This window comes from Melanostigma gelatinosum (genome assembly GCF_949748355.1).
Source record: "Melanostigma gelatinosum genome assembly, chromosome: 10".
NCBI classification, from domain to species: domain Eukaryota; kingdom Metazoa; phylum Chordata; class Actinopteri; order Perciformes; family Zoarcidae; genus Melanostigma; species Melanostigma gelatinosum.
This window is the reverse complement of record NC_136643.1, coordinates 5169402-5746117: the sequence shown is the minus strand read 5'-3', so window position 1 is coordinate 5746117 and position 576716 is coordinate 5169402. Positions and strand designations below refer to the sequence as shown.

The 576716-nt window shown below is 43.7% G+C and overlaps 9 protein-coding genes and 3 long non-coding RNA genes across 17 annotated transcripts; 3 read left to right on the top strand and 9 right to left on the bottom strand.

The window, feature by feature from the left end:
• Positions 1-82608: 82608 nt before the first annotated feature.
• Positions 82609-84404, bottom strand: LOC306783788. Its single transcript, XR_013772320.1, has 3 exons — positions 84301-84404; positions 84074-84167; positions 82609-83927 (listed from the first exon to the last, which is right to left on the bottom strand). It is a non-coding gene; the product is annotated as an uncharacterized lncRNA (long non-coding RNA).
• A 365-nt stretch (positions 84405-84769) lies between these two features.
• LOC306783825 lies at positions 84770-88072 on the bottom strand. Its single transcript, XR_013772322.1, has 5 exons — positions 88043-88072; positions 86620-86836; positions 86322-86476; positions 86096-86188; positions 84770-85977 (listed from the first exon to the last, which is right to left on the bottom strand). It is a non-coding gene; the product is annotated as an uncharacterized lncRNA (long non-coding RNA).
• Positions 88073-99499: 11427 nt separating this feature from the next.
• Positions 99500-107258, top strand: shox (shox homeobox; the record flags this gene model as incomplete). Of its 2 annotated transcripts, none has more annotated exons than XM_079277051.1 (5): positions 99500-99746; positions 101423-101631; positions 104825-104882; positions 105069-105157; positions 107010-107258. In XM_079277051.1, the coding sequence occupies 5 exons, from the start codon at positions 99500-99502 to the stop codon at positions 107256-107258; spliced, it is 852 nt and encodes a 283-aa protein (XP_079133177.1). The 2 variants fall into 2 exon arrangements, with proteins under 2 accessions (XP_079133177.1, XP_079133176.1); XM_079277050.1 differs by having other exon boundaries at positions 105048-105157.
• A 116579-nt stretch (positions 107259-223837) lies between these two features.
• Positions 223838-232106, bottom strand: asmtl (acetylserotonin O-methyltransferase-like). Its single transcript, XM_079276553.1, has 15 exons — positions 232017-232106; positions 231017-231132; positions 230070-230201; positions 229936-229983; positions 229773-229837; positions 229622-229686; positions 229308-229416; positions 228679-229000; positions 228369-228608; positions 227614-227776; positions 227324-227523; positions 227096-227228; positions 226866-227006; positions 226602-226724; positions 223838-226377 (listed from the first exon to the last, which is right to left on the bottom strand). The coding sequence occupies exons 2-15, from the start codon at positions 231107-231109 to the stop codon at positions 226172-226174; spliced, it is 2040 nt and encodes a 679-aa protein (XP_079132679.1). The 5' UTR covers positions 231110-231132; positions 232017-232106; the 3' UTR covers positions 223838-226171.
• A 281-nt stretch (positions 232107-232387) lies between these two features.
• Positions 232388-234866, bottom strand: p2ry8 (P2Y receptor family member 8; the record flags this gene model as incomplete). Its single annotated transcript, XM_079277741.1, has 2 exons — positions 232388-233463; positions 234574-234866. The coding sequence occupies 2 exons, from the start codon at positions 234864-234866 to the stop codon at positions 232713-232715; spliced, it is 1044 nt and encodes a 347-aa protein (XP_079133867.1). The 3' UTR covers positions 232388-232712.
• A 4142-nt stretch (positions 234867-239008) lies between these two features.
• Positions 239009-244112, bottom strand: upf3a (UPF3A regulator of nonsense mediated mRNA decay; the record flags this gene model as incomplete). Its single annotated transcript, XM_079276450.1, has 10 exons — positions 239009-239197; positions 240094-240394; positions 241360-241493; positions 241586-241744; positions 241837-241892; positions 241992-242102; positions 242214-242312; positions 242530-242636; positions 242767-242873; positions 243972-244112. The coding sequence occupies 10 exons, from the start codon at positions 244110-244112 to the stop codon at positions 239009-239011; spliced, it is 1404 nt and encodes a 467-aa protein (XP_079132576.1).
• Positions 244113-246130: 2018 nt separating this feature from the next.
• cdc16 (cell division cycle 16 homolog) lies at positions 246131-254618 on the bottom strand. Its single transcript, XM_079277527.1, has 18 exons — positions 254438-254618; positions 254198-254252; positions 253817-253914; positions 253630-253668; positions 253356-253496; positions 252164-252323; positions 251956-252050; positions 251465-251598; positions 250960-251039; positions 250797-250846; positions 250644-250717; positions 250407-250532; positions 250131-250283; positions 249596-249659; positions 249419-249480; positions 247728-247863; positions 247218-247308; positions 246131-247082 (listed from the first exon to the last, which is right to left on the bottom strand). Exons 1-18 carry the CDS (start codon positions 254483-254485, stop codon positions 246829-246831), a joined length of 1860 nt encoding a protein of 619 aa, XP_079133653.1. The 5' UTR covers positions 254486-254618; the 3' UTR covers positions 246131-246828.
• A 19120-nt stretch (positions 254619-273738) lies between these two features.
• On the top strand, positions 273739-411851 carry fgf14 (fibroblast growth factor 14; the record flags this gene model as incomplete). Of its 2 annotated transcripts, none has more annotated exons than XM_079277653.1 (5): positions 273739-273844; positions 370366-370476; positions 372060-372163; positions 409976-410174; positions 411709-411851. In XM_079277653.1, 5 exons carry the CDS (start codon positions 273754-273756, stop codon positions 411849-411851), a joined length of 648 nt encoding a protein of 215 aa, XP_079133779.1. The 2 variants fall into 2 exon arrangements, with proteins under 2 accessions (XP_079133779.1, XP_079133778.1); XM_079277652.1 differs by lacking the exon at positions 273739-273844 and adding an exon at positions 362866-363058.
• On the bottom strand, positions 289296-293008 carry LOC306783023. Of its 3 annotated transcripts, none has more exons than XR_013772282.1 (5): positions 292936-293008; positions 291352-291521; positions 290549-290704; positions 290052-290139; positions 289296-289698 (listed from the first exon to the last, which is right to left on the bottom strand). It is a non-coding gene; the product is annotated as an uncharacterized lncRNA (long non-coding RNA). The 3 variants fall into 3 exon arrangements; XR_013772283.1 differs by lacking the exon at positions 292936-293008 and adding an exon at positions 291999-292513; XR_013772284.1 differs by lacking the exon at positions 292936-293008 and adding an exon at positions 292079-292513.
• Positions 297377-322351, bottom strand: LOC306783039 (uncharacterized protein; the record flags this gene model as incomplete). The annotated part of the gene is made up of 3 exons (XM_079276572.1): positions 297377-298059; positions 298208-299085; positions 322273-322351. 3 exons carry the CDS (start codon positions 322349-322351, stop codon positions 298048-298050), a joined length of 969 nt encoding a protein of 322 aa, XP_079132698.1. The 3' UTR covers positions 297377-298047.
• Positions 411852-415212: 3361 nt separating the features above from the next.
• itgbl1 (integrin, beta-like 1) lies at positions 415213-475879 on the bottom strand. 2 transcript variants are annotated; one of them, XM_079277149.1, is made up of 11 exons: positions 475620-475879; positions 467997-468195; positions 460940-461086; positions 459355-459477; positions 459025-459165; positions 454694-454834; positions 452211-452357; positions 444249-444365; positions 431702-431848; positions 419615-419728; positions 415213-415906 (listed from the first exon to the last, which is right to left on the bottom strand). In XM_079277149.1, exons 1-11 carry the CDS (start codon positions 475704-475706, stop codon positions 415818-415820), a joined length of 1452 nt encoding a protein of 483 aa, XP_079133275.1. In that variant the 5' UTR covers positions 475707-475879; the 3' UTR covers positions 415213-415817. The 2 variants fall into 2 exon arrangements, with proteins under 2 accessions (XP_079133275.1, XP_079133274.1); XM_079277148.1 differs by having other exon boundaries at positions 467997-468199; positions 475615-475878.
• A 1925-nt stretch (positions 475880-477804) lies between these two features.
• On the top strand, positions 477805-568590 carry nalcn (sodium leak channel, non-selective). The gene is made up of 46 exons (XM_079277026.1): positions 477805-477872; positions 481112-481225; positions 481438-481499; positions 482122-482262; positions 482399-482581; positions 484290-484373; positions 484496-484635; positions 484731-484859; positions 489080-489231; positions 490712-490854; positions 491147-491251; positions 495173-495259; positions 519738-519869; positions 525819-525986; positions 529720-529911; positions 531484-531621; positions 533114-533188; positions 552553-552689; positions 553352-553493; positions 553653-553726; positions 555385-555486; positions 555611-555680; positions 555857-555948; positions 556077-556199; positions 556445-556501; positions 557065-557185; positions 557300-557431; positions 557655-557822; positions 558508-558612; positions 559112-559218; positions 559313-559433; positions 559535-559633; positions 559883-559976; positions 561999-562105; positions 562254-562328; positions 562423-562542; positions 562632-562700; positions 562816-562964; positions 563071-563164; positions 563551-563683; positions 564163-564278; positions 565206-565363; positions 565941-566091; positions 566221-566370; positions 566513-566630; positions 567789-568590. The coding sequence occupies exons 3-46, from the start codon at positions 481458-481460 to the stop codon at positions 567929-567931; spliced, it is 5238 nt and encodes a 1745-aa protein (XP_079133152.1). The 5' UTR covers positions 477805-477872; positions 481112-481225; positions 481438-481457; the 3' UTR covers positions 567932-568590.
• Positions 568591-576716: the final 8126 nt, after the last annotated feature.

Sequence of the window (576716 nt, the reverse complement as noted above, 5' to 3'; positions counted from 1 at the left end):
GCTAAATAGATGCAACAGAGAAACTACCTGGGGCCCACTTTACGTTTCGCATACTTTCTTCACAATTTGTAAACTGCATAATATAGAAGTTTTAAAAATGTCCCAAAAGTACATTATGTTTTCAATCATTATCCAATTTTGTTATCCCTTACAAGATATTTTAGAATGTTTAGTTTACAAGCTGAAGACAATGAACTTTTAGTCAGTTGCATGTTGCACTCTGGTCCATCATTTCACACGTTTGGTTTTGCCCCTGCCCATCTCAAAGTCAGTGCACACCACTCTTCCCAATTTAAGAAGCCGGATACATTTTTAGATATTTCTCTGTCTGTCTGATTTCCAATAATAGCCCAACATTGTTGAAATAACTGCTAGCATGAAGTAACAATCTTACAAGAATGTAGCTACTCTCGTGATATTTGTTTGACCAGAAACGGCTTTGATCTCGGTATTTGATACGGCTTTCAAAATGAACCCTCGGCGTGAACCTCAGTCTCCGCCTTCCCAAAAAAATAAAAATGGCACCGGGTAGTGATGAGCCTTCTCGTGGCTCTTTCATGGCTACACTGTCTTTGGAGACGTTCTCTCTCGTATCACATATTAATGAAAGAGGTGACATGTATGGAGTTGGAGAGCTGGAGCGAGGAGAACCTGGTTTGTGAGCAGCTGCCTTTACGTCAACAGACTCGTGTGTCGTGTATATACGTCGTTTCTTAAGAAATCTGTATCTGCACTAAATTTCCTCTCACTGGCCCTGATCCACACACACACACACACACACACACACACACACACACACACACACACACACACACACACACACACAGTGCATGTACAACAGAGTGTATGACATGGGCCTGCAGAGGGCACACTTCACCTGGGATGCTCAGGGGCTACACCTTTCCCATTCTCTCACCCTCTTTCTCCACACACACACAGACACACACTCACACACACATGAACAATATTCATTTTGAGCGTAATCCTCTTGTATCAGGCACAGAGACAGTATAAATCAGAGGTGAGTTCATGCCAGCTTTGATTCCTACAGTCGTGTTCTGTTTCCGCATCACTTTCCAACACTGGCGTCCATTTCTCCTTTTAATGAGACAGGCCCATCAAGATGGAGCAGTGGGTGGGGTGGGGGGAGCTTTTTGATATCCTCAGGGGGTCACATTAACGCTCGTAATTCACAGCAAAAATCAAGAGCGATATTTTGTCGGAGCGGAGGGATCACACCAATTACCAGTTGTTTATTGTTCGCCATTGTTGTGTTTACTGCAGTCTAATCACATTTGGAGGTCGGCCACGGCGCTACATCAGCTCCAAGTGGAGGAGCTCTTTTGAAGCCTTTAATTTTTTCCGCTGTGTCATATTAGCAGCGCCGAGCGGCCCCAGACAACACGCTGCCTTTGCTCTCGAGATAAAAAAGAAACAAGCATTGCATCGCTCTCTAAGTAACTTATCGAAATTGAGGAAATTTCACGTAAACTGGTCACCTGAACAATAAAACAAACAGACCAGCCCATTAAGAACAATGTGTTTCATCTGTTAATTTGCCTCAAGATAATAATCGTTTACATAATGACTTGAACGTGAGAGCGAGACGTTCTGTTCGATTCTGGGCCTGCTAATGTTTGGCCGGACGAGGCCCCCCCCCCTTTTTTCCCTTCTTGCCCCTCCTATGGAATAGCAGATTCGTGGCATGAAAGCAAGAAAATCATGGAAATCAGCAAGGCCTTCATTATACCAAGGTCATTACAGCTGGCTTTTATCCTCCTCTATACTTATAGGAGGTAAGAGAATCCTATTCTCCATCACCCAAGGCCTCACCTTTGAACACACGCACGCACGCACACACACACACACACACACACACACACACACACACACACACACACACACACACACACACACACACACGAGCAGGCTCACATCAGGGCCAGATTTCTTTCTCATACACACACACACACACACACAAACACGCATCGGTTTCTCTTTCATTTGGCCTCCTTGAATTTCATCATTCACGTTTACATCACATTAGCACTGCTAGTGGTCGGCGTGCCTGCACATAGAGGGCGGCTGTTACTTCAGGAAAAGACAGAATAATGCACGGGGGAAAAAAGCGGGGGGGGGGGGGGGGGGCGACTGGAAGGGGAGTCGGCAACAGCACTGATGATGATCTCCTCATATCGTATATGTGTGTGAAACAGTTAGGAGTATACATGGGTATAGATCACAAGGCTTCTCCGAGGAGGTAAACCAGAATGTGGGCCACACCGTGGGGGTAACAGCTCCGTGATCCTGTTTTATATGGTAAACCGCATTGAATAGTCATAAAAGCTTTGATTCCTACAGTCGTGTTCTGTTTCTTTCCATCCACGGCAAAACACAACGTGTAGATCAAGAACACGATGCAAACTAAATTGGAGCAATGTTGTTGCCAAATTGCCGAAGTTACTCGTGGAACAATGTTAAGTATTAACAGCAAATTGGCCATCTTCCCAGATAAAGGTTTGTAAAATAATTCCTTAAGTTTTCTGTAATTAGCCCATTACTTTAAAAGTAACCCAATTTAGAGCACAAAAAAACTCTCCACGTTAATATTCTTAATGAGCATCTCAAGACAGTTGAGCCTTCCTCAATGGCTCCATCAAAAAAGAAAAGAAAGGGGGGGGGGGGGTAACTGTGATCTTGAGGGGGAAGGAAAGCGTTCTCTTAATGTGCACCAAAAGATGGTCTCTTCCGTCTGTCTCGGCGGCTATGTCTGATTTGAAAACTCTCCATTGATCTGATACCACCAAGAACCGGCCTGCATATTAAACCGATGCTGCGATGCATCTCCCCTTGAGACAGGTGGTTTTTTTTGCATGTTCGTCAGTGTGTGTGTGTGTGTGTGTGTGTGTGTGTGTGTGTGTGTGTGTGTGTGTGTGTGTGTGTGTGTGTGTGTGTGTGTGTGTGTGTGTGTGTGTGTATAGGCTCGTGGCTGTAGTCCAGGCTCAGGAAGAAAATGTAGTCAAGGGTTATGTGCTGTCTGTTGATCGTCGTACAAACTGTACCACGCTGGCCTTCGCTTCTGATGCTGACGCCATGTAATCTTCAGGACGGTTCCGGTCCCAAATCCTTGATCCGGCTCACCTCACAGGATGAGCCTCGCCGTCTGTCCTCCAAAATACACAGACTCGTTGTTGTACTCCCTTTTGTCCGAGACGCGCAAGAACGTCCTCCCGTCTTTAGGGGGCAAAGCCTCTCACTGTTGCGACCCTTAATATTTACACAAATGTCCTCATCTTGGTCTGCATGGGAACTTACAACAGCCCAAGAGATATCTTGATTCATGCAAGTCCACATAAACACACAAGCAAATGTCCCCCTTTTCGAGGCTTTTTGGATCCACAGAACCTTTTTCCGCTCGGTGGAACAATCCTCTGCTTTTTTTTGCATGTCCGGGTGTTTTATGTGCAACGGGAAAAAAAGGAGGCGCGCCTCTCAGATTGGGACTGGCAGAGACAGCGCTGGAGAAAGGATGAACATCAGGCACCTGATCTGACAGGATCAATGAAAAGCAATTAGATGATAAGTCTGTGGGAGCAGCGGCCGACCTAGAGGGGCCGAGACCTTTGCAGCGGCGGGTGGAGTGCGAGGGGGCACGGACTGTAAAAACGTGTCATGGTGATACGTACGTTGTACAGTATTAATGCGCGTTTGTCTGCTTGTGCTCCTGCCTCCTTGGGCTTACGTGTTTTACCTAACATCTATTGTCATAATGATGTGCAATTATTAAGGGATCAGGGTTTTCACAGCGGGGTGGGGAGGGGGGGAGGGGGGGGGGGGCTGAGCCGACAACAGGTTGGGCCTCCCTTTGTGTCTTTGTTTGAGCGCTCGGCAAATACATATTCATGCTCCCAATATGCACACAACAGCACACATTTGTTGATAATCTTTGTTTATTTGGGTTGAATACATTAACGGAAACACTTTTTGGGGGGCGTTTTGTCATGCAAACAGGGGCATAAGACACAGACAGAGAAAGGTTTTACCGGTAAAAGAGGTGGACACAGTGTCCAGGAAGCGATGCCTTGTTATTTCAGTAGCATCCCTGGGAGAGGTGAAGCTCTCGCAGCAGGCTAGCTATTAGGCTAAACCAGGGTGCGTTCCATGTGGGCTGAACAGACAAGTTCTGACCATTAGCCTACCTGGTGTTGCCTTGTTCCAGAGCACACAAGAGTTTTTGTCTCCCAATTTGTGGGTGTAATGATGACACACAACAAATAACTCGGCACTTAATCACTTAATCAGGGCTTTGTTAGTACATTGTGATGTTTTTTTTCCCTGCTTATCTACTCCGACTTGAAAAAACCCCTCGTTTGTGGCCCTTTAAAACCGAATGAAGGCCACTGTGTTGGATTCATGCATCGTTGTTGATTTGTTCACATATATCCAACAAACAAAAAGGACAACAGAAGAAACAATAGAGAGGTGCAGAGAGGCTTGAACAGGGCGCTCTCCGGGGTATACTTTAATCTGTAGAAAAGATGGAGAGAAAATATATTAAAACGATGGAAAAGAGAGAAATACACAAGATCAGATCGCACACACGAGCAGGCATCCGTAAGTACACAAAGTAATAAAATAAAAGGAACAATGACTGATTGTCAGTGGGCGGTTTACACAGATAACCCATGAGATACTCATCGTGGAGGTAAAAGCAAACCTTTCACAGCTCCCTTGAATTGTGCAGGTGCTAATTCTACAATAGCTTTCCCCATCGCTGACGCTCTGTGTGAATTAAACCAAACTGTTAATGTGATGTTCCGACAGATCGGAGGCCTGAGCTTGCAGTGGGGATTGATGATCGTAGGAATACCGTTCACGGAAATATGAAGGATGGCTTCCGCTCTGGGGAGCTGTATACACATGAAGCAATGATGACACTGATGATGCCCGACTGCAGAAGCAAATGTGCACTAGTGGATGGTTCTCAATGCATGTGCTCCCTTCCGACACTAGATGGCTGTCTGTGCTGCTCGCGCTGCGTCTCTCTGCAGCCTCCTCACACTGCTGCTATTGGCCCTGGGAAATGCGAGGGCTGAGCAGGAGAGCTTTTTGCTCATAATGCTTCGAGACACTCGGGTTATGAGAACACACAGCTACACAGACATAGCGCCCAACTTAATGTTTTGATGTTTGAATTTGCCAACCCTTCATTTTTTTTCATGAAAGTCATGAACAATGGTTTAAATATACTGTCATCACAAAAGTCACGTACAGATGCACGCTCGCCGAGGTGAAAGTGCATGGGAGTAGATTTAAAAATAAACTATATGCAATGTCAATTTTAATATATATTCCACGAATCTAGATTTTTTATTTTTGTTGTAGATCAGGAAAGACTTCAATTAAACTGACCGATTTCAAAACAAGTCAAGGGTACTATTAGTGTCAAAAAGAAACCACTGAGCACATTATTTATCATCCCAGTTATCGTATAATTATTCTGACTACAGCTCTATTTCCATGCCTCCCTCTCACATTAGTGTATTTGGCCGTGTGTGCTTTGTGCGAGAGGCTATTTGTAGTTTCGTTATGTACAGTCCATGCGACCCTATTGAGCACTCGGTCTGCAGTATTGACTTTGAAGACTGCCTTTCTTCTTCTTCCTCTTCTTCAGAGGCCGTCCGTCTCATTAGCCCGGAGCTCCCAGACCGCACAGCCGGCCAGTTCACGGCGGCCCTTTTATTATGATGTCAGCACTTCGCTTAAAGAGCATTCGATATATCTCCGGGACGACCGTTAGTGGAACATCAGCAGCATAATACAGACACGCTCCGGATGGCTATTCCTCATAGCCGGTCAGTTCATTTGCTCATTGATTTATTGGTGGCCAACGGTGTAATGGAATTAAGTGAGCAGTGATTATCACGACCGGGAACAGGTTGTTTGTTTGTTCCCCCCCTGCATCTGTCAAGAGCTTCAACGTTGAACCGGACAAATGCATGCGTGTATGCCAATCTGCAAATGCACGAGCGCATAAAAAAATAAGTCCTCCTGTATTATTTGGAAAAATAAAAAGAGTTCCCGAACTGCTAGGGCGAGTTATGCGATTTCTCATTTGACCCTCAACTGGAGACAGGAGGTCCCGAGGCTAAAAACTGGGTAATAAGAGGAAAGGAGGACAGGAGGAGCAGAAAAACAATTGAGCAAAGCGGTGGAGTGGAGGAGAAGGCTATTAGGCCCGGTCTGATTTGCAGGCCTATTAAAAGACGATGATCTAGAAAACAAGCAGTTGCACCAAAATCACCCCCACATGAATCAGAGTTGCGATCATTTCAGGAGCTGCGGTTGTTGGGTGCTAATATTACTCTCTTATTAACACTCCTAATGGTGAGAAGCAGCATAGTAACAGAAGCCTTGCATAACCCCAAGCTCTCTTTTACAAGCCCAACAGCTGGAACAACAGGGGCAACCAAAATAAAAAATCGGATTCATTTATTCAACTGGTGTCGGGCCTGTTTCGTCTCCATAATGTCACCATGGTGCTGTGATCGAAACCCTCCTGATGTTTAAAGAAGTTTGATGGTTCAGTGCTTTGTCTGGTTTTGTTTGTGAACGCGTGTGCGCACCTCCACATCTCGATCTGCATCTCCGGGCTCTGTAATTTCATGCAAACAGAAATGAAAACCTTCTTAGCGATATGCAGATTTCTTTATGCAAAGCAGCATTACCTATGGTGCGCGGACGGCAGCTCACGCCTTTGATCAGTCTCCCTGACATTCTCTAACTACTGAGAAGAAAAGAACTTAAAAAATTGTAAAGGCCCCTAATTGAAGTGAACATAAAAGAAGATACATGGTGTTAATTGGTATATACGCTAAGAATAATCTAGACCTCGGAGACCACTGTCCCTTACCACCCACTTATCCCCCCCCCCCCCCCCCCCCCCCGCCAAAGTGTCAGGATTTACATCTTTAATTCAAGATTTCCCCACATTAATTACCTCGCAGGCAGCGAAATACGGATCACTTCATTTTAAAGTATAATAAACATCCAAATAGTTTCCACCCCCCTGCTGCCCTCTCCCCACCATGAATATAAATCTTTCTGCTCGTGTGCAAAAGCCTGTCTCTGCTGTTCTTAAGGAGGCTGTGCATGATTGAAGTGAACACTGGACAAAAACTTGAATCGTAATTTTTCAGAAAAAGATGGAATAAAAGATAAAGAATGCATTCAGAGGTCAGTGAAAGATGCTGTGTGCAGCCTGGTTACGGACAAAACTAAAGTGGGTTTAGATTGAGACCTGTTTCAGAACAGCGTATTTGTCACGGCGTAATTTTGGCATGACAACTAATTTGTATGTGTGTGTGTGTGTGTGTGCGTGCGTCTGCTTTGCGGTGAAGTAAAGCAATTTGAACACTAAGCCCCGGTATGACCTTTGATTATGAGAGGAATACAGCGGTGCTCATATCCCGGGCCTCTCGGTTCCCTCTCAACATGATGAATGGGACACCCTCAGCTGCAGGACAAAACAAGCATTCGAGGATCCAGGGTGACATGCACACACGCTCAGGCACATGCACGTGCACACACACACTCAGAAATACTGACAGACAAATCACACTCTGATGGAAAGTGAAGCACTTTTAAGTCCTTAAATGCCACTAGAAGCACACACACACACACACACACACACACACACACACACACACACACACACACACACACACACACACACACACACACACACACACACACACACACAGATATTACAACACCTACACTTATCTCCTTGTGTTTAAAGCACATTTAACACTGCGCTGCCCTTGAAGATAACCAGCTAAGCTGAGGCTTTTATCTCGGGAGCAGAGAGCTATTTATTAGCAGAAAATAGAAATTATGCAGTTTTATGAAGCAACAATGAGCAATTTATGTAAACACAGTTCAAGCTAGCTCCTGTACACCTTAAAATCTTCCCCCTTTTTCTTTTTGAAGCAGGTTTTATTTCGGGGGTTTCATCGTAATTTATTGGCTCAAAGTGCACGGCGTGGTGTTAAAACTGATTTGATATGGAAACCTGCAGGGACATATTAATTAAAATAGCAATCTAATTAGCATTCCACTGTGACCTAAAAGTTGAATATTATTAGAGCCGCAAACCGTCGGCTGTGATGAAAAGAGCTTACATGACAGTGAAATTGAAATTCAAAGAGCTGAAGATAATGTACACACAGATCAAAAGAACAAACGGTGGGGAGAAAAATAACACAGCAAGAAGTTTTACATTTCCTCACGAGGGGGGAGGGGGAACCAGCGTGTGCACACTCCTGCACAAACAGGCACACATGAGAGCACTCACACTCTGTATTAGGTAGTTTGGTGTCATTCAATCCCCCCAAAAAGAAATCTGCCAGATACAAATATGGCTGCTATGACAATGAGTAGGGTAGTAATGGCGGGTAAACTCACTTTTGCTTTCTGCATTTAATTTGCAGAATAGAGTATGCATATGAATCATATGAATCTTTTCTCATGATGTGAACTGAGTGTAAATGCTGTTCTGAGTAGTTCTATAAAGTCATACGAAGACTATTAATAACACCATGAAATCATTAGCGGAAGTGTTTTTATGCATAAATAAACATTCTGCACATAATTACTTGTCGAAGCACTTCAGTAACCGGAACGTGTGCTCAGCATAGTGATCCGCTGCAACTGTGGCAACGTTCAAAAAGGGTTGTCTTTATAGTACAACTCTAACTGCTCACGTGATCGCCGGTTTTGTGCGCTGATACATAACTAACTTTTACTTAAATACAGTGTGGATATTTGAATCCACAACAGTGCATTATATTTCATAAGACCGTATCAGAATCTGCGTAACTTTGAACTACCTAGAATAAATGTAATGAAGTACAATCTTACAATACTTCCTTCTAAAATGTAGCAGAAGTAGAAAGCAGCATTCAAATGGAAATGCTAAAGTAAAGCACCTCAAAGTTAATACTGTGCTTGAGTGAATGCAAACTGTTACTCTCCATCGTTTCTCAGTCACAGTGGAGCGATGCCGCGTCAGGAAATCTACAGGATATACATATCGTCTCTTGTCAAATAAATATATCAATATTTATTGACAATTTTGTCCACATGTATGCTCATGCTAAAATGATATTGTCATCCCAGCGCTGTAAAAAAAACATTTTTTTCCCCACGAGATGTTTTATGACGGTGGTTGACTCGAGGTCATAGGTCGCCGACCTTCTTCTTCACCATTTTGTCCCTGGTTGACATCCAATAAGCGCCCCAGTCGCACTGAAGCGTTGCTTTTCCTCCGGTACAGCCGGAGGTTTACGACGCTCCGATCGTCGACGCTCCGATCATCGACACCACACTCGAGCTGACATCTTTCATCACGTCACCAGAACGAGCCGCCGCTCACGGTCCCCGGCGTTCAGGTTAACCCATATAAGCTGCCACAGCACGCCCCCCCCCCCCCCCCCCCCCCCCCCCATATACATTAAGCCTTACACAAGTCATGACAAATCCAAACAGCCCTCGCAGGGGCCAGCGCACTCCGGTCCTGCTCAGTGTTGCTTTTGTTTAACCTTGAGGGCGTCCATGCTTCCTCTCTGCATCCCTTCAGCGAGAGCTGCTTATTCCTGCACAGCCTTTTTTTTTTTGTTGCACGGGCTGAGCTTTGCCGGGTAAGGGCCTCTACGCCTCTAAGCAGCGGCTCCACAAGTGGGTGCGTTAACATGTGTCCCTGCAGTGGGCCGGTGCGCCAGCGAGCCGGTGATAATTACTCATTAGTATTCATTAGTGTGAGGTGCTGGCCGGTGCGGGATCATGTTGAATCATCGTTTTGACGAGGCCTCGGCCGCGGCGCGGGTCAACGAGGAGCCAGTAATTAGGCCCACCAGTCAAGAGGCATTTTCCTTAGCACAACACGTGAGGTTGAGAGGGAGAAGATGCAACCGCCGGGGAGGTTGAGAGAGGAGAGGATGTGTGTGTGTTTTTTCAAAAGGGAAAGCCGACCCTGGCCTCCTCGCCTCCCCCGTCTGGGTGCCGTCGAGTGCCTTTACCTTCCCTCCATCGCTCACTCCCTCAGAGGTAGAAAAGAGTGATAACCTTGGTCGCCCGCATTGTTTGTCTCTGTTATTCTGTTTACTCTTCTTTGAAGCTTTTTTTGCTGAAATTTGAAATGAATCTCTACTCTTCTTTCTTCTCCTTCTCTCATCTCCTGTCCTCCTCCCCTCTCCTTCTCTCATCTCCTCCCCTCCTCCCCTCTCCTCCTCTCCTCTCCTCTCCTTCTCTCATCTCCTCCTCTCCTCTCCTCTCCTCTCTCCATTACGCACATACCGTATACGTGCTTGTTTATTTCATTCCAATGTGTCTGCCTTTGTTGCATATGTTTATTTATGGGTCTTCGTGTGTCGCGTGGTTGATAATAACAACAGTTATTATCACTTACAGACATAATTGTGTAACGGTTAACATGACAGAGTGGTCGCCTCCGAGGAACGCTGTTAGTGTGGTAAATGCGACAGAGGCCTAACTGAATTAATCTAATCGGAAGATAATTACACTGGCTGGGACAAAGCTGGACCAGATTCATCAAACCCTTTCTTTGCCCCCGCGGGCCGTTAAAGGGGAAGCGATCTGCGAGCCCAGTGAGGTTAAAGGCGTCCGGCGCACCTCAAAGCTGGCTGTGCTACAGCTGTCATTGCACATCTGACACAGAAAAAAAGCTGATTTGACAGCAATTGAGGAAACGAAGGGGTCAAGCGTTGAGCTGTTGGGAGACGAGAGAGCGAACCCCCGGATCCGAATCCCCGCAGAGATGATACAGCTTGTCCTGTCAACACATAACGTCAAGTTTACCTTGAATCAAAACAAGGAACACAAGACATTTATAACCTCTCTCTCTCGCTCTGTTTCATTCCATCTGGTTGTTTTTCTTCCTCTCATTTTAGTCATGTACAAGTGCGGACGCTCGCGGGAGGGGGATTGCATTGCGTAGCCTCGCAGTATCCTGACATGATTCCAGATTAGACAAATTCTCTAAACTGCAAGCGGATGGCATGACCCCCCCCTCTCCTGTCTCTCCCTTCCCTCCCTGCCCCTCTCTCCCCTTGGTCTCCGGCGTCGGGTTAGCAGGGTAAATCTATCAGGGGTCCATCCGGGAGGAGGAGGAGAAGGATGAAGAGGGTGTGTGTGTGTGTTGGGGGGGATAGGTGGAGAAGGGAAGAGGAGAGTGAGGGAGAGAGAGGCCTCGGTGGGGCCCCGCTGAGCACATGCGCCTCCATGCTGAGCGCAACTGCGGCTGGCTGACAGTTGTGCTCAGCCTTCACTGTAATAATGAATAAAAGGAAACTCCCTCCAGATTACACATCTTCCGTGTTTTGACATTGACCTTAATACATAATTTAACCACAAAGCCTGAAGAGTGTGTAACGATATAAGAGAGGACCAGAGGATAGAAAAAAATAGATGCCCGGGCTAAAACATACAGGCACGAAAAAAAAAGAAGCTTCAGTAATGCCTCTAATATGAGCAAGCCTAAGAAGACTCTTGCCACCGGTCATTTGATTTTTTCTGAGCAGGATGGGGAAGATTTTTGGTGAGAGGACTGGAAAATGGAAGGTAGAAGAAGAGTAAAATCCTGTGTGTGTGTGTGTGTGTGTGTGTGAAAAATGCAGCGATTTTCTAGCTTATCGAATTCCCAGTGGGAGGAAAAAAGTAGTGCTGCTAAACCACAATAGAATAGTAATGTGCCAGCCCTGCCTGTGTGTGTGTGTGTGTGTGTGTGTGTGTGCAGACCGGCAGAGCGCGATACGTGAGAGAGGTATTTGTCACTGTCTGTGTCACTTCCTGGTCTGTGAACGTGTGTTTTCCTCGGGGGCGTGCGAGCGCTGTGATGTTTTGAGTGACTGTTTACAGCGACGTTTGCTGAGCCAGCTCTCACTCTCACTCTCTCTTTAGCCACAGGTTATGTCACTCCAGCTGAGGTCACAGTGTCACACACACACACGCACACACACACGCACACACACACACACACACACACACACACACACACACACACACACACACACACACACACACACACACACACACACACACACACACACACACACACACACACACACACACACACACACACACACACACACTGTCAAGAAATGCTCTCTGTAGCCGAACTCCTCTTGAAGAAAACTAGCAGACTAACAGAGCTCAGTGGAATATGTCCAGTGCATCCATAAATGATGCTCAAAGTCAGCAACGGAATTTAGATTATTGTTGTTTTCATCTAGCTTGTGCGTTCGGTGCATTCTCTTTTTTAGTTTTTTTCTAAATGGGAAATGTTGCTGCACATGATTCATGCATTAACAATCATTACAACCCAATTACGGAGGCGGTTACGTCACTGGTTGGCTGTTAGGTGCTGCGAAACACAGATGCAGATATTAAATATGAATTACAGAGGCCGTATCTGCCCCCCCTCCTCCCCCCATCCTCTTAACTCCTCTCAAACCCTTTCGTCTTCGGGCTCTACAAAGACAGACTGTTCTGTAATTGAAGCAGCGCGTCAAAGCCGATCTTCCTGTCCACGTGCAGCCCTCTGATTCGCGCTCTTCTCATTAGTGTCATAATTACAGCCGATGGAAAAGCAAGGGGTCCCCGGCGAGCGCTAACAGTGAGAGCGCTGGGCCCTGCGGTGGGTTGGGGGTGGGAGGGGTGACCTCCTACCCAGTTGGGGCCGCAAATTTGTACTGAACTCGGGCTGCGCGGTAGTCCGCAGCACTGCGCACCAAGTCTCTTTAAAGGCCGCATGCTGATTTGAATGGTAACAAGCTGCTGTAAAGGGAAAACATTGGTTGATGAATGAAACATGAAGAATTTGCGGGATGCAATTGATGAGCTCTGCTGCTTTTTCCTCACATTTTATACCCCTCTATCACCCATCCATCCATCCATCCGTGCGGGTACCTCCGCTCACACCTGTCAGTGTATCCCCAGGCCTTGGCCTCGGTCTGTGTGTCTGAGTTCTTCAGGGGATTTTGTCTGGCTGCGCATAACCGGCCCTGAACTGCCTCCAAACTAGTCCAGCTGGGTTGGACATCCATGTGTAAGTGTGTGTGTGTGTGTGTGTGTGGACTTGTGCCATCATGGCTCCGTTACCACAGAGAGCCACAGCTATGACTGTGGTGGCAGTAGTGCTTTGGTGCTTTGCCATCAGGCTTCCCTCCAAGGGCCGTGTCAAGACACAGAGAGTCTTGGTCCGGGTGTGCGTACATGTGTGTGTGTGTGTGTGTGTGGCGATGCAGGGCGGTGCTCTACTTCTGCAGCAGTAATCTAATGAGCCTGTAAACACACTCATTTGACATCATTAATTGGAAGGAGATCAGAGATCCGAGAAGGGTGTGTACAGCGTGTGTGTGTGTGTGTGTGTGTGTGTGTGTGTGTGTGCGGTTGCAGGGTTCTCCCAACAGAGAGGGTTCTCTCAGATCAAAGATTTAGAGTGTGAAATCCTTGATTATGCGACAGAGAGACACATTAGAGGCAGTTTTCTGCTAAGCTGAGTGAGCAGAGTGTTTGGTCAGTGCCAGCAGCAGGCCTTGATTTCACCAATGAGAAGCACTGACGCGACACACACACACACACACACACACACACACACACACACACACACACACACACACACACACACACACAAAGGCGCCCTCTGTTTTGTCAATTTTAAACCATGAGTGGACAAATCAAAGTTCGTCTGGCCCCAGTTGATTTTTCAAGTATTGTAGCGATTGTAAACACATTAGCAATATATATATATATATATATATATTAATTTTTTTAGCAGCGATAAAGCTTCCGCCGGTGCTTTTGAAAAAAGTTTTGAGTCCTCTTTGTGACAGTCACAGAGTGGGATCCATTAGCTCTAATTGTGCTGCCATGCTGGTTCAGTCACATTTGTCAGCTGGATCTAAGCTGGGGGGAAGCAGAGGTGCAGTGCCGGAGTTGCTAGCTACCAGTCCTCCGCTCTGACTGTTACCCAGTCCAGTCCTTAATGATCTATCTGTCTACCAGCCTCACATACAATGGCCCCACACCGCTGTTCGCTTTCATTTACAGAGTGCCAGTCTCTGAACTCCCCTCATCAACCCTTTGTTCCTGGCTGTTTCATGTTTTTGGAGGGGAGGGGAGGGGGGATTGAATAGCATAGCTGTGTATATGGGATACTTTTGAGCGCACACGTTTGAGAGAGACAGCCAGAGCGGCGAATTTTCCAGTGCAATGCATTATGAAGATTTCACTTTCTTTGATTCGGCGCTGACAGTTGTCCTTCAGCCCTCCTTTAAAGTCCCACTTTCAATCCCTAATGGCTGTCATGTCGCTGCACACTCTGGACTCTTACTCAAAGTGTCATTGGCATAATGGTCGGCAGCCGTTGGCCTCTTTTGATCATCCATGCTGTGTGCGAGAGCATACTGGAGCCGAAACAGTGAGGTGTGTGTGTGTGCACTGCTCGCACCTCTGCTTGGGCTGCCACTCCTAGGCAAAGCTCCACGACCGGAAATCTAAAATTCACTTTCAAATAGTTTTCCTCCTGTTCTTGGCACCTAATAGCCAAGCAGTGGAAAGTGTGTGTGTGTGTGTGTGTGTGTGTGTGTACTCATTAAAGAGATAGCGTAGGTTTCTACTGTATCAGCATCTCAGGCCCAGCCCAGTTTGGCACTCCCTCAACGGTCATGCATACTCTGACAAAAGGATGAAAGGCCGCAAGGGAGTGAGAGAAAAACCAGGAAAGAGAGAGAGAGTGAAAATCAGTGTGTGTGTGTGTGTGTGTGTGATGGTAAGCTAAAACCTTGGACAGACGGAGCCAAGCTGCACTCAAGTTCAAACACCCCCGGCCCACGTTCAAATGTATTAAGCCAGTCCAAGATAAAATCACACTCACCAGGCCAGAAAGGACACATCTAAGCAAGATGGTCGGGGCCAGAAACACATCCGGAAGAGCTCCGACACGTTACAGCAGAGATGTGCTCGCGATATGGATGACATTATGTTCAAACATCCCGGGTTTAAAAACCCCCTCGTGTACGGATCCAAGCTCGCCGGTGTCACTCGTCCAGGAACCAGCGTCCTCTCATTTCCTGCCTGGTTCACCTGCTTGGCCCGCAGCAGCCCAGGCCCCGGTCCAGCTGTTAGGGCGCTAAACGGTATCCATGTCCAGTGAAAGAGACCTGAGAGCGGCCGCGGGGGCTGCTGCACATCAAGGCGTGCGGTTTCATGACACAAGAAAAAGTTATTGCGCTTTGATAAACAACAAAAGGATTGTTGAATTCGACAAAAGCAAAAAAAAAGCATATAGAGCTGGAGAAACATCTTCATATTCGTCTGACATCGCTCATTATTCCATAATGCTTTCGCTTGATGCCTTTTCAGACAATATAGCCTGAATCCACCATTCTCTTTATGTTATTCATGCTCAATGTTTCTTGCTCGCATGCTTTGTTCCTCCAAATCTTTAATAAACAAAGCTCACTGCCTCCCGCTGTCTGAACTTTGAACTCAGTATATTTGATGCGGACAGCAGCAGCAGTGTGTACAGCCACAGTCCTACATTTAACATTGCGTATCTATTGCGATAGCTCCATAGAACTTTTTTTCTTTTCTCTTTTTGTCTAGTTTTCTCGGAAAACTTCTGCATTAATCGATTTGTCTTTGGACTTTATTTATTTAATACACACACTTGCACTCGCGCACACGTGCAGCACCTCCCCTCCCCTTTATCCACAGAGGGATCCAGATCAGAGCACTCGGCCAAGATCGCGTGTGATGTAAAGTTCTGGAGAATAAAAGATGTCTCTTCCAATAACATATTTCCCTGCATGTATTGAAAGACATGTCAATTTCAGTTACACCTGGCGCGGCGATTGGAAAACAGAGAGTTTTCCGCTTCTAAAAGACAATGCCATAGCAGTCACTCCCCACCTGAATGACTGATACATTAAACATGCAGAAAGCAGCGGGAGGACACTGGGGAAAGAGCGTTCAAAGACAAAAACAACGCATCCCAAAAAAAAAAAATAGTACAGTGCATTGCAGCTGTCTGGTGCTGCAAACTAGTCTTTCTAGGAACAGAGGAAGCAGTTTACTATACAGACAAAAAATTGCCTCATTTAAATGACCATTTTAGTGGGCTATGAATTCCCAGATAGTCTAAGTTATTTTCCCCGCTGCCTCGTGAATCTATTTCTGTGTCTCTGTGATATTCTACCATTGTTTGACATTGCAAAAATGAGCATTTCCTCGCCTCTCCGTGCCCTGAAAGCTGTTCCAGAGAGGCAGCTGATCACACGGGCTTTTGTTAAGAGGAGCCGAGGAGCATCTCTGCCTTCTAGTTTCCCTGACAGGACTGTCAGAGTATAAGCGCGGGGCCCATAGACCAGACGCGCTAACATCCGCAGTCCTCACCAGGCTCATGAAGTGCTGACACAGCTGCCCTAGGCCTGGCCCTGTTGTAGAAAATTAATTCAGGCAAGCCAGAGGACACCTCAGTCGGTGAGACAGACAGACAGACAGACAGAAGGGGTCCTGTAAGGCAGGCAGTGCGAAGAGGAGTCTGGGCTCTTTGTTCGCTGCTGGACACATTACGACTCCATTAAGGAAGCCTCACCCACGAGGCGACGGCTGTCTCTGTTCTCACTGAGCAAGCAACTTACCAGAAGAGTGAGACTTCTGCTCTCTCTCCCTCTCTCTCACTTACTCTCTCTTTCACTGTGTCTCAGCAATATTTAATATTTAAAGTACAATCCTTAGTGTTTCTGGACTTGGTGTAATTATTTGGTCGAAATTGCAGTTACCAAAAAGAGGAAATGTAAGTTTTACTCGTTTTCCATCAGTGACAGCAACTCCAACATTAGTGCTCTCGAGGGGGCTTGAACTTTTGGTTTCATCTGGTGTTGCCTCTGCTGTAGTTTGATTGGTGCAATAACTGTGTGGACAGGCCAAGAGGCAAGAAATGAATGAAGGCCCAGCAGAGGTTGTGCCCAGGAACTTTTACTGCACTATCATCCAGTCTGTTCTCTGCTCCTCAATCACTGTGTGGTTTGGATCGGCCACTCAACAGGACAGCAACGGACTGTCAGGTGTGCAGAGAGGATCATTGGTGCCAGCCTGCCCTCCATCCTGGACTTGTACACCTCCAGTGTCAGGAAACGGGCTGGAAAGATCACTGCAGGCTCATCACACCCTGGACACAAGCTGTTCCAACTCCTCCCCTCTGGTAGGCGCTACAGAGCACTGCACACCAAAACCACCAGACACAGGAACAGCTTCTTTCAGCTGGCCGTCACTCTGATGAACAATGAATCAGTCATACTGCACTATTACCTCTGTTTGCTCTATTACCACCATCCTGCACTAATACCTCAAATCCATTGTTATTGTTCTTGTTCTTTATGTTTGTATATATACTTTTGGATACATATTTATATTGTACATATAGTTAAATGTTTATGCTTACCTCTGTTCTACTTTGTTGTCTTTGTTGTACTTATTTTTATTCTTCTTTTTTCTTGTCTATTTGTATATTCTATGTATGTATGTTGAAAGCGACGTGAAAACCGGAGTCAAATTCCTTATATGCATAGCTGATTCTGATTCTGATGAAACCAACGAGGAAGTGCCAACAACTGCAGTTCCACAAGTGGCCACTTGAAGCTGGCTCCAAAAGAGAGTAAATTCCCATAGACCCAAATTTACAGAAGTTCATAGCTCTTTCATTTTTTTTATCTTATTAGCTCTGCTGCGTCACCCAGGCCCGCCTCAGCTCCCCCGACAATCCACCTCTTTGCCCAGATTTCCATATTTAGAGTTATTCTGTGTCGTCGCTGCAAAGATGGCGACAGCCGAAGCCACCCGCTTTGTGCTTCACAACGGCTCCTCAGAAACGTGCGGCTGACGTCACTGACAGTAAACTAACCACTGAGCTTGTTGAAAAAGATGAAAGAATAAGTCTTGTATCACCACTCGTAGTCTATACAGGGTCAGAAGCACATCTACCAATACCGGCCCTCAAATGTAAAGCCCAACCAGACGTTTGAATCTTAGACGCTGTTTACAGAAATCTGTCAAAACTTTTTTTTATCTTCATCTGTAAAATAGAAAAATATGCACGATTGCTGACTAATATTTTACCAAACAAAAAGTGAGCACATTTCAAATTTCAATTCGACACCAACAATAAAAGTATTGATACTTTATTTTCCCCTTCATGTGCAAGACTGAACAGCCACCAAGCCAGCTTGTCAAATTCTCCAAACTGACTTTTGGTTAATATAACTAATTGCTGCAACTCATTTTATCAGAAGGTGAAGATGTGATTTTTTTTTAATCAGCTAGCGGCTTCTGTTGCCAGACCTACATTCAGATTGGAGTCTTAATCTTTAGTCTTTAGTTAGGCCTTGGGGAATCCTTGTTAATGGATCCTCTTGCTTACGGCCTCTGGCTTAATCCTTGCCATTTACCACTTCCTGTGCTAGTTTGCTAAATACTCTCAATTAGGTGGCTGGCGGGGCATTTTGCACCACTCCAAGTACTGACCGCTCCTCCTTTTTTTTGGGCAAATTTTTGCTTGACCTTGCTTCCTTAAAGATACGGCCACGATAGGACCTTGGCACTTCGTCTTCAACATCTCTGTGGGTATACTTGTAACTTCATGGTGAAATGGCAATTAACTTCCGGCATCAATTAGCATTCCGCTTGTAGAGGGGTAACGAGGAGCCAATTACAAGAAAATATACATAATCAATTATTTATTCGCTCTTAATTACAGTGAGTTTTACCCTCTTACAGCAGCGGCAGTTAAATTAATGACCTTCAGCTATCTTCATGTGAAATTGCCGCCGAGCGGAGGAATTTACCGATACCCCCACAGTGAAACAAAGCAGCAGAAACACACACGCAAACACACACGCGCACGCTTGCAGAAACTCCGAAAAATACACTGAACAAGGGAAAGGGAGGGAGAGTGAGCGAGAGAGCGAGAGAGAGAGGTGGAAGAGCAAGAAAAAGATGTAGCAAGAGAGAAAGAGAGAGAGAGAGCAGAAGAAGGAAGGGACTGGCACTGTCTGTCAGTCAGATGCCCATGAGCTGCGGTGTACACGGTGTCACCCACACGACCGAGCCGTCTGTCGAGGCCACCTGCCTCATTATGGGAAATGTATGCATCTGGGGCAGGCTCTGGCTGCCTCATCCTCAGCATGGGCAGGGAAAATGGCACGCTGGCAACTATTACTGCATTATGTTAGCAAGCTGTACACACTGCATGCATACATCCTGCGCTGAGAGAGAGACAGACAGAGACAGAGAGAGAGAGGGGAACAGGAAACTAGGGAGCCAAGAGTTTTACTGAATGGACTGGAACATTTTTGGAAGTGACTCAGTGTGTGCGCGGAATTCTCATGAGTTCAGACGGGATAAGAATGGATGAGCAACAACACACAGCGATGAGGTGGAATTTAGAATGAAAGGAGCGTGATCTTTGAGGAAGTTGGACAGATAATGCAAGAGCAGAAACTAACACGCGCAAATTGAACAAACTGATCACAACAGGAAACTTTCTCCCTGTCCATCCCTCCTGCTTGCTCTCTCCCCGCCGCCTTCCGCCCAATACCTGACCTGAATACCATTAGACCCTAATGGAGCGCGGTGTGAGGGACAGCCAATCACAACGGCGTCCCGTCAGTGACACCGACATGTATCTTGGTGCTCATTATCATCCTTGAACAGCGCCAATTTACATCTGATGCTCTGACTAATTCTGCTCCAGTGTTGTCAAGAGGCATAGGAAGTGGCCTGGCCGTGATGACAGCGCGGCTGTCAGGAGCCTGTGGATGGAGGATTCCTCGGGGCATGATTTAATGCCCATGTCAAGCCCCGCTGTCAGCCTCTCTCTCTCTCTCTCTCTCTCTCTCTCTCTCTCTCTCTCTCTCTCTCTCTCTCTCTCTCTCTCTCTCTCTCTCTCTCTCTCTCTCTCTCTCTCTCTCTCTCTCTCTCTCTCTCTCTCTCTCTCTCTCTCCCTGCTCCCCGCGCTCCTTCTCTCCATCCAGCCATTAGGATTCAGCCAGCGGAGAGATGGAAGCGATGGAGCTGGCGACTGGCCTGCTTAAGATTCACACTCTGGGCAGGATAATAACACGCCCTGTTTCACAAGTGATTACCCTTTCCCTGTAAACTACAATTAAGGGTTTGTTTCCGTAGAAACAAAAACGTGTGCGGCCGCCAAGTGGAGGGGAAAACCTTGAGCATTTTTTCCCCCCGCTGCTTTTGTTTTGTCTTATTTCCGTAGACAACTTCTCCGTGGTGTTTTGCTGAGTTGTTTTGCTTTCTGTGTGGTTGTATAACACCCGCAGATTTCTGCCCCCCCCCCCCCACCCTTGTAGAGTGATTAACATATTGCATGTCTCTGGATAGTTCCCCTTGCACTATGCAATCCTTTTCTCACTCTATACATATTTAGTTCGGTCAGGGTGGAGAAGAATTTTTAGCAGTTGTCAAATTTTGTTTTGTGCATCTTGTAAAAGTTTATTCAGTGTGGATTACCAGACGTGTTGTCGAGGATAAAGCTTTTTTTTTTGATAATGAGACAGACTGTCTGCTTATCTGAAACAATGGGCCAAACCTGAGACGCCTGACCTCTGCTGACCCCTGCTAAAGGTCAAAGGTGAGAGGGGCCACAGATGGCCGGAGAGGACACAGAGGGGACGCGGGTTGCAGATATTTCACAATCTCACAACACAATAGGAGAGGCCGGAGGTTATTTGAGATCTGCAGAAGTATAAGTTTTGGCCTCCTGTCTATGTGATGGTATTCCCACAATATGTTGCCGCAATATGTTGCCCAAGCCCCCGATTTCTCTGCTCTCTAACGAGGCAGTGATGGATGACCACAGATTTAGCTCGCTAATGTGCAGCGTGAAAAGGACATATGGCTCAGTTTAGTCCGTCCTTGTCCTCGCACAACAGAACGCCGCGACTGTTCTCGAAATAGAGGCCGACGCGGTTGCATGCGAGTCCACGGACGTTAAGATCACAGATGCAGAAATTAACCTGCTTTAGCTTGTAATGAACGTGAAAATAGGTTCGGTCTGCCTGGTGCATGTTTTGTCTCAGCTTCATTTCCTCTTCGGCCACATTAGGGTGAGGATTAGCCGCTGAGCCGCAGCTCTCACAACGCCTCAGCTGTTTGAGAAAAGAAACACATCCAGTTTACAGCGTGAAGCGGGCACAAGACAAGGAATGCTTGTGTGTGATTTTGGTGAGAGATGATAGGGGTTTTTATCAAGTGCTGTAGCTTTTAGCTACGGCTCAGCAGCTGGCAGACTGAAGGAGGCTGATGGGGGAGTGGGCTGGACTTGGGCTTGGTCCATATGGCTCAGGTTGGTAAGTGCCTACATCCATCAGTGTACACTCAGCACAAAAGTGTGAGAAATCTTTGCAGATGGTTTTAAAATAAATTTATGATATGGGATATTTAATCCATGGATGAACAGGTTCATGTTAAAAAGATGTTTTAGTTCCTTGAATGTTTTTTAGAAAATAGATAAATGAAGAATAAATGAGAAATAGAAATAGAAGAAATTGTAAATTGTTGCATCTTTAATTAAGGACATTAAAGGTACATTCCTTAATGTTTTTATAAACATATATATATATATATATATATATATATATATATATATATATATATATATATATATATATATATATATGTTATATGTCCTTAGTAGTCAACAATATCAAAATAAGTAAATAAAAAAAAAATGTATTTCATTTTTTTTAAATCATTTTGCATTCCAATTTATTTTAGCATTTTGTTCCCTGTATACTTTTACATTTGCCAACTCTATTGGACTTTCATTGGCGATTAATTTAACTTGTTAGCAGCCATTAACCATTCCAGTTCACATATTCAGCAAGGTAGAAAACAGGGTGATAAAGATGCATGCATCAATGTTGCAGTTCCTGGGAAAAGTTGAGTTGAACGTTTGACCAGTGAACTGTGATTGTTAAACTGAAGAACGCAACACCTAACAGAACGACTGTGTCCTCTGCATTTGCACAAAATCACTCTAAGTCTTCCTGTTGTCTGCTGCTGCCGGGCTATTTCAGGCTTTTCCACAACACATGTGTGTAAAACAAGAAAGGCTGATTTGAAGTCCTGTGTGGAAAACTAACAAGAATGTGGCTAAAAACTCAGAATTAAGCCCGCGTATAGTCGAATAAATACTTGAAATTGTGGACCTCCTGACTGAATAACACAACTTGTGCTTCATAATTTGGCTCCAGATGAAAAACTCTGATGTATAACATCTAGTAATAAGGCAAATGAAGGCATCCTATCAACTTTTTGACCACTAGTTGACACTGTAAAGCATTTTTTGTTATGAGTGGGTTCCCTATTTTTATCTACAGGTGGCAGTAATGAGTCCAGAGACGTCATAATGCACCCACAAAGGCAGGGAAAAAGAAGACTGCTAGCGAGGAAGCATGTATGTAAACAATCCAGTAAAAAACACTGTTAAAAAAATCTGCAAATCAGGAGGAAGGAAAATGCATTCATCATGTTTATCAGGCCTCAAGGATACAGATAATGCGTAATGGTTAAGGTGAGTAATACCAAATGCAAACAGCAACTTTGCTTATTGTCAGGAAAACTCTCAACGAAACAGAATCTTTTGGCAGTGTCACAAAAGTATTATTTGTAACAGTACAGTTGTATTACACGACATCATCCAAGTGGCTTCTTTTCCTGGTCTCTCAGCGAACGTGTGTGAGAGTGGATGTGTAAAAACACATTTTCCCACTTACCCCGAATGATCTCTCGTGATTTGGATAGTTTCAGTTGTGCCATCACACCAGTAATATGAGCAGGAACGGAATATTGTTTGTGGAGCTCAAAGTATTGCAAAATGATCTTAACAAAACAAAAGCCACATCTTTTCCCAGAACCTTTGTCCCAGTTATGCTGAGTTACAAACTAGAAAGCACCAATTGGATTTTATTTTTTTTGTCATTTGGGTGAACTGTTTGTTGTACATGTAAACAATGCCTCTACAGTAAAATAAATAAGCATTCGGGGATGGATATAACACTCACTTTGTCACTGGGAAGAGTTGTTGTGGCAACAAGGCCCCAACTAACCCATTGCAGTTATTATTTCCAGTTTGTGGTTAACTTCCTGTCCGAGCGCGGAGATTGATGGATACCCAGAGTGCTCCTGTGTGTCTAGAAGGGAACTATTGATCGCTGTTGCCGTCGGTTTCAGCCTCCATTAGTTGATCTGCCCATGAAAGCCCAACTGCATGGATCATAGAAATGACCTCGGCTCTTTTTAATGATGTTTGAGCCTCGGAGGGAAAAAAAAGCCGCTTCACCCACTAACAGTCAGGCCAGGCCACGCTGCCTTTTGGCTCCGGATGGACGTGTTGCGTTTCCTATGAGTGTCAGTGGACAGTGGTGCAGCGATGGAAAAGATAATTGGGAGATACTCACGTATTCACAGACGTATGAGTGCACAACAATTGCAGCAATTTTGATAACGGCGCTCTCCGAATTATGACACTTCGGCTCTCTGCTCATTTACTAAATTGTGTTTAGTGTCGTTTTTATTGCAATTTTCATCAGCGCTTTTTTTTTTTCCCCTTCCGCTTCAAGAAGAGAAGGGATCATTAGCCCAGGACTGTTCAACCATGCACAGAGGAAAAATGCCATCAAAGTTGACACAGAAAATGTCCTTGTTCTCTAATTTATAAACAAAAAAAAAACACAGATTCTCCCTTTCATGTGGCTTCTTGGAGATAATTATGACAAGATGAAAGCAGTTAAATTCCTCCCTCTGTTCTCTTGCTCTTCAGACGGTTCCCCCATTGTCAAAAATGGAGATGAGATTTCATGTGGCTGTCATTGCCCGTGTCCCTGTCTCTCTCTGTCTCCCCCTCGCTCGCGTGTCTCTTATCCTCCTCCTTCCTGTCTCTCTCTCTCTCGCTCTCTCTCTCTGTCTCGCTGTTTCACTCTTCTTTGTCAGTTTATTTTTTACATTTTTATTATTATTGAACTCTGATATCCCAATCTATAATGTTTTCAGAACCGTCTATCAATCAGTCACTATCTGTCTCGGAGGTTGCTGTCCCCTAATGGAGCAGAATGATGAGCTTTTATCAGCTCACTGATTTATATGGTTTAAAGCTCTCGCACACAATCAAAGGGACGAAGAAGAAGTCTTCCTCTTGCATATCTTTCTGTGCACACACACACACAGGCGGTGTTGATGGGATGTCTACACACCCCTCCCTGACAGTCTGAGGCGACGGGCTGGTGCACTGCGAGTGTGTCATGCCACGCTGTGGTGTCTGCTCTTGTGTGTGTGTGTGTTAGTGTGTGTGCCCTCCTGGGAGGTAATTACCAGAATAAATAAAGTAGAGGCCACGGCTGCTAATTTATGCCTGATTGTTGACAGTCTGAGTATTGTTTAACATGCACAGAGAAGGCCCTTGGTGTTGTGTTGCATGATCCTCCTTTTGTATGTGTGTGTGTGCGTGCAGTGGCTCCTTGTTTTCTCTGATTGTCCTCTTACTCCTCTCTGAGTCTGCGACCCTGCTGGTCAATTAGCCGAACATACAGTTCTACTGATTCTCTCTGCCGTTTCTTACTGACAGCCTCTGGTCATTTACAAACTTGTTGTTTGTGAATGCAAATTTGAGTGTCAGGCCTTGTCAAGGTTTTGTTTTGCATCACCTGTTACAGGACACTTGACACTTCAGACCTGATTTTTGTTTATTGTTATAGTTAGAATTAGCTGTACCTTGGGGAGGTCAGAATAAAGGTTGGGTCAGACATTTAGATGTAATGGTTCAGGCTGGTTATGAAGCCTCGAGTCGCCATCTTGGATTACAGCCGTCGCCATGTTGTTTTTTTCGCAACCAATGAACAGAAGTTACCATATTTGGAATGCGGAGGAGTGACTTAGAGACGCCGGATACGGCTCTGGTAGCGGCAGCAACCTGTCAATCACAGTAAGCCCGCTCTAAAGCACACCCTGCTTCAAGTTTTAAGACACTTGGCTTCACTCGGCAGAACAGGAGGTTGCCGCCTGCCTGCAACGTATCATCATACAACGGTTCATATGTTATCTTACGAAAAGTTACTCCTTATTTTTCGTGTCAATTTACGGTCGTTACATGCGTACGCTCTTTTCAAAATACACTTCCGTCGTCACAGGGAGCTCAGTTAGGTCTAAGAAACGAAACTACTTAGTATAGGTTTAGGAAAAGGTCTTTGTTTGGGTTACAATAACCACGGAAGTGCCGTCACTGAAGCAAGTTATGTGTCAAAAACATCAACACTGACTTCACGTTTCACATGGGAAACGAATAGCGGTCTCCTGGCCCTAAGATCACTGCGTGTTTGACCCATCCACCTTCAATCACGCCCGGTCTTTATAGTTCCTCGCTCATGATTATGTGGATAAAACGTGGATAAATTGTGGAATATCAGTGGAATTTATTTTTCAGTATCTTTTGCTACGAATGCAGGATGAGACCAACCCGTCACCCAAGTTGAGCCTGCATGCTCAATTTTTGTGGCAACGCACTCCGTTGAAGATGCAAGGACACATGCCTTGTTGCTTTTTAACTTAAACTTGCTGGTATAAAGTGATACCGTGATAACTTTTCAGAGTGGTATTATCCTGTATTTACACACGAGCTGAAGCAACGCAGTCTCACCATATCTGCATTTACAGGTTGAATGGGCATTGTTCTATATTTTCTTATGGTCAGCGAATCCCAGGGAAAGACCAAAACCAACAATGCAATAATGCGTCTCTCAATACTTTCCGACTTTCCAACTCTCAAGTCTGTGGTGCGTTTTGGATATTATTGATGATGTAAATCCTTAACAATGCATCAAAATGATACATTTTAAAGGATGTCTTCATATTTTTTCAACTGTCTTAAAATAATGGTCAGGGTCCAATACCTTTGACACAATGAGTATTATGATATGTTAGTATTGAAACTGATTTTGCTTAACTATTCCTCTTGCCCATACAATCCCTTTCTAAGGTGCTTCCAATAAAAGCTGTTATAATTTATGAACTGTTTCTACCTTCATATGGGCCCCATGTTTTAAGACAGAGTTCACCGTAGCTAAGGAACACTAGTGCCAGTTCGGGGCGTGAGCATTCGGAATGCGTGGCCTTGCGGAGCGGGCCAATTGCTAGCGTTGTGCTCATTGCTCGTTAGCTCCGCGGAAGTGAAGAAGACTTTGGTTGTAACGTTGGTATATCCAGCATCCAGCAGCAAAAGTGAAGTGCAGTCAATCAGCTGTGGAAAGAGCCAGCTGTTTGAATCTTGAAGTCTTGCCGCTGTTGCACAGAGCACTATCGCTTGTTTACTCAAAGTTTTTTAATATCGGAATTTGTCCAAATTCACCAACGTCGATGCTGCACATCCATGGGACCTCAGCAGTTTCCCGCCAAGTGTAAAGTAGATCGGATGAACAGGTCTCGAGGTGTGTGAAGGACACACACATATATAAATGCATACCTACATACATACCGACAGAGATTCCTTGCTGTTAGATGTCACCCAATAAACGTCGTGGCACATTTGTGGTCTTTGGTTGGTGTTGAGAAAATGAGCTTATATTAGCTTATATACAGTTTAATTAACAGCTAGCTTATATACAGCTTTAAGTAGCAATTGACTTATATACAGTTTAATTAATCACTAGCATATTTGTAGTTTTAATAACCATTAGTTTATATACAGCTCTATTAATCACTTATACAGTGCTCACAACACAGCAAGGCCAGAGAGAAGCAGGTGAAAGGTTACTTATTTAACTGCGACACAAGGAACAGGCAGCCATCTTTAGAGAAGATAAGGAAGACACAATAGACAGTGAGATTCAAGCGAGGGACACCGCCCCAGCTGAGCCCGGCTTCTTCACACACTCCTTCTTAGGACCTCTCGCATGGAACTCCTCACTCACACTGATGGAAACCAACGCCTACTGGGAGGGGCCAAGGTGGATGGACATCCACGGCCTCCATCCAGGCGCCATAACGTACAAACGTGCCACGCCTGCATCTTTGACTTTGGCCAATGTGTAAAAAGGGGCGGACCCCCTATATTAAGTTTCACGCTGATGTGTTGAAGCGTGTCTCATGGTGAATCTCTGCGAGGTTCATGCATTAGCACCCAAGCTTGTTTTTGATAGCTGGGCTGAATGACTCTGTTGATAAATAAATCTATTGCTTTGATTTAACTATACGCCTCTGAGAGCTTCTGTTTCATTCTTAAACCTGCTCTAAGTGTGAAAGACAACTACAACATTTTTTCACAACAATTTGGTGACCCCGACGTGATAGATATGATACAGAGCTTCGGGTTGGAATGTTAACAGACCTCTCTATTTGTGATTCCAGATAACGGCACATCTCTCCCTGAGGCTGGGAACCGATAATTGCCATCGGAGCGAGCTTGCAGTTCGGGGGAACAGTCTGATAGTGTCGACACATCTCAAGGTGAGCAGACGCCTATTTAACTGAAGTCTGCATATTGTATTATAGACATGAACTAAATTAAATCCGACTGTCCGAACTGTAAGTATTGCGTAGTCATAAAAGTATTGTAAAGATTAAAAACACAGCAGCAGGGTTGTTCAGCCCAGCATTTGGGGTTTTTTGTACATATGCGTGCTTGTACATATGTGTGAATGACGAAGAAATTGTATAATATGACGGGATATATGTATATGTTATTGATGTCATTGGTAAATTGTATTGAGAGAATTGACCGTGAAATATTCGTATCAAGTCATCGAGTGTGTTACGTGTGGTGTAAAAACCAAGTTAACTCTGCTTAGAGTAACTCTTATAAAGTTTCTGCATGGGAGCACAAGTTTTAAGTTAGCCGATGTATCATTGATAGCGGACCAAGAGAAAATTACCTTATTGAGATCATCAAATCTCCGGATCTAGATTTGTGTGTGGCGCTTAGTGGAAAACCATGATATCTCTGCTTAGAGAATCCTCGACGGAGTTTCTGGGCGAGAGCACAAAATTTACGTTAATTGATGTGTCGTTGATAACGGACGTTGTGTAATAAAGTAACCTAAAGCGAAAAGGACCCGCAGAGTCCTAGGTTACTTAAAAGTGTATTAAACTGTGTTGTTTGATGTATTGCGTTGGTGGTGTGGTTGGTAGCACCGCGGACTTCCACGCGGAAGAGCCGTGATCGCGGCCCAGCCAAAGCAGAAATTGTAAAATAGCGCTGTTTTCTTTTGTGTGCAAGAGAGGGAAAGAATCCTTTATAATTTGACTGATTGTTTGCTAAAAAGCAGTTTTTCATTTGTATCGTGGTCAAGTGGTCAGCGGTACACAGTCTGTTTGATGAGGTTGAGAAAAAGAAATTGCTGTTGGAATATAAAATAGTGTGTCTAAAAGAAAAAGAGCTGTTTTCTGCGCTTCTGACTGATTTATATTTAAAGAGACAGCCGTGTATGTTCTAATGTGTGTTCATTGTTTCACTGCATTTGTAAAGATATTAATTTCCTTCTAGACCGTACTGTGTTTGTTTGCTGAGAAGCAGTTTGCTTAGTTTGAGAAAAAGAGCTGTCCATCTCCTTTGAAGACAGCGCGCTTGTGACTTATTTAACTTCAGAAAATGGCAGTGCCTGTTTTAATTTGTGTTTATGATTTTACTTCAGAGAATGGCAGTGTACGTTTTGAGCTTGTGTTTATGCTTTGCCTTCAGAGACACAAGAGCATGTTTTAACTGTGTTTATTAGTTGCCTACAGAGAGCTAATGCTGAGGCGTACGTTTTAACTTTTGTTTATTTGTTTGACTGTATTTCTAAAGATATTCCTTTACCGTATTGGTGATCTCTGCGCATTTCAAAAATGGCAGTGTGTTGCAATTTTGTTTGAATGAAAGTGAATGTTTGTAGCGTAAATATGAGAGAGAGAGAGCTGAGAGCTGAGAGCTGAAGCCGAGTTGATTTGTGGCTGAATGTTCGTGCGTTGTTTCAAAGTTTGGTGTCTAGAGCAGAAAAAACACGCATTAGACACAGTCGTTGCACTCACACACACACATAAATCACTAGAATATGCTGAGAGACAGCTGAGGGTTAATATAAGTGTCAGTTTTACTGGCGTAGTTAAATTTATTGGAAAATTGGGTTCCCCAGGAACTGTTAGCAAAGTGTAATGCGGAAACACAGCAGTCACTCATGCAATAAAAATAAAAAATAGTTTTAAAGCCGATACACAGCTTCTATTCTTCCAGCCAGACAGTCGCTAAAAATTAGGAATGTACAAGGTTAAATGCTGTAACAAAGCATCCATTCATTTAGTCAGACAAACGCTGGTGGGAAAATAAGGGAGGAAAAAGCTTTCCTGATAAGAAAGGACAGAGAGAAGACAATTAAAAAGGTGGGGGCTTGGTGCACACTAGAGGCCTTATAAAACATTAAGTTACATCCATTGCATGTGTAATTAAAACATAGCATTTCACACCTAGCAGGGGTATATAGGGAGATTTGTAAATAACATATATTCATACACTGTTAAATAATATGCGTTATACTTGTAAAGCTATATTGCGGAGTTGTGAGGTCACTGTATGAAGGTTTAAAACGCCGAGAGGAGCACTCCGTCATCCTTTCGTACGACAGGAACAGATAACAGTAACCCTGAAAGTCACGCTTGCTAAACCCATCAGATTAGGGCAGAAAACTGCCATCTTAACGCAGGAACAGAGTGTTCTGCTTATCTATCCACACAGAGACTTCGAAATATGTTTAGAACATTACTGTTTTCGTCTTCTTCACCCTAAGTGTTAATAATAAAATAGATCATCATTTCACACACACACATTCCAGAGAAAGCAAGGTTGTGAACGAGGGCCAGTGTGAATTCAGAGAGCAAACATGTCAATTGAAGGCATGAGAGGAGGTTTGGCTCCCTCTGCTGGCACTTCACAACCTGGGAAGAAAAAACTGTGGCCACTCCAAGAACTGCAACAGGAACAGTGGATAGGAGCTTTGGCTCCATCATGTGGACATTTGGGAATACTGATTTCAGACTTTCTATTGATTATTGCAGAGAAGGACACGTCATGGCTGAGAAATACACCTCTTGTCTGTGCAACTTGGAGAATGATGTCCAGGATCAGAGCAGGATGAATGGAAGAATCAAACATTGGCCGGTGGAACAACAAGCGTACAAAAGAATGATAAAGAGATGGAAAGATAAAGACATTTGGGATGGAGAACTGCTGAACTGTCCTCTCACTGAAGAGACGCTGCAACAAATAAGCGAAGAACACACTTATGATGAATACAGAGCTGCTGTGGAAAGAACAGATATGGAGCTCGAAGCACTAAAAGTGTCAATACAGCTGGCAAAGCTTGACGTGGCTCCAAAGCCTGCTAAAAAGACAAGGAAACAGCACGGAAGAACTTTCTACTGCTACAACTGTGGAAAACCTGGTCACTATTCACGAGACTGCCGCACGCGTGGTCAACAACAACAAGGCTCACCACGTGGAAGAAGAGGAAATTATCAGAGAGAGACAGGCAATCAGCATCCAAGAAGCCAGAATCACGCTGAACAGCAATATCTTTCACATACCTGGCAACAACAGAGACACTGCTGCAACTATTAGCCACAATACCTGCGTCATATCCAGTTACAACCCACAGCCCACAGCCCACAGACAAAGCATCCTCCATCATGAAACACCTCAGCCCCTTTAGTTTGAACACAAGAAACAGAAGATGTGTTCACCATTCTCACGTAGACTCTGTCACATGCATCGGCACTTCAAGAATTGACTATTCATTCCCTTTTCCACCTAGATGTTTCTGAACAAAAAGAGGGATGTTAATGCAGTTTTGTATCAGAAAAAAGGGGGAGAAAGAGACTCATCAAAGAATCCTCCTAAGCGAAAAATTCACATTCGGAGCTGCAAGAAAATCGAAAATTCAAAAAGAATGCACAAGAGCACATATTGTCTATGAAACAGGAGGAATCAATATGGCGTCATCACTACGACATGGCAGATGAAGCTGCTAAAGAAGAAGGAGGATACAGACCAAAACAGATGGTTCTGAAAACAGCCATACAAGAACCAGAAATCACTGAAGAAACACTGATTGAGATACAGAAGAAGGCTGGACCATACGAATGGTCCGAATGGTAAAGAAGAGGAGCAACAACAGGAGAAAGTGGACTTTGTAGATCCCATGATGGCAGAGTGGTAGCACCAGCAGAATTGTGTGTCTCACTGATATCAGAGGCACGCACGAAGGAAAGAAAGGAACATTGCAAAGAATGCAAGCACTGTGCCTCTTCTGCGACGAATGCACCACCTGTGGGGATCACAATGTGAAGAAACCGTACAAAACACCTATGGGCTCTTATCCTGTACCATCAGCCTGCTTCCAAGACATCAGCATGGACTTTACTCATCTTGGTAATGGTGGACAGATTCTCAAAGTGGGTGGAGGCAATCCCAACTAAAAAAAAAAAAAAGACGCACAGACAGTAGTGAAGTGGCTGCAGACAGAGCTGATACTCCGATAATGGTTCACATTTCAGTAATAAGCATTTGCAGGAAGTAGAACTGGAACAGTGTATCATCCACAGTCACAAGGACTGGTAGAGAGGGCAAATCAGACGCTAAAATCGAAAAATAGCGAAGACATGTGTAGCATCAAAGCTGACATGGGTTAAAATTTTACCATTAGCTCTAATGGCAATGAGGAGCGCAAAAGGAAATAAGACGCATCTTTCACCACATGAGTTAATGACAAGGAGGCAAATGCCTGGTCCTCCAAGAGACGGTAGTCATATACATAGATATACATAGATACATAGATGTACATATACCTAGATGTGCAGCAAGTTGAAATGAAGGCATATGTGACTGCATTAATCATTCTCACGGAGGCTCTCTCCAAACAGGTCCAGCGAACCAGTGCAGCTGACCAGGAAAAGGTAAAAATCTCATCCGAGAGGGTGACTGGGTCAGGGTCAAAGTTCATAAGAAAAGTGGACTGACCCCAGGTGGACAGGGCCGTACGAAGTGAAGGAGGTTACTTCACACTCGGTCCAAGTCATAGGTAAAGCAGGAGCACCTTGGCACCACCTGTCACACTGTGCCCCAGCATCTGAGCCGTCCAGACCTCTAGCAGAGGTCCGAGGTAATCTGACGCAAAATGCATAATTTGTTTTGTAATTTGTAATTTGACTTTTCAGCAACCACCAACAGGTGATCCAATTAGCTACAGGACATGGAAACGACAATGTTTGGTTAAATTGAATTGTTGATAATGCTATAAAAACAAAATGGGTGGCTGTATAGCTTGTGCTGCAGCTAGACCAGCTAGGTTCACCGAACCAGCACCACTATATCCTGAATCTGACCCAACAGGATACGCATGCATGACAAATATGACTAAAATGGCTACTCCACCAAATTGCATGACTCTGGCATCCATATTTCCACCAATTGATAACGCAACTGCAGTAGGATAGTTCAGTCTGGACAAAGGTCCAACCTACATAGATACAATCGGAGTGAACCAGAGGAGTGCCTAATCAATACAAATTGGTATATCAAATTGCAGCAGGTTTTGAGAGTATCGCAAGTATTATTCCATGGATAACTGTGAATAAAAATGTTGATCGTATCAATTATGTGCATTACAATGTTCTTCGTTTGGCTAATCATACTAGGGATGCAATAGAGGGTCTGGCTGAGCAGCTGGCCCCTACTTCTTTGATTTCTATGCAAAACAAAATGGCTTTGGAGCTTTTGCTCAATGTTTGGAGATCTGTGTTGCACTAACATCCCCAACAATACTGCGCCGGACGGTTCAGTCACAAAAGCACTGAATAGTCTGAAGGCACTGTCAAAAAGAAATGCAGGAAGCATCAGGTGTGAATAATCCATTTGGAGATTGGATGGAAAACATGTTTGGAAAATGGAAGCACCTGATCTTGTCAATAGCAGTGTCAGTGGGTGTGTTCATTGCAATACTGGTCTCATGTGGATGTTGTATAATACCCTGTATTCGTTCTTTGGTTGGCCGTCCTATCACCACTGCCCTCTCCAAGGAACCATTACCACCCCCTCCTTATGGAGCTTACCCAGTATGGGAAGAGCAGAACAGCCTGGTAGGGTCAGGAGAGGCAGAGGAAGACACCAGCGTGAGAACAGGGCAGGAAGGTAAAGAAAGTGACGTCCTTCAGACGTCAAGAGAGGGATTTGTTGAGAAAATGAGCTTATATTAGCTTATATACAGTTTAATTAACAGCTAGCTTATATACAGCTTTAAGTAGCAATTGACTTATATACAGTTTAATTAATCACTAGCATATTTGTAGTTTTAATAACCATTAGTTTATATACAGCTCTATTAATCACTTATACAGTGCTCACAACACAGCAAGGCCAGAGAGAAGCAGGTGAAAGGTTACTTATTTAACTGCGACACAAGGAACAGGCAGCCATCTTTAGAGAAGATAAGGAAGACACAATAGACAGTGAGATTCAAGCGAGGGACACCGCCCCAGCTGAGCCCGGCTTCTTCACACACTCCTTCTTAGGACCTCTCGCATGGAACTCCTCACTCACACTGATGGAAACCAACGCCTACTGGGAGGGGCCAAGGTGGATGGACATCCACGGCCTCCATCCAGGCGCCATAACGTACAAACGTGCCACGCCTGCATCTTTGACTTTGGCCAATGTGTAAAAAGGGGCGGACCCCCTATATTAAGTTTCACGCTGATGTGTTGAAGCGTGTCTCATGGTGAATCTCTGCGAGGTTCATGCATTAGCACCCAAGCTTGTTTTTGATAGCTGGGCTGAATGACTCTGTTGATAAATAAATCTATTGCTTTGATTTAACTATACGCCTCTGAGAGCTTCTGTTTCATTCTTAAACCTGCTCTAAGTGTGAAAGACAACTACAACATTTTTTCACAACATTGGCAATGGCTCAGGGGAATGAGCTGTATCAGGCTTTGCCTTGTTTTTAGTTAATTTTCATGGAATTTTTTGTCGTGAAGAGTAATATTAAATGTTGCCAGCCTTATCCTTTGATATTTGGGTCATTGATTAAGTAATCAGCAGAATCATAGTGAGTGAATGGAATGTTTATTATTTGCCATCATTACAACAGTCCACTCAGTGGAGGGTTGTTCAACTCGCTGACTTCATGTGACTACAGTGTGTGAGTAAATTGTTTTTTATCTTGTGTGACTGCGATCACGCAGAAATCCTATTCAACTCTGATCCACCACAACCACTTTCTATTGACTCTTCCTGAACCCCAAGGTTGTTATCCGACAGGCCAGCTGTGGCAGTGTGGCTTTAAACGCCTCATAGACACTCCATGAGTTTCGTGAGCATGAGAGGATAGAGAGTTCACAACGCAGCGACCGGGAGAGCTGCTGAGGCCCGACGTGGCCCAAATTATCTGCAAAAAATCACTCGTGGAAGTTCAAGAAGCTGCCACCCAAATGAGGGTTGGAATGAAGTTAACGCTCAGTCCAGAACTTTTAACAATAGCCTGGGTCTATCAAAGATATTGGATATTAATTCATTAATAATAGATACTAATGAGCTTTGAAGTGGGTGCACTGTTGGACGTTAGAAGTCCCCAGTGACTAATGAACCCTGTGAAAACACCTTTGAGGTGCTGGGGGCCGGGGGAAGGGGGGGCCTGGCTGGAGGAGACACTACGAGTCTTTGTATTAGAGCTGATTGTGCCGGTCCGTGCCCCGGCTTCGTTACAGCCGACCACTTACGCTCCCCCGGAAAAACTCACTGAGGAGACCGCTGATGAATTTGTTTAATTGAACGTAAATAATGAATTCCCAAGGAAGAGATTTGGCCCAGTTGTAATTGGCACAATGCCAAACTTCAAAACGGCCGAGCCAGGCGGTCGTAAGAGCCATAACGATGACTTCGAAGAAAGAGGAAAAGGAGCGATATAGGAAGGGGGGGGGGGAGGAGGGTGACAACAGAGGAGGAGTAACAGAGAGAGATGGAGTAAAGACGATGAACTAATGAGGAACAAAGACCGAACGAGTTTCGCGAGGAAAATGAAGTGTTTCCAAAGTCGTCTTTAAACTTGGTGAGATGAAACGCGGGAGCGGCAGTTGTTTTTGACAGCTCGGGACGAGATGGGCCACAGCTCAGAGAGAGAGAGGGGTAATTCCCTATTCCTTTATATTACCCACTCTCTCTCCCTCTCCCTCCCTCCCTCTCTCTGCTGGGAGCCCCCTCATCCCTCTCTCCGCTTCCCGACATTGATTCTTGAATTAGACTGTTTTATTGAATAATTAATAGCCCTTTTCCCATGATTGATGATTTGCATGGCTTGAATATTAGCTTTTCAATCAAACGCAGCTTGTTCTAATGTAACCACATTGAAAACATGTCAAACACTGTTTACCCACTTTGTGCGGCGATGTTGTCTTAAGTTCCGGGCTGCCGAGGCCCCATAATGCTCAGCGGTGGGGAGCGGCGTGGTCGGAGCGCTCGCTCCGCACTGATTACAAGGCCCCTAAGTTCTGACGCCAATACCGAACACACACACACACACACACACACACGGATACGCGGTTAAGCATGCTAACGTGCAGAAACGCGGCTAGAAGTGCGATAAGGCGTGCATGTGCGCACACGCAAAAAAAAGACACAAAAGAGCCCTGGCAGTTTTTCTTTCCACTGAAAAGCCTTCAGTTCCCCAAAAGAGCCGGGTTATAGCTACAGTGGCGCTGCGCTTGGTTTTGAGTGGCAGCGAGGCCAGTCTGGGAATAGATTGTCAGACATATTGCGTCTACCATCGCGGCGCCATATCACAGGGAGAGAGCACATCAATGCTGGGAGAGACACATGCATTAAGATTTCCCTTTTAATTTGACTGGGATTGAAGTGGAGTGCTAAATTCCGCCGTCATTCCGCCCCCCCCCAAACCCGGCAAGTGTTTTTTGTTTGTTTCGCTTATTTATTTATCTCTCCCCCCCCCCCCCGCTTTACTTATTCATTCATTCCGAGAGTCCGATTTTCTGAGAGCGTGTCATCGCGTCGCTCGGCGCATGAAAGCACTTTGCGTGGCGTTGTGTCTGGTGTGTTTAGACGCTTCCAAACATGTGCATGGCTAAATAATTTACAGAGCAACTGACTAATGACAGGCAGTGATCATGTCGAGACGAAGAGGCCTGGGTGACTGCTGATCAGGGACAGAGCTTGTCTCTTCCCCTCACGCTCACTGTGTTGTGTGTTGTGTTTGTGTGCGTGTGTGCGTGTGTGTGTGTGTGAGGCTGTGGGTTTTGGCTATGTCGTGGGTGTGGGAAGGGAATATGTTTGTGTTGGTGTCTCGGTGCTGCAGGAAGCTGCACAAGACAGCTCACTCTATACGTTACATATGGAGAGGACGGATCCATCCCAAGACATTTGTATAAAATTGATTTTGAGGGCTTTCGGCCCCTAGTTTACTTGTTCTGTTTTTCTGACTGTTTGTCTAAACTGTTTTTGTCTAAACTGTTACTCTTGTAAAGCGGCCTTGGGTCCCCTGAAAGGCGCTATATAAATTAAAGTTATTATTATTATTATTATTATTATTATTTTAACCGTCTTTTGAACCGGCTAAATTACGGTTACAATATCAACGTGTCACAAAACACCAATTTCTTTTAAAATATTGATGGTTTGTTCAGTTGTAGGTTGAAAGAGACGCGATTTTGGACATCATAATGAGAGCAGAGCACATTATGTCTGTATGTTCACTAAAATACAACTCAGTGTTTACTGCTGGAATACGCATGCGCACGGACTCTGTGCAATTTTCTGCTAAGGTAGAGGCTGGCTGGAAACAAACACGGCACTATTTGAGCTAGCAAGCTAGAGCTTACTGAGTTCATGAGCGAAGTGAACGAGCTGACGAAATAAACGAGGCTTCACGCTAACGACACACTCTGTAAGTACTTGAACTAGTTCATTCCAGTATTGCAAACCGAAATATTATTACCATACCATTACTATCATGTTATGATCATCATGCGGGCGAGGCTGCTAGCTTGTTAGCATGTAGCGTCAGCATGTTACGAACAGTAAACCTAAACAGTAAACAGTAGACGTGTGTTAGTTAATGTGCTGTACTAATACGATCATGGTCAAAACATTGTTGTTTGGGTTATGGCAATATACAAACAATATAAACAATATTGTGTAATATCCAGGTCAGCATCATTCCGTTGAAGACACGTCTGTGGTCTCCGGTGTAGAGACGTTCAAAACTGGTCTAAGTCAATATGTTTTTCTAATACTTGTTTTATTTACAGATGTCCAGCTTGAACATATGGCAGATCTCCTGAAACAGGCTCCTGTGTGGCTTTGAAAACGACATTTAAAGAAGGAAAAGGAGATTATGTTTTTATATAAAGAACATTGTTATATTTATATTGTGCTTGCATAAATACAAATGAACTGTTGCTGCGTCACTTGGTCTTTTGTCCTGTAAGTGGAAACTGTTGATGTGTTATATATCCAGAAGGACTGTAAGCATTTCGGCGTTGAATACGCGGTTAAAACACGGTGAGGTTGAATACACGGTTAAAACACGGTGAGGTTGAATACACGGTTAAAACACGGTGAGGTTGAATACACGGTTAAAACACGGTGAAAAGTGAAAGGTTTTTAGCCGACTATTTGTAGACGTTGATTCAACGCTCACGTTTAGACCAGATATCAACGTGATGTCCAATACTGGCTTTCAACTGATAAATGTGGATGTGGTTTCTTAGTAAGCCTTTAAATCATGATATTAGTATTAGCACAAAAGGACGAAAAATTATAGTATTGCAAATCACGTTTAAATCTGGTCTAAGCTTCAACGTTGAATCAACGTCTACAAATAGTCGGCGAAAAACCTTTCACTTTTGAACCAATTCTGAATGTCTTTTCAACGTCGGGCGTAGACGTCTTTTAGACGTCTATTCAACCGAAAAATGCTCACTGGGTTAGATTGAGTGCAGTGCATAACTTTTTTTGTTTGTTTACCTCTGATGATATGGTTGTTTATGACAGAGGTTTATGCTATTCAGCTACATCACCAGTCATGGAATCAGACAATGCTCGCCCAAACTGTTTCTTACACCCCACCTGCTTACTGTACGGAGGATCATTTGGTTATTGTTTTGGTCTTTTTATGGGATTTGTTTACAAAAGGCAAGAAATTGAAAATTGGCAGACAGCCTTCAAAAATACTGTTTGGGTTTTCTGGTTCCTTCCCTTCACCTTATGTCACCTCAACATTTGTTGCAAAAGGATCTCGCTGACTTAAAACTGCATTGGTAAACATCAGATATGAATGTGTGGGCACATAAAATCGAGGTGAAAATCTATTTCAACCCATTTGATGAAAGTATTTCTTTGGACGAAAGCCAAATGAATGTAATTTAAATGACAATGTACGACGCAGATGATGGCAGGTTAATGCCATTAAAAGATCTTGTCTGTAACTAAGTGGTATGTCTTCATAGAATAGCTCCGTCTGGTGGAAGGGAAACGAGAGTGAGGGAAGGCCCTGGGTTTTCACAGACACAATCAATTACCAACAAAGATATTCAATAAGAAGCAAACAAGCTCAAGAAAGAAGCAAAAAACACGTATAGCACAATAACATTCTCCCGAAACCTCTGCTCCCCTCACTATAAAGGCACCTTGAAGAGGAGGGCCGCTCCCTGGGGCTTACCAAGTATCTGATCTATTATGCAAGAAATCATTCGGCTAAATTAAAAAGCTGTTTGAGGGTAACCAGATCCTTTAATGAGGTCAGCGAGCAGAGGAGCGACATTAAAACACAACCCTAGAACAGAAACGCGAGACAAGGGGAGAGGGGAGGCCATCGATTATCAATCACGTAGGTCATTATCTCACTGACTCTCTCTCTCTCTCTCGCTCTCTCACCCACACACACACACACGCACGCACACACAAACACACTCAATTGCAAACGCATTCCATTCCTCTCACTTTTTCCCTCTGTCTTCATCAGACAGGTAAACTTTTTTTTATCGTTTCAGTAATCATCCCTTTCAGCTTCCCTCACAACTCCGCTGGTCAGCCGGTGACAATTGTAGTAATCAGGACGGATCCTGCACATCTTGGTGGCAGGATCGTTTGTTTTGAAGTGTGTGTGCGTGTGTGTGTGTGTGTGTGTGTGTGTGTGTGTTTAGGTTTGTCTGACAGTCTTTCGTAGTGTGCCTGGGAAAAAGACTTCAGTTTATTTGGCATGGTGAGCGCCTCTGTCTATTTAATTAGCGGCGCTGAATCGCAAGCAGGCTGCAGATCTAAAAATACAACCAAAATGATGTTAAAGAGACAAGATACAGTAAAAGCTGACAATTATGATAATGCGGCTCAGTTTTGATAAAGATATACAGCAGGATGTGTCCAACCTGCCTCCCGAAGCAATGCAATACTGGGTGAAGTGTGTGTGTGTGTGAAAGAGCTACAACAAAAGCCTGCTTTCTGCACATTAACTGCATTGATTTCTAAACAACACAGATGCTCCTGATTATATTTACACCTCATAACCATAAAACAAACACATTATCTGAATCTTAATTGGATGACAGTCAGAGCTTAAAAGCATAAACTCGTTTATCAAACGGGACAGTTGGCCTCATCATGTCATGCAGAAAGCCATTTGACTAAAGGCTAACATGATGACCTCTTGTAACTTTGAATGTACTTTGATATTCCCTCTCCTGGAGCTACTGGGATTAGTTATAGCATGTGATGCAGCGCAAAAGGGTCACTGAGAAACTTGTTTTGGGTTATCTGGTTAATATCTTGCTTGACATTTTCTATGTTTTTCAGCAGGACCGGACAAGAAACAAAGCTGGAAAGAGGACAGCAATGTTGTTGCATCTACAAAATAAAAGCTGCATAGGTTTCTGGACTTCAGCAATTCAACCTTAAATCTTAAGACTTGGCAAGAAAATAACAACAACACTGTAACAATTTTCTAGTTGTTAAAATTGATAAAAGCAATCTTTGTATCAAAGCTATAATCTTATGTTCAAACCAGTTAGTTTAGTATTCAGTAGTCTACAGCTCAACTAAGCGTCTCTGTGAAGCTGTAGTTAGGCCATAGATTGTATAAGTAGTGGACGTAATCACTGAGACGTCACCCATTGGTTTGTTGGCACTTTAAGGCACTTCCTCATTGGATTTATTTGTCAGACCGAGAGGTTGCCGCTTAAGTTAGGCACATCAGTACTTTGAGCTGAATGCTAACTTCAGCATGCTAAAAACAACAACCTGTTTGTGTTATAACCTCATTCGGTTAAAACTCCTTGCCAGGATGTGTAAAGAAAGGTCAAAGAATTCATGTTTTCCAAGTTAACCTGGTTTCATTGCTTATATTTTGGGTCACCGTCACAGCTCTTTACAGCGTTGTGCCCAGATGCAGCAAGCAGCTGTTTGTAGTAATACAAAACACTGTACTCTACCTGCCCAGCACCAAACTAGCTCGTGGAGCATTTAACAGCTGTTGGAGGAGACCAATACGGAGGTAAAAGGAGAGGCAGTATTGGACTAACTTTTGCCAGGTGGCCTGAACCACAACTCCAAATGAATGCTAACGTTGCGCCACATTTGCTGGATGTGTAAATAAGCAACTGTTTGCTAACAGGCTCACCATATCAACTGAGACGGTGATAAAATTGCCAAAACAAGTATTTTCAAACAATATTATCAAAGCACCATTGCTTACCCCAATACCAATTTCTTTTATTTGAAATTTTGAAACAAAATATTTTAGTTTGCACATGTTTTTTGTTTTTTTAAGCGTGGCATTGTCCGCACTAACACTCTGATCCAACTATAGCTAAAAGGAATTCTTGGTCCTCCACTTTGCCATACATGCCTCACTTGTGTGTGTGTGTGTGCATACTTCTTGTGCATGTGTGTGATCTTTGGAGGGTTGATTAAAACCTAAAATAGCTTCCCGCTGATGCATCCAATCAATCACTATCACCCTCTCCGACCTTGTTGACCCCGTCCTCTCTCCATCCCTCTCTGAAAGTCTCCCTCTTGTCTCCCCTGTCCGACTGACTGAATGTCTATGTCCATTTTCTCATCTGGCATCATCTCTCCGTCACCTGCCCGTGCTCTGGGGATGGTTTGTGCGTGTCTGTCGGCGTCGGTCGACCCCTTGACCCCCGGAGAGCTGAGTGAGAGGTCTCAGTCTGGGCCCGTATCAAACGGGACAGTTGGCACGGCTCAATCAGATGCAATTACGCCGGCCGCGATTAGCGCCGTCAGTGCTGCGAAGCGAGGCCATGGTAAGAGGCGAGCAATGTGAATAATGGAGGAGCTGGCGGCTCACCAGAGAGCAGCAGCCTTCAAACACGTAGTCACTCTAATGCCCTGGCCCTGATCACTCTAGACCTGTGGGAAAGGGTTCGCCGGGCGGCGTGTGTTTTTTAGCAGACTGTTACTCACAGTCTTCTATCACTGGCGACTGTCAGCTGTAGAGTGCCGTGAGAGAGAATCGGTCATGACGGCTAGAATACCTAAAAGGACACACGGCATTTATTTCACGGTGCTTTGAGAGCAACAGTTGTCAGCTGATCTGAGGACAATTGTTAGAACACCTGCTTGATGCTTTTGGTAACTCGTGGGCTCCTCTCTGTCTCATGATCATTCCCAGACGTGTTTGACAGTGTGGGATGGTGTTGAGGGAATATACAGGCTGTATTAATATTCATATTCAATTGGAAAGGCAACAAATATATTCAATTTCGTCTATAGCTTTACTAAAACTTATTATAAAAGCTGATGTGTATAAACCTCAAAATATATGTTCAAAGAAATGACCATTTGGACCTGAATAGCAAACCAAACTACAACAGAAAAAAACTTCAAATACAAAAGAGGAACAGAGGGACTTGACTCACCAAGTCTTCTTTTTCCATTCCTTTTTCTGCTTTTGACTTATTCAAGAAATCCATTTGTCCTTTTGCACAGCCAAAGAAGTCCTTATATTTACGTTGTTTGTTGTAGCTGTTGCAGGTTTATCCATTTTTACACATGCCAAACTTACCGAACAATGCCAGACATTACAAATATTTATTTAGTACTTTTTCTTTTGTAGGAATTGACCCTTCTAAGCCCGGTCCCTTGCTGCTACTCCGTCAAATTGTCAGAGCTATCAAGCTTGAGTGTGCATCGGGCTTTACAAATACGTGAATAAAAGCTGCATACGATGGAGCCCACACTGTCACTAACTGCACTCCCTGCATAAATATGATGAAATTTTTGGAAACATGAAAAAGTGATTTCCGAGACAAGCAGACGGATGGGTCTATAATATGCGTCTGAAGCATACTTATATCTAGGATGTCAAACTTATTCAGCAGTGGAAACAGGTTAAACAAATAAGGATAGCGGCTAAAGCTACAGATCACAGTGTAAAAGTGAACCACTCCATCAGCTGGTGAAAGAGACAGAAGACAATGAAATTCAGGAACACCGTTCCTGTAAAGTTCGATAGGTCTTTATTTACTGTTACCAAAAAAGCAGCATGTGTTTACATTCAGTCAGTGGCGGCTGGTCAATAGAGGGCCATGGGGCATGGCCCCACCATGAAAAAGAAAAAAGAAAGAAAAAAAAAAAAAATGATAATAATCATAAATTACAAATTGTAACACAATATTTGTGTTTTTGAACTATGAAATGTACCCAGTAATGTGTGTAAAATATGATATCTGCGCAAAATATATGCTTTTCCTGCTCGTCCTCTCGGCCTGTGTGCTCTCTGCTCGTGCTCTCTGTCTGTGTGCACGACACTCTGAGAACGCACAGCTTGGGGGGCCTAATCGTTTTGGCCCAAAAGAGGCGGGTCTATGAAGCAGTTTAGCCAATTGCTGATTCAAGATACAAATGAGTGACATACAATTTAGCCAATCAGCGCCCTCCTCCAACCCCCGTTTGAGAGGAGAACTTTGGTGGAGATTCTGCAGCCAAAGAGCTGATATCAGATCAGCCTGACCTCACAATCAGACAGCAGACTCGCGGGAAAGGGAAGCAGTACATGCGAAGCTTCTGTACTAGCTGTACACCAGACAGGTTTGGCTAGCTGGATGACGTCATGCTAATCATTTAATTAGCTTTTTAAAATAACGGGGACAGATCCAGCACGGACAGTTATGGGAGTGAGGGATGAGGAGGTAAGGAAACATGAGAACACCAGGACACACATGAGAACTCTGTCAAGCTACATATTAGACAAAGTGAACATCTTTTCTTCTACATAGTTGTCCTCAGTCTCATCTGCTTAACTTGGTCATGGAGGCATCAACATGTAATAGAGATGTTAAATTAACAGTGAAAGCTCATCATAGCTTAATTTAACATCAGTATTCATAATTACACTTCATGTTTACTTCTCCTGATCTTTACCTCCTATAACAAGGTCCATAGGGGCATCTCAATAAGTAAACATGTTATATTATATTATATTATATAAGTGTTATTTACTGATTGTTTTCGTGTTGGAATACATGTTAAATATTTAACTGCCAAGTAATAATGAGTGTTTGATACTTACATTTTTTTGCATTAAATCATACTGGGATGCCACTGCATTCAGTATACTTTCAGTGCGTTCAGTATACCTGCAGTAGCTCGCGTAGCATAGAAGGGCTGAAGCTAGTTAATGATGTGCTAACATACTCTGCTAATGTTAGCTCCACTGGTTTTTAGATAGAAACGAAACGTTTTAGATGCATATATCTCCGTGTAAGGAGTATCACTATTACACAACGTTTGACTCGTTCCAAATCCACAAAACCAGTCTGACAATTAGGAAAATCTGAAACCATTGCATGATAGTCTATGGAGCAGAGCCAGAGAGCAGTCGGACAATGGTCAGAGCTGAGCGTTGCTACGCTATGATTGGCTACTCTGTGTTCGAGGGTGGAATTTAGCAAAACGGTCTATTGGCGCATTTAAGTTATACCTCCAACCACATACAGGGTCCTGTGATTGCATGGCATGTAATCTCACCTGTGGCGTGATCAGGATCTGATCTTCTATGGCTGTTGTATCAGATCTAGGATCAGTGAAAGTGCCGCACTAGTAACACACTCTTACTGTGCTTTAACACAGGCTTTTTCGGATATATATACTGTTTATATATATATCGTTTAGATATTGTTATTTCTTTGTGTAGCTTTTTCCCAGCCATATTGGCTGCGGCCCAATTAAGGAAATCACTGACATCGCTTCCAGAATGTGGTTCCAGAATGTGGTTGGAGGATATGCCAATCCTCCAACCACAGCCTTTGATTTTGTCCTCACATTGTAGCTCCATTCATTCTGATCTGTCAGATGTGTGATGGTGATGGCATATAAGAGCAAGGTGTGTGTATGTGATTAGTGGTTTGTGCGAGGGAGGGCTGGGAGAGCCCCGGCGTACTTTAAAAGTATGATTGGACCTGCACACATGCTCCATGCCAGCACGCTATCTGTGTTCTTCCTGTTTGAGTGCGATCGAGCAGTCCACTGTGACCTTTAGGTGGCGGGCCTGCAGCTTCATGATTAGAGGGTCACCGGCTCAAACCCTGCTCCAGCTGTTCCCCTTCAATCCCCGTACAGTCCACAGCCGCAAATGGGAATGGTTTGATGACATCACCAGTCACAGAGAGGCCGGTGGGAAGCCCGCCCTGCCCCTTCCCCTCACCTCTGCGATAGTGCTAATGAGGCGTGCCACGTCTAGCTCTCTCTTTCTATCTCCCTCCCTCTCTGTCTTCTTCTGTTTCCATCTGCTGTACTTCCACAGTCCTGCTCTGTTTCAGAGTCGTTGCTGTATAGACCAGATACTCCCTAAAGTTCCTGCTGCTGCACCTCTCTAATGACTCGCACACGGGAGACTGAAAACTCGGCCAGCGAGCCGGCCCGAGCAGCCGGGCCGGCTCGCTGCCTTCTTGTCCCTCAGATCTCCTCAAAGCTGCGCAGTAGGAGGTTCCCTCCACACACTGTGATCTGAATAACTGGCTCACGCGTGTGCTGATTTGTCGGCCGAATCACTCCAACGGGAGCGTTTATTTGATACGGGCTAAATTCATTGGTACGTTGTGTGAAAGCAGCATGCCCCTCTTTATTGTCTAGGGGTGAAACGTCATTTGGAGTCGAGTAGTAATTAGTCACAAGGGAGAGTCCGTAATAAAAATACAATGGCTTGTTTGGTGTTGAATTAACATGAACAATGGCACGTGAAGGCAGGAGCAGCGGCAGGCAAAGAACAAAAGCAAAAAAAAAAAAAAATGTTATCAATATGCAAAATTGACTGATCTGTTTATTTCAGGCCTGTTTTGTTTAAAGTAGATTTCTTTTTGTTTAGATACAAGGAGACTATTGGGATAGTCATTAGAAATTCACAAACAAAATAATGATTGTACCATATTTATCAGATGTTGCTATTTATTGCGAGCAAGCTGTATTTCTTATATTTTCTTCTCTCCATCCCACTCTGGCAGTTCCACGGAGAGCAGGGCCGAGCCGCTCTCCCCTCACATCTGCCTGTGTACACCCTGTGTAGCGAATTCACTTTGCCACGATGGAAGGAGCTGCGAGGTTTTGAACTCCAACCGCAGTTGAAAGACGGTGCAGTCGCGGTTGCATGTGACTTTGAAATCTCAAGTCTTTTTTGTGCCTCTGACGGGAGCGCTGACGAGACAAGAGAGCCTCGCTCTCTCGTCTTGCACTTTTGTTTTTTCCCGTAACAAAAGAAATCAAAAGACGTAGCTCGCTTTATTTGCCCCTAATCAGCATGCGGCTGCTTTGGTGGTGGATTGCAGAGGTGTAAACCATGCTCTTTTTACTGTATGTTGCTGCACATGTTTTCGCAAAAACATTTTTGTGCCGTACATCGTTCAAAAGGAGAGGGCGCGTCTTACAAAACGACCATATATGTTGTTCTTTTCTGAACTGATACCAAATATTTGTCGAACATTTGCTGAGCTGTGATGTTGGTGAAACCACTGCATGATGTGGTTTTTATGCATCCCTCACTTCCTGCATACCTGTAAAATATCACAGCAGGGTGGCGCTGTGGGTGGGGAGTGATTTGTATTCGCTCAATATGGCAACTACGGGCTCACTCGTAGCATTCTTCGTCTAATTATTTTAATAAAGTGATGGCATGTTGAACCGGGATTTGTTTTATCACCGCGTCGTGCATGACCTAAGATGAACTGATGTAATCAGGATATCGAGATGAGCTCAAAGCAGATTGTTACGGTTCGTTATTCTGGACCCATGCGCAGACACCGGGACAACAGGGTAGGTGAAGTAAAAGGATTTATTTTGTTGTTCGTGGAGCCGGTGGAAAGGTGAGGCGGTGTGAGTGGGGACGGCTGGGCGGCGACGTGGAACGGGAATCTTGGAGCACAAGAAAAACACAAGTTAGTTGCAGATAGTGAAAACAAGCAAACTAACTGTTGAGACGAGGTAAAACTCAGAGGGGCCGAGGTGAAGCACTGAGCTGAAGAAACAATCTGGCGATGAGACTGAAGGAAGCTGGGGTATTTGAGTAGTCGGTGATGATGATCTGATTGTTGGCAGGTGTGGAGATGAGCCCAGGTGCCGGATGATTGAAGCCGCGGCCATGCCATACACACACACACACACACACACACACAGAATACAGAGGGGAGACACCAACACGAGCTGAGGTCACAGCGGAGCCGTAACAGTACCCCCCCTCGACGGCCGCCGGGCTTGTTAGGATGCTCCCGATGGAAGTCCTGGACAAGGGCAGCATCCGTGAAGGAGCCACGAGGAAGCCGCGCCCATGCCATATACACACACACACACACACACACACACACACCTACACACACCTACACACACACACACACACACACACACAGAATACAGAGGGGAGACACCGACACGAGCTGAGGTCACAGCGGAGCCGTGACACAGATGTTGCTTTGGCCCTCGTCAAACCGTCTCCCAAACATGACTCATTTGGCAAAAAGTTGTATTAATAACCAGCTTCTCCTCCTCCTCCTCCTCCTCCTCCTCAGCTCTGTGTCACTGAAAGACATTAGCACATCTTGTCTCGATAAATATAGAACTGCACAGTGTCTTTAGCAATCCAGCTGGACAGAAGAGTGAAGTCAGAGGCTGGAGGTGCCCCAGCCCATGTTCCAAAACCAGAGAAAAAGTCTCGGCGAATGAATGAAACCATTCATCATAACGGTTTGGACGCTCGCTTGTTAGCGGCGACCGTGATCTGTGGTTAGCATCAACGGTAAATTAACGCGACGTTGTGGCTTTTTTAACCGATTGTAGTCAGGAGCTGGGGTTAATTTAGTACACGCTGTACCAACTCTTTAGCAAACACACCGGCTGCTCACTCAAACATGTCCAACATGTGTGAGCGAGATGATTGGCGAGAATGAAAGAGAGAAAGAGAGGGAGAGAGAGTGTGTGTGGCGTGAAGGCTTTTTTTTTGCTCCAGAGCGCCAACTGCGCTGCACATTTTTCATTTCCCGCCGAGTTGAAAAGATCAGGTAATTGAAAAGGAGACAATCCAGCAGCCAAGGCTCCGCAGACGCCAATGAAAAGCTTCAGAGATATTAGAGTATTACACTTTGGGCCCCCGTCTTAGTATTTTTTTCGCATGGGGCCTACGGGGAAAAAAATGGCCTATAAACACCTGAAAAGTGTTTTTCCATCGGGCTCATGCATCATTGTCAGCGCCACAGACGAGACCGTATTGTTTCTCTTTGGATGGGCGATGTCAATGGGGAGACAGCAGGCTGAAGAGAGAGAGAGAGAGAGGGATGGTTGGAGGGAGAGGAAGAAAGATGTATAATGTTCTCTAAATGCAAAGTACATTGAAAAGTAATACAAATCAGATGTTCAACATCTTTCTCACCTCCCCAAATAATAGAATATGAGCCAGTTCAAGACTTTTATTGCTTTTTTTGTGCGTTTTTCCCCAGCTAATGTGATGGTGATTTATATCGCTGACTCCTTGTGGTGATCATATCAAAAGTTGTGTCCTGCAGCGGGCCCCTGCAGAAATCCACACAGTTAATATTCATTATCAGATAATGAATAACTCGAGAAACATGAATAAGTCAATTGTCAGATCTGAACGCATGAAAGATGAAAAAAAATAAGTAACTCAAAAGTGGATCATTTAGACATGAGGTGAATATTACGATGACTACATGTAATCCTTTAATCAGTGCATTGTGGGATACCTCGTTCATCAGATTTGTTTTATTTTTTTAAATGGAGGAAGGTTAAATGCAAATGTAAACAAATGGATTTGGCTGCATGAGCACGCACAGGGACTTAACATGCATGTCATACAGGAATCCTTCATATTTAGGACGGATCTCATTTCTCCAAGCTCACTGCCCTCCATCAAGCCTCCCGAGTGGGATTTGTCTAAGATTAATAGTTTTATGATTTATAGGCTGGCAGCGTGTAAGCAGCACTGCACCTCCAAACAGCCAGATATACAATTATCCGCCGCTCTTGCCCTATATGAATGCCATTTCCCCGGCATCCCTCCTAAAAAGAGACATGGGCCATTTGTCTCCCTAGCTGCCTCCTCACCCAGGCCAGTAATAAGCCATCTGCTGGATCGGAACATGAAAGATTAAAATGATATACAGTATGAAAGCTCTCTATTCAGTTGCTAATGTCCAAGATTTGGGGGACGCAGAGGCCAAAGCTGTCATCTCTCTCAGGAAGAGGTAATTATCACTCTTCCTCCGAGGGGCGGCCGCTACCTCTCCCTCAGCTTCCACGGGACCCGGCCCCCGTGCCGGCTGCCACCGGCCAAACCTCATTTAGTAAGCCAGAACAATGCCCGACCAAATGTCTGGCTAATCCCCACAATCCTTTGTATTCATCGAGGGCTGGTCGTATGGGCCTGAGGAGAGGGCCCCGCTGATTGTGTGTACGTGTGGACCAGTGTGTGTGCGTGTGTGTGTGTGTGTGTGTGAGGGCAGGGGGTCAACTTCAAGCCCACAGTGCTACAGGCGAGGCGGGTGATTATTTCACTCACTATCATTAAGTCTTCGTTTGTGTGAGTGTGTGCGGGGATGTGCGCATGTGTGTGTGCACATGCTTAGGTTGGGAGGGGGGGGGGGTTGATCCCTTGTAAATAAATGGGAGATTAGAGTGAGACACATTTGTTGTGTGAGTTTGATCTACATCTGAGAAATGGAGCAAGTTAAATTGGCGACGTATGGGAGGGGAATGGAATGATCGCAAGAAGCCCGGCAAGAAGAGGCTCACAGTTCGGACTTTCAAATGGAATTTGATGGATTTGTTACAGCGGGCGCATGTTATTGTATTTGACGGGCAGCCTCTCTGTATTATCTAACGAGATGTTTGGCAACGAAATTTCAGAAATCAAAGTTATGTCGCCACCAGACTGCACAGTATCGTCCCAATCCTGAATGTCATCGGGAACTAAAACCAGAAAAGGACCATGGATATTTGTCATTTCATGCCATTTAGTGTGTGATAACAGAAGACAACTGATTCTGCATTGGTGTTGGCGTGTTGTTCCGGCTTGTTCTCATTCCCACAGCGTCAAAAAGCGAGGCTTCGCGCGGCCCCTTGGCGCCTACCAACGCACAAAGCATTCTTTAGGGTCTAGCGTCCTTTTACTTAGTTGACGTACTTATTTTCAGCTCAAATTCTGTTTTTCCTAAACTTAACGAAGTAGTTTTGTTGCCTAAATCTGAGCAATAGTTTTTGTTTGACTTCACAACGTTCCCTACATGTTTGCTGCGACCGTGCGGCTACCCACTGCGTAAGAAAGTGACGCCAAGAGGTCTGACAAAGCGTCAGTATGTCATGAGATGGAAATATAACTTGTTGGTTCTTTCAGTTGGAGCAATAAATTCACGCGGTTAAATACTTAGCAGAGGTTTATAATACTGTGAGAGAGGATTTTACATATTTTTATTATATGTCGGCACGACGGTCCCGAGTTAAACAGTAGAAATATATGGGTGCTCATGCCGCAAACATGCATTTACATTGATAGGTCAAAGCAGTGAGGGCAAAATTTGGTCTGTAAGCTGAATGGATGGTCCTTGACGAGAATCAAACTGTGGACGTTTTGGTTATGTACTTGATTCTTGATCCTGGCAGGAATGAAAATGATTGAATCACCCAAATTATAAAACAACTATTTCCTAGTATCCAGCCATGCAGATGATTTATGTTTTATTCCCTCTCTAACCCGATACAATGAAGGTAAAAGGAAGTTAAATTCTGGTGCTGGTGAAAAATTACATTAGAAAAACAGCACCATCTCTTCCCAGAGTTAACGCACCTGCTTCTTTGGGTATCTCTATAACACGCTATAAACCTCATTGTAGCGACTATTTCTCCGGGAGAAAGTTCTCGATGCTCTTCACAGTGAGGACACTGTTTCTGAAGAGATGTGGTCTGAACTTGGGCAAGTAAAACCCCAAATATCTTCACAGATGTGAAAACACTCAAGATATATATATATATATATACAGTATATACACATATCATATATCTTTTTTGAGAAGCTGCTTTTGAGAAGCAACTTTTGAGAAGCTGGTGCCAGAACATTTCTAGCATTTTTGACCAAAAAAAAGAAGAAAAAAAGACAAAATCGATGACCCATTTATGGAAATAGTTGCTAATACATTTTCTGTCAATAGACAAATCGATGACTGGACAGTCGCTACAGCTCTAATAGCATTGCATGACTGACATGGCCATCTTGAGAGACACCATGTCAGTCATGTAATGCCTGATAATATGGTCTTTAATGGTAACACTGATGTAGCACAGGAACTGCAGTCTCTCCTAATCAAAGTCAAAGACACATGTTCTCCTTATCCGTCCCCTTCCCACGACTCAAAATGTCCTTTCCCAGAGTTATGTATACTATAGTGCTCTGGGGCGTCTCTATAAGCCGTAAGCTCTGCTGAGAGAGTAAATTAATTTCCACATAGACTGGAGGGCTTAATTCACTTACAAGCACCCGGAGCTCATCGCAGCCCGGGTCTCGGTGGAGACAGAGATGTGTCGTTGGGCCGGCTGGGGGAGAACCAGCAGAGCACGTCCCGTTAGGTGAGCCTGGCTGTCTTCACTCCCCCACCTCTGTGCATCAAACAGCTCCCTCCCCCCCCCAACTCCCCTTCCTTCTTCTCCCCCACCTCTGGACCAGTGGAGACGCTGCCTCTCTTTCAGCTACCTTCACCCCCCCCCCCACTCATCCTCCTCTCACAGCCAGAAGAAGAGACGCTCCCCTCATTCTCCCTTTCGTAATACAAGCCTCAATTATGCATAAACTCGTCAATTTGGCCGTTCAAAGAGGAATGACATGGAATCCAGTGGAGAGGGCTGTCTGAAGATATATCTCAGCCGGTGACAACGGGGAGCTTAATGCATGTCTTGGTGACTGTCCTGTCTCTCGCACCCACTCCCGTGTGAGACCCGTCCTTGCAATCATATCGTTAAACATGTCTGATAGAACTTCAACCCTGCCAGCGAGTGAATATATATTTTCACATCCGGCAGCTCGGCTGCTGCCGGGCTTCGTCGTCCATCGGGCCCTGAGCGAAGCTGCCTGCAGGACTTTTCTTGAGCTCAGATGTCCACTAGCCTGTTGAAATCAACATTATCTAAAGCTGTGGTGAATCCCACCGCCAATCAAAGCTTTGTTGTCATTCTGCTATTGTGGTGCAAAATGTTTGAATCGATATCTCCGGCTCCGAGCTTTATCGCATTCACATCTTTTCACTCGCCAAGTCTTGAATGTCCAGTGAGACTGTGTGAGAGAGAGAGAGAGAGAGAGAGAGACCACCCCAGCCTCGGCTGTCTTGTTCTCTCTATTTTTCCCCCATTTCATCCAACTGTACCTTCTCAGGGAGACGACATGAGTAAATGGCTCTGTCAGGCCTCCTGAGTGGATTAAAGTGGCCTTCAATTACCTTCATCATTGACCTCATGAAGCTGGTTAACTGCAAAAATCCTTAACCCTAAACTCAGTCGTTGCACCCTCTAATTCGGTTTTACCCACGAGGGACGACAAACACATTTTCGCTCACAACATTCTAAAGGGGATAAAAAAACAACGGGATGGAAAGATCTATAATGAAAAAATAGGTTAGGGCTAAAATAATTCATTCTGGAAGTTTCCCTTTTTTCCGATTTTGGTCGAGATCAAAGTGTGGTTTCAGGTCTAATTAACCAAACGAATGCAGATCCCAGACCTTCTGGCTGCGGGTAAGGCCTTGGAGGGATCCCTTGCTGAAAATCCACATCAGATTTAAATAATTAATATGACACCTTGAGCTCTGCAGAGAAAGAGGGGCTCCGTGTTGGAGTTTAGAACAATGTCACTGCCAAGTGTAATGCTGTTTGTCTCCATGAAATGAGCAGGGGGAGAAAACAGCCACTCCATTGTACGTCCTCCTTGGTGGATCGGGGGGACTGCTCCCTCCTTTGTCATGCTAACGGAGAGCTTTAAGGGGCCGTTGGTAAAGAAGGCCTGCGGCCTGCGCTCCCGTTCCTGGCTGGGCCATGCTGAAGCAAGCTGGCCCGGGCTCTGGGGACTTGGAGCTGGGGTCATTTTATGGTTTTTAATCCTCTTAATCCCCGTTAGAAGGGGCTTGGTGGAGACAAATCCACTCCCAGAGGTCCTTAGGATTCAAACGCTGCGCTTGAGCAACTGTATCATTTGATAACAACAATGGTGGAGGACAGAGGGAGAAAGGGAGAGGGACAGACGGGGAGAGAAATAGGAAAGAAAAGATAGAAATCCACAGCGTGATTGAGAGCAATATAGATTTTTTATCTTTGCCCTCTGGTTATTAGCTCTCCTCCTCACTGGTCACCTCTTGCATTTTGTTGTCGGTCGAAGTTTGGGTCGAAGTGGATAAACCCCGCGCCGGATCCATGACACACTCAAACACTTGGTCTGAATCTCATGCTAATGACCCTTATGTTGCCCTGTGGTCCATTAAGAAAATGCAGAGCACTCTCGGTTCCCCCGTGCGGACAGCACGGCGGCCCGTTTTTACGAGCTCGGAGAGGCTGGGGAGCCAGGGATAATCCAGAGGCCTATTCAAATTAATACACTCCTGTTAACCTCATCTCAGACATGCTCTCTTCATTATCACTCAATTAAAACTGCATATTTGAACAGGCCTGGGCTGGAGAGGCCTCAGACTGTCTGAGTTTAGCGACCGAGCCGTCAAGCCAGGAGGGAGGGAGGCCGCAGTGGGACTTAAAAACACAGACTGATCAGAACGAACAGGGGCTATAGCACGCTTACTAATCAGAAAGGTGTGTGATGGTGACAAGGGGAGACATAATCCACCAGCTGGAGTTCTGATTAATAATTATCAGGTATCACAATAAGATTAAGGGTCATTCTGTACTTGCGTGTGAAGAAAAGTAACGTCCTTTTTTTGGGGGATTATTCAAAATACTTTTAATACATTGCAGACAACACTCCCAGGCTGTCCTTTACAATTGCGAGAATATGACAGGGGATGGTAGCCTGAGTCACGATTGCCCGTGGCTCACAGAGGAACCCAAACATAGTCTGGAACGTTCCCCATTGTGGAAAACGAACCAGAGACAGTGTGAGTTTGTGGTCAGCCATTTTTTGACAGCAGAAACCAAAGCATGGAATGAAGCAGAGGAAAAGAAAAAATGCAGGGGGGGTGAACCGCAGGAGTGAGCTTCAGTCCATACAGACGACACATTCCTTCTGTTTTAAACTTCCTGTTCTTGTTTTATGTTTCTGAATAAGCACCTACTTCTTTGTCTCGCTGTTATTCGCTGTCCTCTTCCTCATCTCCTCCTATTCTGTTCCTCTTCCTCACGCTGCCCCACCAGCTCTTCCCCCGTTAAGTTACCCGGAGTGGAGTCCAGGGTTGAGCACCTTTGGCGTTGAGCCCTGGTGTGGGAACAGGCTAGCTGTCTGTGTTCTGCATATAGCCTGCAGCCAAAGACTGAGGAGGAGCGAGCAAAACAACAACCACAAGTCTGGCCTGTCTGCAGAATGCCAGGACCGCTTAGTGGTTGGCAGCCTCCAACACACCAGGGCTACACGGCTGTCATTCGCCGGGAAGAAACACTTGAGATCGCAAAATTCCACAGACAGGGCGCATGTTACTTGGAATGAAGAGGGTAAATCACTCTCCCGGTCTGCATACGTAATGCTGGGCTTGGATGGTGATAGTCCGCAGGTGCTTTTGCTTCATGGCTGAAATCTCCAAATGAATTTGAAATCCTGGAGTTGAGTCAGGGCGCACTGGCTGAGAGCAGCTGGGAGTATACACCCAGGAAAGTCTATGTTTAACGGTTTCAGAGCCGCTACACCTGCTCCTCTAAGTACCTGGTGTCAGGTAGCTCCCTTCGTAAAGCTTCAATGTGAACTGCCACCTCCTGCTGCCAGAAGGCTTTTAGCCATATTTGGAGAAAAATGTGTGGCACTCAGTAGCCTAGAATCCAGTGATGGTTAGTGAGTGATTATGCCATATTTACCAGGTGTGTGCCTCATTACTCAATGGTTGATATATTACTTGATCGAGATCACACAACCATTCATGCTCACATTCACACCTACGAGCAATCAGTTCACTTAAACTGCATGTCTTTGGACTGTGGTGAGGAAGCCCAGAACCCAGAGAGAACCCACGGTGCCACGGGGAGAACATGCAAACTCACACACAGAAGGGCCTTCCAGCCACGGATCGAACTCGGGGCCCCTCTCGCTAGCCACTACACCACCATGCAGCTCACTCAATTGTTCATCACAAGAAATAAATTGAAAAATTGAAACATCATAGAATTTGCCCCTTACCATTTCGTGGAGCAAATTGTGCGGTGATAAAAGGGATTCCCCCCCCCCCCCCCCATGAAACATTATTTGGGGTATTTTGGTTTGGGAGGAAGTGCATGTTCAGCTCAACTATCAGGTTCAATGAAGGACCACCACACTCATGGGCTGCATCCTTTAAAAAACTAAAATCAAGCCCCTGAACTGGGCTGGGCTGGACACAGCTTATGACTGAATGTACAAAGAGATCAAGACATCAGTACTGGACTTGATAAGTAATATTTGAGAAGCAGAATACAAAGCCAAAGATGTCGGCAAACGCAACATGTTCTCATCCCGACTCGTCACACGCTGATGTTTTGTTGGCGTCACTTTCTGACGCACTGGGTACCCCAGCGCAAAGGTTGCAGTAAACACTTGGTTAACATTGGGAAATCAAACAAAACCACTGGCTTAGCTTGAGGCAACAAAGGCACCTAGATAGGTTTAGGAAACACATCACGGTTGGGCTTGAAATAGCAAAGTAAACCAAGTAAATCGTAAACAGCGTAACTGTCAGGATCCAGGATCCCTGTCTGACCCAACACCTCCCATGGCCGCACCCTTGATTGTGCACAGCTGAGGACACTCCAGCCGATCACCTCCTGCAGCCTGACACACCAGACTCAGGGCCCACTAATGAGTCTCCTGTCTCTATATAAACTCTGGTCCTGCAGTCTGGGGTTGTCAGGTCGTACCGTCTTTCACCCGCTGAAACCCCGTGGCATCCTCTGCCCTCCTTGTGTTTATGGATTACACTCCGCCGCTCTGCCCTCCTTGTGGTCTACGGATTACACTTCGCCGCTCTGCCCGCCTTGTGTTAAACGGACTACACTCGCCGTCAAGCTGCCAGCCCTCCGGTGTCGAGCCACGGGACTCACACCGTCGATCTGCCACTCGGGTGTCGGACCACGGGCTCCACACCTTCACACAGTCTAAATAAAACCTGTTAATATTAACTTCTGTCTCCTGTGGTCTTGCGTTTGGGTCCTACCTGTGAACTCCCGTGACAGTAACATGAGTACGGAAAACGTAACTTCAAAATAACGCATCAATACTTTGGGACACAGATACCGGTTTCCTGGTTGAAAGTCTTTTGTTTGTTTGTTTGACCCTCCCACCCTGTGTGGTTTTTTCTTCAGTTTTTTAATCTACTTCATCACACTCCTGGAGCATTGCGTCGAATAATTGGTTTACATTGTAGTTGTTGAACAAGAATACAAGAATAGTCTGGTGAACAATGAAAGTTCCTGCACTACAGAAAGACAGGAGAATCAAATCAAAAACTCTGACTGTGAAGGAGCTGTGCATGCGCCCCTTGATTGGTCATGTTTCATATAAGTATAGTCCCTATAGTAGCACAGAGGTTCAGTCTTTCAGAATGTTCGCTAATAAAATGAATTCCCAGTGTCTACAGAGTTGACAGTGCAAGTTTGACCCTTTTGTCCTCTCCACGGTATCGGCTAAAACTAGAAAGACCATTAGGAGCGGCGGATTGCAGTTTCCATCTGGTGGATTTGCCGCGCGACACAGGAAGACGTGTGAACATCTTTTTTCGTAATTGCCGTTTCATAGAGTGAGCGTCGGTGTCGTTCGCTTGCGCTGCTCTCGCTGCAACACACACATTGTTTCACTCTGCGGGCCGTTTGCCTTTGTCAGGTCCTAAGTCCTAACTCCATATTATTTGATCAGGGCTGTGTTCACCACCCTCATATTTCTACAGCCTTTGAGAAAGACATACACAGGCAAGAAAAACCTGTGTAATGAGCGTAGTGTGTGTGTGTACGTGCGTTTTCTTTACACAAGTTCATTTCAAATACTTGGTTCTTACCGGGAGTGCAGCTGAAAGCGAAAAAAAACACTGCTTGTTGGTGCGTGTGTGTGTGTACGTATTGATGTGTATTTACATGCACGTTGACAGCCTTTGAGCCAGTTCTCGCCTTCACTAAAAACGCTTAGGGCACAAAGCAGCCTTCCCCCCTCTGCTCCCGAGCACGGGCCCCTGCTCTCGCTCTCTGACAGGAGCTGAAGGTAAGCACCAAAGACATCCTGACACACGCGCGTAAAAGCACTTTTGATGCGGGGAAAATGGACCGCTTTGCAGTGTACAAATAACAGCAAAATGTCAACAGAACGAGGCGAGTCCGACGGGAGGCAACAACAACAACGAGCCAGGTTCAGATGATATTATACCGAGCAAAACGCGAACCGTCAACCACCAAAGGCCCTTTGCTTGTCTGCCTCGATCTTCTCATTGTTTTGACTTTGTCTGTTCATCACGCCGTCCCTTTTCTACCGCGTTCAATCAAGAATGGGATGACTTACAGGAGCATGACAAAGGAAGCACACACACGGGCATGAAGGAAGGAAGGAAAGGCAAACATTTTTGTCAACTCAAATAGTTGTTCATTAATGGGTGAAAAGAATATCTGTTTATTTGTCTGTTTTTACACTTACAACTGCAGACTTGACGATGATGAAATCCATAAGCATTTACAAATGGATGACCAACATTTATAAATTCATCATTACCAAATGGAAAAGAAAGGCCTGCGAGTGGGACTTTTCACAACCTCGCGACCTGAAAGAGCAATTATTAAATGATTTATTAACCATTAAATAAAACCATGAGTTAAAATGTATACAAACAATAAAAAACTTTTTAATATACAGTTGTTGGGGTCTGACCATATGGCTTCAACATGTGCTGTGGACAAAGAGAATCAGGCCTTTCCTTTTTCAAGCAAAGGTTTCATCCTGATTTGTAGTTTTATGAGAGCAAACCTCCTCTGAAGGAATTTCACACTAGGGTGTGAATCTCCCCCCCCCCCCAAAAAAACTATGGTTCCTGAAGTCACCTGAATGCACCGCTGCAATCTCATTGGCCGAGAGCCAAGACACCCCAGGACCCCTGTGGTTCAACCACTGTTCTACAAAACTAACTGCAGTACACACCTCAATGCTTTTTCCCTTCGACCTCCGTCGAACAGGGAGCACACAACGCTCTCTTCGCTCGGACCCCCGTCCAGGCCACAGAAGATCCAGCTTTCCCCGCCAGCGCGACGCTGGCCACGCAGGCCACGAGGAAGCAAGGGCCTTCTCCCCTCCTCAAACCCTGACAGGTCACAGAGCCATTTCGCTGGTCGAAACAGCCGTGTTTTCTTTTTCTGAGTTAAGGCCCTCAGCCCGCGAGACGAATCCGCTTCCGCGATCCGTTTTCCGCTTTGTGCTTTTCCCCCCTTTTTTTGTGCACAAACCGGCACAGAGGAGCCCGACGAAGCCTCGCTCCTCTCGTGACCGATGATTCCCGGTAAGACACGCAGACACGCCGTCTCATCCAAAGTTAACTGTCCTCCCTGCAGTGAGTACAGATCGGACCTGCGTTTGCTCCAGAGCCACGCCGACGGACCGAAACAGCGCCGGCAAAGCCGCGTTGTAAGACCCCCCTTCCTGACGAGGAAAAAGGACAACTTCCCCACGAACACTTCAACGTTGCAACGAAGCATCGACAAGTAAGGTTCATGGTATCCGGGCATAACGTAAATTTAATTCAGGTCATTCATTTATATGTTGATATTCCCGTGTTTTTGTGTGTTTAAGTTACTGTCGCGTGATATCGAGATATTGCGCAACTCCTCGCGGATCAGAGAAGCTCTGCTGTATTTGTGTATTAACTGCTATGACTGTTTATTTGGGGATTATTTTCATTCATTGTATTCCACTCCGTGTGGGAGTTCTCTCTTCATTAACTCGACTCTGTGAGTGAGCTGAGGTGCGTGGCTTATCACGGCATAAATTACCGGCAGTTCAAAGACGACAGCGGTATACTTATGCGTGATAGAACCAGCAAACTCAGGCTCCCTACAACATCGCACGCCGAAGTGTGAGTCACGTCGAGTTCTCGCTCCTTTTTCCTTTTCTTCCTCCTCTCACGTAACACACACACACAGCTCCTATCTCTGCCCCTGGGGAAACCCCGTTCAACCGATCGCCTCACAACACATGTGTGCATCGGCACACGTGATTACATACAGCAGTCTCACCGCCAATTTGTCCGAGTCACTCGACTCCGCCATCTGGTGGTAGTTTAGCTGTAGTATCTTAAGGCCCCTCCCCTTTTGGCCCGCGTCACTCGACGCCGCCATCTTTGTAGTCTTTAGCCGTAGCTTTAAGACTCCCCTTTCTTTACACACACACACACACACACACACACCCTCATCCATTTTATTCATTCTTTAGTTTAGGCATATAAAATTGTATGATAACGTTTGTTGGTTGCAATATAAATTGATTTGATCATTTATTATTTTGATTTAATAAACTCTGTTATACTTTAAGGAGCAGTCGTCTGTGATTACTTGTGCATATGTGTGTAATGAAACTGTATGTAGTAGCCTGTGCTCGAACTTAAAAACCTTCACTGTCACAGAATGTATAGTCATACGCAGACTATTGACATTATGAGTGACTACTAATTATGAGACTTAGTTTTATCGTTTGGTTATTGGTCCCTGTTCGCAGGGTGGTGCCCCGTTGTTATTAATAATCATTAATAATTGTTACATACATTAATAATTCTATTGATGTCAAGAATTCAGTTTCTTAAATGCTGATAACCCAAACACGCTCCTTTAGTTCCCAACACAGTATATGTCATGTACACATTCATGCCAACCTTTAACTGCTTCCTCTTAATCTCAACTAACCAACCTCATATCAGAACCTCTCCTCGGATCAGAATGACTTTCTGTTTGCCTGCTTTCGTTACCCGTTTGTATTTACCTGTCAATCTTTATCTCCACACATCCCCTTTAGCTTCACCCTGCAACACCTCCCCCATCTGTCTGTCTGTGATGCTTCTCCTGTTAGGTGTGTTTGGTGAGGGCTGGGGGGGAGGAGGGGGGCGCCTAGCGATGCTCTGGATGCTCTGGTCTGCTCTAACCCAGGGCTACACCTGTAGGGCACTGCAGGGAAATGCTAATCCCTCAGCTGCCCACTAATACTGATGATCTGCATCTGAGACCCTCTCCCCTGGGAGTGTGTTTGTGTGTGTGTGTGTGTGCGCGCCTGTCGTTGGTGTGTGTGTGTGTGTGTGTGTGCGCCTGACGTTGGTGTGTGTGTGTGTTTGGTTGTGGGGGCTGATAGATGAGGCAACAGGGGGCCCAGCAACCCGTGTCTCTGTGTGTGTGTGTGTGTGTGTGTAGTATGGGGGAAGGGAGAAATGATTTCATTATGTGTGTGAGTGTTTATGTGCGTATATGTGAGTGCAACCGAGGGTGGAGCTATCTTTGAGGGCTGCTGGGAGGGTAACTGGTCCGTTTTCCTCGGCCTCCACCTTCAGAAGGGCCTCGGATGCTCAGATCCTGGACTGAATAATTTGTCACCTATTTACATGGAGCCAAGAGCTGGAGAAATGACACGAGCAGGTGGTATCTCTCTTTCTCTCCCGCTTCCTTGTACCATAGACAGATGTGTCTGTGTCTGCAAACATCCCCCCCCTTCCTCTTGTGTTCTCTTGGGGCTCTCTCTCAATGCTTTGCACTTTTGTTGTCTAAAATAAGACAGCAAATGATCACCGCCCAGACTTTGTCTTGCAAAGACAGAAAGAAATTAGAACTGAGCTTAAAATCACAATGTAATACTAAGGTTTTGTCATTTTTGTATTGTTTATTAATACATGATTCAGTGTTTCAACCAATATCTTTGCTTTGTTAACTTGCAGATTTCTTTGGAAAACAGAAAAAGCTTTAGTGATCAATGCAATGAAGGTCGAAGGTCCTGAGTCCACACAACCACACTGGTGGCCCTCTTGGATGCTGCTATGGTAGAGAAAACATGATGAAGTGCCCTCTAGATAGACCCTCCAGTGGAGAAAACATGAAGTGTCCTCTAGGTTGGCCTTCCAGTAGAGAAAACATGATGAAGTGCCCTCTAGGGTGGGTTTCTAGTGGACAAAACATGAAGTGTCCTCTAGGGTGGCCTTCCAGTGGATAAAACATGATGAAGTGCCCTGGTGGCCTTCCAGTGGAGAAAACATGATGAAGTACCTTCTAGGGTGGCCTTCCAGTGGAGAAAATATGAAGTGCCCTCTAGGGTAGCCTTCCAGTGGAGAAAACATGTTGAAGTACCCTCCAGGGTACTTTCTGTGTGCACTGCTGTGTTTCTACATTAGGCCGGAATGGACAAACAAAGAACTGGCATTAGAGCTTTCACATTTTTACCTTAGCTGAAGGCCACTGTAGTTATCTGACATGCTTGGAAAGCGAGCATTGAGTGGAGGGTTATTCAGTTGGTTGCGATATTCCACTTCATCGCTAGATGCCACTAAATCCTACACACTGATCAAAGTATAGATGGACAAAAGTCTATCTAAATTGAGCTTTTTGAGAATAGATTTTCAGATTACTTTACACACGTAGCACACACATTCACAAATCTAAGTATGCATTTGCAGATTTTGTAATATGTAATGTGTAATATAAACATATTTGTATTAAAAGTATAAATGGCAGAAAACAATTTAACCTAAAAGATGAAGCAGATGATTTCTAACAGTTTTCCAGTCTTGGCCCAAACCACTTCTGGTGAAAAAAATCCAAAGACAGATATTTTTGCGACATAAACAAATACAGATGTTTTACACCACTATATCATAGCAACTTACAACAAGAAGATGGCGAGACATCAACAGGCATCTCCATTCATTTATCAGAGAAATTGAGCAAGATGTAGGCCCTAATCAGTTCTAAAGCAAAGAAAATAATAGCCTTGAGCTTCATTCACCGTCAAACTTTTGCATACAGACTAATTTCTGTTGTTTCTAAACATGCCCGATAATAATTTGCATGACAAATATTCGACTGATCAAACAGATCACATTAACAGGCAGCTAAAAATGACTGACAGGCTTGACAACCTCTTAGACTTTACAACAAGTTTGGAAATCGCAGTGATCGTGATGTAGGCCAACAACCATTTATCTCCAACTTAGCTGTTGATCCGAACTAACTTCCCTGAACATATTTAATAATCCGAACAGCCACTCCTCATGCCCGTTACAATATATTAGAGTCAAATATTTACAGTGGTAGCAGAAAGAAAAATCCAAATGTTGGAGGGGAAACGATGGAGAGGAAGAAAGTTAATATTAGGCGGTGGGATGGGCGGTAACGTTGATTTGGTGCGCAGTTGGAAAAAAAGAGGTGATTGGGACTGTCCTCAGGCTACCTAACTCCACACACACACATGCGCACACACACACACACACACACACACACACACACACACACACACACACACACACACACACACACACACATGCTAATCATATTTCACCCCAATCACTAAACACACATTCACATTTGAAGGTTCATCCCATGCGGCCATTTCAAATTATTATGTATGTGATTCCAACCGCACAGAGCACAGAAAGTGTTTACTCTCTTCATTGAGGCACTGGATAAGTTGAGAGCAGAAGCTAAGTGTACTACAGTCTATGGCAGAAGAATAAACATTTTCCTTTATAGCCCGAGGACCCACTTTTCATCTGTCAAGCATGTTTTAATAATTAATCTGTTTAATACACACACAGCATCTGCTGGGTACAACTCCCATCCTCCCATTCAAACTGACTAGCACAGCTGCCACTGTTTGGGTGTACTGTACAGGCCTGGAATATGATAAGATCTTTTTTTTTTGTTCTGCTCCTTTGCAATACACAGACGGAATACTGCTATGCATGCTGACATACAGTATATAGACACACATGCACAGACTTGTATATGCACACGCTCCTGCAAAATAGTTTATGCTGAAGGGGTGAAGCTCTGACTATGGGCCTACTTTCCCAATGTATTTCTCCTTAGTGAGCAGGCCAAATGGGGATTGTGTAAATTAAATACATTTCTTTTTCCGGCAGCAGAGAGAAATGGTGCCAGATTAAGCCCATGAATATATACATGGGCCAGGGCTGACCTGTCTCCAGACGCCTGATTTCCCTGGAGGGGTGCTGACATGGTGAGGGGCTCCAGGGGTGTGTAGGTGTGTGTATGCATGTTGGCTTGCTAGTGTGTGTGTGTGTTGCACAGTTCACCTCAGACAGAGGTGAGGAGATCTCTTGAACAGGTCCAAATTGAGCTTAATCTCATTCCTCATTGTGCTGGAACAGAAATGAAATTGCACAATTGCACTTTAATCGACGATCGAACACCCCCCCCCCCCCCCTCTCCTCTCCCCCCCCCCACCTCCTCTCCTCTTTCTCTCCTCCTCTTGCTCCTTCTGTCTCTTTGTGTCCTTGGCCTTAAATTCCTTGCATGGGCCGCTGGGCATGATTGCAGTTTAGCCTCTATTTTCTCCTCTTTTTTCCTTCTTTTTGTTCCAATGGAAGCGTCTAATAATGTCTGCTGAAGCAATCAGGAGGTTAATGTGGTTAGGATAAGGGCAATCATAAACCAATAAAGGCCATCCGGACGCCCCGTTCCTCTTCCACCCCGCGTCTAATCCTGGGAGATCGTGATTTCGGGAATCCTGTGCTGCATCCGTTGCAGTGGAGCGCGTCTCCATCACGGGCAGGAAGGATTCAGTCAGTCCCCTGGGGTTGATTACACACACACACACACACACACACACACACACACACACACACACACACACACACACACACACACACACACACACACACACACACACACACACACACACGCAGTCGTTTGGGCCACACAGGTGCTTCTGATTATCTAAGGTAGGAAACCTTTGGTCAGCTGATTATAAGCCATATGAAGGACATTTGCTTGTCCAAGAGTATATAGAGGACAAAAAGAAGAGAGATTTATTAAATAAAAAATAAAAAAAGAACATTCTCGGACATGGTCTCCCAATCCTCACAGAGCGATCATATTCAGCAGTTTGCCTTTTTTTTTGCTTCTCTCCTCGAGACGTTCGCGAAATCAAACAAACCACAGTCTGCAGGAGAATCAGCTATTTGTTGTGAGCGAAACAAGTTGAGGACAACATCTGACTCCACTCAACTAACAGCGACCGTGGAAGGATTACACAGATCCGCGTCAGTAACCACAAAGTAACAACCCGATACGGTTGAGTGCAGCATAACCCCTAAGTCAACAGTCTTCCATTTACGTGACGATGCTGGGGGAAGAAAACCTGTGGCAGCGACAAAAATGCCAATCCTGATACCATAAAATGTTTAGAGGTCGTTAAATAGCACCCAATTAGCGCTGAAAATTGGAATTTGTTTCTATTTATTCGGTTACATGAAGAATCAAAACGATGCATCTTCGACAGCCAGCTGGAATCCATACATGTGTATAATAGCACAATTGTCATAAAACACACATACCTTACAGTAATGATATGTCATACTGTTGATAATGATTCCTGCAAAATGTGGAAGCAAACATAATGAAAGGAAAGGCATACACCATGGAAAGATCTATCTCTGTTACATATTTAGAGAAAAAAAACGGCAGGTACTTGAGCCGTGTAAAATGTGTTGATTTGTAGCTTGCAAGGTGTTGGAACAAAACAATGCAACAAAGGTTCCCGAGCTGTTGTATCTGGGGTGGATGTACTCATTATGGCCCATAATGAAGGGCCCTGCTTACCGCTGTGCATCTACTCAGCAACACTGCCGACCTACACACACACGCACACACACACAGGACAGGCCGCTGCCAGGCTGTCAAGTCCAAAAATAATTAGGCATCAAAATGAGTTTCCCTGTTTGTTTTTTTCTTCCTCCCCTTGTTCGTTTTATTCATGTGCTGGAACTCGGGAGACTGGCTACTGCAGTTAACATGCTCTCATCATGAATTTTCATTACACCATTACATGGGTACATTACAAGAGCAGGGGAGCTGTGACTACAGGGATGCCATCAACATGCACACACTGACAGAAACACACACAAGCACAGACGCAGAAATCTCAGACACACATAAACCCATGTATTTATTCAGATTAACGAGTGCATACTGAGACTGAGATTCTGCATCACTCTGCTTTGTAATGTGTTTGTTATACATGGCTTTTTGAAACACAACAGTGTAACATTATTGGCAAGGATACAGAATACAGAACAGATACAAAAACACGATTCTTATTTTCAGGTGATTATACACTAAAGAAAACATACTTATATATATGATGCTCTTATTTTCTTATAAGGAGTTGTGCAGCGGACCATTTCTTGGCTTGGTGACCAGTGACTTCCTGGAGTCTTGTCATTACCATGTGGTTACAAGGCAACCAGCAATGAATCAGTGTGCCTGCCCAAGAAATAGTTCCAAACGTAACCCCTCATAAAACCACAATGTGCTGTTTCTACACTTGGATTAAATAAACGAGATGCAAGGTGTTCGTTAGCGAGCTGTAGAGGTACTGGGCAGCTATTTCCCCTCCGATTCCAGTGTTTCTGCTAAGCTAAGCTAACAGGTTACGTGCTGTAGCTTTACGTTCAATGGAATAACATGACTGTAAACACTTTAACGCACCGTTACCTCCGGGGGCAAGGCACCTCATCGTCAGTGAGCAACAGGGATGTGCGCAGTGGAGTGTGTGCGCGTCTCATTGCTAGCTGGTTCAGCGGAGCATGTTGGAGGCGTGTGTCTGTCTCCGTGTTAAATGGGTTTTCTATTGCTGATCTGCTCATGCTCAATTACCCAAAGTCTCCTGGGGCTTAGGGGAAGGTAAACACACATCAGCTGGGCCTGATTTGTTTCACTGTCCCACAGCAGCCTGGAATTAAGGCGTGCATGCTCTCATGCTCGATTATGATTTGTCATAATGTTACACAGACAATGTTACACAGATGAAACATCTCAACTAGCCTACCAAAAAAAACAAACATTAAAGATCAAAGAGCTCATCATCACGAGAGAGTAATGCTCACAATGCTTACACAGCTAACGTGACAGATGAGAGGACGCTGGTGCCTTTGTTACCATGCCAAGGCCCTGCATCCCCTAAAGCCTAAATCTCCCTGCACTCCTTCCTTCCTGGCCCTCTCTGCCTTCCTTCTTCCTTTTCTCTTTTTTAAGATATCCACCTTACCCACCTTACAATCCTCATGCATGGTGTAGTTATTGATTCTCATGAATAGACTGTCGATTGGGAGCCTGACCCCATTAGACCCCTATTAGATCCTATCTAAAGCCAGTCATGGACCCAGCACAGTATCCTTGGTGAAACATGTCAACGCTAATCACATGGCTAAAGCCGAGATGGAGGAAAAAACAGAAGGCAGAGAGAAGAGGAGAGAGGAGATCGGCCTGTTGGTTAGCCTGCTTGTTTAATGATGAAACCTCCCCGGGGAGGATTTGGTGTTTGGGAGGCCTTCGGCAAATTAAGTTATGGTTTTTACGACCCTCTATTTTCACCATTTCCTATCACCATGTGTCTAAACGAGACTTTAAAAATACATGAAAATACAGCCTAAATAGCAAAAAAAAAGGTCCAACAACATCACTAGGCTCCAAGAATTTGATCATTTTCAAATGAGTCATTATTGCCAGCTCTCATTATGTATAGTTTTCTATTGCTGCCTCCCCCGACTGCCGCAATAGTAATACTATTTGTGAGGAAAATGGGCATAGTGTAACATAACGTAAAGTATTCTCTGTAGCCTACAAATGTACCGGTATGTTAAACCAGTATTTAAAGGTCATGTACTGTAGGAGACGTCCAACCTTTTATCCACTATATCCATGTTATCTTTCTTCTGGAACTGTAGAACTCTTGCATCATGTCAATGCAGAGTAAAATAAGAATTGGAAAGAAGACATCAATACATGGGAATTAAGTCTGGGTACTTCAAAGGTATTGGTACTCTATACCTTCAAGGTATCGACCAAAATAACACAGTACCAAACTGTATCGAAACTCCTCCAGTCAAACGATACTTTTTTGTGCCCGGTTCTACAAAAACATTACGGCTAACAGCTAAGCTTCTTTGGGGCAAGGTCCAATGTTTTGGGGGATCCGGTGTAGTGCGCTGCTTATAGTGCAATTAATGACTTGAGTTACTGGAGTTGAGGCGACGGGTTCAACCGGATTGTTTCAAAAGTCGCCTTTTGCAAGCTAATGTCAAACCAATAAAAAGCGAAATCATTGTGAGACAATAACTGATGGTTTCCAATATTGCTTTTGGTTTACTTGCATTCAACCAAAGACTTCTCTAACGTGATTGGTCGATACTACTCGGACTACAAATGGTAGTCAGAACGCTTCCGCTCTGCCAAGATGGACGTCTTCAAAATGGAAATGCTGCAGATGTAGCTGCGCAGACGTACACACACATACACACACAAACACCCATGCATATATTCTTTAATGCGTACCCTAAGCACACACATACTCAGCAGTCAGCAGGGATACAAAGTTTTTCATAGAGACTAGTGGGAATGTGTTTTTTTTACAGATCAGTTGGGTCATGCTAGAAAATAGAGACAGAAAGATGAGACAGACAGGGCCCCAAGTCCTGTATTGTGTGCAGGTTTGAGTGTGTGCAATTAGTTTATAGAAGGTGTGTTTGTGCATTTATGTGTGGGAATGTGCGTGTTTGCAAGTTGACCTGTGGTGCAGCCGCACAGCGCAAGCTGACTACCTTTCTTAGATCCCTCTGTCTTTCGTGTCACATCAAAACACCTCATTATCTCCTCCTCTGCCATTGGAATTCAGACTCTTTTTTACGATTAACCTACTCAATATGCTCTCTCTCTCTCTGTTACTCGCTCTGTCTGTCCCTCTCTTTCGCTCTCTGTCATCAGCCGCTGAGACAGCGTTGGGTGTAACAACTTCTTCCCTCTTGTTTGAAAACCGTTATTCAAATAACAGATGTCTCGTCCAGCGGAGGACAGGAGAAGAAAGCGGCGCTCTCGCACCGCTAAATCCTCTCATAATTTGTCAGCTGATGAAGACCTCACCGGTGTGTGGCTCTTAATGATCTTCATCAAACCCCTTCAGCTGCCTCTCAGGCAGACCACGAGGTGTTGCGCGCCCCAGAGGGGACAGCCCCGCACGCTGGTCTCAGGTCGAAGATTAAGGTTAAATCACAGTCAAGTACTGGAAAAGTCACTTCAAGTAACCAAATCTAAAAATGTCTGACGCGTTTCTCTAAGCTTGTTGTGTCATTAGTGATGTTAGAACATTTGGCCATCTAAACATTACCGTTGAAGGATGAAGATTTATAACTCTCCATTGCCAGCAGTTATTAATAGAAAATACAAGCAGAGTCCGCTGTGCTTCCCAAGTACCCGGATGGGTTGTATTTATCCGTTGCTGGAGGCAATCTCTCCGATCATTTGTTTAGATTTACAGATGGCGATGTGTAAAATGTGCACTGTGCATTCTTCATGCTGAACTTGTCCACATTTGCGCACGGTAACTGCAGCGACCGCAGTCGAGAACCCCCGCCGGCCTCTTTAATTACAGCACAAGTCGAACAGGAAGTAAAAATTACTTGGGAGCAGGGAAGTTCGTATTACCGCGTGAGTCAGCGGTGATCACTCTCTCCTCATTAGAGTGTTGTTTCACCTCATTGAAACATCCACACACACACACACACACTGCACCTGTAGACTGTGGGCGCCAGGTGTCAGGAGAAATGATCACTTTTTCTATGCCTCATTTCAACCAACAGATGTGTTGAAAAGGAAGTCCATGCAGCGGGGACTTCCTGTATGGAACAAATTCACATGCTCTGTCTCTCTTCTTGTGAATATGAGTGCACTGTAAACACGCCTGTATCTGTATCTACATGTTTGAGTGGATGTCGATCCAGGAGTAGATAAACTGATTTCGTAATCGCTTGCGTTTTCCCCTCCCGCTCACATCTTTTTCTGATGGCGGCTGAAGGGTGACGTGCTCTCCTCCTCCTCTTCTCCTCTGCTGTGGAAGGATGGAAGCCTTCTCCTCCCTTCCCCTCGTACATATGAAAGAGCGGTGCAGTCGGGCGCAGGCTAGGTGATAACCCTTTTGTTTAGTCTGAGCTCCATCACAGGCTCTGTCAAGCCCAACAGACAAGCAGGCAGAGCCGTGACAGGCCCGCTAATCTGACAGCTCCTCCACATCACAAAGCAAAGAGCAGCCATCACATCAAAGTGGCGCGAGAGAGGCACCGACGGTGAGAGATTTGACGCCGCACTCCTTTGCTCTGCCATTTTCGCTGGTATCTTCATAGCGGCCCTGACATGCCAGGAACCTTCAGAAGAAGCATCCAGGTGGCAAAGGGGGGGAAAGCCCGAGTTGAAGGACTCCCCTCTGGCTGAGTGGTGAGCGTGGGTAACCTTCCTGGAGGATGAGCGTGTGATGCGCTGAGAGTACATGACAGGCTGTTTAAACGGATTTGTGTTTATGTGTTTGTGTTGTTGAGGGAGTGGGGGGTGGGGTGTCATAGAGCGGTGGGACTTTTCTCCGTGTATGCCTTCCACTATGAAGGAAGAGACATTTTGTTAAATTACTGATCGAACAATGGTCATCAAATCCAGTGTCGCTGAGCTGGAACAGTTAAGCTCAATTAACCCAAGTTTTTGTTATCTTTATTGATCCGGGTAACAGTTTTTCCACATTCACACCTGGAAGCTGCCCAGCAGACTAATATGGTGGCAAGTGTGTAGTTCCACTGGAGCAGTTTGGGGTTTGGGGCAGCTCATTGGTAGTAAAGAGGGACGGGCAAGTTTTTTTACTTTCCTGGCCCGAAATTAGATCAAAATAATAATAATGCATTTTATTTGTAACGCACTTTTCATTTAAAAAAATCTCAGAGTGCCACAGAGCCAGTACATAGTAAAAACATAGTAAAAAGCATAGTTAAAACATAGTTAAAAAATAAACTATAATAAAAACCAGTGAATGTACAGAAACACAAAAAGAAATAACTGACAGTGATTTAGGTCAGAAAGGCTTTCCTGAATAGAAAGGTTTTTAGGCCAGTCTTAAAAGAGACCAGTGTCTGTGTTGCCCTTAGGTGGTCAGGGAGACTGTTCCATAGGCCCATGGTGCGGAGCTTGGTGCTGGGGACCCGGAGAAGCGAGCTGTTTGAAGATCTGAGGGGCTTCCGGTCCGGGGCTCCAACCGGCGACCTTCTGTTCACAATAAGGCTGCCTGTCATTCACTCAATGCTTTTTTGAGATGCAACACGGTCTTCAACTTTGTCAGATGCCTTGGTGCTGCTTTCTAACGCACATAACATGGCCAGCACACGGTCGCAGTAAACACATGGTTAACGTTGTGAATTCAAACTCACCACTTGTTTAGGTTTAGACAACAAAAGCACTTCGTTGAGTTTAAAAAACATCATGGTTGGGCTTAATATTTGTACTTAAACTAAGTAAAATGCAAACAAAGTCAAAGAAGTACGGAAAATATGTCATAAACGTAACTTTAAAATAACTCAACAGCACTTTGGGACGTGAACTCCGGTCTCCTGCTTGATTGTCCTGTGTTTGTTTGACCCATCCACCTCCACTTTCTGCCACCCAGTGTGAGTTTCTTTGGTCTTTGTCATCACATTTCCGGAGCATTGTCTCGACTGCGTCGGTATCAGACGCGAAGGGTTGCAATACGACGCCCTGGGAATGAGAATAAGCATCACCCGCTATTAGGTATATTAAAAGATTTCAGTGTAATTGTCACATTATCTGAAACACTTTAAAACACACAAGCTGTTAAACTTCTGACCTGGTTATAAAAAAAATATTTATTGGATAGAATCAGTTGCTGTTCGCTGGTACTGCGCTCTACTATTTTGCAAAGAATGTCTCAAAGTTTTAAACACACCTTTATATAATATACAGAACAAGAAATATTTGCAAATGCATTATGAATATGAAGGAATGAGAAAGAATGAGAGTTTCAATAACCTACGTGTCTGTACAAATTACTTTTATCAATGTCAGTCAGATTTGACGCACTTCCACTTCATCATGGTAAAAGAAAACCTTTCATCTACCTTGTTTTAGTTAGATGAAGCCGAAAAGTTTCCTCCAGTATTTTGGGAGGAGTTCATTTCTGTCCCAATCAAACTGTTGAAACCCGTTTTAAATTGTGCAGAATTTGATTAGTCCGATCGATTCTGTCAATCCAAATAAATCCCAACAATCGTCTGCCACTTCTTACAACTTCTGGTGCCTTTACTGTAGGACTCTGAGACGTGTCAGAGAGCGAGAGAGTGGGGTCACACACAAGTTATGTGGGTCACATGTGATCTTCCTCATCCAGATGGGTTGCCAGATGCAGAGCTGCCAGTCGTCTTGACAGAGCGCACACCCTACCTTGCATACAAATAAAAACAAACGCATTGAAAACGGAAAGCGGCGTTCATCAAAGATCACCACAGTACTGCTAATTTATTGGAAACTAGCTGGCCATGAACGAAGCATCTCTGGTCGCTCAACGGTCCGAAACACTGCACGCAGTCTGGCAAAGCATTTTTCTGCTTAATGTTGAGTAATAGATTTGACTCATATGTGAGTTTTGGGACTGCCATGAGGTAACGGTCTCGCAGCGCTCTGGAGTGCCCCGAGTCCATCTAATAATGTAAAACAACAGTAATTTGAGCGAGCCGCTTCATCTCTGCATGTTAATCAATAAACTCATTACCTCCGGTGCTTAGTGAAGGATTCCCTGATGCCTGCTCACTGATGTAGGCGGGGGAAAAAAAGAAGAAGAAAAAAAGGAAGAGAGAGGGAAGGGAGATGGAGATGAGGGGGAGAGGTGAGTTGATTATAATTACAGATTTTAGCAGCCCGTGCCTTAGCATAACCTGCTCATTAAAGTGAGCGAGTGTGTGTGTCGGCCTCACACTTTCAACGCGGCCCTGTAGCCACATTGCTCCCCAGCTTCCCCTCCTTCCCGCCGAAAGCCAAGAACAGCCCCGACACAAGTGGCCCATTTTTGAATATAAACACACACAAAAACCTGTTATTTCAATTGACCTCCGTCACGTCAAGCTGTCAATGATCTCAGCTCTGTACTCGTAGCCGCTTTCCTCCTTCTCTTTCTCCGAGGCAGGGCTGCATTGGTAGTGAACATTTGGTTTCGGAACGGGGGAGGGAGGGAAGGAGGGAAATGATATGCCAGGGCATTTAACCTAGCAGTGTTTCTGGTGCAGGTGAGACAGCCAGCAGCGTTTATGGAAATGGCCAGAGCTAAGGGAGCCACTGTGGCTGCTGCTGCTGTGTCCCCCCCCCCCACCCACACCCCTACCACCAAAAAAATACCTCCCAACAGCAGGGAATTAGAGACTTCTCTGACAGATTTGGTTCTGCTTTGTGTAAAGGCATCAGGAAACTTTCATTTTGCACCTGATTTGAGGTTTCTTTTGTCATTAAATGGCGGCAATCTTCCCGTGTTTGCTTACTTCTGAAATGAGACGCGGGTGCAGCGTCGGTGACGACATACTCTTCAGGTCTTTCGTATCTGCTGTCGCCGATCGTCGGGCGGCTGTTGATCATTATGTTTGTCAGCGTCGTGCCACGGCGCCTCTAGCAGGCATCCCTGGCCTGCTTCTGGCTTGTGATTATGAGATGAGAGGTGTTTGTGATTGACTGAGCTCATCCGCCGTCACTGTACACAACCATTAGCATAAGCCGTCACCGCTCATCCGCGCGGCTGCCGAGGCATGTCGTGCAGAAGATGCAAACCTTTAATTATGAATAAAGTAACCCCTCCTTGTCCTGCATTCTATCAGAACTCGTGTCATTTATACTGGAGCTGACTTGAACTCCGGTGTCCGGCGTCATTTTCGCGACGGCCCGCGTTATGCTGAGTCGGTTGGACGTGTGCCTTCACTCTGAATGTTTTCCTCAGGACAGGTAGCGTCATTGAAGTGTTGTTGGCAGAGGCAGTCTGCTGCGAGATTAGCTGATTGGAAAATCTAACGTCACAACCGCTTTTACCCGAAATAATAAATGTTTTGTGTGAGGGGGATAGAGAATCGCTCATTTTCAAGCTCTTTGCTATTTGTTTACCACTGTCAGCGGGTGAATAAAAGGCAAGGTAAATGGAGGTAATGAAATCTATATCTGCACATCAACTCACTTTGAGCTTTTAATGGTGCTCGGTAGTCTCATTCTGAAAACCCATTAATATTCCATTTAATGTGGCTAAATGCTGCTAACTGTTTTCAACACTGGGAGACAGTCTCTGGGCCATCTCTGTTTGTGCTGCCAGCGCATCCACAACATCAGGTCGATGGATAGGGAGGCCATAAGTGACTGTGACAGCCAGTTTACAGTCAGTTTAGATGCCTCTGCTTCTCCCGTAAAGCTAAGCAGCAGGATCCAAATTCACTCCGCTGCACTTTCCTGTTTATTTCGGGGAAGTCGAATGAATTATGAACTTTTACACCCAAAAAACAAGATCGCTCATGAAATAGGATGAACTGCTATAGATTTAACTAACAATATATATAATAGCTGAACAAAATGTTGCCTTTATTCTTCATGTTTGAACTTTGTATGAGAGAATTATTACCTGATTCTGCAGTTCCCGTTCAGACCTGCCCATCCTGAGCTTTTTTAGAAACTTTTTACTTTTATCGGCACATACATGAAGTTTACCTCTGCGTTTAACCGTATCCTAAGCATTCAAGAGCAGTAGGTTCTTAAGCGCTGTTAAGCGCCCCAGGGTTCAGTGTCTCGCTCAAGAACACTTCCACCTGCAGACAGGAAGAACAAGGGATCGAACTGCCAACTTCGTGATTAAATGACGCGCCACTCTACTGACTGAGCCACAGATGCCCCAAAAGCTCTGATAAACCTCCTGCCTACTACCTGATATCCACTATCTAGTGAACATAGTGAAGCATTTAGCAGCTAAGAGCCATATGTTTTTCTCAGGAGTTGGTAGAGACCAAAAACAATATATGAATATATATAAATTCATCAGGCGGTCAGAAACACAACTCCAAATGAGGCAGCCTGGTCTTCTAAAAATTACGTTTCCATACATGCATTGTAAATTAAGTTTTCGAGGGAGCATATTTCCTTCTGCATTACGTATGTTTTTGATATCACAAATGAATTAAATCAAAGTCATGTAGGGAGGTGGTTGGGGTGGATGGATGGGTGGGTCAAACTTTCTCCCAGGAGACCATAAGAGAATACAGTTTCCAAATGGGAAAAGCGGTTAAAACACCATAACGTTGATACACACGTCTGTGATAATGATATAAGTCTTTTTTTTTGGGTTCAGTAACGTTGGTTAAGGTTAAGGAAGGATTGTGGTTATGGCAAACAAATGATGGTTAAAGAGTGGTTAGGTTTATGCCACTAAAACACTTGGTGGTTACGATTAATATAAACGCAAACATTAATTGCAGGTCTATGACGGGACACAAACTCCGGCCCATCCATCACCTCAACATCCGCACTCTGATAGGACACACTTCTATTGTGTTGGCACTGAACATTGCTGGACATAAATGGTGCAATATAAAACAGTATGGTTGCTGGTTCAAGAAGATATTTACCGGTATGCCCTTAGATCAGTCCAACACGAGAAAGTTTCACAAAAATAAAGGCCGACCAGTAGGGCTGGGCGATAAATCGATTTAATCGATTAATTCGAATGTGTGCTTTAAGGCGATGTGTTTTATTGAAAATCGAGAAAATCGCCCCCACCCCCGTAGTTGAGTGCGCGCGCATTGTTTACAAACGAAAACAATGGCGGCCAGCAGTGAAGCTCTCGTTCTTAAGAGAGGGAAGAATGTGTCTTCGGTGGTCTGGAAATGGTTCGGGTTCGTGTCATCTGACACAGAACAAACAGCCTCAAACAGAGGCATGCCGCAGAGTGGGAGAAGTGTTGCGCCCTGAGGAGGGAGCAGGACCGCGGGAGCACAAGCGACGCTGTCTTCCTGGCAAAAAATATTTAGAAAAAACATGCACTACTGTTTAATACTGTTGGTTATGTTGTGAATGCACTTGATTTTGTTTACATGCACTTATTTACTGTGCAAAATATGTTATGTTGATGTTAGATCAGATGTTGCACTTTTGAAAATGTGAATGTTAAAGGGTCACATACATTTTATTTCATGCTGTGTTTGTATCAGTGTATTCAGTTAGAAAAGCTTACTGTAAAAAGTTACAATTGCACAGTTGTTTACAATGGAAGGCTACTATTTAATGCCATTTAATGTTATGTTTAATTTAATTTTATATTTAAATGATTCAGGGAAACAAAAGAGTGACCAAATACTTTTTGTATACTACAGGCACCTTTCTACAATGTTCAGGTTTTGTTTGCACTTTATTTTTATCAACCTACGAGGGAAAATCATCACAAAATAAAATAAAAAATTGTTTTCAACAGCTTCTGTCATCTGCAAAAATTTGTGGGGGAAAAAATCGATTTAAATCATGAATCGGATTTTATTTTTAGGCCATATCGCCCAGCCCTACCGACCAGTAACCTTTTGTCAGCAATCGTTTTCATTTGTGTGAGAAAACTATCCTGTGCCTTTCACAACTGCTTACAAGCGTTGACCTACACTTTTCTAAATTCTTAACACGGCCCCACAATTAGCAAAGGCTTTTTATCCAAGAGAATAGTCAACCAAAGCCCAATGACTCTCAATACACGAACAGTTGACGGCATAAAAAAAGCCATTACTTTTTGAGTTTCAGTTCTACCAGCATACAATATGAAATCCATAGTTTTTTATAATTCTGTTTCCTTTTACAGTAAAAAAAAAACCCTCTACAATATTATGAATGTGTACATTTCTGGCAACATACTAAATAAAGTAACTAACATAACATAACATATGAGTCATCTTGACTTTATAGAATAAACAGTCGAAGAAAAAGGAAGTGACAGTAATGTTGCATGAGAGTGCTAGTGATCAACAAATAATCCAACATATGTGGACAACATACACAATGTGTAAAAATAAAATACACAAATACAGTAACAAAAAGGCACAGCAGAGGAAACAACATACAGTCCTTCTGCATTATGGCCCCATGTTCTCGTCCACATCACATCTCATGACTTTTCCAGCCCTGGCAGTCCTTTTTTGTCAACATTTCAATGATTGTTTCATTCAATCATCAGCTTTATAATGTAGCTTTTGAGCCACTGTTGTTGCAGAAGTAGGCTCTATGCTATATTTAGGGTTTTGAAAATTCAGGCCTTCATTCCTGGTGTGCTGCGTGCAATTTTTTTTACAATCCATCATTTTGGTATTGCATGTAAATAATATGTAAGCATTTTAGAAAAACAACATGATGTGTGTCAATGGTTTGGTCCACAGCAGACGGACGTTGTGTTGTTTAGACTTTTGACAGACAGAATGGACAAAAGGATGTTTCATCATCTCAGCTCTGCTGCAGGTTTTGCACTACATCAGAAAATGTAATGCTACTGGAAGTTTTCTGTATTTTTTACATGCTTCACTGAAATGTTCGTGTAATTGTTGTGCAGTGCTGAGCACGCAGCTCGTGTTTTTTTATTGAAAAAAGAGAATGGTCGAAATTTACCCAGAACTCATTGCAAATTAGTCTAATTTAAAGGAGCAGTTGTATATAGTGGCCTCTAGTGATGACGTTGTAGACTGTATCAACTGAATACCTGAATCACGCCTCCCTTTCCAAGCAGGTCGGAGAACCACGGTGGCCTTTAGATAACGTAAAAACGTGAAAGACCCTATCTGAAGCCAGTGTATAGTTTGTCCAGTTTGGGCTACTGTAGAAACAGGGCGGTGCAACATGGTGGACTTCGTGAAGTGGACCCGCTCCCGATGTAGAGATAAACAGCTCATTGTAAGCTAACGAAAACACGATTCTTACTTTCAGGTGATTATACACCGATTAAAACATATGAATATTATATTCCATTTCTGCAAATAAATACCTCTAAATCTACACACTGCTCTTTAAGATAATCAAGAACTATAGACATCTTTGTACAACAGATGGCATTATGCCATCATTCGCGCCACCGGTCTCGCCTGGGACTATTTGTGTTCATTCGCGTGAATCGCGCTGGACACGCCGGAGAGGGGGCGTGGCTTATCGCCCTGAAAGCCATTCAACTGTCCGCCATTAACCATGGAAAAAAGAACCTCTATTTCTGCTCAGTACGTGTTATGGAAGTCACAGGTATCCCGGGAAACTAAACGCCGTCATGTCTGGGTTCATAACATTGTCGACAAAAAGGGACTCCGAAATAACTACGTAATGATGCAGATTTGTACTTGTCTTCTCAATGGAGCTCGGATGGATCGGTGCTAGGCTATGCTAACATTGTAGCAGCTCCACCAACACTCAGAATAACGTCATCTAGACGTAAATACGGCAGCGTCTATTCATAGTTTGTACCGTATGGTTTACACACACATTTATACACATAGTTTGGTCCGGTCTCTATTGATATGAGGTATCGTAGAGCTCTGGGTGAACACGGCAACAGTATTTATTTCCTGATTCAACAATGGCAGGAAATCAGTGATGACAGGAGAAACATCTAAACGCTGATAGGCTATCGCGCTGGGGCGTAACGCGAATATTTCGTCGGAAGTTGAAAAATTTCAACTCACACTTTTGGGGCGATTTGGCGTTTGACGCAAATTCGCGTCAATCGAGGCGCATCGCGTCTGTGCATAGACTTTGTATGTAATCTACTCGCGCGAATAATTCGCGCCGCGTTTTGTGTGAACGCACCATTAGCCTACTGTTTACAGTAACTCCACCACCGTCCATTCCATCAGTCCAGTTTCATCCTCACTTCCAATGACAAGAGCATTATAACCACGAAGACCACCATGCATGTAAACCTCAACAGGTAAGAGATTTAGCGACGGGATGTGTTGCCGTTAAGATATTACACAGAAAACAAAGTTTCATTCAAGTAGTGAGAAAATAAAAGCTCTGTCCTTGCTCTGTGATTTGTTCCAGTTCCAGCCTGGGCCCAGTTCAATGGCTTCTGGGCAGAGGGAAGCTGGCACTGTGGGGACATCTGGACACAAGGGGGGAGCGTCCCAAACAGGCAAACTACAGGGACAGCCGTGCCAGAGAGAGAGAGAGAGAGGCCCCCAGATCTGACGCCAGTGTTATGTTAATGTGATTTGTTAATTCGGTGGCCCGGTTTGAGGGGAAATCTGCCACCAACACCTGCCACCGTTTCCAAAGGCAAGGAGGCAGATCCGCCGTGACACTGGCTTCATTAAATAAACAAACCAGGTCCCCCCATAACAGCATTTGGTGGAAGGCACCATCAATTCTTATACATTTAGATCACAGCGATTGGAGGTGACACTGAGGAGCTACGTCCCGCTGTTTCACAGAGCCACGGACCGAAGCCTGCGTGCGAGTCAACGTGCGTCTCTCAGCGTTGTGTCTGTGACTATTTCTCTGTCTCTTCGCCCTTTGTGTGTGCCGCATTGTTTGGGAACGAGAGCGTGCGAGTGTGTATTTTCCACTCTTGTCTCCCAGCCTTTCTGCCAGAAAAAAAAGATGGCGACTGATGTATTTTTCAGCCGCAGTTCCTACAATCAAAGAGGCTCTTGTGGCCCTTTCTGATGCGTCATGTAAATTTTATAAAGCGGGGAGCCGGAGGAGAGTCGGAGAGAGCAACGGCAGCTCTGGAAAGCCTAATGTCTGTTTGCCTTTAACTCTGACAGGCTGTCTTCGCTCCTGTCTATCTTACTTCCCCTCCACTTACACCCTCCTGTGTGGATCAAGGCCGGTCAAAGAGCATCTTACCACGGGGCCCGATGTCAGACAGAATGTGCGGATGTGCGTGGATGTCAGAGCTCTCTGGAATGGTTCTCTGGGAAAAAAAGAAAAGAAAAGGCGAGATATGGGGAGATATCACGACACAGAACCTGGCCACGACCACGCGAACCCAATGTTGGATTTGCATATGGAAAGCATGTCATACTGCGTGTGAAGTGTGTGCGTGTCGGCGTCGACGTGTTTACGTGTTTCGTCTCGGTAACGGCCTTGGACAGGAGATCCAGGCCCTCACATATTTTCCTCAGCTGCAGTTCTGGCAGCTCCTCAGCCTACTGTGTGCTTTTCTAATGATTCAATTGGCTCAATGAGCATATGCTCTCCTCCGCATCATAAACGTCAATTAGGTGTGTTGTAATGCGATTTGAGTGTGTGTGTGTGTGGAGAGGGAGAGAGAGAGACACTTGTGCTTTTCTGTGAATTTGGAAGCAACAAACGTCATCTGATGTAGACTTTAGACCGTTGAGCAGGTTTGTCGGCTTGCACCTGTTTGCCAACGCAACTAATTTCATTGAATGATCTGGCTGGTTGACGACATTGTTTCTGTAAATCAACGACAAATAAGTCAAAGAACTTGACGCGCGTCACGTTAGATGCGCCGTCATCTCTGCTGTAGTGGACTGTTATAGATTGTAACTTTAAATAACTATGATATTAATGACACAAATGCAGGTTATTGTACATTCACTCAGTGTCAAACAGGAAGTTATCTGTGTTAGTTTGGGTTATTCAAAAGAAAATAGAATTTTTGGGGAAATCCATTTACGAGAAGGCTCAGAATCAGCAATTTGTTTACATTTTCTCTCCAAATTTCTCTTCACTTTTTTTTAATCACCAGAAGCATTTTCTGCTGTCCTGTTTATAACAGGTCAGAGATTTCTTTCAACTTATCAGAAAAAAACAACTGTTGCATTGGTATGATCAGTCACAAAACACAGGGAGAGAGGTGTTTGAAGAGAATGGGATTCATCACATTCTTTCTGGAGAGTGGAGACGGGGGAATGATGTCCTGGAGGTATTGCTGGTGGGGATGACAGTGATGATGATGATGATGATGGTGGAGGAGGAGGCAGGTGGAGATGCGGTGACAAGTCACAAAAAATGCTGCACGAAGTTAAGTAGGAAATATCACTAGAAAGGGCCTGAGAACACGTATCTAGCACTAGCGCTGAAACAATGAGAGGCAAAGTCCCTCCCCTTCCAGTCTCTCCCATGGGATCTTATTTTGGGAAAATATGCCCAATAGTCAACGAAACTATATCTTTTACAAACTAAGGTCCCATGGGGCAACGTATCCTCATACAGCGGTTATAATAAAGCCAGCCACACTGCTCGTTAAGTGTATGCAGTCTTTTTAGCTAAACGTCTGTCTTCATATGAAACTACTCAGTAATGTTTAGGTAACAAAACAACTTAGTTAGGTTTAGGAATAGATCGTGAAATACTTTGGTTAAAGTAACAAAACTATTAATTAGGTTTTAGAAAAGATTTTCGTTCGGGTTAAAATAACTACGGAAGTGCTGTTACCGAAGTATGCAAGTTAAGTTTCTGCTGGCTGATAGATCAGTGTTTGTTGGATCCAGGGGCGTCGTTAGGCCTATTTTGTTCTTCAGCCCCCCCAAATAATTTGGCATTATTGGCTTTATAAAAATAATATTTCTTTTCATTTTTATTTTGGTGATGTCATTATATTAAACTATTGTTTCTCACATGGACAAGTTATTTATAACTCTAACATGCTTTTCTCACCCTTCAAATTACAATTCTGCTCAAAATAAAACAAGTAAACAACTCAAAAGTTGACACTGTCAGGTCCATTCTCCATCCATTGTCCCTTTAAGAATTAGGATTTGGGAGTGACGCGGATATGAAAGCTAGTTTATCCGTCTTTCCTTTACAAGCAGGGAAATAATTTCTCTCTCTTTATTTGAGAAAAGTTCATATCTGTGTTGTAACATTTCACTATGACCCTGAAATTATGTCTCTTGTGTTATCATATACTGAATGCAAGCAAAAATACAGAGCAAAATCTGACTCTTTCTGATTGAACCAATCTATGAACTGTCTGAAACAATGGATATCCGCGGCCCCAAATGGGCCCCAAAAAAAATTGCCACTCCCCTTGGGACTAAGCCCCCCCTTTCTTTGAATCCTACACCAACTGGTTGAACACCCCTGGTTGGCATATAGGTGCACTAACATGTAAGTGTCTGCTGAGTTGACTGCAGCGATAGTAGTCTCCTGGGAGAGCAACAGCTGGTGCACCTTGTAACGCATTGTATTCTAACCGTATATGTATATATATATATATGTATATATGTATAGAAACCAGGATACACCGAGGAAGAGGGGCAGCACAGGGAAATGCATGTGTTTGGACGTGACATAAAGGTCCAATTTCAGGGAAAATCACCAAACAAAATGTATCCCACTTCCAACAAATCTGAGACTGCAAAAGCGTCACAGCTGTGGTTGCCACACCCCGGGCTCCAGAGGTGCTTCTCCTTCCAGCTTAACCAGCTAAACTGAAAGTCGACGGTTCGTCGCTGCACCACCTCATGCTCTCAGCTGCCACGTCTCCCTGCCTGCCAGGACAACCCGGGATGTTTACTGCTAAATATTGATGGACATCTGGAGTGCATTCATCCACCATCAAACTTCAGCATGCCAGTGAAGGAGGCCCAGCCCTCCTGTCGGTGTGTCGCGCACACACACACACCTACACGCACACACTTATGTGGAGGTGAGGTGTTTGGCATCACTGCACATCAGAGGCCTTGGCCACAAAATCAAGCACTTTGAATTAAAAAGATTGGCAAAATGAATGTTTTGGCAAAAAAACGGTATTGTGATTGGACAAATATGCCTTTGCTTGACAAATAAATATATAAATGAATTTTACAAAGTCTTCACAAGCACAGGCGGTAATAACATTATGCAGCTCCCTGTCTAATTGAACTTAGTCAAGAGCTTCACAAATATTGTTTCGAGAACAAGCAGATGTTTTTGGCTCCGTGTCTTTTCGTCTCCATGCCGGCTGAAACAAAACAGCGTTTCAGTCCCGTGCCATTGAAGCTGCGGTTGTTTGTCCCGTGCCATTGAAGCTGCGGTTGTTTGTGTTTGTCATGTAGAGCAGTGGTAGAGGAAAAAGACCCCGCGTTTGAGGGAAGGGCAAAATCTGGGATAAACTGTCGAAAAACAAGCACCTGCGGGATTGACGAGAGTTGAGAGCGGTTCTGTTTTCACCGCAAGCCTCTTCGCGTCAGACAGAGATGTACTTGTGCAGGGTCAGATTGGAAACATGTGTTGTGTGAGCACCGCGGAGAGACTGATCCTCCATCTTATTAGCAGAGAACTCAGAGTACACTACACTGGGGTTTACTACACACACACACACACACACACACACACACACACACACACACACACACAAAATAAGGAGATACAGCAGGAAAAAAAGAAAACAAGGCTCTTTTGTCTTTTCTTAATTATTCATGCCCAGGAGGGATGCTCTCTCTGCTTTGTTTTTGTCAGCTGACACGTGTACAGGTACACTCAAAAAAATAATTCATTGGATGAACTCAATTAAATTGTGGGCAGGTTTTCCACCGAGGAAATATAGTTAAACCTACCTTAAACTAAAAACATCCATGCAATATAATTAAATTGAGTTAGTCCGACTCAATTTTATCAAATACAACCTAAATAAAAAAATACCATTCATGAAATGAAATTGATTTGTGTTAGTCCAACTCAATATAGTACAATTCATTGGAAATGAATTAATCAGGTAAAAAACTTTTTTTTATTTGACCCCCAATTAAGACACGAGACAAAACCTAGTTCAAGTGTTTTTTATTGAAAATGCTTAAATACATTAAATATGGTACAAATCTGACCATCCATGATTCTAGAGCCTGCATTTCATTTTTTAAATATAATTTGTTTTTTTTACAAAAACACTGATCAGAAAAGGATAGCAAAAAAATTCCAAAAGGATCTATACAGTGCATCTTTCATCGTTTTTAAATATTAAAACAGTAGTCTTGTAACAGCTCCACAACTGGTGACAAATAAATACCAAGCTATCCCAAATCCCTTGGCGCCACAAACAAAGACGCCATGAGGGTGGAGGCTATGCACTGCTCTCCAAACAGGGAATATCATTGCACTGCAGTGTAGTCACTCACCATAAACTATCATTTCCAAAAAGCACAAAACTTCCTGCAATCGATATGTACAACCACTATTGCAAGTGCTAAATTCCCACTACTTTGGTTTGTCAAGAGCAATACAGCTGTTTTCTTTCCTACCAGTACAGATGGTAGTACAAAAGGACTCCTTTACACTGAAGAATAGCCGATGATGTGTTATCATGTGCAGAAACAGGCAACTTGGACCACTTTTGGGCTACAACAGTAAAATCACAAAACATCCACAAACTAAAACTTATAGATTATAAATAACAAGGATACTCATAGTCAATGGAAGTTACAGCGTATTGAACTGTGTTAGGGTCCATTTCAACTCGAGTAGAGAGTCATTCAATCAGACAACGAGGAAAATGGACGTGCAAGTTGACGTTCAAGCGTAATCACACTCAAGTTGGGATGTGGAGGTGAATTGGGCAAAACTTTCTGCGGGTAAACACTTAACCAAGCTTGCAGTGACATGTAAAAGTTCCGTAATTTACAGTCTCTGGCTTGCCTCTGTGCAGCTTAGTCAATTTTTTCAAAATGTCAGAACCAGAAAAACATCCATGAGGTCATGGATTGTCGTTGACTGGGCGGAAGATGAAAGTAGAAAACATCCAAAAGATCTGACAAGGTTCTTTGGCTTTGTCACTTGGTGTTCACCTCTTGTGCAAACATCTTGATTTTCAGCTCCTGTATCTTAGAATTCAGCTTGTGCCCATCCAAATTCATTATGACCTTCTGGAGAAGCTCAAAGATGTACTTGAAGTTGTCTGGAAAGCTTAGATTAAGGGCACAAATTAGCCCAAATCATGATGAACGCCATGATGACACTGTCTACGTTGTTCAGGACTTTAATGCAGTTGATCAAGTCCCACGTCCTCTGGCTCCCAATCTCTTTGGATCATGTAAATCCTTATGACAGTGAATGCGATGTCCCTCACTGCATCCTCAGCGGCGGAAGCCTGACAACAACACAAACACAGAAAACTTGTGTTTAAACTTGTGATTAATCCACAAACATGTGTGTATATATATATATATATATATATATATATATATGTGGGTAACACTTTGACGCTACATGGGAAACATATTGCGATAAACTTACCAGATTGATAAAGAGTCTGGATCTTCATTGAGGTAGATGACAGGCTTCTCAGATGCCCTTCCCTTTTGGTGTTGATGTCATCACACTAAAGGTTCTGGATAAAAGCAGAATAAAAGCAGGCCATTTACTATTCATCAAATGTTTTTAAAAAAGCAGATATGGACAAGAAAATATTACAATAACCACCCCAATACAGTGAAACTAATATTGTATACATATGTACTAACCAAATCATTGATGGTCAGGACATCCTTGACCTTTTCTCCTTCACACCTCCTTTGCTCTTTAAGCCCTGTACACTCAAAAAAATAATTCATTGGATGAACTCAATTAAATTGTGGGCAGGTTTTCCACCGAGGAAATATAGTTAAACCTAACTTGAACTAAAAACATCCATGCACTATAATTAAATTGAGTTAGTCCGACTCAATTTTATCAAATACAACCTAAATAAAAAAATACCATTCATGAAATGAAATTGATTTGTGTTAGTCCAACTCAATATAGTACAATTCATTGGAAATGAATTAATCAGGTAAAAAACTTTTTTTTAATTTGACCCCCAATTAAGACACGAGACAAAACCTAGTTCAAGTGTTTTTTATTGAAAATGCTTAAATACATTAAATATGGTACAAATCTGAACATCCATGATTCTAGAGCCTGCATTTCATTTTTTAAATATAATTAGCTTTTTTTTACAAAAACACTGATCAGAAAAGGATAGCAAAAAAATTCCAAAAGGATCTATACAGTGCATCTTTCATCGTTTTTAAATATTAAAACAGTAGTCTTGTAACAGCTCCACAACTGGTGACAAATAAATACCAAGCTATCCCAAATCCCTTGGCGCCACAAACAAAGACGCCATGAGGGTGGAGGCTATGCACTGCTCTCCAAACAGGGAATATCATTGCACTGCAGTGTAGTCATTCACCAGAAACTATCATTTCCAAAAAGCACAAAACTTCCTGCAATCGATATGTACAACCACTATTGCAAGTGCTAAATTCCCACTACTTTGGTTTGTCAAGAGCAATACAGCTGTTTTCTTTCCTACCAGTACAGATGGTAGTACAAAAGGACTCCTTTACACTGAAGAATAGCCGATGATGTGTTATCATGTGCAGAAACAGGCAACTCGGACCACTTTTGGGCTACAACAGTAAAATCACAAAACATCCACAAACTAAAACTTATAGATTATAAATAACAAGGATACTCATAGTCAATGGAAGTTACAGCGTATTGAACCGTGTTAGGGTCCATTTCAACTCGAGTAGAGAGTCATTCAATCAGACAACGAGGAAAATGGACGTGCAAGTTGACGTTAGAGAGTAATAACACTCGAGTTAGGATGTGGAGGTGAATTGGGCAAAACTTTCTGCGGGTAAACACTTAACCAGCTTGCAGTGACATGTAAAAGTTCCGTAATTTACAGTCTCTGGCTTGCCTCTGTGCAGCTTAGTCAATTTTTTCAAAATGTCAGAACCAGGAAAACATCCATGAGGTCATGGATTGTCGTTGACTGGGCGGAAGATGAAAGTAGAAAACATCCAAAAGATCTGATAAGATTCTTTGGCTTTGTCACTTGGTGTTCACCTCTTGTGCAAACATCTTGATTTTCAGCTCCTGTATCTTAGAATTCAGCTTGTGCCCATCCAAATTCATTATGACCTTCTGGAGAAGCTCAAAGATGTACTTGAAGTTGTCTGGAAAGCTTAGATTAAGGGCACAAATTAGCCCAAAGCATGATGAACGCCATGATGACACCGTCTACGTTGTTCAGGACTTTAATGCAGTTGATCAAGTCCCACGTCCTCTGGCTCCCAATCTCTTTGGATCATGTAAATCCTTATGACAGTGAATGCGATGTCCCTCACTGCATCCTCAGCGGCGGAAGCCTGACAACAACACAAACACAGAAAACTTGTATTAAATTAATCCACAAACATATATATATATATATATATGTGGGTAACACTTTGACGCTACATGGGAAACATATTGCGATAAACTTACCAGATTGATAAAGAGTCTGGATCTTCATTGAGGTAGATGACAGGCTTCTCAGATGCACTCCCTTTTGGTGTTGATGTCATCACACTAAAAGTTCTGGATGAAAGCAGAATAAAAGCAGGCCATTTACTATTCATCACATGTTTTTAAAAAAGCAGATATGGACAAGAAAATATTACAATAACCACCCCAATACAGTGAAACTAATATTGTATACATATGTACTAACCAAATCATTGATGGTCAGGACATCCTTGACCTTTTCTCCTTCACACCTCCTTTGCTCTTTAAGCCCTGTATCAGGGAGTCTGAGAAGAGGTCCAGCTGTGACATGAACTTTGATTGAAATGGCTTGGCGGTGATCAGCAGGAACTCTGCATTGACCTGAATAACAAACAAAATACAGCTGTTTGTTACTTGTTTATTATAATTACTATCACATTATGTGGGATTATTAGATTCAAATTGCGATTGTGAAGCCATTAATCATCAAAATGGTAAACACATAGAAACACACATTTACTTACTTAACTTTGCTGGAACAGGGAAGGGGCCTCTGCTCCACAATCTCTGGTTGAATGTGCAGTTCAGCATGTGTGATTTAGAAGCTCACTCCATGTATTAAATGTACATGGGCAATGTATGGACATGTATAGCGATAACTGCCCCTACAATGCCCATGCAACAAGAAATACCTGCTAGCTAGTTCCAAACTGCATTCTTTACACTGACACATGCAGAGTCCTAAAGAGAATAAAGAGAATTAGTACATATCAAACTGAACAAATAACAATGAGAGATCAGCTCGCATCGAGCATATAACCTATTACGTGCTATCATTAGGAGGTTGCCTCAAGAAGCTTGGTAATGCTGATCAAACTGCAAAAGATGAGATAAATATATTAGTGGAGGGAAAGGCTGGAATAATCCAAAGTTCACATAAAACAAAGTCAAGTCAAAAGTGCTTTGGAGCACTCGCAGATATAATGTTACCATTTAGAATAGACTAGCAATTCACCTTTTACAGCAACACTAAAGCTACATACAACAGAAATCAAATCATGCAAGCGTGTTAAATAAGATTAAGACCGTCATTTTAATAAAATATCAAACTGTTTGCCTTGAAAACTCATTCGCACTCCTGCCTGCGTTCACACAGTGTAAGGTCATAGAAATACAATGAGTAGAACGGACATCGATGTTTGTCTTGGTCGTTTTACTAGTTCAAAAGAAAATAGTGCTCAACACTGCGCATTGACCGTAGTATAACAGAAAAGTTAGCCCGCTACATCGATCAGTTCTTCACAATGACGACGGTACACGTACAAACTGCCGCTGCTCTGATCCCGTTACATCGGTTTGAATGGGAATGTCCGTTCTACGCTCTTTCTATTTCTATGGCTGCTGCGATAAAACACCGCTGACTTCCGTGTGTTCATGCATCAGGTGCCCGCGCGAGTGAGAGGAATTCAGCGGTTTTATGAGCTCATGATTTATTCATATTAAACATTTTTCAGTGAAGAAAACGTGGCTAAACCCACTAGAACTGAACGCCCACTAGAGAGTGGCCTTCTGCGGCCTGCTCTGCCTGCCGACATTATGGCGCTGGAGAGGGGGAGACCGTAGTCTGCTCGTTTAACTGCTCTCCTACTGTTTTTTAGTGCATACAGACAGTTCATAAGGAAGCCTTCGGCGCTGCGTCCAAGCCGTATTAATGACAGTACCCTGATCTCTGGTCTGCTCTATAATGCAAACCACGTTGGCTACCTAGCTTGCTAGCTAGCCTGCCAGCTAGCCTGTGTGCCTTCGATCTTATTAAAAACGGAACAGTCGTGTGGCTAAGTTATCACGTCTGTTCCACACATTGTGGTCATTATTACAGAATGGAAGCCTTGATTGACAACGAGGTACATTCTAAACTACTACAACAAAATATATAAAGTTACTTACCAAAGAATGGACGGTCGGTTTGAATCTTGCTGCAGTCGGAAAGGGGGGAAAGACGACTGAGAGCACGTGATCTGGTACATGCGCAAGGGGTAGTCCCCCAACCAAACACATTTATTTTGAGTTGATACACACCATCTAACCCAAATAAATCTAATAAATGAAAGTATTCATGCATTTTATGTTAGACCCATTAAATATAAATGTGTTCATTTTTTAACTTGATATATTTCAATTAATCAAACACGATTTAAATGTGTCACCTTTAAGAAGGGCTTGAATCGTTTTTTTGAGTGTATCAGGGAGTCTGAGAAGAGGTCCAGCTGTGACATGAACTTTGATTGAAATGGCTTGGTGGTGATCAGCAGGAACTCTGCATTGACCTGAATAACAAACAAAATACAGCTGTTTGTTACTTGTTTATTATAATTACTATCACATTATGTGGGATTATTAGATTCAAATTGCGATTGTGAAGCCATTAATCATCAAAATGGTAAACACATAGAAACACACATTTACTTACTTAACTTTGCTGGAACAGGGAAGGAGCCTCTGCTCCACAATCTCTGGTTGAATGTGCAGTTCAGCATGTGTGATTTAGAAGCTTACTCCATGTATTAAATGTACATGGGCAATGTATGGACATGTATAGCGATAACTGCCCCTACAATGCCCATGCAACAAGAAATACCTGCTAGCTAGTTCCAAACTGCATTCTTTACACTGACACATGCAGAGTCCTAAAGAGAATAAAGATAATTAGTACATATCAAACTGAACAAATAACAATGAGAGATCAGCTTGCATCGAGCATATAACCTATTACGTGCTATCATTAGGAGGTTGCCTCAAGAAGCTTGGTAATGCTGATCAAACTGCAAAAGATGAGATAAATATATTAGTGGAGGGAAAGGCTGGAATAATCCAAAGTTCACATAAAACAAAGTCAAGTCAAAAGTGCTTTAGAGCACTCACATATATAATGTTACCATTTAGAATAGACTAGCAATTCACCTTTTACAGCAACACTAAAGCTACATACAACAGCAATCAAATCATGCAAGCGTGTTAAATAAGATTAAGACAGTCATTTTAATAAAATATCAAACTGTTTGCCTTGAAAACTCATTCGCACTCCTGCCTGCGTTCACACAGTGTAAGGTCATAGAAATACAATGAGTAGAACGGAATCGATGTTTGTCTTGGTCGTTTTACTCGTTCAAAAGAAAATAGTGCTCAACACTGCGCATTGACCGTAGTATAACAGAAAAGTTAGCCCGCTACATCGATCAGTTCTTCACAATGACGACGGTACACCTACAAACTGCCGCTGCTCTGATCCAGTTACATCGGTTTGAATGGGAATGTCCGTTCTACGCTCGTTCTATTTCTATGGCTGCTGCGCTAAAACGCCGCTGACTTCCGTGTGTTCATGCATCAGGTGCCCGCGCGAGTGAGAGGAATTCAGCGGTTTTATGAGCTCATGATTTATTCATATTAAACATTTTTCAGTGACGAAAACGTGGCTAAACCCACTACAACTGAACGCCCACTACTAGAGAGAGTGGCCTTCTGCGGCCTGCTCTGCCTGCCGACATTATGGCGCTGGAGAGGGGGAGACCGTAGTCTGCTCGTTTAACTGCTCTCCTACTGTTTTTTAGTGCACACAGTTCATAAGGAAGCCTTCGGCGCTGCGTCCAAGCCGTATTAATGACAGTACCCTGATCTCTGGTCTGCTCTATAATGCAAACCACGTTGGCTACCTAGCTTGCTAGCTAGCCTGTGTTGCCTTCGATCTTATTAAAAACGGAACAGTCGTGTGGCTAAGTTATCACGTCTGTTCCACACATTGTGGTCATTATTACAGAATGGAAGCCTTCATTGACAGCGAGGTACAGTCTAAACTACTACAACAAAATATATAAAGTTACTTACCAAAGAATGGACGGTCGGTTTGAATCTTGCTGCAGTCGGAAAGGGGGGAAAGACACTGAGAGCACGTGATCTGGTACAGGCGCAAGGGGTAGTCCCCCAACCAAACACATTTATTTTGAGTTGATACACACCATCCAACCTAAATAAATCTAATAAATGAAAGTATTCATGCATTTTATGTTAGACCCATTAAATATAAATGTGTTCATTTTTTAACTTGATATATTTAAATTAATCAAACACGATTTAAATGTGTCACCTTTAAGAAGGGCTTGAATCGTTTTTTTGAGTGTATGATGGTGCAGGCAGTGTGTCTGTGTGTGTGTGTGTGCGCGCGTGCGTGTGTGTGTGTGTGTGTGTGTGTTTATATAATTGTGTTTGTCTCCTGTCTGTCTGAATTGCACAGAAATGCCAGTTAAATGTGTCCCTCTTTGTCTGTATTTCAAGCAGACACAATGTGTCCATCAGGCGACACAGCCGCGTCGGAGAAGCCGCAGCTCTTTCCTCCTCGGGCCCCGATCAAAGCGAGGATAGAAGCGCAACAACGGAGGCCCAGCAGCCTGAGCTGATGGGCTCTTTAAATCCACTGCAGTCGACAACAGCTCGGCGGCGACCCTGCCCCGCGCTCGCTCTAATCGCTTCAAAATGAAGTCGCAAAGGAAGCGCGCGAGGGCGCACGCCAGCCCGAGCTCTCCTGTTCCGCAAAGGTGCAGCGGCACTTGTTTGTGCAGAATGTCTGGCAATTAAAAATAATTGGGAAGCAGGTTTGCCTGCGAAATCTTCCAAGAGTGCCAGTTATGATCTAATGAAGCTGCATTAGGCACGCTGAAAGCTGAGAGCGCCGTATGACAACGGCAATTAGCCGGGATCATAGGCAAAAAAAAGGAAAAATGAATCATTAAATAAAATAGCTCGGCCAAGATTAGCTTTCCACTTAATGACCAATTCATTAGCTAATTGATTTCTTATTAGTTACAGGCAGAGACGACTGTTTGGAGTACTGGTGCCGGTAATTAACAGCGTTTACGCCATTAGTCAATCGGCTAATTCTTCCAGGAAAACAACTTTGGAGAGGAGCATAGCTGGAGGCTTACGGCCAGTTGCTTTTTTTCCTCCTCGGCCGTGTTATCTATTTAACACCGAGAGGGGAATCGTCTCTGAGCTCAGGGGCTTTTTAACACGCACCAGCATCTAATGATTAGCCATTCATGTCATGTGACCGCGTGCGTTCAGCGTCCGAGTCCAATGGGGGCGGAGATGGATGGATGAGGATAGGAGGGAGGGAGAGAGGGATGAGAGAGGTGATGTAATTAAAAGAAGAAGAAAAAAAGAGCACTGCAAATCTGTTACATTCTATATATAATGCTTTTTTTTCCCAGTATCGCATCTGCGCTGCCTGCACCTATATTAGGTGCTTCAAATGAATTGAGGGGGAATTAGATTAATTATTGCTCTCAGCTGGCGAGGCTGCTGCGGCCTTCTTCCCTCCGTCGGACCGTCGGGTTGAAGAAGACGAGGATGGATGGATGAGCAGTGACAGGTGCTCTCTGCCTTCAGCAGCTCACTGAGCTATCAACCAGCAGTTAATAATGACTGCCTGCTGAGGGCATGCACCACTGCCCACTTTATGAAGCGGCACATCGGAAACATGTGATCTAAAATGTAGCTGAATAACTAATAACACCAATCATTTTTACAACACTGTCTGTTACTAACGACGGCCTGGTCAGTGGGTTCCTCGTTACTGAATGGTCAGAAAACATAATTATGATCTCATTGCTTGTTCACAAATCTCTCATTGCACTCTTTTAAAGGGGACATATAATGATAAGGTCAGTATGTGAGTATCTCCACTAATGGCTTGAGAACTACTTGCAAAGGTGGCGGTTCTAGACCAGGGGCCTGGGGCCACATGCGATGTTAGGGGTACCAACATATTATGCAAATACTGCATTGGATACCTCAGGAGGAAGAGCGGTCGTCCACGAATCATGAATTTGGTTTAATCCCCAGCCCCTTACCTGTTGAAGTGTCCTTAACCCAACATGCTAGAGTTAGTGTGAATGTTTATGGCTCCTGAGGAAGAGGTGGCCTCTTATATGTTATAGTCTCTGCCACCAGAGTAGTGTGAATGAGTGAATGCTAACTTGTGTTGCTAAGCGCTTTGATTGGTCGCTAACAAGCTCTGTATAAATGCAGTATATTTAACATCCGTGCTTGGTTCTCCAAAACACTAACGATTCACAAATAACAGTAAACTCAGTAATACTCATTCAGTGTTAATATACATTGCATCCCTGCTAGAAGAATTACAAGTTCCTGTTTTTTACATAAAATCATAAATGTGTTCTAGTAAAAACCCAAATACAAGCATGGACCTGAAAACGAGCATTATATGTCTCCTTTAACTGCCTCTACGCTTTGCATTAATTAATATGAGGTTTCGACTGCTCAAAAATAATGCAACTGTCAAATTCCAGTCTAGCTCAGACTTTCCTTGTCCACCTGCCTCTGTCTCTGCCTCTGTCTGCAGATGCCCCTCATCGGCCGCTCACCTTCTTCCAGCGCTCAAAAAAAAGAAAGGTGTATAAAGTGTATCTCCTAACTCGTGGCAGCGCTTGTCGTCCGGCAGATGCAATCGACGTGTCAAAAGCTTGAGGCGCAGCGTGAATTATTTGCTCGTGAGGAGTCAAAAATATTCCCTGCCACTCTCACGAAGTGCAGGTAAAAAAAGAAAAAGAGCGATATTTCTCACTCGTCCAAATTGCACATCTAAAGACGTCAAACGAGGGATTCCTGCAGAAAGTGGACTGAAGTTTGACTGTATCGTCACCGGCCTCTGAGGGAGGAGAGACGAGCAAAAAAAATCAAAGGGGTGAGATGATGGACGTGTCTGATAGGAGAGAAGGCAGTGATTTGGCCCATGAAAGCCTGCCTTCAGCCAACAGACACGCGGCCCCGCGGGGCACATCACTGGATCGGTCTTGCCCACGCGGCGCGTGGGTGTGCTGGTGCGTCGCGAGTGTTTTTTTTTTCGATGCACAAGTATGTGTGTGTGCGTGCGCACAACAGGTCGCGCGGGGACTCACTTTCCTTTTCCTCTGAGTCCCAGCTACAGAGGGCGACCCCGCCCCCTTGTCTGATCACACAGCACATGCACGCACGAGCCTCTTCTCCATGCGTCGCCATCCTCACCCCTAATCCCTGGCATCTGTTCTCCATTCGCCCTCAGCTCTACCTCTGTGTTGTTCCTCGGGTAAGACCCCTGCTTTGTGTTTTTCCTCACCTTTTGCCTCATCCCTCAAATCCACTCTCCCCCCTATACCGCCCCCCGCCCCCCCCCCCGTCTGCATCGGGCCCTCGTTTTCTGTTAATTAAATCTAACGAAGCCATCTATCAAGGCCTCCTCTTTTCTCAACGCCACAACATAAATCACTCTCCCTAAAAAAAAGGAGATGCTATTCCTCTCTCGCTCTTGTTCTCTCTGTCGCTGTCCCTCTCTTTTTTTTGTTCTCTCTCTCCAGACCGGGCTTTAATTGTGTGATTGAGAAAGTGTAGCACCACTCCATGAAAGACGGTCTGCCTCTGAATGGCTGCTCTCCGGCTGACACCAGAGGGACCCCTTATAGCCCACTGTGGTGAGACACACACTCACACACTCACTCACACACACGCGCGCGCACACACACACACACACACACACACATGGAGTGAGAGCAGGCGACTTAAAACAGACACTTATTGTAAATGGGCCTCATTGGTCTCTGAAGACGTTGTTAACGTGTCTGGATGGTTTCCCCCTGCCAAGAGGGAACTTGATCCATCTCCACATTTGCTAAATTAATTTCTATTACAAGCTGTGACTGACTAACACTGCCCAAATTGGGATTTATTTGCCCCCACAATGCACAGAAGTCCTCTCAAATGGGCAACGCTGAAGGATCTAACAGGGAATCAGCATCAAACTGCTGCTATCTGGCCGCTGTTTTGCATGATACTTCTTCTTCTTCTCTGCTGGCAGATGAACAATAGAAATTAGACAATTACACAAATAGCCTTTTTTCTTCGCAATGGTTTTGGGGTCACTGTGCAGAGTCCCCTCCCCCCCCCCCCCCCCCTTCCACCCCCTCCAAAGACAATGATGCAAACCTGATGCAACACACTGCGCGCGAGGAGACCCAGACGTGTCTAAATAATTCATAAATGATGCATCTTGTTAGCTTCGACTCACAGGTTTGGGTTGCCTTCTCCTGCACCAAATGATCAATGTCCTCCTATTATCCTTGCACGCTCTCTTCAGTTCCATTCCCGATTCCCCCCACCTCTCCCCAGGTCTTTCATGTTGCCCTCTGGGAGCCAAACAAAACACGGTTTTCTACTGCAAATAAGGAGCTAAAACACCATGTGATCAGTCATGAATTATTTGAATGCTATTGATTTGTATAAAATGTTGCCTCTCCCCAGAGCGTTTTGACCACGAGAACAATAGCATTCCTTATAGGGGACTTGGGGAAAGTCTTTTTTTTCTCGTATAAATAAAAGCAAACGATGTTAAAGAGATGCTCGTAATTAACAACATGAAGAGCAAACTGCTTGTTAAGGAGAGAGAGAAGGAGCTTGTGTTTGATTTTCAAGCATTGTCGGTGGATTAGCATGTTTTCTCTGCAAATGTGTGCTGCATTTAAGGGTATAATGTCAATTTCATGCCTTTCCCCCCCCTCAACAAGAGGGCCCCGGTGCCCTGTGGTTAGCAGTTAGAGAATACACAGGGAAAAATAACAATCCAAACATATTCCCAAAACATCCCAGTCGAGCGTGAGCTAATGTTCAGCACATCTTGGTATTTTCATGTTGAGAATTGTTTTTCTTTTCTTTTCTATTTCTTTTCTTTTTTCTTTTTTGCCCTGAAAGCCTCATTTAGATGGCAGACAAGGCTTTTGAACACAGAAACGGCACAGCACTGGAACAAGGACCCAAATGAAGGCCCCAGACAACGCAGCAACCACGAGATCCCTGCACCCCGCAGACAAGCCAGAGGAGTCTAATAAACAAACACACAATCACTGTCATCAACACGACAGCCGGTTAAAACCACTCCTCTTCCTCACAACAAAAGGTTTAACGCTCCCTACCAGGGGAAGAATCCAATTGTCTGTCTTTTTCTGCAGAAAGGATGCCATCTGTACAGCAACTCTGCATTGCTGAATCAGATTCAAGCATACCTCTTTATTGCATTTCTTTCGCTACCCCCCCCCCCCCCCCCTTCTGTCCCTATAGTACGAGATGATGATATTTGGAGATGTATGCGCTGCTCTAAAAGAGGCTTTACGGTCGTGGAAATGATATTAGAAGCTGGAGGTGCAGCAGTCGCTTTTTAAGTTACATTTTCAGAACTCACTCTGCTCTCTGGGGGCCGAGTGTAACATTTAGACAATCGCATCTGTCATAAGTTATGATTTGACTGTGGCGTGATGCGTATAAAAACACCATCTTTCCTTACCTTTCTTTCACACACACATAATTGGTCCCACAAAAGTATGCAGTTATTAGTAAAACAATGAATGAAAAGGAAATCATCCCATGACTTTTTTTTTTTTTATAAATGCCCAATCTTAAGTAATCAAATGATGTGCTTTTGTCACTTCTCATGAGTGGAAAATGTCAAATCTTGGCAAACTTCCAGGAGCAAAGAGCTGCATTTAGGATCATCCGCAACAGGGATTAGTCCGGCAGAGGGGAACAGGTTGAAACAGCGTTCTGGCATTATAAGGGGGGGGGGGGGGGGGGGGGGGACTCGGTTGTCCTCCCTGTATTCCCTCCACCTCATCTCCAAATCTGGATACTAGCACAAGCAGAGGGATTTCACTCCTTCACAGGCTACAGGCCACTAACACGATTCAATTCCAACATCCAACACTCTACCCAAAAGCCCAGTCAGATGTATGATCAACGGCAACGCAATCCTAATTTGCTCATTGCTTTGCATAGCTAGAGCATGTCACCCCCCCCCCACACACACACACACACACACTTTCTCTCCCTCTCTTGCACACTGTCTCTTCACCCTCCCTTTCCTCCTCTCCTCATTTCCCTCCCCTCTCTCGCTCTCTGCTCTCCTCCAGCCAGCGCAGACTCATTTACGTCTGCTGATGTCTTGATAATGCTCCGAAGCCTTCACAAGCAGGTAGAGAAGAAATTCCTCAGCTCCCTAATTAGCAGTAAATTGGACGATGGGGGGCATGAGTAGGTTTATGGGCAGTAAAAGACAGCGTTTGTCACCTAGGACTGCATTCTTGTAAGTCAACGTAAAGAAAGCTGCAGTAATTCAGAGGTCTGCTGAGCACTCCTAAATATTTCCAGTAGATTAAATAAAGTGGAAAAAAAAAATACAAATGTATTATGTCTGAGTGAGTCAGTTGAGCTTCAGTGATTATGGGCTTTAATTGTCCAATTAATTTAAATCACTCTCTGTGTACAGTGGATATAAACACCAACGTACACATGTTGCCTTGCAGCGAGAGTAAACATGTAGGATATCATTTTGATAGATACAGATTGATCAAAGGTAATGATCAGATAGACATTTCAAGTAGAAATGAGGTGCCTGATTGCTGTAGAAAATACACATTGTTTATTCGTGAAATAAATACAATACTAACATCATCATAAAAATTCATAAAATAAACTGTGAATTTAATTTTAACGGAATCATATTAGAACAGTACTACTAATACTACTACTACTACTACTACTACTACTACTACTAATAATAATAATAATAATATTAATAATATTAATGGCATTAGTACTTTTTATTATTGCTTTAAATTGTATGCAATTCTGCATTTACGCACACTGCATCGCTTTTCTGTCCTGTGGTAAGCGACACTAATACTATACGAAAAATGCTGACAATAAATAAACAACTGAATAATTAAAAAAGAACTATGAGCGCATGTGCAGCAGGGAAGGCGGGGTGTTTGGATCGTGGGGGAATGAACGGCAGGTGAATATATGATTGAGGCCCCTTTAAGAGTTGTCGGCCATAAACTGTAGCGACACCAGCGTTGGTGCGTAAAGCGCATCCCTCCTGGATTCCTTCCGATATTCCTCCAGGCAGCTGCTGATTGGACAACCACGTGCCTCAAATTTGGGAGATTACAAGCAAGAGTTAAAAATTTTTTTTTTTTTTTTTTAATGGAACTGGAAAAATCGATTGTTATATAATTAACAAAATTAAATGAAATGTTATTACATTTTTTTATCAAAAATATTGTGCTATACGTTGTCTCGTTTTAATTGGCCACTGTGTTCGTCATTCATATTAAACATGCACAGCCTATAGGCCTTCTGGCAATATGTTTTCCTTTATTATTCTGGATGAATATTTTGTTGCACTGAAGAATTGTAAATGAGCTCAAGTGCATGCACCGTTCAAAACACAATACTTAATAGGGGGGGGGGGGGGGGGGAATCTATGCTGGTTAACAATTTATTTCCACCTTCTGATGAAAATGTCACAATCTGTTTTATTTTTTTGTTTCTGCACGTTCTCATATATCCAGCGCTGATATATCTAAATTGACGCATTTAAATTGACTGAACAAATAAAGATAACTTATCTCTTTTTGTTTTACATTCGAACGTTGGATGGCACATGGCGCGCGTAAAAGTTGGATATTTCCTTTATATGTTTGAATCTTTAGGAAGCCCCTGTTGCTGGATAATTTAGTTACACACACACACACACGTGCGCCCAACGCCACTTGATAGTGCGGGTGCGATATAGGCACACGACTGGGAGCGCAGATTTGCGTCTTAAAGGGGATTTAGGTCTATTAACAACAAAAGGCGCAGTTCGTGGCACGAGAGAGAGACCTCGGCTTGTGCGTCAGCCGCAACGATGTGAAGCGGGCTCGCTGATGAATGGAGAGACATCAAACCGAGTCATTAGAGAGCTGAGATATGAGACTTTCACAGTGGCGGGCCGCTCAGGGCGGCGCACCCAGGGGATCACACTCCTCTCCCGGCCTTTTGTGTTTGTGTGCCGCGGACTGATGAACGACTTAGATAACGTTAAGCCATTATGGGCTCACTTATTCCCATGAAAAGCCTGTAAATAGAGGGAACATTTTTTTTCTCTTCCCCTTCTGCTGATATCTATTGATTTGCAGCCCATATTTGTAACCGGAAACCACAAAAGGATTACAAGTGCTCAAAAGGGACCCGGATTTGTTCGAGCCAAATATTAATTACAGCATTACTCCCATGATTAAGTGTGTGTTTCATGCTCGCTGTACTTTTCCTCGTGATTCTCAGTTTGCATTCAGCTTCGCGTGAATACTCACGTTTAAAGAAGAAGACATTAACTTTAAAATGGCAAGAAATAAGAGTTTGCTCGCACAAAATATTTGTTTGGGAAAACAAAGTGTTGAGGCCAAATTAAATGTGACTGATTCCAACTGAACGTTATTGAATTATGTTGTGATGTTTTTAATAATTAATGACTGACAGAGTCCATATGTTTTCAATCAATAAGCCTCTTTTGAATTCTGTATTGACACCGTTGAATCCGTTTTTTTATTTTTATAAATGTTACTAACTCCACATTAGAGAAGTACGAGTCGACAGAGGTTATAGGTGGATTATGGAGCGAGTCGCACGCAGATTAGCCTTCAAACACGTTTGTCAACTCAACAAACGCACGCACGCACGCACGCACGCACGCACGCACACACACACACACACACACACACACACACACACACACACACACACACACCTACTACACTACAAATCATGGGGCAATCCTACAAAATGTGTATCTCCTAATCGCGTTAATTAAATTTTCGCCGAATTAATGAGACATAACAGCCACATATGCAGCCTCCTCGCAGGAGAGAGAGAGAGAGGGAGTGTGAGAGAGAGAGAGAGAGAGAGAGGGAGTGAGAGAGAGAGAGAGGGAGTGAGAGAGAGAGAGAGAGAGAGCCACCGCGGGTATTTTAATGACCCTGTAATTCAATTAACCGCCTCCATCAGCTCCATCATTGATTTGTGGAAGAAGAAGAAGAAGAAGTATAAGAAGAAGTATAAGAAGAAGAAGAAGAAGAAGAAGAAGAAGAAGAAGAAGAAGAAGAAGAAGAAGAAGAAGAAGAAGAAGAAGAAGCTGCTGAAAGTTGAATTCTGCTAAATCGAGCCGGCCTGTAATTGCTCAAGACACAGAGGATCGGAGGGAAGAGGGGGGGGGGGGGGGGGGGGGCTGGGCTGAGGTGGCCGTGTATAAATAGTGTGCTCTCAAATACACAGTCACAACAGCAGGAGTGATCTCACCTCCTCTCCACCCCTTCTATATATCGCTGCTGCCAGCCTCCCCCCCCCCCAAAAAAAGAAGGAAAAAAAGAGCGTATCCGCGAGCGGTAGGCTGCCGGGTTTACTATATAGAGACGGCGAGGGAGTACATACCGAGAATTCACCGTGGATTTCCCTGACCAGGACCACTGCTGAGCGACCGAGCCCCCGACCATGGAAGAGCTCACGGCATTCGTGTCGAAATCCTTCGATCAGAAGACCAAGGAGAGCAGCAAGGAGAGTATCACGTACAGGGAAGTTTTGGAGAGCGGCTTGACGAGGGCGAGGGAGCTGGGCAGCCCGGAAACAAACCTGCAGGACATAACGGAGGGCAGCCACTGCCCGGTGCATCTGTTCAAGGACCACGTCGAGCTAGAAAAGGAGAAGCTGAAGGACTTTAGTGTTTCGAGGTCGGCCGAGGGTAAGTTTTTTATTTTTTATTTTAAATGTAAGAAAAAAATGCTCCGTATTATGTCAGGGAGATGTCTCAAATTCCGTTGTTCTTTGTTTTTTTTTCTACCGAGAGCGACGTTTCTGTTTTTTTTTTGTTTATTTGTTTTTATCCACAAATCCACGCGTAAAAAGAGTTGACACGACCGTGCGCGTTTACTTCACGGTACATTTACAAAGTTAGCGCATTATTGGGTGTAAAAGTCTTATTTTTTACACAGCAGTAGGCGGGCCTTCGTCAGGTCGTTGTTTTAAGTATTTGATGATGGTTTTAAGACGTTCAGTCTTTGGCCAAACGAAAATAAAATCACTGTAGCATTTCTTATCATTTATATTATAGAAGTTTATTAAATCATAATAATGAGTTTAGCCACATTTTAATGGCAATTTAACATTTTGTGGCAGCACGAAAATATGTGTCAGCTATAGTACTCCCACATTATAAAGTGTATGGTAAGCGTGTGTCTGGTACAGTACCTACTGTACCAGACACACGCTTACCATAGCTGACACATCATCTATATTATATTTGGCATCATTTAAAAGTTGAACTGCAATACTAGTGTCCCCTTTATTAAAACCTACACCCTGCATGGTTGTCACACTGCTTTAGTTTGTGTGCCCCCCACCCCACACCCCAAAAACAAATCACACTCTCAACTGTTAATTAAAGTCCTCTAAATTGTAAAAAAAGCAAAACAATCTTCCTTTAAAATAGCCCATCATTCATGAGCAGGTTAAAAACAGTACAGTCAACACAGCAGGACAGGCCTCTTCTAGCGCGCAGTGTGCTGTTTCAGACGTTTACTGAGTCATTTTAACCCGTTTCTAGATTTAAATAATAGGCAGAAAGAAAAGGGGCAGCATTAGCTGTATTTTCCTGCCTTATACTTCGATTAATATTCATGCAAATATGAATGCAAGCGAGGAAGGCTGGTTCTGTGTATTTAGGATTGGGATTTTATAACTTGATATAATATTATATATATATGTGATATTTAAAGACTTTCAGTTTTGGAAAAAGATATTTTCACGTCAGATTACTACGAACACCAGCATGTGACCAAACAGTCCAGTAATTACAGCAGCTGTCAGATGTGTTACTAATAATAACAACACACTGATAACACGGAACATAACAGATGATAAAAGTAGAATATACTGGCAGCATGTTGCATTATGTCAAATACAGACGTGTAAAGGTTTTAAATGAAAAATAAAGGAAATTATATATTTTAATTATTATTATTATATCTAGCCTGAAATGACCTCAGTCTGTTTGACGGAGGCGAGTATTTAAGCCCAAACCTTCACCGTTTAGCCGGGGCTTAATTCTCTGCTCTTTAATTCGCTCATTAGGCCTAACATGGCGCGTATTGACTGATTTACTTTATTACGGCGCTGACATCACACGCTGACTTATGGAGGCTGGGACACGCAGCCACAGGAGCCACAGGCTCTCCACATGCTCTCTCTTGGAGGAATATAGCCTGTGTAACGTGAGTGTTTGCTACAGAAACGGCAAGGCCTTATAGGCCCCTGCCAGGGCCCCGTGCACCGGTTATGGGGGGCAGTCATGTTGATAAGGGAGAGAGATAGTACGTTTATTTTCATTTTATTTTTGTTAACCCGTGGGCCGTTCAACAGGGATATACGAGTGCAAGGAGAAAAAGGAGGACGTGAAGTCGGAGGACGAGGACGCGCAGAGCAAACTGAAGCAGCGGAGGAGTCGCACTAACTTCACCTTGGAGCAGCTCAACGAGCTGGAGCGGCTCTTCGACGAGACGCACTACCCGGACGCGTTCATGAGGGAGGAGCTGAGCCAGCGGCTGGGACTGTCCGAGGCCCGGGTGCAGGTGAGGATCTACTGCTTTCTCTTCTTCAGGTCTTTGCTCCCAACTTTATCTGATACCAAACGGCAAATAACACATTGCGCTGCTGCTGCTGCTGCTGCTGCAAGAAACGATGTGGGTTTTTTTTCCTCTGGCAATATTCGCGCAGGGACTCGGCAGTGTGTCAGTGGGACAATATATTCTCGGTGTTTTGAAGCGATATTATGATCTTTGTCAGACGTTATGTGTCGTCAGACTGCAGCTCTCAGACAGCAGGTGTGGGTGGATTGTGTGGCAGTTTTGTTATGATCTAATCAGTTATTGCTTTGTGCTACAAGACGATCAACACATCAGTGTACCTCGTGAAAAATGAGTTGCTTACAAAAACAATTAGCACACTTAATAAACTGTTAGAAAATGTCATACTTTTCCTTTCTGTTTTATTTAAATAATCCAGTGCAGAGCAGTGCTGACCTGGTGCTCATCACGTTTTCGAGCTTGTAAATTAATGCAAGCGAAAAAAATGACTGAATCCCACCCCATAAAAATATATTTATTCTCTTATGTTTTGTGATATAAAGACATCATAGTGTGTGTCCTGCAAGACGCAAAACAAAATGCCAATAGCTCTTTATTCTATAGGCAGGATGAAATTACAAAAACCTGAGCGATATATGATGCAGTGTGAAAAAGTCTAAAATATTTTCATAATATCTGGTCAGTGTCATTTCATCACTGGCCTATCTGCTTTTTCATTTTTCCTGGTATCGTATATAATAACCCTGTATATGGAAGTTAAACGATCTCACCGTGGCAGTTGTATAAAATTGAGCATAAAAGTGCATTCTTGTCTTGTTTATATTTTATATGATTTGTGGGTTCGAAGATCGAACATTTACACTGAATATCTTTTAACCACATGTGCCTGCGCCTTCTCTGATGGAATTAACGAGTAGTTAAAATAACTGGAAACATAACCCTCTCTACTTTTATAGAGGGGGAGTTTAGTGACATCAAACACGTGCTGTAAATCATCGGGGGATGTAAGCTGCAGCAGCAGCAGGCCTGTATAGAGCCAACAGCCTCGATACACTCCTACGATCCGAGCAGCCTTAGGGGAGAAACACACACACACACACACACACACACACACACACACACACACACACACACACACACACACACACACACACACACACACACACACACACACACACACACACACACACACACACACACACACACACACACTCAGAAGAAAAAATCCCAACCAGTGATTAAAATGAATGAAGAGCCTGAATGGCCGCTTCAGGGGACGCGCTCTTATGTCAACTCGTATCCCTCCTCATTTTCTTTGTAATATCTGCCATTGGCTTGATGTAGTGTCCCCATAAAAACACATTAGAAATAACTCAATTCTGGCCCGATGCTGCTGTTCGGCTATCTAATCGGATGAATAAAAGACATCGTATAGAGCTTTATAAGACCGCAGACTACTATTCTGAGCCGAACACCGTCGGGGCTCGGTGGACAGTATAACCGGGGTAACGCTGCAATTATCACTAATAAAGTGAATCGCATGCGCGTTAAGATTATTTATGGTGTGAATATGGGTGATACAGACTCAACAGACTGAGTTTGTGTATGATTTCTGTCATCAAAGCGACTGACAGAACCTCTTGAAGAAGAATGCCTTTATTTATTCTTCAGGCCCGTCTCAGGCACGGGGACATGTTGTCTCCAGATCTAGTGAGAGTGGATTGCAGCACGCAGGGGCTGTTGCAGGCTGCGAACCCTCGCTCCGAGCAGCTGTCAATGAATCTAATTGAAAGTTATGAGAGCTTGGTGAGGAGCAGGCAGTAATTCGGTTAGGACTAATATCTTTGGGTTTCTGGCGCGCGGCTAAATTAAATGTCATTATTCACTGTCTCTAATAAAAAATCAAAAAGGAAATGAGATTAGGGTATTTGTGAAGCGCATCATTGAGTGGCCCTTAATGAAGAAATAACTGTCTGAACCAGTGTAGTTCACTTTGCTTAACATACTGGCGCGTAATTGGAATTGATCCCGGGCCCGTCTAATATTAGCCTTGATTTATCTGAGGGATTACTGTGCGTCTATGCAAAATCACCTGGGATGTTCATAAACACCTTTTCTACCATCATTTAACGCAGCTGATCTCTCACAGCCTGTACATTCATGACTATTTACAATATGTATTATTATTATTTTATTTGTATTATTCATTTATTGTACATTATTATTATTGTTGTTATTATTAATACTATGAATATTATTATTATTTTATTATCACGTTCATTATTAATGTTATTCTTTCGTGCTAATAATACAAATAATTATAAAAGTAGTAATGATAATAATATTGTTATATGAAAAACAATGATTTTTATTTTAGTTCAGCCTCCACTGCCGCTTGTCACTAACGACAGTTATTACAGACCCATAGACACAATATCACGCCGATCCACGCAGCTCAAAATGGCTTCACGGCACCTTGAGTCATCATCATCATCATCATCGTCATCATCAGTCTTCGCCCTTATGTGGTGGCCCGCGAGCGGCCGCTAATCTCGCGTCTGTAAATGATAATCATAGCGGGGGTCGGAGGGGAGGGGAGATAATGTTATTCACCGAGGCAAATTAGGCTGATGCTGATTAACAATAGGCCGCAGCCTGCAGCTTCAAAGCCAGGCGGCTAATTGGAAGGTGGCTAACGAAGTTTTTTTTAAGGTATCTTGATGGAATATTATCAAAGTATTCTTATTATATGTCTGTGGAGATTGTGGTCAATGCAGATCATAAAGTAATTTGGATGTATTTTAACACCATAATGGTCCTCTGTGTACTACAAAGCTAAATATCACGTGTACTCATCTTGTGGATTTGGTTTTAAAGGTTTTTCTGGGGTGTGTTTTATTCAATCTCCATACAATTTATTGATATTCTGTAGACTTCTTTATTTTTTCATCAGAATTTGGAGTATATTTTTGTACAAGCAGCTGAACAAGACTTCATTAGCTCATATGTAACCTACTCCTGATTTATTTTATTGGTTACAAATAAGTGGCCTATAATATTGTTAAAATAACATATGATATGACAATAAAAAGGACATCAATGACAGTTTTATTAAAATCTGGATTTAGTACTATTGTTCTATGTTTTTCTTACAGATAATTTGCTTTTTCAATTACAGGTCTGGTTTCAGAACAGAAGAGCAAAATGTCGAAAACAAGAAAACCAGATGCACAAAGGTAAATATCACTGCCTTTTCTAATGTTCTTATTTATACTTCCCCTTTTACTCTGCATTATTTCAGTTTTGCAATTTTCTGTCACTTTTTTTGAATTGCATGTGGCAAAAAAACAACCTCTGAATTGCTCATGTCATATAACAACAACTGTCTGGCTGTCTGACAGACATCTTTCCCTTCTCTGCAGGTGTTATCCTGGGTGGCGGCAGTCACCTCGACGCGTGCAGAGTAGCACCCTACGTCAACATGGGTGCCCTCCGGATGCCCTTCCAACAGGTAGGCTGAGTTCTCTTTTTTTGCTGACGAAGCTTGGTAAATTGAAAAAAAACAAACAAACATCCAATCAGGGGGAACTCGGCAGAAATACATGTAGAGAAGCTTAATATGCAGGCTGAGTTGCAGAAAAAAATATGATTACTCAGCATCTTGTAATGCAAGACTGTGAAATCTATTTAAAAAAAAGAACAGGTCAAAGCCAGTTGGAGCTGTGTTTCTGTGGTGGAATCCGCGTCAAAGTAGGCATTCTATATTTGTACCTTCACAAGAATCTATAGGCCATGTGCAGTTATTAGATGTGCGTGATGAGAGATTGTGTGTGTGTGTGTGTTTGTGTGTGTGTGTGTGTGTGTTGTAGGGGGAAGGGAGCAGCTCAGACCTCACTGCACCTTTCACCTCCCGGCAGACACATTTGATCTGCTGCTATCTGCCCCCATGCGTCCCCGGCTGCAGCGTTGTCTCGCTTGACCCCTCATGGAAAAAATGCGGCGGCCCTAATTAAGCCGACGGTGCGGCGGGCGCGAGCACATAAAAGGGATGATGAAAGACGGGGGGGTGGAGTGGAGGCTCTGATGGATATTTGTGCCGAGAGAGAGAGAGAGAGAGAGGAATGCCGTTTGAGGTTGAGATAGGTGGTGGGACTGCAAACACACACTGCACTGGTATTAGAATGCAGTGTGGGAATGGCGAGTGGTTTGGTTGGCTGAGGTGGAGGACTTGTAACTGCAAGGTCTACAGGGGTCAGATTTGGCCCTTAATAAACTGTGTGTGACAAACTTCTGTGTGTGAACAGGACACACTCGCACCCTGACACTCAAGCATCGATCTGACCCGCCGTGTCCCCCCTTCCCAAGACGCCCCACAAAAACCAAGTCTCAAAAACTTTGGTTTACCACCGGCGCTTATATGGTCTAATCAGACGTATTTGCGGTGTGCACTTGGAAACGATCCATCACAGTTGTAGTTTGTTGCCCTGTATTGTTGGTAAACGAGATGCGTGGAGACCTCTCCGTTGTTTGCAGTGAAGGTTTTTTGTTTGGGTCGCCTGAGCGATGATGCCTTCGTGGCTCAAATGCATTTTCCCTTTCGTTTAAACAACTTCGACTTCAGTCACTTCAGGCCAAAGTGAAAGGGAGCAAAGTGAAGAAAGAAAATAATATTTAGTGGAGTTAAAACTTTGACTTGATATCGTTCTATTTTGGTTGGAGAGGAACGCGTGAAATACTTGAGTTTTCCCACTTCTTCCTGTGGTGTTTGAAACACATGAGAAATGGCAACAGGCTCAGCTCGCTCCCTCTGAAGTGAGTGGATGCTTAATTTTCACCTACTTCTTATAAAATAATTGCCAAGAATGTGAAAACTGATATCCTATGCTCCTTATGGTTTCTTTTTCTCTCTCCCCCTCTTGACTCAGGAATATGTCTGGATAAATATTTATAACTCCAAATATGTGAAAATCTTTTGAGTGCAAAATTGTTTATTTATGCAATTGAATACATAATCAGGATAACAAGACTGCATATTTCCAAGGGTATGAGGGAGTCCTCAGTCTGAATTAAACAAATCGGCTCTGGGTCCTAGAAAGACTTTGATTCTGGACGATTAAGTTAATGTGGTGTCTGAGAGCAGTGTATGATTCATTAACTTTTAGAATAGCTGACGTGAAGAAAAAAAAGGGCTGCCCTTAACTATTTCCTTAGAAAACACACTGTAAGCAACAGCTTCGAGGGGGTAAAATTTGAGGGGGAATTTAATAGTGTCAGACTGTGACCTAAATCCTCAACACACACACACACACACGCGGCCCGAGGCGCCCACGCTGACTAATTTTGTGTTTTTTTTCTTCCCGCAGGTCCAAGCCCAGCTCCAGTTGGACGGGGTCGCCCACACCCACCACCACCTGCACCCTCACCTGGCGGCTCACGCCCCCTACCTGATGTTCCCGCCCCCTCCCTTTGGACTACCCCTCGCATCGCTTGCTGAATCAGCCTCGGCGGCGGCGGCGGTGGCGGCGGCAGCTGCCAAGAGCAACAGCAAGAACTCGAGCATCGCCGACCTGCGACTCAAGGCAAGGAAACACGCCGAGGCTCTGGGACTCTGACCCCCATCGGGCTTCCCCCCCCTCCCCTCCGCCCGCCTGATGCCCATAATCACCTCTCACACCAGACTGAGCCTGTGAAAGGGCCGTGACACTCACAGCTAAGACTAAACTAAACAAAAACACTGAGTGAGAGTGAAAGAGAGGAACACAAATACAGAGATGGGGGAGAGGGAGTGTGTGTGAGAGAGAAAGGGAGGAGGAAAATAAAAAAAGAAAGAAAGAAGGAGGGAGCGAGAAAATTGTCACAAAACCAGCTGCCAAAACAAACCACTTGTAGGTAATTAAATACCAGTGAAATCACCTTTTACTTTTCGCCCCAACAGGCAGGACTTCTGCGGGGCCAGTGGCTCAGTCCACTCCAGGCACAGATCACATCCCAAGGACCGTACAAACACATGTGGATGTCTGTGTGAGGGGAGGGGCCGGGCCGGGGCCCGTCAGACCAGAGGACGTTAGAACAAAGCAAACTGGCAGGGCAGCAGCAGGGCCAAAAAAACGGCAGAGCCTCGCCGACGCTGGCCCCCGCCGCCACGTTGACAATGCAGATGGTTGTGAGCATGGGGGGGATACAAACCCAAAAAACACCACCCCGCCGAGGCATTGGAGCGGCTCTCACCTTTTTACACCCCGCCCTCACTAGAAAAATGAAGAAAACGTTTAAAAAATCGTAACAAAAAAAGGGGCCATATCTGTCTCCGACCACTGTGTTCCCTGCTGCTGCCAAATGCATGAGCTCTAATGGAGGAGCGTTCTGGGACTCGACATACACGCTCGACGGCTGTTTTTAACACTGCCATCCGACATGCCCACAACCTCCCCACCCCCCCGACACCTACAAAGTGAAAGGTGAAAAAGCAAAGTGAAAGGCATTCTTCTTATGGACTTGTGCTAAAACAAAAGCACCAACTCATTTTTGGTTCCTTTTGGAGGCGGCATGCCGTGTTGCTGGGCATGTGTCGGCTAGACTTGGTCTGCATTTCTCCTCACACTCCTCTCTCTCGCCCTCTCTCTCTCTTTATTTCTTTCTGTTTGTTGTGTTGCATCCTGGGTAAAGAAGTGAAGATGGCCTTTTCACTTCAGGTCTTTTACGTGGGTGTTTACAGACAGCACTACAAGCAGATACTACTTTACTAATTAAAGGAGAGGGGGGGAGGGGGATTTGATATTGTCATGTGGTCAGCAAAAAGTACATGGTCTTGGATAAAGGGTATACATGCGTTCTTTTTTTTTTTTTTCTTTGTTTTGTAATTCTGAAAATATGAAGAAAGCATCAGTCAAACTGAAATGCAATGGTGTGCAGTTTAAGTGCAATACTGTAAATAGCAAAAAACTAAAAAAGTAAAAACAGCTAGCAGTTAATCCTCAACGATAAAGAGACCCAATGATTTTTTTTTCTTCCGTTGGAGTGTTGAATTTCTTTGCCAAACACGGCAGTTTTTTTCTACAGCAGTGTGTATTTTGGAAGTGGAGAAAACTCACTCATTGCCAGGTGCCATATCCCACCTAACCACCTGTGAAATCAAGCAGTTTTGTAAACATCAGGTACAACACAAGCACATTTTTGGACACAGCTGAAATTTGGGTTCTAAATGATTCGATTTGATACTCGACCAACATTAGAGAAGTCAATCTACTTTTGGATATCTGAAAAATGTTCTCAACAAAACCAACAAATCAGCACCCCTAATCCAAACCGAGCAGTTGTTTACAATATAAGCTTAATTCTGCATGTTATGTGTGACATTTCATTATTTATTTACTAATAATTCAAACTGTATTTTACAAATTGCCCCGACAAAACAGAACACTCGTATTGGTTTTGGATTTTTTTGATAACCTTTACAACACTGCTGTCGGAGACGCGCTAGAAGAAGATCCACCAACAGACTCCAAAAAAGACATTTTCTTCTGTTAACAGACCTCCATTTACAATTGTTTATCTATGTCTCCATTTTAAATTAAACATATGGGTGTTTTATTTATTATTTTGTTAAGTTTATGAAAGATGAAATCGTTGAACCACAAGTGTACATTTCTACATGGCTTTGCGTTTTATTTTTGTATGTTTCTATTTTTGAGTGTTGAATCTGAATTAGGAGGTGTGGCTGTAGTGCATTGTTTGCCTAAAAAAAAAGAAGAAAAAAAGAAATGTAGCGTTTCCGAGTTTACAAACATTTCAGGTATGGTTGAATTGAACAATACTCCATATAATTCGTTGTACCCATTAAAATGACTAATTTCATATGCAAGCATGCCTAAACATGAATCATCGTACCGTTTGTTTCTCCCCTTTTTGATTCGCAAAATATGAATGTACATCTTGTACAAGTAAACTATCAATAAAGTTATAAATATTTGTACTCGAGTTTTAGAATACTTTTACCACTTGTTAAGCTGCAACAGGACTTTGAGTTTCGCACACAATGCAAGGCAGCTGGTGGAACATGTTTTGTTACTCAGTATAGACTAGAGCACAAACAAGGCGACGGTCCTTGAATTCAGCCACATTTTCACGCTAGCAACATCAGTCTGGTGGCTAATCTCCTCCTCTGGTGTCCCAAGTATTTACGTCCTGACACTGATTCGTGACCTCTCCATGTCTCAAACTGTACCGTGGCTGATGCACGGCAAACTGCCCCGACCTGTGGATCAATATCAATGTCATTCTGGAGTTCACGTCCGTGTTAACCAACCGAACCCGCCAAGCTCATCACATCCAATTCCGAGCCACGCACCGGCACGGAAAATTGAGCTGCGCTAAAATTCAGAAGAAAACCCTAATCTGGAGGCCCGTGTTTGTCAAAGTGACACAGATAGGATTGGTATGGGAAGCGGGGGCCTGTAAACGCCGTAGAAGCAAGATGGCCGTAACCGGAGAGGGAAAATAGGAGGCGAGCGAGAGATTTGAGGGACACTGTACGTATGACATGTAATCTTCTTTGAGCTCGGCACTCGGAGAGGAGGATCTTGAGCAGACGACATGAGAGGTCAAGAGTCGGCGTGCGCGCGCATCTGCGTTTGAAGGCAACCCCAATGCACCAACACACTTGCGTGCTCCCTACACTTGTTCTTCCCACACATACCACATTTTGCAAATCCCAAAATGGTTGGCCTCTTTTCTTTCTTTTCCTCTTTAAAAAAAAAGTGTATTAGCCTCCTCTGGAAGCTTAATTCCAGATGTGTGTACACAAAGTGATTACACCATGTGGTATAGTGGCCTATTGTCTGAACCCCATGCGGGAATTAGCCACAAATGGCGTCCTGTTGAGTGCCGTACCCCCTAGAAGGTCGCCGCGCGTTTAATTTGTACCTCGTCGCTCATACATCAAGATTGAGTGATATAGTCGCAGACTGATGGCTCCGTATTTACCCAGTGACCCCTCCGGCTGAGACGCCGGCGGGGACCGGGGGTCTGGAAATAACAGCATCCTTTTATGCGTACTAATAATTAGCATGGCACACACGGCCATCCATCAACCGCCAATGAGCCATGGCTGCTTCGTAGACATGCTGGAGCACACAACGCTATTTGTGTTGGCCACAAGTGAGAAACACACAATAATGGATTAATAGTGGAGCCTGTGTGTGTGTGTGTGTGTGTGTGTGTGTGTGTGTGGTGATGTTTTAGTGGATGGCTATGGTTTTATTGCTTTTCCTTGTTTCTGAGTAGTTTGCTGTTTTCAGAAACAACAGATTCCCTCAAACATTCATTATAAAAAACAACAGATTTGACATGGATGAACTACAATGAGTGCTTTTACGTGGTAAGTATTAGTTTTGACCTGCGCATTAGATTTCTTTCTCTCTCTATTCTCATCACATCGATCGACCTCGTCGCCGAGGTCGTCCGCCTTCCAAATCTCTCAGACTGCACGACATGCCGAGTCCCAGAAGTCCGGGTCTCGGTGCTACGCTGTGCTAGCCATTCGGAGGTCAAGTGCACTGGGGTCACGTGGAAATAGTTTTTATCACAGTTCATTCTCGTAATCCTCTTTGAAATGTCACACACAACTATGATCAGACGGAATGTGAGCTGTCGTACGGGCCTCGACTCAAAGCCGGCCGCGGTGTGAAATGACAGAGCCTGAGAAGACATGGAGTTAGAGCGTTTGTCACACTGTATCACAATAACTCGAAAATAGGAGTCGGTTTGGTTTAGCTGAGAGTTTCTTTTTTTTTTTTGCCAACTTTGTGATCCTTAAATCCCAAGTAAATCCTGTTCTGGCAGTTTCAGTTGTAGCTTGAAGTGAAGCCACCCAGAGAAACCTCAGCTGAAAACAATCGAGCTGAAGTGCTGAAGTCACTACGGTCGGCCGAGGATCAAAGGCCGCCTTTCATCCCACTTTGTTTGGGCTAGACTCTGCTTTGCTTTGTCGGCGAATGCTCATAAATGTATCTGGAGTCATCAGCAGTGCAAAACTATATTAAAACTAACATTTTAAGTCTGGGCCAACACTTTGTCTTTTTTTTTTTTCTCTTTTGCTGCCGGGATGGAAAGCGTCAAGAATTGTTCAACTGAGAAAAAGAGGAAAGAAGAAAAAAAAATAGCAGGGCATTAAGTTCACATTCCGTTCAGCCGTTTATGTTCCACTCATTAGCAGTTTATTTCCAGGCTTGTGTTGCTGTAATCCACGTAAGTTATCGAATAAAAACATTGTATTTTCTGTCTTATGGCAGTGTGCTGTCCCATCACTTTGGGGTCATGACTAAATGCATCAGCTCCATCTGTAAATTCAGAGACTTTAAAAATATAAATAACATGAATTTAAAAAGGATTTAAGTTTAATCTTAAATAATTTGCTGTCTTTTATCAAACTCCATTGCACTAATTTATTGCATGTACACATTGTGACAGATGTAGTAAGGGATGTCTGCATGGTGACTGTGTTGAAGTTGTTTTGGTCGGAGCTTTAATCTCGTGGTTAGCTCTGGTTAGAGTGGGCTTCTCTGTTGCGGGGTGTCATTGCAGCTCCATCCAGTGGGCTCAGAGTATTTATGACCGGATCATTTCCTTCTTCTCCTCTTGTATCTCTCTCTCTGCTGAGAAGTCGGGAACTCAGACAGAGTCACGGGCAGCCGAGTCAAAGTTTATTCTCAGTTTAACCCCAGTAAAAATAATCAAACAAGGGCGTATATATAAAGAATAAAATGGATTTATTTATGTACATTTTTCAGCCATAATATCCCAGAATTTACTGTGACTAAATAAACATTAGCTGAACAAAAATTCAGAACTCCTTTTTGACGCCGCAGGTGTAAATAATGAAGCAGATGATAGCTGAATTCCATTAAGCTGCTTCAGTTTCAGGTTCCTGGTTTGGTTCATGCTGGTTCACTGTAACACTGTCATGGCTTATTGGGACAATTGAATAGAACAGAACCATTGTTAACGTATTACAATTCACTTAAAAACGGCATAAATGAAATTTAAAAAGACACAATTTGGCAAAATGAAAGGGTTTTAGTAATATTCATACGGATAATGTAATGCAATGTTCCTGCTGTAAATTTTCTCTGGTGTCTTAAAAGGGAGTGGACCCCTCTGCTTCCCTCTGGCATTTTGTAGGCCTGTGAATGAATCGAATACCTATATAAATTGCAGGCTTACGTTAAAAGAAATTAATAAACTAACTTCTGAGCAAACAGTTTCAAGCCGTTCAATATCCTTGTATGGTATTGTATTTTAGCGACGTTTATTATTAGCGTTATCGTCGCCAGGAGGATCTTGCAATCGGTCGCGTGTGCCAGTGACAGAGTGAGTTAGTGCGTGAGTGTGCACCTCTGTGTCTGTCCACGTGTAATCTGGCATTCTGCAACATTTGTGCATGTCCAGTTATGGCAGCAATCTCAAGGACCTGTCATGGTTGCAGCGACACAAACTTTCTCGAAACACTTTTTTTTGGTTCATTCTACTGCCATTCACTGCCTGCTGAATCTCCACTCACTGCTCCTAGGGGCCCCTAGTGATTACAATGCTGAGTGAATCTCAAACCCCCCCCCCCCCCACATCAGCTACTCTGCAGAGAAACAGGGCTCACAGTACAGTTTGCTTACTTGTAGTGTTTTGGATGTTGTGTTTGACTAACAGCTAACAGCTAACGGAACTTCCAATACACATACTGCTGAGCACATCATCGCCGCTCTGCCGCTGCTACGCGGGCAGACAGCTTGGTGAGTTTAATTTTGTTTTTGGGAAGATTGTGTGGCGTCTTGTATGGCAACTTCAAGCTGATTGCCTGCATTCATAGCCGCTTGTTTTTAGATTAAAATGAAGACAGCCCATTAGTGTCTAGACGGGGAGTTAGCCAATTTATTCAATCGCACAATACGGTCGTTGCAAAGATCTGCGCCTTTCTACTTTCTAAATGAACACATTCTTTGTGAAGATGATGAAATTAAGTTCATTTTGATGTACATGGTTGTGGTTGAAATAAGGAAAAATATGAGTCTTGACAGTTTTTCCTGTTCATTGAACTGCCCACGGTTCTATTGTCAAGTGACTTCAAAATAAAAGTTGCTTCATTTTGAGGGAAATAACATCCCTGATAAATGACGCATCTTTGTTTTTTTTTTCGTTTTTTTTTAAACTACGACATGGTGGATATGTCACAAATAAACATTCAGCAGCAGTTTAAAACCCTAATTCATTTTGAAATGTCCCCCATTGAAGTGCTGAATAACAAACACTTCACTTAGAGCTGTTTTCTAAAATATGTTTTCTTAAAATGTCAAATCCCTTTACTGGAGTCTTCTTCAAAGCCTTTTTTAATTACACAACTTCAAACCGGTATTTAGACAACAAATTCACCCAGAAAAAATAATCATTGCATATTAATCATGTGATCAATAAACCCCGACCACACAGCAGTTTTATTTCCAGCCTGTTTTTATCGGAGCTGCACTTCACTGCGCAGAACACACTTGTTCCTGCTGCACGGAGAACGTAGTTGATACCGTTTGGCTTCTATACACAGACAGTTCAGCCTATGTTCATATTTACAAAAAACATTCATCGAAATGGAAAAGCAACTATGATTACGGTGAGAAATTGCAACAGATGTCAACAGTTAATGTTTGCGAACTATGCCAACAGACCATCAGACTTTTAGCTTTAGCAAGCTCAGATTGCCAGCAGGTCTCAAATTCATGTTCCTCATCTCAGTACACGTTCATCCAGTTGCAAAGTTAAGAAGCAGGTGTTCCAAAGTGAAGTTTTAATCCCATTTGTCACAGTGCGTGACTCTAAAGGATTGATTAAGTAAGCTGTTAAACACTTTGTCACTGAGAGAGGTAAACCCTACACTTTATTGAGGAAGGCTTTCTCATGATGAACTGGACAGTTTTGTCTGGAGTTAAACCAAACGTTTGGGCGAGACTGTATCTTTATGTTGGGGCTTATTATCACACCCAGTCACCCAGAGTGGTTTATGCTAATCCAGACTGAGCAAAGGTCACCAAAATAATTTCTCCTTTCAGCGCTCTTCTCTGAGATTGTTCCGAAGCTTTTTTTGTTTTGATGTGGCTCAGCAGAACATCTGTTTGACAGAGAATTAGCTCTGATGCATTTCCAAAGCCCGGGAAAGATACTTTGCACCTTGTTTAAAAAGACTCCACTGCTGACAGGGAGGCCATCTTGGGCTGTAAGCATGAGCCTAGTGTGTGTGATGTGACAAATGACACCGCTCACACTTTGATTGAAATGTGTTTTCTCTAAATCGTTTTGTCCATAAATAAGGACAACAAAAACTGCAAAAGCTATGTTTGGGTTTATTCTTGCCAAAGATGATGTTTTTAGAAAGTTAATGCCTCATATGTAAAAAAAAAAAAATGTCATCAGAATAATGAGATATTGTTTTAAACTTGCATATGTGGTAAGTCACAAATTGTTGATACAGTGAACATGTTCACTGACAACGAACTTCATTGTTGAAATATCTGATCTTGTGATACAGTAACCACTCAGGAGCTAAAGCATGATTAAACATTTCCATGTATGTTTGGGCGCTTGGTTAAATTTTGGGTAATCTTGGATCACTACCATAGACTGTATAGAAGAAGTGGACGTATAATCGTGAAGTCCCCAGGAGGTTTGTAGTTTTTGCCGTTTTCGAAAACCTGGAGTTTTGGCGATTTGGCCGTGGCCATCTTTGCTTTTTCGTTACCATATTTGGCATGTGGAGGAGTGACGTAGAGACGCCGTATAGCTCTGGTAGCTGCAGCCACCTGTCAATCACAGCAAGCCCGCCCTAAAGCATACTCTGCTTTATGGTCTATTTGATTCTAAATGGACCATAATTTACTAAATGAACATCATGTTGTATTGAAGAAGACTTGAAACTAGAGATTGAGACCATAAACTCATGTTTACAATGTTTACTGAGGTAATAAATCAAGTGAGAAGTAGAGTCATTTTCTCATAGACTTCTATACAATCAGACTATTTTTTGCAACCAGAGGAGTCGCCCCCTGATGGCCAGTAGAGAGAATGCAAGTTTTAAGACAGTTCTGCATTGGCTTCACTTGGCAGAACCGGAGGTTGCCGACTGATCAGTACAGAAGTCCACTGTGACTCCAAATAAAAAAGACAATGTGTTTACTGTATTAACATTTAACCAAAACTACAAATTGTCCTTACATTTGAACCAAAGGGCCTCAGTTGTCTAAACTTAACGACATGAAAGACTTAGGATGTGAACCTCTGGCTCTGGGATCAAAGTCCTGCACTTTGTCCGGCCATCATTTGAAGACGTGACCTGTTATCATAATCGGGGCAGCGATTGTGTTTCTCACCATCACCGTGGAACTGGGAAAACAAATAAGTATATAATTGTAATTTATTGTGGACAGGGTTTTATCTTCTCACTCCATCTCATCTCGTGCTACAAGCCGTCCCACAATGCATCTCAGCTCAGTGATACAGATCAAAACATAAACCTGCCTTGCTGTGTGTCCTCTGCAGGGCAACAGGGAGGAGATTTTTAGCAGAGGGAGCCCTGCAGATTCAGACAGACCGTGGATGTTAATGAAAAAGCAAACAGCTTTTTCAACACTGCAACTTGTGCTGGAAACCATGTTTAAGCAGTCACCGCGGCTCATGGGCTCTTCTGCCGTTCACCCCTGCAAACAAGTAACACTTCAGGGAAAATACTTATCTGTCTGTTTCCATTGTGAAGGTCAAATGCATTGAAATGAAAACAAACTTCCAGTTTTGGAGTCTCGCTCATGAAATGGAAAAATGCAAATATGCAGAAAACATACTGTGATCAAAACAATGTGAACACTGAGAAACTAACAGGCAACTTTGTGCAAAGTTCTGTCTTGTCAGACTAAAAAGGATCACGTGAACAAGAGAATGTTGACTGTGATTTTGAACCATGGGCTGAGTTGGTCTGAATTGAAGATGAAAATAGGAAATACGTGACACAAAATCCCAGCTTCATTCTGCCCCCCCCCCCCCCCTCCCCTTAGCATGAGTAATTTAGCATGAGTCCTCCGCTGCAAATCCACAAAGAGATTTAAGTGTGGATGAACAGATTAAGCTTTTGAGTCTCTGGTCCAAACCAGTACTTTCCAAGGCCAAAAGGTCAGACTTGACTGAGTGAATTCAGATTTTTGTCCTCAGGGAACATTTTGGTTTCTAGGAAATGTGATTTACATAAAATATGGTCAGCAGCTCTCTGTGTGCAGTAATGAAAAGTCACAGAGGCTTTCTAGGACTGCACATCAGCCTAATTTGGATCAGTGTTAATATCTCAAACTATGGCTAAGACCTGAAAAACGACAGCCTTTCCAGCGACTGTGTCTATGACAGAAATAGTTAGGATTCAGAAAGCTTTGTCAATAGTCTGGCAGTTATGCATCCAAAGGTAGACACATAGTGTCTGTAAAGAGGGCCTCACTGACAGATTCAACTGTATCTCCTTACAGAACGTGACTTATGAGTGAATGACTGAACAGTTCCTATCAGCGACTTGATTTGAATGAACAGAAGATAATTGTCTCCATATGGCAAAATGAAGCTCTATGACCCTTGGCACACACAAAAATATTTCTTCTTTTTGTTTTTTTTCTGGGATGAGAAAAAGTTAAATCCCTCCCACTTTCTGACACCCTCTGTAATTTCCACACAGTCCCTAAACTGATCAATATAAGTGAGGTTTGATGAAAAATAGCTTTTGCCACTTTATAAATCTGGGTTGAGAAACCTCCCCACTTCTGTCACTTCTGCAGAGATTAATCACGATTGGCAACACAGTGAGAACGAGTAATGCAACTGGTACAATAAGCCAACACAATGTGTAGCAAATTAATCAGACTTGGCTTGGGGCATGCTGTGGAAAAATGATCTCATTCGACCAGACGGGTCGGGGCTCCTCTCTAATTACATCACAGTACAGCGCCATGACTCCTCATCTTTGTTGTGGTTATTAGGAAAATAAAAACAGCAACTTCAATGTCAAATATCCAACCAGCATAAGCACTTCTGAATTCTTTATTCAAGACTGCCTCAGTCTTTGTTCAGCGACCAATTCACATTTCTTAATTTATGAATTATGCATATTTCCCCTCTTAATAGACAACAGATGGACGGCAGAATTAACTGAGACTGTTTGAGCTCAGATGATGATTTTATGCAAATCAAGATGCATTGAGATGTATATTTACAGAACTGACAATGCAATACTGAGATTACACTTATTGTCATCGAAATAACACAAATCTTTGATCTATGAGGTTATCTTTGGTTACGCACGCTGGAACGAACTTGCATAAGTAAAAGTTAAATATCAATGAACTTGTTTTGAAATAAAAAATCAATGCATGTACATTTAAATGCAACAGTGTTGTCTATGTACCGTATACACATCACACACTCCTGCATGACCTCGTGACCCCGCGGATGAATCAGAGCCTTTGACTGAGTCCAACAGTCTTATCTTCAGTCTACTTCTGAGCGCGTTGCATGCGGCATTATGAGACAAATATGAATATAAATGGGACGAAACGCATTCAAGAAAACTAAACAATCCCCATGACAGGCCACCGGGGTCATCTCCAGCCGTGTAAAATAACAAGATGTCATACACACACATCTGACCTTTCACCCTGCTAGGATTCTACTGGCAGAGTGCAATGCCTTCAGGGGGGCACCCAGACTTCCAGAACACATACTTTCTGCACAACATGTTACTTATTGCTTCCCCTTAAGGTGAAGAACGGGAGAATATTTCGTACGATAAAGGCAAATGGGTCTATAAATTGCCTGAGGGAAAGCTAGCTCTTCTGATTGCTGCTCATCTCACTGTTTCCCAGATGTTTTATGCTCCTCTGACTGGTAATCAATAGCTACACATGCCGCCTCTCAGCCAGCACTGGTCTTTTATAGTACGCCTAAGGAGTAGTTGTCAGTCAATGGCAGCCTTATAAATAGACTGAGGCTGCATGCGGACAGATGGATGCTTTCCCTGTCAATTGTGTAACGCCACAGTCCAAGTAGTTGATTTTTGTTTTTCACAAGAGGCATGTTTGTATTGTGGATTTTGAAGAATTCTGCTGTGCTACACACCGTCTGATTAAAAGCTTCAACTGCAAAAATGATGAACATGTAGAGAAGCTGGTTCAGTTTAAGAAATAAACTGCTGTCACTTTTTAGTAGGCCTCATAAAGGTTTATAAATTGTAACAAATGGCTTTATTAATGAAAAGGGGAGTTTTTTTATGTAAATGAGTTGATAATAAATCAGATGCTCTTCAGCCATTTCCCACAGGGCCACTGGTCAAATGACTAAGTGGAACTGGGCTATCTGATGCACTAAAGAGTTATTTAAAAAGGCAAAACCAAATTTAAGATAAAATACTTCATCAAAATGTCCACATACAGCAGCTGATTGGAATGTGGTTTGGTGGAACCAGCATGCTGAAGGAGGGCACACTCCAGTTCACAACGTTGGGACCTAAATTGTACTTCTGCTATCTTCCTGTTCGTGATTTTACAGCTTTCTCTGAATAACAAACTGTATTTGCTGTTTCAACATGTAGTTTTGTTTTCGTACATATTTGTTGTCTTCTCTTCTTGAGTTGGATTGTCTTTTCTTTTTGCAAAGAGTACTGAGACATCGTGATAATTGGGAGCTTTACACTCAAAATGAACTCAATTGCTATTCCTACTTATTCCAAGTGTAGTTATCTTCCATGCATACAACTCATCTACAGATAATAAATGGTTTGGTGGCTTTTATTAAAGCCATTAACACAACGTACACCCTGCTTTAAATGGCACCTTGTTAGAAAGTGGTACCAGCAAATATGTTATTTTAATGGCGTGTAACCGTCACAGTGGAGAACACAAAGCCATCTGCCTGCTTTGAAAAATGGCATGTTCTACAGTAGGTGTTTCCAGGCATTATCTGCCCGTGAAAGATACATCAGTAAACCCAGTGAGGCTGCTGTTTGCTTTGAAGAGAACAGAGTACCTAATTACCCTTATTTACAGGACGCTTGTGAGTAAAGCATCATATTATCCGTCTGTGACAGATTCACTTGCCTAATAAAGACAATCATTAGGATTTTTCATTTCTCCGGCTATGCCTCGTGGATATTGCTCACTTTCTGCTGGCAATCAGATATGCACAAAAATACATCTTTGAAGTAAAAGGGCCGAGAACCCTATCGTGAGTTATTATGGATGTGTTGGAGGAATTTATAGAGTGTTATTGACGCCTGCAAACCCGCAGGGATGACACACACACACACATTAACACACTAACAAAAATAAATGTACTGTATAATCGCCCTCGGAAAGAACTAAGAGTGTTTTATGTTTTCGCTCCGGCTGTGCTTGATAACTGTTTCCATCCGCGCGACGAATAAAATGTCGCAGGTACATAATGCGGCACGTGCTGATGAAAACGAATCGGCCCCTGTTAAGCTACTGCCCCGTCTGTCCCCACGGGCACACTTACGCTGTATTGATGAGCAAATTAACAGGGTTGGATTTGACTGGGGAGGCCTCTATTAGATGAAGCTGTGAAAGATGAATTCAATTGCGATTTGAATATAACGCAAATCCACGGCGCGAGAACTTCAGGTGGGAGGCGGAAAATTGGTTTGGATTGAGTTCGCTGTCACACACAGTGCTTAAAACATAAACTCAGGTGACATACAACCCCCTCTCTGCAGAAACAATGTGTTTCTAATGTGTGCGAATGAATTCTTCCAACGAACCTGCTCAGTCAGGATGCTAAACTTGATGAACTCTTCCTCCTCTCTGCTGTTATTCTGAGACCCAATTAGATGTGCGTATCCCACACAATGCTGCGGTCGGAGACCCAGAGTGCAGTCAGTTTGTCCGAAGGGAAGAGGCGTGGGAGATGCACGCGGTGGTTTTCAAAACCGCCAACACGCTGCGCCGGGCATGGCGCATATCAATACGAGCAGCAACCGCTAATAACGCTGGCTGCAGGTATACGTCTCCCTACATCAGAGGGGGACGAGTGCAAAGGTTGTTTCATCTTTTATGGATCCTGTTTGAGGCCAGCAATTGCCTCAAAGACAGACTGAAGAAGAAGCAAAGAGTCAGAACCGAAGCCGGCGCATGCGTGTGTGCATTTCTTCATGTGTTTACGTGTGTGTAAATCAAGTATATGTACATTGCGCCCCGGCGGTGTAACAGGCCTGTTTACAACAATCTTGCCTTGCCTTTGAAATTGTTTACGTAGGCCGTATCCCTGCGGCCGGAAAAAGCAAGGGGGGCTGGAGAGTTCCCTGCGGAGGTCAGTCTCTCTGAAGGCCCCCCCCCCCCCTCTCTCATTTGCGATTGCCCAATGCGATAGCACCCAGCAGGCCTGAGAACGCAGGCCTAATGTTCTGGATGGATGGTGTCATGAAAGAAGACAATTATAAGGCAGTGAGCGAGGTCTCCCAGGGTTATGGTTTTAGTCAGATCATTTATTTTATGTAGTTTTTGAAGCAGGAGCTTTAAAGTTTAACAGCCCTAGGGTTCCTTTTGCATTTTTTTTTTCAAGCTCTGGTTGTTTGCGCGAGGGTGTATTGCAGGGAATAGTTTTTTTGATGATCTAATTGGCTATTATTGGATGTTTTCAGGCAATAACATTGTGGTTTTTTCCCTTGTTGTCTTAAGGTGTAGTACGTGTGATATTGAATCGACTTCACGCAAGCCCTATCTACACCCTCACCGTGTTGGCCGCAGAAGCTGCTACATACATACACAAGAGAAATAGAGATGGATAGATAGGATAGGATTAGAAAGAAGGGAGATGTGTTGCTTAGAGATACAACTTTTGTTTTACGTAAACAAAAAAATTATAAATATAATTATTATAAATTACCGACTTAGGGATTCTGTATTTCCGCTCAAACGTCCAAGAGAATGAAGAATCTGCCTCAGACACAATTTAACATGCATTTGTAATAATATACCGTACATAGGTAACAAAGAGACAGATAGAGAGAAAGTAGATAGATGGAGATGAGGTTATGAGTCTTCAGATGAAGAGCTGCCAAGAAATAGTTACAAATGGTCTCCCCCCAAAACCATTCTTATATTTGTTCTTGTGTATTGGTTAAACAAACAAGATATAAAGTGTTCATGAATGAGCTTTGGAGGCCTATTTTGAACTTAAGAGAGAGTCAGGCTAGCTGTTTACTGCCCCCTGCTTCCATTCCTACTGCTAAGCTAAGCTAATTGCCTCCTGACTTTATGGCACTTCACAAAAAGCACGGACATGAGGGTGGCATTGATCACCTCATCCAACTCTCATCGTATTTCCGAAAATGTCAAACTACTCCTATAGGTACGAATCTAAAAAGTATGGTTAAGTTTGTCTGATGGGGAAGTTAAGCCTCTGCTCTTTTAGCTGAAACTCTGTGTTCCCCTTCAGGACAGATCAGTTTCGAGGATGGTGGTGTGGTTATGGTGAGGTGTTTGGTTGGTTCTTTATTGACAGAGCAGCTAAAATCCATAAATCATTCACCTCTCAGGTTGACTCACATGGCACAGGTAGAACTGGTGAAATAATTTGTTGTTAAGCCCGGGGGATTTAATTACCACTACTAAACCTTACCGGCTTCAAAAAGGCCGTGCATATGCCAAAAGCCTTCCGTACCCACTGGGGAATGCACCGCCTCACGTGAACCCCGGTGAGTTTGAGTCGCTCCACTCGGCCCCCGCCCATCTCACATCACCAACCGTGCACTGAGCCAGGCGTTGGCTTTTATTCATTTATATCAGGGGTCTCAAACTCAAGGCCCGCCACGTCATTTTATGTGGCCCACGAATCCGCCAGCAAAAACAACAAAAGGTAAAAAAAAAGAAATTTAAAGTTAGACTTGATAATAAAAATATCCCCGTCATCGGAATTATGAGATAGAAAGTCATAACTATGATAGAAAGTCAAAATTATGATAGAAAGTCAAAATTGTGAGATAGAAAGTCATAATTCTGAGATAGAAAGTCGAAGTTATGAGATAGAAAGTCAAAATTATGATAGAAAGTCATAATTCTGAGATAGAAAGTCAGAATTCCAGAATTCTGCTCTTTGGCTGGTTCCTGTATACTTGAAATGGAAGTGTATTGTGAGTACATTGAAGAATACTTTAAACGTGGCTTTAATACACATGAAATACTTCATCACGTGGGATTGTGCAAACGCACCCTTGAAAGGATTTTAGGCTTTGAACAAAGTTATTGTCGTAACTTCTGTTTGATATTTGTCTTTGATATTTACTTTAATAGTTTGATCTTTGACAGAGTAATGTGGGTTTCTTAACCCTAAATTAAATGGATTTAAGTTATAATAACAGAAATGTGCTTAAATATATTTTTACATTCATACAACTGCAAGTACAATATTTTTACACTTGAATAAACAATAATCAAATGCAGAGACAGTTATTTACCAATATGTTACGAGTAGTTACATTTACAACCGGCCCTTTGAGGGCGACCGTGATGCTGATGTGGCCCAAAGTGAAAATGAGTTTGAGACCCCTAATTTAGATTAAGGGATAGACGGCCATAATGTAAACCCTAATACCTCAGGGGTGACGGTATTCACTGTCCATCGCAGAAAACGGAAAGAAAATGAATAGAGTATCAGCAGCGCTCCCCTGTCTTCTTCTTCTTCTCCTACCCTGACAGGCTCATATTAGATCTGACCCGCCTTCCTGACGTTTGGTAACCAATCAATAACCAAATAAAAACCTGTGATCGTGACACTGGCCGAGGGCGGACAAACAGTTGCGATATAAGTAACGTGTTGAATGAAGGACTATCTAAGAATTCAATCTCTTTCGTAAAATGTCCTATTCTGTCGTATCAGATAAGGAACAAAGGCATTTGTAACAAAAGCGTTATCTCAGCAGGGTTTTTTGTGCACTTTGTGTGTTTTTCATACAGAGAGAACAAGCCGGCTTTGAGCCACAGAGTTAGCGCAGGCTGTATTACGGCGCTGCGCTTAACTAATTCCAGCGGTGCACCGACCGAAATCACACACTTCAGTATTTATCGATGAGTCTTTGAAGATAAGCATACGTTTCAGCACATTATTTCACTGGAGATTCATAGTTTGACTTCTGCAGAACCGGTTGTGCCACATTACGGCGGCTCCTCATGCACGGCCAAAAATACTACTTCCTGTGCAATAATCCTCACCACTTCCCCAGCGAGCCCCCCCACATCTCCTGCTATTACATCCTCCCTCTGTAATCTCCGCTTCCGCCCAAACGAGGACCGGCCTGAGTAATTTGCGCGAAGATTCGCCAAATTAAGAAAAATAATGGCCGAGAATCCGGTCCGTTCTCCGTTGTTATTGAATACAGCGGCGCCAAAAGCCATGCTTTCTTTGTACCCTATTGTTTTTTCGTGCCTAATCACATTCACCCAAGTCCCCAACCCCTGTGAGCGCAAGCCCTCTGCCGGATGGGAAACAAAGGCAGTCGTGACAATCTGTAATATTAATCTGATTGGGTTAACAGTGTCTCGGGGCTCCTCCAGCCCCCAACTTCTCAACTACCTGTGGCCGTGTTTTAATCCGATTGCACTGATAGTAGCGTCAGAATCAAGACCTCGCCACCTTCCCCCCACCCACTCTTACACACGCAACGTCTAATAGAACATCCGGTATTTCACATGAACACTCACAAATTTGTAAATAATTACTATCACATGGGAGGGGGGAGGGGGGAATAATAGGTGGCCCCCAATTGAAATTCGCTAGCTGGAGGCGGTGTGGTAATCATGGAGGAGAGCAGGACAGGGAGAATGTGGGGATATGGGGGTGGGAGGTGGGGGCAAGGAGAGAGAAAGGAAGGTACCGTAATCACATTTTATAACAACCACAGAGTCTGACAGTTTGATAAGAAAAAATAGTTCAGAGCAAATAATGAGCAACTTTGTGCATAGCACTTATGACTCTATGCGCTGCCTCATTTGTCAGCAACAACTGTGCGTTTCTTGCTTTTGAAATGCCTGTTACCCGTAGTTAAAACAAACTTGGCACAATCTAATGGATCCATTGTTCGTTTATGGACAGCTCCTTACAAATAGCCGGGCATATCTCAGCAGCTGCAAAAAAAAAAGTTACTTAAAAGCAAACAAGACACACACATGTTCCGGGGACGTTGGAGATGGATTGGATGTGTTATCTGCCTGTTAACACAACAGCCCATTATCAACGTGCCCAGGTTACCGCGCTAGCTGTAAAGCAATAAAGACAGGCTGATTCCAGCCACAGCTGAGTAGGAGTTCAGTGACTCAACTGCGTCCTGTCACTTTCAAATGAGCACCACAAATCACTTCAGCGGGATGCCTGCACCAGTAATGTGGCCATCAGCATATGAAAATATGTATGGGAGACCGTCCAATTTACTGCCAGAAAAATAGGAGGAAGAAACCCGCCGTGTGCTGAGTGATTGTTAGATGGCTGGGTGCTGTGCATGTACATGCAGTATGTGTATGTAGGACTCCATGTGTGTGCATGTCTTGTTCTGCCTAACCGCAGAACAACACGCGATTGCATGTTTTTTGTAACAGTCGCCATGAAAACAGACAACATTTGTTGCATTATAAAAAAAGCAGAGTAACAAGACAACGGGGTGGAAAACGTTGGGCTAGTTCGGTGTCTAAGACTTGTTTTTGTGTGTGTGCACGTGTAGACATGCCTGTCCTCTTCTGAGAATGTGTGCGCTTGCCTGAGTTTCTGCGAAACCAAGTCCAATCGTCACGTGGGTTGTTTTGTGTGCACTTTATTCTCCGGCTGATCCCCGTCCCCGGCAGAAAAATAATTACAAGTCTGTTTGTGAGCCGCTGCGACGGAGGAAGGACAACACAGGAAGCAGCCTCATTTTACCGCTTTAGACAACGTCACTTCGCCCAGGAAGGAGAGGAGGAGAGGGAGGGGTGATGGAGAGAGAGAGAGAGACAATAGAGGGAGAGAGATAGGACCATTAGATGAGAATGCTAATTACTCCGCCTCGTATTGGACGTCTGTCACACCACCCACTTTTCATGATGAATCTAAATGTTCTCAGAGCACACTTCACATGTGAAGCACATTTCATGGTTTCTTGTTCTCAAAACAGCTGAAATAATCTAATTTGTCTCAAAAAAATGAACAGGAAATGAGGGGCTCATTTTTGCTACACAAAACAGAAGCAAAAAAAAAAGAAGCAAAGATTTCAAGATAAATCAGACAACACAGTGGTGGAGACAATGCTGCCTCTTTTATGAGGATTTATGACACACTTGCTCACTTCCACAGACAGCGTCGACCCCCCCTCCCCATCTCGATCACTCAACGCAGGGATTTACATATTGTACACTCAGACATGCACACACACTCATTAGCGGAGGGGGGGGGGGGGCTCGTGCATGCTATATGCTAAGATGACGGTGGATGATACCCACCTCCTTGACAAGAGATCTGAGCGAGATCCCCGTGTAAGGGAAAACAGCATTGAAGGCTCCTAATATCTTTGATAGCGTCGTTATGGTAATGATCAGGCGCCATGTAAAATTCATGAAGTGTACCTAGCATTTGTGGGTTGCCAATACTCGTGCTGCTGGCGAGGAGGAGGATGCAGAAAACGTGTAACAGAAGTCGTGCGTGATGTTGCTATGCTTTGCCCTAATTGTTTTTTTCTCGACAGTTAAGTGCAGCTAAATGACTTTCATGTGTTGGCGTGTATATTCGGGGAGGGGAATTGCGTCGTACCTTTTTCTTTCAGCTGTTTGGCAGACTCGTTGGAACAAAACACGGCCTTCCTAATTATTGTAACCGTTAGACCTGTTAATTTGCCCAGTCAAACAACCCAGACAGACACCATTGTGTAAAAATACCAACAACAGCGATATTGTGATTTCCCGGCGGACATCTAAGCTCAGCCAAAACAGAAGAAAATGCAGAAACAATCAGAAGGGGTCTGTAGCGGAAAACCTGGTCCGTTCTGTCACTTCAAAAAAGTCTCTGCATCAACCTGTCCATCATTGACAGTTATGAGTTTGGACTCTCTCGCTCTGATAGTCAGTGTGTATGAACACATGTGCGAGTTTGTGTGTGTGTGTCTAACATCTCCAAGGAGTGTCTTTCAAGCGAATTTCCATCGAGCACTCATCAGTAGGAGGTCCAGGTCCATTGGAGATGGCGTAGTCACTCCAAAATCACACAGCTAACCGGGACTGTCAGCCGATCAGGATGTTTTTGATTTTTCTTGAAATCCACGCTCAGTTCAGATTAACCTGGACCCGACGCGGGCCTCGGAATGGAGTGTTATTAGATGGGTGCGGATGTTCACATCTGGGGAACAATTAGCCCGGATACGCGGCCAAGCTGGAGTGAACACAAGTCACTGTGTTGTCACGTTTGACAGGTGATTCGAGCTGTTCCAAATTTAGATCCCTTGAAGTTACACAAGGGGTCAAAGACATGCGTTGCGGAAAAAAAGGGTCACTTTGTCTTGGGAACCACTGTCACCTGACACACATGTAAAAGAAGAGTGTTAAATGTAAATGTAAAATCTGTTAGACACCAGAAATCGAAGAAAACTCCAAGACGGAATCACAACGACTCGGACGAATGTCCTCGAGACGTCTTTCTAAATATTCCAGCCCAGAGACTGGTCCTTCCCCCGTGGTGTCCAGCTGATGTGGCCCCTATTCAATTTGAAGTTATCAACTATAATGATAAGGCAACATGTCTGGATGCAGCTGCTTTCGTTATAGACCTTATGTCAGCAGCTCACTCTGGTTTCATTGGGAGAGCTGCTCATGAGACATTTGTAGACCCCCAATATTCACGTATATGTACCTATCCACCCCATTAAACCAATGTCCTGACCAGGTGGCAACCTCCGGTTTTGCCGAATGAAGCCGATGCGGAAGCGTCTTAAAACTTGCATTATCTCTACTGACCAGCAGGGGGAGACTCCTCTGGTTGCAAAAAGGAGTCAGATTGGGTGGAAGTCTATGAAAAAATGACTCTACTTCTCACTTAATTTATTACCTCAGTAAACATTGTAAACATGAGTTTATGGTCTTAATCTCTTTCAAGTCTTTACAGCATGAAGTTCATTTAGTACATTTTGATCCCATTTAGAGTCAAACAGACCATACAGCACGGTATGCTTTCGGGCGGGCTTATTGTGATTGACAGGTCGCTGCCGCTACCAAACCGTATCCAGCGTCTCTACGTCACTCCTCCGCAGTCCAAATATAGTAATTTACGTTCATTGGTTGCAAAAAAGGCAAGACGGCAACAGTCGTATTCCAAGAAGGCGATGGCAAAATTGCCGAACTCAAGGCTTCATAACAGCAGTCCACAAACCAATGGGTGACTTCACGATCACTACGTCCATTTCTTATAGTCTATGGTCCTGACTATAGGGACGCATATACATTTTGATGGGCTGATGAATTAACCAAAAGGCGCAAACTCAATAGTTCATTCTGGCACTGATCTTTTCCCCTGGCAAGAACACCAATTTATGCATGACAAGAAAACATTTAGGCATCAAAATGTATGTAACTAGGATTCCTAGTTCTCTCCTAACTGAAGAAAACTTATTTTAGATATCAAACTATATTTTAGAATATAGTTTGATCTGAAGCCTACTTATTATCTTTATCAACTTTAAAGGCAACCAGAGTCTACTTCAGCCATTAAGAAATAAAGTTAAAATTCTTGTCTTTTTCATATTAGCTAATATCACTGCACACTATCTCTTAATAGGGAGGCAATCTTTACGAATAAGCTAGTAAAGACTCAAAGACGAACATGGTCCTCCTGCTGGAGACTGAGGAAGCAGTTTGCCCACTGCCAAGTGGGCAAACTTTTCATTATAAAAATAAAAATAAAACATTTTAAACGCTTGTGTATTACACTGAACGGACACGAAACAAACACTTTCCCAAAAGGCAACTAGTCACAATAGGATATAAGACTGAAAAGTATCTCTTATGCTATGAAATTGAAAATGCCAAAATGCATAGAATGTTGAAAAATAAAACTTGTGCACTAGGAGTGTTTCAATGAGGTCCACCTTAGCTATATGCCAATGTAGATACCATACTATATAATTGTTTTATCTGTTTTGCAGTTCAGCCAAAGAGGGCAAATGGGCTGTTGCTCTGGCAACTTTAGCTTGGCCTTGTGCACATCCTTGGTACCGATCGTACAGCCGTAAATGGTAGTTAGCTAACAGCATGTGCATAATGCCTGTGCTGTATTTGTATAGGACCCCTCCAGACCCCTCTTTTTGTTCTTGTTTCAATAAATTCATGAACTGGAGTCATATGTCCATTTTTTTTGCTGAAATAGAAACATTTAAATTCATGTTTGCGTCCACTTCGGTTCTTGCATTGAATTAAATGCAGTTGCACCACATCCAAAATGTGCACCGCTCCAAACACACCTTCAGAGGGTTTTTACAGTACTCACATAACTATAGTTACATCATGTGAGTATTAATTTGGCACCCCATGCACCAGTGCCTCACAGAGATTATATTGTTTCAGTTGTATAGACTAATTCAAAGGCTACTTTTTTTGAAGACTGGCCGTCTGTTATCAAAGCCGTTGTCTGAGAATAAAAGGAAATCATTTCCCTGCAGAAAGTGGACACTGGTGAATTGCCAATGATGAAATGACAAGGATGTCTGTCAATTGGATGTTTGATGCAGGCTCAGGCTGAATGAGAGGCCGTGAGCAGTGGAAAGCAAACACTCTTTGAAGTGCGTTATTTCATGACATGTTGTATTCATTGGTGGATGTGAGGTAGTGAATTAATGAGAGTTGAAAAAAAAGTCAGGATTTTCCTTTAAGCATATCCAGAAACTTTTTACAGTATAAGAATTAACATGTGTGGGTTCTACACCCTACTTCATCCACATCCGCCGTCAGTAGGATTTACTGCTTTGTGCAGTTGGCAATCTTCTTTGCATTACATTAACATTAGTTCATGGTCTCAATCTCTAGTTTTAAGTCTTCTTCAATGTAGCATGATGTTTATTTTGTAAATTATAGTCCAGTTATAAAGTCAAATAGACCACAAAGCGGAATATGATTTAGGACAGATTTACTGTGATTGACAAGTCGCTGCCGCTACCAGATATACAGCGTCTCTACGTCACTCCTCCGCATTCCAAATATGGTAACTTCTGTTTGTCAACATGGCAACGGGCGTAATCCAAGATGGCAACGGTGCAATCGACGAACTGGAGGCTTCAAAACGGCAGTCCACAAACCAATAAGTAACATCATGACAGTGGTGGGCCGTCAGGGCTGGCAAAGCCTTCTCTGCTGGCCTAAACAGAATCACAAAATTATAGCTATTTTATAATTTTATAATTTTTCACAACTACACTACATGTATTCTAATAATTTTTCCCATTAGCTTATTTTCTCATTTCACAGCTACTGTCTTCCTCTGTTGCTCTGCTTCCAGCCTGCAGCGCTGCTTCCAGTGCAACTTGTTTTAAGTAGAGCTTTTATCCAATCAGATTTCGCTTCTATGTCTCTAGGTAAGAAGAGAGGCCCGCTAGGAGCCCTTTGCAGATTGAAGTAAATGGGGACAATATTGTTGATTGTCATAGTGTTCAACCAATCAGATCTTTAGTTTGACATGTTGGGCGTATTCTTTGACGTGCCCGAGCTTCCGAGGTAGTCTACAAGTACGTCAGCATTAATTTGCGATGTGATTGGTCAGTGGGCTAGCGTGACTGTTGTGACGCTGAAGTAGCTAGCAGAAGTTAGTAGCAGTAACAGTTCAAGTTGAAAGATATGTACGAAGTTATGACATTGACATGACATTTTTAGCGTTTTGCTTGGTGTAGATTTTTTCTTTTTCTTACCTAGCTTTGTTTTTTTAACACTCAATGGCTGGAGGAGGAGTAACGGATTTCTCAAGAATTATATTCTGATGTGAATAATATTTGAAAGGCTCATGCTCTTTAGTGTGCGGCGGAATACGTGTTTTAGCGCCGCAGTGTTGGTTTGATTTGTCATGCTTTGTTGTCATATAAATATATGTGACTGGTTCTTGTGAGTTCGTTCTTGTCATTGTGTTTATTACATTGATTCTGACTATATGCATTGTCCGTTAAAGACAAAGCATCCCCTCATGTGCGGGGTTAGGGTCGGACATTTGGGGTTTTGTTTTCTTAAACAAAGCAAGAATTATGGTCTGGAGAAATGGGGATTGTGTGGCAATTGCTTTAGCCCTGTTTGAGTCGGTAGAGAACAGCTAAATGCTGCGGGGAGAGTGTAGCCTGTTTGCTGCTGTTGTTTTCCTGCTAAGCTAGTTTAGCGCGCCTCCCAGAACACACGCGCCACACCAGGGTACAATGTTTTGTTTCCGGGGTCAGAGTGTCTCTTACATTGTGGGTTGCCATGTTGAGTGAAGTCCACCGAAAACATTATATTTCCCACAATTTAAGCTCCTGCATTTTCCAAATGCACGATTCAATTGAATTCAATTCAATTAATTTTTGTATCGCCCAAAATCACAAATTACAAATTTGCCTCAGAGGGCTTTACAATATGTACACATTTGACATCCTCTTGTCCCGGGACCCTCACATCGGAACAGGAAAAACTCCCCAAAAAAAACCCTTTAACGGGGAGGAAAGAGGAAGAAACCTGTGGGAGAGCAATAGAGGAGGGATCCCTCTCCCAGGATGGACAGAAGTGCAATGATGTCATGTGTAGAACAGGATAGTGAATTACAACACATTCAATGTAATTACAGCACATTCAATGTATGACACAACCACGACAGGAGGCAAGACCAGGTCCAGGTTTAACCCGGATACACAGGAACCTGTGAGGCGAGAAAGCACAGAGACTCTGGTGAAGAAGCAGGTCAATAATGTGCATTAATGGTATCCGTAGTATGAAATAGTAATGTGAGTAATAATAAAACTGATATTAGCAGTTGGCGTCAGCAGGGCCATGGTAGGAGGAAGGACCAGGGTCCAGATGAAACCATGCTCCATGGAAACCTGTGAGGAGAGGAAGCACAAGGACTCCGGGGAAGAGACAAAATCAGTACTGTGCATTAATGGTATCGGTAATAGGATTAATAATGTTAATAATGAAGATCGTAGTAGGTGTCAGCAGGGCCATGGCTGGTTGAAGAACCAGTGTCCAGATAAAACTGCGGTCATCCTGTGAGGCGAGAAAGCACAAATACTCCGGGGAAGAAGTAAAGTTAGTAATGAGCATTAATGGGACATCAATGCATACAGACGGAGGTGAAGAAGAGGAGGAGAGAGGTGCTCAGTGTAGGAAGTCCCCCTGTAGTTTTTGCCTATACCAGTTTGTCCATGGGCCGGTCCAAGGCAAGCCAGAGCCAGCCCTAACTATAAGCACTATCAAAGAGGAAAGTCTTAAGCCCACTCTTAAATGTGGTGAGTGTGTCTGCCCCCCGGACTGAAACGGGAAGCTGGTTCCACAGAAGAGGAGCTTGATAACTGAAGGCTCTGGCTCCCATCCTACTTTTTAAGACTCTAGGAACCACAAGTAACCCTGAATCACTGGATCGCAGCTCTCTAGTAGGGCAGTATGGTACTATAAGCTCTTTAAGATATGATGGAGCCTGACCAATTCAGGCTTTGTAGGTAAGTAAAAGGATTTTAAATTCTATTCTAGATTTTACAGGGAGCCAGTGCAGAGAAGCTAATACAGGAGTAATATGATCTCTCCTCTTAGTTCTTGTTAGTACACGAGCTGCAGCATTCTGGATCAACTGGAGAGATTTAAGAGACTTATTAGAGCAGCCTGAAAATAAGAAGTTGCAGTAATCTGGTCTAGAGGTAACAAATGCATGAACTCATTTCTCTGCATCGCTTTGAGATAGGATGTGCCTGATTTTTGAAATATTACGTAGGTGAAAAAAGGCAGTCCTAGAAATAAGTTTTATCTGAGAGTTGAAAGACAAATCCTGATCAAAAGTAACTCCAAGATTCTTGACGGTGCTGCTGGATGTCAGCGCAATGCCATCTAGAGAAACTATATCACTAGATAACTGATTTCGGAGGTGTTCTGGGCCTAGGAGAATAACTTCAGTTTTGTCTGAGTTTAACATCAGGAAGTTGCAGGTCATCCAGGTTTTTATATCCTTAAGACACGCTTGCAGTTTAGCGAGCTGGTTGGTTTCATCTGGTTTGATCGATATATATAATTGAGTATCATCTGCATAACAATGAAAGGTTATAGAGTGTTTTCTAATAATATTACCTAAAGGAAGCATATATAAGGTGAACAAGATTGGTCCAAGCACAGAACCTTGTGGAACTCCATAACTGACGTTGGTCTTCATCGAGGCTTCATCATTTACATGAACAAACTGAGATCGATCCGATAAATAGGATCCAAACCAGTTCAGTGCGGTTCCTTTGATGCCAATATAATGTTCCAGTCTCTGCAACAGGATGTAGTGGTCTATAGTGTCGAACGCAGCACTAAGGTCTAACAGGACAAGAACAGAGACGAGTCCTTTGTCTGATGCGATTAGAAGGTCATTAGTTATTTTTACCAGAGCTGTCTCTGTGCTATGATGCTTTCTAAATCCTGACTGAAAATCCTCAAATAAACTATTGTTACACAGAAAGTCACACAACTGATTTGCAACTGCTTTCTCAAGGATCTTAGAGAGGAAGGGAAGGTTAGAGATCGGTCTATAGTTGGCCAACACCTCTGGATCCAGAGTGGGCTTCTTAAGAAGAGGTTTAATCACAGCTACTTTGAAGGACTGTGGTACATAACCTGTTACTAAAGACAGGTTGATGATATCTAATAAAGTTGTGCTAATTAATGGTAGCACTTCTTTAAGCAGCCTAGTCGGTATAGGGTCTAAGAGACAGGTGAAAGGTTTAGATGTAAAAATTGTTGAAGTCAGTTTGTCAAGGTCAATGGGAGTAAAGCCATCTAAACATATATCAGGGTTTGCAGCTGTTTCTAAGGTTACTCTATTTGTGGAAAGATCGGTCGAGGGCAGGAGATTATTAATGTTCTCTCTAATAATTATAATCTTATCATTAAAGAAGTTCATGAAGTCATTGCTACTGAGGTCTATAGGGATACTCGGCACAACAGAGCTGTGACTCTCTGTCAGCCTGGCTACAGTGCTGAAGAGGAACCTGGGGTTGTTCTTATTTTTCTCTATTAACGATGAGTAATAAGCTGCTCTGGCATTACGGAGGGCCTTCTTATATGTCTTAAGACTGTCTCGCCAGAGTAACCGAGATTCTTCCAAGTTAGTGGAACACCATGTTCTTTCAAGTTTTCGCGATGTTTGCTTTAATTTGCGGGTTTCAGGGTTATACCATGGAGCGAACCTCCTTTGGTTTACCAACTTCTTTTTTCAAGGAGCAATAGAGTCTAGTGTCCTTCTCAGTGAGTTTGTAGCACTGTCGACAAGATGATCAATCTGGGTAGGACTAAAGTTAGCACAGGAGTCCTCTGTCATATTGAAGCATGGTATCGAGTTAAATACAGACGGAATCGCTTCTTTAAATTGAGCTACAGCACCATCGAGGAATGTGAGTATTGATATGACTTGGAGGAGTGGATTCATTTAGGCTGACATATTCATCATTACTCAGCCAGGTTTCAGTAAGACAAAATAAGTCAATATGATTATCTGATATTAGCTCATTTACTAGTAGAGCTTTAGATGACAAAGATCTGATATTTAAGAGTCCACATTTAATTATCGTATTTTGTTGTACTGTTGCGGTAGTTTTAACTTGGATTAAGTTTTTTTGTTTAACTCCTCGATCGTTTATTTTTGATTTAATTAATTTAAGTGGCCGTGGGGCAGACACAGTCTCTATGTGGTTTTGCGTGATTAACTGCTCTTATGGAAGCTCAGAGGAGTGTGTAAGACTGCAACTCTGCTTCCTGGTCTGATCTCTGTGTTGTCATGTACCAGGTCCATACAGAAACTGGGTCAGATTTGCAGAGATGAGATCTGCTCCATCCAAAGTAGGATGAATGCCGTCCCTCCTAAGCAAACCAGGTTTTCCCCAGAAAGTGTTCCAGTTATCTACGAAGCCCACATTGTTTGCTGGGCACCACCAAGACAGCCAACGGTGAAACGATGACATGCGGCTAAACATTTCATCATTGGTCAGATTCGGGAGGGGGCCAGAGAAAACTACGGGGTCCGACATGGCTTTTGCGTATGTACACACAGATTCCACATTTACTTTAGTGATCTCAGAGAGCCGTAGCTGGCTGTCACTAGTATTATTCAAATGTATTGTTCGGTTCGTAAGCCTCGTACCGAACAGTTTAATAAGAATATATGTATTGTTACACCCATAGAAACAAATAATAACCCGTAGCTGTGGCTTCATAATGAGGTTATTAGGAGGGGGTTCAACTGTAGAAGGGCAGCACTGAAGGCCCAGGTATAAAATGCACGGCCCGCCACTGCGTCACTTCTTATAGTCTATGGGCAAAAACTGATTAAACGGCGGTGCTGTTTTCGTTGTGTTATGCTATGTTAAGCTAACCAGGTCATTGGCTTCAGGCTTACATTTACACTAAAGCTGTTTGAGCAGTATCAATTATCTCATCTAACTCTTGGCCCATAAAAAGTGAATATTCCCCAAGATGTCTTATTACTGCTTTAAATATGAGCTGGAAGGAATATTTGAAGCTGCAACATGGAGGTCACACAGCATTGCTCCTCTGCTCTACAAGGCTTGTTCTCACCATAGCAGCCAGCACCCTCCCCCCTCCCCTCCCCTGTCTCAATTTGAACTGGTGGGGTCCAACTGTGTCAGCTCCCACACCTGTACACGATTTTACCCTCACAGTTCCAACTCTGGGAAACATGTTGACTGGCAGCCGCACTTCAAAGATCTGACCCGCTCTCCCGCTTTCATGGTTATCATGTGTTGTGGGAGCTGCATGGTAGACAGAGGGAGGGAGAACGAGTCTCAGGCAGCCGGTTGTGTTGTGGGGCCAATTTGGATGATTGGCCTTGAAATGCAAGCTGAAACCGGCTTCCCCGTGTTCCTTTAAAGTGACCCGTGCCCGCCAGTGTAATGTAAAATTATCCCCGCCGTGTTTGTGTTGTGTCAGATGTGGTGACTGGCAGAAACTGTTAGTAATTGTCTAAGTACTCCGGTGTGTCAAAGCTGTCCGTCACTCATCCCAGCCCCCTCCTCCTCGGGCCTGCTTCTTCAGCTTCTCATAATATTTTCACTGAACTGCGGCGGACAAACTACTTTCAGTGATGGAGTTGTCACTTTGGTGCTTTTGCTAGGAAAAATATTTTACCTCGCGAAGAACACACAACCGATTGACATATGTTCCTGCTTTTTTGGGAGAGAAGAAATGAGAGAAGCATACTTGTTCTTTCTTTTGTTCTTTGATACTTTTACAAATTCAAGACTGTGAGCTTTTCTTGTCATAACTCATTGAAGTCGAAGCTAACCTGAACGTGGTCTTGTGAAAATACATTCCTGACTAAATCGACTCTTAAAAGAATGGACACGCGAACATAGTCTCTTATGTATGCACTTAAAATGGAAACTATTGACTGAATACCTGAATAGTACAGAAATCATGAAAGCTGAATTTTCATTGAGTTTGGTTTCTTCGCCTGGAAATTATTTAAAGACATTTAAACAGAACATCAGCTCAGCCACCACACAGCCACGCACAACACATAAAAGCTCTGCAGTGTAAAAACATGGCACTCAGGTGTATCTAATGAAGTCCATGAAGTGTAAATTGTTCCGGTTATTAATCCTGTTAATCGGGTGTTTATTAAGGGAGACCAAGTTTATTTGAAAGCTTTTATGGAACACCGTGACTGTTGTTACAACTTGGAAGCATCCATAGAAAAATGATTACCAGCAGAACCAACATATACATTAAGAAAGCCTTGATTTCATATATATGTACATATATATATATATATATATATATATTTTTTTTTGCATAATCCTACCTCTTCAATAATGCATTTAACAAGGTTTAAACTGTTTAAATTACATAGCTTTTTGATATAATGGACTTCATTGTATCTGTCTTAATATTAGATTCTATTCATATTTTCGAATAAATAAATACAGTTTGCTGTGAATTTGGAACTCACTCCCTTAAATATAACATTTTCTTGTCTGAGCGGTCAGTTCTCCAGTGTTAGCTTGCTGCATTTGCTGGAGAAATGGAAGAAGAAGAGTAAGGCCCCATCCTGGTGCGCCAAAGTGCGGGGCTAACGTTAAGCTAGCTGTGGATGGTCAGTAAACACAGAATCTGCATCTATGTCTGCTTGTGAAATACAGAGGATGTTTCCTGAAGGCTTCTTTGTAAGGTTATGATTATACTTTTTTGAATAATGATTCAGTTTCCCAACATGCTTCTGTTTCTGTTGGGACCACCATGTTGGTGGCTATCACTGCTCTTGGAAACTTCTCCAATCGTCTTTTATTTTTCAAAACAAACCGGTCTGAAAGCAGAAAAAATATGATAAATGTAATTGTGAGAGACTATATAGACTATACAGAAATAGAGACGGAGATGTTTATTGATATGAAAACAAATATTTGTTTAATGTTGTCCAGTTTATTGCTTCCTAACGCTGTCAAAGGCCAACATCATTTTTCAAATTTTGCAATTTAATGGGCAGTTTGCTCTGTGGTTCTTATACTACCAAGGTCTGCTGGAGAGCCGGAGGACTCAGGATGCGGGGCTGAGGTGAAGTCACGGCGTGTTAACCTCCCCCCGCTCACCCTCCTGTCCAAACACACCTTCTCTGCCTTCCTCTGGGGAGGAGAAAAATCATTCGTTATTTTAATGGGTGTCAAATATGTTTTCCAAATCTACTAAAAGGTTATCGTTGTTACACGCAGGACAAGTGCTTATATCTGAATCAATGTTAACTTTGTTACCAGGGAAATTTACTGCCTTCCCCGGCCCGACTACGGTGCACAAACGTAATCGGCGTGTTTTCACAAAGTGCAGCTTGAGGGTGATTTATACAGCTGAGGTGACTGACTGCTCTTTGATAGAGCGGGAGAAAAAAAAAACACATATCCGAGAGGTGCGATGAAGGCATAAATAACACTCTCTGTGTTTTCATTTGAATGTTGGACACACGAAAGATTATGTATTGTTGGTGTTAGAACAGCGGGAGGGCGGCGTGGTGGCAAATGGTGGTAATATGAACGAATGACATACGACTCTGCGGACGAGCTCTGGTGGTTTACACTGACAGAAAGTTACTTAGCCCACCTCAGACCACATCCGACCGTTATGGTCTCTCCTCACCTGACACTACGGCGGTTCTGCCCCATCTTACACTGATCACTGTATGATGAAATTATGGGTAAAAAAAAATCACAATTTGTTGGGGAAAAAAAGGTAGAAATAGAGACAGAGAAAGGCAAAGAAAAGAACGCTAGAGCGGCTGATACTCCAGTGCCGAGGCGTCACTATTTGTCTTGGGCACGTTAGCTGTATCTATTAAAGTGTCTTTGTATTAAGATGGATACTTCAAACACTCTTTTGTCTCTATAATCACAGTGGAGGGAGGCAGAACTCACACATTCCTCGCTCAATTTATTATTAATAAGTACATCAGTGGGAGAAAGATATCCTGGGGACCAAAACACCCGGCGAGCGCTACATTCATCAAACGTAAACGAATATCACAATACACAGGATACAGGGGCTCCAATAACAGATAATTGATGAGAAAGGTCTTTGGGTTGCACCAGATCACCGCTGATGGTTGTCATTATATAACAGTGCTTCATGGTTTTGCACCAAGACTGCTGTTTTTGTCGAAAGGGAAACAATTTTTTGCCGCCTTCTGTGTGCAATTAAGTGGTCTGCATGCGGGAGTAGGGGTCACTCTGTGCTAGTGATTAAACTGTGGTTAGCGGCGTAACTGCGTCCACTCAATACTTGTTTTCTCCCAAGACCTTAATCCATTGCAACCGCAGCAATTACCCCTCTGACAGCATAACAAAACACAAACACAAACAACACGATCACATCCAAGGGGTTTTTTATATATATATATATATATATATATATATATAAATAATAACCTCTTCATCTTCTACAGAATGAATATTCTTCTTCTTCTTAACATGCCGAAGGAAAATCTCAGCTGTAATTTGATGAAAGATGCAAAACAGATGACTAAAACTCAGATGTGCAAAGATGATTTCGGGAGATGTTTTGGCAAATACACCCCGCTCTTGTTTGTAAGCGATAATAAGGCTGAAGTCTGCGAGACCCTGACGACAGGAAAGGACTGTTTCAGATGACAGATGGGGGCCGGTTGTGTGACCGATCATAAAGGGGCCCGTCCCCGCCCCTGCCTGCACAACCTGTGCTCCGGTGTTGGGTTTCCGACAGCCAGTAGCGGCGCTGACACATGTAGCTCCAGGACCCTGTGTCTGAGGGGCAGGAATTCAATCAATAAAACTCACCCCGCGACAAGATATGCCATGTTACGGCGGTGGGGGGACGGTGAGAGACGGTGCGAACCATCTGTTCCCCTTTTCTTCGACCACTCTCCCTCTGTCATATGTCAATCTGTGCCACTAATGTCCGATATATTGGGTTATCATTCATACAGTTTAAAGCACCTTCTCTGGCTTTATGTAATGAAGGTGTAACTCAATTGGTTTTGGTTGACTGCACCCCCCCCTCCCCTCGGTGCCTGCTCTCAAAATCAGCCTGCATCTGTCCCCCCTCCCCCCTCAGGGACCTGGTGAATCGCTGCGGGGCCGTTGTCACACTTTTCAGGTGATGCGACACCAGAACAGCACTTCATTAACAAACTGCCTGTGTGATTCATCAGGAAAAAAACAAGATGAATTTATTTTCATTTTCTGGTTTGACTTCCCTAATCCACCTTTTAATTGAAGTACCTTCTCAAACTGGGTTTGAAGTGCTCACAGACGAGTGGTCCCAAATTAGTGGCAGGTGGAAGGATTCAAACTCAACTACAAAAAAAAAAAAAGACAATTCAAAGCCAAATTTGATGATTTGACCTGCAGGGCCTCTTGCTCTACATGAGCCTTCATACAATCAGTGCTGCTGTTGAGCTGAACACAGCAATCATTTGGTTGGCAACCTTTGAGAGCCTCAGAATGAACCACCCACATAATGAGAGCATCATTAGTCACATCCCTGCACCATTTGAAGTCTAACATCTCCGGAGGTGTTGCACACATTGTTGTTGTTTTTTTCCTTTCAAACCCTGGTGACTGAAATGACATATTACATAGTCTGGGTTTACAAGGGGAATGTCATTTTTTTTTTTTTTTTTTTTTTTTTTACAGGCGTACGTACGTTCTTTCTTTTATTTCTTGACATTTCTAAAGTTGTGATGTTCGGTAGAAAATGCTGAAAAGGAAGAGTATGTTTCCTGTTTTTTCTTTTTTTTTAAGGTGAGAAGCAGATTCTATAATAAAACTGCACTTGTCATGTAACTGACAGAACAACCAAATGCAGTCCAGTGGACTTTCATCACACGGCCTGCAGTGTTTCAGCTCATTGGGACAATTCATCACGCCGGGGGTTAGATAAGGTTCTCTATTGTTTCAGCGGTCGGCATAATTCCGCTCTCATGACAATAGGAATACTTCCCCATCTGTTTGGTGTTAGCTTTCAAACCGCACTTAGCTGCGAACCCACAGCCATGCGAGACATCTACTGTTTAATTAAAAAAAGAAAGAAAAGAAAGGAACGAGTCAGAATAAAATTATACTGCTATAAAAGAGTCTTGCCAACAATAACATTGTCGTTTGACACGCAGCATGTCAGAAAAAAAAAAAACTGCTTCATATCACAGTAAAGAGATTCGACCTTTGAAGAATGTGTGTGTGAGTGTGGGTGGGTGTGTGTGTGTGTGTGTGAACCGCTAATTTTAAAGCTTCAAAGATCACTTTTAGGATACCACAAAAGAATAACCTCTGACACCCAAACAAACAAACATAAGCCACATTTAAATAGCACAAGTTGGAAAAGTCTGAAAGCTCACATCTTTGGTGCCTGTGTGCATGTGTGTGTGTGTGTGTGTGTGCTCACTGTACTATACGCGTGTGTCATAAAGGAGCAGGGATATGTCTATTATGTGCAGTTTGATTAAAGCATGATGGCTGGAATCCAATCTGCTTTCCAGGGGAGCGCCGTGACAGCCGGCGGCGCGTCTACCTGCTGCCTCCTCTGCGTGTTAGGTGATTTACGTCTGACTCCCTCCGTTTATGTACTGCCTTATTTTCATTTCTACCCCGCTGAGTGCCAGGTTCAGAACTCCTGAAGAAATATTATGCTTTGCTGACAAAATACAGTGACAGCCATCTCCCAGCCTTAAAAAGGAGAGAGCCAGAGTGTTTAACAGTACGAGAGCCTATTGGAGACGAGGCGAGGTTGAAGGCATCTGTAAGCACGCGGCCCATTGAAACACGCGTTTGATCTGAACTGTGCGCTGATTGGGTGGAATGATGTTTATAGCCGAGTTAGAATCTACTTTCAATTTTAAAAAATGACACGGGGGAAAGGGGAGGTCTGTAAAACAGACGGTAAAAATTTATTGAACAACTTTTACTGGGGTCTTGTCTGAGAAACATGTGGCGCACAAATGAAATGTTTGTGTCGACAGACGGGGTTCGCCAAGCAGGTAACTTGACGCCGGGGACTTTTTCATTAACCCCCGAGTTCAAAAACTGATGAATATAAATACCCCGTGTTGTTCAAGCGCCGCCATGCTTCTTCCCATTCATTCCAGCCTGTTTTCTCCTTCACAAGAACTACCCGTAATGAGGTGTTGTAGCGTCCCGAGGCATTATCATTTGCCGCATTATTATTTCAAAAGCTTTTGACAACGCCGCCGTTCTCTGATGTAATTCTCATGTATATGAAAGGTGCTCCGCCGGTGTTTAGGAGCAGGCGACCCGCGCTAAATAAAACGAGCGATCACAAAACCTAATGAGACAAACCGGAGTGTTTGGAGCAGCCGGGGCCCGGGCCGTCAGATGGACATCCATGTTGTCTGTAATTAGCCTCTAGCTAAATGAGCCTTGCTTATTTTTATTTAGATTCCAGCCATGAAGACGGCACCAGTTATTACGAATCTGACGCTACCAAAAAGAAATAAAAAACACCCCCCCTCCCTGCATCTGAGGCCGACTATAAATAAAGATTGTCATTGTAACCTAATCAAATTATGAGATGTATTTTGGTTGGCTTGTCAGTTGTCTAACGCTCTCTCTGTCTCTCTCTCTCTCCCCCTCTCTTTCTCAGCAGACGAGGCGAGCAAAGTGAATCCCCTGAGGTCCTCTCATCTCTCTCTTCAGGAGCTGCCGACTCTCTTCTCTTTATGGCACACCCAGAAGGATTAAGCGCAAATGGCATTCACATGATTTCAATAAGCTCAGGGAGACAAGAACCAGCCTTTCAGCACATTAGCTTTTTTGCTGTGGAGGACACAAAGCAGACACCAGAGCAACTGCAGGGGGAAGAAAGACAGAAAGAAAGAAAGAAGAACACTCAGTTAATAATGATCATAATAATAGAGCGGTCTGGGATGGCTGAAATGGAATTACACTGCCTCCAACAAATGGACCCCTAAGTGGCGATGTCATCAATAATGGTCCCGATTGGGTTGGACGTGAACCCGAGGTGACACTGTCGTTAAAACGGTGACCCCTTTGTGGCAAAGCCAGAGATGCAGAGCTTTCAAATATTTAATTAAAACTGGAGAAAGTCAACATATGCCCCAGATCACCGTCAAGTGTTTGTTTCAAGGCACAAGCCAAACAAAAAGGGTCTACCAACATTCAAACACATGATGGGACCCTGATATAACTCCCAAAGGGGATTATAATAACTTTTTAATACTGTTTTGATAACATTATTGATGTTTTCTGATGCTAAACACAGCTTTGAGCTAGGCCTTTCATTTCAGTTACGATTAATTAAAGCTGCAACAATTGATATGTTTATACTAATAATGGATCAAATGACTATGTTTAATATGGAAAAAATTGCTTTTTTTAGGCCTGCAATTTTACTGTTATGGTTCCTTCTTACTGCTATCATTAACAGCTGGAACATATTCACACCCGTCAAACACGCATGGGTCAGAGGGCCAAAGCTTAAATCTATGACACTCTACCTGTCAGCTGGCGACCTCCAGGTCTAAAAAGTGAATCCAATGCTGAAGTGCCTTAAATCTGCATTCTTGCTAATGGCCATCAGGGGGCGACTCCTCTGATTGTAATGACTCTCCCTCTGAGATTATGTTTCCAATCTCTAGTTTCAAGTCTTCTTCAATACAGCATGATGTTCATAAATGATGGTCCATTTAGAGTCAAATAGACCATAAAGTAGGGTATACTTTAGGGCGGGGCTACCTTTTGATTGATAGGTCCCTACCACGCCATCTGGGAGTTGTCCATGTTTTCGTTTTAGAGCTTTAACAGTTTTCAGTTCATGAAAGCTAACAATGTCTTATTCAGTGTTCTGTTGTACTTAGCTCCACCCTCTCGGTTTCAGAGAAACAAAAACGAACGGCCAAAACGCTGAACTCAAAGCCACAAGATAAGATAAGATAAGATAAAATAATCCTTTATTAGTCCCTCAGTGGGGAAATTACAGGATTACAGCAGCATTGCTCACAAGTAAAAAATAAAGATAAAAATCAAGTAATATAATAAACTAAACAGTAAACAGTAAAACAGTAATAAAATAAGACAGTAAAGAAGAATATTAAATATACCAGTATATACAGAATATACAGACGGAATAAAAATATAAGATAAATACTTAAACGTATTGGATATTGCACGGGATTGCACGGATTAGATATTGCACCAGGTGAATGAATTAAAGTGTTCAGAAGTGTTCAAAGTGTTCGTGTTCAAGTGTTCGTGTTAGTGGTCTACCGAGAGAGCAGTTTGTTGTGCAGCCTGACAGCAGCGGGGAGAAAGGACTTGCGGTACCTCTCCCTCAGACACCGGGGGTGAATCAGCCGGTGACTGAAGGAGCTGTGCAGAGCTGCCACAGTGTCCTGCATGGGGTGGGAGGCGTGGCTCATCAGGGATGAGAGCTTCGCCATCATCCTCCTGTCTCCCACCACCTCCACAGTATCCAGTGGACACCCCAGCACGCTGCTGGCCTTCCTCACCAGTTTGTCCAGTCTCCTCCTGTCAGCTGCCGCGATGCTGCTGCTCCAGAAGACCACTCCATAGAAGATGGCTGATGCCACCACGGAGTCGAAGAAGGTCTTCAGGAGTGCTCTCTGCACCCCAAAAGACCTCAGTCTCCTCAGCAGAAAGCGTCTGCTCTGACCTTTTTATAAAGAGCGTGAGCGTGGTCAGTCCAGTCCAGTTTATTGTTCAAGTGAACACCCAGGTACTTATACGACTTCACGACCTCAATGTCCAGTCCCTGGATGCTCACCGGTGTCGGAGGAGGGCGTTTACCCCAGTGGAAGTCCACCACCAGCTCCTTGGTCTTGCTGGAGTTGATGTGGAGGCGCTTCCGCTGGCACCATCCTAAAAAGTCCTGGTTTAGTTCCCTGTATTCTCTGTCATCATCGGCGGAGATGAGGCCGACGATTGCAGAGTCGTCAGATAACTTTTGCAGGTGGCAGTTGGCAGAGTTATGTTTGAAGTCCGAGGTGTAAATGGAGAAGAGGAATGGAGCCAGAACGGTTCCCTGTGGGGCCCCTGTGCTGCAGGACACCCGATCTGACTCATACTCTCGTATCCGCACATACTGTGGACGGTTGGTGAGGTAGTCCAGGATCCATGCAGTGAGGTGGTGGTCCACCCCGGTCTGCTCCAGCTTGTCCCTCAGAAGCAAAGGCTGGATGGTGTTGAAGGCACTGGAGAAGTCGTAGAACATGACTCTCACAGTGCTTCCAGCCTTTTCCAGGTGAGAGAGGCATCTCTGCAGCAGGAAGATGACGGCGTCATCCACCCCGATGCCGGACTGGTAGGCGAACTGAAGTGGGTCCAGGGATGAACTCACCAGAGGGCAGAGATGGGTAAGGACCAGCCTCTCCAGGGTCTTCATCAGGTGGGATGTCAATGCCACCGGCCTGTAGCTGTTGAGGTCCTTGGGCCGCAGGTTCTTTGGTACCGGTACCACGCAGGATGTCTTCCATAGCTGTGGTACTTTCCCCAGCCTCAAGCTCAAGTTGAATACATGCTCCGCTATCCCGCACAGCTGGTCTGCGCAGGATTTGAGGAGCCTTGAGCGGATGCCGTCTGGACCTGTGGCATTCCTCGCCTTGATCCTCCTCAGTTCCTTCCTCACTTGGTTGAGGGACACGCTGGGGGGTGGGGTGCTGTGTGTTGGAGTGGGGGTGGGTTGCTGGTCGTGGAGTGCTGAGTATGAGAGGTGTGGAGGGGAGCCGAGTGCTGTGGGAAGGGGGGAGGTGGAGGGGGAGGGGGGGGGGGTAATAATCCACAGGGGATGCAGATGATGGGGGTTGCAGCAGCAGGGAGGTCTGGGTGGTAGGGGGGGTGGATGGCTGGTCAAATCTGTTAAACGTCCCAGTCACTACGTCTACTTCCTGTATGCAGTCTTATACGTACCTGTCTAGCATTCGTTTTGGACGAGTTTCCAGTTAAAAAGTTTTGATAAACACACTGTATTCTACCTGCCCATGCACCAAACTGCAGATGGACAAAGTTAGCGGCTATCCAGAGAACGGAGAAACCCATTCAGACCAAATAGTCCAGGAGCTGGTGGAGACAAAAACAGAGGTAAAAGGAGAGTGAATATTCACAATAGGCCAGAAGCACCACTCCAAAGGGATGCTAATGTTGCTCCATGTCTGCTCAATCAGCTTAAAAGGCAACTGTTTGATACAAAAATTGACATTCTTGTAACTTTATATGGTGGCAATATGTTTATTTATGTTTTCTTTTTTGGGGCCAAATTAAATCTGTGAATGTTAAACAAATAAAGCAAATTTTTCTAAATTAATTTAATTACACAAAATTACAAATGCAAATTTACAGCATCGTTTTATGATTCTTTTTAAAGGTGAAAACAAAAACACGACTACAGACTTGCCATTTAAGATTGTTCAAAGATTAATTAAATTAATTAAATTAATTAATTGAAGCTTTCTTTTTGTTACATAAGTAAGCCTAATATCAAAAGTCACACAGACGGAACACATCCTTGTCACCTCATTAGAGCAATTTCAACAGTTAGCTTGTCAGTATGGCCTCCTACTTTGTGACCTTCTTTCTCTTCTGCTTTTTCTACTGTTTTTCCTCATTTTACTTTTACTTGATGTCCTATCTCGCTGTCGCTTTCTCCATCTCCATGCCTCTTTCTTTCTCCCCTGTGAATGTGACTAATCATCTAGCTTGGTGAAGGTAGAATGGCACTGGGTCTCCTCCTTCCTTCCTTCTCTCCCATCCTCCCTACACCCCTCCACTCCTGCACTGTCAGTCATTTTTCATCGCCCTTGTTGGGGCCGTTTTATGCATTGTTTCCCTGATGCAGTGATTGATGTCAGGGGCTGGTAATCTGGGGGAATGAGAGGCTGGATGGTGGCCACCAAGTCCCCTCTGTCTCTGACACGTGTCGGCTGAGCGGCGGTGCGCCGCACTGGGGGCCCCCCCACGTTTGGCCGCGGCCACTGCTGAGGCTGCTCGCTCTGCTCACTCAGCCAGCCCTCATTTCCATTTCAATCTCAACCTCATGAATGCAAAAAAACTCTGGCCGAAAATTAATAACACCGCGCGCGCAGGGGAGAAGTGGGCGCAGAGGAGAGGGATGGAGAGACGCAGAGAGACGGAGAGGAGAGCAAGAAAGAGAATGTGGAGCCGGGGTCTTTTTCGCCCCTTTTGTTCCTCCAAAAGTGCCCCCTTATTTTATTCCCCTCTCTCTTTCACCAGGTTCCTCCAATGAATGGCATTACAGACAATGCCATATCCAGAGTGACACAAATTTATTTCAGTTGCAGCGCCATAGTGTATTTCCACAGAACCAGGGGCGATTTGTCTGGGGACAATTTGGTTTCCATAAAGGATTTAAATGGTTTCTGTGGAGACAGTGGGGTGAAATTTAATTTGTTTCTCATTTGCTACAGCAGGTATGAAAAGGAGAAAAATTGGACGGCTGATGGGCTAAAAATTGGTGCTGTCCCTCTGCTGTATCCCCAAAGGACCAAGGCCCTGCATCATATAGATTGAGTTCGACCCCCCCCCCCCTCCACCCCCTCCGCCAGCCCTCCTAACCACAAGCCAAGCCAACACACACGCACGCGCACACACACACACACACACACACACACACACACACACACACACACACACACACACACACACACACACACACACACACACGCCTGCCTCCAGCCTGGAGAGAGCTGTAACCTTAAACCAACTTAAACAGTAACCTTTGGGGAGGCTGCCAATCACTCCTAAAACAACGTTTCCATCGATCGGCCTGTCTGCGTGATTTATGGCCTCATTTTACACTAATTGAGAATTAGAGGGCGGATTAGTGGGCCTCAACACTTCGGACTGATATGCACTCTGAGCAGTGTAATCTGTCACACCGGGATGTCCGACACTCTCTTACTCACAAAGGAGAGGAGGGAGGAGAGGGAGAGGGGAGGGGGGTCCTTTCTAATTGAATTTCCAGATAACACGGGAATTAATTTGACACCCAGTGAAATTTGACTACAATTCTGGTGCCGTGCTCTCTTGCTCCCCCATTGTGAAATGTATGTGTTTCTTGTCTTCCTCTCTCTCTTTCTTTCTTTCGTTCCCTCCCTTTCTCTCCCTGTTTCTGCTGTGCCTAGCAAACACTATTGATCCAAATCCCACTGAGTAGAGGGCTGACTGAAGCATGGAATCCCTAAATCATATTTGTGCTCGTATTAGGGCAGTTCATCTGCTGCTATCTTGGGCCAGATAATGAGTATTACCTTTCACTTTGTTTGACTGTGTTCAGATTATTTTATTTTTCTCCCTCCCCGCCTCCCGTTCTTTCTTCACGTGGAGGGGAATCTCCTTTTTTTTCCTGAGGCCCGGCAAATGCCCAGAGTCAACAGTTGGAATTGAATTAGGGTCCCAGCTCGCCAGGTCCATTGTCTGGGTAATTTGTCGTATAAGTGGCAAAATGAAAGCACTCTCCACGGTTCTCCGAGCACCTGCTGTTGTGTCACTCATCGCTGCAGATACAGAGAGAGCGAGAGAGGGGAGAGAGAGAGAGAGCAAGTGTTTCAAATGCTGTCAAAGATCACATGTTAAATTGCTTTGCCTTAATCAACTCACATGTCATCGCGGTGTGTTTTTTGTTGTGGGATTTATAAGGACATCAAAATAATCATAAACAGCTGTGTTTCAGTTTGAAATATCTGTTATAATGTGCGTGCAGTAGTGGAAGATCACAACACCACAGTGTAAAAGACAGTTTTATCAGCACGTTGTACTGTGAAAGTACTGAGGATGCAGAGCTACTGATTCATCAACGTCTACACGTTTAAGTTTTGATTAGTCAAGGTGAAGCTACTCTTTACTCTTTTACAATATCGCTGTACACATCCATCGTATTTGTAAAAAATGTTTTTGCAGATAAAATCTTAATCTGCAAAGAATTAAAAAAGACGTAAAAAGGTTTAGTAACTTTCCACAGCAGGTGATTTGGAGGTACAAGGAAGCGTTAACGAACAAAACGATCTCACCGTTTAACTCTGCTGCACATTTTGTTGTTGCTCGCATTGTGTGGGAGTTAAGTTAGCGCGAGGGCTCTTTAGCGGGCTAAGAGATGCATTTATCTGCGTAATGAACTTTGGACGCTCGCTAACTTAATCCCGGTAATGCCTGCGAGAGTTAATTAGCGCAACTGGATTCAGTGTGGTATTTATCTGATAGAGCAGCACCACGCGTGCACACACAGGGAGCACACGCACCGTATTGACCATCTTCATCTTATCTTTCGGCTAATGGGACCGCAGGACCCATCATCGGCTCCGCTCTAAAATACAGCGTTAGCATTTTTTTGAAAAGCCTTTGGGGAGTTTTCGAAATTGAGTAGCTGTTGATTTGCAGCGCTAACAAGTCTTTAAAGAGTGGATTTTTTTCCCCGTTTCAGTTTGTGATCCTATGTGAGCCAGTTAACCTGGATTACCCCTCAATCAATGCTTGCAGGATATTATCAGTGTAGCTCGCAGGTGACAGCATATCACAAGACCCGTAACAGATACCTCTGGGATCTTCATCTCCCCTATGACAGGGTCTACTATCTGCAGCGGGAGCCTGTACAGAGAATAATAAATGACAGGATGTGATAAGACTAGGCTGTTAGCAGGCACAGTCATGGTCTACATTGCCCCCACTTGTCTCTCCGGGGACGGGTGCACGCGTGCGGGGTCTTTTGTGCGTGCATGAATGCGTGCGTGCTCCAGCTGTGCTCTCGCGTGGACCTGCTTAACGTGGACCTGCTTTCTTGCAACCGGCATCAGCGGCGGCCATTGTCTCTTATAGCAGGCAGCGCGAGGGTGGGTTACAAAGGTCTCTATCAGCACCGCTTGCTCATATCTTATTCAGGCCCACAGGGACGGAGGGCGAGGGGGGTGGGGGGGGGGGGGACGGAGGGCGAGGAGGGGGGAGGGAGGGGGGAGGGAGAGGGGGGGGATAACTGAGAGGCTGATGGAGACTAGGTGACAGGTTGGAATGGGCCATCAATAGATCCATCAGGCTGGTAATTTGGAGCGCGCTTAACATACATCAGTGGAGTCGTAGGAGCTGGTATCTGTCTTGTCGTGGAATCACAGTAAATAACAGTTAAAGATGGTGTCAGGGCTGACCTGGCTGACCCCCCCCCCCCCCCCCCCACCACCACCACCACCACCCCCCTGCACACACACACGCATACCACTGCAAAAGAGCAGCAGTGGAGCTGGCACAGATGGGAAGGGATTAACACATATAGATTAACAACATTTGCATTCACACATACAAGCGTGCGGTCACCAGATAGACACATTCAGACTTCTTGAAGCCTTTTAAAAAAACTTTCAAGACTTCATTTTCATGAAAAAGCACGATCGTGCCCAGGAAATTGAAATTACTCCAATCAGAAATTAGACCATTTCATTATGACTGTTGCAACTTCCCATGCTTTAGGGATTTTTCTGCATACGTTTCTCCCTAAAACAAGGCAAAATCAAGCAGATTGATGCACTAAAATAAAAAAAATCATTATCTTACTTCATTGGCAGTTCTTTTGGCCATTTTTAAATAAAATGTGATTCAAGAACTCAATAATAGACCACAGTAACTCACACAACCATTTCTTGGAGTAACAATATTGTAGCAACAAACCATATATAGTTCATAACTAGGGGTGTAACGGTACGCATATTCGTATTGAACCGTTCAGTACGAGGCTCACGGTTCGGTACGCATGACGAACCGAATTGTTTGAAAAAACAAACAAAAAAACCCCCATTGTTATTATTTTTTAAAACCTTTATTTAACCAGGTAGTCCCATTGAGATTAAAAATCTCTTTTGCAAGATCTAAGTAACAATACAAGATGTAAGCAAGATGTAAGTCACAATACTACATAACATTAAGGAGCAGTTTTTGTTTTTTATGCTTATGTGTTGCTAAGAAGACACCCCAGAAGATGGGTCACTCAGGTATACTTCCATCATTGTTCAAAGTCAAAGAATAACTTCATGATGTTAGTTGTAATGAATAAATATATTTTAAAATCAAGTACATTTCTCTGGCATTTATAGTTTTCTACTGTACCGAAACGTACCGAACCGTGGCTCCACTGTATCGTACCGAACCCAACCGTGAATTTCGTGAACCGTTACACCCCTATTCATAACACACCATAATAGTTGTAAGCAGATGAAATTACATCATTAAATGTTTGAAAAAATGACACCTTTTCCTGTGAAGACATTTGTTTTTATACTACAACTGCTTGCCTACATAATAGCACATACTTCCACACTCTTGTTTATGCCCTCTACGAATACAGTCAGTCCCTTTCACTTTAGAAAGCTGTATGACAGGAAAAATCTCAACCAAAAGAACAAACCATGCTCAGGACTAAGTCGACAAATAGGCTGGAGCGTCTTCCAATGATAGACACACACTCTGAGAAAACAAATCCTGCAGGTGCTTTGAAAGCTGTGTATAGCACCAGAGGGCAGGCAGATGAGCCTCATCCCCTGTGGAAGCTGTGTCTCTGTGTGTGTGTGTGCCAACAGCAGAGCATGTGACTTTAAAAGTGAAGCACCTTAGGCTAACTGCTGTTCCTGCCACTCACACTCCCCACTAACCTTTTTTGAACACACACCATCCAGTCTTAAAGGTGTCATCTCACATTTGGTGTAATTCAGTGGGATAACGCGGCGAGGCTCGATGAAATTACAGCTGCAATTTATAATGCTGACTTCGGATATTTGTGGCTATTTATGATCATATTTACGCTGCTTGGGCTTATCTTCCTAGGCTTGCTATGTGGCGCATGATTTTGGAGGCTGACAACTTTATTATCACCCATCTGGCATCTCAAATGACTGAGATTGACGAGTGAATTTAAGATGTGGCAGAGAATCCACCATTGTAAACAGGCCACGGTGATGAAAACCAATAGTGTGTATTTTATTATACTTTGCAGCCTCTTTGATTGAAGAGGCTCAAGGCTTTTTTTGCCGGTTTTAAAAGAGAGCAGTTCTCTCGCCACACCAAAAGTCAAATAGCTTTCCGGTGAAAGAATGAATTCAATTTGAATCGTAATCCAACGGCATTATCAAATATCAAGGTTGACAGTACTTTTGATGACTGAGGTGTCCAGTACTTGATATATTAAGAAAAGCAATGACATATGACCAGCACTGTTAAATTAATGACATATTGTACCCAACTCAACTTAATTTATATTGCTCTTTACAAAGTTGATCCAGAAACATACAAAATATATTATATTTATGTTACAGTGTTTTTTGACCATCTTGTGCCCATGTTGGGCCATACAATATTCAGCCAGAGCATAAAACATAAAGAGAACGTATTCAAATTATTTTGTGGTTCAGGAAGTACCGCTCTGCTCATCGTCAATGAAATGAGCGTTTGGAAGATTACATCCCAAGTGGACAGGGTTAAATACAATATGTACCCAAAACAGGACACATTGAGATCCCATCACTTACACGAAGGTCATGTGACTGATGTATACATCACAAAACAAACCTATGCAACAAGATGTAATGCTTGTAAAGTCAGTCGTTTCCCTACAGATTAAATCAAGTTAGCGGGAAAGGAAATGTGAGCACAAATGCTCACTCGAGACACACTTGAGATATACTCAGAGTTGAGAAAAGCAATCTGTCTCAATTGGAGCTGAACACAATCTGGATGGAACTCTCTCTTGATCAGGGCGACAAAATCATGCGTTTGCATCTGTCTGCTGCTCTTACTGGTCTTTGCGTGGTCTACATGATTATAACAGCTTTGCATGTAGCTATTTAATCTAATGTATTTCATGCCAAATCTTGAGCTGCCATAACTACTCAATTATTGTATACTTTTTTGGAAATGTCTTTTTTTGATTGCTGAGACTGTGAAAATGCATTGTAATCACAACAATAACTCATGCAATGGGACCCCTCCAGCCGCTGTGCCAATCGGGACAGGGGCGTAAGGTGTGTGTGTGTGTGGGGGGGATCCCCCATCCCCCCTTCTTCTGGCGCCCTTGCTCAGGCCATCTTCTCAACTACACACCTGGAAAGTTTCCTACCTGCATCTGGTATGGTTGTGAATTTCAACAAATGTAAAAAGAAAGATTCTAAAACACATTACCTCGCTTTGATGTGTTCATCACTTTAATGTTGCCCAGCTGGTAAAGATGGGGTTAACTTTAACAAATGTATACACTGCTGGGTAGTTTAATCCATAACAATATATCATCGTCTATCAGTTATTTTTCATATTTGTGTTAACAATATGAATCTGCTAAGTGACTATAGCTGAAGAATAAATGTAGTGGAGAAAAAAAAAGTACAATATCTGCACCCAAAATGTAGTGGAGTAGAAAGTATGAAATGTAAAAATACTTGATTATCTCATTGTGAATACAGTACTTTAGTAAATGTACTTACATTCCACAACTGCATGTTAGCCATCATTTAATGGCCAGACAGGGACGAACAGTAAAATAAAGATCAAGAGCTTGCAAGAAGCGAAACACAGATTATAAATTGAAGGATTAGCCATGGTTTTGACATACTGTGGTTTTTAAATGAACACAATTAACATGCACACAGACACACACAGCAACACAAACCAGAACCTAGCCCTGACCCCGACCTGCACCCCCATCTCAATGAATGTGCTGCAGTCCTCTTGGCCTTGCTTTAATTAAACACCAATCAGCGAGTCCACGTACACTAATACTGCTGCTCTGATACAATCTGGCCTCTGCTTTTACCTTTAAGAGAGTGTAGCTACCTTAATCAGGATTGTCAGTTCAAATGAAACTACAGCGTGAGTAATTCAATTTAATTGGATCTTGTCACTTCTCATGCTGCCTGTCTTTTGATCCTCGTTGAGTGTTTTGCTGCCCGTGCTTCGCACCCAGCTTTATTACAGCGCATGTCCTCGACCCTTACCGGGCCCGAATGCACTCGGTTGAAGCCGAACATCCGTTGGACCCTGAGCATCCGTTGAGTGGAGAGAAACAGCCCTAATTTGGCATTTAGATCTTCGGCATATCTAGATAATATGTGGAAACCGTCCTACCTGATCCTGAACTGAGAGGACTCCACCGTGAGTTGAAGACAGGTCACAATAAGTTCATGAAACAACAGCTAAAGTCACAGGGAAAATACAGATCAGTTGTTTTATAATTAGGGAATTATAACTTGCAAGGAGAAAATCTACCAGTTGACTCTCTGTGAGATGCACTTTGGCTTTGCGTAGGTGGTTAGAACACACTTACAGAAAAAATATACAATGTTATTACTTTGAACCAATCTGGTACATCTCAGAGACAATTTCCAGGCACGACTGTTAGTGTTCATAAATAGTTTTTAAAGTTAATGCTAGTGCTGGAAGATAATTGCCTCTTAAATGCCATAAAACACCAAAGCCACATGAATACAGTTCCACTTGTCCTCGCAAAACTCAATGATTTGATGGGTCTTGAAGAAGATACCAATGACTGCATATGTCTCCACACATTGTGCTTGACACGGAGAAACGGAATAGCCAAAGGTGGAATAGCTTTCCCCCGAAGCGCTGCATTTTTTACCGGGCCGGGGTGTTTGTGTTGCCAGAGGAATGAAAAATCTAAATGAAGCGGTCAGGATGGGCATCGGCGGCGTGCGGAGCAACCCCTCAACCTCCAGACTTGGGGGAATACGGAGGAATTCAACATGCAGCCACGCTGGCGAAGGCTTGAGCGCCGAAATCTTTATTCACCGGGAGCCGCTTGCTGCTAAAGCACATTCCCTTTCAATCCATTAGAGCTCGGCGTCCCCCTTCCCCTTCATCACGCGGGTGCACCGCTTAATTTGACAATGACAAAGAGCCACTTGCAGATTTTAAATTTCATAATTTTAATCTGTCAAGGCTGACATTTAATTAGTGGCTTCCTAACCTGTGTCTGCCTCACTCTCTGAAGGGCACCGTTTGTTCCGAGAGAGAACGGCGCGCAATCTCTCGGCGGAGGGGAAGAGAGAGTGGATTAATATATATGTACATTACCAGCTGCTGCAAAGACAATACGCAGAGAGCGAGGCCATTAGGGCCTAATGCAGACAGATGAGGTTAATAATATTTGGGAAGTGTTGCTCTATTAAACAGAGCGCTGATTAAGACCTGAGTGGGATCCCCTCCTTTCATGAGGCGCTTGATTGGGACCCGGGCTGCCTTTTGTTCTCCCGCTCCCAGAAAGAGGAGAGAGGGACAGACTAGCAGAGGAAGAAAGGATTTGGGGAAACAATGTTGGCCGACTTTGTGCTGCAGCTGACAATGCGGACGGGGCTTAATGAGAATCTTTACAGACCTGGACGGGGGTTTATAGAAGTCCAACGCCCACTGATAACTTCATTACGGCCAGCAGAGCAAACAGATGGAGGCGGCTTTGAGAATCTCTCAGGTGTCCCTCTGAAGGAAGAGCTCCGTGATTGCTTTCAGTTCGCACTCTTTTCTCAGTCACCGCTAGATGATGTCGCCAGACTGACCTCATTAATTTATTTCCGTCATTATAAAGCTTGAAGTGTAGGAGATTCGGGGCCCAGTTGTAGTTTGAAATTCTTTACTCCGCCCCCCAAAAAAAAGATTTTGTGGAACACTATTTCACACAGACAGCTCTGGTGGAGCTGCTATTGATTTTCAAATCAATAGAAAGTGAAGGGAGATGGGGCGGAAATGGCTTGGAATTGGGCAAGCAGGCAAAGTGTCAGGTGCAACAAGAGTGTGTGTGTCGATGTGTAGCATATGAGATTGGGTGTCAAATGTCAATGTCAATGTTTTATGATCATAAACATTTTACTGAGTGAATTTTTTACTGGTTTCTGAAAGCTCAACATCATTTTGTTTTAAAAACCTTCTCAGATTCACCCACACATTGGGAACAAATCTTTTGATGAGTTGGTGAATCACAGAATACTGAATCGCTGTAATTACCGTCCACCATGTTTTTTTGATGGAACCGTTTCCTTCTGCACCTCGCAACACCAAGAAGGTGTGTGGTGAAGACGGTAAGCGACGGAGGGGGGGGTCTGATGAGACAGGGGAGGGAGGAGTGAGGACGTCTTCCTGGGGGCCCACTATGGCCGCCTTCTGCCTCTTCAACCGCTTTCCGTCGAGGGACGGAGCAGATGACAGCCACGAGAAGAGATTTAAAGCTCAGAGAGAGAGAGAGAGAGAGAGAGAGAGAGAGAGAGAGACAGAGAGTTGAGGATCGATCTTCATGCTCGCCATGCTCTGGACCACGCTCAAGCCACGGGGAGGGGGAGACAATAGCGAAGAAAAAAAGACAGAACCACCTGTTTGACGCCTATAAATCATGTGTGCGTGTCTCTGCAATGCGTGTGTGCACCGGTGTGTGTGTAAATCACCCTCTCGGCCTAATTGGTGGCTGATAATGTTCTCATTTCCTGTGGAGGAGGTCCATAAGTCATTGGAGGGCCTGCTGGGGCTATGAACGCTGTTGGACCAAAACCACTTCCTACAGTCCTAATTCATACCAAACCCCTCTGACTCTTTTCAGGGGGGGGGGGGGGGGGCTTGGATCTCTGCTAGTCAGCACTTTGCCTGCAGTTCAAGTGCAACTCTGCAAGTGGAAGTGAGTGTGCAGCGTCTGTTTGCGTTTCACTCGATCTCCGCCGCCTTCCCCTGACAGTGCTCATGGAGAGGATTAGAGAGTGGCAGAGATAATCACATGAATAAAATGCAGCTGGTAGCTCATTACAAACCCTATTATTCATTAATTAACATTATTAAAACGTCTAATAGACCCCGGCACTCCTCCCAAGCCCCCCCCCCCCCCACCTCTTTTCAACTAGGTCCCTGCTCCTCGGTCCCTCCTGTTTTTTTTTTCTTCCCCCAACATGAAAAGAATAGCACATCAAACGAGGCCTGGTTTCAATGTGTTGGGGATTTGCAGGTATTAGAATCTCACCGAGCACGGGGGAATCTGCTCGTCGGTCGCGTCGCGCACGACGCTCCACCACTCCGGCCCCGTCGTGACACGCGCGACGCCGCCGTCCCGCACCATAACAAACCCCCTCATTAGAGGACAACGGGGATGTGCGCTCCCTAATTAGGTCCCCATCTAAAACTTTCTGTCTTCCCCTCTCGTCCCCACCCCCCCCCCACCCTCCACGTCCCCTCATCACAGGGAAGAAGAATGCTGACATTTATGGAAGGAAGCTTTAATCAACTGGATGTGGAGGGGATATAAGGGGAAAGTTTTGGTGACAGATTGTGTCTGTGATATGCACACGCAAAGGAAACGCATCGCTTTAATACTCTAAGAGATTGAGCGATGCCGCCTCTGTCTTGTCGAGATTGAAAAGTCCATGTGTCTGCTATATGTCTATCCACAACCAAGCTACAGATATCACATGTATTATCCTCCCTTGCCTCACTTTGTAGTTTTAAAAATACATTTAAAAAAAGTATATTCATGCTTTAAATTGCACAAACACAGCCACTAGACCAGGGGTGTCAAACTCATTTTCACTCTGGGGCCACATCAGCATCACGGTCGCCCTCAAAGGGCCGGTTGTAAATGTAAGACGGTGTAAATGTAACTACGGTACTCCTAACATAGTTAGTTTAGTTTCCCGGGATATCTGTGACTTCCACAACACGTACTTCCAGTTGTGTGATTTCTCCTCCGCCATTGTTTCCTGTTGCTGGTGCAAAATGCATTCTGGGATATTTGGCTGTCCCAAGTACAGACAAGTCACCTCCGATGCATCCCGGGTAAAATGGGCAGAGCGAGCCACATCCGGGCATTAGGGCCGTGCTTGGCTCGATGTGAACTTTGAATTGGAACAGTACTTGGGCTGAGACTGATGACGTTTCAGTACAGAGAAGTACGCATGTTGAGAAACTTGTTGGAAATCCTCTTTATGGGCTGTTGCATCTCCTGTCCACCTGTTGTGATAGTTTTAATGTCGGCACACAGACAACATGCCATCTCATCACTTCGACTTTCTATCTCATAATTTCGACCATGGGGATATTTTTATTTTCACATCTAACTTTAAATTTTTGTAAAAAAAAAAAAAAAAAAAATTATAATTTTTTTTTTTTTGCTGGCGGATTCGTGGGCCACATAAAATGACGTGGTGGGCCGGGTCCGGCCCGCGGGCCGTATGTTTGACACCCCTGCACTAGACGCACAAACGTTGCATATTAATTTGGTTACATCGGGGTGACCAATATCCAGCGGGCGACAATAATATCTATCAAAAGTTTTTAATTGTGTTCCATCGAGAAGCAGATATATTAAACACACGTAATATATGCGTGCGGCAAGATGTGGGAAAAAAATTTCGGCCCCGAAATGCAATGATTATCATGCATATTCAAACGTCCAAACGACGCACCTTAGTTAAACATTAATACCGTAATTTAGATACAATCAGTTTAATGTGTCCGGGAAAAGAAGCATTATTCCTCATTTCGTTCTCATTATTTTCAAATAAACAGGACACCGTGTGCGGAGACAAAGGGGGCCGAGAAGACACATGATGAATATGTAGGAACTCTCAGAGATATTAGTGGGGTTTAAACTACATCCTCTGATTACTTTTCTAGTTTTAAATACTTGATGTTCCAGTTGTACTATGACCTTAAACTAGATTTTATTGGAGCACAATATCCATACCATTAAGGGGGTCTTTTATCATCCTGAGAGGGACATTGGCTCCCTGTATCCTTCAGTGGAGTCTTTGCACATTAAATTACATTAATATTTCTATTTGTGGCACCACATTTGTATGTAACGCAATACACCGCCCGCGTATTGTATCTCGCTAAAAACAAATATTTTCTCTTGGGATATTTGATGTTATAGCACAAATTTTAACTGAATTAATTTCTGAAACACAGTCACAGACACACACACACATATATATCTATGTCTAGAGTGTAGAAAGACAGAGAGAATGGACGTTTGGGTATCTATGAGGAAATGATTTCCTTTATCAAAGCAGCATTAAAATGATTGGTCATGTATTAGTATGGAGACGGCTCACCCACTTTCTTCTCACTCTCTCCCTTTCACACAAGCTGAGTGATGCTTTCTGACAAGTAAATCACAAAAGAGGTGGCGTCCCCCCCCACCCCCTTCTGTGTGGCTGAGAAGCCAGCATCCTTCATTCCACCCTCTCCTCTTCCCTCCTTCCCTTTTCTTCCTCTCCTCTCCTGATTAAATCCGCCGCTCCCCGTAGGATTATTAGGATTCTAATTCGATCTGAATTTCAGGAACTTGTTTGCTTGGTTACCTGTCACGGCGTATCAGCTTGTCATATTAGTGGTGATCGTTGGCTCCACCTAATCTGCTTTAAACAATTTCATTGGGTGCTGGTCTATAAATCATTCCGTAATGGGATTGACACGTGCGGGCTTAGCTAGGTAAACAAATCAGCTTTGTTTTATGTTAGGCAGCAATGAACTTGGCTTTATCAACTTCCCATCGATTCACACACGCCACAAGGTCAAAGTCTGTCCGGCTGCTCATCAGCGGGAGTAGGGGTCAGCACTCAGCAATTAGAATATGTATCAGAGAGAAGCGGAGGAGCCCGTCACGTCCCGCTACCACTGTGCCTCCCTATCGAAGCGTTAATTCATTTCTTATCAAAGTCAAGGCATTTCAAAGTAAAGCGTTGCATTGGAAGGGGAAGTACTCTTTATGAAAGAGAAAATAAAACGAGTTTGTAGTTCATTGACGGGAAGTCCCGGAGGCTGCTTGAAAACTCATTAACTTTCAAAACTAATTCAAAACGTGTTGATTTACATCTGAGGGTTCGAGTGACGAATGAAGTATTTTCTGGCCGTTTTTTCTTTTTTTGGGGGGGGGGGGGGGGGTGGTTTGCAGTTATAGTAAAAGTCTTCAAATTGACATGTTTAGAGAAGCTGATTTAGATATGATTTAGATTAAAGACATCACAGCCTCCGTTGGCTTGTTTTGCAAAGAGGTTCAATCTCTGTGTTCAACGCTTTCAAATAAGGAGCGTGGCTGGAGCATTATTGTGCAGAGCGACTAATGCTGCTTTCCAGACACCTTGGAACTCAGAAATTTCCAAACTCATACTCGAAAAAGAACAACGGAACAGTTGTCTGACAACAATGAAAGTACACATTCAAAATAATACACACTATCACACAGCAAAACCTGTGCTACATGAAATTCATTGCATTGCTGAGAGTTCAACTTTGTGTCCACTTGCAAAAGAAACATGAGTTTGTCACAGTCAGACGTGGTTTTTGTTGACGTTTGGCGCCGTGCACCTGGAACGACTGGAGGTCGGAAGTTGGAAAATTCAACTGGAACAAATTCTGAGTTGTCTGTAGTGCAGTATAAGGACAGTCCGGTGAGTCCACGACTTGTTGCAAAGCGGTTTATACGGAAGTTAGCCCGCTGCAACGGCTGAAATGGCAACGGCCCACATAAAAGTGGCCGCCGCACTGACCATCCTGCTACGTTGATTTGAATGGGAATGTCTGTTCTACTTCTGTTCTATTTCTAGGGCTGTGTCTTATTGGAACGCTTCTGAGATAGAAAGTCAAAATGATGAGATTGAAAGTCAAAATTATGAGATAGAAAGTCAAAATTATGAGATACTGAAACACACAGTCGTAGAAGCAGCTCTTTGGCTGGTTACTGTACATTTGACATGGAAATGTATTGTGAGTACATTGAAGACTACTTTAAACTGTGAATGCAGAGAGTTATTTAACAATATGGTAGGAGTAGTTACATTTACAACCGTCCCTTTGTGGGCGACCATGATGCTGATGTGGCCCGGAGTGAAAATGAGTTTGAGACCCCTGCTTTAAAGAATTAAAGCTGTAAGGGCAAAATGTCCTTGATTTTGAATTGTCAGATAAATATCCCTATTCTGCTGCACAGATGTGGCATTGTGGGTGAATGTTGGGTTTAGTAGAATGACGCATGATTCAGTAACATCAAAAGCGAAACAGCAGGCAGACCAGAACAAGGATCCAGAGGGAGGACACAGAACCTTTCAAATGGCATCAACATTTGGATCACAGGGCTTTAAAGTCTAGAATGCGAGGTCATTGTCGGAGTCACACCCAACACTTTCAAAAATCTCTATTTTTTGTTTGTGTGAGGAAGTAACTGGTTTGGACTTTGTGCATTGTCTGAACGATTGTATCTTTCTGTCACAAACACAAAATTACATTATTGTTGAAAACATTCATGATTATAATGCATGATAAACGTGTTACAATTTAGAAATCTCTGCCTCATTCATGGGTTTTGTATAGACATTGGACAATGGAAGTCAGAGATAGCAAGTGCACTACACTGCATTGTACATTGTATTCCTGGGTTTGGTTCATGCACGACACAGAAATACTTTGACTCTGGAAATAATGTTCACAAACAATATTCAAGTTCCACTATTCAACTTTAAGTGGATTTAATTAGATTAGATTATATGCCAAAGGTTATATGTGTAACATACCTAAATATCAAGTAGTAAAGAAGTCCGTAAAGGTCCAATTAAGAAAGAAAAACAAACAAAAAGTACAGTCAGTGATGAAAAGGACTGATTGAGCAGAGAGGTCAAAAGAAAATAAAGGAAAGGTAAAAGAAGAGTTACATGTGACATCACTGTATAACGGCTTGTTGAACCTTAAAATGCGTTGAACTGCGGCACCGCGCTGAATTTCACTTGTGTCCAATGTTCCCTCTAATTTTTCATGTGTCTGGGCATACACACAAGCTCCCTGAGCACACTGAGGACCACTGTGAGCAACATCAGATGTGCACGCTGTGGCCACACACCAGTATCACACCTGTTCAAAACCTTGGATCATAGCAAGTTACATGGCTTATTAAAAGAATCAAATTACAGCAGCAATTTTCACTAGTTTACTTTTAATATAAGTGATTTGACAAACTTTAAAGGAAAAAGACAAAAATCTTGTTGTTCATGAGATGTGTAGTATGTTTTATGTGAGAGTCTTGCTTTGGCCTGTGTGAGGTCCTGTTGTGGCCTGTGTGAGGGTCCTGTTCTGGAAGAAATGATACATATACACCTTTCAGACATAACATTTTGTTCACATTAAAACATTCACATTTTGCACAATGACGTGTGCTGCAGCTTGTGATACAGTGTAAATTCCTGTAACTCTGTCTGTAAAATATGTAATTACTCAGTTTTTTATTATCATTTCTACTACCCATAAATGATCTAGTAGTAACATAATTTAATGATTAATATCCATAAGTAAAAAATCTTAATAAATGTCACGAGAATATGCACAAATCTGACTTAAATTTTACCTTATTTTTCACGTCTGTCCTTCTCACTTCTCCAATGGTTGTACACTTTGTCCAGGTTGATGGATTCGTCTGCTTCTTGCTTTGACTTTATGCGCATCAGCTGGTCCAAATGTGCCACTTCAAGACGATTTCTGGATGCTGTTTTGATTTTATTTTTAGTTTTTTCTGCTGAATGTGACGCTTGAGGTAGTCCAACTTCCATTCAGTCCACATTTTTCCCTCGGAAAACTCATTTGCTACTTTAGCTTCGCTGCATGTTTTGCAGAGTAGACCCTTCCCCCTCGAAAAAGAAAAAATCTCACCCAGTTTCACCGCTTGTTCTTCTATTTGAACATACTCCGACAGCCATTCCATCTTAAAAGAACCACATTTCTTTTTTCCAATGGCTTGGTGAGTGGATGTGTCGCTGCCCGTTCGTTTCGCCATGATAAGGGGTTAGCATTTGCGTCTCGTAACTCCGCCGCACTGTTGTTAGCTAGCTAACCTGCACGGCGCGAATGGGCAGGGCAATAGTGTCAATGCTATGATTGGCTGCGTAGCGTAAGTGAACCGAATCGTATCATTGGCTGGACACCTGTCACTCACTGAGTTACGTTGCAAAATAGTACAGAAAACAAAATTATTATTATTATTATTATTATTGGTTTAATTGATTAGATAAGATTAGGACTAATATTAGATATTAATTAATACGTTTATGTTGAATTTTATTTTATGCGCTGCATAGATTTTCTTGTGCGCTGAGAATGTGCGAGCAGTGCGCGATTGCTCAAGCGCGCAGCTTAGAGGGAACATTGCTTGTGTCAGCTACCAACAAGATGAAAAAGTTACAGTCAGCACATTATTAGCAAAACTGGAGAACATAGTGTAGTGTGACAAATGGTAATCTGCTGTAGCATATTGATGGTGCTACACATGAACTATGTTACCAAATCCATCTTGGAACATGGCAGCGCTAACCAATACCTTAAGCTAGCATGGACCAGCATTTTGGGGGGGGAATTCCTTTTTGTGCTGCATATATCAAAGGCTTCAGACAATCACTGATCCTAGCAGAGCCCTGTCAAGAACCTTATACTAAGTGTCCCTAATCAATAAGGACTAATTCGACACATTTTATGACAACTCCCTCTAAAGTGGACAGAATGAGAGCGAGAGGGAGGGAGGGAGGGAGGGAGGGAGAAGGAACAGGAACAAATAGCAGAGAGCTGACCTGTTGAGCGGCATGTCATGGGATCTTTTCACACCAATACATCTCCCTAATGCAAGCAATTTCCTGCAGCTTTTCACCCTAAGAGGGGATTTGACCTCAGCGGGCAACACTTAAAGAGAATTCTAATGTTTGCCAATAAGGAGGGATTAAGTCAGATGGAAACTGCAGGAGAGATTGTGCCCTTTTGTAATTAACAGCCATACGTATGGATAAGAATGTGTGGATGAAGTGTGTAATTTAGAAGTACACACTAATATATATCTATATCTATATCTATATCTATATATATATATATATATATATATATATATATATATAGAGAGATATATATATATATATATATATATATATATATATATATATATATATATATATATATATATATATATATATATATATAGAGATATATATAGAGATATATATAGATATATATATAGTACTTTTAAAATAAAACTGCGCAATACACTCCTTTGGAATTCATTATTGAACTTTGCCATAACAATGCGATTAATAGCAAAAAATCCATGCGATTAATCGTGATTAAATATTTTAATCGTTGCCCAGCACTAATATATATATATATATTTAGAGAAACATAAAAGCATGCATTTATGGTGGGTTTTCACAGTTGACATGATTGTTTCTAGCAAGGTGGATATGGGCAGCTAACACCTTGTATATGGATATGTATAAATGCAAATAAAAGGGTGATAGTCTGTCAGGTTAGAAGCTGCTCTATGGAAGTAGAGGATCTTGGATGATTATATATATATATATATATATATATATATATATATATATATATCTACCAAAGTGGTTGACAGGGCATCTGGAGTAAACACAGACACGTCAGAATCTGTGCATTGATGTTTTTCCGGGAAAGCCTTTTTTGTTGTTTTGATAGTTGCGCGCCATATTTCGGAGGGGGAACTTTTCACCACTTGAAAAACCTTCCAAATCACAGCTGGCGTGTTGGGGATAATCTTTTCAATTACCCGCGCCTCTGTTTTACGAGTGTGATGGGCTCGTAGCCCTCTGATTCCGCTGCACCTGAAACATGAGTGTGTGTGTGTGTGTGTGTGCTGTTGTTGACAATGAGAGGTAAACAAGAAGGTGTGTGTGTGTGTGTGTAGGGGGGGGGGGGAGAACTCACCAAATCCTCCAGAGGCCTATAGAGGGGAAGCCACACAGCTCAAACTCCTTTTCACTCCTCAGCTGTGAAACGGCGGCTGCTTTTAAGGCTGTGCTCAGGAGAGACTGACAGCAATTACAGCTTTCTCTTTCTTTCCTCTCTCTCTCTCTCTCTCTCTCGCTCTCTCTCGCTCTCTCTCTCCCTCTACCAGCTAGGAGAGAGCCACTCGAAACCACCCGAAAGGAATGAAACCCTCCTCCTTCTCCTCCATCTTCTCAGAAAGAGACATTTACCTCCAGCTCTCGGTGCGGCGATGATTGTTTACCCTGAGTGATGTGCTATTATGACAGTTCAACAAATCAATGTTACACAGGTTTCGTGGCAAATAGTGGAATTTTGGAGTAATCCCATGTAAATTATTAATCCTTTCGGGGTGGTGGTGGTGGTGGTAATGGAGGGGGGGGGGGCATGAAGTTGCAACAGAGAGGCATGCAGCACAACTCTTACACACTCCAACCTGACAGTTGCACTGCTGTGCCCCAAAACGTTTGACAGCCTGTGCTCTACTTTAGATTTGATGAGGAGACATTGGGGCCGAGCACGAGTCGGATTCAAAGGCTGATCTGAGATCGTTGCCATGTCTCTTGCACATCAGCTGTAATGGTTGCTTTTGCCGGACTGCCTGGCAATAAAACACAGGAAAAAATGAAGAAGCTATTTCCCCCAGTGAATGTTTAATCTACGCTCCGTGCATCGGCCTGGTGTGTCTCCCACACGTCGCGCAGGACCATTTCCTTTTTGTATGATATATCATGCGCCTTCGCAATCTCAGAGATCATTCCTTTGGCACTTTCATTGGTCGGAGAATGTTGAGGGTCCATGAAAGCGGATATCAGAAACACGGTGAGTGAAGAAACATAAGAATGACTCACTGACAGCTCATAACCATTTTGAAACGAGAAATAGAGCCACGGTAACTGCTGAGGTGTGTTTGCCTCCATTTTCTTCTACTTTCCCTCCACCTCCCCCTCTGCCTCCCACCCCCCTTGGTGGTCAGTGCAAGGATCACGAGGTGAAGCAGAATCCGAGTGGTACACATATTACTCTCTGTCTCCCCCCATTCTCTTCTCCCTGTGGTTGACAGGGCCTGTCTGGCCTAACCTGGGTGGAAAGTGACTCTAATTGTCATCTCCACAGACAAGGTTCTGCTGCCATCCTGGAGGCACAGGCAAAATATACTTAGCTACTTTATCATATGGACAGAAACCCAAGCAACAAGGCACCTTATTGGCATAGACCTTTATGCAAAGATAGACTTTTTTGAATTGGCAGGTCACGTCACCCGCTGCTGAGCATGCATACATAATGAGAATAAAAGCTTTTTAGGCCCTGGCTGAGGCGCGAGCATCTGACAGGTAGGGTTTGGGAGTTCAAGGGAATGTATATATTCCCAGCCTCATCTCCTAGACCTGGTGCTGGTTATAGATGATTGGGTTAGCCAGGAGTAGAGCATTTTCCCAAATGTTCAGTGCTCGATGGCATTAGCTTGAGGCCGATGATCTGAACTGTAGCGTACACAGTCCTCACCTAATGGAAGCTATCAGAGCTGAATGTCTTATCATAGGTAAGACAAACATTGTGAGCAAACCACGGGAAGAAACGTGACAATATGGGTCAGAAACATATCCAGAAAATGAATTAAAGCTCTTTTTTACAGTTGCTTTGAGCTAAATGCTAACGTCAGCATGCTAACAGGCACACATTGATGGTGGTAACATGCTGATGTTGCCGGCAATGATACCATCTTGGTATAGCATGTTAACATGCTAATATTTTGGTGATTAGAACCAAAAATAAAGTTGTTAAAGGTGCTAAATTCCTCCACACGGCTCTCAACGGTGCATTCAACAGAAACTGTGCTGACAGAGCTAACACTGTTTACCTGAGGGGGTAGGTTATCAGCGCTACCCACCATATGAGTGCAGAGCAGCCGTGAACCAGCTAGTGGGGCACTCTCATGCTCACGTCAAAAAACAAGAAGAAGCTCGGATTGCAACACACACACAGAGGGAGAGCGACTTGGTTCTCAGCTCAGGTAGACCTTAATCCACTACATCGTTACATAGCTGATAGTTGTTTGCTCTGACTATCGTACAGAGAACCTTTAAGTTTTTGTTTTGCAGGTATTTGGTCGTAAACCAAAGTATTGGACAAATCTCAATTCTACCTGATAATGTCACAAGGGAAAAAGTGAGGGGATCATCAAAGTGAATACAGTTCATCTGGAACACGAATGCCTGTACCAAATTACATAGCAATCCTTCGAATTGCTCTTAAAATATTTCACTCAAAACCAGAGTCAGTACAGGCTTCATCCTCAAGGGACCAGGAATATGTGGACAGACTGATATTGACACCCCCTAGCCACGCTGTTAAAACAGTTTTAGATAAAAACAAACTTTTGTCATGTTGTACACCCAACAAAATAAAGTATGATCACATTTGTTTCAGCACCAAAAACACATTTTGACTAGCTTGTTTCATTTTTCTGCTTTTTACTTCAGATTTCAGCTGTTACCCCCCCCCCCCACCAAAGTGAAATTACCCTGGTTTTGTATGAGGCACAGTAAGCCTTTGAATGCAGCCTGCAAATGCCCGTGGGCCCATAAATGTGCTCTGAGAGGGAAAGAGAAAGTTAAGCTGTCCTATTGAATTGATTGAGCATTCATGAAACTAAAGCGTGCTCTCCCTCCCGCCTCCTTGCATGTGGAAATGACTTCCAGACATCTCCAAACGTCCCATATGGAACACAGCCGTGAGGATCCCTACCTTACAGTCAGGTGCTGAGCTGTTGCCCTGCAGGCACAATTCAATTGTTACATCTCTTATGAGGAGAGCGGGAGGGGTTCATTTTTACCACTTACACATGCATGCTTTTTGACTTTATTGAAATAATTGCACAATTATTTTACACTGTATCTTATTTTGTCATCATACTCTGCTCAACTGCTCATAGTTAGCATAAATAAAGGCTAAAGGATCAAGAGGAACCCAAAAAACCATTCACCCGAGAAAAGGGAAAATGTAACAAACCATTTTAAATTCTACGTTTCTCTACATCAAGTCCTCATTATTTGGTAATCTTTTAGGAATGTTACAGGCATACACTTTATTGACTTATACCACTTTTATGTGGCTTTCTCGATTGCACTTTTATGTATCTAATCAGAATGCTTATTACTTTTGCCTGACAACGCGCTCAAACAGAACACATTCCAAGGGGATCTCATTTTACATCAATGTCTGTGTACTGTCAGCCTCAAAGGGGGCAATATTGAAAGCAATTTTCTATGTATTTAAGAGACAGTCAAACAATTTCTGGAAGAAGAACTAATCGACATGCATGCAGCACAATCAATAAATGCGAGAGAAGTTGGGTGATTGGGCTGAAATGATGAGTTACACCAATTCTTCTTTTTCTCCCATATTAATGTGTATGTGCATCTACATTCCGGCGTGCGCGTTGTTAAGTGAGTGCATGCAGTGCGTGTCATCATGGCGCATTATATCAGCACAGGGCCCCGTGCCCCGGCATGCGGTCCACCGACAGACTACATCATGTCCCTCCATTAAACCGTGAGACATGTTCCACCCAAGGTTACAGTCACAACCGGCGAACAACAACTGCTCAGACAGCCGTGAGACCTAATCATTATTTGGCAGTGGTAGCGAAAACCATGTCAGGGTGAAGCCCCCGACATCCTGCTTTCCTAGTCACATTTTAATCATCTGCAATTAGTTTTGTTTTAATAACACTCACAATTAAAGGTCCTCCCGTTTGCATAATTCATGACACAGCAGCGCCGATGTCAGAAATCAAAATGCAACAAATTAGAAATAACAAGTTTGAGACAGTGTGATTCAATTAAGATCCGGGGGAAACATTGGGCCATGCATAATTGAGGGGCCAGCAAGGCAAGACTCATGTCAGGCCTGTCAGCCCTGCTGCAGATATTGGATTTGGCCTGTCACACACACTCAAATCAGCCCTGTAAAAATTACAGGTTACATTGATTTCTTGTTTTTGTTTGTGAGTGCTTGTGAGTGTGCAGGCGCGCGCTAATGTGGGTGGTGGGGTGCGGCAGTGCATGTCCTTCTCGACACTCAAACGTGTGTGTGTGTGTACGGCTGCATGTGTGCATAATGTGTTTGAGAATGAGAGTGCGCTCACATGTGGCAGCGCTGGAGGAGCAGGATGTAAATCAGGTGTGGGAGACGGTGCAGGAGAGAGAAAGAGAGAGAGAGAGAGAGAGAGAGAGAGAGAGAGAGAGCTGCAGTCACATCTGGAGCTTCCAACTTTGCTGGTCGACGTCCCATCAGGTGTCGAGTGGAGCTGAGGCGAGCTGTGGGGCGAACACAACCAAACCACGCCGTTATGGTTTCAGCAAAATCGTTTGTGTGTACATCTGTGTGCATGTGTACTGTACTTAATCTCCGGATACAGAATGATTGAGGCTTTGAAGGTACCTCGCAGAGTGCGCCAAGTTGCAGATGTTGCGTCTGTTCACCACGTTACACATCAGCTGCAATAACAAACAAATAAGCTGTGGCTCGCTGAGGGGCTGACAAGACCCAGCACACAGTAGATGTGGTTTCATATTTAAAGTTCGACTTAAGTTTGTCATGGTGTAATAGATGTAATTAAAAGACTCATGAGATGGGTGTATTTCTGCCTGTGTGTCTTTGTATTCAGTTTCTTCCAGCTCTACTTGCAGTTTTGAAAAAATTGTTAACTTAGGTAATTTCAGTAACATCAGAACAGATCCAAACATAATGACTGCTGGCCTACAAATAATTCATCTTAGCCAGCTCTTATTCTCCACAAACTGCATGAGTTTTGTGCAAAAACGAAAATGTCAGGCGCTAAATGTGCCCTCTGTTATGAAACACTTACAGGGTTTTAATTATCACACAATTTTCAGGGCTCGTTGAAAGCGGAGGAAATGGAATAACTTCTTTACGAGTTTGGAAAAAAAGCCCAAATGCTCATTTAATTAAACAATCGTAACCGCATCTCATAAAGTGCTCGGAGTTAATAAGATTTCCGAAAGTGAACCCACATTCACTCAGAGTGCTGCCATGCTTAGGAAAAGTCTGTTTTTCTCAGAAATGGTGTTTGGCAAACTGAGGAAGAACTGTGGGCAGATGACGCTGCGAGGTTCAATTTGCCATGTGTACTTGGTGATTTAGAAAGTGTCACCGGCCATCGATATTTGCCATCTGACAACTGAGGGAATCAAAAGCACATGAGCATGTCCATCAAAGCACTGAACTGTTTTTTACATTTGCACATTGCAAGAGTAGGAAAGAAACACGTGTTGGTAAACCACCAGACGCGGCCACACTTTGCCTTCAGAATCAGTCGTTTCTGACCGAATAATCACTAATGACTGAGGACCAATAGCTCCCCGAAGCATCACCTCAATCTCTCCTGTGACTGGCTAATTGTAGCCAGACACGCTAACCTCCCTGTGGCCCGTGTCCTGGCTGTAACCCTGGCACTTATCTTTCTGAAATTCGGGCACTCGCTCCTCTCTTTTCTTGCTGTTTTATCAGCCTCCTCCTAAATTAGCCCGCTCCCATTTTCTCCCTCTCTTTCTTTTGCTTCCACTCCTCCCACCATCTCAGCTCAGCGACAACGACATATGGGAAACTTTTTCAGGCTGATTGCAACAATCAAAGGGAAGTTACGTAGCTGCCATTTATCGCTGCTGCTGTTGTGAACCGGCAAACAGCCGTGACGTTGAGGGTCTCTTTTCTCTTCCTGCCGGTTCTGAGTCCAAACGTATCCATCAGAGTCTGTTGGGACTCCTCCGATTGTTCCAACCGCCAAGGCTGTGAACCGAAATCCACTGGCAGACATCCGGATCTCTCCGTAAATTGTGTGGTTCAAAACAATGCCATGCCCACTTAAAGCAAGAGTGGTTTGCGTGTTCAGTTAATTTAGAGTCTAAAAAAAATGAGAGGGTTGAGGATGGGGCGGGGGGAAAGAAAGAGTGCAAGAAAGAAGAGAAATTAAAAAAACGTGTTCCTGCGAGAGGCAATTTTACATTACATTAATGCAGTTGGTTTGGGTTCAACAAAAGGGGGACTTGGCCTGAGGAGCTGAGCGGAGAGGGGAATTAGAGCATTTAGCCATCTCCAGACACAGGAGAGAAATGAGCCTTGTGGCCTTTGTGTTATCTAATCTCGTTTGCATTTCCTTTCAGCGTCATGAAAGAGAAATGTAATAGGGGCCTGATTGTGTTTGTTTGGTGAAATTCTCATTTAGGGGCTGCTGTGGCTATGTGCCTCCATGTATAATTCTCTCTTTTTGTGTGTGCGTGTATGTGTACTACTCGCACGGTTGTGTGTATAGTTTGTGGAGTGCTTTGAGATGATGAAAAAAGAGTATCTTTAAAAGCAGAAGACTACATGTAAGCCAAAAAAAACGAGGGCGAACTTCTTCCTCTGACGTGTGAGCGGCCCGGTTCACGGCTCTGAGTGATTGACTAGCGGAAGGGAAGCGCCGGCCGGATGACAAAAGAGACAGGAAATGGACAAGGAGTGGATTTGACATGATGGGTGCCAATGCCCCCATTGATCAGCAGCACTGGCACCCCTCCCAGAACCCCCGTAAGGTGGGGTTGGAGTAGGCAGGCAGCTGAAGGTCACAGCGCTGTCCAATCACATTACACGTCGAGCCGTCTGAGAAGCTGCTCGCCTTCCTCACTTGATGGACAGATGACAATCAACCCCCCCCCTCCCCCCTCCACTGTAATGTTTCGCTCAGTCTCCTCATCTCTGCGATGCATCCGCTTCTGCGATATTTTTTTTGTTCCCATTTATATCTTAAAGTGTCAAACCATATTGTTAGTAAAAAGTGTCAAGCTATAACACTTTCAGTATCAAAACTTTCCAAAACTTAATGGTGATTAATGAATGCAGTTTCTTTTCGAGCGTCGACAATTTTCAACTTTTCGGCCCCGCAATTGCACAGAGCTGCTGATTTATAGCCAGGGGTCAGTCAGAGAAGGTGTTTGTGCTGGTGTGCCAATGGGCTCTTTGTTTTTCTGATGAGGGGAGAGGATGGAAAGGTGATTTAGGTAGACAGGCGGGCCTGCTTCTTCTCAGTGCAAACCTCCGGCAGACAGGCCATTAACAGAGGTGACAGGGAAAAGCAGTGGCAAGTCGGTTTGATTCTGATTTACACCCGTGCTGAAAAAACCCCAAACAAATTAGAGGAACAAAATAATACACAGCAAGAAATAAATCACATTAATGATTAGTCTTTGAATGAGAGTCAGACATGAAAAGCGAGTGGTGGCGGGGGCATCTGGAGCAGAGGATGGCGGATTATGAGATGATATTAGGAGCCGTCTTCAGAGGAGGGCTGAGAACAATCAGGCACCAGCGGTAACGAGGAGAAGGTCTTTGTTCTTCTCTCCACTCGGCAACTAACATGTTGTTATTCAAGTCAACAGCCACTAGAAGCTCGTTAGCGGGGCCGAGCAGCTTACTGCTCATGAGCTGACAAACGGATAAAATTCATTGAGAGGAAATGCAGTAAATGTAGCTCCTGGAGCCTTTTTTTTTACACAGAAAATACATGAAATGTTGGAATTCATAAACGACATGTAGATTACTTACGAAGTGACAAATAACAAACAGCGAAGACTATTAGACATGCACTTTTCATGCCATTAGCGGTGCTTTTGTTAAGACATACAGCACAATTTCTGCTTAAGAAAAAAAGATAGTTGTGATTATCACTACAATGCGTTAAAGCCGAAAAGATAACAGTTGTAGTACGCGATAAATTCATATTTGTTGTTAAAGGTGCTAAATTCCAAATTCAAAGCATATCTATGATTGAGGGATTGCCTCCACACGGCTCTCAACATGGAGGCGGCTGAGCAGCAGGCTAGAAGCTTACGGTGCTAATATCACGAACAGTGCAAACAACGGCAACAGTGCTGAAAGAGCTAACAGGGAAGCGGAGGGTGCGATTTTCAGCTGTAACCGTCTTATGAGCGCAGTGCAGAGCTGCGGCGATTAGCTAGCCAGTGGGGCACACTCTGGGACTAACACGCATACCGGACCGGCTACACAGAGAAAGCACAGAGATGCTCTGATTACAACACACACAGAGGGCGAGCGACTTCATTCTCTGACCAGATAACAATTGCTTTACTATATCTTAGCAATGTTTTTGCTGCTATTTTATTGCTCTGAATAGCACCTTTAATGTTATAGTGTTGTGCTGACCCCTCCATTCCACTGGGGGTCTGTGTCCTGGTTGCTGTCTATTCTGTCTGTCAGGATGTTAATCCGACGGTGATGAGCCACACCTGAGCCTGCTGGAAGTACCAGCTATAAAGAAGCAACATCTGACCATGGCTGGGCTCCCCCTCCTCTTCTTGGCTGACACGGCTGCTGCTTTGTTTTGATTGTTTCTTTAGTTTGGTTATTACAGTAACAGTGTTATTCTTTAATAATACTCTTAAGTCGAGGCCCCTTAAATGAAGTCTGTTGCAAAAAGACAAATAATGCGGGAACACTTAAATGTAATGTAAAATCATTCATTGTTACACCTCAAACTTTCCCTGCTTCCCTACACATGTAAATGTATCTGAAATTCAATGGCAGTCCATCCAATAGTTTTTGACATATTTCAGTCTGGACCACTAGCTTGGCTAAAAAGAGCACTAGTAACATATCGGTACTCTGCATCACTTTGGGTATCAGAATCAGTATTTTGGGAAAAAAAGAGGACCAGTGTCCTACTCATAATGCACCAGATGCTTCAATTAATATGTGACGGCTGTGCTGCTCAGAGAGGACCGCCAACCTCCTGCACGTCTGACCCGCCGATAGAATGTCGCCGCTGCCGCGTGCTGCTAAATGAACCGGTCCGAGCAGCTCGCTGTGCTGTGGTCCCCACGGTGAATTCCAGATGACAGCACTAATGGATGATCCTGTGATGCAATCATCTCTATCCCTGCTGCCTTGTTCAGCAGATGGGTTGCATTTCCCATTCAGACCTCTGAGATTGAGAGCTCCGTAATACAGACATGCAAAAGTCATTACACTGCGTATGTACATACTCCTGCAGGATATCCACAGTGATTACATAATTATTTTTAATTTAAGGGGGAAATAGCCCCCAAATACTCTCCTGCAATCACATTTGACAGTTGGTCTAGAAGGTGAAGCCTAGCTTGTCTCCATCTTTTGAGTGTGCCAACGTCGACTTGCGGCCCTCTGAAAGAGACGTGAACGTCTTTTATCAATCTGCACTCTAACAACTGTGCAAACACAATTAACCACAACATCAGTAACACAAACCACTAATGAGGCCCTGACATGTGCCATATAAGCCTCCCGGCTTGTCTTACATGACGTTTCAGAAGCACACATAGCGGCTGGCTGGATTCAAGGCCTGACTATGTCAAGATATCTCTGATATGGAGCAAAACATCAAATCCTTGAAGGTGAGGTGATTTTTTTTTGACCATCTTGAGAGACTATCCACACAGGAAAACCGCTACTCAGATAACATTGACAAAGAATGTGCAATTTCTTTTGTTTCCTGTCTTTTTGTCTCCACCTCTGTCCTATCCATTCAATTCAGCAGCTTTTCCCCACTGAAGGTGTACCGGCTCAAATCATCCGGGTTCACTGACACATGCCAGTGACATCACAAGCTGAGAGTTTTTTTGTATTCTTACATCAGTACCCACCCGGCAGTGTTTCAGAGACACAGGAGACAGCATTGCCGTCAACCTTATTTTCAGAATCGATAAAAAAATTCATCTGCTGATCTGCTGGTATAACTTTTGCTGCTCGTAAACACCATGTTCCACTGACAGACATCACTTCTCATCATTTTTTATCAGCAGGCACCGTTTGAAAAAAAAAGGTCTGCAACTGGCAGACACTGAGAGGCAGCTGTCATTTGACAAATACCTAACGGTAGTTAGGTTTGCAGGGCTATACGCTCGGTCTCCAATTTATTAGGTACACCTAGCTAAAACTAATGCAGTCTAATGCAACAGTCTTGCACAAATTCTAACTTAGAGGGTAAAGTTATCAGCTTTTGCTATACTGACAGATGTTTCTATTATTTTGTCTACCCATTTATATAAATGGGGCAGGCTAAAGACGGACACCTCTCTTAACAAAGGTAAAACAATGATTCTCTTCACACTCAAGCAGGAACTTATTGCATTAGTTATTAGTTGAATTATTCTCCGACAGATCTGAAATCAGTTATCAGTACCAGTATCATGTTTCCGTTTCTCCAACAAGAACCTCTGAACAAGCTTTCCACGAGAAATTACATTGAGGAACCAAAGCCGAATGAAAACTCAGCCGGAGGTGTTGAGGGACTTAACACCGCTGTCTATATCTGCACGTATCACAAGTGATGCACTTCTTCCTGTCACTGACTCGCCCGTGTGTCATCCTGTTCAAGCATCCAGTCCATCAGTAGCCGGGCGGCCTACCGCAGCGTCGGGCCCTCCCTGGGGAGCAGGGTAACAGAATCCCAGGCTTATACAGACATCCACACAAAGGACAGGCCTGCGCTGGCAGGTGGCCCCGGCATAGATAAGTGTGTTTTCTGGGGGACGAGGGGTGAATGAAGGAAAGACTGCTCACTTACAGCGCCTGTTTGTCGGAGGGTGATGCCTCCTGTGGCTGAGACAACACAAGTGAGGCGTTATAAGACCCCCCCAAACCCCAGCTCTCTGCACACACCCTAACTCAGTCAGGGGCCATTATGTCCTCTCTTATTCTTGCCTTTTGGAGAAGGTCCAAGTTATACATAAACTTTAAAAAATACTCATCATGACAATAGAATAATTGACCCTTTGCTAAGCTCCGTCCTGCTTACTTTTTGCTACAACTGTCAAGCTTTTCAATCTAGCACTGCAGTTTGTAAGGGGCCCTAGCCCTATTTTTAGGCCTCGGCTCGAAAATTGCATACCCATACTCAAGAGAGTCCCCAGCTCTAACTACAAGGTCTATTTTAATAATTTTGATGGTGTAATACAGGTAACACTTGTGAGATGTGTTCAATTGTGTAAATATTGTGTATATGTTACTGGTTAATAACTGATACACTAATGGCACAGCTCAAATTGAAAAAGTTTCAGGTTCGCCTCAACAAAAGCACTTGTATTGAACTTTTTCTTTTTTTATAATGCAGCTGCAAGCTTAAAAATACACCACATACATAGAACAACACGTTTTACATGTCCCCACAACATATGTTACTTGTGTGAGCTATGGTCCGTGATCAGAGAACATATGTCATCGATTTTTGGCCAGAATTGTGGCAAATCTTCTCGATATCTTCCAGATATGATCTTAGTTCATGTATAATTGTGTTTGCAGGAGAGGCGGGAGCCATTATCCAACTTTGATAATTCAAAAAAATAGAACATCATTTTAAAACTTATCAGAATAAGATAATGATAATGATCATCCAATCTCGTTAAGAACGACAAGTGAATGCAGTTCCGTACTTTTGCTTTTGTGTTTCTAGTTTTGTGAATTTGATTTAAAAAAAAAAAAAAGACTTGACCCTCGAAACACTTTAAATATGGCGTCTGTTGTGGTCCGTGCTCACTGCTTTGGAATGCATTAAACTGGATGGATCTGTGTGCCTAGTTATGCTTGATGAGCTGTGATTGGACGATCCTTTGTTGTGGGAGAAACTGTCAACTAATAGTGAAGTGGGAGGGGCTATTTTGTGTGCCCTTGGCTCAGTAGTAAAAATTCCTTTTGCCACAGACAATGTTATTTTACTTTTAGGACTGGCATGAAACTATATATAAATATCAAGCAACTTCGAAAATATCTGGTTCTTTGATAAAATGTCGAAGGTACAAGCCTGCATACATAAAACGTAAGGTGAGGAATTGACTACGACTCCCAATGTGCATTTTTGTAAGAGACATACAATCACAGGGCAAACAGTTCTGTTATTCTACAGCCTAAATCAAATCAATTTGGGATTCTCCATCAGTTTTGAGGAACCATCAACTATGTTGCTGTTTTGTTCCAAACTGCAACGACGAAGCGCTCTGAAGACCTTACAACTAACTCATTCCTTTCAATGGCAACTGTGTATGATGGGAAAGTCAGAGCCATCCACCAGAACAAACAGAATAAACATTTTGATCAGAAAAAAATTGTATATTTAAAACAGGAGGCCAAAACATAAACCTACAGGATTGTTATCAAGGAGAGTCCCTCTTCTCTATGCTGACATGGAAGATATCCTTGCAAGGAAAAATGTCCTTTCTTTGTCACTGTACCCCCTTCAGTCCATTTATCCAATCCTTCCACTCGTCTCCCTATTCAAACACACTCGTCTCTCCCTCCAGCGGGCCCTGACAGCAGAATTTGCTATTTTGCTCGGTGGCGAGTTGCAAGATACACAAATAACACAGAGGTGCATTTATAGTATTTGTATAATCCGTGAAGTGAAAATTACGCACCATTTAGATGAAAGGCAATTAGACAATTACGGCTAATGAGGCCAATCCTTTTCTTTCACCCCCAAAAGAGTCCACGGACTAATCATCAAATTAAAGAATGCTCCTTTTCTCCCCCTGACCCCGCGCTGTCGTAAAGGGGAGGGCGCTCTGGGAAAGGCAAACATTGGTCTAGTCTGTGGAGGCCGAGGCTGGAGAACAGGCAGGCAGCGTTTAGAAAGTGATGGGTGTATTAATCACTGCTTAAGTTAAGACAGCTTTATGGTCTGCATGGCAGGCACACACACACACACACACACACACACACACACACACACACACACACACACACACACACACACACATATATATATATATAGGAGCCTAGACAGACACTCTGCTGCTCAGTCCGTCATACATTATATAGGACTGCACCAAACGGGGCCACCAGCCAAACAGGAAACGTGGTTGTACCCACAGGAAGTGGGCACGCTCCGACGACCAGCAGACCCTGCTGGGGAAACTTCCTACTTCGAGGAGGTTAAAGGTCTCAAAGAAAAATTCACCTGACACACATGCACCAAGACTATAATGATGACAAAACAATGGGTTAGGGCAGCGGTTCCCAAACTTTTTAGGCCACGCACCCCCTTCTACATCCCGACCGGGTTCACGCACCCCCAACCCCCTAACGGACGATTGGCCAGATTGGCCACATCTGTAGGCTCGTCTACTTGCAGAGAGTAAAACTCACTCTTCTTCACGCGACCGACCAATGTAGCCAGGATGTCTTCGGACAAAGCATCGATGCGCGCGACACAGTGTTGTTGGACACCGGGATCACATCCAACTTTTTCGCTTCTCTCTCTCCAATCATTCATTCCACCATCTCTTTAACATTTTTCCCTCTCCACCACCGCCTCTCCTTCTCCCTATTACGCGGTCAGAATACTACTACAACACGCCGCCTGTCTCCGGCAGAAATGCGCTCATCCACGCACGGGAACAACACCGAGTTGTAATATATACCTCCATAACACCCCGCCACTCTCGGCTCATACCTCCCCAGCAACGAGGCACATTACCCGGTCACAATACCTCCAGAATGTCCCCCGGGTGAAATCCGGGACTTGGTTTCATGGTTCCGAGTGGCGGCGCTCACTCGTTGGCGCCGGGACGCGAGGTCTCCAGCCGCCCCCGCCGTGAGGCACCCGATCGTCAGGTCTGTCAGCCCTCGGAACAGGCCGCGGGGCAATAACTTGTGGGTGGCGGGGTAGAGGCGAGGCAGATCACAGAAAAATAATAAAGACGAGAGTACAGCAAAGATATGTTGATGAGAAACGTATTTGTACGTCAAACACAAATGTAATCAGGGAGAGAATACGTTCGTGGTAAAACGTAATTGAGAATGCATTTTAGTTTTGGGGGAACGTAATTTTTAGGAGACAGGACTGCACCGCCATTACATTTTTCCTCTCGCGCACCCCCTAGAGGCAGCTCGCGCACCCCCAGGGGTGCGCGCACCCCACTTTGGGAATCCCTGGGTTAGGGGAATAGACTGTATATAAGAAGTGGACGTAGAGTAGACTTCAGGACATCACCCATTGGTTTGTGGACTGACGTTATGAAGCCTTGAGTTCGGCGATGTTGCCATCGTGGATTACGGCCGTCGCCATGTTGGTTTTGTTGCAGGCAGTGAATAAAAGTTACAATATTTGGAATGCGGAGGAGTGACATAGAGACGCTGTATACATCTCTAGCGGCAGCAACCTGTCAATCACATTAAGTCCGCCCAAAAGCATACTCCGCTTCATCATCTATTTGACTCTAAATGGACCATCATTTGCTAAATGAACATCATGCTGTGTTGAAGAAGACTTGAAACTAGAGATTGAGACCATAAACTCATGTTTACAATGTTTAATGTCGGGTTCACTCGGCAGAACCAGAGGTTGCCGCCTGGTTAAGTGTCCTTGACTCAGGATTCCTCTCCTCTGCAAGCAGAGAAAAAAAAACTTGCAGATGCTGACGAATCAAACAGCATGTATTTTCTCCATTAGTTGTTGGAAAGCTGACCGGGCTCAATGGGAGACCGGGCGAAGATGTTTCCCAGTGTCCCCTTTAACATGTCTACTGCCAAGTTGTCCAGCTCCTGAATGGCACATACGGTTTAGCTCCGAAACAGCTCTCCAAAATCTTTCACGGTCTGTTAATATCATCCCTCTATTAACTCTAACTTAACTCAGACCATACAGTGCCCCCCCCCCCCCCCCCCCCCCCCTTGTCTCTTTCACTCTTCTGCTCGCTTGAACTACAGCTGCACCTACTGGCAACAGAGAGGCACACTCTGAGTGCAGCTCACATATCTCTGCTGTTCACCCACTGGATGATATTCGACCCAAGATGACCAGCGTGAAAGCCACAGCGCTACTGAGTGCAACGGAAAGCTTGCGTACCGTTTCATTTTGTAAGTAACTCTCCCCCGTGCGTGTTTAAAACGACCATAAAAATCCAAATTAAATTGCACCTTTTGACACGGGGGCTGGAAGCGTCACACAGCTATCACGTTTCTCCCGGCGCAGCTAATAAGCGTCAACTTAACTGCTGCTTTTTTTCTGCTGTGCTTTCTCCATCAAACGCAGAGCCGCGTCTTCCTCTGCCACCCATTTTACACTTTGAAAGGTCAAGGTTCAAAGGTCAAAGATAAGTTCTTTTTTCACACTCCCACACTGCTGCCCTCGCTTCACAAAGCCTTTGCGAGGTTAAAACCCCCCCAAAAAAAACAAAAAAATACACCCCTAATTGTTCCCTGCTTTGTGCCAAACGACCGACCGAAACACTCGGCCGAAACACTTATTGTATCTTCGCACAGTATTTTTCCAGTCGACAGAGGGGTCGGTAGGAGTTGACAGTAACTCCTCCTGTCACCTGCTTTCATATGGCAGGGGTGTTGGTGTATGGTGAGAGACTCCAGCTGACACCCCTGACATGGCTGGACTTAATGAGGACTGATGGGAGCCTGTCAGTGGAGTGACACATTAAGCGGCTTTGTCACAGATCAGCTGTCGAGTTTTATGCAAAACCAGGCCCCGCGTTCGCTCGGAGATGACCTTCCGAAGTTCACCAGAAGTCCTGCGGACGCAGAGCTAGGCTGGGTTTCATTTTTTCAACTTTTTGGATTGTTGAGTCAAACCCACACGGGCACGCATGCATGCATGCAAAGTTACAAGTACAGAGTCTCTCTCGCTCTCACTCGCGCACTTCCTCTAAATTTCACCCGAGAAAGTTCAACCACAGGGTAAAGCATATGATTTTTAAGTACTGAGAAGTCATTAGAGTTTGGACTCAGAAAGCCAGCGCTGTTCACACATCCCCCTTGTGAATGCAAATACTTGAAAAACACTGACTGCAAAGTGAGTTTGTTAAGGTAAACAGAAAAAAGCGATTTGGTTTGCATGAGTAAAAGCTTTGGGTAAAAGCTCCGTGGCCTTGCTACGGCTGTGGGAGTTGGGATGATGAAAACTCTTCGAGGAGCCAACACAAGGAGAAAAGAAAGAGGATGAATGAGGATTGCTTTTGTCTCGGTGGATTCTGTATATATTTACTTTCAATAAATAAAATAAACAAAACTAACGTATTAGATATTCAGCTACAGCCTCTGTGTCTCGGAAATATAATGACTTGACACTGCAACTTTTTTATTAAATCCTAGATTTCACTAAAATGTTGTATTTTAGGTGAGTGCTTCCAACACATTCTCACCCCAACGTGTGAAATATCGCAGCTTGGTCAGTGCTCGTCAGCTTTAAAATATGACGCTACGTATTCTACATTCTCTAGAATCAGTTTTGGAAGTGTCAGGGATGGTGTGTCATTATACGCTTGCTACATGCATAGTGTGTTTTCAAAATAAACTTCTGTCTTCACAGGACGTTAGGCTTAGGCTAAAATATCACTTACTTAGGTTTAGGAAAAGGGCGTGGTTGACTTTAACTTCGATGACGACACTCGTGGCTATCGAGAGACTAACTTCTCATGCGACTAACGAATCACGTGACTAGCGAGCGGCAAACGTAACTAGCGACTCACATGAGCCACATGACTAACGAACCTAACAATTCACTTGACTAACGAGTCACGAGACTAACTGATCACGTGACTAACAATTCACATGACTAATGACTCATACGACTCGTGACTAATGTCAGTTAACTTAGTTACACGAACAGCGGTCATATGGGTGAAAGTCCTGTTTGTTTGACCCATTTCATTCACCTGCCCTGTTTGGTCTCTCTCGCTCTGTATACTATCTCAGTTGCTCCGAGTGTGTAATAATGACGCGGGTGTGTTTACATTAGAGTAGGTTGTAAGCCTGGTGCGTCGGAGGACTGACCAAGCGGTCATCATTTATGCACGTGGAGTGAGAGCGGGTTTCAGTGGCAAGAAAAGCAGGGACCACATGTAACAATCTACAAACTAATTTGGGAATCAAATGTTGACTCGTCAAACACTAAAGTAACAATTTATTTGACATATTTAGAGCATTTGTAACAATTCATCAAATGCAGATGTTAACTTTTTAAACACAGGCCTCCTCAGTTTCATGGTAGTCCCTTAACGTCATAATTCTTAAGAATCACTCCATTTAAACTGGGAATGAGGGGGCTCCATGCTGGAACTCTCCAAAATAGTCATATATCCCACGTCAAGACTAACATGAAGTTGTTTGCTCATTTGTCTGAATTGTTAGAACAATTTGTGCAAATGTGCTTTTATTCCTCCCCAGTGGTCCATAAATCACAAACAGCTCTTTGTGGCCCACCAGCATACTTTGTTTCCTTTTGTTTATCCCACTTTAGTCACTCAAAGCTTGATTCATAGTGAGACAAATCGTGCTTGCAGAATTTGTCACGTAGTCAGTTTGAATAGACTTTGTGCAATAAATTTCCTTTTAAACTGATTCCTCAAAGCTACCACCAGTCGGATTTGAAATTGTATGACTTTGCTGGCGACTTGGGTCCCGTGATAATATTTCACGTCAGCCGGTCCCTCAGACGGGTCTGACCCTCATCCGCTAACGCAGACTGCGTAGAGAACACAAATACACTATGCAGCAGTGGTGTATAAAGTACCCAAAAGCCATACTTGAGTAAAAGTAAAGATACCTTACTGGAAAATGACTCCAGTAAAAGTAAAAAGTCACCTATTAGAATACTACTTGAGTAAAACTCTTAAAATATCTAATATTTACTGTACTTAAGTATCAAAAGTAATTTTCTGATATTAATTGTACTTAAGTATTGAAAGTAAAAGTACAAGTAAATGCTGTTAATAAAAAAGCAAAGGGTCAGAATTTTGAGAATTATGAAGTTTATTCTCTTAAGTGCTGTGGCACCATGACCAAGGACATGGAGCTGTGTTGAACATAATTGGGTTGGCTATGATCCATCCAGGAGCAACAATGGTCAACATAATATATTGTACATAAGTATGCTGCTGGAAGGTGAGTAAGAAGTCATTTACAGTATGACCATGTCAGTCAAATGCTTGCTAACCCAGCAGAGAGGAAAAGACAAATGTGTGACAGATTTCACATTATTAACTGTCCATAAAATGTACATACCGCAGTCAAAAACATGACAACAACTGAAGAATGAACTTAAAGCCGAATTCAGCAGAGTTCACTAACTAAGTAATTCAAATAACTTGATTCATCGCAACTATGATGTTGTTTTTCCCTTGTCAATATTCAACGAGATGGATACATTTATGAAGCCTTTTGACAGGCTTATGAAATGTTCCTCTGGGAAAATATTTCTGAGATTGTTAATGCTAATTATTGTAGAATTATAGTAGCTTAAACTACACCTGAAACGCCTGGCTATAAACCCGGTCAGCACTTGCAGATGTGCGCATGAATTGATTTTCAATCCAAGGTTAGTCATCTTCTAGGTTTGGTTGAAGCTCCTTACTTGTGCAATAAATCAGTCTGCTCAGTTTGCAGGAAATTAAATTGGTGACATGTTGGTGCAGCTGTTATTGTCTAGCTAGCATAATGCAATACATATATTCATTTGCAAATTATTAATTGAGGTAAAAAGGCCACACATGAGTGCTTTAATTCTACATCTGGCAATGGGAATGAACAAGAGAAGTGTTCACTTTCTTATAGTTTTAATGGCAAATTAAAAAAGTTCAGGTTGTTAAAGTATATAGAAAAGACTTTAGTCAAAAATTTAAGGAGAATTATTCGGCGACATATTCTGCTCAACTTCACTTGCACTTTGTTATCTGGAAAAGTGAATAATACTCTGTCCTCGCTAATGTCCCTGACTCAAGCCTTCGGTGTTCAGACAGGAGACAGAAAGCCTCAAGATTATTTCTTTTTTGACTCCTGAGCAGACAAATTTGTATTGTTCATCTCTCCGAACACATGTATTTGTGCATTGGCGTGTGTGTGTGAGACACAAGGAGAGAGAGAGAGAGAGAGAGAGAGAGAGAGAGAACTATTCCAGCTTAGCAGCATGAGTGGGAAAACAATTGTTCCTGACTGATTTTCCCCTAACCCCATAATGAAGCCCATGTGTACGACCGGCCTTTCAACAAGCTGCAAATCTGTGCCCAGCCCACTCCCCACTTGATTAAAGCAACAGCCACTCACCTGCTCCTCATTAGCCCAGGACCGGGAACAGACCCCGGCCAAATAAGTTAGCACCTGTATGTTCCGATTCCGCATGCCTTCTGCGTGTATGTAATATCTGAGTGCATTAAGCTGACAGCCTTATAAATGATGGGGTTGGATTTAGCTGCGGCGATGCCGCTGCTGCCGTGTCATGAGGGGGGATGAAGAGAGATGCATGTGTGGAAGCCAAAGGGCCACGGGTGGAGAAATAGCAGCGACGTGTTCTCTGTTTTTGGGTCTGTGGAGATAGATGAGGGACTGGGGCTTGGAAACACTCATTAGCCATAATCAGGGTCCCTAAAGGAGAGCAGATGGTGACAGGGAGGAAAGAAAATAAGAATTGCTCAACTATAGATATAAATGTACTTGAATGGATGCGAAAAAAACACACACACACACACACAAAATGACCCAAAGATAAAAGTAAGTCTTCAACGACAGCATCGAGCATTCGTGTGCATGGTAACCAAAACACAGTTCATATCCAGCGTGGATATATGAGGTGCTAAATGTGCTCAGACATGCTGGTCATTACAGAACAACCCTAAAGGGCGTTGTGTGGGATGGGATCATCCAGAGCGCTGTTGTTTCTGTCTGGTTCCTGCTACCCAGTGACTCCTCTGACCTCTGCCTGCTCTGAATGGAAGCATATTAACACTCCAGGCTCTCAGCAACATTTAACCAATTCGGTAAATTATCTGTGAGGCCACTTTTATATCAGGCTTTCTTATTATTCAGAAGGAGGGGGACGGGGGGATGGAGAGAGAGAGAGATAGAGAAACTTGATGAAGGGACATGGGCACCAAAAGCCGGCTCCCATTTACATACATTACCAGAGCTTTGCCTTTTTTCCCAGAGTCCCGGAGAGGAAGCACCTGTTAGCCTCTCACAACCCCCCCCTCCTCTACCCCTCTATCGGCACTCTTTCATCCCTCCATCACTGTAGTTTCTCAGCCTCGACCCCCTAGAATCACCCCCCACAAGCAGGTGTTCTCCGTCAAACAGCCGAGTCCCCTCTTGCAGCCAGCAGGGAGGGCGAAAAACCCAAACGGATTGGGACTGACCGGGGGGCCAAACTGGGCCCGTGCATTGGGATGGGGGATGAGTTAGAGGCCCCAGTGCTGGGAGCCCCTCCAGCGTGGTTGAACACTGCCTGGTCCAGGTGTTTGATACCACTTCACTTCTTATTTACCGCGTGTGGACATACAGTTGTTCCCCGGGCCTCGACTCAAAACAAATTGCCGGAGTGGTAGGTTTTGTAAAAGAGACGTCTGTTCTATCGGCGGAGGGGTTAAAGTTAATTTGATCGGGCATGTGTACTCTGGGCGAGCAGCGGAGAACATCTGCATTCAGTGGCATGGCCCCATTTGTTGCAATTTTGGGTCTCATTTCCATTTGCAAGAGAGATAACTGCTCGCATATGGAAGCAATAGATAGAAGAGGTCAATGCAATTTCTTTGACTGGGAGGGGGGGCAGGGGGGGGGGGGCGAGCAGGGAGAAAAACCCTTATGCAGTAATCTGAGTTGGCAGAGGAAGAAACAAAAAACTGGGGTTTCGGGTTTAGGAATTCCTTTCAGTGCAGTGATTTCTTGATTCCTTTACCAGCCAATAACAATCCCACACCACTTCCAAACCCACTCCAATCACTCCTATTATCGCTGATTGGGTCTGGTGACGTGCTCAAGCTCTCCCTGGGAGAAGCTTTTTTAAATGGCATTCTGATAATACGTTAGAAAGAGATGCAGCACACTGGTCGTCATGTTATACAGAAAAACATTGGAACATCACTTTGATGTAGCAGAGTTAACAAAATATAGGATTACAGTGTTTGTAGATGATTTGGGGATAGGAAGAGTCTGAATGCCATTCACCATTGTTAAAATGTGTTGATTAAAAAAACAAAAAGAAGTTAGATACTTTCAGATTACACAATAATTTAGAATGTAAAACCCCTCTCTCTCACAACTAACTGTGTTGTTTTTCCATGTCCTTTAGAACGACACATTGTTTTCTGATCTGACGACCTTATCGGAAAACAGCATCATTTCTCTCCAAAACTAAAGTTAAATTGTGTTGTGATGTGACAAAACGGTGGAAAGGATTTGATTAGGTTTCGGCACAAAAAGGTCAGGTTAAGGGGAAGGTAATGGTTAAGGCAAACCTTGTGGTTTGGGTTAAACGCCTTTAGGGGACCTTCGTCGTCACGGTTACAACAATAAACATGTGGTTAAACTTTTGGAACAATGCTTCAAAAAACCAAAAAAACATTTACTGTCCATTGGAGACGGGAAACAAACAGCAGTTAAATGTCACCTCGCTCCAGTCATGAATCCTGCAGCGGCTGGAAGTCTTTGTCTCTTCACCGTAAACACATGTTGTTTCAAGATGCTGATGCAGCAGTTCTTCTTCTGAGGATAGTCCCTCACACTCTTATGGTATGACACTTAAAGTGACATAATTGTGGTAAAAGGAAATCTAATTTTAAGCAACAAATCTGTAACTGATGATATATTGTACAGGCATGGATTCAAGTTGAATAACAAATCAAATGCAGCTACGCATCAGGAAATCTCTTAGTAGACCCGCTGTTATTCACTAGAGCCCCCCCGACTAATGGAAAACTCCGGGCACAAACTCCAGACATCATTATGTTGCAGACGATAACTTCACAACATGACACACAATAATCAAAACAAGGGCCAATTCAATCTTCATACGCTGTCTTTGGATGAGTCAAATTGTCTCCTTCATAGTCAGTCTAAACTCAATACGCTCAATCCACAGCGCTCTGAATATCCCCTAATAAGGCAAGTTAAACCCCGAGCCAGCAACTGGTATGAAGTCACCAGAGAGCAATTACGCTTTAGCTTGATAGTTAGCGAGGGACCAGAGGAATGTCTTCTTTTTTTTTTCTCCATGATGCCAGGACTTTGGAGACTAATCGAATTGAGTGTCTTTTTGTATGTGATTATTTATGATGAGAAAGTGTTAGTGGAAAATCTGGAGGAGATATCTGGAGATGCCGAGTGTTTGATGCAGATCAGTGTCGTGCTGCTCCCCCTGATTAATTATGTCCGGAACGTCTAATGGCTGCCTCTGCTTGGGAGGGGTTGCCTCTCACAAAGACAAAAGCCCCCCAAACTTTTTTTAAGCGTCCTTTGAACTGAATCTTTTTTTTTTTTTTTTTTTTGTGAAGTAATTCCTGGGTGTAAATTCCGAGCTGCGTGTCAGGCTCAGACAAACGATTTATGTCAGAGAATGAAAGAAATTGTGAGAAAGACAAAGAAAATGCGTTTCTTGGCAACTGCCTTGTTTTCCGTCAGCGATCCATTAAACATTATCGTCGGATTCTTTCTTTTAACATCTGCTCCGAGTGTGCTAGTGCGTCTGTGCCCCTCCTTGTGACTCAGCCTCCCGTCTCCTTACCAGTGCCCCCTGAAGCCCTCATTTCCTGTTGGGAGTCGGCAAAATTGGATGAAGGACACGACTGGGGGCCTCTTGGGGCCCAGGATTAAGGGCCTGCTGTCGAGCACAGAGAGCCGGTCCACAACACATCTCCAACCATCAAAAAATCGAACCGGCTCCAAGACCCATTCGATCCCGGCAGCAGCGAGGAACAACGTCCCCCGCAGCCAAAGCAGGTGCTCTGTACTTTTCATCAAGGACTATGGGCGCTGCATTCGGTGCAAGGGGTATGGTTAAAGTAGTGGTTTGAGCTGCAGGAACATTTTCCCTCACAAACAGCGGGACAATGGCACAGCTCCGCTGTGTTTCGGTGAGCGCTGGGCAGGTTTGAGCCCCGGGGCCCCGGACTGTGCCCGAGAGCTGACAGAGAGACGACTGTGTGCGTTGAGAGGGAGCTCATTAAGAGGACCCGTGTGTGTTTAACAGATACCGAGGGCTCTCTTTCTTCCAATAACAACTCATTAATGAAGGTTTGTGTGTGTAAGGGAATTAGAGTGGCTGTAGTCATGAATCATGAGACACATCAGTCTTGTGTTATTGATCAGATCCCAAACACCAGACTGACAGAGAAAAACACAGCAGCAGTGTGAGAAGCAACAGCTGTCTATATACGTCCATTTATACGGATTCTTTCTTGAATGGCTATTATATGGCCCCCAGATAGCCAGATTATTTCAAATAGCTACATAATGCATTCAGTAATACCTTTGGAATTAGCTAATTAATGCTGTTGTGATGGTGTGACTTTACATTTTTTTAAGCCATTTACCTACAAAAGTATACATTGCATTACTGCCAAGCCACCATTTTCCAAACCATGTGTGTTTAAAGAGTAAAGGTTGGCGATATTTTATTTTTTATGATTAGCAAATTCCATGAGAATACCAAAACCAACAATGAGTTAGTCAGTATTTGAATACTTTCTACCCTGTCTGTGGCTCTCAGCCCCAGAAAGGCGTTCCTGCCAATGGTTTGACACTATTTCACGGATCAAAAGGTGGCGGTGATGTGCCAAGAAGGGCAGCAAAGAAAAAGACTCCAAGGTCGTCAACATGGATGTAAACAACACTGGATTAAAAATGCAGTTCAATTCGCATAGTGAGCAACTGTAAGAAGCTTGGGGACAAGACTGGGCCGATTTTTTAAAGACTGTAATTCTATTTTCATTTTTTTACTCCACTCCGATGACACTTTGTCTCGTGGTAACCCGTTTGCTTTCAGCTGGCTACCTGAGGCTAGTGCAGCGTGCACATTAAAATCATAACAAGAAAAACAGAAAGTAACTTTCTCTCAATGAAAAACGTAGCCTCCTCGAAGCTTATGACAAACTGCCAAAAACGAGATTTAGCAGGGAACTCTGTGTTTCTCCGGCCACATGCAGCTTGTGTCGTCTGCTCCAAAGAACGAGAAACAGCCACGGCTGCTATTGATGGAGACAGAATGTGCACCTGTGATTGAACCCACATTTCAAACAGCTGAAGCCGCGTTTGAAACAGCTGTACTGTATTTTCTCAATAAAATTCAGTAAATCTCAAGGCTGTCCGTTTCATTACTTTATATGCATGCAATAAATATACTGTCTATAATGCCTATAATGTCATTTAGATGGTAATCTGCAGGAGAAATAAGGAATAATAAAATAAATAAAACATGCGGTTATAGGACAGACGTCATCACCTTGCAAATGTCTTATGAAAACGGGAAAGTGTGTGCAGACCTCAAGTATACACACAATGCTTTCGGTGATTAACACAGCAGGTAAATATAACTTTTGTTTGTTTTCAAAAAAAACTCCACATGGCACCTTTAAACGACCATGTGTTCTGAATTATTTTGCTGAAAACAGTGATTTCTGTGCATAATTAAACATAATTGAAATGACAGCAGCAATGTTAAGTATACCAGAGGTTTTGGGCCTAAATCCATCTGCTAAAACATGCAAAACACCAGTACGACCCTGAAGGAAAAACCCATCCTGACACAGCAACGGTTGTCCTGAGCTCCAGCCATTGACTTAACACTGACCTATAAAGTCCTTTGATACACATTAAGATACATCTCCACACTTCCAATCAACCCACCATATGTCACTCTTTCAGTGGGCACAAACACATACCTGCACTGTCACATCTCTCAACACCGCAACGACAAAATACACTGATTCAGAATTGGTGGTGGGGGGTGTGGAGGGTGTCAGACGGATAAACTGAGAGCAAGCGTATGGAAGGGGAGGGAGGGAGAGAGAGAGAGAAAGAGAAGGGGATGAGCGTAATCAGTTATCACTGTGATGTATGGCCTGTTTTTCGCAGTTAAACATGTTATATGGCTACAAAGACAACAAGCCCAGCTTATTGAAAAATACCTGCCTGCTTAAAAATAAAGAAGTGTTCCATTTTTCCCTCTTCAAAGAATCTGCTCTGCTGCAGGGAAGGAAACGCAATTATAGAACAATAATAGCATCTAAATGTAAAAAAAAAAGGAGGAGAAATGTGGGTTGTTGTGGGGGAGGAGGGGGGGGGGGTTAATGGGCACTCAGCTTGGTATTCCTGTCTGTGAGATTTACATTTGGCGTACAGTCCATTCCAGGGTTGTCCAACCCATCTTGGCCCGTGCGGCTTCCTGTGTGTTATTACCTATCACAAGGTCCATAGTTTCTTTTTTTATGAAGTTCTATACAGAGCCTTGGACAAAGGGAAAAACTAGTTTAACGGCTTGCTAAGTCAAGGCACGGCCCCACAAGACTCCACCGCTTCTCTGAGAATGTCTGGAAATGGGAAACACATGTGCTTTGATGGCATCGATTCTTTTTATTATTAGTTTGTTTTGAATTAGGCTTGTGATTGCAGGATCCTGGAAGGCTTTCACTATCCATTAAAATGTTGATGTGACAGAGTACACCACAATTTTGTATAGGTGCCTTAGCACACCTTAAAAGGCTAGCTATTGTTAATGTTAATCATCGTACTGATGTAATGTGATACTATGTATGCTGAGGTGGAAATTCTCCTTTTCCCCAGACGTTTTACAGGGAGGTCAGGGGTCGCCAGCAGTGTGATCAGACTCAGTATGATGAACAGAAACTGAAATATTCTAGTAAGAGTTGAACTGTCCTGGACTGCAAATGGACTGTATTTACATCACATTTTCTGCTCAAATCCAGCATGGACAACCCACCTGCTCCACGTGTCCTAATGCAACGGTTTGCCTGAAAGCTTGAAAAAAGTTACTAATCAATGTATGCAACAAGAACGATCCTGCTCAAGCCTCTGCAGTGCAATCATTTAGACAATAAAAAGTAAAATCACTACATTTCTTATGTAATCTTAATGGTGTTTAGTAAGTACAACGACATGTTGTGACAAAAGTGAGGTACAAAAAACAAAGGTGACTTTTGATTTCACATGGGACACGAATACTGTTCTCCTGGGTTAAAGTCCCATGTTTGATTGACAAACACATCTACACCCACCTCCTCCTTACACAGACATTGTTGCAGTCATGTCACGATGGTGACCCACAAATTGCGAAAACTTGCAAGAACTCTAGCAAGACTGCCATACGACCCATCCAAACCTTAACCAAGTGAGGTCAATGCCTAACGTAACCATTCGAGGTCACTAACTAACCATAACCACTGTCTCATTAGGCGTCTCCCAGCAAATAACAACAAAACACAAATCAAAATGTGACTGGCTGTTCGGTGTGATGTGTTCAATGATGAGGATGTGTAGTAAAAAATACGAGAAACGTTAGAAACCTTTGTTTTAAGTGCCTTAGCAATCTTTTAAAGACTCTTATTAAGACATCACTATGATGTGTGATTTTAGTGTATTTATGTACAAGTTACTACCTCAACAGCCCATTTCTGGTGTAGATTAGGGGTGTAACAGTTCACAAAATTCACGGTTCGGTGCGATACAGTGGAGCCACGGTTCGGTACGTTTCGGTACAGTAGAAAACTATAAATGCCAGAGAAATGTACTTGATTTTGAAATATATTTATTCATTACAACTAACATCATAAAGTTATTCTTTGACTTTGAACAATGATGGAACTATACCTGAGTGACCCATCTTCTGGGGTGTCTTCTAAGCAACACATAAGCATAAAAAACAAAAACTGCTCCTTAATGTTATGTAGTTTTGTTACTTACATCTTGCTTACATCTTGTATTGTTACTTACATCTTGCAAAATAGATTGTTAATCTCAATGGGACGACCTGGTTAAAGGTTGTTTTTTTTCTTCTTTTTTTTTTATTCAAACGTATTCGGTTCGTCATGCGTACCGAACCGTGAACCTCGTAGCGAACGGTTCAATACGAATACGCGTACCATTACACCCATAGTGTAGACATACTAAAGATGGCGGTTGTTGAAAGACGGTTTGTTTAAAGACCCCTTTCCACCCATCACAGCCTACTTTATAAACAAACAATACAGTTCCATTCATCCATTCATTTTCTGCACTATTTAGTCTGATCAGGGTCAAAGGGCAAAACCCTGTTGAATCCTGTCATTCAATAAAATTGACACAAATCATGACTCCTTCACATGGATTTTCTAATAAAGCCCACAGTGTTGGACACTCCCTGGTCATCCTGGCAAATTGAGGCAATGTTGCATCGCATGTGACAGTCCCTGCACAATAGCAGGTAGCCATTTAAAGTGGTCACAACCAATAAGCCAATGGTGATTGGGCCTCTTCGGGTTGGATTTATTTTAATTCACTAATCCTGTAATGGTGGAGCCGTGTCTCTGCGGCTCTGGGCCTCCTTACTAAAGGATTGACAGCGCCGAGCCATGGCCGGCCTGTCTCATTGCTTCAACAGAAAGCTCACAGAGCCACTAAGCGGTATTTGACTCCTTAAGCTCCTAGAGGACTACGGTTAGGAGCGGACGGGGGTGCAGGGCTAGAGGAAGGATGCAGGGCTGTTGCTTGGTGTGCTCTTGGTAGTGGTGGTGTTGGGGGCGAAGAGGAGGGGGGAGTGGTGTAGTAGGGACCTAACAGAAGAAACATTCACCCAAAAAACTACATCGCCTGGACTAATGGGGAAATTATTTATGAACTATTTGCAGTGCACCTGAAAATACCTCCAGTGAAATTATGTTTGGCAACCTGAACTGCTTTGAAGTCAATGGAGTGGCAATAAAAATTAGGCCTTCATTAGAGAGCCGGGCCTTTCAAACTGAATTGGCCCAGTCTCGGCAGGTCAGGGGCATTTAGGCAGCGCTCTGCTTCCTTTAGCTCTGGCAGCCACAGACACATGGAAGCAGTTTACCTGATTTTCTGCTGTTTTTATGACTTTCCCCTTAATTTTTTTTGTCTCGCCACACGGAGCTCCTTTTATGTTGCATTTAGGAAATTAACACTAACCGACAAATTACTTAGTAAATAAAAAAAAGATAGAGCTTTAGAATGTTGAAACCAGGAGTAGCCCAAGGCCAGTGTTCTCCCGGCAACAAAGGAATCCTTGATAACTGTTTAGATATGTTTTCCCGCAGCCTGGCTTTATTTGATAGAGTAGAACATTTTTCCAATTGAAATAAATGTAAGGCATTCATTTCCCTTGTGTGCAGTACTTGTGCTGCGTGTCCCCTCAGAAAAATGGTGCACTTAACAGAAAAAATCACTTCAAGGGATTTGGGGGTCATTTGCAAACTGCTTTACGCTTTTGGTCAAGCACAAACCACATTCACAAAAAAATCAAAGCAGCCCGACTGAAGTGAAACGGTGTAATCGTCAGATAACCAGATGCAACCAAAGTCCAGGGGATTGTAATCTTCAGAGATGTAAGCTAATTACTTAATCGCTTGCATTTGTAAATCTTATTATTGTAAAAGAAATTGCTGGAGTGATTAAATTACTGATATTTATCTCATAATAGCGCTGATTAGGAGGTGATGCTAATCTGTCATTCTGAGAGGCTGATATTAACGGCATCAATCTAAGAAAACAATAAACACTTAATGTGAAAGAGATGTGTTGTGCACTCGGGGACCAGATGGCCTGCTTTAGTCTGGAATGTGCAATATTCTGGCCTGCCTGGCCGCGCTGCTAATGATGGGAACCACAAACTGTTGACTTATTGAATTGAGTTGTTTTGCCCCATTAACCTGTTGTCTGACACGAGAGACGACGTCGAGAATGTTTTTACTTTATACCAAAATGAAAACAGTCGTCTGTGCAGCCTTTCTGATTGAGTATGCCGTACTCGTAATGCCGTCAAAGATCTAGTTAGCTATGTCAGATTTTAAAAAACGTCTTACGAAATGAAAACTTTCCATGTGCGGCAAATACACTATCGCTGAACTTAAATAGTGACAGTGACCTCAGTTGAACAGCATTAATGCTTCTCTGAAACATGCTACATTTTTATCCTCGCCCTGATTTTGGCATATTTTGTGCACCTTTTTCCAAAAGGCTTTGAAAAATCCCAAACAGTGGAAGTGTGTGAAGCTATTCTCCAGTGCTTGCTCTTAATGCTACAGAAGTAGCCATAAATTATGCATCAGGAATATGTATATGTATTGACTTTAATAAGAGCTATTTCCTACACGCCGGCTTTTGTACCTGCCGAAGAATCACTGGGGTGCTTCCCAACACTAGACACGCACGCTTGTTCTCTCGCTGACGCGCTCCTCTGCTGACTTTCAGCTGGGGGAAATGAAACAAAAAAGAGCATAATTAAAATCATAATAGAGTCTCCTCTTGCTTGGGGTAGGGGGGGGGGGGGGGGGGGTTCGGATATTTTGTTTTCACAGTTGCATTTGGCAACGTTGGAGGAATTTGCGGGGGACTGTCGAGGAGTGTTAGTGTAAATAAGTAAACTCTTGCTTTGTTAGATTGTGATACCTAATCAAGTCAGCGCTGACAGGAGTTCTCTCGCTCCGTCTCTCTCTCTCTCCTTTTTTCTCCCTCTTACCTGTATGTCTGACATGACACTCCGTCGAGTGTTAGTGCTGAATACTTGATGACACAGAAAAAACAACACTGCCACTCATTTAACAGTAAAGCAACGAGCTGCGGGGCCCCCGCGGTGCACGGCAAGACTCACTCGCAAGCGAATGTTACTCTGCTTTCCTCATCCATAGTCCTCCGTCTTCCGCCTCCTTGTCCCCTTGCCCCCCGACCCCCGGAATGAGGGTCTTCTGCTGCTGTGCATGTCATTTGTCCACTCCTCCTTCCTGTTTTTCAGCTAGTTGGTCTCTAGTGTTTTGTGTCTGTGAATGCTAACATGTCTTACCTTGCCCTGGGCGAGACAGAAAGAGAGTACCTGGTGTTTGGCCATTCTGCTCCGGTTCTCTCTCTCTCTCGCTCTCTCTCTCTCTCTCTGGAAACCTCAGACAATAACATTCACAGACTCTCATAAACACACGCACATATACAAACACACACACACACAAACACACACACACACTGACAGACGGGTTGAGGTCTCACAGGCAGAGGTTGTCAAAACCACATAACTGCTTGTCCCTTCCATGTGTGCGCTTGGCCATGCTGAGCCCTTCTCGGAGAGAAGGAGGCCAAAATGTCAGTTGACACAAGAAGACAGCAAAGTCACTGCCCCGGACTCGGACTCCCAGTCCCTCATGCCGTTATAGCATCGCCAACTGCTGCACGATCGGCATTCCACATAGTAGCGCCGGGTGAAAGAGAGGGTCAATCAACAGCCCGAACTGTGAAAAACCACAAAGAAGATGTCATCAAACAAAAATGCTTAGGTACACATGCTGAAAGATGGATGCTAAACAGAGGGGGCAGGGCACTATTAAGATGACATCAGGGACAACCTCTCAACAGCTGCATGGGAGTGCCGTCTGTTATGGAGGACGGAAAATGGAGGGCAATACAAGGGAACACTGATAGACTAACAGCAACAAGGGGAGGGGGGCAGTCATCACCAGTCTAAGCATGTGCTGATTGAGCCTCGCTTCTTTTAACCAGCGGGCCTTCGGATACCCGGTGGTTGGCAGCGGGTGGGGGGGGGCAGCAGGGGGTCGTGGGAGCTTCAAAAAGCCCTCCGCGCTTTTATCGAGCAACTGCGTGTCACGCGGAATACGTCGCGCTGAGACTCGCTTAGTCGTGGTGGGACCTGCTCTGATTGAGGTAACAGCTGGGATATGACATCAGCCGCCGAGTGTTGGCCGTGTTTTCACTCACTGGAGCAATTCTGCTCTTAAAAGGTTCCATCAGTGCCACTCCGGCCGAGTTTCAAGAGAGACGCTTTTCATCTCTTTGGCTGTGCGATCCACCAGCTGGTCAGAGTGCCCCATCGGCAAGAGTCACGGAGACACCAGAGTGCTGCACTCACAAGCGGCCCATTGTTTTTGGACGCTCAGACATGCTCAAGTGAGATGTGAGCACTTACGTACATATGTACACACACACACACACACACACACACACACACACACACACACACACACACACACACACACACACACACACACACACACACACACACACGCAGATATTAATGCAAGACTAATTTTACCAGTAGATACATTTTTTTCCATTCATGTCTACTCGTCAGACTGTAACTGAAACCAAATGGAACCTATCCGTCCTGCCTGTAACAAAAAATGGGTTTCATGTGTTTTGGCAACGTTTCCCAAACTTTGGTTTGACCTCGGCACAGGTACTGTGAATGAATTTTCATGAGTGGCGCAGAGCTGCGCGGCGCGCTTTGGATTCAGCCTCCAGTCACGGTTTCCAACAGGGGCCCTTTAAAAACACTAAACCCGGCCTCCTCAAGAGTACCCACTGTGATTTGGCACTTGAATATTTAGAGCATAAAAAAAAATCCCTTTTCAACCCCTGTCTTCTGTCCAAGTATCTTTCCACTGTGACACCGAGGGACCAATTGAGACAGAAATCTATTTGCACTGCTATGTTGTGTGCATAAGCGTGACTACTATGTCGAGCAGAAAGCGCGCATCGCCTGGAGTGAGAAAATCACCAGGGTGGAAGAAAAGAATGGTAGGAAAAAAAAAACAGGCAAAAGGCAGCTACAAAGCAGCTTATCACATTTAGCATGTGCTTATTAGGCCTCGTGCCTCTGCGCCGGCTGCTGAGAGATTGAGTTGAGCTATTTGAACTGGTTCAGACTGATGGTGAGTCTGGGGTATTCTGATGAAATGCAGTGACATCGTCAAACTCACAAGGAGGCTTGCTGTTTGGGCTGCTCTCTGAGTAAATGGGGAAGAACTAAACACCTCGGGAAGATGAACGTTTTGATACATATTTGTATAGAAGCACTGTTTGCATTTGACTGAAAACCTACAGGAGCTGCTTCGTATCAGTTTGGCTAAGAATGATTTGCAAAGTTAGCGTTGTAGTGGCCTCTAGTAACCAGTAGTAACCGCTTTAGATAAACAACACCCACAGTCTGCCTGGTGTTAGACCAAGAAGAACATTTCTTTTCTTTCTCATCCCAATAATCAGACTGAATCGCCATTTTGTTTCACCACATTCACCCAGCATGACATCATGCTACTATGAGCAGTTAGCATAACGTTTTCCACACTAATCAAAGAAAAATATAGTTATACAAATTCTCGGGTTGACTGAGAACGACTTTTCTATTTTCTGTTGCTATTTTTACCGTAGCACGGTGGCTAGTTCTTTCTTTTTTCACTAATCACTATCACTAATTAGTTAGCCTTCCAATTTATTTCCACTAAAGAAGCTAAAGCTGTAGCGCCATGATTTGGGAAACTTCCAAAACCTCGCGTCAGAACTGGAGACTCAGCGGAAGGCATGTGCGTAATTTGACAGTGTGCGCTCCACAGAGCAGATTGACAAGTGTCTGTCAGAGTTTGACAAACGCTTTCGAGACTTTGCTTTACTTGAGCCAGTTGCTACACTTATGTGCTGCACATTTCGGGAAGATATTGAGGTTGATTTACTCGCATCAAAAATTGCAACGCTGTTTCATCTGAACTCGTCTGGAGTAGAGGATGAGATTTTGACACTGCAAGCTGAAGTCCAGGGCTCATGGACAGTTTTCTCACAGAGGAAAAGTACCCAAACATGAGGACATGTGATACCTTCTTGACTGCATTATTCGGCTCTACTCATTTATGTGAGTCAGCCTTTTCCCACATGAAGAACATTAAGTCATACACCGTTCCACCATGACTGATGATCATTTGAAGTCTGCTTGAGGCGGATACCAGCAGCTACTGTCCGGACTATGCAACGCTGGCCAATACCATTCAGTGCAAGTCATCAGAGTAAGGTAATGACCAAAAATGTACAGAATTGTATTGTGCCATAAGGGTTCATGCACTTATGCAAGGTACGCAAACATATATTGTAAATATGAAGTATACTCATATATATATATATATATATATATATATATTCAGCATTTTTAATGTAGATCATTTTGACTTGGTCATTTTAAAAGTAGCTCACAAGCCGGAAAAGTGTGGGCACCCCTGCTGTACATGGTATATGTTGGAACAACTCAACTTTTGTAAGAACTAGTTTGTGTCATTTTAATTTAGTGTAAATCTACAATTAGTCAAAACTCATGTAATCAACTACAGGGACCCAAAGTAGCTCTCAATGAGCCTGGAATTAAAAGTTGTTTTTTATCTAGAACGATAAAATTGGATTCAGTTATTTTGAAATGCTTAAAAATGGATGTATTCTCCTGATCAGGCACAATGTGTCTCTGAAATCACTGATCATGACAATTGACAGAAACCAAGAGTTAATGATGTGTGTTTTCATCCAACTCTGGCATTTTTTAAATAGGAAAAGTCCTTGGTCGTCTTGTTCCCCAAATCAAGTCACTTAATTAGTCCCCAGGACCTTTACATTCTCTTGATTTCCCTGCGTGTGGGTCGACACTGTGGGTACTGTACAGTAGTTCTGCCCCATCAGCTTTAAAAAGCCATGGCAGGTTCTCACAACATGCTACCCGTCTTCTAAAGCCTGAAGGGAATCAACAGCATTGTGACTTTCTCGGCTCACCTAAGCTCCCCTTTGTTTCCTTGCCAAAACGCGGCTCAAAGAGTAGTCGCATGTTACTCCGGTCCATTCTCACGTCACTGCCCTGTCACACAGAACAACGTGTTTCGGTCAGAGCCGTACTGTTGTCTGAAGGTATGAGAGCGAGAGAGAGAGAGAGAGAGAGAGAGAGAGAGAGAGAGAGAGAGAGAGAGAGAGAGAGAGAGCATGGAGTTCTTTATTGCATACAGTTACCCAGGACGAAAAACATGATTAAATATAATTTGTGTTTTGTCTGTGGTCTTTAATAAAAGTAGTTGCTGTTAACCCTCAAAACACTAACCATTCAGTCTATCCTAGCTGGAGGTCAAACATCAGTGGTTGTTCCTCAAGAAGAAAAGAAAGTGATTGATGTTAATCAGATGGTTTTCACCATTTGCTCCAACAGAATATACAGTCGTAATATGACTGCAATATACAGGAAAGACATTTACTCATACCCATCCCAACACACACATCTTTTCGCTTCGTGTTCCGTCTTTTTAAAATTCCGAAGCTACATTTCAGACAGACCTAATCTGGAGCTGTAAAAAAAATATTCCTAAAATGCCCTTCTTCTTTGCCCACTTTGATCTGAGGAAAGTTTTTGCAAGGGCAGCGCTCACCCCCCTACCCCACCACGTCGCACCAACAGCCTCCGTCAGCCCCCTTGCTTCATTAGCCGACCTTTAGCCACCGAAACAACAATTAGGCCCACCGTTCGCTCGCCGGCTTGACTCTGCCGGGCCGACTGCGCAGCGAGGAATGGCCCCCCGACTTAACGGTTGGCTAAAGAGACCTGACAGCATGTTACAGCCACAGCTGTAATTGAATACAAGCTCTAACAAGCCTTTGAACAGGAGGAAGAAATATTTCATAAGCTTGATGCAATTTGGTGGATGTTTGTAATGAAAATTATGAACGTGATTTCCTCACATTTTTTACTTATCATTGATGTTTTGTTTTTTTTCCTTTTGGAAATAATAAAACAGATCGAGAACGACACAGGGAGAGAATAATATGAAGATTTTGATCCCTCTTCCCTTTCGATGTGGCGAAAATGATTTCCTGAGCATTTTGTTGCCGTTTACATACTAATTTGTTGTGTTTTCAGCGTTTATAACAAGACTGATGTTTTGCCATTCGAAATATCCGCTGGTGCGTTAAACATGGGGTGCTTGACAAGCTGCTTATTATTTCATGGACGGTTCACATCCCAGGCTCAATGCTCCGGATGAGGTTAATTGTTGTGGTACATGTGCATCAGGCTTTGCTGTCCTTTCTCTGATGCTGCTGGAAGCCTGAGCTCTGCTTACAGTCCCAGCCAAGCCTTCATGTGTTTTTAAAGAATACATTCCAAGAATTCCAGCTGTTTCTAAAACATGCACTCATCAAACCACGCTGAAAACAAACATTTAGATTATGCCTGTTTACTCATTTTTGTGAATAATTTAGCTATGTCATTTGCAGGGCACTCTGCAAATACGCTCGCTGTGAAATTTTCAAGAAAGTTGGATTGGAGTTAGGGGAAAGTTTCCCGCACTCGCTGTGGCCGAAATTGGGACGAGGGGAAATTGGATTTCAAAGGCTAACACGATATCAGAGTCCAGTAATCAGGACATCCACATTAGACAAATGTCACAGAGTGAGCAAAGGAAAGGCCTCAAATGATGAATTGGACCAAATTACACAGGGAAAAAAAACAATCAAATATTAAAAGAGGGCACACCACTTTCCCCTCTCTGACATCAAGGGTACACTGCTAGTAATCACACGACTGAAATGTTCATCATTGCCTCCATTTAGCGTAAGAGTAATAAAAGACATGTCAAAGCTGGGAGAAGAATCCCAGCCTGGTCTCTCATTACCCACGGGGGACAGAGAGACTTTTGGGCCTAATAAGGACATGATTTAGGCAAATTAGGGTGTTATGATAATGGGGCTGCTGATAATAAGGCACTTTTGCTCTTATTTGTTTTCATATTTTGTGGCATATTTACCCTACATGGCCACTGAGGGAAAAAAAGGCTGCATGGGATTGGTTCTTTTCTTTGATTTTTAATTCTCCGAGTAGAGCACCCTTGATGTGTGCTTTGAATTCACCGGGGATGAAACAAGATGGGGTCTGAATTTTTAAACAAGGTCCTCCTTGCATCTGATTTTATGGGATTATCACTGTCTGTGTGTGTGTGGGGGGGGGGGGGGGGTTGTCTGTGGAAGTAATTACCTGGCCGAAGTTTTTTCCGAAGTAGGTTAGTGCCTGAAAGTTGAAGGGAAGTTGGTGAAAGAGCAATTGGTTTTGACACAGCAGGTGATGCTGACCTTGCCAATCCCTGCAGGCGAAAACCTGAGCCCAGCACTGCAGACTCTGGAGAGCCTACAGGTGGACGCTAGAGTAGATTAAATGCTACATGACCATGAGCATCGGCGAAACCATCGCTTTGCAGAAAGTGTTTGAGTTTGCAAAAGTCTACTTAAGTAGACCTTACATCTTATATGACTGTAGCAGTAATCCTTAGAAAATTGGGCCATTTTTCAAAACCCAAGACTACGCTTAATCATCAATGTTGATGGTTTTGTTTTTTTTACATGGCAATGTTTTTAAAAATGTTTACTTTCTACAATATCTGTGCATGGCAACCATGGTTTGGTTTTAGACTTACTGTGTATTGGTAACTGGTTAAGGTCAGGGAAAGAGCAAGGGTCGTGGCAGATAAAGTATACTTGAGGTAAGGCAACTAAAAGACAAGGAATCGTTATGGTTAGTAAAAAGGCAAATTGATTGCAGGTCTGTGACAGGATGCAAACTGCAGTCGCGAGAGTCAGACGTGCTATAAACCCATCCACCCATCCACCATCCTGACCTCCATACCCTCACTTTCTAGCTGTTGTTATAGACCACTGACCAACAGTCAAGTCCATTGTTCTTTAACCTTGACTGCATGGTTATTGTTGTAACTATGGCACCAGTGCTTTTTGCAACACTTTTGGAAGGCAGAGCAGAGACAAATGACATTGCCGTGCTTATGTAGTCATCAGCTCAGGAAATACTTTAATGTGTCGCTGTTGATGATGCATTTCATAGTTAAATTTGGGAAGACTTTTAGGAAAATATACTGCCAGCTCACAAGCGTCACTCTTTATATTTGCTAAGCTCAGTCATGCACTTCTGAATTGAGGACTGCAATGAACACAGTAGCCTTTGAGGGGCTACTGGTGGAGCTTTTAGCGTTTGCATCGCATTTCCTCATACATGGAGTGAGACAAAGACAAAATAACATGGGAGACACTGCAGCCACGTCATCGTCAAAAGCACAAGGGAGAAGACGGAACTAATTTGACAGTGAATAAGTGACAGCAGCTCCCGTCCTTTAGCGCTGCGCTTTCTTCTCCTCTCTTACCCCATCCCAAGTCACTCCTCTCTCTAATTGCACAGTGGACATCTCTGAGTACGCTGGGGAATTTCACCCACGATCTGGCACAGATTAACAGTCCCACTGTGCTTTGTTGCTGCTTTATTTGCATGATAATTAGTTGGTGGCAGTGTGTATTCTAATTAATTAATTATTTCACAAACATAGGTACACAGGGAGAGGGAAATACAGAGCTAGAGCAAGAGAGGGAGAGGGAAAATAGAACAATGTGCATTAATTAAAGTGATTAAAGGATTGACTGAACTTTGCCTATGATGTGTTTATTCAATTAATAAGCAAAGTGGCAGATGACTGTTATAACGATTAATTGTACCGTTTCCGTTAATTTAGGCTCATTCATCTTACACTCATCTTCTTAAGCCATCACATCAATCTTTACACGTTCTTCCTGGAGAATTCCCTGCGTCCAATTCCAAAACATGTTCCGACTCTGAAATGTATGAATTAACTCACTTATTATTCTTAAACACCAATATACCAATCAATTAGTGTTTGTGATCATACAGAATTCAGAGTTCTCAAATACCGGTTATATTCATAAAGTTATCAGAGTTTGACAGTAAAAACTTTTGTACTCAGTATTTGAGCCAGTATTTGAGCCAGCGGCTCACAGCTAACAGCGCTAGCAGCGCAAAATATGGCAAAAGTGCTAACAGAGCTTAAAGTGTGAAAGGGGAACCTCCGCGACAACGACGTCCCATCAGCTATAACTGCCATATGTGAGCTAGCCGGTGGGGCGAGCTCACATTCACTTACATGAACCGAAAGGTAAGCACGGCCGGCCCAGCTGTGTCATCTTTGCAAGGAGAAGCTCAGAAAACAACACACACAGGGAGCGCGACTTCATTCTCTGGTCAGGTGGACATTACTCCACTATATCTTTTCATAGATGATAGTCGTTTGATGAGATATTACACTCTGAATCCCGTATATGGCACCTTTAATGTCCTGATAATATTTCTCTACTGGAAATGACACTGGTGCCAAATTATTTAAATAAATAAGATGGCAAAAATAAAAGCAACAGATATGCTATGCTAGATATAGTATCACTAAGGGCAGTAGGCGCTCTTATAAACTTGACTCCATGTGCCCATCATTAAACTCTTGTTTCTGTCCTCTCCTTTCTCCTCTTGCTTCTTAAGTCTGGGACAAAGGGCTGCGCTACACCCTCCTCCACCTCCTCCACACCACCCTTGCAAAGGCCTCTCTGAGGGGCTGCACACCGGGGAGATGGAGCAGTTTGAGATGAGTGCTCGCGAAATCAAAACACCTCTTTATTGTCCGCCTCCGTATATGCCTTATTCCCACTGCATTGTCCAGAGGAACAAAGGGAACCGTCTATTTCTCTGATAGAAGCCAATGGCTGGTAAGAGGTTTGATCTGAGTGTTGGGGATGCTATTTGCCTAGAGAAAGCCCGAGGATGAGGGCCGATCGCACTGGCAATGGAATCGGGCTGTCAGCTGGCATCTAGCGATAATTGCTTCCCATGGCAGGACCCCGTCGGCCGGGAGAGGAGCAGCGCAGTGTGGTGAGCCGACGCGGGAATCCATTTTCACCGCAGCCCGGTCATAATTGTTTCCCAAGCATGAGGATACTTGTTGCCAATCTGCGTGAGGGCCAAGCTCTGATTGACACCCATTGACCAGAGAGGCCGGGGGATGTGGGGAAGAGATGGAGAGGAGTTTGGAAGGCCTTGAGTATCACCGGGATTGTCACTCAAAGATTAGAAGTGGAGGAGAGAGGGGGGCGATGGGAAAGTGAGTAGAAAAAAAAACTGAGAAAATAGAAAGAAAAGGGCCAAGATGTTCATGATTCCAATGTGTTAGTATAATTATCCTGTTTCCTCTGCAATTGTTTCCTCTTTCATTATTAATCCTTCGTAAATCCAACCTCCTCCCTGGTGGATGATCATTTACACAAGTCAATAAAGCAGTAACCCTGAAAACAAGCAGCACGGCCAAACCTAATGATTTTCTCAGCACCATACTCTGCAGGGGAAAATGTATATTTTATCCACTTTAACCTGCAGGAGAACTATTGATTCGTAATTGATAAGATCATCTCTTTAAATAGACACAGATGCCTGTCTTGCTTCATCAAAGAGATCCTTAACGCTGATTGTGATCACCATAAGATGCTCTATAGCTCAATTTGCTCCCGGAAGAACAACTCGCTATCTGAGAGCCGTGGCTCCATTTCCTCCGTGAGATGGCTCCGATCTATTTGGCGAAAGCACCCGGGGAACTTATCACTCACCTGTCCGAAGCTAATTCCGCCTGGTGTCAAGCATGGAATTGGATTTAAGGACAGAGGAGTCGCACAGGTCCGTCTGCTGTCAGCGGGGCCCGGTGCCCCCTCTCTCGCGTGTCACTTCAGGGCCTAGTGAACATGCTAAAATTCCAAAAGCGCCATCACAGGCTATCTGAGGCCCTGGGCAAATCTCTGATGACATCCTCTATTCCCCATGTACCCCGCTTCTTTGGACCAGGATCCCTGAGTATCTTTAAGCAGAAGCAGCACATTTTAAAGGGAATAGGAAGCCAGTGGACATCCCCGCCCCTGTGACAGTAATGTCCTATTATCTGTCAGGCCGACACACTAGTGAGGTGCACCTTGGGTAGGGTTTGACGACATCCTCGGTGATACACCAGAAGAGGAAATGTTTACATGTTTTTACGAACCATTTACAACATGTAGGTCACATTTAAAATAACGGGGATCGTATGTATTCTGAGTTTGGTGTGTCTTACCATTCAGAAAGCAGTGGTTACAGCCGAGTAATTGCTGCGGTAACAGTATTGTTTAGAGACTGGTCGAGGTCAAGGGTGAGAGATTACACTGAAATATTGTTCCTCGAGAAGAAATGGCCGCCTCGGTCGTCAGCCACGAGCCCGCTCGCTGCTTAGCCGTGAGGCATTCAAATTGACAGGTCTCATTATGTGTGAACTCCCTGATATTCCCCTTCGCATTGCGTGGCCTGTCAGTCTCCACCTGCCTGTCCATCTCGCTGCCGCGTCCCCTCAGCACCCGCTCGCTGACAACCACCCTTCTCCTCGCCAGCTTTTTAGGCTGGGAATGAGCTGGAGAGAGAGAGTGTGCGTGTTTGTGTGTGTGTGTTTCCGTGTGTGTGAGGGAGGGGTGTGTAGGTGTAGGCAGTGGCAGGCTTTATAGAAAAAGGGCCCAGCTATCTGCTGACAATCTGACAGGGGTCCTCTTGTAAACAAACTGCAACGACCAGTGTGATCTAACCTTTAGCATTGTGCTGCAAATTAGAAGGGGACTCACACTTCACATGCATGCAGGCGGCTCCATATAAATATAAGCAGGTGCATATAAGCACACACACACACACACACTCAGGTGCCATAGCAGAATCTTAAGTACCTTATGCAAACTGTATGTTTGTTGGAGGCACAGGCAGAGCGCTGATGAGTGGCTCATTATGGCAACACCAGCACTACACACTGGGTATCGCATAATCAAAGCCTGGGGGTACGTATTAATTATCCTTTTGAATAGTGATGAAATTTTAAAAAGCTTCTCCTTAAGGCTCACATCACGGATAGATGAAACAAAGCGCAGCACAGCTTGCGCGCCCAGCCTCACATGTGTTTTTACATCTGTTCAGGATATTTCAATTTGATGCTCAACAAGCTGAGACCGAGATTAAAGGATAATAACGTGTCACCCTCCACACAAGCATCTCCTCCGGAGCGAGTAATGGCACATCAGCAGGCAGACGGCTTCTGGAGGGGGGGAGCTAGCTAACAGCCATCACAGGCGAAGTCGATCCAGTCACGCGTGTGTCTCCTGCTTGTCTCCCAGTCAAGGTTGCTGAGGCACTGTCTCCGTCTTTCTCCTCACACGTACCAGTTGACTGGGAAAAGAGGGTACGGGGGAAAGAGCAGACAGGGGAGGGGGAGTTGTGTTTTTTTTTTAAAGAAAGCGTTGTCTTCAATGAACATGTTAAAAGAATGTTTCACCATCTATAATTTAGGTAGGGCTTCGTCTGGGAAAAGGGGCTAGAGCTCCAGTATGCACATGTGAATCTCTGATCATGACGGTACAGAGCATCCTGAATACCTGCTTTGCCGGAGAGGTGTGCCGGCTCCTGTGCCGCTGTGGTATACAGAGGGACTCGTGGGATATAGATGCATGGTGAGCATGAAGATATTTGGTGGCGCTGCTGATTGACACTCATCGACCAGAGATACGAGGTGATGGACACGGAGAAGAAAGGCAGTGATGGGACAGTGAGGGAGAAAGCAGATGTGTAGTCTTGGTAGAAGGATTGTGATTCTGTTTGAAGCCCCAGTTATGCTTTCCACACGGACGGGTGCGCGGTCACAATCGCGATGCGGGAACGTTTGAATCAAACCGATATTCTCCCAAACTGGTTATGGTTTCCGCCCGTTGAAAAAATTACGGATTAGCAGGATTAGCAGGGAAAAAAATCTGCTACACTGGACCCCCGGAAAGGAACATGTCTGATGATGTGACGTCACTTTGCCCGAGCGGAAACCCGTGACCCTCAATGATGCGTCAAGCGTACATCAAGTTTAAGGATTTACTGTAACTTTCTGCTCTCCATCCTGAATCTTAATAGAGCTGATCCTTTCAGTATCTTACTTTCTCTCATTTAAAAAGCTTCTCCTTAAGGCTCACATCACCATAATAATATATAATACCATCAATAAAGGTGTAACCCTAACAATGGGCAGGACAGGAAAGATAAGCTTCTTCTTTATTTTATTTTATTTCTTTCTTTAATCAAGCAAATGTATATTTTATAAACTTTAAACTGCAGGAAACAGATGTGATACCCCAGCTATTTTTGAATATTCCCTGTCTGCTTCGGAGGAGACGGATTATTAACATTGATTGTTATCACACCATCCATATGATGAACATGACTACCGTGGAAGTTTTCTTTGCTAAGGTGTCGTACAACAGGAATTTAGCAGTACACTTCACTTAAAATTGAGGGACTCACTCATTTAAAACAGATAACTTGACGTTTAGTATGGGATTAAGCTTCGGAAACACTTAATCCTACATTTCCCATAATCATTTGTTTTACTCTCCCTGCCTGATAAATGTCCCTGTTGCAGCCTAAAGGCCTTTGCACACCATTTATTTTTTGTTGCTCCGATTAAAATTCGCACATTAATACAACTATTATGTTTGACATGTATATCTTCACAAAAACGATATTACGTATTCCATATATTTCTTTGGAACAAGGTAACTTTTTCTTATCTTTCGTTCTTCGAATGAATGCATCAATCGATCACGTTGAGCTAAACGGACATATATTAAAAACACGTACACTATAGTGGACAACAACACAGAGGCGCCATAGTCTAAAACCAAGATAGCAAACTTCAACACTCCTTTCAACCTTGACAAAGGCAGCACAGACCAGATCCACTCCTTCCATTGTCATCTTTCACAAGAAAAGCCCTAGTTATACACGGTGTCAATGTTAACCAGGGGACAATTTACTCAGACCATTTTGCTAAAAGGAAACTCAATGAAATGTTACATGTTACAAATAGTTGAAATAGTTAGCTTAAAGTAATGGATAAACAGTTGAAATAGTTAACTTAGAGTAACGGATAAACAGTTGAAATGGTTAACTTAGAGTAATAGATAAACAGTTGAAATAGTTAACTTAGAGTAACGGATAAACAGTTGAAATAGTTAACTTAAAGTAACGGATAAACAGTTGAAATGGTTAACTTAAAGTAATGGATAAACAGTTGAAATAGTTAAACTAAAGTAACGGTTAAACAGTTGAAATAGTTAACTTAGAGTAATGGATAAACAGTTGAAATAGTTAACTTAAAGTAATGGATAAACAGTTGAAATGGTTAACTTAAAGTAACAGATAAACAGTTGAAATAGTTAACTTAAAGTAATGGATAAACAGTTGAAATAGTTAACTTAGAGTAACAGATAAACAGTTGAAATAGCTAACTTAAGATAACAGATAAACTATTGAAATAGTTAACCTAAAGTAACAGATAAACAGTTGAAATAGCTAACTTAAGATAACAGATAAACAATTGAAATAGTTAACCTAAAGTAACGGATAAACAGTTGAAATAGTTAACCTAAAGTAACAGATAAACAGTTGAAATAGCTAACTTAAGATAACAGATAAACAATTGAAATAGTTAACCTAAAGTAACGGATAAACAGTTGAAATAGTTAACTTAAAGTAACAGATAAACAGTTGAAATAGTTAACTTAAAGTAATGGATAAACAGTTGAAATAGTTAACTTAGAGTAACAGATAAACAGTTGAAATAGTTAACTTAAAGTAACGGATAAACAGTTGAAATAGTTAACTTAAAGTATTGGACAAACAGTTGAAATAGTTAACTTAGAGTAATGGATAAACAGTTGAAATGGTTAACTTAAAGTAATGGATAAACAGTTGAAATGGTTAACTTAAAGTAACGGATAAACAGTTGAAATAGTTAACTTAAAGTAATGGATAAACAGTTGAAATAGTTAACTTAGAGTAACAGATAAACAGTTGAAATAGCTAACTTAAGATAACAGATAAACAATTGAAATAGTTAACCTAAAGTAACAGATAAACAGTTGAAATAGCTAACTTAAGATAACAGATAAACAATTGAAATAGTTAACCTAAAGTAACGGATAAACAGTTGAAATAGTTCACTTAAAGTAATGGATAAACAGTTGAAATAGTTAACTTAGAGTAACAGATAAACAGTTGAAATAGTTAACCTAAAGTAACGATTAAACAGTTGAAATAGTTAACTTAAAGTAACGGATAAACAGTTGAAATCGTTAACTGAGAGTAACGGATAAACAGTTGAAATAGTTAACTTAGAGTAACAGATAAACAGTTGAAATAGCTAACTTAAGATAACAGATAAACAATTGAAATAGTTAACCTAAAGTAACAGATAAACAGTTGAAATAGCTAACTTAAGATAACAGATAAACAATTGAAATAGTTAACCTAAAGTAACGGATAAACAGTTGAAATAGTTAACTTAAAGTAACAGATAAACAGTTGAAATAGTTAACTTAAAGTAATGGATAAACAGTTGAAATAGTTAACTTAGAGTAACAGATAAACAGTTGAAATAGCTAACTTAAGATAACAGATAAACAATTGAAATAGTTAACCTAAAGTAACGGATAAACAGTTGAAATAGTTCACTTAAAGTAATGGATAAACAGTTGAAATAGTTAACTTAGAGTAACAGATAAACAGTTGAAATAGTTAACTTAGAGTAACAGATAAACAGTTGAAATAGTTAACCTAAAGTAACGATTAAACAGTTGAAATAGTTAACTTAAAGTAACGGATAAACAGTTGAAATCGTTAACTGAGAGTAACGGATAAACAGTTGAAATAGTTAACTTAGAGTAACAGATAAACAGTTGAAATAGCTAATTTAAGATTACGGATAAACAGTTGAAATAGTTAACTTAAAGTAATGGATAAACAGTTGAAATAGCTAACTTTAGATTACGGATAAACAGTTGAAATAGTTAACTTAAAGTAATGGATAAACAGTTGAAATAGTTAACTTAGAGTAACGGATAAACAGTTGAAATAGTTAACTTAGAGTAACGGATAAACAGTTGAAATAGCTAACTTTAGATCATGGATAAACAGTTGAAATAGTTAACTTACAGTAACGGATAAACAGTTGAAATAGTTAGGTGAAAGTAACTGTTAAATGACTGAAATTGCTAAAAGTAACGTATTTACGGTTTAGCTGAAGTAAAAGTAATAAATGGCAGTTCAAATTGTTAGCTAAAAGTAATGAATAAAAGGTTGAAATAATGAGCTAAAAGTAACAGACAAACAGTTAGCTTAAAGAGCTAAAAGGAATGGGTAGCCTACACTGTTCAAGTAAGAACATCTGCCACTCCAAGCAGTATGACTTTACGTGCAAATAGACGGGTTGCAGGTTTTTTTCCCCTTTAATACGTGAAATATGAAACCATTTTTTGCAGTTGAAAAATACTAAAAGTCAAGGAGCCAACCTCCATGACAACGTGCATCAGACCTCCTTTGGTTCAGCAGAGCAGCATTTGTCTGGATGTCTCCTTCTATGACCAGAGTGGATGATCTAATCGCCTGCTACTGCTGTTGTAGTAGATACACCCTCGGTGATGACAGCACGGGTGAGCAGGTGAGGTCACAGCCAATTGTCACTAATAGGAGCGAGATCAGTCGCAGCACTGGCAACTGTGTAGAAACTCTAACCTTATTATTTACAAAGCTTGCACCTCGAACCTCATCAGTCTCAAACGGAGCGTTGCCGTCAGCGCACACGGCTAAGCGGAGATTATGACAGTCAAAATAGAAAGAAGAGAGGGGAAAAACAAGCTATACTGTAGCTGTCAAAATTTCATCCTGTCTGAATTTCTCCTTTACAAGTGCCTCGCTATATGTAAACACACCCACACAAAGACACGCACGCAAACACACAGCCACTAAAAAACGTGCACGCCTGTGTGCGCATACTGCAATTTCTTCCAGTGAAGGATGTTGGAAAAATCTGTCAGACTTTCACAAAGCAAAAGCAAATTTATTTATTTATTTGAGTTCAGAGTAATTACAGGCATTACCGCGGCGCTCGGCTGTGACATCTCTTTATAAAATCAGGTTCAGAGTGCGCCAGGTAGAGACGTGCCAGGGAGGAATTGTGACTCTTTTCCTCTTCTAATCAAATTAAATAGGTGAGCACTTTTTCCTTCTCTCTCTCTCTCTCTCTCTCTCTCTCTCTCTCTCTCTCTCTCTCTCTCTCTCTCTCTCTCTCTCTCTCTCTCTCTCTCTCATCACATGAGAGGAGAGGGAGGATACGCTTTGCCTGAAACTGCCAACTGCACTAGATCTAGATACCATGAAAAATTGTGTTTGTCAGCACTTCCATAATTTTTGGTCCTGAGGAATTTTCAATATGACTGCACGAGTACACATAGCAGCCGCTTAAGGAAAAAAAAAAACACACCAGAGCCAAGGATCCAATTGAAGGTATTTGTTTCCATTTCCGGCTATTTGGCAAAGATGAGACGAGATAAATATGTGATTCATTCCTTCCGAACACAGTGGCTTCTGTGGAAATACGTTACTCCATGCCTCTTTTTCTTTGACTCTAAATAATTGAACAGAGAGAAAGAAAGAGAGGAAGGCCTCCGCAGGGTTCATATTGAGTTTTTTTACTGACTTTTTCCCTCAACATCTGTTCTTACTGGCACAAACACTCGTACGGATCAGATGACAACGCGGCTGTCTGAAAATTCCCGGCTTTGAGCATCATTTGACAAAGTAAGCGAGATGAAGACGAGCGCAGGGACAACATGGTCAGACTCCGCTGGGTTTGCAGATGCTCACACTCCTCCTCTAACACGAGCACCACCGGGCGCCCCAGGGCCCTGACAGAAAAGATATGACATATTTCTAAAAAATAAAATAAAAACTAGGAGGGGGGAATGAAAACAACTCCCCCCCCCCCCTGAAGAAAGAACTAAAAATAAAGTCTGTGTTTTACATCTCTTTCACAACGACAGCTTCAGGGACAGTTTATGTGCGAGAGACAAAGACACTTTGACACTGTCAGCTTCTGTCACTGAAGCTACCAATGGTTGCTGGCGACGCGTCGCTGCAGCAAAGCGGCCTGCTCGTCTCGGGCGTGCGCGCGTTGATCTGTGTGCGTGTGCAAGACGGCTGGGTCTTTTGTGTGTGACTTGATGTCTTGAGGCCTTTATGATAATGAATGCTAGGTCTCCCCCCCCCCCCTCCGCCACCACCACTAAAACATATCAATAAATAAAACATAGGAATTCCTCCGTTGTGGTTGATTCACACGCGGGAAGAGGCGCGGGCCCCCTTGTAGCTCGCTGCCACTTTAAGGGAACGCGGCTTAGCTGCGATACAAATACACCATCATAAACACTTAAGATGAACAATCCACCTGAGACCGAGAAAGCAGCCCTTTTATCAACGTGAAGGAGAGCTATACATAATTAAGAGAGGAAAGTGTAAAGATATAATTGCTACGTTGTTGATAATCTTGATTACCATTATTAAGTAGTTTTTTAAAAGATACATGACTCTGAGCCATATTTAGAGGGCCTAACTTATTAATCAGGCAGCTGTTTGCAGTAGCTCTTCAGAGGAATGCAGCAGTAGAGGTACAGTAATAAGCGGTGCGAGTGTGTGTAAAGGGGGGGAAATGTATTATTTTACGCTAAATTAATTTTTTGGACCTAAAAAAGGGATATGTTGAGATTAAACATTATGAGAATATAAAAATCAATGGGCAAAAATAAAGAGTGCTGACTACAAGGATCAACACAATCAAAACCCATTATAAATCAGTGACTACATGAAAGAAAGTATTAAAAAATGACTCCACCACAACTGAGCGCACAGTGGGCCATACAAGTTCCCCTTTGTGACGTAGTCATCTCTGGCAAAAGTCTTTGTTTCTTTGTGTTTTTGCTCCCACTGCAGAGGTCATGTTGTGGGTCTTACCCCCGGGGTCTGAGGTTTCGCTCTCAGGTGCTGTCTGCCGTCCGGGCTCAGCTCACCACACAACCGTCCCCAGGCTCCTGCCGCTGCTCTTCAAACACTGCTTGGAATATTAGAAGAAAGAAACGAAAAAAAGAAAAGAAAAATCTAACATTGATTCGTGAGAAAACACTGGCAGATGTTTATTTCCAGATGCAGAATATGTAGCGAGAGAAGAATTTAACAAAACAGGAGAAAAATATTGCCACGATAAAAACATATTAGAGGACAAATGACTGTGATTCATCTGTAAGTCTGAACATTGTTAATTATCTTTGCTTCCGTTACAATCTGGTACTCCCATTTTCATCAGATCAGAGAACGATGGTGCAAAAAATGGAAAGAACTTTTAAACTAATGGACTTAAGTTTAGTATGAGGAGTATACATGGGGGGAAAAGCCATGCATGCTCATTACGAAACCTGACATAGATCTGACGATAAATCACAAAATGTTTTTGCTTTATTGGACTTAAGAATCTAACATTTTCCCTCCATCTTCATTCAGTTATTATCCCATGGATCTAAACTTGTTAAAAGTGTCACATCTAAAAGGCAGAAGACACAGAAATCAACATGTCGTTTATCTATCCTGTTCTCTCACCTTTATGCCCAAACACAGCAGCATTACAGGGTGTTGAACACAGCATGTTTGGGCTCCAGCCTCTGTGATGATGCTCGTCATCATAGTCACACTGCCCTCCATTGGTTAAAGCTCATATTACAACAACTGTGCTGAGGGTAGAGCCAGTATTGACGTTCCAATTTGACTAATAGCGGTTCAGAAGGGGTGGGGGGGTTGCTGGAGTCAGGTGTGATGGAATTATTGAAGACGGTTAAAGACTTACGATGTGCCAAGATCCCACTTCTTCCCCACAGTACATAAAGTACAATTCATGTTTCCATGACTCTTTTCCTATCCAATCTCACAGTCTAAATAATGACAACTCCTCTGTGAATAAGTCAACATCACATGTGGGTCATCGTACTTCCATTCTGTCTGCCAACATTAATGTATTTCAGTTCATATAACAGCATGTGGTTTGGTGTAACCTATTAGGGCAATATTCCACTACATATTGCTGAATGTGGTCATCACTGAAACATTGGCTTCAATTAATTCAAGCCCTTCTCTCCTAATATATTGAAAAGCAATGATGGCTGTAACTTGTTGCATTGCACACGTTTGTCATTAATTTGATAAGATACTTATTCCAGGTCACACTCTTCTGTCTGCCTAAGTGCTTTGCGGCTTGTCAGATAGTAATGCACAATAGAAAGGAAATATTGATACACCAACATACATTTTGATCCTTTTGCGTTCATGAACATATTTGCATCGAAGACGAATTGAAACATTCTTTGTCGAAATCGTCCGATCATTTTATTAGGGCGGAATCTATATTCAATTAGTTAGTCAGTCAGTTGGATTTATACGTTCATGTCGAAAAAAAATCGAACATGTAATTATCATTTTTATATGTTACTTAGTATAGTGAGGGAAAAGAGGAAAAGTGGTCACTTACTCATCCACTTTATCTGAACTATATTTGTCTTAAAATGCTGCGCTATGAGCACCTAATAAAGAAAATACTCAAACATATTTGAGTGATTCATGGCCCTTTAGAGTAGTAGGAAAGTGAGGGTCCTCAGACTGCACTTGTGGCAGCAGAGCCACTGCGCTGTGTCATGCGGGTCGCGTCCCATAACACAGCAAGATCAGCGCATTCCTAGACTCATTCAGCAGTTCTGCTGCATTGCTTTAAAGACGTGTCGGGACCGTCACGACACGAGTATTCTCTCGCTTTAACAAATGACACACAGGTGTTTCTTTTCATCCGCTGTGCCTCTCTTGCTTCTCACACTGTGCTCCTGATAGCTTCCATGCACCTGTTTGGGCGGGGCCGTCGTTCCCGGGCGCAGCTCCGCCCAGCTCAAACCCGGGTTTAGGTCTATTTAGTGCGCGTGAGAGCAAACACCTGGGCGTACGTACAGGGCCTTTCATAAAGTATGTATTATACTCCCTCTAAAGAAAGCATGTCACAGCCTCATGTACTCCAAAGTACTTTTACAAAATGCACGTGTGAAACCAGAAACCAGAGATCCACGTGGAGGGCTGAGAGAAAGCCCGCCATCCCATCTCTACTGCAACATTCACCTCCACTGTCAATGAAAAGTCTCTGTGATATACAGTGAGACTTTTCATTGACAGTGGAGGTGAATGTTTGAGTTTACGAAAGGATGAAGTTTTACTAGCTTTTACAGAGCTGCGTATGGTACTGCTGTATGTGAGGCCACCTGGGGTCTAATGGCTAGAATTATCCCCCTGGGCTTCTGTCAATCGGCGACGCCCTCTTTGCAGAACTTTAGTAGTGAAGTTTATGGGAAAATGTGGTGCTGATTTCAGAGTGCATATGGCTCGAGACAGAGGCAGGCGGTCCTCCAGACTATTCAGTAGTTTAATTGGTTAACGGCTATTATGCCAAACAATTTTAACATGATATATTGATGTGTAAAGAACTTTAGGTCTGTTAAACAGGGTTGGAGCCTTTGAGGTCATGTCACATGACGTTTGCTCAATATTCTCACACACTTATCGGCCTTGTGTCTTGTGCAATACGGACACAAAAACAATGGAGGCCGGTGGTGTGATGCGCTAAAGGACATTACACATCTTGCTTTTGTAGTTTTGGCTATCGTTACTTTGTGTATAAACTGAAATAGTTCATAATAGAGTAATTCTACGACTCTTCCTGATTTTGTTACAAAGCCACCTCGCATTTCCTTTTGAATTACAAACATTGAGTGAACTTAAAAGTCAGATCCCCCCTTGTTATTGACAGACTCAAATATACTACTGAAGTTATAATTAGTGCTCAAAGAATGAATTATGTCCACTTTTTGTGTGTGACTGTCTTTAATATTTGTAATCTTTCCCTGACACCTAAAAGAAGACTTCCCTCGGAGTCGTATTAGTGACTAGGTTAACTCGTATGACATGAATCACATAGCGTTGAAAACAGCGATCGTTAAGTGATAATGAAGTGAACGGGGGACTTTTCTGGTGAAAAAGTTAGATTTTTTGTGCGTGGCTGACGGAGAGGCCTGACTGGAATACTGAGTGCCTAACATCTGGCAGGCAAGCCGAGGGTAGCCGACTCCAAAAAAACGGTCATGTTTAGGATATTGCCGCGATTGAAACCAGATGGTACTGAGAAAACACACACTTTTCATTTTTCATTACGCTCTCATTCGGTGGAAGTCCTTGAGGTACGATGCCCCCCGCTCTTTTGAAGACGAGACTCAAAAAACGCGTCGAAGTGCCTGCAATGCATTTCTCAATGGACTCTATAAGGATACGCTCAAGCTCGTGAGAAAGCCGGCGACTTATCTCCGGCTCTGTCAACGAACTTTGATGAAAAACGGATCAGAGCAAAGATCATCCTCTTCATCCACCGAATCAAAACGGCTGGACGTGCAGAGGAACCTTATACCGCTGGAACTGGAAACCCTTCATGCACCCATGTAATGTGCAATGCTCGTGGCACATACAGCCCCAGTTCCCCCCTCCAGGGGCCAGGATGATGGTTTGGCAGGGGGGATGGCGAGGAGCAGGTCAACACGAAGGAGCAGGGGGGTGGGCAACAACGCAGGCGGGAACAGTCAAAAGAAACCCAGAGAAGACTTTGAATCCAGTGGAATTCCTCTCCTCCTTCCACGGCTCCTCAGGAGGCGTCAGGAGCCTGTGGAGAGAGCGAGGTAAGACGGGGACTGTCAGGAACAAAGCTTCGAATTCACATGATATGTTTAGCTAAAAGGGTGAAAGAGAAGTGAATCAAAGCTTGGCGGGGATCAAAGAAAACGCAACAATAAAGTCAATGCGGTTGCCATGGGACCAGCAGGAGATGCATATCATTTTAAAAAGTTGCTCGTCGGCTCTGTCAGATGTGGAGGGGATTGATTGTTATTGTTTGGCGGATGAACTGCCGCCATAGGGGGGCGAGGAGCACAGGGGTCATCGTCGCACAGCGAGAGGAGCGCATCTCCTCGCTTGTCTTGAACAGCAGCCGCCTGTGATCGGTGTCAGAGGCCGCCGCCGAGGCACCTTCAACTCGCGATTAACAGACAGCGAGACAGACGCAAAGACAACTCTGTCAACCCGGTAAATATCTTATCGGCACAAACCACTGATAGGCTAAACATTTTTGTTTTGCATCTTACACTGTCAAAGGTTACGCTCATTGTTACCGTTTGAATGCAAAATCAAATAGACTTAAGATGTTAACGGGAGACTTTCATTTCCATTGATGCGCTGTAAATTTCAAACGCACAATTGTGGCATGGAATATGCTGTTGTTGTTATTTTTTTCAGTTTTGAAATCTTTGAAAGGTTAGTTTACCTAAATTACAAAAAAACGTATCTAGCCGTGCAGATAATTTTAGTTTTATGTTTTGAATTATCCAAATCTGAAACTTCTGAGGTTACAAACTGAACACTCCTCCCTTTCCAAGCATGTCGGAGAACTACGGTGGCCTTCAGGTAACAGAAAAACAATGCAAAAAGGCCCTATCTAAAGCCAGTGTTTGGTTTGTCCATTCTGGGCTACTGTAGAAACTTGGTTTCTAAAACATGGTTGGACTCTGTGAAGTGGACCGTCTCCCGATGTAGATATAAAGGGCTCAATCTGAGAGAAAAAAAAAATGATTACACAGTTTCAGTTGATTCTGCACTCAAGACAAAATAGTTAGAATTAATATATTCCATTTCTGACAACAAATCCCCTATAATCCTACACACTGCTCCTTTAAGACTTCATTTTTGAGACTGAAAAATAAAAAGTTAAGGAACTAAAAAATGCTCATCAAAATGATCAGAAAGCAAGTCAAATTTATGAAAAAGTCAAATTTTTACTGACTAATTATTAATAAATCAAATTGATGACGTAGGTCAACCTTTTGGCTTTCCCTTGATTGTTTTTATTTTCATCTTGGAAAACATTCAGTCATTTTTCTTTTCATGACTTCCAAACAAATTGTAGTACAGCACATGGAATAAATACTTCTTCTGTTTCGAAATAGTCTAATTATGTCTTCATTACTGAGAGTTAATTTTCCATATGCACACATACCTGCAGAAAAGCAGCCAATTTGATTGACATGACAGTGTGCATGTAATTATCTGCTGTTTTTTGTATGTGCAGGTGCCTGTTAGTGTGTGCACGTGCATTTCTTCCTGATGTGTGAGTGTGTGTGTACTCGTGCAGAGATGAGTCCCGACTGTCTGCTGCTCTCTCAGATTGCACCCACGAGAGCTCCCAAAATAACAACAAAGAGCCCTCAGTGGGTCGGATGAAAGCACTGTCACCAACCATTTCAGCACAGAGAGTCTCCTCCCCTACTGTATCTCTGAGTGACACCTCACACATCACATGGAGACAGGAAGGGGAGGCGGTCTCTCGTATTTGACCGCAACAAATATTTCCATATGTTAATGAGACTGTCGTTGGCTTTTAGCAAGGGGCCAAATGGGTTCTGATTGTGAGCTGAACGGCGGTGTGTTCCCTATTACAGCGCTGATGTTCACATACTCTTCAGTAACAGTTGTGAGCGATCAGATAGATAACAGATGGTAATGTTTGTCTTTTTTCTTTGAAGAAGAAAACATTTTGTGGAAATATGCTTATTTCCTTTCTTGCAAAAAGTTAGAAGTTAGATGACTGATGTTTTTGCCTTTATTATGCAGCCAAAGCCAGGACGCCGTTAGCTTAGCTTAGCATAAAGACTGTAAAGGGGGAAACAGCTAGCCCTGCTCTGTCCTGTTTGTGCAGGATTACGGCTATCAACACCTCTAAAGCTAATTAACTTGCATGTTATTGTACGTCTAATGTGTACACAAACACAAATGTAAAAAGGACAAGTTGTGATTGCTATGGAGGACAACCTGCTGTTACTCCTGTAGTCTTGTCATCACCATGTGGTTGCCAGGCAACCAGAGGAGACTCCAGGAAGTCACTGCTCTTGGCTTTTACCTAAATTCCAACATGTACTTCCCTTAAAACAACTTGTTTGTATATTTCTGTTTGCGTATACATGTAAACAAACATATGAATTAGTGAGATATATACAGTATATATTTTCCCCCTTGGTTTCAGGCTTTATGCTAAGCTAAGCTAATCACCTCCTCACTCCTGCTTAGTGCTCAAACATGAGAGTGGTATCGTTTCTTATCTTCTAACTCTCGTGGAAGAAAAAAGCAAACCAGCATATTTCCAACACTGTGGAACTATTAGGTTATGAGGGACCACAAAGAAAAGCAAACATTAATCGATGCAAATCTGTGATGAATCACTGAAATATTAAAGTACAATGACCATAATTACTGATCTGATAGACCAACATCTCAATTGGAAAGTACTCTATTAAACGGCCCCAAACCAGCAGTTAAATCCGCAGTGAAAATCCCTCCATGTTCCACGACTGATGTCAGGCCAAAAACACTACAAACAGCAGAGGACTCCATTGTTATTTCTAACCGGTAGAAGCCCCGAGGTTATTTTTCCTCTGCCTTGAAACAAATCAATGAAGCACAACTCACTTTGAACAACTGCACATTTGCTGAAATCAGATGTCGGTCGAGGAGCCAGCCATCATCACGCTTTCCTCTCGTTTGTTGACGGAGCAGGACTTTGATAAACAAAGCCCGCTCTTTGAAAACAGGTGCACAAGCACGAGTTCGGCAATTCGGAAAACTGACTGATTAGAGAGTGATTGTTATTCTGCATGCAACCATTTGCATTGTGTGGATCCTTCCCAAAGTCATGGTCACATCGATAATATTTATTTTTCAACTCAAAGGTTTGACACGGATATTTGCAAAAAAAATTAAATTGTCCTTTACTGTCACTTTGGTAAGAGTGTCAACAAGCAATGTAACTTGATCAAACCAGGTGGCGCTTGTTTTCTTTTTTTAAGCCAATGATACCCCCAAGTGGTGACTCTAGAAGTTGCAATGAAGTACAAGTTTACATCACCAAATAATTCACATATTAAACCGTATAAAACTTTACATTCATCATTATTAAAAAGGCCATCATTACATCATCCTTGCTCAATGCACGGCCTGCATCCTTGACTGAAACACTGAAGTGGTGACTTACAGCCACAGTGTGTTCAAACACAACACGGTTCCCCCCAAAAACCCGGCTTATCCTCGCTATCAACACATGGAAGAGTTTTCAAGTCGCTATCTACTCGCATTATTCTAATATCAAAGCACTTAACACGAGAATGATTGCTTGCAGGTGGAGAGCCGCGCAGCTTGTCAGGACCGCATTTGAAGAAAATGACTGAGCTCTTATCCGACACGTTACAGTACGGCCAGTGTCTCCACGGGCAAGATCGCATTACAGAAGGTTACTTTGGAGTTTCGAGCAATTTTCCTTAAATTACAGTGGCCTTTGGTCTCTGGTAAACTTGATTGACTTGAATGGTTTTCATTAGAAAAAAAACAGGCCTCGCGCAGGCTTTGCTGTTGATTCTCGTAGACAAAAAAAACACACATATACACACACAAAAAGTGGAGACACTGGAGGGTGATCGGGTGCAGATGGGACACTGGCAGTGGACATGCAGATTTTGGAATCGTGGTTTAAAGGGAACACAGGCCCGGCCGTTTGATTTGTGATACCGATCTGTGTCTCGCGCTGCACGACAATTTGGCGTCTTTAAAAAAAATAACTTTGCAGCGATGCAATGTGTGCATGAAGCACTGGGTTCATTGAATCCACACAGACTTTCACAATCAGTACTGCAATGTATGTTTGGATGCATTCAGTGTGTGTTAACAATATAAATAAAAACTACGTTTTTGTGATTCACACTCATATTTAAAGTCATATTTGAACTCCAGTCCACTCTCCCCTCTGTCTCTCCTCATCGAAGAAACAACATCTGAGTCATGGAAATCAGTTAGATGTCACTGAGAGCCTGAGCCCGGACTGACAAGAAAATATCCATGAATAACATGACCACCCTTATTACCGTTCGAGGGAAAATACTTAAAGCGAGGGATCCAAAATGAGTAGTCCAGATATACTTTCAGTGTCAAAAAGAATTAAAGCTGCAAGCAGCATTGATCGGGCCCTCGCAACTTCACGCACGTCGAGTGTACTGGCAGGACTCTGTTGGCGCGGCAATGCATTTCTGTGACCATCATACACAGCGCCTGGAAATTGCAAAAAACGACACTAGAAATTCATACAAAATTCAAAATGGCTGACTTCCGGTTGGGTTTAGAGCATAGACCCCTGAGACCTTTTTTTAAGTCTACATGTGATACATCAGCATACCAAATTGTATACAGCTAACGAATTCGTTAGAGTACAGCGACACTACAAACGACACTAGAAATTGCAGATTCAAAGATCGGAGGAGAGGCGGACGTCGCCGATTCAAAAAGCGGAGGCGGACGTCGCCGATTCAAAGATCGGAGGAGAGGCGGACGTCGACGATTCAAAAAGCGGAGGAGAGGCGGATGTCGCCGATTCAAAAAGCGGAGGAGAGGCGGACGTCGGCGATTCAAAAAGCGGAGGAGAGCCGGACGTCGACGATTCAAAAAGCGGAGGAGAGGCGGACGTCGCCGATTCAAAAAGCGGAGGCGAGGCGGACGTCGCCGATTCAAAAAGCGGAGGAGAGCCGGACGTCGCCGATTCAAAAAGCGGAGGCGGACGTCGGCGATTCAAAGATCGGAGGAGAGGCGGACGTCGCCGATTCAAAAAGAGGAGGAGAGCCGGATGTCGCCGATTCAAAAAGCGGAGGCGGACGTCGCCGATTCAAAAAGAGGAGAGCCGGACGTCGCCGATTCAAAGATCGGAGGAGAGGCGGACGTCGCCGATTCAAAGATCGGAGGAGAGGCGGACGTCGCCGATTCAAAAAGCGGAGGAGAGCCGGACGTCGCCGATTCAAAAAGCGGAGGCGGACGTCGGCGATTCAAAGATCGGAGGAGAGGCGGACGTCGCCGATTCAAAAAGAGGAGGAGAGCCGGATGTCGCCGATTCAAAAAGCGGAGGCGGACGTCGCCGATTCAAAAAGAGGAGAGCCGGACGTCGCCGATTCAAAAAGCGGAGGAGAGGCGGACGTCGCCGATTCAAAGATCGGAGGAGAGGCGGACGTCGCCGATTCAAAACGCGGAGGCGGACGTCGGCGATTCAAAGATCGGAGGAGAGGCGGACGTCGCCGATTCAAAAAGAGGAGGAGAGCCGGATGTCGCCGATTCAAAAAGCGGAGGCGGACGTCGCCGATTCAAAAAGAGGAGAGCCGGACGTCGCCGATTCAAAAAGCGGAGGAGAGGCGGACGTCGCCGATTCAAAGATCGGAGGAGAGGCGGACGTCACCGATTCAAAAAGAGGAGGAGAGGCGGACGTCGCCGATTCAAAGATCGGAGGAGAGGCGGACGTCACCGATTCAAAAAGAGGAGGAGAGGCGGACGTCGCCGATTCAAAAAGCGGAGGAGAGCCGGATGTCGCCGATTCAAAAAGCGGAGGCGGACGTCGCCGATTCAAAAAGAGGAGGAGAGCCGGACGTCGCCGATTCAAAGATCGGAGGAGAGCCGGACGTCGCCGATTCAAAAAGCGGAGGAGAGGCGGACGTCGCCGATCCAAAGATCGGAGGAGAGGCGGACGTCGCCGATTCAAAAAGAGGAGGAGAGGCGGACGTCGCCGATTCAAAAAGCGGAGGCGGACGTCGCCGATTCAAAAAGAGGAGGAGAGCCGGACGTCGCCGATTCAAAAAGCGGAGGAGAGGCGGACGTCGCCGATTCAAAGATCGGAGGAGAGGCGGACGTCACCGATTCAAAGATCGGAGGAGAGGAGGACGTCGCCGATTCAAAAAGCGGAGGAGAGGCAGACGTCGCCAATTCAAAAAGCGGAGGAGAGGCGGACGTCAGCGATTCAAAAAGCGGAGGAGAGGCGGACGTCGCCGATTCAAAAAGAGGAGGAGAGGCGGACGTCGCCGATTCAAAAAGCGGAGGCGGACGTCGCCGATTCAAAAAGAGGAGGAGAGCCGGACGTCGCCGATTCAAAAAGCGGAGGAGAGGCGGACGTCGCCGATTCAAAGATCGGAGGAGAGGCGGACGTCACCGATTCAAAGATCGGAGGAGAGGAGGACGTCGCCGATTCAAAAAGCGGAGGAGAGACGGACGTCAGCGATTCAAAAAGCGGAGGAGAGGCGGACGTCGCCGATTCAAAGATCGGAGGAGAGGCGGACGTCGCCGATTCAAAGATCGGAGGAGAGCCGGACGTCGCCGATTCAAAAAGCGGAGGAGAGGCGGACGTCACCGATTCAAAGATCGGAGGAGAGGAGGACATCGCCAATTCAAAGATCGGAGGAGAGGCGGACGTAGCCGATTCAAAGATCGGAGGAGGTTTTCAGACCCCCGCCCTCGGTAAACTATCAATGGATGAATCCAAATAAAGAAAAGTCACGGAGGAAAATAGAGAGTTTAACTCTGCGTGGACGTATTCATTTGCTTTCAGTGCCAACGATTCTGGCTTACCTCTATGCTTCCAGAACAAGCACACAGCATTTGCTGAAAAGTGTCACGCTGGAGACAAAGAGCGATTCCTCAACTGCTGCAGCAAACTGAGCTCTTCATAAGAGTTTGATATTGTTATAACAGGTAAAATTGCAGTAAAATGTCAAGAATTGTCTTTATTCTTGTTCTATATTTTCATAAATACAACAAACTATAGTTTTTGTATAATATAACTATATATATTAACTATATATATACTTTATAGGCTGTGATATCAAATAGCTTTTGCAGCTCCAGACGAATTTCATTTGGTGGAAAATGGAGCAAAATGGCTCTTTGGATAGTAAAGGTTGCCGACCCCTGGTCTAGGAGTCGTGAATTATTAATTTTTTTACATAATTCTAAATGGCGGAAAATTTTGGTAGGCGAAGCTTAGGGTCCCAAGAGGATTTTTTGTCGAACTCATTCAGTTGGTCATGTCCATAAAACTTTAAGTCATTTGGACGTACAGGCTGTCGGGGCTTGCCTTTCCAACTTCTAGGGGGCGCTAGCAAGCAATTTTGTCATGCTCGACCATGGGACCCATAAAATATCACACCAGGTATGTCTTGATATGCTCGCCAAATATGGGGAGGTTGGGGATATGATAAAGCCCCCAAAAAGGCGTTTCATTCGAGAGAAAAAGAATAATAATAATAATTCCTACAGTTTCAATAGGGACCTCGCGGCCCGACGTTGTCAGTGCTCGGGCCCTAATCAGAGCTATTTGTCCTGGCCAGAGACATTTCCATCAGCTGTTTGGCTGCTTTACCAGCTGCCTCAAAGCTGAAATGAAAGAGGAATATCTGTAAGGAATTAAGGGACGGTGTCTTCAATGCATTAAGAGACTCTCCTACCCGACCATATGAATAAAGCACAGCTTCATTCCAAAAATCTGCAACACAAGCCTTAGTTCTGAATCTCTACAGCACACATCCACTGGAAAGTAACAGAACAGGAAACTGTGTGTGTGTGTGTGTGTGTTTGTGTGTCTTCTGCAGGTTTGTAATGCCACCTTGAGGAGGTTTACCGGCACTGCAAGGGACTAAAGCATTGTTCAATGCTTTCAACTGCAGAATAAATATTTGGGTTCCATTTCCAGAGTATCAAATGTGTATGTACGTCTACTGTAAGTAAAACAGTGACAGTGTTTTTCTCTGCAGCTTTGATTTGTGGGTAGATGAACGCCAGAGGATAAGCAGTCATCAGTTTGATCATCAAGAGCAATTATGATCAAGTAGGCCAAATGTAAACTAAGATTAGATCAAATAATCCTTTATTAGTCCCTCAGTGGGGAAATTACAGGATTACTGCAGCATTGCTCACAAGTAATAAAATAAAAGATAAAATCAAGTAATATATTAAACTAAACAGTAAAACAGTAATAAAATAAGACAGTAAAGAAGAATATTAAATATACCAGTATATACAGAATATACAGACGGATCGGGTAAATACTTAAACATATTGGATATTGCACGGATTAGATAAGATATTGCACCAGGTGAATGAATTAAAGTGTTCCGAGTGATTCAAAGCGTTCAAAGTGTTCAAAGTGTTTGTGTTCAGTGTGTTAGTGGTCTACCGAGAGCAGCTTGTTGTGCAGCCTGACAGCAGCGGGGAGAAAGGTGGCAACAGTGTGATCCGTGTTTAGAGGAATGCTCCACCCGCCCCTCGGCGTAGGTTTGAAGAAGGCTAAGCCTCCCTCATCCTCGTCCTCCAGCCCCTAGAACAGGGGTGGGCAATTATTTTTCCCAAGGGGCCACATGAGAAACAAGGCCTGTTGTGGAGGGCCGGACCAATAGACTGAACTGGATCCTGCTCCATATTATTCCACCTTTAGAAAGCAGTAAATTGTAAGGTTCTGATAAGCTGTGAGTGGTAAGAGTAAATATTATGATCAGTGGTGGAATGTAACTAATCTATTTGCTTAAGTACTGTACTTAAGTACAAATTAAAAGGTACTTTACTTGAGTATTTCCATTTTAATCAACTTTGTACTTCCACTCCACAATTTGTCTGGCAGCTTTAGTTACTTTGCACATTACAATTTTTCAAAACTTTCCTAACTATCCAAACTGATCAACAGAGTGTAAAAGAGTTAAAATGAGCTCCACCTGAAACATCGGCAGCAGGAATAATGATCCAAACAAATACATATGTAACATCCATATATAATAGTAAAACACTGACAGGGATCATGTTTCTGCAAAAGTAGTACTTTTATTACAATTGTTTCTAGTCCAATGTCCTCAGTTTCAGTTCAGTGAAAGAGTGCACTGAAGTCAGGTTGAATGTGTGAGGTGATATAGGACAGGTGACAGGTGATTGTCAGTGAGAGAGGATCTAGATTTGTTAAACTCCATCACGGAGAATGATTGTTCACATAATTATGTCTGTCGATCCAGAGAGAACCAACATCTTCTGATCATGTTGCTTTAGCAGCTTAGCTAGCAAAGCCTCAGATGTCCGTGCCGGTCTGCATCACCAACACATCTCAGGTAGCCATAATGACGTGGCCCAGCTCCGGCGTGAACTCGGCATGCCGGAAGAAACACGTCGGGCCGAGACTCGGGATGAATTACGCGCCAGAATCGGGCCAAATACACCGGCCGATTCTGCTATTATTGGGATTGCAGTGACGCTGCTGCTCGCACACATCCACGAACATTCTAACGTACGTAAATTGAGATAAAAACAACGCAGCTGTATTCCGTGCACGATTTACAATTATTTACGTTTTATTCCGAATTTCCCATTGACGTCTCGCGGGCTGGTCGGCGACAGCCAATGTACAATGCCCAGGTCTGCCCTATAAAGTTGAAGTGAACGTGAAGGCATGTCCACTGGGAGAGACAAAACACCAGCGTACAAAAAAAAATGACACCCCTACTCGTGATGACGCTGCTTGTATTTGACTTGTTGATCCTCTTTCTCCCATTGCATTCAGATTCATTTATGGTGACGTGACACGCGCGTTTACGAGGCAGGTTGAACCCTCCAGTTTACAGCAGGCACCCAGATGACCAGCACGAGAGCGCGTGTGGAACGAGGAAGCTGCAAGCCAACCACAAAAAGACTTTGGACGTTTACTTGTAGCTGCCATAGTATAGGCAATCATTCCAAAATAATGCTTTTAATAATCAATTTGTATAACACCTTTTCAAATTAGCTCCAGCTTTACCAGAAAAATCTAATTGTATCTTACAACTTAATTAAATCTGAAATAATCATCCAATTTAAATAACATTATTCATCCTGCATTATGGGTACTTTTGGTGCTATATTTAATTTTCCTGATTATACTTACATTCTTTTACTTAAGTAAACTTTGGTAATACCCATTGTTGTATTCCTACTATTATTATAATTTTTTTCAACCACAGATTAAAAGGCCAGAACACAAATCAAAGGAATGAATGAGAAACAGGAGCATTCATTTTGTAGGCAATAAAAGCACTGAGGGTGTATACTGGCTCTCTGTGCCCTCAGTCTGGGCGAGCATGTTCAGGGACCGAGGGGCAGAGTGAGCTGTCTGTCCATCCAACGTGGTCTCAACAGAAGACTTTGTTCAAGACCTGAGTGCAAAGGAAAATGACAGAATGCCAAGTACAAAACAATATACTCTGTCTGTTTAGTGTCCCAATACCTCAAACACAAACTGATTCTTTGTTCAGTTGATTCACACTTCCTCATGAAAACATTCCTGACCGTAGTCCCTGATATTCAACAAGACCTTCAACACTTGTCGAGGCTGTCGTCGGTCACGCTTTGATGCAGAGCATAGCATCCAGGAGGCTGTCCGTGTGTCTGACGTGTACCGTCGTGAACCCGTGGCTCTTCAAAAGCAGGCCGTACTCCGCCGCGCTCCTCTGGCTCCCCTCGCTCATGCTGAGGGCCTGCAGCAGGCCGCGCCTCGGGCCGCCTCGGTCTTCATCCAGGAAGATCTCGCTCAGCAGGAGTCCGCAGCCTGGCAACATGGTGGAAGAGCATGATTTGTACGCGGGTATACAACTTTAGAGACCACAATAGTGGTGGCTTTTTAAAATCAGATTGTGAGCAATTACTAAGTTGCAACAGTCTCATGACTGAGATTGTTACATTAAACATTTTAGCGTTTACGTTTTAAACATGTTAGCATGCATTGTTCGGTCAACATGGAGTAAAGATTAAAAGAAACTTGGAGAATTTTACCTGGCGAGCACGCATCTGCGATTTTACTCAGCAGAATATGCACTTTCTCATCAGGCCAGTCATGGAGAATCCTCGCAAGGACGTACAAGTCTGCTTTGGGCAGCTCGTCTTTAAAGAAGTCTCCTGTTCATGCAGAGAGGAGAAAGACATGAGCTACATTCAGAGTGAGGGAGGTGTTACTGTGATATCTGAGACAGCAGCAGCCAGCTCTCTGTCATTGAACGGACTGTATTTTCACACACACACACACACACACACACACACCTCCTACAAATGGCATCCTGTTGTCTGTGTGCAGAGGATAGAAATGTTCACTCATCTCAACCACTGCTGGCAAGTCAAACACTGTCACAGACAAGCCGGGATGGGCTTTGGTAAACTCATAGGCCATGGCACCAGTGCATCCTGGGAAAAAAAAAGATAATCGAAGAATGGTTTATTACTCTCTGGCACACTTTTTAAATATTTTTTTTAAAGCTTTCCATTCTCCTTACCTCCGAGGTCGCAGGCAGTTTTAAACCTGGAGAGGTCGAAGGCTGTTGCTACAGCTTGTCCTGTAACTTTAGCAATGCTGTGCATGGCATTCATGAATCTCAGCTGGACTTCTTGACGTTTGTAAAAAGTATCCTTTCAATAGAAACAAAGGACATTTAAAATATTATCCTTTTTATTTGTGTGTCTCCCCCCGTGAATCCATCTGAGGCTAAACTTATCTCAATCACCTGAAACATATCCGTGGATGTCTTGCCAAAAGCCTTCTCGCGCTGGTTGGCCCCCTCCCACACGGCGCTCTCAAGGTGGGAGAAGAGAGGCCACACGGTGTCGTTACAATGCTGGATGTAGCCGCGCAGCGAGCAGGGAGCGTCCGTCAGCAGAAAGCGAGAGGCCAGATCTGTGTTCTCGAACACCGGCTTCTTGCACGCTGCGAGTAGAGACGCCACAAAACATGTAAGAGGTTCATTTCAAGTTGAGTTTTGAACGCTATCTCTTTAAGAGACCAGCTCGGACTCACTTCTCTCTTTGCTCCTCAACAGTCCCAGAGACACACAGGCTTCCAGCAGGCACTGGGTGCCCTTCACAGAGGCTTTGATCTCCTGGGCCACCTGTGCTGCATCCAGCCCTGGCCGGCTTTGCAGCAGGTCAAACACACACATCTTGGATGCGGTAAACAGCGCCTGGAACATTTAGAGAGAGGTGGAATGGATACGGGAGTAAAGTGCAATTTTATGTGAATGCATGTGATTTGAGTGCCTTGTGCTTGCAGATTAAGAAACGCATGAAAAAGGATAAAATAAATAAATAAATAGTCCTGCACATAACCCTCGATAAAATCACAACATCCTTTCTACACTTTTTGTACAGATTAACCAAATCAGATGCATGTTAATTGGTGACTTTTAGGGTAAACTGACCCTTTAAGTTGAGCTAATGTACACGTATTAAAGTGGTATCAATCTTTAATGTAACTCTTCACAAGAAAAGAGAATAAGTGTATTTTCCCTAATGTTTTCCTTTGAAAAGGGACAGTTCACCCCCAAATCAGAAACACATTTTACCCCTCACCTGTACTTCTATTTATCAATCTACATTGTTTTGGTTCGAGTTTCATCAGATAATCTACTCAAGATCATCCACAGACCTTGTTGTGAGCAGTTTCATGAAGGAAGTATTATATTTACAATAACAATAGTTCAGTTATACGTCATACGTCACTACTAAAGCATAGGGCTTTAATATTATAAGAATACAGTTTGTCTGTAATTATACCTTTGAGGCTTTGAATCCATCCATCAGATCGACGATTCGCTGCAAGTCTTCTTTTTTCGGCTCGCTGTCCTCCTGCTCTGTCACATTGAGCTCAATCACCTGCCCTCTGCTGGTCATCAGCGGTAATGTGTTCTCAGAGTCTCTGAGATTAGCCTCTCTATCCTCCGTGTGTTTAGACAGGCTGTTCACCAACGTGCAACAACTCCCATCCGCTTCATTTGTACTGCCTTTCTTGTCCACCTAGAAATGGGAGACCGTTACTTTATAGATAACGACAGTAAAAAAAAGTAACTGTCTGTGCTCAACTAACCTCATGGAGGGGAGTGGCTGAAGAGTTCGGTCTGGAGCCGGAGGTGGGGTTGTGTTTGGCGAGAGAGCTGGGACTGTGGCTGGACTGAGCTGACAGTTTGGGCGGGAGCTGAGTGAGCACCGAGGTGGCGCGAGTGCCATTGTGGCTCGGCCGGAAAGACGCGCTCTGTTGGTCCGATGAGGAAGTGCACCTGTTGTAAATACGGTCCAGCTGTTTGCAGAAGTGGTTAAGGGGGAAACCCACAACATTGAGGAAGTCTCCATAGACGTATTCCACAAGCATCCCGCCGAGAGCCTGGATACCGTAGCCTCCAGCTTTGTCCCTGACACACACGGAGACAAACATACACACTCAGACACACACACACATACATACAGAAAGGGCTATATCTGTGATGACCCAATCCGACCCGGGCCAAGGTATTTTTACTTTTTGCTTACAAATTCCATGTCAAACAGGACAAGGCAAACACAGCTCACACGACACGCACCAAAGTCCAAAAAAACAGCAGCTTCGTAAATGCAACGTTCAGCAAATGACCTCCATTCAGCAAATGCGTGGTTATGTTACTGCACAAAGAGAAATCAGGAGCGTTTAAACAGTTGAAAGTTCAAAGGTTTCCTACTTACATAGGTTCACCGCTATTGATGTACTCCCACAGCATATCATCGGAGAGATCAGCAAACTTCACCTTTGTTTCTTCGTAGAACTCAATCAACTGGTAATCCACTTCTTCGTCTGGGGGGGGCAGGGGGAGGTTTAATTCAATTCAATTTACTTTGTTTAGCCCAAAATCACAAATTTGCCTCAGAGGGCTTTACAATCTGTACACATGCGACATCCTCACATCGGAACAGGAAAAACTAAAAAAAAAACTGTTTTAACGGGTGTGCTTTCATCAAATTTCGACAGAAAACAATCTGAAAGTAGAGCTATGACTTACTTTCTTTCTCATGGCAGAGGACGATAGCTACACCAGTGAAGACGCTGTGCTCTTTACCGCTCAAGCTGGAAGAGAAAGATAAAGAAAGAGGGAAATGTAATGATACATTCATACTAATGATAACTCACATACAAACGTAAACCACACTCACCTTGACAGCATCCTGTAAGCATCATCTTTGTCCACTGGCTTCTCCAGAATCATGCCATCGACAGTCTGTGGAAATGAAAAATCAATGGCCAGAGTTAATAATTTTTAAAAAATTGAAAAAGAGAGTCAGCCAATAAAATACTGTAAAGCTTTCCTCCTCTCACCACAATAGTGTCTGCTCCGATTACTATGTCTGGAGTCTTCAGGTGCTTCTAAAAGAAATGGACGCACAATATGTTATCAGTAAGTCATTCGAGGGGTTAATACATGCTGCCATACAACAAGGAGCTTAACTCACAAAGCGCATTCTCCTGGCCACCTCCAGGGCCTTCTGTTTGGCCGTCTCCACAGCATACTCATGAGGTGCTTTGAAAAGTCCCTTGTCGAGAGTTTCTTTGAACCAGGATGGTACCACCTCAAACCGTAAGCCCTGCAATGAAGGAGTGAAAAAAGAAACCACAAAATTGTACCCCAAACCGCGCTTGATTTCCGAGGTCGACATCTGACTCACTCTTATACATAAAAAGAACTGTGACAAAGATGTTTACTGTGTGGGATACTTAATATTTGAATTACGTTCCCCAGCTTAGTCCTCCCCCGTTTCTTTTTGGTTTTTTGACGACACCATTTTATTGTAGCTCTTTCTTTGATTTCATTCATAATAAACGTTGTTTTGGTCTGTATTGAAGAGCTTTTCTGCATCTTTTACTTGGTTTTTTTTCAACAGCATGTAAAGAGTCTTTGAGAACTTTGGAAAGCGCTATGTTGTATCATTATTATAAACATTATCATATTTTACAGTTAAAAAAAAAAGATCAGTGTTCTCTGGTGGAAAACATATCCAACGCAACACCGTTTCCAAAATACCCTGAACACATCTTCTATAAAGCAATAGATTGTTACCGTCGACGGACATATTCATCAATACAGATATGTCTGCAATAAGCTAATATAATATATCAATACAGCGGTCTAGTTCAAAATAAAATATGAACCCATTATGATTATGTTCATTATGATGGCCAGCATTATCATCCGATATGACAAAGTAAGACATGCGAGATGTGCTACAGATGCACCTAAATGTGTTATTGTTTTGCATTTCAAAATCTGTAACTGTAACTTATATGATGCATACGATCACATGACAGCTCTCTAATTGCTGGTGCATTTGCTCAACATGTGTTCACAATCAAATGTGTATTAATATACCATTCCTATGAGTTTAACCAGAGGGCAACATACCGCATTGCTGAGAATCTCCAGTCTCCGAGGAGAAGCACTTGCCAGCACAACCAGTTTACCGGCGAGCTTGGAAATGACAGGGTTCAGCACCATGGTGGTGTTCTCGTTTAACCGCCCTAAGGTGAAAAACACAGTTGAACATTTTAGATCTAGTCTATGTAAGGAGGCAGCAATAATGAGTCAGGCCACTGCAGATGTTCAGTCATGCAGTCAGGAGGACAGGAGGTCAGGAGGTCAGGAGGTCAGAAGGACAGGTCCAAACAGTGATTGGTAAATGAATCAGTCAATCAATACAACGATCCATTTTGAGAATCATTGAAGTAATTCATTAAGGACAAATAAGAAACGTTCACTAGTCCCAGCTTCTCAAATGTGAGGCTTTTCTGCTTTAATACGATTTATATTATTTTCAATTGTATATTTTAGGCAAAACAAGCATAACATATTATTATTTTAAACAGTATGGACTAAGCAGTTATAAAAGCAGTGGTTAGCTGCAGCCCTAGCCCAATATTTCTCAAACGCACATACTAGAATAATTAATTCATAAAAAGACAACGAGCTGCTGTCTGTACTGTGAAGACATTTCCGCTCACTGTGGCGTTAATTGCATGCCGGGTAACGTTAACGTTGGCCATTTTAACCAGGTTACAGCTTTTCCAGACAATGTAAAGTTATATCTGTGTTGTGCCTACATAATCAATATATGGCTTCTATGGAAGGAGCCAAAGTTAACCACGTAACGTTACGTGATACATAATGTCCCAAGCATATCCTAACAAAACAGAGTTAACTTACGACATGCATGGTTAGTTAGTTCACAACTCTGCTAGCTATAGTTTTCCCTAATGTGTAAACGTGGTGTTAGCCAGCGGCTAATACGCAAATACGCGCGTTGTCATTCCAAAAGCGCGACACGGTTGAATGCACAAAGTCATTAAAAATAACACGTTTTAAGGTCTGACCGTTACGTTACTGTAGATAGTACAGTATCGCTCACCTGCTCATATATTTCTTGCTCCAGTCAAGAAACTGACACAGCTGCTTGCTAGCTGTTCACGACCATTAGGACACTACCAACAACATGACGGCGCATACGCGATGACGTTTCAGAAAGTGGGCGGAACCACAACTTGCACAGAGTAGTACCTTACCTTCTACCTGAGTAGTATGCAAGTACTAATAATAAGAATAATAAAATGATAATAATAACAACAACAACAGCATTTATTATACATCTATACAACATATAATATACAGCAGTAGAGGAAGAAACAAAGTGAAAAAAATTCAACTAATTCAACACAGTATAAAGGCATTTACAGAGATCATGTTTAAAAACGTTTCAACTTTCCATTTGAGAAGGCTTATATCTTCACATTTTATTTGCACTTGTACACTCTACATATTTTTGAATACAAAAACTAATATGATGCCTGTGGCATATTTATTTACCCATGATTTTAAAATACATTGGTTGCAATAAATGTTTCACATTTTAAGATAACATAAGTCATTATCTTGGGAAATACAATGCTGTCCGTGTTCATTTGTTCTTTGGTGCACATAAAAAAACTGAACTTAAATGATTTAGACATGTTTAGATGTTGTAAGAGATTGACACACCACACTTCCTCTCACTTCCCTTGTCACGTCTCTCTTACTCTTTTTTTCCTCTTCCTCTCATTCTGTCTCTCTATGCTGTGGATCGCATCTTGCTGTGTTCTCCCTCCGGACTTTCGACAGCGTAATGTGAGGAGTAAAAACTCTCTTTACGCTCCATCTTCATTGAGTCCATGCTATGCAGGCTCTTCAGATTGATTATCTGTCTCAGTTTATGTCTGAAATCCTTGGAAGCAAAGTAATAAATGAACGGATCGAGGCAGCTGTTCAGGCAGCTGAAACAGAGAGACAGTTTGTAGGCCATGTAGATGGACTCATTGTAGAAGAGTCTCAGCACCGTGTGAGTCAACAGGAGGATGTTGTTGGGCGCGAAGCAGACGGTGAACACCAGGAGGACGATAAAGGCCAGACGTATGGCTCTCTTTTTCTGGGCTGTCTTGGAATCTCTGGCCAGTTTGTGTATGACACTGACATAGCAGAATGTCGTGACACAGAAAGGGAAGAGGAAGAGGACGAACACCATGCTGAAGAGAAAGGCCGCCCAGGCAGACACGCTCGGGAGCATGTCTTTCTTCAGCACGTCAAAGCATGTGGTAATCCCGAGTTCCTGAATTTCAAATGTCAGGTCTGTGGTCATCAGCGGATACAGTACGCTCAGGACCACGCCCCACATGAGGAGACAGCTGAGGACAGCGATGGACTTTCGAACCCTGGTCTGCCTGAACCGCATGGGCCTGACGATGCCCAGGTAGCGGTCAATTCCGATGGCCATCATGGTCAGAATGGAACAGTACATGTTGGTGTAGAAGACAAGGGTCATGATGCTGTGGGTGGACACATAGAAGAAGAGGGTTTTATTCAATCACTGGTTGAAGCACAAGAAAGATGAGAAGATCAATACCACTCTCCTATTTGTCTGATCAATATAAAGCCACAGCCAGCAGTCCGGTAGCTTAGCTTCGCATTAAGATTGGAAACAGACGGTGAAAGCTAGCCCGGCCCTGTCCACTCCAAAAGTAAGAAAAATACACCTGCCAGCACTTCTCAAAAATGTACATGTTATGAATTGTTTGGTTCTTGTATGTATTTAACAAAGTGTCAAAACGACCAGTTGGTGAGGGGTAGTGAAATCAAGGAGCCTTGTCGCCACCGTGAAGCCACCAGGCACCCAGTGGAGACTGGAGAAATCACCGCCATAGGCTGGCTGTACATGAGAAGTGGACATAGTCATTGTGACTTCCCCTATTTGTTTGTGGACTACGGTTTACAAGCTTACAGTTTGGCATTTTGCCCATTGCCATCTTGGATTTTGGTCATCGCCATCTTGGTTTTTTTTGCAACCAGTAAACAAAAGGGACCACATTTGGACTGCAGAGGAGTGACGCCGTGGTAGAGACCTTCTTATAAACAGTCTTTATGGTCTATTTGACTCTAAGTGGACCTTCATTTATTAAATGAACATCATGCTGTAATTGAAGAAGACTTGAAACTAGAGATTGAGACCATCAACTCATGTTTACAATGTTTACTGAGGTAATAAATCAAGTGAGAAGTTGAGTAATTTTCTCATAGACTTCTGTACAATCAGACTTCTTTTTGCAACCAATAGGAGAGAGCATGTAAGTTTAAGGCACTCCAGCATTGGCTTCACTTTTCGGAACCGGAGGTTGCCGCCCGATCATATTGAGCGAATAAACATAAGAGTGATATCGATCTTCTCATTGATTCTTGGCAAGACAGCAAACAAGTGTTCTTCCCTAAATGTCAAACTATTCCAACTGGTGGACTGTCGGTGTACACTGACTCTGTGAAAATAACAAAATATTACAAGGCCCACAGGTTCAAACAACACGTTCGCTCAAATTTCTGTGGATTTCTGTCAAAGACACCCCGTATCAATACTTCAACATCGTCACTGCAGTTACAACGGGTACCTGCACATATTGGGTCCCAGCTTCCAGTGGTATCCTTGGAGCTGGTAGGCGATCTGAAAGGGCAGCGCGGCGCCGAGGGCCAAGTCTGTGAGGGTGAGATTAATCATGAAGATGATGGAGGGGGTCTTGGGGGAGGTGCGGAAGATGAGGAGCCACATGGAGAGGCCATTTCCTGTCAGGTTAACGGCAGTGACGATCATGTAGATGACGGAGATGGCAACGCTGGTGTTTACATTCAGGAACAGGGCCCGGGTGGTGTTGTCTAGCTTGTAGCTGCTGGAATTCCCCGTCATGACTGGATGGGAACTGGTTCCTATCACCTGTGAGAGATCACCTATGGTTAGAGGCATGTGCTGCAGTGGTTGTTTTTCTGAGAAAAAAAACTGGAGCAGCATCCGGCATGCAACTGATTTGTAATATTTGAATGAAAAAGCATAAAACATCAGCCGACATACAATAAAAAATAAATTAAAAAAATGACAAACCTAGTCGAAAGCGACATGTTTGCAATCTTTTCTCTCTTTGAATGTGCAGAAGTGATTGATCTAAAAGGTGTGAAACGGACACTTTAAGCACTCTCATAAGAACTCCATTACTCTGTGTTGTTGTTTGCGTGCGAGCGGCACATGTTTCGTGTTGCGTTTTCACACAGGAAAAGAACATGATTGATTTGCGGTGAAGAGTGTCAACTGCCGCTGTGGTTTAGCTGGTATAGCATCGACACCTGAAAATGTTATGGGGAGTAGACTCGCAACTGTCGGTGATTATATCATGGAAGGCCCAACTGAAATTTTATCTTCGTGCCATGAGAAAGTGAACACTTCAACACAGTAAGCACTACACATGGTGTTGGTGGTGTTGGTAAATCCCTAAGACACTGCAAGTTGCGCTGTAAACCATGCAATGGAAAGTACCCACGACTACACCAAGGATCAGGATGACAATAACGGTGACACATTTTTGATATGTCAGAAAGCAAGACAATTAGACTTTGGGGTTATAATGAGTTTTTTCTTTCTAAAAGTTACAAAAATGTTGCCAACTAAATAATTTGTTAATAGATTGTTTTGCTTATTTATCCTCCCTCCCTCTGTTTTCAAGGTGTTGTAACCAAGCATTTCTTTAAACCATGCATATTCATGCTGTGACGTTTTTACACTTACACAACATATTTATGAGTGTGTGCAGTCAGGCACGTCGCGTGCAAGTGTATGTTCACTATGCTGATATTGTACCTTAGATCTAAGTCGCATGTTTAGCTCTTGTGGCCACTGGGTGTTGTTTGTGTTTGTGTGTTTAAACGCTAAATACAAATATTGTCCAAAAATGAATTTTAATTAATTAATTAATTTTACGGTAACCTTTCACTTTTTCTTTTGACTCATGATAACGTCACTGAGCACATTTAGGAACAACACATGTTGACCACAGTGACTTTGCTGATGAGTTCAAATAATGCGTAATAGTAAATATTAAGCAACCGACACATGGAGCTGTGTAGGCCAATTTGGAGTCATTATTTAAAAATGTGAAAGTATACATATTTTCTCAAGGTTAGCACCTGTCCTAAAAAATCTCAGTGAAAGTTAGTCAAACACTCACCTACGAAACACGGAGGCAGACGAAACAAGAGGCAGGTATGGGATTAGGTCGTGTCGGTTTCAGACAAAGGTACAGATATTGTGTCTGCTGAGGAAATGAGATTTGATTGTTACAGTGTTACAGTGCCAGAGAGAGAGAGAGAGAGAGAGAGACAGTGCCAGAGAGAGAGAGAGAGAGAGAGAGAGAGACAGTGCCAGAGAGAGAGAGAGAGAGAGAGAGACAGTGCCAGAGAGAGAGAGAGCGAGAGAGAGGAAATGGATCATGTGACAATCTCCATCCTATCAACTGCAGTTAACGCTTCAGATTCAGTGTTAAAATGTCTGAAAAATCCCCACGCCTTCACAGCATGGAGAACTCACACATTTACTCATCATGATGATTTGCATGGTTGCCGAATACATTCATGAATTATCTCTACAATGTCTAAAGCAATAGTGCTGTTAAAAACTGTTGGGAGTGACGTGTGAAAGACTATTACTTTTACTCATAGTCAGTCATATCACCGCTGTGATTTACTAGGAAGGGAAACCAGAGTGACGTCACATAGTACCACCTGTTAGATTGAATTGGATCACAAAGAATAAAGATTATGAAATATTTCTTCACCATACTCAACTCGATGCTCAAACTCACACATATACATTCTTTCTGTATGAAAGCTTTTGTTTTGAAGTGAAATAAGAGCACCCCATGTCAACCCCTGGCTCACGAGATACATGAGTGGAGAGGATGTGTTCTTATGTTGCTGGCTTCCTGTTGATTACAATAGTTCTGCTTAACTGTGCTCGCAACATTTGGAGAGAAATAAAGGTCTGCCGTCAGTATCATCAATGAAACACCTAGCATGTGTACACCCACTAATGCTAAGATGCCGCTGCATATTCATGTGTGTTCGCACATTGCCAAGTATAATTGACTCATATCTGCCATTTGTAAATGTGTATGCTGGGCGGTGCTGGAGACAAACTCTGCCTCACCCAAACTGTGAAAATGACTGAAACGCTGATTTAGTGTCTTATAACGGTACAAGAACTTTATTTTCTCACAACTTCAAGAAAAAAAAGAAAAAATAATGATACAAGAGGTATGATAGACAAATGTTAGCTGGTGTGCAAAAACAATATAAGGCTTATTCAACAGACATATTACTGTATCAATACTTGTGGCTGTTTTGATTCATTATGAATTGACAGTATTGATAGAAAACAATGCACACATTATAGAAAACAAATTGTTTTCATTTATCTGTGTCATACTTTGCAACTTTACATTATTTCTAGGAAATGCTTTATATATACGTAGAGAATGTGTTCTTCCTGGCTCATGGGTGGTTATGTACAAAGCTTTGCTCACAAAACAAAAAAATCTCTGTTGGATGACACTGCAGAATAAGATGGAATACAAAATGAGGAAAAAGCGCAAAAACATTGTTCTTTTTTTATCAATAATAACTCTAATCCCCACTCATTCGCTCACCTCTACACACAAAAATACACACAGGATTTCATCTGTGAAATTTTCTACAGCCATTGTTTGTAAGTTCTACTTACATTATATATCATTTTGATAAAATATAGGATTATTTAAAACATCCAGGTTCAGGGGAGTCTACAAAGGCTTGGTAACAAGGTATGTTGCAGAGGGTGAGGTCATGGTTTCATCAGACAATCGATGACGGATACGACAGGAGAGCTGCCTCTTACAGGGACACACTTCAGATGACCAAAAGGAAGGACACTGGTTGTGCTATCATTAAGGTAACTATCATTATTATATCCGCCAGGAGACTATGTATTGGGTGGCGTGTGTGTGCATGCGTGAGTGAGCATCTCTGTGTCTGTCCATGGCTAATCTTGCGTACTGCTGGATCTATTAGCCTTATGTTTGTTGTGCTCATTTATGCCTAAGGACCTCTCGTGGTTGCAGTGATCCAGCTTTCTGTTTATGTATGTACTGTATGTACTGTATGTATACATGGTATGTACTGCATGTATACATGTAGGTATCTACTGCGTGTATGTACTGCATGTATGTACTGCATGTATACATGTAGGTATCTACTGCGTGTATGTACTGCATGTATGTACTGCATGCATGCATGTATGTATGTATGAGCTCTGATTACTACGGAGCGTGTCTTCTTCTGTTGGTAGCAGGGGAGTTATTTAGCTGTTAGCAGCCGGTGGGAGTCCTCCACTGTGTTTGGCTAACAGAGCTAGCAGCTACAGAACTAAACACACAGCAGGACTGACTGAGTTTCTGTTCAGAGGAAGCTTTAAACTGTCGACATGAAGCGTTACAAAGTAAACGACAGTTCAGCTGCACCGAGCCGGTGCAGACAGCTGTCTGGATTAAAATAAGAGCCTATCTGTTGCGTGATACGTGCGAGTGAAAAACGTGTCTGAAGCGCACCGGGGTTAAGATGGGGAGCAAGTGTGGTTTTTCATTCAACCAGCACTGGTCGGTGCAGAAACACCAGGCCGAGATCTGCACTCAACTGAGTGCACTTTTTTAGTTCGAGCCTGTTCTTAGTATTTTTCACATGGTTCATTCAAAGGATTCTTTGAACACTAAACAGTGAGACAAAATATTTAGTGAGTACTTAAAATGTTCATGCTCCAGCAAAACTAAAACCTTGACCAACATTCACAGCTTTGTTGTCTGTTACACCTAAAACAGATGCCAACGATTAAAAGATTTGTTTGCTTTTGAAGTGCCTTTCTCCCTCAATGGAGTATATTATTTTTAAAAGCTCAATGATAACCTGTCAAATCTGCCACCATCAGCTGAATAGGCTATTTCTATTGTTTTGTATTATGAACATCCAGACTGCTCACTGTTCATCTTTGCTTTTCTCAAACCCCTTCTCCAGGCCCGTTGCCATAGCGACCGCCTCATAGCAGTGCTCCGTCCCGGGTTCAGGGGAGTGGCCCACAGGGATGCAGTCGTAGCCTTTGCCAGCTGAGCTCATGCGCTTCCTGTTGCGTGCGCCGGGCTGATAGAGCTGCATGGCTGGACGGTCCTGCAGGGAGACAAGAGAGCAGGGACATGGGAGAGACAAGCAGCACACATTTTGAATATACAAATAATATGTCTATATACAATGTACATGTATATGTATATACACACACACACATACTTATACACACACACATACTTATTAATCTTCTTTACCCGCTTATTCACGAGTCACACAGGGCTGAAGTGTATCCCAGCATGCACTGGGGCCGGCAGGTACAGAAAACAGCCTTTTCAACGTTCAAATGCTCTTCCGCATGTACATCAGTAAGTGAACGCACCGTAGAAGAACGACGACCGGATTAAGTTTCTTACCTACTCCCTTTGTTTAATGCAAATTGTCTGATCTGTAACATTTTCTTTGTAATGTTTATTTTTTTAACGTTGGAAAAAATCATTCATTTCTTCATCCATTCTTGAATGATTAGCACTGATAAATTGTTGGCGCACCAGACGTTCTATGAGCCATCGCCACTAAAATGTATCCTTACGAGGTATTTAGGGTTTCATGTTCACCTGATTTCCTGTTTGTTTGTTGTTGTTTTTTTGGGGGGGGGGGCATTGTTTTAGGGTTGTCAGTCCCGTTCTAGTGACCGCAATATCTCAGGGACGTTGTGAAATTAAATGTCACGTAAATAGAAACCTTTTCTTTTTACGTGACATTTAAAGAGACAAGCGTACTGTAGAATGTTCACTGTAACGCGGTTAAGTGCTATCTCTACGCCGGCATCAAGGCATGAAAGAGACCGTTTCTCTGACACAAATACACTGAAAGTTAAGAAACAAGATTTTTCGGAGCTGATGATTATCATCTGTAAAAAAAAAAAACACACATCAACAAACATCTGAGACACAGTTACACGTAATTGGGTGTCACCTTCCCCCCCATCTCATGCTCACCTTCTCGCTCACCTTGTTTCGGAGGCGTTCCTTCCTGTTACCCAGGTCCTCCCTGTCCTCCTTTCCCAGTTTATCTCCCCCGTCGGGGCAGTAGGAATAGCCATGATGGTGCCCCTCTTTCTTGGCTCGGTCCTGGCAGTAGCCCTTCCCCCATTTGGTCTCGTCTTTGCGCCGCATGAACTTGTCAAACTCGTAGTGGTGCCGCTGCCGTTTCCTCTCCTCGTCCTTCCCCCGGTGATCCTTATCCCTCTGTCTGCGGCCGTGCTGCTCTCTCTGCTCCTTGTCGCTCTCAGGCTGACCCCTAGTGGTCAGAGCGGGGATTGCATAGACACCACATAACGTCAGGGTTACACAGGCCCAGTTGTGATTGTCAGAATTGTTGGAAGCAGATCACAGTCAGATGTGTGTTTCTTGCAACCATAAAATATAGATGTCCATTCAAATTTAAAACAATTTTAGTTTTAGATGATGGTTTGCAAAAAACAAGGTTTTAACTCAATTAAAAACACAACTTTCTCTGATTTTTTTTCCAGCACTAATACATTTCATCAATTATTTGAGAACTATTTAGTGAGTGATAGCAGATTCCAACCCTGATATATATTTTGAAATTAGGTGTTAGAGTTGCCCCTCTTTTTTTCACTGGAAGATTCGTGCCTACTGTAACTACTTCATCAGTGGTTCGAAAATAATATATTTATTCATTACAGATCAGCAATTATCCATGGACTACTTAACTAGTAACGAGCCTAAGGCTTTTATTTCAAGTAATTTGAGAAGTTTACAGCTATTAAGAAAGCTGAAAAGTAAGATTTAGATGTAAACACAGCATCTTTATTATTATGACAGTAAAGAATGGTTCATATGGCCTACGTCATGCATGCTCATATCAATCAGAAAACCTTGATCAAATCCAAAAAGTGCCAAAACATTGTGTGAACCAGAACATGAGGCCAAACGAAAAAACTAAGGCGAGAATAGATAGGTACCTCCAGTTACTTCAGCTGGTGCATGGAAGCGTGCATATTTGGACACTTTTCAAAAACAGAACTTTTACTTCCAACTTCTCTGGAATCTATGAAATGGTCCTTTCAGGTTAAATAGAGAACTGTTTAGGCTGAGCCAGCCACATTAGCAGAAGATACACTCACTGAGAGGTGGACTTGTTTCTGCAGCCTAGGTGTGCCTGAATGTCCTGAATGTAGAGTGCTAACAGATCTGGAATAGGGTCCATCTCACACAATGCCCTCCCCAAACCATCCTTACTTTTCTTTGGGGTCCTTGGACTTCGTTTGTCCTCCAGCTTTCTCCCATTTGCATCTGTCAGTCTCCCCAACGTCACTTTTGTCCTTCATTCGGTCTGAATCCACATCGTCGTCCCTGTCGCTCTTCTTCAGGAGCTGGATATGCAGTTACAAAAAGACAAAAATCCATTATTACACGCTACTGCACCATCCACGAACAAATGAGTATCTAAGTGACGGAGCGTCACCTTGATTTTGATATCTTTATCGGACAATTTCCTCTGCTTCTCCGCCTCCTTTCGTTTGCGTCTCTCCTCCTCCCGCCGCTTCCTCTTCTCCTCCTCCCTTTGTCGTTTCTTTTCCAGCTCCCTCCTTCTCCTCTCCTCTCTCTTCTCCTCTCTTATTCTCTGCGAGAAGAGATGTGGCACGTTGAAGAGAGGATTGTTCAAAGCAGTTTGTCAAGTCATTTCTTTTCATTCAAGTATTTGTCTTTTCTCACCTGTTTCTCGATTTTCTTATTTTTGATGTACTCCAACAGTGGTGTTGTCCGTTTGGCTAAAATCAATCAAGGGAGGAAATGTTTTTTTAGACAAGTAGACAGAAGTATTCTTTGAACCCATATAAACCTGAACCTTGATCTATATGGTCCTGTACCTATGAGCTCCCTGGTCTTGGCCTCTATCTCTCCCAGCAGAGTCTCCGGGTTGGCCATAGACTTCTCCTCATCACAGGAGTAATTCTCCAAGAACCGCTTGTACTCTGGGTCTGAATGGGGTTTAAGATCCAGAATGAGTGTACAATATGGTGCGATGTCTAAGTCTGTGTATGTCAGGGTATTTAGTTTTTAATGATGGCTCAAACTCTATATTTCAGCACCTTCTTCAATGCTCCCGGCTTTGGTGTCTTTCTTTTTCACCTTCTTCTTGGAGATTTTCTGGAAGGGGGCAAACTCCACCACGGCAGGATACTCTTGGCCTGAGCAAATAATGAAATAAAAAGGCAGCTCGTCATATAACAGACGTCCACAATCAAACAGTAAAGACAGCAACAAAAGCTCTAAAGCCGCCTCTCGGGCACATTAAATCCAGCCTGCAGCTGTAAAACAAACATATCTTGTTTTCATTCAATAAGGCAGAATACATGCTGTGTCGTGGCCGACGAAGCCTAACCGACTTTGAAGGGAGAGAAATACCCTTGTTGTCGATGAAGACGTAGCCATCGAATCGGTCCCTGAACAGGAGGATATCTTCAGAGTTTTTGAAATTGACATACGCTCTGGAGAACAGGTGGGGGTAAAGACTGTGGACAGAGAGAAAGAGAGAGTCACACACATTCACACGTAAGGCAAAGATGATTTGATATCATAATATATCGCATAAATATAGCTGGTTACTGCTTGTTGATTGGATAAAACGGTTATCGTGATTACCTTTGATCGGCAGGAAAGAACTCAAAATAGTCATAGGATGGGAGCGGACTGAGCTGCTCCTCCAGCTGCTCCTTTGACAGGTTAGGTGGAAGCCTTCGGATCACCACCTGAAATCGACCATTTCTATGTTATTTCCTCGGCTCAGCGGGAAGCACTTTGTTGGTAATCAAGATCATTAGGTTTCTCTCTCGAAAGATCGGCTCAAGGTTGTGACATCTGTTATTAAGATCTTGATTCCAGATCTCAGGAACACATATCAGACAATGACACAAGGGGGTAAAAGCTCAGCAGGGGGTTCAAAACCAAGAAGTGGGGGAGCTTGGATAGTCAGACGGCATCATGAGAGTCAGATATGAATGGTTTGCAGCATTTTTCTCGTGCTCCACGCTCATGAAAAAGAGCATACTACAATTTGGCGGTTCATTACTGCACTGCAGCTTCACACACACACACGCACACACACACACATTACTTTTATGGAAGTCCTAGACTAAACCGCTTGAGTATCCCTTTAACTCTCTGACCCTGCCAATGGGCTGCTCATTAGAAACTCCGATGCTGTGCAGACAAACATTGCTCAAACACTCAGTGGTGAGGTGAAGTCATGTGACCATGGTGAAATTCCTTAACTGTTAGCTTTTAATACACACTTGACCTTTAACATAAGGATGGGAACAAGCTTCGAGTTTACAGGTATGATTCTGACAGAATGATATTGTTGTTAACCTGAAACATATTTTAATAACAGAAAAATGCAACACAGATGAAACAAGCATTTCGAAGCCATCACTTTGACTCTGTCAATGTTTTTGACTCTAATGCACTGTAATAAATACTGTAAATGATGGATTTTGTTCTGCATTATTCAGATACATATGACACCTTTGGAACTCTTTAGCTACTGGGGAAATTAGGAGTTAAGATCCTAAAGGCGGGATTATGGCGCTTAAAATGTTGATGCAGCTTGTTTTAAAACATAGAATGCCGACTAGATTGGACACAGTTTCGTGCGTACGTCCAATAAAGTCTAAAATATAAAACAGTATGAGATTACAGGTCCGGCTGACAGGTCGTTTATTCCAGTCCGTCGTCCTCCTCCTGTCGCTGTCCGCGGTGCTGAAATGATCACCACCACCCCTCCATGTCTGTCTTCCCCACACAGCGTATAAACAATGCGACACGTCGCTAACGCGCGGCCTACCCACCTTAGTGAAAACCTCTTTCTTCTCTTCTTTCTGCTTCAGGTTACCGGGAATGTTCTCCTGCTCCCTCGGGACGTCTCTGAACTGTATCTCCACGACGCTTTTCTCCTTGCCCGCGGTCATCTGGTCCTTTTCAGACCTCATTTCTCTCCATCTCCCTCTCTCGCCCGTGTTAAATCACCGTACGCTCGCGAGAGTGTGGGTATATCGCGAGACAAAAGCGAGAGACGGAGCTCTTATATCACGCCGCTGTAAACTGCGTCTGCAGCCCGTATATCTCTCGTGACGCCCGCGGACACTGTCCAGGGTGCGAAGCAAAATAATGTGAATTTTATTTTAGGATGAAATCATTTACATGGTCTATTAGAAAATGTTTTCCACTATTATATAATTGCTCTTCTGTTTGATTTTGATTCTTTTTTTTGCCATTGCTTAGTGTTATCCGTCTTATTTGTCATCAACTCGTTGTTTTTGGTGCTGCCTATCTTCAACAGACACTATTGTAAAATAGATTTTAACCTCAGTGGCTTTGCTCGTTAAATAAAGGTTACATCTTAAATGAAAAAACTGTATAAACGATCAGCATCAATTATACTTAAAGTACCAAAAGCTAAAGTTCGTATTTGGCAGAACAGTCGGCTTCTGTATAATGTTTAAAATAGTATTGGACTATGATCTTTGATGAATGCACGCATCTCTTTAACGTTGTAACTGGTAACGGTGGGGGTGATTTTAACTTACAGCCTATTGAATATAAAGTGGTGTCTCAACCGGTATTAATACAGCATATTTTATTTGATGAAAATATTTTGATCTGAATCTGCAAAGTAAATAGTAACTAAAGTAAATGTAGTACAACAATGTTTCGTTCTGAATCGTAGAGTAATTGGTAATACTAAAGTACAAGTAATCAATTGTACTTCAGTAGCCTAAACGAATTGAGTAAATGTACTATTTTCCACAACATTACTATATATTGCAAACTAAATATGCCACATGTAAAATTAAACGAACACATCGACCAGGTCATCGCTTTAGTAAATGCGTAAACACCAGCGTATGTTTGTCACGTAAGTCTTCGCTGCCGCTAAAGTAACTATTTTAGCTCCAAATAAAGCACATTGTGGTGTGAAAACAAAAGCGAGTCCCATTTGCTGCGCGCGTCCCTTTAATGCCCCCAGTGTCATTCCATGTTCCTGCAGGGTCGGAGCACAGTCAGGCAGTCCAGCAGCCCTCGGTGTCAACGTGCAGGTCCGGGGTCGGGCTGCGGGGCTTCATGCTCGACTGACCCGCACAGTGCGAGCTGTCCGCTGGGCTCCAAGGTTCCTCGTGGGAGGACTGGCTCACTGACCGCCCGTGGACGTCTCGGCAGGGAACTGAGGAAAAACAATCATTTAAAAAAGTCCAACGATACTTTTCAAATGGAAATATGGGCCTTTGTACGATGAATAAAACATACTATTATGTTTTATTTTGAGCACATCGTCTGGCCAAAATAAATTTTTACAAAAGTATCCGAGAGCATTTTTATTGAACTGGATCACTAAAGTCAACTTTGTTTTTTAAACTGACCATAAACTCACCACTGAGGAAGGTTTGCCTGCCGTTGCTGGTCTCCTCACACAGCCGAGCTCTCTCTGGGGTCGACACAGAGCTCTTCAGGCTGGGAACAAAAGTGGAGCAGGTGTCCAGGTCCCGGCACACCTGGTCTTGGGTGTAAATGACCGCCGCTTTAGACGGAGTACAGCCCATCTCTCTTGGAGCGACTACGGCCGCTCTCCATTGGGTGAAAAAAGGGAGGTGAACGGGAAAATACTGTACGTAAATGTGAAGAGAGATGGATGGATGGAGGGCTGAGAGAGATCACTCCTCCCCCTAAACCGGAGCATGACATTTGAGAGGACGGTCTGATCTCCGGTCAGTTTCACACTACCGTGTGTTTTTCTCTGGAGGGGTTTGCACAGCACATGATACGCAATGTGCTAACTAGCAAGTGATATTTTGTATAATTCTGTACTAATAACTATATTATACGTATGTGGGCTAATGTCAGGATAATTACCTAATTATATTACAGTATTAAAAAAACCCAATGTAAAATTGTCTTGTTGGTTCAAATCAGTAATTTAAACATATACAAGAGCATGTTCATATAGGCAGGACTTCACATCTCAACAGGGTTCAAACACAACTCATCCTCAGTCAGGATTTTGAAAGTAATTTTGTGAGAAAAAAATCAAGATAATATGAAGTGTTTCCCAGCCCTGTTGTCATTACAATATTCCTATTAACACAAAATACAGAAATGCTGGAATCTTTTAAGATAAATGCATGGCTTATTTGAGTAATCACAGGAATAGTTTTCACCAAAAACTGCTTAAGCTGGCTCTTTATTAAATCCACAGGTCGAGTAACACGGAGGCTCCTGCCATAGGCAGTAATAAGTGACTTTTAGTCTGTTAGATACGATGCGAGGTGTGCGGCTGTGTTTGCTCTGCTCAGTTAAGTGTCAGAGGGCCACAGGATCTCCGGGCTCAACCCAAGGTCCAAGTACTCAACCCCTTCACCGAGGCACATGTTAATTCCCCCTTTTAAAGTGCATTCTTGCAAAATGAATACAGCAGGCGCTGTATAGCAATTCACACACTTTTACCTACGCTCATAATGTTCACGACGGCGTGTTCCGTGTTTTGTCACTTACAGGAACAAACATATTTAATGCACAAGAGGGAGAATCCACAGGGAACCATTGGTGGAGGACACGTGCCAGAGTTTCAGTTCGATAGCTGTCCCTGGGCTCGGATATGTGTACCTATGACAACCCGTTGCTGCGACAGTTCCGCCTCCCGACGGGATGAGATCACGTGCTGGCGTCCGACAAGGTGTCCAGCATCATGTCGCTCTCGTACATGTCGCACTCGAGGGTCAGGGAGAGTCGCAGAGGCGTCTCCAGCATCATCTTGTCCTGATTGGACAGCGGCGTTTCCAAGGACGTGATGCTGGCGTCTTCCAATCTGGGCGTGGCCAGGAGGTCGCTGGGCTCCGCAGTGTTCAGCATCTTGATCAGCGCCGGAGTGTTCAAGCCGCCTCGCACCTTGTCATTGATGTCTGTGCCTTTTGTGGAGACAAATGACGACAGGCCCGAAATGTCAGCTGCTGTCTCAGCACAGATGTTTGAATATTTGCAACAAAATTTGATCATGCATCATTTTCCAAAGATAAAAGACAACTGATGTGAAACTGCAGCACCTATAAAGGCATTTGTGTCACCGATGTACATCTCAATACAGTGGCCGAGCATCGTCACAGAGAACGTGTCGTCCCTTTTCAGTCCGAGTGCCTGCACAGAAACAAACAAACAGACTTCTTACGTTTCTTACAAAAACATAACTGTTGACATACAGAGAAAAATATAAACAATCGACCTATCACAGGTGACGATTTTATGCTCCCTCTTGTGCATTTATTCTATTGAAAATAAAAAAATAAAGTCCCATACCACAAAAACTTTTTCTACACAATATTTATTTTCATTTAAACATACAGCTGGTGGTGTTCACTTGCACTTGGTCTTAATGCTTACATTTATTTTGTTTTCTAAAAAGACAGCTAGCTTATCAACAAACTGTGTCCTTTGAAAGTTCTGACTTCCATGGTAACTCCTATTCCTTCTTGCAGAGTAGACCATCAATCCTTCATGACTCAAGGTGTTTAAGTTAGAAATAAAGCCCTTATAAACTGAAGACAATGGCACTATACCGTGTGAAAGTAGTCGATAGCGCTCTCAAAGTCTCCCATGAGGCTGTGCACGTATCCTATGGACGAGTAGGTGGAGGCGTGCTGAGGAATTAACACCAGAGCCTGACGGTGGTACTCCAGAGCCTGGTCGTACTTTCTACAGAAACAAAGTACAAAGTCTGTATCGATGAATCCAACAAAATATCAAAAGGACGTTTGCAGAAATGTGACAAAATACATTTCATCAAATAGTACATTTAAAGGGACCAAATTACTGGTTTCCATGATTTAGTTTAGTAACGAAAGTCAAACACAGTAATAAACAATGTATTTTGATAAACAAGGCCATATCAGCAATTTTCAAATTTGTACATTTTGTAGGCAATGAGTGCACCAAGGGAAGGTTTTTAGATTTTTATAGCTGCATGTTTGAAGTTGCAAATTGTTCAGGTTTTGCTAAATACAGCATATCTTCTGCTCAATGTGCGTCCCTCTGTGTGACGGTAACACACGTGTCTACATCAGCAGATTACTGCTGCCACTGCTTTGCAAACGGTTGCTAGGTATGTGTACATCTAGTCTGACAATGACCAAACAGGTCTTCTTTGTGGACGCATGTCTGCTGATCCTGACTAAGTGAGTTTGTGGCTGAGGTACAAGCCAATTTCATGAAGGCGTTGTGATCATAAAACAAAAAATAGATGACGTCCAAAAGTATATACACACTTCAGTTATAATCGTTTTACAATCAAATGCAGAGAACAGTTTTGTTCAACCGTTTTTTAAAGTGCCAGCCAAAGGTTAACCTCGCACGGCAGCTGGATTCTCACGATATCTCAAGATCACACAAAAATCCACCTCGTCAGGCTTCAAGTAATGCCTTTGTGTTCGAAACCACAGTTGGTCCAGTCAGCGTCCTGTGTGGAGCTACTGGCAGCTACCGTGGCTGATGTGTGTGTGAAGTCTTCGGCAAGAGTTTGATTGACAGCTGGTTCATCCAATGACCTGCCAAGTATCTTTTAAAAAGGGCCTGCCCTTCTCCAAACAATGACGGCTTCTCAGATGATTCTGTGTAACAAATTATCTGGCGGGTCAGGTGAGCTAAAAGTGCTAGCAGCACAACATCATAAAGTCATTGTGCAGTCCCGATTATCATGTTGACCCTACTTCAGCAATACCACGATAACACATGCACTACAGAGTGTTCCTATCGGCACATGTGAAGCTGTGTTTCTATGGTTTTACATACAAGGAATGGAGATGGATGCGTCAATGACTCACTAACGTTAACACACTCACCCCGTATGATGAAACCTTCGTTCTATATAAAAACTACCTCAGCCTTTCAAAACAACCACTTGTGTGGCGCACATTCTGCAAAGCCCCTTATATCTATTGAGTGGTGGCTATGCATAATTCATTAAAGGGTCTTTTCATGAATTCCCAACGAGGGCCCTGCATTCTGAATGATTGCGACAGAACAAGTGAGCGCATCTCTGAAAATAGCTTGTATGAGGAAGGTGATGAAAATAATATAAGATGGGGCATGAACAAATTAGAGCAGAGTGCACTCACCGATCTTCTTTAATAATCCACTTGGGATAAATTTAGCCTCCCATATTAGTAGCGTATGTGCCATCTCCCCTGTTGGGCCACTTTGAGACCATTCATTGAAATAGAAAATGACCTGGGAAAATTGGCTCCGTACTTACTTCAACTTCCGACACACGTGACCCAAGTTGTTTAACAAAGGCTCCCATTTGTCCACAGTGACCTAACATTTGAAAGAAAAACATAAAAAAGCACACATTATTAACATGTGGTCATGTCTTCAGGTTGTTTGTCATTCACACATTCAGACCTTTTTAATGAAATGAATCAGCCGTTACCTCGTTTCCTATGGCTTTGATCTTCTCCATTGCATCGAGAAACAACCTCTCTGCCGTCTTCCAGCTAAAGCAATAAATGTGAAAAACATTTGTACAGAACACGATTTTATTTTTTTTAAGATAAACCAATGTGTGTGTAATTTAAATGAGGTGCATTATGAGTTAGTTAAATGTGTTGTCTACATGTTTTAATGTGTCATTACACAGACTTCAGAAAACAACTAAAACATTTTAAAAGATTTTTGATTTGAGTTTTTGACATATTTTCTGCCATCCCAATATAACAGGTGAATGTAATTTGATTTGATGCACAGATATCAAAACCCCCTCAAAACAAACTAAAACTATCTGCAGGACTAGATACCAGTGGGGTTTTATGAGAAAACGTGTCCTCTTGTAATCTGTTAAAACCAGCTTTTACAATTACCACCGCTGTGTGCCAACATTCCTTTGTGCTGCCAATAACATGTAGGCTACCTTTGTCAATCTGGAGGCCTACATGTTGGTTGTTTGTGTTTGTGGCTCCATGACTCACTCTCCATTTTGAAAGGCAACCACCGCCACCTCGTGGATGACAAACGGGTCCTCTGGAGCGATACTGAGAGCCTGGCTGAAGAAACGCTCTGCCAGCTTGGAGTTGTTGGTCAGACCGTACTCCAGGCCGATGTAAAGCATGGGTAAGTGGCACCTGGATGAGAGAGAGCCACAAACAAGTGTCACCAGAAATGGCAAAATTGCCAATGCAATTGCTAAAGAGACAGGTATGTCTCTGGCTGTCAGGATCTCCAGGACAGGTCAGTCGTGTACTTACCCTTTCATCAGCTGGGCAGCGGTGAAGTATGCAGCCATGGCTTGGTCATGCTCACTCTCCACTGCAAAAGAATGACCATAGGCGATCCATGCAGGGCCGTACGTCCTCTCCAACGTGGTGGCTTTGCTACAGGAGACACACAATATTATATAACCTGCATAACTTCACCAAAATATAAACAGCCTGCTCTGTGGCCTCAGACAGGATGTGCTTCCTTTTGAGTGTGCGACTGCATACCTGAGGTACCGCCGAGCGTGCTCGTTTTTATGGCCCACCATGAGATAGTAGCACCCGACAGCAAACCAGGATACCTGATAAAGGTTTTTGATGGTTATCAATTACTGTAAATTATGTTTTTAAAAAAAGAGCGGAATAGGCTGCAACACTTACTGGGTTGTTGGGATACAAGTCCACAAGTTTGTGCGAGAGGTAAAACAATTCTGCAGAGGAAAAAAAACAACACAAAAAAAAGCTTACTGAGCAAATTTGACCAATTAACTATAATACAATCAAACAAAACCTGCTTCATGCATGAATGCGATGTATATTTTACCGTTTGCTTTTCCAAGCTCCACCAGAGTTCCTATGTGGACCGGCAAACAGTTGGCATGGAAGGGGTCTTTAACCATCACCCTGAAATACAAACACAGAGCTGCATTAAGTGGTCGTGCATTTTTACCAACATTCTACTGCATTTAACTTGTCAACCGTTACATAGAATGTAATCCACATCATATGATTGGATACTACACTGTGATTTCGGGCATTATTTAATGGATTTTTTAGGTTTGAATGTTACTATACAATGACACAGATCCATACATGTGTATTAGTCAAAACCACTTTGTCTGGTTGAGGGTTAAGTAGGAATTTCAGGCAAAGCTGGACATTAAAGCAGGCTACAAGTTACATACAGAGGTGAGAATGATCTTTGTCATGGGATTTTTACGGTGTATGATGTCGCTGTGATGAATGCAAGCCTCGCATTTCTACAGTGTCTCTTTATAATTATCCACATTACACAAAGATCAATCACAGACTGAGAGGAAGACACTCACGTTGAGGTGAGTTTGTAGCACATCTTGAAATCACAGTTATAATAATGTCTCTCGGCAAGAGACACCACCACATCCAAGTTGTCCTGAAGACCATTGACCATCTCTGGCACCACCAAATCACTGGGCTTGTTATACTGCAGGGGGAAGGAGGAGTGTGTGTGTGTGAGAGAAAGGTGGTTTTAGGGTTTAAATGTGAGTAGGTGTGAAAGATAAAACGAGGTCATGAAAAAGGCAGAGAAAGGAGACTGATTAAGGAGGGTACACTGGAGAGCAACATTTGGGTGTTAGCTCTCTATGTGTCGATAAGACAGAGGAATACCTTTAAGTTATATCAGGCTACAAAGACAATACTCGTTGGTCGGCTCAATTCATTGTTGGTTTTGGTATTTTCAAAGGACTAGCAGAGAATAAGAAAATATGACGATCATCAGACTTATCCTTCTATTAATAATAATCAAATATAAATCAAAACTAAATGCAGAGCCCCATACCTTCTTTAACTTATTCTCAAATAGGAAGTGTAAGAGCTCCTCCTCCTCCTCGGTGCACTGTTGACTCAGAGGAAGTGAGTCCAGGAAGTCTTTTTCTATTGAAAAATGAACAACAACTTTCACATACAAGTTGTTGAAATGATGATGAACATCATAGCTGTAGAAAAGAAATAGGTCAGTACACATCCTCGCCACAGATCAGCCTCACCTTCCTGAGCGGTCAACATGTGGTGGGACGTTAACAGGTCAAAGGCTTCAAAGCAGTACACATCCAGTCTCAAGGCCTCTTTATAGCTTGAGGTGGCCAGCGGTCTGTTGTCCATGGCATCATAGATCTTACCCCGCAGGAGACAGATGGAGCTGTTGACCTGAAATATGTTAGAGACAACAGAAAGAGTCTTTAGTGAATACATACAACAGTACTCGTAACTTTATATAGTGTTTAAGCTCCGTCCACGGCATTAACAACACCGGACCTTGTCAGCATTCAGAAACAACTCTCATATCCTGACATAGAAAGTATTTCATGACAGCATTAAATGTCACATAAATACATTTATATTTGCTGCACTCAACTGTTATAACAATGGTTATAAATGGCCACGTCTAGAGCACGTTTTCACCACTGAATATGATCTACTATCCATACAAGCCGGTCGTGCAGGGGCAATTTTGAGCAGGTGAACTCCATGACGTGAATGTCAGTAGAGATGACCATATCTGTTGTGTAGTAGTTAAACATCTTTGTTGAATCTGATGAATATAAACAATGATCTCATAAGTGACTAGTGTGGATGAAAAAGATCTTATTGTTAGTTATAGTTTTCCTCTGTAAAAAATATGATTGTTTTCAAACTTTCAACTAGCGAGCATTAATGACAATGAATGCTTTTGCAGGACTTAAACACTATATGTCAATCAATATTAATGCATGAGGTCATCTATTGTGTAGACATTTTTTTAACAGTAAAGAAAAAGAAAAGCTGCTAATATTAGTTTCTAAATTTTTGAAAATAAAGGATTTATAGGGACTGCATATGCAGCACTGCTTTTGAGGATTCTGGGAACCATACGAATTCCCAAAAATACTAAATTAGGGTTTAAAAAAAAATAAAGAATGCATTTCTACCAACAACGTAAATACAACTGAACTTGGTGGTGAGAGTGTTTGTGCGAAGTCTAACTGCACACGGCTGAGAAAATTCGCTGGCAGAGTACAGCTACATATTTGCAGTAACAGCATTAAACAATACGATTGTTAAAAAAAAGTTGAGTGGTGATGAACAGAACAATGTTGAGTAATGAGATTCGATCATGCAACACTGACAGAAGACAGTCCAAAATCTCTCATCTAACGGCATTCAATATATTCCAGTGTCTCAACGGCAGTCCATACTTACAGCGGCAGGGGACATGTCCCAATCCTTGGCCGACTCTGGTGTCCCACTGTCCTCTTTCACACTCCTGTCCAGCAGCTTCTTATAAGCTGACTCCTCTGTGTCCAGGATATCCAAGGCCTGCTGGAACTCTTTGGCAGCATACTAGACAAAACAATCAAAAGGATAATGAATCTAAAGCATGGGCAATATCTGGTAGGTTTCTCTCTATATTATATTCTGTAGCACATGTAGAGGAGGGTTTATGACTGACAGTGTGTATTTTGGAGTTACTTACATGGCACCTAGCAGCAAGATACTGACAAGCGCCGTACAACTGTGCGAGAGAGGACATGTTCGTTTCAGACAAGGGACTGACTTCAGGGAGACAGTGATAACTTCAAATACATACATGTTGATTTGTGTTATAAACCTCGTCACCCACTTCCCCAGCACAAAGCTTTGCAAACATAACCTGCGATTACCTTGTCAAGTTTCCGTGAGCGGAGGGCATGGGAGGCTCTGTGGTACTGTGAGGTCAAGTAAAGGCACTGAGCTAGCCAGTAGATATCCTGGGGATCCTCTGCATGCCAAACAAAGAGGTAGTATTGGGGTCATCAACTTCTGACGTTAGAGTCATCACTGACCGGCTACACAATAACACTGCAGCTGTTGGCAAGCTACTGTATTCAAGTTACGTTTATTTTCAGCTGTGAGTGTACGTAACAATGTCACATTTAACACGTATTCTCTCTCTATAAAACGCCAGTGCTGATAAGATTAGCATAGTAAATTAAGGTGGAAGATTGGTAGGTTAAATCAACTCTCATGCTGGCGTAACGTTAGCGGTTATAGCACTAACTCACCGTGAGACAGGGACGCTATCTTGTCGGCCCAAAACAGAGCACTTTGATACTGTTGCTGTGAAGAAACACACAAAGACAGGGCAATAGTCACTCAAATATATCGTTATTGTTGTAGTTGGCTGGCAGCCTGGCCGGCTGATAGCTTTTGAGTTAGCGAGCCAGTCAAGCTAGCTGTATCGCTCCCAAGCTAGTATTAGCTAGCAGCACAGAAAGTCAGAAATAAATGAGGCTAATTGTTACCTGGTCAATGTACTTCCGTACTCGCTTTCGAATTCTGTCGAGATTCATTTTGAGTTTTCCTTTTTACAATTATCGCTCTGACTATAAAAAGCGTGTCATTCTTAGAGACAAAAACAATGAAGTGTATCAAACTATGCACAAAACAGTAAGTGCTAGCTTGCTAGCAGCGTAAAATCAAATCCGCGGCTTCTTTCTGCAACGGGTGTCCTGCAAAATTGTGCCGTATGGAAACTCATACTGGATAGACAGTTCCACATGAACTCTTTCACTTTCGTTGTATGTCTAGCTGTAAAATAATAGTATATACATAAAAACAATATACAAATATTTACTTGATTTATTTATTGTTGTATTTGTGCTGTGAAAGAAACAATACAAATGGTTATCATGCAGTTTGTCACATTTACATAAACCACAGACATATGAATTTAACGCGGTACACAGCCTATACAAAACTACTACTTCTCTATTTTAGAGTGCCATGCAGGATTTAGGTACAGTTTCTCTGTACATATATGTTTTTTCAAAACTGCCTATAGTGGCACAAAGAGTCTCTTTAATGTGAAGAAAGAAGAAGTTTACTAAAATAATAAAACATGTTATCCCTCTTCAGTAACCAGGATTCTCAGGTGTATCCTGCGAGATGTATTTCTCAGTTGCATTTGGTATGTTACTATGTCCTGCTGTATCTCTCTTCTTGTACCTTCTTTCTTGCTGGTTTCTTTCCTCTTTTCATTTTACCCAGACTCTGCTTTGCTATTGGCCTTGTTGCTTGCAGGACTGTGTATGTTTGCACCAGCGCTGGTCTTCTGTTCTTTATCATCACTGCGCTTCTTGCCATGTTTTTCTTGTCCCTGAAATTGGCACAAAAAGCATATGATCATATGATACAGTTTAAGGGGTCATTGTGAGTGCAGAAGTGACAGATAATGCATGAATATATCTAAAAAAAGAAGGAACAAAAATGAACCTTTTGCTGGCTTGTCCTGCCTCGTGGGTAATGTGCAATGCTGTCCATCACTTTGAGAGTTTTGAGCCAGCCCTCATGCCAGCTCCTCAGATAATAATGAGAGCTGCACTGGCTGAGACGGAACAGGATCATTTGATTGTCCTTGGTAATACGGAGCAGCTCCAGTTGTCGCCTCTCAGCACCAAGGCTGCTATGAACAGTAAACACAGGCTTTACGACTGGGTTCAGTGTCAAGGGCAACCTTATTTCTCGCCATTACAACTTGTTGCTTCACTTTCATATGTACTTTTACATCGATAGTTCTACCACAACCTCAACCGACCTTTTTGAGTCGTAATAATTCCTGTTGTCAACTCCTCCACTTATCCTCATGATGTGCGATATTTCCTCCACGAGCACATTGTTCTTCCTCTGAATCATCATTGCCAACTCTTCTTCAAGCTTAATGCAATAACACAGGATTGGACATTGCCACACAGTGTTCAGGTTGAAATTTAAAAACATTCTTATATTCACTGCACTCTTCATTTATTTGAGGCTTTGAGGCTTCACTGGGTGGTTTTCGACACTGATACATCTGCTGCCATCCTGTGGACGTAATGAGTTGAAAACGTGAGAGAGAAAACAGCCACCTTTTGGTTCTTCAGCTTGATTGTCAGGTGACTATAGGTCTTCGGTGGAGTCATGTCGATTGTTGGTTTGGCTGACTTCACCTTGGGAGACAAGAAAAAAAAAAACAACTTTGTGAGTAGAGCAATGAATGACACTGAATCATTGCAACACGTACTGGTTTGAAAAATAGGTTAATTTGTGACTGGAATAAAAACTTGAGGCGTAGGTCAAAACATTTAAAAATATGGAATAATAGGAAGGTATTAAGTCACTTCACAAACCAAAGTTGGGCATATGTTTGTCCGAACCTTCCCCCTGTGTAAATCATATGAAGCCATGTCAAATTTCTGCTGCAGGTATTTGTTTCCAGTGGGAAGCAGGGGCTGATACCCCCGATGCGCCATCACGGCCCTGTCGATACAAAACATTAAACTAAAGTGCTATACCACCAGCCCCCGACCTCCACTAGAAAACCACAGACTTTTAAATGATGTTGCATTAATGCTGTGGTCCAGAATGAATCGCACAGTGAACAGTATCACTACCTCACCCGGTCCCTCCTCTGACTCACCTCACACCTCAATGTCACAGCTCTTCATCAGCCCAGGAGAGAGTGTGTGTGCTCTGAAGCGTCTCGCTTGACTCCGGTTCCAGAGACTGTTTTCTGCCAGTCATACGCAGTTGCCATGACAGCTGCTGTGGAGAGCGGAGATGAATGAATGGTTTCAAACGATGTCCTTGTTTAGCAGGTTCCACACAGAGACACACACACAGACACCGAGATAGGCTAATTAGTGAGGAGGCTGGAGGGGGGAGGGGGGGGGACTGTGAAATGAGCTGCCACACAGTTCAAAGCTGGAAATACAAACTGAATTTTCTAAATGTGCCCATGCTATTTTTAAACTGGAAAATAAAAAAGGTTACACTCATTTTCCAACACCGATCAGACTTCCAAAGGGATCTGTTAAACATGTTGATCGTGAAATAAGTAAATCGAATGCAGAATTATTACATGTATTGCAAAATGAAAAGAAAAAAACAAAATTTGAAAGCATTGAATTAATGAGGTCATGGGGAATGCAGGCGACTGTATTTCCTTCCTTGCTTCATGCAGACAATAACAGCCTTGGTAACAGTTACTTGGAAACTTAAACTTATGCAGTCAGTGCAGAAAATCTGCTGGCACAAACGACACTGCAGGTTGACGCCTGCAACAAGGGGGATTGAGTTTATATAATGTTAGACAACTACATTAAATCAAATCCAATCCATACACCACACAGCACTGCATATTATGCAGTGGTATCATGATAAATGATCATGTTTAGTACCCAATATCTGTTCTGGACAGTACAACACAATGGGGCACATCATCAAGGATTTGTTGAATGAATCCCATTGAGGTGATATGACTTCATGAATGAACATCTATATCGCCACACTGCCCCCTGCTGACCAGAACTGGTTACGGCAACTATTTTGCTGCAACTGAGATCATAACTTGTTAATAATTCAAATTCCACGCCAGAGTGAACAACCACAGCACTCATGAAACTGTAGTAGATAATTAAGCCGCCCTTCCCCCCCCCCCCACCCATGCACCACAGTGTACATTGAATTAAATGTTAACTGTAACAAGATTCAGACTGGCAAACTGAACTGAATGTCAATATGTAACACATGTATGTTACCTGTGCAGCCAACTATCAATGCACAAACAATATGCTGGCAAATAATTGCACCGCATACTTTTATGAGTATATTACAGATTAATACGGCAGCTTGTAACTGCAGTAGTTGTTCTAAAGTTGCCCTCACAAAGGCGATTCTTCATGTCTGACATCGCCCCATAGATGCCTTCACAAGCCAATTAACTGCACCCCCCCCCCCCCCCCCCCCTTTCCCAGCGCGGTGAATGAAAGACGGGCAGTAAAACCATACCGGTCCAATTTGTTACTTTGTTGTATGAAGCAGAGACGTGTTGATGGGACAGATGGCAGATGCCAGGGTGATAACATATATCGACTCAGAGATGGGTGCCTCTCGATCTGCCACATTCTGTGTTTGTGATTTGTTTTTCGATCGTACTTCAAAACATAAAAAACATGCTTGTAGGGACACTGCAAAAAATCATATTCAATGTGCTTGTAAATTGAATGAGAGTGGTACTCTCTGCTGGTGTGCTTACTTACACCAAACAACCGATTTTTAATCTCAGCACACACTGGCGATAAAAGGTGGCGTACAACCATTTACACTAATTAGCTTTGGGGGTCTCTACTGTTCACCTAACCTGCATGCTCTTGGTGTGTAGAAACTGGTGCACCCAGAGGAAACCAACACGAGCAGAGGGAGGAAATGCAAAACACAGGGAAGAAACTAACCTCAAGGCCTCTCACACACTCTAAAAAGTCCAACTTCAAATTTGTTGTACTAACACCTTTTTTAAAGTTGAGTCGACAAATCCCTTTGGAAAAAGTTGAGCTAACTCAAAATGTCAACTTTACTAATAAGGAGTGCAGTCCACTGAAACTTTTAAGTCGCGAAAACTCAGCATAGTGGTTTGGGCATCTGCTGAGGTAACTAAGGCCACTGTGCATGCATCACTTTGAGCAAAAGCTGCTCTCAACAGACTTACAGCTGCACCAGATCCACCTTTATATCAGTTTCTGCCAGGAAATGGAAGAATGTAGCTGGGCCTTCCTTAAATAACCAAACCTAGTTTGTCAAACCTTGATTACTCACAGGACATCTCCATGCATTCAGATCACATGGCACCTAATAACAACTGGTTCCATCAGTGATGCTTTACAAGCATCATTTTAAATACTCGTGCAAATCAATTATTTTGTGTTTAACACTCAAAATGTTTGTTTACACTTAATTTCAGCTTTTCTTTTTTTATTAATCACTGTCCACAATCCATTGTCACTGAATGTGGTAACAAACACATAAGTCAAATAAAAAAACAAAAAGTCATTTTTTCTTGTTGGCTCTGTAAGTATCATGATCAATTAAGAAGATAAGATTCAAATAACAAAGCTTGTTTTCATGTCCTGAATGGCAGGGGATGCTACCAGTTCCAGGGAAGTCTCACCAGCGCACTAGTGGATCTTCCATTGCACCATTGTGGGAATAAGACGGTCTCTCTGGGACATGACAAGTGCAATGTCACGGTTTAGGCTTTGCCTTCTGTGTTCCCGTGTCTCTGTGTCTGTGTCTGTGTGTGTGTGTTTCTCCTGATTGCACTCATCCTTCTCACCTGCCCAGTCCACCCAGCTGCCTTCGATCTCCTCATCACCCCACACATATATACTCCCCTGCTTTCCCTGTTCTGGTTGTCAGATCGTCCTTGTTCGTGCCCCTGTCTGTGCCAGTCTTGTGTCTCCCTCGTGCGTGCTCCTGGTTTGCTTCTCTTGGAGTCTCTGAGTTTTTGTTTGACTTTTTAAGTAAAGAACTTTAAGTTTAATCTTCACCTCGTCTCCAGTGTCTGTCTGCGCTTGAGTCTCAGATCTGCCCCTTGGACGTGCCAAAGCAAGGACCTAAGACCTGCTACACGTGTGTGCGTGCGTGTGTATGTGCGTGTGCGCAATGGAAAGGATGCTTCTACTGTAAAGCAATCGGAGAAAGAAGGGGAACTGTATACTGCTGCTGCACAACATGTAACAGTGTAACACTCTCCTCCATCACCATATGTTGTGTATGGTAGTGCAGGTCTAGCTGTTTGTATACAAGGTACTTTGCTTTGATGAGGAATCCAATAATGAAAGTATATCTGATTATATTGTAATTGTATCTTTTGTTTGATCTTTAACGGTTTACTTATTCATTATACCGTAAACATAAAACGGTATAATTTACTGTAGCCTATACTATTTTTTTTTTTCCAACTGAAGTCTCATGTTGCACTTTCCATGTTGCTGCTGTAATCCTGCAGACTAATAAAGGATTATCTTATTTTATCTTAAATGTTACTTATTTTTCTACTTGTTCGCTGGGTTTGTCACACTTTGGCAACTGAACAGAAACCCGGTCTCCCCTGTTGGCCGCCCCGTCTCTCCGCTTATTGAGACAAATACGAGCAGGTCCTTCACGGCCGATATCTTTCTAGTCCGAGCCTGTGACCAGAACCGCAGTGAGATCAGCAGGAGGAGTTTGTGCATTCCCCCAGGGTCAAGATCAAAGTTTTCCTTCTTTTGCAAATGTGTGTGATGGAAAGTGACTACGGTAACAGGTCCCGTGGGAAGGTGTCAGCATCACACCGGCTATAAGCCTGCTCGTTAGGGTTCCTGACCATGCAAGTAAGATGAAAGACTGATTCTTCACATTTAAACCTATCAGAAAATGCAACGACCATTCTGTCTGAATATCATGTGGGAGGGTTATCAGCGCCTCTTTTTTTCTCCCTTCACCTGCTCCTTTCTTTGTGCAAAAAAAACCCTAAACCCGACTTACACAGCCCCCCTGGGTAGCGAACCCTTAACTCTAATGACGTCTGAAAACCCTTCACACTTGATTTACAGGAAGTCATTTTAAAGTCAACACAGTTTCCAGCTAATGGACGGTAGAATATGTAACGACTCCAAGGCTACGTACCCTCAGCCCCCGCTGCTCCATTAATGCCGCCGAGCTGCAGAGGAACGGATGCTTTGACTCGGAAATAGGCTTCATCCCTCTAAAAGTGGCTCTTTCGATGACAGTTTGGCGCATGCTGCACTTCCTCCCTGAATGCGGGGAAGTTTGCCCCATTTTAACGCTCAAACTCATGCAGGCCTATATCCCGGATATATCCGCGCCATGAAAGGGTATGAATAATGAACGACGTCAGTCTTTACAAGTTAAAAAAAGAGCCACAGTGCAGTTACATAACAGCGGAATGAGTTATGGATAACAAATTAGGCGGCGCGAGGCCGAGGACTGTAACATGCTGGACTAATCGGCTGCAGTGAGCCAACACAACCCAGATTTATGCCCAGATTTTGTGCTCTTCAATGTAACCTTGGCGTTGTTCACAACTATAAATGTTCTCCTGTTTCCCTTGGCAACTTTACCTCTTTGAAAAATCTCAGTGTCTTGGTTACTGGCAAGGTCCCTCGTCCCTGTATCATGGTTTTAAAACCTGCAGAAAACAAACAGTGTCTCATAATCATCGTGTATCTGACAGGATCACTCTTTTCACAGATTTTCTAAATGGTACAAACCTTGATGCAGTTTGTTTTTGTTTTTTCAACCTGTGCAGCTTTGGAGTTAATCGTTCTGTACTATGTAAAATGTCTCATACATTCTCTACATAACTGAGCCACAATTTTCAAAGCATGCCATTGTGATAGAGGCTTTTTAATTTGTGGAAAAACTTTATAGACCTTAAATTTATTCGAGCTATTGTGAACTGATTTGAAAGCCTCTGCTGTCTTGTGTTGTGTTCAGGTGCTTTCATGAGGCACAGAACTCTGAATTATGAGAGTTGATCAAGAGATAATGTTTGCCGTCATTGAAAGAATAAGGAATTGAATTTAAGAGGCCATCCTAAAACTTTCCTTCCTGATCCAGAACTGGTGTAAAAGTTGAATGCACAGATGATGCATAAGATCTTGAATCCATGGATTGAAAGTTGGGGACATTTTTTTCTTTTCATCTGCAATACAAGTATTCTAGCCGCGCAGCAACGGCTATCTTGTTTTTGCTCGATTGGTTGAGACATAGATCATGCGGTACCATACCAAATATTGCTATCTTGCTATTTTTAGCATATCAGAGTAGAATTTGAATATGGATTGCCAAGAAAATCTGCTAATTTTGAAACATATGTGATACAGTGGATGGTGTTGCTCCACAGCGATCACAGTGCGGATCGATATTTGGTGTAGATTTGGCCACTTTCGCTTAAGACCAATGCAGTCTATGTACAATTTTAAATGGTATTACTTAATGTTTTAAACTAATTGACGATGAGTGTGTCACATGTACTGTGGATTGCCACATGTCCTCTGAAAACTATGTGTCTAAATCTTCTCCATATTGTCTTTTTAAACATGTCAGGGCTTCTAGATTGTCGGAGTTGAAAGAGTAGATTTGCTAATCATCGCTTTAGTGCAGGAACTGAGCTCCACAACAGATTCATAAGGAGAGCTAATGATGGAAAGTGAGCCGAGTGTGAGGACACAAAGCTGCACAGTTGTAGGTATTTCAAGAAGTAAGAGAGTTGAGGATTAAAAATGTTAAGCTCAGCTGCGCAAATGATGCAAAAGCATCATCAACATATAAATATTTTAATGTGACTAATCCCCTCTTGGTCTGGGTATTGAAGGATCCATCAATCATAGTAGGTTTAAACATATTACATGTTACTTGCTCTAGAGTCTAGAGCAGGGATTCCCAAAGTGGGGTGCGCGCAACCCTGGGGGTGCACGAGCTGCCTCTAGGGGGTGCGCGAGAGGAAAAATGTAATGGCGGTGCAGTCCCGTCTCCTAAAAATTACGTTCCCCCAAAACTAAAATGCATTCTTAATTACGTTTTACCACGAACGTATTCTCTCCCTGATTACGTTTGTGTTTGACGTACAAATACGCTTCTCATCAACATATCTTTGCCGTACTCTAGTCTTTATTATTTTTCTGTGATCTGCCTCGCCTCTACCCCGCCACCCACGAGTTGTTGACCCGCGGCCTGTTCCGAGGGCTGACAGACCTGACGATCGGGTGCCTCACGGCGGGGACGGCTGGAGACCTCGCGTCCCAGCGCCAACGGGTGAGCGCCGGCCACTCGGAACCATAAAACCAGGTCCCGGATTTCACCCGGGGGACATTCTGGAGGTATTGTGACCGGGTGATGTGCCTCGTTGCTGGGGAGGTATGAGCCGAGAGTGGCAGGGTGTTATGGAGGTATATATTACAACTCGGTGTTGTTCCCGTGCGTGGATGAGCGCATTTCTGCCGAAGACAGGCGGCGTGTTGTGGTAGTATTCTGACCGCGTAATAGGGAGAAGGAGAGGCGGTGGTGGAGAGGGAAAATGTTAAAGAGATGGTGGAATGTATCATTGGAGAGAGAGAAGCGAAAAAGTTGGACGTGAATCCGGTGTCCAACAACACTGTCGCGCGCATCGATGCTTTGTCCGAAGACATCCTGGCTACATTGGTCGGTCGCGTGAAGAAGAGTGAGTTTTACTCTCTGCAAGTAGACGAGCCTACAGATGTGGCCAATCTGGCCACTCGTCCGTTACCTTCGTAACGTTACGTCCGTTACTTTTTCGAAGGCACGGTGCAGGAAGAGTTTTTGTGTTTTTTATCTTGTAAACAAACGCCACGCGCGAGCAAACTGTTCTCTCATTCGTCCGATTTTTATGCGGCTCTGTTGCTTTTTTTTTTTAAGGTGTGTGTGTGTGGGGGGGGGGGGGTTGGGGGTGCGTGAACCCGGTCGGGATGTAGAAGGGGGTGCGTGGCCTAAAAAGTTTGGGAACCGCTGGTCTAGAGCAACTGATTGATAAATTATTAAGTGACAAGACTCGGCTGAACCGTGCCCAAGCCTTCAAGGACTGCTTAACCACTCAGATAAAGGTTCAGGCGGGGACTTTAAGCAACGTATGTAAAGAGGCGGGCCCACATGGCAAGATCTACAACCGTTCAACCACTTTTGGGCCCCTGTCATGTGATGAGTTAAGCCAATATAACATTGGCTGCCAATACAATTTTTAAAAGTTGAGTAAATTCAATCCTCCAAGTTCAAAGTGTCACTGTAAGATGCTTTCACGATTCATAGATTTATGAATGAGGATATCAATATATCCATATGAAGAGAGAAATATTTTGCAATAACGATATACATTGGAACAAATCTAATGATGTAAATTTGACCTCCTTCCATCCTAATGATAATGATAATTAGTGGGGCAACGGATCATAAAACTCACGGTTCGGATCGGTTCACTGATCGGAGCAGCACAAAAGAAAAAAAGAGCAAATATAACTCTCAGAGATCCCTGATCATGTTTTTTTTTCTGCCGATGCTAATTGCCGATCAATGATGATCCATATTGGCAGATACAGATCCCTTCGTTGTTTGATTATAGTAGCTGGTCGACAAGGCTCTATCCGTCCCAAAAATCATTTCTGGCGCTGATTGGCCAAATTGTATGTCACTCATTTATATCTTGAATCAGCAATTGGCTAAACTGCTTCATAGACCCGTCTCTTTTGGGCCAAAACGATTAGGCCCCCCAAGCTGCGCGTTCTCAGAGTGTCGTGCACACAGACAGAGAGCACGAGCAGAGAGCACACAGGCGGAGAGGACGAGCAGGAAAAGCATATATTTTGCGCAGATATCATATTTTGCACACATTACTGGGTACATTCCATAGTTCAAAAACACAAATATTGACAATTTGTATAATTTATGATTATTATAATTTTTTCTTTTTTTTTCTTTTTTTGTGTGGCTCATGGTGGGGCCATGCCCCATGGCCCTCTATTGACCAGCCACCACTGATATAATATCTTCTATAATAAGCAAGTGTAACATAGTTGAAGAGGTTCAGGTTAAATCCCGCTAAATGGGAAAAGTCCGCCACCTGCTGTTATGAATGTGTACCTGCACTGAATATCCCCAAAGGACTATGAGGTAATCTAGACGCAAAGGACTATGGGTAATCCTGAACGTAACGGAGGATTTACTGAAGGTAACGGGTCCGTGAATGTCCGTGGACAATATAATGTTAATTAACTTTAAAAGTACACAAGAGTTGAGCTGGCTTTATTTTGTTGAATATTATTTGTCTTAGATAATATTCGCCATGTTTTTATTAAGTTAACTATACGTTTTTTATGTGTTTTATTGCCAGTACAAATGTCGCCAATACAGCTAACGTTAGCTAATACTAACTTGATGCCGTCTTTCTAGACAGAGCATGAACAGATCCTGAATGCATCATAATGTAACTGAACGGAACCTTCGTTCGTTAGCCGTTAGCGGTGCTACCACCGTCCTGTCAATGTAAACACAGATTAGTTGTTTACAATGTAACATTATCAGAGATCGACGACTAGAAAAGCATGAATGCAGATGTCCTGATCACATGTTTTACTGGACAAACGTCAGTAACACTTTATTTCACACTGATGGTTAAACTGTGTAATTAATCCGCGGTTGACATGCGTGCCGAACTGCACGATGGTCCATTACACCACTAGTGATAATAACTTCAACTTCCTTTCAGATAATCTATAAGTGGTGGGAAGTCAGCTTTGTAAAGGTGTTTAAAATTATTCATGATCCAGATTCCCAAGATTTAAATTCATTTTTTACTTATTTTAAAGGGAAATGAACTCAGCCTTGCAATTGTATTCAAAAACAACATGAGCTTTATTAAGCCATTTGTGACTATTTGATGTTGACTATAATTGTCTTAAACTTGCATTCCCTCTAATGGCCATCAGGGGGCAACTCCTCCGGTTGCAAAAAGAAGTCTGTTTGTATAGAAGTCTAAGAGAAAATGACACTACTAGATTTATTCCCTCAGTAAACATTGTAAACGTGTTTATGGTTTCAATCTATAGTTTCAAGTCTTCTTCAATACAGCATGATGTTCATTTAGTAAATTATGGTCCATTTAGAGTCAAATAGACCATAGAGCGGAGTATGCTTTAGGGCGGGGCTACCTTGTGATTGACAGGTTGCTGCCGATACCAGAGCCGTATCTGGTTTGTCACTTCTCCTCAGTCCAAATATGGTCACTTCCGCTCACTGGTTGCAAAAAGCCAAGACGGCGACGGCTAAAACTGCAAACTCGACGCTTCAAAATGGAAGTCCACAAACTAATGGGTGACTTCACGACGACTACGGCCACTTCTCATTCATGCTTCAGGCAACATAATAACAAAATGTATTTAGAAATATAATTATCCATCTACGACTACTACTAAACACAAAATTGAAGCAGTTCAAAACATAACGGAGTCAAAAACAAGCCCGGTAAGGCATTATGTGATATGCCATATCTTTGCTTATAAATTACGACAAAGTGAGTCAGTTTGACCGCTCCCACATTCATTGAACCTGGCTGGTCAAGTAGCACAAACGACTGCACCCTCCAGCGCGGAAAAAAGTAGTTCATGAGGAAAACATCAACCTCATGCTCAAAATAACTCGTCAGTGTGTCACATTTATGATCCGCCTACTTGTTGCATTTCATGCTGGTACAAGTGGTGTCACTTCGCTGCCGCGGTGACTTCTGCTTTCTGTACAAGATGTACAAGATAAAGTCGGTGTATAGAGCAGAGCAGAATGGTTCACTACATAGCAAATCAGTGGCTAAAGAGGGGGTGAAACAGCTGAAATATTGATTATCCTGTTGGCACTGCAGGAACCAATCAATCGCATGATCGCCTCATGGCTGTATGTTCACGAGCTTGACTATGTTGCTGCACTGTTGGAGCAGCCACATACAGCACTGCAATGCAACTCACTGACATTAAAGAACAACACAAAGGAAACTTGGGAACAATTACTTGAAAAGGAAATCGCAAGCTCAACTGTAAAGCAGCAGAGAAGAGCTCTGAGAGGCTAAAAGCGGAGAATGGTTTCATGATAAGGAAGCGAATATGTTCATTATTGCAATTCTCACTAGACAGGAAACTCCCAGATAGACGACTATAAAAGGGCATGATTTTGGAGTGGGCTTTATTTTAGGCCTTACACATCATTGTGTGTGTGTGTGTGTGTGTGTGTGTGTGTTTAGCTTCTGGGTGAAGTTTGGCTGAGGGCGTGGGGAGTAAATGTCAGGGTAAGGGCAGTGCCAGCGCAAGAAAGATGCTCGGCATGAGAGTGACCACCGTAGCATTCGTAACCAATATCCGCTCACTTGTTCTGGACTCCGTTGGACCGCGGGCCCTTCCTCATGCGCTCAGTGAAGGCACTTCTAGCCGCGCCCCAAAGCAGATGTCTCCAAATATAGACAACGCTCTTAAGACTTAAACCATGGATGATCTCAGAGCTTCAACAAAGAGCTGAAACAAACACCGACATATTCACTAAGCTCTTAAAACCAAAGCAAACTTAATTCGATGTCCAACTTCTGCTAATATTTCGGAAAACGTAGTTTATAGAACATCTATGAAACTGGATCTGACATTTGGTGGCTATTACATGTAGCCTACTCGAGTAATTCATGAATTAATTATACTTCTAAGAGTAGTTGTTTCGCAAAATACTTTTTACTCTTAGAGCACATTTGCATTAAAATAGATGTACTTCTACGTTCAACAGCGGTAGTCACCGTGATATCACTTATTAGTTTGTGGACTGCTGTTTTGAAGATATTTGACAGCATGTAGTTTGTCATATCTACTGAAATAACTCAGGTAGTAAAGTTTTTTGAGTACTTTTACTTCTACTCGAGTCAAAACAGTTATAAAGAAACAATGCTTTTACTTGAATGCCGTTTGTTGTTGACTCTATCCACCACTGCCCAGAACTAACACGGCACAAGGCATTCCAGGAGGAAAATGGACTATTTATTAATCATGTGACAGCCTCACTGAAGATGTCTTCATTACTACGGGGACAGCAGCAGGTTAAGTTTTTGTAAAGCCTACACTATACACTTTATGATAATGAATGCTGAATGTCAAAATGTTCCTGTGGTTGAAAGTAGTTTAGTAGAAGACGGATAAAAGGTGAAATGATATTATATTAAGACAATCCCCTTGGATCATCTTTATGTGGCCATGACAACGTGTATTATATCCAGGTAGATATAATTAGACTTTATAGCACTACGTTCACTGGATGTAGGCTGGCTTGCTACACAGTGAAGGGTGCCTGAATCCTCACTGGGCCGGTGTCATTGCCCTCATCTCTCTCCAATAATGAATATTGTCGGTCACAATGGATTTTAAAGAGGAGTTGGTTGTTATGTGTGTGAGATTTCTCCATTTGATCTCCTGCCCTATTAGTCACAATGTGAGGGCACTGGAGAGGCTTTTAGAGCCGGTGTCTAAACATCCCATATGGAGTTAGATTTGAGCCAAGTACCAGTGAGCAGAAACTAACTGCTGAGTGCTAATATGTATTAAACATATTAAATGACCAGAAGATCCATATTTCATGTGGCATATGCAGCTACACATTCTGATGAAACTGATATCTGTAAATCTGAACAATGCAGTCATGCAGTTTGAGCCAAGTGAAGCACAGACAGCAGTTCTGGCCCTTCAATACCAGCGGCTGTGATGTGCACATCTTGAAGGAGTGTTTGGGTTTGAGCGAAGTCTTCGGTCATGACTCGGTTCACAGCAGCTGTTCGTCTGCTAGCGAACACTTGCTCGAAGCAATGCCAAACAAAGCCGAGGCTCGTTCTCTTATTGGTAGACGTCTTGGCATGCTGGGTGAAGCCGAGCGGATGGTGTTAATACTGCTGCTGAACACGGACATACATGTGGTGCCAGTCCAGAAATCCTTTCAAGCATCGGCCACGGCTTGGGTCGGTGCACGTTTCTAAATTAAAATACGACAAGCTGATCATGAAACTTTATGTTAAAGACAGGATAACATCCTTTGAACTGATGAAAGTGTTGAAAGTGTTTTGTTATGTTACACGACTATCCTTTACACTGCAGCACACTGCCTTGATATCCACGCAGTTCGTCATATTAACGACGCTGCTTCAAATCAATAGCAGAAACGCTTTCATTGCCATGGTGATCCTCAGTGTAGTCCAACATACACGGAGGAAATCAAACATCAAGATGTTTTTAACCAAATACCTAATAACTACATTGTAGGGTTGACTATTTGAGCTGTCATAAAAAAGTTACACAATGAGATTTTTGCTGAATAATCGTCACTAATGTGATTATGATGACTAAGCGGGTAAATGCAAATAATAGAACAGCTAGAGCAGTCTGGTATGTTTCAGAAAATGACATCACTTTACTGCAATGCAGCCTTTAAAACCTGGAACTTCTGCCATATTACCATATCCCAAATCTTGTGTGGCCGCGGCCCGGGCAATCAAAAAGAAGTATTCTAATGATCCCTGACAAACTCGTCAGACGATATCCTCCAGGGTGCGATGGTACTTTACATTGATACGAGAGGCCTCTGCAGAGGTGGAGAGAGATGGGCGGGGGGGGGCCTGCGATGCACTGTTCCGACTCCTCCGGTGAGTTCGCTTGACCTCACGGGAGACACACGTGGATGTTCGTCTACAGAAATAGCTTTCACCCGTTGTCTGACTCGTTATTCTGAGGAATTTAAGTTTAAGAGCATTCTTAGTATGATTAAAAGCACACCTTGTAATGTCACAATATATTTACTTATAGAGGATATTATATGTCTGCAATATGTTTACGTGTAGAAGCTTTAAACCAAAAAGACTGTAAGTATAATCACTGAATGTATTGGAGGAGATTAGATGAATGTTAGGTGAGTGAGGGGTTCACAGGTCGCAACAATACAAAGGAAAGGAGTGAAGACACCGTCAGCTGCGGGGGAAGAGAACCCAGACTTCAGAGGAGGATTGACCAGGCCAATGGGTCAAAGGCCAGGAGGGGCTTATTGGATTTCAGCCAATCACTGAGCTGATACGGGACATCTCAGAGACACTCAGAACACAAAAGAACTGTGACTGTCCGGAGAAGATCAGACCTAATGTGGAGTACATTACAGCTAGACTGGGCAACGCCAGACTGTGGTGTGCGACATATTTGGACTCTGCTTCATGGAACATTAGATTATTAATAGTGTGATTCAGTTTGTAACAGTTTTTTCCTTTGTTGGATAATACATCCTTTTGATTTTGACTTGGACCAGCTGTTCGTTTTGGAGGCGGATGAGAAGCACATGGCAAGGGGGAGGGGCGGCTTCTCTCTTCGATCAGAAGTTCTGTGCCCTAACATTATATGTGCCAGCAGGTATACAACACGTGCAAACTGTCAGTAATTGTAACACAGCTAAATTATAATGGCGTGTAAAGAAAAGTCAATCAGGAGGCATTTTGTTTCAAAGTGGTCCACATCCCCGAGGAACCAGTTATCACAGACAACTGTCAAGACCTGAGCGCAACAAAACTATAGGTCATTAAAGTTGATTGATGCTGTAATTCAGAGATGAACACACAACACAACCCCCCGCTAATGAACCCCTCCAGTCTCGCATCGAGCTTCCTGTGCTGTGGTTAACATCGTTCACGCAAACGCTCTGCCTTTTGCTCTCTCGACGTTGCATCGGATAAGAGAAGCTTTTTTTCTATTTAACTCTTCAGCGCAGAGCTCAACTGTAACTTGTCATCAGTTGTCCACAAAAGGATACGATTATGAAAAATAGACAACATGAAAGCCATACATGTCAAAGGGATGCATGTTACATGCGTGCTGGTTTTGGAGGTCATTTGGGAAATGGAAGGATCAATGAGGTGATCTCATGCGACACTATTTCCTTATTAGCACGGATCAGTTTCTCCTGAGCTCATATTTACAAACGAATCACCACACAAGCAGGAAGTCAGTACCAGTCCCTGACTAATAAATTAGAAATAACAGGAAAAGAAGAGGGAAAAAAAGTACAGTTTCTAAATAGGTCATTTATTCTGGCTGGGGCCATAATGCCGGTCATTTAGTGTTCGTTGTACTGCAGCCTGACGGAGATGGCTTACTTGCAAACAGTATCTAACACCTGTGATTGGGGTCAACACTATATTGAGCAACTAATTGGTCCACTTCCAAACACTGGCAGACACAGTGACTTCTGCCAAATGTGCCGGGAGAGGGGGGGTCACGTTGACAGATTATTAAATCCCAGATGTGAAATATGAAAAACACGAACAAGAGGAGCATCGGATAGCAAAAACACCAGCGGGTTCCAAATCAAATCTAAAAATGTTTCGGGGCAAAGTTTCCACTGAGGACAAACACTTTCTCTCCACAGAGAGGGCAGAAATAATCAGGGGAGAACAACGTCTTCTTCTCCCTTAGTCTGTGATGGAAAACCTTTAAATCCTCAGAGAAAAGCAGTGATGCAGTGGAAACAGTCGTCATGAGCAACACTAGCTGGCCCCCTGGTCCTCGGGGAAGAGGGGAAACAAAACAGAGCCAGGAAAAAGTAAACACGTGTTACATCTAAATGTTTTCATCAAGCAAATGATGAACTATCTTGCTCTGAAATTTTGTATCCTGTCATTACTTTCTATTCTGTAGATGACCAAATCGTTTTTTTTAAGATGTGTAAAGTTGCTCTTCTGTATTAACTTTTATCGTAAATACATATTTTCCAGCAGCTAGAATTGGATTAAATTCATTCTGTAACAGCGATCTGTTGCAGCGGGCCGATGAGCTACTCTGCAGCCCTGCTTCAGTAATGCCCTCTTGAACACGACAGCCCCCTTTAAAGGGGGCTAGAGGGGGGTAGGGGGATGGTGTACTTGTGTACAATTCACTTTTGCGATACGAATAAAAAAAAGAAAAGAAAAAAAAAATACCTGTGCAACAAAGAGATTCTGGGCGAAACAACCACAGGAGCCATCACACTGCAAAACACAATTATACATGAACTAAGATCATATCTAGAAGAATACTACAAGTTTTACCACAAAACCACGTTTTTCTGGGCAAAAAATGTAGTACTATCCTCTTTGCTTTGGTCTCTGATGAGAAAGCATGGAGCGATTTTGGCGAATGAGCACATCCAGAGGGCCGTGCTTCGACCCCGCTTTGCGTATCGTTTTCGAAATGACTCTCTTTCAAACCGTTCAAAAGTTATGGGGATACATGCCAATATCAGCCACAGGTCACGACAAAAAATATTGGGTGAAAAAACGTACGTTTTGATTTTATGGACGAAGAACGGCTCTATTCCAGCGGATTTTGGCGCAGCTGTGTGCGCCATGTTGTGATGTGTGTCTGTGAGTGGTATCAATGCGCTGGCTGACTGAATGAGGAAATGGCAGGCGAAACTGTGAGCTGGACCAATCCATGTTGGGAGGGGGGTTCGCCCAGCATTTTCCGATTTTTAGTCAGTAAACAGACAAGGAGATTGTCAAACACCCCCGCATGGCTCACTTTGGACTATCCCACATCGAAAAATATGTTTTTTGTGAAAATCGAGCAGGCACAGCCCATTTTACAGTCCATTTTACAGTCACACAGACACAAATTATGATTCATATATTTGTATGATTGACAGATATGACATTCATAACTGCTCAAAATTATTCCAAATGGTGTCAAACTGCTTTATTAGGATTGTTGAACATTGAATATTTTCGACACAAGTGCTTTTTTTCTGGCGAACCTGAAACTTTTTCAATTTGAGCTGTGCCATATGTGTATTTGTTAAAGGAACCAGTAACATATACACAATTTTACAGATATCAGCACATCTCACAAGTGTTACCTGTATTATACAATCAAAAAATTATTAAAATAGACCTTGTAGTTGCAGAAATACACTCTCTTTAGTATGGGTATGCAATTGTTGAGCAGAGGCCTAAAAATAGGGGCAGTGTTCAAGAGGATAATTATTAAGATGACTTGACACCAGCAGTGGCTTCCCCACCAACCTCATCACTTAACACCTGTGACTGTGGAGCTTTGGCGCATCATTTCTCCATTATCTGTATGCACAAAAGCTGCAACTACTTAATGAACTGTGGGCAAAATAAATCGCACGTGAACTATTGAGACGAGGCCTGCAAATGTCGACCCATTAACGGGCAGTGCACACGTCAACCTCGTGGATGTAAAAAAAAAGAAAGAGAAAAATCCACTCCTAGTCATTTCCAAGAATTCAAGCCGAAACGACATCGGGGACAATAGTCACAGTCAGATCATAAAAAAATGTTCCCAGAGCATCACTGAAATGACGGCGCACAAACCACGTGTTTACGTAATGGGAAGCCAATCTTTCAATTTAACCCCTCCTCTCTGTCTATTTCTACCAGAGGTCCCGACGCTGGAGGAAATTCATGCAAATGTTGGTGTAGGCGCACCGTACTTTTTTTTGGAGATGCTAGTGGCGTGGTGCTGAAAGGCTCGAGGAGGGGAAAACACCACACCGTAGGCTACAGGGAAGAAACGCACACTCCAGGAATCACGGACACACACATATACGCGCGCGCCAAGAGACTGAAAAACTAAACTGAAACGGTTGTGGTGTGGGACTACTCAGAAATTAACTGAGGTTGGCGTTATCTGACCTCGCCAAAGCAGCCTGTGTTTGTTTTTTTTTAAACAGGAGAAACGTTGAGACTGGACTCGGATCCGGCAATGTGGCGTTTTGTTGGGGCTATCATTGCAGCAGTCTGTGCATAGGATGCATCCTCCCTTGGCTTTTGATGCTGTGCAGATCCATCCTCCTCTCCTCAGAGTGATGAACTAATAGGGAATGGTTATCTCCGCGGAAACTCACCGTGTTCCACTGTTTTCACGTTAGTTGTGTGTTTGTTTACCGGCGGCCCGTCTCCTCCCCGGTGCGACACATGCAATTTACAGTGGTGTTTTCTACCATCGACTAGTTGAGGAGGCACCATTTATACGGCAGGAGGAGAAGAAAACACACCGTTTGTTGCGAAGTCTGACAGACACTGAATATTTTGACACGCGATAGGACTTGGATACACCTATTTATTTCTATGGTGCAATTGGTCGCCTTGTCCTGGAGAACTGATCCAATTGTGTTATTATGCAACCGCAAGGATCTCATCTATATCTGGGTGTTTAAGCCACTGGATTGCTCTTCGCCCAAATCAATGTGGTTTCTTTGGAACATTTTCAGCAAAGGAACGCATATGCTGCAGTGTCTTTGTGGCAAGAGTCTTAAGAAAAACAAGAATCCAAGTGGTAAGCTCAAACCCCATTATGCCTCCGGTTCGCTGTGAACCGGCTTTGTTGCGTGCGTGAGAGCCAGTGTGTGTGTGCATCTGCGTTATTCGTTTGTTTGTTTGTTGTAACGGTGATAGATCTGCAATCATATTTATGCATCGATATATGGTATCATGCAGAGGCGCTGGGAGGGGGAACAACTTATTCTGTGCAGCTACTATCGGCGAGCCCATGGGTTTTGGGGACGCGCAGCACACAGACACACAAAAGCCCCCCCCCCCCCCCCCCCCCCGTCCCCCCTGCATCACCACGGCACTATGATCTCCTAACTTTTTAAATAGCGCTCACACGCGCGCGCACAGACACGTGTGTGCGCTCACACACACACATACGAGCACGGACTAGATTTTTATTTCTGTGGATGAAATCCACGCAAATGTTATTCTGTCCAACGTGATCGACCCGCCCCCCCCCTCTCACCCTCCCAAAGCAGATTATTCCATCCTCGGGTTTACCGCAGCAGCGTTGCCCCCCTCTACAACACCACTTCTCCATAAAAACGGGCTGCTCGCTACGTTTTCACCGAGCCAGACGGAGGAGACAGACTACACTTACATGTCCATCCCTCGGTTGTTGCAGGCTAATATTCCTCACGCGGGCCTGGCGAAATATGATTTTTAATGCGAGAACTCGAGTTGATTGTTTGTGTTGAGGGAAGCCAGAGCAGCTGAGGTGCGAACAGGGCACGTAGAAAGGAACCGGGCTCCACTGCACGAATGCAAATCCTGCACTCTAGCAGGCAGCATCGTTTCGATTCAGATGCTGGAATTTTTTTTTTCGTGTGTGTGTGTGTGTGTGTAAGCCCCGTATTCAGTATCACAGCAACACTAATTAGTTAAATGCTCTGGCTAATTAGATGTAGGCTAACACCCAAGAGCTTTAGCGAGCAAAGTAACGTGATGTTTATTTCAACAGGCTGTTGTGTAGGCTAGAAAGAAGAGGAGCCCCAGGTGGACAGCATGTAGTGTGGGCTACTTGTTACCTCATGTTGTGTGTTTTGAAGCTGATGTGCTCAGTTCCTCCACACTGCTTCTGCAGTATAGTAGATCATCATCACTATTTTGCCTCGCTGGCACTGCAGGAGCAATGACAAAAAAATATATGGTTTACTATCAACTACAAACTCTATTCATTTAAAAAAACAATCAAAAAATTCGGTCTCCCTTTGATGAGTGGCAATCCATATTTAGCCCCAGTCTGTGCCTTTAACAAAGCAATAACCATTTCATCACAATTTAAGACATTGATGAGCTACATTGGAGTCACGGAGCTAACGTAAAGTAGCTGTTAACTTGACTTTAGTAGCTAAACTTCTATTGTGTTTCAGAGGGCCACACTTTAAATACTTTTAAAAACTGTTGCTAATTTAACTGTTAGCAAAACACACATCGTACCAAGAATATCCCCTTGCTGGCATCGGAAAAGTAAAACCTACTAGAAATACTGTATTATTAGGTTTATTTATATTCCTATAAAATATACACAAAAGTTATAGCTTTGAATTACTTTTAATTTATGTATCTATATTGACATATAAATCCCTGTCACGCATTTTTTCGTACCATTGTGCCATGGCATTTCCGGCTGCCATGTTTAGTTAAGGGAGCAGCCCTATGCTCGCGACTGGGAAAGAGTTGCAAACTGTGTTGCAAACTGAATGTAGTTTTTCTTCCAAATGTTTGAAAATGCTCCAAATGAGCTGGAAGTATCTACAAAACAGCAGTATGTGTTGTTACTTGTGAGTTTGTTTTTTTTCAAAGCTTGTATTTGTCTTTGTAGAGGTATGAAATGTGAAAATGCTGATCACATGAAAGGCACAATCTGGAGCTAAGCCACAGTAGGCTCTGGGGTGATCGCTGACTGATTGCTGCTCAGTGGAAAGCCGCACCAAGACACTAACTTCCCTAACTGTTGCTCCACACCGCACGGCCGATCAATCAAAGCCGATATTCACTGTCAGGTGTCTGGGATGTCATGCCTCGTGCCTTTCAAAGTGAGTGTGGCTCACTTGTGGAGGCTCACTATTAAATTATCATAAACTGATGGTGTGGGCACAATCGTCAGGGTTTGTGCTGAAGCAGCAGGTCGAGCTGGTGGTTCACTGGGAAATGAAGTAGGCCAAGATGCAGACTGTGTCAGTGGGGTGCAGTGCTGTTTCGTATGACTTAAAAACTGCGAACTCATTGAATGTACATCTGTGTGGCCCTCTGTCAGCAGAGGCAGGGTGTTTCCAGTATAGTGCACGGCCGGCAAAGGCCTGGGTATAGTGCTCCAGCCCTTTAGCTGTATTTTTAGTAACACAACACAACTGAGAGAACTGAGAGACTAAGCCAACTGGGCTGTATCAATAGGACTGCCAGTCTTTAGAGCAAACTTAGCCATACTTACCGTACAACACCACTGCATCCAATGTTCCCTCTAAGCTGCGCGCTTGAGCAATCGCGCACTGCTCGCACATTCTCAGCGCACAAGAAAATCTATGCAGCGCATAAAATAAAATTCAACATAAACGTATTAATTAATATCTAATATTAGTCCTAATCTTATCTAATCAATTAAACCAATAATAATAATAATAATAATAATTTTGTTTTCTGTACTATTTTGCAACGTAACTCAGTGAGTGACAGGTGTCCAGCCAATGATACGATTCGGTTCACTTACGCTACGCAGCCAATCATAGCATTGACACTATTGCCCTGCCCATTCGCGCCGTGCAGGTTAGCTAGCTAACAACAGTGCGGCGGAGTTACGAGACGCAAATGCCCCTTATCCCCCCTTATCATGGCGAAACGAACGGGCAGCGACATAAAGTCAAAGCAAGAAGCAGACGAAGCCATCAACCTGGACAAAGTGTACAACCATTGGAGAAGTGAGAAGGACAGACGTGAAAAATAAGGTAAAATTTAAGTCAGATTTGTGCATATTCTAGTGACATTTATTAAGATTTTTTACTTATGGATATTAATCATTAAATTATGTTACTACTAGATAATTTATGGGTAGTAGAAATGATAATAAAAAACTGAGTAATTACATATTTTACAGACAGAGTTACAGGAATTTACACTGTATCACAAGATACAGCACACGTCATTGTGCAAAATGTGAATGTTTTAATGTGAACAAAATGTTATGTCTGAAAGGTGTATATGTATAATTTCTTCCACAACAGGACCTCACACAGGCCAAAGCAGGACTCTCACATAAAACATACTACACATCTCATGAACAACAAGATTTTTGTCTTTTTCCTTTAAAGTTTGTCAAATCACTTATATTAAAAGTAAACTAGTGAAAATTGCTGCTGTAATTTGATTCTTTTAATAAGCCATGTAACTTGCTATGATCCAAGGTTTTGAACAGGTGTGATACTGGTGTGTGGCCACAGCGTGCACATCTGATGTTGCTCACAGTGGTCCTCAGTGTGCTCAGGGAGCTTGTGTGTATGCCCAGACACATGAAAAATTAGAGGGAACATTGACTGCATCTGATGAAGTTAAAAGTATTGGCAATTCTCCAGCAGGTGGCACTTGTTTTTTTTTCCTGTTGTGGGTTAATAGTTACCTGTCGGGTGGGAATGCGGGGGTGAGGTTAGACATTTTGGTATTTTGTATCTATGTAGCCACACAGTATGTGTGTTTGGAGAGCCTGCGATTATGTCTTTCTAATCATTAAAAGGAGTTTTCAAAATAAGACTTCCAAACAGAGAGCTCAAGATTTACATATTTCAATGTAAAGCTATACAATACTAATAATCATGTCAGACAGCATTGCATTTAAAGTGACGCATCATGGCATAAAGGTGCAAGACCCGAGATTGGGAGCATTTCGATTGCCTCTCAACAGCTCTCCGTAAGTCGACGGCATGTCTCACTTCTTGATATTTCTGTAAAGAGCTGTTCTCCCATTGATCTTTCTCTCTGCTATCATCTATAACGTCTATCTGAATCAGTTAAAATATCCCTCACGCTGCGATATTCTTTTGCCACTCAATCGACAGAAAAGCGTGGAGTAAATTGATATTCACTCTGTTGTTTAAAAACTAGGTGGTAATGCATTCGTCTCCGCTGTTGCACAAATAAAGTAGATGTGTGTGGAATATTTCTTGAAGTAAATAAACCAAATGGTTTTATGAGGAGGCCAGATGCAGCGAATGCAGTTTTCAGTGTAGTTTATGGTAATCCATGGTTTACATTACATTGTTTCAAGGGTCTCCTCCCTTTTGAGTCATCCACATTCTGCAAGCTGTCACTTTTAGTTCACCTGTCTTTAGACAAGATAAACCACACAAGAGATGTTGCATTCTGATGCAAATGAACACGCTGGGTCAAAGTTGGAGCACAAACTGTAGAACTACCCACTTTCTTTGCACACGTCAGTTTGCCAGCATGTAAAAACTGCATGCCACTTTGAGCTTTTTAGTCCCACTATGCCCATAGTTAATATTCTTTCAGCCATGTCACTGTTTTCCAGCAAAACTCTATGGTGCGTTGTCTTCAGGGTTGGCACTCTGGTCCGACTGGCATTGCTGTTCAACCCTTAATGTTCACTCCCAGCATTGGTACATGTCTCTCAGTGAACATACTTCATTAAGTCAATTAAGTGATGAGCTAGCTGAGTGGAAGGGATGGAGATGCAGTGAGTTCCGCCCTGCAGCCTCTGTAGCATTGATGAGTGTGCAAATGACCACATAGTTGTCATCTTAAAACTTTGGAAGCGTCATTGAATAGAGACAGAGCGCTACGCGTCATACTGTGAAAACCACCGCCCGTAAGAGGGAAAAACAACCACGGGCTGAAAAGCTAATAAAATGCCTGTAGCTAGCTAAAACCATTATATTTCAGCATTATTTTATCATCAGTTATTATCAGTTGATAACTAAAATGATGATTGGGCAAGTTAGCAAGCTAATGTTAGCTATGTGTTAGCAAGCTAGTGTAGTTAGCTAAGACACTTGCAAACATGATAGGCTACTGCATAGCTTTCCATTCATCCACATTCCACTATAACACTAGTTGTCACTTCCAAAAGTATAGTGAGCCTAAAACTGACATTTGGTTAAAATGTTTGCTGCACACGTAGATACAGAGTGTCAGGATACCACAGTTTTCCCAGTCTTCCTCACTTTTTTCAAAAGGCTCAGTTTTTCAGTTCGGCAGCTTTAATAATACACGTAGTTCTGGGTTCTTTACCCTGTTGGTTGTGGATCCCACCACACAGCAGCTTTTAGGAGTTTTTCTGTTGTTTGCTAGCAGACAAAAGTGACAAGGAAGGACCGTCATGCAATACAAGGGCAATGGAGAAAGATGATTTGTTTTCCCCTCCGAATTGGCCAGGACTTAAAATACGCTCCACCTTTATGTGTCCCATGCAGACGGCAACCTCCGGTTCGGCCGAGTGAGGCCAATGCAGAAGTGTCTCAAAACTTGCATTCGCTCTACTGACCTTCAAGGGGCGACTGCTCCAGTGGCAAAAATAAGTCAAATTGTATGGAAGTCTATGAGAAAATGACTCTACTTCTTTATTATGGTTCATTGTGGTTCATTGATTACAGAATCAGCCAGGTTCGTGAAAGAGCAAAATTGCAGTGGGTGTGCGAAGTCAGAAGGTGGCTTCCTCCAGAGCAGCACTGCATTAGCTCACTGACAGCAGAGTGACAGTACAGGTCACAGAATACCCAGACATCCACGTGAGGATGGCTCATAGCATATCAAGTAAAAGTCAACTTTATTGCATATGACAGAGCCGGGAGGCCGAACGGAAGCTTCGGCACTGTGCAGCTGTAGCTCGTTTGCTCCATGGGTGTGCTGGAGCTTTAACCACAGTGTTCCTACGCAGTTTGGAAAAGTCTGGAATTTTGAAATGGGAAATTGTGTAGGAACCCTGCAATTTATAGGTCAACCTCACACACATGAGGCGGTGACCCAAGATTATTAATTTGAAGTCTCTAAAATGGACATTCATACTGGCTATTGGAACTATAACCTCATACTGGTGCCAAAAACGGAGAACTCTGAACATTTTATTTGTGGCACATAAACCATTCGGAGATCGATCCATGGATGCAAATTCATTGTGCCTCATAAAATCATAAAAACAGTGCGTACGTGGAGCCATAAATAAACAAAAGGCACTTGTTCGGACAATGGCATTTTTAAGGACTTTACACGGTCTGCATGCATTTGTCTATAAAACTGGACAGGTTCATGACTAGGCTCGTGATAACCTTTTTCAAAGACAATGACTGTGTCAGCATATTGAATGACCCCTCCATAAGATGCATGTTCATATGTCTAAATATCGTTTGCTGTCATATCATATTTATACATTGTTCTTTTTGCTGTGCACTGTTCTTTGCTGAGCAGAGACTTACACATGCAGTGTAATATGAAATTACATATGCATTTTAAATACTCCCATTTTGCTGCTGGTGCCTTTTCTCCAGTCTCACCACAGAACAAGAGCACATATTTCAACTTCAGCTTTTTCAAAAATCATACACTCTCGAGAATTTATAGGCATTTCTCTACAGTTAAAAGAGGTTTGATTTGTTTGTGTTACAGACCCACGCTAGTTTAACTTGTGGTAACAAAGAAACAGCGGTGTAATTAAATGGGATGGGTAGGATTCAAACAAGAACTCCCACAATTACAATAACAGCAGGGTCGGCTAAAAATACCATCCTCCAACCAGCCATGCTTGCAATGTTGCTATAGGTTTCATACAGAAACGTTGCAGTAAGTTTGTTTAATGGCTAAAGGAGCCTTTTTTTGATAGCACACATGGGCTTTGCAGGCCCTGTCATATCACAGGTAAGATAGAATTTTTTTTTTTTAAAGTTAACAAGTTGAGCAAATTTTTGCACATTTATAAGGACCATTCTAAAAACAGCACTTGTGACATGGATGAACCTTTTGTTTCTAAAAATAGCTGAGCATGCACATATCCCCCCACAATGTTATTGAATACAGGAAAAGAGGATTAAGTAATTCATATGAAGCGAAATTATTTTGAAATTTGACAGTTTTTCACTCATGGGAGTGTAAAGACTCAGGAATACTTGCTTTTGCAATCATTTGGGAGAGATATGAGGTTATCTGCTTTTGGTATGTCACAGGTCAACAATAAAACATGAGTTGTGCTTCCACTGACATATTTCTATGCGCATTTTGAAGTATTGCAAATTACGGTTTCTTCACCCGCTTGAGGTGGTTTCTCAAAAAACAGTTGATGGGCTAAATGGGATATGGAACGCCTTTCCCAAATAAATTCTGACGCAGCAAACATGACTGATCAGCTGTTTCTGCTGTTGGCGTCCCGGATACTCCCATGACGTGAGAATGCTTTTCTTTGTATCCGGACAGCATGAAACATGGCCAATACTAGCCGATATGGAAGAACAATTAAAACGTGCCTAATTGATACAAATCCCTGAAGTCCTTCTCTACCATTTCCATTTGCAGATGGGTCAGATATATATGGTTGGATGGCCTAGCCGACTTGTTTTGTTGCCTTTATTTCTTTTACTCTGTTAACTGGTGGATTTCAGCCATGCGTCTCCAACCTCTGGGGAGACTATGCTGTGGCCGAGTATATTTGTCCGCACCAGTTGGTGGAAATGCAACTCATTTTTATTCCTTTCTTTGAGTCTGTGTCATCTTTCTTTTTTTTAGGCGTGATATTGGCAGCACCATCATCAGTTTCTACACTGAATTAATTTGGGCAGTCTCTGACCTGCTCTTGAGGAATATGACCTACAGTTGGTGATGAGATTCAAGTTCCTGGCAGCTATTCTACCTCCCTTTGAGAGACAATCAAGTTTACATACAAATCAGTGCACACGAGAGGGCCAATACATACACAGATCTGTACAGTGTTTGTATATATAGATATAGAGGTAGAGAGAGAGAGAGAGGGAAAAGGGAGGGTAAGAGGAGAAACTGGGCTGTAGAAAGGTAGGATTAATGTCTGTAGAATTAACACAAAGCATCTGCCAGAATGCTCTGGATTCTTCCCAGATGCTCCCGTTTGCAAAGGCGAGAGGAATGATGGGACACGCGGTCCTGGCTGGGTGCCTCCAAGGGTGACTGCCCACTGGATCCGCAGGTGGATGGTGTCTGTGGTCTTGCGCAGAGCTGCTCTCTATCCCCTTCAAGGTTAGGCCTGATGGTAGCTCACTTTGAGGGGAGACACCGTGAAATGGATCAGTTCTCAGGTTCTGGGATGGATACCATCTTTTGTTTGTCTGATCCTCTGATGTTTAAGATTTTTTATTTGAGATACATTAATGTAGGTGTGCATGCAGAAATGAAAATGCACTGAAGCAGTGTGTCCTGGCTTGTCTTTAATGACACATCGTATCATTTTGAAAACAGGACATCATTGAGTCACGTCTTAAAAGCAGTGCCATTATGATCTTTTGTGTTTTTTCAGCACTGAACTGTAAATTGTACTATTGGATTTAAAGCTGGTATAATTGCATTTTTATATCAATAATGGTGAAATGACTTCATGAATGTGAAAGTGTTGCTCGTAGTGACGAACCTACATATAATTATCAGATTTCGGCTAACTGTTTTGTTTACGGCCCACAACTTTACTGTTTTGGTAAAGTTTTCCAGTCGCAGCAGGCATCTGTTTTCGACAAAAAAGTACAAAAAATACACTGTGCACTACCTGCCCACCAGCACCAACATTCCTCTCAGGAGTTGGTCCAAACCAGAGTTAAATGAAGATCACCGTGACGTCACGCATTGGTTTTCTGAACTGCAGTTTTGAAGCCTTGAGTTCGGCGTTTCGGCCGTCGCCATCTTGGCTATTTGCAATCAGAAGTGCCACGAAAGGTTGATTTAGTACAGGGATTCCCAAAGTGGGGTGCTGGCGAGCTGCCTCTAGGGGGTGCGCGAGAGGAAAAGTGTAATGGCGGTCTGATGGTGTAATAATATTTAAAAAAAATGTAATTTTAATTTAAAAACTGTCAGGTGGGACATCTGAAGCTATCAGTCGTAAAAGAGGAGAGGGACAGAGAGAGAGAGAGAGGAATCGGAGGCGAGGGGAACGGAGAGGTGCGTTGGGGAGAGACCGGGAGAAGAAATCGAGCCAGAGTCAGAGGAAGATGAGACGGAGGAGACCGAAAAGGAGGAAGGGATAGCACAGACAAATCGGGAGCACATCGGCCCATCGCGGTGTAAAGGTGAAAAAAGAGGAAACGAGAGAGCATCAGACTGGGAAAAAAAGAGGAAATATGATGAAAAGTATGTGTGTCTGGGCTTCACTTGGATTGGCAATGCAGATTGCCCAAAGCCACAGTGCGTGGTGTGCAGTGAGGTTCTGGCTAACAGTCTGAAGCTCTTATTTACGTCGCCACCTGAACACCAAGCATGCCAGTGCAAGTCAAAAGCCCCTTACATTGTTTATATCGAAATTGGAGGAGTTACAAAACAGCCAAAAACAACTGCAGTCTCATTCATGTGTTGGTCTATAAATGACGCACTACGGGCTTCATATCTGGTTACAGAATAGCGAGAAAGGGGCTACCGCACACAATCGCCGAAGACGTGAGCTTGCCAGCTGCCAGAGAGATGGTGGAATGTATGATTGGGGAGAAAGAAGCAAAAAAGTTGGACATGATCCCGGTGTCCAACAACACTGTTTCGCCGCATCGATGCTTTGTCCGAAGACATCCTGGCTGCATTAGTCGGTCATGAATTGTAAATTAAATGTGATAATCTGCCTCTGAGCCTGTGCGTGTGTGCTCGCATCCGTATTGCTCTTTAAAAGTGACGCCTTGTGTCACTGAAAGTGATTGAAACTTTGTTGCAGTGTTTCAGGGCGTTTTCACACCTTCAGTTCGTTTGCTTTGTTGCAGTTGCTCCTTTGTTCGGTTTGTGTTCACACTGCAACATTTAACAGCGGACTAAATCTTGTAAACAAATGCCACGCGCGAGCAAACTGTTCTCTCATTGGTCCGATTCTTATGCGGCTATGAAGGCTTAAAAGGCTCTGTTGCTTCTTTTTTTAAAATTTTTTTATTAAGGGGGGGGGGGCCTAAAAAGTTTGGGAACCGCTGATTTAGTACAACCGAATGCTGAATAAGACATTTTAAGGCAAAACAAAACGTTACAATTAACTTTCATGAAGTGAAAACACACTGAGTTTGTTACAGTATATATGCACATTAATCCCTAATTATCTTTGAATAATTAATTTTCCAAAAAAAATATTATTTTTTTGAAAAAGTATTTATTTTCTTCTTTTGAATGATCCAAATTCCTGAAACTTATTTCCCAAAATAGGTAGGCTTTGATATTCAAAATCTTCTCTTATTGTCATTTGATTTTTGATTTAAAATTTTGATTTTTAATCTTAATTTTAATTTAATTTTTAATTTCCTTTCCAGGTTAAATTATTCGTTTCATTTCCTAAAACTAACAGCCAGCTGTGTAGTAGATTTGATTGTTTATTTTGTAATACCAATACATTACTTTGTTTTTCCTAAATCCCTCCAATCAGTTCAACACAGAACCAGACGTTTCACTGTGCACCTCCGAGCAGTAATTGACATCTAACAGTAGAAATGGAAGTCATAGAACTAGACATTTCACTGCGCGCCTGCATGAACCGTAGACACTAACAGTTTAACACGAACGTAGGGAATTCTAACCACTGTTGTTGCCATTTACAGAGAAGTAAAATGGGCAACCAAAAACCGTACAGGTTAGGAGCAGAAGCTCACAAGGAGCCAGACGACCCTGCACAAGATGCAGCTGCTGGTCTCCTCACACTCTCCCTCTCTGAACACAGGAGAAGGGGGGAGTACTCCCAGGTCCCGAGTGACCTAAGTGGGTCCGAACCCACTTCCACAGGCGAGCGAGACATTCCGCATATGTCAAGCGTACGCCTAGAACGAACACCCTTTCCCACACGGGGAGAGGTAGACCACCCTCCCCTTGACTTTAATGATCATGGCGAATCAGACGGTAGAGGCCCTCTCCGAGCGCAGGGCCTGCGCACCGATTACATAGAGTCCCTCACGAAGGACGTAGAGCGCTTCGATCCAGATACTCGCTACTCGAGTATTGATGACCCTCACAGGGTACAAATCAGGTAAAACCACCGCGCTCGTCAGACGACACCGACTCGCGGCCCACCTGACTAAGCTGGGTGACTCTTCCCTCTGCTGCCATGTCGACGTGGCAGGGGGGGGGAAGAGAACTCAGCGCACTCCCAGAAACGAGCTTAATGTGTTCTCCCACCTTTTCGCATACACCTCGAGTGTACTAACCTTAGAGGCCCTTCGAGCACCCTAGTTCGTAAAATCCTTTGTCAACTAAGCCTGCTCTGTCAGCATGATCCACCTCCAGTTTGTTCAACGAAGCCACCCCCTTCTTTCAGCCGAGTCATCGCCCGGGCCTGTCAAGTAGCTCAGTGCCGCACGGGACGGAGGACGCCTAGTGCACGAGGTTTTCTTCCGGCTCCTGCCCCGCTTTAGGGAACTGAACTTGACTTGCGCGGGGGACCTGTCTCCATCTCTAATTAGGAGGGTGGGGTGAGGGAGATATCACCAGCCCGCCATGACACACTCCAGAGTGAAACTTCCGCAACGTTTCCCTGAGTGCTGGCGGTAACGTGGGGGTATGCACCCTCGCCACTTGAACACCTCGAGGGGGGTGGGCTCTGACAACAGAGACTTAGAGAGATGCACTTCGCAGACAGTGCAACTCCATATCCACACCCTCCAATCTCGCCAGTGTCGAAACCCACCGGCAGAATGGCGGCTTACTATTGACTACTAACGTTTAACTGCATGCTTCAACTCACCCTGTAGACATGCACTAACCGCTAACACAGCCAACTTCAACCAGAACAGTTGCATGACCTGAACAACGCTCATTGTGACTGTAAACTTATGCTCCACTCTCATAAATAACTCTTTGCATGCTTTATAGACTCTATCAGAAGTGACCAAAGAAGACATAACGAGGCCGTAGCAGTCAGACATAACCCAGGACCTCATCCGAGAAGGCTCATCTGTCAGCAGCTGGAGCAGCGAAAATCCCAGCCTAGCTGGTCACACTAACCGTGTCATCGAAATCTGTAAATCTGCTACCACTACTGTTATGCAACCCTCACAGGTACCTCTGGCCTATAGTCTTGGCAACGCAACTCCAATATCGATAGATTCTAAAACTTAGACACAGGACTCGCTCTAAATCTACCGATCAGAGAGAGATATACGCACATATCATGTACCAATAGATCCAGAAGCGACAGACTAACTGGATTCCCTCCTATTCATAACACCACGTTTAGCCAACCTGCGACTGCTCCGCCGACGGACTCCAGTCCTGTCTCGGAGTTGAACCAGTAACCACTGTTTGCCCCTCACCTGCTTCTTGTCTTTCTATTCTTTCCTTCTCTCTCTTTTGGTGTTTTGTTTTGTTTTATTTGGGTTGTTACTTTCTTGGACACTATGCCGCTATGACACACACACACACATCCTCATCCATTTTATTCATTTGACTTTAGGTATTAGGCATATAAGATTGTGTGATAACGTTTGTTGGTTGCAATATTAATTGATTTGATCATTTACTATTTTGATTTAATAAACTCTGTTATGCTTTAAGGAGCAGTCGTCTGTGATTACTTGTGCATATGTGCGTAATGAAACTATGTAGTAGCCTTGTGTACGAACTTAAACCTTCACTGTCACTGAACGTGTAGTCGCACCCGACTATTGACATTATGAGTGACCACTAATTATGAGACTTAGTTTTATCGTTTGGTTATTGGTCCCTGTTCGCAGGGTGGTGCCCCGTTGTTATTAATAATCATTAATAATTGTTACATACATGAATAATTCTATTGATGTCAAGAATTCAGTTTCTTAAATGCTGATAACCCAAACACGCTCCTCTTAGATCCCAACAATGTTTACTGATGGAATAAATCAAGTGAGAATTAGAGTCCTTTTCTCATAGACTTCTATACAATCGGACTTCTTTTTTTGCAACCACAGGAGTCGCCATAACAAGTTAGTGATTATGAAGAAAATTGAGTGGAACAACACAACTTTTGTTGTGTACAGTATCTCCAAAAAATTGTGCAGGTTCAAGTATTCAGATCATAAAACTGCCCACGCAGACTAGACAGGAGTCAGTTTCAGCAGAGCGAAGACTGGACATTGTCATTTGAGAGCTTGTTTTTGAGCTGATCTGTCTGGTCTTTAAAGCCAACTTGACAAATTTGATCCATCTTCAGTCAGCCCACGAGGTCCATAGTCAGTTACATCTCTCTGTTTTTCTTTGTTAGACCACCTAATGCATCTTTCCTCTCCCAGAAAAATGTGTGAAAACATTGGAAGGTAAAAATATGACATTTCAGCTTCGCTCAAAATGTAGCAACACTCAATTTTATGCAAGTAGGTAAGGCACATTGAATACTTCTTTGTTTTTAGAATGTGGAGAGATGGTTAGTTGATTTCGTGACTTTGTGTTACCTATGGTGTAAAAGGTTTGCTGTGCGGGACATCATATGGATGAATGAGAAATACAGTATGATTACTTATGAAGGGTGCTGATTTAGCAAAATTAGACACTTTTGTGTTTTATATGTATTATTGTATTAGATCATCAATTTTTTGGAGATACTGTACACAACAAAAGTTGTGTTGTTCCACTCAATTTTCTTCATAATCACTAACTTGTTATGGCGACTCCTGTGGTTGCAAAAAAAGAAGTCCGATTGTATAGAAGTCTATGAGAAAAGGACTCTAATTCTCACTTGATTTATTCCATCAGTAAACATTGTTGGGATCTAAGAGGGGCGTGTTTGGGTTATCAGCATTTCAGAAACTGAATTCTTGACATCAATAGAATTATTCATGTATGTAACAATTATTAATGATTATTAATAACAACGGGGCACCACCCTGCGAACAGGGACCAATAACCAAACGATAAAACTAAGTCTCATAATTAGTGGTCACTCATAAGGTCAATAGTCGGGTGCGACTACACGTTCAGTGACAGTGAAGGTTTAAGTTATTAAGTCTGATTGTATTGAAGTCTATTCTCTCTTGATTTATTACCTCAGTGAACACTGTAAACATGAGTTTATGGTCTCAATCTCTAGTTTCAAGTCTTCTTCAATACACCATGATGGTCCATTTAGAGTCAAATAGATCATAAATCAGGGTATGCTTTAGGGCAGCGGTTCCCAAACTTTTTAGGCCGCGCACCCCCTTCTACATCCCGACCGGGTTCGCGCACCCCCCCCCCCGCATTAATAAAAAAAAATAATAATAATAAGCAACAGAGCCTTTTAAGCCTTCATAGCCGCATAAGAATCGGACCAACACTCAAAAAAACGACGCTTTCAACGAACTTAATAAAATCATGGAAAGGATTTCCACATGATTAAAATGCTTTCTTTAAGCATAAAAAAATTATGTTGATACAACTTAAAGTAATTGAGTAGGATCAACTTAATTTATGAGGGTTGGTTCAACGCATTTACTTGGGTTGTGTCCAACTCAATTTAATAGGGTGGGTTTGACTAATTCTACATTAGTAAAAAATACAATAGTCAATTAAGTTGGACCAACCCAAATGAATTAATTTAATCCGGCCCAAGTAAAATAGGTTGGACTAACCCTAATAAATTACGTTGATCCGGCCCAAGTAAATTATATTGGACCAACAGAATTGCTTTTTGCTTAAAGAAAGCATTTTAATCGTGTGGAAATCCTTTCCATGATTTTATTAAGTTAGTTGAAAGCGTCTTTTTTTTGATTCAACGTGGAGTTGTCAGGTGCTTGTATGGGTCTACAGACCCATACAAGCACCTGACAACTCCACGTTTAATCGTGTTGAAATACTTTCCATGATTTAGCTAAGGTAATTCTAAAAATAACTTTAGAGTGTTAACATATTTTAAACGTTTACCGTGAACCAGAACTGAAACTTAAGTTTTAACAAAATATACAGCCGGCTGGAAACATAACAAGACAAATGGGAGATGTTGCAATACAATTGTATTTCTCAAAGGAGGCACTGAATAATGTTTCAACAACCAGTTGCTTGCAAACATACATATCAAAATTACAAGTTTTCTCAACTTTCTATGACATTCAAAATAATATTATATATATATATATATATATATATATATATATATTATTCAAAATAATAAAGTACACTGCTTCACTTATTTTTGAAAGTGCCAACATAGTGGATCTTGGTACTTCATCCATTTGAAAAAAAACAAGCGGTTTAAAAAAACAAACACATTCCTCTTAAAACCTTTCTAACATTCTTCTTAAAATATTTCAAACATTCTTCTTCAAACATTAAAAACATTCCTTTTAAACATTTGCAATTACTAACTTACTGCACTTGTCGTTTAATGTCCTGGTGAACTCACAGGATTACAGAATATAGCACAGAAACACGGAAGTTTCTTATCTGCTTTAGCCATCAGTGGGCAGTCTCAAACTAATGGAAAAGCTTTGTTTTGAGAGCTTGTCCTTTTATGGATAGTTTGTTTCCATTTAGTTCCATCATGATCTTCTGCAGAGCTTCGAATGTGTACTTGAGCTCTGGAAGGTAGCTCAGGTTGAGAGCATACACAAGCGCAAGCAACATTGACAACGCAAAAGGTACCTTTTCCAACTCATCTAGCACTTCCACCCCCTCCAGAATGACTCCAACATCCTCAGGGTCATCACTGGGCTCTGCACCTTCTTTTCGAATGACAAGGATTCCAAAGACGGTCTCTGCCATGGCTGTTTGACTGCTTTCGAAATTCTGTGACAAAACAATTAACAAGGGCAATCATTTTTCACTTATTTGCATTACATCCCATTTTTATTGCACATGTTAATTTTACTGTATAAACAGCTATCAATAACTTTATTCACATAATTAAAAGACATTATGACTACCTGATATTAAATTGTTTCACTGAGCCATGGTGAGCTACTTCAATGACTAAGCCCTACCAGTGGCTTGTCTGTTACCATGAGATCAGTGGTTGTTATTCTAGCATTACTAAGGTAAATAAAAGTTTCACGTTTTTAAAGCTAATGGCAACCAAGAGGAAATCACATCTATTCCAACTGTGATCATCCCCAAATAAATATAAAGGTAAATGAACATACCTTGTCCCTCACCAGCTTCTCTGGATCTTCGTTCAGGTAGACACAGACCTTTGAGGACGCATTCTCGTCTGACGTCAACGCTGTCAGTCTAAGTATGCAGATAAGAGAAAATATGCAAAATTAAATAACATTAGGAACACCATCTCAACCAACCAGCTTATTAATCACAATGATTAACAATGCAATATCCATGTGTGCATTAGTATGTGAACCCTTGGGATCCAGTAGCTGCTGGCGCCTATGACTTCAACTACACCTTTCCTAAAGTTTCTTATTAATCTCCCAAGGTTTTTGAATGTTCGCTACCGATCACAGCTTGGCATCACCACCCTAATTTCAGAAATGCGTATTATTCTGGAACCTCTCAGTTCATTTTAAATTGCCATGGGGCGTTATCAACAGGTGCAGACAACCAATAAGAGCAACGGGGAAGTAAAAAAATACAAAAGCTCTACGAGTAGAATAGCCTCTCTTTAACTTTTCCATTGTTATCATACCTGGGTTATGGGTACCATGATGCTCTTGATCTTTCTCCCTTGAACTCCACCTTTCTTGGCATACACCTGGATCAGGTTTTCAGAGTGAAGATCCAGCTGGGAGAAGAACTTTGACTGCAAATTGATTGTTGTGATTCTCTTGAATTCTGCATTCACCTACACAAAAAAGAAATTAGTTTGGCTATTTTGTTGTCAGGTACACATTTGATATTGCAGTTCAGTCCGTTCAAGACATGCAAATGCACAATACACGCATCTTCAACTGCAGGGTTATCTTGAGTATGTTCATCTTCCTCAGGATTATCACAGGATTCTTGTGAAACTTCACTGGTTGTAACTACTTGAAAGATTTTAACGTATGTGGATTGTGTTTCCTGGTCTTGTGAGAGTGAAATGTTCCGTATACATTTGTTTGAACACTGCAACCCCCAAACATACAAGTAACAGTTTCTTGACTCTTCAAATGAGTGCAAATGTGTAAAAAAGAATCCTTCTCTGTGGAAGATCAATACAAGTGCACAAATGACAACTGAATGTTGACAATTCTAGCAGCTCCTGGGAGTTTTGTTGAAGATGGACTGTACTTAAATGAATGTGCAAAGCATTCCACATCTTAAAAGTACATGGGCAGTTTATGTGTGGGCATGGCTAGCGCTGCATGTGCTGTAGTCTAATATGTTTTAGTAGCTCATATCTATCAGATAGAGATACACTACACTCCATACACCTCCACATAATTTAGCTAGACCATCACACATAAGCTTTTTAACATTGGAATCGCTTGTTCAGTCACAAAAATTCACCGTTTCATGCCTGGCAGGTCAGTGAGGTTGACCAGGACACTCTTGCGGTGGGATGGTGCAGTCAGTGAGGTTGACCAGGACACTCTTGCGGTGGGATGGTGCAGTCAGTGAGGTTGACCAGGACACTCTGGGGGATAGCAGACACAGGACACTTTTGCAGTCAGAAGTTGCTGCAATAAAGTCAGAACAATCAATGAAGGTTAAGTTATCTTGATGAAAAAATTATTGTCAAGGAAAGTAGCAAATATTATATATTTTTCTCACTGTGACTTTCTGCTATTTGTAAAAACACAGCATATTTGTAAAGATTTATCATGTAAAAAAAAATATAGATACATTTACTTCAATTATCTTTTATTAATTCAATATTATTAACAAATATAAATGTTACCCCCAAGTTAACACATCTCTTCTATCATTGGAAAGATTAAATAAATAAAGATTGAATAAATACAATCGGGCCTGTAGCAACGTCCTCGTAGTAAAAACACAGAATTCAGCATGTTCTGCATCATAACAAGCTGCCCTTATTCACGAATAAATCATACAGACTTCTCTTCAAACTAATTCCCCTGTTATAGACAATGAGCATTCATCTGTCGTACAAAAATAACTCTTTCTGGAACATATGGTAAAACAATACTTACAGTGATAAAGTGCACGGTTACGGTGACTCTGGATTATTTAGCAATGGATGTCCACACATAGCTTATTACTACTATCGTACCTGCTTTCCTCAGGTAACGCTACTCCATGACTTTAGCTGTGGTTGGTTGTAGAGAGAGAGAGCGTGTCGCTGTCCGTAAAAACGTTGCGATATCTCGGCTCCAAAGTGTGCAACGTAGCGCGAAAGCTCTGATTTGAATCCGGTCAAATTGTATCCATATTCGGCTAATCAAACTCAGCCACCCTCACCCAAACTCTGCTAGTATTTAGCTTAGCTTAGAAAGTAAAGAAGACACGCGTGTATTAACTTACGTCTGCTGCATTCGGCAGCAGTAAGAAACGGCTAACACAGGGACAGTGAATCTACACATGCGGGAGAAAGTCAAACGGACACTGAGGTCTGCAGCACGTTAGCTCAACGTTAGCGCGCTAACGTTAGCACGGCTAACGTAAGCAGGCTAACACAGGGACAGTGAATCTACACATGCGGGAGAAAGTCAAACGGACACTGAGGTCTGCAGCACACAAGTCCACAACATCACCCTGCAGGGCATCACTGGTGTGAACACTGATAAAACCGGCTAACGTTAGCGCGCTAATTTAACTCTACAGGAAGTATGCCAACGTCATTAACATTTGTTAGCTAGTTGTGAACACCTTATAATATGTCGGTAACACGTTACCTCGTCATTAACAATAGCTTACCGTTCACAATGGCAAGTTATGAGGCAGGTTGCAAAAAAGGAGACAACCTAACGCTAACGCGGCACAGCTAGCCGTGGGGACTGTTGGCTTTTTAAGTTTGGTCGAAAATAACAAATAGCCTCAACAGAACAACTAGCTAATTAGCTAAGAGCTGAAGACATTTATGCACATATTATTTTGCATTTAGGCGAATGATGGTGGATTTCTGCTTACCTTTTCCATGTGCAAGCCAACGGTGTATCTTCTTCTCAACAATCTTCTTCTGAAGAAGACTGCCTTCGTCCTGATTTTCGCGGTCATGCCTAGATACTCAATTGTCTCAGTTTATCGCAACATGAATGGATCTAATAAATGTTACGTTTTTGAAGTTCATGCAAATCCTACATGACTGAATCACGTTCACATTGGAAACATGAATGAATATCGTTCGAAATACATGTTACACTATAGTAAATGTAACAGCCTCCCAAAATCCTTTTTTTGAGTGAATGAGAGAACAGTTTGGCATTTGTTTACAAGATTTAGTCCGCTGTTAAATGTTGCAGTGTGAACCGAACAAAGGAGCAACTGCAACATTGTATCATATTAATCCCTGAATCGGAACAAAGCAAACGAACTGAAGGTGTGAAAACGCCCTGAAACACTGCAACAAAGTTTCAATAACTTTCAGTGACACAAGGCGTCACTTTTAAAAAGCAATCAGGATGCGAGGACACACGCACAGGCTCAGAGGCAGATTATCACATTTAATTTACAATTAATGAGCGACTAATGTAGCCAGGATGTCTTCGGACAAAGCATCGATGCGGTGCGACACAGTGTTGTTGGACACCGGGATCATGTCCAACTTTTTTGCTTCTTTCTCCCCAATCATACATTCCACCATCTCTCTGGCAGCTGGCAAGCTCACGTCTTCGGCGATTGTGTGCGGTAGCCCCTTTCTCGCTATTCTGTAACCAGATATGAAGCCCGTAGTGCGTCATTTATAGACCAACACATGAATGAGACTCCAGTTGTTTTGGCTGTTTTGTAATTCCTCCAATTTGGATATAAACAATGTAAGGGGCTTTTGACTTGCACTGGCATGCTTGGTGTTCAGGTGGCGACGTAAATAAGAGCTTCAGACTGTTAGCCAGAACCTCACTGCACACCACGCACTGTGGCTTTGGGGAATCTGCGTTGCCAATCCAAGTGAAGCCCAGACACAGATACTTTTCATCATATTTCCTCTGATGCTCACTCTCGTTTCCTCTTTTTTCACCTTGACTCCGCGATGGGCCGATGTGCTCCCGATTTGTCTGTGCAATCCCTTCCTCCTTCCTCCGTCTCATCTTCCTCTGACTCTGGCTCGATTTCTTCTCCCGGTCTCTTCCCAACAACGCACCTCTCCGTTCCCCTCGCCTCCGATTCCTCTCTCTCTCTCTGTCCCTCTCCTCTTTTACGACTGATAGCTTCAGATGGCCCACCTGACAGTTTTTAAATTAAAATTACATTTTTTTTTTATATTTAATATTATTACACCATCAGACCGCCATTACACTTTTCCTCTCGCGCACCCCCTAGAGGCAGCTCGCGCACCCCCAGGGGTGCGCGCACCCCACTTTGGGAATCCCTGCTTTAGGGCATGTCCACTTTGTGATTGACAGGTCTTCCGCCATCCAAATATTGTCACATCCTTTCACTCGGTGTCCAAAATCCAAGATGGCGATGGACAAAATGCCAAACTCATGGCTTCAAAACTACTGTCCACAAACCAATGGGTGACTTCCCAGTGATTACGTCCACTTGTAGTCTGTGATCCATACTGTATCCCCAGTTGATTTGACAGGAAACCAGAAGTTATCAATTCTCTGGTCCAATATTGTGGCATGAGCAAATGAGTGTCCCAGTAGATAGATAGATAGATTGATAGATAGATAGGTACTTTATTCATCCCCAGGGGGAAATTTGTATGTTACAGCAGCAAGACACACCAAAAAGCAAAGTAACAGAGTAACCAAAATATTAAGTGTTAAAAAATGCACAATATATACAATAGAATAACAGAGTATGACAAATTGCAGTAGCCATAGAGAGCCAGGGTTACAAAAGTAAGAAAGCCTCATCGAGATAAGAATGGGAATTTAAAAGAATATGTATATATATATATATATATATATATATATACGTATATATATATACATATATATATATATATATATATATATATATATATATATATATATGTATTGTGACAGCCCCCGGGGTGGACAGGGGGTTTCACGACAACACTGACCAATAAACACAACCAGTCGGCAGATAAACGGTTCACGTGAGGTTTTTACTGAAGGTAGAGAGGGGAAAGAGGTAGGATAGACACTCAATAACACAATGTCCGCTTTCCAGAGGGATGGTCGGTGTCCAATTCCACGGTTCGGTGCACAACGGGTATTCCTCAGACGGTCCAGGGCGCGGGCAGGAGCAGGGTAGTCGTACAGGCAGGGGTCGTGAGCCGGGCGGGTAGTCCGACGTTCCAGGGTGATCCAGGGGTAAGGCAGTCTTCTCCAAGGGTTTCGCTGATTAGGCTACTTCTTCTTCTTCTTCTTCTTCCTCTTCTACTCCTACTCTCTCCCGGTTTCCTGTTTCCTGGGCCCTTTTGTAGTCCCCTCCTCCTCCTCTGATAGGGTGTGGTCGCTCCCTCGTCTCTCCTCCTCAGGTGTTGCTTGTTGGGCTGATGGTGGTTTGGCGCTCTTTTCCATTCCCTGACATGGGGCTCCGCCTCCATGTCAGGCAATATCGTCCCTCTATCACTACCCCTCTGGGGTTGCCCCTCCGGCTGCCACATACCCCCCCCCTTAAATCCGACCTGGGGGGAGGACTGCTCCAGGAACCTAGGGCGTCCCGTCTTGACAGGGCGTCCGCGTTTCCATGAGCGGCCCCGGATCTGTGGACAACAGAGAAAGCATACGGCTGAAGGGATAAAAACCAGCGGGTGACCCTGGCGTTATTGTCTTTCGTTCTGGACATCCATACCAGGGGGGCGTGGTCCGTGACCAGGGTAAAGTGCCGTCCCAGCAGATAGTATTTCAATTCCCCCAGAGCCCATTTGATGGCCAAACATTCCTTCTCGACCGTGGCGTATCTTGTTTCTCTAGGTAATAGTTTTCTGCTTACGTATGTGATTGGGTGCTCCTCTCCATCCCTCAGCTGGGACAGGACGGCACCCACCCCGGTCTCGGAGGCATCCGTCTGTACCACCAACGGTTGGGTAAAGTCCGGGGTCACCAGCACTGGTTCGGAACAAAGTGCTTCCTTCAGCTTCTCGAAGGCGTCCTCGGTCTCTGCCGTCCAGACGATCCGATCTGGCAGCCGGTTTTTGGTTAGGTCCGTCAGGGGCGCTGCAAGGGCAGAGAACTGGGGAACAAAACGTCGGTAGTAGCTAGCTAGCCCAATGAATGCTCGTACCTGTTTCTTTGTGCGGGGGCGGGGCCACTCCCGGATCGCCTCGACTTTCCCTACCTGGGGCTTGACGCAGCCGCGGCCGATGGTGTACCCCAGGTAGTCCGCTTCCCGGAGGCCGAGGCGACATTTCTTGGGGTTGGCTGTCAGCCCCGCCCCTCGCAGAGCTTTCAGGACTGCTTCCAGTCTTTGGAGGTGAGCCCCCCATTCCTCCCCGTGTACGACGATGTCGTCCAGATAGGCTGCCGCGTATTCTCGATGGGGACGAAGTACCTGGTCCATCAGTCTCTGGTACGTGGGGGGGGGCTCCGTGGAGACCGAACGGCAGCCTCTTATAGTGGTACAGGCCCATGGGAGTAGTGAAGGCCGTTTTTTCCCTGTCTTCGGGGGCCACTGCCACTTGCCAGTAGCCTTTAGTCAAGTCGAGGGTGGTTATGTATCTGGCCCTCCCGATGCGCTCTATCATTTCGTCCACCCTGGGCATCGGGTAGGCATCAAATTTTGAGATGGCGTTGAGCTGTCTAAAATCATTGCAGAATCTGACTGAGCCATCTGGTTTCGGAACCAACACTATAGGGCTGCACCACTCGCTAGTCGAGGGTTCGATGATGTCTGCCTCCAGCATACTCTGTACCTCTCTCTCTATCGCCCCCCGGCGGGCTTCGGGGATGCGGTACGGCCTTAGTTTTACCTTCTTCCCGGGCTCGGTGATTATCCGGTGTTGCACCAGTGTGGTGTATCCGGGGTCCGGGGAGAACACGTCTCGGAACCGATCCACCATTTCCCGGACGTCCTGCTTCTGCCGGGGGGTCAACTCTTCTCCCACGGGTACCTCGACTGGCTCCGTTTTTCCTGGGGGTGTAGAGAGAGAGAAACAGAGCATGGCATCCCTACTCACCCATTTCTTGAGAAGGTTAACATGATAAATCTTCGTCGGGTGCCTTCGACCTGGTTGCCTGACTCGGTAGTTTACCGGCCCCAATCTTTCCATAACTTCATAAGGTCCCCTCCATCGGGCTAAAAACTTACATTCCGCCGTGGGCACCAGGACCAACACCCGATCCCCTGGGTTAAACACTCGGGGTTGTGTTCCCCGGTTGTACACGCGGGCTTGGGCCGCCTGTGCATCGGCCATGTGTTCTCGGACTATGGGCCAGAGTGATGCCATCCTCACCCTCATCTCCTCGACGTGGTCCACCATGGTGCGGTAGGGGGAGGGTTGGTGTTCCCAGGCTTCCTTGGCCAGGTCGAGTAGTCCCCGGGGTCGTCGACCGTACAGGAGCTCGAAGGGCGAGAATCCTGTAGACGCCTGGGGCACCTCTCTGATGGAGAACATAAGGAATGGCAGCAGTTGGTCCCAATTCTTACCGTCCTGGTCCATGGTCTTTTTCAGCATTTTTTTCAGTGTCTGGTTGAATCTCTCTACTAGGCCGTCCGTTTGGGGGTGATACACCGACGTCCTCAGTTGTGTCACCTTCAGCATGCCACACAGGTCCTTCATGATCCTAGACATGAACGGGGTCCCTTGGTCGGTGAGAATCTCCTCCGGTATTCCGACCCTGGAAAACAACATCACAAGCTCCCTTGCTATGCCCTTGGTGGCCATGGAGCGTAGGGGGATGGCTTCGGGATACCGGGTGGCGTAATCAACAATAACCAGGATGTACCTGTGTCCCCTGTTGGTCTTGGGTAGTGGCCCCACTAGGTCCATCCCGATCCTGCTGAAGGGGACGGTGATGATCGGCAGGGGCACCAGCGGGTTTCTGTGATGGGGTTGTGGGGCCACTTGTTGACATTCGGGGCAGCTCCGGCAGTAATCTTCTACGGCCTTTTTTATTCCGGGCCAGTGGAACCTGGCCCTCACCCTTTCCAGGGTTTTCTCCACTCCTAGATGGGCACCTAGGAGATGGGAGTGGGCTAACTGTAGGACAGAGGGTATAAAAGGACGTGGCACCAGTAACAACCTGAGGGGGGCCCCGTCCCTCATTACTACCTGGTATAGGAGCCCGTTATATATGGAGAAATGTGTGGGAGGGAGGTCTCTTACCCCGTCCAGTGGTCGTCCGTCTACGGCGGCCACCTGCCGAAGGGCGTTGGCTAGGTTGGGGTCCTCCAACTGGGCCGTCCCAAACCTCCCTGTGAGGGGCCCGGGTAAGATGGGCTCCTCCGGGTCCTGGGGAAACAGCCCGGCCAGCTCCTCTTCGTCGAGGGAGGGGGTATCTGCTTCCTCGGGGATGGGCGGCGCCTCTCCTTCGGGCTCACTGGGGCTGGAGGGTCCGTCGTTCTCGATGGCTGTGGCATAGACGTCATCGGGGTTGGGTTGGGTGGCCTCCACCAACGCCCGGGCCACGGCACTGGCGACTCCTTCCGATAGGGGAGAGGTGGAGATCTCCTCCCCCAGCCCACAGATGGCTTTCTTTTTGTACTTTCGGGGAGGGGTCGTACCTTGTTTCACCACCAGGCTGCGCCAAAGCTCCTGGAACACGGGCAGGTCTCGGCCGACGAGCACCTCTACGGGGAGTCCTTCCACGACTCCTGCAGTGCCGATGTATCTACCCCTCGTCGTGTAGATCTCTAGGGCGGTGGTGGGGTATTCGCGGGTCTCCCCATGGATGCACGTGACCGCTCGGGTGCCTGTTAGGAGCGGGTACTGAGCATACGTGGGTCTCACCAATGTAATGGCGCTCCCGGAGTCCACCATCGCTGAGGCGTCGCGGCCGTTGACTTTGACAGGGGTGAGGGGCATGTGGTCCTCGTGAGTGGCCCAGCATCCTGTAATCAAGCCGCATGGGCGACTCCCCTCACTGGCCGTGGGCATGGGTGCGTCCTGGCGGTGAGGGCATTCCCAGGCGATGTGCCCGATCTCGCCGCAGTTGTAGCACCTCCTCTCTTCCTGTCCAAACGCCGGCCGACGTCGGGGAAAGCCTGGGGGGAAGGAGGGAGACACATATTTATTTTCCTCAGTTTTAATTTTTTCTTTGCGGGTGGGCCCCTCTAATTTCTGGTTTCTTCCCCCACGCACTAAAGCTTGTGCTGCTTGGTAACCCTCCATTATTTCCACCAGGTCCTCGATGTTGCGGGGGTTTCCCTGGCCTGCCAATTTTTTTGCCTCATACGGGAGTGATCTGATGTATTTGTCCATGACCACGCGATCGGTGGGCGACACCTCTGTTGGCTCTGCGTGTAGCCAGGCCGTCGTAATCCTTTTGATCTCATGCATCTGGGCTCGCGGAGAAAGTGAGGCGTCATATGACCATTCATGAAATCGTTGGGCCTGTAAGAACAGCGTGACCCCGCATCGCTGTAACGCTTCCGCTTTCAAAACCAGGAAGTCAACTTTTCCAGCGCGCTCTAAGTCCTGATACGTTACTTGCGTTTCATTGATCAAAAAGGGGGCTATTAACTCTGCCCAGTGATCTTCTGGCCATTTTTCGCGGAGTGCCGTTGTCTGGAATATTTGAAAAAAAACTTCAACATCGTCAGCTGCCGTTTGTTTGAGAATGAAGCGCGCTGGATTGGCTTTCTCCACGGTATGTTGCTCCTGTTGGTTTTGTAACATGCCCTTGATTTCGCTTTGCATGGCATCCGCGCGTTCTGTTTGCAATTCCATATATTTCTCCATTTGTATTTGCTGTTGGTATTGTTGTTGCTGCTGGGATTGGAGGATTTGCATTTGTAATTGCATGGCTTGTTCGTGGCGCTTTTGGGTTTCTTGGTTGCTAGCGATTAGCCCCGCTAGCAGCTCTTGAAATGGCACCGGGGTGGCCATGCTTACTGGGTCGGTTGGTCTATCGGTCAGCGTTGCCAGAACCGGAATGGTGCGCACATTCTCCACCAAGTTGTGACAGCCCCCGGGGTGGACAGGGGGTTTCACGACAACACTGACCAATAAACACAACCAGTCGGCAGATAAACGGTTCACGTGAGGTTTTTACTGAAGGTAGAGAGGGGAAAGAGGTAGGATAGACACTCAATAACACAATGTCCGCTTTCCAGAGGGATGGTCGGTGTCCAATTCCACGGTTCGGTGCACAACGGGTATTCCTCAGACGGTCCAGGGCGCGGGCAGGAGCAGGGTAGTCGTACAGGCAGGGGTCGTGAGCCGGGCGGGTAGTCCGACGTTCCAGGGTGATCCAGGGGTAAGGCAGTCTTCTCCAAGGGTTTCGCTGATTAGGCTACTTCTTCTTCTTCTTCTTCTTCCTCTTCTACTCCTACTCTCTCCCGGTTTCCTGTTTCCTGGGCCCTTTTGTAGTCCCCTCCTCCTCCTCTGATAGGGTGTGGTCGCTCCCTCGTCTCTCCTCCTCAGGTGTTGCTTGTTGGGCTGATGGTGGTTTGGCGCTCTTTTCCATTCCCTGACATGGGGCTCCGCCTCCATGTCAGGCAATATCGTCCCTCTATCACTACCCCTCTGGGGTTGCCCCTCCGGCTGCCACAGTATATATATATACATATATATATAATATAAGATATAAGAATAAGATGCCAACAAAGTATGAATTATAGTCACATTAAGTCTAAAATAATATGCTACCTGCATCTCGAGAGTTAAAGGGAAAATACACCTAAATTGTGCGTAAAGTCTTTATTCTTATATTAATGAACAGTAGAGCTGCATTCACATGATCTGACTGTCATGAAGACATTCTGAAAACATTGTATTCCTGTTGAACAGCAGTGGAACGTTTCACATAAAGTCAGCACACGGAGCAGAGATAGTGAAGAGATAGAATTGCTACTGTGTAAAGGGAATACTGCTGTTAAAAAGCACCTGATTTGTTTAACGTGTTTGCAAGCCAAATGTTATTGCACCTTTGTTCATATAGCAGTACTTTTAAAATAAAAGTGCGCAATACACTACTTTTGAATTAATTATTGAGCTTTGCCATAACAATGCGACGAATCGCGATTAATCGCAAACAATCCATGCGATTAATCGCGATTAAAAATTGTAATCATTGCCCAGCACTAATATATATATAATGTATCGTTCATTTTGTGTTTCAGTTTTTAGTGACCTTTAATGTTAAGTTTAACTTTGTTAAATTGAAGAAAGTTTTTAAATTCTAATTGTAAACGCCTTATTTCAGGATGATTTGTCTTTTTTGGAGATTATGAAATTGATTATGGAAAATAATCCTGGAACACGCTTGATTTTGTTATTGGAAGACAAATGAAAGAAAAACTGAGCACCATTGAGTTACATAAGCTAGTAGAACGGAGTTTAGTCAGAACATGACGTCATTGCTTTCTCTACAGGCTTTCCTGGTAAAGACATGGCAGGTTGTCCATCAACAAAAGCAATGAATGGTTAACACTGAGCACTGGTGCGGTCTTGTATTCAAGACAAAACATTTGTGTGTCTATTAGTAAAAGTGTATTTTTTTAATACACTTTAATACACAACAGTGATATAGTCTTCATTATACCTTATTTGGAGTGACAATGTAACAAAACATCAGAGGAAAAGTAGCATCGGTATTGACACCAGGGAAAGAGGAAGCGTTGTTCTTCCTCTTTCGATTGAAAGCCGACGTGATTGTAGGGGAGACGTTTTTTGAAAAGGTGCCATTTAACTCCGACTGAAAGAAACCCTGGAGGTGTGCTACGTTGGCATGGCGATGACAAAATACCCAGATTCCAGACTGCGTGGAAGAGACTGGTATCATCCTTTTTACGTATAAGGCAACATCAGTCTCGACTTAACACTGTAAAACCAAACGCAACAAGTAAATACATAGATACAAAATAGACTGAAATATGTATTGTTAAAATAATAAATCATACACCAGCAACTTGGTAAAAAAAGTCTCAAAATGAACACAAATCAATTATAGTTTTAATATACATTTTGATATCTCAAAATATAATGTAGAATTGAATTGAATAGATCGGCTTCATTGTCGCTGATCCAGCTCACTGAGACGGGATTGGTACAAACCCAACCCCACCATCCCTCAGTCTACCTGCCTCAGTATTGGTGGTCTTGGCTTCTATTCTATTACTCACGCTACAGTCCACAGACCTCTCCTTTTCCATTATTATCTCAGTTCTGGATCCAGCCCAAAGTAATGTTGAGGTTTTATAACTTACAAGAGGTATGTATTACTGCAACACGGTCACATTGATTTATAGCTTGTGTAGAAAACGAAACAATTTAACACCGTACGAGTGCATCTAAAGCTGTTTCAGTTCATTTTCCTATGAACTGTAGCTCACATAAACCATTGGCACAGCTACAGCACAGTCACACTGTAGTTGTAACAGAACTAATGCAGAGACGGCCACATCCGTGTAAATATCCTAAATACCGAATATACCCCAAAACTCTCTTTTTGTGACGTTAAGACGATCTAGCGAATGTTCCTTTCCTGGAGCCCTTCATCACAGTGTCACCCAAGATGACGATGGTACAGTGAAAAGGTAACTGTAATGTAAACACATGCAGAGTTTAGCATTGTGTACAGGCGGTTATAACCACAAATGTAGTAAATGTAAATTCAGTTTATTGAGATATTTATTTTTCAGAATAGATGATGTAGATTACATTTTCATGCTGACTAAATATGACAAATTAAGCTTGAATGAATGTTAATAATATGGAAATAAAAATGTCTTCAGGAAAAAGAGACGCACATTGTTAAGTGTCCATTCCACGTTCATTTCGTTTTACTGCCATTGGTTTCATTTATTCAGTCCAGCCAGCAGACACACTTAAAAAAACAAAAAGTGAGATATTTTTTGGGGCTTTTCGTCTTTTTTTGGATAGAGCAGTCAAAGAGAGACAGGAAAGGGGGTGAAGGAGAGAGAGAGAGAGAGAGAGAGAGAGAGGGGGACGATATGCAGCATAGCCCATGGGTCAGATAAACAAACCCAGGCTGCTGAGGTAAGGACTCAGTCTTAGTACTTGGGTGGTCCACTCTCCCAGGTGAGCTAAAGGCACGCCCTGCTGACTCACTGTTTAGTACCATAGCGATCACTGGCATCATGTTATCCTACATTACAAAGATTCCAATGGTTCCATTCGGTGATACACAAATGGAAACTTGGAAAACTGGTATACGATTGGTATTTAGTATCGCAGAGTTCAGGTATCGGAAGTAGTATCAGGAGAAAAACAAAGTTGGATCGGTGTAGCCTCAGGAAAAAGACTTACTAAATACTTTTTTGAAAGTGTAATTATTATTTACACATAGTCTACTATGGTTGGTTATTAGTGAAATGGTTGCACAATAAATACTGCGTTTTAATTAACCCGTCACAATAAATACTTCTTAACAAATACTATCATCAATATGAATTGTAACAAGCGCATTATAAATGGAACTACTATTCCTAAACATACAACTATAATCTACCATGGTAGCACACTGCAAATGTGTGTGCAGGCAAACATCATGTAGGTCATAATATTTATCTAATGAGTGACAATATGCGTTTTCGATGAGACAAATCTTATTAATATATAATATCTTGACGCTCTCTGACTTCCCTTTAAGGCATCGGGACAGAAAAGGTGACTGTTTTCTCTAAATAAAGGAGGGGGAAGTCAAAGTTGCTGCCAAAATTGTGACACACTTAAACGTTGATCATAAGCTTTTGTACGTGTGCACGAGGTGAGTGGACGAGATACTGGCACACAAAGTGATCTCTTGTAGCTGCTGTAACCCGCTTCAATCAGAAGATAATACTGAAGCGAGTGACAACAAAAAGTGTTTTAATCTGCCTCTGAATTATTCCTTTTGAGGATGGAGTCATAAACAGTGTGCAGCTCTGAGAACCGCAGGTACACAGGAGGGAGACAGTCGGCGGGCTTCGCGCTTGATGGGGCCTGATGGAAAATGCAGAGTCAAAGCAGTGGGAAATACACACAGATGCAGATGAGATGAAATAAATCCAAAAGGAAACCAAACGCGCACTGTAGAAAAAATTAATGTGACAAACCACTGAAGTGGATTATAGAAATGTCAGAAATACAACAGGGGTACGACAAGAAATCAACAAGCACTGGAGTCATCAGTTTCCAACACTGTAATTATGATACAGACAAAAAATGCTTATGCCAATGCAGCCTGTTGACGTTTCACCCAGCGACGGTGCTTAAAGGGCTGACAGAGCGCGGCGAGGGAGTCCATCCTCGTTATCGGTAATATTGTTTCCAGGTAGCAGCAGAACACGATGCAGTCACATCAGCTCGTCGCCGCGCTCGATGAGCGAGAAGGTTGGGTTTCTGTTCGGCCCCCGTGGCTCTGATGACGGGATGTGGCGTCTTTAACCTTTATCAAACACACCAGACTGAACATACTGGTGTGTGTGTGTGTGTGTGTGTGTGTGTTATTGAGCCACTGTACATGTTGCTACGAATCACAAAGCCAGAGGTGAGCTGCTGTAAAGAGATGGCTATGCTGCTGTACTGTTTCAGAGCCATGAGGACCGGTAGGAGGAGGAGGGGGGCAGGGGGCCACAGAGCGAGGTCAGCTGGGTCTGCTGGAAGTACATTTTGATAATTTGATTATGATTGATTGCTGATGTAATTTCATGACTCACTGTTGGCCCGTAGCTCATTTCATGAAAAAAGGATACAATGCAGCATGCATGTTGTGCATTCATTCCATCATCTGACTGTGCTGACGGGATGAGCAGGAAGCTCTCGCTCTCTCTCTCTCTCTCTCTCTCTCTCTCTCTCTCTCTCTCTCTCTCTCGCCCCCTTATTATGGTCATCATCATGCCAATATGGAGATACAGTATTACCAAGGGTACACAGTGTCATTTAAGTAAGACGACAAGTTTGCACGTATGGTGTACCTGTTGGATGTAAAGTTGATGGTGAGAGATGAGAAAAGAGATCAATTCAAAATGAAAAAGAGGAGTCGGAGTTTCATTTATTTTGATGCGTCCATGGGGAGTAAATATTCCCGCAAGTAAATATTAAATTTAGATTTTTGTTTTGGGGAAAGAGATAGTTGCATGTCGATGTGTCCTTGAGCAAGACACTTAACCCCAAAATTGCTCCCGTAGCTGTGCCTACGGTGTAGAAATGTGATATCTGAATTGTAAGTCGCTTTGGATAAAAGCGTCTGCTAAATGACTGTAATGTAATGTAATGTCTTGGTATTGCCGTTATATTTTGGTAGGGACCTCTATTCTTATTTCTTTTTACAGGCTGCGGTGTAGCAGGGTTACTACACACCTCTTTTTGTAGGCAGAACCGGCTGTTTTCCCCAAGTTAGGCCGCGTTCTGAACGACTTCAGCAAAAAAGTAATTCAGAGTTTTGCCGTTTGAGAAGCTCTGAAACTCGTGGATATATTTCTGAACCTGAATTTCCTGGATAGTATTTTTTTTTTTACTGGTAACTTGATCAACATGTATATTCGTACTTGTATTTTCTGTTAAAGCTAGGGTTGGTAATATTTTTCAAAAACATTTTTTTTTGTTATATTGGTTAAAATGCTCTTTATATCTTGACAGCAATAAAAAATAAAAAAAAATGAAATGCGGATCTGCGGCTGTAGTGGGACTGTAGCGCACTCACTGCTCGTCACCAGAGTCTTCCGCAAGCCGCTAGCTTGACAGCGTTGAGTGCTCGCTTTGCCCGTTGTTTAGGTTGCCATTATGATCATTTTGTGGGAGTGGTTTTGGAGGGAGGTCTGAAGGAACAGGCTGCCAGTGTTGCCAACTTTTTTGCTAGATTTAGCTAGGTTTGGAGCTAGTGCTGCGAGCTACTTTCCTTTGGAAAAGAGTTGGCAAACTGGTCTGGGTTTCTATGTTGGACACTTTTTTTTAATCTAGCGTACTCTTACTCAAGATTAGCAACCCAAGCTTTAATGCAGGGCTGTTTTCAGTCTGAATGCCCACTGAGCAGCAGGTTGAGTGGACCTCTCAACATTTTGCCAACACAGATCATTGTAACAGTTGGGCGTCACCGGTTTTGACGTGTTCATAGAAATTTTATTACGTTTGAATCCTGAGTAAAAGTGGAATTTGGCCAAATTCAGAGCATCATCCGTTATTTGTTGTGTTGCTCCAGACTCAGGGTACGCTCTTACAAATTTCACTGTGTAGGTTTCAAGTGTTTATTTTTCATGCCTGTTTTTACAGATACAAAAGTCCTTTTGGGTTTTTTTCTACAATTGATGCGATTTGTGTCATTTGTTGAAAATCCTACACACACAAATAACATTGTGTTTCCCAGTTTCACACACACACACGCACACACACACATGCACGCACACACACACACGCACACACACACACACACACACACACACATACGTGCACGTTGTCTACTTCGCTCTCTCCGTCGCTCTATCACTCTACAGGGGTCTGCTCTGTGCAGCGCTGGAGGTTGTGTGGTGGCTACGGTATGCTGTGTGGATTTTTTTTTTGCTGCAGTGCAGCAGCCAGTATTGTGCTGCTGCTGCCTCTGTCTTTCCCCTTCTATTCATCTCTCTCTCTCTCTCGCTCTCTCTCTCTCTCTCTCTGCATTAATTTTTGTTTACATTGTTTGGGAGCAGTGAAACACTTCCAAACAGTTTTGCTGTGTGAAAGAAAAAAGAAAGAAAGAAATCCCATTGGCCCCAGAGCTTCCATCTCATTTACCACACAAGGCCAGCCAGACACTGTGTCGCCTTGATGACCTTTTTGGAAGTTCTTATTTTCAACCTCATGCCCATCCCTCTCTTGAAGTTCAATTCCAACAGTTACAGGCTGACCCCCCTGCGGCTGTTGTCCTTTTATACAGACCCAGAGTGAGAGATGATGGGGCGGGCGGTGACTAAGTAACCTGTTTGTGGCGGTGAGTCCCTGCGCAAGCGAGGCCAGTTGTTTTCGGTTATGCACACCAGGCTGGAGACGGGCCGAAGCACTCAGTGTACAGCATGTCAGAGACCCAGACAGATACAGCGCCGGGGAGGCGCTTGCACACACAAGCCGAACTGCTTGTGTGTGCAAACATGTTGCTAAACTACTACAGCTTTTTTGCCAGAGGTCGCATGACATACCGGCAGAATGTAGGTTGCTATGTCACCAAGCACCATTTAGCCATGACAGGACGGCACCAGGCATTTGCAGTAGGTGTCGGCGCTATCTGTGGGATACGGTAATCTGCAAGTTGGGGGCTTCTGGTTTGGGAGGGTCTTAACAAGTGGGTGACAGGTGACGTGTGTGTGTGTTAGGAGGCGGCCATGCTCCGGGTTTAAAGGTTGCGTCAAGCTCTGCGTGGGACATGATGAGGTGTGTGAAAACAAATGGAGCAGCGGCGCAAAAGATACGTCTTATTCTAAATTTTAGTTGAAATTGCTGTCAAAAGGACTTGAGAGGAATCAAGAGTCAATCCAGCTTTCTGCAGCTTTCTGCAGCTATGGAGGCGACGTCTTTTGCCAAGATCGTGGAGCGGCGGTTACGCAAGGCACTGAAGGCCGAAGGCGAGCATGGTGAGTCCCGGCGGAGAGCTTGGACAAGTCTTACGCGATTATCACCCTTTAAAATGTAGGCCAGCTATCACGACAGTAGACCGGTCAAACGGGAGACGTACAATATTTCTTTCGCTTGTATCGGATCACTTCATTGGCTCACAGTGCGATTGACGTTAACAGTCTGCAACATGTAAAAAAGAAATCTATAGGAGAGAAAAAAGTCTTATCAATGCAGTCTGCTTCCACACCAATACAACTCATCACTGCATTGCAGATGATCAAACCTGTGAAGGTCACACTTTGTGTGTGTGTGTGCGAGAGAGAGTATGTTTGCATGTCTATGTGTGTGTGTGTGTGTGGTCCACTCTTCCAATTATTTTTTCATACAGCAGCATGCCAAAGAGTAGGAGGTTATTTCATTATGTATGCAATGTTTCTGGAGTTTATTCCGTATTATTTGTCCTGCATAAAATATTAACCTATTTCGAGGCCGAGCAAGGAAGCCAAGAAGATTGATGCACGGCTGTGGATGTACAGTGGCACCGAACTCTCCTCTCCTCTGCTGACAGACCTACACAGCTCGCATTAAGTCTCAACACCTTGCACACATCCAACATGTGATGTAAGAATTGCTCTTTGATAATGGCTATTAAAGTAGTCCCTTTGACGGACCCGCTCTTATGGCAACAGAGTCACGATTTCAAGGCCGCCTTCTGTGACGCCCTCGACAGAATCATCTCCTCTCACAGTACTCTTCAGGTTTACTGGTTATGTAACGGCTCTACGCGCCAATGTATGAACAAAAAAAAGGGTACGGTATTCAAAAGAGAGACTCACCAGATGTGAGGTGAGGACCGATGAATGCCTGCAGACAAGTGGGAAGTTTGGCACCCAAATTGGCTGAGATTGTTCCCATCAATGTACAGTGGCATTGTTACTCTTCTTCTGAGCACATGACAATATTTACTCTGCCTTCTGTCTTGCAGCCTCGCACGTTGGAAAGGCTGAAAGAAGTAAAGTAATAGGAGGAAGTGGGTTAGATGAACAAGATGGTTGAACATCCGTAGGTTGTAGGGCCACTGTGGTGTACCTGTTGATTCCCTTGTTTGTGTTGGTTATTTGCTGGCGCCAACCTCTGATTCTGAAAAGTGTAAACAATGCAGAAGTGCTTTAAACTTGCATTCTTTCTAATGGCCATCAGGGGGCGACTCCTCTGGTTGCAAAAAAATTAGAAAATGACCCTACCTCTGACTTGATTTATTACCTCAGTAAACATTGTAAACATGAGTTTATGGTCTCAATCTCTAGTTTGAAATATTCTTCAATACAGCATGATGTTCATTTAGTATGTTTGGTCGTATTTAGAGTAAAATAGACCATAAAGCAGAGTATGCTTTTGGGCGGGGCTACCTTGTGATTGACAGGTCGGAAACACATAAGTATAAGTTATAAGTTAACATGTTGGTCACTTAGGAATGTCTAATTCAGCATTTGGTTGAACTTATCTCTCCCCATGTGTCACATCTGGCGACAGCCAAAAACAAAAATGATTGAGACATCTACTTTTTGAAATACATTCTGTTTTTGTTTCAACCACATTTTGATAATTGATTGATTGTGTGAGGTATCTTTTTTTATCCCAGCTCGATGTGCACAAGACCTGACTGAACTGATGACATCATCTGTTTGGCGACATGTCCAGGGTGAACCCTGCCTTCGCCCAATGTCTGCTGGGATCGGCTCTAGCCCCCCCACCACCCTGAATAGAATAAGCGGTTAAAGATAATGGATGGAAGGAATAATAAAACTAAAAGCAGTCATTACAAACGTTCAAACAACCAGACACAGTAGTCAACATATCATTCTATTATGCTCTGCATTGATTCATTCATTCAGTCATGAATTAAGTAGCAGTAGTTGTACCATGCCTCCTTTACCGTAGAGTCTTGCTGGATTGGTTGGAATTAACCTTCAATGTAGTTTAGAAATGAGCTATACTAACAGAAAACAGGTCGCCAAAAATAATCATTCAACATTGGGGTAACCTGGTTGCTCACCCTATGTACGGAGGTAGTGCGGAGGTAGTGCGGAGCCCTATGTACTAAGGCTAAGTCCATTTTCGGCTGTATCTTGTTTTGTTTTTATAAATTGTGCAACATATTCATGAGGGATACATGTCAATATTCCATCATTTGATGAATTGGAGGTCAAAAAACATCAAAACGAGACTTAATTTGGCTATAAATTTCGAGTTTATCACATGTCTACATTACATATAACCGTTGTTTCAACAGCATTCTAATGCCCTAAAGCCCGGACCTTTTGAATTTAAACAATAAAATCGGTCGTTTGTCCGTGCCCTCTGGAGCGACATGTAGAAGCATTTTCTGATCTGACGCCACCATCGGGAGGACGACGTCCTCCAAATCACGGCTGAACGACGGACGCTGACGTCCTCCTCAAGACGCCCTCCTTAAGACGCCCTCCTTAAGACGCCTGTGTAGGTGTGTGGAAACAAACAAGGAGTCGAGTATTCCCTTTGGCTGCACCTTGTGGCCGTTTATTTCCATCCATACAAAACATAAAACACATTCACTTCCTGTCACCCTTTAACCCCCTCTGTCACCAGGGTTACGGCCCTTTCCTTAAAGGGGCCCCGTGAATTTGGTCGTCCCCTACATGCCTCCCCCCAGAATTCACCAACTCCTGAGATTAGTCCCAACCATTAATGCTTGGGGGCCCGGATCAACCGACCAGCCCGACTCCGTGTCTCTGGGGCCGGAGGCAGAACCACCGTTGAAGGCCCCCTCCGGGTCCTGTCGTGCTGAGGTGGGAGGGCACGAGGCCGCCCCCGCCGTGGGGGTTCAGCCAACCGTACAGGTTGGTCCAGGTCCAGATGTGCTGGTTTAAGGCGGTCAACCGACACATACTCCAGCTTGCCGCCCATGTCGACCTTGCAGGTTTTGTCTCCGGTCTCCAGCACCCGAAACGGCCCGACGTAGGGGGGTTGAAAGGGCCCACGGTGGCCGTCCTGGCGAACAAACACATACTCCGCTGACCTGAGGCTGGACGGGACATATGACTGCGGAAGGCCGTGCTGCGACGTGGGCACTGGTTTAAACAGCCTGGCTTTTTCCAGGAGCGTTTCCTGCTGCGGGGTTGCAGACCAAGGGTCTGTGACTTTGGGGATAAACTCCCCCGGGACCTGCAGTGGCTGTCCATAAACCAGCTCAGCCGATGAAGCTTGCAGATCATCTTTGGGGGCTGTCCTGAGCCCCAACATGACCCACGGGAGCCTGTCCACCCAACTGCTGTCTTTGAGGCTGGCCCGGAGATCAGCTTTCATCGACCGGTGCAACCGCTCGCATAACCCATTAGCCTGCGGGTGGTAGGCGGTAGTGTGATGGAGCTTCACCCCTAGGCTTCCTGCAACTGCATTCCACAGCTCTGATGTAAACTGTGGGCCTCGGTCCGAGGAAACGTCAGCTGGGGCTCCGAACCTGGCGACCCAAGCCTGAATAAATGCCAGAGCCACCTCATCCGCCGTTGTTGATGACAACGGGACAGCTTCTGGCCAACGAGCGGTTCGGTCTACCATCGTGAGGAGATGTGTGAACCCACGGGATGGGGGCAAAGGTCCTACCAAGTCCACATTCACATGATCGAACCTCCTTTCTGGAACCGAGAACTGTGCTAACGGGGCCTTTATGTGACGGTGCACCTTGGAGCGCTGGCACACCACACAAGTCCCGGCCCACTTCCGTATATCCTTTTTCAGCCCGTGCCAGACAAATTTTGCTGAGATCAACTTCTGAGACGCCCTCTTGCCAGGGTGGGACAGTCCATGAATAGCATTGAAAACCTGCTGTCTCCATTCGTCGGGAACGACCGGCCGCGGCTGGTCTGTGGAGACATCGCACAGGCGCGTAACGCCAGTTTCGCCAAACGGGACCTCCTCCAACTGCAGTCCCGTGACTGCTGTCCTCAACTCCTGGACGCCCGGGTCTGTAACTTGATCCTCTGCTTCTTGTTATAGTCCAATCCTAACTGGACAACCCCGGTGACAGCCCTGGAGAGACAGTCTGCGACCAGGTTTTCCTTGCCCGAGAGCCGCCACGACATAATAATATCTTGTCGCGTCCGCTGTAATGTCTCTGAGGGCGAACTGTGCCTCAGTTTGAGCGAACCACACCGCCGCTTGCGTCTCCCAAAACTCCGGCAGTTTCAGCGAAACTGCGTGCGTCGTCATTCTTTCTTCTGGAAACGTCCAGGAGTGTCAGGGTCACCAATGTAGGTGGGTGGAAACAAACAAGGAGTCGAGTATTCCCTTTGGCTGCACCTTGTGGCCGTTTATTTCCATCCATAGAAAACATAAAACACATTCACTTCCTGTCACCCTTTAACCCCCTCTGTCACCAGGGTTACGCCCCTTTCCTTAAAGGGGCCCCGTGAATTCGGTCGTCCCCTACACCTGTCTCTTTTGTGTTCATGAATGTGAATTTGAACTTGACGCACATTTGCTCTGCGCCATTTCCTTGGTAAATCTCCTCTGTGTAACGGACATGTTTTACTCTGCTGCATCATTAGGGTTTTACACTGTGCTTTAATGACGATCCCTGAGCCTGTTGCAACCTCCCTGTGCAAGGACGGTTTTGCAGTGTAAATGTGGGAGAGTGTCATAACGCTGTGTGTACAGAGCAGCAGTCTGGCCAAGGTGTGTCACAGTGCCTCGCTCAGGCAATAACCAAGGACCATGGCTGAAGCTGTGTACAAGTGAAATCCCTTTTTTTGCTGAGCAATTATCCTCTCTGACAAACTCTCAGGCCATTGCTTACAGAAATATGTTGCTCATTTTCTTCTGCGTTTTCTTCCATTTCCCCCTCCGGGCTGCATCTGAGGATCTGATTTGCACAGCACTGTTATATTATGGTACATGACAAGTTTATGATTCATGACCTGTGCGACCAATCTTTGACTAATCAACGAAATAGATCTTTTGAACAGAATTTCAGGGAAAATAAGCTGCCATGGAACAGTGTGTGTTTGCAGCAGTGACCATAAATGGAGGGGAAGACCAGATGAGCAGTGCGGGATATGCATTAATACCTATTTTGGCCATGTTGTTTGCAGAATCGCTGCCAAGCTACTGTAGTTTATCAGATGTCTAGATTACATATCACTGTTGTTCAACAGTATTCTAATGAGGATATTTACTTTTTACAATGTGTTTAATAATCCTGATTCTGTGTCGGTTTACCTTTTGAAATACATTCCTTTAAGAACTTTGATTCTGTTTCAGAACTACATAATTATTCTATTAATATGTCAGATATTATCTGTATGGTAGACGACGAATCAACTTTCTTGTTTCAACCACATTTTGTCCATTGATTGATCATGTGAGATCATTATATTTATCTCAGCTCAATGCCCACAAGACCTGACTGAGGTAAAATAACAGGGTAATTATTAATCTGTCGTTTTTTCTTCGAGATGATGTCATCAGTTCAGATTTTAAATGTAGCTTTCTGTAGCGCAACAGAAACTCACCTCTGTGGGTGTAGGACCCGCTGCATTCCATCTTGTTGGCACGCTGGCGCCGTGGCTAGCACTGTCACCTCACAGAGGCCCAGCACCCGGGCTAGTGGCCCTCTTGTGTGGAGTTTACATGTTCTCCCCGTGTCAGAGTGGGTTCTATCCAGGTGCTCCGGATCCCCCCACACAGTCCAAAGATATGTTAGGTTAGGTTAGTTAGGTATGTGTGAGTGTGAGCATGAATGGTTGTCTGCCTATATGTGTTAGCCCTGCCAGAGTCTGACGACCTGTCCAGGGTAGTGGTGTAACTGTAACGGACCATTGGCGATCCATACGAATCCCCCCTCGTGGTTTCGGCACACATGTGAGCCTCGGATTGATTACACAGTTTAACGTTAAACATTAGAGTGTGAAATAAAGTTTTACTGATGATCGCTATCCGCCGATATTCAGTAAAATATGTGATCAGGACATCAGCATTCATGTTTTCCTAGTCGCCGATCTCTGATAATGATACATTGTTAACAACAAAAAAGTGTTTAAATTGACAGGACGGTGGCAGACCCGCCAAGGGATAATGAACGAAAGTTACGTTCAGTTACATTATAATGCCTTCAGGCTCTGTTCAGTGAAAATTAGTATTGGTTGAAGGTAAATTATAGCATTATGATGTGTTCAAATGTAATCTCGTAAATTGTAGTGTTGGTGAGAAACTTGAATTAATACAGTTGTTTGAAGATGTTTCACAGCAACATAAATAGATATTCGAGATGAATAATGGCATTTATCTTCTTAACACCTGTTTAACTACCTAAAACTAGCTCTAAGCAGCGTATCATTCATTATCTTACATCATCACACATCTATTAATGACAAGGTTTGTTTTAATCAATAAAAATACAAACTTTTACGAGAACAAAGTATGTCAAAAAACATCAAAACGTGACTACATTTGGTAGGTGTGAATGTGAGCGTGAATGGTTGTATATGTCTGGCGACCTGTCCAGGGTGAACCCTGCCTTCGCCCAATGTCAGCTGGGATAGAGTCCAGCCTAATATAATAAACGGTTAAAGATAATGGATGGATTGAAAACTAAAACTAAAAGCAGTCGTTGCAACAACATGAAATGCTTACTAATGTGACTGATGTTGCACACTTTTCTGGTTTGGTTTCTCAAACAACCACACACAATAGTCAACATATCGTTGTATTATGCTCTGCATTGATTGATTTATTCAGTCATTAATTCAGTGGCAGTCGTTGTACCATACCTCGTTTACTGTAGTGTCTTGCTGGATTTTAAATGGTTGGAAACAACTTTCAATGTAAGTTAGAAAGTTTAGAAATGGATTACGGTCATCAAGCTACGGTCAATCAAATGTAATATTTATATTATAGATGGCTGAGGTTTTTGAAGGAAATGTAATTGAGTGATTTTGTTGAGATGAAGCGAGGCTATTAACCTACTGTCGTCACGCTGCTCATATCAAAAGGAAGTTCCAATCTCACTTCTTTGTTAGCTTAAATGACACTTTCATAACCACGTAAATGATAACATGTATTTTAGTTATACCGGCCTGGACAGGAGACATTAAACATGCAGACATCCGTGACTTCAGCTGAGCTCAGCATACCGTCACACTGCAGGTAGGTATACAAAGACGTGCTTCATGAGTCTGAATAAGTGGGAAGAATAGTCAGTGCATCAAGAAGCTGAACTATCCCACTGTTCCACCACTATTGCTATTGTCACGGGAGTGACCATATTTACCCATTTACCAATCCATTAAATGTGTGTATATATCTGGTGTTGGAATGTTTATGGTGCGACAGAGAACCAGAGATTAAAATCGAAATTCCATTCATTCCTCTCGTTATCCTGCCTCTTAAACACAATGCAAATTGAAACTTGGTGGCACTTAGCAAGGCAGACTCTCACATTACAACGCTGACCTACTTATCTGACCTCCCCCACGCTATTCATCTTTGTGATATATCCTCCTCACATCAATAACCATTCATAGCACTCGCAGTGGATGAATACTACCATATTTTTACGGCAGACGCACTGATTGGTGAGATGAAGTTACCGCTTATTGAATGCTTCATTCATGGATATATAACCCTCTGGCAGAAGACTGAGATGAACCAATAATGGCATCTGCTGTAAGTAAATGCTGCTTTAAGTATAAAATAATAGTTTGTGTGTGCATTGAGAGTTTAAAATTTAGAGCAAGAGGGGTCAGAGATAGGTGTCAAGGTTTCCCAGTCGACAGTAGAAAGGTGAAGACTCTCCTGCTGCTGAGAATCCCATGATGGATTGAAGGAAAGACGAGTCTTTGTCAAACGATCAATGAGGCAAAGTCACAAACGCTGTGCCTGTGTGCTGTTCACACCCCTCTCATAGTCAAGCAGAGGGACCTCCTAAATCACCGGTGTAGAGCAGTGATGGATGCACTGCGGGGAGAAGCGACCGCTCGTGAAAATGTCATGGTATGCGAACGGCTGTGCAGGTATATTAGTACAGGACGGCTTCTCGAAGTCCTCGGAGCTGACAAATCTTTTCGGCGCCCAAGATGATAATTGTGTGGTCGTGTTTCGTTAATCGTTCTTTTAGATCACTTGGCTGTGGGGTTAAATTCAGCTCGGTCACCAGGGCAAATATGTTAGCTTTGTACATTTCTTACATAACACATAACAGGCGGTTAAACAAACATGGGACTTTTACTCGGGACACCACTGTTCAAGTCCCGTGTGAAAGTAAAGGCTGACTCTACACTTGTTACGCAATGGTACGTAAGAAAGTTCGTCAAGGGTGGTTCTTATATAGTTAGGTTATTACGGTGCGTTCATACTAGACCCGCCCCTTTGTTCTGGTAATTTTTTTTAATCCTTTTTTGTGTTTCTTTGCGGAGGAACTGTTTTACAGATCTGCCGATGAAATCAACTCATTGGTCAGTGACCAAAATGACATGAGAAGAAGAATTTATTTCATTAGCGATTATGTTACTATTTCAACACAAACGGTGATCTTTTTTTCTAACCTTAACTAAGTCGTTTTTTTTGCCTCAACCTAACCAATCATTTCCCAACGATAACGGCGTGGGATTGTATGTTTTTTGTTTGGACATGACTTATTGCCCTATCCTTGAAGAGCACCAGCTTTTTTATTTTAACATGACCAACAAACTTGACCCATACTTTTGATGATTTCATTTCTTTGTAGGGTCTTTTCCATAATCATATCAGACACTTACAGTACAATAACAATCTTACCCAGTCTGTGGGAACAACAAACACTTTTAGTGGACAGATGTGAACGGTGAGGAGGTGCCCCGAGCAGTTACATTGCAGTCTGTTCAGCGGCAGCGATCTGAAGCGCTTGCTATTGGACCAAATCCAGGGTGGAAAATACCAAAGTTCCCTTTAATGCAATGATATTGATTGTTTTTAGCAGAGTATAGAATATAATTCATGGTAAAATATTGAACTATTGAAAGACAAGATGCAAGATAAAGAAAACAAGGCCAATAGAACATCAATCAAAAACAATAGAACATAGAATATAAATCCAAGATCATAGAATATCAGAAAACAAGGGCTCGCAATAGAGAGAAACTTACTATGTAATGTAACGTAATTGTGTGGTTTAAAGGTGAAGTGTGTGGATCTGCAGTAGCACACTCGAGTCTCTAAACGCTGATGCAGAGGGATTAACCTGTGACAGGAGACTCACGCATGGGTCAAACCCAGATTGAATGTGTGTTTAGCGGAGCGTGTCATGTGTGGGCGTCCTGTGTTGACGGCGTATAATTTAACGCAATTATATGCGTATAATTGCGTTAAAACATGCAGATGATACGGCTTTGGCCTTGTGACTTCAGTACAATTTTAAAGTTGTGTATTCTTTAATGATCCCTGAACTTGTTTTTTGTATACTTGTACGTTTTTATTGCCATCATGTGTCCTTAACCAACTCTGGTGATTGATCTGTCTCCGTCAGGGCTTTCACCGTGTTCACCATTCACTGGTTCTGTCTGTTACTGTAAAAGAGCAGGGCTGTTGGCTGTCGACACGCTTGGTTTATGCCATGTAATGGCTACATGTATGTTTTCACAAGAGGACACTTGTAGATGAAGTCAACCATGCACTTCAACATGAACTTTCCCTTGGTTTCCTGTTGGGATATGGTGTCATTGCAGATGACTATCATTGGGAATTTGAATGCTACCTTGAGATGATTTTTCGCCTCTTTAAGCCAGCAGTCTAAGCCTCCACGGTTGGGCTCCTTATCTCCCTCTTATCTGTTTGTTGTGCACTTTATTCCCTTTTCCTCCTCCTCCGCTGTATCACTTTTCCCTGCAAGGGCGACATCGGCTGCCCCAGACCTGCTTTCAAAGTGACCTGTCAGTAACATCTGATCCTTTTTAGAAAGAGCAGGACTGGGTCTTTTGCATGCCAAAGTCTGGTTGATGGGGCGCCAAACGTACTCCACGGTGCCCTTTAACTCACCACAGCAGCAAGAAAAAGGTCTCCTAATATCTCCACGGTAACTCGAGATTCTGTTGACACGACAAAGAAGGTGGCGACAGCGGAAGGGGTGCATGCTCCACCCCCCACGATAACCAAATCAGCAGTCTTTTTGAGCGGTGAGAATGGAGTTGGCATAGGGATGGGCGAAAATCACGGATCAATGCGAGCACGGGCAAAATATGCCAGCTCTGAGACTTTATAATAGAATGATCATTGACAGGGAAGCTGAGCCCGGCTTACTGTTGAAGCGCCTCGATCAGGAAAAAATAAATAAAAAGAGAGAAGTCATCACATTTCTTTTCAGACAGACAGACTGTTGAGAAGGGAGAAAAGTTCCACACAAGGCAAACAATCTGTGCTTTATTATTCTGGCATTTGTGTAGCAGAAGAGAATTGTTTCACAGAGATAAAACTGTTCATTATTAAATTAGACTAACTGCTCGAATGGCCTTAAAATGGAGCAGTCGGGTTCATTAGATACACTGTATGCCCGCTCTACAGTTGAAAAGACAAACATCTCCATCACCAACAATCCAATTTTAAAGTATTTTTGTTGATTGAGGTTAATGTTGCTGGAGTAATAGATTTTTTTTTTTTACTGTTGTGTTTTTTTACATTATGGGCATAGATTGTTAACACATTGTTAACATCCACTTGTCAGATTTACTGATTCGTGCCATTCCTTATTTGATTACTACATTGACATGAGAGGATTGGCAGCAGCGTTGATGGCGAGGAAAGGTAAGAGCAGCTGACAAGGACACTCAGGGAAGCACCAAGGTCCTTGTGTCATACACACCCTGCACAGTGCCACTCCTTGCTGCTGAGCTCCTCAGAAAACTGCCTTCTCAGACTCTCTCTATATTAATATGTGTTTTCGTGCTGAACTTATTCGAAGTGCTGGGATAAAAATTGATCGAGGAACTGATAGCTGAACACCCTCATAGTTTGTATTAATAAAGAAGAAAGTGGGAGATGGGACACCGGAGGGTTAATGGTATTGTAGCAAAACTACAACATAAGCAAAAAAACGAAAGAAAAAAAGAATCCATCAATCCAGTGAGGCGCTGGATATGCATGTTGTCAGACGAGAAAACTCTTTGTAGTTTTTGCTGCAAAATAGAAACCTTATAAAACGCATTGTGAAGTGAATTTGTTATTGTCTTCGGACTGATTTCAGAAGTCTATCATGGCACTAACCTTTTGTCGTAAATGTGTCGTCACGTCATGTTTGTTTGTGAGCATTGACTGAGTTGACAATTTGAAGCTGTCTCACTGCAATGGCAATAAATGATGCACTACATGCGGCTGTTGCTCTGAGCTTCATAGAATTTACTGCAGGCGCTTGAAGGGAAGATTGTGGTCTTCATCAAATTGACCTTGATGTTAAAGATCTGAACTGAGCAACTTTCCCACTCCAGCCAATCTGATATTTGGCAGGGCAAAATATCAGATGGCCCCTCCCTTTTCTGAATCAAGTGTCTCGAATGACAACAATAACAGCATGATAATAAACCTCATTATTTGTATTGGCTAACATGCACACATTGGCAATGCTAACATGCTGATGTTTGGCAGGGAATGTATACAATTTTATTGTAGCCTGTTAGCATGATAATAATTGCTAAATAGGAATAAACATGAAGTACAACTGAGCCTGAATGTCATTATTTTGGCAGGTAGTTGGTCATAAACCAAATTATTAGTCAAATTAAAACATTAAACTGCTGGTGGCGCTCGATGAAAAGTGAGGGGATTTCCTAATTTGAGTAGGGGTAAATCCTCTGGGGACCATGACAGTCAAATATCATTGTATTCTATTCAGTTGTTGAGATGTTTCAATTTTGACCAAAGCAGTGGGTTGACCAACAAACCGACCTTCCCCACAGCCATGCTGCTAGCGCGACCGTAAATCACACATCTACTCCTTCCAAGGATCGGGTGTGACTTCACCACAAGTACGATGAACTTTGAATGACATAAAAAGGTTTAAAATAATGCCAAGACATTTCTTTTTTTAATGCCACTTGGCATTTGTTGATGTAACTAAAGCGTCAAGAAGGAAAGCCCTTTGCTGGCTTACCTCCCACCAACAATAATAAGCTGTGAACATGCTTCCAGCTGTGGCACCGCTACCTGTGGTGCTTTCCCAGTCTGGATGTGGTGGTAAGAAGGAACTTAACTCATATGCGCTCCTCTATCAGATACTATGAATGGCACGGCAGCAAAATGCTGTGTGGACAAACCTGATCATTTCCTTGGACGAAAAATAAAAGCACTCTTTAAGCAGCATAAGTGAGCTTGTCAGCAGAGCTCCGGTGCATGTCGGCACAGGAGGATGACAGTGAATCCATACGTTTAGTACGGACAGTAACTGTGCCGACCAGTGTAGTTGCAGTTAATATTAAGATTTTTTTTAATCTCTTGTAAGTCTTTAATAAAAACATTCGTGGTGTTACAGACCGTAGTCGAGCCATGATTCGTACGGTGTCACGGGAGTTCACAGGTAGGACCCAAACGCAAGACCACAGGAGACAGAAGTTAATATGAACAGGTTTTATTTAGACTGTGTGCAGGTGTGGAGCCCGTGGTCCGACACCCGAGTGGCAGATCGACGGTGTGAGGCCCGTGGCTCGACACCGGAGGGCTGGTGAGTTGACGGCGTGAAGTCCCGTGGCTCGATACCAGAGTAGACAGATCGACGGTGTGAGTCCCGTGGCTCGACACCGGAGGCTGGCAGCTTGACGGCGAGTGTAGTCCGTTTAACACCAGGCGGGTAGAGCGGCGGAGTGTAATCCATAGACCACAAGGAGGGCAGAGCGGCGGAGTGTAATCCACAAACACAAGGAGGGCAGAGGATGCCACGGGGTTTCAGCGGGTGAAAGCCGGTACGACCTGACAACCCCAGACTGCAGGACCAGAGTTTATATAGAGACAGGAGACTCATTAGTGGGCCCTGAGTCTGGTGTGTCAGGCTGCAGGAGGTGATTGGCTGGAGTGTCCTCAGCTGTGCACAATCAAGGGTGCGGCCATGGGAGGTGTCGGGTCAGACAGGGATCTTGGATCCTGACATACGGATCCCCCTTCGCATTTTTGGCAGCCATGTGAACCGCAGATTACCGGTAATTACACAGTTTAATCATCGCGTTGTGAAATAAAGGTTGACTGACAATTATATTTGCCAATCCCTGATAATGTTATATCGTGAACAACAAATCCGTGTTGAAATTGTCAGGAGAGCTAGTAACGCTAGCAGCACCGCTAGCGGCTACCGAATGGAGGTGCCGTTCAGTTACAAGACCTGTTAAACTTCCTAGTACTAGTTCTAAGCAGCTTATAAAACTTAATTCAAGCGACTAATGACAAGACTTTTTTCTTTTATTTCCTATTCATTTGAATTGTGTTTTCTTATGCAAAAAACAGTATAGATGGCTTTAACAAAGTGAAAGAATAACATTGAACCTTGTAGACCAGTTGCTACAACAAAACAAAACAACAAAAACGATCGGCATTCGGCAATATGGATCATCAATGATAATGATAATAGGTATCGGCGGCAAAGAAACATATTGGGGATCTCTAAGAGTTACATTTGCTCCCTGTTTTTCATTTTGTGCTGATCCGATCCGTGATCCGTGACTCCAATCCGTGATACGACCCGAACCGTGAGTTTTATGATCCATTGCTTCCCTATCAAACAAGGGTCATAGTTCCCAGAAGTGGTTGCATAAAGATTACAAAACAAACCCCATGTACTCCATGTGAATTTGCTGCTCCAGAGGTTGTTTGGACTTAAATGGCATATTTTTTGGTGAAGGGGCCTCAGTTAAATCTGAGGCATCTTAAGGCAATCTTAATTATTCAGCAGTGTGTAATGTTAAAAGAGAAACAATGCAGTGAAATATTCATAATGGAATCGTCACGATTCGGATCGTTTCAGCTGCCCTGGCCTCGTTTCTCGCCACATCCCCTGCCCCCCCCCCCCTACGGTGCTAGCTTGTAGGGGGGGGGGGGCTAGCTTGCAGTTGTTAAAATCTGTTTGTTTGCAGTCAGCCTGCAGAGACACGACCTCTGTAGTTGATAATTGAGCGGCATGCCCGGACTTGGAAGTCCCACCTGCTCTCACACAAACACAGAAACCAGCAGCGAGGTGGTGCTTTGGTGATATGAGTCGTCTTTCCATGACAATTCTTTCCAGTGTGTGGAGGAAATTGTAGGTAGACAGATCCAGTTTCGACACATTCAACTGTAGGCTATAGCCTCTTGGCAAGCCTTGTTGGCTGTGGTGCAAAATTGGTCTTTCTCAAAACACGATTTAATTTGTGAGCATTGACTGAGTTGACAATTTCTAACCGGCAGAGTCAATGAACTGAATCACTTCTGCTGTCACAGCAGGGGAGCTACAGGTGTAGCAGGTGTTACGGGCGTCCATGTTATGAGTGTGTGACCGGAGTGCAGAAGAAATGCTGACAAGCTGGAAGTCAAACTGAAAGAGTGTGTGCTTGCATAGTGGTTGTGCATGCACCTTTGTGTGTTTGTGTGTGTGCGTGTGCCTGTGTGTCCAAGGAAGCCTTTCAATTTTAGTTTATTACATTACCTATATTATTTTGCCTTGAAGCACCTGTGCTCACCTGATTCATTCAACACCTCTGTGCCCTTTTGTTGAGTCCAGCCTGCCCCCAGGGTGACAAAGGACCTCTCCCACGACATTATTAGTCATGAAAATGTACACATGTCCGTGCACGCACACAAACACACACACACACACACACACACACACACATACAAACACACACACACACAAACACACACACAAAACCCCATCGCACCGCTGCTTTTCCCTTCTACTTGGAGTACCACCTGCGTCAAGTCTAGTCTTGTTTGTGCTCGGGGAAATAACAGACGGCGTAATTGAGTCTGGGTCAATAATGCGCGAGTTGCGGAACTTATCTCTCGTATGACTCAGAGAGACGAAATCTGAATGTATTGTCGTCGTTTTCCTCTCCCTCTCTTCCCACATCTGCTGCCTCTAAGTGCGAATGGAGCTTCTGATGCCAGTTGTGGGTATGGACGCATGGTATAGCAGGCTTTTCAGTAAGGTCTGAAACTGGAAGATGCCTTGTGTTTTTTATGGTGTTCCAAAGCCGTTGTTAATCATAATAATGTAGTAGCCTAGTGATGATTCTTCATGTGTTCTGTTTTTTGAGAAACGTTAATTTTGCCACAGCCTCGTCTGCGAAGTGGCCCATCAACCCTCCTCCGTGTCTAGCAGAATCGCGTCCTGGATTTCTATACTTGAACATGGCACGCTCTAAATGTTGCAAGCCATGTGCTTATCTGCGCATTCATGTTAATTTACGTATCAACACATGGACTTTGGAGGGAAAGATTCTGAAAATTGAAATATATTGAAATAGCATCTAAGCAGATTCTGCTTAGATGCTATTTCAATATATTTAAATTTAATTATATAATTATATCATCAATGAAGACGTCTCTATTACAGATATTATTTCACTAAAACGTGGTTTGACCAGGAGATTTGCTGATGTCTGCTTAAAGCTAGGCTGTTGTTGGGAAAAAGTGACTAACTTTTGTGACTAACTAAATCGTGAGAAACGTTATTGAAAACCTGAAAATATGTTAAATATCGTACTTTATGAATGAGACAAAATAAACGCATTTCATTCTTTTCTTTTACTGTCATCAGGTAAACAAACAGACAAATAAAAAGAGTTAGTATGCCTCATTCAGCCAGCCTGAGCATCAAGCAGGTAAATGTGATTACCATTGATAATATATTCTCTTATTGTCTTGATGGAGCCAGAGAACGCTCACTATGTTTGCTCACTGAGTGGGTACAGTGATTATAGCAGCATAAAATGAGATGAGCGCAGCGGGAGTGCTGAAACACATGCAGCGGTGTACCTGTTTACACATGAATGTACTGAGATACACAAGGCACATACACATGGCACGTACACTGGGTGGTTCCTTTTGGTATATACTGTATACATATTTCTATATTGGTGTTAGTGTGACTGAGAATTTGGGCTGTGTGTCGGCAAGAATCTGTCGATATATTGCGATATGTTAGAAAAACTGTTGCAGTATAATGAACACACCGCCATGTGCATAAAAAAAAAGTTTACTTGGGATCTGCATTTTCATTCATCACAGTCCCTGTAATCCAACATCATGGCACTACTTTTTGTGCATCTGAGCCTTTGTCTGCCATGAATCTTTGCATGTAAACTCTACATGCAACAAAAAATGTATGCATTCTCTTTGAGAATCGATACAGTATCTTATAACATAATATGGCAATATTCAAGTGTGTCGCTAATAACTTACACCTCTACTGAGAATGAGAGTCAATAACCAGGGCTTGAGGAGGAGCCAGTGTGGGAAACATTGTTGGACGTGCAGGTTGGAACTCTTAATTAATTTTGACTTCTTGGCTTTCGAGGGTACTGCAATTATTCTAACATTATTCACACATTGATTTATTTTTTCTGGCATATTAGTCCAGTAGCAGTAAACTATTACTTTATGAAGACCACATTTCTCTAAAACCTTCATGTTATTGGCAACCATTTTTTTATTGTGGCTTTTAGTTTTTAGGATTTTAGTTTACATGGCCCGTTTGCCTTGAACTCAAATCAACTTCGCGTCCCCGTTATCCGTCACAGCGGAGGAAGGGGGTTGCTTGGCTCCGACTTCTGATTCATCACCACTGACTGTTGGCAACTGGAAAATGTACTGAGGCTCCATAAGTCCAAGTGGGACGTCTCATCCTCATCTAGCATCGACGTAACGGGTTCAACAGAATTTCCCAATATGCTGGAAAAGAAAAAGGGGAAGGGGTGGCGAGCAAATGAGAAAAACCTGAGAGAAACCTGTTTGAGGTTTAATGTAAAAGATTTAAAAAAAGATAACGACCATAGCATTAGTAACGACTGTCACTTTACATTTTGAAGTCAAATTGTTTGCAGTGAAGTGTACTGTGCCAACCGCGGATTAGCTTAATTTAGCTGGTTAAAAGCTTCGGGCCTGCTTACTAATAACACAGTGTGACAGGGGGCACCAGAGTTACAGCAAGTGGGAGCACTCTCACAGCAGGGTGGGACGTTTCTTTTTGCTACCACTGTTTGTGCATGTTTCACAGGCCAAGAGAGAGCGGCCAAGGAAAAAGGGAGAGTGTTTGTTTTTTCCATGAATGTTTTTGTGTGTGCGTAGGTATTTTATGTAACTTGTGTGTGTGTGTGTGTCTTGTGGTGCGAGGCTGCGCTTGTTGCTCTCCAGTTACATGGGAGCGTAGTGGCCATGCAGTTTGTCTGAGCGGGCCCTGTTCCATTTCAGTATTTATGTGAGCGTGTGCTCCGTGAGTTATAGTAGCGGGTGAGGTTCTGCCTTCAGACAGAAATGGCATCCATCCAGACCGGAGCACTGTGGCTCTGATGAATCTGTTTCAGTGCAGATTCTCCCCACAGCAAAGCCTCTACACCGCTGTCTAATGGAGCATATCACATTAATCTCCCCCCTCCTCTTTCTCTCTCTGTGTATGTACTTTTTTTCTTTTCTGTAGGCATGTGTACGTTCATTTATACTTCTTTTTTATTTATTTTTTACTGGTTTGCATGTGTGCATCTTTCTTTTTTGTTAGCGCCGGGCTTGTTGCCAGCCAAAACAATCAAGAGCATTTTATAAAATAATGCTAGAGATAGATAGATAGATCGATAGATACCGTAGATAGATAGATAGATAGATAGACAGATATATATATATAGACTTTAGTTCAGACTCAGGGTCCAGAGAGACAAATACATAAAATGACATACACAAACAATAAAAGTGCATAGGCCTAGCAATGCTTTACAAAGAGACAGCTGTACCAATGTCACTACAGCTGGGACTGGTAGACTGGTAGACTGGTAGCGTGTGCTACTAAACCTTATGTTGGTGAAAACCAATTTGATCTCATTTTCAGAGTCATTAAGTCATCATTAAGTCATATACATGAGATTTCTTAAAACAGTTTGGAAAGTATTGACTCGTGCAGCCACAAACATTTCACGAGCACTACTCCATCTCACTCTCTTTAGCAGTATTCTCATGGCGTCATTATAAGCTACTTGAAGTCTCAAGTAGACCACAAGTTTGACCACAAGTGTGCAGTGTAGAGTGGTGCACAATATGCTCTGAATTGTGTGTTTTCGTCTTTTTCGTCTTTTTCGTCTAGTTTGTCTAGTCTGCCGCTGTGTTCGTCATGCCCGACGGACTTATATCGCAAAACACAACAATACAGCCGTGAGTTTCTTCTTGGAAAAAGTACAACTTTCTTCAACTTGGAAGCCAAACTCTCCGTGGATCTTAGCAGCCTGGGACTTCTCTGCTCCCCCCATTGTGTCAACCCACACCCGGTAAGGAGACCGCGTAAGCGGTGCGAAAGGAAGCAAAAGCGGGGAAAGCGTGGAGGTATCCGGGCTAGGCTAGCGGCTAGCCCACACAAGCCGGCAATTCCAACATTACTCATGGCAAATGTCCGTTCACTGGACAACAAGATGGACAATATACGGCTACTCAGAACCAAGCGTGAGGTGAGGGACTGCTGTGTTTACGTGTTCACGGAAACATGGCTCCACCACAACATCCCGGACTCCGCTATCCAACTGGACAAGCTAACATGCTACCGAGCAGACAGAGACATAGTTAGCGTGGGAAAGTCCCGCGGCGGCGGTGTGTGTGTTTACATCAGTGATGCTTGGTGTCGAGACGCTATTGTTGTTAACCAACACTGTTCCCCGCTGGTGGAGTTTATGGTTTTAAAGTGCCGCCCTTTTTACCTGCCGAGGGAGTTTTCAGCCATTCTACTGGTGGCTGTTTATATACCTCCGAGCCCCAACAACAAGGACAGAGAAGAGGCACTCAGTGAACTTTACAGAGCCATCAGTGAGCAACAGACAGCACACCCAGACGGCATTCTCATCGTTGCTGGAGACTTCAACCATGCTAACCTAAAAACTGTTCTGCCTAAAATATACCAGCATGTTGATTTTCCAACCAGGGAAAACAACAAATTAGACCTAGTCTACACATCGATCAAGGGAGCGTACAAGGCGTCCCCCCTCCCCCACATTGGCCTCTCCGACCACCTCACGGTCTTGCTGAAACCGGCCTACAGAGCAAGGGTAAAGGTTACCAAACCGGTTTCAAAACAGGTACGGGTGTGGCCAGAGGACAGTACAGCTGCACTTCAGGACTGCTTTGGTACCACAGACTGGGACATGTTCAAGCAGGCAGCCACCTACAACCATCACATTAACATTCAAGAATACACAGAGACAGTCACAGGTTACATCACCAAGTGCATTGATGATGTAACTACCACCAGAGCCATCACCATCCGAGCCAACCAGAAGCCATGGCTGACAGGGGAGGTCCGCACACTGCTCAAGGCTCGCGACACCGCCTTCAGAGCTGGAGACCCAGCTGGGCTGGGAGCAGCCAGGGCTGACCTGTGCCGTGGCATCAGGAAAGCTAAACGACTGTACACCAGGAAAATCACAGGACATTTCAAAGACAGCAGGGACTCACGGAGCCTGTGGCAGGGCATTAGGACCATAACGGACTACAAACTACCGCCACAGACCTGTGACAGTCACACCTCCCTGCTTAACAACCTCAATGGCTTCTTTGCACGCTTCGAAGCACAGAACAACACACCTGCGCAGAAAACCACCCCCCCCACCGACGACCAGGCTCTGTGCCTGTCCCCAGCCAGTGTGAGGAACACACTGCTGAGGATTAATACCCGCAAGGCTGCGGGACCTGACAACATTCCTGGTCGTGTGCTGAGGGACTGCGCAGAGGAGCTCACGGATGTCCTCACCGACATCTTTAACACCTCCCTGAGCCAGGCTGTTGTTCCCACGTGCTTCAAGGAAACCACCATCATTCCTGTGCCGAAGAAGTCATCTCCAGCCTGCTTCAACGACTACCGCCCCGTCGCATTGACTTCTACCATCATGAAGTGTTTCGAAAGGCTGGTCATGAAGCAGATCAAATCCACCCTTCCTCCCTCCCTGGACCCGTTTCAGTTTGCTTACCGAACTAAGCGGTCCACAGAGGATGCAATCTCCTCCGCTCTACACCCAGCCCTCACACACCTGGACACTAAGAACTCCTACGTCAGAATGCTGTTCATAGATTTCAGCTCAGCATTCAATACAATCATCCCCCAGCAGCTTGTGTGTAAACTTACAGACCTGGGCCTCAGCCCCTCTCTCTGCAACTGGTTGTTGGACTTCCTCACAGAGAGACCACAAGCTGTTCGGGTCAACAACAACACTTCGAACACACTAACACTGAGTACGGGGGCCCCCCAAGGTTGTGTGCTCAGCCCCCTTCTCTTCACCCTGCTGACCCATGACTGTAAACCCAACTACAGCTCCAACCACATCGTGAAGTTCGCTGACGACACTACCGTGGTAGGTCTCATCAGCCACAACGATGAGACTAACTACAGGAAGGAAGTGAACCAGCTGGTCCGTTGGTGCCAAAATAACAATCTCTTCCTCAATGTGGGGAAAACAAAGGAGATTGTTGTTGACTTCAGGAGAACCCACTCCCAACCCCCCCTCCCTCTGACCATCAATGGTGCTGCTGTGGAACAGGTGAGCAGCACCAAATTCCTCGGTGTGACAATCACAGATGACCTCACCTGGAACAGCAACACCACTGCACTGGCAAAGAAGGCCCAGCAACGCCTGTACTTCATCAGGAAGCTCAAGCGAGCAGGAGCCCCCCCCCCCATCATGCTCTCATTCTACCGAGGCGCCACTGAGAGCATCCTCAGCAGCTGCATCACGCTGTGGTTCGGAAGCTGCACCGCCTCCAACCGCAAGAGCCTGCAGCGCATTGTGAACTCTGCCCAGAGGATCATCGGAGTCTCACTCCCTACACTACAGGACATTTACAACACCCGCCTCACCCGCAAAGCACTCGGCATTGCGGGTGACCCCACCCACCCCTCCAACAGCCTCTTCAGCCTCCTGCCTTCAGGGAGAAGGTTCCGCAGTCTCCGTTCGAGCTCTACCCGGCTGAGGAACAGCTTCTTCCACCAGGCGGTCAGGATGCTGAACTCTCTCCCTCCCTCTCTCCTCTCGCTCCCCCTCTCTCCCCCCCTGCCATCTCTCCCCTGACCTCTCTACCCTCCCCCTCACCCACCTTTCCCCACTGCCTCAAATGGAACATACCAGGACATCTACTCCCCCTCACACCCCTTCCCTCATCCAGCACCAGTCACTTTTTATCAGCACCAGTCACTTTTTATCAGCACCAGTCACTTTTTATCAGCACCAGTCACTTTTTATTCTCTGCTGCTACTTGTTTAATCCTTTATCTAGGCCCTTATGTTCTTAACTTTATTCTATTTTATTCTATTATATGTTATATGTTCATGTCTATATTACACTGTGGGACTGCGAGAAACGGCATTTCGAATTTTCTGTATGCATAACACATGTGGAAACTTTGACAATAAAGTGAACTTTGAACTTTGAACTTTGAACTTTGAACTTTGAACAGAGACATCTTCACTCCATCTGTACACAAACTTGCGTGAGAGACTGTTTGCTTGTGCATACATATACGACATTGCCTGGAAATGTCATTATCATCGGTCATATGTTCCGTTATAAAATGACCAATATATTTTACTTCATCACAGACACCAAGATTTTTGTCAGACAATTTGAATTCAGGGAAGTTTAGACATTTGGGTTCTTTGGTTCTACAGATCAAGATAGCACTCTTACTGGAGTTGTATTTGATGTCATGTTCCACACCATACACAGTACATATAGTGAGGAGCTGTTGAAGACCAGCCCTACATGGACTATAAATCACCAGATCATCTGCATGCATGATGTGGTAACCAGAGTATTACCAATCATGCACCCAGTATTACAGGCTTTCAATTGCTTGGCCAGATCATCAATATATAAATTAAACAGAACTGGGGACATAATTCTGCCTTGTCATACACCATTGCTCACCCCAAATGGGGCTGAGACACTTTTACCCCATTTGACTTGCATAGTCTGGTGCGCATACCAGTAAGCCAGAATTCTCACTATGTATGTGGGGACACCTCTTTGGCTCAGTTTGAAAAAACAACTTACTATGACCAACACGATCAAAAGCTTTGGAGGCATCAATAAAACACATAAGAACTGATGAGTTTTAACCTCTGTATTTGTTGACAATTTCCTTTAAGGCATATCAACACAAGTCAGTGCCATGTTTGGCTTTAAAGCCGAACTGGTTATCTGTGGAGGTGATAAAGTCAAATATTCTGTCCAGCAGGATTCGTTCTAGGACTTTTGACAGTACGCTGGCCAAAGCAATGGGCCTGTAATTCTCTAGGCTACATACTTTACCAGCTTTGTTTTTAATGACTGGCACTAAGAGAACAGACAGCATTGAGTCTGGAAACAAGCCGTGAATCATGAAGCCAGTAAAACAAATAGCGAGGAGAGGAGCTAACCTCGGACTAGCATATTTAAGGTGTTCAGCAGTAATATGGTCTAAACCACTTGCTTTGCCTTCGGACAGTTTATTTATAGCTTGGTACACCTCATATGACGTAATTGCCATTGACTCATTACTCTCAAAATTGTCCACCTTATACAAATCACTTTTGATACAGTTGAATAAGGTGCTATAATGCTGTCGCCATAACTCAGCAATGTTGTCTGTTCCTAAAATTCCATCAACAGTGCATGGTAAAAAAAACAGCTTTGATGTTATGAGTTTTATTTTAATGCTTACAGTCAGGCTTACTTCATTTGACTCTAAATGGACCATCATTTACTGAATGAACATCATGCTGTATTGAAGAAGACTTGAAACTAGAGATTGAGACCATAAACTCATGCTTGCAATGTTTACTGAGGTACTAAATCAAGTTATCGAGAATTAGGGTAATTTGCTCATGCATCCAGAGGAGTCGCCCCCTGCTGGCCATTAGAAAGACTGCAGGTTTAGGGCACTTCAGAATTGGCTTCACTTATTAGACCTGGAGGTTGCCGCCTGATGTAGTTCAGTTATTGGTTGTCGATCGTTGCTTCCTCAGACTGCTGTGCTGATGGCTCATGTTAGCTTTGGCTAAACTTTGGAATTGCATGTTTTTTGGACTGAGCAAGCGTTGTGAATTTTATCCCCAAAACGGGATGAATGTTTTACAGCGACACCCCGCATGGAAGAATTGTATTAGACAGAAACAAAACGCGAAGAAAAAAATCTGACACTGGTGCATTCTAGTCCCCTTTATCCATTAGAATGCATACTTTCCTCTCTTTTTTTCCCATGGGTCCTCTGTCACTCTTAACTCTCTCTCTCTCACACACTCACTCACCCCCTCTCTATCTCTCCCCTCTTTGGTGCATATGGAAACTCTAAGAATAGCCCTGTCACCTGATGGGTCTGATAATACTGTATCGATGCCAGCCCTGCGCTGCCCTGCGCTACCCTGTGTGGGAGTATATGCTGCAAAGTGAGCGAGAGAAGGACTGCTCGAGTGCCTGCGCATCTGTGTGAGTGTGTGTATGTGTGTGTGTGTGTGTGTGTGTGTGTGTGTGTTTCCCACCAGGAAGCAGTGGGGGATCAGTAGATTGTTGACATCAGAGTGCTCTTCTGCATGGGGCTTAAATCACCCAGGGGGACACTGTGCTGCTGATTAGTGCAGCTAGATGCAAGAGGGACAGGGGACATGCGACTGTACCTGTCCCTCTCACTCTAACCCCTCTTTCGTCTCGACCTCTACCCCGCTAGCCTACATGCCTCTCTTTTCCTTTCCGTCTCTCTCCCTCTCTCTCTCTCTCTGTTTAGTCATGCCTCACTATCCGACAGCTTCTCCGCTCCTCTTTCTTCTCCCTGACTCACACGTCAATATCTTTGTGTTCACTTAACCTTTTCCACGTTTTATCCCATGCCTCTCGCTGATCACACACACACACACAGTGGATCTTCTATGGTGACACGTGGTTTATTCAGTGAGAAACACTGTGTACTCTTCCCCACGTGCTATTCTGTTGGAGAGGAAAGAGAGGATGGCGAAGCGGAGGGAGAAAGGGAAGGGTGCGCATCCTTTGTGCTGATAATCCAGCCCAGCGTTTTCAAGAGACGGTGTTTGAGTCATAAATTATCTTAAGCTTTCCTTTGAAAGGAAGAGACGCAGTCCTGGGCTGATATAACAATTCATGTGCCTGTGCTTTTTTTCACAGAAAGAACCGTGATCTCTTTTCAAGCGTGCCATTTACAGTATTAGTGGAGTTTCCCCCCAAAGAAATATGACGTTCACTGTTGATGGTGACAAAAAAACATGTAACCGCCGGTGTGTGACTCGCCAGGGCCATTTGTTGCATGTCAAATGCCTTCTTCTCACTCTCAATTCACTCTATACAGTCATCCCTAGAGCAAATGCAATAATACAGTGTGCAAATTTATTAAAAACGTTTAATATAGCACTTGCAGTTGGCGGTTAATAAGTCGCACCATGTTTAGTTTCTGTTAAAACAGTTTCAGAGACTCAATCGTCATTTTGGCCGCTGTAGTTTGGTTAGATTTTATTGTTTTACAATGAGAGGTGTGTCTAATATTTAGTCTTTATTGAAATAATGAATGTCGGACTGAAGATTTTGTCCTTGGGAGGGAAAAAGGTGTACTTCTGGGATTTTCAAGAAACATTCTACTGTGCCATTTTAATGTAAACGAGTCAGGTTGGTCATCCCGAGTAGTGTGTGCATAGTGCATGCAATGCCTGTATCCAGCATGTAGCTGGACATGTCATTAACAGGCGTCACCAGCCACCTTCCATCCCCATAGAAAGCCTCAGCAGAAGCTTGGGATAGAGGAAAAGCGACAGCCTGAGCCAAAGTGAGCTGTTGTCCGGTACAGGCCAGAACAGCCGCACTGTGCACGGCAGAATAAATTCAGACACCAGAAATGTAAGGAAATGTCTTCATCCTAGTGCTGGAACAATTTATTTGTTTTTCAGTTTGTTAATGGATTGAATCTATCAAGGAGAAATTAATGTTTGCATTCTTACATGATGAATTAAAATAATTTTCTTTGCTTTTGAAATGTAAGGATTTACTGCTTGTTTCTGTGTGGATATACATGTTTGGCTTTTGGACTGTTACTACCTTGGAGCTTTGGGACATTTTGATAGGATTATTTAGACTGTGATGTGTGATACAGACATTTTATTTTTCATAATTTCAATTTTAATAGTTGAAGCAAAAAAGGAATATGATAATGGAAATAACTGCAGCCCTTTTTGTCCTCTAGTGTCCAATTAACAGTCTCAAATCAATCGAGACTAAAAATAAGTTTGAGAAACATCTTTATGTTTTTAGAAAGCACTGCTGTAGTTAAAGGACCTTTTTTATTTTACAGTTGTAGCAGCAGAGAGCAGCTCAGCAGCTGTTGCTTGTGTTTCACCCCACGGTAGAAACTTGTCATAAGTGTTATTCCTCCAGATTCCAAGTGAAGTGTCTAATTATGACACAGTGCAGTTAGTGTGTGTCACTCTCCCTAATGATAAGTGACTGGACACAGAGGATAGGCCTTGTCGTACACCCCGCATGCCTTATTCATGCCGACTGTACAAGGAAACTGCATTGGGGCGGACAAGCATGTTCCTGCCTAGGTCTGAGGAAAGAAGCTTCACTTTGGGAAAGGGGTGGGATTGGAGTCAAACCCATTTTTTCTCAACCTTTTTAATAATGGAGCATATTTTTTTGTTTTTTTAAACATTTAAAGAGGCAATATTCTACTTTAATTTGTTGGCTTACATCTTCTAACCAAGTAACTTTGGCAGATACAGATGTCTGTTGACCTGTAGTATGCAATGTGTCTGTATAGAAGAAGTGGACGTAGTCATTGCGATGCCACCCATTGGTTTGTGGACTGCTGTTTCGAAGCCTCGAGTTCGGCATTTTGCCATTTTGCCATTCTTGTCAGTGTGAAAACGCGTTTGCACTTAAAATAGCAAGTATAACTACAGAAGTATGCGGATTGAGACACAGCAAACATTTTTTGAAATCCATCCTGCAAGCTGTTGTTTCACACGGTTGCCCTCCCTTTAACTATTTGGAGGCGTTTTCCTCTGTCCCAGAAGGCAGCTGTGCTAAACCACAATAAGCTGTCTTTACATGGCAGATAATGGGAGCAACTGGTTCCACTGTCAGAAGGCCAGATCCTGTTAAGAAGTCTCCCCACAGGCCACTGTCTCCTCTATGAACCCCTTGTCTTATGTTAGCTTACTCATCTCTCCCTCTCTTTATCTCGCTGACACACTCACTTTCTTTTGCCATGTAACAACCAGCTATTCTCATGCAGGTTCCCTCCCCTTTACTCCCATTCACCCATTGCACCTCAGCCTTGCTTTTATGTCTGATACATCTTTGCCACTACACCTTTTAAAGCTGGTAAATGTCAGGTACATTAGATTGCTCACCCTCCTTGCAGTGTTAACTCATTAGCTCTCTGATCCTGCACACTCACTCCCGCTGTGGATGTGGATCATGAGTGTAAATGGCTGGAAATCCTTCACATGTGCAAACGGAAATACTGTAGCCTACTTTACACACGCAGGGGTGCATGTGCAGGGTAATGTGCACATTTCTTTATCAAACATGATGTGATGATGATGTGTAAACATGATTTAGTTATAGTGGAGAGATATATTATTTCTGTGGTCAGACCCATGTCAGTGGGGCCTTCGAGTGTTGTCGCCAGGAAGAGAGCGGACGCAGCTCTGGAAATGGATGCCTGGCTAGTTAGCTAAATATAATCAGAATCAGAATCAGCTTTATTGGTCATGTGTGCTTACTCATACATGGAATTTGTCTCCGGTTTCCACTCCTAGCTTGTCCAAGAGCCCGCTGTTCGTCTCCATATTTGGTTCCATAATCAGTGTAGCATTCAAACATGGCAGAATTAGCAAGCAAGCTAACAAGCCAGCTAGTTACCTTGCATTCTAGCCAGCTAGAGCTAACTAGTCGACTAGTTAGCTAGCTAGTTTAATAATTCCACCAAGCTTTGATGACTAACTAGCTTGCTAGCTAGTTGGCTAGCTAGCCCACCACCATGCTTTAGTGCAGGGGTGTCAAACTCAAGGCCCGCGCCACGTCATTTTATGTGGCCTGCGAATCTGACAGAAAATAATAATAATAATTTAAAAAAAAGTTAAACTTGACAATAAAAATATTCCCATTGTCGAAGTTATGAGATAGAAAGTCATAATTATGAGATAGAAAGTTATAATAATGAGATACTTAAACATTAAACACAACAGTCATAGAAGCAGCTCTTTGGCTGCTTCCACTACATTTGACATGGAAATGTATTGTGAATACATTGAAGACAACTTTAAACGTGGCTTTACAACAGATGAAATACTTCACGTGGGACACATACACTGGTTACAGAAAATGAGCCGAACGAAGTTGTCGCTTATCTGGCAAAAGTTTTTTAAATGCATGCTTTTGCCCCTTTGAGCACCACAAGCCGAGTGGCACATAGTCCCAATATATTCAAGAGAAGGCAAACATCTCTGCAGCTGATATCTCGACTCACACCAAACCAGTCTAGAATTTTAAATAGCAATATAGCTAAGAGGAAAAATATGTATTTTTGATTTTGGGATGACCAGTCACTTTAAGTTTAATATGTGGTTGTCTGGTCTGTTGGTTCTTTATGTTTCAACATTTGGACTACACTGGAGGTGTCTTTACACATGAAAATGTACAAAACCCGAGGTAGCCTGAATTGTAGACAGAGGGATCTTTTTTTGTAGTTACACAACTCATCATCGGATGCCTGGTTTGTTGGTGATAAATCCACAGATGACTATCGGAATCCGTTTTCCCACCCTGTGAGTCAGCTCTCATCATGTTCCAGGAGGTGAGAAGCCTTCCCAGGGTAACAGACACAACGGTTGCAATCGCCTCCCCTAAATACCTCACTCTCTGACAGACAGTGGCGCCCCCGAATGTCTCCGCCAGACAGCGACTCCACAGTGGATGATTCACTGATGCTGCATTGCCAGTGTCTAAGTCCACCCTGTGTACAGGATGGGGTCTCTCTGTCATGCAAAAGCAGTAAATTAACTATTAACCTGTTTTGCCGTCACCGTGGTTAACAGAGAACAGATGGTGCTGTCAGAAGATCTTGTAGTAGTGATATATTTGTAATGTGCTGTAAGTGCTGGGGCTGAGAGGAGGTAAGGAAACGCTGAAGCTGCATGGTCCCCCCTTACTTTTTGACAAACCCAGAGGAAGTAAAGTTGTCATCATACAATGGACCCCTATCTAGGTTGAAAACAAGAGGATGTTAACAGCTGCTGGACAGGGAGGTTTGTTAGTGTTCTCGAATAATATCAAGCCAACACAGACTCATAGTAGCACAACTGTTTGAGGGGAAGGAAAAAAAAAGCGTTGCTTTCTCGACACAATCTCAACTCAAGGTCCACTTACTAGCTTTTTCTAGAGCTTTCACCTGTATTACACAGACTTCATCGACAAAGTGATTTGGATGCTCAGTTCTCATGTAGAATTCATCGGAGGAATTAATTATGTCAGTTCATATTTCCGTGTTTTTCCATACATATATTAATTATGTGTGCAAAAACACACACGTGTTGTCCAGTCCAAAAAACTGGAGCTGTGATTTTTCTGCCTGCCAGGGACACTGTTAAACACTCCTTTTGTTAATTCCATGAGGATAAATACACGATTTTAGCCCAAATTGATCCGTTCTCCTTTTGTGTAAAAATCAATTTTTTACACATACTAATTGTTGGATGATCTAAAAACATATATATTTTCTTTTGGTATATATATATGTGTATGTGTGTGTGTGTTTGTCCAGACAAGGACTACTTTAAAAATCGTGGCAAAGGCTTTACACACATAGCTCAAACCAATATTGAGGAAGATGCCTTTTAACGCCCAATGCTCATTTCATGAACAATGAGGTCACTGCCTTAAGTGCTGGCATTAGTCTTTTAGTGACTGAGTTCAGAAGAAACCTTTTTCCGACACCTTTTTTTTGCGCTACTTAGCAACTATTGTGTTGTTGTTTTTTTTAAAGAGTGCTGCAGGGATGACGTATTTTGTTGACCAACCCTTGAAGTTAGCATCACAGTATTTCCCTCGACACAAAGCCAACGGGATTTTGCATCCCATGCTTGATAATAAGCTCTGTGGCAAACAGATATTTATGACACTTGCACAATGAGACTGTAAAGGCATCAAAATTCATGGTTTGGGTATTTACTGACATATTTTATGTTGTGAACAAATTATTGAAATAGCTAAAGCTTGTTTTAACCACAGACCTTATTTCAGGCTTCTAACGGAAAACCCCATTGACTTCAAGACGAGGGAATCGGTTTTAGGACTCATTCCTGCAGCGCTCCATTAAGGTTATCTGATATTGCACTCCATACATGCAATCTTGAGTTAAATAGATCTGAATTTGGGTTTTGGTTTGGTTGTCAGTGTGTTTTAAACTGAGAGGTTGAGATTTTTTTGTCTGCATAATTTCTGTAGACCTATTCCTGCTTATGGACACTGTCTGTATCACTGATTTGAACATGTTGCATGGAGATATTAGAGTTCCTGTGATGAAGTCATGTAACCTGAACAGTCTCCCTGACCTGATTCTTGGACCGGAGTCCCGTCTATAACTGTTTATCAAAACCAGTTACATCATCAGAAACCGGAACTAAATCCGTTTCACATCGTAGTGGAAGAATTATTGTGTGCAAAATGTGAAAGATGACATCCTATGAGGAGCAGGTGAAGGGGCAGCTGTTGACCTTGGCCTGAGGTGACTCTCTTTACACCTCTGTATGTGTGTGTGTGTGTGTGTGTGTGTGTGTGTGTGTGTGTGTGTGTGTGAGAGAGTGAGTGAGCATTAATACACTAACACACGTAGTGCTACAGTAGCACGTCGTTGAGCGTCTAAGAACCATTTGACATATTCATGCCCATCTGTTGTTTAGAGTCAACACAAGGCGGTGCTCCAGAGAGACGGGAGGAAGTGTCGGACCACATCGGGTTTGTTCTACACTGAAGGTCCAGACAAAGTCATTTTTCTATTTCTCAGGGTTTTGGACTCGTCATCCTATTTCATATTTGCATGTTGACGTCAACAAGCAGACGGAAACTTTCCAAATAGTTTCTGGAGCAGATGTACTCTGTCAGGATTTTTAACAAGCCTCTAATACTTTTGATAAGGTATTCATAATTCGTAAGGGACCCTAATGTGTTGTGATTCTGGACACATATGAGGCAATACAAAAGAATTGCCAAATAATTAAATTTATTATCACTTGATCTTCAATGTCAATTTTCTTCAAGATATTTTTGTTCTTTTAAGAGTAGTTGTTGATATTTTGCAATATTGACAAAGTTACCAAAAGCAAACGGGTAGAAATAAATAAAAAGATCTTGAAAGAGCATGATTCCCCTCCTCTTTATTGTCAGCGATGAAAGCATTTTGTACTTTGGTTGTCTTTTTCCCTTTTTTCCTCTCTGCTTGTGACTCATGCACATTGCACTCAGTGGAATGTGAAAGTGACTGTGTATGATGGCTGTGTCAGTTTTGAGTGTTTGAGTGAGAGATGACTGTACATATTTGTACACATCAGGGTTGAGTACCTGTGAATGTTGAGAAGCATTGAGTAGCGTTTGCGTGCGGCAAACCCCACTTAGAGTATAATAAGAGAACAGTTGGCTGAAGCTACGCAGGTTGTCCTGGATAGTGTGGTCAAAATGTGGGTCAAGACCGGATCCTTTACAGCGCCCTGCTTCACTTTAACGCCTTCTGGCTATTGTACTTTGCCATTGATTCACGGCTCTGTAGGTACATGCACAAGGCTGGGCTAAAGCTAGGTTTATGCATGCGATAGCAAAGCCGGCACGAGGTGCGTGCACCACAAAATGAGGTCATCGCGGCTTGTGCGTCAAGCGGCAAGCCTCCGCATGTGGTGTCATACACCTCGGAGCTTTTCAGATATCACTGTTACAAATAGTTCACTGATAAAATCATTGTTAACATGTCTGGGATATATACAGGATATTTAACCTTCTTCTCTTAATATTGCATTTCATACGTGATTTCTTTCTCTACAGGCCTCGTATAAAGGCCGTAAAGTAGCCCATGAACATGAGATATGAGTTAGTTTATTAAAATTGCTCCTTTTCATTGTGGAGGTTGGTTTATGACACTCTTTTTCTTGTATCTTCACTGTACATTACGTTTGTATGCCCTCTGGCGTTTTGGAAAATAATACAACGAACAGAGCTTTGAGTATAAACTTGTTGGTGCTTGTACGTTGCAGCACATTTGCACATTGCGGTCACCGGATGAGTGTCGACTTTGTTCAGCTTATGTTCTGTAACCAGTGTAGCATTAAAATGGTGCAATTAATTAGCTTGCTAGCTAACTGATGCGGCCATGCTTTAATGTCCCACTGCTTACAGAACAATAAGCCTAACAGCTTGCTGGTGGCCAGGCCAGTGCTGGGTCCGACGGTCCCTTTGTCTCATTCCTCACTGCTTTGGGGAAGGACAAGCTACCGACCAAACTAGCCAGCCATCCGTCTCCGGAGGTGCAACCACACTTTACGGCCCCACCGATTGGCGGTGTGTTGTCACCAACATCAATCGTTATTTACTTTTGTGCCAGTCCAATGACCATGAAAAAGAGCTTAACTTCCATTCTTGTCACATTCTATTTCTATGGCTTTGTTAGATATTGTTTATGATATATTATTACAACTATTCAATCACATGAAAAAAGATTTAGCAGAAGTTTAAAAAAAGAAATACATGGGTCAATACATTTTAAGTCCATACATGAGAGAAGCCCTTTAGTTCCTCAGTTTTGCCATGAAGCAAATGCAAAGAGACGTATAATAATTAATGTAGGTTAGGTTGTGTTCGAAACCTTTTTTCAGAACAGTAATATGAGAAGCTCATTCATAGTGCATGATTACTTTCCATGTTTGATTGTAACGTTGACCTAGCCTTTCTGTGTCATATGTTTTATTGTAAAGGAATGCAAGTACAACACCTTTTTCAGACTTACAGCAACAGCCCCTCAAAACGTCCCTGAGTGTCCGTGTGTGAGCTTTATTTATCCGTTGAAACACAAAAGTCAAGGTACTGCTTTCTGTTACGTGTCGTTGATCCTTTTGTGGTTTAAAAAAAGACGTATGTCACAGCTGCACCGGTCACATTCTGTCGGTTCTCCAGTTCTCGCAGTTTCCATTTGTTCCGCTCCTGCATCATTGATGCCACAGCTTTATTTGTCTCTCCTTCCCTCCTGCCCCCGCGGTTAGTTCTGAGTGCCCTATGGGCGTCGCAGCTTTATCAGTCCCTGTGGCAAGTGTGTCGTCAGCGTGGCTGATGAAGGGCACTGATGCCACGGCTGACCATCCGGACCCATCAACCAGCACCAAAGTCGCTCCACCCAGTCGGATAGCCGGGTAGGGGTTTGCATGTCTAAGTGTGTTTTCAGGTGCGTCTGTGGTTCAGGCTGTGGATGGAGGAGAATGTGTAGACTGAAGACTGATCTATTGGTTGATTGTTTCTTTTACTTAGAGCTTCAGTAAAACAGCCGTGTCCCTGTTGATTTGGAGAGTTCAGAAAGGAATAATTGTTCTGTGACATGACCGCCTGCACTACCTGAAGTTTTTCTGGCCCTGCTGTCCCATTAATAACATTAACTTCATTCTTGGTAATTTTAAACTGTGACTTGCATTGATTTTTGTTGCTTCACGGACTTTACACTGTAACTGGACTGTTAGAATACTGTACATTTAAACCAACATCCACAGTAGCACACGTGAAGCTAACCCTGAAGCTATAAATTGTACAAAAGTGTGCACAATATGATATTGACAGAGTGTAAATTATGTCAACATCTAAAACTAAGGCCACTTTAGCTGTAAATATTCCCTAATATTCTTAAAAAGTATTGTGGATAAAGATGGTTACCTTCCTCGCTTAAATAATGTACTTATACATCTTTGTCTTTGTAATTGTTGCATATCTGTTATATCTGAGTAGGACAAAGTGGCCAGCATGGCTGTGAACCCAAGCCCCTAGGAAGAGCACCGGGGGTTTTAGGCAAATTTGACATAGTGGTCAAAACGGTGTAATCACAACTGTAATGGGCCGCTGCACCCAAACTGACTTTTTCCAACAGAATTACTTTGGTAAAGAGACTGTAAGTCAGTGGGTAATTCTTTTCATCAACTCTCCAGTACGAACACATGAATAGCCCTTATTCAAATCATCAGTTCTTAAAAATTGTAAAAAGCACTAATAGCTGAATTCAGAGTTATTTACCTTCCTCTGATCATGTGAATGAGCCCGAGAGCGAGGCCGTTCTGAGGGCTGGGAGGGGGAGTTAAAGGAAAATGTGATGCTCTTGCTCTGTGGGCCCATGTTGAAGATCACCAGAAGATCTGGGTAATTACATCAGAGCTTTATAGTTGGAAGTCAAACCTTTTTGTTTCATGCCCCACAGAACAAGTTTCATAGAGGAGTGAATGGGTTGCTGCAGCCAACCCGCTGTATCCAGTTCCCTTTCTACGTCTATGTGTGAATCAAGCAATTTTGTAGCAGTGCGAAATGGAGTGCACTGTACAGAACTGTGAATGAAATAGCCTTCTCTGCCACTGTTATACTACATACTCAAAAAAAAGGCATTTCCCATTCAGATTGCTTGCAGTTTGTCGATTGTAACGTCATATGGCCTGCACCTTGCACTGCCACATGTGTGTGTGTGTGTGTGTGTGTGTGCGCGTGCGTGTATGCATCGGTAAATGAGAAGCATTGTAAAGCGCTTTATCCTGCTTAGCTTGAAAAGCGCAGTGTAAATGCAGTCCATTCAGGATTTTCTATTTGCTGAAGGAAGCTCTCCTCTCTGAATAAGCTCACAGTGCTGTCCAGTGGTGGTGCTGTCCATGGTGCTGAACTCCACTGTCTGAAGTCTATTTGATCTATCTTTTGTCTTTTAAGTTCATATCTCGTATGTTCATATCTTGTGTCTTTTGCAGACTTTTACTTTGGAGTTCATGCCATGCGAAGAACATCAAGATGTTAAAAGGCTTAAAAATGCCTTTCAGTGCATTATTTATACATTTCGAAGTTCCAGAGTTTGGGTCTGTGGCTTTGTCATGTTATATTCCCATCAAAGTCATAATTGAGAGTGCAGTTAAGTCGTATGCGAACGTTGTTTTTCGTAGGAGACGGGGCTGTGCTGACAGTCGAGAGAGACGTAGGGAGATGCTGCTTTGTCTGGTTGTCATTTACCAAGCCTCTCTTGATCGCTATTTGAAATCAGCAGCTCCGTGCTTCTTTACACACCTCTGAAGAGAAAACTGGATGGCCGGTTACCATCGCTGTCAGTTCAAAGAAAACTTTTGGTCTACTTTTGAAAGTTACTTTGAGAGTGACTTACATCAACGCATTCTCTGCATTATATATATCCAGCGGTATCAAATCGAATGCTTCAGCTTCACCACTCGTCAGATAGAACGCACTCCATGATTTACTAGCAGACGATATCCCAAGGCCTGGATGACTCAGTCATAGATATTTAACGGTTTATTTGTTTGTGCACACGTTTTATGTTATATGTCATGTACGCTAAGGGATAAAGGGCTGTTAGCAGTGAATCATGAGGCAGTACAGAGGCAGAACATCCCCGAGCTCTACTGCGACGGCAATGGACACATATTACAAACCTCAAACGTGCTAATTCTGGTCACATTCTCCTGAGCACACAGAGTGCGTATCTGGATTGTTTTTTCTATCAGTCTACAATAATCATACGTTACACTGTTTTCAGCAATCCCAGCTAATTTGTATCAGTGCAGATGAACTGATAAAGAGATAGATACTGATGAAGAGATAAGAGACAGAGAGTACATCGTGAGTAGGAGGTATGCAAGCCTCTTGGGAGCGTGCCTGCAGGTTAAGTGAGGCTCTTTGAGAAGCCAGAGAGCCTCTTTATTCACTTAATTACAGGATAGCACACAGTCTTTGATTAAAGACGTTCCTATTGAATTCAAGGTGGCTTTAGCAATCTACGATGGCAGCTTAGTGCAGCCCCACGATGTGTGCCATGGACATGCACGGATTTAGAATGTGCACTATTTTATGTATCGCTCTGTATGTCTTTGCGATGTCTAATTTAGTCCCGATAAGCGATAAGCACCGTGAGGTGCCCTGGTGGGCTTGGCAAAGTCTCCCCGTTTCCAAAGTTCTCCTCCTCGATCAACAGTGTGTCGATGGGGCAGTTTGTCAGTAAATCTGTTCTCAGGTGGAGGACATATGGAGTTGGATATAGGATGCTCATAGATCACAGGAGTAGTTCTTGGCTGAGCGCCCTCTACCAGCCCACCTTCCCATCCCTGTGCACCTACACACACGTTTGATCGCTAGATTAACACTTGTAGTAATCTTGTGCAGGTTATCATGCCTTCCATATGAGAGCTTCAGTACAAATGTATTATTTATTATTATTTATTTATTTATACATTATTTATTTTTTACATGGCTGTGACTATCAGTGGAAGTGATTATTGATTGATGAGTATTTTTCTGAGCAAATAAAATCTAAAAACAAACTGCTAGTCGATACACGAAACACAATGTCTGTGTTCTACATAATTATTGACATCGTTGGCTATTGATTAAATGTTCCCCCGATGTGTGTTTGAGTGTCTCTTAATTACAGACATACTTTACAGTTACATCTCAGCTCTCATGCTTGTCGGTGCAGGGGGAGGGGAGGAGCTGTTGGAACTATTGATTCTAGCCGAGGGTACAGTATAATGGTGAACTTTACCGCTGCTTAGATGGGATTATCTCTGAGACAGAAGCACAGTGTTGCACTGGCTCACACACAACAGTGTGTGCGTCACGCTGGGAAAATCCCAGATACACACAATGTTTCAGCATCTGCTCTACTTCTTAAACTTTGAAGTAAACTCCAGGATATCATCGCGCCCTTGTAAGGTACCGATCTCTACAGTCCACAGATTTGAGTTCGGTATGAAGCGTGCCGGACTGTTTAGCGAGGTGCTTCTCAAAGTAGGCTGTTTGCAATCGAGGGGGGTTTATTATAGAAGGCCGGGGGGACATTTTAAAATGGATAGGAGTGTTCTGAAAGCCGAGGTTAGCTCTTAACAGCCCCGAATCTGTCTTCTGTGATTTACACCACCGTGTAGTGTGGGTCTTCTGGAGGCTTTTAACACAAAAGGACTGGGGCCTACAGGGGGGGGATGTATACATGATGAATTACCTGGTGGTTATGAGATAACACACGTCAAAGCGTTGCTGTCACACCCTCACAATGCTTACCCGGCAGTCACACACACACACACACACACGCACACACACACAGAAGACAATGGTTTGTGTTTTTCTCACGCCAAACGGGAGAATAAGTGATGACAGGGCAGGGCGCCGATGTCGCACCACCTCACCGAATTAAAAGAGATCAGAGGTTGTTTGTTTAAGACATACGAGTCAGTGTCAGTGACGGGCACGAGAGAGATCCGCTAATTATCCAGTGCAACTTTGCTCTACGTGGACTGAGAATGTTAATCAGAGGGAGTTTTCCTCGTTCATTCTGGTCGGTGTTTACATCCCACCACAGGCCTGTCTGAGCGAGGCTCTCCAACACCTGGCTGAGCAGATCACCAACACGGAGCACAAACACCCAGACTCCCTGCTCATTGTTCTTGGGGACTGCAACAAAGCACACCTCAGCAAAGAACTGCCTAAATACAGACAGCATATTAAGTGTAGCACCAGGGACAAAAACACACTGGACCACTGCTACACTGTAATAAAGGACGCATACCGCTCACTCCCCCGTGCAGCTCTGGGACTCTCTGATCACTGTCTGGTCCATCTTCTCCCGACCTACAGGCAGAAATTAAGGCCAAGGAGGAGGCCTACAGGTGGGGACAGGATCCTTTACAACCAGGCCAGAAACACATTGACGAGGGAGATCAGGGTAGCTAAGAGGAGCTACACTGAAAAGCTGGAGAAAAGGTTTTCAGCCAACGACCCCTCGTCAGTTTGGAGAGGCCTGGAATACTCACCAACTACAGGAGACCATCACAGGATTGAATGACTACAGGCCCGTGGCCCTGACGTCTGTGGTCATGAAATCCTTTGAGAGACTGGTGTTGACCCATCTGAAGAACATCACAGGACCCCTGCTGGACCCCCTGCAGTTTGCCTACCGTGCAAACAGGTTGGTGGATGATGCAGTCAACATGGGACTGCGCTACATGCTGCAACACCTCGACTCCCCAGGGTCATATGCAAGGGTTCTGTTTGTGGACTTCAGCTCAGCGTTCAACACCATCATCCCAGCAACACTCCAACCCAACTCTCCCAGCTCACTGTGCCAGCCTCCACCTGTCAGTGGATCACAAACTTCCTGACTGACAGGACGCAGCAGGTGAGGCTGGGAAAAATCACATCCAGCACCCGGTCTATCAGCACTGGCGCCCCCTAGGGATGTGTGCTCTCCCCACTGCTCTTCTCCCTCTACACCAATGACTGCACCTCAGAGGACCCGTCTGTTAAACTCCTGAAGTTCGCAGACGACACAACGGTCATCGGCCTCATCAGGGACGGTGATGAGTCTGCGTACAGGAGGGAGGCTGAACGGCTGGTCCTCTGGTGTGGTCAGAACAACCTGTAGCTAAACAGGCTCAAAACTGTGGAGATGACAGTGGACTTCAGGAGGAGCCCCCCAACACTGCCCGCCCTCACCATACTCAACAACACTGTATCCGCTGTGGAGACCTTCAAGTTTCTGGGATCCACAATCTACCAGGACCTGAAGTGGGCTCCCAACATCAACACCAGCCGGAAAAAGGCCCAGCAGAGGTTGTACTTCTTGCGCCAGCTCAGGAAGTTCAACCTGCCTCAGGAGCTGCTGATCCTGTTCTACTCAGCCATCATCCAGTCTGTTCTCTTTTCTTCCATCACTGTGTGGTTTGGATCGGCCACCAAACAGGACAGGATCAGACTGCAACGGATTGTCAGGTGTGCAGAGAGGATCATTGGTTCCAGCCTGCCCTCCATCCTGGACTTGTACACCTCCAGAGTCAGGAAACGGGCTGGAAAGATCACTGCAGACCCATCACACCCTGGACACAAGCTGTTCCCACTCCTCCCCTCTGGTTGGCGCTACAGAGCTCTGTACGCCAAAGCCACCAGACACAGGAACAGCTTCTTTCCACTGGCCGTCACTCTCATGAACAATAAATAAGTTATACTGCACTATTACCGCCACTTACAATACATGTCATTGTCTATAGGTTTATGTTTTTATATATATATATACAATTTTCTCTTGGATATATATTTATACTTATATTATATATAGCTAAATGTCTATACCTACATCCATTCTACTTTTTTTGCTGCCCTTTTTTATTCTTTACATATATTTTCGACGATATATTTTCTTGTTTATTGTAAATTTGTGTTTGTACATTGAGAGCGGAGTGGAAACCGGAGACAAATTCATGGAATGTGTATTCTCCTGCGTCGCGCATGCGACCTCTCTTAGATCAACATATTGGAATGTTTTTTTGTTGTTGTTGTTTTTTTGCCTCGCGGTGCTTTTAAAATGAAGGAGCAAAAGGAGGAGGAGGGTGAGCAGAGTGGACCGGCCTCAGGATTCACAGTCCACCGTGATGCCCGAGCCCGCTTTCAATGACAGGTCCCGCCCCCCCAAACCCACATCCCCTGTCCACCTCCAGACTCATCACCTTCCAGCACGGAGGGATCATGAATATTCAACAAAGTGTCCACTGTTTATTACTATGCAGCAAAGATCAATGTGTGCCCTTCCCTGCATGTGTACACACTCTCACCTCTCTTGTTACTGTACCAGCCAGTGTGTGTTGAATCCTTTCCGCTGGCGTCGCTCACTGATACTTCACTGTGGTGGATTGTGTGAAGTATAGAGTATGAAGAAGGGAACCTGAAGAAATGATGAGTGAAGCAAGAAGGAAGCTTGTTTTGTAGAGCGGCCTCTGAGGGAGAAACTTTGCATCAGAAACCTTGTTGTTTGGCGTCGTTTCTCAGCAGCTATGCTGCCGCTGCCTTGTTCACAACACCGGTGATAAAAAACCCATCGAACAAACTGAAAATGAAACATTTGGACAGCTCCGGAGTGGAACAACCTGCCCCTCCCCCTTCTCTGCAGCGTGCCAAACAAATATTGAGTTTATGAGTTTGGGCTCACTCTCTAATTGGCAGCAGACTTCGACTGTGACGCTGTAGAACAAATGATTTCATTCCAATTTTGTGTCCCTCCAATCATTTACTTCCACCGCTGTAAAATGATGGAAGCATAATTGGCATATATATTTTGTTTAGCTGTGGGTAATTGCTGCAGCGGGTGACACACAGGAAAGGCTGGATCCAAAGCAAACAAACACTTACCAAAGGTACCCTGGAGCAACAAAATGCATCACCGGTGGATTTCCGACATGAGAATGCATGGAGCATTCCATTTAACATGCGTTTAATCAGCTGATGCTGCGCTGGGTTGACTTATCCTGATGAAGTCCAAGCTAAGGCCTGTATCGAGTGTCTTGAAGAGCTGAACTGCAGCCACTCGCTCAATCCAACCCAAAGGGAGATAAAATCGTTTTATTGGGAATACACTATAGCCAGCACATCGAGTGCAGTGGGAGGAGAGAGAGTGGGTGGGTGCTGGAGGAGTGGGGTGTAGTGGAAAGAGTAGAACAGACAGAACTGTATGGGGCCTCATTATCCCATTTCTCAATAAGATGTATCGCGCAGGTTTTCGGTAGAAGTAGAGTGTCCGCTGTGTGCGAAGGAGCATCGTGTTGGGAGTGAATGGGAGGACTTGGGTGTGGGTGGACGCCGCGCGTGTGTCTGTGCGATTGTCCCCAATGTGCATATTTTTGCTTGTTTACACACATGCGTTTGTGTGGGAGCGGGAGTCGTACCGGTGGGTGTGCACGGCCGAGTGATTCAGCACTTTGTGGACAAGATTCATGTTTTATGAGTACGGGCTCCCATAAATTACATGGGCTGGCTTTTTTTTCCCCGGCTGCTGCGCTGTTCTCGCTCTCTCTCTGTCTTCACTCATTCTCTTTCACTCTTTCACATTTTTTTCTCCCTTCACCCTCTCTGTTGCTTTTGTTTTTGTTGCAGACTAAATGTCATCAAAGCTTATGGTGTCAATATATTTCCAAAATGTCGTGCGCCCATATGTAAATGTTGTCAAAAAACCCCAGAGAAGTAGTGCCCAGGGGTGTTTGCTACTCAACCTACTCGCGGGGTAGAAATCACACCGTGGAAGAAAGACGTGCGAAACTTGACTCAGCGTGTTTACCTTCGCACCATGTGTAGGCTTGTGACAAGCCACGAAACTTACCCAAGTGCACTTCGGGGAGCTTCCTCTGTGTTACTTAGCAACGGTGTGCTTTGCACTGCAGAGTCTGTTTTAGTTTTTCTCAAGGAGCACCATCCCTCTGCTGATGTCCCTCTGCAAATGTGCAGTTCAACGTGCAAACAAACAGAGAAAGAGACCGAAACACGGAGTACTAGAGTGAGAGACTTGACTTGACCTCTCTGTGCGGTGAATCAACAGATCAAGGGGGAGTAGCTTCGCCATAGACTTTATATAAGAAGTAGACGTAGTTGTAGTTTTTGGTTTGTGGACTGCCCTTTTTGAAGCCTAGAATTTGGTATTCTGGCCGTCGCCATCTTGGTTTTATTTACAACCAATGAACAGAAGTGACCATATTGGGACTGCGTAAGAGTGACGTAGAGACATCGTATACAGCTCTGGAAGCTGTAACAACCTGTCAATCACAGTAAGCCCGCCCTGAAGCATACCCTGCTTTATGGTCTATTTTACTCTAAATGGATCATAATTTACGAAATGAACATCATGCTGTATTAAAGAAGACTTCGATACAACAATACAGTAAAACTCATGTTTACAATGTTTACTGAGGGAATAAATCAAGTGAGAAGTAGTCATTTTCTCATAGACTTCGATACAATCGGACTTCTTCTTGTAACCAGAGGAGTCGCCCCCTGATGGTCGTTAGAAAGAATGCAGGTTCAGCACTGGCTTCACTTTTCAGGTAGGTAGATTGCCAGCTGAACTGAATGTACACTCGGTTTGACAAGCTGAATCCATGCTGTATGGTTGAGTTTTTAAATCCCAAACCTGCGTGCAGCTTCTATGGTTGTATTTCTGCATGTGTGTGCTATTAGTGACACATCGTAGCGTTGCTATTGTCCCTCAATCGCAGCTCGCCTGTCCATCTCACATTTATCCAGAGCTAAATATCTCATCTGCCACAGCCCATGCATTATTGCTGTTTACTATGTCCCAAAGGATGAATATTGTGTAATGTCCTTCACTAGCATCGTGAGTCATTGTGAAACTAGCAACGTGTTCACCTGTTTTACTTTACTTTAAGCCTAACCATGGTGTTTTATCTGAACCTTACTAAGTGTTTTTTGTTGCCTAAACCTCAACGTAAAATGGTTTACTTGTTCACACGTAATGCGTTGTTCATAGGTCGTGGTCATTTCACATATTTCGGTGAGATCACGTCACTTTGCACTCAATACATGTGAGACAGGCCTTACTGGCATGACATTTGATGAGCGCATTCATGGTCACCACGAATACGAGCGAGGTTTTTTTTTACCGGTGCAATCAACCGAGGATTCTTATAGTGATTAGAGGTTTGCATGATAGAGATGATAGAGAGGGCAATGTGCTATGTGTGCGTATGCGAGTGCAGACATTTGTGTGTGCACCTGTACTTCACAGGCGTCTCACTTATCCTGGGAGCTCCCCTTTGTTTGACAATGCTGCTATATTTAGAGCCGTGTCGAAAGGTCAACTTCTCCATCGGCCAGAAAAACACTGAAACGACGGTTTAGCAGAAAGAAAAAAAAACGAGCATCCTCTGGGAAATGGACACTGCTTTGCCTCAGTCACCTGCTACATGCCTTGCATCGCCCTAACGAGGCCTGTGCTGTGGTAACACTGTGTGTGTTATTTATTGACTGGGGCTTTAGCCAGAAGATCAGGCGTTTTCCTTGTAAAATTCACATTAATCAGCTTCTTTTTTTTTTGTCTGGAGTTTCACGATAGTCACATGCTCGCCCACTGACCAATCACAGCGCACGCTGCACCTCACTGCAGCGCTGCTCCTGAAAACTGAGCTGTCCGTTAATGCTGACGTACTTGTAGGCCAGCTAGCAGGCTCTGGCATGTCAAAGAATACGCCCAACATGTCAAAATAAAGATCTGATTGGTTGAAGATTATGACAATCAACAATATTGTCCCCATTCACTTAAACTGCAAAGGGATTCACTTCTGAGTCTGCAGGCCTCGGGCCTCTCTTCTTAGAGACACAGGGGTGAAATCTGAACTATTTTACATACTCCTAGGTTGTTTTATCTCAGGCTTCATTCTTCATAAACTGAACAAAATGTGTGTCCGCAAAGTAAATATTAACTGCTGCCATCAGATATCTGCCATGCCTTTAACATATACATTTCCTCTGGAGTGTTAAGTGGTATAAAATGGAAATACTCAAAGTTCGAGTATGTACAGCACAGTAAACGTACTGAGTTACTTTTTACCACGGTAGCGGAATAAGTTGCTTTATGCTGCAGGATCAGTTTATTTTCCATTTTTCTTCTCCACAGAGAAAACTTGTCAGCATTGGAAATCCATTGTGACCAACATGAACTTAGCTGAGGAGCTCCACTTCCTTTCTAAACAAGTAAACAATCACCTCTCGAGTAAACAAAGTTGTGTAACGATGTTTGCTCCTCGAAAAACTTCAGGCTAATGGACTGCGCGACGATCACATGAGGTCAGAAATGTGTCAGGCTTCAACACCATCATGCAGTTCTCTCCTCTGCCAAAACTCGCTCTACCGTATCCCGAGGCCCTGGACAGAAACGTGTCCCTCCTCCTCGTTCTCCTCCACCTCCTCCGTGGGTGGGCGCGATGGAGGAGGTGAGTGAGCTTCGGCGGTACATTGAAGGCCACATTGCAGGCTTTGTCCTGCCAATTTTTGAGCACTCAAAATCAAGTCCCACCACAACAGTCTGTGTTTCATGTGGAGAGAAAATTACAGTCTTGAAGCTTTTCACATTTTTACTTTAAGCGATTTTTCTATTTACATTGAAATTATTTAACACCCTACCCCATGTCAGAAAGACCTGGGCCTCAGCATCTCACTTACATGCCAGCTAATTATAGTCCACTGTAATTACCAATGTGTCATTTCTCATTAGGCCCTAACAGCGGACATGCAAATGAAACACTCTATTTAATAGTGGGCATTTAAAAAAGAAAAATATTTTCCCACACTCTTTTATATTTTTCAGTTTGACACGGAGAAAAAAACAGCTTAAAGGTGATCATCCCTCCGTTTTTTTAAAGCCTACATTTCTATCATTATTATTTTATTATCCTGATCTGCATATATGTTAATTAGGGCCTCAGGCGGCACAAACAGAAAGCAAGGTGTCTTGGCTTTGATTTTTGCCGTTGTTCTGTCTATCACCCTTTTCTCCATCGTCTGCTTTTCTCTCGTGAGACTTCTTTCTCATCCAACCTGCCAAGACCTTTAACCCGTGGCAAAACAGCCGAAGACTATGAGAAGAATCTGAGGTCTAAACTTGTATCTGTAAAAGTGACAACATAGTGCAGTTGATGAGTCAGCGGAAAATGTTCATCTTTCTTGCTGTGTAAAGGAAATCAAGAACACGTGATCACAATGCCGTCTGTGGTCATCTGGCAGTGCCAGGCGACGGCATTATCAGACGCACATGTTCCGAAACACAGCATCTGTGATGTGGCCCGTTTTGGCATCTTGGCTGTTTTTGTTTCTTGTGAATTGCTCCAGTTTTGAGTTCAGCCTTGTGCTTCGATATAGCCGGTTATCTAACTGCAGACATCTAAATATAGCCGTTAGAGTCGGGACAAAGGACCAACATGACAGACTTGGTTCTTCCCCAGAAATCTAGTCTTATGTTTAATTCCCTGGCTCGTTTCACACCGTGTGTTGTTCCATTGCAAATGGAAGTAGATGGGGTTCCATTTCAAGTCTTTTTTATTTATTTTTGTCAGTGTAGAAGCCTTTACAAGACTTGTCACCTTCGTTTTATCAGAAAAAAAAAAAAAAAAACTTTTTAGAATAATGCTAAAGAGTGTGTTCTCTGTGCAGATCAGTTTGCATCCTTGATAAACACTGTAATCCTGCAGCAGTGTCCTGCCGAGCTCTGTGCTGCTCTCTAGTGGCTGAAGAGCGGTAAAGCAAATCAGAACTATAAAGCAATTTTAAGAATGACAGGAGGGTCGAAATTGCCTCAAAAGGGTCAGCATTTCCATTCAAATATAAAAACGGCAGGCACGGTTGGGAAAACTGATTGTGCAGATTAAGTGAAGTCGGTGACACATACAAAAGCCTGCAGCAGTGGTCTGCTGAGCCAAAACAGATGGAATAAATGATGCAAAGACCTTCTACAAACAAGCTCTACATTGATATGTGTCAAATCCATAATTAAACGTCTAGTTAGGAGCTGCATCGACATGATAAGAGTGTTTTTGGCGCAACGGGCTCCACGCTCATCTGAAGAGTGATCTATAGCGAACTTGTTGGAGCCACAATCTTTTACAATGTTGCTATTGCCTGTCAGAATGTCACCGAATCCCACTGAGTTAATTTGTCGGGCTGACAAGTACTGATTAACTGCGAGCATTAACTGGAAAATACACATTATGTTCAATTTTACCATCAGCAGCTGATTTATTTCTAAGCCCTAAGATAAAAGAACTTAGCTTATTATATGACTGAACTTGGTGAATATAAATGTAGCTCATGCGCAAGTTCAGTCAGGAAGACATTCGCTTGTGATCGCTGTCTCTCCCCTCCTTGTGATGACTCTATCAGCTGATTGGGGGCGTGCACGGTTAAGCAACCAACCAGATTCGGCACACAGTTTCCGTAAGCCAATCAGCGCGTTGCTGTCAAACTTTAAAGAGGTCTCCTCTCTGCTGCTGTCAGTTGTCATTTCAGCGTTAAGCAGATGCGACCCGCCTCCACCCCAGTCGCCTCCAGTCAGCAGCACGGTCAGGCTCCTGATTCATCATCAGATGGCAACAACTCCTTTTCACCACCACCACCAGTGTCTGGACTCCAGGGGGGATTAGGCCTGTTGGACCTCTGTATCCCTACCCTCGGTGATAGTACTTCAGGATGGAGTCCAATCGCCAAAGACTTTGCACTTTGCATATTTGAAGCTTGTATCATAAATAATTGTTCAATTATAAAACAAGTCTCTCCTGATTGAACTGAAGTTATTGAAACTTGTATGCACACATAACCACAGATGCATGGTATTTGTAAATGTGTGCACATGGTTCAGCTCCTTAAAGGGGACATATTGATGCTAATTTTCACGTTCATGCTTGTGTATTGGGTTTCTACTTAGAACATGCTTACATGCTTTAATGTTCAATGAGCACATGTTTTTCTCGTACTTCCTGTCTGAATACACCTGTATTCACCCTCTGCCTGAAACGCTCCGTTGTAGCGCCTGTCTCTTTAAGACCCCCTCTCGAAAAAGCCCGTCTGCTCTGATTGGCCTGCGAGAAAAATAATGGCGCCCCTTTGCAAAGGTAGTTCTCCAGCCATGGGTGGAGATACTCATTTATTCTGATGAGCATGCACGTGAGATAGGAGGGGGACCCACATCTGATTGGCTTGTTGAATCACAAGTTTTCTGATCTAGAGAGCCCACAAAACAAATTTGGTCGTCTTACTTCATAGTTAGCCCTTCAGATACCCAAATGTATGGAAGTAAGGTTTTTTTTATTATTATATCTCCCTTTTAAATATTATCCACACCATATTGATTGTCTTAATATTACAAAGAAGCAAAAAAAAGCAAATGCATATAGTCAGCATATTTTTCAACTTTGACATTAAACATACACCCATCTGCGGAGGTTCCATGTGATCTGCATTAAGCTGTGTCAACAGGGACGGTACAGCAGCTAAAGAGAAAAAAATTAACTAATTTGGAACAAAAAAACTGTAAATAGTGGGATCAGATGAATGATCAGTACAGCAGCCCATTCACCTACAGACCTACCTTGAAATAAGTTAGAATTTAAAAAGAAGACAGTTATTAATACTTTAATTAAGCAGATTTTTAACTGGAAAAGTACTGGAGAAAACTATTTGTAATTTCAATCAGGGATCACAGACTACCGATGACACGGCTGTGGTGAAACCTCTGATAAGACAGAGTGGATTCTGGGATGCAGTGTGTGAAGTGTTCAGAGCTGTTGTAACAATTGATCTGTGGCTGCGGTAATGGGCGTCTGAGTGCACGCTAATGTCCGCCGGTTAATGGCCGCTGTCATACTGGAGTATTAACCCCGTCACTTCGGAGTAATCGCTGCACCCGTCGTGCCCCCATCGTCACCTCTGTTAGCTCACACTCAAACGCCCCCCACACAAAGACACAAGCACACACACACACACACACACACACACACACACATGACATCACATTATTTCTGTAGTGGCAGCATGGGAGTCATCTGTTTTTTTTCCCTCACTTTCTCCTCAGTGCCAGGAGGGTCACGGTGGCCCAAAGTTATGGTGCTAACCATCATTAGCCGGGGGGCCGCACTTCCAGACATCATTAGTCTCTCATTGTCTCTCGGGGAAAACTTTATTGCTGTTCTCAATCAGAGGGGGCTGAGGTCCCATTCACACACTGTCTCATTTGAGATCTATGGTGCATATCATATGAGCACACCTTAATAGACCTCTAGGACGGAAACAAGAGCGATATGGACACACGCTTATGAGGCATAACGTTTCATGAAGGTGTCATTTTTTTATGGTTATGGTTTCATTAACAAGAGGACATTCGTCATGTTGTCATAAAGAAGTTTATGATTCATATGCAAAGCATGGTGATTAGGTCAATTTGTTTTCCCAGCAAGGCAGTTCATACATCTAAAAGCTCCATGAGGCAATATCTTTGAATCAAATGTACTCCTTCCTTCAATGTGAAAATGAGTATTGCGAGTAATAATTGAAGAAAAACAGTGTGGGTCCACCTTTGTGCTATTCCAGTTGTTGTAGTTATTGATGAATTCACAATTCAAGAAGTCTCTGGAGTCCAATTGTCCTCACAGAAACCATACGATGAGGAAGAACTTGATCCTGAGATTGATTTAGTTAAATCAGACATAATCATACAGGCATGAGAAGGCTATCGGTCTTCTCATCTGACTCTCGGCAGGAGAGTGAATAAGCATATTTCCAAAAATGTCAAACTATTCTTTTTTTTTACCGTCTGCACTTGAACTGTTATTTCTTGGTCTGGGCCAGACGCCGACCTCAGGGTCTGAAAAGTGAAGCCAATGTGGAAGTGCCTTGAACCTGCATTCCTTCTAATGGCCATCAGGGGGCGTCTCCTCTTGTTGTGTAGATGTCTATGAGAAAATGACTACTTCTCACTTGATGTATTACCTCAGTAAACATTGTAAACATGGGTTTATGGTCTCAATCTCTAGTTTCAAGTCTTCTTCAATACAACATGATGTTCATTTCGTATATTATGGTCCATTTAGAGTGAAATAGACCATAAAGCAGAGTATGCTTTAGGGCGGGGCTACCTTGTGATTGACAGGTTGCTACGTCACTCTTCCTCAGTTCAAATATGGTCACTTCCGTTCATGGTTGCAGAAATATTGGGGGTGCCCAAAATCCATGATGGCGACAGCCACAATGCCAAACTTGAGTCTTCGAAACGGCAGTCCACATACCAATGGGTGACGTCACGACGAGTACGTCCACTTCTTACAGTTCAGGGTTCAGGGTCACAATTAAATGGATCTAATTTGTGGGTGTAATTTGACCAATCAGGGTTAAATAACGTAGGAAACTGTTTTTGTACAAAACTTGAATGGCACATACTGTGTTCGCCATGTGTGTGTGTGTGTGTGTGTGCTTCTTGAGTGTAGGAATGGATTTCCTAGTGAGTTTTATGATCTACTAACCACAACGCATTGTTTTTGCTCACCTATACACCCACTCGCAAACACATTTGCTCAGTGCAAAAAAAATTAAATAAAGCGCTCGCAGGCACGTACACACACCTATACACACTTGGTCTCAGCCTTCAGCTCCAACGGAAGGCCTTGCCAGAGGGGTTTGGACTAATTGATATTCTCCCAAACTGCCCAGGGCTTCTCTGAGGAACCTCACTCTGCAGTGCTGCTGACGCTGCACATTCCGTCACTGCTGCAGACTTATAGGATCAAAGGATGGACCAGTATCTCTGTGTGTGCCTCTGCATCCCCCCGCTTTATATTTGTCTCTTTGCTCACATTAGGAGTCCTTAAACACCATCGTTTTGCTTCACCCCGAATTATTCACTTTGTAACTGGGTCGTTTTTCGGTGATTCGGGCCAATATTCGCAAGTTAACCAATCACTGCTGGCGAGGGGCCACAGGGCCATGTCTAATCACCGCCACTCGAACCCAATTTATGATCCTCCTCCTCCTCCTCCTCCTCCTCCTCCTTCTCCTCCTCCTCTTGCTTTAATCAGGTTTCCTTTAAATGCGACAAAGTCTGAGTCGATGGCAAAAAAAGCCCCCAGCCACATATATATCAATTTTTTTCCAATGTTATACTTGTCAAGACCTCTTAGGTTGTTCCTATTGACCTTATTGCCATGGAAACTCACAATTCAATCAAGAATCCCCTCCCTCCCAAAGCTCACCCTCATCTCGTGCAGGCAGCTTTTTTTACTGCCATGAAGTCCAGGAACACGGACGTTAACCGAGCTATTTGTGAGCGGAGCTCGCTGCGTTTCATTATTGTCCCTGTCGGAGGGCTCCACACCTCGGGGCCCAACTTTAATCTCCTCCCTGGAGGGGGGGGGGGGGGGGGGGCTGCGTCACGCTCACACCATGCAGAGAGACATTTTCCGTACATGTTCTCTGGTGGCCCATTTTGTGCACCTGCGGTGGCAATTACGCGATTACATTTAAATGATGATTAAATGACACGCCGCGTCAGGTGATGAACCAGCGATTTAAAGGTCTGCGAGCAGAGACTTAATGCGTCGGCTCCTGCGGTTGTTTAGAACTGAATCTCTCCAGGGTTTTTTTTTCTATCCTTTTTGAAATCTATTATTCATTGACAGTGCAGCAGGAGGCGTCATGTTGGCGATAAAGCAACACTTAAGGATTGTTTCACAGTTGATCAATGCCAGCGAGCTCATTCATTCCTTCATTCACCCGTGTGTTATCAGACTGCTGCAGTAGCCTGAGGCAAGCCTCACAACTGAGGGGCAGTAGTGTAGGAAGGCCCTGGACCCCGGGAAGTGAATGCTACGCCTTCATGTCACAACTCCTATATCTAAAAATCATTCACATATTCATTAAATACGGAAGGCTACGCTTTTTCAGTGCTGCAGAACAGTTTGCCCTTAAAGTAGGTAGTTACAATCCTCTTATTCTGCACGGCCTCGCTGTATTTCATATACTACCGGCTCTTAAATGAAGCAACATACTTTTTTGCTCTGAAGAAAATAATCAAAACCATGACTATGTGTATTTAGCGACTCCATCATTCCATCAAATATTGTTGTGGATAATCAAAGACACATTTTTCCAAAATTCAGTCAGGGCATATTTGCTAACTTTGGAAACTTTCGGATCTCAACTGTAGACTGTATACAGTGGACGTAGTTGCCGTGACGCCACCCATTGGCTTGTGGACTGCTGTCTTGAAGCCTCAAGTTCGGCGGTTTGGTCGTCGCCATCTTTTTGCAACCAGTGAAAAGAAGTGACCATATTTGGACTGCGGAGGAGTGAAGTAGAGACACCGTATACAGATCTAGTAGTGGTAGCGACTTGTCAGTCACAAGGTAGCCCGCCCCTCAAGCATACTCTGCTCTATGGTCTATTTGACTCTAAATGGACCTAGTTTACTAAATGAACATCATGCTGTATTGAAGAAGACTTGAAACTGGAGATTGAGACCATAAACTCATGTTTACAATGTTTACTGAGGGAATAAATCTAGTGAGAAGGAGAGTCATTTTCTAGACTCGGGCAACATGCAATTCTAGGTGCACCAAAATATTAAGCACAACTACTGCATTGGATACCTCAGGAGGTAGAGCGGTCGTCCACTATTCAGAAGGTCGGTTTGATCCCCGGCCCCTGCTGTCTACCTGTTGAAGTGTCCTTGGGCAAGAACCCCAACATGAGTGTGAGTTTGAATGTTTATGGCTCCTGAGGAACAGGTGGCCTCTTATACGGTATAGTCTCTGCCACCAGAGTATTCGTGTGTGTGTGAATGAGTGAATGCGGTGTTGTAAAGCGCTTTGAGTGGTCGCTAAGACTAGAAAGGCACTCTATATATATATGCAATATATTTACCACCCGCATAGGTTTGGTTCTCCAAAAAAACAACGATACACACAACAAACATAATAATATACTGATTCAGTGTTAACGCACATTTTATTGCTGCTATGAAGAATTAAAATGTTCCCCTCTGACGATAAATGTGAGGTCAAAAAAATGTGCCACAGTTGGGGGGGGGGGGCAGAAGGGTGTCCGGGCTTAATATAACAGGGGCACTTGCCCATACATGCATATGTGCATACATACCCTAGCATATGATACATCAACTGTCTGGCCCAACGCCAGGGCCTCACCATCACCACACACTCTTAATTTGTGACCGTTTAACAAAAGCCCTCCATCTTCATTCCCAATTTACAAGCTCTTGAAGCGCACTCGTCCATCTCAGCTCTCTGATTAGCTCAAACTGTTAGACTCGTCAAAACAAATGAGACACACACATGCACTGTAGAACACTCAGCCCATGAGCAGGCTTACTAAGCTTTTACAGCTTCAGTAGATGGACTAGAGATATTCAATGATTAAACAGCTTGAGGGAAGAGAAAAAAAGAAGGGAGAAAAGAAAATGGCATAAATCCCAGCTCAGCAAAAATCATTACTCATCTGATACTGAATTAACTCTCTGACTTTGATAATGCAGTGTAATATGATCCCGGCAAGTGAAGCCTTTTGTTTTTTCTTCACTGGGCCTGAGAAGTGCTGAGTCCCACTCACAGTTTTTTTCTTTAGTTTTTTTACCATCAGGATGGGTGATAAAAGAACACGGCCCTGGGGCAAAGTAATAGCAATCATCAAATGGGTTGTTTATCCCGGTTCCATTGGGCGACATTTGCTCTCGCTCGGCAGCAGGACATCTGACGAACGGTAATACAATTTCCTCAGAGGAGATTGGATTAAAATGTTCCAAACCGATGAGGCCGCGGCTTCACGAGTATGCATCAGATTCTGCTTTGCTGAATCTTTGGGTTTACCGTGTTTTCCCACATACTGTGCATGATACATAATGGTGTGCCGTGGTCTTTCTTGGGTCAAGAATGTATTGATGACAGAGAAGCATATCTGCACAGCGCTGTTCTGCGCATGTCTTCTTTGCAGCAGGCTAATTTCTTGGAAATTAGATCCTGAGGCAACATTTAGTCCGCTTTCGTTTAGTCTCAGATGCAAATGTCCAAGTGCGTTAATCAAACTGCCTTTCCCTGTGACCCAATTTAAAGGATGAGGTGTTTAAAGTGAACAGCTCGGGGCAGACTGTCAGTTTGCCCTAACTGCGTTAGGTCCTATTGGTGGGGCAGTATAAATAGGGGCATTAGAAGTCCCAGGGGAAAAGGTCTTGGCTTAGAGGGGCTTTTGGAATGGGACGGCCATGGACTCTCATTCGTTCACATACAGGAGGAAAAAAAATGTAGGTATGTGCTCCCTCGTTTTGCTTCACGAATGAGTGTTTCTTGGGGTTTAGAGGTGCTTTTTGACACCCTGCATTGTGTTCCGTTTTATGTGAAAGCAGTCTCGTGGTTTCAAGTGGTTAACTTTGCTCCTGCAGCATGTGCAGCGGTAAGACCTGTGCATGTGAATGTCTGTGCTTCGTGTAGAGAGCTTGTCTGACCCTGCATGCGTTCAACCTCATGCCGCGTGTGCAAACCCTCTCCTCTCCAGCATATGATCCCAGGTTCTAAATCCAGCCCAGTGTGCTGTTCTTTGTTCTACGCTTGTAGAATTTACTCAAGCACACCAGTGCTAATGTATGCCTCTGTGGGAAAAGAATATGAGATAGCAATGCTGCTTTCAGCGTGAACTCTGTTTTATGATTTTGAAACCCATACGGTCTCTTTGTCTCATATTTTTTTAAGCTCATGATTTGCCAAATTCCCTATTCCATGCTGCAATTCCAAAAAACAATAATAATACAGAGTTGTTCAAGTCATTCCGGGATGACTCAAATATTATCAACATTATCCAGTACATGCAATCAACTTTTAGTAAAAAAAAAATCAACCTGCTGGTTAATTTCTGCTAAACCTGCAGGATAATACTCCGTATTTTCCTTTGAAGCTGCCCATCTGTGTATGATTATGACAGAGAGAGATCTAGACAGAAAGCCTCTCAGATTCAGACACTTGAGGCTGCTGCGACGGTGCTGTTCTGCAGGCTTGCTGCGGCTGAGAGGACCATTGTTGAGCTGACAGTGTCCGCTGCTGGTTGGAGCGTTTACTGCAGTGTCTCCTGCAGCGCCGGCTTCTGCACAGACCTCGGGACGTAAACTCTGTGTGTGCATCCGCAGCCAGAGCTCGAGGAAGTGGTGGGGTGAGGGGGGGGCACCTGACCGCCGTTCACATATGCGTGAATTTAAAAAGCAGGGTCGTAAATATCCATCAATGTGAATTTGATGAGGTATATATATTGTCATTCTGTGCCATGCCGTATATTCAGTATTCATTTCATTGTTCTTCGGCTTTTTTTTTAATGACATCTACTCATTTCTTCTTCTTCCTGTAAACGAAACAAATGAATACAAGAGTGATCCTATGTAGCTCAACCCATCCTATATTGTCCCGTCCGGGAGGTCTTCCAGCTGGATATCAACAGGTGTGTCTGGCGTACGGACCAGAATGAATGCACAATGGGGCAATGCAACGCAACGCTGCAGTCCCCCCTGTGAGCCCCAGACGTTTAATTACAGCCACAAACGGCAGATGGCCCTCTTGAGTTTTAATTCCAGTGCCTGTGATTGAGACTAAGACGATATTAACCAAACAAGAAAAAAAAGGTATCAGATATTTTGTATTTCGCTGGCTTTTATCGTGTGGGACCGACTCGTCCGATTTCGTCATCTATCAACTGGGAATAATGCGGAGTGGAGCGTGAAGCGGATCTCCCAGTGGAATGTGGTCGTTCAAGTAGAGATTGAAAGGAAACGTTTCCCCCTCCGTCGTTGTGCTGGTGCTGAAATTTGCGGCGCTGTCCGCGGTGCTGAAACCGTACACACGCAGCAAATGAGCCCACAGCCCAAAGCAAAGGGCTTGCAATTAAACGATATTGGGATGTTCTGCTTACCTCGTCTGCAGCTAGTCGTCGTCGCCCCCAGTGTTATAATTTCTGTCGGGAAATTCAGTTATTAGGCCAAAAGATAAATACAATTGCTTTTCTTAGCATCTGCCTCGTTTTAAAGTAAATGTTACGTCACCATCTAACGTTTAGCATTAAGACCCCAGCTGCTCATTCCCCTTCGAGCGGGGGGGGGGGGGGGGGGGGGGGGGGCTTGCCGGTCGAGAGGGAGGGAGTGTAGGGGGAGGGCATCCTCTCCACTCAGGCGTGTAACGAGTGGTTAGGACTTGTTGATGGGACGGATTTGTTGATCTGGGGGTATACAGACTGAGGCGAGTGATCACAGCTTCCTGTCGGGTGTTTTTCTCTTCTTCTTTGAGCGTGGGAAAATAAATAGTGCATGCCGTACACCAGTGGCGTTACTTTCCTCATTCGCTTTACGCACCGATCGCCATACACGCCACGCCGTGGGCTATAGGAGGATACACTGGGTCGACACAGTCTGCTGATCACCAGTGGGGGGGCGGTTTAAGTTTGTGTATTTGTATGCAGCTTGTCACACAATGCAGACGTCATCTCCACGGGATTTAGATCAGCTTTGGCGATGTTTAGTTTTTTCCTCCCCGGCTCCTACCGCGCACTGTTGCGAGTGTGGAATACAGTGAGGACATCTATGTTTTTGAGGAGGTTATCCGGGAAGATCGACGGGCAGTTGGAATACAAGTTTGCGTCCATTTGAGCCTGTGCTGCATCGATTTTAACTCCACCACGGTTGCATGTTTTTTTCTTCTTTTTTTCCATCTCCAAATGTGTGATCCGTCACTGCAGGGTCGCCCTCGCCGTTTGCCTCTCGCAAACTTGGGGGGCTCGTTTCGCCCCCGCGGCGGTGCCGCCGAGCCTCCGCTCGAGCGGTGATCCTCGCGCATAGGAGGCGCCTCCGTACCGCTCGATTTGCTGGCGGTGCACAGGCTCTCTCCGCGCCGCTATACCCAAACGGTGACTTCTGATAGAGCAACCTCGTCTGGGAGGAGGAGGAGGAGGAGGAGAAAAACGGGGGGCAAAAAGAAGGGGAAAGATTGGGTGAAATGTGCCTCGAGGACGCCGCAGACGGCACCGGACATTAAAAGGAGGCAACGCAAGCGAACATGTCACAGACAATGAGCAAAAACACCACCGTGCAGGTATGAATACTCCTCTGAGGTCTCGTTGCGCGTTGAGTTTCGCATAGCTCTTCAATCAAGACTATGACTGTTGATGCATGTGTGGAATTACGCATGAACTGATCTCCTTTTATTTTTTTTCTCCATCATGTCCAAGAATATTTCGAGTGATGGTGAAAGCTGTTTTAATATTACCATGTAGTATTTGGACAAAAAAAGAGACCAGCTGCTAAAAACAAAAAAATATATTTGACATTTCTCACCACGGAACGGACCACTACCGCCACCATGGGACTGTGACCCGGGCTGCGAGCTCCGAGAGGCGGCTTGTTTGTGGTGGTCTGCGCGCTCTGCGCGCAGACCGGACCCGATTGTTGTGACAATTTTTGTGTTATTTTTGTGAGCCATGGCCGCTGCCATCGCGAGTGGGCTGATCAGACAGAAGAGACAGGCGCGGGAGCAGCATCTAGAACGGCCCGCCACCAACCGACGGAGGAAGAGCCCCAACAAGAACAAGGGGCTCTGCAATGGGAACCTGGTCGACATCTTCTCTAAAGTGCGCATCTTCGGCCTCAGGAAGCGGAGACTACGGAGACAAGGTGTGATGGGGAACTGAAGTCTGCTTTGTTTTGGCGCAGAGCGTGTAATAAAAAAAAACATGTGCATACGTTTAACAACCACTGGTTGATGGCTCTTATCGGGCCTTTAACAAGCTTTGGCTTATATGTGGTTAAAGTACACGAGGTGATAATGGATGATTTATTACTGTTTAGATTAACTTGATAAATTGCGCCTCGGTGCGTAAATAGTCTAATTGAAAGAGGAGAGAGAGCGTTCTGTTTTGTCTATTGAACAACATGCTTCTGAATCACATGCACTCCCAGGTATATCTGACAGGCTCCCAACGAGTCGCCACCAAACGCTTTTTTAAAGACAGGTTTACCGGTCGTTGTGAAGCGCATGCACGATTTTCCTAACCGCTCGGCACAAACATTTCCAGCGCGATGGAGATCACTCTTTTCAAACATAACCTTTTCTCGCATCATTTTTTACGACTTCCAATGCCCCCTGCTCCAGCTGATATTCGTCCCGCTTGTGAAAATGCCACGAATCTTTTTCTAATGTGGCAACCTGGGGGTTCGATAAGTATTTCACTGCGGGAAACCAGTGCTAACAGTGACGATCATTTTGCTCACGCACACAACATGAATTAGGATAATTAATTTGACTCAAATCATTTCCCCTTGTTAGAGAATGATGGAAGGCGACTCCTCTAATCATCAGGTATGAAACCTGTTGCATCAGACTGACTGTAACCCCCAACTGATTGAACAGCGCTTTGCACCATAGAAGCAGTGTTTAGTCTTTCATCTTGTTGAGCCATTGTGAGTCTCCCTATCGTCCCCTTCCTGTGCTCACATTGGAATCGAACACTACTGTGAGTGATGATGTCCCCCTTCAACAGCCTAGTGATTACACAGATTAAAATGGCTGTGCTATAACGGCATCTATATAGCGGCACATCTGGACATGGGTCAGGTTCTAATCTGCTTCTGCCCATTGTGTGTATGTGTTAGGGTCTGTGTGTGTGCGGTTGTCCCAGTGTGTGTGTGTGTCCAATAGTCTGTCCTCCTGTCACATTGGAATTGGTTTGTGCATGTATGTGTCTGTTTTTTTTTCTCATTCGAACATCAGCAGTGTCCAGCAGCTGGACAGATTTGGATGCTGTCATTTTTAGAAAGGGAATTTGTTTCTGATCATAGTGATGGAAAACCAAGCATACCAGCCTCTTTAAGATGTTTTTAGTTTTCTTTTGGGAGGGCGGGAGGGGGTGGGGGGGGGGGGGGGGTTGTGTATATTATAGCATTTCATGAATGCAAACTGTTGGGATGTGGCCTATATAAATCTGTGAGTCAGATATGTGAAGTCAACCCGCCTTGACGTGACTTGACAGCATTACACCTGCAATGGGGCCATTTCGCAGAGCGAGTTTGGGCCCTCCCCGAGCTCCTCAGAGCAGTGACGATAATCCACAGGAACACGACCCTGAGACGCAGTCCCAGGAAAATAAAATTGAAATGAAGGGGGGAAGGCGTTGTTCGGACAGGTATTTTTGTCCTAATTCTCAAAGCTCTAATGAGAACACAGGGCGGCCAATCTGCTTTGCTTTCATTTTGCGTTATTTGTGATTAGAGGCCCTAATGGAGATGCACTCCATTAATTTCACCCCTCGCATGAGATTCAGGACGATCTCCATTAAGTGTTATCAGGCTTTGGTGAAAATACTGCACATATACCAATGTTTCCTCTCCTCACCCCCTTACTTTTCTTGTTTCCCTCCCTCGGGTCTTATTCACCGAATTATCACACAGCTCGGGAAAAGACTAACGGCTCGTTTGGGGCGTGCTTAATTTAATACCCCCAGAAGGACTTTTGTTCTCACGAGTGACGCAGGCAGACTCGTCTTTGTCTCCCAGGTGAGAAAGGGAGGTACTGAGCTCGCCCTTGTTTTGGCAGCTGGCTTCCAGATTCCCAGCGAGATCCGTCAGGAGGAGGGAGCGGAGGTGTCTGAGTACTCAAACACCAGTATTCCCTTCGGCTTTGAGTATTACTTGACCAGCTATTGTTATGGGCTTGTAGATTGGATCTGACACATATTGTGTTTTTGAGTTTGAAATTTTAAAAGAAAAACTTAAAATCAATACTCAGTATCCTCATCCTCTAAATGCTCTTTGTAGAAGCAGAGCTCCCATAGCTAGATGAACAACTCAACATGTACAAAATTTGCATTTTTCATAGCAGATGGGGAGCCAGTGATCATACAGATTATTTTTTTTCAGGGATTAGATCTGATTTGTAAATCCTATTACACTCGAACCGGTAAGTGACCTGTGGGCACATCCAGCTGGGGCCCGCCCGTAATCCCACCACTCTGGCTTTTGATTATCTCCACAGATCATTAGATCACGTTGCACAGATCAGACCGTTAGATTAGCCCGTGTGATCTAGAAGCTGTTTATTCAAGATTACGCCGACGGCACACAGCAGCTCGTCATCGGTCAGCCTTCAGAGTTGTCCGGGAGTCCGTGGAGTTAGATGTCAGAGATGTTGTACTCTGCCCTATCAGATTTTTTCCCCCATGACAGCAGAAGCATCATGGAGGGGGGTTTTCCTTCTTCACGGGCTGGAAAAGCCCGTCTCCCATTCCAAAAACATCCAAAGTGGGTCAGGCAGGGCAGAGCTGAAAGAAGACTGCTGCTGCAGCTGTGCTTGAGTGTGTGTGTGTATGTGTGTCCTCTGTGCTGTTTGCTTTGCACTGAGCCCAATGTGTGTCTTTGTACAAACACACACACCCGCACACACTCACAGTGGAATGACACAACAGAAAATCAGACGGGAACGGAGCCGCAGGGAGGCCCCTTTTGAAATGAAAAGAAAATGAAAAAAATAAACGAAATCACAACCTTTCTGTGACCGTTCAATTGATATACAGAGAGGAGTTCTGCTGCAGAGCGGCCCGAATTGAGATCTTACGGTTCTGATGCTTGTTGTTTTACAAGGAAACCCCCCCTGCTGCTGCCACACCACACTCTGTTTCCCTAGAAACAACGACAAAAAGGCATGTAGAAACACACAGCGCTTCTGTTGTAAAAAGCAAAACAACAACAACACCAGTGCAACTGGGAAGGTCCAACCGTTCTCTGTAGGTGATAAGCAGCACTGTTGTCTCACCATTTGAAGTCCGTTACAGAAAGAGAGAGAACAGTGAGACAGACGAGGGAAAAGAAACGCAGAGAATGTCGACGATGAGTCGAGAACCTTCTCGACTTAGGGAATTCCACAGAGACATTCTCAAAGCGGTTCTTTTTTAGAAGTGCACGCACCGTATCCGGCTTGTCTGACCGACCTGAAAGCGTCGTGTCATTCTAAAAAAACACTTCAATTTCTTTGCCCACAAGACATTTCCAACCTCCCGTTCTCCTATTTCCCCTTGGCATATAGGATTATGAGGCAATTCTCTTTCACTTCGCTCAGTAGTCGAAGCGCCATAATAGGAGCATGTCTCTGTGGTGTGAATAACGGTGGACATTCAATGAATCTTGGTTTGCATGGGAAATAAATTACATTAAATCCTCTGGAAACATTTTATCAATGGATCGTGAGTGAGTTTGTCCTTCAATGTCACTCTGACATATTCACCAGCATACGTGAATGTCTGGTGTAAAAACGGCCAGTCATAGTTAATGCGCCGGGTATTCAAGGACACGATTCAATTCAGGACATGTTCATTAAAACCCCCACTGAATAGGGACATGTGAAAAACTGTATGTCTTTTTTATGTTGTTTTATCCCATTTGATAAATTACATGAAGCTAAAATTTTACTGAAATACCGAAGCTCAGAAACCGGAGGGGAAATCTGTGTGTGTGTTCGATAAACTCACTGGCTCGCCCCAGGAGAACACAGCCAACGTCACATGATTTATAGCATGATGTAGTGGCCAAGTTCACCTCCACACAAACACACACAAGCAGCCAGCAACTAGTTACGCAAAATAGTATTCACTCGAGGGAATTGTGTAGTTATTAGAAAATCCATGTGAAATAGTTTGTGTGAAGCTCGTGCTTTTTCCCTACCGCGAGAAATACTCACTCATCCCTCACTAGATTGTAGGGAATACGTGTATGCTTTTGAGGTTATATACCGTAGGATATCGGATTGCATTTATGCATTATTAATTAATGCATTTTGTCCTTTCCATTGATGATGATATCCTACTGCCTTTATGCGGTGACAGTGGCTGAAAGAGAGAACGATAATGAAAAGAGAGAGGTTGAGAGTAATACAGTAAAGGCAGTGCATTGACATTTTTTGTTTTTCCCAACTCTGATTGGTCCTCAGTGGCTTGAAGCTTTTCCTTTGATGCAACACGGATTAGGCGTCTGGTAAACAAAGTGCAGATGTGCTGAAACATTTTGTAGAATAATCAATTAAAAGAAAGAACTATTGCACAGCTTCAATGCATGAGACACCTGCACCCTCTTGCAGCAGGTTTATTGAACTATATATCCCGTTTAGTTTTCTATTCCTTTACTTTTTATGTTTCGCTTTATTTTTTCTGTATGTTATTACAAAACCCACAAAATGCCAACTGGCCTACCTTGCGCATAGTAGATAGATAGTAGAGTTGTTCCGATACCAGTATCAGAAATGAATGAATGAATGAATTTTATTTATATAGCGCTTTTCACAGACAGTAGTATCACAAAGTGCTTACTTTAGAAATGCCACTCTAGGAGCCAAATTGAATGTGATGTTAAATATTCACTTGTATTTACATGTTTAACTGTAATCACATCCGTTTCTACTTTGAATGTTACAAGGATGTCGTCATAATTTGTTATAGTAAGAAATACATGTCAGTGACAGACAACTGTCCCTTTAAGGACACTGCGACAGTTACTGATAGTTGTGAGTAATATCTGAAGCAGTATGGAGCCGCACAGTTTTCCGACCGTGTTTTGGATCGTGTTCGGAAATGTGTTATGAAAAGTGTTAAATGGAACAATCTACGTGGATTAAGTTCTGGATAACCTGTGGATACGTATAGTAGGTCGAAGTAATCAGCGTACTTTTAGGAAGAAAGGAAGTTGATTGACTGACTTGTACGAAGGAAATGGATCAATAAAAACACGTATTGCTTTCATCTACGAGCGGCGGCGGTGTGAGCTATGTGCAAAGGACAAGAAACACGCGTCAACTAAAGGTTTACTTACTGCTAAAGATTTGGACGCTACAGCCTAAAATGCTGGATCGGGTATCGTCGAGCTTGCGAGTCTATATGCACTGATCCGACATCAGGTTATCGTATCATTTATCAGCTCATTTGCGCTGCAAAGGAACAACAACACGCTACCCGATCATTTCACCTGCCTGAACACTACTTCACATGTGCAAACGAGCAGTACACACCTGTGGTTAAACATTATTTTCTTCCTGATTATGCTACATCGTGAACAACGTGTTGAATTCGGCGGGAGGAGAGCTAGCTAACGTTAGCCGCTTGCAGCCGGTGGGCAGCGGCGTCCTGCTTGGCTAAATAACCGAGCTGGACTGCTTGTTGACCAACAGTCTGGGAGTTTGGGAGTTCTTTTTCAAATGCATTTTACATTTTTCTTTCAAAGATGTTATGCCTTAACCTGTAGATGAAAATAAATGAAAGATTATTCATGATTAGAAATAGATCATTGTATGGTAAGTTAAAGTTATAAGATATTAAGTTACAATTTTGACTCAACATAATAAGATAGAAGGCGGAAATTTAGACTTTTTGTCTCATCATTTTGCCCTTAGAGTGTCTAACTTTCCTTCTCTCTTTCTTTTACTGGAGGAAATGAGCCTCTTTCTAAATTAATATGTTTTTCAGAAACAAACTCGAAGTACAGCTTAAATATAAAAACACGTCCGTTAGCTGCCCACCTGGAATTGCAGGTGGGCAGCAGGACAAACCACAGATGAACGAATCCATCTCTGTGTTACTGAAGGACACAACACCTACCACAGCATGCGCTCAGGATATTAAGCACAGCTAACAGAGAAAGGATGATGGCCTCACATTGACTTCCCTCCCTGCTGAAGATTTGAGTGTCATTGTGAACCATAGATACTGTCACCTTCCTGTCAGCCGGCTCAATGTCTGTAGCGGAGGAAGTCTGACAGTCAGATTTCAGCTCTAGCCACCTCTTCATTGTGCTGACGAGGTCGAACAAAGCAGCGCCGTTGAATGCCGTCATAGCGATGTTGTTCGGGCACACCGGTAGAGAGGCTTTTTTGTCTCCTCTTTCTTCAGACAGCATGGAAAGCTCTCATGCCGTCACCCAGCAGCAGAGACCATTTCAGAAGAGACCGCCTTGAGCTGTGCACAGGCAAGAAAATGCCTCTCTCTGCCCTCAGCGTGACCCCTTGTGTTCTCCTCTGTGGCCACGCTATCTCTCTCATTTTTCTCTCCCTGTCTCTCTCTCACATCCACGCACACACACACACACACACACACACACACACACACGCACATACACACACACGCACACACACACACACACACACACACAAGGAGCACGGTTTAGGCTCAGGTGAAGTTGATTGTTCACCTCCCCAGGGCCTTCTTAGAATTAAATCTGGTGTGATGGCTGTCTCTACAATAAGACCAATGTTGATGGTATAAGACCCCAGTGGTCGTCCGTGCACACACACACAAACACACACACATACAGACACACACACACATGCGTCCAAATGTGCAGCGGCATGCAGGTTTATTAAAATGTTTCCTTTTAAGTTTTTCCTTCCTTAACCTTTTCAATTTTCACATTATTACAAACCCACAAAAAACGGCAACTAAATTGCAACATGACTGGGTCGGGCTGCAGCGTCGCTGCGCAATTTAACCGCAGCGGTGATTTATTTGCAGCAGATATCTATGCGGCTAATTCCCCCGTCGGGTCAGCTGGAGCACAGACGCTTTCACATCCTTGCACGCCGAGGACCCAGAGAGGGTGCTGTTGGGTTCATTATGGGAGTCAGGCGACCACAGATTAATTCCGCTGCCTATAATTGGATGGCCTATCTCTGAGCGGGGCAGGGCTTATGTGCCCAGAAAGTTGGCTGTGGGATTTGCCTGCGAGCATACACAGGAGTCACCAAGTACCGTGGAGCAGTTCTATTTCATGGCATGTTGCTGCTAAAAAAACCTCAGAAAACAAGATAATACAATATCTTTGCTATATCAAATCAAAACAAGTTTGAGCTTAATTGGTTTGCCGCAGCAGTCCCTGTATCAAGGGTTTTGTGGTTTTGCTGATTGCTAATGGGTCCTCCTGTTTTCTCTCTCCCCTTTTCTCTCCTGCAGATCCCCAGCTCAAGGGTATAGTGACCAGGTTATATTGCAGGCAGGGATACTACTTGCAAATGAACCCCGATGGCTCTCTTGATGGGACCAAAGATGACAGCAGTAATTCCTGTGAGTACCTTTGAAAGTGCCTGATGGGGTCCTAGATGCAACATTGGACAAGTCAAGAGAACACTGTGAACAATTATCAATTAACTGGTACTTAAAAGGGAATTATCATGAGGAAAAACTCACTTTTTCAGAGCAGGTACTCATACATTTGTGTGCCTACCATCCCACAAACTGTGAAATAAGACAAATTAGTCAGTTTTTGTGGGCTGTCCAGATTCAACAAGCCAATCAGATTTGGCTCCCCTTCCTATGTCACATGCAGGCTCATTAGAATATGTATCTTGGTATCTCACAGCTTGGGAAGTACCTTTAGAAAGGTGCACCATATTTTTCTCGCAAGTCGATCACAGCAGACTGGGAGGGGGTCTTACAGAGACAGGCGCTAAAACGGAGCGTTTCAAACAAAGGGAGAATAAAGGGTATATTCAGACAAACAGTATGAGAAAAAATAATGTGTTTTCTGTAAATTAAAGCATGTAAAAATGTGAGTATGAAAATGAGCATGACATGTCCCCATTAACGTCTGTATAGATTCCTTGATCTCAGAGGGTTTTTTCTTTACGGGAAATGCCTTGCTCACTTCCTGGTTTTAGATTTATCCCTCACGTACGGGAAATAAACCAGCGACCTTCCAGTCACACTTCTTTAACTTTCAGGCCAGTACCTCCACTAATTTTTCAGCCTTCGGAGCTGAAATGTCTTCTTAAATGGCAGCTGTAGTATCAAACAGACTTATCCTCCTCTGAGAGGGAAAGTGGACCAGGAAACAGTGGGCTTAACGGGGAGGAAACGGTATTATTAGCTCGTTCTGGCACTGCTCCTCCAGAGCGCTCCAGGCTAGGTGGTTAATTTGATTCCTCTGCTTGGTGCTAACGCTAGCCCGACACTCCACATTGTGTCACTTACTCCAGTCGGCATAAGGAGACGTGGCACATGTCACATCTGATAGGCCGAAGGGAGTTATTGAGATAGAGGGCAACACATACAGTGAGCACAAGAGATGCATCATATCATTAAGACTGCAAGCGTTGGCACTGGCAAGACTTTTTTTAAATTGGCCAAAAGCCAACAAGAAACAACAGTCACGCAGTAGTTCTCTCAGCCTCCCTCCCGGCCTCCAAACCAGCCAACCAATTACTTAGAGGTTCAGCTGAGATCATTATGCACCTTTAAATCTCCCATATACACACTCTTAATGTCTCAGCCAGGCCGGTCCTGTTTTTTCTCTCCAGTACAAAGAAGCTAGCCAGGCCCAGGGAGTCTGCTACAACAACAAAAGGCCTATTAGATCTGCCACGCACCAGCGGTGGCACCAATTACAGCTACTTCTCAGGTAGCTCTGGGTGCTAGGCTAGTCACGTTCCCCAGCCCTGCTCCATTTCATCTTCAGCGATTACCTGAATGCAACAGCTAGCAATTGATTTTTTTGTAAGCTTTGCTAGGCATTCATGACAGGGCAGCTTTAATGTGGTTGATGAATCGAACAAGGATTTTCCAATGTATTTAATGTTCCCTTCATGGTAATGCTGTTCGGTGACGTATCCATGTGTGTGTGTTTGCCTGTTCACTTGTGTGTTTTTCAGCTTTGTTCAACCTTATTCCTGTGGGCCTCAGAGTCGTCGCCATTCAGTCCGTGAAGACAGGTTTATACATCGCCATGAACGGGGAGGGCCATCTGTACACATCAGTAAGCAGGCGTTTCTACTGTGTCTCTCAAAATATCTGAGCGTGTCTCGACAATGTACATAATTATGTTTAAACACATACAAACATCTGTATTATTTGTGGTTTCCATACAAAAATATAGATATTCAAATATAGATATAGCAAGCAACACACTTATTTATAATAAGGGTCCCCTGAACATGTCTCAGATATTTCCCACATTTGCGACAGCATAATTGCATTTTGCTGAAGGTTAGGGATCCCATTAACCATAAATTCATGCATCCAGATTTCTATTCATCAGGTTAAATGCCCTCTAGTTTTCATTCCATATGAAAAAAACCCCATCTTCATCGACATAATGTTTCTCTCTCAAATCTGCTTTCGTACTGTTGCAGTGTATTACAAAAATACTCTGACAACATGTCAATATTTTGGTCTGTTAGACGATAAAAATGAATTGGATGGATGCTATTGGCAGATAAACGCTGTGACAAATATGTTTAGCATTTTGCAAAGTAACAGAAATGCAGAGCCGTTTTAAAACCAGAGTTACAGTAGGACATCTGAGGAGAAGAGACTCTTTCTCTTTGTGGTCAGCTGCTGTTATTGACTAGAACCTTGTTCAAAATAAACCAGGAGTCTGTGGGGCTATAGACAGCCGAGGGGGTGATGAGACCTACCTCGTCCAGCACAGATAGTGCTTCTCGTCTCACTCCTCCACTCTGTCCTCTCCCGGTCATTCGAATCAATCAGAGGGGAAGAACATTGGGAGCACCGCTCCTCTCACAGACAGGTGTATCCATCAGAATCACTGTCTCTTCTTCCCTCTGCTGTCCTCATGTTCCTAATCCTGCGAGCGGGGAGCAGAGCCATCTTCATTCATTACCGAGGAGGTTCTCCTCCTATACAATGCACTGGAATTCCAGCGGAACTCTCTAATACTTAATTGACTTGAGCCAGGGAATGAAATTCATCAGAGGAGGATTGACCTGGACTCGTATGGATGTGATTAAGGAATAGCACAGTAGGGATTATGAATTCACATATTTTATGGGTGCCCTAAACTGCATCACGCACATAATTTGCATGATTTGTTGATTTGCACTCTATCTTTATCCTTACAGACACACACGTTTGTAGAAGCATACCTGGAAATGTAAAGCTTTAAACATATTATCTTCTTTGTCAAACTTAACTCTTATAGATGTTGGGATCTAACGGAGCGTGTTTGGGTTATCAGCATTTAAGAAACTGAATTCTTGACATCAATAGAATTATTGATGTATGTAACAATTATTAATGATTATTAATATAAACGGGGCACCACCCTGCGAACAGGGACCAATAACCAAACGATAAAACTAAGTCTCATAATTAGTAGTCACTCATAATGTCAATAGTCTGCGTATGACTATACATTCAGTGACAGTGAAGGTTTTTAAGTTCGAGCACAGACTACTACATACAGTCTTATCAAATACATATGCACAAGTAATCACAGACGACTGCTCCTGAAAGTATAACAGAGTTTATTGAATCAAAATAATAAATGATCAAATCAATTAATATTGCAACCAACAAACGTTATCATACAATTTTATATGCCTAAACTAAAGAATGAATAAAGTGGATGAGGGTGTATGTCTGTGTGTGTATGTGTGTGTGTGTGGGTCTGTGGGTGAACAGGAAGGAGTCTTACAGCTACGCTAAAGACTACAAAAATGGCGGCGTCGAGTGACGCTGGCCAAAGGGGAGGGGCCTTAAGAACTACAGCTAAAAAAACTACAAAGATGGCGGAGTCGAGTGACTCGGACCAAAATGGCAGTTAGGCTGCTGTAAGTAATTCACGTGTGCCGATGCAGCACGTGTGTGAGGCGCTCGCTTGAACGAGGTTCCCCACGGTTAAAGCTAGGAGCTGTGTGTGTTTCGTGAAAGGAGGAAAGAGAAAAAAGGTGGGGGCTCATGAATCAGACTTCTGCGTGCTGTCCGCGTTGTAGTGATAATGGGGGTGTCTGGCGTATCGTACATAACGTGCCGTTGTCGGTAGAACTGCCAGCAGTTATGTACAATAGCCGAGATTCCACACTTCACTCACAGAGCTGATTTAATGAGCAGAGAATACTACACGAAGGGTAGTAAAACCAATGAAAAGAAATCAAATAAATCCCAAGCAAACAGTCATAGTTGATACACGAATACAGCGGAGCTTCTCTGCTCCGTAATGATTGCGTAATACCTCAATATCACGCGACAGTCTTAAACACACAAAAACACGGGAATATCAACATATACATGAATGGCCTGAATTAAACTTAAGTTAATTTAAGCTAAGCTATGCCCAAATGCCAAGAACCTTACTTGTAGATGCTTCGTTGCAACGTGGAAGTGTTTGTGGCAAAGCTGTCCGTTTTCCTCGTCGGGAAGGGGGACAGGGGGGGGCTTGCGGGTCGGCGCGGCTTTGCAGCGGGCGCTGTGTGTCGCGCGGCGGTGAGCTGGCGCGGCTTCGGTCCGTTAGCGTGGCTCTGGAGCAAACGCAGGTCCGGTCTGTACTCGCTGCAGGGAGAACAGTTAACTTCGGATGAGACGACGTGTCTGCGCGTCTTGCCGGGAATCCTCGGTCACGAGAGGAGCGAGGCTTCGTCGGGCTCCTCTGTGCCGGTTTGTGCACAAAATAAAAAGAAGCAGAAGGCACTGAACGAATGCTGATGCAGATTCGTTATCACGGGCTGTTTCGTCCAGCGAAATGGCTCGTGACCTGACAGGGTTTGATGAGGGTTCGAGGGGCTCCCTCGTGGGGGGAAAGCTGGTTCTCTGTGGTCTGGATGGGGGTGTCCGAGCGAAGAGAGCGTGGTGTGCTCCCTGTTCGACGGAGGTCGACGGGAAAAAGCTATGAGGTGGGGGCAGCAGAGAGTTTTATAGAACATCGGCTGAACCACAGGGGTCCTCGGGTCTCTTGGCTCTCGGCCAATGAGATTGCCGCGGTTACCATGGTTATTTGGGGGGGGGGGGGAATTCACACCTTAGTGTGAAATCCCTTTGCTCTTATCAACTACAAATCAGGATGAGACCTTTGCTTGAAAAAGTTAAGGCCTGATTTTCTTTGTCCACAGCACATGTTTAAGCCACATGGTCAGAGCCCAACATCCCCCCTTTGTTCTGAAGAGCGAGGTGTTGGCTTCGGTCTTTAGAGCAAACCAAGGGCTGGCATGTGCATCCATGTGGTGGGGAAACCTGAAGAGGTGAGACAGTCCAAGTGTTCCTGAGACCAAAAGCAGTGGTTAAAACAGGCAGTGTTCATTGTTCATAGTGTTCAAGGTTCATAGTGGTCAAGTTCATGGTGTTCAAGTTCAGAATTCATTGGCATCTGGGCAGATGACTAAGGTGGCATCTGGGCAGATGACTTTAACTACTTCTACCTACATCTACTATCATACACAATTCAAATCATAGGTGAGCAAAACATTATTCCCAAATAATTCAATCGCTATTATGATGTTGTGATAATCTAGCATTGCGGCATAGTGTCAAAGAAAGTAACAACCCAAATAAACAAAACAAAACACAAAAGAGAGAGAAGGAAAGAATAGAAAGACAAGAAGCAGGTGAGGGGCAAACAGTGGTTACTGGTTCAACTCCTAGACAGGACTGGAGTCCGTCGGCGGAGCAGTCGTAGGTTGGCTACGTGGTGTTATGAATAGGAGGGAATCCAGTTAGTCTGTCGCTTCTGGATCTATTAGTACATGATATGTGCGTCTATCTCTCTCTGATCGGTAGATTTAGAGCGAGTCCTGTGTCTAAGTTTTGGAATCTATCGATATTGGAGTTGCGTTGCCAAGACTATAGGCCAGAGGCACCTGTGAGGGTTGCATAACAGTAGTGGTAGCAGATTTACAGATTTCGTTAGCACGGCTAGTGTGACTAGCTAGGCTGGTCTCTCGCTGCTCCAGCTGTTGACAGCTGAGCCTTCTCGGATGAGGTCCTGGGTTAAATCTGACTGCTACGGCAGAGGTTATGTCTTCTCTGGTTACTTCTGGTAGAGTCTATAAAGCATGCAAAGGGTTCTCTATGAGAGTGGAGCATCAGTTTACAGTCACAATGGTTTGTCAGGTCATGCAACTGTTCTGGTTGAAGTTGGCTGTGTTAGCGGTTAGTGCATGTCTACAGGGTGAGTTGAAGCATGCAGTTAAACGTTAGTAGTCAATAGTAAGCCGCCATTCTGCCGGTTGGTTTCGGCACTGGCGAGATTAGAGTGTACTTCCTGTGAAGTACATCTCTCTAAGTTTCTGTTGTCAGAGATCCACCCCCCTCGCGCTGTTCAAGTGGCGAGGGCAGATATCCCCACGTTACCGCCAGCACTCAGGGAAACGTCGCGAACAGTTTCACTCTGGAGTGTGTCATGGCGGGCTGGTGATATCTCCCTCCCCCCACCCTCCTAATTAGAGATGGAGACAGGTCCGGCGCACAGGTCAAGTTCAGTTACCTACGGCACTGGCGACTTGACAGGCCCGGGCGATGACTCGGCTGAAAGAAGGCGGTGGCTTCGTTGAACAAGCTGGAGGTGGCTCATGCTGACAGAGCAGGAGAAGAAGGCTTAGTTGACGAAAGATCTTACGAGCTAGGGTGCTCGAAGGGTGCTCGAAGGGCCTCTAAGGTTGTTGCACCCTAGAGGTGTATGCGAAAAGGTGGGGGAACACATGAGGCTCGTTTCTGACCCGGAGTCGGGTAGAGCAAGAGTGTTATGACCCCCCAGTAGGACTGAAGAATATGTATAGATTTATACATAACGGGCATTGCCTTTGCGAACAAGGTCGCCCAAGAAGGTTGAAGAACGAGGTGTGAAAATGGGAGTGGTCGTTTCCGGAAGTGTGCTGAGTTCTCTTCCCCCCCCCCCCCACGTCGACTTGGCAGCAGGGGGAAAGGTCACTTGGCTTAGTCAGGTGAGCTGCGAGTCAGCGTTACCTGATGGGTTGCCCTTGAGGGCGTCTTTCACCCCCCTGGTTCCGTTGGTCTTTCGACCGCCAGGGTCGTTTGTTCCTCGGGGGTGACCAGGGCTCGCTAGGCCAAGTCCTCTCGTCGTCTTCCGACGCTAGGTCGGAGTCGCTCGACTGTTGGATGCCTAAGACTATGGCGGTGTCTTCGTACCGATTTGTCGGCCGTCCGCGTGTCTTCCATGCAAGTTGCGCATATTTCCTAATCTCTGGCATGGTGAGGTTACTCGTTCTGCAGTGCATAGTAACATCGTATCTCACGTTGTCGTGGAGATTGTGCAAGAATAGCGACTTGAAGGCATGGTCTTCTTCTAGACCTGGGGCGTTACGTCCTTGGAAGTACGCAGATCTCAAGCGCCTGAAGTAGTCTCTCGGAGACTCTAGCCTTTCCTGGGAAATGGCAAAGGCGCCGAGGGTGGCAGAAGCTGGGTCGGTGTACAGGGAGTACTCCTCCCTAAGGGCGTGACAAAGGGATGAATAGCGGTCGCGGATGCTCGGCTGGAGCGTTTCAATGAAAGCGTGGACGCTTCGCGCAGTGGTTTTCCACACTAGCTTTAGCTTTTCGCGCGATGAGGGGCGCGATAGGTCGAGGAGGCAGTGATCGATCTCCCTAAGGTAGTCATCGATGCTCGAGTCGTGATTATCGGGATTGAAGCGCTCTACGTCTTTTACCAGAGACTCAATCTGTCGAGTACGCAGGCCTCCAAGGTTGATGGGGCCTGGGCCATCCGAGTCGTCTGAGTCTCCATACTCGCGATGGTGGTAACGACTATCATCCTCCCTCCCTGAGGGGGATGGGGTCAGTTCTTGTTGTGCGCGTGAACCGCGTGGAGGATTGCGTTCGCCTGAGGTGGTTTTGAAGCCACCTGGGCCGTCTAGGACCTGGTGTTGGTCCTCTCTCCTCCTGGTTGGGGAAAGCGTTTTCAAGAAATGCAAGGTGGTTCGGGTCTCGGGGAATGAGGGAGCCGAGACCAAGAAATGACTGGGCTGAAAGGCTCGATAGGGGGTAGCAGTACCTACCGGGGTTGCTGGAACACCTTGAAGCGCTTTCAGTTTGTCATCACTCTCTGATGCTTTAGAGAGTTCTAGGTTGACCTCTCTGAGGTCACTGCGCAGGCTACTATTTTCTGACTGTAGGGCTCTACAGTCACGTGACAACTCCTGAACCTCTGTTCGGAGTGTCCAGATCTCGCGTTGCTGCTCGTCGCTCTGTGCCCGGGTTCGGGCAGCTTGCAGCTGCATTTTCTGATGGTAGATGAGCAGTATTTCGCTGATTACGTCCTGAATCAGGCGCTCTCTGTTACCTGCTGGGTTATTTACATAAGCCACCAGCTGCTCTAATTGCTCGTCGCATAGGACAGCAGTGTATTTTGCAAAGTACTCTCTTTCCTTTGCTGTGAGTCCGAGGACATCAGCCACTGCATCTCGTAATGCGGTGTCTTCTGGAGCTACAGCTCCAGGAATGGGGAATTTCTCGTCGCTCATTCTCTCTCATGAGCACGACTCCCAGTAGTTGTTAATTCCCTAGTGTTAGAACGGAAACTGTTAGTGTTTACGGTTCTCAGTGAAATGTCTAGTTCTGTAACTTAGGATTTCTACTGTTAGGTGTTAATTACTGTTAGTGTTACGGTTCATGCAGGCGCACAGTGAAATGTCTAGCTCTGTGACTTACGTTTCTACTGTTGCTGCTCTGAGGTATCACTACTGCTTTGCAGCCAGAGGTGCGAAAATGCTAATGTGGTTTAGCACTTTGGGCCTGTGACAGCTGTGTGTAACTTCTTTGAGGGATTTAAGAAAGCAAGCAAGGTATTACAAATAACGATCAAATCTACTACACAGCTGGCTGTTAGTTTAAGAAATGAAACGAATAATTAAACCTGGAAACGAAATAAAATTTCGAGAAGGGAATTAAAGATTAAGATTAAAAATCTGGATTTAAAATCAAAAATTTAATTACAATAAGACAAGATTTTGAAGATCAAAGCCTACCTATTGTGGGAAATAAGTTTCAGGAATTTGGATCATTCAAAAGAAGAAGAAAAAATAATTTTTCGAAAAAAAATATTTTTTGGAAAATTAATTATTCAAAAATAATTATGGATTAATGTGCATATATACTGTAACAAAACTGGAATAACGTAGCCTCACACGGGGCACCATTATGTTGGGATCTAACGGAGCGTGTTTGGGTTATCAGCATTTAAGAAACTGAATTCTTGACATCAATAGAATTATTGATGTATGTAACAATTATTAATGATTATTAATATAAACGGGGCACCACCCTGCGAACAGGGACCAATAACCAAACGATAAAACTAAGTCTCATAATTAGTAGTCACTCATAATGTCAATAGTCTGCGTATGACTATACATTCAGTGACAGTGAAGGTTTTTAAGTTCGAGCACAGACTACTACATACAGTCTTATCAAATACATATGCACAAGTAATCACAGACGACTGCTCCTGAAAGTATAACAGAGTTTATTGAATCAAAATAATAAATGATCAAATCAATTAATATTGCAACCAACAAACGTTATCATACAATTTTATATGCCTAAACTAAAGAATGAATAAAGTGGATGAGGGTGTATGTCTGTGTGTGTATGTGTGTGTGTGTGGGTCTGTGGGTGAACAGGAAGGAGTCTTACAGCTACGCTAAAGACTACAAAAATGGCGGCGTCGAGTGACGCTGGCCAAAGGGGAGGGGCCTTAAGAACTACAGCTAAAAAAACTACAAAGATGGCGGAGTCGAGTGACTCGGACCAAAATGGCAGTTAGGCTGCTGTAAGTAATTCACGTGTGCCGATGCAGCACGTGTGTGAGGCGCTCGCTTGAACGAGGTTCCCCACGGTTAAAGCTAGGAGCTGTGTGTGTTTCGTGAAAGGAGGAAAGAGAAAAAAGGTGGGGGCTCATGAATCAGACTTCTGCGTGCTGTCCGCGTTGTAGTGATAATGGGGGTGTCTGGCGTATCGTACATAACGTGCCGTTGTCGGTAGAACTGCCAGCAGTTATGTACAATAGCCGAGATTCCACACTTCACTCACAGAGCTGATTTAATGAGCAGAGAATACTACACGAAGGGTAGTAAAACCAATGAAAAGAAATCAAATAAATCCCAAGCAAACAGTCATAGTTGATACACGAATACAGCGGAGCTTCTCTGCTCCGTAATGATTGCGTAATACCTCAATATCACGCGACAGTCTTAAACACACAAAAACACGGGAATATCAACATATACATGAATGGCCTGAATTAAACTTAAGTTAATTTAAGCTAAGCTATGCCCAAATGCCAAGAACCTTACTTGTAGATGCTTCGTTGCAACGTGGAAGTGTTTGTGGCAAAGCTGTCCGTTTTCCTCGTCGGGAAGGGGGACAGGGGGGGGCTTGCGGGTCGGCGCGGCTTTGCAGCGGGCGCTGTGTGTCGCGCGGCGGTGAGCTGGCGCGGCTTCGGTCCGTTAGCGTGGCTCTGGAGCAAACGCAGGTCCGGTCTGTACTCGCTGCAGGGAGAACAGTTAACTTCGGATGAGACGACGTGTCTGCGCGTCTTGCCGGGAATCCTCGGTCACGAGAGGAGCGAGGCTTCGTCGGGCTCCTCTGTGCCGGTTTGTGCACAAAATAAAAAGAAGCAGAAGGCACTGAACGAATGCTGATGCAGATTCGTTATCACGGGCTGTTTCGTCCAGCGAAATGGCTCGTGACCTGACAGGGTTTGATGAGGGTTCGAGGGGCTCCCTCGTGGGGGGAAAGCTGGTTCTCTGTGGTCTGGATGGGGGTGTCCGAGCGAAGAGAGCGTGGTGTGCTCCCTGTTCGACGGAGGTCGACGGGAAAAAGCTATGAGGTGGGGGCAGCAGAGAGTTTTATAGAACATCGGCTGAACCACAGGGGTCCTCGGGTCTCTTGGCTCTCGGCCAATGAGATTGCCGCGGTTACCATGGTTATTTGGGGGGGGGGGGGAATTCACACCTTAGTGTGAAATCCCTTTGCTCTTATCAACTACAAATCAGGATGAGACCTTTGCTTGAAAAAGTTAAGGCCTGATTTTCTTTGTCCACAGCACATGTTTAAGCCACATGGTCAGAGCCCAACATAGATGTATACAATACTTTTCTATTATTATTATTTAACCTACTGTAGAGGACAATAAAAGCAAATGCAAAAAGACAAAATTGTTGATTAGATTCACCCTGTGATCGCTATGCCTCTTTGTCCACACAAATTGTCTTTTTGCAATATGCTCTTATGATTTCCGTGCTTCCCCACTTTCAACATTTGGTAATTATGAGGTTTCTCGACTCCTGCGGCTGGATCACCAATGATTTTGCGTCTCTGTAGTAAGTTGACAATTGTTGCTGTGAAAACTCAGACCTAGTTTATATCTAATATATTCAAGCTCACCTGAAGCCCCTTGTTTTTACTGCAGGGTTTGTAGCTGTGATTAAGTTGCTCTCCGAGAACCTTATCATGAAGTGTTTTTTACTTATTGTGTCCGCTAAAAAAAAACATGTCTAGTCCAAGCAGAAGTGCTGTGAAGTGGGTCTCGTTGAGCCCCGGTCGGGAGCGTCGTGTTCCTCCGGCTCAGTTCGCCCTGCTCCTCACTTCACACAGCTCTCCCCTGCTCCATTTGCAGCTCATTTCTGTGCTGATGGAGGCTCTGATCACACCTCAACTATCCAGCCACCCACTCAAAGGTCTTTTTTTGCTCCTTAGTGTGTGAATTACCCTGGTAATGGTAGCCTTGTAAGATGCACTTCATCCTCCTCCCCCATCTTTCTGCCTCTTCTGTGCTCCTCTGGAAGCAAAAAGTACAACCATTCCTCCCATTACCACTCCGCTTCTCCGCAAGCGAGGATCTGACAGTTGACCTTTTTCTACCCATTAAAAGTATTTGGTTACAGTGCACTCATATTTTTCAGAAACTACTTTGAAGGTAGTTGAGGTTGCTTTGGAGTTGGTGGAGTACGGAGTATACAGGGCTAATATGCAAAAAAACAACCCGTTTTTATTGGGAAAAAAAGTATTTGGCCTCATTTCCCTAAAGCCACGTCCTTTTCATGAACTAGAATTCACTTGGTCATTTTTTTTATTCTTTCACAATAATACATTTCTAAGGCTTTCGTTGTGATGACGGGCTTTGATAATGAGTGACGCTCATTTTTCTGAGCAGATGAGATGGATCAAAAACAGAGTGCCAGAATTAGATGGAAAGCTCCATTCAAGGCCTCTGGTTGTGCATCATACCCTTTTGCGTGAGGCACCCGAGGCGCAGCGTGCGGCTCGAATGACAGAGATAGCATCAAAGTGACTGTGCGGCCTGGCACAAAGGACATGCTGTGGAAGAAAGGGGAGTTCAATCATCTCACCCCTTTCTTTAATCTGCTCCTTTTGTAGCCGAGCCAATGAACTCCCAGCTAATTCCTCCTCCAGGCCGCTCCCTGGATCAGGCGCTCCGTCTGAAATGTAATAAGGGGAGAGGAGTTCTCCCAGCTTGTTGTAGAAGGCAGCGGAAACACGACTTGCTGTAGTCTCCAGATAAGTCTTTATGTAGCGAGAGATAAAAGATTAAACAATAACTTAATTATTCTGTAGGGACTACGATATTAAATCTCCAAAAAGCAAACCAAGAAGTGTTGGATTGTATAGTTTTGCTGCACATGATGAAATGAAATGAAAGTTCCAGAAAATGCAACTCCCTAGTGCAGATTGTGTTGTTGTCTTCCTGTCCTGCTAATCCAGTCTCCCTCCCATCTCTCAAGTGTAAGGGTTGGGCATTTCATGGTTGGCTGGTTTTCTTTAGAGCTAGTTCCCCATTCCCTCCCTTCACTCTGTGTCTCTCACTGCAGGCTTTCTTAATCAGGAGTCTGATCTTAGCTTAGTGCTACCTTTCATGATTGTCAAATTGACTTGCCACATCACTTAAGTGGTCCTTTTTCAAAATGAAATCCTTGAGAGGACCAATCTGGAGCAGCGTGGCGGCTCAAGATTCACTTTACAGCGGAGGCTGTATCATCAGTGCTAGGAACACTGAGGAGCGAGGGCATCTCTTTCCTGTAGCGACCAATTCCGAATGTATGAAATCTCCAAGGAGCTTAATGTGAGGGCTCCCTCTGTTTGCATTAGTATGAAAATGAAAGCGCACGACAGCAACGTGTGAGGGAGAATAGAAAAGAGCGGCTTATTCAGGAGTCGGCGGTGTGGAACCAAAGAGAGTCCTTTGAGGAGCCACGAGTCTCCCAACATCGGGTATTTGATACCCCCCCAACATTCTTATTCAAATTCACCTCTTTGGCTGTTATATCTAAGGCTGCTTTCGAAGGTTCTGTCCATAGCAATAGAATAGGAGAAGTACGAACATTCCCATTCAAATCAACGTAGCAAGATCAGGTCAGAGCAGTGACCATTTTTTTCTGTACCGTTTCCATTGAGACTGTTATAGCGAGCTAACTTCTGTAGAAACCAGACGGCAACCTCCGGTTCTGCCAGGTGAAGCCAATGAGGAATGTATTCTCTCTACTGACCAGCAGGGGGCGACTCCTCTGGTTGCAAAAATAAATCAGATTATATGGAAATCTATGATTGTAATGACTCTACTTCTCACTTGATTTATTCTCTCAGTCAACATTTTTAAACATGAGTTTTTGGTCTCAATCTCATTTGGTAAATTATGTTCCATTTAGAGTAAAATAGACCATAAAGCGGCATGCTTAAGGGCGGGCTTGAATGACAGTGATCTCTTTCACCGTTTTATGGATGCGTTATGGAAGGATAAGCAATGAAGGTGGGGCGTCGGGAGCATTCCAGGTTATTTTAATGCAAATGGAGCTTCTGGCATTCAGATGTGAATCACAAACACACTTAAGGGTGCAAGAAACATTATTCATTATTCAAACTCTGTCTTCATTACCATTGACTTCATAGCTGAAATCCGGCTTGACCTAAGTTGCACCTGTAAATTGTGTCATCAAAAACTTGCTTCAATGTTATTTGCAGTACGCTTTCACCAATTGGCATATGAATAACATAACAATTTGTAAGTACTTTTGCTTGCAATAAACACATCTTTCCTGCTTTTTGGGTGCTCTTTGTACGCCGTGAAGTCTGTAGCACTGACGTAGTATAAAATGTGAGAGAGCCCGCTTATGGTGGGGAGGTGGACACGGGACTTGAAACCAGGAGACCAGTGTTAGAGCTCGGTGTCCCAAAGTGTTGTCGTTTTTTTAGTGACCTTTTTTAGTGACCTTAGTGATGTCTGTGACATGTTTTTCTGTTACGGTGTTTCCGTATGTATTTTACTTAGTTTAGGTACATAGTTTCAGCCCAAACATGAACATTTTCCTAAACCTAACCACAGCTCAATGTGTTCGTCACCGTAGTTTTGTTCCCTGAACATAACCGCGGCCGTTTCACAGGAACGACGTGGCATACAAATTAAACGCGTAAAGCTTGAAATACATAATAATGGCATGAGATTGGGTTGGCTATTTGACATAAACCATGCCTCTGAAACGATCTTCTTTGTGTCTTTAACCACTTTAACAAAAGGAGTGTCGGGCCCAGAGTCAAGGTAGGGAGAACCTCATCATTTCCAAAGCGGCACTTCTCTCTTGCCTTTAATGCAGTGTTGCTGTCAGGGAGGCTGGCGATCCCAAGGGCTGGAGGGAGAGCAGCTTCATGCATTAATGAACAAAGAGGTCGGAGGAATGCGTCAAAGCTGAACTGCTGAACTGTTGGTTGGGGCCAATGGGAGCTAGGAATAGACAGACCAGTCCTTCAGCCATTTAATATCACGGTGGTTAGTAATGGCTTTCTAATGGATGCACTCTCCTGGCTTGTTAAAAAAATCAAGTTGGAAAACACTCATTGCCAGAATATTGCTATTTGCCAGAATATTGCTATTTGCCAGAGTCACGTCAGCAAGTTTTAGTTTGGGCTGTGCCAGTAGAAATTCGAGGTTTGCATCACAACAGTAAGAGTAAGTCACCCACCCATGAAACAGGGAGTCCCCCACCCACAGTGTGTCTGCCCTTACCTGTGGGGATTATGCCTCTCCAAGCAATGAATCACAAATACACAACCTCCATCTCTTTCCAGGTCAACAGTTTAAGGTATATTAATGTCACGTCTCCCCACGCTCCTCAATCACTCTGCTATTCCCCTGTTTATTTAAGGCAATTATGAGTCTGCATTTGCAGCTGTTCTCTGAATCACTGGTTTACATGACAAGTATTTATGGTATGCGGTATTGCAGAGGGACTGAATGTGCATGTGAATGTTTAGAGTCTCTAAACACTGTAAGTCCAGACCGCCCCCATTAACCTGCCAAGCGGTGTACTGTACATATCAGAGGTGGTGGGAGGCTTTTAAATCTTCTTGTAAATACATTTTTAGGAAGATCCAGCAAAGTTCCCTTAAAGTCCTGGTGGGTAGGCCATGTGTACATGGATCATTGAGTTAGCAGAGCACTGAAGTTCTGCTTGCATTAGCTGATTCGCTTATCTTGGTTACCAGTTGACTGATGATGTTCAATCGCACTTTTGTCAAATTGACTTTGTGGATTATTTTACGCCAATGCATTTGCAAATGCAAATGGTCAGCATCATCTTCATGTACCGGTTCTTGATTTAATTTCCATGTATGTGTTTTTTACAGGGGGATTAGTTCCTTCAGAAAAAGCCTTCCTTGCTGCATAGATTATTCAAGAGCTCCGTCAAACAGCTAGAACCTTGCCCAAATCTATACTTCCTTAAATAAACAGTGTGTAGCATTTAGGGGGATCTATGGAGTGGTTAAGGGATGAAAATATGTTGTAGGCCAACCCAACATCGCACCGGTTCCCTCAACAGAAAGCCAATAGGGGTTTTTTCCATTGGATTTTGGATTGTTGCAGAAAGTGGCAAACAGGTTTATGATACGTATACGTTTATGTTTCGGTAATATTGACAAATGAACACCACTTTTATGATTTTTGGAGCATGTATGCAATCGGCAGTACAAAGCTAACATATCGAGTATACACAACAAGGCTGTGAAAGCGGACTTGTTGGTGTGATGACATTTTGTAGTCTCATTTAATGACTTGTTAGCCATTTCATAGACACTAAAATGCCTCAAAATGTACCGTTTTCATGACGGCCACCGTAGTTCTCCTTCACGCTTAGCACAGGGGAGAAGTTTCAGTTGGTTACAATCTGCAACCTCATCACTACAACCTGCCAAATCCAAGACCGTTAACTGTCTATGATTGAAATGATTATTGCTAATACTCTCTCATGCTTTTTGGGATTGCGATTCTCCTGTTTTCTTGAAACCTGTGTCTAATAACATACTTGCACAACTTTAACGTGTGGTACATGGAAAAGAGTCACATATACATAACCAGAAGCTAAATGGCGCACAAAATGAATGCATAATAAGCCATTCTATCAAGGTTTTTCATAAGAGCTGTCATAAGTCACTCTTTGAACGGCTCCATTTTATATCTATTCGATTTTGCCGTTGGATTCTTTGCTTTAGCTTCGAGCTTTGCTTTTGTATTAGCCCCGCCTCGATGCTACACAATGTCCTTTACTGTACCAGCCGGTGTTGTACTGTACGGTTGCACATTTATAGCAGTGTGCATGCGGGCTGCTCAGAGAACCTGCTCAGGCATCTGTAAGCTTCCTAGAAATTCTTTTTTTCTGTGTCCCTGAAGCCATTTTTCTATATCTTCATAGAAGCATGTTCCAGCCGTATTTCTCCTCCCCGAGTCGGCTGACTTTCTACCATGGTGGCCATCTGCCAACTATCGATCCGTCAGCTAGAGTTTACGCTAAATCTCCCTCATCCATCTGAGATAATCTGTACATCTCTATTGAAATGGAGTGGCCAAAAAGCACTAGCATGGTATGGATGCTGCAGAGATACTGTGCTGTAGCTATAAATGATGTGCTGCAGACAGGTAGTAATGGGAAAGCAGGAGACTGGAGAGAATACAAATACCGCATCGACTGGTTGGGAGAAGAAGAGTTGGGGTACAAAAAGAGAGAGGGGAACTCAGCGTTGTGTTTGGCAATATGATCAATCTTGCATGCGGACAACCACTGCGTCTTGCACCCATTTGTCAGTTGCTCCTTCTGCTAAAAGCATCCACCGCGTTGAGCAACACACTATCCAGCAAGACCAACAATCTTTTAGAGTCACACACGTGATTTAATTAATTTGTCATCATAGCAGGTAAACTGGAATTTATATGAATCCCATCTCTTTTAATGTGATTACCTTATAAGAGACAATCTTTAGGACCTCTTATTATACCCATAGGGGAGCTCTATATGGCTCTGCTGTGGTTTCCTCCAAATATACTGACCGTTGATGCCTCCACCTGCCTCCTGATCTCTACACTTAGTGCTGGAATGTTCCTATTTATGATGAATTTAATTGTTTTACTAAATATCTCAAAAACGCTTGGAGGGTATTTCTTAAAATTTGGGACAAACTGATTAGAATCTGGAGGTCAAAGGTCAAGGTCACTGTGCCCTCACTTCTGCCCCACTCTCGGGAATGCGATATCTCAGGAACACCTTGACCTAATTCCTTCAAATTTACCACAGACAACATCAACTGATTATCAAAGGTCACTGTGACCTCACAAAACACGTTTCTGGATATAACTGAAGAATTAACATGCTTCTTGTGATACTTTCACACAAAAGTCTAATCCTGTAAAATGATGAAGTGATGACATTTTGGGTAGTCATGGATGCGAACTGCAACTTAACTGGTTAGCAGAGTCATACAACCGCAAAGGCAGTAATTCTAGTTGATCATGTATTTGATGTTTTATGACGATGCATCCTGCATGGTAACTGGAAATTGATTACATGCACTTCTGAGTCAAGTGCTTTCAATTGTGAATTAATAAGTAACAAACCAATACAAGATTAAAATTAATTTCTTATGAGGGGTGTTCTGAAATATGATAATACCCTCAAAAAGAGGGCATTTACTTCCTTGGTAAATTTATGTGAAAAAATATCTGTGTTAATACCAGCCTGGAAGAGAAAATAACACTGGGATGTCCTTCCCTTTTTTGTTGAGTGGCACACTAAACTAAACTAATTAAGGTCTGTCAGGAGCTCATCAAAATAAAACACTGTCGTTCACATCTACATTCACAACTGCTGTGACAGTGTTGCTTGGATTTGAAGTGGCCTTAAGCCTTCCCTGCTACAGTTGACATTTATCAGAGCAGTCAGTCTCAACGAATTGATTAAAATGTATGAAAATATCCTCTGTGAAGAAACGCTGACAGTGGTGATTTTAAAACCGTCAACCTTTAGGAGTTTCTCCGTGTGATATGGAGCACATTTTACAGCTTTGTTCCTGACATGATGTTGCAGAAAGGCATTGATAAGCATTCTTCCCCATACATTGAGTTTTTTCCATTTGATTATAAGACAGACTAAATGTATTGGACTAATGCATAGGAGCTTGATGCAACAGAGCTGGAGGTAGTCAAGTACTGACTACCTCCAGTTCTGTTTTCCCCAAATCCAATATCGCAGCTGATTGGCAGGCCGGTTGGTTTCGCGCTTCCTTTCTGGCTGGCTGGTAGCCATGCCACATTTTATCCTCAGAGAGAGAGACAGACTGTCGGGGAATCCTCCGCTGTCCTCCCCTCATGCACAGACACTCAGGCTGAGTGCTCTGGCTGCCTGTCAACAGGGATTCAGGAGGGATGGGCACTGAAATGGCCCCACTACAGTCACATTTTCAAAAATACCAAAGTGAAAGCAGGACTCTGTGACCAAATCCCTCAATCCTATTCTATATTGAACCAGGCACTTTGAAGAAACCACAGCTTTAGTATAGCTTTTTGTCCCATAAAGCTGTTCAGGTCTTCCGGCCTACCACAATCTGACTTTATGGACCACCCTTCATCACAGACATGTGGTAAAAACTGTGTTAACCGCTATAACCTCATATTGCCTATTTCATAATCTTACCATCCATGACGACCTCTGACCTGCCTTTTCGAGAGACAGACAGCTGTAATCTAAGTGTTGATTTATGTCGAAATTTGGAGCACTAAACCTGACTATAAGCGCATATAGAGGAGGTTTAGCAGTAACAGTCAGAATCCCATTTACAAGGGAAAATATACATTATCGTGATGATCCTGGGAAGGGTCTTTGGAGGTTTGCATCAAAAGATCCTACCAGTGCATTTGTTTTAGCTTCACAATTCCGAATCCGTTATAATTTACATTTTTGCTCACCCTTTTTTGAAAATAGTTTTAGTAATAATGTTTGGCTTTAGATTTTTGATGATTTCTTTTGTTTTCTACAAATCCAGGCCACCTTTGGTTTCCATTTTATTCCTCACCATATGAAAATCCATAAGCAAATGCTTGAAACATGCTCTCTATGCCCTAGACCAGTGATTCTTAACCATAGGGCCGCGGCCCATGATTGGGCCGCGAGCGCCACCTAGAGGGCCGCGAAAAACTTTCAGTTTTGCACCTGTGGGCCGCGAGGGCCGCGGGACCGCATAGGTTATCAATTGAAGACACCAGAGATATTACTGTTATCCATGAGACGCTCAGTTACAATATAGCTTCCCACCACCTGGTGGCGGTAATGCGTCAGTCAGTTGTTTAACAAGCTGCAATAAGCAGAAGAAGACACTCAGCTAGCCGCTAGCCTGTAGCGAAAGTTATGGATGAGTTATTAAAAAGAAAAAATGAAGACGACAGTGGTGCCATACCCCCCACAAGTCTAAATGTGTGTGCAAGTACAACCCTGACTTTCTTAAGTACGGCTTTGTGAACGGAGGCAACGAGGCAGAGCCGAGGTCTCAGTGTGTGGAATGTGAGCTAATGCTATCAAACGAAGCACTGAAGCCTTCAGAACTAAAGCGACACGTAGCGACGAAACATCCAACGCTCGTGGGAAAGCCTGTTGGGCTTCTTGTTGTGTATGCAGGTTTACATACACATGATAATAAATGTCTTTGTGATCATCACATTGTATCATCTCATTTATTTAACAAGGGTTTTGCCTGTTCAACACCGGCATCCTCGATCCCTCTCCTTCCGTTCCTACGGCTTGTTTGCGCAAATACGTCACAAAACATGTCCGTGTTTGGTATCCCAGCATGCCCAAAATCCTCATCTTTGCAAAGAAATCATCGATGTTCTTTCATTTCTTATGGTTTCTCCACAAAAGGAGCCCAAACACACACTGTCCAAAGTCGCCATAACCGCTGCAAGTCGTATCTTGCAGCATTTCGACGGAAAAATACACATTACAGACCAGACAACGTGCTAGGGGATGTTACCATGGAGCTACTTCCTTCAGAAAACGCTAGTACTTATAGTACAAACCGTATCTTCCTCTTCCATAAGCCGTCAACCAACGTTTGCGTAACTGAGCTATTGTCATTCTCGTTCGTGCACTCGGTCGCAGCCATTAAGCACAGCAAGTCCGCTACTCACACACCGTGTCTTCGACTATATATACATAGTTTTTGCAATTTGCAAAGGCTAAAAATAAAAGGAAAACAATATAATATCAAAATATAAAGGGAGAAACACCTTTAGTGTGTCAGAATATCATGTGGTTACCATGTGTCCATTTGGGTCTCCAAATGTCCTTTTAGAGCTCCGCCTGGATCTCTTCATGAAGAAACACTGTAGAATGGTCATACTTTGTCCAATCTTCTTCAAATTTGAGGCAGTTGTTCACTGATAGTGTAGTTACAGCCCTATACTGCCCTTTACCTGTACAGATACAGCCACCGGCAGTTATTTATACTGAAAGATACTTTTTTATTTTATGCGGACAAAAATCTTAAATTTTTACTGACTCCAAAGGCCCACTGCTCTGTTTCTGTATGACCGACAGGTTGTCTGACACTTTTGATGCATATAGTCAGAGTGGGCCCCGGGACACTTTGTACTTGAAAAGTTGGGCCCCGAGGTCAAAAAGGTTAAGAACCCCTGCCCTAGACCACCATAGAGACCTGCGGTGGGTAATGGCAAAGGTGACAATGAACTGCAATAGTCAGTGAATGTCAGAGAGTTTGCACTGTATAAAGTTTCAATCATAACAGTGTTAAAGTAGCGAGACACAAACACTGACAACTCAGTGGTAGCGACCTGTCAATCACAAAGTAACCCCGCACTAAAGCCTACTCTGCTTCATGGTCTATTTGACTCTAAACAGACTATAATTTAATAAATGAACATCATGCTGTATTGAAGCAATCTGCCGGGAGGAGAGTGGTCGCCCCCAGGAGACAGATGCCCTGTCAGCTGCCGCAGCTACTCGAATCTAGTCAGCTCAAACTCCAGCACCACGAGTCATGAGGGGCTGGAGGAGCCCTTGGGCTGACCTGTGTAAGGGCAGCATCAGAAAGTTTGCTGATCCGCCGGAGAATCAGGCAGTCCCCCTGGGATCAGAACTCTGGTGCTGCCGTTCGCACTAGCTAGTTCAAACTGACTGCTAACTGGGGATACATGTCCCGGAGTTTTTGCACACCACTCCGGTGAAGCAGCCTTCTGGGTTAGGTTGTGAGGTCGTTTTCTTGTTTCTGCCTCTTTGGATTCAATCCAATAAAATAAACCATTAAATTGCGCCAGGGATGTTTTATTGACAAGAAACTTCTTCGTTCTCTGGACTGAGGCTGACCGGACGCTACAGTGACTCCGAACATTGCATACACATGCACAATACACATACGTATTTGACATGAAGTCGAAACTGTTTGATTTAAATTAACTCAATGTTGTAAACTAATATTCTGGCCAGATCTTACAGGTTGTACATTTAAACTGCTGGGCATTATGCTGTCAAATTTCAGTTTATTTTTGTTGTTGAATATTTACAGGTGCTGATTAAAACACATTTAATGTTAGTTAGCATTACCGGCACCAGGCTGTTGTTTACAGGATTGACTACCCACGTTCATGGTAATGAAGGAAGATGTCACCTAGGGATAACTGATGTGTTTTTAATACTTCTAGAGGGCTATTGCACAGAAGAATAAGATACATCTATCTGGCTTTGGATTGTTGAGGGAGAAATCTCCTCACAATGAAAGTGGAGCAGGCCAGCACACGTGGACTGATAGCTTTTCAGTCACACGGCGCTAAAAACATTACCGAAACTGATTTACAATTATAAGGAATTTAATTCCACTGATGCAAGTACGATTACAGTTAAACATTGGAGTACATACTCCTATGAAATATTAAAACAATAAAACCCCATTTGCAAAAAACTCTACTCAGCTCCTCAGGTATAAAACATGTCTGTCGTCCGAGGGCCATCACGCGAGAGAGAAAAAGGCTTTAAATTAAACCACCCACATCTGTTCGAAACACCTCCTCTTCCGTTTATCCCGATTCCTATTGGCTAACTTCCAGGAGTGTATTCGCCTGTCTGCCTTTCTGTCCCTGAGTTTACTAACACATTCAATGACCGTCAGTTACGTTTTAATCCCGTCTATAATAATCCTTCAGTATGAAAGTTAAACTTCTGCAACTTGGCAGAAGCTTCATGTCTTTTAGCTACTATTCCTACATCACTTTATGTTTATCTTATTTATGCATTCCCAAAACCCTTATGCCTTCCATGTCTTGGGGCTGGCAGGATCAGGATACAGCCTATAGGCTAGAGAACACATACTGAGAAGCCTTGACTGTTCTTTTACACTTGACAAAATTACATTTCTTAATCTTTACACCCTAAAATCCCATTATAACCCAATTAAACAAAAAATAAAATCTCAAGATACTCATCCAAAACAATCCGTCTATTTCCCAAATTTCCAATATCTCACCGGATGTGTTATAAGTCCATCTGGGCCTTTATCGGGTCCTTCAGGATCTCCGAGAGGATGGTCAGGAACCGCTTGTGAAGTTCCGCTATGGCACCGCTGGTGGCCTCATCTAGACCGTGGCCATCAGAAGCTCCAATTCGTCCTCATCCTCGACACATAACTGGTTGCCTGGACTGGTGTCTGGCTCATCGGTGAAGCAATAAACCCCTGTAGAAGTCCACAGATGCAAGGGAACCCACATCCACAGACGACTAGGAGGCCTACGACGACAGCACACAGAGTAATTACGATTGACAAAAATGTATGTTTCCACTGGCCAAACATACTTCCCAACCAGTCGGTGAATGGATTCGTGACACCAGAGTTGTCTGCTAGCTCTTGGCTGAGTGCTGTCAGTCCCTCCAGAGCCCTGGTCACCGATCCATCAGGAGCTGTGTTATTTGGAATTAAAGTACAGCACGCAGACCCAAACATCTGGCACACGCCACCTTTCTCTGCTAAATCATATCTAATGCCATTCTGTTCTGCAAGGTCATAAAACTAGTCTTCGCCAGCTGTGCATGCAGTCCTGATATGGCGTCCCTGGTGAAGTTTACAAAACGCTGTTGGTTATAGTAAATGTAGTTGATCCAATCGACATTTTTATTAATCATCACCCTCTGAGAGAAAACAGATTCTAAATCTGCTGCTATTTGATTTCTGGCTTGAAAGTCATTAGACACCCCCCTTGGCACTCTTATGACATCTTATGTACACTTGGTCATCAAAGGCTCCCTTCGGGCCACCGGCATCTCTTTTGGATCTTCTGTTAGCATGTGGGCGTGGAGAGATGAGTTCTCTATAAGTTGCATCATTGACAGGCAAGATATAGAATGACAATATAAGTTGCACCAACGCACATCTACCTGTCCAATCTTTAGGCAGGATTGGATATATGGTTCTTCCTCCACACCACCACCATAAATCAGCTCTAGGTGCTGTCTGTCTTAACACACTGTTATATAGATAGTCGCTAGCATTGTGACTGTGGCTACAATTTGCTATAATTTGCAATAATACTACCTACATTGGGCCCCTTAGCTGTATCTGAGACTATACAATCAAATGGACCCTCTGTAACCTTGAACAGAGGTGGGGTATTATATTCTACAGGTGGGTAATCCCAGTGTAGCCCCTGACAAGTGTGATGGAGGGGCAAAGTGTCATCAGTAAACAGAGTTAAAATACAACTAAATTCAGGACTTAGGAGTCTGAATCTTGAAGGAACTGGTGTTGCTAGGGGTCTAGGTCCTGAACACACAATACAATCTGTACTTCTGACTTGAAGCCGTATATTGTACCCACCATAAATTCCCATCTGCCATTCCAGTTTCCAACCCCCGGTACCTCATTCTCTGCGTCAGTCGTATGTCGAACCTGGTCTTTTTTGACAGATCTTAACAATAATCCTAATGAGCCCTTGTGGGGCAGGACTATTAGTAGTTGCCTTTCCCTGTACTACGTAAAGTCCTCAGTCAGTCAATTTTGGGTCTGTTAAGGTAAATCTTAAAGGATTACATCTACCCCCCCTTTCTACACATCACAGTCATAATATGATAACAGCTTCCCACACTTATTTGTGGCGGGCCCACACTGGTACATTATGATGCACAAGGTTTTGGACATCCACCCGTAGGTGTGTTCATACTTGGGACAGGTAACTACTTCACAGAAGTCGAACTGGACCGTTGATGTTGTACCTTCTTTGAACATAAGAGTGAGAGTTACATTTTCATACGAGAGTGTCGTCAGAGAAGCCTCTCTACGTGGTCTAAGATCGGTTTGATTAGTTACTGAGGCTAGACGTCGAATCTTGATGTAGTCATGCATGTGTTCTGGTTCCTGTCTGTGGTTAATTCCCCATACTAAGAGGGAAACTACTGAAATCAGGAAGCAAATAATTACAGACTTCCATAACCCACTGAACCTAGAGTCTCCTACTGGACGCCCTCGCTTAAACTGTGGGGAAAACGTCATCTTCAGTACTGTCTAAACCCCTCTATTGAGGTGTCTTTGGCTTCAAATTTTCCTGTTTGATGTTCAATCCTGTCTCTGCGAGTGTCTTACTCGTTACCTTTCGCTGCTGCACAGTGAGTGAGGTGGTGCCAAGTCGCTCCCATTTGACCTTTTCTGCATGTGAGGTTGCCAATACTACCTCCCATGGACCTGTCCACCTTGGTTCACTCCACCTGCGCTTGTGGACTTTTATCCACACCAGACTGCATGGTGACACGTCAGCCTGCTTCCTTTCGTCAGCTGCTGCTTCTGCGTTTGTCACCTGAGAAAACAAAACTCGGCTCATGTTAGTTAGAGCTCCCGTATATTTCTCAATTTCTAGAGTTAGCAAGTCTAGGCTAAGACCTATCACTGAGTTAGAGGACTTGGATTCTGCTGTATTTAAATTCAAAATTGTGGTTTATCATGACGTTATTAAATCTCAAAAATTGTGAGTAGCACCTTTACTGAAAACTATTCTAAATGTGGATCTACAAAAAATGTTTGACACCTTACCATATCCCCCCTTCACCACGATATCTCTGCTGTAAGAGATCACATGGCAATCATCTATGTATCTTGGCTATACACTGAACCTCCCCATGGTCCTGGTGACAGCATGGGCATCTGTTGATGTCTCACGGGAGGAGGTCCAGATGGACCTGGTCGTAGGTACTGCTGATGTTGTGGTGGGAACGGAGCATGTTGTGGTGGTGCATTGGGCTGTCTTCCTCTTCTTTTATGTGGGCAATCTCTCACCCAATGACCTTCTCTCCCGCATACGTAGCACTTCCCTCTACCTACAGGTCTTTCATACCCCCCTCTGTAGTTACCTCTCCCTCTGTTGGATGCTCGTGCACGTCCTCTGCCTCTATAATGTGGTGGAGGTTGGTAGTACACCACTGTGGGGGCCGGTTCCTCTGTGCTGTATTGTGTGCGGCCGTTGACTCCAAAACTGGGATCCACTGCTTCACTTCCCAGATTTGGATCCACTCAACCACGCACCTTGACTAAAACAAACACAAAACTGCCCAAAGTTCAGCAGTAAATGTTAGCATACGTCTGTAGTGTAAGAGAGGTCAACGATCTCTCAAATATGTTTGCGCCGTCCGTGTCAAAATTGATTCTTAGGAACGATGTAAAATAGTAAATGTACCAAAATTAGTCAATACTGGATATGTGAAGGAATCTCGAATCCAAAATTGAAGTTAGAATTCCGAAATCAAACTCAACATCTAAATCAGAATCAAAATCACAATCCAGTTCCAAATCGGAATTCGAAAGGTTTAAAATTGGAAGTAAAATGAAATAAAAAAAACAATGAATAATTAATCAATTAAATATTAAATTCAATTTAAAAAAATCAATAACTGTCTTCAAAGATATTCAATCAGAAATACCAATGCAAGTCAAACTGTTGAACTGCACTTACTCTGGTCTGCACAATAATGGATCTCATTTACTAATGAATCACAATTAAGTTCAAGAATTGAAGAAGCACAACTGAAACCATTAATCTTTGTTAAAATGCTGAATTAAAACCAAAGTCAACAACTAAAGTTATAATGCTTAATTAAAACTAAGGTCAGGATATAAGCTCACAGCTCTTAGACAATGAATCTCTGAAAAATTCACAGATTCTAAACACTTATTACTATTATCTAGCAGTTACTATTATCTAGCAGTTACTCCTCCTGGCCGCTAGTTGGTTTTCTGGCGTTTTATCCTTCTTCTACGCTCTTTTCGCCGACAGGAAGTTATCCTGAAACTGGTTGTTTTGGTAACGGATATGCTAACCGCTATGCTAACGACAAAAACGGAGCTTCTAATAAAGCATACGCACACACAAGTTTCACCAAAATCCCACACTTTAATTCCACTGGTACGCCCTCTGTCTCCTCTCACACTCTACTGGTTATTTTATTTTATGAGCACTTTTATTTTACATACAGAGTACCGCAAAACCGGAGCTACACGTAGCTAGCGTTAGCTCCTCACAGCGCGGCTACAGATTATGCAATGTTAGTCATCATTTTAAACGTATTTCCACGCTGCTAAAACACAGACACACGTATTATTGGACTTATTGTCCGGTTTTATTAAACCTTAAATCCTCCGGTTAACAGGCTATTAGCTCCTCCAGACCTGAGTTCATTGTTACGTTATGATCACGAGTTATAAACTTCCAGCGACACACCACTCTCCTCAGTCAGTCTAGTTCCCCCAAAAGCCCATTATTCTACTTCTTCCAAATCACCCACACGATCGCTACTTTTAATGCACGGCCAAAACAAGCGAGACAGTCTTCAAGGTACGGTGTTTCATCACCCGTGAGCCGCAGCCTCAGAAGCTAACTCCCGCTAGCCTAGCTTCTCTAAACAGCTTATGCTCAAGACCCAAAACTCGTGGTCTAAACCCGCAAAGGATTGCACCCCTAAGCCGGAATGCCACGATATTTCAGTTCGCCAAGCTACATAACTGCTTTAAACTAGTTATCTGCAGACCTAGCAATACTTATGTTGAGCCGAAGGGGCTCTCAGCATAAGCAAAGCAGTTCGCCCTGTCGAAAAACAGTTTGATTCCAATGTGGTGATTTAATACAGCGCTGTCTGCCTTTAATTGCTTTATTCTTAGGATCCTTATACACTGGACTAGTCCCTTAGTTCACCATACTTCAGACAGTAAATCGTAGCTTACCTCAGTGGAACGAGGCCTTCTCCGTGGAACGTCCTCACCGGCAACGCAGAGCTAGCCGTTAGCAACACTTAGCCAAGCAGACTTCCCCTAAATTTCCTAAAAGCTACCTCACAGATTTCATGAAACGGCTCTGCCTACCGATATTATGGGCCCAGGATGTCTGCTTGACCAACGCCGCCCCCAGCACACACAGCGAGGCCGGCAAGAATGTCCCTTCGTGGTACAGCCAAATTTGTTGAGGGAGAAATCTCCTCACAATGAAAGTGGAGCAGGCCAGCACACGTGGACTGATAGCTTTTCAGTCACACGGCGCTAAAAACGTTACCGAAACTGATTTACAATTATAAGGAATTTAATTCCACTGATGCAAGTACGATTACAGTTAAACATTGGAGTACATACTCCTATGAAATATTAAAACAATAAAACCCCATTTGCAAAAAACTCTACTCAGCTCCTCAGGTATAAAACACGTCTGTCGTCCGAGGGCCATCACGCGAGAGAGAAAAAGGCTTTAAATTAAACCACCCACATCTGTTCGAAACACCTCCTCTTCCGTTTATCCCGATTCCTATTGGCTAACTTCCAGGAGTGTATTCGCCTTTCTGCCTTTCTGTCCCTGAGTTTACTAACACATTCAATGACCGTCAGTTACGTTTTAATCCCGTCTATAATAATCCTTCAGTATGAAAGTTAAACTTCTGCAACTTGGCAGAAGCTTCATGTCTTTTAGCTACTATTCCTACATCACTTTATGTTTATCTTATTTATGCATTCCCAAAACCCTTATGATTATGACTAATTATGAATTATTAATTATGAATTATTAAACACTTTTATTATATCTACTAACTACAGTTTTTTGCTCAAATTTCTTACAGGATACACAGACAATACTTATCGTTGAATTCATTCATTGTTGGTTTTTGTCTTTTCGTGGATCTTGATGGCAATTACAAATGTATAGAATATCCGTATCCTTTTAGTCTTGGTGAAAGCTTTTACAACCCTCGGTTGATGACTTGAACCCCTTCTGCTATAATAGGTTACCGAAAAAAACAGAGAGCGGCCTGAATTTAACAACAACTAATGGAAATGAAAGTAGTCCCAGAAGCTCGACTGCCAACAGAAACCAAGGGCTGCTAAAAATAAAACACCATCACTAAGATGAGTGAGAAGACCGACACGCTGAATGTTAAAAACAAAAAATCAACACTCGCTCTCTTCTCACATTAACACATTAACGCTCGCCAGAGTTCAGAGCCGAGATGAGGAAGATGTTGAAGTGCAAAGTAGCAAGAGAGAGAGACAGAGTCGCCACCAAGTGAATCTACGAGGAGAGGACATGCATTTCCTCTTTTAAAAATAACTGGGACACTGTTCCTGAGGGTGTAAACAACACAAACAGAGCAGAGAGGAGAAACAGCTCCAGACCTGGAAACACCTTTTGCATGTCTCTATCTGTGTGTAAATCTGCTTTCTTTCTCTTTGTGTGTATTTGTATGTGTGCGTGTGTGTGTGTGTGTGTGTGTGTGTGTGTGTGTGTGTGTGTGTGTGTGTGTGTGTGTGTGTGTGCGTGAGACATGCATGCTAAATGCTTGTCAGCTTGTTGCACAGGGCAGACTGCTAGTTTTTCCTGACAAGAAATGACTCACCATTCTAGAAAAAAATTCTGCCGGCCTTGACACCAATCTGGCACCAATTACGCTGACACACACACTCGGGCATACACACACACACACACGGATGTACGTGTAACCCCATTGATCTAGGTGGTGGTGGTTGTGCTTTGTTTGTGTGTTTGTTTGCCCACCAACAGACTTTCCTACAATATGTTTTTTTATTTTTATTTATTGAGTACGAATAACGCATGTTTTTTGCAGACCTGTCTTCCTTTAATTCCAAAGATATTTGCTTTCTCGGTGTGTGTTTATCTAAACTGACCCCAATGAACCCATAATAATAATCATTGCTGCTCCAGTTTTGGCTGGCGCTTGTTTACGTTTTTTCGTTGCGGCTTCACAATCCAGCAAAACCAACCCAGCAAGTAATTAAGAAATACAAAATTTCAAGATTTATCAGCAAAAAAAACCTCGTGACAAACCGTCCTCACTGAATGGAAAATGTGGTGTTAAGTCAAAGAACCTTTATTTTTTGGCAGCAGCCTTGGGTTGCTCTATAACTTTCATAAAATTCACATCAAGACGTGTGTTAAGTCCACAGACTGTGTATAAGAAGTGGACGTGGTCACCAATGTTCCCTCTAAGCTGCGCGCTTGAGCAATCGCGCACTGCTCGCACATTCTCAGCGCACAAGAAAATCTATGCAGCGCATAAAATAAAATTCAACATAAACGTATTAATTAATATCTAATATTAGTCCTAATCTTATCTAATCAATTAAACCAATAATAATAATAATAATAATTTTGTTTTCTGTACTATTTTGCAACGTAACTCAGTGAGTGACAGTTGTCCAGCCAATGATACGATTCGGTTCACTTACGCTACGCAGCCAATCATAGCATTGACACTATTGCCCTGCCCATTCGCGCCGTGCAGGTTAGCTAGCTATCAACAGTGCGGCGGAGTTACGAGACGCAAATGCTAACCCCTTATCATGGCGAAACGAACGGGCAGCGACATAAAGTCAAAGCAAGAAGCAGACGAAGCCATCAACCTGGACAAAGTGTACAACCATTGGAGAAGTGAGAAGGACAGACGTGAAAAATAAGGTAAAATTTAAGTCAGATTTGTGCATATTCTAGTGACATTTATTAAGATTTTTTACTTATGGATATTAACAGTGGTGTATAGTAACGAAGTAGAAATACTTCGTTACTGTACTTAAGTAGTTTTTTTGGGTATCTGTACTTTACTTTACTACTTATATTTATGTTTACTTTTACTTTTACTTCACTACATTTTGCAAAGAAAACTGATACTTTTACTCCGATACATTTCCCCTGAAACCTTCGTTACTCGCTACAAAATCAAATCTATCTTTAGAAACAAAATGAATCATGAGAGCAGCGTCGGGGACTGTGGTGGAACACAGACTGCAAGCCAGCAGGTTTGGTGAATCAGTGGTCCTAGCAGCAAGTTAAATCATTGGTCAGTCACGTTAATGCACAATTGCAAACAAGTGCTCTCAAAGCCGCGGTGTTTGATTCCCAGTGATTCCCAGGATGCTACATGCTATAGCTAGCGGGCGACTACCTGAGTATAATTCCACTCTACGATGACTGATTTCATGATGGAAGCAGAAATGGAAGCACCTGCTACTCCCGCAACAAACGACGGTGGTGACGAAGACCAACACCAGTGGATCGCTAGCGAGTTAGTGAGCTGAGGAAGTGTTGACAGTTGTGCAGCACTATTTGGCTAACGTTAGCTGTAGCTATATACACGGATTGACAGGAGCCGCGAGAGCGCAGCATTCGGGGAATTCTTCGCAGCTGTGTGCAAGCTGTCTGTGACGCTGAACACACCTCTACCTGCCTCAGCGGCCTGTGAAAGGATATTTAGCATCGCAGGACTAGTCTTCAGCCCATGATGAGCGAGACGGAATTCTCGCAATTTTGAAAACCAACTTCTTTTGAAGATGAACAGGACATGTTTCAGTTTCAAGTAATGACTGTGTTGTTACTTTAGTATTGATCATGTTTTGATATTTGAGTCATGTTGTGGATGATCAGATGGAGTTATGATGGTAGCAGTCGCCCAATTGCAGATTCAGCTTGAGCAAAACCTTTGTATTCAAATCAGGCCCATAGGAGTTTACAAGGCAGGCGTCCTTTCTCAAACCACTGACCTGATGCATCAAGTGGATATGTGTTGCTGAACATAATATTATGCATTTGTCCTCTATATCCTCTAGTCTAATGAGCAGACTTATAAACGCACTGTTACAACTCCTTCATAGTGTCATATTGCTTTACGGAGAATTATGATGATAAGTTCATAGTAGATGCAAAAGTATACTTATGTACAATATATTATGTTTAACATTGTTGCTCCTGGATGGATCACAGCCAACCCAATTATGTTCAACACAGCTCCATGTCCTTGGTCATGGTGCCACAGCACTTAAAAGAATAAACTTCATAATTCTCACAATTCTAACCCTTTGCTTTTTTATTAACAGCATTTACTTGTACTTTTACTTTCAATGAACAGGTTATGATGTTCATTTAATGTTCAGGTTATGATGTACATTTAATATCAGAAAATTACTTTTGATACTTAAGTACTTTTGTACTTAAGTACAATAAATATCAGATACTTTAAGACTTTTACTCAAGTAGTATTCTAAGAGGTGACTTTTTACTTTTACTTGAGTAGTTTTCCAGTAAGGTATCTTTACTTTTACTCAAGTATAGCTTTTGAGTACTTTATACACCACTGGATATTAATCATTAAATTATGTTACTACTAGATAATTTATGGGGAGTAGAAATGATAATAAAAAACTGAGTAATTACATATTTTACAGACAGAGTTACAGGAATTTACACTGTATCACACAAGCTACAGCACACGTCATTGTGCAAAATGTGAATGTTTTAATGTGAACAAAATGTTATGTCTGAAAGGTGTATATGTATCATTTCTTCCAGAACAGGACCCTCACACAGGCCACAACAGGACCTCACACAGGCCAAAGCAGGACTCTTCCCATGGCCAAGCAGGACTCTCACATAAAACATACTACACATCTCATGAACAACAAGATTTTTGTCTTTTTCCTTTAAAGTTTGTCAAATCACTTATATTAAAAGTAAACTAGTGAAAATTGCTGCTGTAATTTGATTCTTTTAATAAGCCATGTAACTTGCTATGATCCAAGGTTTTGAACAGGTGTGATACTGGTGTGTGGCCACAGCGTGCACATCTGATGTTGCTCACAGTGGTCCTCAGTGTGCTCAGGGAGCTTGTGTGTATGCCCAGACACATGAAAAATTAGAGGGAACATTGGTGGTCACCATGACGTCAGCCATTTGTTTGTGGACTGTTTTAATGCCTCAAGTTTGGCATTCAGGCCATCGCCACCTTGTGACAAGAGAGGGTGAAGTTAAATACAACTGAACACTGAATAAGACATTTTTAGGCGAGCCAAAAGAAGCAATTAACTCCCTTGAACTGAAAACACACTTTGAAAAGGTTAAAGTTGTAAGACAGAAATACGGACAACTGCAAGACCGGACAACGCTGTGGGAATGACCCCCGTCCAAAAGCATTCCCTGCTTCATTTCACTCTAAGTGGACCATCATTTACGAAAGGAACATCCTGCTGGATTGACGAAGACTTGAAACTAGAGATTGAGACCATAAACTCATGTTTACAATGTTTACTGAGGTAATAAATCAAGAGAGAAGTAGAGTCATTTTCTCATAGACTTCTATACAATCAAAGAAGTTGCCCCCTGATGGCCATTAGAAACAATGCAGGTTAGAGGCACTTCAGCATTGGCTTCACTTTTTCAGCATACACCAGGTTTGTCTTCCACTGAGAATAGCATCACCTCTGTGTAACATTTCTAGGCATAGACTAAGTGTGTGTGTGTGTGTGTGTGTGTGTAGGTGTGTGTGTGTGTGTGTGTGTGTGTGTGTGTGTGTGTGTGTGTGTGTGTGTGTGTGTGTGTGTGTGTGTGTGTGTGTGTGTGTGTGTGTGTGTGTGTGAAATGTTCCAGGGGAGCTGCACTGGGCCAGTGTCAAAGGGTCTAAGTCTTCAGGGAATCTTTATTGAACACTTAAGTGCTTCTGGTGGCCAAATACCTTCAAGGTCTTAGTGCTTTTTATCACCCCAAAAAGAAAAGGTTCTTTCCTTGGGTTAAAATGGAAGTATTGCAACAACAGCATGTTAAGGTGACCATATGCAAATAGTCTGTTAGGAGTACATTCAAATAAAGTCATATGTCACACGGTAAATTTGCAGCAGGGCTTTGGAGTGCAGACTGCTGGCTTATTGTTTTATGGCTGCAGATCTGACATTTTTTCATTGTCGGTAGACAGAGATGCTTTACTTTATTAGTAAAGCAAACAGAGTGCAAAGGGATGACAATTCACATAAAGGCGCAAAAGCCCACACACGGCGGGTTGGGAGTGGAGGTGGATGGGTCCAACAAACTGCGATCTTTCAGCCATGAGACCGCCATTTCGTAAGTCATGTATTTATTTGTCACGTAACTTGGGTACTTCTGTCATGGCACTTCCGTAGTTACTTCCCAAACGACAATCTTCTCCTGAACCCAACTATGCGGTTTTGTTGCCTAAACCCAACAAAGTTGTTTCCTGTGTAGACAGAAGTTTATTTTGAAAAGACCTTATGCATCTAACGAGTGGACATTTACACGTGTTGCTGGCTTTCGTAAGAAAACGCATGAAAAATTAGAAGTAACTTTTTGTAACACATCACACTAATCGTTTTGTGAGGATACGTTTAGTTGCAAAATCATCCAATTGTAAAAAAAAAATAAACGATCCACAATCATTTACTTTTCACCATGTCATTCATAAAACATGATATTATTTGCGCCGCCTGTGAATTGCTGATGTCTTCATCAGTTGTAGCTAATAATTTGCTCCAGCTCATCCGGTACAACATTGGAGTCAGCGTTGCAAAGGGTAGCAGATCCGAGTGTCAGTGAAGACAAAGAGCAAAGTCAAGGATTGTTCCTTTGACATTTGGACTTTGAGGCTCCTTGATAGCACTTTGACTGCTCTCCTCTTTACGCTGTCGTACCCCGTCGAGTACTCATTTTTCACATACAGACAAAACCAGCTGGTTGCGAGCATTCTCAGACCTTCACGTTATTGTCATACTTTTCCTAAAATCAATATGTAGGAAAAAATGTTCCATATATTATCATCAGCATATATACCAGTAATGTCATATATGTTCTAATCATTCAAGGTACACCGTCTGTGTACACAATTCATCCAGCTGTTTACACCGTGACTCTCCTCATCTGGCCGCTGTCTCCTCTTCCTCCTCTGGGTTTGATAATCAGACAGGTATGATGGAGCCCTCGTTGTCTGCACGCACCGCCGCCGCCGTCGTGACTCTTATACATATGAGAGCGGCTCGGCATCGTGAATGTAGCTCAGCTTTCTGGAGGTTGACCTTTTTCCATGGATTAATAGGTTTTATACTGGCAGCATGAATAAACAATTTCTCAGTTTCCACAGTTGGGGTATAACGAGCAGTCACTCTGCATACTAATGTGCCCCCCCCCCCCATCCCCATGCAAGCCTTCTGTCACCTACATTTAGACGGTAATGCTCGGCAATCACAACACCCGTTATGTGATTTTCTTTTTTTGTCTCTAAAGGATGTTTGTTTCAGAGTGACTCTCTTTGATCTCTTGTCTTTTAAAGCCTGTTCACTCTTTTTTATTTCAGACTCCTACTCTCTCCGTCTGTCTCTGCCTCTTTCTTGTTGGTTGTGTTATTTTTCTTTATAAATCCTCCCAGGATCTGCCTCCCTTTTCCCTCAACCTCTCTCCTCTGCCTTCACGTGATTGTTCATCTCCTCTTTCATTTCTGCTGCTGTCTTTGTAGCCTCGGCGACCGGGGGCTGATTATGTGGTGGCTGAGCGGTTTTTGGCCCCTCGCGCTGTCTGTGGCCAAGGTCAATTATGGCCTTCCCTCGCAGAGCAGGGAGCCGCTGATGTGGAGCGCCGGGGCTGGGAGGGAAGTAGAGGGAGGGCGAGGTTTGGAGTGGGAAGAAAATCAACCGTTTGGTGCCGCAAAAAAATCATTAGATTTTCCACTTGGTGTGAAAGAGTGCTCAGTGTCCGAGTCTCACTCTCTCTTTTTCTTCTTCCAGGCCGCCCATATTTTTCACATGTTGGGTAGAATTAAAGGGCAAAACAACTTTCTCTTTCATTTGTATGTTTTGATACGTGGGGATGCTCGATCGACATTGACATATTATCGCCTAATTAGGACATTATGGACGTGTGATAAGACAATGTAAGAATGCGATAAAACGAGTTTGGCTTGTCATTTAAATTCAACACTCTTAGAAATTATGGATGCGGCATTTTCAGTCCCGATACGGATACGGATACCTAAAGTTTGAGTATCGGTCCATACAGAGCACTGATCGGATACCAGTGTTTGATTAATAAGCTGACTGGAATCATTTTTATGTATTTCAGGCAACATCAGGCTCAACTTAAACATTGCTCTTCTATCTTTGAAAAACAAAATGTAACAAACAAATACATAGACGTAAATGTACTAAATTGTTATTTATTAAAATAATGGTATCCGGTACCAGATAGGCCCATTGTCACGGTGCCTTATCCGATCCACCGATATATCCGGATCTCTACTTAAAATGCAATCAACCATATCTGAAGTCAGTTGCTCTGCTCTTCATATCAAACTGATTAACGTGACAGACAAGTCGAGCGTTTCTCCACAAACAACCGATCTCCGCTTGCTTTGCCTCTGTCAACAAACTTTGTGTGCGTCTGGAGGCGTTTTGATTCGCCACAATTACGGCCTCAGCACCAGCTCCTGTGATTGGTTGGATTCTGGGCTGTTTTTGCAAGTGCACGACGAGTAATCAGCGCCCGGCGCGTACCTTGACCGCTGCCACGAAACGTTGTGTCTAATCACAGTAGCCGACCGACCTGCGGCGCCGCTCACCTGACGGAGAAAAAAATTCAAATGAATTACCTCATTGAGGCAACTCAGGGAGCCATGAAGGAAAACAAAACTATTACACGTAGTTCTGCGCTGTAGGCTGGACATTGTAAATCTAGAGTTGTATGTGTCTGTATGTATTTAATATCTCATGCTGTCACCTGCCCAGACAGCAGCCTTCCCTCCCTTTTTTCCTGACAACTTGGACATAATAAGCAGCCGTTTAATAAACTGCTCGCTGCTGACACACAATAAATCTTAATGTGCACGATAACAAGAATAACGATGGGGCCGAGCCTGTGCGTCGTCCAGAGGGAGTGTTTGTTTGTATGACATTAAACGTGCCGGATGGCCTCGCGCTCAGGGTTTCATCATGTACGGCTCAGTTGTTTTCAATCAATGGCTCTGCCCAGCTGTTGTAGTCGACAACCGAAGCGACATTAATAGTTTTCGTCCTAATCCCTCCATTTGCCACCGGAATAGTCTGTTAAGTTAATTCTCTTGCCTAATGGCAAGACAATGAGGGAATTCCCACCACATGTCTCACATTCATCGCCAATCTGACCTCTCAGTGCCTCCACTGTTTCTCGCTGTTTCACTGTTATTGCGATGCGAGGGACGTCTCAGTCGATGCTGTTGTTTAAGCATGGCGCGTTTTGGCGCCTCGACACTCGGGAATGCCCACGAGTCCTCAATCAAGGGTAGAGAGAGGACACTTACAAATACAGCTGGGTGCTCCTCGGGATCGCTACGGTTCATCCCAAGTGTCTCTGCGCTCCTCTCCTGCTCAGCTCTGCTTTCAGAGGATAACCTCCGACAGGAGTGGTGCTCCAAGGGGCTAATTACAGCATAATCATGTGTTCAAAACTGAGCATTTAGCTCATACATGACATCCCGTGCAGATACAATACAGGAGATTTATAAAATAACGATGAAATCAAAGTATGTATGTCACGATAATTACGTTATTGACTCATCGTATGAAGCCAGAATGAACAGAAGGGTTTTCTATACCATTATAAGACTTGTGCTTATTGCAGACATTGTACATGTTTTAAACAGAGCCAGAGTGTCCATCTTATTTGTTGCCTTGGTTGAGTATTTTAATTCAATTTTTTAATTTTATTTATTTAGAATAATTTTGTATTTATTTTACACTCCAGTTCCAATGTCTAAATATTCTTAAGAATGAATAGTTAATTGCTCTTTGAAAGGGTGTACTTGCATTATTATGCTATTATATAATCATATCAGTGGAATGTAATGAAATATGAATGTCTTAATATGACAATAATATCGTCAATTTGAATTATTTCTCGGACAATATATTGGCCAACAAAGGTAGTTATTTCGACAGGCCTGGTGTAACATGGAAAAGTTACTGCCAGTATTACTGTTGATCCTTTTATTAATATAGCCATTATTAAAATAATGTGGTTTTATGCCTCCGTGCCAGCGATAGCTGTCACCACAGTAATTATTGTTTTTGGATTGTCCGTCCATTCCATTCGTGTCAATGATATATCTCACGGAATTTCTTCAAATTTGGCACAAACGTCCACCCAAAGTCAAGGATGAACTGATTAGATATTGGAGGTCAAAGGTCACTGTTACAAAACACGCTTTTGGCCATAACTCATGAATTCATAGGCTAATTGTGACAATTTCACAGGATGTAAGAAGTGATGACATTTTCGGACAGATATTGATGTAAACTTCAATCTTCTTGTTCAACTTTTTGATGGATTGCCATGAAATTTTGTACAGACACCCATAGTCTTTGTCTTACCTTACACAGCAACAAGATTATCGCCATATCATGCGAGAATGCGTTTGGCAGTTCATGTAGTTCAGACCAATCGGCGCTCTATGAAGTGTGTGACGACATGGAGAGGTGGTGATAGATAGATGGATAGATAGATGGTTCGTCCAATCAGCTGCCAAGTATTTTTTGAAAGTGCCCTTTTTCCGAACAGTTGCCAACGACGGCCTCTCACATGGTTCTGTGTAACAAACCATTTGACGTGTCAGGTTGCTACTTTTAATCTACTAGATGGATTGGCACAAATGTGGTATGCACGTGCATATCCTCCTCAGGATGAACTGCAATAAGATAAGATAATGAGATAACACTCCATTGGTCCCGAGGGAAGTTGTTGTGCTGCAGTTGCAGTACAACAAAACGAAATTTCACTTTGATTCATGAGCAGATACCTGCAAAGCTAATGACATGCCCTTGCAAATCTTAAGCCTGTGAACATGGTAAACATCACAGCTGCTGAACATCAGCGTGTTAACATTGTTACTGTGGACATGTACAGTCGTCAGATTTAGGCACAAAGCAACGCTGTGCTTGCGTGGCCTCACAGAGCCGCTAGCCTGGCTGTATAGTCATGTCAATTTTAAGACATCTACACACAAGCTGTAGCCATATTTTTAGCATAATCTCCTTTCAGATTTACCCGCATCATTCAAACACGGCTGAATCAAAAAGGTGGAATTCCAAAAAAAGGTCTTTCCATCGTCTTCGTCAGAGACCCTGTTTGATAAGATTGTGAATGTTTATTTTAATCTAGCACGGAAAGTAATCCTGGTTGGAAGATCGACAAAATCATCCTACACAATGTAAATTCTGCTCATTTGTCGGAAAGCAAATGAAAGTATTCCTTATTTTGGTTCCCTCGAGAAGCCTCCAGCCTCTAACACTGACAACCACGGGGCGCATCAGGGGATTTATTTTACATTTACTGTCAGTAGTGTCAGCCAGCTCAGTGTGAACTGCTCACAACAGATGCGGTGAAACTCTCCATTGTGAACAAGTGCGCTTTGATTATATACCGCCCCGATGAATGTCTTTATTTTTAGCCAGGCAGGGCGGGACAGTGTGGCTACGCTCTTTATTACCGTTCTGGTGTGGAGAATAATGGTAGACAGTGCAGAGAGACGTGGCCATATTGGAGTGTAAAAGGATGGAGGAGTCCACTTGATTAGTTCTATCATTATTCCTACAAAGTCCAGAAGGCAGTCATAGACAAATTGCTGATGGAAGACATAGTATTTGGGAGGGATGATCCCATTTGGGTTCAACCAATTAAAAAGAAATGTCGACGGAACAGGGGAGTGTTGCTGATGTTTCCAGCGCTGCAGGTGCGAGGGTCAGTGCCCAGCAATATATACTTTCGGCCGGGAACATGAACTAATTGACTAAACGAGTGCTCTTACATCCAATGTCAAGGTTGAGGGCCAAGGTGAGGATGAGAGTTGCATTTCATGCCGAGCAGGTCATTAGGCTTGGCTTGAGACACGATTATAGGGATATGGACTCTGCAGCAATAATTCGTTTCACAACAGATGGAAGTCCATTTCAGCTGGCGAGGCAGTTTCTGCAATATTATTACGTGTGAGCATGAAATAAAGGTGACCCCCCAGAACAGTTTGAACATCAATTATGAATCCGACATCTGTTTCATTCTTACGTAATGTGAACTGTGAATTATTAATCGGAGTCCAACTGGAATGTGTTACATTCAAAGGAAGTATTCATCGTATTGTTTTCTTTCTTCTTTGGTTTTCAAAGAGCCTGTTCTGACAATAACACACGGTGCTTGTGTCTGTCCCTGCAGGAACTCTTTACAGCGGAGTGCAAGTTCAAAGAGTCGGTGTTTGAGAACTACTATGTGATCTACTCGTCCATGTTGTACAGACAACAGGAGTCGGGGAGAGCTTGGTTCCTAGGGCTCAATAAAGAGGGCCAAGCAATGAAGGGGAACCGGGTGAAAAAAACCAAACCAGCTGCTCACTTCCTGCCCAAGCCATTAGAAGGTACGTACTGTAATCGACTTTAGAACTGCACAGAGGTTAAAGGGAGGTCAACAATCCATTTATAATCTGGTAGGCACAGATAACCTCTAGAGCTCATTTTATTTAAAATATTTATATATTTATTTTTTTCTATTATTCATATTTTTTGTATTAAATAGATATCGTTTTTCACCATTGGTGTGGTAGTATTTAATATCTTTTTCTTTTTGTCAAGATTCCAATGAACTTTTCACTGTACTTACACCATCCTACTGCACAGTAGAGTGCCAAATCTGTAATAATCCGCAAGTGAAAATAGTCCCCGACAAATGCACTATTTCCTTCTGTTTGAGCATAATTTCCTAAAAACTACAGTGCCCAGCTGTATCAGGAAGTTACAGAGCCTTTTAAAAAACAAACGTCATACAAACGTTATACTTTAAATCTGTTTTTACGTGTTCATTAGGAACCAAAGAACTTGGGGCTGAGTTGGAACAAATTGAGAGATGAGCGAACACATGAGTGGGTTTAATCTTTTCATCACCAGCTTTATCCTATAAAGGGCCAGATCCAAGATGTGCAAGGTGCACAACTTCCAGGACCCACCCATCATATATGGCAACAGAACTATCAGAGATGGATTTGTCATATTGTAGGGCAAACAAATCTAAAGCTATCTGCTTGGGCAGTTTCCACTTGCTTTTAGGGGCTTTATTTCAATAGCTCTTTCATAACAGTATAACAAATACAGTATAAGTAAAGCAGGATAAAAACAGAGATTAACACAGCTTTCAATATTTATTTACTTCAAGACTAAAGGGGCAACATTTCCTCCATATTTTCTCTTCACTTTTTGTGGCCTGAAGGAGTTTTTCAGCTGTCAACATTGCAAGACACCTCGTTACTGTAAGCAGTGTTGTTTTTGCAGAAGGAAACATAACTGTAGCATAACATGAATGTAGGTGGAGACACAAATAAATCCTGATGTATTTGGGTGAAAAACAGTTAAAAAGTCACGACTACCCTTGTTACATTACGAGACAGATGCCCCATACGACAAGGCCTGTCCCTGTAGTGATGGTACAACTATGTGATGCATTGACATATTCTTGTAATTATGTGCTGATTCGCTGATTTTGCTGTACAGTACAGTGCAGGAGGCAGGACAGTTCTGTGAGTGCAGCATGAAGTGCTGATAGTCCAGCTGATGCCCGTCAGTGTCCCGTCAAGACCGCAGCAGACTAGCAGCTGGAAAGTGTTGGATAATGAGGAAATTTTCGATGTTTTGTTGAAAAGCATTTGCTTAGATTAAGAAGCAGCCCTCATGGAGACAGAAGCAGGTCAGGACGCCCATGGGAAAAAAATGTCATAATCTTCTTTGAAGGTTTTAAGGAATTTCTGCCTGTGCAGGATCCTTTGCAAAAGTACACAACAACAGATATTGTGGCGAAAATGGTTTTCGAAAGTGAAACTCTAAAAGTGCAGTCGGGAAGTTCTCACTAACAGCTCTGTACTTTGTCTCTCTGCTTTCTCTCCTCTTCGCCCGCCCCTCCAGTTGCCATGTACAGAGAGCCATCGTTGCACGACGTTGGAGAGACTGTGCCCAAGGCGGCGGCGCCTCCCAGTAAAAGCACAAGTGAGCCGGCGGTGATGAACGGAGGTAAACCTGTAAGCAAGCCCGACAAGCCTGCCACATAGCCCCGCACCAGTACCCAGCACGTGCGTGTGTGTGTGCATGCGGAGGTGGGAAAGGCGGGGGGGGAGTGACGGAGACTAGACTCCAGACCCTCTTTTCTTCTGGGGACCAGATCCAGGCAAAAACCACCCCTTCCCTTTTTCGTGCTCCTCTTTCTCCAGCCTCGCCCTCCCTTTTCTCCAGCCGGTCCTCGACATGGACGCATGGACAACGAGGCGGCTGAGTTTCTCCAGCACACAGGAGGGAAAAAAGAGGACCTCTGATCATGGAATGCCTTTAGATTCCCCTTCAAAACTGTGAGAACCCTGTGTTTCACGGCCACACTCGTGGCACTTTGCTTGCCAGGCGGTTCGTACAAGAACCCCCCCCCCTCTCTCTCTTTGTGATGGCCCCCTGCTGCAGCAGCAGAGTCTGTGTACCTTCAGATCTATTTTCTATACCACAGTTCACCAGCTATGTTCTGGGATAGAGACTGTATAGATAGAGCAAATATTTGGACTGTCGTCCTCTATTTTTTACCAGTACGTTCTCCCCTTCTCCCTCTCTTTCTATCTCTAGACACACTCTTTTTTTCTCCTCTTTGTCAAGTAACCTAGAAAAGATAAAAACGTTTTGCAAGGGAGTTGTTTGATTTTGTAAGAAACACATTCAAACAGATGTGGCAACAAATACACAAACAAAAAAATTCAAATTTTCATGTTGCCCGCAACAGGCATACACACACACACTCACACACACCAACACACACACTTACAGACAGACACACACAGTTGGTGGAGGGGGAAAAATCGATGTGTTGCTTGTTTTTTCTTTTCTTTTTACAGCGGATAGAAAGACACTGGAGGCTGGCAGAGAGCTCCTGCAATCATAGTTGATAAAGTGCTGCAATCAATGCGAGGAGCTCCCTACACACACACGAACACACACACTAACACACACATGCGAGTTTCTAAACAGACGTCTGCGTGTGGGCGGTAGAGCGCTGTAAGGAATGGTGTCTACATATCACTATCTAAGTCCCACCAGCGGTTTCCGTTCCGCCTTCTCTGGTAAATAGAAGAAAACCTGAAGTCTATTTTTCTTTAATCTCATTTCAGAGTGTGGGCTCTAGGAATATCTCTAGGCCTTGTGGGCCTCTGTCCCTCACTCACTTTGGACTACGAGGCAAAGGCTCGTGGCTTTCACCCAGATGGTGGACGACTGCAGCACTAGCAGCCATTTTATGACAGCGTCTATTCAAAAAAAGCCAGAAAAACAACATGGCTGAAAACCAGTAGGCGACATTTATACTGGCTGCATCCCTATTTGGTTCGGCAAACCTAAAGCATGGGCAAAGGTTAATGTTGTGTTCTCTCTTCTTGCAGCAGTTATACAAGAGATGGCTTATATTGTAACATTTTCACTGTATAAAACTTAGGGAAAATTAATATTACAAATCATAACTTTTTAAATGACTAGATATTGTTATTATTAATATTATTACTACGAGAGGATTTGTCTCCTAGCTCAGCATGCAGAGTCCAGTACCGATCATCTTGGCCTATCGCGTGCCTGTTTGGACCTCGATTCCCGGCATGCAAAAACAGGTTCCCAGTCCCCGTCACTGGGCCCCGAAGGTGCCTAACCCACCGGATACATCCGTGTAGAGGACACGTAGCATTATCCATTGACAAGCCACACTCAGATGTGTTCAACTCTGAAAATGACCAAAGTCTTTTCCCAGGAAATGAAACCGATTCTTTGCAAAAGAAAACAAATCTGAATCAATCCATCGAAGCTTTCACTGTGATTGAGTTTGTTCCGTGCGACAGAATCAACTCCACTCAGACCCCCCCCCCCCTAAAGGTCTTTACCTGGTGTCATTTTAGAGATGTGCGTATACCTTGAATTAATCACGTGCATGTATGTTCTACGAAGAGCAAGCGATGGGTACCGCTCTTTGATCGGCGTGAGCCACGGGAGAGCTGAAGTCGGGTGCTGGGAGTTGCATGTTGCAGGCTGCAGCACTTACAGCGGATCCGAAGGTAAACCCGCTGCACTCTCCGTTTCGGCATCTTCATCACGACTGTTTGCGGTTTATCAGAGCTCTGTCTAAATCTATCAATTCATAACGTTCGTCTTGCTCTGAAGGAATTTTGTTTCCCCGAATAGTTTTGTTAGATAAGATTTAGAATACGGAGTAGATTGTTGCTGCTGTGTGCGTGATGCTAAAACTGCAATTTATCTTCAGAAGTTGATTTGGTGAATATGATTTTATTGGGTTTACACATGATCGTTTCTTATTACAGCACATCGAAGCGCATTAGTTGGAAAACATATCTGTACAAAGCTCTTAAATGGCATACGATGCACACACACACACACACACAGGAGCTGGAAACCACTGTAGTTGTACTTGGGGCTGATGTTCTGTCCTCATTACAGCCAATCATCCTCCACTCTTACAAACTCTCCATGCTGGGCTGGCTGCTGCTCCAGCCCTGCGGTCCAGATAACTGGCTTCTCCGAGGCTGACTTTATTTTTGTAAATGCCCGGTGTGTAAATGTACATCTCTGTTTGGATCTCTGTAGCCACTATTTCATTTCACATTTAGTTTTTTTTCCTAATTGCTCTTTTATACGGGTCGTGCTTGATGTCGTCTCCTGATACCGATCACGTTTGCTTTACCCCCCCATCCCCTCTTTTCAGATGTGTCACGAGAATTTTCTAGCAAACGTCTCCGTTTCCAACCTCTTGTTTTATACACTGTCCCATCTGTTGCATGGGGAGAGGATGGTATCAATGAAGTGCATGTAGTAGGCTATGTCTATCGAGAACTGTTGGTATGTACCGCTAATTTTACATACATATATGCAACGAGTTTGTCTACACGATACAGTTTGTGTTCGTTGTAGACGCACATACAACATATTGAACAGAATATTTATACAAAAAGGTGTACTGTAATGTCAGTAACATATTTAATGCAATATAGCGTGCAGTATATTATTGCACCTGTCACTTTCGATGGGACAAAGAAAACGGAGAGGTTTGGCTAGTTTAAGCATGAAAAAAAAGAAAAAAAAGGCCAAAGTAGAATTTACATTAAATTTTCTTTGTGACTTCTCATCGGCTCTCTTTTCAAGTGGTGACTGAGCGCTTGTGTCAATGCAGCTCTCATGCCCTGATGCCACCTTTTTGAAGTGACATGGACATCCAGCATGCCACAACAGAACTATGTATGCCCTCTCTTTGTTTCCTCCACGTAGAAGTTTAACCTCGTCACTTGTGTGTGTTGAAATTTTGGAAATGTCCGTCACGTACCTTCGGTACAGCGTGGCTTTCATTGGCAGATTGTTTGGTTTCCGGTGGAAAAGAATAGGCACTGTTGAAATGATTTATTATTATCACAAAAAAAAGAAATATATATATATATACCATTGCAAGTATGCCCATTGGAGTTATGTCATGTTATAACAGATTTGTAACCATGTATGATTAAGGTCTTCGCATTGTTTTCCATGGAAAAATGTTGTGTCATGCGGCACATTCAATGTTTTATTATTAAAAAAAGAAATAAAAACCTCAAACAGTAACCTCCGCCTCAACTTTGAGTGAACTTTCCATCCAATTGTGGAGCAACACTGCATCATATCCTGCATCATATCATGTGTAGCCATCTGGAATATGTAAGTGTTCCCACAAAAAAAATCATACATAGAGCTGTTTTGGAAAAATTTTACATGGTCATATGTTTCTTTCACACCTACAATAAGGATCACTTGTAACCAGTACAATAAAAGAATGAATGCTGTTAACGATATGCAGAGTTACATCCAGGCTTAGGTTAGTCTTCTCCCTCCTCCCGTGGTTTTTCCTGGCTGCTGTGTTTTCTAACCAGCCTGGTCGTGACGATCAGCGGCACTCCTGGTCGCTCCGGGCAGCCAGGCCTCTCTTGTCTCTTAAACGCCAGCGTCCTCTCCCCCCTTCAGTACTCTTCTCCCACCCAGATTTCACAGGCGTTCCCCGTCCAGCCGTCCCAGCACTCACAGTTGCCGCAATTGCACACCCCATTCCCTGTGAGGGCAATGTGAGAAGAGAAGCTGTGAATTAAGAACTGCACCATCATGCCTGACCTTTAACAAGGTTCCTCTTTTCACACCCCGCTTCCACTGGGTGCATTTCTCTGCCCCTGCTGACTTTGCTGCTCAGGACGTTTTTTTGGTTTCACACTGCTTGTGGCCACACAGCAGAGGAGAGAAAACACTGGTTTAATTAAGAGGGGAGAAAAGCCAGACATTTACACAGAAAAGTCAGACTGTCTGAAAGAAATGCTTGTCACAACCATAGACATAGTCACCCATTGGTTTGTGGACTACAGTATTGAAGCCTGGAGTTTGTCTTTTTGGCCGTCGGCATCATCTCCCAGACCGGACAACGTCGCTGTAGCAACCTGTCAATCACAAGGTAGCTCCGCCCTAAAGCATACTCTGCTTTATGGTCTATTTGACTCTAAATGGAACATCATTTACTAAACGAACATCATGTTGTATTGAAGAAGACTTGAAACTAGAGATCGAGACCATAAACTCATGTTTACAATGTTTACTGAGGTAATACATCAAGAGAGAAGTAGAGTCATTTTCTCATAGACTTCTATACAACCAGACTTGTTTTTGCAACCAGATGAGTTGCCCCCTGATGGCCAGTAGAAAGAATGCAAGTTTAAGACACTTCAGCATTGGCTTCAGCACCGGAGGTGGCCGCCTGCATTGAAACTACTTTTTTTAAATATTTTTAAACGAGCGAGGACTGTGCTACATCTGACTTCAACATAAGAGACTGGAGTTAAAGTCCAATCTCCTGCAATAGTTCCATAAGTATCTTAAAGGCCTCAACTGTACAACCAATAAGGTCAGTTCAGCAAAGTCAGTTCAGCAACACAATCATATTGGCTGTTTTGGGAATCACTGACAAGCCAACACTGTGAGGGTATTTTTTTTAAATTTAGGTATATAAAGACACCCATATTGGGCTAACGCCCTCCTCTGAATGTGTTATAACCTCGTAGGCCCTGTCGCTCCACAAGCTCCCTGAGCTGTCAGACAGGAGATGCCGAGTTCAGGAGGACTCCTGAAAAAGACTTATCGACTGCAAAATATCCCTGGGGGAGAGGAGGGCAGAGTCTGAGGAGGGAAAAAGGGGTGATGGACTTAAACACATGATGAAAGAAAGGTGGAAGAAACAGAAGGAAGCAGAGATGGGTAAGTAGGTGAGAGGAAAAACAATAAAAGTCAGCTAAACGGCTTGTTGATCTTCTGAATCCAGGGAGCAGATCAGACAGACCTCTCTGCCTTTAAAGGATTAGGCTGGCCTTTGTCTATTTATTCTTCTTATTGTCAGTAAATCCCATGAAAAGATTAAAACCCAAAATGCCTTTAGTCTGTCTCTCAGAACTTTCCAACTTCCCTACTGCACCACAAGCCCACGCACAAACAAGAGCAAATGGTGCGTTTGTCGGGGACTATTTTAATCTGCGGATGAATAGACATTTGGTGCATTCATGTTAATCCAGAATCTAATTGAATGAAATTAGTACCATACTTAAATATAATTTTAAGGTACTTCAGTTGTATACTAATTTATACTTCCACTATATTTCAGAGGGGAATATTTTACTTTCAACTCTATCTTTATTCTTTTAGCATTCATATTTCTGATACATTTTGGTGTTTTTTTTGCTCTTTTCTATTCGTCTGTTTACATAATTATATTGTGACAATATATATGGGACTAAAAATAAATTGTACAGTGTGTGTGTGTGTGTGTGTGTGTGTGTGTGTGTGTGTGTGTACATGGTAATTACGGAATATTTCACCCATTGCAGCGGTATAGGCCTCGTGTTTTTTTAATCGTTTTTGACATCGATGGAGCTTTATGGCACAGATGAATGAGACAAAGCAGGCTTAAGGTACTTGTTGGTCGGTAAGTCAATGTCAGTTTTGATGTTTTAATGGGAAAATGAATAATATCAACAGCTCAATTGAACCACCTGTGTTCCCTCTGCAGTGGGAGGCTCTCTGATCCCGGCTCACGCTCTTCAAGGCTTAGTTTAAATGGGCACTCACTCAAACCAACAGACACTTGTGTTACTGTGTTGCTGACACTAAAACCTTTTCAGGTAATTGGAATAGATCTAATGGAAAATCACGTCGTTGATGAAGAGGACTCTGAAGTGTTGCATATTGAAAGAAATGTATTTGTTTTTACCTGTGTTGCAGACAGACAAAAAAAAACGCTCTTTGTTTCCTTCTTCTGAAAGAAAGTAGCTGAAATGATCATATTCAGCGCATGACATTGACCAGCAAGCATTCCTGAAAGGCTGAATTTTCCACATCACTCATGGGTTGTACAGCTCTGACGGTTCCGTGAAATCTCCAGGTGCAGACTAATTCCTGGGCAAACTTGGCGAACTCATTTTTGGATCGTTAACTTGTAAAAGAAAAGGCTCCACTGCTTTCACCTGCATATTCAGGACTTGCCTTTTCATGTAAAACACCATTACCTTATAATAGCTCTCAAGCATTATGCTAATGTTCACTAATATATACTCCAGTCAGTTATATGGTAATCGGGAACATTTAATAGACATTGCCACACATTGCTCACACATTGCTCATTACCTCTCAGTTTTACACATTTTCTAAGCAGCCCTTGTCTCCATTTAGAACCACTGATGCTCATCTGAATGACATTAAGGCTGACATTTGGAGTCATGGAGTAATGAGGAGAAACACTTCTGAACAGCTGTCCAGATTCTGACAGGCCCGGGAGCAACAATAATTATAAACTATGTACTGAGATTTTCATTATCAGCGGGGAGAAGATGGCTCCTGTGGATAAGCTGATATATAGAGAGAAGATGTTTGTCACTATTCACGTCTCTCTTCTCAAACTCACAACCATAGCTGTTCACATTAGTGGGATTGCTTCAAAATCTACAACAGGGGTCTCAAACTCATTTTCACTCCGGGCCACATCAGCATCACGGTCGCCCTCAAAGGGCCGGTTGTAAATGTAAGACTGTGTAAATGTAACTACTCATAACATATTGTTCAATAACTCTCTGCATTTGATTGTTGTTTATTCAAGTGTAAAAATATTGTACATGCAGTTATATAAATGTAAACATATATTTAAACACATTTCTGGTGTTATAACTTAAATCCTTTTAATTTAGGGTTAAGAAACCCACATTACTCTATCAAAGATCAAACTATTAAAGAAAATATCAAAGACACATATCAAACAAGTTATTACAATAACTTTGTTCAAAGCTTAAAATCCTTTCAAGGGTGCGTTTGCACAATCCCACATGAAGTATTTCATGTGTTTTAAAGCCACGTTTAAAGTGGTCTTCAATGTACTCACAATACATTTCCATGTCAAATGTACAGTAACCAGCCAAAGAGCTGCTTCTATGTTTAAGTATCTCATCTTTATGACTTTCTATCTGAGAATTATGACTTTCTATCATAGTTATGACTTTCTATCTCATAACTTCGACTTTATATCTCATAATTTCGACTATGGGGATATTTTTATTATCAAGTCGAACTTTAAAAAAATAAAAATAAAAATTGTACTTCTTTTTTTTTTTTTTTTTTTTGCTGGCGGATTCGCAGGCCACATAAAATGACGTGGCGGGCCCGGAGTTTGAGACCCCTGATTTACAAGTACAATGGTGTGTGTGTGTGTGTGTTTGAACCACATGTCCCACTCTACCTGTGCAGATGAGGCCGTCATGTTTGTCACACTCTCGGTCGTCACACTCGCAGTACTCTCCAGACACCCACCAGTCTTTGGGAGAGCAGATACATTTGCCACAGTGACAGGAACCTGTAACACACACACACACACACACACACACGCACACACACACGCACACACAAAGTGTTACTTAACTTTCCACATTCCGAATCCAAGCTGAGTAACATTTCAATGTGTTTTTCTTGTTAACGCCATCCCCTCATGTTTTGAGTTCGTAATTGTGGTGGTGGGCGTGGGTGGCTCAGCTGTGGAGGGGGCGGAGTGTGGGAACGGTGCCGGTAAGGGACTTAATTAGGCGCAGCTGGAACGGATCCTGATTGTCTCACTCACGACTGTATTTAATCCCACAGTAGAGACGGAGGCGAGGGACGGACAGGACGGAAAGCTCCTGCGGCGTGTGCTCGGAGGCGAGGCAGGAGAGCACCCGGCCAGGCCCGTTAGGGTTTAAAACAATAAAAGAAACATTGAAACCGTCATTCCACCGTGTGCTGGCGTCATTGTGCTCCCCCGACCCACCGGGTAGCAGAGAACCTGCTACAGTGGAGCCCAACGTGGGGCAGAGCACAGAGACATGGACGGAGCAGCACCGGAGGCGCCGGCACAGCCGATTATGATGCTGGGCCAGATGCTGGGAGGGATCGCGGCCATGCAGCGGGACCAGGCTGAGGCGAACCGGCAGTTCCTGGGGGCGCTCCAGGCCCAGGCGGAGCGGCAGGCCCACTCCCTGGAGCAGCTCGCGGTCCGGGCAGCGGCAGGCCCGCCGGTGACGGCCCCCTCTCCATTGGCGGGGGTGGTCCTCCACAAGATGAGTGCCGCCGCCGACGTGCAGTCATTTCTGGACACATTCGAGGCGACAGCAGAGGCGTGCGGCTGGCCCGCGGCAGAGTGGGGGGTCCGGCTTCTGCCTCTCCTCACGGGGGAGGCACAAACAGCAGCCCTGGGGCTGCCACCGGCCACGAGGCACCGCTACGAGGACGTGCGTAAAGCTGTCACCGATCGCCTGGGCCTGTCTCCGGAGGACCACCGGCGGAGGTTTCGTGAGGCCAGACTGGGACCCGAGGACCAGCCCTTCGCCTTCGCTCAGCGGCTGAGGGACGACGCCGCCAGGTGGCTGCAACCAGAGAGTCCAGGGGGGGCGCAGGGAGTAGTGGAGAAGGTGGTCCTGGAGCAGTTCGTCGGGGTGCTGCCGGCTCGCACGTCAGCTTGGGTCCGATATCACCGGGCCCCGACCCTGGGGACCGCCATCACCCTGGCAGAGGACCACCTGGCAGTTCATCCCAGCGGCCCGGGAGACAGTGGCCGCCCGCTGGCGCCAGCCCGGCCGACACCGGCACCTCGGAGGCGGCTGCCTCCGCAACTGCTGGCGCGGCCCCCCTGGCTCCGCGGTCGGGGCCCTTCCTCCCCTCTCCCGAGGCACCGACCTCCGCATCTGCCGGCACTCTTCCCAACCCACATGGGGGCCCTCAAGCGCCAGGGCTGGAGTGTTGGAGGTGCGGGCAGCCCGGTCACTTCCGGAGGGAATGTCCACTGATGGAGGTGGGCCAGGTGGTTCGGGTTGCCGGCCCTCCAACGCCCTCCCCCGGTCCAGGGTCGACGTACCGCATTCCGGTAAGGATTCAGGGGGGTATACATCAGGCAATGGTGGATACTGGCTGTACGCAGTCGATGATTCACCAGAGCCTGGTTCGGCCCGGGGCATTGGTGGAGGCATTGTGGGTAAAAATTAAGTGTGTGCATGGGGATATTCACGAATATCCCGTGGTGCCAGTAGAAATTAGACACATGGGGAGAAAACATAGTCTGAAGGTTAGCTCCCGCCTTACGCACCCCCTGATCTTGGGAACGGATTGGCCAGGGTTTGGTAAATTAATGGGGCGGGGTGCGGGGGTGCGTTCACGACAGACAGGGTCATGCGGTATGTCTGCTGTGCTCAGCGGTGACGCGAGGTTGTCTGACGCTGCAGATGGGGAGGGGGAACCAGCAGAGCCTCCCGTGGAGACTCCGCTGGGTCCCGAACTACACTCCATCGAAGATTTTCCACTTGAGCAGTCTCGGGATGATACTCTACACTCAGCCTTTGACCAGGTGATACGAATTGATGGTCAGTTGGTGCGACCTGACGCAGCACAGTCATACCCGCACTTTTCATTGATTAGGGACAGACTGTATAGAGTAGGTCGTGACACTCAGTCAGGTCGGGAAAATACCCAGTTGTTGGTGCCGAGAAGCCGCCGGGAAATTATTTTCAAGGCGGCTCACTATAACCCGATGGCTGGCCACATGGGATATGAGAAAACACTGGACCGGATAATGGCCCGATTTAATTGGCCAGGCATTCGGGGTGATGTGCGCCGTTGGTGTGCATCCTGCCCAGAGTGTCAGTTGGTAAACCAGCCGGCCATTCCGAGGGCGCCTTTGCGTCCTCTGCCATTAATGGAGGTCCCATTTGAGCGTATCGCCATGGACCTCATCGGGCCATTTCACCGGAGTGCACGCGGATATCGCTTTGTGTTAGTCCTAGTGGATTACGCAACACGATATCCCGAGGCAGTGCCGTTGCGCAACATTTCTGCAAAGAGTGTCGCGCAGTCTCTGTTTCAGGTCATCTCCCGAGTCGGAATCCCGAAAGAGATTCTGACTGACCAGGGCACCTCGTTCATGTCACGCACACTGAGAGAACTTTACGGATTACTGGGCATTAAATCTATTTGGACCAGTGTGTACCACCCCCAGACCGACGGTCTGGTGGAGCGTCTGAATAAGACTTTAAAATCCATGATCCGTAAATTTATTCACGACGATGTCCGTTGGGATAAATGGCTTGATCCTCTGTTGTTTGCAGTGCGGGAGGTTCCCCAGGCCTCCACGGGATTTTCTCCCTTTGAACTACTGTTTGGCAGGACGCCACGGGGGGTGCTCGACCTGATTAAAGAAAACTGGGAGGAGGGTCCGAGCACCGGGAAAAGTGAGATCCAATACGTCCTGGACCTGCGAGCAAAACTCCACACACTGGGTCGACTGTCACGTGAGAGTTTGCTCCAGGCCCAGGACCGTCAACAGCAGCTGTACAACAGAGGGGCCAAGCTGAGACAATTCGCACCGCTCCGATCCAACCTCGCTCCTTTGTGAAGCCCACCTCTCCGGGACCCAGAGAACAGACATTGCACAGTTGCAGGAACAGTTTGCCGATGTGTTCTCCCTCCTGCCAGGGCGCACAAACCTCATAATGCACCACATTGAGACTCCTCCGGGCGTGACGGTGCGGTTACGACCCTACAGGTTACCTGAACACAAAAGAAAAGTGGTTCAGAGGGAATTAGCGGCTATGCTGGAGATGGGGGTAATAGAAGAGTCCAACAGTGCCTGGTGTAGCCCCATTGTTCTGGTGGTCAAGAAGGATGGGTCTATACGGTTCTGTGTGGACTATCACAGGGTGAATGATGTGTCACGATTTGATGCTTACCCAATGCCCCAGGTCGACGACCTCCTGGACCGACTAGGCACTGCACGGGTTTTTATGACACTGGATTTAACCAAGGGCTACTGGCAGATTCCTTTGTCGCCAGAGTCTAGGGATAAAATGGCCTTCTCCACTCCGTTTGGGTTATACCAATTCACCACACTTCCCTTTCGGTTGTTCGGTGCCCCAGCCACTTTTCAACGCCTCATGGACCGGGTGCCGCGTCCGCATGCTGCGTATGCTGCCGCCTACTTGGATGATGTGATCATACACAGCACCACCTGGGCGGAGCATGTGCAGCGTGTGGGGGCGGTGCTGGAGTCCCTGAGGCAGGCGGGGCTCACTGCCAACCCGGGGAAGTGTGCGGTTGGACGGAGGGAGGTACGGTATCTGGGGTACCAATTGGGTGGCGGGCAGGTGCACCCTCAGGTGGACAAGACGGCAGCTATCGCAGCCAGCCCGCTGCCCAAGACCAAAAAAGAGGTTAGGGGGTTTTTGGGGCTGGCGGGTTATTACAGGCGGTTCATCCCCAACTTCGCGGATCTGACCAGCCCCTTGACCGACCTGACCGGGAAAGGTTCCTCAGATCCGGTCCAGTGGTCGGAGCAGTGCCAGTTGGCGTTTGAGCAGGTAAAACACGCCCTCTGTGGGGAACCACTCCTTCTTACACCTAACTTCTCTTTGCCCTTTACTCTGCAGACTGACGCATCGAACAGAGGGCTGGGGGCCGTTTTGTCCCAGCGGGTAGAGGGGGTTGACCGCCCGGTGCTCTACATCAGCCGGAAGCTATCCGAGAGGGAGACCAGGTACAGCACGGTGGAAAAGGAGTGCCTGGCCATCCGGTGGGCGGTCGACTCCCTGCGCTACTACCTCCTGGGACGCTCTTTCACCCTCTGTTCGGACCACGCCCCGCTCCAGTGGCTCCACCGCATGAAGGATACTAACGCCCGGATCACTCGGTGGTATCTGGCTTTGCAGCCGTTTAACTTCAAGGTGGTCCATAGGCCGGGGGCGCAGATGGTCGTGGCCGACTTCCTCTCTCGCCCTCAAGGGGGGGGGGGAGTAGGTCAGGCCGGATGGCTCCCCGGCCTAAGTCGGGCGGTGGGGGTATGTGGTGGTGGGCGTGGGTGGCTCAGCTGTGGAGGGGGCGGAGTGTGGGAGTGGTTCGGGGAACGGTGCCGGTAAGGGACTTAATTAGGCGCAGCTGGAACGGATCCTGATTGTCTCACTCACGACTGTATTTAATCCCACAGTAGAGACGGAGGCGAGGGACGGACAGGACGGAAAGCTCCTGCGGCGTGTGCTCGGAGGCGAGGCAGGAGAGGCCAGGCCAGGCCCGTTAGGGTTTAAAACAATAAAAGAAACATTGAAACCGTCATTCCACCGTGTGCTGGCGTCATTGTGCTCCCCCGACCCACCGGGTAGCAGAGAACCTGCTACAGTAATAAATGCTGTTTGTACTATTTCTTATAAATTCTTTGCTTTACACAGAAGATGAATAGAGTTGGGCTGAGTGCATTGGGGATGTTCCCGGGGAAACAGCACCTTTATATACTTGTTTCCACCAGGAAACCAATCCACCCAGACTTAAGTCTTCCCCTCTCCCCTATCAGTGTTTGTTCCTCTCTCTCTCTCTCTCTCTCTCTCTCTCTGTCTCTCTCTCTCTCAAGGTCAGCATCAGGATGGTATGGTATTAAGGATTGGTAGTGGAAAACAAATATACTGCTGTCTGCTTCAGTTTTTGTTTTTTTTCCAAAGCTCATACCCAGAGGTCCAACAACTATGTTTTCATTCTCCCCAATTTCAAACCTCACACACCGGATCACACGATGGGAGGTGGAGGCAGACAGACAGACAGGGAGGCAGACAGACAGACAGACAGACAGACAGACAGACAGACAGACAGACAGACAGACAGACAGACATGGAGACAGACAGACAGACATGGAGACAGACAGACAGACAGGCAGACAGACAGACAGGGAGACAGACAGACAGACAGACAGACAGACAGACAGACGGAGCCAGACAGACGGAGCCAGACAGACGGAGAGAGAGAGGCAAAGGAGGAGCTGGGGGAAGATTGTTCCGGTGTCTGAATGTGGTGGAGCGTGGAGAATGAACTTGCTCATCTTCATTTTCATGATCCCACTCGGCTCGACTCGGCTCTGCAGGGCTGGACCCACTGCAGTTGCTCTATTTCTGTGGATTCGACGCCACGCAGCAGAGGAGGAGGAATCCTGCTGCCTAATGTCATTTGCCACCTAATGACACATACGATGTGGCGACACTGTGCAGAATCTAAGAAATGTATCGGATATTATAAATCTTTATTATCAATCAACCTGACATTTGTTTGTTTCCGGTTAACTGGTTGATCATTTAGTAACATGTCAGAGGAGAGGGGACGATGCCCCGATGGAGACACCTTTAGATTGTTCGTCTTGTTGCAATTCATTACAATTGTGAACAATGTATTCACATGAACATTCTTATCTCCCCGCACCTCTGACAGCTGTGGTCGAAGGTGTTGTGTTTTCGGGGTTCTCTGTAAGTCTGTCCCATTCTCGTGAACGCCATATCTCAGGAAGTAATTTCTCCAAATTTGGCAAAAACATCCACCTTGGGCTCAAAGCATGAATGTCAAATAGGGTAGAGTGATGAAGTGATGACATTTTGGACAGACATGGATGTTAAATGCGACTTGACTGGTCGGCAGAGGCATTAGACCGTGAGACGGTGGTTCTAGTTGTTGATTAGTTCCCTATCAATATAATATGTAGTGATATGTCAGATTTTGGATTGTACTGCAGCTGTGTTCTGGTTCATGTACAACACCCAAGACACCCAAGACAGGAGGAGTCTTGGGTAAAAGATTACATAAAGAAGAAACATTCCTTTATTAGTCCCACAGTGGGGAAATTATTCTCTGCATTTGACCCATCCCTGTATATATAGGGAGCAGTGGGCTGCCAATGACAGGCACCCGGGGAGCAGTTAGGGGTACAGTGTCTTGCTCAGGGGCACTTCGACACAGGACACGGTGCAGCCGAGGATTGAACCGGTGACCTTTTGGTTGGCAGACAACCCTCTCTACCCAGTAAGCCACGGTCGCCCCCAAAGGAAATGAAACGTAAATCTTGTCCAGATTATTACCGTAATCATTAAAGAGCGAGTTATTAACCTGTTACAGAGCAACACGGTTGTGGGTTCAGAGTGGGAATTTGATGTTAATCTCATAAGTTTAATTAGTTGGTGCCTTAAAGTTCCGGTGTAAGAAATTACGATAATTGGAACATGCTTTTTGTTGAGCTTCACAGATGACCTTGTTTCATTAAATGCGTCTCGTACATGAATGGTCTACCGTTTCAGTTGCGGTGGGGATCAAAAGAGTTTTGAAATAGTGAGATCGTGAAATTGTGACTATGTACAAGAGAAGGGAGATGATTGAGAATATGTAAATAAATACTGTATTTTAACTGAGAGCCGTTTGACAAGAGAACTTGTTACCCGCAGAAAAGACACATTGTAATTAACAAAGTTTGTGACGCAGAACATATCGTTTTCTAGTTCGAGACATTTTGAGCAAAACTCCAGAAAGAAAATGTGAGACAGGAGTTATGATCCAGAGTTTGTAAGAAGGCGAAAGAGCTGAATGAAACTACCAGAGGTAATGGGAAGCGGTACGTTTCAGAAATTGCTCATTTTCAGTGATCTTTAGGGGGAAGATATTGTGATATGTTCTAGATAAAGGACATAAAAAAGGACATTAAACCTCTGAAGAGAACAGAAAAGAAAATGCCAGAGCTTCCGTAGAGTATATTGCTGTTGTTACAACATACTGCTGTACTAACTAACTTTTTTCCTATAACTTTCTTTTAAGCTCGTTAAGAATATGCCTTCTTCTCAGATCTCAGTGGAAGATGTAAGGACAACAGTTTTATGTGGCATAACATCTGCACTGCAGTTTTACATGTTCCTTCAAAAAGTTAAGGGATTCAAGGTTTAACCCTTTGATAAATGTAACCACCCATTGTGAATTGTGTATTTCTGTGAGCATATACTGCTTATATGCTGTACTTTAGTAGACATTTGAGGTACTTTTACTTGAGTGTTTCAATGTCGTGCTACTTTATACTTCTACTCTGGTACAATTCAAGGGTAAAAAAATGTAGTTTTTACTCCACCACAGTTATTTTACTGTACAGATTTTCAGATTAAGATTTAACATTAAAAAACACATGACAATCTTATAATCTTATATTTGATGCACTGTTTTAGATTAAAATACCCAACAATATAATAAATAAAAGTTGCTGCAGCAGTAAATGCTACAGAGTAATGCTGATGCTGCTGATAATCCAGTGATATAATATATAATAATATAAAATCCATAGGGAGCATTTGTCTGCATTTCTATGAGTACTTTTACTGTTGACAAAAATACATTGAGCCAGGAACACTTTTGTAATTTTTTCAATGCAGTATTTTTACTTCAATCAGGAGAGACTTGTTTCATAAGTTTAACAATGATTTATTATACAAGCGTCAAATATGCAAAAGTGCAAAGACCTTTTAGATAACAGTCCATTACCTGGGGTAAGAAACAGGGGAGACGTGGGGCCCGTAATAGGCCTTAACTGTAGGAACTTCACCATTGACTGGAACGGGCAAACCCCAGAGTCTATGCGAGCCACAATCACTGAGCAAGCCCCTCCGCATTTGGAATGCTTGAGCCATAAGTCATAATGATCAGTATGAAAAGTCAAATCGGCAAAAGTGATGTCTATGTCAGAATTGAAGGAATTAGACGAGGTAGTAAACTCGCCACACCTGAGGAAAGCATAGAAGGCCAACGAAAACACCGCCTCAAGCAAGACATCAACGTAGGGGCCGAAAACACCGGCTCGGAGTACGGTGAGCATCCTGTGCAAAATCGGAAGTGTGATAGGCTGTCTACGGCCGGGAAGGTGAGGAGAAGACTTAGCAATACCTTTTAGCAGTAATTTGATGGCTGCATTGGAAAACAAACTAGCGGCTGCCGGATCATAGCACCTAATATTAAACTGAAGGCCGGCAAGCAAACTACGAATATATGACAGTTTAAAATGCCGCACATCCATGCAATAGCAAATAAAGGCACAAACTGTGTTTATGAGAACCGGTTTAAGAGGCATGCCAACGGTAACACAAAACCAAGCAAAAGTACTCCAAGCACAATCATATGTCTTTACAGTAGAAACTGCTAATCCCTTCCTGATATATTGCCGAGGGGCCTCCATATAACCTCCCAAGTGGCTTTGCTTTACGACAGCATCAGGGTGTGACATGAGGGCACCGTTATTGCCACGGGACTGGCCTCTGGGCAGATGTTCCGGAAAGCCTGGAATTTAAAGCGGGAAAGCGAATCAGCCAGAGTATTAAAATGACCTGGCACCTGGCGGGCGGTGATGATGAAGTTGTGGGTGACAGCTGCCCACGTGATGCTTCTCATGAACGGCATGATATCTTTGGAAGAAGAGCGCCCTCTATTGATAATATCGACAACTGCTTGATTGTCGCACATGACAGAGATGCGCTTGCATTTCCAGTGCTGCCCCCCGACAAAGCAGGCCACGGCCACGGGGTAAATCTCATACAGTGTTGAGGAATATTCAAACTTTGCAAACGCGGGGGGCCACGGTTCCGCAAACCACTGGCCTTGATAGAACCCCCCAAAACCCACAGATGGGGCGGCGTCTGTGTAAAACTTCAAGGAATCCGAGGAATTCACCAGATCCTCGTAGAAGAATGTAACCCCATTCCAATTATCGAGCAGACGAGACCAGAACCGCAGATCAGAGCGACACCCTTCATCCAGATGCACTAGATCGTGCAACTGCCTCACGGAAGATGCCGTGTCGAGCAAGCGGGAGATGAATAATCGCCCCTGTGGAATGACGCGCATGGCAAAATTAAGATGCCCCAGCAGGGAGAGTAATTGCTGTTTTGTTACGTTATCTGCCGCGCAATATGACTTCGTAGCCTCCCGGATGCGATACAGTTTCGCGATCGGGAGAGATGCTTTCATGTCTATCGTATCGAGCATAATGCCCAGGAACTCCAGACGTGTGTCTGGCCCCACGGTTTTCTCCTCCGAGGGTGGAACGCCCAGGGAGTGGAAACACTGTTTTAATTTACCTAGCGAAGAGCCTGAACCATCGTGTGGGGCATCCACCAGCAGGAAATCATCCAGCAGATGGAGGACAGCTGGGACCCTGACTCTATTGAGTAGTATCCAGCAAAGTGCTTCGGACACTTGGTTAAAGATAAATGGGCTGCTTTTGCACCCGAAAGTTAACCGTACCCCAAAATAGAACTTGGAATCCCACCTAATACCGAAAAGATGCCACTGGGACGGATGGATCGGCACAATTTTGAACGCATCCGTGATGTCTGCTTTGGAGAGCCATGCGCTTTGACCGGCTAGTTTTATTAATTTAATGGCATTATCCACGAGGCGTAATGGAGAGAGAATAGCTCGGACGGGATAAGGCTGTTAACGCTTGGCAGTGGGCAGGAACGAGGCGCGGAGAGATCGAAGATTAACCTTTTCTTCCCCGAGTACTTACCTGTGGCTACCCCTATCGGACTGGTGCAAAACACGGCGAATGGAGAGGACTTGAAGGGGCCAATAACGTAACGTTTCTTAACCTCTTTCTCGATCAACTGAAAAACCGTATCTGGGTCAACTACCGCTGACTGCAGATTCTTAGCCACATAAGTTTCTGTAGGCATAGCCAGGACTCCCACCCGGAAACCTTGTGACAAGCCCGTAAGCAGATAGTCTACGAACACAGAGTCAGGATGCGAGGCAAGTTCCATTGACAGTGACTGGAGGTTTATTGGTGTCGAGGGATGCTGCGTCAAAATGTTTTTGAACCACGATGTTTCCCTCCCCGTGGGAGAGGTCTGGCTGCTCGGCGGGGGCAGACTGACCGGGGGTGCGCATCCTTGCAGTAGCTCACGCCCAGCGAACGTAGGCTGAAACACCGCCGCCGGACACAGCGGGGCTACGTGGCCCGAATTCCCGCACGAACTACACAAAACAGTTTGTGTGCCCCCCGCGACCAAGACCAGTAACTCTGTATCCAGCACTGACCAGTCCAACCGGGAGTTATACTGCGAAATATACAGTGCGGCTTTGCTGGCGAACGCCTTATGGTACTGGTAAAATATGCTCCTTGACAGCTGCATATTTCAGCTGTAGCTCGCCGATCAGTGCCATGTAGGTGTCTAGCTCCTGTCTTCTGTCTGGGTAGACCGCACATATCACGTCCCGATAAACCCCGAATGCTACCATGAACTGCCCAATTGACAAATCCCTGATTAGCCTTGGATCTGTCGATTTAAACACTGCCGCGATGTTCCCACTGGCGGTTACGCTCGTATCACACTCGGGGGAGGGCAGCATTATGCTCATCAAATTGATGTGTCTCCCCTGCAGGATTTTCGACCTAAGTCGAGGCGTAATGTTAGCTGCCTGAGGGATGTACGACCTACCCATTGGCGGAGCCGGTACTGCCGATGCCAGCGAATGTTCGGCTACTACCACCTGCGACGAAGTGGAGGCCTGGCTCAGCATGACGGCTGGTTGCCGCATAGAGTCCTGGGTGGCTGTGATGGTACCTGAAGCCGGCACCTGACTTGCCGCGTTCCCCAGGGTTTGCAGGCGCGCCTCGATGGCGTGCATGGAGCTCACCAGTGACTGCAGAGTGGAGACGACGGCGTTGTCTGTATTAGCTGGGCCCGGAGTTGCTGGTGGAGCCGGATTCCGAGACAGTGCCTCCCTCCTCTTCGCCTGTGGAGCTTGGGCTGAGCCGGTTTTCCTCGCTCTTTTCTGCCCGGGCGCCGCCGCTGGTATGGGATCTACTGGCTCGCCGCTAACTGTGAGCCTCACCAGCTCCCGGAGCTGGGATAGCGGAAGGCCTGGTGCTGGATTGATACCCCGACCTTCCAGCTGGGCCAAGAGAGTTTCTTGCTCGTCTAGGTGGGAGCCGCTACGCCGCCCGAGGCGAGTGCTTCTGCGCCGGACGCCCGGCGGGCTGCCTGCCCGCTCCGGCTGGCTCTCCAGAACTTGATTTGCATGTCTGACAAACGGATCCGAATCGGAGTCCGACATACTCAGTACCCACAAACTGCTACGATGCAAAGGTTAACCGTTGCTTAACACACTCGCATCTGCTGAGCTGAAATGACACCTGACAGCAGCAGAGAGGAGAACACTATTTAAAGATTGACAGCAACGATATGATTGGCTTGAGGACCCGGTGTGCCGAATCTGGTTGGTTACTTAAAAGTGCACGCCCCCAATCAGCTGATAGAGTATTTACAAGGCGAGGAAAGATAGAGATTACTAGTGAGTGTCTTCCTGATTGAACTTGCGCTTGAGCTACATTTGATTTTTTTCTTCGTGTGTTATTCCTATTTTTGTAGGAAGTGCAAAGTCGTACCAAGTGAATACTTCTTCCACCACTACCAAACTGTGACTTCCATGGAAACTTTTTTGACTTTGCAGAATTGAAAAAAAACATCTCGCACACCTTTTCCGCTGCACATGACTCCGTCCGAAGTCTCACAAAGCTCCTTGCTCTGAACGTCGCTCATGTCACAGGACCTCTGGAACTGGCACAGCTTCCCGAACCAGCCCTCCTCGCAGATGCAGCGTCCGCAGGAACAGTAACCATGACCTGGCAGCGGAGGGCAGAAGGGCCTTCATTTAAAAGGAGACCGAATATGGAGCATGGCCATGAGAGAATCACACAACCAGAAGAGAGAGAGAGGAAAATAATAAGAAAAATAGCATGAAAGCGTTCAGAGATGGAGCGAAAAGTCAAGAGAAACGCCACTGGAGAGAGCAACAAGAAAGGCGATAAAGCAAATAAACACAGAAAGTTGACAGTGCAGACACTGAACCTTGACAGTAATAGGCAGTACAAGGAGACAGAGCTACGGGAAGATGAGAGAGACGCACGCAGCAGGCTTATTGTATTTTCTCCCGGGACATGAAAGGAACTGTCATCACTGGTCTTGTCCTTAATAAATCTCCACCGCTTCAGAGAAAGATGAAAAACAAAGAAAGGCAATGGCAGACGACAACACAAAAGACACACACACACACCAAACAAACCAGAGATGTTTAATTGGTTGAAGAAGGCAGTCTGGGTGCTTGGATGCTCTAATAGCTGACAGCTTCACTGTGGTTTTAACAAGTGTGCACACACACACACAAAACACACTCATTGGCTTATTCCCTCCCTCGACTCTGACAGCTGCATCACTCGCAGTGCGCTTACTTCAACACAATTCAATCGTATCATGTAGAGGCGGTGGCATCATTGATTGATTCCTTTGTGTTCACATCTGGTTACAGATGCCAGGTTGAAGAGGTGATAATGAGCGGAGCATTTTCAGACTTGCATATCATGTACTGTACACCAGTGGTGGGCCGTCAGGGCCTGCAAGGCATTCTCTGCTGGCCTAGACAGAATCACAAAGTTATAGCTATTTTATAATTTAATAATTTTTCATAAATACACATGTATTCAAATTTTTTTTCCCATTATCTTATTTTCTCATTGCACAGCTACTGTCTTCATCAGTTGCTCTGCTTCCAGTGCAGCTTGTTTTAAGTAGAGCTTTTATCCAATCAGATTTCACCTCTGTGTCTCTAGGTAAGAAGAGAGGCAGAGGCCTGCAGACTCTTTGCAGTTTAAGTGAATGGGGACGATATTGTTGATTGTCATAGTCTTCAACCAATCAGATCTTTAGTTTGACATGTTGGGCGTATTGTTATGGGAAAATATGTCATCGTCTTATGCTTTAGGATTGAAGAATGTAAGTCTTTAAAAGTGCAGGCACAAAACCTATTTGAGTAGATGATTCTATCAGTTTTGCATCCAGGTGTCTTGTTATTTGTTATCTGTTATCTTGTTATCTGTTTTCCTGTGCATTGTTTCTGTCTTCAAAGACGGAGACACACAGAGGTCTAGATTACGGTACTTCCTGATGAGCATCAGCTGAAGAGCATGACCCTCTGTATGTATATGTGATGTGTGATGGTAAAACAGGCTTATTCAGACTCTGTATTTCTTGTATCTGAACTCTTTGATTGGGTCACAGTGACCCAATCAAAGGAAGCACCTGGCTGAGTATAAATGTCCATGTATCTGACTATGTTGTCAGAGCACCTCCTGCAGATGACGGTGATGTATCTGTGAGACTGTGCTCTCTTTGCTTGCAAGACATGCATCTGACTGTGTTATTCAGAGCACCTCCTGCAGATGACGTGATGTGTCTGTGGGACAGTGTTCTCTTTGCTTGCAAGCAAATAAATTGACTATTACAACCTTGATCGTTCATCCAGACTCTGTTTCATTTGACATTGATTTGATAACACTTTGACACTCTTCTCCCGACTTTTCATAGAAATATTCCACAACAGTATTCTTTGACGTGCCAGAGCCTGCTAGCTGGCCTACAAGTATGTGATTGGTCAGTGGGCTAGCGTGACATGTTGGGCGGTGACAATCCCAAAATCTGCTGCCTCTGTGGAGACATTTTCAGCCCTCAAACGCATTAAAATGTATTCAAGAAATACAACTTGGGAGGCTCGACTGTCTTCACTGGCGTCCATGAATCGAGCAGGACTTCTTTCTGGAACTAAAATGCACGGATGTACTGAACAACCGTGAGATTAAACTCTTTGTTAACAAAGAAAGGAGGATGCACTTTGTCTTTAAGTGAACAACAGCTTTGGTAAGTTAACTGCTTTTGTTTTTACATCTGCAGTAGCTTTAATATGCTTGTTTATATATTATATTTGTACAACTTCTTTTTATGAATATGAATTTTAATTTGGTTTAATATGTGATAGGAACTATTGTTACGTCCAATGTTGCTCTGGGGACACATTTAGTCGGTGCCCAGCAACAAGAAGACACGTGAAGCGGCAGAAGTCTATATACTCCGCGCAAAGTGTTAAAGTTAAAGTGTTGAAGTTAAGTTTAAGTTTAAGTGTTTAAGTGATCATCTTTGAAGATTCATGTGTTTTCAAGTGGACTCATTTTCCCTCTCGGTGTTGACGGACGAATAAATCCGTCACTACCAAGAACTATGGAGTCCTGTATTTCCTGGAGGGAGTGATCGTAGCGTTACTCCTGTGTTCATTTGTCTGTGGTGTATATTATTCCCTCTGATGTGAATAATATTTGAATGGCCCGTACTCTTCAGTGTGCGGTGGAATGTGTGTTTTAGCTCCGCAGTTTTTTAAATGCATTGTCCGTTAATGACGCAGCATCGCGTGCGCGTATTCATGTAACGTTATCTGCACTCTGCATTTACTGTATTATTTATAGGTGTTGAGCTTCATTTTTTACACAAAACAAATAATAACCGTTAGGTGGTTCAACTACAGGACAGCAGTGAAGGCTCAGGTATGAAATGCACGGCCCGCCACTGCTGTACACTGATATAAAAAATCACTTCGCAATACCTACATTTAAAGTTTATCCAGGCAATAACTTCAAAGAATTTTTATATCAGCAATATCAATTTTGTTTTTCTTTTTTTTAAATCTATTCCTTTTTTTTAAGGATGCAGTTTTTATCTCAACCTATTTCCTACAAAATTAAATTGATGTACAATCACATTTTGAGGGAAATGCATTTTCTTCGGTTGCGGCAGACAAATGGTGATCAAACAAAACAAAATAAAAAATGCTACCCTCATTTTTTCTTAGGTTTAGGCAACAAAACGAAAGTTACGAATGTAACTACGGTTCTATGAATCCTGGATGACCGCCAGAGGCAGTGCTTAACACTGGATATCTTCCGTCTCGCGCATGCGCAGGTCGAATATTTATATCAACAAAGTCACTCGTGACCTCGGATGACTCCTGTCGTCTATAAGTTCCGGTGTCATCCTGAGTTCAGTCCTATGGAATCTTCTCGCGAGTTCACGGGATTCCGAGTGACCAAGAACTCTGGCGGTCATCCAGGATTCATAGAACCGTAGGTACATTCGTAACTTTCGTTCAATTTCATCCTTACTGACCGCCAGAGGCAGTGCTTAACACTGGATGACTTATACCAAAAGAGTCACGAGGAATCACAAGTACCCACCTCGTATACCTCAGGCAGAGGAAGCTGGCCAAAGAACCCTCCCCAGTGGGTGAGGGGTGGCAACGTTCACTCTATAGTGTCTGGTGAATGTGCTCGGTGATGCCCATGAGGCCACAGCACATATATCCTCCACAGGCACACCTCTCAGGGCTGCCCATGACGTGGAGACACTCCTGGTAGAGTGGCCCCTCACTCCGGATGGTAGAGGACGGTCGCTCGCCTTGTATGCATGGGCAATGGCCTCCACCATCCAGTGGGACAGGCGCTGTTTTGAAAGGGCACAGCCCCTCTTAGGCCCACCATAACTGATAAAGAGCTGCTCCGACCGCCGTATGCAAGCGGTGGCCTCCACATAAGCTCTGAGGGCCCGCACTGGGCACAGCAGCCTTGACCTCTCCTCCGCAAGGGTCAAACTCTGCAAGCTGGATAGGCTGGTTGATATGAGAGTGTGGCAGCACCTTTGGGAGAAACGCTGCATTAGGCCACAAAGTAACCCCCGATCCATCTGAGTTCCACCTCAGACATGATTCACTCACCGACAGGGCATGCAGCTCGCCTACACGTTTAGCTGAAGTGATGGCAAGGAGAAACACCGTTTTGGTTGTCGGCCATCTTGGCTCTGCCCGTGCCAGGGGTTCAAAAGGAGGCAAGCATAGGGTGTCCAATACCAAATGTAGGTCCCATGCAGGGGCCTTCGGGGCGTTCGGGGGACGCAACCGCCAAGCCCCTTTTAGGAAGAGGGACACCAGTCTGTGGCTCCCTACTGTGCCATTGTCGACCCTAGCATGGTGCCATGAAAGAGCGGCCACGTACACCCTCAGGGTAGAGGGAGACCGGCCCTTATCTAACAGGGACTGCAGAAACTCAAGTACAACCGGTACGGGGCACTGCACCGGGTCCTTGTTCCGAACCACACACCAGTCAGAAAACAGCCTCCACCTGTTTTCATACTGCAGCCGGGTAGATGGTGCCCTGGCATTCAGGATAGTTCTTCTGACTGGCTCTATGCAGTCCCACTTTGGGAATCCCTGGTCTAGGGGGGACGTAGGTAGGATTTTGTGGGTAGCGGGCCGGCCTCCCAGCGGTACGCTGAGGCCTGTGGCGGCTACTGTGGTGAGCTGGGGGCTGAAAACGGCCCGGGGGGATAGAGTAGGACCCCTAGGTCTGCGGGGTGCGGGCATGTCCCTGCGAAGACCAGAGAACTGCTGCCTGGTCTGGCTAGCTTCGACAGTCCGCTGAAGCGCCTGTATAGCAGCTGACCCAAACAGCTCACCCGGTTCCACTGGGATAGTATGGAGGGTCCTCCTACATGCCTCAGACAGGGGTGACTGCGCCAGCCAAACCTGGCGGCGAGTCTGGACCAGGGTGGACATCAGCCGTCCAAGTTCCCTCGACATGAGCACAAACGCCTGCAGTGAGGCATCACTGAGGCTGGTCGCGGAAGCGTCGGAAGTAGCCTGCTGCAGAGAAGCTGAGAGGGCAAGCATGAGTTGGGAGAGGGAGTTGCCAATACGACCCATGCGTGCTGCTGTGTCATAAGCCCTGGATAACATGTCATCCGTGACCCGACATTGGGGTCGAGGGCACCTGGCATCGGGCCTCATGGTCTCCTCAGGGGAAACTATGAGGGACGCAATAGTCGGCTCAACAGCTGGCATACGAGTGAGGCCAAACTTTGCCGGGTCCTGCATGGCCGCCAGGGTTCGGCCATCTGATGTAAGACGGGACAGAGCCCTGGTGTCCCTCCAGCATGCATGTAGCTCCCTCAGATATTCCTCGGAGGGAGGAACAGCAAAGGTGGTGGGGGCGAGAACACGCTTGAACAAGGCACTCGCAGGCTGGGGTTCCGGCTGATGCGTATCTAACTGCAGGCGTGCCAGTGCCCTGCGAATGACAGACCCCATGGAGCTATCGACTGCCCCTTCCGAAGAGCTCTGAGCTGAGGAACGGGAGGCAGGTCCAGAAGCATGGCAGGGCCGCTCTTCACTGTACTCAGTAAAGAGTGTGGCTGACGCTGCCAGTGACATCACGTCCTCCTCTGAGCAAAGCTCAGCTGTGGGTGGATCTGGTGCTTCAGCCCCCCCTACACTAGGTTGGAGGGCCAGTAAAAGCAACTTCATCTGAGCTAGCTCGGAGGTCAGCAGATCCACTCTAGAAGACAGCCCGCTGGGTTTAGCCCTCTTGGAGGGAGCCCCTGTGGTTTATGTGGTTCCTGCGCTTGGAACAGGTAGGTTGGGCTGGATTCAACTGACCCGAAAGGGGGAGGTCGACCATACCCATCAGGTGTTCCGCCTCTGCGAGCCTAGCAGTCCTTACTGCTCGAGGCATGATGCCACAGTTCATGCATGGGTTCTCAGAGAGGCCCTCCCTCAGATGCTCGAGGCCAAGGCAAGCGGGGCAGAGGTCATGGCCATCATCAGGCTGTAGAGGAGCCATACAGGTCCTACAGCCGGGAAAGTCAAACATGGCCGACTCTCTAGGCCAGTCTGAGCGGATGCTCTGCTGAATGTTTGAGAACAGGCAGGGGACAGTCAGTGAGAGGGGAGCGAGGACACTCTCTCACTAACCTAATTTAATGGGAACAACTGGGTAAAAATAAAATGAACATGATATATTTTCAATATATTTTGTATGCATCTGCATTGTTCGGGGTCAACTTGACCCCAGGCTGTTTCAGCTGTATAAACCGGAGAGGAAATATGAACATTTGGAACATTTTTGGCTGATATTAAGGTCACTAACATAATCATAATCTCCAGGGCCTTAACCTGTCATAACCGTACCTGTAATAGTGTGAGAACCCCTGACATTTCCTCTGCCGTTGGGCAGGGGAAATATTGCTCCTGTGAGGACAATGATAGTTCACACAACACAGGGGAAGAACACACATATAAAAGCTTGCACACCGGCCTTCACAACCTGGTTCTCTTGGTTATCTGTGTGCTCTTCGTTTACACTCTCAATTGAAAATGACCTCTGAATAAAGGTTTTTAGCAAATGAGCACTCTTTGACAGTGAAAGTGACATAAAGGAGAACGCATCTGAGACTAATGATAATGGACCGGACCCCCTGACTGGCAGAGCCCAAAGGATAGTTAAAGACAATACCAGCAACAGCCAGAGATGCTCTCAAGTCAATTTTGTGCAAGTCCAAGTCAGGTCTCAAGTCTTTGAGGAGCAACTCTCAAGTCCAACACACTCTCACTCACACCTCGTCAAATACTGACCCTTGGTCAGTGCCTCTATGCTTATGATGCTCTACATACCCCTCTGGTGTCACTTTTGGACGTGTCAGTCACAGTGAGTCAATATATACGCTTGTTACATGCCTGGTGTCTTTTCAAAATAAACCTTTGTCTTCACAGGAAGTTAGGTTAAGGCAACAAACCCACTTAGTTAGGTTTAGGAAAAGAGCCTGGTTGAGGTTAACGTCACTGACTAACAACTCATGTGAAAAACTACACTTTTGACTCACGTCACGAACGACTTAGGTGACGAAATTTCCACGTTTACTTTTAGTTTTGCAAGGGACATTAACAGATGTCTCCAGGAAGAAAGTCCTGTGTTTGTTTGACCCATCCGCCTTCCCACTCACCCACCTTGTGTAAACTATCTCACTCTTCATACTATGTCAGTTGCTCTCAGCGCATAGCTAGCTTTATCTAAGAAATGCAAAGCATGTACTGTATCATCACTCCTTTATCTATTAGCATACCGTATCAGCATTAATCAGTTGTTTGGTATATGGATACTTTAAACAAGCTATTGCAATCAATGTTTTGAAAAAAAACAGTGAAAACTTTCCTTAAAAGTAAATACTTGTACTTTGCCCGTAAAAATGGATATAGTCTTTAATTATTTGAGGTTACAGGAAAATATTGCTAAAATAGGTCATGAAGTTAAAAACATAACCTATTTTCCGATAGCAGTTAGAGTACAACCATATTGTATCATAACACTGGTTCTCCAACTAATGACTCTTATCATCGTATACTGTAACGTCCCTTTAGCCTCTCAAACCCAGAGATGCTCACAAGCTATTTTTCCAATGTCCAATTCAAGTCTCAAGTCTTTGAGGGGGGGGGGGGAGTCCAAGTCAAGTCTCAAGTGTGTGCGACTTGAGTCCAATTTCCAAGTCTCAATCTCTGTGCAATCCCGTGTTTTAGAATGATTAGACATTGAATAAAAATTGAGCTTGAACCTTGAAATGAATGATGAAGAAATCAAATCTCAAGTATCTTTAGAGACACAGCTTGTACAAAATAACAGCAGCTATGCAATGGATCATTCTGCAGCTCACATTGCTTCCCGATGCTGTTGTTTCTTTCTTTATTGCTGTTTTTAATCAAACGGCGGTAGAGGTGGGGGATGGTGTCGGAGGCGTGTGTGTGTGTGTGTTTGTGAGTGTGGTGGTTGTGTTGTTGGGAGGATATAAATGAAAGTTGGCGAGCTTCTGTCTCAGTCGGAGTGGAGTGGCAGCCATGGCGGGCCATGCATGGCTGCCTCAATCAGCCTGCCTGGGAGAGCAGTTAATTGCTTTGGAGGAGCAGCAACCTAGCCCTCATTCAATTAGTCTGCACCTGCCTTTCACAGAGCGTGCATTGTGCTATAGCATTTAGAGATGGACTGTGAGGGGGAGGCGGTGGCAAATCTGGTATTCAACCCCGGGAAAATATGTACCGTATGCGGAGAGTGTCTTAGGGAGTCCATTGTCATAGAAAGGATAGAACTGAGCTCTGAGCTGGTAATAGCGGGGGGTCCTGTCCCATAGGGGGTTGACATATTGACTGGTTTCAGACTTTTAAATACCATTCATGTCAACAACCGTGTCATAATTATGTCTGAGAAATTATGATATTTCGAAAGCCTGGATGATATTTATCAGACTTGACACTTGATACGGACGTGCCCCAACAACCAGACAGATACTGAAACCTCACATGAACCCAAATCACTTGTTCGATGTCACTAAACCCAAATTGAATGGATACATTGTGCAATAACGGAGGATAACATACGATATACATTAGAAATAATAGCACAACGGCGTGAATGCTCAACATTCATCAATCCCATTGCGCACAAGAAATGACCAGAGAGGCCTGAAGAATGAACACATGGACCTCAATGGCAGAGTGCAAAGTGGATATTTGGCTGCTCTCTCCTCTCGTTCTTCGTGTTTAGAGAAAAGCCTTGAGAGCCAAGTGTGGGCCGAGCTGACTGACAAGCTGGTTAACACTTAGGGATTGAATTATATGCAAGGAGCCAGTGCCATTTCTCACTTCCCCTCCCTCTCAGCTGTCTGCAGCGAGGCCCAAACATCCAGGGGCACAGACAGCACTGTACCCTGGACTGGGAAGTTATAGTTTTTTATGTTTTACAGCCCCCTCACTACAAAGCCTTTCTGTTTGATCCCCAACTTCTCACTCTGGGTACCTGTTTTAGAGTGCCTCTGAGCTTCTCACAGACCTCTGAGTATACCGACTTAATTGTCAGCCTGTGTGTGTGTGTGTGTGTGTGTGTGTGTGTGTGTGTGTGTGTGTGTAGGTGTGTGTGTGTGTGTGTGTGTGTGTGTGTGTGTGTGTGTGTGTGTGTGTGTGTGTGTGTGTGACTGCGTCTGTGCTTGGTGCTCAGACAGGCTCTCCCGGGACGCCTCATGAAGAATTGTTTCTGGACAGCTCGGCACACAATGAGCCACAGTAATCCATTCACATAAATACTGCATCCCCCCCTTTAAAGGACAAATCTACCCTCAGATGCTGTACTGCACCACTGATGCAAAATGCCACAGCCGACAAAAAACAACATGAAAAAAAGAATTCAGTGCGTTAGCTGGGAGACGGGACGAGACAGATTGCGTGTCAATTCAAGACTGATTGCAAATAGTCTGAGCATTGGATGTCTCAGTGAACAGAGTTTGACAAAGTCACTTCCCTGCTTGATACCCCTGGGGGGGGGGGGGGTGGAGCTCTTCTTTGTTGTTTGGGAGAAATCTGTCTATTTGTTTATTCTTTGAAAAGCTGTGCATGTGTTGTTTCGGTTTTACAGATTAAAGGAAGTATGTGTCCAGAAAATACATAAATGCGTGTCTATATGCTCAGATTTAACACGGATAAGCGATTGTAAAAGAAAAGGCAGTCAAGTGGAGGAATACATCCTGCAAATTACCATGGGAATTATATTTGGCCGAATGAACAACACATTTTGTCAGTTTTCCCCTCAGACAGTTGGTTTTACTCTTTTACAATACAACTATTCTCCAACCATGTTCTGCTTTTCTTTAGGAGCACCGCGATCCTTAAATGCACCTTCATCTGCCTTTCCCTCTGTCTCTGTCTGACAGCAGCAGCAGCCGCAAAATATCAATTTCAATTGAGCCTCAAATGTTGTTGGCATAACCCATCCATTACAGTGGTTGTGCCTAAATGGCTCATATTAGGAGCCCAAACCTCCCCAAGACCTCAAACCACAGCTTCAAAGGAGCAATTTCTCTCAAACTCAGCTCAAGGGTTTAGGGGGGGGGGGGGGGGGGGGTTGTGCCTGTGGATATCAAAGAGAGCAGATAGGATCACACCGTATTGATCTTCAAATTCAGTGGCTGCTCCTGGTATGATTTCAAAGTGGGTGAGTGTATGTGTGCACACGCTGTACAAAATGTGTGTAGTTTCCTCTGCAATAATTAGGTGAGGGGTGTAAGTGCGTAACCATGTCTGCGTCAATAGATGTACATTCATATTTTTGTTCTTAAAGAATGGAACTACAAGTACCATGTTACCCATGAGCCTCAGCAGCTATTGTCAGAGTCAGGGCTATTGTCAGAGTCATAGCAATCTTCGCCACTGCAATCGCAAGGAAAATAGCACAGCGTAGTGGTTGAATTCATCCGAAATAGACTCCGAATCCAAATATTTTAAACGGCTCAAGTTTCTACAAAGTGTGATCCTTAGCTTCCATTAGCAGCGGGTAACGGTATTTCACCCAGGAATCGTACTTGTGCCTTCTAGGTGTAGTTATGGATTCAGACCTCAACCTGAACAGCTATATCAAGACTATTACAAAATCAGCCGACTATCACCTGAAGAATATATCAAGGATTAGAGGATTTATGTCACAACAGGATTTGGAAAAACTCGTCCGTGCATTTATCTTCAGTCGACTCGACTACTGTAACGCTGTGTTTACAGGTCTCTGTAAAAAGTCCGTCAGAAAGCTGCAGCTCGAGTCCCCACGAAGACCAAGAAAGTGGATCACATCACTCCAGTTCTGAGGTCTTTGCACTGACTTCCTGTCCAACAAAGAATTGACTTTAAAATCCTGCTGTTGGTTTATAAAGCACTGAATGGTTTAGGGCCACATCTCTTTAAATCAAGATTGAAGACTTTTCTGTTTGCTGCTGCCTTTAATTGAACCAGATTCAAGGATATTAATCAATTCCTGCATTTCTGCATTTTACGACTGACCATTTTTTATGTTTCAATCAATGTTCTTAATTGTTTTTAAATCTCCTTTTCTTTTGCCTTATGTTTTGATGGTTTTAATGGTTTTATGTGAAGCACTTTGAATTGCCTTGTTGTTGAAATGTGCTATACAAATAAACTTGCCTTGCCTTGCCTTGGAGCTATCCTGAATCTCTCATCCTTTTTTATCTGGGAGGCTTGGTTGTACGAGCATTAAGAAATGTAACTGGGTCTGTGGTCCTTTTGGGGCCCCGAAAAAAATGAATACAGCTGCCAACAATATGTCATAAGACCAGTGCCTTACCGGGACAAAAAAAGGGAATGGTGACACACCAACTTACTGTAAGTCCTAAAACATGTCTCGCTAAAGCAAAGCGTTCCTTGTCTTAGCTGGGAGGAAGACAGTGACGGAAGTACACAAGAGAATACAGTTGGTGCTGTTACAGTTGTCGGGTGCAATGGAGGATGTTCCCCTGACAGCGACATAAATAAAGACCCCGAGGCATGGAGTGGGTGAATACGTTTGCCATGCCAAATTATGCCAATAACTTCATATCATCTAAAAGAGAAGAGAAAGACACTTGTTGAATTACTTCTATTTTAGTTGATATCTGTAGAATATTTAAACTCCATATTCATTCAGATTAAGACATCATAAATCTTAAAGGTGCTCAATATGAAATTCAGAGCATATCTATTGCCTCCACACGGCTCTCAACATGGCGACGGCTAAGCCGAAAGGCTTGCAGCTAACGGTGCTAACAGCGCCGATGGTGGAGATGTACCAAATCCTGCCAGTAAACAGAAAGATGTTTGCTGCAGCCGATTGTGGCTGGGCGGTTTGCAATATGGCGCCCAGTTGACAAACTCCAATAAAATGTTTCTGAAAACATTTGAGGTGAGAAAGAGGCAAGGCAGTAACACAATCTTGATTCATATTTCTCCAGCGCTGCCCAGTTTGATCTGAGTTCCGCGAGCCTGTTGTCTAATGTTTGAAGGCCTGGCCAATGGGGCACACTCGCATGCAGAGGGAGAATCACTTAACTCTCTGCTCAGTATACACTCCCCTATATCTTTACATAGGAAATAGCTGTTTGATGCTATATTAATGCTCTGAATATCGCACAGTGAAACCTTTAAGCTCCACCTGCAGAGAAAGATCTGCACGTGACTCGTACGACGGGTTTAATCCGCTGGTGAATTCCTTTCTTACCGAATCGAAAATTCAAAGTACAAAAAAAAGAAATTGTGAGTGCAACAAGTTTTGAAAAACATTCGTACATGCCGTGGAGCGGGTCCTGCACAGTTTGAACAGCAATGTTGAAACGCAGGCTCGCCATCTGTTTATTGCCATGTTTCGTCAATTCCCTCTGTTACTCACACAACTTGAACAGCCCTTAATGGATACAAAGATGAAATGAATGTGTGTGTGTGTGTGTGTGTGTGTGTGTGTGTGTGTGTGTGTGTGTGTGTGTGTGTGTGTGTGTGTGTGGGTGTGCACGTGCTCTCACCGCCGCAGACCTCTCCCCCGATGTCCTCGCACTGACGGTCGTCACACTCACAGTTCTTGCCGTGAACACGACTGTCCCCAGGTGGGTAGCAGGTACACTGTCCGCACTGGCAATGACCTACAAAAACAGAGAGAATCTTCTCACACCTGAGCAGTGTGTCAGAGCAGGGTTGTCTTTCTTTTCTTGAAGCGTTTTTACTTTTTTATGTCGCCTGTTATTCGCAGTTATTCGCATTCTTGCTGAAGACGACTGATTTTAAACTAGACTTAATCTCCCCTCCGGCCACCCGTGGACATCTCATATGTAAATCACTCGCTCTAGTAAAAACACTCACACACACACACACACACACACACACACCTCGAGATGTTGGGATCAGCGAGCTGCCAGTGAAGAAGGCCACAGGGGAACTCACCGAGGTAGCATGCTTTGCTAGTGGTGAAGCTCATTCGGCAAACACCACCTATTCCGAAACCATCGTTGGAGGTCTGCAATGTACTCGTTGATCACTTCACCAGGCTGCTCAGGGTTATGTTAATTAAGGGGGGGGGGGGTATTGAAGGCCACATACAGATAATCGGGGGCTTTAAGGGACAATCATCTTCTGAAGTCACAATCGATCTTTGTTTTTTGTCAATGCTCACACCTTGTGTGACAGATTTTTGAATTATCATGAATTACATTACATTTTCATGACTAAATGCATAATAAAGAACCATGAATTAATTCATGTAGTCTTTCATGAACAGGAATGTACCATAATGAGTATCTCATGCATGAGTTAAAGCAAGAACAGAAATTAATGCAGCAGCTAGTGTATCTCAATCATTGATGAGTTATTAATGATGTTCATGTCTTTTTGATGGCCAAGTCTGCAGTTGAAGCAGCTGGCCAAAAAGCGGATTCATCACAGTAGCGTATATGTATATTGTTGAATTTGAAGTGTTGTTATTGTGATTAACAAAGCATTAATTTTTCATGACTTTATCATGGTTCCGATCCTTCAAATAGATAGTCATTCTATCTGCAGCATATATTTTATTTCCTATGAATCTATCATTCTTGTCGGCTCTGAAATAAAGTCAGTCCTTCTGTATATTCATTTATATTTGCCAAAATTACAAATGCAAATGACATCATCATTTTGGACCCCAGTTGAATAATCAATGCTAGTTCGGAAAGGAAAGTTGTGTGTATCACATTGGCTCACAAACCATTCATGATAATCCATTCACATCATTTAAAAACTTGAATTGATGATTCAAAGCCAACAAAGTAACATTTTCACAGAGAATGCACGTGCACTGCTGTGACTGGTCAATTTTTAATCCCTGTTAACTGCATACATATGCAACGTTTCCTCATACAACGGTTCGTATGGTATCTTCCGAAAAGTCCCACGAAACACAACAACACGTGTGTCAATTCCTGCTTGTTACATGCATAGTCTTTTTCAAATAAACGAAATAAGCCGTCTTCACAGGAAACAACTCAGTTAGGTTTAGAAGAAGATAGTGACGTACTTAATTAGGTTAGCAATGAATCTTGTTTGGGTTAAAATAACTACAGAAGTGACTTGACGAATAAATCAACATTGACTTCTCGTTTAAATTGTGGAACGAACAGTTGTCTGCTGGATGAAAGATCGCTGTGTGTTGGATACATGCATCTCCCCTTCCGCCCTCCCGTGTAACAATACTTTAATGGGATAACAACAAATTGCGGGGCTTTATTTTTCGTAAGTTTAACTACGAATACCTGACACCAGCCTGACCAATGAAGAAGTTTGTGAAGTGCTACATGAACTGAGTCATGCTTTTTTAAAATCCATGTACCCTTACCAATTAGTGTTACCGTGCAAAACTCATCGCTGCAAATAATTTACTCACAGTCACAGCAATTTGTTCATGTAATGTAACTACAAAAATACATTAGCAACAACGTTACTGAGAGGTGAAATGTAATCAACTTTAACCTCAGAATGCTGAGCGCATGTTTTATTACCATCTTAAGGATAATACTGCATAATTGAAGACATTACCATAAAATGTGCATCGGTTGTCTGTGCTCTACTGAGAAACGAGTAACACACACACACACACACACACACACACACACACACACACACACACACACACCTTTTATATGTTCCCACCCACAAATTCTGCAGACAAAAGACACCCCGAAGTGCTACAAACAGGTAAGCTGCCCCACCATGAAAAATAAGTGCACAAAGGCAATTTCCCAGTTCGGCGAAGACATATGGTTAAAACACAGCTTACTGAGTGCCTCTGTTTCTCTTTTTGTCCTGTTGTGATTGAGCTGGGTGCAGTTTGTGTTTAGTGCCACTAAATAACACCTGAAACATATCCATAATGTGCATGTGCCTGCCTTTTATCTTCTGATGACTCACTGAGTTGAATTAGGGGCAATACATAGTGGCGAACATGAGTTCTGCGAGACAGCCGCTCGACTGGCAGCGTCATCCAATGTGTTGTCCGTGTCACATCACTGTCACTTTTTATGACCAGCAACCGCTCTTCCTGCTTCACATATAGCTTACCGCCATCTGCTCCGGGGACTTTGTTACCCTGGCAACCGGTGATGTCGCAACAGCCCTGCCTTATCGATTATCCCTGCACTCGTCAAACCCTCTACTCCGGCGTGCGGGCGTGTTGGTGGGTGTTGGCGCTTAATTCATCATCCTGTTTTAAGGTGAGCATCAACCATGATGATAAAGTCACAAAGCAAATACACTCAGTGGTCTTAACCCAGTGGAGATGCATGACCTTTTTTGTGCCAGTATACCAACGTTGGGCTGCACTGGCTGATCTGCATAAACAGAACCACAGCTGTGACACTCCTCTCACTATAGAGCTGTGAAACTAACACACTGGCAAAAGTGCAAAAATGCAATTGTGTTTGCGCTCCTGCCATTTTTTGGACAAAAACAAAGCTATTCGACTGAACAAAAAATATATGTATTTAGGCTACAGTGTAGGATCTAGATCAGGGGTGTCAAACATACGGCCCGCGGGCCGGATCAGGCCCGCCACGTCATTTTATGTGGCCCGCGAATCCGCCAGCAAAAAAAAAAATAATTCTTTTTTTTTTTTTTTTACAAAAATTTAAAGTTAGATGTGAAAATAAAAATATCCCCATGGTCGAAATTATGAGATAGAAAGTCGAAGTGATGAGATGGCATGTTGTCTGTGTGCCGACATTAAAACTATCACAACAGGTGGACAGGAGATGCAACAGCCCATAAAGAGGATTTCCAACAAGTTTCTCAACATGCGTACTTCTCTGTACTGAAACGTCATCAGTCTCAGCCAAAGTACTGTTCCAATTCAAAGTTCACATCGAGCCAAGCACGGCCCTAATGCCCGGATGTGGCTCGCTCTGCCCATTTTACCCGGGATGCATCGGAGGTGACTTGTCTGTACTTGGGACAGCCAAATATCCCAGAATGCATTTTGCACCAGCAACAGGAAACAATGGCGGAGGAGAAATCACACAACTGGAAGTACGTGTTGTGGAAGTCACAGATATCCCGGGAAACTAAACTAACTATGTTAGGAGTACCGTAGTTACATTTACACCGTCTTACATTTACAACCGGCCCTTTGAGGGCGACCGTGATGCTGATGTGGCCCCAGAGTGAAAATGAGTTTGACACCCCTGATCTAGATGTATCTAGAAAACCTAAAGGGACTAAGATTAAACGTGGATTTTGGAAATAATGACTTCACACCGTAGATTAGCAGTTTGAATCCAACCTGTCCTCTCTATTGAGTTGATTTAATTTATAGTGCTGTTCAGCTGCAAGGAGTCCAGCATCACACCAAGTACAGTATAATGCATCCAGTCAAATGATGCTTTGAATGGTCGTGTGGTGAGAATAAAAGCATCCCATTAGCAACCAAAGGCAAGCACCTATCAAACAGGTATATTGTCAATACCAGGATGTATTAGAAGTGTATAACAGTTGTTTAACGCAGTGCACACTACAAGTAGGCTGCAGTGATCAAACCATTAGGATGCACAGGCTAGCAATACTCACATCATCAACTGCTGCAGACAAAGAGGGTCTGACTTTCCAGGGAGAAGGCCACCATTCGTTCATTTCTGTGTCCACCATTATGTGTTACACCAAACATTTATAAATTGCCATGCATTAAAATCCATTTTCTCTTCTTGTAAAAGGTTACAATCATAGTTAGGATCCAATCAAATCATATTCCGGTTCAAATGATTGCCCAAGGCTATATTTTTACAGTTTCACTGTGACATACATCACATTAAACAAGCTAAAGACACTAAGTGCCATGTCACTGCACCTCTAACCCACGTGAATGACTGAAAAAAGAAAAGATATCTCAGCTGGTCTTGTCATTTCCCCCCCGGTGACACTCAAGTGGAGGCACGCATCGCTGTGTGCTTGGCTGACATCTCGAAGTGGGTGATGACACACCACCTCAAGCTCAACCTGGACAAAACTGAGCTACTGTTCCTCCCGGGGAAGGTTTGCCCGCACCGAGACCCATCCATCACCATTGATGATACCGTGGTGACGCCAACTCAGACTGCGAGGAACCTGGGTGTGACCCTGGATGACCAACTGTCATTCTCAGCAAACATTGCATCAGTAACACGCTCCTGCAGCTTCCTGCTCTACAACATCAGCAGGATTCGCCCCTTCCTCACTGATGAGGTGCTAATCCAAAAATAATATTTAGACGGAAATAAAAACCTTCTACTTCAGTGTGTTCAAACTTCTATTGCTCAATGCCAGTATATACAGTATATACAGTGAGTTCAGAGTGTTACCTTTGAAAAGAGACCAAAACCATGCATGTACTCCAAATGGTTCAAGAACAGCTTTCAATTTACTTTGGGTATGCCTTGGATAGGTGTTTTCGGCTAATTTGAGTGGTAACAGGTTGAAGAAGACTTGAAACTAGAGATTGAGACCATAAACTCATGTTTACAATGTTTACTGAGGGAATACTTCGAGTGAGAAGCAGAGTCATTTTCTCATAGACTTCTACAAGAAGACGTTTTGTGTAGCCCCCAAACTCAGGAGTAAGAAACCCTTGCTTGTTAGGCTTGCCCCTACACGGCCTGATTTTAAAGACTGTATTTAATCACTCATGTACAGTGATTTATTCAGTCTGAGCCTTGCTTTTATTATTTTATTGTCCTTTTGCTCTTTTTGTGTGTAAATTGAATTTTTTGTTATGGTTATTGTCATTTTGATTCGTACAGCTCTTTGGTACATGTTCTTTATGAATACATTTAAATGGGATTGGATTGAATACAAACAAACTCATACAGATATTCAATGTCTATACGGACCACACTTCAGAGACCAGTGAAAGGAATCCCAAGAATCAGCAGAAAGACGTTGAAAGCAGGTGTTTCCTTGAGGAAATACCGCGGTGTAAAGAATCCACAAGGAAGAAAAGCCCCGAAGCTGCTGTTTCGAATTTCATGGCTTTTCCGCTCAAGCTGCCACTTCAGACCAGCCGCATTCATCCAAGCCGAAGTGATTTTCTACATCTGTCTCCTTCAGTTTCTCTCTCTCTCTCTTTCTCTCTTTCTTACTCTTCTGGTCTCATTCATTGTGTTTCTCACTCTCTTTCCCTTTTGTTTCCCTTGCCCTCCATGGAAGCCTTGCAATGAACTCTGTTACACCGGTTTGTTTCCAGCCATTGTGAACTTCCAAACACTAAACCAAATGGGCATCTTATGAAAAAGGAAGACATGCGCACGCACGCCACCCCAAACACTAAGGTATGCATGCACACACAGTCAACCTTCCTTCTAATCACAGCCCCGACACTTTCCCTCTGTCTATCTGAACAGAGACGGTAAACAGTACATTCAGACATTTTATTACTAATAACAGAGGAGGAACAGGAGAATTTATGGCACACAGACAATGCTTTCAACATGTGATGGAAATTGTAGGCCTCCGCAGATTTCTTTAAACTAGACTTTAAACTGTCACTGCATAGATTGGGATGGCTGAAACAAAATGCAATTTTTAAAAGGAAGAATTTATTGATCCCATTAGTTTTTCTATTGCACAGGGTAATTTAAAGTTCCATTTTGTTGCAGCAATAGGAGATAATTTAAAGGTACTAATGGAATTAAAGCTAATTAACTCCCTCAGCACAAGTTAATCTTTGCTGTTTCATTATGTGAGGGGGGGCCGCCATGCCTGCTCAACCATGAGGCTTCAAAACAGTAGTCCACAAACCTATGGGTGACGCCTCGTGACTACGTCCACTCCTTACAGGTTGCAGGTCCCTGATCTAATCAGCAGCTTTCCCATCCATGGGTGTGAGGAACGTCTATGGCCACTAAAATAACCTCCAGTAATCTCCAGTCCTTTTCATTTGGAACACAGCAGCAGCTGAAAAAAAAATTTGCATTCCCCACTGACGTCCCCCACAGTCAGATGATACAGGAAATCAATCCTTCAGATTAACCCCTGATAAATCCGCACATCCATGAGACCAAGCAGGTTGTGCCCCTTGTAGTAACACACCCGCCACCGACTACATTATAAACGTGAGACCAACAGAATACAGGAGGCTTTACTCAACTCTACCTTTTCTTTTTGTCATCTCATTCTCAGTACAGGAACACTGACGGGTATTCCCCAGAAAATTACAAACAATGTTTGGAGCAAAAATAAAAGACTACAGGGTTAGGGTTAGGTTTAACCCTAACCCCTAACCCTAACCCTAACCCTGACTACAGTATAAATGGCGTACCTTTTGGCTCACTTGGTTCAGAGTGTGATTCTAGTTTAACGCAGTATATTGTAGACGTGGCCTGGGGCGTTTATATCCACCAGTATAATCTTAACCGCTGGTTTGTACATCAATTAATGTAGCAGCTGAGCAGTTAATGGACTGACTGCATGTTTTTACCTTCATCTATTTTTTTTAATGCTTTTTTTCTCACTCCACTAATTATATTAAGAGTGTGAGTGTTTTACTTTTGTATAAGAAGTCATGAGCAGTAATGATTTTAAAAAAAACAATGTTTCTATATTTACATGTGTTTCTGAATCCATCCATGAAACATCAATTTGTGGAGAAGTCCCTGGTTATTTCAAGGGTATAACACGCCGTCCAGGCTCATATTCATGGAATATTTAAAGGCCCTTAAAAAACTCAACTCAATCTTCTGACGATGAGCGATGGGGTCCTATATAAACACGCACATTCAACCCTGCTGTAAATGGGCAGCAGAAGCTTGCAGAATACGTAATTCTGTGCACCAATCAGGATTCAGCAACTTTGAATATTCTACCCATCCCAGATAGATACCCGATCAGTAACAAACAAACAGTCTGGCATATTGGTTTTATAGCCCTAAAATAGACACTATGGTCCCCCCGTCCCACTTCCACCTTACTATCATCAATCAACAGGCTCAAGGGTGCAGGACTGGGAGGACAAGGGAACATGGAACTTTTTTTTTTCTTACCACGGGGTTTCCAGTGATGCCTTCTGAGTATCTGAGACTAATATTTGTATTTGGACCAGCATTCAGAGGCTCCAAGAAAACAAGCTTCCTCTGTCCAGAAGGGCCACTAATAAAGCATGCGCTGCGGTGTGATAAATCTTGACACATCGACCCACTGCTTGTTCTATCGAAAGAGCTATTCCAGCGACGGCTCACAGGCATACGGTGCACCTTAATCTCAAGCATATATATGCATATGTATGGCACTAACACACACACATACAAGCAGTAATACTGTACAAACCTGCATATACTGTACATTCATGTATGCACCACAATAAACGCAGGTTGCTTAAATTCTGTTCCCTAAATTCTGTTCCCACTGGAAACGGCCTGTTCTACACCAAGAGGTGACGACAGAGTGCAAGCCTGCTGCAGTAACCATGGCAACAGGAGCGGGAGGGGAAGACCAGGTACCTCGTCCGAAGCAGGGCAAATTGGACGTTCCGCGACACTTCTTCAGACTGCTCTCCGGAGACTGGGAGCAGGAGAGAGGATGCTCGCACTTCTTCCCGGCCCATCCCTCCTTGCAGTCACACCTTCCGCAGTTACACTGGCCATGACCTGCCAAGGAGAAGAAGTGGAGGAGGCAGACAGGTGAAACAAAGCGAGGGGTTTTGTGCAAGGAAATTCCTTTGAGCGTATACTGAGGGGGGAAAGCAGCATTGAGTGAAGCAGGGTAGAGAGTTCGATGGGTTACGGAGCAGAGAAGAGGGGAAAAGGGGAGCAAGTGTGTTAGAGAGGGGAAAGCTGTCGTTGGTATGCAAGGAACTGCAGCTATTCAAAGTTTAAGATCAACACATGGCACTGACATAACCAATATCATATAGTATGGTTGTTCTTGGCATGAACCAGTTATCTTATTAAGCAAGACTATAAAGGTGCTGCATTTGGAATTCAGAGCATTAAAATAGCAGTGGACAACTATTCGTTGTGTAAAGATATTGTGGAGCAATGGCGTCCTGAGCAGAGAATGGAGTCCCCCTCCCTCTTTTTCCGAGCTTCTCTGTGCTATATTTACAGAGCCGGCCCTGCCGTAAGTGTGTTCATGTGAGTCCCTGTGTGTGTGTGTGTGCCCCACTGGCTAGCTAATGACTGCCGCTCTGCACTGCTCTCACAGGGAGGTTACAGTTGATGTACCCACCCCTTCAGGTAAACACTGTCAATGTTGCCGTTAGCTAAGTCATCTCCATGTTGAAAGCCGTGTGGAGGCAATCCCTAAATCACTAATATGTTCTGAATTTTCATTATAGCACCTTTAACATTTTGGGGGAAAAAACTGCATTTTTACTTTCACACAGAGAGTTAGATGAGTAGATTGATATCACATATATATATATATGTAGCCAGCATCATGTTAGCTTAGCGTAGCACAGCGGTTCCCAAACGTTTTAGGCCACGCACCCCCTTCTACATCCAGACCGGGTTCACGCACCCCCAATCCCCCCCCCCCCCCCACACACACACCTTAAAAAAAAAAGCAACAGAGCCGCATAAAAATTGGACCAATGAGAGAACAGTTTGCTCGCGCGTGGCGTTTGTTTACAAGATAAAAAACACAAAAACTCTTCCTGCACCGTGCCTTCGAAAAGGTAACGGACGTAACGTTACGAAGGTAACGGACGATTGGCCAGATTGGCCACATCTGTAGGCTCGTCTACTTGCAGAGAGTAAAACTCACTCTTCTTCACGCGACCGACTAATGTAGCCAGGATGTCTTCGGACAAAGCATCGATGCGCGCAACAGTGTTGTTGGACACCGGGATCACGTCCAACTTTTTCGCTTCTCTCTCTCCAATCATACATTCCACCATCTCTTTAACATTTTTCCCTCTCCTTCTCCCTATTACGCGGTCAGAATACTACCATAACACGCCGCCTGTCTCCGGCAGAAATGCGCTCATCCACGCACGGGAACAACACCGAGTTGTAATATATACCTCCATAACACCCCGCCACTCTCGGCTCATACCTCCCCAGCAACGAATCACATCACCCGGTCACAATACCTCCAGAATGTCCCCCGGGTGAAATCCGGGACTTGGTTTTATGGTTCCGAGTGGCGGCGCTCACCCGTTGGCGCTGGGACGCGAGGTCTCCAGCCGCCCCCGCCGTGAGGCACCCGATCGTCAGGTCTGTCAGCCCTCGGAACAGGCCGCGGGTCAACAACTCGTGGGTGGCGGGGTAGAGGCGAGGCAGATCACAGAAAAATAATAAAGACTAGAGTATGGCAAAGATATGTTGATGAGAAACGTATTTGTACGTCAAACACAAACGTAATCAGGGAGAAAATACGTTCGTGGTAAAACGTAATTGAGAATGCATTTTAGTTTTGGGGGAACGTAATTTTTAGGAGACAGGACTGGACCGCCATTACATTTTTCCTCTCGCGCACCCCCTAGAGGCAGCTCGCGCACCCCCAGGGGTGCGCGCACCACACTTTGGGAATCCCTGGCGTAGCATAAAGACTGGAAATGGCAGGAAATGGCTTGCTTGGCTCTCTCCAAAGGCAACAAGATCTGCCTACCAGCCCCTCCAAAGCACTCCAACGAGCATGACTATCATTTGTATTATTTGTACAACCCCCAAAGTGTCAAGTAAAAATGGGGTATTATGTGCCGGACTATTTTTTGTCTGGTAGCAGTTGCCATAAAGTTGCTGGTCACATTTATGCCTGTACACCAGAAAACTGCTATTTTTACTTTGGTTTACTTGTTTTTTGTCAACAGATTTTGTTACCTTCTGTAAGAGCCATGCTAGCCGCCTTCCCCCGTTTTCAGTCGTTATGCTAAGCTAAGCGAACCTAAACTCTTGAACCATGTACTTCTTTGACTCATTTTATGAGGAATTCTGTAAATGTTTGGCATACAGGTATGTGAATCCAAACACAGCATGCTCACCTGAGCAGAAGTCATCGGAGTAGCGGTCGTAGGTCGTGTGGCAGTTCCTCTCATCGCACTCGCAGGTGTCTCCGTGGATATCCCCCCAGTCGCCGGAAGGATCTACATCATGACAGTTACACTCTCCACACACACAAGTCCCTGACACACACAAAGCAAACACAACCGCACGTACACTATTATTTCACAATGCATTAATTCGACATTGTATGTTTATTTTTATAGTAGTTCAGTCCAAATAAATCAATAATGTAAACTGGTAAAAAACTAAAAGGAGGGCAAGCTTCTTGCATTGATGCGACTGGAAGGATTTAGTTTTCTACTTAGGCCAACATCTGCCTCACTTTTTCTTCCTTTATCTACTTATCTGTCCGCCTGTCTCTTTCTCATTTGTTTTTGCATCTTAGCCAGGGCATCAGCCCAAGCAGCAGCCAGTGGAAATCCCATTTTCTCTTATCAGCGGTGACAGAGCACGGGGAACCCCCAGGGGGAGCCAGGCCAGCTGGCAAGCCTGCGGGTTGTGGCTGGCGCGTGTCTGGCCCTTGGCCCTGATGCGGTCCTCCCCTCACCACCCTCATAACCCCGGAGCCCTGGATTTATACAGCCATGCACCTTCATGTCTGCCACAAATGTGACAGTCTGGCTTCACCGGAAGCATATTACAGCACCTGTACTTGTTGAAAAAATGCTCTATAAAATCAGGACTCCATTAGAGGACGTTTGGCAAATTCTGACTTACTCCCTGTTTTCCAGCTAAAAAGCAACCTCCCCTTACAAGACAAAATCAACCCTCTCTGTGTGCCACGTGCAGCCATATTATCTCCCATTCAAATTGTTATGATCAAAAAATCACATATGCATGTATTTAGCTTGCAGCATTATGTGGCTGCTATCGTTTTTGACAGTGTATTATTAGCTCAACTGTGGAGGCTAGGTGAACCCAACAGACGGAGGGGGTGATGAGTTTGTTGGAATGAAACAGAGTCTATCTATTGCATGCCCGTCACTCAAATCATTCACTCATTCATTTCGGAGCGTAAGTGGAGCAGGAGATATTTCCAACCCTCGCACAAAAACTCGTCACATCTATACAGCGTGATGAAATCAAATCAACCCTCTCGTGTAATCATCTTCCTTGATCCATCGCCCATAATCACTGGGAATTATCTTCACACGCTTTAAAAGGAAGATTAATTCTGACGTGCCATATATAGGGGATTGAGAATGGTTCCCATTATAATCAGCACCAAATTGTCTGACTTCCAAGAATTGTGTTGCACTCAAATGGGGCAGGATGAAAAATATGTTGGAATATGTTAGCATATTGTTACAATACTTGAGGGGGTAAAATACAGGATTGATAATATTTGTAGGCCACACTGTGCTTTAATATTTGACGGCGGTGCATGTCGGTAAGTGGTGTTTGGACCGTTTACAGTACAGGTGTGTAGTATTTTGTATCAGTTATGCCAAGTACAATTTAACATAAAACTAGAGCCACACAGTATCGTCATATTTTGGTTTTGCCTCGAAGAGGAGTAACTAAATGAGAAAAGAATCTCTCCCAATCATTTTTCTTTCACCCAAATTTTAAATAACGTTAGCCGGGCTCAGGCTCCAACCAGTAGCTCTAGAACACTTGTTATTTATTCTCATAAAATTATGCATTTTGTTGTCAAGTCTTTGTGAATTCCTGTACATGTTTGTTTAATTTCATTGACAGCTCAACAGAAAGATAAAGGAAAATAAATCAAAGCAATAAAAATTGCATCTTTTCCCACCTTCTAACAATGTTTCAAAAAGGAATTAATTAATAAATTGAATCATACGTACTTTTGAATGTATTGCATAATGCTGTCAAGCTAATAGAGAAAGCACAAAAAGAGTGTGTCTCGGTTGATTTGAACTGAGATGGACTCTTTTTAATTGCGGTCGTATTTACTTTGTTATTTTCTCCGGTGATTCTTGGGGTTGTCTGGCCTTCGACTGCCCTTTTCTCTCCTAAATAGGAGTACAATGGGCCTCTACACCATGAACACAGTCGACGGGTGTTCGTGCTGTGCCGGCTGTGCTCTTAACCATAAATCATGGGGCTCTGTCCATGCAGCCTACCATTTGGCCCCTACCACTTAGCCAGTCCACTGCCAGTCCACTGCAATTTATTTTAGAGAGCTTCACTGAAATCCCGCAGGACCACTTGAGCAAGTTATTGAAGCTGTTTCTCCGACTGTCTGTCCGCCAAGCTCTGATGACTTTCAGCGGAATTAACATGCGGATTTCTTCAACCGGTCTATTCTCTGAGTTCGCTTCTTCTCTGTATTTCTCCAGTGATTTTCTTTTTTTCTTTTTTATTTCCATCTCTTTTTTTCCTACTCAGTTCAAAAGTTGGATGTCAAAAGTGACTCTTTTTCATCTGTGATAGTCAGAGAGCAGAAGACGAGCTGAACTGAGGTTCTCATGTCATACATGCCGGAAACTGTGAAGGATGAAAGATTTATTTAAATCTATGTTGAGTTTCAAATTCCATTCATTTCTTCCCCAGTGTGTCACTACTTTCGGGGATAGTGGTTGCGTTCAAAAGTTTCAAGGATTCACAAATCATTTCTCATCATTATGCAACACATTGATGCACAACGAAGTGCAGTTGCAACCCATTTACAACACGAGAAAAAAGAACAAAACAAAAATGCCTTCCTGTAGCATATTTAGTTATTTAGTACGCTAAAACAGTATGTGACATGGTTTAGTACGTCCAAAACCTTAGTATGAAACCACAAGTATGTGAACTGCATACTATATCCGGTGATGTATTACATTATGCAAAGACTGGACACAGTGCTGACATAAATATCCCACAATGCAATGCGGTAGCCAAATTCATAATAGATGATGGCGGACAGCTCTATCATGTCAATAATGCTTGATTGTAAGTTTACGTATAATAATGAGATGAAGAGGACAGCGCAATGAGGAGGACAACGCAAGCTCAAGGGCGGATTCAGCGCCACTGAATGCAAGTATGTCTGCATGAAAAGATGTACAAAGATATATTATATATTCGCTAATGCTAATCGCGGTTAGCATTTCCCCATTGGCCGTAATGTTAAAATTAGCTTAGAAGCTAGCGACATGTTATGATGTTCATAGAAGAAGACAACTTTACTACTGTTAAAAGCATCTTGCTGTTCAACGGGGACACCTGCGGCTTATAGACCAGTGCGGCTTATCTATGTGCAAATTCTTTTTTCTTTTAAAAATCAGCGGCCTATATACCGGTGCGCTCTATAGTCCGGAAAGTATGGTATATATATTTATTAGGGGTGTAGCGGTTCACAAAATTCACGGTTCGGTTCGATACAATACAGTAGAGCCACGGTTCGGTACGTTTCGGTACAGTAGAAAACTATGAATGCCAGAGAAATGTACTTGATTTAAAAATATATTTATTCATTACAACTGACATCATTAAGTTATTCTTTGACTTTGAACAATGATGGAACTATACCTGAGTGACCCATCTTCTGGGGTGTCTTCTAAGCAACACATAAGCATAAAAAACAAAAACTGCTCCTTAATGTTATGTAGTATTGTTACTTACATCTTGCAAAAGAGATTTTTAATCTCAATGGGACTACCTGGTCAAATAAAGGTTTTAAAAAAAAAAAAATGTTATTTCTTTTTAAAAAACATTTTTTATTCAAACGTATTCGGTTCGTCATGCGTACCGAACCGTGAGCCTCGTACAGAACGGTTCAATACGAATACGCGTATCGTTACACCCGTAATATATATATATATATATATCTTTTAATTAGTTCAGACTTTATGATTCTAAAAATCATCCTTTGGTCACATGAGGTGGGCATACCGGGCTCTCAGGAAGTGACGTATATACAATACAGTTCACTGCGTGCACAAAGAACCACCCTAATGTTTATTTACACAGAAGTATGTCAAACAACAGTACAAATATGTGTGTAGTGTATCGGATGCTATTTCGGATGCAGCATGTGTCTTTTAGTTGTCTTTATGACCCCTAGAATAGACAGGAAATTAACTTGATCCCATTTACAATGTTTGTTTCCTCTTTCCGAGCAACACAATTCAATTGTCACAGTCATGAGGTGGATTCTAATGGGTTTAGAAGCTCCAGTGACAATTAAGAAATCGCATAGCATCCTTGCCATACTTATTATTCCAGTACATTATTGCTTCGTGAATCGATGATAATCTGCATCAGCATAATGGCTGTTGGAAAAAAGAAATTACGACAAATTAAGTGAATAATCATGAAATAATTTGACTACTGGCTTTGGAGCGGGGAAACAGACCTCTGTTGCTGCAGATTTTGCCATCTGGAGATGTGCATCTCCGCTTGCTTTCCCATGGGCTGATGTCACACTGGAATTCACATTTGTCTCCATGCCAACCAGCAGCGCAGTAACAGTTTCCACAGTAACACTGGCCATGTCCTGGAAGCAGATCAGAATGCACATGCGGCGACTGATGAGTTCACCTCTGTCAGTGTTATAGATTGACAGTCAGATTTCTACATTACTCATTTAAACGTTCACAGAGAAAAATAAATTTTTGCTTTTATTGCTACTATTTGGCACTTGCTAGGCAAATTAAGGTTGGTGGAGTGAGGCTGTGAGACATACCTCCGCACACCTCCCCGTTGTCCTCGTCCAGACACTCGCTGTCGTCACACTCGCAGAAGCGTCCCGTCACCAGACCCCTGTCGTCCTTATTGTTACACATGCAGCTGCCACAGTGGCAGGTGCCTATTAAAGATACGAGACACAGTTAAAAGCTCATGTGTTTGAAAAAAAGTCAAGAGTGTGTGTGTAAGTTTACAGGATGTGGTTAGTTGTGTACATTCTAGTGCGGTGCACTTAAAGAAGCCCAGCTGGTTTACAGATGTGTAAACCGGAGGCTCCGTCTGTGTGTCGTGTGTCAACGGATCTGGAATCGTGTCTGAAGGCAGCGAAGCTGTGTTTGTGTGCTTTTTTCGAATGCTGCGCCGATTTGCATTTCATCTACACAGATGCTGTGACGCATTCAGCCTTCATTTAGCTGGGAGGCACTGTGGCTCATGTGTCCACAGACATAGACGCACAAACTAACTGTGTGCATCAAATAACCTCCGGCTTGTTAGCTGGCCAAATTGAAGACAGTATCGTTGACTCAAGATGTCAGTCTTTCCAGTGCATCTGTGTAAGTGAAAGGGAATTGTTGGACGTGTGTGAGAGCAAAGAAATTACAAGTGTCTCTTCTAACCATAGACTGTAGGTAAGAAGTTGGCGTAGTCATCGTGACGTCACCCATTGGTTTGTGGACTGCCGTTTTGAAGCGACAATTGAGATTGACAATTTGGAATACGATCGGCGCTGTGTTTTTTTTTTGCAATCAATGAACAGAAATTACCATATTTGGAATGCGGAGGAGTGACGTAGAGACACTGTATACATCTCTGGTAGTCGCTGACCTGTTAATCCCAGTAAGCCCGCCCTAAAGCACACCATGCTTTATGGTCTGTTTGACTCTAAATGGACCATAATGTACTAAATGAACATCATGCTGTATTGAAGAAGACTTGAAACTAGTGATTGAGACCATAAACTCATGTTTACAATGTTTACTGAGGTAATAAATCAAGTGAGAAGTAGAGTCATTTTTTCATAGACTTCTTCGATACAATCTGATTTATTTTTGCAACCAGAGGAGTCGCCCCCTGTTAGCCAGTAGAGAGAATGCAAGTTTTAAGAAACTTCCGCATTGGCTTCACTCGGCACCTATTGCCTGCTTTTAACTGAAAGAAATGCTCGTGGCGCATGTTTTTTTCTGTAATTAACTATATACTTTGTGGTTTGTTAGAAAATGTGTAAAACATTGTCAAACAAATCATGAGTTTTAACTTTGTAAATCAGATTTGCAATTACTAACATCACACAAGCTGGCAACCTTTAATAGTGGTGTATTATTAGTCTGTATAGCATGTATGATATATATTTGTTTAAAATGTGAAAATTATAAACCTGTGGTCCAGTACCAAGAGACAAATATAAAAGACACATGTGATTGTTGTATGTATATGTTGTGTGTATTACGGCCATTTGTTTGTTGCAAATTTGTGGCAATGCTTGAGTGTACTTTTCTTGCCACTGTGTATTACTTGTAAGACTCATTGTGGGTATACACATCTGTGTGTGTGTGAGAGTTTGTGTGTCTGTGTGGTCGCAGTACCTCTGTTGGAGCACAGCACCCCCTGTGGGTTTTTGCATAGCTCTTTGCTCTCCTTGCTGGGCAGGTCACACTCCTCCTGGAACTGGCAGGCCTCTCCGAACCAGCCTTCATCACACTCACACGTCCCACAGTCGCAGTAGCCGCGGTCTGAAAGGGAAAGCACAACGCACACCGTGCTGGTCATTAACACTGAGAAGCATTCCCGTCGCCAAAACACTCTACAAGACAGGACGAGTGTTGTCTTAAATGGTTGCGGTGGCGGCGTCGCACTACCAGGAGACTTGATTTAATGGATGTGAAATACACATTCCCCTTCAGATGCATACATGTGCACATTGTAAGTAATACCTCCCTCTTTGTTACAAAATTGAAGGAAGATATTTTAGCTTCCCCTTCAATCGCTCAGCGATTTATTGTCCAGTGTTCAGAGGATCTACGCAGGTGGTTTTGCCGTCACTCTTTCTCCTCACTCTGATGGCCGCGGTGAGCAACACGAAAAACAGGAGGAGCAAATCATGTGATGCAAAGGAAGGCTGTTGACGAGTTATTATAAATGCTGCTCCCAGTGTATTTAGCAGCAAGGTGGCCTTGTATGCCACACTCAATCATTCTACCGACTCGTTCATCGTGTAAACGAGACGTCCTTTTTTCAAGGGCCATCCATCAGACATTAGCAACGGGCGAGTCCCCCGTCTCTTCTCATTATCGATACGTCTCAGGGGACACTTGGGAACGGGTTCAAGGGAGAGAAGAATATGGAAAGTGCGCTTCTGCACCACAGAGACAATATGATGTTGAGGAAAATGAACTTTCGCATCTTGAAACACACCAGAACTTGTAGTTTCTTCAGTAATAAGTGATTCTTGAATCCTTGGCACGTTAGAAAAAACATCTACTGAAGACGACAGCCATTGCACATTAACTGTTTTTATTGCTTTGTGGTTATTGTTTGATTTTTAAATACAAATTCAGCACAGGCTGATATTTCTTTTCCTTTTTTATTGGTGCAAAAGGCGGTAGCCGAGCACAAAACAGAAGTAGCAGTACAGTTGCGTGAACTTTTTTTTTAAAAACCTGGAAAGAGACATTTTTGCAAGATCCAGGTTCCCTCATCTTAAAGTCAATAGATTTTTCAGAGATGTATTTTGGTCTGCGGTTGAAAGAGATTTTGTTCGACAATATAAATGCATCAGTAAATACGCCTCTCGCTTTTAAATGTCTTTAAAAGTGGTTGATTACAAGTGGCTAAATGAAACTAAACATCATATCTCCGACGAGTCCGCCTTCATGGCCTCGTTGTGTGTACTCACGCTCATGTTTAGTTTGTGGCTTACGTTGGCCCGTTACTTCTGCCGATTGCATTCACGCTTCAAAAATTCAAAAAGTGGCGTTCATTTGTGAAGAGTATCTGGCTGAAGAAAATATGCAAGCACCATAAGTGGTTTTTTTGCCAGAGAGTTTTCTTTCCTGCAGTAATTCAAAATCAAATGGAAAACTCCCATTGGATTTTTGTCGAGGGAACCAGTGTGATGCTAACTTCCGGGGGTTGGCCTACAAAAACACAATTCCTGCACAATTCTATACAGAATATATGTAAATGAGACACGTGTGCAGATCAGGGCCCCCGATGATCGGGACCAGATACATCCCATGGCGGTCGGGGGGAGAGAGAGGGTGCATCTGTGCCAGTAATAGGTGATGATGTGGTGTTACCATGATTAACTGCTGACTGGTGACTCACTCAGCAGGCTAATTTCAGAATCTATCATGTCCCTGTTTCAGATTTAAAAAAATGTGTATAATATCGAGAGGGAGATAAACAAGGAAATGGGGTCGTGTGCAACATCATAATCCAACAATCCTCGAATGATTTCCGGTTATGTAACAAAAAACGAATTCCCTCACTGTGAGCGGAGAACACTTCTATCACTTACGTTTGAGGCAATCTCGGGCTTATACGATTTCAGTGCACTTTCAATTATAAGCAACGCAATAATGCAAGACATACATTACATATTGCCTCTTCAAATTGCATCCCCCACTCCCCCCGCCCCAACCCTCACTTTGTTTAGATCATGTTCTCCATAACATGATACTCATTTCGGTGAGTGATTATCCCTCCTTGCTTTCCTCTCCCTGTGGGTGGCGGAGTGCGAAGCGACGGCACGTCAGTTCGTGTTCTGTGGGAAACGATCTAGGAGACACCTGTCCCAGGTAATAGCTCATTCTCTGTGTGCGCCGCCCTCGCGACAAGCACCTGCTTCTCATCCTTCCTTTTTTAGTTTTTTCTACAATTCTCTTTTTTGAACCTTCCTCAGGCATGATAACAGCAGTGGAGAAACACTTGTTCCTACAGTAAGAGGTCTTTGGAAGTAGTGAAATTAGTCCCCGATCAAAAACGGCCTTTTTCTAGTGGACTTGGATAGACTTGAGTGGCTTTTCTCTTGTCGCAGCCCACGCTGGAATCATTAGGTGACTCACCACACGAGCACACATTGCATAGCACAGCTCAGAACATCCAAGTGAAAGCACATAAAAATATGCATGAGCAAATAAAATAAAAAATCCAGAGATGAACAATTTAATGGACTGTAATGGACTGCATTCCTCTTTGGGTCGCTGTTCTCTTTTCCCTCTCTCTTTGGGAAATCAACAGAAATGTGGATTAAACCTTTTAGTCATTTTGGATAGACTGCCATTAGAGACCTGTTCTCCCATGATTAGTTTCTCTCATCTGTCTATAATGTATGCATATTGGAAGCAACATCTTAAGCTAATGTAGTGCTGTTGGAAAGTGCATCTGGAGGAGTTTGATTTGGACAAGCTGACTTCTTATGCACTGCTGACATAAAACCCCCTTGGGTGGGATCATTTTTGGCTATGGCAGGGAGGGGGGGGGGGGCTGGGGGCTGAGCCAGGAAAAGAGCAGACGCTCTGAGCCTGAGAGAGAGGCTAATATATGTTCTTAAAGAACCCTTAAAACAAACATCCATCAGGGAGGAAAGGGGTTTTTCACTCTCATGTCTTCATATGTCAACTGCCCCTTTGAGATAGGGCGAGAAGGATACGCTTATGGTAAAGTCTGCAGAAATCATGACGTTACAGATGGTTCTGGATTGCAGGCTGACAGTGCACGGCTTTCTGCCTCCATCCGCCGTTTGGAGAGCGCACTGGTGACCCGTGTTTGATCAAACATTGCATGTGCTGTTAGGTGTTGCTGTATCAACTCTGACTCTCTGATTGGTAACAATTCAAATAAAAGAGATGTTCTGTTCCGATTGGAGATTAAACTCAAAGGTGGTTGCTCACTGCAGCTCAGTCGCCAGGAGAAAATAGTTTCTGCTAAACCACAGATACGTTGAATGTATTTTTTGGATTAGATCAGAGCAAGTGTTGAAGTGAGAAGCCGCTATTATAAGTCAACCTTATGTAAGAAGGTCCGCTTTTTTATGTATTTACGGTATAGTTACGGTTGTTCGTTATGTTTATGAACCTGAACTAGTCTTGTTGCCGAAACCTAACAAACGTTAACCACGTGACATTGTGCGTTTCTGCAAGCACGATACGAGGCTGATCTAAAACACATTCACAAGACGTATTTTGGTTCAGAAACATCCAGGTTAAACGCATCTCGTTTACAGAAACCTCCAATGCCAACATTGTTTCTGATGACTGGGTTGCTCACATCAGTCTTGATATAATAGTCTAATGCTGTTCAATATTGCAACAGTAATTACTAACAAGTTGATAATACAGTGTTTCTTCATTGAGACAATGCTAGCCTGCAGCGCCCTGGAACACCTGCTGTGATTCTGACTATGAGAAAAGACCATGAATTTCAGAGAAGCACAGCCTGTCTGAACACACACACTAGAGGACACCGCAGACACACAGAGAGGGGGAGAGAGAGAGGGAGATTTTACGTGGCCAACAAAAGAGGGAGGGCTGTGAAAGAGAGAATGGAAACATTGCCACGTTGACCCTCATCTTTGAAAACAGATGATTTACTCCAGAAAACTATGAAAATAACCAAAGATTACGTTTCTCATGTACTGCTCCTTAGACAAAAAAATAATGGGAGACGGAACAGGAAGGTTTAAACACTGTCGAAAACAATCAGTAGGGTGAAATTACAGGGGTTTTTTTGCACATTTGGCGAACAGATGTTATTCCAGGTCGTCATCCCGTCGCTCTGCTACAATGTGGGATGCATCAGCGGGAGGAAAAGAATGTGTGAGCGACAGCATCACTGCTTTGTGCGCATCCTTGGAAATCCACTCCAGGCCATAATAGGTCTATTATGTTGTGATAGAATTTATGTATTTTTAGCCTTATCATGGAATGTTCCATGGTACATGTATTGTGTGACAGTATAGGCATTTTTTTCTGCCGATGGATCACAAAAAGCATATCATTGTACTATGTTTATACAGTATAAAATACAATGTAAGTAAAAGAAAGAAACAAAACAACTGAGGAGTGTGTCTGTATCTGTTATTGTGTGGTGAAGAATGTGATGCATATGTAACAGGAACATAATAGACTCTTTTTGCTCTGAATTAAACGACAAGGACAGCTATTCATTCTCCTCTAATCAGAAGGACATTTCAGGATATGAACTGCTTCTATAATGCCTCCGTTCCAGCATGCATTGCTAAAGAGCACCCTGGGCGGTTAACTTTTGTTCATCCTATGTAAGCAGAGTATATAAATGTAGAGCCTCCAGTTCACTTGATTTGGATGTCTGTTGACATGGAAAACCTGCACAACAAAAATGTAAAGACCATGTAAACTCCCCACAAAAAGGATTGTTGCTCTGATCAGGAGGATCTGAATTAGTCGAATGAATGCCATCCGAGGTAAAAGAACAGGAAAGACAATGTTTCTGAAAAGGAAAAAAAATACACACACAGTTTATCGCTATAAGGAGAAAAAAAATCGATTGGATCTTATCAGTGGGCAGCAGTGAGAGGCAGAGATAAGGGAGCCGCAGGGGGAGAAATTGGCTGCTGATCTCAGACAGCATGCATGCTGCATGGGCCATTGAGCAACTGAGGTGGGGGTGGGGATGTGTGTATTATTCTCAATATACTTTGAAGATTATTGCTGGGCCCTTCATGCACATGGAATTTTTTTTTTCTTTTTTGGAAATGCATCATTTGCTAATTTGCGTGCGCATATAATTGTTCCGCTGCTAAAAAGGGTACAGGCAGTTCCACTGCAGGATGTGGAAGTCCGCTCTTTGATAGGTAGACATCACTCAAAGATGCAAGTCCCCTCTTGGCAATTTCTTTAAAAACGAATTAAAAAGCACATTTGCAGTAATATTCTGGGGAAAGACCTTGAAAGTAAATTTGCAATTTCTTTTTTGTTTTTTTTTAATTACCAGAAACAGAAGACCACACTTGGTTTGACCAGCATGACAGTCCACTGTTGGTAATCCATTTGCAGTCTGTGTCCCAGTGAGTGAGGCCCCATTATGAGGCTGACGCGTGGGCCTCCTCGCTTTAGACTTGCTGAACCATAATCAGCTCCTTAACAGCGGCTGACTTGTTTGCCCAAATAAATCTCTCTACCCCATCACGTGCACACACACCTACACACACACACACACACACACACACACACACACACACACACACACACACACACACACACACACACACACACACACACACACACACACATACAGACACACACACACTCAAAGTCTAATACAACTGCCCTGCAACGAATCCCAGCCTTGCGGTAGTTATAATGTTGTTTCAGTGTTTGCTCAGAGGCAGTACTTTGTGGTGGTGTTAGATTGTACTGACAGGTGTTTCTTTGGGTTTGTTAGACACATTTATATTAATGAAGGTAGACTAAATATTCGAGAAAGTAAACACAACCTCTCAAAATAATGTGATATTATTGAACAAACTACAGGTCCCAAAAGGACATTTAACGCCTCTGTCAAATGATTTTTAAAATGACTAATTTTCACTCACTCCGCTCTGTAAAGCAGAGGCAAGTGCAGGGTCAGAAGATAATTCTCTGAGCGTTTGTCACCACGATCTATCCCCTTTCACATTACCTGTAGTCGATTCATGGTTAGGGTAACAAATATTGATTATAGCAGCCTCAACAAAAGGGCACCATAGACCGCTGCCTCTAAAAAATGACCATAAAGTTGATTCAACCAAAATAATTTTCAACAAAACTGATCACTGTGACCTTCATGAAGGTAAGCGTTACTGCAGGGCTGTAGTGTTAGACTGCATTAGTTTCACTATTGCTAATGTATTAGCTCATCTGATGACGTCCAGCATGCTCAATGCACTTTGTCAAGTTAAGTAATACAATACAACTGGCCAACCAAGTTCCTAATTATTTTCATGGTGATAGTCTGTTGCTGCAATATGCAAGTCTGCACGGTGCATTTAAACTAATATTCACATTTATTTATACTACACCTAATCTTAGCATTATTATTTGCATATTGTGCTAGTATGCATATTTTACATTTCTTCCACATTTTCCATATGTATTTATATTGTAGAATAATGCACATATTTTACCATTTCTTATTGATATTTTCTCATAATTTCTCTATGTCAGATGTTTTCATTCTAGAATGGGAGCAACTACTACCAAATTTAGCTCCGATGATCAATACAGTATTTCCGGTTCTGATTCTGGGATTTATTGTTTCATTGCTGGAGAGAGGGCAGTTTGTCTCAAAGCTTGCTGCTGTATTTACAAACTACCCCTTGAAGAAGGGTGCTTCATTCAGCTGTGATTTCGACTACAAACTGGGAAACTGGGGAAAGTATAGGAGCCCGATTGGAACTGGGCCGAGCTCTGCTGCATCAATTACTGACCCATCTAACAACCCAACCTAAATACTAAAACATGTGGAGCCATGTGCCTGCACACTACTTCCCATGGCGCTTGGAATGTCAAACTTTTATTAGACAATATATGAGAATAAAACCGTGCTGTGACAAATTTGCTTCCTCGCTTTTACACTGAAACCAGCAGGTTGTCTCACGTGTCAGTGCGTCACTGTACCCACCGTTGCACGTTTTCCCATTGTGCGAGGCGCAGACCCAGTCGTGGCACTGGCAGCGCGGACCGTAGAACTTCCCTGGCTCCGTGGCCAAGCAGGTGCAGATGCCGCAGTCGCAGTTGCCCCTCCCGCTGCAGATCCTGCCATCGGGTGTGCGGCAGCGGCGCAGAGACGATTCTGTGGACAGCTTACACACACCACCCACCTGGCTGGGGAAAAAGAGAGGTCAGTTGTTATCCAGCTTTGAAAACTATGGAGGTCAAGGATCAAGTGTAAAGCCATCTGTGCCCGTTTGAAATACGACCACATCTGAGCGAAAACACCTTTGCTCAGACATGTCTACCTTTAAACATCCCAAGGGATCTGTTGAGGATATTTGGTGGGTAAAGTAATCATATGATGGATACGAACAGTCATCTATCTAATGCAGGGGTGCCCAATACGTCGATCGCGGAAGTAGTGCGGGTAGATCGCATGCCATTAAAAAAAAATTAGATGTCCGCATGGCATTTGCCACTTGATTTTCTAACACATGGGTCACCAGGTATGCGCGGTCAACCTAATTCGTTAGCCTTCCAATTTATTTCTACTAAAGAAGCTAAAGCTGTCGCGCCATGATTTGGGAAACTTCCAAAACCTCGCGTCAGAACTGGAGACTCAGCGGAAGGCATGTGCGTAACTTGACATTGCGCGCTACACAGAGCAGATTGACAAGTGTCTGTCAGAGTTTGACAAACGCTTTCGAGACTTTGCTTTACTCAAGCCAGTTGCTACACTCATGTGCTGCACATTTCGGGAAGATATTGAGGTTTGACAGTGGGACAGCCCTAAACCCTCACGGACTTTGCGGGAATGTGAATCATAGCATCATAGTGTGTTCTATACACTTTGTTCGTTCATCAATCATTTATTTTCATTCACGTCAGTAAGTCCCTGAGGGTTCAGAGTTTAAGGCTTTAGGGGGGACATTGGGATTGGGCCATTGCACCTGAGGGGGGGCGTGTCCTTTTCAGGCAGGAGCACTTGTACTGTCCTCTCTGCCTCAGGTGTGATCACGTCACCTACTGATGGGAACTTGTGACAAATGGTGAAACCAGTTTCATTGCTTCACTGTTTCTTTTTTTGTCACCTGTATCATAACTTGAGCATAACATGAAATTGATTTTCCTTCCATTTGTTGGTATTTCAACTGCAACATCATGGAGGAAAAAAGTCTGAGATGAAGAATAGTGGGAAGAGTGTAACTCCTCAGAAGACATGTTTGGATCTACATAAAGAAAAAACAAACATCTTGGAAACACACACACAAAACAGAATGTGAAGGATTAAAGGAATTATTCACCCAGAAAATGACCATTTGTATATTACTCACCCTTTGTCACCTTGAATAAAATGTTGTTTGAACTTTCTGTCTCCCTCTCATGCCTCCACTTTGAACGAAGAATCAAAGAACTGAATTCTCATGAAAATGTTTCACATCAACCTTGTATCACGCTTGCAGAAACACACACTGACACAGGTTTAACTTTGTGAAACGGTTGGTTAGGGTTTAGGCAACAAAACTACTTGGTTAGGTTAGAAAAAAGACAATGGTTATTCTTGGAATAATTATGAAGCAACAAAATGTTACGTAAATAGCAACGTTGCGCAACAAGCCCAGAGTCAATGTTTGCTTACGGTTTCACACAGGATACGAACAGCTGTCTCCTGGGTAAAAGTCCTGTTTGTTTGACCATTCGACCCGTACCAACCAGACTATGCAGATTTATTTGCTCATCCATTATACTCATTATTATGCGACGTAAGTTCCAATAACCTCCATATTACGTCACTTTCGTTGGACTGAATGCAAAAACTTTGAGAGAAATGAAGGAACAAACTAAGTTTTCTCCTCCAAGGTAACACACAGTGAGTAATTGATGTACAAACAGTCATTTTGTGGGTGTAGTATTCCTTTAAGCTAATAAATCAAAGAAATCAAATCAGACAGAAACAGCTTCACATTCATCAAACTCCAGCAGCTGGTGCATGGGCTTTGCTTTTACTCTACGGGAACTCCTTGTGAGATTTGTTTCATTTGGATGCTGTCTGACATTCTTTTTCTAATCCTGCCCTCGCAAAACTGTGCAGTTTGGGAGAAGTAGACACATTTCAAACAGATCAAGTGTTCCTAACCCTCCCATTGAAATTAAATAAAGAATGTGGGTGTTCCATGTGTCATGGGGAGGTTATACAACTTCCATTTCACATGGTCTTTTTGGGCTTGACCGCGTTCCTCTGCTCAGCAGCCGATTGAATTTTGAATGCATCTGTATATCAGGATGAGCCTTTTCCCCTGATGACTTTCAGCAGTCACTAAGAAGTTTACTCAGTAGTGAGCAGTAAAATGAGATTTTAGACACTTACCAATCAACATTTTTCGTCGTCATTGTGTTGAGTATGAGAATGGTGATTTTCTCATCTACAACAGCATTGCATTGTGGGATTGTTAGCAGAAAGTAGTCAACATGCCAGGGACACTATTTTTTCATTCCAGTGTTGAGGGCATGATACGTTTTCAATTGGGACACGAAAATAAAACTGCGCACAGTAAATATCGTGTTCTTTTTCACTGCCCTTGTCTCTGTCATCCACTATTTTTACGTTGCCCCACCATGCTTTTAGCACTTATTTCAAATTAATTGGCAAATTGAAGATGCCACCGGAGAAGTAAGGGTTGCACCACAACATGGTGAACCAGGTGAGTGCATGACAACCTCTTTTTTCTATCCGGCACGTATGTTTAAGCAAGACATTCGTAGCCCTCCATCTGGTCTCAAAATACTTCCTACTGAGTGCAAGGTAATGGAGAGGGCTGCTGTGCGCCTGTCAGTCACCCAGATTGTGTCAGAAATCCTTCACTCATTCACGACTCCCCACCACTATCTCGTGACAAAATGAAAGAAACACTTTCTGACACTTTGGTCATTTTCTCTGCACCGTTAATTCCGTCATTACTGTTGTGCAATTCAAATGTGCCAGATCACCAGCAGCTGGTATGGATCACCAGCCGCTGCATAATAAATACCAGCACGTATTTGTTGCAATAAATACATTTTGCAAGCTATTTTGTTGACTTGCTTTTTAGCTCAATGCTCGGAGTGAATGTATGTTCCACCTGGTAAACATTGATGCAGCATATATTCACAATATAAAATAAAAGCCCTATACTCGGGCTTTTATTGTGAAAGGTACAACAACGGAAGAAGTAAAACGGGCCGAGCTTCTGTTGCCAATTTGGGGGCCATGAGCATATTTTCCCAAATGAATAAACAGAAAATAAAGTTTGTGTTACGATGCACCGCTCTGCTCGCATTACATTTATTAATTTCGCGCCTCAACTCATGGATTTGTTTGAATCACGCTGCCCTCCCTCCTTTCGTCCATCTGCCATATTTCCCTCAGCGCAATGCATGATGATGAATAGTACTCTGTTGGTGACCATCGTTGTCTAATATTTTCACGATGCATTGTGAGATACTTTCAGTCTTACTGGAGTATGCTAATTGTCGCTACACATTGGGATAGCACTACAAATTGGTCCGCTATATAGAGAGTGGTGAGTGATATCAGACACAGCCGCAGAGACTCCTTCCTGTAGGGCCCCTGGCTTTCTCAAAGAAGCCATTTAAACACATTGAAGAGGTTTCCCTCAAACAGTTTCTTGCTGCTGTACCAAAGAACAACAGGTGTTATTTTCCATCAAGGATAGTGCAGCTCTTGGGAAAGAAGGAGAACATTACATTGTTTGTGTCTGCCCTGTGTGTGCTCCAGCATGTTACGTGGAACCTTGTGAAAAAGACCGTAGCAGAGGTTCTTGATGTTAATGCCACACTGCAAAGGGCTGGAATGGAATTGGGATGCAACATAACTGTTGAGGGTGGAGGCTCTTCCTATCCACTGTCTCATCTAATTTTTGTTTAACTTTAAAAGACATTTAATAAGCCTTATTTTTAGCTATTGTTTGTAGATGGTAGAGTCGAATGGCATTGGAGTGACTTTAAGGAAATTTAAGATAAAAATATATACACACATGCAGGCCTACTGATTGGTTTGCATCTTGTTTTTTAATGGCTGTGTATAGATACAAGTCTCTCAAAGTGCGATATTCATAGCGGGCGGAGAGGTGAGGTGGATGTTTTAAACAGAGACTGCTGTCCATGTCCTGTGTGAAACTAAAAGCTGACTTTGACATTTTGTCACTTCAGTTGTCAGTCAGGTGAGTAGTTGATCTCTTTAGTCACGTGACTCGAGTGAGTAGTCATGTGACTCATTTGTAAGTGAAGTTAACGTCAACCGTGCTTCTTTCTTTAACCTAATTTTCTTGCCTGAACCCAACTTTTATTTTGGAAAGACACTATGCTGTATTGACACGTTGTCCCTGTCACTTCCAAAACAGATGCTAGAGGGATACGTAGAGCGCCATAGTTTGAAGCGTATTAGCACTGACTTAGCTGTTGTGTTTGACGCATTGGGCTGAGAATGAGTTGGTATTGTAACCCTAGTTTTACAGGTGGAGCTCTCCAACCTTAATCTTGCCTCGCTAGGAAATGATTGATGTTTCGGACATCGATTGGATTGAGCATTGCATACGTATGGGAAGTGTCATGGAGCTCCCTCGCTTTGCCTGTGTTCTTAGAGCTGAGGTTACAAAACATAACCTTCCATATTGAGTGTTTCACACCTACTCGTTTTACCGCTGTCAGGTTGTTATGGCGACATACCTGGTAAACAAACAAGGTAGGAACTGTTTGGATATTCATAATTAAAACCGAGGAAAACACTATAATCACCTGGATTCTGAGGAGCTGTCGCCTCCTGTGGTAAGGATGGAAATGGGTTTGCCACTGCTGTCTAACAAATGCTATGCACTGTAGGCTCCACTGTGATATACACAATGCAATCACTAGACAGGCACGGTGCACCTGCTTAGAAAAAACACCCCAACTGCATTCGAAATTAGTTTGAATCATATGGCAACATTTACAGATCTGCTGACTCAGCCTCTACTGTAAAAGGCCTTCTTTTTTTTCGCATTTTAGCCAGTTTTCATTCTTCACACATGATTCCAATTAAATAAAATCAGTTTCATGGCTTTAACGGCTTCAGTGAATTGTTGGGGTCTGACCAAATGGCTTCAATATGTGCTGTGGACAAAGAGAATCAGGCCTGCACTTTTTCAAGCAAAGGTTTCATCCTGATTTGTAGTTTGATAAGAGCAAAGGAATTTCACACTAGGGTGTAAATTCCCCCCCCCCCCCCAAAAAAAACCATGGTAACCTGAATGCACCGCTGCAATCTCATTGGCCGAGAGCCAAGAGACTCCAGGACCCCTGTGGTTCTGGAGCTGTTCTACAAAACTACCTGCAGCCCCCACCTCAATGCTTTTTCCCTTCGACCTCGGTTGAGTTAGGGAGCACGCAACCGCTCTCTTCGCCCGGACCCCCCCGTCCAGGCCACAGACGATCCAGCTTCCCCGCCAGCGCGACGCTGGCCACGAGGAAGCCACGGCCCTTCTCCCCTCCTCAAACCCTGTCAGGTCACAAAGCCATTTCGCTGGTCGAAACGACAGTGTTCCACGCTGAGCCCACTCCGCCCGCGATAACGTATCTGCTTCAGCGATCCGTTCTCCGCTTTTTGCTTCTTTTTCTTTTGGTGCACACATTCCGGCGAAGGAAAGACGACCAAGCCTCCCTCCTTCACCGACGATTCCCGGTAAGACGCACGGACCACGCCGTCAGCCGAAGTTAGATCACCCTCCCTGCAGCGAGGCTAGATCACGTCTGCGTTTCGCTCCAGAGCGAGCTCACGCCACGACAACACAGCGCCGGCAAAGCCGCGTTGCAAGCAAGCTCCCCCTGCTCCCCCTTCCTGACGAGGAAACGGACCACGTTGCCACGAACACACTTCAACGTTGCAACGACGCATCGACAAGTAAGATTCTTGGCATCTGGGCATAGCTTAGCTTAAATTAACGTAAGTTTAATTCAGGTCATTCATTTATATGTTGATATTCCCGTGTTTTTGTGTGTTTAAGTTACTGTCGCGTGATATTGAGGTAGTGCGCAATCATTACAGAGCAGAGAAGCTCCGCTGTATTTATGAACTGCTATGACTGTTTGCTTGGAATTTATTTGATTTCTTTTCATTTGTTTTATTACACTTCGTGTAGTATTCTCTCCTCATTAAATCAGCTCTGTGAGTGAAGTGTGGAATCTCGGCTATCGTACATAACTGCTGGCAGTTCTACCGACAACGGCACGGTGTGTACGGTACGGCCAACTTCCCCATTCTCACTACAACGCGGACCGCACGCAGACGTTTGATTCATGACCCCCACCTTTGCTCTCTTTCTATCTCTGCCCCTGGGGAAACCCCGTTGAAACGATCGCCTCACAACACACGTGCTGCCCAGGCACACGTGATTACATACAGCAGTCTCACTGCCATTTTGGCCCGCGTCACTCAACTCCGCCATCTTTGTAGTTTTTAGCTGTAGTATCTTAAGGCCCCTCCCCTTTTGGCCCGCGTCACTCGACGCCGCCATCTTTGTAGTCTTTAGCGGTAGCTGTAAGACTCTCCTTCCTTTTCACCCACAGACCCACACACACACATACACACACACACACACACACAGACATACACCCTCATCCATTTTATTCATTCTTTAGTTTAGGCATATAAAATTGGATGATAATGTTTGTTGGTTGCAATATTAATTGATTTGATCATTTATTATTTTGATTTAATAAACTCTGTTATACTTTAAGGAGCAGTCGTCTGTGATTACTTGTGCATATGTATTTGATAAGACTGTATGTAGTAGCCTGTGCTCGAACTTAAAACCTTCACTGTCACTGAATGTATAGTCATATGCAGACTATTGACATTATGAGTGACTACTAATTATGAGACTTAGTTTTATCGTTTGGTTATTGGTCCCTGTTCGCAGGGTGGTGCCCCGTTGTTATTAATAATCATTAATAATTGTTACATACATCAACAATTCTATTGATGTCAAGAATTCAGTTTCTTAAATGCTGATAACCCAAACACGCTCCTTTAGTTCCCAACAGAATGATTCATGATTTTATTAAAAAGGCCAAAAAAAGTACAACAAATGATAGTTCAAAAGGTTACTAAGCGTTAACATGTATGATGTTTTTGGATTTTCCAACAAATATTTGCTCATTAAAAGATTTGGAAACACAAAATCCTCGCTCCAGCCAAGATGTCACTAAACCTTCGTGCACCAAACCCAAAGGTCACGAAAGCTGCGATAAGCAGTGTCCGAATGAAAATAAATGAATTGAAGTTGATGAAGAAAGTGCTATTCAAACGCTGAATGATGGAAACGGAGAAGCAGAGTTTCCCTCCCATGACTTGGCATGCCGAATTATTGGCAAGTAAAACAGCATAAAGAAGGGCAAACTACATGTACAGGCACTCATAAACTTCCCCACATTGCACTCTCCAAACGTTGTCTTTGTCAGCAACACTCTTTGCCTCCCTCTTCCTTCTCGCTCTGATTTCCCCAAAACAAATCAGAAAAAAACCAGAACAATAAAGCTGCGTGGAAACTCACCTCACCGATTGTAACAAAGTGTCCTCCACGGCAGAGAGCAGAATCAGAAACAATGGCACCGACATGGACTGCACCGAAACCCCAGTGTGCATGTTTAAATCCCAGAGCAACCTGAAGCAAAGTAGCTCGAAGGAATTTTCCCAAACTTTCTCGCCTTAAACGGACAGGACAGGAAGAGAGAGAGTGAGAGAGGGGACGGAGAAGGAGAGAAAGAGCAGCAGGCTGGCCCTGAACTGGCTCAATCCCTTCAGAGGCCAACAGCACTCTCCATACAAGTGCCTTTGATTAGTCTTGACTCTCAGACACAGGCCTGGGCAGGAGCCAGAGCGGGGGAAAACTGCCAAAATAAAAAAGGTTAAGTCACCAGTTTGAGATGTAATTAGAAGCAGACTGTTTTTGTATGCTTTGTTTCACCCCCTTCCTTTTCCAGATGATCTCTCTATGGTGCTGCACATTTGCGTCTATCTTTCCTTTTGCTGTAAAAGGCCGTTCCTATGAAGGCATTTCGACGTCATGATAAGAAAAGCACATGTGTGGATGATGGACATAATGATGGCTGAATCCCATTTTGGCTGATCCGGGTTCAGCGTTCTGGTATTGTGCATGCTGGCTCACTGTCACACATAGATTGGTCATAACTGACTGGGACACTTGGGTGGAAAATATTCTTTTTAGCAACACCTGTGCTTTCCATGACGAGTCAAACATGGAATCGATTTGGCTCTAAATGATGCTGCAGAAATATTAACATGCATTTCGACTCCGATCTGACAGATTTCTAATTTTAAGCATGCGTTGAATACAAAAATGTAATTTTGGTCTGCCAATCAGAGACAGTCAAGGCTCTGCCATCCAATCCGTACTAATCTTTGAGTCTTCTGAAATAGCAGTGGAGCCAGAGGAGTACCTTGCATTTGATCATACCCGTAAACAATGTATGAAGCACTGCGGGAGCTTAAATGGTCAGTCCTCCAGCCAAGTGTCTCTGACTGAATTAGAGCATTGGTCAGCAATTTTATATATTGTAGGGGCGCAGCTCACCAGAAACGGAGGGCAAAATCCTGAATTGAGGCGCAACTTTCTTCGCAAATTAAGTCTTCGCTTAAGATTTTGTAGTTATATCATTGAAATCATCAGGGCAATTGTCCCCCACCAAACCAACACCCGCCTGCTGGTCGGGGGCATGGCTAACTAGTGGGCAAAAACATGTTTCATCACATTATTTAAATGAGAGGAGAACAAATCACGACACTATGGTGACAGACAGAGAGACAGACAGACACCTGGCAAAGTACTCAAAACCACTTCAGTGGTAGTTCATTTGGATGACTCACAAATACTCACAAGGTGAAAACAATAGTGGCCACACACTGTCATGACTGGTAAACACAGCATGTCACCTCACTTCAGAATCACCTTACGACCACAGTAGTTGGTTTACTATGATTTTTTTTACGCGACTCCTGCCTTTAATATAATGCTTCCTCCAGACAACGGTCTGCACATTCTGTACTCTGGCAGCATTCAAACTGCATGCAGGATACAAGCGCAGGCCAAAGCAAGGGGGGAAAAAGCCTATACAGCTATACGTCAGCGACACACAGCAGGCTGAAGTGAAACTTTCATCACCTTTCATACCACAGGGTACACTGCTCTGAGTTGACCTGACAGCACTGCACTTAGCTCAATGATTTATGAGGGCTCCAATCAAAAGGTATGCACAGAAGACATCAGGCTGGCAGGGAGGGATCCCTCTCCCTGGAGGGACAGACATGCAACAGACATGGTGTGTACACAATAACAGAATAAAAAACAGTACAGACAATCCAAATGATCAAAAATACACAAACATATATTAAGAATTTACGGATAATTCATGATATTGAGGGCCAGCATTTAGAAGAAAGAGAAAAATAATACATTTTTCATACAATACTGTTTCACTGTTTTTGTGATAACGGAGGTGTCAGTCTGCCACAATATATATAATTACAGTAATAAAACAATTGGGGCAAATAAAAGTATTTGGGAGGTTGCTGTGATGCAGCAACTCAAGGGACCTTCGACTGTTACCATGGAGACGGCCGCGCGCTTCCGCTGCATGCGCTGGTGCTGGTTGATGTGATTGAAAACCTGCGCGCGCTCCCGCACTCTCCAACACACACACACACACACACACACACACGGTCCAAACGCACCAAAAACAGCTGATGTCATGGACAGGACGAGACGCGGCGGATAAGGGAAACCCTCCTCTCGTGAGTGACTCAGTATTTGTTTTCTTAACCCGCCGCTTCGGTCGCCGCGTGCTGTATGTGACATCCAGCTGTTGTTGCTCGAGGGATGCTACCGACGTGCTGCCGCGCGCTAGCTTGTCGGTTCTCCAGGAAGTGACATTCTCATCCTCCGGAGTAGGCCTTGATTCAATAACGTCGCGCATTTGCTACACTACGAGGTGTCCATGTTGTCACATTTCGTGGTCACTTCGTTTAGGACCCACGCTTGCGCACAAAACGTGTACTGTGGTTAGCTTGTTTTTGTCCAATGTAGCCCCTTAGCTCTCATCCGTTTCCATAGTAACCTTGGCTCCGTCGAGCTGACGTTCGCTCAGCTTTCAATCTCAGGATGGATATGCACTGTATACAAATATATATATATATATATAACATGCGTTTCTTTGATTGACAGCCAGTCGTGCGACCGGTCGTATGCCACAGTAGCTTGTCACGTGTTGACAAGGTGGTTGAGCAGTTTCTTCTAGGGGTTTTTGAGGATTTCACATTCGCCCACTGGAGCCTGCGAGGCCACATTCTGGGGGCTTTATATATTAAATCCTCCAGGTGTAGTCTTTAAGATTACCAAGATTGATTTGGATTTCCATTTAGAAAACCTTCATGAAATGAGCTGACAGTACTGTCACCTGACAACTCTTTAACATGCAGCAAGCAGAATGTTAACATGAAACCGACCTAATGATGTGATGATAATGAACATTTGCTGCAACAGTATGCCAAGACAAGGAGTCAATTGTGTGTTTCACTTAATACCTCAATATCATTACTTATACTCTTGAAGCTGCTGTAATGAAAATGTTGACGTGGGTCAAATCACTAAATGTGTAATGTGAAAGTGTCATCACCTAATTCTGCAACGCCCCTCAGCCCTACGGAGCCTTTTAGTGTCCTTCAGCTGACTGTTTTGGTTTGACGTCCCACAACTTTACTCTTTTGGCTCACATTTTTCAGATGCAGCAGGCCGGTGCCGTGCTAACATATTACCTGTAAAGTTGCAAACAGTTTTGTAAACATTGATGATGATTGCCCATGATTCTTGAGCCTATTTAAGGGTGATGGAAGAGAAAGAAAGAAATCAACCACGCTTTCTTTCCTTCGATGTTACCACCGGAGTGCACTCCTCAAGAGTAAAACTTCAGCGAAGACCTCTCGCAGACTCCAACAAATACTCTCACAGTAACAATTAATCTGCCCAGTGATCACATCCTGCCCATGAGGAACATGTCCTCTCTCTCAAATGGGGAAGTAATTGCAGTCTTTGCCACCTATACTCCCACATAATAGCACTTAGACCCTGTAATTTAGTTTTCACTCTTCTTCATGTCCCCGTCTGCATATGTTAAGAGTAGCAATTACACTGGGCAATTGCTTCTAACTACATGGGGTTCATAGGCACACTTTCTTTTCTTGGTGGGAGCAGGGAAGGAAACAAGGATCTGATACAGTCACATTGTTCCATCTACATTCCCAAGTGTTCCCCGTGCTTAGATTTGAACCTGTAAAAGGTGTATATTCAGGCTATGTCCCTTTAAAAAAAAAGAAGAAAAAACCTTCTTTGTTGAGTTTCAGTCAGTTGAGTACCGGTTCAAAAGGCTCACGATGCAGTGACAGTGACACATTTCACCCGAGCTTTAGGACATTGATGCCTGTTCCTTTTCTGAATCTTTTTTTGTGTGTATGTTGAATCTATTGTTTTGATGTGATGTACTTTAACTATCCTATCTTATTGAATTGTATTTCAGTGCACTGTTTTTCTTGAAGGATTGCTTTGCTCAAATGTCAACATTGTTCACGTTCCTATTGAGCCATGCGGATAGTTTCTGTCTCTGACATCTCTGCCTCTATCCCAGTATAATAAAAAGGGGTGTGGAGAAAAAAAATCTGGATTTTTAAAAACCTATTTGTTTCTCCAAAGTAAATTAGATATTGCATTTGAATATGAAAATGAATATTCGATTGTTCAAAAAGAAAAAAAGCAGCACTACTGATGCTGTCTGACGGAGATGCAACATTCGGTCACGCTGAACAAGGAATAATCCAATAATAAATCAATACACCACGTGGTTGCAGTTCTTTGCTGGAGGTCAGACTGGAGACGTAACCGATAGTACTTGCTGTCTTCTGACTTTTTAAACAGAAAACACACGTTTAATATTGTGATATTTACTTGGAAATGACAAACACTATAGTCATCAGCAAGTAGGAAACTTTCAGGCGATACCTCCAGCCAGCTGCCACCATACGTCATATAGGTAACTCCTCATTTCAACTTCACCAATCAGCTGCTCCTCGTCCGCTGCAGCGCTTTCAAAGCGAGCGACAGGAATACATAGAAACAGGGCGTCGCAGTGCTGCGTCACAGGTGGCCAGTTAGGACATATAGCGTGTCGATTTGTTGAAAAAATCACACAAAATACCAATTTTACAGTGTTCATTTATGTCCACTTCATTTTTGTAATTGGCAAATTTCTGAGAAACGAAAGCCGACCAATTGTATTAATGTGACAGCATACATTTGTTATTGTTTTTATGTTCTTGAAGTCACTGAAAAACCTTTTTGTAAAAAGTGTTTATTTGTGCAAGTTTAGCATGAATAAATGTTACACTTTGCCTTTGTGTGTTCACATTGTTTTGGGGGATATTGCACACAGCGACTGTAGTAGATCCTGCAATTACAACTCCGGTGTGCTGAGTTGAGAATCGATTTTGAAGCAGGAATCGTTCTGAATCGAGAGTCTATTTTGAATTGAATCGTGAAATCCTGAAAGATTCACGCCCCTTATGATGAAGGTGAACGGAGATGATCTTGAGTCTCCGATACTCTGGGTATGAAACTTCACTTTTTCGCCGTTTTCATTGACACTATTCTGCCAAAGAAATAGTTCCTCTGAAAACATATCCAGAGTAAAAGGGGCTGTTGTTTCGAGAAAGAGAGGTTTTAAATTGTGCTGGGAGCCCCACAGATGTTGTATTGAGCGTGGCACCAGAGATACCAGATATAGATACCTCAACATTGTCAAAAATAAGCAAAACTATCAGCATGGCTTCATAGAGAAAACAAGTGTTTATGTAAGTTGGGTTGCACCGCATTAACTGCATAGCTGTGTGTTGCTGAAGCTGCACCTCGCAGTACTTGTGAATATGCTCTCTCACCCCTCTTTACCGCTCTTATGACTGCTACCGTTCACTGTCTGCTGCCACAGGACCTCCAGGCCTGTAGGACATTCTCCTTTTTGCATCTCTAGTCTGTCTTTCTGGTTGGTTTCTCCACCCCTTCTGTTGGCCTGGGGATGAACGCACCAATGAGGAGCCTCACAGTGAGTCCCCCCCCCCCTGGTCCTCCTCCACCCCGCCATCTCTCTTCTATCCACAACACCTCAGTCACTCACTCACTGAGTGTGTCGCATATATGCCTTGATGTCAGACGTGGTGGGCATTCCTGTCTCCTCTGAGCATACTGTAGATGTGGGTAGTGTACTGTACACCATATGAGCCATGATGTTGACTAACTGTTGTGTGTTATTTACAGGGTATGCCTGATCGCATGTTATGTGCAGTACTGGAGCAATTTCAGCTTTACTTTTCCCTTTGGTATGTGCGCTTTGTCTTCATTCAGAGTCATTTCTTCTTGTGTTCTTATGTTGAAACGGCCTGTACATGTTTCTTTTTTCTGCATACACACGTGCACACAGACGCACACACAAACACGGTATGCACGGGTAAAAAAAAGGCCGACGTTGGCACAGCTTAATCTACTGGGCGCCTCTTTCCCCCTCCCGAGTGGTAAGTGACTGGAGCTGTTCCAATGTGAATACACTCGTCCTGTGTTCCATGTGTGCTACGTTGTGTATCACGGTGGCCATTCAACAATGCAACATGTTTGGTTTTTCTGTTCTGGCCATTCAAGTCAGGGTACTTTATTTGAATATGTCTGGCAGTGATTACATCCCAAGGCCACGATTGATACACATTTTATTTAATACGTTTTCTAAAGTCAGTTGCTGTTAATATGGCCATATATGACAGGCCAAGGGCCTCTTTGCTGCATTAAGTACACCTAAAACGTATTTATTTAGATGTATGTTCCACATGATTTGAGTTACAATCAGTGGATCACCCCAAAGCCCAGACTTGGATGCAGCCAGAGTGTTTCTCCTGTTCCGCGTTGAGCTTTGTTCACCGCGTGGTCTCCCCGCCTCCCTCTCTCTGTCAGATCCACTCCCTGTATAGCACAGCGAGCCCCAGCATGCTGAAGAGGAAACAGAGCTCACGGGTCGAGGCCCAGCCCATGACCGACTTTGGGCCAGACGAGACCCTCGCAGACAGCGCCGACATCTTCTGGATCAACAAACCAGTGAGTTTGCCACAAAACTATCTCCGTCCTCTTCAAGCCACACGTTTCCGTTATTTTGAAGTCAGCTGGACAGCGTAGAATGTGAAAGAAGTATTATGGCGGCCTTTGTCATCATTTTTCTTTTTGTCTCCTGCAGTGGGTGCACACTCTGCTGCGGGCCTGCGCCATCATCAGTGTCATCTCCGTGTCCATGAACACCCCGAAGACATTCGAGCACTACCCTCCGTTGCAGTACGTGACCTTCACGCTGGACACACTGCTCATGTTCCTCTTCACCGCCGAGATGATCGCCAAGATGCACATCCGAGGGATCATCAAGGTAGCTGCCGAGGGAGTCGCGAGGTCACGGGACGCGCGTTAACGAAATCAAGTTAACAAGATAATATGATTTTTAGACGATGAAATGCCAACAAAGGAAACAGGCAATGCATTGAACTAAAGAGGGAAAGTGCAGTTTCATTGCATCTTGGAAGCTACTCTGTGACACATAAAGTCCTTCTGGGTTATTGGAAGAATTTTATTTGAATATTTCGTTTGTCTTTCAAATTTATTTTATTTGTTGTTTTCCATTCTGTCCAGAGTATTGGACTGATTAGTTTTTGTGCATATAACCAGAACGCAGTGGAGGCAACCTTCCCGTTACCGGTCCAGTCAAACAACATGAGAACACTGAAGTACGCAGTTTAATTTTTGACATAACCGCTTTGCCAGTTTGCTAAATGTCAGTGGAATTAGGTAACAGCCACTTGACACCTGACCGACTGCATGCTGGTCCATCAGCCCTTTTGTTTTGCGTCAGATTTCAGTCAGGCTTTAGAAAGGCAACCTCACTGGTTGCATCGACCAGCACGTTCAGATGATTCGACACGATTAAAGAAGAATCTGAGGGAGACAAATAATGTTCTTTCGAAGCATCCAGGAACGGACAGCTGGCAGATGAAAGGCCTGTAATTACTGTCATTAAAATGTGTGGACAGCTTAATTGGCAAATCAAGGATAATAAGCAGAGAGGCACCGGAGGACACCTGTGCAGGGAAACTGCATGACAACTGGAACATTTCGTATACATACACACACATATATATATATATATATATATATATATATATATATATATATATATATATATATATATATATATATATATATATATATATATATATATATATATACGTGGTGAAGTAATTGCATGCTCTTGTTCTTGTCAGTGTGTAATCAAACATGGTCTTATCTGTGGAGCACACACCCTCCTATTTACAGCCTTTCTTCCTGCGGAAGATTGACCCCCTAAGAGCTTCTCTCTCTCTCTCTGTGTATCTCTCTCTCGCTCTCTCTCTGTGTGTGTGTCTCTGTCTCTCTGTCTCTCTCTCTGTCTCTCTCGCTTTTGCTCTCTCTGTGTGTGTCTCTGTCTGTCTCTCTCGCTCTCTCTCTCTCTGTGTGTCTCTGTCTCTCGCTCTCTCTGTGTGTGTCTCTGTCTCTCTCTGTCTCTCTCTCGCTCTCTCTCTCTCTGTGTGTGTGTGTGTGTGTGTCTCTCTCTCTGGCTCTGTCTCTCGCTCTCTCTCTCTCTCTCTCTGTGTGTGTGTCTCTGTCTCTCGCTCTCTCTCTCTCTCTCTCTTTCTCTCTCTTTCTCTCTCTGTATCTCTATCTCTGTGTCTGTCAGTGGTAATGAAGTACGGTATGCCCATTTTTGCCCCATGACATTTCAGTTTGTTCACACTTCAGGGGCCTGATCATTCTTTTGTCTTTTCACGTCGAAAACAAGGCTGTTTTTTTAAAAATTGCGGTCAGACACAAAGACTTGATATTGGAACCATTGTCAGCGCTATGAATCCCAGCAGTTTTAAATGCTTAAAACGTAACAGGCTGTCTTGTAATTGTTAGAATGCACCACCTTTTCGTGGAATCTATGGCCTTGGATAATGAAGATGTTCACAATGTTGATTCATATTTCTTGCTCCTTTTCTTCTCTTCCTGTTCCTCTCTTGTTTTTTGGCCTCGTGTTGATGCCTCTGTTTCTCTCTGCACAGGGGGACAACTCTTATGTGAAAGATCGCTGGTGTATGTTTGATGGATTCATGGTGCTTTTCATCTGGGTGTCCCTGGTGCTGCAGGTATATTGCAACATATTTTTCATTATGTTGGCATTTTTTAAATTTGAGCCCTCAAAGTGCTTGGACAGCGTTGTAGTTGCCTGGTTTTGTACTTCTTAACGATCCAATCCTCTTTGTGTCAGGTGTTTGAAATCGCGGAGCTGGTGGATCAGATGTCTCCGTGGGGAATGTTGCGGATCCCCCGAGCGCTCATTATGATCCGGGCCTTCCGGATCTACTTCCGCTTCGAGCTCCCTCGCTCCCGCATCACCAACATACTGAAGTAGAAACACTGTCATGAGCATTCCTCCTCACTACGGCCGTCACGATTAATGGATGGTTCGCTCAACTTTCTTTCCCGCTCCTCTGCTTCTGCAGGCGATCCGGGGAACAGATCTGGAGCGTCTCCATCTTCCTGCTGTTTTTTCTCCTCCTGTACGGAATCCTGGGCGTTCAAATGTTCGGAACGTTCAACCATCACTGCGTCACTAATGACACGCAGAGAGGGTAGGAACGCAGTTTCACTTTGGATGCCTTTTTGTTGTTCGTTGACACAGTTATTACTTGTTTCAAGTGCTAAACTGTCATCCTTTAATGAGCACCATTAAATAGCTTGATGGAGGCCGTCTTTCCCGGCTTTAATGGAGGCGATGCATTTAAATTAGTTTTACTGAAAACGGTTTACTGAAGCAATAATGGTTAGTGAAGTTGTTTGAAGAAGCTATAAGATACTGTACACAGAGTGTCTTTTCCTGATTACAGTTTATGGAGGAGGGTCAACACTAAGTGCAAAAACATCCAAGCGAAACACCGTTGGAACAGACATACATGAGCCTGACATCCAGCCAGACATTTAATCCGCTTAGTTACGGGCTGTAAAAGCCGATCTTCGATCATTTGCCGGCAAGCATATTTGATCGCAACATAAATAGCCTATGAATACAGCTACTGAAAACCCCCTGGACGTGTACTGTAGGCCCCCCTCATCAGTGTTGATGAGTTCTTCCTGTGGGCTTTGTGCTCGCAAGTTAATATTATGATTTCTGCTTTGCAGAGGTGGTAGCTTGTTTTCCAGTCTGCCTGTGTGAAACATTGCAGGAGTCTGCACAATCTGGATGCTGCATTAAGCGACCTGAAGCTACTTTTGCATTTAATGCACTACACCCAGCTGCCAGACTTCATATTAAAGTTATTTTTGCAGCATATTATACATACTTTCTGGCTCTTCTCTCTCCATTTCTTTGCTTGCCCTCTTCTTACCCCATAGCCGTTTCTTTGCGTCAGCTTGAATAGAAAGTGTTCAGTCATGTGCTTCTTTTGGCCTATCGGTGCCATTGCCCACGTTAACGCCTGCATTTTTTTTTTTAACACGCAGCGAATTGCAATTCCTGTGACGTGACAATTAAAATCAATTCCATTCTGAAGCAGCTTTTATAGCCAAACCCACATCGTGAAGACCATCTGTACGGGTGTGCTGTTCATTGCAATTATGATTCCAGCCAGCGATGGGACGTAAATCAAAGGTTCCAACAGAGACAGACCTTTGGTAACTTAGTCCTCTTTAAATATAACCTTGTTATGAGAATGAATATTGCACATTTTTATAATATAAGACAAGACTTGATGAGGAATATCTAACGTCAAACCTAACGTCGGTGTGGTGCAACAACAGTGTCTTTCTTTGAGACCAATAGCCTTCCCCTGCACATGCCATGGTAGTCCATTTAGTGTGAAAGCTCAGTTATACAGAGTCTGTGTCCTCTTTTCAGCCCACATTGTGACATCCGCTCGAATGAATTACAGCAAAGCAAAGATGGGTCAACTGATCAGTCAGTACAGTCGGTAGGTACCTACTGAGCCGAGTCTCACATCCTGACTGCATCTGGTCTTTGGTAATTAGTTTGGTGTGACCTTCTAAGCAGCCTTACACATTAAATTAGCTCTCCTTAAGTGGAGCATCACCTTCTTTCCATACCCAATAGCGTTATTAATTCCAGTAATTTAGAGGGTACATAAGCAAGAGCTCATTACTGGAATACCTTGTTTACTTTAAACATCGGTGTTCAGCACATTATTGCAGCGGGAAGCACAACAACTTGTGGGCAGATGGCGAAATAAAGCCATGTTTCTTAAGAATAATATAGCCTTTATTTGGAGGCAAAATAGGAAAAGAAAGTTAAATTATTCTGTTGAAATATTCAAAGAACTTTAATTGAATTGCCTTTAGGAAACTCGAATTAAAGAGAAATGGTCAGTCGGCACCAGGGGAGATGTAGTATGGGGGAGTTGTGACGGTTTGTGCAGATCGCTGTGCAGAACCGTAATTTGTGAAGGATCTGATTTCAACCATTGGGTTGAAGATGATGATATGAAACAGAGAACAGGAATCCCTGCGGAGACAAAAAACGGGGGAAGCGACCATCATGATTAAAGCCCCAGGCTGCAGGGAGAGTTCACACTCATTGTGATGATTAATAAATTCCTTCATTGTCCTGCTTAACGGCTACCCATCTACCTCCCGTCACATATCTTGTGCGCCCTATAGGGACATGGCATGCATTGACCATCAGTATCAGGAAAGATAGCAGAAGACGTTGTCACATTTATAGCAGACGTCCCTTTGTAATATTATTCTAAAAGTGTGGCGTGGCAGCTGCACATGACATTTGTTTGCTGCTGTGCTCATTTCCCTAAATCCCTCACATACATATGCTCCTATTGGGATATTTTAGAAATATGTCACACAAGGACTGATGTGTCTAATCTCTATCTGTCATATGCCCTTTGGCACAATGTCAAAGCTCCCCAGCTTTTCAAACACAGGGCATTTGATGGGAATTGGGGGGAAAAGCATCAGGGGGGACATTTTCTGATATGGATGTCAGATGAAAGGCTTTTGGATTTGTGAACAAAGTGGGGTCCTCTTTTGTCGATGTCAGGATTTTTGCAATCGACCTCGTTGCTATTGAACTCCATGGAATGAATGATATGCACACGTTCAGTGTGTGTTGGATCTACAGAACAAAGACGTCACAAAGACGCAATTTGGACGTCACAAAGACGGTTTGTTTTGCATTTGACTCACCGAATTATTAATATTGCGTTACTGCTGGACATTTGGTCTCTCATCCGAGGCTTCATTTATCTCCTCTTTGTCGCCAAGAAACGTGATTCATTGGATAAGATACAGTGGTGTTAATCCTCCGCCGGCGTAATAAGCTCTATCGGATTCATCACCCTGCCTCTGATTGCCCTTTGTGATAGCGCAATATATTATCCCTTCTGATCCTGTAACCCGAATAAACAATTTGGACGATGTCTGGGCAGCCAATTTGAAGGCATTCATCTTCATTCGAGTAATCAAGCAGCTCCGGGAACAACACCTGTGGCTACGTGTGTGTGTGTGTGTGTGTGTGTGTGTGCGCGTGTGTGTGTGTGTGTGCGTGCGTGCGTGCATGCGTGTGCAGGCAGTAATCATCTGTGTATGTACACACGTGGACAAAATAGTTGGTACCCTTCCGTGAAAGAAAGAAAAACCCACAATGGTCACTAAAATAACTTGAAACTGACAAAAGTAACAATAAATAAAAATGTACTGAAAATGAACTAATACAAATCAGATATTGCTTTTAAATTGCGGTTCAACAGAATCATTTGAAAAAAAAAAAAACTAATGAAAATGGCCTGGACAAAAATGATGGTACCCTTAGCAAAATATTTTGTTGCACAACCTTTTGAGGCAATTACTGCAATCAAGTGATTTCTGTAACTCTCAATGAGACTTCTGCACCTGTCAGCAGGTATTTTGGCCCAGTCCTTGTGAGCAAACTGCTCCAGCTGTCTCAGGTTTGAAGGGTGCCTTCTCCAGAATGCATGTTTCAGCTCCTTCCACAGATGTTCAATAGGATTTAGATCAGGGCTCATAGAAGGCCACTTCAGAATAGTGCGATGCTTTGCTCTTAGCCATTCTTTGGTGTTTTTAGCTGTGTTTTGGGTCATTATCCTGTTGGAGGACCCATGACCTGTGACTGAGACCAAGCTTTCTGACACTGGGCAGCACATTTCGCTCCAGAATGCCTTTGTAGTCTTGAGATTTCATTGTACCCTGCACTGATTCAAGACACTGTGCCAGATGCAGCAAAGCAGCCCCAGAACATAACCGAGCCTCCTCCATGTTTCACAGTAGTTATGTTCTTTTTTTGCATGCTTCATTTTTGCGTCTGTGAACATAGAGCTGATGAGCCAAAAAGCTCCAGTTGTGTCTCATCTGTCCAAAGGACATTCTCCCAGAAGCTTTGAGGCTTGTCGAAATGCATTTTGGCAAATTCTAGTTTCAAAACTGGAGCTTTTTGGCAAGTCACATCAGCTCTATTTTCACAGACGCAAAAATGAAGCACCTACCTACTGTGAAACATGGAGGAGGCTCGGTTATGTTCTGGGGCTGCTTTGCTGCATCTGGCACAGGGTGTCTTGAATCAGTGCAGGGTACAATGAAATCTCAAGACTACCAAGGCATTCTGGAGCGAAATGTGCTGCCCAGTGTCAGAAAGCATAAACATTTGACTTATAAACTCCCTGGTTTCATTATAGAGCACATTATAGCCGTCAAATCTTAGAATGGCAATTGCTACTTGTACCTTCTCTTTTCATGATACTGATTCCATTTACCACACATTGCACACTTCTCTTTAATAAGTTTGTTTCGTTTTTTTAAACCTTTTTGTCAGTAATGTGACATGGAACAGCTTGGCCATCCCGGACACCCATTGTTCCCCTGATGGGGAGGGCTACCAGTGCCCTCATGGCTTCAAATGCATGGACCTGGAGGAGCTGGGCCTCAGCCGACAGGAGCTCGGCTATAGTGGCTTCAATGAACTAGGTACGAGCTGCACACCTAACACGTTTAATGCATTCAAACACATGCTCATAACTGTCTGATAAGGACTAAACCTCTGTGAAGTAATTCCCATTAATAAAAGCTTTAGTTTTCACTGTTTTTTCCCACTTAAAAGGTATCGTATATTCTGTGGCAGAATGACCCAGTGTGAGAAAGCGAGAACTAAAGTGCTGCACATACCAGCTGCCGGTGTGAAGCAGTGCCACACGGCCGCGTTCTTATCAGCTGAACGGCGCTCGGTTCCAGTGTCGGTGCACAGTGCAGCGCCCCTAATCTGTAGATAGCCGTGAAGGAGAGGGAGAGCTTCACAGTCAACCTCACCTTGATTCAGACATTATAGACTGGAACGTGACGCATTCAGTGCAATTTACAGCCTCAATATTCTGGTCTATCGACACACTTTATGAATATTAATGTAGCTTTTACTGTGACGCTTAAGTGCCTTATATAAAAACCCTGACTTTATAATTATGTGCGATCCTATTTTTAGGAATGGTTCTCACCTCCTAAAAGAGTTTATTGAGGATAAAGATGTACTATTTTTATTCACACCCATGCAGAGGCAATAAATAGTTCATAAAGATACACTTTCCCACTGGACAAAAAACCCAATAACAACCACCAACATCTGGCTTTTGTCTTTTGAGGGAAAGGTTACAATCAGTGTTTATTGTCAGTGATGGAAATTTGACTCCCGGTTGGATGCGCTACTTTTCGCGATGCTGTGACGTATGTTGAAGTGAATATATAATATATAACCAACAGGGATTTGGACAGTTATTATAATTATTAAAAAATGAAGCTCTACTCAAAGCCAGATAGATATCCAGTCATTTTACCTCGCTGATCATGGAAACAGCCTTCATTCAAACTAAATAAAACTAATCAAAAGCCATCTTTGTCAGTCTTTACATTGTTCCAACTATCACCAACTCTGGTTTGGTCGAACTAAAGCCATAATTCGTCGAGTTGATTTGAAAAGAAACGGAAGTTATATGCTCTCCTCAAAGCTACCAGACTGCATTCACAGAAACAGTCATTTTAACTCGCCGATCATTGTGAAAACACATTTCGACAGCGACAAAAGAAACTCACAGAATTGAGGTTAATAAACTACATCTGACCAGATTAGTTGCTGACGTGCCTTAAAGATAATCTCATCGGATTAATGAGTGTCTGTGAGTTGGAATTTAAAGTCTTATCACGATAAAGAAGGGAGGATACCGGCGTGCTGTGTTTTTCACGGGCTGTCAGAGCCTACCGGTACTTTCATTATATAGAAACTCAAGGTGTTGTCTTTTTTGAAAGGCTTAGTTTGAGGGGAACCATGATAATTGGAGCGAAGCTCACAGACATCACCGCGTTAAGCGAAAGGCCGACACTGACACTTCTTTCAATAACAATCTCTGCTTTTCATCTGACTGTACACCTCTCCGCCTCCTCTGTCTGTCTTTGTTTTTAGGTACGAGCATCTTTACCGTGTATGAGGCGGCATCACAGGAGGGTTGGGTGTTCCTCATGTACAGAGCCATCGACAGTTTCCCACGCTGGCGCTCGTACTTCTACTTCATGACTCTCATTTTCTTCTTGGCATGGCTTGTGAAGGTTAGAGCCAGTCTCTCTCTACACTGCACTTTTCACAATGCTTTCGGCTCCCATGGCGCGGAAGCATGGGAGAGCTGAACACTCTAATTGACATAACCTAATCTTTTCACCTGCAGACCCAACCATTTCCCCTTGTTAGTGGAATGTTCTCTGGCTAATGAGACGGAATGTCCCGTCACAGATAGTTAAAGGAAGTCGAGAGACGGACCTGCCCTTTGCCATTTTATTTTGAATAGCCCCTTCCTCTCTCACCGTCTCTGTTTCACTCCCTCTCTGTCTCTCCCCTTCACAGAACGTGTTCATTGCAGTCATCATCGAGACATTTGCCGAGATAAGAGTGCAATTTCAGCAGATGTGGGGGTCAAGGAGCAGTACCACCTCCACGGCTACAACACAGGTACAACGATCACACTCGACTTCATGTGGCTCCTTAATCGGACCTGATTCTAAACATTTCCTTCAACTCCGGCTTTCTTTAAAGCTGGTCATCTTGGGACAGAGTGCGAATAAAAAACAAAGAAAGAAACTGTCCATTCATCAGAGTTCAGCTCATCAAAGTTGCATGAATTCAAGAATCAAAGGAATGAGCCCGAATGCATTTTGACAGGACTGGCTTTCTTCAGGGTTACGAGAGTGCACGGTCATCAATAAATGCCTCCACTTCTGTTAGAATTGGCAGCCGAAGGGTGCTACACATGTCTGTTTCGGTGCTAGTGGGTAGAGAGCGTCTGCTTTGGCGACTTCAGGCTTGCATCTGTAAATTCCGCTGGCTTCATCAGACCATTACCATCTGCTGAGTTTGAAATAGTTGTGATTGAGAGTTGACACCTCCAAGTCTGAGGCCCGTGGTATTCTGTCTGTAAATGGTGGATTGCCCTCCTTTGGCTGGAAGCAAGTTACTTACATGAGTGAAGGAGTTACAGTCACAGGGTTTTGTACTCAAGTAAGGGTAAGATATGAAAAACCAAAGGCAAAAGACCGACTAGCAGATTAGCCCATCGCCAACAGTACCAAGCTGTCACGGTAAAGAGCGAGCTGAGCCTGAAGGGTAAGCTCTTGATTTACCTGTCAGTGTATGTTCCAAAGGGCAAGAGGTTTGGGAGGTTGACTAAATTCATGTGATCATTAGGGCAAGTGGCCGGAAATGGTTTGTATCACAGGACGTCTGGTGTCTCCCCGAGGGCCTTGGTAGGGAGGTTGGTTCTCCTGAAAAAGCTTGGAGAAGAATCGCTTCTCCTTGTCGTTAAAAGGAACGCTCTCAGGTAGTCTGGGGCATCTGATCAGGACGCTTCCTATACGACCCTTTGGAGGTATGCTGGGCATGTCAAACTGGAAGAAGAACAGAACATACTAGAGGATATGGCTGTGGACACCTGTGCTACCTGGCTTAGCCTTATTTTGCCCAGTCTCATGCGCCCTTATATGATTCACTTTTGTAGCAGTGGTGATTTAGTTACTTCAAGAAGACTTTGCCTTAGATTATCTGCATCCTTTTTAATTAAGACCATGAACCGCAATATACCTGGTTTCGATCCGGCTGGAGATCTTTTTTGCATCTTTCTCCCTCATTTCCTGTCATCTCTCCTCTGTTGCTATTTAATTAAGGCACAAAAAGCCACTTCCAAATAATTTGATGAAACAAGATAGATATGATTGCAAATGTTAGACTGTTAATAAATCAACATGAACCACTAAGCGAGTGACAACCCCAGAGTTTACATGAAGAACTTTGGCAAATACTGTGAAAGACATTTGTCTTCAAAGAGATTCATCAGATTTATTTTGAACTACGGTACTTTTTACAACATTGTATTTGGTCAGATAGGAATGTTGAAAAGTAAATGACTTGTCATGAGATCAGGCCATAGATGGATAAACACTAGAGAGAGAGAATAGGGAATGTGACAGTCGTTATGGCCTGACATATTCACCTTTATTCAAGGTCATAAAGAAGTGATTTGGGTGAGGGAAAAGTAATGATGATAAAATATGTTTGAGAGAATGAGAGGTGATCGGGTGTGAATGGTAGGATCTGAAATGACAGGAGAGTTAAAACAAGCAGACAGGATGAAAACAAACTAATATGAAGGGGAAGTCGTGACAGTTTAAGGTTTGTTTTATGATTACATTACAAGTGAAAACTGACTATGAAGAGGCAGAAAATCAGAGATGTTACTTGTTTTAGAAATATTCACAGAAAATATAGAACGCTACAGAAGGTGTTGTGTATATATAGCAGCAGCTAATTAAAATGCAACAATAAATAATGAATATTGTGGACAGATGCATGGATATGCATTTGTATTTAGCAGATATTTTGATTGAAAAGAGAAGCTATAGTTGGTCTTTCACTAAAGCACATCTGAAATGATACATTCGTATTGAATTAGTTCAGAATCCAAATCCCCTTTTAAACATGTGACAATGTTTATTTCATTATAATGAAGTTGGCCTGTGAAGCAGTGAACTGTTTTCAGTACTGTTCTTCATTAAAAATGATACATCTTGGAAAGTCATGACACAAGAACCTGTTCTTTCGATCATGATGGCAAACAGGCTGGTGCCACCGGCGTGTTTATACCGCCACGACCTTGAAAACAATTAGCCTTTCTTTCCATTATCCAAATTAATTGTTATCACATCGTCATGCCCCGATCTTTATCTTCGAGGGGGGGAAACTAATTAGCTGTGGCGTAACACTTCACTGTCAATCACAGAGTCTGAAAGAATAAGCTGCCTTCCTCATGCTCCTGAGAGAGGAAGGCTGGTGGCCCTGGGAGAAACAACCCATGCCACAATCCCCATTCCTTGATTTTGCCAGATTATTGGGTCTTTTAATAGAGATTAGGCTGTAATTTGTTGATGAAATAACAATGGATGAATCCACTTTTGTTCCATGGGATCTGTTTTTTTGTTCCATATTTAAATGAGTGGAGTTGTAATTAAGGGCTGAAGTTGAAGTTGAATTACGTTGAAGTCTAATTTGGCTTAACTGAAGTTGAAATATACCAACCCTGTGTGTTTGGTACCGAGCTTGTAGAATGTATTCTCTTTGCCATGTTGAACTAAATGCAAGATGATAAAAGCTATAGATTGTGGCACCACAGTCTTACCAGACTGTGATTAATCATGAAGCCGATGTGACAGCTTTAAGATGTCGCTGAAACGGAGGGGGGAGGGGTACAGAATGTAATTAAAGAGTAGATTGACGAATGGGGTTGACGAACTTAGTTCTCAGTTTCATGGATATCGTTCTTGCCAATTTGTCAATTCAATTTAAAAGGGCTTTCATGCAAAAAAGTCCTCTGACTTCATATCCCCTGGCTTTTCCTTTAGGGCAGGTCAACGTTTTTACTCCTCTGTTAAAATATCTCAACATCCACTGTACAGATTGGCAAACAATTTTGTACAGTCGTTCGTGATCCCCAGAGGATGAATGTTAATGACTTGATGCCTTTTCATCTAGTGGCAACAGCAGGTCAAATCTTTTGTTTCTCCCGTTAAATATCTCAACATCTTTTGTACAGTTTGGCACACAATTTTATACAGACATTCATTGTCCCCAGATGATGAATCCTAATGGTTTGGAGAATCCATCATGAGGTTGACATGTTACTTTGAATGAAACGTTTCAACAGCTGTTTGATGGAATGGATGCAATTCAACCAATGCCTTAATTTATGAAAAAATGCCATACCTAATCATTTTGTGCCAGTTGCAAATGCTAGCATGCTAACATGCTAAACTAAGATGGTGAAGATGATAAGTATGTAGTTCAATGTTGTCACTGAGTGTTAGTGTGCTGACGTTAGCGTTCAGCTGATGGCACCACTCTCACTGAGCCCCTCGCACAGCGGTGCAGACTGTTCTCATTGTGTTATATAGTTGAGAAGATTCAGTCCTTACGGCAAAGTTAGGCAACTAACAGCTACTCATCTGCCAAGTGTACAGAGTATGAGATGAATGACATGGCATTTTGGATCCAGTTGTCACGATCGTGCTTATTGCTAAGATGCTGAGTTCGCCTTCAAGGAGAATGATATTCGTGAGTGAACCAGCTGTCTTGTGAGTCTGACGGTCTCTGCTGTGACACTTGTTTGTTTTTATTTCTGGCGATCGGTCCTTAGGCCCACATACTGTATTTAGCAGCCCTGTCATGCTGCTTTTGTATGATGCCTTCAGCCTTTTTTTGTAGCCAAAGGGTGGACGTGTGCGTATGAGTTTTGGCCAGTCCCTTGAATGGTCTGCGGGGTTGTTGTTTTTTTTGGGGGGGTGTTGTGTGTGTTTCAGTCCCTCATGTGCTGTCCTTGTGCCACAGATGTTCCATGAAGACGCTGCTGGGGGGTGGCAGCTCGTAGCTGTGGACGTCAACAAACCTCATGGCCGAGCGCCCGCCTGCCTCCAGGTAAACCCACACATCATTAATATGCTGCTGCTGGTGTAAAGTGTTTCACACGCGCATAATTCAGCTTATGTTAAAGGTCACGCCTGAACATACATGATTTTAAACAATAAAATCTGACTTTGTGTGTGCTGAACCTTCTATTATTTAAACGTTTTTCTTGTCTTGATGTTTGTATTGCTTGGTATTGGTGGAGAATCAGTAGACCTCATCCATTTAACAAGTGCCACAGTGGTGTGCGGTATCACCTCATTGTTTTCCACGTTTGTCTTTGCCTTCAATGGCCGTTTGATGGGATTTTGAACGAGGGGAGGCTCGTGTTTGATGTGTAGAGCTAATGACGTTCGTCTGGCAACAGATGCGTTTTTAAATGACGCCTCCGTCGCCCGGTGGTCGGTGTGATCCAAATGGTTGGGCTCTAAAGATAAGCCGAAAGCAGCGGGCGTTCCTCGCAGCTGGCCCACTGTTGATAGCGGTAAGATGTAAAAAGGCTGGGTCCTCGCTGTGAGATAGTGCCAACAGCCTGTAGGGGCTATGAGAGGGAGAGGAGAGCTGTCAACGAACCCCTCGTGGTGAAAATGCTGTTCCAGAGGTGAGCATGAAGGAGGCGCACACACAAACAGAGCGTGGACGAGGGCACGTATAGGAACAGAGAAAAGGGGAGTAAAGAAGAAGGGAAAAGTACGGGAAAAGGAAGAACGTGAAATATGCAGTATTCCCATTAAAGCAGAACGTACCCCAGAGCCTCATCATCACTTGGAGGGAAGATCTAGACAACCGGAGGGATAAACACGGCTGACTTCCCTCTGAGCCCTGTGCTCCGTTACAGGGAACACCCAAAGGCTGCTACATCCGCCTCATTCGCTCAAACCAAAGTAGCTATTACTGTCTTCTCGTGCCAACAAGAAGAAGACCGCTTCTAACGGTCGAATGAAAGGGTTAACAGATTGACAGAGGGAGTCATTAGGGCCGTGTTCAGGCCGACATAGGCGCTGTGTCAAAAAGATGAAGCTTCCATGACAACGAGACTGCTGCTTTCCTCAGGGCTCCGGTCAAAGAAAACAGTGAGTCAGTCTGACAGTGGAAACCGCCTTGATATTTGACATCATATAGCTCCACACTTCATTGCCATACGCATATGTTCAAGTGCACATTCCTGGTGATTTACTTCGTAATGCTAATGACATAATGCTACTGTTTGCTGTTTTTTGGCCTTTGAACTCACAGGTTATGATTCAAACCTTCTTACGGGCACTTGTAGCTATACACCCACACTGAGGCAGACCTTTCCGTGGTTGCTTTTAACTGGTTTTGAAATCTAATACAGATGCCTCTATATGACCTACATCAGTAAACAAGACCATCGTAGAGAAGATTCGCTTTTTACATTGATTATTTTGAATGCTTGTCAGCAGTGCAACCAGGTCGAACTCCACGCAATTTCAGATGAAATCATGCAGGTTCAACGGAGACTCCTTTAACCCAGCCTCCAGCGGGGCCTCCGGCAGCAACCAGCCCGCCTCAGACCGACCTGCCCGCCTCAGACCTGCAATTGGAGGCATCGGCAGGAGAAAGACAGCTCAGCACCCGGCAGAAGTGTCTTCTCCTCCAGCCAGGATTAGAGCTGCTCCGCCGGTTCCGTCGGTTAGCACCAAACCCCGACGCTGGAGACCCAGGCCGTACTGCTGGGCCCGCAGGAAGGGAAGGGAGAACCAGAACCAGGACTGCCCGTAGCAGACAGTCAGACCCCTGCTGCAGTTAAATGAGAGGTTTTCTAAGGGGAGTCTGGTGCTCGGAAACACTACCACTTTCGTCCACGGGGACCTCCAAAATCAACATAAAATGAAAGTTTCTTGTCGTAACTTTAAGTGCGAACACCGACTTAAGCACGCAGACTCCGCGGGGCTGACGGACCCTGTGAGACGGACCGAGTTACGCAGCGTCTGAGCTGGTCAGAGTGCAGAGCAGCTCACGCCTCCATCACATGGAGTGTTTGGGCTCTGGGCAACGGCTCAGAAATTGTGATGGATGGTCTCCTGTCAAAGAGAGCCTGACGCATAAAAAGCACCGTAGAAAAGAGAGAAATGTACGGCGTTATGATGTTATCAGTCTTTCCTCATATTCATACCAGAAGAGTAAATATCACAGTGGAACCAGGGTTACACAAGACATTTATGCTAATGTCTGCCTGTGATGCAAGGCCACAGAGTTGGAGAGCAGTATGTAAATGGTGTGGTTTCTCAGGGTTAGAAAGAAGTAGCAGTTCTTTGTATTGGAATGGGTGTGTGGACACTCAAGCAGCCTTCATTCAGCGTGGCTCTAGCAGATCTTGTAGTCAAGCACCTAGACATCATGTTACCACAGCTGCGTGAAGACTTTCACAGCAATAGCTCTGCCAGTGATGCCAGAAACCTATAAGGAAGATTTATTTCCTCATTATTTCACAGATTTTTTTTTCTTTCTCTCCTGATGCTTTAATTATGTAGATAATCAACTAAATTGTTAATCCTACTGCTATTCTTCATTGTCCACCACAGAATCCATATCAGCATTAATAGAGGTTATGTTGATGTATAATCATCAGGTATACGCATAATGCCTTGATTATATGATGGTTGTCGTGATTTGCAGTTGTAAACTCTGCCTGTCATCATCCATGCAGTGCTTCTATACAAGTGTAACCCATCTTTTAAACCCAACTCTTTCCATCCATTGCAAGTGGATGTTTTCCTGCAGATTTAAAGTGATAGTCTGCATAGTAGACTTTATTTAGTCTCAGCATTAAGTAGAGTCTAGAGGCTTAAATGTTTGCTGTGCTCAGTTGAAAGTTGCATTCATGTCAATTACAATGAATTCCAAGAATTAAAAAACTTTCATAGTGTTTGATTTCTTATTATGTTCTTATGTTTGTTTCGAGGTTTCCCTGCAAGCAGGAGCCGCTCTATGCATGAGCTACAGATACAAGTAGTATGTTGCATTGTGATATATTTTGAAGTACTTTGGTAAAAATGTGAGTATTGTGAACAGAATGAACAGGCAGATGGGCAGCAGAGTACCAGATTGTGCAGCAAACAGTTTCCGTGAATGTTTTTTCGTCATTGAAAATGATTGGAATCCATACAAATATTCAAGCAAACAGACCACCTTTCAACTTTACAGACGAAGAATGGTGGACTCTTCAATCCAGATATTGGTAAAAAAGTGTGACATTAAAGTACTCTTGTTGTTGTTTCAATTGCTGCCTACTCGTTCATTAAAAGTGTCAAGCTTGACAGAGATGGTTGATATTGACGGCAAAGTGGACAGCTTAAAAGTGGGCGGACGACGCCGTGGTAGCGACCTGTCAATCACAAGGTAGACCTGCCCTAAAGCATACCCTGCTCCATGATCTATTTGACTCTAAATGGACCATCATTTACTAAACGTACATCATGCTGTATTGAAGACTTGAAACTAACGATTTAGTCCATAAAGTCTGAGAAGTAGGGCCATTTTCTCATAGACTTCTATACAATCAGACTTCTTTTTGCAAGTAGAAATAATGCAGGTTTAAGGGACGTCCTCATTGGCTTCCCTATTCAGACCATGAGTTTGCCACTTGATCACTGCATAGCATTCGTATATGTTGTGGTGTGCACCTGTTTCTCTCAGTACTTGTTTAAGTATAGTACACAGTATTTATTTCTGTTCTTCGATGTTTTAATTAACGGAGGAGGAGGGAGGGCACGTCATATCACTTTCAACAAATTATGGATATCCCCCCCGCTCTCTCTTCCTCTGAAGCCCTGCCAAACACCCTTATGTCATTGCTTTTTCACCCACATCAGAAGGCAGTGCTATAGCTGAGTAGACTGGTTAGAGTAGAGACAGGCAGCGCGGATCCAGCCTGCGGGGCCATCTGCGAGTGCCGAGCAAGTGGGGTGTGAGTTTCTGCTCTGCCTGGCTCCAGAGTACTTGGCCGTCAAATGATTCAAATGTTTCAAAGGCTGGCGGGTGGGCGCTCTCCACAGACATGCGGCCCTGTGAGTGCCGTGCCGTTTTGTGGGCCCGCTGCCCCCACCTACACCTACCGGACCGCCTTACATGTGTTGGAGTCAGGCCGCCGCGTCTCTTCACTGTCGATCTGCCCGTCGACGTCTGTCCATTTGTGCACCTGGGTGTCAGTCTGGTCTGTCTGGGTCCGACGGGCTGCAGCAGTTGGAGATAACATGTAATTGATTAACCACCTGTTCTTTTTGGAGTCGAAACAGCAGCTTCCCCTCCTGAAGGGGCAACAAACCAAAATAGCCCTCAAAACCCAGAGCCTTAATCTCCCACTCCGGACTGTTCAATGTGTTTTATGAACGTGATAATCTTCAGCCGTTTTAATTGTCATTCTGTGATGTTTTTGAGCTCAATTTCTCTTCAACGACCTTGATGAGAGAGTGCAGTCGCTTTGCTGCTTGCTCTTGCCTCTGCTTGCCTCTGCTTGCATTTTCTTGCATTTTCTTGCTTCAATTCACATATATCTGGTCAGATATATCACATATATCACTCTTCAACGTTTGAGTGAAGACAAATCCAGAAAGTCGTCGAGCTATTTGGATTGTTGGCTAATGCTAACTAGCAGCTAAATTAAAGCTAAGTAGCAGCAAGATGCCTCCCTTCTCCACGGACGACGACTACAAACTCCTACAGAAGATTGCAGTCTTGGAAACAAAAATCTACCGACTAGAAGTAAACGCGGAAGTAAATGGACTGTGTGGGAATGATACCACTCTACCATGGACTCAAACCACTGGACAAATGCAAGATAAGACACAGCTAACGAGCATAACCAGGCCTACCAAGAAACAGGAGGAGAGCGCAGATAATGAATCTTATGCGACTGACTGGCCTGCACTAGCACACGGGCAGAACTCCTCCTCAACCCCTGCACCCAGATGGACAAAGCCAAGGACAGCTAAGGAAAGTAAAACCTGAAAAATACCTCCACAACAACCAAGCCTACAACTTCAAAACCGATTTGCTCCATTGTCGCAGGATCCTAAATCTCCATCTGATGATAAGCAGCTATCTCCTCAAAGCAGGGTAAGAACTGAGAGTCAATCTGAGAGTAAAAGGCCGCAGGCAAAGCTAATGACTGGGCCTGAGACTCTGATTGTTGGTGACTATGCTGTAAAACAGGGATTCCCAAAGTGGGGTGCGCGAGCTGCCTCTAGGGGGTGCGCGAGAGGAAAAGTGTAATGGCGGTCTGATGGTGTAATAATATTAAATATTAAAAAAAAAATGTAATTTTAATTTAAAAACTGTCAGGTGGGACATCTGAAGCTATCAGTCGTAAAAGAGGAGAGGGACAGAGAGAGAGAGAGGAATCGGAGGCGAGGGGAACGGAGAGGTGTGTTGGGGAGAGACCGGGAGAAGAAATCGAGCCAGAGTCAGAGGAAGATGAGACGGAGGAGACCGAAAAGGAGGAAGGGATAGCACAGACAAATCGGGAGCACATCGGCCCAGCGCGGAGTCAAGGTGAAAAAAGAGGAAACGAGAGTGAGCATCAGACTGGGAAAAAAAGAGGAAATATGATGAAAAGTATGTGTCTGGGCTTCACTTGGATTGGCAACGCAGATTCCCCAAAGCCACAGTGCGTGGTGTGCAGTGAGGTTCTGGCTAACAGTCTGAAGCTCTTATTTACGTCGCCACCTGAACACCAAGCATGCCAGTGCAAGTCAAAAGCCCCTTACATTGTTTATATCGAAATTGGAGGAGTTACAAAACAGCCAAAAACAACTGGAGTCTCATTCATGTGTTGGTCTATAAATGACGCACTACGGGCTTCATATCTGGTTACAGAATAGCGAGAAAGGGGCTACCGCACACAATCACTGAAGACGTGAGCTTGCCAGCTGCCAGAGAGATGGTGGAATGTATGATTGGGGAGAAAGAAGCAAACAAGTTGGACATGATCCCGGTGTCCAACAACACTGTCGCGCCGCATCGATGCTTTGTCCGAAGACATCCTGGCTGCATTAGTCGGTCATTAATTGTAAATTAAATGTGATAATCTGCCTCTGAGCCTGTGCGTGTGTCCTCGCCATCCGTTTTGCTCTTTAAAAGTGACGCCTTGTGTAACTGAAAGTTATTGAAACTTTGTTGCAGTGTTTCAGGGCGTTTTCACACCTTCAGTTAGTTTGCTTTGTTCCGATTCAGGAATTAATATGATACAATGTTGCAGTTGCCCCTTTGTTCGGTTTGTGTTCACACTGCAACATTTAACAGCGGACTAAATCTTGTAAACAAATGCCACGCGCGAGCAAACTGTTCTCTCATTGGTCCGATTCTTATGCGGCTATGAAGGCTTAAAAGGCTCTGTTGCTTCTTTTTTTTTTTTATTATTATTAAGGGGGGGGGGGGGTGCGCGAACCCGGTCGGGATGTAGAAGGGGGTGCGCGGCCTAAAAAGTTTGGGAACCGCTGCTGTAAAAGATGTCAGAAAACTGTGCAGCAAGAATACCAAAATACTCTGCTTTCCGAAATATATGGTCTCTGACATGAGAGATAAAATCCTGGACATCGTGGCTGACTATCCCACAGCGGAAAACATCATCGTGCATACAGGAAGCTGTGATATTGTGAAACAACAGTCTGAAGTTCTGAAGCGAGACTTTATTGATCTGTTAAACACAGTCAGCCCTGTCAAGGCTGAGGTGTTCATCAGTGGCCCTCTTCCACCAGTCAGAGGAGGAGATGAAGGATTCAGCAGGCTGTTTGCACTGAACGAATGGCTGTCAACTGCATGTACTGACCATTCAGTACATTTTATCAACAATTTCTACCTTTTCTGGGAGCGCAGACATCTTTTTGCAGCGCATGGAATTTGCCTGAACAAGTCAGGGGTAAAACTGTTTACCTCGAACCTGTTTTTCTCCCTGCGTCACCCGTCTGTCCCTACTGCCAAGGACAAGATACAAGAGGAGTCTAAACAAGAGATAACCACACAGCATCGCCATGGAGACCTTACGGGAACGATGTCCCCGCCTAACGACAGTCAAAAGGAGGAGTCTCCAACCTCATCATCAGGGACCGCCTTCGCCTCCGATCTCCCACTTTCCCCACCCTTCCTAGACGAGGAGTCTTTACCTCCCTCCCCAGCTATTTCGGGTCCATACTTTGGATCGCAATCCTCTCTCACACTCTCCCCATCGTCCCCCCACCTGGAGTTCACTGACAACATGAAAAAGCTGGTCACTGCTGGAACCAAACACACACCTCTTCACACTCCCCGACGGCTCTACAACCGTCCTCTGTCTCCCCTAAATAATTGATATCTTCTGGGTCCAGGCTACAGGGCTAATGACACCAATGACTCTCTCCAGGAAAAGTCGGGGCCCTGTATGCAGCTAGCCGCTTCAATTCCTGAAACAATAATAAACATGCAAACTTATCAAACTTTGCATACATTCCTCGTCAGCCTGTCCAAATAAATTGGGCAAAGAAAGCTTTAACCACATTAAACTTAGCTTTATTAAATGTCAGGTCTCTGTCAGGAAAAACATTTTTAATCAATGATTTTATTGTTAGGCACAAACTGGACATTTTGTTTTTAACTGAAACTTGGTTAAATCAAGATAACAGTGCAGCTGTTCTTATTGAATCAACACCTCACAACTTCAGTTTCATGAGTGAAGCAAGAGTGCATAAGAAAGGAGGTGGAGTTGCTGTTTTATTTAATGATTCTCTTCAATGCAAGCAGATGCCCTTTGGTCATTTTAGTTCTTTTGAATATGTGGCTCTGAATTCCACTCAAGCTTCATTCCTAAACATTTACAGACCGCCTAAATACTGTGCAACCTTCTTTGATGAGTTTACTGAACTGCTGTCTGTAATCTGTATTGATTTTGACTGTGTTGTTATTGTTGGTGACTTTAATATCCATGTTGATAATCCCCAGGACAGAGAGTCTAGAGAACTATGTGGTGTCCTTGATAACTATGATCTGACTCAGCATGTGACAGGACCCACCCACAACAGGGGGTACACTCTGGACCTAATCATCACCAAAGGTGTAAACATTTCCAAGGTTGCTGTGACTGATGTTGCACTCTCTGATCATTTCTGTGTTTTCTTTGAGAGTGCAATCTCCTTGCACACAAATGTCCAAACCAAGGTTGTGACAAAGCATTACATCTCTGAAAACACCAGTGAACTATTTATTCAGAAGTTCTCCTCCACACCAGCCCTCTCTTGTCTCTCAGTCAATGAGCTTGTAGATGGCTTCAATTTTAAAGTAAAAAATATTATTGATGCCATTGCACCCACTAAAGTGAAGGTTGTCTCGGGTAAGCAAAGATCTCCTTGGAGAAATGCTACGTTGGTCATAATAGAGAAACGAGAGTGTCGGAAAGCTGAGCGCAGGTGGCGAAAAACTAATCTCCAGGTTCCCTGTGACATCTATAAAGAGAGACTTCGCAATTATAATTTGGAACTTAGAAATGCAAGGCAGTCATTCTTCTCTGACATCATAACCAAAAACAAGAACAATACACGCGCCTTATTTGCTACCGTCGACAGGCTAACAAACCCTCCAGTGTCGGTAGCTGCTGAACTCCAATCCACCTGGGCATGCAATCAATTTGCCACCTTTTTTACTGACAAAATTCAGAAAATTAGACAAGCAGTCAGTGCCTCCACATCAACCACAGGATATGTGTTGTCCCGATCTCTGAATAACATCCATTCAAATATCATGACACAATTTCATTCAATCAACCTTAGAAGCCTAGAAGACATCATACAACATCTGAAGTCATCCTCCTGCTGCTTGGATATTCTACCAACACACTTTTTCAAAAATATTTCAAACTGCATGACCACTGATCTTTTACAAATTGTAAACACATCCCTTCTCTCAGGTGTCTTCCCACAAGCCCTAAAAACTGCAGTTATTAAACCGCTCCTAAAGAAGGCTAGTTTAGAATCCGCAACAATGAAAAATTATAGGCCAATATCAAACCTCCCATTTTTAAGTCAAATAATTGAAAAAGCGGTTTTCCAACAGCTGACCGACTTCTTGGCCGTAAATAACTGCTTTGATGTTTTCCAGTCAGGCTTTCGACAGCACCACAGTACTGAAACTGCTCTTGTTAAGGTTTTCAACGACATCCACTGAAACATAGACAATGGCAGAAGTTCAGTCTTAGTGTTACTAGATCTCAGTGCTGCATTCGACACGGTCGACCATGCCATACTCCTAGAAAGACTAAAAATCTGGGTGGGACTCTCTGGCACAGCACTTAACTGGTTTGAATCCTACTTGAAGGGCCGAGAATACTTTGTGTCTGTAGCTGATTACACATCGGAGCTGACTAAAATGACATGTGGTGTTCCCAAAGGTTCAATACTGGGGCCTCTTCTGTTCAACATCTACATGCTTCCACTAGCTCAGATTATGGAAAACAACAAAGTGTGTTATCATAATTATGCAGACGACACACAAATCTACATAACTATGTCACCAGGGGACTATAATCCCATACAAGGGCTGGGTAACTGCATTGAACAAATCAACAACTGGATGTGCCAGAATTTTCTTCAATTAAACAAAGATAAAACAGAAGTAATTGTTTTCGGTACCAAGGACGAACAATTGAAAATCACCGCTCAGCTTCAGTCACTGATGTTAAAACCCACAAACCAAGCCAGAAATCTAGGTGTAGTTATGGATTCAGACCTCAACCTGAACAGTCATATCAAGACAATTACAAAATCAGCCTACTATCACCTGAAGAATATATCAAGGATTAGAGGACTTATGTCTCAACAGGATTTGGAAAAACTTGTCCATGCATTTATCTTCAGCAGACTGGACTTCTGTAACGGTGTGTTTACAGGTCTCTGTAAAAAATCTGTCAGAAAGCTGCAGCTGATTCAGAACGCTGCAGCTCGAGTCCTCACTAAGACCAGGAGGGTGGATCACATCACTCCAGTTCTGAGGTCTTTGCACTGGCTTCCTGTCCAACAAAGAATTTACTTTAAAATCCTGCTGTTGGTTTACAAAGCACTGAATGGTTTAGGGCCAAAATACATCTCCGATCTGCTGCTACCTTATGAACCATCCCGACCCCTCAGGTCGTCTGGGACCGGTCTACTTTCTGTTCCCAGAGTCAGAACTAAACATGGAGAAGCAGCGTTCAGTTTTTCTGCTCCACATATCTGGAACAAAGTCCCAGAAAGCTGCAGGTCTGCTGAGACCCTCAGCTCATTTAAATCAAGATTGAAGACTTTTCTATTTGCTGTGGCCTTTAATTGAACCACATTCAATTAATATATTAATCAATTTCCTGCATTTCTGCATTTTACTACTGCATTTTATTTCTTACACTGTTTTTTAATTGTTTTTGAAATCTCCTTTTCTTTTGCCTTGTGTTTTGATGCTTTTAATGGTTTTATGTGAAGCACTTTGAATTACCTTGTTGTTGAAATGTGCTATACAAATAAACTTGCCTTGCCTTGCCTTGCCTTGCCTTACATTTTTGGACTGAACGTTTTGGTTTGAGAAGCTTCAGTTTCTGCTATCTACAGTGGTAATAATGGCAGTTGGTGCTCATGAGATCTACCAGTACTAATAATCTTGTAACTGCTGCGAATAGCAAAAAACAAAACATTACCATATGATAGTAGAACGTGCAGCCAACAAAAGATACAACAATCATAAATATCACAGGTGAACCACGTATTGGCTTTCATATATTGTCACATATGAGAGACCAGGGAGTGGAGCTTGGGGCAGAGCCACAGCTCATAAGCAGGTGTACCTGTGTTCAGTTTGCACTCATTACTCAAGGGAGGTACGTTAGCATAGCCTTCATTTTTTTTTTTGAAACGAAGTCTTTGTACAATCTTGAATTGTATAAGTCGATGTCTAGTCTGGACCTTAAAAAGGATTGGGAGGGAGGAAATAAACCAACATCCCAAAATGTTGAACTATTGCATTAACGCCCAGATTCTCAGGTCGAAGTGCCGTCGCCCAGCTGCAACGATACCTGATGCACAAACATGTTAAATCCATCATTTATCGCCACCTGCAGTGTGTTTGCAAAACCGACAACTTAGTTCCTAGTTCACCCATTCGGCAGAAAGCCACAATGTTGCATGCATTGCCAGCAAGTCTGCACTGCATCAATTAGTTAAGCTGCGAGGTTGTCTGCTGTGTGTCTGCTGGCATATCTGTCCGGTATATTCCACCAGTGTATTGCAAGCCCGGAGTAACGTTAGCGAGTGGCCGGCGTAACGCTAGCGAGTGTCCGGTGTGATGTTGAGTATGAAGTTAGCAGTAACGTTAAAGCTGTGAACTTAGCAGTGCAGTGTGTGTACAGTTTATTTATCGGTGAATAAATGCTACAACTCCTCAAGACCCGAGCCAGCCACCTGCTGATTAGAGCGAGGGGGCTTAGCCCTGAAGTTAATATCAAGTATGGCTCAGGCTTAGTTAAGGTAGGTTGATTATTCTCTGTTATGAGACAAGCCACTCCTCTGACTTTTGCTCTGCTTTTTAAAATTTTTAATATTTCGGTCAAAATACTCGACAATTAAACGGTTATCTATTCTTATTTGAACTGTCCACAGGAAGCCTGTCATTGCATCACACCAATTCAGCGCCAGTCCACTGTTTATATAGTACAGTTACATCATGCCGGATCCATCCCATGACACAGTGTTTGTATCCCATTGCTCTGTATCTGTTCACAGTGACGACGTTATTTCTAAGGCTTTTTACTGTTTCCCTGAGCCTCTCCATTGTGCTCTCGCAGTAGCAGTGTAGTCCAGCGGAGGCTAATGAAGCATCGTGTTTCTTTCCCTGCAGACCTGGTCTTCTAATTAGCCTCTAGTGCTCCACCATACCATAATTACACTGAAGATTGGAGCTTTGGCTGCTTTAAGCAAAAAAAATAACTTGCACGCTATACAGGTGTACCCCAGTGGATTAATAAAAGTATTTTCAAATGCAGCGTAGACTAACCCTACTTAAAGAATGCTCCCTACTTCTAGTAAACCACAAGCATTGGCTTTATTTAGCATCGCCTCTTGCATGACAGTAGGAGCATGAAAGGAGCAGCTTTTTGACCTCTCCCCTCCCAAGCCAGAAGGTTACTGATCCTCTGGAGCCCTCCTTTTCCCATGCCACGGCAAAGGTCAGATTGTCTCTGTGTGGGAGACACGTAGAAAAGGGAAATTGTCTGGAGAGGAAGAAAAAAACAGTAGAGGAGAATATTGAGAATATTGTTAGAGATGGCGAATCAAATCAACGCTCTCAGATCACAACACGACGACTGTATCAGATTAATCATTTGGTCTGAACCGCAATCAGCCGGATGCACACTTATAGCGAGATATGCTGATCACAACACGACGACTGTATCAGATTAATCATTTGGTCTGAACCGCAATCAGCCGGATGCACACTTATAGCGAGATATGCTGAAAAGGAATAAAGCAAAAACTCCATAAGGGGTACGCCAGACAGTAAACGGCCGCAGAGGTGGCGGAGCGCGGCAGATATTACTAAGAGTTGGAGGGCGCAGACATGCGGACCATAATGTTTTATTTAGAGCTGTTTTCCCAGCCAGATACATGAGTCAGCCCGCTCCTCTCAGGCCTGTAATAAGCCAAGGGGCTCCCACTGTGCCAGATCCCCGACCCAGCAAGATTTTACACACCCACACTGCTTTGGCCCAAAAGTTTTAGATTCAAATAACTCATTGTCGTTAACAAACTTAGTCACAAATTGGCTGTGCTGCTCACCCGTTTGATAATAGACAAAATACCCGTTCTGCATCTTTCCCTTTGCCCACTTCTATACCGCACGGTGAGAAAAGAAAAGAGCCTCGACAGATCCACTTGTGTATTCGTCGTCAACAAAACGCCAGCGAGGAGACTGAAGAGATAAAATCAAGCGAAGCGGTCCCTAATCCCTCTCAGTTTCCTCTTGATCTCGGTAAACGGGAGAGAGAATTCTCTCGCGGGAGACGGTGCCAGAACACTGCCCCGGACAGTCGGCGACAATTCCTGTGTGAACGCTGTTCTATATCCTGCCAGCCACGTGCACGTGCGCCACACTCGCCTCATGTACCGGTAGGAAAGAGCATTTGTCCTCCTCCTTGGCAGTCTGAGTGAACAGACGGAGCACGAGGAAGCAGCCATTTGGTCTGCCAGTCTGGCCACTGGACATGATCCAGGTATTATCCATATATAAATATATATATATATATATTTATATTTACATATTTATATATATATATTTATATTTACATATTTATATATATATATTTATTTATATTTACATATTTATATATATATATTTATATTTACATATTTATATATATATATTTATATTTACATCTTTATATATATATATGTATATATATATATATATATATATATTTACATATTTATATATTTATTATATATATGCACCCCCCTTTCCTCCAGATGATTGTTATGCCTATTGTCAGCGGATCATGTCGGGACACCTTTCATGAGCACAGCTGTCTCTCCTCTTCTGTGAGATTGCAGTTGACGTCGTACTGACCAGACAGCCTTCACAGAGTGAGGATTTGCTGCACTGTTTAAATTGACAGGACATAAATTGGGTGATAAAAAAACCTCAAGAACCCAGACAAGAAGTCTGAACGCTTGACGAACAGGGCAGTGGTTATTTCTTCTTATTTTTAATGTTGTTTTTCTTCAGCGTGCGACTGTTTTCCCAAATACCAATACACACTTGAAATGATTTATCTACGACACTATTTGCATACAGAATTTCTATCACGTACACTCTGTTGCATTCAAGCAAATGAGAGCTGAGTACATGCTGTATTTTTACAGAATGTACTGGGTCATGTTTCAGAAATTAATCAGCAACACAAATAATAAAGAACCCAGCAAACACGTGTGAAAGGATTTCAGAGACGCACAAGCTAAGAAACATCACACACAACGGGTGGGGGTGGGGGGGTGGGGGGGGGGCCATATATGGAGTGGCAGTGCCATCAGCTGCATTGGGCGAATTAGGGCATTTTGCCTTTGGAGCGACATGAAGGCACATCTTTAGCCATTTGGAAAAAATAAACCGGAATGTGAGTGAAAGATCAAAAATGTGATTTTGTGGCAGAGCTGGATGGGCAGACTGTATCTGTTTGATTCTCAAAAGCTGACAGGGAATATGGGCAAAGTCAGGACCTTGAGAAAACGAATTCATACGCACAAGCATCCACTTTCTGTTCTCTGTCAGTTTGCCTCTATCTCCCTCTCACACACACACACACACACACACACACACACACGCACACAACTCCGTTCAGCCAAAACACCCATGGGGGAGAGCGTCTGGTTGCTGGAAATGTCAAACTGCTTTGTCACGTCCAATCTCAGTCAGAGAGCGTAACCACTGTGTGTGTAGAGTTGTGCTAAAACAACAAAGACTAGCAGCTGTATTAGTCTGGGTTGAGTTTACACGATGACAAGAATTCACAACAGTGAATGGAATGTTGTGCTCAATAACAAGCTAATAAATTAAAAACAATAAGACAAAAAGACGAGACTAAAGAGCAGAAAATACGACCAGCTTTAAATCTTGTTTGCACGGAGCACCGGCAGTTTAACTTCTCGCCCCCTCTGCAGTGATGTAGGCGTTTACTCCGGGGCGTGTCCGTACACTGTGACATCACCGCTGGGCGTGGCTACAGGCAGAGGCACCAGAGCAAGTGGAGTAGGAGCGTCTTTTTTTTCCGAACAATAATAATATAACAAAACTAATAATTTTGTTTCACTGCGATCATGGACTCAATGTAGAACATAAGGAAAAGAGAAGCGTATGTTTATTGAATCTGCTTGGTCTACAGACTTGTTAAGGTAGAATTTACCTCACAACAGAGAGAAGGCCGGAGCACATGTGTCCGGCTGCCTTGTGCCGTCGTCACACGCTGCAATAATAACTACCAAAACTGGTTTACAATTATAAGGAATTTAATTCCACTGATGTAAGTACGATTACAGTTACACATTGGAGTATATACTCCTATGAAATATTAAAACAATAAAACCCCATTTGCAAAAAACTCTACTCAGCTCCTCAGGTATAAAACACGTCTGTCCTCTGCGAGCATTCAGGTGAGAGAGAAAAAGGCTTTAAATTAAACCTCCCACCCCTGTTCGACACACCTCCCCTTCCGTCTATCTCAATTGCTATTGGCCAAATTCCCCTATGCACTTTTAGCTACTTAATCCTATATCACTTTATGTTTATCTTAATTATGCATTCCCAAAACCCTTATGATTATGACTAATTATGAATTATTAAATATGAATTATTAAACACTTTTATTATATCCACTAACTACAGTTTTTTGCTCAAATTTCTTACAATTCCCCCCTAACTCACAGTTCACTGTGAGTTAGCTACTCAAATGTAGTTAGCTACTCAAATGTAGTTAGTTATTCAAATGTAGTTATTTACTCAAATGTAGTTATTTACTCAATGTCCCTGGAGACCTCCCCCCTACTCAATCCAGGGAGAGGCTCCCTATCTATCTAAACAGAGGCAAACAATTCATGCATACAGATATCATTTCAAGTATTCCTGTTCAGTTCGTTTCAAGATAGAGTGCGTTGAAAATCACTGCCTTCCATGTCTTGGGGCTGGCAGGATCAGGATACAGCCTGTAGGTGGATGTGTTAGAAGTCCATCTGGGCCTTTAGCAGGTCCTTCAGGATCTCCGAGAGGCTGGTCAGGAACCGCTTGTGAAGTTCCGCTATGGCACCGCTGGTGGCCTCATCTAGACTGTGGCCATCAGAAGCTCCAATTCTCCCTCATCCTCGTCACATAACTGGTTGCCCTGGACTGGTGTCTGGCTCATCGGTGAAGCAATAAACCCCTGTAGAGGTCCACGGATGCAAGGGAACCCCCATCCACAGACAACTCGGCGGTCTATGACGACAGCACACCGAATAATTACGATTGCCAAAAATGTATGTTTTCACTGGCCAAGCATACTTCCCAACCAGTCGGTGAACGGATTCGTGACACCAGAGTTGTCTGCTAGCTCTTGGCTGAGTGCTGTCAGTCCCTCCAGAGCCCTGGTCACCGATCCATCAGGAGCTGTGTTATTTGGAATGAAAGTACAGCACGCAGACCCAAACATCTGGCACACGCCACTTTTCTCTGCTAAATCATATCTAATGCCATTCTGTTCTGCAAGGTCATAAAACTAGTCTTCGCCAGCTGTGCATGCAGTCCTGATATGGCGTCACTGGTGAAGTTTACAAAACGCTGTTGGTTATAGTAAATGTAGTTGATCCAATCGACATTTTTATTAATCATCACCCTCTGAGAGAAAACTGATTCTAAATCTGCTGCTATTTGATTTCTGGCTTGAAAGTCATTAGACACCCCCCTTGGCAGTCTTATGACATCTTATGTACACTTGGTCATCAAAGGCTCCCTTCGGGCCACCGGCATCTCTTTTGGATCTTCTGTTAGCATGTGGGCGTGGAGAGATGAGTTCTCTATAAGTTGCAGCAGTGACAGGCAAGATATAGAATGACAATATAAGTTGCACCAACGCACATCTACCTGTCCAATCTTTAGGCAGGATTGGATATATGGTTCTTCCTCCACACCATCACCATAAATCAGCTCTAGGTGCTGTCTGTCTTAACACACTGTTATATAGATAGTCGCTAGCATTGTGACTGTTGCTACAATTTGCAATAATTTGCAATAATACTACCTACATTGGGCCCCTTAGCTGTATCTGAGACTATACAATCAAATGGACCCTCTGTAACCTTGAACAGAGGTGGGGTATTATATTATACAGGTGGGTAATCCCAGTGTAGCCTCTGACAAGTGTGATGGAGGGGCAAAGTGTCATCAGTAAACAGAGTTAAAATACAACTAAACTCAGGACTTATGAGTCTGAATCTTGAAGGAACTGGTGTTGCTAGGGGTTGCTAGGTCCTGAACACACAATACAATCTGTACTACTGACTCTTAAAGGATTACATCTACCCACCCCCTTTGTACACATCACAGGCATAATATGATAACAGCTTCCCATACTTATGTGTGGCAGGCCCACACTCGTCAGTTATGATGCACAAGGTTTTGGACATCCACCCGTAGGTGTGTTCATACTTGGGACAGGAGACTACTTCACAGAAGTCGAACTGGACCGTTGATGTTGTACCTTCTTTGAACATAAGAGTGAGAGTTACATTTTCATAGGTGAGTGTCGTCAGAGAAGCCTCTCTACGTGGTCTGAGATCGGTTTGATTAGCTACTGAGGCTAAATGTCGAATCCTGATGTAGTCATGCATGTGATCTGGTTCCTGTCTGTGGTTAATTCCACATACTAAGAGGGAAGCTACTGAACTCAGGAATAAAATAATTACAGACTTCCATAACCCACTGACCTAGAGTCTCCTACTGGACGCCCTCGCTTAAACTGTGGGGAAAACGTCATCTTCAGTACTGTCTAACCCCTCTTTTGAGGTGTCTTTGGCTTCAAATTTTCCTGTTTGATGTTCAATCCTGTCTCTGCGAGTGTCTTACTCGTTACCTTCGCTGCTGCACAGTGAGTGAGGTGGTGCCAAGTTGCTCCCATTTTACCTTTTCTGCATGTGAGGTTGCCAATACTACCTCCCATGGACTGGTCCACCTTGGTTCACTCCACCTGCGCTAGTGGACTCTTATCCACACCAGACTGCCTGGTGACACGTCAGCCTGCTTCCTTTCGTCAGCTGCTGCTTCTGCGTTTGTCACCTGAGAAAACAACACTCGGCTCATGTTAGTTAGAGCTCCCGTATATTTCTCAATTTCTAGAGTTAGCAAGTCTAGTTGTGGTTTATCATGACGTTATTAAATCTCAAAAATTGTGAGTAGCACCTTTACTTAAAACTATTCTAAATGTGGATCTACAAAAAATGTTTGACACCTTACCATAAATGTTTGACACCTTACCATATCCCCCCTTCACCTCGATATCTCTGCTGTAAGGGATCACATGGCAACCATCTATGTATCTTGGCTATACACTGAACCTCCCCATGGTCCTGGTGACAGCATGGGCATCTGTTGATGTCTCATGGGAGGAGGTCCAGCTGGACCTGGTCGTAGGTACTGCTGATGTTGTGGTGGGAACGGAGCATGTTGTGGTGGTGCATTGGGCTGTCTTCCTCTTCTTTTATGTGGGCAATCTCTCACCCAATGACCTTCTCTCCCACATACGTAGCACTTCCCTCTACCTACAGGTCTTTCATACTCTCCTCTGTAGTTACCTCTCCCTCTGTTGGATGCTCGTGCACGTCCTCTGCCTCTATAATGTGGTGGAGGTTGGTAGTACACCACTGTGTGGGCTGGTACTGCTGGATTTGGTTGGTATGAGGTCGGGGGTGCAGCTGGATATTGGGGCTGTTGTGAGGCCTGAGCCTTGGCTACGGCCATCTGTTTCTTGGCCAGATGTTTTCTGCTGATTTCTCTGTCGACCTCTGCTACTTGCAGTTTCAGCAGTCGCCGCTGCATTCTCCTTATCTCCTCGTCTTCTTTACTTTCTGCTCGTCTTTCCTCTATCTGCTGTTGCAAATCTTTTCTGATGCGTTCTACTTCTGTTACTTCACATTTTAGTCTTCTTACCAGTGCTCCTACTTCCTTACTCTGCTTCTTTAATGTAAACATTATGCAGCCTAGGAGTATTCAAATGTGTGTATTAAATGTGCACGCTTGTCATCACATGAATCAAAGTCAACTCACCCTCTGTGCTGTATGGTGTGTGGCCGTTGACTCCAAAACTGGGATCCACTGCTTCACTTCCCAGATCTGGACCCACTCAACCACGCACCTTGACTAAAACAAACACAAAACTGCCAAAAGTTCAGCAGTAAATGTTAGCATACGTCTGTAGTGTAAGAGAGGTCAACGATCTCTCAAATATGTTTGCGCCGTCCGTGTCAAAATTGATTCTTAGGAACGATGTAAAATAGTAAATGTACCAAAATTAGTCAATACTGGATATGTGAAGGAATCTCGAATCCAAAATTGAAGCTAGAATTCCGAAATCAAACTCAACATCTAAATCAGAATCACAATCACAATCCAGTTCCAAATCAGAATTCGAAAGGTTTAAAATTGGAAGTAAAATGAAATTAAAAAACAATGAATAATTAATCAATTAAATATTAAATTCAACTTTAAAAAATCAATAACTGTGTTCAAAGATATTCAATCAGAAATACCAATGCAAGTCAAACTGTTGAACTGCACTTACACTCTGGTCTGCACAATAATGAATCACAATTAAGTTCAAGAATTGAAGCACAACTGAAACCATTAATCTTTGTTAAAATGCTGAATTAAAACCAAAGTCAACGACTAAAGTTATAATGCTTAATTAAAACTAAGGTCAGGATATAAGCTCACAGCTCTTAGACAATGAATCTCTGAAAAATTCAGATTCTAAACACTTCGCCAAACCGGAAGTTACCCTGAAACCGAACCGGAAGTTGTCCTGAAACTGGCTGTGGTAACGGATATGCTAACCGCTATGCTAACGACAAAAACGGAGCTTCTAATAAAGCATACGCACACACAAGTTTCACCAAAATCCCACACTTTAATTCCACTGGTACGCCCTCTGTCTCATCTCACACTCTACTGGTTATTTTATTTTATAAGCACTCATTTTACATACAGAGTACCGCAACACCGGAGCTACACGTAGCTAGCGTTAGCTCCTCACAGCGCGGCTACAGATCATGCAATGTTATTCATCATTTTAAACGTATTTCCACGCTGCTAAAACACAGACTAGTCACACGTATTATTGGACTTATTTATTCATCATTTTAAACGTATTTCCACGCTGCTAAAACACAGACTAGTCACACGTATTATTGGACTTATTGTCCGGTTTTATTACACCTTAAATCCTCCGGTTAACAGGCTATTAGCTCCTCCAGACCCGAGTTCACTGTTACGTATATGAAACGCGAGTTTTGCACTGCCAACGCCACAACCACTCACCCAGTCCGCCTAGCACCCCCAAAAGCCCATTATTCTACGTCTTCTGAATCCATCACACGATCCACTATTTATACACGGCCAAAGCCAGCAAGAGTGACTTCCAGGACCGCAGCCTCAGAAGCTAACTCCCGCTAGCCTAGCTTCTCTAAACAGCGTATGTTTCAAGACCTGAAAATTCATGAACGAGACCCGCAAAGGGTTGCACGCCTAGGCCGGAATGCCACAATATTTCAGTCCGCCAAGCTACATACCTGCTATTTGAACTAGTTGTCAGCACAAACCCAAAATTGCACCCACCGAGCCAGAGGTCTCTCAGTATGTGCAACCTTAGTCCGCTTTAGCTAACAGCTGCTTGATACCAATGTGATGATTTAATTACAGCGCTGTCTGCCTTTAATTTCTTTATTCTTAGGATCCTTATACTCTGGACTAATCCCTTAGTTCATCATACTTCAGACAGTAAATCGTAGCTTACCTCAGTGGAACGTGGCCCTCTCCATGGAACGTCCCCACCGGCAACGCAGCGTTAGCCGTTAGCACACTTAGCCAAGCAGAAATACCTCTAACGTCCTAAAGCTACCTCACAGATTTCATGAAACGGCTCTGCCTACCGATATTATGGGCCCAGGATGTCTGCTTGACCAACGCTGCCTTCAGCACACACAGCGAGGCCGGTAAGACTGTCCCTTCGTGGTTGCCAAATTTGTTAAGGTAGAATTTACCTCACAACAGAGAGAAGGCCGGAGCACATGTGTCCGGCTGCCTTGTGCCGTCGTCACACGCTGCAATAATAACTACCAAAACTGGTTTACAATTATAAGGAATTTAATTCCACTGATGTAAGTACGATTACAGTTACACATTGGAGTATATACTCCTATGAAATATTAAAACAATAAAACCCCATTTGCAAAAAACTCTACTCAGCTCCTCAGGTATAAAACACGTCTGTCCTCTGCGAGCATTCAGGTGAGAGAGAAAAAGGCTTTAAATTAAACCTCCCACCCCTGTTCGACACACCTCCCCTTCCGTCTATCTCAATTGCTATTGGCCAAATTCCCCTATGCACTTTTAGCTACTTAATCCTATATCACTTTATGTTTATCTTAATTATGCATTCCCAAAACCCTTATGATTATGACTAATTATGAATTATTAAATATGAATTATTAAACACTTTTATTATATCCACTAACTACAGTTTTTTGCTCAAATTTCTTACAGACTCCAGCCAAAGATTAGCAGAAAGAATCTTCGTACTGTTGCTGAAATGCCGGACGGATCAGCCCGTCTATGTTAGCTAACTTTGCCAGCAAGCTCACCTATGGTAAGCTCGCTGATCAGACAGGCTAAGGAGACGGGACATTCGCTAAGGAGCCGAATCAAAGAGTCGGCGTTTTTGGTTTTCATAGCACCCTCAATCTAACTAAGACTAGTGCAGGTGGCTGTGTTTTTGACTTAATTCAAGAGGTTAGGTGGTGTAGAAATGTAGGAAATCAGTTTTAAATGAATAATTTTGATTCTAACCGCCTCCCAGTGGCATTTTAAAGTGCTTTAACAATCATGCTACTCGCTCCGACCTTTCAGAAATAATAATATAAGAGGACCTTCAGGTAAACACAAACAAAAGTCACCTTATGTGTTAAAATGCTGCCATTTTTTTCTGGTGATGAGATTCTCTCTAAATATCCTGCTCTTTCTGTTTGTCACTAAGTATGACTTTTTTTTTTACACTTTTTTTTTGTTCCTTAATTAAAACGGCAATGAATCATCCACCCAAGTTCAAAGTTCCATCAGATGATTATGTACACGAGTTCCGTCACCATCACTCTCTCTGATTACCAGTTGTGGATCAGGCTTTCTAGAGTCTAAGGAGTTTGTTAGTGTATCTGTGTGTAGGAGGGTAGATGGCAGTGGTCCCATTTTCCAGAATTTCATCTTTCCAAACACTTCATCTTTCCTAAAGTCTTCACCGCTTTTTTCTCTCTTCACTTTTCCAACCCTTCCTAGTCTCACATGCATGTCTTTTTTTAGGGTGAGCTATTCTACCCACTCTCAAGCTGCTCGTTATGCCACATACATGCGGATCAAGGCTGCGATCACATCTGTCATACGTTCCGGTGTTTGTCCCAACTGTTTCCATTATGTGATGTTGTTGGAGCTGTTCAATGCCCCTGCTATCCCCCACGGGAAATAACGTATGTTTCTCGCCCCTTTCCTTTCTTGTTTCCAGGCTGTCTGAATGCACACTGATTCTGCTGTCTGGGTGGATGTTTCTCCCAGCGACCAATGAAAGGCTCCTGATTGCTTTGAATTGCCTGCCGTTTAGCTGCCGGCCCTCCCTCTTTGCCTGTTTCCACCTCGTAATATACAGTACAGTGTATAGTTGGCAGCTCAGAAAAAGAAAGAACCTGTGTCTGTACCATCACATGTATATTTAGTCTCTCCTTGAATATCTGACAGTCATCATCTGTCTGTGATCTCGGAAGCTATATAAATATATATATATATACAGTCAGGGCCATAAGTATTTGGACTATGACACAATTTTTCTAATTTTGCTTATTTACACAACTCCAATGGATTTGAAACTAATCAGTCAATATGTGGTTGAAGTGAAGACTTTCAGCTTTAATTCAATGGATAAAACAAAAAAAATCACAATGACCGTTTAGGAATCACAGCCATTTCTACACAGTCATCCCTATTTTCAGAGGCTCAAAAGTAATTGGAAAAACTAACATAATTGTGAATATCATTATTATTTTTAAAACTTGGAGGAAAATCCTTTGCAGTCAATGATTGCCTGAAGTCTGGCACCCATAGCCATCCCCATTAATGCTGAGTTTCCTCCCTGGAGATGCTTTGCCAGACCTTTTACTGCAGCCTCCTTCAGCTGCTGCTTGTTTGTTGGTCTTTCTGCCTTCAGTTTTATCTTCAGTAAGTGAAAGCCTGCTCACTTGGGTTGAGATCAGGTGACTGACTTGGCCATTGAAGAATATTCCATTCCTTTGCCATAAGAAGCTCTTGGGTTGTGTTCACAGTATGTTTTAGGTCATTATCCATCTGCACTGTGAGGCGCCGTCCAATCAGTTTTGTAGCATTAGGCTGAATCTGAGCAGATAGTTTAGCCCTAAATACCTCAGTACTCATCCTGCTGCTTCTATCAGCTGTGACATCACCAATGAACACCAGTGACCCAGTTCCACTGGCAGCCATACATGCCCATCCAAAGCACTGCCTCCACCATATTAGACAGATGATGTGGTATGCTTTGGATCATGAGCCATTCCTTTCCTTCTCCTCACTTTTCTCTTCCCATCATTCTGGTACAAGTTCACCTTGGTTTCATCTGTCCAAAGAGTATTTTTCCCAAACTGGTCAGGCTTTTTCAGATGTTTTCTGGCAAAGTCTAATCAGACCATCCTGTTCTTCAGTGTTACCAGTGGTTTGCACCTTGTTGTAAGCCCTCTGAATTTAGATTCTTGAAGGCGTCTCTTGATTGTAGACTTTAACAATGATGCGCCAACATCCTCCAGAGTGTTCTTGACTTCAGTAGATGTTATGAAGGGGTTTTTCTTCACCATGGCACACCAATTTTTTTTAACCTAATAATGTTCTCCTTCACTTGCATTGACACCTTTTTGGTCCGCATGCTGAGAGTTCCAAGGACCAGCTACCAACTGCAAATATAACATTTTGAATCCTTTGTCATGAAATAGTGACAGAACAAACCACATCTGGCCATGAAACCGTTTGTCAGACAATTGTCCAATTACTTTTGAGCCTCTGAAAATGTGGGTGGCTGTGTAAAAGTGGCTGTAATTCCTAAACGGTCATTGTGATTTTTTTGTTTTATCCATTGAATTAAAGCTGAAAGTCTTCACTTAAACCACATATTGACTGATTAGTTTCAAATCCATTGGAGTTGTGTAAATAAGCAAAATTTGAAAAATTGTGTCATAGTCCAAATACTAATGGCCCTGACTAGAGATATATATATATATATATATATATATATATATATATATATATATATATATATATATATATATATATATATATATATATATATGTATATAATTGATGGTATTAACACAACATTTACAGTCAGTAAAAGGCAGAGTTAAGTCTCATCACCCTGTTTTTCACAATCACTCTTGTTCTGTGGTACATCACACCTTACCTATCTTCCTGTTTGTCCATCATGTGCGTGAGTTATAACCTTCAATCAGACTGGAAAACAAAATGTATCTCAGATAATGCTTTACTTTATTATTGTCCTGGTATTGCTGGCTCACATCCGTAGACAAGAGTTTGATGGAGCTCAATGGGAAACTAGTCCATTTCCCACGCACCTTTTCTTTCCTCTTTACCCGTCGTGTGCTATTGACATTGATTGCAATCGAACGCTGCTCTGTCTCCACAGCAACTGATGCGGTCCTCCGTGTTCCACATGTTCATCTTGAGCATGGTCGCCGTGGACGTCATCGTTGCCGCTAGCAACTACTACAAAGGCGAGAACTACCGACGGCACTATGATGAGTTTTACCTGGCAGAGGTGAGATGATTTTTTTTCTTCAGTTTCCTGCTTTTTCTTTCGACTCCAAATGTCAACCTCGATCTCTGGGTTTAACATTGACACAAGCCCTTCGAGCATGGCTTTAGTTTACAGCTTTGTTTTAATTAGTTTTATTAGATAACAAACAGGATGAGATCATCTTTTGGTAAAAGCCCGTTAAAGGACACAGACAAAGGGTTTGTCTCGACAGTAGAGGTCCTTATTTGGAATGCCCTCCATGGTAATGTCATGGTCTGTTATTAATAGGGATTTAATCCTTGCGTAGTCTGAGTGCCTCATGATATTACCACTTTCATGATGTCTGGTCCAACTGGGAATTTGAGGGTACCAGACAGGTTATAATCCATAACTTTGTATATTTATCATTTTTCAATAATGGACATTTTGATTAATCAGCTTTAGTATACGTATATTTCTTTATTAGCTCTTTTGATTTTTGTTTTAAAGTGTACACGCGACACTGCACTGTATGTGTCATGCAGGTTGGTTTGATGTCATCAGTATGCAGGTGGTAAAGCGCCAACAAAGACTGCGAGGAGTGTAATCACCTCCTCCGTCCCCTTCATACCTCTCTCTCACTCACTCACTCACACACACACACACGCACACAGCTGAATGGAGGAGATAAGAAAAAGAAACGGACACAATATTACCTTCCCTCACTCTCCCCATCCATATCATACAGCCATCGATCTGCAGATTTGTTCCAATCTGTGTGAAGGCTGTGGAGGGAAAAACAGAAAATGGAGGCACTGGGTTTAGAGCTAAATGCAGAAATGCACGCTTTATTGGTGAGGTGCCAATTTCATTCCCTCCTTTTTACTGTATCCCCCCCCCCCTGCTGAAGACAGTGGTGGTGGAAGCATTCAGATGCTTTACTTAAAGGGGTCCTCCGAGGAGTTCGTATGGCGCATAAAGGGGACTAGCAAGAGACAGGTTTGAAACAGAAAGGTACAAATCGATGCCACAAAGAACAAGCTATCCCGATGTTTAGTCCCTGCTCTGGGTCAAGCTCCACAAACACAACACCCTGTATTTCCCATACCCACACCTGGTGGCGTCTTTTGTTATTTCGATCTCCGGTACAGGAAAACTGCATTTAAGGGCTGTAGCTGGTGGATGCTGAGCTACTTTATACTATTGGGGAGTTCAATCATTAGTGAGGCATTGGTTTATAAATTGAACGTATATTTTTATAGATCTTCAAAATAACTATAGCCGTCAAATAAGTAGCAGGAAAAGTACAATGTTTTCCCTCTGAAATGTCCTACAGTCGAAGAGTAAAGAGGCAGGAATTGGAAAAGTAAAGTTTGAGTACATTGTACTTACAGGTAAATTCATTTCAAAATGACTCTTTCTACTGTCAATATCGTGTTTGTCTGTCTCTAATAAAAAATGTAACCTGTACAAGGACTGGTGGAGAAATGGTCACCATGTGTATATCCATGCATTACCTTTGAGAACACTTTATTTTTCTCACATTCCTCCACAGCGAACGGAGAATCCACAAAAACGGAGTAAATCCTTGATTAATTGAAGTAAACAGAGGCCAAGTTTAACCGCAGAAATAAAACGTTTACCTCAAGAATTCAAGGTAGCGCGCGGGAAGTAATTGATATCGAAAAAAAGTTCCTTTTAAGGGTGAAGTATTCCTTTAACTCAGGGGTGTCAAACTCATCTTCACTCTGGGCCACATCAGCATCACGGTCGCCCTCAAAGGGCCGGTTGTAAATGTAAGAATGTGTAAATGTAACTACTCCTAACATATTGGTAAATAACTGTCTCTGCAGTTGCGATTATTCAAGTGTTAAAATATTGTACATACAGTTATATAAATGTAAAACTATATTTAAGCACATTTCTGTTATTATAACTTAAATCCTTTTAATTTAGGGTTAAGAAACCCACATTACTCTATCAAAGATCAAACTATTAAAGAAAATATCAAAGACAAGTTAATACAATAACTTTGTTCAATGCTTAAAATCCTTTCAAGGGTGCATTTGCACAATCCCACGTGAAGTATTTCATCTGTTGTACAGCCACGTTTAAAGTAGTCTTCAATGTACTCACAATAATATTTCCATTTCAAGTGTACAGCAACCAGCCAAAGAGCTGCTTCTGTGACTGTTGTGTTTAAGTGTCTCATCATTATGACTTTCTATCTCATAATTTCGACGATGGGGATATTTTTATTATCAAATCTAACTTTAATTTTTTTTTTTTTTTTTATTAAAAAAAAAAGAAATGCTGGCAGAGTCGCGGGCCACATAAAATGACGTGGCGGCACCCCTTACTTAAACTGTCTGAGAAGTTCGAGGGAGGTCAGAGACTTCCTAGTGGGTTGGTGGTTTTGCCCGTCCTGGCTCTCTGTCCTTCTCTCCAGCCCCTGCTCACTCCCCAGACCTGCCAGTCCTGGTCACATGACATCCCCTCCCACCTACACACCTGTTCCCACTTTCCTCATCAGACTCATCAGACAGGAGTTTTTTACGACAAGTAATTGTTCTTTGAATATAAGAAACATTTCACCAACAAAGACCACGCTTCTTATGATTGCAAATTAGTTTGAAATAACATGACATACATCACAAAAAACATAATAAATAGAACTGAAGTCACCGGGAGATAATTGACAGACTTATACAGGGAGACACAGGTTGTTAAATCAGGAGAAACTTAATTTACAGTGAACAAATACATTTATTAAATTGTGGAAAGTAAAGTTAAAATTTTGGAGCGTCGACACTGGTGGGGGTGTTGAAGATAGTAGGGGCAGGCTGAAGATAGATGATGGCATGTGGAGTGGGACTGCCCTCAGTGGAAGAAACCTTGAGCACCGGATGTGATGATGAATGGGGAGGAGGGTCACATTGGTTTGTACGGAAATGACAGCTGACTGCACAGAAGAGAACAGGTCTTTCAAGTTTGATGGGAAATATATGATTGGCTGAGGGAGGCCGTGGTGAAATCGCCGACTGTCAGCTGACAGAGTAGGAGCCAGAGAACGAGAGTCAGAGAGATGAGTGAGTGAATGAGAGCATAACAACACTGTCCTAATGTAGGAGGTTAGAGTAAATCACAACATTTTACACAGTTAATTATTTTACAACTGTATGATTATAAATACTACATTTCAAAATATCCCTCCTCTACGCAAAGCTCTCTAAGTTGTACTGTACTTTACTCTCAGTAAATAATCAATGCTAACAATTTGATATTCAAGGAGAGATTTGGTAATCCTTAAATTATTATAGTTGTTATGGTCGGTTTATTCTGGACCCAAACGCAGACACCGGGACAGCAGAGTAGGTGAGAAAAAGGGTTTATTTGGCTTGTCTGTGGAGCCGGTGGAGCATGCAGGTGGAGCGACGTGGCACGGGACTCGCTGAGGCAGAGGGAAAACACAAGTTAGTTAAAAAACGTCAAAGAGGCTAACTTTCCCAAAGAGAAGATTTAAACTCAAAGGGGCCGCGGTGTAGCTGCCACTGAGTTGAAGGAACAATCTGGCAATGAGGTTGCAGGAAGCCGGGGTATTTGAACTGAAGGTGATGAAGGTCTAATTGTTGTCAGGTGAGGAGATGAGCCCAGGTGCCGGATGATTGCAGCCGCGCTCAAGCCACACACACACACACACACACACACACAGACAGACAACAGAGGAGAGACAAGCTGAGGTCACAGCAGAGCCGTGACAATAGTGGCACCAAACATACTAAGCTAAATTACGAAAAGTGCTAACGGACAAAGTCTATTCTGAATCCAATGTTACAGGTCAGATATGCTACTGGTTTACACGACAGGAGTTTGGTGAGAGCATATTACCCCATCATCGTACATCGGACACCGGAGGTACCCTAACGCATGTTGGCACATGATTTGAAGACTGGCCATCCCCTTTTGATACTACTGAAACAGCAGCCCAACACAAGCGACATGTCACCGTGCAGGACTCTCCCCGACCATCTCCCTCTAGCTTCGAGAGAGAGAGTGTCGGCGAGATACGCGACTGTCTCTCCCCGACAGTTCACACTCACTGTCACGATCAGGACAACCAGGGAAGTTACTCTTGCATGTGTCACAACTACGTTATAGGCAAGACCAGTGTCCATATATAACGATGATCCATAGAAACTTGTGAGGAGAGAAAGCACAGAGTGAGTGAATGAGAGCATGAAAACACTGTCCTAATGTAGAAGGTTAGAGTAAATGCCAACATTTTACACAGTTAGTTAATTATTATTGTGTGACTATAAATACTATATTTCAAAATATCCCTCCTCTATGCAAAGCTCTCTAAATTGTACTGTACTTTACTCTCAGTAAATAATCAATGCTAACAATTTGATATTCAAGGAGGGATTTGGTAATCCTTAAATTATTATGTTGGCACCAAACATACTAAGATTTTGTCCGTTAGCATTTTTCATAATTGATCTATTCTGAATCCAATGTTACAGGTCAGATATGCTACTGGTTTACACGACAGGAGTTTGGTGAGAGTATCTTACCACAGCAGCCTACATCGGACACACCAGAAGCCTGAAGTGAGGTTGAAAAGCTTGCAAGTTCATCTGCTAATTTGCCAGATGATAGACCTTCACGTCAACAGGGCCTCCAGGACCTGACCAGTCTAATTTATTCCAGAACTCTGCTGTGTTTGTTAAGGCCACAACTTCTGGACACAGGGAGAAATCTCTCCCCCCCCCCCCCCCCTCTTGCAGCCATGCTGTCTCAATCACCTCCAAAACACAACAGCAGGTTAAAGTAAAAATCGAATGGATTTATTGTCCAAGAAGCATAAAAACAGATACAAACAGTTACAAACCAAATCACACAATTATTAACAAAACAAACCTATATATATAAAATCAAATGTGAGATCCAATCCGAGCCACCCAGAAGGCTGGTCTGCCTCCTCGGTGGCCAGCAGAAGATCTGAAATCCCCCAGTGCTTCAAACCCTTTGTCCCCTCAAAGTTGCATTCCTCAGCTCATCGATCAGCTCACTGATTGGCTGAAGTCCAACAAGCCCCACCTGGGCCTATGCCCCATTGTCCTGAACTTCACACCTCTCCCTGCCACTTTCACACCACCCCCACTCCTGCACATTCCTCAAACCCCATCTCACAGACACTGAATGCATGAACTAAAACTTAAAACCCTCACATGTTCCAGTTCCATCCAGCATTCTATTCGATTCTGTTCTATTCTCAAGGGCAGATAATGTCTCCTATTATGAATTCACTATTGCTAGTCCAGCGTTCATCATGTTTTCCATGGCACAGTTTTCACTAAACTCCACACATTATGACCCATTAGCAGTGATGATACAACACTGTATATTAAAAAAAAGAATTTTGTCTATTGCTTTGCAGATATTGTAAATCATACATGCAACAAGTCACAACAAAAGTTTAAGCTGTTGCAAGTAACTCCACAAATGATCATTTTAACATTATTAAGATGTCTATGTTTGCGAATTCATATTCAAACGCTAATATGTTGCATCCCGTGTACTGTATGGTAATTATAGGCACACCCAAATCTCACCTGCACCTGAGTTTGGGAATTAGGCAGTTGATGGATTTAAGACCTTGAAACTATTCTGAACTGAATTATTTGGTGGACAATAGTTAAGACAAATAATAAGTCTTTCTATAAATTATTTTTGTTTGGGGGGCACATTTCACTGCTCTGATTGAAAGAAAAGATTACACAATTTACATTTTACTGCTATGACTTTTTTCAACATGTCTGCTGTATATTTTGCGTGTGCTGTTGTCCCTCCCCAGACAATCTGCACTGCCAATTGAGGTGCACCTGACACTCTAACTGCTGTGGAGCAGCATCTTGCTGAGAGAGAGTTGTGGTGGCGGGGAGTAAAAACGCTGAACCGCTGATTGCTGTTTGTTCCATTCCACCCCAGGTCGCCTTCACTGTGCTGTTTGACCTGGAGGCTCTTCTGAAAATCTGGTGCCTGGGCTTCACCGGCTACATCAGCTCCTCCCTGCACAAGTTTGAATCTCTGTTGGTGGTGGGCACCACACTGCACATCTACCCCTACCTCTACCACTCTCAGTTCACCTATTTTCAGGTATAGATACACACACACACACACTCACACACATACACATGTTTACAGTATGCACTTGCACATAAGCATGCCTGTATAAACACACATGAATCCCTTTATATCGTCAATGTGAAACTGAAGCATCCTCACTTCAGATAAAATTGCAGTGTGGAACAGAAGCCGTGAATCATTTGGTGACATTTCTCTCCTGTGACCATGCATTAATGAGCGAGAATCAATCATATCACTCTTCGCTGTTAAAACCTCTCCACGATTCATTCAAAATGCTTTAAATGTAGCGACACCGCAAGTGTCGAACAGAGATCCGGTGAAGTGATTTTTCCAGTCGTGACCCATTTTTGAGGGACATTTGATATGTTCAGTGAAAAGAGTCGTTCCCTGGTGGGTTTTAGGTGATATTTTGCATAAAACTGAGCCTTAATATGCAGTCCTCAACTCCCCGTATGTGAGGCAGAGAGCTGGGAAAGTCCTGATCGTTCTGTAAGTGGAAGCAATAACGTGTGATGCATTAGTCCTCACTGGAGATGTATCTGGCAGTTGTGATCTACATTATTTTTGTCTATAAATTCTGTGTTTGCCTATACATTTGTGTGTGTGATCTTCCATCCTCCAAAGGGCAGCTGTCAAGTGTTTTGACTTCCCACATTTTCATTGCCTGGGTCCAGACATGTAAATCTGCCCACTCTACTGAGTTCAAGTCAGCTGATTCGTCTCTGCGCATCGATACATGAACCAGCGGTTTCTGGATTAAGAGGTGATGGAGCCAATGAGCACCACGGGGTGACTAACAATTAGCCAATCAGCGGTATTGGCAGGACTTACGCCGTTGTCGGACTAATGATAACAACGATGGAGAAGAATGTAATATTTACCTCTGTCGTAGTGCTACTAGATGCCGGGTTGAGAGTCTGGCACTATTACTTTCTCTGAGGCATCTTCTTCGGCGTATCACGGCCCCTCTTGTCCACTCTTCTCGAGCCTTCCCCATTTGTGTCCGTAACCGTAATGCCAAGCTCTGACTGCCACCTCTTTACAGTACGTTGTGAATCTCGAACCCTGACAAGTAGTCTAATACATTTACACAAATCCTCCCAGGTTAGACGGGAGAATTACCCCGACATCTCTGAATCGCTCACTCATTGGCCTCTCTGTTTGTGCTGCGGAATATTAGTTTTGAGTTTGATATGACCCTCTTGATTAACAAAATCATTTTACATATCCAGCACGTCTCAAGCTGGGTATGTTAGTTTTGTTTTTATTAGGAGTCCCTTTTAACTCGCACTGCTTCACTCACAAATGCACAAACACCGGCAAGTGACAACACGTCACCTGTTGACAAAGTTTTTGTCTGGTTCCCAAAGCAGAACTATAAATCAACTTTGTATGTTGTGACCCATGTGGCAATGGCGCCTTGTAGAAGTATCATCCATCCAGACCCTATAAGTGCTGCACTCTGTCCAAAGTGTAAACCTGTGACCTTGCTGTGTCGATGGAAATCTCCGTGGAGGATCCGATGGGAAAGGGCTCCTTGATGGGTCTCCAATCAGCCGTACAAGCTGCCCAGATCCTGTCTGACTCTCTCAACAGCTGCCATCCACACGTTTGCAATGCTTACGTTCAAGCAAACGCATGCCAACGTGTCGTATGAAAACCTTTGTTGTCTTAAAACAAAAAGCAATAAATCATACCCAAGACACAGCGGTGTCAGTAGATTTATACAAGCTTTATAAGCTTTATACATTTGCACATATTCATATTAGGGGCTTTTGGCCAATGGGCAGTATTTAAAAAGGTGCCTTCCTCACTCTTCACTCTTTTTCTGCTGCTATTTTTCCAAGTAGGTCCCATTTTAATCATGATTAAACTTAAGGCTCTTTGAGGAATCACAAATGTGTGCTAGCCATAGGAGAAGGGACGAGGGACCACACAATCAATGACTTAATCTTATCCAACCAAAGGGTGTTTTCACTCCTTAAGACGAGCCTCCCCAATTGTCTTTGGGCCAAATGTCACAATGCAAACACCCCACTTGGCAGAATGATTTTTAATGATTTTGAATCAACCCACCTCGACACTTCAGTAGCAGCACAATTTAACAGTTCAATCAATGCATTCTACCGGAAAGGCGGGGCATTGTATCATTTTTGGACAATTGTGGCGGGGGTGCACTGATCCGGTTCTAGTTATTGGTATTTTGCCAATACGGGTTTAAAAATTCTGGATGGGATATCCGTGACGGCGACAATGCAATTCAATTTTATGCTAAGCATTGCTTTGTCTTGCAAGAGGCTGGAGCCAGAAGCACACACAGGCGGCACAGCTGGAGAGCCATTCTCCGAGTGTCGTTTACAGTTAATCATTGGTAGCAGGCGCACAAACCTCTTTGTGGGGGAAAACAAAACAAGCTCTTGATTCAGCCGCGCAAACAACAGTCTGTTATTTGTCGTGTTTCCGTCTCGCACATCTGGCCCTGAGCCTGCACCGTGATTGGGATAACCTCTCGTAAAAGTAATTACTTTTGATTCGATTTGATTGTTTATTGCTCTTCTCATGTCTGCATGAGTAGTCGAGATATGGGTTTTTTTTTTCTTCTCTTGAAACAGTCACATTTATTTCTTCGGTTTTTCAGATATGCAACTAAATAGTTAGAAATTCACGGATGCAAGCAAAGGCAACCGTGCTGTACACACACATCGCTGAGGCGTATATCGTTAACAATAAAGCCACTCACACAACGTTACGATGCAACAACTACTGCAACAGAATACGCACAGCGCACTCGCCTCTCTCTAGCCAATCAGACACACGCCCCAAACCGACACACACACACTTCTTCTTGTCGCCGCCCTGGTGTCCAAGAAGAGGAGCGACGAGGTCCTGCTTTAATCCGGGTTCTCACGAAAGACACTGGATCCAATTTGTCGATCACGAACAGACATGAAGACAGGCTCTCTTTTAGCGGCAGCCTGTCGCGTCTCTGGCTGACCGTGTCATTTACGTCTCTCATTCATATTCGAAAGTAAATGTTTTGCAGTTTGAGTCATGAAAACGTCTCTTAGGACACTTTTAAAAGACATTTTAGTGACTACGAGTGACAAATAATTGTGATGTGATTTCGGAGGCCCGCTGAAATTTTGCTTTTAAGGATTTTAAAGGGGGGGTCTGAAGTGTCAATCAAGTATTTTGCACATCACGGTGGTCATCACGGTGTGTCAGGGCTAGGAGGTATAATGTCCTCCCATTCCCATCCGTCATCATGCTGCGAGTGTTCTTACTGTGTTAGTTTACTGTCGGATCCCCCTGTAGACCAGCCTCCCCCCGTCTGTCTCCTTTATTTTGCTGCGTGTCCAGGGAATGGGAGATAGCCATTCATTTGGCTTAGAGCGAGATTGTGAAGAAAAAATCTTTGGCCTGGGGCATCAGTGCTGAGCTCGATCAATAGCCACTCTTCTGGATCCCAGATCAGAGTCAGACCAGTATGCATTACCTTTTGGGGGTTGTTGTCACCGCAAGCAATTTCAGGACTGAGCCCGTTGACAGAGCACAGTATCAGTGCACCTTTACCACTGGGTCCACATCAATGCCCTGTTTTCCCCCTGTGTTTCCTTTTATAAATCTGATTTATATTGTAATCTATTTAAATACCACCTCTGTGTTCCTCATGTTTATCAAACTACTGTCCCAAAGACCAAAAACACGGTCACCTCACAGTGTATGCTTTTCCTCTCCTCAGGTGCTACGTGTCGTGCGTTTGATTAAGATCTCCCCGGCTCTGGAGGACTTTGTGTATAAGATATTTGGTCCGGGTAAAAAACTCGGCAGCCTGGTGGTGTTCACAGCCAGCCTCCTCATCGTCATGTCGGCCATCAGCCTGCAGATGTTCTGCTTCGTGGAGGAACTGGACCGCTTCACCACGTTCCCCAGGGTAAGGAACCCCTCGCACTCACCCTGCCACCAAGAGGGCAATCTGTATGTATGGATTAGCTTGATTAAAGAAAGCCTCTATCGGTGTGATTCTGCTTATTTTTAAGTGTTCTTTTCAGTAAACTGTGCCTAAATGAATCACAACTTCTTTCAAATTCACCCTGAGTCACATACCTAAGCCTAAATGGGTGATTCATTGAACAGATTCCAATTCCGTGGTTAGTTTCACCCAAACGACGACCTTTTCCTAAACACAAGTAGTTTTGTTGACTATACCGGACTGAGTTGTTTCCTGTGAAGAGAGACGTTTATTTTGAAAAGACCGTCTGCATGTAGCGAGCGGAAAAGAACGTGTCGCTGGCTATCGTAGGAAAGCACACCAAAAATGAGGAGTAACTGTTCGTAGGATAGCATGCTGAATGATTTATTTCCAAGAAACTTGCGAGCATGAACGCCTCTAAAACATCTTAAAACAAGATTTAAAGTGGTGCTTTTGTGTGATTCTTTGTGGGGAAGGAAAAGAGTTTTTAATATTTATTTTATTCAGCCAACATTTTCCATGCAACATCAGCAGTTATATAGTAACCATCTGATTTTGAATGGCGTAGTTTTCACCTGCACAAATAACGCCGACCAAACGGCTAAACTCTTAAAAAATCTACTGCTCCAAACGCACCTCTTCTGAATATGCCCGAATGGAAGCATGCAATGCAGTTAAAATCAGGACATACACAACTTATAAATTCATGCGAGCAGCTCCAGAGGGACACCTCAGACAAGCAGCGGAGAGGCCTGCAGATGTCGATGATGGGTTGCGTGATGAGGTCGACAGATGTGGTACCTCCTTTGATTCTTGAGCCTTCGCTCTCATTAGCCTCATCTTTCCGTCCTCCTTTCTTTTTTTTTTAAATTCCACCTCACCCCTCCAACATTTCTCCGATCCCAGGCACAGCGGGACACGGGGGGGTTGCTCGTAAACAGATGCCACTTGTATGCTCGCTCTCATTCTCTCTCTTCGTCTCCGTCACTGCCTGTGCCTCATGTGCACACAAGACGCACACCGCATCACAGTTAATGATGTTTGGGTGTCTCCCCCCCACGGGCAGCGACCTGTTGCTGGGTTTATCTTCATCGGCGGTGACGTGGGAGATGTGGGAGCAGCTGGGAGGGGCTGGTGGGGGCTGTCTGGAGGTGAGATACTAAGGAGGAGGCACAGGCATGCCATTTGACTCCAGGGGCCACGTTGTTGCCTGTGTCTCTTCCCTACACTTTTATCTGACCTCTACCAAGTAAATTAGAGAGCAGCAGGACAGAAAAATGGCTCCTCATTTCCTCTCTTCTTTCTCTCTATACTATTTCAAACATTGTTACCTGGAGAGGAATGGTCAGAAAGGAATCAGCTGTGTGATATTTGCCCTCCTGCGAAAGAAAGAAAAAGCATTTTTCAAATTTCAGATCCTTCTGCCTCTCGGTGTAATTTCCTCTCCCCCTCTTCAACGCTCACGCACTCACTTGCCCTCTGTAGCCTTTTGTCTCTCTCACTCCCTCTTATCCTGTGCTTTCCTCCCTGTAGGCATTCATGTCCATGTTCCAGATCCTAACCCAGGAGGGCTGGGTGGATGTCATGGACCAGACTCTGGTGGCTGTAGGTCACATGTGGGCTCCCGTAGTAGCCATTTACTTCATCCTCTACCATCTGTTCGCTACCCTGGTGAGGAACTCACTGTGCTATTTCAAATGTACAAGTCAAAAAAGTTGCAAGAGATGCATTTCAGTGCAGTAATCTCTTCACACTCATATTATTCACATTATTGTGGTCAGTAAAAGATAGATAGATAGATAGATAGATAGATATACACTTTATTCATCCCCAGGGGGAAATTAGTTTGTAGCAGCAGCATTATACAGAGTAAAATATAACGTATGGAATGCACAATATATACAGTACAATAAAATAACAGAGCAGATATTGAATTTGAAGGAATAGATTGATAAAAAATGGAAATGCACATTATATACCATGAATAGAGTGGTATTAATTAAATGAATAACTAGTAAACTAAACAACATGGACAGTAGAGCCAGGATCACCAACAACAAGCAACAACTGTGTAGCGTTGTTGTAGTCATGTGAATGACGATGATCTGGCCCGAGGTGTTTTATTATTAAGTCTAATGGCAGAGGGCAGGAATGTTTTTCTGAATCGGTCCTTGTGACAGCGGAGCTGGATGAGTCTGTTGGAGAAAGTGCTCCGCTGTCCCTGCAGGAGGTGGTGGAGAGGGTGGTCCGGGTTATCCAATATGGAAAGCAGGATTGCTGAAAATGAATGGCCGAAAGGATACACAAATAGTTTTCTCAATGCATCCAATTAGTGCCCGTCGGTGTGCCCTCAAGTGGTGCATCTAATCACAGTCGATCAGACTTGCAGGCGTAAGAAGTGCTGACATTTTGGCGGTTTGGCCCTCTAATATGGGGAGCGTTCAGACAACACAGACGGTCTCAGGATGACTCACGCTTCAGCCCAGACAGACAGGATGTCCTCCAGAACAGAACAAGCAACAAATGCAATTACTAAGCAGACTTTGTACTTTTGGAGAAAAAAAAGAAGTCTTATTTCAATAATGGAAACGGGGATGATGACATTTACATATTGCGACGTGTTCACACACTGAGTAGAAGTCGAGACGAAGTTTATCAGAACCCGATATCACAAAGCATGCCTCAAGGGGGCTGCACGTGTATTTAATACAGCAACATTGGCAGAGGACACAGAAAGCTGTAGCTAAATATACGAGGCATTAAAAATGGAAAATAGTTGAAGGTGCAGGGAATCCAATCCAATCCAATTACGAGGAAAAGAGAGTTATATGTCTCGGTCACTGAAGCCGCAAGGTTGACTGTTTTTAAAGGTGCTAAATTAGATTTTCAGAGCATTAATATAGCAGCAAACAACTATTAGCTATGTGAAGATATAGTGGGGTAATGTCTTCCTGAGCAGATAGTGAAGTCGCCCACCCTCCGCGTCCCCCTCAGGTAAAGACGTTAGCTCTGTCTGCACTGATGCGGATGTTTGCACTGTTAGCGCTGTTAGCTGCGAGCCGCCAACTCAGCCATTGTGAGCCGTTGAGAGCCGTTCTCTCTCTTTGTAATGTGTTCACACACAGCATTGTGTTCTAATGCACTTTCTCTTGTTGCATTTTAGATTCTGCTCAGTCTTTTTGTGGCTGTAATCTTGGACAATCTTGAGTTGGATGAAGACTTGAAGAAGCTCAAACAGGTAAGAAACTTATGTAAATGATGTCCAGAGACTCAGATCCATTAAGCTAGATCCTTATCTAGCAATAGGAACAGTTCATTTGCTTGCACATGCAGTATTAGGATTCCAAATAAGGGAAATGGGGCACTAAACCATGAGTATCTGTGTCTGAGTTAGCGGTAATCTCTGTAAACACATTCTGGATTCATATGCACAATCTGTAGGCAACGGGACAAGATATTGGAAGCTTGCTGGTTTCTGTTTGTAGACGGTGTACTATTGACCAATCACGTTGGAGTAGGCTTTGGTTGAATGCTAGAAATGCAATCTCAGAATCCACTGGCTGTTGTCTGATCACGATTTAGCTTTTTATTCATTTGAAACTAGCTTAAAATGTGACTCCGCAACTCACTTATCTCACAAGCTTTGCTTACTATCATCACCTATTAAAAGTAGGTGTCGCTGAAAGAAAACTGGAACACAATTCTCCACCTAGAATGACTAATTATCAACTAAGACTCTCGCTTTGGTGGAAAGATACATTAGACAATGTCTCGAGGTTTCTTGTTTTCCAGAAAGAGTTAATAACAAGTGGTGTGTGTGCTTTTCAGTTAAGTCTTGGACATTTTATACCGCAGGACTAAGGACTGCCAATCACCTCTTCAATAGGGTTCTGCTTTACTAATTCAACCATGGCCGTGCTAGATTAAAGCTACATTTGTGACATGGCATTGCCAGGCTCCGTCACTGTGGCTGGTTTATCACAATGTTATGACCCACTCTTTTTATCTTTTTTTTAAAAATATATTTTGTGTAGAAATGCTCCGAGCGGTGATCCCTTTGAAATTTGAAATTTCTGCTTGGTAAAAACAGCTGCCTTTTTGTCACATCAGTTTAATTAAGGATATACAGCTCTAGTGGGCATGATGCAGTTTTCTTTCCTGCTTGTGCAATGTCAAAAAAAGATGACTGTGCATGTTTCACCCCGTGCATACTTTCTTTGAATTTGGAAAGGTTCAATCAATTTGATTTACATCATTTCCATTTTATTAATCACATTTATGTGGCAATAAATTAAGGCCAGTATGTGTTCCAGTACAAAAACCTGCAGCACCTTCTGTAAAAGTGATCCATTACAATCCCCGTTTCTATCTTTTTATTTAATTTATATGATCATTAATAGCAAACTTTTTCAAAAGTATGCATACACAGAGGAGAGTAAAATTTGGTTTATTACTCCTACTTTTGCAATGTTAAAAGAGTTGACTGTGCATGTTTCATCCCGTAGACATGGGCACTCCATGCATAATTTATTTTAATTTGAAAAGATTCAATTGATATCATTTTCCTTTTTATGAATTACATTTGGCAAGATATTTAGACTGGTATGTATTTCAGTACAACGTCATTCTTTCAGGAGACATATTGACCAGTTAGAATAACAATAGCAGAAGTACACACATTTAAAATGCGGTTTGATCTGGAGGGATAACTTATTTGTCTGCTGCTTGCCATTTCTGCTTGTTGTTTGCTGCCACATTGTATTTAAAATCACTTTGTTACCACCCTTGCAAGAGTGACAGGGTTGTAATATGTGCCCACATGTGGGCAGTCATTTCTTAATTTTCACCTTTTGGGATTTTTCTTTGCTGCAGGTTTTTTCTCTATAAAGTTGAGTAAGTGGCCAATTAACTTTGATAAAGCAAAACCCATGTTGTGTGAAAACGCTGGCACTTATACACACAGACAGGGCCTCGGTGCTAGTCATTGTTCAACGGGTGAAACCAGTTTCTGTCATCAAATGAAGTGCAGATGAATTGGGGGAATTGTTTTTTGAATGGTCACAGAGAGAAAAATCCCTAAAGATCAAAGCCCCTGGTCAGTTAATGGTGGTAGCCATACAGTACGATACTTTATGAATTAATCTACTCACACACACACACACACACACACACACACACACATGCTCACATAAACGCCGTGCACTCACAGCCGGCTGGCAGGTCTCAGCTTGCCTGGCAGGTTATTTCCCACCCACAGATGAGTGATTAGGCGCAGCGGCTGTAAAATTGCCTATTTTACAGGTGCTTCAATCATGGATACGGAGGCTGCATATAAATAGACCGTAGATTGTGATCACGCACCCACAAGAGAAAGCGTCTGCAAACATTTGGCAAAAGGCCCGATGACACGGCCAGCGCTTCTATAAGAAGTACGCACGAGGGCTTTTGAGGGATGAGAAACCAATTACAGTGTATGAGATGAATTCTTTTTATTTTGCCCGCTGTTTGATGAATGACTTCATTGAGTTGGTAATGTTTGTGATTTGTCCTTAATGTGACCATGGCAAGCTCTTCAAAAAGGAAAAGAAATGACAATATATAGAAAATAGAGTTGCCTCATGTATTTATTGTCCTCTCAAAAACAGTGATAATTCAGTGACTGTTATGGGAATTGGATGGATATCAATCAATATGTTTTCATTATTTTGAAGGTTTGACACACAGAATCCATGTGTATATTCTCTCCCCATAGACAGTTTTTAATCATCTCTCCTTCACAGTTGATCGAACACACAGACCGTTGCTGTGTTCAAATTAATTGCAAATAATTGAAAGACAAATTGAAGCCGAATACACTATTCAAATAGCGAGTTCATGCAAATCATACAACTTTGTCCTGGTATAATTTGAAGAGAAATAAGGGAGGTGGCAGGTTATCTTGCCCCTGACATCCTGCTCCCCATCACGCTCCATGTGTGTCAGAAATCGCAGTAAAAGAAAAGCAGTCAAACGCGTCGGCTCACCTTCCACGCCATTGTGTTTCGCTTCTACCCATGAAAGACTTCAAGGTTAACAAACGTGTGCGGTCGCAGGTGTGCCAGCGGTGTCTTTACTGTATGTGTGTGTGTCTGGGGTGCACATGTCGCTTTAAAATGAGAATTCACATGTGCTGCCAAGCTTTGAGCGATAAGGCCCACCTGCACTGCACAATGGTGAACCATTCTTCAAATAAATTGAGTGAGTTAGTAAGTCACGGCCAATGTCATGTTCTATGTGACAATCGGTATACCCTTGTAATACAGTACCTTCTGACTTCACCATCAGCGTATTCTGAATTTATTCATTTAGCACTTCGAAGTAGTCTTGTAGATCTCCATATACAGTAGTTGCACTAAAGGTTGAACTGATTAGAATTTCCTGGTCAAAGGTCACTGTGACCTTAGAATTCAAATGCTAAATGTGACAATTTCACACAAATGTCAAATAGGATAAAATGATGAAGTGATGACATTTTGGTCAGAGATGGATGGAAACCACAACATGACTAATTTTAGTTAACATTATTGGCTGCGTCTCAATTCAGTGGCCGTTATCGTCTCTGTGACTACCTCTGCTGCCGACTTAACAACAATCTGAGACACCATAGAAATCGAATAGGATCAATCAACGTAAATCAAATCAATGTAGCTAGATGATCAGAGCTGCAGCCATTTTTATGTGTGCCATTGCGAATGTTGTCCCGTATGAACTAAACAGATTCACGGCGACTGGTGGGCTCACTGAGGTGAGGATTTGCAGTAACGACTATGAAAGCAGGGGTTTAGTAACGTTACAAAGTGTGGAAAACCACGGAAAATGAGTAAAATTGAACAACTTAATGCTTGATCCACACTTTCTTATCACAGCGAAGGAAAACACATTGTTATCGCCAGATAAGTGTCAACTGTGTTCGGCTTATTTACTGTAACTCGTGTAGCGTTTAAATATTGTGGAATTAGCAAGCTAGCTAGCTAACTAGCAGACAGCTGGCTGGTTAGCTAGCTTGCTAATTCCACCATGCTACACACTTGGTGAAGTAAATGTGCCCAACAGTGGGCTGGTGGCCGCTGGGTACAACGGTCCCTCCGGCTCACGCCCCATCGCAGAGAAGGACAAGTTAGTTAAGCTAGTTACCTAGCTTACTAGCCAGCCATCCGGATGCAGCTCTTGAGACGGCAAGCTGAGACAACACTCACTGACGTGTGTTGTCACCATTGTAACTAATAACAATTGCCATTTTCCTTTGTAGGCTACTAGTCAAATGACCACGGCAAACAGTGCAATGTCCGTTCTCCTTCTATTTCTATGGTCATAACGTTTAAGGAGCTACAAACCTTAGAGGCTGCTGCTCTGTACAGAATCACAATATGACTCAGCTGAGAAAAGAACCAATGTTGTGTTAAGTACAGCAGCTTTGACAGACTGCAAAATATACATACAACTTCTATGGGTAATATAAGGCCATACTTAGGCCAGGACAAGAAAGGCTCCAGCTTTTACCTGTTCTACTTTATAAAGTTTTTAATGTTAAAGAGGCATTTGTCAAACTCCACCCCACCCGCAAATATCTGCTCCATTATTGCCCACATCTGATCTGATGGACTTACCTGGCAGTGCTTTTTGGTCGTCATCATGTCATTATCGGGGCTGATTTATGTTTCCACCATGTGTGTAAGCTACTGTTGTCATATTTATTCATTTCATTTATTTTAAAGGGACCATGTACAGTTTAAACATAAATGTCTCCATTCGATGCACTGTACCAGATTGTAGCTTAAGCTAATTTGCATCAGAAGAAGAAGAAGAAGAAACCATTTTTATTGTCATATACATTTTTACACGAAATTTGACTACTGCATTTGACCCATCCCTGTATATAGGGAGCAGTGGGCTGCCATTGATCGGCACCCTGGGAGCTGCAGTCCCTTGGCAGGTCAACAAGGACAAGACAATAACACAGTAAAAGGAAAAGACATAATACAGAGATATACCACAAAAAACTTACAAGACACCCAATATAACGCTACACACAAATAGCACATCAAAAATTTGTGTTTGTCAATAAAATCAAGTCAGAAAAGACCACAAGAATTGAGGTCAGTGTGTGCAGTATCCAGGTGTGTGTGTGGACGTGCTATCCCCGTATTGTGACGACTCCCCTTGCTTTTGGGGACAAAATGGGTCACGGTTTAGGTAAAGTTGTAGGTCTAGGTCGAGATTTTGCTTAAGGTTAATGTTAAGTTTTAGGTCTAGGTTAAGGTCTAGGTTTTAGGTTTAGGTTTAGGTTAAGGGTTAGGATTAGGTTGGTAGCAGTCATGATTAGGGTTAGGTCTTCAGTAAATTAATGTAAGTCAATGTAATGTCTCCAAAAGTCATGACAACACAACTTTGTGTGTGTGTGTGTGTGTGTGTGTGTGTGCGTGTGTGCAAAGCAGTAGCACTATAGTGCTTCTGCCTGTGTCTGCTGATTTGATAATGACATCATCAATAAGTCATGTAGCTGAAAGCATCTGTCATCGTTTGTATGCTGATTGCAGCCCCTCCTTTCAGGGGATGACTTGCATCTGTCACCCTCGACGGGCCATTCGTCTTGATTTGTGTTGTTCCATCTAAGAGCCAAAGCTTGAGGCGTCAGGAGAAGCACAGAGACTTGTGGGTAGTCGCACGGTGATCAAGCAGATTGTTGGCTCACCGCACTGGTTGTGTGATGTAAGCTGCGGGCAAGTGAAACAGTTCTGAATTCACACATCGTAATCGCAGCCCGAGAAAAGGAATTCAAGTCTCTTCGTTTTCAACACACACACACACATACACACACAGGTGCATGTGCATACACACTCGGGTGTACATACACATGAAGAGTGGTCATTAATAATTAGGGAATAGAGAGTAAGCAGTGCAGCTAATGAACAACCGGTTTATTCTACCATACTGATGAGCCAGGAGCAGAGAGGAAGTAGGAATTCCTTAATGGCACACACACACGTGCGCAGATACATGCATGTGTGCGCCAGAGCATGCTCCACTCATCACTGTTGATTAGGATAATGCATTTATTGCGTGAAATTAGGTTTGCTGGATTTTTTAATGAAATGAAGTCTTGGACAGGAGAAAGGTAGACAGCAGAGGAAAGCAGAAGTGAAGGGAGGAAGTAGACACACACACACACACACACACACACACACACACACACACACATTAGCCTCCCAGGTGTGTTTCTGTTAATAGCTGACGTGAAACTTGAATGACTGAAATATAATTCTAAAACATGTACACTGTGCAGCTGAAACTGGTTGATTTCTCTTGTGTACTTTGGTGTCGCTCCTATTTCTTCAATAGCACAGTCAAAACAACTTCCGGTCAATAATCAACCCCCTCCAGATGAAGGTAGGCCTTGCTAATGGCTGGGAGCTTGTCTCAATTTAAGCACATTTTCTGACTAGCTTTGGGAAAATAATCTACAGCACATAGAGCTTTTGTCTGGCCTGTGTGTGAAAGTGTTTTGTAGTAATTAAAGCCCTACCCGGAATTGTTTGCAAGCTTAGAATAATAAATCAACTAATGCGTAGTCTATGATTTCTTGCGTTGTTATCAGATGAAATACATTATTTTATGTTATTGTACATTATTTTAAAAAATGAATTCTCCACAAAGTTATTGTAGGAGCAGCTGACGACAGCACAGCCAGTTTGTTTGTTTTGGTGATTTGCAGGTAAAATGCGGTTTAGCCAACAACTATAACATTTCAATCAGGAGAGACTTCATTTTGAGTGAACAAATATTCCTTTGACATGTGCACAACAGGATGACAAATGTGAATAGGCTATTAGACCCCATCTGTAACGTCATATCATTTTAAAGGGGGTGATGAAGCTGTAAGAAGATTATGGAACCCGGTTTGGAGTCCAGACTCTGGTGGTGGGGATGAGACGGAGAGAATGCTGAAGATCTGGATGTGATGAGGAGAGGAGTTCTGACTAACTCAACCTGGACACTGAATGATCAAAGAGGAGAACAGATACAAAGTTCGACTGCAACGACGTGATTGGCTGATGGAGATTGTGGCAACATCTGGACCGGAGGAGGGAGAGAGAGGGAATTGAGAATGAATGACAAGTAAAAATAAAAGTCTTCCTGATTTAATTGATATACTGAGCATACTTTTTTCAAGATTTTTTCAATAGAATTTCAATTCCTCAGCAAAAATTTTGCAAAAGCGGTTGTGTAGTAAAATTCTTTACACAGATAACAGCTTTACTGTTCAATTAACAGTGAGATGTCGCCGCAGTAATGGCAGCTTTATTACTTGCCTACAACTGGAATTGTCGCAGTAAAAGCACAATGCAGCCGTTTTGTTTCAGTTTCAATCTCTTGTTGAATCTACAAAATGTGTTTTGTTTTTGATTTGTTGCTAAATTGTTGGATAATTATCAAGTTAGAAAAGGCAGTGAGTCATGCATTCTGGACAGCAACTTTGAAGAAACCTTCAAAAGACCAAGGAGAAATGCAGGTTATGTTTTCACCTCTTTTTCTTTCATTGCATTAACTTGCCACGTAACCTCAGCCGGCATTGACCGTAAAACTGCAGACCCGGAAACACCTTTTATCAATCAGAGGAAGACAACAAGAGACGGACAAAAGCTGTGTGTGTGATTTAAAACAAAAAGAAGAAACGAAAAGAGTGTCTATTGGATGTTTTTTCTGCCCGTTATTGCCCCGTACCTTCATCTACGGCGTCACAGGTTGGCGGGCTTGGTGATGGTAGAGACTGATGGCCCATCTCCATCCGACAAATCATTTTCTTCCCACAGAGCAATGTGTGCAGGCCCAAGGGGCGGTGCAGGGACAGGGGGAAATGTTTATCCTGTGCCGCTAGATATCAACCAAATAGAAATAAAAAAGGTGTTTACCCCTAAGGCCAGTGATGATGATGATGTGTGTTTGTGTGCATATGAATAGTCGGCGGTGATATATCTGCTTGAGCGTTTCTCTTGCATACAGCTTGGCAGCTTGACGGCGTGTGTAGTCCGTGTAACACAAGGAGGGCAGAGCGGCGGAGTGTAATCCGTAGAACACAAGGAGGGCAGAGGATGCCACGGGGTTGAAGCGGGTGAAAGACGGTACGACCTGACAACAAACAGAAAAGCTAGGCCGAGAGTGAGAAAAGCTAAAAGCGTAGCTACCTTCCCTTCATCTACAGTCTGTTTACAGAGAACGCATGCAGACAAACTGACATTTGAATCCTTTGCGCGCTGAGCTCTGAGACCTCTCACTCTGTCCTTTGACATTTTCTCTTCCTCTCTCACAAAGTCTTTTTCTGAACCTTAGGAACAGAGAGAAGTGTTTGTGAGTGTTCAGATATATGTGCTCTAGACAGGCACAGCTATGCTTTGCCTCTCTTAGTCCATGGACCAGACCAGATATCGGTACCATCTTAGTGGGCAAAACCGTACCCAAGTTATTAATATGGTCAGTATAAGTAAATAGATATCTGATAGCATTTCCACGGGGGCAGCTTTTCATTTTTATTGGACATTTTAGTTATTTTCCCCTATTAGGGCGATTACAGTGATGTCATCTTGAACCTAAGGCAATTATAACAACTATAACTGTTGTTCATTGTAATCAAAGCAATGGGTTTGAATCTGCGTACACATTTGGAAATAATAATCATCAATGATCGGCAATTAATATCGGCAGCAAAAAAACGTGATCAGGGATCTCTAAGAGTTATATTTGCTCCCCTTTTTCTGTTGTGCTGCCCTGATCAGTGATTTGATCTGTGATACGATCCGAACGGTGAGTTTTATGATCCGTTGCAACACTATGGCCGACATATCATTATCTGATTTCTTCTTTTTTTTTTACTTTTAAGTACAATACCATTATATCTGTCTCAAAATACAGTATTAGTTATTTTTTGACGGGAAGGAAAGAGGAACCAATCACAGGTGAACAACTTCCGAGATGTTGTTCGTGAGAGGACGTACATACAGATGCACTCCCTTCATTTCCTGGCCATGCTCCTCAGTCATTGTACCGCCGTGTTGGTCCCGTTGTATTCTGTTCATGTGTGTACCCAGTAGCCCCTGGCCTTCGCTATTTCAGGGCCAGACCCACAACAGGCTTGATTTCCTCTGCACACTCTCAAGGATGATTGTTGTTGTAAAAAAAAATTGATCTCTCAGATATGCATTATCAGTTTAACAGACGACTGTTGTAAGGGGGGGCTCCCGACCAGATGAGCATCCTTGAGGAAACACGGCGGGGAGGCCGCAGACAGAGGGTGTGATGTGGCACAGAGGCAATTGCCCCCCCACCAGTGTGCGGTTGTCAGTCGAGTTGCGCCCGTCCTCCACATTTGTCAGCTGAACGGGGTCTGATCTGGCGTTGACTGCGAGAGATCAACCAGGGGGAGAGGGAGGGAGCTAGGCGGGTGAGGGAGACGGAGGGAGTGACATGAACACACGGGGAGGGGAAAGAGAGAGAGGAGAGAGCAGCAGGAGAGGGAAGATGGATGTTTGCTTTGGGTATAAATGAGGACCAGGATGAGTAGTCAATGTTCCACAGCTGTGACAGTGTCACCGCGGCAACGCCGACACAATAAAGGGCCTCTTTTCTCCCCAAATCGCAACTCATTCTCTCCAATATTAATACGTGCACGTATGGGGCGGCATGTTCGTACCCATGCATTCTGTCTGCTCTGTGCGACAGTGTTTTAAGAGGACACTCAGCGCCGACTATACATTTGGTCAAGGAGAGCGTAGTTTGATCAAATGGCGTCGTGGACTTTTTACGGCTTCCCACCAAGGATTTCGTTATTTATGAGTTAAACTAGAAGCCCGTCCTCCCATTTGTGTGATTTAATGGACCGGGGACTTTTTGGGGGATTTGGTGGAGGAGAAGAAAGGCGAAGAAGAAGACGGAGGGAGCAGAGAACAGAGGTGCGTAACCCTTATGCTGCGTTCACACCGGTCGCGTTGATTTTTTGACACACTGCAAAATCGTGTCCAATGCACTGCAAAATCGCGTACAACGCGCCGCCGGTCGTGTTCACACCAAACTCCGCAAAATCTCGTAGCGCCGGAGAGGGGGCGTGGTTTATTGTCCTGGAAGCCGTTCACCTGGCCGCCATTTCCATGAAAGGAATAAGGACAATTGCTGCTTTGTACGTGTTGTGGAAGTCCCTCAAACATCGGAATGCCAAACGCCGTCATGTCTGGTTCATAATATTGTTCAGAGGAGCTCCGTGGATTGTATCGAGCTGTACTCACTGTGTCTAGCAAGCCACCGGTCGCTGTTTACTACAGCTGTAGGAACACAAAATAAACTGATTTGGCTGTGATTCAACGGCAATAAACCGACAAAAAGGGACTCCGAAATAACTACGTAATGATGCCGATTTGTAGGTTACTGGTCTTCTCAATGGAGCTCTGATGGATCGGTGCTAGGCTATGCTAACATCGTAGCAGCTCCACCAGCACTCAATAACGTCACGTAGACGTAAATACAGCAGCGTCTATTCATTGTTTGTACCGTATGGTTTACACCAGGGGTGTCCAAACTACGGCCCGCGGGCCGTACTTGGTCCATTTTTAATTGGCCCGCAGCAACTTCTAAAAATATAATGTAATATGGCCCACACTTGAAACTTGCGCTTGACTGTATTGTACTTCTTAGTTTCACCACTAGGTGGAGATACTGTGTTGAACAAGGCAGCTTCTCCACAAAATAAGAGCAATCAAAGAAACGTTTAGCCCCGGATGATGACACGTTCTACACTGGTGCCGAGCGAGAACAGAAAGTTAAATGGCAGTTAGTGTTGTGAAAATAAAGCTATCTTTCACACTTAGAGCGGATTTAAGAATGAAACAGAAGCTCTCAAGAGGCGTATAGTTATATCAAAGCAATAGATTTATTTATCAACAGAGTTATTCAGCCCAGCAATTAAACATGCATGGGTGCTAATGATTGCACTTCTCAGAGATTCACCATGAGACACACTTGGACACGGCAGTGTGAAGCTTAATATAGGGTTCCTCCCCTTGAGGCCCATTGGCCAAAGTCAAAGTAGCAGGCGGAGCATGTTTGTACATGTATACAGCCTGGGTGGAGGCCTGAACGTCCGTTCACATTGGCCCCTCCCAGAAGGCGTTTTCTTCTATCAGTGTGTGTGAGATGTTGCATGAGAGCGGACCTGTGAAGCAAGTTGTGAAGAGGGGAGACTACTTAGGGCGTTGTCCCTGTATCTCACTGTCTATTGTTACTTCCTTATCTCTCTAAAGATGGCGGCCTGTTCCTTGTGGCGCAGTTAAGTCAGTAATCTCCCTCCTGCTTCTCCCTGGCCCTAGCGTGTGCTGTGTGCATTGTATGAGTGGTTAATAGAGCTGCATAAGCTAATGGTTATTAAAACTACAAATATGCTAGTGATTAATTAAACTGTATATAAGCTAGTGGCTGATTAAGCTGTATATAAGCTAGCTGCTAATTAAAGCTGCATATAAGCTAGCTGCTACTTAAAGCTGCATATAAGCTAATTTTATCAACATTAGCTCAATAAGAGTATTTTTTTCCGTGCAAACAAAACACAAGAAAAAGTCACAATAGCAGCCACGAGGTAGCTCAACTCATTGCCCGCTACGGGAAACCTTTCTCAGATGGTGACTTCATAAAACAGTGCCTCACTAAAGTCGCAAGTATAATGTGCCCGGAATAAATGCAGGAATTCAACAACGTTAGCGTGTCCAGAAACAGAGTTGTGCGGCGAATCGAAGACTTGTCAGCTAACCTAAACCATCAAGTGTCAGATAAAGCTCGTGCTTCTGCGTTTTACTCCATTGCATATGATGAGAGCACACAGACACCGCACAGCTGTTAATTTGTTTGCGGGGAGTTGACGATCATTTCTGCATTATGAGCTGCTTGATTTTAGGAGTCTAAAGAGCACAACAACAGGTAAGGACATGTTTGAAGCGGTGTCAGATGCAATTGACAAGATGGGACAAGCTGTGTGGAGTTATAACAGATAGGGCTCCAGCTATGAAAGGCGAGCGCAAGAGAGCGGAGGTGAGGCTGTTAAAATGCAGCGTATCACCCACCAAGAAGCCCTCTGTGCTCAGACAGTCCAGCTTGGCGATGTGATGAACACGGTTGTGAAAACTGTCAACATAATTCGAGCACGAGGGCACTCTACGCAACTTCAATGTTGCGCACTTCCCCACGCAGTCCGAAGTCAAATGTGCTTTTCCAAAGGCCAACCTTTCTGCTAAAAGGGGGAAATACGTGTCCGTGATAACGTCTCTCATGACAGAGCTCAGTCAGTGCTTACGTGGCGGCTGGTCAATAGAGGGCGATAGGGCGCCGCCCCACCTTGAGCCACAACTAATAAAATGAATAATAATAACAATAATAAACGATACAAATTGTCAATATTTGTGTTTTTGAAATATGGAATCACCCAGTAATATGTGTAAAATATGATATCTGCGGTAAATATATGCTTTTCCTGCATGTCCTCTCTGCGTGTGCACGTCTCAGCAGCGCTGGAGAAACTGCCCAAAAGAGCAGTGAAGCAGTTTAGCCAATTGCTGATTAAAGATATAAATGTGTGACATACAATTTAGCCAATCAGCGCCCTCAAATAGATTCAGCTTGGAGCAGAATCGGTTCTGCCCCAAGCTGCGCGTTCCCGTCCGGACGAGTCTCTACAGGCGGGCGCGAGCTCCAGCGCGAGCACTACTCCTCCAAGACCCGTTTGAGAGGAGAACTTTGAGGAGAAACTGCAGTGCTGATATCAGATCAACCTGACCTCACAATCAGACAGCAGACTAGCAGGAAAGGGAAGCAGTACATGCGAAGCTACCAGCTGTAAATAAGATGTCCTGACGTGTTTGTCAAAGTGTTATTTTCTGCTTTTTTTCATGTTGGAATAAATGTTAAATATTTAACTGCAAAGTAGCAATACGTGTTTGATACCTTCATTTATTTTGCATTAAATCATACTGGGATGTTTGCTGAAATTGATTGGATGTGGCACAGCCCTACCTAGAACATGTTCCACCAGCTGCCATGGCTTTCAATATGTTTCTCTCATTGAGAGAGACATCGAGCTGTTCTCAACTCCCTTCTATTTGAATAATGAGTCTGTTCGGCTCAACATACGTGAGCAAACATCTCTGTTAAATCTGAACAAAAGCACATTGAGAACCAAATTTGATTGATTTTGCTCACTTTAACACACTAGGGGTGAGGCGATCGGACCTGAGTGGCCCAGCCCTTGGTATATTTTTCTGTATGTGGCCCTCAGTGAAAAAAGTTTGGACACCCCTGGTTTACACACACACATGCATACACATAGTTTGATCCGGTCTCTGTTGATATGAGGTATCGTAGAGCTCTGGGTGAACACAGACGGCTACAGGATTTATTTCCTGATTCAACAGCGGCAGGAAGCCAGTGATGACAGGGGGAGCAACTCAACGCTGATAGGCTATCGCGCCACAGCGTCACGCGATTATTTCGCTGAAGTTGAAAAATTTCAACTCGCGCGTTGGCGATTTTGCGGCGTCCAACGCATCCACCGCGTCCACCGCACTGCAATAACGCGTCCAACGTGCCGCGCCATCGCAAAATCGCGTCTGTGCATAGACTTTGTATGTAATCTCGACACGCGTCAAAAATCAACGCGACCGGTGTGAACGCAGCATTAGAGAATCCCAATACAATGTGTTCTTATATTTTCTATTGAAAGACACTTTCGGGCACTGTGCAATGTCTCTGCCTTGTGCTAGAGCTAGCATGGACACACACACAAACAGTCACGACCCGTGTCTAAAATTATTTTGAAGAAGAAAAAAAACTTTCGCGTGGCATTGAGCGTGGCATTCCTACAATCGTAACTGTGAAAACAAAGAATGGGAAGGAAGGCTAACAGGGAGACGTGCTAGGAATATTTAACGGTACATTTAAAAGCGTTTGGACTGAATTTAGTTCTCAGTTTTTGTGCTCAAGTTGGTAGAACAGTAACAATGTTGTACAAGGCATGGGGGGATATCGTTGACCAGCGCTGGTTTATAGTAAATATCCACACAGATGTAATATGTTTGGACCAATGCAGATGAAGATTTGTGTCTTCCATTTAACACATCACTGATACTTGAGTACATTTATGTAGTTTTAGGGGATGTTTTGATCATTCAAACTTTATTTTCTGAAGTGTTATATTTGACAACAATAAAAAACACAAATTTACTTACCACTACTTATTACTACTATTACTTTACATGTTAGCCCTTTTTTTGTGATGCTTTGTTTAGTACGAGTATAATTGATATTGTAAATATGGATGATGCACAAAGACTGTGAAACCTAAAGGTTAGCCAGCTATCTGGATGAAAAAATAGATCTTTGCCGAGATGATCTGTAGCTATTTAATTGTTTTTGGTTTGTTTTTCTCACATACTTTGTATATAGTGGTATACTGATATAACCGATCAGATGTATCTAAAATAGTGGTAAGAAAAAAAAAAGTCTGTGAAGCACAAATATAGTGTAGGCATCGCATTATATGTTATCCGCAGTTGTTTTGAGTATTAGAGGTTTACAGGCTGTGTGGCTTCACAGCAGCTCCACAGCACGGCCCATTGCCCAGCTAATGAGAGGAGAGGGTGACCCTGCTAACTCGCTCTTAGCTCTCCCACCGCTGGGTATTACGGCTGGACTGGCCCAAGGCCGGGGGAACCCAACCAAGACTGCGAGGGAATGTGGAGTGCACATAGGATATAGCATGACAGGGACCTGCATGAGATTTCTACATCTACATTTTAACATAGATTCTGGATACGGTTGGCCCAGGGAACATGGGTGTAGAAGGACAGAGAAATACAGATACAACACTTTTCTTTCTCTTCTCATGTCCCAATAATGCACAGCTGATGTCTGGTCCTGTTCCTTGAATGGCAGGCTCTGATGTCTGAATGGCGAAATGCAGACGGCTGTACATACATCCGCCCACATTCACTCGAGCCGTGTGTGTGTGTGTGTGTGTGTGTGCGTGTGTGCGTGTGTGTGTGTGGGCAGAGTGGCTGCGTAGGCGGCTGCTCACCAGCTCCCCGTCGCGCCATTGGCCGGTCTCCGAAGGTATCCGCTCTCCGTGTGTTTGCGTGTCTGTGAAGCGCTCTCACAGAACCGATCAGAGGAGTTACACAGTGGGAGATCGAGGATTCGCTTGCCTCAGTCAGTCAATAACTAGTGCTTATGCACAAATGCTCCAATGACCAGGATGCTTGAGAGAGATAAAAGATGTTTTGCTGCCGTATCAGTGAGTTTTCAAGTAGTTTGGCTACAGTTGGAGGATCAGTTGCAAAAAAAGGGCTGCATGGTTAATAGTTTTTGCTGCCTCCTCCAGTTGGATCCGGCGGTCTGTTCGCTCACTTGCAGGGCAGCTTGAAAAAGGAAGAATTTTTTCAAGGATGCATATATGGAACAGATAAGAGTCGAACCGCTACATGGGTTCGTCATTCAGCCAAGTGCAGTTGTCATCACTCTATCAGCATGGAGCTGCCTCGGAGAGAGAACTCACGCTGTCTTGTATGTTAGTTATAGATGAAGGTATTCATCCGAACTAAGCACGAGTAACAGTGTCGTTCTGCGGGGGGTTTCATGTTTTTGGACCTTTTTCCCTTATTTAAGATGCTTTTCCTCGCAGCTCATTTTCACTCCACTCTGTATCAAGACTCTCCAGCTGCTTGTCTGAGGCCATTTTGATGCTGACAATTTTACCCCCCCTCTCCCATGAACTATGGCTATGACTGAATTTAGTCTAATGCTAACGGTCAGCATGAGCTTTTCTTCCTCCCTCATCGTCGGTTGGGGAAAGCTGTGGAAATCCCGCACGAAAAACTCCCCAGCTCAGCCGAGCCTGAAATTGAGTCGAATGGAAGTGGAAAGCGGCGGCGGGTCACCTGAATGGGTCTCGAGGCGAAACACATTAGTTTCGGCTCCATTGTTACACCGCCGTACACTAAATCTCGTCGGGGGCAAGCGAAGCAGTGGTTTAGATTCACCAGTCATTCACTGTAACATAAAGAGAAACACAGGGGCATTTTCTCTCTCTCTCTCTCACACACACACACACACACACACACTTGAAAATAGTTTTCTTTTGGCCATACAAAAACATTCCCACACAGTTGAAATGGCAGACTTGCAAAGTGGTTTAATCACACATCCAGCAGATACAGAGCGTAACATTAGCATTCATTGGGAACCTTGTTTGTGTTGCATGTGGGGTCATCACCACAAGCCATTGCCTACCTTTCACATAGGCTACACGTTGTGATCCATTGATAGCCCCTTTCAGTGTATTGACAGAAATAAATATACTGGCTGCATTTAAATGCACAATTGGTTTTCTCATGCTCATTTTTAAGGCCTTAAACGGACTTGCTCCTCAATACATTCTAGACCTGACATGTGCCCTCTCAACCATTAAAATCCTCAGATGGAGCCCTGCTGGTTACGGCCAGGTCAAGGTTTCTGCAGCCCCACAATATGGAACGCTCTGCCAATCTCAGACACACTTCGTCTCCAGCTTCTTTTAAAACCTTTGCATTTGTGAAAGCTTTTAGAAATATTTGTATGTTTCTACTGCTTTTATTTATATTTATGTGATCTTATCATAGACTGTATTTCAAAAGTGGATGTAGTCCACCCATTGGTTAGTGGACTGCCGTTTTGAAATCTCGAATTTGGCACTCTGGCCGTCGGCATCTTGGTTTTTTGCAACCAGTAAACAGAAGTGACCATATTTGGACTGCAGAAGAGTGACATAGAGTATTCGTCTCTGGTAGCGATAGCAACCTGTCAATCACAGTAAGCCCGCCCTAAAGCATACTCTGCTTTATGGTCTATTTGACTCTAAATAGACCACAATTTACTAAATGAACAGCATTGTGTTTGAGACCATAAACTCATGTTTACAGTGTTTACTGAGGTAATAAATCAAGAGAGAAGTAGAGTAATTTTCTCTTAGACTTCTATACAACCAGAGGAGTTGCCCCCTGATGGCCAGTAGAGAGAATGCAAGTTTAAGACTCTTCAGCATTGGATTCACTTTTCAAAACCAAAGTAATTGTATTGTCTTTACTTCCTCCTCACTCATCTCCTTTGGCCTTCTTCTCATTTTACCAGCCTTGTTGGGTTTTCATTGTTGTTTGTAAAGCACTGTGTAACGTTGTTAAGAAAGTGCTATGACGATACAGTTTGCTATAATTATTATATTGTCATGTGTGCACTTTTATAGGAGAAAGCAATTCCTAAAGCTAAAGCCAATAATCAGTAGAGAATAGATTGTTCTCTCTATTCTCTGTTACTGAGCTCTTGCATGTCCATATGCACCTCATTGATCCTGTGTATTGACCAGACTGAAGGTCCTAAGCACGTACAGTTAGTAGTAATCTATGGCAACCTGCGAGTGCATCTCCTCACCAAAGCAGCCTTACACAGCGTCAATTGTAAAAGACACCATATGTTTGGTAATGCAGCAGAGAAACAATTCTAAAGTATAGCGATAGCACCCCCCCTATAAAAAAATAAAAAGAGGATCCTGAATGATCCATGGCACAATGGGTACCAGTTTGCTTTGCCAGGGTGAATTGGAATTAATTTCAGTTATTAGTTATTAGTTAGTTATTTCCAGTCGGTGGGTTCAGATGCAGCATATAAACAAACAGATCAATTGAATTACATGAATAAGTGTGCATCATTCACTCCACAAGATCTCTGATTATGAGTCAAGTTCATTCTTTTTGAACGTTCAGTCTGTTCCTCTCGCCTCAGCTCTTTTTGCCCCTCTTTTATGGGAAAATAAAGAGCAAGAACGGGAGATCGGTGAAACCAAGATTCTGACACTTGGCCAGTGTTGTATTAAAAAAAGAGTTGGATCATAGGTGGAGATGAACACAGAGAGCAGGGAAGGAAGATGCACAGCACAGAAAGTTTCACTGTAATGGGACACTGCTGCAGACGAGGGGCGTAGAGCCTCGGCTAGAGCTGTGCATCGAGCTGAGCTGGCCCCAATTGATTTGGACCTTTGGGAACAGTATGGTCCATATTAATTCTGCACCGTGTATGTGTGCATGTTTGTGAATTATTGTGTGTGTGTGTGTGTGTTCTGCTTGCTGGGAATTCAGCGACCAAATGTAAAGGTACTATTTGAGATGACTGCAGCACTTTCTGCAAGTTTCACCCCGGAGAACTGCAGCACGATAGAAGAAGCTCACTATTATTATCTTCAATCCTGTACTGCTGAAGCAGATGTTGCATATGATGGCGCTTTGTTCATTGCTTCAAGCCACATTAGATCCACAATCCACTTGTCTATTCGTCATCCCTGGAGTTTAGTCTCATGCTCATTTCCCCCCATGCATTTCCTTCTGTCTACTTTCTCTCTCTTTTAACTTATTTGAGTCTCACGCTCGGTGTCTCTCTCTCTCTGCCTCTTTCTATCCCGTGTCTATCTTGGGAGACACAATGTAGACTGAAAGCCTAGGCAAGCAAATGCTGGTACAATAATCCTGTCTTCACAGTGTGCCACTCAGCGCTCACCCACTCAGGGTAAAAAAGAAGCTCCCACATTTCAGTCTGCTGGAAAAAAGTAAAAAGACAGATTTCCATTCCCTCCGTCTCCTTCCCGCGGCTGTCCTCCCCTCGAATCCCGACTGGCCGCTCCAGCTGCAGACAGAGATACCAGACGGACTGACGGAGACACATTCGCCCAGCAGCCCAGTCAGTGTTGTTTCACAGCGGTTCGCCGCTCTGAATGATAAACTGCCGTTCACCGTCGACCCAAAATGCAGTTCACTTCTGCATAGCCTAATCTGCAATGCATCAGGGGTTATCTCCAGGCAGCCAGACACAGAATACCTGCGAGGGGATTTCAATCAGCCTCCCCCATATGTAATTAAAAGGGAGTAATTGGTTTCATTCATTTTGTCATCTTATTTTATTCTTCTTCTCTTTTTTTTGTGCCAGCTAGGCCCACCGCGCACGCGCACATTATTCCGACTCGCGCTACCCTTTCCTTTCTCCAATAAGCACTCCAAAGTAATCTTTCCTTTTTTCTTTTGTTGCCTTCTCCATTCTTTTCTCAAAGTAAGTGGGATCTCGTTTTAAATGTGGCCATGTGTGGTGTATGTGGTGTGTGTGTGTGTGTTGTAGGTAAGTGTGTTGCTGCCATCATCAGGCAGAAATATAATGCTGCACTTTTAAGTCCTTGATAAAAAATAAAAAAAACTTCTGTATTTCACAGTTTTCTCCTGCAATACCCGGCCTAGTCTTGTGCTTTTTCTCCATGAATACCAGCAGTTCTTCAAAATCCCTGAACTTTCCTCACCTAAACCACAGTAACTGTGTCCTTCCCCTGTGTATCTGATTTGTATATCTCTCGTCCCATCAAGTGGCTGACTTTCCCTCTTTTACTTTATCTCGTCTCGCTCGCTCTGTTCCATGCCTGAACTGGTTTCTATTCTGACCCCCCCCCCCCCCCCCGCCCCCCTCCTCCAGCTTAAGCAAAGCGAAGCCAATGCTGACACCAAAGAGAAGCTCCCTCTGCGACTCAGGATCTTTGAGAAGTTCCCCAACAGACCTCAGATGGTGAAGATCTCCAAGCTCCCGTCGGATTTCACCGTGCCCAGGATCAGGTACGCAGTCTCAGCCAAGTCAATTCCTACAGAATATATCTTTTGGTTTTTTTGTATACAGACCTGAATGTCTGTTTGGCTGCAGTTAAATTGCTGTTCTAAAAACAGACAGGCATCTCGTCCCAAAACAAATCTTTGGCACATGCTAAGCGAACCATTTTATATTTCAAGCACCAGTATTTTTGGGGCCTAAGGAGAAGAGAAACTGGGTGATTTACATGACATTTTACTGTTTCCACCATTTCTCAGACATATTCTACAGTGCTGACATGCTGTGAGGAAAGACCCAGAAACCAATATTTCACATTTGCTTCCAAGAAGATAGTAACCGATAATGTTCTGCAAGTAGTCCTTTTGTATCTTTCTGCATACAGTTTTATTTTAGCAGGAGAGCTGAACTGTGTCCAACACAGTGGACCCCGTAATCAATTGTATGGTTTAGTTGCTGATTAAAGCACAGCTGGGTCCTTTGCTCCCCGAGAAGTCCCCCTCTGCAGCCCATCTGCCCGTCCGCTGCAGCAGGAGCTCCCACCGACTGTATATTGTACCGGCCGTTACGTTGCAAATGTGATTACTTTCTTTTAGCATACGGAGCTCTTCAGTGGCGAACCGTTCATTACACTTCTTTGTGTTGTGTGTGTGCTGATTGTTGTGTACTCTAGGGAGAGTTTCATGAAGCAGTTCATTGATCGTCAGCAGCAGGACACCAGTTGTTTGTTCCGGCGTCTCCCCTCCGCATCATCCTCCTCCTGTGACCACTCCAAACGCTCAGCCATTGAGGACAACAAGTACATCGACCAAAAGGTACTTTCACGCACTCTCTTACTTACACACACAGATAGTGTGGCTATATATACACAGAAGATACAGTAGCAATTGTTGTTTGGATGGTGTGTGTTTGGATGGTACACTATGCATTTAACAAACTGCCAGCTGATGGACTCTCACTATGTGCTCTCTCAGCTCCGCAGGTCAATATTTAGCATCCGAGCTCGTAACCTCCTGGAAAAAGAGAACACTATCAATAAAATCCTGCGGTAAGACACTTCTGACACCTCCCCAATACGCATCGTTTTGGTCATTTGGGCATCTAGGTTGTAAATTAATTTAGTCTAATTTTTTTACACAACATTTCAGTGACTGTATTTCAATGTTTATTCAGGCAGCATTCTAATTGTGTTTCCCGCTCCACCTTTCATTGTTGCATCAAGAAAAATCATTGCAGCTGAAATTCTGCTGAAACAACAGTTATACATCACGGAGATGTCTCCAAAGAGATTCACTTGTCAACCAAATCTCGCCTAATTTTAACCCCACATGAGTGGACGTCTTTTGACCTGCAACTTCAAACAGCTCCCCCGCTTTTGACTGTTAGCTGTTTGTGGTCTACTGTTAAGAAAGCTGCGATTGGTAACCTTGAGAAACCAGCGAGAGTACGCTAGAAAAACTATCCAACCGAAAAACCCAGCGCCACTGTTGCCAACTCTGTTCTAATATAGGTAGCTGACAGTTCTAGCTCCAATAGTTGCTAAATCTAGCGAAAAAGTCGCTAAATAATCCGAAGGAACGTAAACAACGAACATGGCTATTGTTAGCACTCGCAGCCGTCGAGCTAACAGCTTGTGGAAGACTCTGGTGACGCGCAATGAGTTTACAGTCGTCCAATCATTTTATCGGGCCCGAATGAAATGATACAGTCCTGCTACACCCACAGATATCAGTGTTTCATCTTTTTTTCCCCCCAGAATATTTCATTCATTGACTAGTGTCAGGATGTAATGAGAATTTCAACTATTTTTGAAGAAGTCTATTAACCCTGGCTTTAATCAGGAGATCAGACGATGTTGCATTGACACCATCCTCGGAGACCCCAGCTGCAGTGTTTGCATCATCCACGGTCATGAAAGACGTCCTAGTCTTTGCGTGTGCATGCGCATGAGACATAGCTCTGCTGTAATAGCACTCTGGCATTGTTAATGCCTCTCTCCCTTACTGTCTCACACACACACACACACACACACACACACACACACACACACACACACACACACACGCAGAGACACACACAGACCCATTTCAGACTCATCACCATGAAGTAAATGGATGATTTCCTATTCAGCGTGGCAGAGCTGGCACTAAGTGTGGATCAGCTCGCCGCCACCATGTACAATCTGCCCCCCCCCCTTATTTAGTCAGTCTGGAAGATAGACAGCATATCAGTAGTCATAACACATTCTGTCTGGCCTGCCATCATCCGCGCCAACACACAATTAGGGCTCACAGTCGCGTCGACAAACGTCCAGCACGCGCAGGTGCTTTTGCATACTCACTGCCAATAAACAAGGAATCGCTCAGAGTCTCCGTAAATGATTGAAGTACACGCGCCATCGGTGCCCACGGCGTCATTAGCCCTGTTCTGGGACATGACTCTACTGTTAGCCAGAACACACAGGGATACCCACACATACACATTGACTAATGGAATGATTGGAACCTATTTCAAAATAACAGTCTGGATTGCCACTGTCAGGGGCCGCCAATGACGAAGGTCGAGGATAGCTCTTTAGGCAGCAAGATGGACCAGATCCGGCTGCGTTGTGGTTGCCAGCTGGTGACCTCATGCACTGATATTTAAATAATATTTATTGTCATTGATCACGAGGAGAGAGAAAGAAAACATGTTTGTGTTTCACAGGGCTTGCATCAGACAGCGTATGCTCAGCGGATCCTTCGAGGGCCAGCCAGCCAAAGAACGCTCCATACTCAGTGTGCAGCATCACATCCGGCAGGAGCGCAGGTCTGACCACTCACGCACACACACACACACACACACACACACACACAACCACAAATGCAAACAAGTACTATCTTACGTACTTGCGAAGTACAGCGTTACACATGTTTGCTCTTTGCACCTGCAGATCTCTGAGACATGGGTCCACCAGTCAGAGGATCAGCCGGGGGAAGTCGCTTGAGACGCTCACCCAGGATGTGAGCGCTGCACACACCCAAATACTGACACGCTGTACCTCACTGAGTGTTTTGTTGTTTTATGCATTCCACTAGTATTCTTGAAAACAATAAGGAAATACAAATATAGATAAATTTATCACAAAATACAATGAAAAGTGTCTTTTATACCTTCATCGTCTCTTCTCTTCACCCAGCATTCCAGTACGGTACGCTACCGTAATGCGCAGAGGGAGGACAGTGAGATCAAGATGATCCAAGAGAAGAAAGAACAAGCAGAGATGAAAAGGTATTCACACACACCAACACACAAGCATTGACCAATTGATCTGACAAAAAGACAATTCTGTCCAGTCTTTGCTGTTTCATGGCTATTCTGTGGCGTAAATGGTGTTTGTCCCATCTCTGTGCTCGTAGAAAAGTCCAGGAGGAGGAACTGAGGGAGAACCATCCGTACTTTGACAAGCCTCTCTTCATCGTGGGGCGGGAGCACCGCTTCAGGAACTTCTGCAGGATGATTGTGCGGGCTCGCTTCAATGCGTAAGATCAGTCGTATATCTCCATTTGGTCTAAAGGTTTCTCTAGGCAGCTTCCGTGGCTCAGAATGGTGTAAAGTTGGACTTCAGCACTCAGTAAATACACAAAAAACATTAAGGTTGACCCACTTTTCTTTGATTTCTTAGACCAATTTGTACTGTTTAATCTGCAGCATAGGGTGAATATCCTTGTGTGAGGTTTTATCAACATGTCAACAATTACATTTATTTGTATGAATTCATATCTAGATCCAAAACGGACCCCATAACAGGAGCGGTGAAGAACACCAAGTACCACCAGCTGTAGTAAGTGTGATGAATTATTGATCCCTTCACTCTTCACTCTATTGATCTGTTCGCTCTGCAGTGGAATACTTATTAATTCTTATTACCTGCCTGCTGTGCTTGCCCAAAAAACTGGCGGTAAGGAATGAAAATTGTGAAGTGATGGCCCATTATGCAACCTGATCGTAATTCATGGAGAGCACATGGTCTGATTATTAATATGAGAGCTAGTCCTTTGTATCAGATACTGTTGGTGCCGGGGGGATTTCTTCTTTTTTTTTTAACTGACTCCTACAGAACAGATTGCTCGCACACACACACACACAGACACACACACACACACACACACACACACACACACACACACACACACACACACACACACACAAAGAGTTATTCACTCTCACTCGCTCATCCTCTCCTCACATGTCCTCCCTCTCCCTTTGTCTGCCTCCTCTCTTTCTCTTGAATTATTTGCTGGTTTGCAAACCAAATAGCTGTCTTGACCCACTTACGACTAATGAACTATTTCTCTGTTTCAATAAAAAAACAAAGCGATATGCTAACGTACGTGTCCCACGCAGCGATCTTCTGGGCCTCGTCACCTATCTGGACTGGGTTATGATCGTGGTGACCATCTGCTCGTGCATCTCCATGATGTTCGAATCACCCTTCACCAGGGTCATGCATGCCCCCACACTGCAGGTATGGAAAGCTGAGCGAGCGATCGGAGGCTCGATTGGGAGACGCGACTGTCGTTACACTGTCGTTACACTGTCGTTACACTGTCGTTACACTGTCGTGCTTCTCTTGTTTCAGATCTGGGAGTACGTGTTCGTGATCTTCATGAGCATCGAGCTCAACCTGAAGATCATGGCCGACGGCTTGTTCTTCACCCCCACCGCCGTCATCAGAGACTTTGGAGGAGTCATGGACATCTTCATCTATCTTGTGAGTAATCTCAACCTAGCTTAGTTCATTTCACGTTAAAATTGGCTATTCATCTAGTGTGCAAAGATTATGCAAAAGACAGATTTAGTGTATAACATATCTACAGGGTTGCTAAATCAAATGATGAATCTGTGACATGAACACATTGCAACTGCAACGATGCCTTTCTTTTTTCGCCCTAACTGTTTGCTGCCTTCCTCACTGTTGGTCTTATTCTCCGCAGGTGAGTCTGATCTTCCTGTGCTGGCTGCCTCCTGACGTCCCTCCTGAGTCTGGGGCTCAGCTGCTGATGATGCTGCGCTCCCTGCGTCCGCTCAGGATCTTCAAGCTGGTACCACAGATGAGGAAGGTGGTGCGGGAGGTTCTCAAAGGGTTCAAGGAGATCTTCCTGGTTCGTTCTTAGCCACCATTTCCACTTGTGTGCAGCTTGTGTTACATACGATTCATGTTAGTCCCCATTGATATGCACTCTGGGCATATGCGCGCAAATGTGCATGAACATGACTCAGTCTTCTCACTCTTCAGCGTACTTATGAAAAACTTAATCAGGAGAAAGCTCTGGCATCTGGCAGGTAGTTATTTATTGACAGCTCAGTGCAGTGTAACATTAAACTTAATTCCCTTGAAACGTGCAATGCTGCAGCTTGAATGTGACACTGTTAAACTGTAAAGATGGTCTCGGAAAGCTTTTAGATGTGTAAAGGACTATAACATGCTTTGGGAAAAGGTTTACGGTTAAGTATTCATGATTTATAGTGGATACGTGCGCAAAATACCACCAAGATTTGCACATGAATGCATCTTATTCCCCTCTAGTGCACTGTGCTCTTGTTGCGATTGCATTCCCTCCCGTTTCTGGCGTTGGCTTGCCTTTCCCTTCGCCTGCCAAGTGTTCGAATTATATTATTAGGAGCTTGCTTACGGTAGTTACCGATTCTCCCTGGGTCCGACGTGGATTTTCCCAGCTGAGTTCTCCACATCCGCAGCTGTCTGACTTCCTCAGCTTGCTCTCTGATCTCGCACTCATGGATTACACTGAACTGTCTGCCTTAAACTCCTAATTGATTCTCCCGCAGGTTTCCATTCTGCTCCTCACACTAATGCTGGTGTTCGCAAGCTTTGGGGTTCAGCTGTTTGCCGGAAAGCTTGCCAAGTGCAACGACCCCCATATCCTCAGACGGGTACAGCAAGAAACCTAATTTCCTCACTAAACCACCCACCTCCCCATTCCACACTCCCCGCAGGGAACCGCGAGCTGAACAAGTACAAGGGGTTTTCCCAGTCAATCAATAATCCAGTGGTTACCTTGATCACACTTTCCTAACTACAGTCATTACACTTCTTTCAGCTTGTGCCAACATTTTATATTACAAACAAGTCTACTCAACAAGTTAACTGACGAGAACTGGTAATGCACCGATTGCTGTGCATTGAAATGATCCATTCATTTGCGTAGCAATGAGGAGAAACATGTTTTCTTCAAACAGACTTTTTAATTCTTTAAGAATTATTTTCTCAGTGCGTTATGCAAAAACAAGTACAGCTTTTTTCAGTCTGTTTATCATTTCAAATGTTTGAGTTGTTATTTCATACAACATACATGCTAAGCCACTTCACTAACAGCTGTTCTAATGGTTGCTTCATTCTGTGTTTTGCTGTGAACTGTGTTGTTGGTTGCAGGACGAATGCCACGGTATATTCAGAATAAACGTCAGTGTTTCCAAAAACCTCAACCTGAAGCTGAAGCCTGGAGAGAAGAAACCTGGTTTCTGGGTACCGAGAGTCTGGTAGAGTGCTATTCATTTTATTTCATTTCATTTTATTTTATTTTAGGATTGTTTTTCTTCAGGTGATTGATCTATTAATTCCATCCTTCCTCAGGGCCAACCCTCGTAATTTCAACTTTGACAATGTGGGAAATGCCATGCTGGCTCTGTTTGAAGTGCTGTCCCTGAAAGGCTGGGTGGAGGTCCGAGATGTCATTATTCACCGCGTCGGACCGGTACCTCACCTTACCTTTACCAACATCAAAGTCTTTATTTTCACCACCGGTGTCTACATTATGAGAACATTATGACAGTTTAAATACCACTGTGCCTGCAGATCCATGGCATCTACATCCACGTCTTTGTGTTTCTGGGATGCATGATTGGACTCACTCTGTTTGTGGGCGTCGTCATCGCGAACTTCAACGAGAACAAGGTAAGAGAGCCACACACAGCGATGCATCGTCATGCAGCTTAATGCAGCATCATGCAGCTGAATGCAGCATCATGCAGCTGAATGCAGCATCATGCAGCTGAATGCAGCTGAATGCAGCATCATGCAGCTGAATGCATCATGCTTTTTTGGGGGGGGGGGGTTCAAACCATGTAACTGATGCTGCAACCAAGCTTGCAAAAAATAAATTGCCTCCAGGATTTTAATGTGTTGTGTGTCTCCCGCTGCCAGGGCACCGCTCTCCTCACAGTGGACCAGAGGAGATGGGAGGACCTGAAGAGTCGACTGAAGATAGCCCAACCTCTGCACCTGCCCCCTCGCCCAGGTGCTCACATGCAAAAAATAAAAAGCCAACATTCTGGCAAACATTCTGCAGTACAAAGCAGTGGCATAAATCACAGCATTATGAATTGATTGTCCATGTGGCATGTGTGCCCGCAGTTTTGTTTGGCGTGATTAATCCGCATTTAACAGTCCTTGTTTTTCATTGAGGACTGACGCCTCCCAGCAGTAGTAATGAAGCAGTTGAATAGGAGGACAGATATAACGTGCATGTCACAGCCTTCTACAGGAAATTCACAGAGGGAATCAAATTTTCACATGTTGCAGTGAACTACCAGCTTCACCCGCACTAAAAATCCCATTCACGGACAAGCGGTAACCGGATAAATATTGAGTTTGCTTACAGTTTTTACACACACTCAAACTACTCTACGTTGCTATCGATAACATGTCGACGCGGGAACACGGAACATTCATGCCGCTGCTCTTTCTCCTGTGATTAAGAGTCGTGAGAGTAGTTGAAAGTGCCTCGGAGGCGGTGTGGGAAATGGCCCGTTAGTACAGTCGAGGCTGAGAACTAACAGGAAATCAATGGCTTCAGTTTTAGTCAGCAGCGCCCCTGACACCGGGGCGGTATCAGCCAGACTTTGATCCGCATCCAGAGGCCCCTCTGCATCGGTGCCACCCGCTCACTGCTGGTAGATCATAACAGCTGGCCCGAACTCACATGGTCCGACTCAAAAGTGCTTGTAAAAAGTCATATGCTATCACAGAGACCACCACTGGATGAAATGTTGTTAAATTTCTGTTTATTAGATATTAAACTCCCTGCTTTGATGTGGATACAGTTGACTAGGATAACATGCTACAATGCTCTCCAAACTCCAAACTAGACTGTTGACACATGAAACAAGCATGAACTTAAGAATATGCATGTGAATGGGGAAATACAATCCTGGAAACCCGTAGAGCAGTCATAGTCCTCCGGTGGCAATTTGGGGGTCCCGTCAGATACTCAATACTCAACTTCATGGATACAAGCAAAGCCAACTTGGCTATTCACACTTTGCACACACATCACTAAGGCTTACAACCTTAACAATAAGGCCACTCACACAACTACTCACTTGCCACACACATGCAAACACGCTCGAACTCGACGCACAGACCTCGGCTTGGCTTCTTCTCATTGCCATCCAGGTAGTCAAGAAGAGAACGTCTTTCTTTGAACCAGGTTCTCATGAAAGGTGCTGGATCAAATTTGTCCAAAGGTGGTCCAATTAGGTCCACAAACTGGCACAAATTGGCTCATCCTGTTGCGTTCTCAGCTGGATGCGACATTTACGTCACACATCGTCTCTCTCACTCACGACTCATATTTGTGAATGCAGTTTGAATAATGAATACTGGGCACTGGTAAGCTTTCAAAAGACATTTTAGTGACAGTTGCAAGTTAGAAATAATTGTCTCGTGATTTAATAGACCCCACAGAATTTTACAATTGAGGCTTTTAGGGGGTCTCAAGTGTCAATCAAGGAGACTCAGACCCCCCCCCCGAGACCCTCCCGTACTTCCCACACTGCCCCTGTGGCAAAGGGGATAGAGTATTGTTTGTGAGTCTGGGTGGGCGTCAGCACATGCCACTACCCTCTTAAGCTCCTCTCGTTTCTTTTTAAAGCAGCTTCAGTTTCCTAATGTGCCTCAGAGAAGACTCTGCATCTCCTGCTCAAGCTCAAGTTCTGTTTCATGAGATGCAACAGTAACAAAAACCTCCCTTTGCAATATGCAACATGCAAAATTCACCAAATCTGTTCGTGTATGTGGAAACCTAAAGCACAATCGAGCGTTATCGCTCTGATGTCAACACCCGATCAGTCCATGATTGCCATCTGCTGGACAGGAAGGACCACTACCACGGATTCAAGCATCAGCTGCTTTTTTTAAAGACCTACTGCTACAGCCAGTTTAGACATTCTAATTTGAATCACTCAGACTCAGAGAGGTCCACCACTTGACGGTACAAACATGTTTGTTTTATAAGTGTAGTCTTCTATCTGCCGGACAGAAAACGGGGGTTTCCGGGCCAAGATGTATGACATCACTCAACATCCCTTCTTCAAACGGGGCATTGCTGTGCTGGTGCTGGCACAGTCGGTGCTGCTCTCAGTCAAGGTAAAGCCTCAATTTGCAATACATCATGTCATCTCCTATGAGCTTGTATTTATTTTGCATTTCCAGAACAATTAAGATGTTCCAATGAGGTACATTGATATGATGTGAACTGACTTACTGACGTGTGTGAATCTGCTCTCCTCTCCAGTGGGACGTGGACGATCAGGTGACATTTCCCCTCGCCACCATATCAGTAGTCTTCACCTTTATATTTGTACTGGAGGTGAGCATGTTACCCTCATTTGTCACTTTAATGGTTTGATTGCCTGCACTGGGCATATACATGTGTGTGTGTGATGTTACTTGTGTTTTTCCAGGTGACCATGAAGCTCATAGCTATGTCTCCCGCGGGCTACTGGCAGAGCAGACGGAATCGCTACGACCTGCTGGTCACGGTGTTGGGTGTCATCTGGATCGTCCTGCACTTCTCCTTACTGGTTCGACAAATTCCTGTCACACGAAGAGAACATTTTAGAAATTCTTGTGGAGTCAATGTTGCATATAACTATATCATTCCCCCCTCTAGAATGCATATACCTACATGATGGGCACATGTGTGATTGTCTTCAGATTCTTCACAATATGTGGGAAGCATGTGAGTATATTTGCGCGCAAGAATTTGCTCAATTCGGTGTCTTTTGCCAAAAAAAAAATAAGAATTTGTATCTTAACAAAATATGCTTACGGATGTGTGTGTGTGATGAATTTAGGTGACTCTGAAGATGCTGCTGTTGACTGTGGTAGTCAGCATGTACAAGAGCTTCTTCATCATCGTGGGCATGTTCCTCCTCCTCCTCTGCTATGCATTTGCCGGCGTTGTTCTCTTTGGAACCGTCAAGTACGGAGAGAACATCAACCGGTGAGGACGCTTCCTTTTTTTCCCTCCTGTTGACGAGCACTGCACTGTGTACAGTAGATACAGTCAAAGTGATCTTTACGGAGCTGTCCATCTCCCCTTGTCACAGGCATGCCAACTTCTCCACAGCGGGCAAGGCTATCACCGTTCTCTTCCGTATTGTCACCGGGGAGGATTGGAATAAAATCATGCACGACTGTATGGTAAGATGGGCCGCAGGTCTGGCAGACCAAAGAACATGTCATCTATTCCCAACCCAGAAAAATACAGTGTGTCCTAAACATTATATTTTCTTTCTCAATTTTCACCTCAATTTCCCTCTGCTACCCCAATACAATGCAGGCGAGTGGATTTACTCACAGTTGTTATTATAATTATGTACTCACAGACCTCACTATCAGCAGATTTTACTAGGACCACTTTCTAACAATGAAAAAGAAGCCCCAATGATAACTGCTGACATGGCTATCTGCCTGGCTAGACATATGTTTAATTTTGTAATTTGGGTGAACCGACCCTTTAGCGTTACATTTCAGGGAGCGTTTGGGAAGTTGTAATGCCCCATACGTTGCTTTTTTTCTGTCCCCAGGTCCAGGCCCCATTCTGCACCCCGGATAAACATCGCTACTGGGAGACTGACTGTGGCAACTACGCAGGGGCGCTCATCTACTTCTGCTCTTTCTATGTCATCATAGCCTACATCATGCTCAACCTACTTGTCGGTCAGTGTGTGTAGATGCTCTTGTATTCATGATATCGTGGGGACCATGTCTTTTTCACACAGTTTGCGGGACACAACTGTGTGTGTGCATAAAAGACATTTAAAAGGAACACAAACTTGTGATTTAGCAACAGCAAGGCTTCTACTTCATGCTGCTTTATGTAACGCAAGACTGCAGCGCTCATGAAGCATACTTTCATATGGGTTTGTCATCTTTTCAAAGAGACAGCAAAGAGTTCCTCCAGAGACGAGAGTTTAGTTTATTGCAGCCTATATTGTGATTAATTTAGTCTCCTTGAAGCCAGTGCTGTTGATTCATTGCATCACAAAATATATAGCTATTTAGAGCTATAAAGGGAAGCACAACAACCTGCATTTGTTGTCTTACAAACACAGACGATTGATGCATCTTAAAACAAAAACTCGCCATTATAGAATATTATCATCCGTGATTATTAATATATATTGCTATTGCTGCAGCCATCATCGTGGAGAATTTCTCTCTGTTCTACTCCACCGAGGAGGACCAGCTGCTGAGCTATAATGACCTGAGGCACTTCCAGATCATCTGGAACATGGTGGATGACAAACGGGAGGTGAGACATGAGCAATAGGAGAGATGACGAGGACACAGCGAAGGGGAGAGGGTGATGATCATATGGCTATGAGTGAGGCATAATATAGAGAAGATAAAAGCAGGGTGAGAGCTAATGAGAAGGGCTGAAGGGAATGAAGTGGCATTGAGTAATTAAGTTGAAGTTATTAGAACAGTGTGTGCTGGATTAAAAACTCTACTTCTAACTAGATTTATTACCTCAGTAAACATTGTAAACATGAGTTTATGGTCTCAATCTCTAGTTTCAAGTCTTCTTCAATACAGCATGATGTTCATTTTGTAAATTATGGTCCATTTAGAGTCAAATAGACCATAAAGCAGAGTATGCTTTAGGGCGGGGCTGCCTTGTGATTGACAGGTCGATAATACAACATTGTCCAGTCTGGGAGTTGTCCGTGTTTTCGTCTTAAATCGTTAACCCTTTCACAGTGTGTTTTCAGTTCATGAAAGGTAATTGCAACATTTAGCTCCACCCTCTCGTGTCAAAAGCCGAGATGGCAACGGCCAAAAAAACCAAGATGCCAAAATATCAAACTCCAGGCATCAAATCCTGGTGAATACTTATACTTCCAATATACAGTCTATGTGTCATCCGGATCTACCGTAGGCTTACATAACTATATATATATATATATATATATATATATATATATATATATATATATATATATATGAGCAGCAGCACTATTCACCTTTGCCAGTCACTAGCTGTAACTGTGGTCTAACAAACCAAAGGCTCTCCAACCCAACAACCTCCAAAAATTAAAGAAAATTGTTATTAAGTGTTTTTCCTCTCAGGCTATAAAGCCAGAGTCTTGAAGATTGAAGATTACAATTCAGGTCTAAGTCTCATCATGTACTTGAATCAGGGTGATTAACCCTTTGCCTTCTACGACTGTCTCCCCAGGGGTTGATTCCCACGTCCAGGGTGAAGTTCCTGCTTCGTCTGCTCCGAGGCAGGCTGGAGGTGGACCTGGACAAAGACAAGTTGCTGTTTAAACACATGTGCTACGAGATGGAGCGACTGCACAGCGGAGGGGATGTGACCTTCCATGACGTGCTCAGGTGACCATGGAACCCCACATACACTTAACGCAGATACAGTGTATAACAAAATCAACACCAAGCTGTACACTTTTACACTCCTTCACTACCTTACAATTATTTTTAAAAGAAGAAATTGAATTGTTTGTTAAACTCACATGTCAAATCTAAACGAGAGAAGGATTTCACTCATAATTTCTAAGTAAATATTTGGATTTGGTCCGAGGGATCATCACGACAGGAACTCTAAATTTTGCACAGGAGGTAACAAAACCTGCTTCTAAAGAGAAGAGGGCACTGAATGTCTTCAACAACTTGATACTCCTGTGAGTTCTTGATGGTTTGGTGCCACTTCGGGTCAATATTAACTTCTGCGGTTTCACCTAAAGTGTATTTCTGCTTGAAAGCCCTGGTGATCTTCAGTTTTATGGAAGCATAATTCTTTTCCACTAAGCATGTCGATCTTTTGGCTGTTTGTGTGTGTGTGTGTGTGTGTGTGTGTGTGTGTGGTGTGGTGTGTGTGTGGTGTGTGTGTGTGTGTGTGTGTGTGTGTGTGTGTGTATGTGTGTGCATGCGTGCGTGCGTGTGTCACATACAGCATGCTGTCATATCGCTCAGTGGACATTAGGAAGTCTCTCCAGGTGGAGGAGCTGTTGGCCAGGGAACAGTTGGAGTACACCATTGAAGAAGAGGTTGCCAAACAAACCATACGCATGTGGCTCAAGAAATGCCTCAAACGCATCCGGGCGGTCAGTCTCCCGACACAAACACCCCTTGCGAGAACGCACTCGTTCCCAGGGGAATTTGCAAACACACGTGTACAGTACACGCTGAGGTATCACACACAGACCACATTACGTCCGTCTTCCCTCTTGCAGAAGCAGCAGCAGTCGTGCAGCATCATCCACAGCCTGAGAGAGAGCCAGCAGCAGGAGCTGAGCCGCTTCCTCAACCCCCCCAGCATAGAGACCACCTTGCCGAGTGAGGACCACAACACTAACAACCCAGACAGCCCCTCGCAGCCTGAGGTGAAGCCCCGCACCAACACCCGCACACACACACTCACACACTCACACACGCTCAAAGCGTGATGTATAGCAGGCGCGTCATATAATCTGCAGGGTGTGCGCTTGCAGTGGTGAAACAAAAGGATGTCTTCTCTGTGTTTAGATGAGCGGTCTCCAGCAGCTGCTGAGCCCCACGTTGTCAGACAGAGGAGGCTACAGGCAGGACTCTTCAGACCTGGGGAGGCCGCAGAGGAAGCTGGGACAGTGGCGGCTGCCTGCAGGTGCGTGCAGCTCTGTGTACCGTCTGCTGCTAAGTGTCACATTTCTAAAGTGAACGCTCTGTTCAATGTGAGTTTTAGCAAAGCTTGACACAAGTGTGTCTCTCTGCCGTGGAAGAGCAGGGTTTTATGTGACCTTGTAGTACAGAAAAAGGAATGTATTTACACAGACATGTCAGTTAACAAGCAATCTTGGAACTCAAGGCAAGGGGCTATATTTGTGGGGCTTCGGTGTAGCCAGGGGACATCCGGGGCCAGGACTTCCTTTTCCGTGCGCTGCTCGTTGTTTATAGTCCGATTAGCAACTTGAGATGTGAAAGATAAAGTGTGCGACAAAGTTAGCCAGTTAGCAAGCTCATTTTAAACCAATAATTCAAGGATTCAAGGAAGATTTATTGTCATTATACAGCACGGTGTTGCACAACAAAATGCAGTTGTAGCCCATCCACTACACAAGAAAAACATGACCAACAAGTAAAGTAATGCATATTTGTTTACTTCTCAGGAGAAATGCAAACATTCAACATTCGGGAAACACTGTCCGTCACATTTGACGATGTTCGAGCAGCAAGCGTCATTGATTTCAACACAGAGTCCACCTCCTCTCGTCCTCTGTCAAGTGCAGCTTGATCCAGGAGCCAGGTCTCTGTAGCGATGTGGGCTCAACAGTCATCGGCCTCCCGTTGCTGAGTCAGCCTAAAGTTTCCCTGAACAAGACATTAGCCAGGAGCAGACAGGGTGGTTAAATATCCATAGGTCCTAGCTAGGTTAGCTTAGCTTCCAATCTCGGCTTTCAGTGGCGTTTGGTCCGACTGGCCCGACTGGCCCGACTGGCCCGGCTGGGTGGGCGAGGAATGAATCCAATCCGCATGCTTTCTTCTCCAATGTTGATGAGTGTATTCTGTCATGTGCCACAAGTGCTCCAGTAATAAAGACGAAAATAACAATTACATTCAACCGCAGACTGCTCGACAGTGATTGGTCAATACTACTCGGACTGCAAACGGACAGCATCAGGCTCCCGATGGCAGAATGTGTTCATGGAAATAAGTAAAACACAAACTCTTATTAACAATAGTGGACTGGACAAAGAAATGCAGGTAGACAGGACAAGAACCAGGCTGTGAATGCTCTCTGGTGTCTTTGTGTTTGTTGTGTCAGGTCGCACGAGTGTGAAGTCCATAGTGTGCAAGATGAACCCCGTCAACAACGAGGCTTCCTCGGGGTCGGAGGTGAAGAAGTGGTGGACCCGTCAGCTGACCGTGGAGAGCGACGAGAGCGGCGACGACCTCATCAACATTTAGAGAATGGGGCGCAGCGCATCCTGCGGTTTTTTTACAGATGAGCCGGGGAAGCTTGCTGGCCGACTCGAGTCGTTCTATTTCTCCTCTTGCTCCCCCTTGATCGATGAGAACAGTGCTTTTTTTAAATCTCTTTTTATCCAGGTTCACAACTGTTCAGACAGTGCTGTAGTCTGTGCGCGCTGGTTATCGATGGGGCCTTCTTTAAGCAGCCATTTTGACATTGCAGTGGCGATTTTGTACCTCTGGGATAGGTTTTACTTTTCCTCTCATTATGATTGCTGAGTTTTTCTATGCAGCCACTATGGTGTTAAGGCAGACTGTGGCACGAGAGGACATGTTCCATTCATGAAACAAACCGAGACGCTGCTGCTCTTTGCTTTTCCCGCTGTTGTCTCACGTCAACATTTGAAAGCCGTCATTTGTTGCAGCTACGATAATTTGTGACATCCTTCCATGTCAACGCCTCGTCTCTGTTCTCCTGTGTTCGTTTGTGGCAATGTCTCTTCTGATCTTCAGTATTGATCGTATGAATATAGATTTTCTTCTAGTCACTTTATACCAGGCCTCTTGTTCTTGTCGGTAGAACAAGCTAATTAAAGCAACTTTTAGATATATGACTGTGAATGTAATTAAAAGTAAAATCTATCTTATGTATTTGTGTGGGGATAAAACATGACATATTTTGTAAATTATTATAAATGCTAAGCTTTATCAAATATTTAATTATTATAATAAAGGCCTACACAGGCATATAAGCAAAGTTATCGTCCGATTTACTTTCCTTTACATCACATCCCATACTGTCAGCAGCTGCTACATCCACACTTCTAGAGAGGGTCAAGCCTACATTTCAACAGGCTCTGTTTGAAATTGTATTTTCCACTAAACTAAATATATTGTTGAAACTATTTTCCTGTTGGAACTTTGGTTCCACAATAAAACAAAAATATTTTGCCCATTTTCAGCTCCCTGTATGCTTTTACATGCTGATAACAGACTCCAATGCATCGTGTGCAGCCTGTGCACCTCGAGTCCCGATTGTTTCCTCTTTCTCGTTTTGGCTATCCCATAATTCCTTTAGAAAGCCTGTTTGCTCCCTTTCACCGCGACTTGTTTTACACCGTGATTCAATTGATGGTGAATTTAATTACCCCTCTAAAAGAAAAAGAAAAAAAACCCAGATTAGACGAACGAAGGGGGTAATTGAGTGGACAGATGCTGTTTAATGATTCTCCTCACACACATCTGCTCAGATCAAACACTGAGTACAGTCCCCACGCCTCCGCTGGATAACACTGCCCTCTCCTGGATACATGCTGAGCTGTCCCAATAAGCTGTTGAGCTTCTTCTTTTTTTTCTCATTGTACAGTCCTAACTTTGCATGAAATGTCAACGTGACCAAAAGAGAATCGAGTCAATCTTGAAGCTCAGGTGCAGGGCTGTTTCCTTCAGACGAAATTGTACTGCACAGTTTTTTCCCCCTCTCCCTTAACACACTATATATCACATCACTGCTCATCCCGGCGCCCAGCACTTTGCTCATTTCACAGCCATGCCCGGTGATGACAGTCCTGTCTGCTATGAGCAGCTTGCTGTGGGCACAGATGAGCTCCGTTTCCAACCGGCCAGCCCGGGTCAGCGTGAATCTGCCGTCCACAGAACGGCACTGTGAGTACACACGCCAACTCACGCAAACAAACAGCATAAACAGAGTGTGTGTGAGTTCATGTGTGTGTGTCTGTGGGTACTTCTCAAGTCTCTTAATTGCATCCCCGTTTCCCTCACTTGGGTTCTTTCCTTGCGTCTTAGTCCCTGCAGGGATGCATGGAGGAAACCTTGCGAGGAAACGATAATTAAGAGACTTGAGAAGTACCTTGTGTGTGTGTGTGTGTGTGTGTGTGTGTGTGTGTGTGTGTGTGTGTGTGTGTGTGTGTGTGTGTGTGTGTGTGTGTGTGTGTGTGTGTATGTCTCCTCGTGTTCCTTGATGATGTATTTTTTCTCTCGTTAATTCATCAGACAATCGCTCGGGGTTAGACTTGAGCTAATTGACGAATGCACTTAACTGCTGGCTGCAGCTAAAGAATATTTCCCCCCTTAACAAGGGCCGTTGTTAGATGCAGAATAAGCCCATTAAAAGAGACAGGGTCTTCATTTGTCTATTCAGAAAGTCCAAGGTATAGTTTCACAGTAGATGGAGTGTGTATGGGCTTCGGCCGGATAATGAACGTGAGTAAGGGGGAAAGCAGAGAGAGAGTGTAGAGAATCAGCTGCCTGTGGGACGCCCACTTGCTCTATAGAAATCATGACTTACTCACACATTCCAGTCTCTCGACATATGGTCCTGTCGGGAAACAGTGTGACATCAGCCCTCTTGCCAATCATCTGTCTTTAATTTCTCTTTTCTGCTTCTTTCTTCTCTTCGACCATCGCCTCTTAAGCTCCACTTAGCTCATCAAAGAGCTTTTTCTCTCTTTTTTTCCCCTCATTTTCGCCCCTCGTGGTGGAACACTTTTTTTTGTCTTTTAATTGCCTCTGCATCACACCGACTCTTACGGGGCCCGTTGTTTTTACCCTCTCTATTGCAATTTTCCCATCTCCCTTGTACATGTCCACTGCTTATTTAGGGCCTAATTGAGGCACTTTGGTAATTGAGGAGGAAGTTCTGAAGAGCAGGGGGAGTGGAAGAGTGTCTCTGAGTCGAGATTACCTGTAATTAAAGTACATGTTAGCTTTGATGGCTTGGTCCCCTCCCGTTGAGATGTCGCCTTCAAACCCTGGCGGCAGCCGCAGCATTGCTTAGACTAAAGGATGCCTTCTCAGAATACTGCAGTATAACACCACACACAGACCCACAGACACGCACACACACACACGGATGCTGCAAATGCTATATGCATGACAGGCAGAGCCACCGAGGAGAAATTCTTATATAACAGACACATACTTCACATACTGTACATGCCCGGTACAGTCATTAATGGGCTCTCCACACAGCTAATTACAAACTAGTTCTGGAAGAGGAAGTGTTGGGAAGTAGATATGATTTAGAGCACACTTGTCATGTGATTATTAAGCAGAAATGAGGTGTGATTGCCCTTGAATGTGTAAATTTGCTTTTTCGAACAGCGGAGATGTAAGTTGTTGGATTCCCTCATCTGATTTGTCATCGGCCGACCACTTTTCCCCGGCGATAAAGAAACTCGAAACTCGATGCTTGGTTCACTTTCCAGCTTGGATGCAGTTAATGTCCATCTTGTCTTTACTTGGATTTCCATTGTCTGTCCCCTTTGACTAAACACATTTTCTACAGAATGCTGCAGGAATGAGTCATACAACCCGGAAATGAGTCAGCATTTTTGCATTTTCTGTTTCCTCATCTCAAAATCTATCCTTTTTCTGAATGGGTTTTTAGTTAGATCCCTGTTCAGAGAGGTTCATATATTTTAACGTTTTGTTCTACAAAATAAAATCAGTAAATACCTCTCACATGGATTTTGAAGCTCTTATGTGTCTTGAAAGAGGCTGTTGCTAACAAGTAGCTAAATAAAACTTCTAAACACCTTTGTCTTAGTGGCGGTGACATAAAGTCATGTGACCGTATTCATAGCCTTAACGTTAGCTTTTTATTTCTGCCGATTGCAGTCACGCTTCAAAGGTCATAAAAGTGTTCACGTGTGAAGATTATTTTGCTGAACGAAACTTGTAAGTGTCATACATTTAAATTTCCAATATCAAAGGGAAACATCCCATTGGCTTTTTTTGTTTGCGTGAACCAGCGCTACGCTAACTTCCTGTTGGACTACAGAAATAAGTCATCCCTGCGCCTCTCTATGGCTGCACATAGAACAAACAAGAGTATACCCTCACTCATTCATTGGAATAGAATCTTGCCTTTCAACGATAAAACACTTTGAGCAAAGACACGAGAGCAGACCAAAGAGAAGAGCAGAAGGTGCCGAGCGCTCCATCCATATGACCGGAGATGTGGGCCTCAACAGTAAGACTGATTAGAGTAAATATGAGGTGAAGCAGGGTAAAAGCTTTCTCTCGCAGAGCTCCTCGTGGCTATTGTCCCTCCTAGACACTATTGAGAGTGTCCGTCTGCTGCCTCGAGCAATTAAGGGACACGGACGGGTTAAAGCTGGGGTGAGCCTCATAAGGAGGCCATTGTTCCTCAAGGCCAAAATTACTACTTCAGAGGATGCACAGGATCATCTGGCATGTACATTTGTACAGAAGTGACTAGTCATTTTTCGTTTTGATACATGACTGACTAACGGAGTCTGAATTTTGAATGAAAGGACCTTTTTTATGTGTTTTTTTTCTGATGATCAATATTCCTCATTTCAATGTAGCTTGCGTTGCATTTGCAGACCCTCGTTGTGAATCTCTCCACACATTCGTAGCCTCATCAATAAAAGTGGTGGCAGTGCAAATTAGCTGCCTGTATCTCATGTCAACATCCACCACGGCTCTGGGCCTGATCCCGTCCCTGTGTTTTGAAACAGATGGCTACTACTACAATGAAGAAAAAAAAAGTAGCAAATTATTTTAGCAGCGGGCGGCAAAAGCAATTAACAACTGGCATAATGTGTTGATTACAATCCATTCCAGTCTCAATGAAGGGAGCGAAAAGTCTCATTTCCCCCTCAGTCCGTTGGCGTACACCCACCGCCCCAAAGTACGCTGACCTTGACCTGTCCACAGCTGTGAACCGCTCAGGACCGATGTGTGATGCTTTGACCTCATTCATTGCCACTGAACATGCAGAAAAATAATCCCAATCTTCATGCATGTGTTCCAATATTACATTGGAAGTACATTTCAACTTTTTTTAAGTTAGTTCAGTAAATTAAGGGGTTTGTTGTGCTCAAAGTGCTTTCTAACTTTTTTCTGGAAAGAGACATTGCTTTTTTTTTGCCATTGAAGCACCACAAGCCAAGTGCCAATGTATTTGAGAGAAGGCAGACATGTCTACAGCCGATATCTCCAACAATAGGTAACTCACACCTTTTTATTTTGGGGGTGAACTGTCCCTTTATGTGGCTTTTTTGTCCCTCCACAAATTAACTGAAAGAACACATGTTCCAGGATGTAGAGTCTTGTAAGAAAAGTGTATTATTCCCATTAAAACAAAATAATAATGGTGAGATAAAACTGCCTCAGCTCAAATCCAACTTTTTTTATCACGTTTTAAAGCTTCCACTACGCTGGTTTCTCTCTGTGCTTCATAATCCCCACAACTGATCTGGAACAGGCTGTTTTTCTGCCGAATTAGAACAAAACGTCTATTCTATTTTTCCACACAAGTTCAATTGAAAAGCCTGTGTCCTGCTTGAAACTCATCCCTCAGAAGATTTCCACTCGGACTTTCGATGCCGTCGACTCCTTTGTAAACGCGATGAATGCGGGATGCCATTTTTTCAGGGCCTTTACCTCATGTACCTCATCAGCTGCAGTCAATTGCCACCCCACTGATCGCCGCGCACCAAGTGAGAGGCTGTACTTTGTCTTTGAGCCAGAAAATCTCATTTTCACTAAACACCTAATCAGTCCCATTCATGTGGCTTTGGTTCCCTAGTTTCCCAGTTCTACACCTGGCTTTGGCGTCTTTAATGACTGGGAGACTGGCTTTGTCTGATCTGGAGCCAAGATTGGAATATGAGTGGCGAATTCGGAAAGAAATCATACAGGCTCGAACCAATTCAATTACCCATCAATCAAAGTAGAAAGGCCTGTAATTGCAGTGAAAGGGTAACAATGAGCCTCTACTTCAGTCTGAGGATTGAGGGTATTATTAGCAAGGAATAATGCCTGCCTGCAGGGGGTGCTGTGCTCTAACTATTAAACTTCACTGCAGCGAGCAATCTTACAGATCACTGGGAAAGCTTTTTTTTTATGTGATTATAGCCTTCGGTGAAACATTTCCTTATAATTTCATGTTTTTAACTCTGCCATTATGTCAAATTGTGCATGAATATGGTGTTTGCGAGCAAGGGAGCAGAAAATGGATATGACATTATGAAGAAGCGGAGCGATCGCTCCTCGGTGTGAATCAGAAAAGTCGACTGTGATGCCCGAACAATGTTAGAAGAAAATGGGAAAAGATTTCACATCGTGGTCCTGAAAGAGAGGCCCGTCTGCACCCGTCATCGAACCGGTCCCTTTGTAGAACTTGGCCAGCTCTGAACAAAATGCCTCGGTCGTCTCCGATATCATTGCAAGGCATTCTGGGGATTTTTTTTTGTACCCGACTATGAAAGTCCTCAAAGCAAGCAAACAAACAAATAGCAAGCAGCATCACGTGCTACAGTCAGGTCAAGCTGAAGAAGAATGGCTCTCTGACTCCATCATTGTGTGCGCTGGAACATTGTGCACTCGCACAAAAGAACAACGTGCTTCCTCCTCAGCTCAATAAGCATCCATACATAGTTTCCTATTCTGCCCACATCAAAGACTGCCTTTAATTTCTGCAGTCCAGTCCGCACCTGCCCCCCCCCCCCTTTCCTCTGGAAATTGTGAATGTCTATGTCCAACCTAGTCATTTCAAGCCCCAGACCCAGAGGTGTTTAAAAGCCCCAGCTCCAGAGAGATATGGAACAGCTGTGACAGAGGCAAGAAGTATAGAAGTCTGCTGCCGACTGACAGAAAACCCCCACTGGCTGCAGAATGGGATGGTTTGGGACAGCTCAGGTACAAACTGACAACTTCAATTTTGCCTTGCCTTTGTTTTGTTTTTGTTTTTCTCTTTGTGTTCCTCTTTGTTGGGCTGCATTTGAAGATTGCCAATCACGATATGAAAAGAGAACGCCGTTGTCATGTAGTTTGTTTTCCAAATGTAACCTTTTGTCCGCTCTGCAGTCGCACTCCAATTTTTCCGGATTCCAAAAAGATTCCAGCTTGTGTGCGGGGGCGCGCTCGCACGTGGGCACCAAAGCAAAAGCAAACAAAATCAAATGACATCAAACAGGATCAAAGTGAAAATCAGTGTCCTTCATGGGCTGTGTGATGTTACTGATTATTTCCTGCTTGGCTTGCCACTGTTTTGATTTTTTTTAAGACAGTGTAGATCTGATTTAAAAAAAAAGAAAAAGTATTTTGATATTTGGCATGACAACTTCACAGCAATTAATCTTACACTAGGGACAGGATCACCTACGTGATTGTTGGAATAAACATTTTTTTGAACGTGTGTTTGCAACCTTGTTTTTGTTATCCAGGGAAACCTCATTTCTTTATCTACATGATAGCTGCAGTCTTCTGTAAATCCGGCAGTTTAAACTCCTGCTAAACAGACTCTACGTGTGTGTTGACGCGACAGCGAGGAGACCAAACAAGCGAGTCTGTAAGTGTACCATCAAATGGTTTGTTAAGGTTTTACCCGCTCGATGAGGATAAAGTTGCAGTATTGCCTTCAACCCTACCAGAACCGGGCTTCTCCAGTCTCCACACAATTCATTATTACTGATGTGGCTCTACAGGGAGTCTCTGTGGGCGCACACATACACGGACCATACCACAACTGTAGAATTGCCAGAATGTTTGTGTAAGTTTGCTGACTTAGTACATGCTGTACAGAAGACAGTGGTGATGGGCGGGGGGGGGGGGGGGGTGTAATGGAGGCCCAAGGAATCCAGACTCACTGGAGCGCAGACACAGGCTTTTGTTGTGCCGGGTCTCTGGGTGAAAGAAGGGGAAGCATCCTGGAGTTCAAGCTGCCTCCGTTTCCGTCCCCTCTGAGTGCTCGCAAATACACACCAGCGCAGCGTCTTGCCTCCAATTCTTTTGCAAGTTTTGATCTTCCAGAGGGTTTATAATGAGGAGCACTGCAGTACAGCGAGCAGACAGTTGCATACGATTAGCTCCGAATAGTTTCCATTTTAGTTTATGTACTTCGTACTCGAGTATATCTTAGTGATGCCAGTGAAATTAGCTCCACCTCTGGGATTTATTCATGTTTTAGGGTTTCACAACTTTGCATCACTGAAGAATTGTCAAGTAGGAACAGACTCTTTAATGTCAAATGAAGAAAAAAATGTATTAAGTTCAAATTGTACAAAAAGTATTTGCTCCCTTTATGGTGCACCTAAATCATTACTGTGTTTTTTTATCAGCCATATTGTTTTTTGTTTGTTTGTTTGTAATCGCGAGGGATTACCTGCGTGAAGTGCAAATGTTTGATGAGCGATTTTAGGTCAAACACAACTGCTTCTGGAAGCTCATCCAGCTGGTGAGTCAGTTTACTGTTATGCATTAAAGAGACAAAGGAAAAGCCAATGGTGGACTCAGTGTTGGAGAGAAGTATCCCCACACCATGACGCTGACTTTCCTGACAGGCAATGACACCCTAACATGACCAAAAAGAGGAATAGGGGCTGCATGATCAGATGGTTATCAGTCAGAGGGTTGCACATCTCATGGGAGGTTTGACATATAGCAGCAATTCTAGTGAAAATGCAAGTCTAGTGGAGTTTATTTTCTTGTTAATTGTTGGTGTTAAGTTAGGCTTACATGTTACATCAAATACCATTGTGGCTCAAACAGGAAATGCACAAATCAAGATATAAAATGAAAAGTATTTCACAATAACTCCATATCAGCCTTTCCATATTGCAGCTTTTGAAGAGTAGGCAGGACCAGGAGGCCCTTTTTAGATTTAGGGAAATTGTCTTTATGCCTCTGTGCCGAGGACAGTGCGTCCGTCTGTCTCAGGAACGCCTCGTGGCACAAATTTGGCTCAAACGTCCGCTTAGCTCAAGGATGAACTGTTCAGTTTTTGGTGGTC

Coding starts and splice junctions, on each gene's coding strand:
- cdc16 (XM_079277527.1), bottom strand. CDS start 254,485: ATGAATCTCGACAGAATTCGAAAGCGAGTACGGAAGTACATTGACCAG. Junction 254,253..254,437: donor TACGGAAGTACATTGACCAG/GTAACAATTAGC, acceptor GTTTCTTCACAG/CAACAGTATCAAAGTGCTCT. Junction 253,669..253,816: donor GCTCACGGAAACTTGACAAG/GTAATCGCAGGT, acceptor TCTCTCGCACAG/TTGTACGGCGCTTGTCAGTA.
- nalcn (XM_079277026.1), top strand. CDS start 481,458: ATGTGCAGTACTGGAGCAATTTCAGCTTTACTTTTCCCTTTG. Junction 555,949..556,076: donor GAACAAGCAGAGATGAAAAG/GTATTCACACAC, acceptor CTGTGCTCGTAG/AAAAGTCCAGGAGGAGGAAC. Junction 562,701..562,815: donor TCACAATATGTGGGAAGCAT/GTGAGTATATTT, acceptor TGATGAATTTAG/GTGACTCTGAAGATGCTGCT.
- itgbl1 (XM_079277148.1), bottom strand. CDS start 475,706: ATGCACACTGGGGTTTCGGTGCAGTCCATGTCGGTGCCATTGTTTCTG. Junction 461,087..467,996: donor CAATGGGAAAACGTGCAACG/GTGGGTACAGTG, acceptor TTTCCCTTTCAG/ACCGCGGCTACTGCGACTGT. Junction 419,729..431,701: donor AGTCATGTGCAGCGGAAAAG/GTGTGCGAGATG, acceptor TGTGTGTTACAG/GTTCCTGTCACTGTGGCAAA.
- asmtl (XM_079276553.1), bottom strand. CDS start 231,109: ATGGTGCTGAACCCTGTCATTTCCAAGCTCGCCGGTAAACTGGTTGTG. Junction 230,202..231,016: donor TGGAGATTCTCAGCAATGCG/GTATGTTGCCCT, acceptor CCTTCATTGCAG/GGCTTACGGTTTGAGGTGGT. Junction 229,687..229,772: donor GCTTACAGGATGCTGTCAAG/GTGAGTGTGGTT, acceptor TTTCTCTTCCAG/CTTGAGCGGTAAAGAGCACA.